Source organism: Sorex fumeus, unplaced genomic scaffold (assembly GCF_029834395.1).
Source record: "Sorex fumeus unplaced genomic scaffold, SorFum_2.1 ptg000018l, whole genome shotgun sequence".
Lineage (NCBI taxonomy): Eukaryota > Metazoa > Chordata > Mammalia > Eulipotyphla > Soricidae > Sorex > Sorex fumeus.
The window spans coordinates 22,749,815-23,326,530 of NW_026606075.1; the positions used below are offsets into that span (position 1 = coordinate 22,749,815).

At 42.8% G+C, this 576,716-nt stretch overlaps 3 protein-coding genes across 3 annotated transcripts; 2 read left to right on the plus strand and 1 right to left on the minus strand.

Annotated features, from left to right (window-relative positions):
• Window positions 1-19,120: 19,120 nt before the first annotated feature.
• LOC130021835 (S-methylmethionine--homocysteine S-methyltransferase BHMT2-like) lies at window positions 19,121-43,272 on the minus strand. The gene is given in 9 exon segments (XM_056112663.1): window positions 19,121-19,467; window positions 27,444-27,693; window positions 27,934-28,101; window positions 28,290-28,319; window positions 28,322-28,436; window positions 31,765-31,956; window positions 34,851-34,944; window positions 36,878-37,008; window positions 43,171-43,272. Coding segments are annotated over 9 exon segments (1,080 nt in total). The 5' UTR covers window positions 43,189-43,272; the 3' UTR covers window positions 19,121-19,385.
• DMGDH (dimethylglycine dehydrogenase) lies at window positions 43,049-116,861 on the plus strand. Its single transcript, XM_056112661.1, has 16 exons — window positions 43,049-43,450; window positions 49,507-49,681; window positions 55,959-56,057; window positions 59,225-59,389; window positions 63,250-63,454; window positions 71,238-71,486; window positions 73,236-73,434; window positions 75,355-75,524; window positions 78,167-78,320; window positions 80,051-80,216; window positions 80,703-80,833; window positions 82,432-82,649; window positions 84,074-84,231; window positions 87,445-87,504; window positions 108,366-108,500; window positions 115,528-116,861. Exons 1-16 carry the CDS (start codon window positions 43,350-43,352, stop codon window positions 115,741-115,743), a joined length of 2,601 nt encoding a protein of 866 aa, XP_055968636.1. The 5' UTR covers window positions 43,049-43,349; the 3' UTR covers window positions 115,744-116,861.
• A 14,288-nt stretch (window positions 116,862-131,149) lies between these two features.
• Window positions 131,150-329,644, plus strand: ARSB (arylsulfatase B). The gene is made up of 8 exons (XM_056112471.1): window positions 131,150-131,445; window positions 144,876-145,062; window positions 151,125-151,315; window positions 162,310-162,517; window positions 229,072-229,315; window positions 246,174-246,244; window positions 328,174-328,293; window positions 328,972-329,644. The coding sequence occupies exons 1-8, from the start codon at window positions 131,164-131,166 to the stop codon at window positions 329,235-329,237; spliced, it is 1,569 nt and encodes a 522-aa protein (XP_055968446.1). The 5' UTR covers window positions 131,150-131,163; the 3' UTR covers window positions 329,238-329,644.
• The last annotated feature ends 247,072 nt before the right edge of the window (window positions 329,645-576,716 follow it).

Sequence of the window (576,716 nt, forward strand, 5' to 3'; positions counted from 1 at the left end):
AACTTTGTCTTTGTGAGATTTAGCGGTAGTCCAACTTTTCCACACTCATGGTCAAAGTCGGCCAGCATTTGTGCTGCTTGGCTAATGTTTGGTGTTATGAGAATGATGTCATCAGGGAAGCGGAGGTGGTGTACTTGCCAAACTTCACTCCCATTCCTTCCCATTCCAGTCATTGCATGACATTCTTGAGGATGGCACTGAAGAGTTTTGGTGAAATGGTATCACCTTGCCGAACCCCTCTCTTGACATGGATGATCACCTCCTTGTAGAATGATGAAATCCTGGTAGTGAATCCATAATACAGCTCACGGAGGATCCTGATGTATTGAGTTTGAACGCCCTGTTTGGCAAGGGCTTTGATAACTGTTTCAGTCTCAACAGAATCAAAGGCCTTCTTTAAATCTATGAGCATTAGACAGAGCGGAATCTTGAACTTCTGAGAAACCTCAATGAGCTTGGATATTGTATGGATATGATCGATTGTGCTGAATCCTTTCCGGAACCCTGCTTGCTCGCATGGTTGTCCTTCATCTAGTGTTCTGCCAATCCTATTAAGGATGACTCGAGTGAACAGCTTGTAGACGACACACCACAGGCAGATCAGGTGATAGTTGCCAATGTCATGGATGTCTCCCTTCTTGTACAGTAGTACAGTCCTGCCGGTTTTCTATTGGGACGGAAATTTGCATTCAGACAGGGAGCATGTGAAGAGCCGAGCCAGTGTATTGATGAGTACTGACGGCAAGGTTCTTCAGGTGTTTGGATCTGACCTTGTCTGGGCTGGGTGTTGTTCACTTCTTTATTGACGAAATGGCGTTTTAGATTTCGAAAGGGAGAACGTTGGGAACGACATATCCATCTTGCAGAATTTGGTATGTACCTCCACTACCCAGTAGCCGAAACGCTCCAGGTTGCTTTCTGGATGCTCAGGCTGAGAGTCACCAGTGGGTAGGGTTGGGGTGAGGATGGGGGGATGGGGGAACATACACGGCAGAGCCTGGCAAACTCCCATGGTGTATTCAATATGCCAAAAACAGTAACAATGATTAGTCTCATTCCCCTCACCCTGAAAGAGCTTCCAGTGTGACATGGTTGGGAAGGATAAGTGAGGAGGGACTGCTAAAATCTCAGGGCTAGGATGAATAAAGACGTTACTGGTTGCCCGCTCATGCAAATTGATGAACAATGGGATGACAGTGATACAGAGATACAGTGAATTTATTTTGAGGCATCATAGTTTATAATACTATTCAAATTGTTGTTTTACATTTGCAGAGATACTGCACCAAATCTTTCCACCAGTGTTTTGAAATATGAAGAGCCTTCTCTTTGATCCCTGGTACCAACTGGTCCCCCAGCACCATCAGGAGCAACCCCTGAGCTTAGAGTCAGGAGTTTCCTTCAAGAACTACTGCATGTGGTCCCAAAACCAAAGGAGGGGGGGCGGAAAGGCAATATCTATTGCCTGAGGCAATAATAATACAGGTAAAATACCACGCAAAGAAACTTTAACTGATTCTGTGCATTATCCAGTTTCCGGCTACTATCCTCACTAAGTTTCCCAGCTATTTTTTGTGTGGTGATGCATCTAGATACTGAGTTTATCTGGATGCCTTTATCAACATCAATTCATTAACAAATTAATCAATTTGTTCTCATATATCCTCCTTAAATTATTTTATTCCAGGACCAGAGAGATAATACAGAGGTTAAGATACTTACTTGCATGTGGTTGACCCTAGTTAGATCACCAGCACTAAATATGGTTCCCTGAACACCATCAGAAATGACAGATCCAGGAGTAATCCCTGAGCACTTTGGGGTATGGCTTTAGCATCCTCCCACCACCCAGGTCCTTTTATTTTCTTTATTTCGGGGTAATGCCCAGTGGTTCTTTGGAGCTTTTTCTGGTTTGATGCTCAAAGATCATTCCTGGTAGGCTCGGGGAACCACAATGCAGTGCCAGGGATGGAACTTGGGTTAGTTGTGTGCAAGAAATTACTCTACCTATTTTATCACTCTGGCCCCCGCCTCCGGAATCATTCCTCTTGGTGTTCAAGGGTCCAAGTGATGGTAGGAATCCAACCCAGACCCCCCACATGCAAGGCAAGTGCTCTACCACTGAGCCACAATGCCCTCAATCCAAAACATTTTATTTTGTTCTTTCGAATGTTTTGAAGAATCAGAGCATATTTCCCAAATGCCATTTATTTATTTTAACAACTGTTCACTGCTTCCTGGCGATGGTGAATGGGTTTTTCTACCACATTTTATTTAAGTTAGATACTTTCATTAGGTGGTACAAGCTTCCATGCTCTACAAATACTCTGAAGGACCGTGCAAATAAATGCAAACTGCGGCTGAGTTGAGTGCCTAACCTAAAACAGGCCTCCAATCAATATTTGTCAAAAGTAAACCGCTATGCCAAATGGAGGGAGAGGATTTGCAGAGAAAATAGTCTCCCTCCGTTCTTTGATCTAGCAGGGAGGATGCAGCAGTATTTTGTTCTTTATGGCCTCTGTGGAAATCAGTTTTATTAGTCTCATTCTTCATGCCTGAAGCTTTGAGAGACTGCATACCCCAGAGGAGGCAGGAATAAGTCTTTCTGGAAGAATACAGCAAAGCAAAGTTGCCTTTCTGCCTGAAAGCTGATAGGAGCCAAGACTTGGGCTCTTGGTTGATGTTGCTGCCAGGGTGCTAGGGGCCACTGGGGGCTGGATGGAGCCCAGGGCCTCCCACATGCAAGGCAAAGATTCAGGCCCTTTTGGCTAAAGCCTCCTGCTTCCCCTGAACGTTGTGGGAGGTTCTCAAAGGATTCCTGAAAACACAATGGAACAATTTGACCTTTCCAAATCTGATTTCGTTCAACACTGACCCCTCTAGTAAATCACTCAACTTTCCTGAGCCTCTCTTTTCTCTCATCACAATAAAAATAACATTTCTTCTGAAGTTCTAAAATTCAATGTTTTTATTTTGCTCTTCATTTTGAAAGAAAGTTTAAAAAAAATAAACGGAACAGGTTGAGAACAAAATGTCAGTATTGGATTTTAAGCCAGATATTTAAGGTCTTTAAAGTTTCTGGAAACTTCCATAACTTTCCCCTTGTTTTTTAGTTTTCATTTCAACAAGAATTTCTAAGTGCAATCTCAGTTTATGATCTCAGCGATGTATTCAATACAGCATATATCATACTGTGATATATGCAGGCAGTGTGGAGGAGTGCCCCTCTACTGGCATAAATTGTGATCCAGGGAGTGGTGAGATGGGGTTCCCTATCTAGAGTTAGCACCAGGTCACCCATGGATTTATGCATATTTTGTTCATTATGCTTAATGTGATTACATTATTGGGGTTTTGCTAATCAAATGAATAATTGATTTTTTAGTTTTTTTAAAAAAATAAATGGTATTATTTTATTTATTTGTTTTTGCTTTTTGGGTCACACCCGGCGATGCACAGGAGTTACTCCTGGTTCATGCACTCAGGAATTACTCCTGGCGGTGCTTGGCGGACCCTATGGGATGCTGGGAATCGAACCTGGGTCGGCTGCAGGCAAGGCAAACGCCCTACCCGCTGTGCTATTGCTCCAGCCCCGAATAGTTGATTTCTATTTGTTAATATGGTCATATTGTTTGACTGCCTACCAACTTTTCAGCATACATTCTTGCTTTGGGAAAATTCTTATTTCAAAGTTTTGCCTTCCCAAGCTAGATGCCTCCAATCTTACCTTTCCAGTTTTCCTGGCAGCTAAGATATAGCAGGCCTGTGACTTATGTCCTAGAGTCATATTCAGAAATCTAAGTGCCTGTGTGACATGCAGGCAGTGTGGAGGAGTGCCCCTCTACTGGCATAAATTGTGGTCCAGGGAGTGGTAAGGTGGGGTTCCCTATCTAGAGTTAGCACCAGGTCACCCATGGATTTATGCATGTTTTGTTCATTATGCTTAACTTGATTCTGGCCCTCCAGGAGATTTGTGTGCACTACTAAAGTGCCTTTTCTATTTGCTTTTCCCTGCTTATATTTGAGAGGTTGGGATTTTCTGCTGGTAGAGTTTATTTCCCAAACAACCTCTAATGTATTTGAGCCCTACGTATTTCTCTAATTTTTGATAATTTTAACTCATTTTGTTATCAATATGAAAATCTAGAAGCATTAAATTTAGAAGTCACAAATAAAATACTAAGAAAGAAAATTGCAACCTCTTGTTTTTGAACTTACATGTCAAACCCATCCTATAAAATCAACACAAAGTGAGTCTTATCATAGCAATGTGAAGTATCTGACCATATAACTCATCACTGATAGAATAGTTTTATATACACCATATTATATATGAAAAAAGTCTTCAATGAAATACAAATGGCCAAAAGACACATAAAAATGCTCCACTTCACTAATCATCAGGGAGATACAAATCAGAGCAACAGTGAGATATCATCTCATGCCATAGAGATTGGCACACATCAAAAAAATCAAGAACAACCAGTGCTGACATGGATGTGGGGAGAAAGGGACTCAGATTAACTTGTTGGTGGGAATGCTGACTGATCCAGCCTTTTTGGAAAACAATATGGGCATTCCTCAATAAACTAGAAATTCAGTTCCATAAGACCCAGGAACACCACTCCTGGGAATATATTCTAGAGGCCCCCAAAACATGATGTGTAAGAATCATCTGCTCTTATATGTTCATTGCAGCACTATCACAATAGCCAAAATCTAGAAACAACCCAAATACCAAGAACAAATGGCTGGATAAAGAAATAAAAGGAAAACGAATCTTCAACAAAGACAGTGTCTACTTAAGATGTGAATTTAGCAATTTAGGAAGAGCTAGTCATTTTTAATCTGATAACACTTACAAAATATCAGCTTGTATCATAAAAATAATATAAAAACAGCAAAAGGAAAAAGGCACCAAGGTATAATTAAAATTGTCACCATCCATAAACAATTCTGTAGTTAAGGACTAACAAATAGACAAAATAATCTAGAATAAATAAGTGACTCAGCAAAGTATGGGACCTAAAGAGCAACATGGCAATTACTTCTTTTTTTATTTATTCTAATAGCATTTCTCTATTTAAAATTTTATGCATAATTTTTACATATATTCTAGGATCACATTTAACAGTGTAATTAGATGAATGTGTACTTGTATCTATCACATTTACACACGCATACGTATTTGTACAGAAAGAAAATATAGAAATAGAAAGTATTTCTTTTAACTTACTTAGAGAGAAATATCACAAATAGTTGATGTCAATTTTTTTTTTTTGGCCTTTTGGGTCACACACAGCGATGGGAAGCCAGGGATCAAACCCGGGTCAGCTGCATGCAAGGCAAGCACCCTCCCCCCCCTGTACTGTTGCTCTGGACCCAGCTTGTATCATTTTGATAGTCGAATATGTTTTGTCCACGTTCAGTCTCCATCATTCTAATTATTTATTTTTTCAAGACAAAAAATAACAACTCTCAGCTACCTATTTTCAAACTCAATTTTTTCTTTAAGATAATTTTAAGATAACTGATGTGCTGATAACAATGATCCAACTGATCTTTTCATTCAACACATCTGCTCACGGCTGAAAAGGTTCTGGGGATTAGTAAGGCACAACCTTGCTTCTAAAGTTTGTGGGTTTTTTCTCTTTTGTTAAAGAGGAACATCTTTATTTCCTCCATTTTTTTATTAGTAGATTATTTAAGGCTTTACAACAACACAAAACATTCACCAGTGCTTACTCTCCCGCACATGCGTTAATTCATGGAATGGACCCAATACGCAAAGACAGAAACGGCTCCTAGTCCTACAGGTAGAGAAAGTAAAGAACTTGGCCAAGTGAAGTTACAGGTGAGGTTCAAGAGAGTCCTCATTCCTTAATCCCTTTTATGGCATCTTGCTCCTCTCATTTGTGAGAATTTCGACTTTTGTGTCACTATTTATATTCTTCATGTTTAAAACGACTTCTCTTTTATGATAAAGTGGAAAGTACTAGTCACGATTGAATGAGAAAAGAGGAAAGACAACCCCCTTATTTTCTTTATAGATAAAAATGAGCCCTAAAATGGATCCCAAAGCAACTCCCTCAGTTGCTTTGGGAGACTGAGACAGGTTAGCACTTTCAAGAAGGCAAATTAAATGCTGTTTACCTGTCCCTGCTCTCAGCATTCTCTGACTTACTTTATTTTTTTTAAGTTTGTTATTGAGGCGACCTGGTTATAATAGTGTTAGTATGAGTACTTTAGTATTAGTGCAAAGTTACTGCACCTCTACTAGCACCCAAGTACCAAAGTCCCTCTAACATTGTCTGAGCTTACCCCTAGCTCTGTGCTCTGGGATTACTTTTGTGCTCAGGGGACCATATTCTATGCCAGTTATTGAACCTGAGGTAGCATCATGCAAGGCAAGTCCTTCTCCCTGTGCACTAGAAGTTTGGCTCTGGTGACTTAGTTTTTTTGATGGTGCTGGAAACGAAATCTAGGATCTCACACATGTAAGTAAGAGTTGTACCTTCTAAGCCACATTCCTGCCCCTCTCCCCCTGTGACTTGTAACACAACAGCCAAAGTGACCAATCCCTTTCCCATTTAAAATCCTCCAGTACCCATTCCTGTCATTCACAGCAAATGCCCAAATCTTTGTAAAGACTTGCAAGTTCTCACATAATTGTACTGATTTCTTGACCCCCTGGCTTCCTTTGCTCTTACCACTCATTGTGTCTTCAATACCTGCAGCTTCTTGACTGTTTCAGAACACAGGGGGCCAGCTATCAGCCTTGGGCTTTGGGCTTTCTCAGCTTCTCTTCCTCTCTCGACCTTATCTAACTACAGGTATTCTCTTAGAAAAGCCCTTTTTAGTGAGAGCTGCTGAGGCCCTCTATCTACTGTGCAAAATGTCCTTTACCCCTTTTTGCTAGAACTTTTGGGGACCAAGTTTGACCCAGGACAGGACTGATTTCCTGGGACATAGAACTTGCACTGGTAAAACTGGGGTTGTCTTGGGCAAGCTAGGATAGTTGGTCTTTTTTTGCACCATCAACATTGTCCAACACATAACAGATTTAATAAATATTAGTTGAATAGAATAATGGGCAAAATAAACAATTAGATAAAAGTAAGAAGTACTCTCAGAGGGAATATAAAAGTCAATTATTACTTCCCACTCCATTACCAGCATGATTGGGTATATTATACATGTTCATTTTAGCAGTTAGGAAATAATTTTCTATATGGTAAAAGAGCTGAATTTTCATGACTGAAGAATCATTATTTCTAGAGCCAGAGCAATAGCACAGCAGGTAGGGGCTTGCCTTACACGCAGTCCACCTGGGTTATATCCACAGCACCCCATGTTGTCCCTCAAGCACCGCCAGGAGTAATTCCTGAGTGCAGAGCCAGGGGAAACCCCTGAGAATCACCGGGTGTGTCCGAAAATAAAAAACAAGCAAACAAAAAAGAATGATAATTTCTTAGTGTACTAATCAGAAATTATAATTTATCAATTTGTTGTTACTGAAAGCGGTTTGGAATAATGTGTCTCATATCTCATCTTTTAAATACGTAGTTAAAATGGACATGTTGCTCTAATTCATATAGTCAGTAACATAGCTTCCATATTTAAATGACAGTGATACTTTTGTGGGGAGTTGGAGACACACTGGGTGTTGATTGGGTCATTCTTATTTCTATGTGTGCTGAGTGGAGGAACTATATGTGGTGCTGGGGATAGAATGGGGTCAGCCACATGCAAGGAAAGTGCCCTGTGCCCTGTACTATCTCTTTGGGCTCAATGACATGAATTTTTATTTACTTCCATTTTTACTGAGTAATACTGAATAATGACAGTACTGAGTAATTTATAATAATGTGATAGAGGTTCATTCATATAATGTTCCAATACCACACCTACCATCAGAGTCATTTCCGCCCCCTTCCAGCCTCCCAATGGCCACCCCATTCCTCCCCGATGGTAAGATCAGACTCAGTAGATCAACCACTCTGTAGGAACAACTTGCAGGTTCTATTGCCTTTGGCAATTTGTTATTCCCTTACTGTGATACACCCTTAAGTGTTTTCTTTCCTCATTGCTAATGACCCCAAGTCTACACTATCTCCTCTATTCCTGATGCTTCTCCATCAACTCCAACCTTGATCTTTCTGGTGTGCACTCCCTGAGCCACTTGGCAACACAGCCTGCCATTCTGCTTTCTATTGGCTCCCACCGATCTCCCCAACTTCAGCTTCTCAGAACCAGCACAGTCCAAACTGTTCTGCCATATGTTATGCACCAATTCCTCAAAATTATTTTTGGTAAAAGAATTCAACAAGGGGCAGCTTAAGATGTTAGTACTCCTTACCTCTAGAGGGGTTTATGCATTCGTATTATACTCTCACTCATTTATTCCACACATTTTTTTTTTTTAGTTCCAAGATGTGCTAGATACTGGGAATATAATAATAAACAGAATCTCTCTTTCTGCCCTCTCAATCAGAGGACAGGGAAATCATTAGGAATGACCAAGGGATTATTACAATTTAAATTATTAAATTTATTCATGGTAAAAATTGGATTCTATGGGAGCACATAGGTGAAGTATGGTAGCAGTGCTTGGTAGTCAATGCTGTTTGAATTACAAGTGGATAAGAAAGTTAAATAAAGGAATGAGTAAGTGCAGCTAATAGGTATGACAGCACAAAACCTTCAAGCTGTCTTCATTGAATAGAAAGGTACTTCTCACTCTCTCTTTAGCAACACCCAACAGTGGTCAGGATTGATCCCTGGCTCTGGGCTCAGGGATAACTCCTGACAAGATTTGGGGGGACCCTATGGGGTGCCAGAGGCAGAACCTGGTGGGCTGTGTGCAAGCAAGCACTCTACCTGTTGCACCGTCGCTTCAGCCCTGAGAGATACTTCTCTAACTTAACTATATTGAGGAGGCTTATATGGGCCTATATCATAAAAAAATACAGCCTTTATTTCCCTCTTCTCACATCCTCTTTCCTTTCTATTCCAGCCGGAGGATGGGATACAGTGAAGCATGACTGCTAGGGTGGCAGAGGTGTCGCCTTCAGCCAAGGGCCAGCTGCTTGGCTCAAAGCTCTGCAATAAAATAACACTAGTGTCAGGCAAAATTGCACTCTCGGAAACATTTCTCAGCACTTTTACTATTGATTAAAGTAAATGTGTGCCTGTCTTCAACGCAGTGTCTGTACAGCCAAAATGAGTTGCTTAACTTTGCTTACGATTTTGCATTAGGGTATCAGATCACAGACTGGGACCATTGCGAAGTGGGAATTGTTTTCTCTAGCTGCCCTTCGCTCCTGAGTTTCAGCACATCTCTTCGATCTCTTAGGGTGGGTTTTCTGCCAGCTATTGGCTCGTCTGAGTTGCTGCTTTACATGCTGCCGGAAGGGCTTATCGTAGGGCCATCTCCTCTGATAACTCCCTAGCACAGTAAACAGCTGCAGAGAGGCTGCCCAGAACTGGTTCTAGCCAGTTTTCCTTCCTTTCACTGCTGTTGCTTAACCTTTTACACATACTATTAACTAACTTTCCCCCCACTAAATCAGAACTTGTAGATTGCTTTTTTAAAAACAGCCCTCATATTTACTGGTTAAAATATTTGAAGTCAATGACACCTGGTGACAACATTTTAGTGTGCATTAAAAAAATTGCATGCTTTTCTAAAAATGAACATTTTTCTATGTAAGCTTGGTTCCGATTCCTTAATTCTCTATTTAGGTCATATTAAAACGTTCCCAGCTTGTTTTCAAAAGATCATTTATAGCTGGTTTGTTTAAACTACAGACCATGTTAGATTGTGAATAGCATCTGTTTGCTGCATGAGATGAACAGTTTCAAGGCTCCATGGAAGTCTGACTCTGCTGCAGAACATTTGATTCACCCTGTTGTTTCCTCACTGGGGTGTTTACTTTGTTTCTCTATCACGTTTCCTTTAAATTGTAAGTCACATAGAAAGGCTTCATTAGACTCTACTTCATTTTGACTAGTATCCGTCATTGGTGATATGGTTTTTCTTATCCTGTTTTTCAACAGAAGACTTAGGATATCTACTCAGAGCAGAAATATTTATGTAGATATTTATATGAATTAGATCACAATCACGATCACGATCATCCTGTTATTCGTTGATTGCCTCGAGCAGGCACCAGTAATGTCTCCTTTGCCCTAGCCCTGAGATTTTAAAAAGTGTCATATTCAAGGCTCTTTCAGAATTAGGAGAATGAGACCCATTATTGTTACTGGTATTTGGCATATTGGGTACACCACGGGAAGTTTGCCAGACTCTGCCGTGTAGGCAGGTTACATTTGATAGCCTGCCAAGTTGTCCAAAGTAAGAATGAGATAATAAGATGCTTCCGGGAGCTGGGTTTTATAGTCTCTGGGTCTTGGTCATTGAGGGATTACAGGGCGCCAGGGGACATTTGGTGGGTGTGACCCCTGCCTACTGGAAGATGGAGGATCTGGGTGGAAGATGCTCAGCCCCGATCCGAGCAGGCTTGGAGATCTCAGCCCTGGGACCCACATGCCTTTGTTCCTCTGCCAGTACCTTCATGCATGTGGAGAGTGGTCTCAGCATAGTTGTGGCTGGTTCTGGAGGTCTTTGGCTGCTGGGGCTCTGCTCGGGGCGGGGAAGGAAACTCAACCCCCCTCCCTCCAAGGGATCCTGGCGAGGACAGTCAGGTGTGTCAGAGATCTAATTAGATCAGAGATATTTATATAAGTTTAAAATAATGTACTTTATTTTAAAAGTAACAACTCCCATACAAAAACTTCGAGGATGTATGGATTCTACATCATTCTACATTTGTCACAGGAAAGGAGGTCTTTCTAGCTCATGCTTCATGTTTCCAATCTCTAGGGATTTTTTTTTTCTTTTTGGGTCACACCCAGCGATGCACAAGACTTAACTCCTGACTCATACACTCAGGAATTACTCCTGTAGGTGCTCAAGGGACCCTATGGGGTGCTGGAAATCGAACCCAGGTTGGATGAGTGCAAGGCAAATGCCCTACCTGCTGTGCTACCGCTCCAGCCCCTCACAATACTCTTTTTCTCTACTTTGGTTAGTTATTTGAGCCCAGTCCCATCACCACTCATACCTGTCAAAAATGCAATGCTAGACAATGTGTTTTGTATTGCTTGTTGCAGATACAATATAATGTTGTGCGGCCATGCCGCATGCTCTAGGAATTCTAAAATTTTAATAATTAGGATCTGGAGAGATCCTTGCAGCAAGTTGCTCGGGTCTGAGATTCGTTTGTGTGTCTCTGTATCATGGCCATGTGGGAGCTTAAGTAGCCGGTGGCCATGTGTGGGTGTCATCTTGGAGTCCCATTGGGGTGGGGGGAAGGAGAAGTACCAACTCCTCCCCTGTCCTGTGAGGCCTGGTGTTTCCCACCACCACTATCTGTACCTGGAGCTTTTTGTTGAGTTCTAGAAGATGGCAGCTGTCAGGATTCCTAGAGAGCATGTGGAGGGATGGCACCTGCCCCCAACTGGAGTGGCCCGGCAAAAATGGCCTATTGCAAAGTCCAGAGCCATCTCTGCAGCAAGTTGCTCGGGTCCAAGATTCGTTTGTCTATAAATACATTTCAAAATCTGCCACCTTACTGAATTCTTCTACTTTCTGCTAAAATTTTTCTAATGATCCTTGGATATTCAGCTGAAAAATGTTTCATCAGCATAAAATAATAATTTTATTATTACTTTCTCAGTATTTGCAGTGATCTAAATATATTGACTAAGACTGCTGGATAAGGATAAATTAGAGTGGTTAAATAAATTTCCTTGATTTTATTTTGGCACAATTATTAAATTGAAGTTGGAGTTGAAATACTTTCCCCCACTATATGTTTAATATTTTAAAAAAATTATCCAACATTGTTTAAATTTTGAAGGCTTTCAATGTATAAAATTGCCTCTTAAAGATTTGATTTATTGGTCACTTTCCTGACATCAACTTCCATTTCATCAACATCTTATTCCAGGTTTTGCATTTACTACTTTCAAAAGAAATAGTATTTGTCTTTTTCATAATGGGCTGGAGCGATATCACAGCGGGTAGGGTGTTTGCCTTCCACATGGCCTGCCTGGCCAACCTGGGTTTGATTCCTCCATCTCTACTGGAGAGCCCGGAAAGCTACCGAGAGTATCTCGCCTGCACCTCTTGGGGTTATTTCTGAGCACAAAGCCAGGAATAACTCTTGAACACTTCCGAGTGTGGCCAAAAGAAAAAAAAGCCTGGTAAGCTACCGGTGACGTATTTGATATGCCAAACACAGTAACAAGTGTCACAATGGAGACATTACTGGGTCCGCTAGAGCAAGTCAACGAATGAAGGGAAGACAGTGACAGTGACTTGTTCATAATGCTCACGGATGCACAAACAATTCAAAGTGATTGAATCTTCTTTTTTAAAAATTTTATTTTGGGGGCTGGAGCAATAGTACAGCGGGTAGGGTGTTTGTCTTGCACATGACCGACCTGGGTTAAATTTCCAGCATCCCATATGGTACGTCGAGCACTTCCAGGATTAATTCCTGAGTGCAAAGCCAGGAGTAACTCCTGTGCATCACCAGGTGTGACCCAAGAATAAAAAATAATATTTTGGAGAATATATTTTAACATTTTGATCTGCTAATCTGAAAAGTGAATGACTTACTTTAATCTTTCAAAGATGAGATACTCAGGATAGAGATACAATACAGGAGGCTCTTTCCTTGCCTGTGACTGTGGCAGCCGTAGCCCTGATTCAAGTTCCCTATACCACCCATGGATCTCAGAGCGCCTCCTGGGGTTACTCCTGAGCCAATACCAGGAATAACTCTTGAACACTTCCGAGTGTGGCCAAAAGAAAAATAAATAAATGATTTCAAGAAAGGGTGAGTTACTGCTGGAAAATTTCAGAGACTGAGTGACCTGGGAAAGGGGTAGGGTCAAAGATATCAGGCATTTAGTGGTTTGGATTAGTCCTTCAAGGTTTTGAGTGGATAGTAAGTGGCCAGCTTAATTGCAGCAGGTTGAGCTTGTGTATTAACAGTTAAGTGGTCCCACTGAATGAATCCCAAGTTGTCTACATTATAGAAACAAGAATATAGGGAGTGAAGGGTAGATTTACATTAAGTAAAGTTGATTTAAAAATTTATGCAACAGAAAAATTGGAATAAATTCATTAAAGCAGCAGTCATGTGTATGAGAAGAAATTGTGCAGTATAGAGACTGTGAACACAAATACCAGAGCCAGGGCATGTGGGTTCAAACCCAGTTCTATTACTCACATTTATGTGCCCTTAGATAAATCACTGAGCCTTGTTTTGCTCATTTCCTTCTTATTTAAATACTGCATTAGAAACACTATCTTTTTTTAGTATTTAAATCAATATAGATAGGTGAGAGGGAGGAAAGCAAGGGTCTGGAATATAAATAATACATGTTTGTTATTATTTTTAAATATCCATAAAGTTTAAAATATTTAAGCACTTAAAACGTAAATTATTCCTTATTATTATAAATTAATATATTGTTTAAAAGGTAAAAGGTAAAGGCCCTCCCGTTGATCGTCGATTTGCTCGAGCGGGCCCAGTAACATGGTGAGAAATAAGTATAGACAAAATATGAGACCAAGATAGATTTGAAGTTTGACACTTTTCACTTTTTATTGATTTACAATATTATGGAATTTTAGGGGTTCAGCTCCCATTGCTACATGTGTATAGTACTCACCATTCCCACCACCGAAGTCCCCGTACTACCCTATCACCATGAATACCCATATGCTCGTGTCTCCCACCCATCTCCACTTTTCTCTGGTAATAGCATCATTACACTGAGTCTGGAAGTCAGGTTTGTTGTGTCATATGCCATTTCATTTTGATTAGGTTGATCATGGTCTACAGAAATATAAAACTGTTCGATAGCTGTCTTCTATTTTCTTAGTCACATCTCTTAACTTTATCACCTCAAGATCCTTTCATTTTCTCCAAGAAGGCATGGCTTCATCTTTTTAATGATGTAGTAGTATTCCAGTGTTTGTAGTGTTTGTGTGTGTGTGTGAATGTGTGTGTGAATTCCAGGGAATATATACCACAGCTTCTTTATCCAGTCATCTGTTTATGGGCACTTAGGATTTAGGTTGACTCTATGTTCCCATTATTGTGGAATGACGCTGCTATGAGCATAGAGATGCAGATGTCCTTTCATTAGTGCTTTCAGATCCTTCTCACATCTTCCTAGGAGAGGTATTGCTAGATCATATAAAATTTCATTTTTATTAAAGTTAAATTTTTTTTGCTTTTTTTTTTGCTATATCCAGTTGTGCTCGTGGCTCTGTGCTCAGAAATCATTCCGGGTGAAGCTTAGGTGACCATATGTGGTGCTGGTGATTGAACCCAAATTAGTCACAAGCAAGACAAACATTCTACTCTCTGTGCTATCTCTCAGGCCCTACATTTTTTTTATTATTAAAAAAATTTTTAATGGTGAGACATCATAAGGTACAGTTGCAGTCTTACACATTTTTGTGCTTGGGTTTCAATTATATAATGATCAAATACCCATCCCTCCACCAGTGCGCATTTCCCACCACCACGGATCCCAGTATCCCTCCCACCCCCCATCCTCCCTGGACCACCCTGCCTCTGTGGCAGGGCATTCCCTTTTGTTCTCTCTCTCTCTTGGGTGTTGTGGTTTGCAAAAGAGGCAATGGGTGATAATCATGTTTAGTCTATAGTCTACTTTCCGCATGCTTCTCCCATCCTGGGAGGATCCTCTCAACACCTTTATTTGGTGTTCCCTTCTTTATCTGAGCTCCCTTTTCCCCTAGTATGTTTGGTTGGCCTCCAAGCCATAGAGTAAAAGGCTCTACATTTTTATTTTTTAAGAATCTCCATATTGGACACAACAAAAGCTGTGTTAAGAGGAACGTTTATAGCTGTACAAGCATTCCTCAGAAAGGAGGAGCGAGCCCACATAAATAACCTAACCTCACAGCTTAAGAGATTGGAGAAGGACCAACAAAAGGAGCACAACCAGAACAGGAGGAAGGAAATAATAAAACTCAGAGCAGAGATTAACAAGATGGGAACCCAAAAAACAATTAGAAAGATCAATGAAACCAAGAGCTGGTTCTTCGAGAAAATTAATAAGATCGATAAGCCTCTAGCAAAACTAACAAAGAAAGGGAGAGAGAAAACCTTAATAAACAGAATCAGAAATGAAAAGGGGGTCATTACAACAGAAATTACAGAAATTCAAAGGATCCTCAGGGAGTACTTTGAGAAGCTTTATGCCACGGAACATCAAAACCTCGAGGAAATGGATAAATTTCTAGACTCCTACAGACTCCCAAGGCTGAACCAAGAAGACCTGGAATACCTGAACAGACCTATCACCATCAAGGAAATTGAAATGATAATAAAAAGTCTCCCCAAGCACAAAAGCCCTGGCCTGGATGGATTCACTAGTGAATTCTTCCAAATCTCTAAAGAGGACTTACTCCCAATCCTCTTTAAGATTTTCCACGTAATTGAAATATCAAAAACACTTCCGAAGAGTTTCTATGAAGCAAATATTACCCTGATACCAAAAGCAGACAGAGATACCACAAAAAAAGAGAATTATAGGCTGATATCCCTGATGAACACAGATGCAAAGATCCTCAACAAACTATTAGCAAATAGAATCCAACTACTCATCAAAAAGATCATACACCATGACCAAGTAGGATTCATCCCAGGGATGCAAGGATGGTTTAACGTTCAGAAATCAATCAACATAATCCATCATATCAACAAAAGAAAAGATAAAAACCATGTGATCATATCAATAAATGCAGAGAAAGCATTTGACAAGATCCAGCACCCCTTTATGATGAAAACCCTAGCCAAAATGGGTATAGAGGGGAATTTCCTCAACATAGTTAAAGCCATCTATCACAAGCCTACAGCAAGCATCATCCTCAATGGGGAAAAACTGAGAGCCTTCCCTCTAAAATCAGGGACTAGACAAGGATGCCCACTCTCTCCACTGCTGTTCGATATAGTACTGGAAATACTTGCAATAGCAATTAGGCAAGAAAAAGATATTAAGGGCATTCAGGTAGGAAAGGAAGAAATCAAGCTCTCACTATTTGCAGATGATATGATACTGTACTTAGAGAACCCTATAACCTCCACCAAGAAACTCCTAGAAACAATAAACTTGTATAGTAAAGTTGCTGGCTATAAAATCAATACCTAAAAGTCCATGGCTTTCCTATTCTCAAACAGTGAGAGAGAAGAAAATGACATGAAAAAAACAATCTTGTTCACAATTGTTCCCCAGAAAATCAAGTACTTAGGAATCAGCTTAACTAAGGAAGTAAAGGACCTGTACAAAGAAAACTACAAAACGCTACTTCAGGAAATAAAAGAGGACATGAGAAAATGGAAAGATATCTCCTGCTCATGGGTCGGGAGAGTTAACATTGTCAAAATGGCAATACTTCCCAAAGCATTGTACAAATTCAATGCAATTCCTATGAGGATACCCATGACATTCTTCAAAGAAATGGAGCAAACACTCCTGAAATTCATATGGAACAATAAGCCCCCACGAATAGCTAAAGCAATTCTTGGGAAAAAGAAAATGGGAGGAATCAACCTCCCTAACTTCAAACTCTACTACAAAGCAGTTATAATTAAAACAACATGGTACTGAAACAAAGGTAGAGTTGCAGACCAATGGAACAGGGTTGAATACACTGACATATCCCCTCAATCATATGATCATCTAATCTTTGTAAGGGTGCAAGAAATGTGAAGTGGAGTAAGGAAAGCCTCTTTAACAAATGGTGCTGGCAAAACTGGATGGATACATGCAAAAAAATGGGCTCATAACTCTGCCTAACACCAGGCACAAAAGTAAGATCAAAATGGATTAAAGACCTCAACATCAGACCGGAAACCATAAGGTGCATTGAAGACAAAGTTGGCAAAACCCTCCATGACGTTGAAGCTAATGGTATCTTCAAAGATGTCACGCCACTGGCCGAGCAAGTGAAAACAGAGATAGATAAATGGGACTATCTTAAACTAAGAAGCTTCTGCACCTCCAAAGAAACAGTGACCAAAATTCAAAGACAGTCTACAGAATGGGAAAGGATATTCGCCGAATACACATCTGACAAGGGGTTGATATCAAGGATATATAAAGTACTGGTTGAACTCCACAAGAAGAAAACATCCAAGCCCATAAAAAATGGGGCAATGAAATGAACAGAAACTTTCTCAAAGAAGAAATCCGAATGGCAAAAAAACACATGAGAAAATGCTCTACATCATTAATCATCAGGGAGATGCAGATCAAAACCACAATGAGATACAATATCACACCTCAGAGACTGGCCCACATCCAAAAGAACAAAAGCAACTAATGCTGGTGCGGATGTGGCAAGAAAGGGACACTCCTTCACTGTTGGTGGGAATGTCGGACGATTCTGAAAAAATTAGAAATTGTGCTCCCATTTGACCCAGCAATACCACTCCTGGGAATATATCCCAGACAGGCAAAAATGTATAGTCGAAGTGACATCTGCACTTGTTCATTGCAGCACTCTTTACAATAGCCAGAATCTGGAAAAAACCTGAGTGCCCAAGAACAGATGACTGGTTAAAGAAACTTTGGTACATCTACACAATGGAGTACTATGTAGCTGTTAGAAAAGATGAAGTCACGAATTTTACATACAAGTGGTACTGCATGGAAAGTATCATGCTAAGCGAAATGAGTCAGAAAGAGAGGGATAGACATAAAAAGATTGCATTCATCTGGGGGACATAAAGTAACAAAATAGGAGATTAATACCCAAGAATAGCCGAGATCAGTACCAGGAGGATTCCTCCATGGCTTAGAGGCCAGCTGGGCACTCTAGGGGAAAGGGCAGTTCAGATAGAGAAGGGAGCACCAAATAAAGGGTGTTTGGAGGGTCCTCCCAGGAGGGGAGATACATGCTGAAAGTAGACTATGGACTGAACATGATTGCCACTCAATGCCTCTTTTGCAGACCACAACACCCAAAAGGAGAGAGAGAACAAAAGGGAATGCCCTGCCACAGAGGCAGGGTGGGATGGGGGATGGGTGTGGGAGGGATACTGGGATCCATGGTGGTGGAAAATGGGCACTGGTGGACGGATGGGTACTTGATCATTGTATAATCGAAACCCGAGCACAAAAATTTGTAAATCTACAACTGTACCTCATGGTGTTTCACTAATAAAAAGTAAAAAAAAAATCTCCATATTATTCCCCACAGAGGCTGTGCTAATTTACATTCCTTCCAAGAGTACCAGAATTATTTTCCCAATGTTCTTGTCAACATTTATTGACATAGGTCATTATCACTTATATGAGGTGGCATTTCATTATGCATTTTCTCAATATTAATTGATATTGAGCATTTTTATGTGTTTGGGAGTCATCTGCATATATTATTGGGGGAAGCATTAATTCAGAAATTTTGTTCATTTAAAAATTGAGTTATTTGCAATTTTCTTTAAATTCTTATTATTAAAAAGGTTGTTTAAACTTTTAGTATTATCCTCAACTAACTTCCTTCCTTCTTCCTTCCTTCCTTCCTTCCTTCCTTCCTTCCTTCCTTCCTTCCTACATTCCTTTCTTCCTTCCTTCCCTCCTTATTTCCTTCTTGGAATTGAACCTAGGACCTCACACAAGCAAGGTAAGCATTCTGTTGCTGTGTCTCAGATTCCTAAATACTTTAAGAAAAGAATAAGGTGCTTACCACAGTCTTTGTCCTTAGATCGTTTGTGATCTAGCTATCTGTAATTATAAAAACATATTAAACCTGTTCTAGGACCTAGGACCTAACACCATTAAGTAAACTCATCTTTGAAAGCAGTCATGTTAGAGAATTGTACAGTGATTTCAATAGTTTTCCCATTGATGAAAACATTACTTCACTTTTTGCTCGTTGATATTGGGATGACTTTGGAGTCATAATACAAGTTATTTAAGCAAAATAGTGCTTTTTTAAATTTATTTTTTATTAGTGAATCACCGTGAAGTACAGTTATAAATTTATGAACTTTCATGTTCGCATTTCAGTGATACAATGATCGTTTACCCATCCAGTATAGAATTAGCTTAACTGTAGCAGAAGTACAAAACTGAGTGTTGAGCATCATGGAGAGCCTGGAGGGCCTGTGGCACCTTAGTTGTTAGTCACCAAGGAAGTAGCAACTGAATGGAAGATCAAGGCAGGGAAGGGCTCTAGGGGGGATGCAGGGGTTTCTTTGTTGTTCCTCCATGACTCTGCTACTACTTCATCACTACTCCTTCATTTTTCCTTCATTACTTCCTTACTCTTAGGCATCAGGATTTGAGAGTGAAGGACAGAAAGGTCTGCCTGTAGCTGGCAGCAGATTTTCCCAGTGTTCACGCCTAGCCCTGCAATTAAAACAATAAATAATGAAAGAGTCATCTCTGGCTGAGAAGTCCAATATACACATACTACATACACATATAAATGTATATATTTGTTTTAAAAATATGTCTAGGTGCTAAATCCATGGAAGTCTGGTGAGTGATCAGGCTGAAGCAGAGATTGTGTTAGCATACAGAAAGGAAACCGTGTCCACACACTTTACTGCCAGAAGCCTCTTTCACATTCCTGTCGTCAATGGCAGGTTTCTTGCCACCTTTCAGAAAAAGAATTGTGTTTGACTTTTATAAGTTCTCATGAATTACATTCATTCTGGAATTTAGCAGTTATTTCATGACTCTAGTCTATATTTTATAGTAGTGACAAGTACATGAAGATACTTTATTGTTAGTTTGGTTCACACCTGGTGGTGCTTGGGGACAACTCCCAGCTCTGCTCAGGGGTCACTCCTGGTAATGTTCAGGGGATCATGCAGTGTGGGGACTCAAACTAGAACTTCCTGCATGCTAAAGGATGTGCTCAGTACATTGAGGAAGATAAGCTGTCCTGAAGAGACTTTTAGAATGTAATGAATTGATCAATTTTGCAGTAGCAGGATCAAACATACAAGACAAATGCCTTGCTACAGAGTCTCAGCCCTGGCCTGGAATGTTTTTTTTTCCTTATGTACGAGTACTGCTATCCATTCAGCCACTGATCAGCTGACTGAATTGGGCATGAACTCCACCTTACTTTCTTTTCTTTTACATTTCTTATAATTTTATTTATTGAATCACAGTGAGAGAAAATCAAAAGCTTTCGGGTCTAAGTCTCGGTCATACAATGAAACACCCGTACCTTCACCAGTACCCACCCTCCACCACCAAAATCCCCAGTATACCCCCACCCCATACCCTCCCCCTACATGTGGGGCAAATGATTTCCACATTACTCTCTCTCTACTTTGATCACATTCAATAATTTGCCACCAAACCCACCATTATTATTTGGGATTTTACCCCAACACTAAGGTTTGCTGAAAAGGCAACAGTAGACAATTTGTTTTCTATTGCTGATTATGAATAACATATGATGTGGTGTGGCTGCAGTAGTAGGCCACGCGATTTTGAAATTCCAAAATTTTAACACTTAAATCTGGAGGGATTTTTGCCAAAACCTGCTGGGTTCCGAGATTTGTTTCTTAGTCTCTAGGATCATGGCCATTAAGCAGCTTGATCAGGAGCCAGAGAGGCCGTTTGTGGGCGGTGACTTGGGATCTCGTTTAGGTGGGGAGAAAAGGCCCATCCCATGAGGCCCCATGTGTCTCGTCACTATGCGCCCAAACATGACTGTCCAATGACCTCTGAAAGATGGAGGCCTCCGAGCTGCCAAGGGGGAGCCGGCGGAGGAATGGCACCCTTTTTTCCCTGGGGTAGCCTGGCGACAGTTAACCTACTGCGGGGTCCAGATGCATTTCTGCCAAAAGCCGCTGGGTTTTGAGATTTGTTTCAGAGTCTCTAGGATCACGGCCATTAAGCAGCTTGATCAGGATCCAGAGAGGTTGTTTGTGGACGGCGACTCCGGGTCTCATTGGGGTGCGGAAGAAATGGCCAGCTCCACTCGAATTCCATGAGGCCCCACGTGTCTCATCACTGCCGGCCCAAACCTGACTGTAGTGACCTCTGAAGGATGACAGCCACTGGGCAGCTGGGGGGAACAGGCCAAGGCATGAAATCTATTCCCACTTGTGGTGGCCCGGCGCTGGTAACCTACTGCAGGGACCAGATGCATTTCTGTCAAAAGCCGTTGGGTTTTGAGATTTGTTTCTGAATCTCTGGGATCATGGCCATTAAGCAGTTTGATCAGGAACCAGAAAGGCCACGCCTCCAATTATATAGCTGAGCCGGAGGTGATTTGTGGGTATTTCTCCCACATACCTAACTTTTGGTGGTTTACTTTCTTGGTAAACTTTGTCCCAAGTTTTTGGGGTCTGGCCAAAGGCACAGCAGCAATTTTGGTGTATCTATAAGTCTGAAGGCACCATCAGGCTGTTGATGCACTCACCTCACAGGTACAGATTGACCTGCTGGCGACACCATACCCCATGGAATATGGTTTTTAATGTAATAGATGAAGGGAACTTTTAAAAGAAATAACTGGAAATATAAACAAAGAAGTCTGCCAGCATTTTTCCTTAAGGATATAAGTATAGTTTTAACAGTTTTTCCCTCTTATAAAACAATGAACATGCCCATAAATTTGAATGATAAAAATGCCAGAAATTCTATATACATGTTCCTGTGTAGTTCGAATTCTGCAAGTTGAAGGTGTAAGAAATATCTTTATTGGCTTTATTCCATAGAATGACTTTTTTGTTTTGTTTTGGGGCCCCCAGAATATTTCCAAAGGCCACAAATAAAATCACCTAAATGAGGCGCCACACTATGAAACTAGGGAGCCAACAGTAGGATGGGAGGGGGATAGTGGGAAGAGTAGAGGGAAGCATGAGTAGGAAACAAGATCAGAAGGATCACAGTCAGGAAAAGGGAAACTGGGCTAGAACCTGTCGGACGCCTAGCCTGACTTTCCACTGAAAACTCTAGCTCAGACACCCTGGAGTCAGCTGCCTGACTAGTAAGCACAGAGGGTGTGGCTGGGTGCCCAGCCTCTCAGAGAGAGTCTGCATTAAGGAAAGGGGAAAGTTTCTCCAGTTAGTTTTGAGTCTAAGAGGAGAGTCATGTTGGAGATATTTAAAATGTGGCCATCAGGAAGCATAATGAAAGCTCCCCCACAGGAAATATCTGGGTGATCTGTTGAAAAAGCCAAGACTTGAGGGCAAAATCACCTTCAGAGAGAAGCAAGGCCTGGGGCAGGAGCAGGGTGGCAGTGAAAGGCTGGTGCAAATGGCCAGACACAGTGCCTACCAGGGTTCCAGTCAAGTGGTGATGAGATCCCACTTTTTATTCCCTTCCTTTGGCTTTGAATGTGAAGAGTACAGAAACCACAGTGAGGGATATGGATGAATGGGAGGGAAGCAGAGGGAGAGAGAAGGATTTAACTGGTCTTACCTGGATTTGTTCCCATGGAAGACCTCTACTGGAAAATGGGCAAGGTTTAGTTTTGAAACATGTTTCATATTCTTTTTTTTTTTTTTTCGGCTTTTCGGTCACACCTGGCAATTTGCAGGGATTACTCCTGGCTCTGCACTCAGGAATTACTCCTGGTGGTGCTCGGGGGATCGTATGGGATAATGGGATCCAACCCAGGTTGGTCATGTGCAAGGGAAATGACCTACCTCCTATACTATCACTCCGGCCCCACGTGTTTTAACTTTTCATTTTACATTTAACTGAATATGTTTTATTGTTGTTGTTGCTGTTCTTGGGTAACACCCGATGGTGCTCAGGGTTTTTTTTTTTTACTTCTGACTCTGCACTCAGGAATCACACTTGGCAGGCTTAGGGACCATGTGGGATGCTGAGGATTGAACCCCGTCAGCCACATGCAAACCCTACCTTCTATAATACCGCTCTGACCCCTTAACTTAATCACTTAATCACTTAACTTCCCGTTAGTCGTCGATTTGCTCGAGCGGGCGCCAGTAACGTCTCCATTTGTCCCTGTCGCGTGCTAGTGTAGCCCAATGGCATCTCTTCGCTCCGGGAACATGGAGGGCCTCAAACCGATCATTCATGATCTTGACAAAGAAGTCTGACCATCTGGTAGGTGGGCGGCCACGCGGTCTCTTGACATCCCGTGGAATCCAATCAGTAACAGCTCTAGTCCAACGGTCGTCTTTAAATCTCATTACGTGACCAGCCCATCTGATTTTCGACACCTTGGCATATGAGACAGCATCCCTGATCCTTGATCGTCGACGGATGTCAGAACTCCGGATTCGTTCTCTCATTTGAGTGAAACGTGATATTCCAAGCATAGCTCTTTCTATTCTTCTTTGGGAGACCTGAATGGCGTTCTCATCTTGTTTGCATAGGGCCCAGGTCTCTGAGGCATATGTTAATGCAGGAAGAACAGTGGAATCAAAGAGATGTGCCCGGAGCCGGAGGTTCTTCGTCCTCTTAGCTATTTCTTCGACGTTCTTGAAGGCGTTCCAAGCCGCTCTCTTCCTCCTGCGCAGCTCGGGTGCCAGGTCATTTGTCATGTTGACCTCTCAACCTAGGTACACATAGCTGTTGCATTCGGAGATGGTCGTTCCATTGAGAGTGAATGGGGCGTCAGGAACAAGGCTGTTTCTCATAAACATTGTCTTCGTAAGATTCAGCTGTAGTCCTACCTTTCCACACTCACAGTCAAAGTCGGCCAGCATTTGTGCCGCTTGGCTGATGTTTGGTGTTATTAAAACAATGTCATCAGCAAAGCGGAGGTGGTGTAGTTGCCGACCATCTATCTTCACTCCCATTCCTTCCCATTCCAGTCGTCGCATGATGTTCTCGAGGGTGGCACTGAAGAGTTTCGGTGAAATGGTATCACCCTGCCGCACCCCTCTCTTGACATTAACGATCACTTCTTTGTAGAATGGTGAGATCCTGGTAGTGAATCCGCAATACAGCTCACGGAGGATCCTGATGTATTGGGCTTGAATGCCCTGATTGGCTAGGGCTTCAATGACCGCTTCCGTCTCAACAGAATCAAAGGCCTTCTTTAAATCAATGAACGTTAAGCAGAGCGGCATCTTGAACTCCCGAGAAACCTCAATGAGCTTGGTTACCGTGTGGATATGGTCGATGGTGCTGAATCCTTTGCGGAACCCTGCTTGCTCGCATGGTTGTCCTTCATCTAGTGTTCTGCCAATCCTATTCAGGATGACTCGAGTGAACAGCTTGTAGATGACAGACAATAGGCAGATCGGGCGATAGTTGCCAATGTCATGGATGTCTCCCTTCTTGAACAGTAGTACGGTCCTGCTGGTTTTCCATTGGGATGGAACCTTGCATTCAGACAGGTAGCGAGTGAAGAGCCGAGTCAGTGTATTGATGAGTACTGACGGCAGGTTCTTCAGGTGTTCAGGTCTGACCTTGTCTGGGCCGGGTGCTGTTTGCTTCTTTACCAACGAAATGGCGTGTCGGATTTCGGAAGGGAGAACGTTAGGAACGACATACCCATCCTGTGGAATTTGGTATGTCGGCAAGTGGACATGGCTATCGAAGAGATTTGAGTAGAAGTCATGGATAATCTTCTCCATTGCCGTTCTGGAGGATGTGATGGATCCATCAGGACGTCGGAGGGCAGTCATCTTGCTCTTATAGTTGGCGAAGGACAGGCGGGCGTTACGAATACTTTTCCCGGCTTCTGCCGCATCTACCAGTACTTCTGCTCTTCTCTCTTTGAGGTCTTCCTTGATCGCATCTCTGCACTGCTTTGCAAGCTCGGACGTTAGTTTGCGGTTGCCTGAGGCATGCGCCAAACCACGCTGGCGAATTAGCTCAAGAGTTTTCGAAGATAGGCGACTTTTTGTGGCTATCTCTCTCTTGGCGTTCCTCGCACATTCATGGAGGTGCTGAACCAGTCGATCGTATTCCTCGTCAATGTTGTCAACAATGGCATCTTCCCATGTTGCCGCAATAGTACCAAAGAGTTCCCAGTTGGTGGTCATTCTGGGAGTTCTCTTTTTGAACTTTGCAGCCCTTTCTCCCCGCTCTGTGAAGTAGAATTTTGCACGAAGGAGACGGTGGTCCGATCCCGTTCGAAATTTTGGGACAACAGCGACATCAGTCAGGCAAAACCGTCGATTGAATATGATGTGGTCTATTTCGTTGTGGAATCGTCCACCGGGAGACTCCCATGTCCATCGTTTAGATTCTGCCTTCTGGAACTGTGAGTTACCATGAATGGTCTTGGTCGACATGATGAACTCAGACAGTCTCTCACCCTGTTCATTCCATTCTAGGCCATGGGTCCCGATGTGAAGTTCTTCAGCTGATCTTCTCGGTCCTATCTTGGCATTAAAATCACCCACAATGATCTTGTAGAAGGTGTGGTCTTCTTTATAGAACTTCTCTAGCTCCATGTAGAACTTCTCGATTTCTCTTTCATCATAATGAGATGTTGGTGCGTAGACAACGAAGATAGAAACTGCAGGCAGTGAGCCACATCTATTCAAATGTAAACGTCCGATTCGGGTTGTTAGGCATTCGAATGAATCAATGCTCTTGGCCAAGTTTGTGTTGACAAGGACACCGACGCCTCCAACACCTCTTTTATCGCATGTTCCGAGGAACAATTCTTCTCCAGTGTCGAAAACGGCATGGTGAGATTCGTGTCTTCTTGTCTCGGTCAGACCAATGATGTCGTACTTGATCATTCGCGCTTGTACCATCAGGTCCTCGATGGATGCATCTGATGCTAGCGTACGTGCATTGAAAGTACAGACGATCATTTTTGTCTTCCTTCGTTGTGGCAGCCTAGGTCGGCCTTGAGATTTTGTCAGCCTCTCCTTTCTCATCCTTCTCAGTGCTGCCATGTCGGTGAAGCCTTCAGGGTCAGGTGAATGAGACCAGTTGTAGTTACTGGTTTTGGACACTACTTCCACTACCCAGCCGTCGCCACACACCAGGACGCTCTCCGGACCCGCGCGGCCGAGACACTAAATACCCATCTTCTGGAATTGTCGTACCATATTTGATAGGGTTCAAATATGGTAACACCTACAAGGGTGATTAGAGGTCACCCCAAAAGCCTCTATCCCTCTCGGAAAGACTGGCAAGCTACCGAGAGTATTCCGCCCGCACGGAAGAGCCTGGCAAGCTATCCGCTGTGTATTCGATATGCCAAAACCAGTAACTACAACTGGTCTCATACCCCTTAACTAAATGTTTTAATTCCTGGACTGTATTAGCTAAGTCAAGTATTCCTCGTGCTATTACCTAAAAGTTCCTAAAGAAGTTCTGGGAAGGACCAGAGAGATAGAACAAGAGATCAGTGTCTTGCCTTGAATGAATCCAACTCTGGTTTGTTCCCTGAAATTACATATAGTTACTTGAGCCCACGTAGAGAATACTCTTGACCACAGAGCCAGAAATAACGCCTGAGCACTACTGGGTGTGGCGCAAAGCCTCACCCCACCACCAGGTAAAAAAGAAGCCTCGTGGCATATTAATAAGTAACCCATTGAGTAGATCTAAGAGGACAGAGGAAGGAAAAAAAAGTAAACTTGCATTCTGCTCATATTTCATGAAATCTGCTTGTTTAATGTGACCATTATAATAGCATCATAAATGTTATTCACTAGCATTGCACTTTGCAGTAAAACTAGAGACAAAGCTTAGGAGTATGGATCATAATCATAGAGCAGAACATCAGAGTAATAAACTATGATAATGCAAAAGCAATAAAGCCAAGAGGTAAATGGGGGTGGGGTATGGGATGGGAAGGATAGAGGTCAAGAAAATTCTTTCACAGAGAGGAGACAGACAAGAGATACGGCCTCTTCTGGATAAATTAAAAAATAGGTGGCTAAGTACTAATTTTAAACTTTGGAAGATAATCAAAAGAAGAAACAAAAATGGAATAAATCAAAACATGTCAGAGAGGGCCAGAGCAATTATATAGCAGGTAGGGTGCTTGCTTTGCACGTGACCAATCCGGATTTGATACCTATGTCCTCACATGATTCCACAAGCCCACCAGAAGTGATTCCTGAATGCAGAACTAAGAATAGCTCTGAACACTGCTGGGTATGGTCCCAAAACAAAAACAAAACCAAAAAATCCTATAGAAAAGCAGAGAGAAAAGATGAAGATTGTGTGATTTAAATTCTTCAGTTTTCATAAAGGATAACTCTTGCTTTTATTTGATTAAAACAAGATCTAGAGGTTGAAGGCTTCCAGATAAGTTCTTACCTCAGAATAGAAGAGCACTGGTGCTAGGAAGGGGGGAGAACTTTTACTTTTATATACCTTTTTGAAGCCTTTCTGTTATGCATCTATGTAGTGTAGCAATAATAAATTAGAGGAAGTTAGAGTAATAATTCAAAAGTTCCTACCTGGCTCTAACCCATGGCTTGGTGTGCATGTTCAAACCACTTCCCCAGCTGCCGTGTTTTTCTGGAGCGGGTGGCAAGAAGCCCCTTTCCGGGGCCAGCTCCTCTGCGATGGCCCTGATGTGGTAGGGCTCAAAGCCACAGCACCCGCCGATGTACCTGACCCCCAGGTTGTAGGCGTCTCTGGCATATTTCTGAATGTCCCACCTGGTGGCAACTCTGGGCTCCAGGCCAGGAACACAATAGTGACAGCCTTTGTAACCATTTTTTACTTCAAATGACAGATGCTCTTATGGGTGCTTTGCTGCCTCCCAACATCCTCCCCTCCCCCACCCATTGAAAAATTATAGACTTTAGATAGTTTTTTTCTTCAAATAATTTATTTTTGGTTAACATTAAGACATCTGGTCTTAAGACACCTTTGTTTTGTAGAGTTGCTTCTGTTTTGTCAGAAAAGAAACCACAAGGTTCTCCAATATGTATCTGAGCTTACCAAAGGGATATTCGGGGAGGTCCACAAACCCTCCCTTGTGGAACCCCAGGGACTGCACCATCAGATGTGCCTTCAACCCTGCATTCTGCAAGCCATCCCTTAAGAGTGCCACTGTCTTCAAGCTGGTCTCCGGTCCAAATCGACAATTCACAGCAACAGTGGAAGCCCCTGGGAAGGAAATACTCTTTTTACTTATTTGCTTCTTTCTATTTGTTAATAATTGAAAGGTACGTTCGAGTGGGCAAACCCTGCTCCACTGCTCAGGAATGGATTCTGGTAAGTCCATTCACCGCTGAACAGCTCTCCCAATATTAAACAATAAAGTAACTTTTTACCATGTCAAGAGTCCAAATTACCTGCCTTCACCAGCTGAACAGCGCAAGCTCTGGGGCTACCCCATGCACATCTCCCTCTGGGCCAATGCACATAGTAGCTGCCACTGGTTTGCCTGATTCCTTTAAGACTTCCACAGCCCACACAGCTTCTTCAGCAGACTCAAAATACTAAGAGAGGGAATGGAGAGAAGCTCTGGGTGTTAAGTCAGCTTGTCTTGCTTGCAGTTGGCAGGAATGGTCCAATCCCTGGCATTGTCTTGTTCCTCAAGCACAAAGTCAGAAGTAGCCCATGGGCACCACTGGTGTGGTTCCTTCACAAAACATATTAGAGAACTTAAATTTTTTTTATTGGTCTAAATCAAAAAGCAGATTTTTGAGTAGCAGCTGCAAATATTGGGAAAACAGTCATTAAAATGATCTAATATATGAGAAAATGTGTTTCAGAATGTGACTAAAGAACAATCTCTCAATTATTTATTTCCTTTAACAATAATATCCATATTTATCTACATTTAAGAACAATATCTAAATTTTCATGCGGAACCATTGCTATCAAGAGATGACAACTATTTCTAAAAAGAATAAGGTAAAACAAACCCACAGATAATTTTTCCTTTTCAGTAATTGAACATTTAAAAATATTTAATTTTGAAGGAACAAATCTTAAATTTTGAGTAACAGCTACTCATATCTCTCTTTCTTCACAAAACAATTTTAACCAATCAATTAATTATTTGGGATCTGAGGACCGTTCTCAGTGTTGCTCAGGAACTACTCCTGGCTCTGTGCTCAGGATTCACTCCTATTAATGCTCAAGTGCCCATATGTGGTCCTGGAGATCAAACTGGAGCCAGTCATGGGCCAAGAAATCATCTATATGCTCTCTCCAGCTGCTATAATTTATCTTTTTTTTAAAATTATCGCGTAGGTGTCATGTTTACAACAGTGTCAATGCCTTTGGTATTGAGGTACAGTTACTTCACCCACCACTGCCACCAAAGTGCTTACAATCCTCCACCAATGTTACTATGTTGTACACATCTTTTATGGAACTAGGCAGTCTCTAAAACATAATGAAGTTTATCACGCTTTATCTTTTTTTTTAAATTTTTATTAGTGAAACACCATGAGCTACAGTTGTAGATTTACAATTTTTTGTGCTTGGGTTTCGAATATACAATGATCAAATACCCGTCCGTCCACCAGTGCCCATTTTCCACCACCATGGATCCCAGTATCCCTCCAACACCCATCCCCCAATCCCATCCTGCCTCTGTGGCAGGGCAATACCTTGTGTTCTCTCTCTCCTTTTGGGTGTTGTGGTCTGCAAAAGAGGCATTGAGTGGCAATCATGTTCAGTCCATAGTCTACTTTCGACATGCATCTCCCCTCCTGGGAGGACCCTCCAAACACCCTTTATTTGGTGCTCCCTTCTCTATCTGAGCTGCCTTTTCCCCTAGAGTGCCCAGCTGGCCTCTAAGCCATGGAGTAATCCTCCTGGTACTGATCTCGGCTATTCTTGGGTATTAATCTCCTATTTTGCTACTTTATGTCCCCCAGATGAATGCAATTTTTCTATGTCTATCCCTCTCTTTCTGACTCATTTCGCTTAGCATGATACTTTCCATGTGGTACCACTTGTATGTAAAGTTCATGACTTCATCTTTTCTAAGAGCTACATAGTACTCCATTGTGTAGATGTACCAAAGTTTCTTTAACCAGTCATCTGTTCTCAGGCACTCAGGTTTTTTCCAGATTCTGGCTATTGTAAAGAGTGCTGCAATGAACAAACAAGTGCAGATGTCACTTCGACTATACATTTTTGTCTCTCTGGGATATATTCCCAGGAGTGGTATTGCTGGGTCAAATGGGAGCTCAATTTCTAATTTTTTTCAGAATCGTCCATACTGTTTTCCAGAAGGGCTGAACCAGTCGGCATTCCCACCAACAGTGAAGGAGTGTCCCTGTCTTGCCACATCCGCGCCAGCATTAGTTGCTTTTGTTCTTTTGGATTATCTTTTAAAACGTGCTGTTTTGTTCTTTTCCTCCTATTGGTCTTGTGGTTTAACACAAGGGACCAAGAATGCGGTGTTGCTTGGGTCCTGCTGAGCTGGAGACCATCAGGGTCACATTTGGCAGTGCTGGGATGGGAGGTGCAGGCTGGAGGGTATGTGGTGCCAGGGAGCAAACTGGGATTGGGGGGCATGTATATTACCTAACTTCTGTGCTATCTTCCTGCACCCACAGAGTGGGCTTCTGTTTATTTCGGATAAGATACACATCAGTGTTTTATAACGTAGGAAGGGAAATAATGATAATTTCTTCCTATGGGACTCGAAGGCAGAGTATTGGAGAGGTTCATTGGTGATAAGGGAGAGATTTGTTTTTGGCTTTGTTTTGCTTTGTGGCAATAATGAGCAGGAGTTCTTCTCTGCTAAACCATGTCATTTCAGAGGCACTTCTTCGGAGCTCTCTTCAGTGCCACCGCTGAAAGTTTTAGTGGAGGAAAGCCCACAGAAATTTCCTTAATGACTTCATTGTTTCCGCCTGGTTTGTAAACAAAGTTTGCAAAAAAACGCTGTGATGGAGGAATGAGAGCCAGAGTCAAAAAGCTAGCGCTATTCTTTGAGAACGAGAGGGCAGGGCTGGTGCTGATTTCTACAGATAATGATTTCTAGGTGGGCAAGCTGGGCATGGGATGGGCCTGAGCTGGTGACACAGCACCTTCAATAGGTTGAAAGAGTGATTGGGAAAATAGCAGTTGCAAAACTATTGCCCTTGTTCAAAGACTTGGCCTGACCCCACTTAGTAACCATCGTGATGGGACATGAGGAGTGAGTACTCTTTAATAGCTGGAGGTGGAAGGAATAGAAGCTTCTAGGCCTTCATGTCCAATCAGTAACCAATTCTTATTGATTTTTTTTCTTCAAAATATCCCTCATAAGTACAAACAAAAGGATGGGAGCGAGCAAGGTTGGCTGGGGCAGAGGAAGAACTGACTCAGCTACTGGATGTCATGTGTAGACCTGGTGGGGGGTAGTCTAGGAGGCCCCTTGATCCAGGGTTTACTGTCTTATGATTTCTAGGGGGTTCCCCCATAGATTATTCCAGCTTGACCTCTCTGGAGAAAATGCCCCCTAACTCACTGCTCCTTTCTTTTCACCCCACGTGGTCAGTCGCCCCCTATCCCCCCAACCCCAGAACCCAACCCCAGAACCCCCAACCCCAGAACCCCACCCCCTTCCCTTCCCCACTTCACTGAGTTAGGTGCTGAAGCCTTAGAAAACCACAGGTCACAGTTATTCATGACTGTCCTTTGGCTTTATGAATAACCTGGCATGCAGGTGAGAGAATACTGGCCTTGACTAGAGTGCATTTAAATAAACCTTTGCCCACCTGCACAGGAGGAAATGAGGCCAGAAGGCAGGCCCACCCCGCAGAAAGTAGAAAACTTGCCCAGATGGGCTTCGACTTTTCCCTCCACCACTGGGCTTACCTCAGCAATCAAGAAGTCTACATTTTTCCTGGTAAACACCTTGAATTGGAGCTGGAAAAGCTTTTTAATTGTGGCCTCATCCTTGTGGTGCTTGTACATGGACGTCTGGCAGATGCTCCCAGCTACCAGAGCATTGACTCCGTCAGCCACTTCTCTCGCGAGATCGCAGGCAGCGGCATTTACAGCTTTCCACTGAGACCAGAGACCAAAAATTCAGAAAGTGAACTTGGCATTGTATAGGTAAACTAGCGTCACAAAACAAAGGAGTTGACAAGCAAGTCAGAGGGGTGCAAGTGACTGATTCACAGCGCAATGAAAAGACCACAAAGTTGGTGTCATTCTCTGGTGTTAGGGAACCTGTACTTCCCCCATTGTGACTCTATATTGCATTGTAATAAACAATTATTGGCCTCCCACACTAGATCCTGAGTCTCTTCAGACTGGAGTTTGAACTTTTGTATCATCTTTCCATTTGGCATAGAGAATGTACCATAATATGTACTCAATAAGTGTTGTTCATTTGTACAAATTAATGGACACTAATGTTTCTGAACACTGCAGTCTCTGCCCCCGCGCTTGGGTGTTCCTTCCCGGAGTCCCTTGGAGGGGAGCGGGTTGAGCTTTCCTCCCCGCCCCGGCCAGGGCTACGGCAGCCGAAGACCTCCAGGACCAGCCACCACCATGCTGAGACCACTCTCCGCACACATGAAGGTACTGGCAGAGGGACAAAGCCACGCGGGTTCCGGGGCCGAGACCTCCAAGCCTACTCGATTTGGAGTCGAGCATCTTCCACCCAGATCCTCCAAATTCCAGTAGGCGGGGGTCACACCCACCACCTGGCCCCCTGGCGCCGTGTAATCCCATCAGCGGCCAAGACTCAGAGACTATACAATCCAGATCCCGGACGAGAAGAGTGCAGTCTCTGCCCCCGCGCTTGGGTGTTCCTTCCCGGAGTCCCTTGGAGGGGAGCGGGTTGAGCTTTCCTCCCCGCCCCGGCCAGGGCTACGGCAGCCGAAGACCTCCAGGACCAGCCACCACCATGCTGAGACCACTCTCCGCACACGTGAAGGTACTGGCAGAGGGACAAAGCCACGCGGGTTCCGGGGCCGAGACCTCCAAGCCTACTCGATTTGGAGTCGAGCATCTTCCACCCAGATCCTCCAAATTCCAGTAGGCGGGGGTCACACCCACCACCTGACCCCCTGGCGCCGTGTAATCCCATCAGCGGCCAAGACTCAGAGACTATAAAATCCAGATCCCGGACGAGAAGAGTGCAGTCTCTGCCCCCGCGCTTGGGTGTTCCTTCCCGGAGTCCCTTGGAGGGGAGCGGGTTGAGCTTTCCTCCCCGCCCCGGCCAGGGCTACGGCAGCCAAAGACCTCCAGGACCAGCCACCACCATGCTGAGACCACTCTCCGCACACGTGAAGGTACTGGCAGAGGGACAAAGCCACGCGGGTTCCGGGGCCGAGACCTCCAAGCCTACTCGATTTGGAGTCGAGCATCTTCCACCCAGATCCTCCAAATTCCAGTAGGCGGGGGTCACACCCACCACCTGGCCCCCTGGCGCCGTGTAATCCCATCAGCGGCCAAGACTCAGAGACTATAAAATCCAGATCCCGGACGAGAAGAGTGCAGTCTCTGCCCCCGCGCTTGGGTGTTCCTTCCCGGAGTCCCTTGGAGGGGAGCGGGTTGAGCTTTCCTCCCCGCCCCGGCCAGGGCTACGGCAGCCGAAGACCTCCAGGACCAGCCACCACCATGCTGAGACCACTCTCCGCACACGTGAAGGTACTGGCAGAGGGACAAAGGCACGCGGGTTCCGGGGCCGAGACCTCCAAGCCTACTCGATTTGGAGTCGAGCATCTTCCACCCAGATCCTCCAAATTCCAGTAGGCGGGGGTCACACCCACCACCTGGCCCCCTGGCGCCGTGTAATCCCATCAGCGGCCAAGACTCAGAGACTATAAAATCCAGATCCCGAAACCGCGCGGCCACATTCGCGGCCGCGGGACATCTTATTATCTCATTCCTACTTTGGACAAACTTGCAGGCTATCGAATGTAGCCTGCCCACAGGGCAGAGTCTGGCAAACTCCCCGTGGCCTACCAAATATGCCAAATACCAGTAACAATGATGGGTCTCATTCTCCTAAAGAGCCATGAATATAATCTCAGGGCTAGGATGAACGAGACGTTACTGGGGCCTGCTCGAGGCAATCGACGATTAACAGGATGATGAAATGAAATGAAATGAAATGTTTCTGAACACTAACACTTCCCATTTTTAGATCTCAGGAAACTTTTACATCCCTCACTTGTCTAACAATCAGATGGGGTTCAGTGTAAGTTACTTCCATTTTGCAGAGAAAGTGGCTCACGAGAAGTCATATGGCCAACCTAGGTGGCCAAGTTGGGTATCAAATCCACTTCATATTGATTGTTCAACTATGTTCTCTCGGACTACCCTCTCTGCAGGTGGATAAGTCAGAATAATAACATGATATGAGAAAATAAAAAGAGCGTATATAAAGTGCTCTTATTCCAATAATAGTAATAATAATAATAATGATAATGATGGGCTGGAGTGATAGCACAGCGGTAGAGCGTCTATCTTGCACGCAGCCAACATGGCCAACCCGAGTTCGATTCCTCTGCCCCTCTCGGAGAGCCCAGCAAGCTACCGAGAGTATCTCGCCCGCACGGCAGAGCCTGGCAAGCTACCCATGATGTATTCGATATGCCAAACACAGTAACAACAAAGTCTCCAATGGAGACGTTACTGGGCCCATTCGAGCAAAACAATGAACAACGGGAGGACAGTGTGATAATGATAATGATAATGATAAGGCACAGAATGGTGGCCCACACAGCCAATAGCCAATCTTGCCCAGTCCTATTTGCCACACTCCTTGTTTATGAGACAGTCTAAGCCCATTATAAATTTATCTGAGATTATTTAATAGATGGTTTAGGTTTGATTGTAAGAAGTACAGTATCGGATCAATTCCATAGTATTCCACCAAGATGTTGTTTCTCTTATAAATAAACCCTGCACACCTTCCTCCTCCTATCAGTGGCATTACAGTTTACCTTGCTCTCCAAATTGTCTTCACTGGCAGAAAAGGTGAATGTCTGCATGACATTTGCTCCTGCTCTCAGGAATTCTGTGTGAAGGTGCCGAACTTTAAAGTGGTGGTTATTTAAAGTAGACATTTAAAAAATCAGAGCGGCTATTATCTTCAGCAGCATCTGCCTAGCCATTCAAGACTCTCTCAGTTACACACAATTCCAAACCCAGTAATTATAGAAACTGCCGATCACGGTTAGTAGAATTCAAGGACAGAAAGTGGCAGACTTTAGCCAGTCAGGGCTGTGTATAGTAGCCCAATACTTTCAGAGTCTGGAGAGGGTATATCCCTTTACCAGTCAAGAATGGAGCTAATCTACTTATAGCTGACACTGGCCATCCCTAACGGTAAATGGGAAAACTCTCCTAGCTGGCAACATGTATGTGGTGGGAAGCCACAGCAAGTTCCCATAGCAGCTGGGAAGACTTCATCGAAGAGGTCTTCATGTCCTGTCACAAAACCCTTCCTTAGTCTTTTTTCACACCCAATCCCCACCCCTACTCCTTGTCTTGTTCTTGCAAAACTTTCTGCTTTGCAAGGAAAGATCTAAAATTAAAGGGGAAATTTCTGCTAGAACCAGATGAGAGCTTTCTGAATCAGAGAGATGATACTTTATCCTCTCTACCACTCTGGTGTCAGATAAATTAATAATACCTAAGAGATGTGAGACATTTCCTAAGTGCTCACTCATGAATCCTCACAGTTAGCCTGTATCAGGCCCCAGTTGAGGTGTTAGGGGGAGGAAGATGTTAGAGATGTCAGCCTTCAGCAAGGAAGAAAGACAGGAACTTGACAAAGCTATGTCAAGATATCCTAAGGTATCTTGACAAGTCTGGAGTGAAAGTTCCGGTTTGTCCTGAGTCAGCCATTTCATCCCCTTAGTTTTTATTTTCCACTTTAAGAGAGTGACATACATATTTAAAAAAAAAAGAGTAAAACTAGAACAGAAGGGCTGGAGCAATAGCACAGCGAGTAGGGCATTTGCCTTGCACGCAGCCAACCTAGGTTCGAATTCCAGCATCCCATATGGTCCCCTGAGCACCGCCAGGAGTAATTCTTGAGTGCATGAACCAGGAGTAACTCCTGTGCATTGCCAGGTGTGGCCCCAAAAGCAAAAACAAACAAACAAACAAACAAACTAGAACAGAAGTTCCAGAAGTTCCAATTTGCTGTCTCAGGCTAATCCTACCAGTTTCTTCCTACAACTTTTCTTTTTTTGGGGGGTAGGGATGAGGGCTCCCAAGTGGTGCTCAGGAGGGGTGGGAGGTGCTGGGACCTTCAAGGCTGCCTTAGACTATCACACTAGCCAGACCCTCATTTTGTTTTTTCTTTTCTCTAAAGCCTGGAGAATGAGCTAGGATTGTTTTTTAATTTCTGGGGGTTAGTGAGATATACAGCATAGCAGGTAGAGCACTTGTTTGCATGCAACCAATAGGGATTCAATCCCCAGCATCCCATAGGTTCTTCAACCATTGCCAGGAGTCATCCCTGAGTGCAGAGGCAGGAGTAAGCCCTGAGTACCATCGAATGTGGCCCAAAAATAAACAACAAAAAAATCAAATTGGCTTTCTTTCTTTACCATTTTCTCTCCTCCCAAAGAGCCAGGCTATCTGTCACCGCCCTGTGCTTTGTGGTCGTTCTCACCCATCTTTACCAACCATACTGATTCAAAGGCATTGGCACACTGTGAAGCAAAGAATGGTATTACTACATCGAGCAAACTCTTGAATATCTACAAGCAATAAATAGTGAAATGTTTCTTTTAAGACTTCCTAGATAGAGAGGGGTGAGCAGGAAACAGAGGGAGGATGGAAGGCACTCTCTTCTATTGGTTTCCATCAATGTCTGTCACTGTCTCCACCCCTGGTCGATTTTGGCAGGTAAAAGAGTCCTGAGGAAACACTAGCTGGTATTTCCTTATCTTGTCTTAGTCAGCATTAAGGACAAGGTCACCCTCAGCAAGGTTTGGGTTGAGAGAGGCACCTCCCGGCTTCTGGATGTTCCACCACTGCCTCTGGAGTCCAGAGCCCTGCCTTTACGTAGCCTCTCTTCTCCAGGCTTAGGAAAAAGCCGCCATCCCCGACCACCACCTCCCCACTGTCTAGGCACTCCAAAATATCCTGAGAAAGAGCGGAGAAACCATTCATGGGCCTCTCCTTCTTCCCCCTAAGTAGTTTCTTATTTTATTATTTTTTAAATTGTCATTAAAAATCATTGTGATTAATTTATTCAGGGTTTTTTTTTTGGTGGGGGGGCTACACTCGGTAGTGTTCAGGGCTTTTCTTACTCCCAGCTCTGCACTCAGGGATCACTACTATGGTCTTGGGGGGGCATATTGAGGTGCTGGGGACCAAAAACAGGTCAGCCCTGTGCAAGGCAAGCACTCTCCCTCTGTACCATCTCTCCATCCAAGTTTAGAAAAGGAGGTACTTACTTAGATAGTACCAGTGTTGATAAAATTATCAATGACTAAGAGTAAAGATTTTCAGAAAGATTGAGTTCACTGTAAAAACTGGACAAATACAGGCAAGTACATGTTATTTTTCTGGGAGTGGCTAAGAGGCCATACCCAACAGTGCTCAAGGTTTGCTCTTGGTTCTGCGCTCAGTGATCACTCCTGGTGGTGCTCAGGGGACCATATGCAATGCTGGGGATGGAACTGTACTGGGGGGGGGGTCCAATGCATGCAAGAAGAGTGCCTTTCTTTCCTGAGATCCCTCTCTGCCCGCATCACCCCACAGGTACTTGTTCCATACAAAGCACTGGGATTATTTTTTCCCCCTCAAATAACATTTAATGAGCCATATTTTTGTGACAGTTCTAATTCCATGTGAGTTATTTTGGTTTTCCATTTCCATTTTCCAAGTGGAAAACCAAAATAACATTTGTGTGTCAGACTCTGCTAGCTGCCTGCCTAATTGGTACACACTCTTTCCATTGCTAATATATTTCTTTTGGAGAGAAAATGTCCCCTTTTGAAAAACAAAACAACTCAGGCTCTTTTACTGCTAGGAGTATCCATGTGACATTGTACTGCCTGATAAGACCCAAATGAAAGTCTGCTGAAATTTCTAGAAAAAGGGTTGTTTTTCTATCAAGGAAGTGCCCGCCCCCCTCCCCCCTTGGTCCTTTTTCTCTTCTGTGGCTGGAATTTCAAGAGGAAACCCTGGAGGTTTAACCAACACCTTGCAGTCACACCATCGGGGCTAGCTGAGGCCACTGGTGTTCATTTAGTGGCTAAGGACTGGTGAGGGAATGAGCTTCTTTGTGAAAACCATGGAACACAGTGGACACAGTGTTTCATAATTATGTGCTACATTTTCCAGCATGTTCCTGGACACAGTGTTATTTAATGCTCCCAACAACTCCGTGTGCAGGGCATGGAAGTTCATTTTCCCATTTCATAAACAAGGAAAGAGGTTCAGTTAAGACACAGAGTTAGCTTTTTAAAAAAGACTTCATATTTTCCAAATCCCTACTGTACAGTCTTTCTGTTTTACTCCCTTTCTATTCATCCTCCTTGTAATTTAAATTAGATGTTGGAGTTGAGCCGCTACTTTGAGCTCATGGGCTTCCACTTACCTTCCTTGTTCAGAAACCTGCCGAGTTCACCCTCTCGCTTCCTCCAGTGTTGGGGGGGGGGGTCTTTTCAATACCTTCCCTAAGCCCTGTACAAAAACTGCAAACTCATCCAAGTGGAGATCCTGGTTCCTCCTATGGTGACTGCAAACAGCCATTTATCAAAGGTGTGATTTAAAGTGGTAGAGCAGTGGAGTATTTACCTCAAGTATGTGAGATTCTGGGTTCAATCCATGACATCATGCCATGCCTCTCTGCCACCCACCTCACACTCTCTCCTCTTCCCCAGCATTTTAGTATGGATGAGGGACAAAAGCCTCAAGTCATTCTTTGAACTTTTTGTCAGGAAGGTATATTGAAGGATACATGGACAGCTAAATTCTCCTAAAGAGCCTTGAATATAATCTCAGGGCTAGGATGAAACAGACGTTACTGGGGCCTGCTCGAGGCAATTGACGAATAACAGGATGATGAAATGAAATGAAAATGAAATGGACAGCTAAGTATCAGACCTTTTATCGTGGAAGAAAGTGGTATGGAACCCAATTGTATGCACTGTATTAGCCATAAACACTGTTTGATAGAGTGAGCTCCTCATCCTGGCCAGTTTATATCTAAAGATGAGGTTTAGTTGAATGTAGAAGAAAGATTAATATTAATATTAATACCATAATGCTCACCTCCTCCTCCCACAATAAAATGCAACCCATTCTTTTTATTTTCATCCTTGGAAACATAAGAAAGGATTTAAGCCTTAGACTTTGGGGTAAGCTCTTCCTGCATGGAAGGTAGAATTCTAGGGAAGGGAATAAACTTTGGAATTTGTTTAAAGACAAGGTCCCTGCCCTCAAAAAGCGCTAACTCTAGATCCTTAGAGAAGGCCAGTGGGTCAACAGATCATCACAGCACCATGGAATAAACATGCTAAGAGGGATCTGGGAGAATCAAGGTAGAGTTGTGTTTATAAAATCTCATCTTAAAAACCAAGCACACTTCATTTCAGTTAACTGCTAAGAATTAAATTCAGTGTTACACATCAAACAGCTCTAGAGGGGAAAAAAGCTTGGATGTACATTTTAGATGATATGGGGTGGTCTCTTTCTCCCACATTCAATATGCTATCAGGTGACAGTCACAGTCCTGTTAATGGTTCTGAACCAAACAAGAACCAAAAAGATCAGAAGAGCTTCTTAATTATCATCAAATGACAGTGGCAGGTTTATTTTGGCATTATTCCCAGCACTTTCCTATATGTCCCGCATTCTCACTGCCCTGGGGTTACTGAAATAGCCAGCTCTGAACCTTCTGCATTGCTGCCAGAGCAAAGCCACGCAGATGTTCTCTTGCGGGGATTCTCTCCTCCTTTGTGTCCTGGTGAAGTGCACAAGCTTCCGTTCCTGTACTCAGTGCCTGCACTGCAGTATCAGGTGACTTCCCTGTCTCCACAGAGATCAAGCCCTTCTATACTACACTGAGTGCTAGCAGAGAGACTAGATTTCTTTGAAATTTGTACCTGTATGTCTCATGTATGCCTTAAAATTATGTCTGAGTTGAAAAAAATAATGCGATTCAATTGTTTGTTGGTTTGTCTAGGGGCCATTCCCTGCAGTTCTCAAAGCTTACTTCTGGCTCTGTGCTCAGGGGTCATTCCCGGTAAGGCTTAGGGAACTATATGTAGGTGGGACTTGAAGCAGGGTCAGTCACATGCAAGGCAAATGTCTTAACCTCTGAACTATCTGGTTCTAATGCTACTCTTTAAAGAAAATCAGAGAGGGGTTTAAAGATAATTGTAAGGTATATATGCACAACTTTCTGAGGTGTTCTGGGCTACACCAAGTAGTAAACGCTTGGTGGGCTCTCAGGACCATGGAATGCCAGGAATCAAATTTGGGCTCATGTATACCCAGCATGTGCTATAGCCCTTTAAGCCATCTCCAAGCCCAAAATATGTATTTTGATTGTGTCTTTATGATACCAAGTAAAGGTAAAACAGTTCAATCTGCTATTTGATTTATTTATTTGTGTTTTTATTCTGGAAATGATTACATTGTTGTGGTTTTTATTTTTTTTTCAGGTAATTTTAACTTTTTCTCTCTTTTCTGACCCTAATGTTTTATTTTCATCATTGTGCACCTGGAGATGCTGCTGGGGTGCTGGTGAAAGGAATTTTAAGGTTCAAACACAGTGTCTCACACATGCAACCCATGAGCTCTACCATTCGATCCACATTCTTAGCCCCGGATTTGTTATTTGAACTTTTGTCCAATATTTTCTATTGTTTGGGGTGCCAGAAATCCAACCTAGGGCCTCCCATATGCAAAGCAAACACTTTACCTTTGAGCTATATCCACAGTCCTGTCCATATTTAAAATTTTGTCAGTTTTCTAAACTGACATTAGGAAAATCATTAACAAGATTTAAACTCAGTGCCCTCCCCCTTTTTTACTGTTAATACTTGCCACTTTCATTAATTATTAGACCAGTATAATCTAAAGATGAGTCTGGAATGAGAGAGGATGGCAAGGACTACTTTCATTTTGCAGCACAATTCTATTCCCATTTTTCTCTCCCTTTCTGGTTGCCAGAGATCTGCCTCAGGTTCGACTGGGAGTTGGGAGGGGCATCAGAGCCTCCGTTCTGCAGCTAGAGTGTGTAAGTTAACACCTGTGCTAGGGCTCAGTCTGGATGCCTGCAGCTCGGGCTTGGACCTGGGGCCAGGAGCAGGCACAGTCTCTCCCTATCTGCCTGGGATTGCCACCACCATAGCTCTTAGGGGTTACAAAGCAGAGGTGGCCCTCTGGCAATTAGATAAATTCTGACACCGTACCTGTGATCTGAATAGTGAGCCAAGGGTGATTCTGTCCCACTAATATGCTGACTTGCAGGAACACATTGACACGGTTATCCTAGGATGATCTTGGTGTTGCAAGAGCAGAAGCTGGAGTGAAGACTCGACAGGAACAGCATGTTTTAGCTGTGCATTTATTTATTTTAAAATTTGGGAGCCGTACCCAGTGATGCTGGGGGGCTTCTCCTGGCTTAGAGCTAGGGGCCACTCCCAGAGGTACTAGAGAGACCAAGTGATGCTGGGAATTGAACCCAGTATGTATACACTTAGCCTGCTGAATTCTCTCCTCAGTTGGGGACAGCATATTAAAAACTTTTGTTCAGTGAGCTGTAATGGTGAACATAGTATCACAGAAAAAAAAATTTAAAATCAGCACAATGTTTTTTTTTCTCATTCTTTATCCATAACCATCCTTCGCTTCAATGACCACAGTTTACTTTTATAATCAGAAAAACATATTGAAAAATATGTTGGGTTTTGCCTCTCCTCACTGCATATTCTATGTGACTATAATCACCACTATCTAGTCCTTCCTATACTCTGGTAGGGTTGGGATCAATCTGTTCTCCATCTCCCTTTTGTAACATTGCCAAAGCACTTGGCTTGTTTCCAAACTTGGTTTTAGGAGGTGGGAGTCCACACAGGGGTGAGGGGAGGGTGTGCTGGAGAATCTAACCAGGGTAACCACATAAGCCCCTTAACCTCTGTACAAACCCTTAATTGACTTTTTATTTGGGCTGGAGCAATAGCACAGTGGGTAGGGCCTTTGCCTTGCAAGTGGCCAACATGGCCGACCGGAGTTTGATTCCTCCGCCCCTCTCAGAGAGCCCAGCAAGCTACTGAGAGTATCTCGTCCACACGGCAAAGCCTGGTGACCTATTCGACATATTGATATGCCAAACACAGTAACAAGTGTCACAATGGAGACGTTACTGGGCCCGCTCGAGCAAATCAATGAACAACGGAGGACAGTGACAGTGACAGCCTAAAAACTTAGTAAGTGGATGAACCTTGGTTTCTTTAGGCAGGGGGTTACTTTAGGGCATCTTGGTTGCTCCTAACATTTTAGCACAAATGCTCTTGCCTCCATCACCTCCGTCATCTTCTATCTGAATTATAGAGCTCTGGTAGGTTGCTTAGAGAAGTACTTGAGCCGTCGCTGGTCCAAGTCTATGCCCTTCCTAATTTTAGGGTCACCCCTCTCTCCACCATGCACATCCAGCATGAAACTTGGAGGACAAAGCTGACAGCTGGAGACTTGGAGACTTGGGACAGGCCTGGAGAAGGAGCAGCGGGGGGAAGGGGTGGGGGCTGGTCCCCTGCATCTCCGGGGGGTGGCTGGGGGGCTGGGGGACTGGGAGCCTGGGTAAAGGGCTGTTTTCAGGCCAACCAGGGGCTCACAAGGTCAGACTCTAGCCCTTCCCCAAAGGTGAACGGAAGGGGCTGGGGGATTTGATGAACTCATCATGAGCTGAGTGGGGGTTCACTGAGGGTAGAAGCCCTGAGCACCCCTTGAAGGTTGGTCTGCAAATTTCTGCTCCAGCCTGGACTAGTTCAAGGACCCTGAACTAGTCTGCTAAATCTCTGAACCCCAGTTTCCTCCCCTGTAAAATGGGGGTGATAGTGCGGTTAAGATCATTTGCATAAAGACTGCTCTTCAGTGTCAGCAAGTGAGTTACCCAAGGTCGTTATCTAATCCTCCCTGAAAGCCACTTCTACGCACCCCTGCAAGTCGCCATCGGGTAAATCGAGGCACCCAAGCTTGGCTTCAGCTGTTGAACTAGAGTAGAGGCTGAGGTGGGACCCGAACACCAGGCGCTGGAAAACCCAAGAGGACTCCTGGACACTTACTTACCTTCTTGGCCGGTGCCATCTCGCCGTGGCTTTGCGGGCTCCGGGGCGCGGGAAGTACGCCGCTCCGGGAGACCGCCCCTCGCCTGGGGGGAGGGTCCCACCGCCGCCCAGGTGCACCCTTAGCACCCGGCTGTCGCCGGGTCACGAGCAGGTGCCAGCGCCCTCGGCCTCAGCCTCACCATGCTCCGCCCGAGCGCACGGTGGCTGCGGGGCCTCGGGCCGCGCAGTTTCCTGCCGCCCGGCCGCTCCGGCCGCCCGCGCTCCTTCTCCGGCCGCAAAGGGTAAGTGGGGGCTGGCAGAGGGGCACTGAGCGACTCGGGACGGCTCCTGACTTGGAGGGTCTTCGCCCCCGAGACCTGCACATTCAGTTTATTTGGAAAGATGTTTCCTTTTTCTGAGCACAGTTGCTCCAAGTGAAACAGTAACGGAGGGTTCTCGGTGCAAAGTCTCCCAATCCTTTTTTTCTCCCAGTCAAGGTTAACTGTCTCTTTCTTAGGCGCCCTCTTCTTTGTCTTGCTTTTTCCTGTCTGGGAGGTTATGCCCATCAGCACATCTTGATTTACCTTGTTCTTAGTAATGGCTGCATAATCTTCCATCTTGTCAGTATTCCCACAACCTCGTCGAGTAGTTAATTTTTGTTCAGATTGTTTTCAGCTGTCCATTAATGTAAAAATAAATGAATGAATGAATAAAATAGCAGCACCTGAAAATTCTTGTGCACATATATTTGGATACATACGGGAGTTTGTAGATTTTTTTTTTTTTTTTTTTGGTTAGAGCACTTTTCCCCCCCTCCCTTAAGTACAATTGTTGGGGGAATGGTATTGTGCTTTTGAAATTTAGCGCCTGATTACTTTCTAGATGGACAGTTTGTGTGTTCCCCTCCAGAGTGTCTGTTTTCCACATCTCCCCTGGTACCTGGTGTAACTAGGTGAAGTGGTATTTCCCCCTGCTTAAGCTTGTTCATTGTCAAATTGGGGCAATGCTGAGCATCTTTCGACTCTTCTGTGTTGATAAATTAGTCACATCTGCAGAGTTGCTAGGACCATGAGTTGATCCAACGTTTGTTTTCTATCCAACAAATAGAAATTCTCTAACCAGAAGCTCTGCTTTGGAGTCCCACTCAGCCATCCCTTTGCTTTTCACATCATTTACTGGGTGTCTGTGACATGCTCAGCTTGTCTCAGAGGCTAAGAATACAACAGCCACCAAGGTTTGGTCCTCACTCTCAGTTACACAGAGTGTGACCTTCCAGTTGTTGATTCTGGTTTACCCCTGTGAAGTGCCTTGTAAACCATAAAACAGCATAAAAATACTTAAAATAATATATAATGGATTGTATATAATAATTATACTGTGATTCAGTGAAAAATAAAATAGAAATTTGCAAGTTAACCTGATTGGACAAATAAAAGGGAAAATTCAGAACTATCAAAAATATTTTGCAGATTTGTTTACCAATGTGTAGTTCTATCTTAGACAAATCAAAATCTTTGCTTCTATTAGATGTTCTTATCTACCCAGATTTTGAACTATCAAATTGTTTTATTTTGGAATATAATAGGGAAAGTATACATTTTTCAATTATCCATTGAAAATCGAATACATTCAATTTCTCATAGAATATATTCAATTTTATATAATAATGTTATATGATATTCAATACATAATTGAATATATTCAATTTTCCATTGAAAATTTTCATAATAGAGATGGTGGGTGATTTGAACTATTTTGGTATGACTCTTGATTCATCTGGTTACATTTACAACCCTACTTAACAAATTCTAGATAGAATTTAGCACAGTTTTTCCATAATTAAAAAAATACAATTTCTTTAGTTTTTTATAACCATGCTGGACAGAAGTCACTGTCACTGTCACTGTCCTCCGGTTGTTCATCGATTTGCTCGAGCGGGCCCTGTAACGTCTCCATTGGAGACTTTGTTGTTACTGTGTTTGGCATATCGAATACATCACGGGTAGCTTGCCAGGCTCTAATATTATAAAATTATAATGCTTTGTCATATATTTCTATTTTTTAAATTGATTTTTAAATTGAGGAATCATAGTTTATAGTACTCTTGAAGTAGTTTTTTAAATAGATACATCCCTGATTAAACTTACACAATCCTATTTTGCAAATGAGGACGTTTTGAGACCCAGAGTTCTCTAAAACAACTGTCCAGTTGAGCTTGGATCTCAAAGCAAGGTTTTCCAATCTTTGCTTTATCCTTTTTGCTTCACTTTTCCATTATAAAAGAAATCCAATTTATTTATTTTGAAAATTATTATTGTCATAATTTATAATTATTGTCATCATTTGTCATTTATAGTAGCACAACAGCTCACCAGCCATTTAAACTTGGATTTAAATGTCAAATAACTGGTCATATGTACAGTGTTTAATGCAGTACATAAGGAGATTATAAAAAGTAATTAAAAATTAGTTAAACAAAAGTATAGGAAAATATTGTTGTGCCAGAAAATAAGGAAATGGGTAAAGAATCTTGCAACCATTTCAAAAGGACACAAATGACAATTTAAAGAATGACTTGCTGGCCAAGTCTGGGGCAATTTTGTATTAAAATAAGTGGTGATTCATAAGAAATATCTAGAAGTTCATATTAATATAATCAACAAACTAACCAATGGAGTAAGGAAGTAAGCAGGAGAAAGGAACAATCTTCCTTAGAGTAGAATCCTGTTTGATAAATGTAAAAGAAATACTAATCAATGGCTGGATGAATAGCAATACTCCTACATATAAAAAATGTAAAAGAAATAAAGGAATTTGGAAATTAAAAATAGATGATAAACCACTCAGTGAAGGTTTGACAAGAAGCAGAATTTTTATATGATCATAGAGCAACTTCCATGCCTCTTTCATTTACAAACAAGAAATTAGTATCTTTATTCATATATATAAAAGGTCCACCTCAATTGAATCATCAGACATAAACACTTCCAAATAAGGGTCAAAGTAATAGTATAGTGGGTAGGGCATGTCCCTTGCATGTGGCCAACCCAGGTTTGAGCCCCTTGTGGTGCCCCGAGCCTGGCCAGGAGTGATTCCTGAATGAAAGGCCAGAAGTAACCCCTGAGTATTGCCAGGTGTGGCCTAAAAACCAAAGACCCCCCAAAAAACAACCCCCCAAACATTTACAAATGATAGTATAGTATGTACTGGGAAGGAGATATTATTATATTAATAGTATTCTTGCCCTTCCCAAACATATAACCAGAACTAATAATCTGTGAGTAAGATGTATTTCATAAATAACCTGGCCAGTACTCTTCAAAATATCAGTTCACAAAAACATAAAAAGTTAGGAAAATTGTTCTAATTAAAGGGAGTAAAAGAGATAAAATTCTGGATTTGATCCCTAGCTTTAAAAAAAAGGCTATAAGGCATATTACTAGGACAATTTATTAAGTTTGTTTATGGATTATAGATTAGGCAATAGTATTTAGGTGATAGTATTTAACCAATGTCAAATCTACCAATTTTGACAGTTATTGTAGCTATGTAATACAATAGTAGTCACAGCCATGCTGAGATTACTCTCCACATGTCCAGACAAGCCTCATGCATGAAGGAATCAGCAGAGGAACCCAGGCATGTGGGTCCCGGGGCTGAGATCTCCAAGCCTGCTTGGATCAGGACTGGGCCTTCTCCGCCCAGATCCCCCATCTTCCAGTAGGTAGGCATTACACCCACCAGCTGCTGCTGGTGTCAGGTGGTTCCATCAACGGCCAAGACCCAGAGACTATAAAACCCAGCTCCTGGAAGCGCGTGGCCGCATTTGTGGCTGCATGACATTTTATTATTTCACTTTTACTTTGGAGAACCTGGCAGGCTACTGAAAGTATCCTGCTCGCACGGCAGAGTCCGGAAAACTTCCCGTGTCATACTCAATATGCCAAATACCAGTAACAATGATGGGTATCATTCTCCTAGCCCTGAAAGAGCATTGAATATGGCTCTTTTAAAATCTCAGAGCTAGGAAGAGGGAGACATTATTGGTGCCTGCTCGAGGCAATTGACAAACAACAGGATGATCGTGATGTAATAAAATATCTTTGGAGGATTTTTGGTTTTATTTTTGGTTATTTTTGGCAATGTTGGAGGTAGGATACTAGGGCTCAAACCCAGAGCCTCACCTATGTGTGGAATGCTCTGTTACTTAAGTCACATGCCTTGCCCTAAGAAAGCCTTTGCACTTAGGAAAATCAGAACAGAAAAAATTAGATACAAATAGACATGATATCTATAATTTACTCTAAAATTATATTCATATAGTATATGGATTAATATAATATATGCTTACTATGCATGTGTGTATATACACATTCTTATGTATATGTGTACATATATGTTATGAAATAACAGTCGTTATTTAAATAAAAGTTGAAATAACTCTGCATTTATATCCCCTGTATACATACATACATACATAAACTATGTATCTGTGTCTCTATATATGCCTGTGTATGTTTTATATAGCACTGTAGCACTGTCTTCCCATTGTTCATCGATTTGCTCGAGCAGGTCTAGTAAAGTCTCCATTGTAAGACTTGTTGTTACTGTGTTTGGCATATTGAATATATTACGGGTAGCTTGCTGGGCTCTCCGAGAGAGGTGGAGGAACCGAACCCAGGTCAGCCAGGTTGGCCACGTGCAAGGTAAACTCCTTACCCGCTGTGCTATTGCTCCAACCCATGTTCTATATACATTCTGCAAAATTTAGAGTAAATAGTAGATATTATTTTCATTTCCTTTTCATTTATTTCAATAGAGAAAGAGAGAGGAGGGGAGGGAAAGGGAAGGAAGGAGAAAATGAGGGGGAAAGAAGAGGGATAAGGGGAGGGAAGGAAGAGAAAGAAGAGGAGGAAGAAAGGGAGGAAGGGGAAAGGATGGGGAAAGGGAAAGGAGGGAGGAAAGAAAGGAGGAAGGAGAGGAAGAAGGGAGGGAGAAAGGAGGGTAGGAAAGAATAAAGGAAGGTAAGATGGAGGGAAGGAGAGAGGAAGAGAGGAGTGATGGGGAAGAGAGGAGGAAGGAGAAAAGGAAAGCGGCAGGGAGGAAAGGCAGGAGGGAAGAAAAGATGAGAGGAGGGAAGGGACGATGGGAGGAAGGAAGGGTTGGAGGAAGAAAAGAAAGGAAGAACTGAAGGAAGGGAAGAATGAAGGAAATAAGGAAGTAAGAATGAAGAAAGAAAGAAGAGAAAAAGGGAGGAAAGAAAGAAAGGGTTGGAGGAAGGAAGAAGGGGGAAGAGGAGAGAGTAAAGAAGAGGAGGAAGAAAGAAGGGATGGAGGAAAGGAAGGAAAGAATGATAGAGGGAGGAGGGTAAGGGAGGGAGAGAAGAAAGAAAAAAGTGTGTACTAAAATTATTACCCATAGTATCAATCACCAATACTTTACTAATCACTGCCTCTATTTGTATTGTATTCTTTTGGCAACTAATCAGAAAGGATAAGTATAATCAAGACAGATAAAGAGGAAATCATAATCATTATCAGATTTATTCATGCAACACATTTGCTAGATATAAGTGCTATGATGGGGCTGAAGATCATTGATAAATAAGAGACTGTCCTTCTCTTCAAAAAGGTCATGATTCGGCTATCAAGATAATTATTTAAATAGAAATACTAACCAACTAGGAATTCTGACAATTCGAGAAGCCTGTACATGGTGAGAGGCAGTTAAATGAGAACCGTTTTTCTTCAGCTGGGGAAATATTGAAGGGAGGAGGTGATCAAAATTTGTAGATGCTAAAAGTCATGATTATTATGATTTTTCATAGAATGATTATATGTGAGTTTTTTAAAGCAGAATGAGAAAAACTGGCTTCTAGATTCTTTGGGGGGTGGGGAGGGGAAGTCACTTGCTCAGTTCTTTAGATCTATCAGTTGGCTACAATGGACCAGGATTACATATGAAATGTGATTCGAATGTATCCTCCCCTTAACCCCACACTAGGTGATTGAAATAAAGTACAAATACTCAAAATGATTGAATCAGCACCATGTGAATCTCACAGGCACTAGTGTTAAGCAGGTGGGGAATTTTTTTTCTGACAGGAGTCATTTGCATAGTTATCACATCACTCATGGGTCATACAATATAGGCAGATGGACTGTGGGCAGTCAATGAAAAGCCAAGTGTCTATTCTGTCCTGTATTACTGCCAGACCACAGATACCCTTGGACTGGATTTCCCTGGCCCTGTTTTAGAGAAACAAATATGGAAGAAAAGCACATTACATTACTTAGGAAAACAAGACAATACTTACCACAGTTCAGTAAGATCTGTCATTTTAAAAATTGTCTTCCAGCGAGGAAAAAGCACCCTTACCCACAGATACCAGATGGAAGGACCAAGCTGAGACCGTGATCATTGGAGGTGGCTGTGTTGGTGTCAGTCTGGCATATCACCTGGCCAAGGCGGGGATGAAAGATGTGGTGCTCCTGGAGAAATCAGAGCTCACTGCAGGCTCTACCTGGCACGCAGTAAGGAAAGCACCTGGCTCTGTCCTCACACTGACTATGCGATGCAGTTTTTTCGCTTCACACTGCCCACTGCAAGCTCTTCGTGCATGTTTACATTTATTTTTCATTTCAATTTTCACCAAAGCATGGTTTATAACATAAACATAACAAACAACATATATACTTAAGGATGCATCATTGAAAGTCAAATTCTGCCACTATGCGATTGAATCCTTGACCGAATTCATCCAACTTCCCCTTATCTCTCCTCCCTTTTTAAACCAGTAATTTGATCATAGAATCTAAAGGTTTATTTTGTTATATTAAATCAATGAGTCAGAGAAAGACAATGGCCATTTCATTTGATTTTACATAAAGAAATGGAACAAGTGAGCTCTTTAGAGTTCCTTCCCAAGAGTTTTGGAATGTGTCATTCTAGGTTGGCTGGTGTTTTCCCAGGAAGCAACATCAGTGATGTTGTTAGCTTGAATATTTGGCTAATGGATTCCCACCCAATCCTGCTGTTATCTACTTATGTGGCTTCTTAAAGTTTCCATTTCTGATGTGAAAAATGGTAATAGAAATATACCTATCTACAGGATTGTAATGAAGATGGACTTAACTTGTGTAAAGTTATTATCACCTCAAAGGTGTTTTAGCAAAAGTTAGGTTTTGCATTGAAGAAGAATGTCTGTTTGATCCTGAATCCAGCCTGAGATCTTTATCTAATTTCCCCCTCATCTAGGTTTAGTGGTTCTTCTTAGGAATTTATTTATGATTTGATTGTGTTGAGACATCAGCCTGGCTTCATGATGGCTGAGCATGTGTGAGACTGCTTTCATGCTGTGTTAAATGAAACAGATTACCAAGTCAATCTCACTCATATTTAACGACACATAATTATTCTGGTGCATTATACATAATTGGCCTTAAATGGAAGCTGCTCAGGTGAATGAGGTGATTGACACTGTTTTCATCCTGCCAAGCCAATTATTTCTGAAGTCATCTAATGCTTGGAGAGGGAGATTTTATGGTTGCTGGTGCACCATTCATTTGGAGTATCACTGACCGCTGCTCATTGTCATTAGCTTTTCTTCTGCTGGACAAGAGGGCACCCTGTTTTAGGGATTTGTCCAGAGAAACCTCTCAAGGTAAGGATGGAGCACTAATGGGGCTGCTTGTCTCAGACCAAGTTTGGAGAAGAATATGGCTAAGATTGAAGTCCAGTGGTTCCCAGAGACCCTTTGGTCTCAGAATCCCATTGGTCACTGGTTGAATAGACTTCTGGGAAAATGGCACCAAATTTCTCCATTTTCTTCTTCTTGCAGTTCCCTCAACTCCCATCTGAAAGCAGCTTCTCTGGCCTGCATATATTTCAGCATCTTTGCAGACTCACACGTGTCTTTTTTGGATAATTCTTTCTAAGCTCACACCCTTTTGCCTGGAGAGGCGTCTCCAAAACGACCAGCACGCCTGATTTACTCTCCTCTCTCCAAACTAGGCTTCCTATGTAAGAGTCTACCTAGCATGTCAAGGAAAGAATTTCTAAAGCGTATCTATAACTACTCCTCCTGGATATTCTCTCCTGGGTTTAGTCAGCACTGTTTGAGCAGGGGAAGATTCACAGTGAAGGATCCACAGTGACCAAGAGTCTAGTGCCCTTACAGAACCATCCTTGGGTAGGCATAAAACAACCTAACATGCTAGGGAGCAACTCATGCCAGGAAGAAAAGTTGGTTAGAGGGATGAAGAATGACAGAACCACTGGGCTTGGGAGGCTTCTTGTGAGGGATGGCTCAGGAGCAGAGCTGGGAGGTCCTGGGAAAAGAGTATGAGAAAAGGGTCAGAGATACAGTATAGGAGGTCAGGTACTTGCCTTCTGTGGCTGACCAAGGTTCAATTCTTGGCTTCCATATGGTCCCTCAAACATTGCCAGGAGTGATCCCTGAATGCAGAGCCAGGAGTAGGCCCCCCAGACATTATTTTCAATATTTAATTGCAATTTTTTTGTTTTTTCTACTAATATTGTAAAGCATACTTATAACTCATGTGTGAATAAAACTACACATATTTTAGTAGTTATAATAAAATTGTTTTATTAGATGTGAGTTTATGGATAAAAGATTTGTATCTATTGTGATACTTGGGTCATGGGGCTTTTGTGAGGTTGGGGGCTCAGGCAAGAAGGAGGAGGTTTATGGAGAGAGCAAGGAGAGTATCACTAGCTTTAGTATTCGCTGATGCTTTTTCTAATCCCACTGTTCCTTTTGTATTTAGTAATTTTAATTTTTCTATTAGGAGAAGCTTTATCCTTTAAATTTTCACATCAAACAAAATCCATACATTTTATATTTATTCAAAATGTTACACTTCTTGGGGCTGGAGAGATAGCACAGCAGGTAGGGCATTTGCCTTGCATGCAGCTGACCCGGGTTCGATTTCCAGCATCCCATATGGTCCCCTGAGCACTGCCAGGAGTAACTCCTGAGTGCAGAGCCAGGAGTAATCCCTGTGCATCACCAGGTGTGACCCAAAAAGCAAAAAAAAAAAGTTACACTTCTTAATGATTATTTATATTCATTTTCTCTTTACTCTTATTTTCTCCACTAATTATCTTCTCTCTTTTAGGAAAAGGTAACCACTTTCTTGTCCTCCTTGAAGACTTTTGTGGTTCTTCTTGCTTCTTCTATTATTTTAGGTCTCTTAGTTCTTGTATCTTTCATCAAGTGATTCGGTACTTAATTATATACTCTTGATTTAGTTGTTTTGTTTTGAGTTTCATGACTTCAGTAAGACTATAAATCTTTAAGGAAAAGTACAGCATTTTCTCCTTCTACAAATTTTCATTTGATATATTCTCTCAGAAGTCAAGAATAGTTTCCCCTGAAATGACCATTGAAACTTCTTATTTCTATGTCACAAGATTGGTGCATAAATTAGTAGTAAATCTCATGCAATATATTCACATAACTTTTTTTCAATCTTTCTTTTTATTTTATTTGTTTATTTTTAATTTTTATTAGTGTCACATAACTTTTAATAAAAGTACATATGTAGTTGATAGTAATTTTTAAAAAGATTAAGAGATAAAATATAATTTATCTTAAAAGAATACAAAATATAAGAATATAAGTAGTATAATTTATACACAGGAAAAAATTTTAGACTAGGCTTATTTCTGACTGTCCTACAGCAAGGAAATGAGAATAGTATAAAATTTTCAATGCAAATCGGTTTACTATTTTCATAAGAAAATTTTTTCTTGACCAAAAATTCTTATAGGAATTTGTTCCTTAAGCCATGTACATTGGTCTGTTTTGAATTCTATAAAACCAAACCCACTTGATACTTTCATATGAAAAACTATTAACTCATAATTCTACAAAAATAACTTTCTATGGTGATAAAAAATAATCTTGATATAATGTAGATGTATAGTATTGCTTTTGGGCCATCCGACTAACCCAGGTTATTAGAACATCTTGAGGAGTGAACAGTGAACAAAAGCCTTCAGCCTGTGCTTTTGAATATCACTCTTAATTTCTGGGCATCCTCCATAAGACAACATTGACGTTCTTAACAAATGCCTGAGACCAGGTATTCTTAATTATTTAATAAGAAGAGATCGATTTGCTCGAGGGCTGGAGTGATAGCACAGTGGTAGGGCGTTTGCCTTGCATGCAGCCAACATGGCCGACCCGAGTTCGATTCCTCCACCCCTCTCGGAGAGCCCGGCAAGCTACCGAGAGTATTCGATATGCCAGACACAGTAACAACAAAGTCTCCAATGGAGACGTTACTGGGCCCGCTCGAACAAATCGACGATCAACGGGAGGGCCTTTACTTACTTTACTTACTTTCCTTTTGGGGCTGGAGCGATAGCACAGCGGGTAGGGCGTTCGCCTTACAAGCGGCCAACATGGCCGACCTGAGTTCGATTCCTCCGCCCCTCTCGGAGAGCCCGGCAAGCTACCGAGAGTATTCAATATGCCAGACACAGTAACAACAAAGTCTCCAATGGAGATGTTACTGGGCCCACTCGAGCAAATCGACGATCAACGGGAGGGCCTTTACCTTTCGGAGAGCCCGGCAAGCTACCGAGAGTATTCGATATGCCAGACACAGTAACAACCAAGTCTCCAATGGAGACGTTACTGGGCCCGCTCGAGCAAATCGACGATCAACGGGAGGGCCTTTACTTTACTTTACTTTTAAGAAGAGATCATGAGTGCACTGGATTCAAGCATGTAAAGGATTATGTTTGAGTGATACATCCACGTGAGCCTGACCCATATTTTTGTTCCATGGGTCTGTACTGTGAGAGTCTTGATAAGTCTGACCAAGATTTTTCTTTATAAAGAAAAGTTGTGCGTGTATACACATGTGTACACACATATATATGTGTACACACGTACATGTATATGTATGTGTATATATAAATATGTATATGTATATGTGTACACACACAAATGCCTGGACTAGTACTCAAGAGAAGTTTGAGGATTCTGGTCCACAAAAGATGGTTGATGAACTTTAATGGGGCTTTTTTTTCAGTTTGGAGAGCCAACTGCCATGACTGCAATAGACGAACCTTTATAAATACTCATAAACAGATTTTATTTTAAACATGTTGTGCTCTGATGAACTTCCCAAGATAAATTAGCAACACTATGAGGTGCCATACACTCACCTAAGAGAGCCCACTTTCAATTACCACTGAAAATTTTTCTGTTACTACACTGCCTTTCTCAGTCTTGAGAAAGGAATTTGGGTACATTAATTTTAATGTGCTTTTTGTCCTGAGAACAAATCATTGTATATTTGACAAATATTTCTAGGGGTACAATATCAGGACAATCTGAAATACTTGTATAAGTTGTTTTGACAATAGTATTTCATACGCTGTTCTTAAATTTTGGAAATCCGAGTAAAGGTGTTAGAGTAAAAGTGAATTTTCCTGAGCTCATGGATTCTTGAGAATTGTATGAAAGATTTGCATACAAAACTCAGAAGGTATGATTTATTGTACAGTTCAAGTAAATGGGTCCAACTTCCTCCCCAATGCCAGGCCTTTCCTTTTACATGTGTACAATATCACTTATTTTGTCCATAGATGCTTGGTTCAGTGTATGACATCCTAAGTCCTGTCCCTTGCTACCTGCTTGCCTCAAGTGTATGATAACCTGGTCTTGTCCCCTCACCATCCAGTGTATGCTTTCATAGTCTGAAATCTGCAGCTGAACCCTGTCTCCTGTGTCTCCTGCTAGGCCTGCTGCTCTGTAACCAGTCACTGGGCCTCTATGGGACTGTACTACAGTGGCTCCGTGGCTCCTTGAATTTCCTTAACCTCTACTGAGGACAAATGCATGTGGCTGTTGTTCTGTCTTCTGTCTGGGCGAAGATGAGGATGCAAAGAGAAAGCATTACCTGGTGTGGGCTTCCCTTTTTCTGCTGCTCTCTCCAGCCCACAGTAATCCCATTACCTATTTTGATTAGATAGCTTTTCAGCGGGCGAGGTTTGAAAGGGCTGGATTGATAGCACAGCGGGTAGGGGGGTAGGGCGTTTATCTTGCATGTGGCCAACCAGAGTTCAATTCCTTCATCCCTCTCGGAGAGCTCAGCAAGCTACTGAGAGTATCCCACCTACACTGCAGAGCCTGGCAAGCTCCCTGTGGTGTATTCGATATGCCAAAAACAGTAACAACAAGTTTCACAATGGAGTCATTTCTGGTGCCCGCTAAAGCAAACCAATGAAAAACGGGAGAACAGTGCTACAGTGCTACAGAGGTTTGAAATGATCAATTAAATGAACTACCTGGCTCTCCGCCCTTCCACTCCACTGTTTCAAAGGGAAGATGAGGTCTGCTTCATTCAGGTGAATGGTTGGAACCAGGTCATGCAAACTATTACATGTACTTTCCCTTTTTTCTATGGTGCATCTCCTTAGCTGGCTGGAGTCTATGTTGTTGTCGTCACATCCCAAGCCCTTCAGTACCATCCTTGCCTTTAATTCCCATCTACCCTATCCCACTGCTGAGTCTACAAACAGTTCTTTGCCTTGTAATGTTTAGGATCTTTGCACATGTGTCCATTGGTTGCATCTCACATTATCGTGGTTCAGGTTGGGACTGAGAGTTCTGTCCTGAGCCTCCTCTTCTGGCTTCTGGTGGCTCAAAATGGTACCTAGGTGTCTCCCATTGAAGGTCTGTCTACAGGATATTAAGGCTTAATGAATCAATTATCAACGTTTTGCTAATATGGGTACCTTTTTTCCTAAATATTTTCTTTCACTTTTAAGGCAGGATTAACAACTTACTTTCATCCTGGAATAAACTTGAAGAAAATTCATTATGATAGTATCAAACTTTATGAGAAACTGGAAGAAGAAACAGGACAGGTAAATGTATTTTACCTTGAATAGTAGATACATGGGACAGGAATATTGCTCCATAGCTGGAAGCCAGCTTCATGAGCAAAGGGGAGAAGGCAGCTGGAATAGAGAAGGGATTACTAAGAAAATGATGGCTGGAGTAACTGGCTGGGATGGGAGATGTTAGCTGAAAGCAGATAATGGACCAAACATGATAACCTCTCAGTATCTGCACTGCAAACCATAATGCCCAAAAGTAGAGAGAGAGTATGGGGAATATTGTCTACTATGGAGGCAGGGGGACAGTGGGTAAGGGAGGGAGGGTATACTGGGGATATTGGTGGTGGGGAATATACACTGGTGGAGGAATGGGTGTTTGATCATTGTGTGATTGTAATCCAAACATCAAAGCTTGTAACTATCTCACGGTGACTCAATAGCACAGCGGGTAGGGCGTTCGCCTTACAAGCGGCCAACATGGCCGACCCGAGTTCAATTCCTCCACCCCTCTTGGAGAGCCCGGCAAGCTACCGAGAGTATTCGATATGCCAGACACAGTAACAACAAAAGTCTCCAATGGAGACGTTACTGGGCCCGCTCGAGCAAATCGACGATCAACGGGAGGGTCTTTACCTTTATATTTTATCTTGAAATTATCTTTTATGTCAGTTCCTCAGAAATATGTCAATTTCTGAAGAAGTTTGAATATCATCATGTATGGCAGTGTGTAGCAACATCATTGGATTGTTCAATGTCTGACAAAAGTTTAAGAGCACTTTATTTTTTAGTAAAGCAAGGTAGTTTTTATTGAACAAAACTTACTTAGAGAGATGTGAGGAGGAGAAAGAAGGAAATAAAAATAAGTGTTCAGGAGAGAACACAGGCCTGAGAAGCAATCAAGGAGATCATTCCTGACTCTGTACTCAGGAATCACTTCTGGTAGGCTTGGAGGACTATATGGGATGCCAGGAATCAAACCTAGGTGGATACATGCAAGGCAAGCACCCTACCTACCGTGCTATTCTCTAACCCCTAACTGCTTCTCTTGATAGTATCTTGTTTTGTTTTATTTTCTTTGGAGGGAGAAGTCACACCTGGAAGTGCTCAGAGGCACTCAGTGTGCTCAGAGTTTCATGCTCAAAAGTTGCTCCCGGGAGGGACTACACAGCGTTGTGAATGGAACCTGGACCTTTATCAATGCAGAGCATGCGTACTAGCTCTTCAAGCTCTTCTTCTGGCCTTGTCTTAATTTTTTAAGCTAAGAAAGAATAATACTTTAAAACATTAATACATCTAGAAACTGGGGAAATAACTTGAATGTCAGGCATGCTCTAGGCCCTGAGTTTGCTCTAGTACCACAGGACTGCCCCACCCCAAGCCCTGGAGATGTAGCCCTGGTGGCCCCAGGACTGCTGGATGTGGGTCTGGTGACTCCACAATACTTGAGCAGCACCGCATCACCGGGTCCAAGTACTGACCTGTCAGGGTGGGAGAGTCAACCTCAGTATTACTGGAAGCAGACTCTGAGGGGACTCTCAAATCAGAGCTGTGGTAGATTGTAGTGGCAACAATTCATATCAGGTTGTCATATGGCTTTAAAAAGGACTTCTCTAAAGTACCTCCACTTTTACTTCTTTTCATATTTTTTAATGTTTTCCAAAATTAAGTAATAGAAAAGGAGTTTTGATCTTTGGGCTAAGACTGCAGTCTTCACAAATGTCATGTTTTATTTCCATTTTCCTTTCCTGAAACCACTCCCTCCACTTCTGTCCCTGTCTACAGGACCTATAGGAATGACAATGGTCTTCAACAACAGAGCCCTGCCTGCCTTTCCAGCATTTTATCTGGCTAGTCTTTGCTCTGCACACATGCTTTAGCTATTCTTACTTACATGTTGGTCTGGAATGTACTGGATTCTCAACCTTAAGAAACATTCCCTAAGTAACAAAATAGGAGACTAACACCCAAGAATAGCCTAGATAAATATCATGAGGTTTACTCCATGGCTTGGAGGCCAGCTGCACATGCTAGGGGTAAAGACAGCTCAGATAGAGAAGGGAGCACCAAATAAAGGGTGTTGGGAGGATCCTCCCAGGATGGGAGAAGCATGCTGAAAGTAGACTATAGACCAAACATGATTGCCACTCAATTCCTCTTTTGCAAACCACAGCACCCAAAAGGAAAGTGAGAACAAAAGGGAGTGCCCTGCTACAGAGGCAGGGTGGGATGGGGGGATGGAGGGAGGGAGGGATACTGGGATTAGTGGTGGTGGAGAATGGGCACTGGTGGAGGGATGGGTACTCGATCATTGTATATTGAAACCCAAGCACAAAAATTTGTAAGTCTACAACTGTACCTCATAGTGTTTCACTAATAAAATTTTTTTTAAAAAGAAATAAACATTCCCTTTTCTTCCCATTTTAGCATTTACCCTCCTGGGGTCAGTCCCTTTGGGAGGCTGACTTGAACTTGCTCCACCCTCCTACCAGTATGGTTTATCCTTCTTAGTTCTAAGAAGATTTATGTGTATTATATAATCAATCTGCTGTGGTTGTTGACTTTACTAACTGGTCTTCCCTTACAGTCAAAACCAAATAAGTGGACATGAATAGCATCTCTTCCCTTTGTAGTTCATGGTGCAACTGGGTGCTTGGCCAGCAGAAGGATGGAGTAGATGTCAAGTAACTGCTGTGTTCACTTAACCCAATCTCAGCACTGAAACATTCTCGTTCTTCTTATCTCCTCCACACAAATATTTTGCCTTTCTTGTTTCCCCACACATTTTCTTTTACCCTGACATGAACTCTATCCTATATTATTATAATTACATTCCCCTATCCACTCTTATTTCATCCACAAAGGTTTTTTGCTTCTCTGATCCACCCAGAATCTTTGGGGTTTATCAGAACACCCCAGAGAAGGCATTTCATAAAGAGTTGCTGAACTGATGTCTTTTTTTAAGATGCAGATGTATTTGTATGACTGAACACCAATCTTGAACAACTTTGTAACTGTGTATCTCATGGTGATTAAATTAAAAAATAACTTTTTAAAAAAGATGGGGATGTGTTGAAATAGTTTTACTCTTGCTGCATGGTAAATATCTTGTACATCTGTAATTTTATTGTGCTGCACAATGTTTGAGTGATAAATAATAATTTGTTTTTGTGCTTCTATTGGAATTATTACCACAGGTGGTGGGATTCCATCAACCAGGTAGTATCAGAATTGCCACCACTCCTGTCAGGGTGGATGAATTTAAGTATCAAATGACTCGAACTAACTGGCATGTAACCGAACAGTACATTATTGAACCTGAAAAAATTCAAGAGATGTTCCCTTTGCTCAACATGAATAAGGTATTTATCTGAAAGATATTTTCACCATTTGTTGACTTGAATCAAGATGAAAGGGATATTTTAAAAAGTTAATTGGAAATTAAACTGCATACATTTAAATGATAAAATTAAATATTAATGCTGGAATTAGGGTAAATTATATACTCGCTATGCTAAATAAAATATTAAAAGGTAATGAAAAATCTTGTTAGTTTTCCAACTATAATAGCTGAGGAAATTTGCTTTCATCTTCCTTCCTTTCAGTCTTTGCTTCTTTCTTTCTTTCCCTGCAAGTGCTCAGGCTTACTCCTGGCTCTGTACTCAAGGAAAGCACCTTAACCACTGTGCTATCTCTATGGCCCTCCGGGAAATATTTTCAATACTTTTATGTTACTGTGTCCTCCGATTTAGGTCTTTCTATCCATGGACCTTTTTATACATGTTTGAGAACTATAGAGGAAAAAAAACCTGATATGATAAATATGTGTAGGACAGTCTTCTATTAATACTTTTATATTAAGTGGAATTCAGAAATGCCATGTTACATTGCTACAGAAATATCACCAGGCTCAAAACTATACTTCTTTTCTAGGATGTATATCAAATATTAATCTAGTTTTACCCAAATATTTCTGAGAGAATCCACTTGGTAATTTAGTCGTGTTTTTTGGGTTTTGCTTTTTTGTTGGGTGATAATCCCATTTGGATAATAGTTACAATGACTAATTTTATATGACCTTAGACTAGAGTTTATATTTAGGTACCAGGTCTTAGGCGGAACCCTTGATGTGCATAATTTTGTTTAAGATTCACAGAAATAAGATCGGGCATATAATCTTATTAAAAGGACAGCAGTTGCTTAGTAGGCACTGACCCCAAGCTCATTCCATTAGGAAGAGCTGGAGCAAAGATTTGATCCCAGTGTCTATGACTCCTTGGCACACTTGATGTAAACATACCAGGTGAGACTCCAGAGGGAAACAGATGTTAGGTTTCTCCCTGGTGACTAATGTAGCACCTCTGTTCCTTGAAGATTTATATAATTAATTTGAGTGCTAAGATTTTTTTTCTGGAGATTGCTAACCTGTTTATTCATGAATAGTTTTCTGTGAGGGGAAATGAGTACTACGTTTCATTGTCTGAGTTGAAGATCTACCCCAGCTACTAGTAAGGATATGCTTGTATGTGTTTACTAATCAAATAATGCTTTTCTGAAAGTTCTCATAATCAATCCAGTTCTCTCAAAGGCACCAAACAATGGAAATACGTGGCAAGAGAATTCCCAGGCTCAGGGGTAAGGTGTGAAATCAAACAGATAAGTGATCATCGCAGCAAGGACAGGCCCAATAAAAAACATGAATGTGTCATTTGGAAATCAATAGTCGTGAAAATGTATTAATATCAAAAGTCTTTTTGCTCTAAGCCTAGTAATCAAAAACAGAGGAAAATTTTGGCCTAGGCGGCATCATGAATTTTCTGGGACTCCAGCTGAGCTTTGATCCAGGAAACAGCAAAAGGAAGCTCAATCTCATACCACGAGGCACTTTTAAAGTCCAGTTAAAAAAATTGCTGGCAGAATAGAGTGATGCTGAGTAATAGCATCACAATAGACTTTTAAAGAATGAATCTGAATCCTTCCACAGTTCAGGATCGATTCTCAAAAGGGCTGTAGCACATAGCTTGCTTTCTCAGGACCCAGAGTTCATCCTCCACACTTCTTTCTTTCTCCCCACCAGTATTGGGCCCAAGTATCACCAGGTGGGCCCAGCACCTTCAGGCCAAGCAATGCTGGGGAAGTGCCCCCAAAATACAACTCCTTCCCAAACAATGCCTAATGTAGAAGTAAACATTCCTCAGTTCATAGGCATCACAACATTATGACTATTGTCCATTTTAAATAGTAAAAAAGTTCTTAACAAAACACTAGCTGTAATTAAAATGGATATTCATATGTAGAATAATTAAATGAAATTTATCCCTAAATTCAGGATTGGTTCAACAAGTAAAAGAGAAAAAAATCACTGTGCTATATAAGATGAAGAGAACTAAAAAAGAAAATACATGACAAAAGCGTCTGCTTGTGCTTAATAGATTTTTTTCAAATGGCTATTAAATAACTATACTATTTCACTGTTCATTCTCCTAAAACTCATTTGGAAGTTATCCAGCTTTAATTTTTATTTCCTCTGATAGAACCTTGCCTTAAACCCTAGCAAGAAGTTTCTGTTAAGGAATTTGTTGTGAATTATTGATTTTTTTTAATTTTGGGGACACACCTGGAAGTGTTCAGGGGTTACTCCTGGCTCTGCACTCCAGAATTACTCCTGATGCTGGGCAATGAACTATATGCTGGCGACATCATGGCTATATGCAAGGCAGGTCCTATCACTGTAAAATCTCTCTGCTCCCTGTTGTGAATGATTGACTCAAGCACTCATTTCAAGCACTAATAGTATAAGTACCTGTAAAATAATTAGTGGTTTTCAACAGTTAATGATGAATGATGTACAGGTTAATATGAAATCTGAGGGACCGGGGTAATAGTTCAAATGGCTAGTGAGCATGCTTAGCATGTAAATGCCCTGGTTTGGTTCCAAACACTTCATGGTTCCTTAGTCACCTCCAGAAGAAAACCCCTTCCATCTGCAGCAAGGATGCCAGAAGTAGTTCCTGGGCACTTCTGGGTGTGGGCCCCAAGGAAGAACAAAACAAATTAGATTTAACTATGAATGTCATGATATCAAAGTGATGCTTACACAAGATAGATTATCTCTCTTTCCTTTAGACAGTCCAGGATTTGAATGATGACTCTTAAATCATGTGTTCCAGAATGGCAGCATAGAATAAATGGTGTATGAAAAGTGCCAAGTGACCATTTTATTTTCTTTTATTGATCTGAACTTAATAAGAGTTCTAGTTCCCAGTTGAAATGAATGTCTGCCCAGCAGATTGGAGAGTCTTTGTTCTTAGTGGCCCTTTAAATAAATATTTGGTTTACACTGCTATGGGGCAAGGGAAAGTAGAAATCGGAGACAACCCCAGGTTCCTATCAAATAGTTTGTCTTATACTTAACTCTCAGGGTGAGTGAGTCCTGTGTCCATCTGCACTTTGATCTAGGAAAAAGCAAAAGAAAGTTCAGTCTGATATAATGAGGCACTTTTAAAGTCTAGTTTTTTAAAAAAAAATGCTGACAGAAAGAGCGGGATAGACACAGAAAGATTGCATTCATCTGGGGAACATAAAGCAACAAAACGGGAGACTAACACCCAGGAAGGGTTCAGATTAGTACCAGGAATTTTGCTCCATGACTTGAAGGCCAGCCACATGTGCTAGGTGAGAAGGAAACTCAGATAGAGAAGAGAGCACCAAATAAAGGGTGTTGTGAAGACCCTCCCAGGGTGGGAGAGACATGCTAAAAGTGGTCTATAGACCAAACATGACTGCCACTCAATGCCTCTCTGGCAAAACACAGTACCCAAAAGAAGAGAGAGAGAACAGGGAGGAATGCCCTGCCACAGCGGCAGGGTGGGACGGGGGGGGGGGGGATGGGGGGTGGGAGGGATGCTAGGACCCGTGGTGGGGGAGGATGGGCACTGGTGGAGGGATGGGTACTTGATCATTGTATAACTGAAACCCAAGCACAAAAATTTATAAGTCTATAAGTGTACTTCATGGTGTTTCACTAATAAAAAAATGATAATAAATAAATAAATAAATAAATAAAATGAATATTTTTGGTATATAAAAAAAATAAAATAAAATAAAATAAAATAAAAGTGCCAATCTGTAAAAAAAATGCTGACAGGACATAGTTATGCTGAGAAATAGTGAGCAATAGTGTATGTTGGTTTGAATACTGACTCTTTACTGATCAATATAGGTTTTAGCTGGACTGTATAATCCTGGAGATGGCCACATTGATCCTTATTCTCTAACCATGGCCCTGGCTGCTGGAGCTAGGAAATATGGTGTCCTATTAAAATATCCAGCACCAGTGACTTCGTTGAAACCTAGGGCAGATGGAACATGGGATGTTGAAACATCGCAGGGATCTGTAAGAGCAAAGAGAGTTGTCAATGCTGCTGGTAAGTATTTTATTCCTATTTGTGATTTCTAAGTGGTAAAAAAAGCTATAAAGTAACATGTTATACTATTATTATTGAGATGAAACACTGTGGTATTAAGTTAAGCATTTTTGTATGTTTTCAGCTACAATCGCCTCCTTCCACCATTTTGCACTGTGTGATACTGCCCTATCCTTTGTTATTTTTACAAAGCTGACATTGGTCTCCATTTTCTATTTTGTTTTGCTAAATATTATTTTTCCTGATTATGTTTCTTGGGAGAGGAGCTCTCAGGTAGTATTCGGGAGGCCTGGGGAATCCCACCAAATATTCTTGGCCAAGTGGTTCAAGGCAGAAGAAGAAGAATAGGGTGTTGCTCAGGTCCTGCAGTGCTGGGGATACCTGGGCCCCCCTGGGACCCTCCAGGGCAGCACTGACGATGCTCAGAGGACCACATGGTGGCAGGAATCAAAACCTGGTTGGAGGAGTACCCAGCATGCCCAGAATGCATCCTCTACCAGCCCCTGAACTATGCTTCTTTTCTTTTCCTATGTTCACTCTTTCACCAAATCCCAATATTCAGACTCAAGAGCATCCTCTTCTTTCTCAGTGTGTTTTTAGGACAGATTGCTCATTTATGTTCTCGCTCACTTATTTCAATTAGCTTTCACTCTTCAAAAAAAACTTTCAACAACAACAACAAAAAAAAACCCTTTTAACACCTTTCTTTTCAAAACTTTGTTAAACGTGTTTCACAACCTCTTCTTTAGCTTGTTCTGTTGCAATTTAGACAGACAGTAGCAAGGTCAAAAGGGATATTTGAGACACTGTTAACAACCCATTCAATTCCTGTTTGTAGAGACCAAGGTCCAGAGGCAGGGCTCTGCTAGTTGGCAAAGTGACACAGTTATGTCAGTCAGAACTGGGAACTGGAGCTTTTGCATTTTGATTTAATACACTTCCCAACAATTCACTTGCATGTAAAATTATTTTCAACTGTCACACGTACAAAAATAAATTTTGTGCAAGTGAAAATGCTTGTGCAGTCTAAACCATGCTAACAATTTATTTTACCTATAATTTATAAAAGATAATTTAAAATCTAAAATAGGCATGAGGCAGTAATTAATGTTCTTGTAATCTACTCTTCAGATCATTGCTTGAATTATAAAAAAAACATTTTTATCAAATCAAATGATATGCCATGAGGACATGCCAGAAACTTCTACCCTTAATATGTCTTTCTTCTGAATGATAATATCTGGTTTTTGTTGTTTTTATTCTTTACTTGTTTTGTTTTGGGGCCACACCCAGCTGTGCTCAGGGTTTACTTCTGGCCCTGGATTCAGGAATCAATCTCAGCTGGGCTTGGGGAACCTTAAGGGATTGCTGGGAATCCAACCTGGTAAGCCAAATGCAAGTCAAGAACCTGCTGTACCGTCACTCTGTCCCCAGATAATTATATTTTTCAAGTAAAACATTTTAGTGGTCCTGGAAAATGTTGTATTTTCAACATTTAAAAATTTGAATTAGTATTTCTGAGTCTCTCTAACCCATCATCACCACTTAAAGAACAAAACACTCTTGTGCTTTCTTTGTTTATTGACCCTACCCAGTAGTGCACAGGGACTAGTTCTGGCTGTGCTCGGGAGTAAATCCTGGTGACTCTCGGGGGACCACACATAGTGCTGGGATAGAACCATGGTTGGCAGCATACAGGACAGTCTTGGTCTCTGTTCCATCTCTCTGGGCTCTCAAGCCTTATTTGAAGTACTTTAAAATACAAAATAGTATTAAATGACTTGCCTAATAATGAAAAGCAGAAGCATATGATAGTATTTTTTGAATTTTATTTAACTGTTTCCTCCCTCTCTTCCCTGATCGCTATTCCCATCTATCCTCCCTAACCCTCACACCCCGCTAGTTGACCTAAGGTAGTGAAATCATTTTCCCTTCTCCCTGCAAGCACTAAGAACTGTTTATTATCTTGTGACTTTGTTTATGATCTAATGATTTAAGTTCCTGAAAATATTTGCTATCACAGTGACCCAAATATTAATCCAATGTATTAACTCCACATCTGTACCTAAAGCAGCACACATGTGTTTGGTTTTTAACATACTTGCTTATTCTCTTATATACATTCTCCATCCCTCTCGGAGAGCCCTGCAAGCTACCAAAAGTATCCCGTCTGCAAGGCAGAGCCTGGCAAGCTTCCCGTGGTGTATTTGATATGCCAAAAATAGCAACAATAACAGTTCTCATTCCCCTGTCCCTAAAAGAGCCTTCAATATGGCACCATTGGGAAGGACAAGTAAGGAGAGGCTGCTAAACTCTCGGGGCTGGGATGAATGGAGACATTACTGTCACCCACTCGAACAAATCAATGAACAACAGGATGACAGTGATACAGTGATTATTCTACATCAACCCATGCAGTCCTTACAATCTACCTGTCACTCATTTCAGAGGGGTTTGGACAAAGTTCCTCCATTTCTCACAGCCCAGTGCTTCTAGAGGCCACATATTTCCAACTGATATTTGTGGTGTGTTATTTTTTTGGTGGGTGTCTACACCTGGTGGATGCTAGAGGCGCCATCTGGTGCAAGGATGGAAACCGGGCCTCCCACATGCAAAAACATGTGCTCCAGTCTGTTAAACTTTTTTTGATCAAATAGATATTTTTTGGTCAGTACTAGGAACCCAATTGAGATTTTTACACATTAAATGCATCTCACCTACTCTTTTTCCAAAATGGATGCACTCTTTTACATGATAAATTGTCATTGTAGCACTTTTTATCCTAAGCCATAAACTGTGAGGAATAAGGAATCGCTGAAGAGAAATAACTATCCAAAAGATTGATTCTAAAGCTAGGATCCTGGTTATGAGTTGAAGTTTTCTCTGCTGTTGTGAAATCTTACACAGTGATCAAGGCATGAAGGAATAATGGCAGACGGTCGTAGAGAATAGATTTTCTGGAGTTTGTCTTGGGGAAGAAAAACATGTGGATTAGTAAGTTTCAAAGTGAATCCAGCATGGAAATACTCATGATAAATACTCAGTGGACTTTACAGCCCACAACTTAGATCTACCCAGTCTTAGATCTTGGTCCCTGTAGGTGGCTGCTTGCTGATAGTCACTTTTAACACTGCACTGCCTTGAACCTTCCTATTCAGATCATGTCTTTCTCACCAGAGTAGGAGAGCTGCTAGGGTTTGTGGTCTATTCCTTACTTCACAAAGGAGAACAAGGTTCAAGACCAAATCAAAATAAAAAATGCTTGTTAAAGAGTAGACAACAAGCAAAACCTCACAAAATGAGCCAATGATTATTTTGTGTGTGTTGAGCCAATTCCTTTCCTGCTCTGCAAAAGCCTACCATTGTCTGTAAGAGCCCTCACTGGGGCTGGAGCAATAGCACAGTGGGTTGCGTGTTTGCCTTGCATGTGGCCGACCGGGGTTTGATTCCCAGCATCCCATAAGGTTCGATTCCCCAAACACCATCAGGAGTAATTCTTGAGTGCATGAGCCAGGAGTAACCTCTGTGCATCGCCAGGTGTGACTCAAAAAGAAAAAAAAAAGAGTCCTCCCCCAGCACCTATGGGATTAGTCTCTTGCTAACTTCTCTTGCTAACTAGCATTTTGTGCTGGCCTGCCCTTGGGTGGGCAGCTATATTGAGGAGACTAGACTGACTTCTAGCACATGAAATCCTGGTGACTTGAAAAGTTCCCTGGGCCTTGTGTCTGCTACTTTAGAGAAACCACTTTCTTTTCTGTCTCTGTCTACCAAGCCAGTACTCCTGCTTTCATCTCTGGACTGTATCTTTCCTCTCTCCCTTCCCCTCTGACTCACATATTCCACTGGACAAAGTTAGTAGAAAAAAATCTAACTGATGTTGTATTTATAGTCCATGGGAGGCATGAAAGTATGTATCTGTGTGCTCAATTATGTATCCCTCTGTCTTCAGAAGGACTTTGGTAAAAGTATAAAAGCCCTCTAGTAAGCCTCAGTAATAGGGGATGAAGTTTTGACTACACCTCGTTCTAGCACTGAAATTAACGAAGATCAAATTTATAAAGAAAAGCATCTGTCTGCAGAAGGCATCATGCTAGCATGATCTGAGACTGTGAGGCTGGTGGACTGTTTCTCTTAGAGTTTTAGAGAAACCAGAATGCCTCACAACTCACCTCTCCCCATCTCTGCAATCTAATTAAAATAACTAATCTAATTAAATAAATTATATATTGGATATATAATAAAAAATTAAATGATGGAATGCCCACTGAGGTGTACTGTTACTTACAAAGTGTTTTTCTATGTGGAGTTAGAATAAAAAGTTACTGAGTCTTCAGGATATACTTGAAAAGGAAACTTTAAAAGGAAAGAAATGTGTCCATTTGCAGAGGTTTCTTGTATTTTCCAAAGCAATGGGTTTTCTGGCCTCTCAAAATGCATGTGTCATCAATGGTGTGGCACAACAAAGTTCTCATTTGTAAAGTGGGGGTGGATCTGTGCTCAGAGATCACTCCTGATGGTGCTTGAAGGTGTGAGGTGTTGGAATTTGAACCTGGGTTGGCAACATGTAAGGCTTTGCTCCTGTACCATCTTTCTGTTCAGCAAAATATCTTTTGAGAAATGCTACTGTCTAGGTATGTCTACTGGATAGTATCATCATCTTATTCTTTACCCTTTTCTCATCATGGGTGAATGTGGGCTGGTTTGGGAAATACTAAGAGGTGCTCAGGGGCTATTCCTGACTCTGCTTGGCAGTGTCCCCTGGCAATGCTCAGGAAAAGTAAGTGGAGTTGGGGGTCCAATAGGCTGTACACAACGCAAGTGCCTTACTTCCTGTATTGTCTGCAGTTTTATTCTTGAGTTAGTCAAATTGAAGAATAGTTTCTGACACTCCGTATCTCTCTATCGCTCTCTTTCCTCCCCAACTCACTCTTTGCTCTCTCCATGTCTCTTGCAGTGCAATAATATAACTTGTCTTTGCCTTTGTTTCTCCACACTTACAAAAACTGCTTTATTCTCCTTTTATTCTACCCCTTCCACTAGGAAGAATTTCAGCGCATGGGCAATTGCTATTTCTTTTCATAAAAGCTTTTTCTTTGCATAATGATACATGTTTCTCTTAAACTCACTTCAGACTAACTCATTAAACCTGGGATAATTTTCTAAGTTTTATCTAAGAATCTACCTAACATGATAAACCAAAAAATGTGATTGACTCATGGCAACATAAAGCCCATCGTCTAGCCCAAAACAATTGCTTTGTTTTGCCTAATGCTCTGTGTCAGAGAATGAAATTATTATAGCCACTATGTAAAGAGAGTACTAGAAAAGTCAATTTGTCTATGAACTTTGACTTTTCATTCTGTCCCCATTCCTATTAATCACTACATTAATTTCACTTCTATGATAATTCTCATCAACTCTTCATTATCAACATTTCAGTTGTTTTTTTCCGGTGAGAATGTCAGATTTTACCTTGGGCAGAATGCTCACCTGTTAGTGCTTGGGGACTTCTCCCAGCAGATCTCGGAAAACAATAAGTAGAAGGGCTGAAACCCAGGGTTCCTTCATGCAAATTATGTGCTCACCCCTTTGAGCCATTCTCCTGGTACAATGTGATTGTAGGTTGTAGAACCACTGATTGCTCCACATTTTTTTTCGTCCTTTTGAACTTGGTGGGTGAGTGATAAAGCAGAGATCAGTGGATGATAACACCAAGTAATCTAGCTAGAGTTAGGTTAACTTGATTGACATATAGAGGAAGAAAATCCCAAGAAGCACCGTCATTTTAGGATGAAGCACTATAGAGCTTGCTACTGGGTTTGAAGCAATACAATTAGTAGAGTTACATGATACTTATGAGTATCTTTCTATTTTGTTTTAATGAAGTGCATTAATAAGCAAGTAATTAGATTCAGGGATTCATAAATATGTTTAAATAGAACAGAATAAATTTTTTCAATTTATGATTTTAATTGAAACAAGTATATTGAGAATATTGCAGTAGTTTGAATTACTAGAAAAAAAGTTTAGCTTATTATATTTTAAGTCTGTTCGTGTGCAACTAGATATATGCCCTTAGTAGATTTTCATTCAATCTTATATTAGTAATCCACTAGCAAGAACAAAATTAATTTCTACATTATGAAAGACCAGCAAGCAGTCCTAATGCTCATAGTTAAAGATTTTGAGTTTGCAAATAGGCACTCACTTCTGGCATTATTATATGAGTGTGAGAATCTAAGACATTAGACCAAAATAATAGGATACAAGGCTGGCATTTAGATGGTCAAATAGAAGTAAACATTCACACATAATTGCATAATCTGGCTTCCCAGACTGATGATTCTGTGGTTAGCTCTGAACTTCATAATGGTAGACTACAGAACTCCTTATTAGGTTCTGAAAAAAAAGCAGAGGGCAGAGAATGTGACTCAGTGGTAGAGTGCCTGCCTGGCACGTGTGAAGCCGGGTTTAATCCCAGCACCCCAAAACAAATAAATACAGAAACAAAAGAAATAAATGGTTAAAAATTTAAAATGACATTTCCTAAAGAAATGACTTAAATCTGAGAAATCATTTGAATAGTCGCTCAAAATTATTATGAAATAAGCAAATAAAACTCCCTCCTTTAGGTCACTAAAATAGTTTAGTATCTATTTTTATTTTATTATTTTTGCATCGGTTTTACACCTTTTTACATTTATGCAAGGGAAAAAGATCATGGGTTTCCACCAGCAAGACATAGTCCACACTCCATGTGAAGCGGTCAGCAGTGGTGTGGGAACACATGCTGTCCATGTCCCCTCCTCGTGCCTCAGCATCTCATCCCTCTGGCTCTGGACTTCTGATAACTTCATGCCCTTTGCAAGAAAGGGTCTTACAAGTGTACTCAAAAGAAAATTTCAAAATAGCATAAGATTTAATATGCTTTTTAATATGCATTTTTTAATGGTAAGGTTTATTGGAAAGTAGAGTAGAAAGGAAAAGAAACCTTAATATAGATCTTAATATAGGACTAAATTCTTAATATGCAATTTTTTTTTTGCTTTTTGGGGTCACACTCAGCAATGCACAGGGGTTACTCCTGGCTCATGCATTCACGAATTACTCCTGGTGATGCTCAGGAGACCATATGGGATGCTGGGAATCGAACCTGGTCAGCCGCGTGCAAGGCAAACGCCCTACCTGCTGTGCTATTGCTCCAGCCCCTTAATATGTAAATTTTAAGCTAAAAGAACTCTCCTATGTTTGTAGAATTTTAGACATCAACAACCTGAGGAGTGAAAGAGACAGAAATAGCAAGGGGACTGCCACATATGTAATTATTATGTATTGGGATAATTTCAAATGGGAGCCTTTTTCTTTGCCTAATGATCCCTGCCTAGAAGATCTATCTACCAGCTCTTCAGTAACATTTGTGTTGTGTTGTTTTGTGGTGCATATGTATTAGTGGTGGTGTTAGGGATCAAACCCAGGACCTGTGGCTGCAAAACTCTGCCACTAGCTCACACCCCTGGCCTGATGTTTGTGGGGTTTGTTTTTGTTTTTTTACTTTTTACTTTTAATTTATTGGGTTGTCTCTTTTTCCTTCAAATAAAATTTTGTCTTCCATCATCATGTTTACTTTCTAACCCATTCAACTTTGCCATGATAAAAATCTTCCACTTTGTTATAACATTCTTTAGACTTTGCTGTGAGCACTGCAGTCTTATAACTTTTCTTTTAATCTTGACTGATGTTCCTATATGGTAACAATGTTTAATGATTTTTTTTTAAATTTGAGGATTTTGGGCTCGTGAGATCGGTAAGATGATTGGACTGGAACATCCTCTTATTCCGGTACAGCATCAGTATGTTGTTACATCAACAATACCTGAAGTGAAAGCTTTGAAGCGAGAACTCCCTGTGCTCCGGGACCTGGAAGGGTCTTACTACCTCCGACAGGAACGGGATGGACTTTTGTTTGGTCCATATGAAAGTCAGGAGAAAATGAAACTCCAGGACTCCTGGGTCACCGAAGGAGTCCCTCCAGGTAAGTTTAGCAAATGGAAGTGAGTGTCATCAGGCAGGCAAATTTTATCCTGTGACTGGGCAGTGCTTAAAAGAAGATCATGCTGTTGTACTATACTCTCAGAAGCCCAGGCTGTTGAAGGTAAGGTGAGTAAAGTCAACTCAGTTCTCATCTCCCTTTGCATTATCAGAGTTAAGAGTAGAATAGAAGAGGCAATTATGTTAGAGAAGCCAAAGAAATGTGTGCCTGTTGTTTTGGAAAGGTTGAGGAACTTTGCCTTGCCCACACCAACTTCCTTCCTTCCTCCTTCCTCTATCTGCTTGGTCTGATTTCCAGGTTTGGATGCAGCTACTGTTGTATTTGGACAGTTGGAAATACAACCTGTATTCCAGATTGGATATACAGTTTCCTAAGGATAATGACCTCAGAGTTGGTAACAACAGGAGAGGTGGGAGCTGCCAATTCAGTACCCCCACTCCTGTGACAAAGCGTGCAAGTGTGAAAACTTGGGTCACTCACTGAGTTAAGTTTGCAGGAAGTACAAGCGTTTTTCTTCACAGTATTTTGTTTAATTTTAAAATTGTTTGTTTTCTATTTCGGGGCCATACCTGGGGGTGATGATATTCAGTGCACCTGGGGTGTTGGAGCTAGAACCCAGGTCGGCTTTGTGCAAGGCAAGCACCTTACTTGCTGTCTTATCTTTCCAATCCCTGTTCCAAGATCTTTAAGGGAGACTAATCTGTTTTTATTTTTCATGAAGCATTTCTATGAAGTCAGACTAAGTACAGAGGTTACCTCAGATATCTACTTTTAATCTCTAAAAGGAACTAAAATACCATATATAGAAGTGGGGGGGGGGAGAAATGGAGGAAATTGTGCATCTAGAATTGATAAGCCACTTGAATTAGGAAGGGATTCCCTCCCTCCCACTCCTCAGAGAACACCTATGTGCCCATTGTCCTTCTCCTCTGTTTTTCCTTCTATGCTGGCCACCTTGACTCCAGATAAAGTTGGAGCAAATATGGACATCATTTCAGTGGGAGAATGAAAGGGTCAGATTTATGGCTGATCCCAGGCACTCTCAAGTGTTGGTTGCTTCCTAGTGGTTTGTGTCTCAAGACACTGACCAGACATAGAGTCTGCAGGAGACACAAAAAACAATTGGCTGGTTGCAGTATGGAAAATCACCAGTAATGGTAGAGAGATTCTTTTAGAGCTTGCCTGCACTTCTGCATTCAATCACAGAAATCACAGAGCTTTTCAGTACCCAATACCTACCCTTTAAGTCTCGAACCTGGATGAAAAATGAGTTCAGACTGCTCTAGAGATGTTTAGATTCTATAGTCGCTTCCATATTTCACCAAAGTCCTGACATGACTTTGTAAGCACCCTCCCCCATTCCTCGTCCTCCCTCGAAATGATGAAATAGGCTTGTATGGTTGGTTAATTGAAGGTGAAAAGGTATCTCTTTACAAGTCAAAAGGTTGTCTGTTTTTTAAATTATGGTTGGATTCCATACTGGTAACTACTATTAGAGTAAACTCTTTTATTTAAAAGGTTGACTCTTATGATTTGATTGTTTCAAGAAAATATTATTGCCCTCAGCAATATAATGGGTGTCTATTACTAGGAAACATCACATCTAGATGTAAAGAAAGTAGGACGTGCCTTCCAAACTGGCCACTTTTCAGTGTGTGAGTCGGATAGGTGAGATAGAGCCCTTGTTGGTACACATGTGGAAGCTGAGCACACACACGCATGTCTCTTCAGGCTTTGGAAAGGAGCTCTTTGAGTCTGACCTGGATCGGATCATGGAACATGTCGAAGCTGCCATGGAAATGGTTCCAGTCTTGAAAAATGCTGACATCATCAATGTTGTCAATGGCCCCATCACCTATTCTCCTGACATCCTGCCCATGGTGGGTCCTCATCAGGGGATCCAGAACTACTGGGTTGCCGTAGGCTTTGGGTAAGTGTGTCTCTCTGTATCACTCATCTTCTGTTGTAGAACCACACACCTTAGAAAAGTCCTGTTCTGTATTCTCAGACTCACCAAGGAAAACTGGGGAGGGAGAGAGGCTTCTCCTTTTCATGATCTTTGAAAGGCAAAGAATGAAAAATTTCAACCATCAAACTCTAACTATTTAAAGGTTTAATCACTGGTATAGGGTTTCAAGATTCATGCAAAAGGGCAATAATTTCCTGTAACCTTCTCTTTGCATATTCCTGCCACTTCTGTTATTCATCTCTTTCCATGCTGTGTATGTTCAGGTAGGTCAATTTGCACCAATTTTACAAGAATGTTTTCATAACATGATGTGACAAAGATAATTCAAAATATCAAATGTATAACTATCTGATGCAGTTTTCACCATAATTCATGTTTGTCCAACATGATTTGTTTCTTGATGATTCTTCAGGCTGGTTACTATTTATGATTCCATTACCCATTTGATATTTCATCTTTGATATTGGTCTCATTAATTGGGTGAATCTGAATGTCAAGCCCACTTTACTATCATATCACAGCTCTAATATTCTATTTTTCTTTCCCAGTTTATTTGCCCATTTATTCAACTGATATTTAATGATTTAATTTTCACTTAATGATTCCAACTCCATGTGAGGCCTTGTCCTGGGCATTGGGCTACAGCTGAGAACAAGACAGTGAGGCCTGACTGAAGTGACAAACTGACTGGGGTCTTGTTTGCCTACAGAGTAGAGAAGCTGGGTGCTAAACTAAGAAAGCAAAAGTGAGGACTGAGAGATAAGAGAAAAATGTTTGGACTTTCGTGACTGATTGTGTTTATAAATTTTACATTAGACCTTAAAGGGAGAAGGAGTAAATGATTACAGTGAAAGGGTGTCAGGGGTCTAACCCAGGACCTCACCTGTGAGTCAATCCCTGACCTCATGGCAAACTTTGAAACATCTCCAGTTAGATGTTGGGCACATGGGGAGAGAGTACAAATAATGAGCTCCTTTTTTTCATATTGATTTGAAGTGTTATGCTTAGCTGTGTAGGACAGCCAGAGGGAGCAAAGCCAGGTGGAGGTTTGGAGCTGAAAGGTAGAATGTGAACTGAGGGCTTAGATAGCCACCTACTGAGTCTGTCACATGCATGTGTCAGTGTTTCTCATCAGCCATGTATGTGTTCTTTGGAGAAATGTGTTTGTTGTCCCCCAAGTTCAAAGAGCCGACTCCAAATTATGTTCTTGCCACCCTGCATCAAAACTCCTTAATTACCACAAGCACCTGGTTAGTTTTAAAGAATGTTTCTATGGGAAATAGAAAAAGACTCTAACTTCCAAAGGATTCATTCATTAGTTATAAAACACAGATACCAATGCTCCTTTCCACTGCTATTCCATAAGTTCCTGGGTGAGTGATCTCTGTTTCAGTGCTTCTAAGTTAACAAATGACCCAAGCTCCTTGCTCAAAAGTCATACCTAAGGAGACCTGAATGAAGTCTGAGAAAAGATGGGCATGAGCTTACAAGTTCAGTGTAAATTTTGTACAAATTTCCTCCTACAGTGATTTCTTTTAGTTGGGATAATCATAGCTTAACAAGGGCTGATGAGGTATCAGTCACATCTTCCTATTTGCTTCTTTTTCTCCTTTTCCCTCAGAAGCAAGGGTGTTTACTAGTAGAAGTAGTGGGTTATTTTGCAGATAGGCATCTTTTGAAACCATGGAAACTAGGTATCCAGCTAGACATCTCTTATTTGAATACCTACACATGTCATTTTGTAGGAAAGATAAACACGATGTTTGTTATATGTTTTAAATAGTGCAAAACACTTGAAACCTTGATGCCCACTAAAATATCTGAGGATTTGTTATTTGGAGACAATATTTTAGTAACAGAATATTTATCTGTCTTTGGAAGCTATGGCATAATCCACGCTGGTGGGGTGGGGAAGTACCTCAGTGACTGGATCCTGCATGGAGAACCTCCTTTTGATCTGATAGAATTGGATCCCAATCGCTATGGAAAATGGACAACACCTGAGTATACTGAAGCTAAAGCAAGAGAATCGTATGGATTCAATAATATTGGTAAAGTTCATATTTACTATTGTCAAAAATTTTTTACTCTTGTCTACAAGTGTGTACACAATTGACACAGTACCTATGAGTTTAGGTTTTTTTTATGTAGAAGTACTGCTATTTATTCAGCCACTGATTAGCTAATTGAATTGAGCATGAACTCCACCTTACTCTTTTTTCATTTTTTTTATCATTTTATGTATTGAATCACCATGAGAGCAGTTACAAAGCTTTCGGGTCTAAGTCTTGGTCATACAATGAAACACCTGTACCTTCACGAGTGCCCATTCTTGACCCCCAACAACCCCAGTTTACCCTCATCCCAAACCCTCCCCCTACCTGTGGGGCAGATGATTTCCACATTACTCTCTCTCTCTACTTTGATCACATTTAATATTTTGACACCAGATCCACCATTATTATTTGATATTTTACTCCAACACTCAGATCTGCTGAAAAGGCAATAGTAGACAATTTGTTTTCTACTGCTGGTTATGAATAACATGATATCGCGTGGCTGCAGTAGTGGCTATGAGATTTTGAAATTCCAAAAATTTAACTTTAAATCTGGAGGGATTTCTGCCAAAACCTGCAGGGTTCCAAGATTTGTTCCTGAGTCTCTGGAATCATGGCCGTTAAGCAGCTTGAACCAGAAAGGCCGTTCATGAGCGGCGACTCGGGGTCTTGTTGGGGTGGGGAAGAAAGGGTCGGCTCCACCCCCATGAAACCTATTCCCATCTGGGTTGGCCCAGCGCTGGTAACCCACTGCAGGGACTGGCTGCATTTCTGCCAAAAGCCGCTGGATTTCAAGATTTGTTCCTGAGTTTCTGGGATCATGACAGCTTGATCAGGAGCCAGAAAGGCCGTTCATGGGAGGTGACTCAGGGTCTCATTGGGATAGGGAGGAAAGGGCGGCTCCACCCCCATCCCATGAGGCCCTGCGTGTCTTGTCACTGCAAGTTCAAACCTGACTGTCCAATGGCCTCTGGTGGATGGTGGCCACCGAGCTTCCAGGGGGAGCAGGTGGAGGGACAGTATCCTTTCCCCACTGGGTGGCCCGGAGACAGTAACCTACTGCATGATCAGGACACATTTCTGCCAAAAGCCACTGGGTTTTAAGATTTGTTTCTGAATATCTGGGATCATGGCCATTAAGCAGCTTGATCAGGAGCCAGAAAGGCCATTCATGGCCAGTAATTCGGGGTCTCGTTGGGGTGGGGAGGAAAGGGCTGGCTTCAACCCATCCCGTGAGACCTTGCATATCTCGTCACTGAGGGCCCAAACCTGACTATCCAGTGGCCTCTGGAGGATGGCGGTCACTGGGACACCAGGGGAAATAGGCCAAGGCACGAAACCTATTCCCACCTGGGGTGGCCCAGCGCCGGTAACCTACTGCAGGGACTGGATGCATTTCTGCCAAAAGCCGCTGGGTTTCGAGATTTGTTTCTGAGTCTCTGGGATCATGGCCATTAAGCAGTTCAGTCAGGAACCAGAGAGGCCATGCCTCCAATTATATAGCTGAGCCAGAGGTGGTTTGCGGGTGTGTCTCCCACATACCTAACTTTTGGCCGTTTACTTTCTTGATAAACTTTGCCCCAAGTTTTTGGGATCTGGCCAAAGGCACAGCAGCAGTTTTGGGGTATCTGGAAGTCTGAAGGCGCCATCAGGCTGCTGATGCACTCACCTCACAGGTACAGATTGACCAGCTGGTGGCATCATACCCCCGAGTTTAGGTATTTTTAAAATCAGCTCATGGTGCCTCTAAGACACAGCAAGGAATACATATATGTATGCATACATCTAATATGTCAGGTCATTAGATTTTTTACTTTATCCTGCACGAACAATATAAATAGCAGCTAAGTTACACACAGACACACAGACACACACACACACACACACACTCCTTTATCCTTTTTTCTATAGATGTTGTTTTGGCAGTGACTGTGTGTTGTATACAATCTTACTTGTGGTATTTGCACATTTAGTTGTGGTGTTAATACATCTTCTGGTTATAATGCTCACCAGGGGCTATACCCTGTTTCAGGTGCCATGTCTCACACACTGCTGGCTGCCAGGCTTCCACTAGCAGAGCTGGGGATCTCAGACCACAGAGAGGCCAGGTACAAGCAGCAGAGTTGCCAGGATTGTGCTTGGTAGTGCAGTTGTACTAGGAATCATACCCTGGTCTCATGCTTAGTAAACAGCAGCCTCAGCTACTATGTCAACTCCTGGCCCCAGTTTCAAGTTAAAAATTTTAAAACAAGTTATTTATATATGCGTGTGTGTATGCTTCTAGATCTTAAGTAATATGTTTCTACTTTTCAGAATCCCTTTAAATTATTATATAGTTGTCACTGTCACTGTCCTCCCGTTGTTCATCAATTTGCTCGAGTGGGCCCAGTAATGTCTCCATTGTGACAGTTGTTACTGTGTTTGGCATATTGAACACGTCATGGGGAGCTTGCCAGGCTTTGCCGTGCGGGTGAGATACTCTCGGTAGCTTGCCAGGCTCTCCGAGAGGGGCGGAGGAATTGAACTCGGGTTGGCCATGTTGGCTGCTTGTAAGGCAAACGCCCTACCCACTGTGCTATCGCTCCAGCCCATATAGTTGTAGTTCTGTGCTATTTACAGTTTTCCTTTGTTTTCAGTTGGTTATCCCAAAGAAGAACGGTTTGCTGGGAGACCAACTCAGCGAGTCAGTGGGCTTTATAAACTGCTGAAGTCAAAGTGTTCTATGGGGTTCCATGCAGGCTGGGAGCAGCCACACTGGTTCTACAAACCAGGCCTGGACAATCAGTACCGGTAAGTGTAAGTGTCAGTAACACTGCCTATGGGGCAAAATGATGAAGGTGGAGTGGAGGAAAGCAGGAAAAGGATTATTTCCACCATTATTTCACTCAAAGAGCACTGGTCCTTTTCTTACCAAAGTTATTTTCTGAGAGTAGAGGAATTCCTCTAATCCATATGAAACTGGCTCACATCTAAGACTCCTGTTAGTCTGGAGAGTGCTATTACTAGCTGGGTGAAGACTCCACTTGTCATCTTCCTCAAACTGAGAGGATCTTTCCCACATCCTCTAAATTCTCAAGTGGTTTCAATTGGTTCCTAAAGATTTGTTGTGGTTTTGGATGATTGATGGAATCACATAGTATTATACCAGAAAATAGATTCACATCATTGGTATAGGAATATTTGGATTTTTCAAGGAATAGCTTAAAGAAATCACTTTTTTATAATTTATCTGAACAGAGTTGTGTAAATTACATGCACTGGTGATAAATTTTGGGGGGGAGGTGTCATTTACTTGGCATTTGGAGTTAAACTAAAATACAAATCATATCACTAAAACAATTATCTGAGTTCTTCTAAAGCACAACATGATATTGTTGTACTTGGGAATAATGGATTTTTTTTCTGCAGAGAATTCATTAATTAAGAGAAAACAAATAGCAAATATTGATATTAAGCTATTTTTTTCCTAAACTGCCATTTGGCTTATTTGAACAGATTTTAATATCTACTTTAAGACTGAATCTAAATGGCACAAAGCACTAGAGAGGGCTTGTTGTTGATGAGTGGAGTTGGGCTTAGTAGGCAGCCGATCTAGATTATCTGGGGACAAAACACTGCTTTGATTTTTCCTAAATGACTCAGATAAATCTCTTCCATGCTTTGTGCTACTTGGACCTGGCGTTTCTTCTACCATTTTAATCATTAAACTACTGAAAACTCATTTCTCAGACTTAACATCCTACTCTGAAGTTAAATGCCACATTAGCAGTCCACTTCATAGTGTGGAAAAGACTTGCATAATGAGTCAGAAGACCTTTGTTCCAGGGACAACTCTGTCATTAACTATTGCAAAGGCCTTAGCTGTCACTGTGCTTTTGCTCTAAATGTTGAAGACATTGGACCTTACTCACTTCAGGTATGGAATGTAAGCTTGAATACCACACAGAGCCTGTTAGAAATGTAAACTCTTGACCCAACTCCAGATGTGCCTCAGAACCTGTCTTTTAATAAATGCAAGTGATTTATATTTCACTGGTATTTGAGAAGCTCTGGGCAAGGGAGCTCCACTGCTATATAATCTGATATAATTAAGTTCTGTAAAATGGTAGCTTCAAAGTGCTCCCTGGATAATTTTAATACACAAGCAAGGTTGAAACTACAAGCATGATTGACTTCTAAGCTCTCTTTGAGATCTAAGAGCCCACATGCTCTATCCATTAATAATTCATTTACTATGAAATAGGGCAAAAGGGTGAATGAGTAACTTAAAAGACTAGATTTCAACAGATATATACAATTTGCAGAGCAGAATGGTAGGTTGCTCTTTAAATATTTTTTCCTCCCATATGAACTTTGCTGAATCAGCAGTTTTCAGCCACCAATTCACGGAGCAGTGCTGGTCTGCAGCTATAGAAAGATTAAAAAACACTCTTCTAGAGGAACAGAGTTTGTTAACTCTCCGTATTCTCTACTTTTCTGAAAACGACAGTATTTTTGTGATACTAAACATTGTGTTTCAGGCCAAGTTTTCGCCGCACAAACTGGTTTGAGCCTGTGGGCTCTGAGTATAAACAGGTTATGCAAAAAGTAGGGGTGATTGACCTGACACCATTTGGCAAGTTTAACATCAAAGGTCAAGACTCCGTTAGATTTTTGGACCATCTCTTTGCAAATGTCATTCCAAAGGTAAATAACCTTACAGGGGTACAAGGTCCAGGATTCTTAACTCTGTTTTCCTCCCCATCCTTGATCCTTAAAAATGGTATTTCAGTCTGCCTAATGGTTTCTGTATGAATATTGGAACTCATTAACTTTTCTATTGGCTTATTGGTTAAGTTTCATATTTAAATTTTTTATTGAATGAAGTTTTTATCAAAGACAGCATGACTTTGTTTAATTAAATAAGAACTGAAAAATCAATGAATGTGCACTTTTATGACAAATCATTACAATCATTTTAATGGAATACTTCAAAGTTAATCTTGGGTTTAGATTTATAATCACACAGTTAATATCAATGATGAGATTCAGATGTTTTTCATTGTTGAAACATACATTTTTATTTGCATGCTGGTATTTAAATCTAATATTTTTATTTCTGGGGTAGTTTAATTTTTTAATTATTTTTATTAACTTAAATAACTTAATTTTTTAATCATTTCTCTTGTGTAGGTGGGTTTCACAAATATAAGTCACATGTTAACACCAAATGGTCGTGTGTATGCTGAGTTGACTGTTTCTCACCAGTCTCCTGGAGAGTTTCTATTAATAACAGGTTCTGGATCAGAACTTCATGATCTCAGGCAAGTACACATCTTCTTGTATCCTCAGTTAAGTCCATCTTGCACTGAGTTTTTCTTTTACCAGTAATAGTTTAAGTGCAACTTTCATTCAATACACTTCATCGTAGCATAGAAAATTTTTTTTTAACATGAAGCAAAATGGTTTATTGAAAGAAATTTAGAGATGTGTGTGTGAGAGAGAGGAAGAGGGAGACAGGGAGGAAGGGAGAGACATGTTTAAGAGAAAAGATGGACTTGAAAAAGCAAGGAAGTTTATAGAAAATTATGTGAAGCTCCCTGTAACCCAAAAAACTCTCAAAAGGTAATCATCTCCCCAAATGGTTTACATGTTAGAGTTTGGATAATAGTAACTCCTAATTATTAAGCAACATCAATGTGCGAGACTCTTATACATTATTTCAATTCTTTATCTGTCTAGCTAGTTTGCTAGATATATAAGCTACATATTATTGCAGTTGAGGAAATTGGAACTTGGGTTATAGTAACTTGTTTGAGCCAATCTTTTCAAATCTGATGCTAACATTTGTTCCACCACTGTAAACTGTTTCCCTGAATTATGTTCACCTTTCCACACTTAGTATTCTCTGGTGCACAGCTGCGTCTCAATTGTTTACCTGCCAAGTTGAATCTTAAGTCTATCTATCTTTAGTCTATTCATCTATTGTGAAGTCTTTAGTCTTCAGTCCAGCATTTCAAAAATTTTGAATATTATTGTTTAATAAATGTTTTATTCTGACTGCTTCTCATTATAGCTATAAAACGATATAAAATTATGCCCTTTAGTCCAATCTATAATGAAACTCTATTAGTGCCTTAGCTTTGTGTATACCCAGATGATTACTTTACGATAGAATTGCATAGCTCCACGATGAAAAAAATACTAGCAATGATCAGGGTCCAGAGATGTAACTCAGCAAAAGAGTGCCTACCTTGTATGCATAAGGCCCTGAGTTTGATCCCCAGTGATGCCACATGTAATCCCCAGCATCAGCCTCTACCAGCATGCAGATTCCTGGATTATCAAAACCAACTATGTGACTTCTGACACTTCAAAAAGTGAAAACCCCCATACCATTACAAAAACAGTGATATATGTAAGCATGTATGTATGTAGATAGATAGATAATCAGTCAGCCCTTCAAGTGGATTTCAATAATTCCTAAGGAATTAGAGTTATTTTTTCCTTGCAATTGTCAAAGCAATTATGTGCCTTGTGGTGAGCATTATTAACCTTTAGCAGCACAATGTGCCTCCTGTGTATTAGTATTAGAGAAAATTGGGGTCTAGATTAATGTTCCAGGATTGACTCATCAGTCTAGATGCAATAGGGCTGTCACTACTAAAAAAATGTGTGGCAGAGTTCATCTGAATTCAAAGATCCTGCATTGTGAAACATAATTCGCCAATTTATAACTAGGTTGATTTAAGGAGAATTTGCACAAATTAACATCCCCGGGACTCAGTTTCCTAGTTAAAGCTAGGTAATTATGTAAATTGATACTCTGGGGACTTCCTGGTGAATGTAGACATAATGTCAGCAGAAATAATATGATCATATTTAGGCAAGACTTCATACAATGTTTGTGACTCAAATACAGATGGATTGAAGAAGAAGCAATCAAAGGCAAATACAATGTTGAAATTAAAAATGTAACAGATGACATCGGTGTCCTTGGAGTTGCAGGGCCATATGCAAGAGAGGTTTTACAGAAACTGACCTCTGAAGATCTAGGTGAAGATGTTTTCAAGTTTCTTCAAGTTAAGTCTTTCAAGGTTTCCAACCTTCCTGTCACTGCTATCAGGATATCTTATACGGGTAAGAACTAGAAAACAACCTAAAATGTGGACCTAAAATTTTAAAAGAAGCGATAAAAAATGTGTGTGTGCATACACATTCTCTGCTGTCAATGTCACTTGGGGGGAAGTTTTGTCCTGCCCTGCTCTTAGATAATTATGTCTGTTCATTCTTCATTTGAAAGTTACTCCAGTGATTTCCAGGTATTGTACCCATCCCATAGTTGTTGGCTATTTGGTACCTGGATTAAAAAAGTTAGAATAGTTGGAAGGGGTAACAGAATATCCAGGCCTGCTGACTCTCCAGGAGCATTCAGGTTGATGTCCCACAGGAAACCTAGTTCCCAGGGACCAACTCAAATGTAATCAGGTACCTCTCTTTGAACATGATCACAATCCACCTTCCATGCCAGACTGTAAGTACAGAAGGGACATCTTCACAGAATTCTTGAGCCTGTGCATTGTCCATATTTAATACAGAGGAATGAATGGAATTCTGTTCTCCTTTGGTGCTCTGAGCCCTAATTTCCTCCAGACATCCTTGTTCCTTCACAGGAGTAGTGTCCAGACATTGGTTTAGTGCATGTTATTCATGTTCGGGCTGAGTCCTGTAAAAAAAACATTGATGGAAAGTTAGGATCACTTTGATTGTGGCAGGGAAATGCAATAGCTTTGTACATAGGTACCATGGACTATAGCACTATTGTAACCATGTTATTTAAAGCATAATGAAAAAAACCACACATTAATATTAGACATCCACATTGGGGAGTAAAAAGAACATACAGAGTTGAAGGCTAACAGCTCTATATTAAGTGTTGGTTTCACCTCTTTCTACCTTGTATCCACTTACCCTTGGCAAAATTTTGGCTAGAATAAAACATAAGCTGAAAGAAAATTCAGTGGACTTTTGGGGGTTGGGTTTCATTCCTTTTAGTTTTATCCATCTATAATTCTGACAATGAATGAAATAGCCACATGGGGAGTGGGGTGTGTGTGTCTGTGTGTGTCTTTAGATACTATGACTATCTTAAAATGAAGAGTAGTTGACTATGTATTTATTAATTGTGTTTTCAAGCCTTTTGATTCTTGAGCAAGGAATTGGGAGGAGGGTAAGTAACCAAATCCTCAATTCTATATTATAGTAAAATATGCCATGTTAATACAACATTATAAGGCTGAGGTCAGGGGTCAAGACAATCTTCTGTATAATAGACTTTTTTGACTTGCAGTGTCCTGAATGTTGTCTTTTGGATGGTAGACCGTATGGGGCACAAATGTTTATGTGAATTGGAGACTTCTTTGTAGTGGGCTTTTGTTACATTTTTTTAAAAAAGTTCAATATCTATAAATAGAATCTCCCCACTCACTTATATTTTGGCTAATGCATGCTAATCCTAGCAATGATTATCTTTATTCTGGTGTGACTTTGTGAATTTATTTCAGGTGAGCTGGGATGGGAACTGTACCACAGACGAGAAGATTCTGCAGCCCTTTATGAGGCAATCATGAATGCAGGCCAAGAGGAGGGAATTGACAATTTTGGAACATATGCCATGAATGCCCTGAGACTGGAGAAGGGGTTCAGAGCCTGGGGTTCAGAGGTTTGAAATGCTGGCACTTTTTTTAAAAACTGATATATAGGGGCTGAAGTGATAGTATAGCAGATAGGGTATTTACCTTGGGCATGGACAACCCAGGTTTAATCTTCAGCACCCTCATATGGTCCCTAAAACCTACCAGGAGTGATCTCTGAGTGTAGGAATAAGCCCTGAGCATTGCTAAATGTAATCCCCCCACTCCCCCCCCACACAAAGACCAAACCAAATTCTCCCCAGCTGATATTTATTGTATCTGGTTCTTTCTTTTTTCCCTGGTTTTAATTGCATTAACATTGACTCTGGAAGATAGAGAACTTCTGTATTATTAAGTAACTTTATTTGATTAGAGGAAGGCATATTGGTTTTCCAGTTGAGTATTTAGTGGAATTTTGACACCATGTTTGTTTTTCCTTATTTGCTTCATATTTGCAGAAAGACTTGGACATTCTCTCCACTTGAGGGAGTTGTGTGTGGGGCCAGACCTGTTTAGTGGGAGGCTGTCCACTCCACAGGATTCAAGAACCACTTTGCACCTACTGTTTTCCATCCTGTCCTCATTTACTTCTTATGGTGCATCTCTCTTTGGGGGAAAATATCAAGTTTTCTGGGATTGACATTCAAGCATGTGTTGGTCTAATCAATTTTTAATGGAGTCTGGATTTTCTACTTATAAATTTTATACCATTTTCATAAACTTGGTTTAACCTACCTTCTCAACTCTCCCAAAGCAGCTATTACTGGTAATTCTTGCAAATCAGTTAGGCGTCCGGTTAGTCCTGTAAATGCTCCCAGTTCTACTACACAGAAGTCACACAATCTGCTTCAAATTCTTTTCTTCCACTTATCTCCAATATCGCAGGCTCTCTTTGGACTCTCAATTTTGTTTTTTTGAGGGCTGCAGGGGTGCACCCAGCAGTGCCCCAGGCTTACTCCTGCCTCTGCTCTCTCTCCTGCCTGATGGGACTCAAGGGACCATATTTGATTCTAGAGATTGAACTGGGGTCTGCCACACGAACCAGCTGTCCTATCTCTCTGAGTTGTCTGGTCTTAATACTCCAGAATGTGTGTGTCTGTCTGTCTGTCTCTCTCTCTATATATATGTATATAATTTATATATGTAATTTATATATATGTATAGCACAGTGGGTAGGGCATTCGCCTTACAAGCGGCCAACATGGCTGACCCGAGTTCGATTCCTCCGCCCCTCTCGGAGAGCCCGGCAAGCTACCGAGAGTATTCGATATGCCAGACACAGTAACAACAAAGTCTCCAATGGAGATGTTACTGGGCCCGCTCGAGCAAATCAACGATCAACGGGAGGGCCTTTACCTTTTTTAAATTACAAAACAGATAATTTTTTATGTAGGAGTACTGCTATTTATTCAGTCACTGATTAGCTGATTGAATTGGGCAAGAATTCCTCCTTACTTTTTTAATTTTTTATAATTTTATTTATTGAATCTCCATGAGAGCAGTTACAAAGCTTTCAGGTTTATGTCTCAGTCATACAATGAAACACCCGTACCTTCACTAGTGCCCATTCTCCACCACCAAAAACCCCATTCTACCCCCATCCCATGCCCTCCCCCTACAAACCAGATAATTTTTATCCCATGGTTATCATAGCCCTTGGAGATAGCAAATAAGGTGCCTTGCATTTGACAGGATGACTGTAAATGGCGAGCAAGTGAGCAGGAGCAGCCTCTGGAGTCACTGAAAGGAACTTCTTTTTATTGCAGGAAACTTGCTCTATTAAGGGATTCTCAGTCTATAAATGGACTTTTAATGAGGCTGCCTCAAGGAGAGAAATAGAGACCAGCTCTTTCCCACTCTCCTCCAGTTGCCAGCTTGGTCTCCCTCCATCCTTGCCTTTCACGTGCGGATCTTCTCTCCTTCCCAGCCCTAGAAAGCGTGGTCTCCACTGAGGACCTCCGATTTCTCAGCAGTGCCAGCGCGCCCTCTAGCGTCAGTTGAGCAATCACACTAGATAGCTTCCTTTTAATTTTTGATTTGGAGTCATTTTCAAATACTGAGCTGATTTTTAAAAAAACTAATTTTAGAATTCAGATCTATTAGCAATTATGAAATAAAATTTAATACAGTATAATATATTTTATATTACTCAACTGGTTTATTTGAATGATTGTCTTCTTGTGTTGTTTAGGGCCTCCATGGGGTGTTGGGAATGAAAACTGGGCCCCCTGCTTGCAAAAATCATGGAACTCTCTCTCTGGCCCAAGTTTGGCTGTGTTTTTATTAGGTTCTCTCAGAGAAAGGAGAAGAACAAAAACAAAATAAACGAACAAACGCTACCAACTTTAGGTCTAATCCTACATAGTAGCTTTCACTCTGACTTGAAGTATATTGTAATTTTTCATCTCTTTAGATTGAAAAGATTTAGATTCAACCTCTGTTTTTGTCCTTTTCTCTTTCCTGAACTCTTGGAAGCCATCTCCTATTATCTGTGTTCTCATCTACGTAATTCTTAGCTAATTATAAGTAATTATAAGTTACATAAAATATGTAATAATTTTCAGGTACAATTATGTCAAAGTATTACGTAAAAACAGATGAAAGTCCTGTTTCTTGAAGGAACATTATGTCATGATCACTGTCAGATATTTATTATACTAACAGAGCCATGGAAACAAACTGGGAATTTTATTTTTTTTTAATTTGCCATTTAGCAAACAGTAATAGTAGAAAGGCTACATTTGAATTTTAGTTTAAAAAAGTGCCTTCTCAATGCCTCTCTTGCAAAATACAGTACCCAAAAGAAAAGAGTGAGAACAAGGGGGAATGCCCTGCCACAGAGGCAGGGTGGGACATGGGGGGGACGGGAAGGTGGGAGGGATGCTGGGACCCATGGTGGTGGAGGATGGGCACTGGTGGAGGGATGGGTACTTGATCATTGTATAACTGAAACCCAAGCACGAAAATTTATAAGTCTATAACTGTACCTCATGGTGTTTCACTAATAAAAAAAATTAAATAATAAAAAAATGAATAAAAATAAAGGCTGGCAAGATAAAAAAAATGCCTTTGGGGCCAGTCTATCATTTTACTTTTCCAGAATATTTTCTTATTCAAAATTAAAATGTTATTTCCTATGAAAATAATAAAAGTAATATGACTAAAAAATAGACTCCTATAAAAGTAATGTGACTAAAAAATTTACACTTGTTGAAGATATAAAATGTGTTCTTGCCTTTTAGATGAACTGTGATACGAACCCCCTGGAAGCTGGGCTAGATTATTTTGTGAAATTAAATAAGGTATGTTGACATTCCTCAAGTGCACTTGAAATACATCTTCAAATGATCGTGCTATTTGGTGAGAATCTTGTTTTCAAAATGTAGCCAAGTGTGATACAGAGTAAAGGAGCTGAGCACAAAGTTGAAGTGTTGCTCAAGTGCGTCATGTAAAGCTTTTGTCAAAATGTGACATCAGTTTAAACTGAGACAGCGTGCTCGTGGGTATCAGAGAGCAGAGTGGAGCAATTTCAAAACCAAATCTACATTTGAACATAACAATGAGTAAAACTAAGGTGCCAGCCAACTTTCTTATACCTCCCAGGGATTTGTGGTCACACATTACCTCATCAGCATCACACCTTCACTGGGTGAATCCTCCCTGACTGCTCACAGCCTGTCTCAGCAGATCTGTTCATCTGCTTCCCAAGCAGTGTTTAGGATACCCGCCTGCGATTCTTGGCCATCCTGTCAGCAGTCCAGTGCAAGGGTACATAGATGTGATGCTGCTCGGGCTCTTGGTACTGGAGACACCTATTCCATCTGGCATTGCTGGGGCCCTCAGGCTGGGCACGGGTAATGCTTGTGGGGAGGGGTGGTGCCAGGAACTGAACCCATCTAGGTTATTTGCTGCAGGTGTCCTAACTCCTGTACTATCTCCAAGCCCTACTTCTTAAGCTTGTATGTGCAGCTCTGTTTATGAGGCAACGTTCTTTTTTCTCCCTACACCTGCAAACTGGTGCTGATCTTTGGACCAGTGGTTGAAGACCACTGGTATAAACAGTGACAACCAAGCTCAGTTTGAATGTTAATAGATAGTGATCTTTATCTTCAGCTTAAAATGGGTCTTAACCTGCAAGCCAATTGATAATAACATTGCGAAGGGAACCCCTACATTAGTGGCTCTCAAAGTAAGATCCTCAGTTCGTAAGTAACATCTGCATCACCCCCAACTGTTAGAAATGAAAAATTCTCCAGTTCCAGTCAGACTTACTAAATCTCTGAGGACCAAACCAAGACATCTGTTTTAATAAGCTGCAGCGAATTGTGATACATTTAAAGTTTGTGAAGGACTTTACCACACCACACCATTGTTAAGGGAAAGTATATTGTGAACCAGTTTTTACAGTCTTTTTTTTTTAATCTGTCCTACTAATATAAATGAGCAGGTCCCGGTGTTATGGAGGAATGTTTGGGTCCCTCCAAAATTTCTGTGTTGAAATCCTAACTCCCATGTGATGGGTTCTGGAGAGTGGCTTTGGAGAGTTAAGGGGAGGTAATTGGATTTGGATGAAGATGGCCCTATGGTATGAATGACGCTATTACGGAAAGAAGTGGTAGTCCCTGTCCATTGTGTCAGGACTTGGGAGAAAGTGGTCATTTGCAAGCCATGGAGAGGGTACCAATAGGGATACAAAGTGGTCACAACTATGATCTTGAACTTTAGAGCCTCCACAACAATGAGAAATAAGTTCTTGTTGCTTTAGCCCTCCTGCCTGTGAGTCTGTGTTGACTCGGGCTCCCTTTGCTCATGGCTCAGTTATTACATTTTGTTGTAATATTGTGGAGTAGCTGCTTGGAGTCCCTTTTATGTTGTTCTACAGCTAAATTATCTTGACATCAGTGATGATAAGCCAAAGCAAAGGGCTGTTTTTCCATGCTAAAGAAATATGTGGACAACATGCATGTGAATCATGCTAAGAAAGCTAATGCCCTGTATCCATTTTAACACTCAAACTAAGATATGAACATAAACATGTATATTTAGCATATTCAAATTTAGGAAAAAGAACCTTCTAGGTGTCTTAAAGGGACTGTCTTGCTGTACATTTTCCCCATGGCTTTTTATTTTTATGATGTGCCATTACGGTGCTGGAGCGATAGTACAGCAGGTAGGGTGTTTGCCTTGCACGCGGCCGACCCGGTTGGCCCAGGTTCGATTCCTCCGCCTCAGAGAGCCCAGAAAGCTACCAAGAGTATCTCACCCGCACGGCAAAGCCTGGCAAGCTACCCGTGATGTATTCTATATGCCAAACACAGTAACAAGTCTCACAATGGAGACTTTACTAGGCCTGCTCGAGCAAATCGATGAACAATGGGAAGACAGTGCTACAGTGCTACAGACCAGAGAAAGCAGGTGCTTGGAACTCGGGCAGTCCCAAGCAGCAGATTGCTCCTTCTGACAGCAGAAGTTTGTTTTGAACTGTTTGAAACAAGGTTGGAATAAATTTCCTGACTCTCGTAAGCAGTAAAGTTCTGTTGTTGGTCACCACTAAAGTAATTCTTTTGACTCGCTGACTGTAGTGTTGGGTATTATTGCTTGGATTCATGACAGAGATAAATGATCTTTTTTATGTTGAAATTGTATTTTTTTAAAACTCCCTTTATGATTAAAAGCAGCTGTGTTTTGTAAGGGTTTTTTTGTAACCAAAGCTTGGTTTAATATCATTGAATAGCTTTTTTTTATTTAGAGTATGTTTTATGATTTCTGAATTGTTGGTTCTCATTCCGAGGCCACAGATTTCATTTCTAATATCTCACCGAGTGAAGGTCTGTGTCACCATCAAGGTTGGAGGCCCAGTGCTAGTTCAACCCAAGTGATGCTGGCTAATCTCTAGGCCAGGTGAGCAGGTGGGATTGACTTTATTAGGTCTAATGGTGCTTTCACAGCTTTATCCTGGCTTTGTCACAGTTTAAAATGTGGACGTGGTTTCAGAAAAAAAGTACAAACATAAACTTGATAATGTAATGAACTATGTCACGAAGTACCACTTTGTAACTAAGTCATTCTCGTCCTGGGCCTAAAACCAAAAATGTTACCCCAGGTGGCTACATACTGGTTTAAAGACTAATGCTGTATCTCACAGTGATTCAATGAAAAAAGAAAAAAAGGAAAACAAAAAACGAATGCCACCCACGTTCATATTTCTTCGGAGTATTGATGCTCCAGGAAAACCAAAGCAGCAGTGAATTTTAAGAGGAATATTTCTATCCGCCTTTACCTTTACCTTTACCAGTAGAAACAACATACCTTGAAAAGTCCTGATCTCTTTCCAATTGTTTTTAATCAATCCTTGCCTTGCCTTCCCGTTGGAACAAATGCATGGCAGTCTCTTCTCTTTGTGGTTATATGCGCCACAAAGAGGCAGTAGACTGTCTGAGCTAGCAGCTCCCTGAACATGCCCTGCACCACCACCTTCACCCTGTTGCAGGTGAGCTGGCTGTGGTACGGTGAAGTGTGACCCCAGTGAAGTCATCCGCGTGAGTTCAGCTTGAACTCTGATCTCCGAGACTTACTGCCCCCTCACCCTTTTTAGAAGGAAGGTGGGGTGAGGAGAGCAGGGGGGGCGGTTACAAACAAAACAACAAAACTTCTGCTTCTGCCTGCGTGCAAGTGAGCGAACAGAAACCTTCCCCCAGGTGCACCAGCTCCCTCCAGAGGGCGGTGTGACCACTTGGAAAGGACTGCGGAAGAGCTTCCTTGCGGGTCTCTCTTCCAAGCAAAGTCCTTTCCCCAGTGGAATTCTCAGCCTTGAGGAAAAACTCTGGTAACTATCACTGAATTTGCTCTACGTATAGCTGACCCCAGTTTGATCCTTCGCACCACATTTTACCACTGCCAGGTGTGATCCCTGGGCGTTCCTGGGTGAATCCACCCTCCCAAAATAATTTGCAAGGACTATATTTGATTAATTGATCCCTCCCAGTCATGCTTTTGTTTTGGCAAGTTTTGTGATTTGGAAGAGTGTCCGATTAGCAGCTTTTCTCATTTTAAGAAAAAAAATGAGTGGGTGGAGAGACAAAAGTCTCATGCGTTCTAGTCAAAATTGGTACAAAAGTAGGGAAACAAAAAATAGTCTTATAATGAGAGGTGGCAGAGAAGGATGAACATTCTCAACATTTTTAATTTGAATTTGAATCGCCGTAAATTTACTTTTTTAATGTTTATTTTTATTGAGTTGTCCACAATAATTTATTATATTTACTATTCCAACACCAATCCTACCATCATTACACCATCCCACCACCATTATTTCAAATTTTACCACCACCACCAAAGCCTGCCCAAAAGGCAGACCTTAAATAATTTATTTTATATTGCTTGTGGGCCTGGAGCGATAGCACAGCGGTAGGGCATTTGCCCAACACGCAGCCAACATGGCCGATCTGAGTTCGATTCCTCCGCCCCTCTTGGAGAGTCTGGCAAGCTACCGAGAGTATCTCGCCCGCACGGCAGTGCCTGGCAAGCTCCCCGTGACGTATTCGATATGCCAAACACAGTAACAACAAAGTCTCCAGTGGAGACGTTACTGGGCCCGCTCGAGCAAATCGATGAACAACAGGAGGACAGTGACAGTGACAGTGATATTGCTTGTTATAAATAATCCTCTAAAAATGATCCCAAAGTTTCCTTAGAGGAAAATGCATGAAGTTTGTTGTATCTCACCCTGGAGACATTAAGCCCTTGTATAAGAGATTACTAACATGTTGTTTACATGTTGAGTCTTCTGTGCTTATATATAATATTAATATCATATTAATATTAATATATATTTTTTGATCAGGATTGCTTGTCTTCTACTTTACACTTCATCAAATGTGGTGTGCTACTCCTGCTACATCTTAGATAATGAGATGTTACTCCAAGAATTCTAAAATTTTAAATAGATTGATAGAGCTGGAGTTAAATTCTTTTTGCTTTTTGGGTCACACCCAGCGATGCACAGGAGTTACTCCTGACTCTGCACTCAGGAATTACCCCTGGTGGTGCACAGGAGACTATATGAGATGCTGGGAATCGAACCCGGGTCGGCCACGTGCAAGGCAAATCCCCCTACCTACTGTGCTATCACTCCAGCCCGAGGAGTTAAATTTTTAACTGGATGGTGACTTTGGGTCTAGAGGCATCTCTGCAGCTTGTTGATCTCTTCCAAGATTTATTTGTGAGTCTCTGAATCATGGCCATTAATGAGCTTATATGGCATGAGAGGTAGTTCGTGGGTGTAACTGCCAAGGTCCTCACAGGGAGATGTGGAGAGGTAACCCATTCCCAACTCCATGAGAGTCTGGAGATTTCTGTCACAAATCAGGAATACCTGAGTTTTTAGCAAATTCATTCTCAGGCGTGAAGCTCATTCTGAGTGGAATCACCATCATTTATAATATAGTTGATGGTAGGGTTTCACGCATACAAGGGTCCAGTTTCGCACCTTGCTGGTGCACTTATCCCCTCCCCCCACTATTGTCTCAGGTCCCACCCCCCAATCCTTGGTGGAGTTCTCAAATTCTGTTTCATGTGATCATTCTTAAGGTCATTTTTTTCCAAAGGAAGTTACTTTTGAGGGAAAAATTAGTGACATTAAAAAAAGTCAAAAATAGGTATATATTCAGAACAAAAGGAAAATCATCTGCCTTAGGATGGAGTCATGCTATTCTTGTGATTTTCCTCTAGGAATGACTGACTCTTTGTCCATTTTTGAAGAACCCCAGCCAAGATCTATGGAGAATAAAGAATTAAGAGTAATGTATTCAAATATACCACAGGAATATTGTTTTGTTTTGCTGTTGTTTCATAAGCTCTCTCCCTCTCTCCCTTTTTATCCTTTCTTGGCTTCTGGTCAGTAGAAGCAAAATAAAATGTGTTATAGATTAACCACAAGTTGGAAGACAATGTTGATTCTAAGAAATACAGGATCTCTCTTTGAGGAAAGACTGTTTAAAGCTAAACAAAGACAATGTTGACTCTAGAAAATACAGGATCTCTCTTAAAGAAAGATTATTTAAAGCAAAACAAACAGTAAGAAGAGCCAGCATTACCACCGAGCCTACTATATCCTAAGCATTCAGTAAATGTTAGCATTATGAAAACATCAAAGTGGAAATAAATCATTGTCAGACAGCACATTAGAAAGGAATGCATGCTGGAGTGCTGCGTTTCCCAAAGTAGAGGATACCATTGCCCCTCCAAGAGGGTACTAGAAGGATCGGGCTGAGGGGGCGGGGGGAGTATTCTCCGGTGTAGGAGATCTAGACGTGCTTTCTGTTTGCTTGTTTGAAGAATTAGACATCTGGGGCAGTGGAGATGAATAACTATTTTTTTTTTCTGAAAAGAGGGTGATAGAGGGTGAGTTTTCCAAAATCAGCCTGGAAAACTCTGTTCTAGTGGTAAGAGTTCTGGATTCTGTTCGGGACATTTTAGGTAAACAGTATTCAGGGTTGTGGGAATTATAGAAGCAGAAAATTTTCAGTGACTCGATCTTGGCTACACATTAGAATCTGGGGTAGAATTCTTTTAAGTGGTAGAAAGTGCTTTTAAAAATTCTTGTGGCTTTGAAAAGTCCCTGATTAAGTTAAAGAAGCTGTGGAGTAAGGACTCAGACATCAGTGTACACACACACACACACACACACACACACTCACACAAGCACATGTGTGTGTATCCAGATGACTCATGAAAGCTCAGAAATGATTGTCTTAAAGCAATGATTTTCAGTAGACTGTACATTACTGTCTTGAACTGATGGCTTACCTGGAGTGTGTGGTATTTCGTTTAATTTAGAAAATCTCAATGTTCTCCATGTTCACTGTCAAGTGAATCAATACACTGAGGAATCTGTTAGAAACACAAGTTATTGGTTACTATCCCAGACTCCCCATACCAGACCTGGGCTGGGGAGTAGAGAAGTTTGTTACCACAAGTTTTCCAGGTGACTCTAATGCTTGTGTGGGTTAGAGCATATGGACCATCTGAGTCAACTCTGGAGTAGGATCTGGAATTAGGAGTCTTATTATTTAGCTGTGATTGAGTATACTGTGAAACAGTATTCCAGATCTTTTAACCTAAGGCCTAATGTGGTATCTGAATAAATGGTGAAGTATAAAATAATGGGTGAAGTAGTCTGAGTAGGATGTTGTGGCATCAGTAGTCGGTTGACAGAGAATAGATGTGTGACCTATTTTGACTCAACTACTGGTTCATATATTCTGTTCCATATCCTTTTTAAAAATTATTCTTTCATATATTTGTTTATAATAATGTTGACACTTGTGGTCTTGGTGTGCTTTTTCTTTTGTAAGGGAATAGTAAATTGATTTTTTTCCTGGTTACCAAATTTGAGCTGTGTGACCTCAGGAAAGCCATTTAACTTCATTTTGCACCTGAGACTGCTAATCTGTAAAATGAAGGCACTTTGGCTTGTATAAATTTGTATGAATTGAAATCCCATTCAACAGTGTGGTTGAAAACATTTGTGCTGTGTTATTCATACGAGCTGTATAATTGTGTCCTTTAAATCAAACCATCTTTATTCCCTCACCTGTTTCTACTGCTGAATGATAAAGAAAGAGAAAGGAAAAGAAAACGGGAAGTAAAATCTAGACTGAACTTTGCTAGATTATTTCTGAAACATGTCAGAGCATATTAAACTGGTAGCTGTGGAAGTATTATTCTCCCATATATCCAATTTCTTTTATGAAATATACTCTGTTTCCACTCTAAAAACTTAAGTGTGCTGTTTAGATCACTGCTTTATAACTTGGAAGTCCAGGAAAGCAAGTGTCTAGGAATAAATTAACATAATTTTTTATTGATTTTGGTTTATTTTAATTTTTTTCCTTTTAGTATTTTTTCAGGTGGGACACTCCTGGTGGTATAAGGGGCTACTTCCATCTCTGTGTTTTTAGGTTCTTAAGACAGTGCTCGGGGGACCATGTGATGCTGGGGATTGAACCTAGGCCTCCTGCATGCAAGGCTTGAATTCAGTCCATTAAGCTAACTTTTATAATTATCTTTGGGGCCACACCTTATGGTGCTCAGAATTCATTCCTAGCTCTACGCTCAGGAACCACTCTTGGTGGGGTTTAAGGACTATGTTGGGTGCTAGAGAGTGAACCTGGGTCAGCTGAGTGCAAGGCAAGCGCCCTACCTGTGTTTCTTTTCAGTCTTCAAATGGTATATTTTAAATGTGCAATTTGGTAGGTTTTAATGCTGGAAACATTGTGGAGTCATAACCGCAATTAAGATGGTGGGAATACAAGTAGACACCGCGGAGGAGGACAGGGTGCTGAAAGAAAATATAAGAGAAAATATAAGGGAAATGTATGATATTCGCTCATAACAGTACCATAAAACAAAGCACCTAACAAAATAAATAAATAAATAAATAATTGTCTCCCTTAGAGGCAGGTGGAGGGAAGTGGGCACTGGTGGAGAAGTTGGTATTGGAACATTGTATGCCTGAATCTCAATTGTGAATTACATTGTAATTCACAGTGACTCAATAAAAAAATTAAAAGAAAAAAAAAGAATGGTGAGCATAAGCCTTATCCCTAGTTGTTCTTGCTCCTCTTGCCTTCCCAACCTCCTTCTTCACTTGCTCTAAGCAATCACTTAACCGCATTCAGTTGACACAGATTGCTTTGCATTTTCCAGAGCTTTGTATAAATGGAATTATATATTTTATACTTTTCTTTTCGAGAGCCTGGATTCTTTCACTCAGCACAATTGGATTGACACTCACACTGGGGTTTTCTGCCACAATCATATAGTCTTATACTAATCACATTATGTATAGATGCTATAGTTTGGATGAACGTACCCTAGTTCATTATTATACAAAACTGTACAGAAACGGGTGTGAATGTCATGTCCAAGTATTTGTATGGGCCTTTGCTTCCTTTTCTCTGGGACAAATACCAAGTTATAGAACGGCCTCCTCATGGCTTAACTTCTCAGAGTCAATCTTTGAAATTTTATTTTAAGAAATGAACAGGACTATATTTTTATTTTTCCAACGACTTGCTGTTGAACATCCTTTTCTTTAATTAAGGTAACATGGTTTCACTACAGCGTTAAAGTTTATGTTTTAGGCATATGCTGTTACTGAAGCACACTGTAGGGCCTGTATCCCCCCAACCCCCGTTGCTGTCCCTGGATTTCTTCTCATCTGCCTCCTTCCTTCCAACCCTCCACCCAACTCCTCTTGGTACACACAGCTCTGTTGGCAGTCTGAGGGTTTTTTCTTTTTTCTTTTTTCTTTTTTTTTTTTTGCTTTTTGGGTCACACCCGGCAATGCACAGGGGTTACTCCTGGCTCTGCACTCAGGAATTGTTCCTGGCGGTGCTGGGGGGACCATATGGGATGCTGGGAATCGAACCTGGGTCGGCCGTGTGCAAGACAAACGCCCAGCCTGCTATCACTCCAGCCCCTGAGGTTTCTTGTAATAGGATATTGTCTCTTCCCTTGCTTTGCTTCTTGATTTCCCACCTGAGTGGAATTATTCATTATTGGTCTTTCTCTTTTTGACTTATTTCACTTAACATGACCCCTTCTAGCTCAATGTCTTTCTATTCACATGTCTACCATTCCTATCTCTTGTGAAGTATCTGGTCAAGTCATTTTATTCATGATTAATTGGGTTGGTATTGTTCTTCTTTAAATTTGGAAGTTATTATGTACTCTAAGTACAAATTTTTATCACATGCATGCTTTACGAGTGTTTCTTCCCCTGTCTGTGTCCTGTCTTTTCATGTGTCTTTTTAAAAATATTTTTAAACAAATTTTTCTGAGTTATATGAATCACAAAGTTATTCATGATTGAATTTCAGGCATGCAATATGTCTAAATAGTAGCTTTCAAAGAACAGAAGTTTAATTTTTGTTTTTGTTTAGTTTAATTTTGGTTTGATTTTTGGGCCACACCCAGGAGTGCTCAGGATTTTCTCATGGCTCTGTTCTCAGGGATCACTCTTGGTATGGCTCGAGGAGCTATATATAGGGTGCCAGAGACTGAACCCTGAACTGTCATGCATAAGGCAAGAGCTTATCCACTGGAGGTTTACCTCTTGGAAGTTTAATTTTTGAATCTTGAAAATCATTATCAATTTTCTTTCCTATGATTTCTGCTTTTGATATTGTATTTGAAATCCATGCCAAATTTCAAATCATAAAATTTCTCCCACATTTTCTTCTATAATTTAAAAAAAATGTTCACAGTTCATTTTGAGTCCATTTTTGCATGTGGTGAGAGATACTCATTAAAGTTAATTGTATTTTTTAGCACATAGATGCTCGATTATTTCTTGCCACATTGTCGAAAGACTATAAACTCTGAACAGCATTCTCATTGTCCTTTGTCAAGAATCAGTTTTGTTTCTGTACTCATTTGAGTTCTATTGATCATTTTTTTGTGATGCTAACACCACATTGTTTTAATTCCTGTAGCTTAAATAAAGTTAAGAATAGACCTGCAACTTTATTCTTTTTAAATGTTACTTTAGCTATTCAAGTCCTTTTGAATTTTCTCAAATTTTATAATCAGCTTGCAATTCATATAAAAAGTCTGCTAGAATTTTGATTGAAATTGCACCCTGTCTATAGGTCAAGTCAGTCTTATGATTCATGAACAAGGAATATTTCTCCATGTAATCTTTAATTACAAAAAGTTTTTGGTAGCTCACAGGTCTATGCTTATCTTTTTGTAAGTTTAGCTTTACGTATTTTACATTTTGATAGTATTGTAAATGATATTTTAAATTTCAGTTTCCCATTGTTTGTTGTTAGTACGTAGAAAACATTCATTTTCCCGTGTTTGGTCCCTAACTCAGCAGTTCTGGTACCTTTTTTTTTATCTTTTTGGGTCATACCCGGCAATGCACAGGGGTTATTCCTGGATCTGCACTCAGGAATTACTCCTGGTGGTGCTCAGGGGACCATATGGGATGCTGGGAATCGAACTCAGGTCAGCTGTGTGCAAGGCAAACGCCCTACCCACTGTGCTATTGCTCCAGTCCCAGTTCTGGTACTTTTATATAGAGATTTCATTCATACTTTCTACATGTTGTGTAGAAGTAAAGATTTTGTTTGTCTTTCCTGTACTAGATGCATCTCCCCCATCAGCACTCCCATGTTTCTTCTTACCTTGTAGTATTTGGAAGACTGCTGACTTAATGGTCAATAAAGTTGATTCAAAATGCCAAGAGCAGATATCTCTTAGGGAGAGGACAATGGGAAGACACCTAGCTATTCTCAGGTCTTATTCTGCCTCTGTTCTCAGGGATTGCTTCTCGTAGTACTCTGGGGATCAAATGAGGTGCTGGGGATTGAATTGGAGTTGGTTATGTGTAAAATAAGCACCTTAACCTTGCATATTTTTCTGGTTCTAGAGAGAGCAGAAATGTTTTGTTGTTGTTTCTCATCTAAAGTAGAAAAAATTCAGTCTTACATTATTAAGAGTAATGCTAGATGTAGGTATTTTTTTTTAAAATAAATGCTCTGTTGAACTATAGGAATAAATAAATTACCCCAACCTAAGAAGGTCGAGTCCAAATACAGAAGCAGGCATGTCCATGGAAATTAATTCTGATGTTTGTTAAGGGAAAGTTATATGCAAGGAGTCTTGACACCAGAGATAATGGACAGCTCTTAGAATCAGAAGATCCAAACCCATCCATTTTGTGGGAGGCCATATTGCCCTCATGGAAAGAATGTCTCATTTTAATATCCAACTAACAAAAGGACTATGTAAACATGCTGATGCAAAGCCTCATAGAGACATCATGGTTTTATTTGTCCTATCCAAAATTAATGACTATGTTTGTATTTTAGGGGTACCTGAGTGTTTCCATTGCAGTTACAAAATATGCTGGCTTCATTCCTGGAATAAAGTTACCATCAGTCTTGGGCTTTTGATGCTTGCAAGGAAGATGAAGTCCCTCTTGTACATGTTTTTTATAGGTGGAGAACATTCTTTCTATAAATAGCATGAGATTTTTAAAATATGATCGGGAATATTGGATTTTGGCAAATGCTTTTTTGTGTGTCTACTGAAATAGACATGATTTTCCTTTTTGCTTTGTTATATGGCAAATTATAATGATTACTCTTCAAATATTAAACCAGTTTTTGTAGGGGTCTCCTAAATAACCCTTGGGGCCCCAAGGCCACTCATGGTGGTACTCAGCCAATTTGATCAGATGGTTCAGTGCTTTGGCTGGGCATTGTGATGTCGCTCAGACCCAGCTAACTTGGTCACACTGAGACACTCAGCAGTGCTTTCCTGGGATTGATTGAACTTAAGCTTTGCATCTGCAAACCTTAGGGTCCAGCCTGTTAGACTGTCTCCCTGGTCCCCCAGTTTTTAATTTGTGGGACAAATCCACTTACTAATTACATGTTATATTTTTGTATAGGGTTTTATTTGACAAAAGTTTTTGGTAGAAACATCCTCTTTAGGGTTAGCAATTATTTTCTTTTTCCTTTTAAATAGAATGTGAGCTTTTAAAGTGCAAGTTCTGGTAATTCAAAATAGTTGTTTTGCTTACCATTATCTCCTTAATGTCAAGCTCAGGCCTGGCACATAACAGACATCTTACAGCTTGTTTTTGAAAGCAGTTTCAGGCACAGATACTGGAGAAATGCTGGTTATGAAAGATTTCATCTGCCAGGCTAAGGGGATATGGAGTGTTTGCTAAAGACTTTTAAGAAGAAACACTTAACTTATTTGTAGTAGTTTTGATTACAAAAATTCTAGATGGATGTTTTCTTTTGAAGAGTTTAAGACTGATCACAAAAACTATGTGGAAATGTTACTGACAAGTCAATAGTAACAGACTTGAAGTTTCTTAGCTAACTAGTAGTATTTGGTAGTAAAGAGATATTGACCTTATGGTTATTCTAAAGTTCTCTAGTTATAAAGTTTTGCCTGGTGAGGAAGGAATGGGAGCATTGAGGAGCCTGGGTTTGTCCTTCAGGCAATACCCCTAACTTCAGGTCTTGATTTTCTTGTTTGAAAAGTGAGGTGGTGCTGTTTCCTGCTTGGTTGAAAACTGTGATTCTGGCTAGCAGTATGGCTGAATAGTAGAGTATTTGCCTTTCATGTGCAAATCTCTTGTTTTGATTCCTGGCACCACCAAATAACAAACAAAGCAGGGACTAAAAAACTTACATTCGCATAGACCATGGGTTAGTAATGGTTACATGGTTTACAAAGAAATATTTTGGGGGATTGTTCTATTTTGTGTTTTTGAGCTAGTATTGTATAAGCTTGAGATATTTGCTATGTTGGCTTGATATATTTACTACAATTTTATTACCACCTTAGCTTTTGCTAACACCATCATAGCACATAATTATCATTTTATTGTGGTGTGACTAATTGAGATCTACTCTTCTTTGCAACTTTGAAGTTTATGGTCTAATATTTTGACTACCTTCACTATGTCGTATATTTGAGATCGAATACATACTGGTTCTGAATTCATAAACTTAACTGACTTCTCCCCAGCTCAAATTCCCTAAATTCCCTAGAACCACCATCTGATTCCACAACGGATGCTGTGCTGATGTCTAAGGTGGTGGGAAAAGGGAGGCCTTCTTTTGTGGGACCCAAAGTGTTTCATTGAGGGTTTTGTTTGTTTGTTTGTTTTTATTTTGTTCTGTTTAAATTTGAAAACTCTTAGGTTTAAGATTGAAACAATTTTGGAAAAATATACAAACAGACAAACACAACCTCCCTACCCCAAACTGGGGACTTCTTAGAATTTCGTGATAGATTTTAATTCCAACTTTATGGAACAAAAAAGCTGAGTAGAATTTCCTCCAGATCTATGAAAGCCACAACTGTGACTCCCTTCAGAATCTCTTAACACTACTACAGTCAAATCCAACCTCAACCATATACTTGAGAACTCTCCAGAAAGTCTCTGAACATCATGACCCCCAAATAGAGTACTTAAATTTATTTCATTTCCATTTGCTCTTAGATGAGGATGAGCTATTAATGGCCTTAATAAGAGATGAATAATTGCATTATATTTAAAAATATTCTTAATGTTTTTATCCCTGTGATGGTTATATTTAGTCTGTATTATAGGTGGCTGTTTTAATGGCTTTTATTTCTTCATAAAATTAATAAATTTTTAAAAGCCAACACTATTTTTAAGCCGTAGTCTCAATGCCCTAGAAATGTATATATTTTTTTAGAGACACAAGTAACTATTTATATAGTTAATTTAGTAGTGACTCATTAAAGAAATGGATTTCTGTTCTCGGGTCATTCTGAAAGCACTAATTTTAATCACAGCATTAACCTTCAGACATTTTCCACTCTTGTTTGTAATTAATGTCTATTTAAGAGGGTGAAGTGTACAATCTTGGGAGGAAAGCCAAGTAAAATGAGAATAAAGTGTCATCACCCCTCTTCCAATATTCCTGATTTGGGCCCAGGGTTAATCTGGGAAGAGAGAATTATCTCCGGGGATAGATGTCATCTCTTATTTGTGTTTTAAGTAGAGGTTCTTCCCTTTTAATTACGTTTGTGTTGTTGTTTGTTAGGATATTATTTGTATTCCTGTCTGGGGATGATATTACCAATAAGATCATTTCCTAATCCAAGGGCATACAGATACAGATGACAAATTTTATTATTTGTAACCTGCAGGATGTTTTCAAATTCCATCATATAGTGCAAAATTATTATTGTACAGTGAATGTCATTCAAAACAGCTTGAGCCTACCTATAAGTAGCTTAAGAAAAACTGTATTAGGAGTACTTCTGACTGCTGTGCCTTCTCTTGGTAAGGCATTAGGAAGATGGGCATGTGGACAGGGCCTAGAACAGCACTAAGGTGCTTGCTCTGTTCACTGTTAATTCTGTTTCAATCCCCAGAACCACATACGATCAGCACAAAGCCAGGAGTGAACAAGAGCTTTTCTGGCTGTAGCCTAAGTGAACAAGAAAAAAATTCTAAGCATAAAAAGATGAGTTAGGGCCTGGGAGTTAGTACAGTGACTCAAGTGCATGTCTAGTATACACCAGGTCTTGGTTTGATCCCTGCTACTACCTGGTCTCCCTGGGCATTGCTGAGACCTGCCCTGGAAGCCCTCATGCACCACCAGGGTGACCTTTAACCCTCAGCACCAAGGCCCTGAGCGATACCAGTGGGGGTTCCCTGGGCCTCCTGAGCACTATTTGGGATCCCCAGTAAAATAAATAAAAGTATGGGTAGAGTCTAAATTTTCTCCTCCATAAAGTGGGCATGAAACCATCTGCCACAGGGTCCTGTACTGAGTAAGTCACGAGTTCATAAAGGTTACAATCTCAGCATAATGGCAGCTATGTGACATTAATACATTTAATACATTTCAAATGTCACTGTCCTCCTGTTGCTCATCGGTTTGTTGGAGCAGGCCCAGTAACGTCTCCATTGTGATACCATTCATATTTTTGACAAACTTCTTAATTTGTAAAAATTCTAAACCAAGTCTTCTGAGTTTCCTTCCTTCTTTCTCATGATTAACTGATTAAAATCTCATGGTTCCAGACTGTCACTGTCCTGTCCTCCCGCTGTTCATCGATTTGCTCGAGCGGGCCCAGTAACATCTCCATTGGAGACTTCGTTGTTACTGTGTTTGGCATATTGAGTACATCACTGGTAGCTTGCCGGACATTCACTTTAATCTTTCGGCTTAGTAGATTATGCTTTTGCTCAGTTGGAGTTAGCACCTCCACAACAGATCTCATTCACTCCACTTCATTCTCTGCCTCCCCCAATAACTCTTGTCCTCCCCCACCACTAGCTTTGTCCAGCACTTTAGAAAGACCTCATTTCTAAGAAGTGTGATTATGGACAGCATTAACCACAGAAAGTGTGGGAGAGACCAACCAAAGTGGCACAGAGATTACTCAGAGGAGACAAAGAAGTCTGAACTCCTGAGTTCCAGATTCTTGTTGATAGCTTTGGGCTTAATTCACTTTTACACCCCAAATTCATGCTCTGTAGATTATCATGAGAATCAACTTATCATGTAAGTGTTTGAATTTTTGGAAAAGGTCAATAGTTACCACAAAAACTGGTCATCTTTCAAAATTCCCTTCAAGCTCTCCTATAAAATTTGCTGATAGAGGCAGTCCAAGCCCCACTCTCCCATCTCACACCAAATTGGCCGAGCTCTTCCTGACCTGCATTGCAAATGTCCCTCTCAGCCAGAGCATCTGTGTTAGAAATGCATCAAACACTTGTGATTTTCAACACTCTCAGAGAAGCAACAGAAGTGACAAGGAGTCATGCTTCAAATTGGAGTAAACGACTCAACATGCTATCAAGTGTCATGCCCTGCCATGGTCTCCAGCTCACATGGGACTTTTCTTCTTTGAGGTGTTCAGACATGGAAGAGACTCAGTAATTTCAGGATGGGCATGTCAGGATAATGGAGGAAAGAACTCACTTTTCCATCATGGCCCCCCAGAAGCCTAAAAGACCAGTTGTCTTTGTCTCTGCTGCTTGTGCTGAGACAGTCTGGGACTTGACCTATTGTAACAATAGTTGAATAAGTCAAAAGAAAATTGCTTGGGGCTAGGGAGATAGTGAAGGGGTCATAGCATGCATTGGGCCTCCCAAAACCAAACTGTCCTCTAGGCACTGCTGGGTGTGGTCCTATTGGTCCCCTGCACCACTGGGCCCAAAAACCACACAAGTCTTTGTGCTCTGGCTTTGATCTATTGAACTCTATTTACCCCATAGAACTAGAAGTAGCTCCTGGGCCTCCTGAGCAGTGCTGGGGAGCATCATCTACCTCACCCTTCCAACCACAAATCATCCCTTGAAAGGGACCTAAAGAGTCCCTTTAGATCTAAGTGATCTAAGTGATCTAAGTGATCTCTAATGGAAAAGATTCCAATTTCATGGCAGAAAAGGAGAATGATTTAGGATCTCCTGGTACTCCACAAATTCGTTGTTAAGCACAAGCCTACTCAGTGCTGTGCTGAGTGCTGTGATTACCACTTAATATTGGAGACTGTTTCATTGTAGTCCTTGACTCCTGTAAAGTCAGACTTCATGTCATCATTCATCCATGATAGCAAGTCTTCTTTTAAAAGATAAGCAAAAAGTATTATAGTTATAGTTGGCTTTATTTATTTATTTATTTATTTATTCTTTTGCTTTTTTGGGTCACACCCAGTGATGCACAGGGGTTACTCCTGGCTCTGCACTCAGGAATTACTCCTGGTGGTGCTCAGGGGACCATATGGGATGCTGGGAATCGAACCCGGGTTGGCCACGTGCAAGACAAACGCTCTACCCGCTGTGCTATCACTCCAGTCTCTATAGTTGTTCTTTTTTTCTTTTTGAGTCACACCCAGCGTTGCACAGGGATTACTCATGGCTCAGGCACTCAGGAATTATTCCTGGGGTGCTCAGGGGACCATATGAGATGCTGGGAATTGAACCAGAGTCAGCTGCGTGCAAGGCAAGCACCCTATCTGCTGTGCTATTGCTCCAGCCCCCTATCATTGTATCACTGTATCACTGTATCACTATCATCCTGTTGGTCATTGAATTACTCGAGCGGGCGCCAGTAATGTCTCTATTCCTCCTAGCCTTAATATTATAGCAGCCTCTTCTTACTTGTCTTTTCCCAGTGATTGGAGGCTCTTTCAGGGTAAGGGGAATGAGATCTATTATTGTTACTATATTTGGCATATTACATATGCCATGGGGAGCTTCCCAGTCTCTGCTAGTGCGGGCGGGATACTCTCGGTAGCTTGCAGGGCTCTCCTAGAGGCATAACTGCCTAGGAAGTGTCTTATAATGTATTGCATGGACAACTAATACATATAAAACCAACTATAAGGGGCTGGCATGCCAAAAATCTATGCCTGGCATGCCAGTCCCCTATAGTTGGTTTAATATGTATTAGTTTAATTCAATTTAATTTGTGGCATCAGGGATCAAACCCAGGATCTTATATATGCGAGACATGTGTTCCACCACTTAGCACATATGTAACCCTTTATTCTATATTTAAGGAATTTTAAAAATCTATGTCTTAACATAGATAATGATATTTGGTTTTTTGTGACTTTTGTTGTCATGAATTCATCCTAGAGTGAATTTGAATGATTAAACTTTTCCTGAAAATTTGTTATTTTGTTTTCCCTCTGGAGTGCTCTCTTAAATAATATGGGTTTCAGCTCTTGAATTTTTATCTGATTGCTGTCTAATTTTTATTATCCTCATAACAAAGATTTACAGTTGGTTTTCATCATCTGGATCAATCTGGCGAAGGGAGAAGGGGAATTTTTATTTTGTACATTGTTTTAAACTCAGTCAGTGGAGATTTTCTTTGGCTTCTCAAGCAACTCGGCAATTTAGAGTTACAGTGACCTCAGAAATCATCCTTCCCTGTCAACGTATCTAGAAAATCTGAATCAATCTAACAGTGAATGAAGTTGGGGTGTCTCAGGCAGAGGGCCTGTGAGGACTCCTCCTACTAATTTACTGAGAGTTTAGTGGAACTTATTGTCCTTAATCCTTAATGTTGTATGTGAAGAAAGAGTCATATAAATGGAAATGCTTGGTGGCTGGCAGAGGAAATCTTTGGCATGAAACGCTGTTTTCTTTCTTTTTAGTGCAGTTGAAAAAAATTAAAATTGTTCCCAGTTATTCCCTCTCTTTGTTGCAGTCCTTCCCTCACATCCCAGAACACTCCAGTGGTGGCAGGAATCAAACCCTGAACCTCGTACATACAAGACAAGCTGTCTACTGCTGAGCTACATCTCTTAACCTCTCCTTATTTTATTTTTAATTTTTCCTTTAAATTAAAAAAATCACTATTATGATTTAGGTCACATGTTTATAATTGTGTTAATATTTATGATTTGGATGTACACCATTACCACAAATCCTCTTTTTTTTTCTTCAGCCAGGACTTGTCTGTATGAGAATTTTGTTTTCCAAGTTGTAATCTGTTTAGGGAGGTGGAGCGATAGTACAGTAAGTAGAGCATTTGCCTTGCACACGGCCAACCAGGTTCAATCTCCAGTGAACCATAACGTCCCCTGAGCCCACCTCAGCTCAAGAGTCATCCCTCAGCTCAGAGTCAGAAATAAGCCCTGAGTACCACCATGTGTGACCCCCCAAACAAACAAAAACCAAATTGTAATCTGATTAAATTTTATTTATCAGACATATGATTTGTTTAAGGCAAAACCCCTCCCCCCCGTTTTTTTTACCTATAAGAGATGCTTCTTTGGGAACATTTATGCAGAACACTATCCAACACCCACCAGTACCAGCCCCCTTCACTGCTCTTAGCACCTGAGGACTCTCTGGCTTGTCCCAGTGTTCCCCAGTGAGAAATACTGTGTTTCCCTTACTCACTGGATATCTCCCCGGGTAGTCTGTTTGGATGGCTGAGGTGTGAGTTGTGAGGTGTCTCACAAGAATGGATGTGCATCCTGAAGTCTAGAGGGTTTTGACATGTCACGATCACAATCACGACCATCCTATTATTCGGCGATTGCCTCGAGCAGGCCCCAGTAATGTCTCCTTCATCCTAGTCCTGAGATTTTTTTTTTTAAGTGCTATATTCTGCTGGAGCGATAGCACAACGGGTAGGGAGTTCGCCTTACAAGTGGCCAACATGGCCGACCCGAGTTCGATTCCTCCGCCCCTCTCGGAGAGCCCGGCAAGCTACCGAGAGTATTCGATATGCCAGACACAGTAACAACAAAGTCTCCAATGGAGACGTTACTGGGCCCGCTCGAGCAAATCGACGATCAACGGGAGGGCCTTTACCTTTACCTTAAAGTGCTATATTCAAGGCTCTTTCAGAGTTAGGAGAATGAGACCCATCATTGTTACTGGTATTTGGCATATTGGGTACGCCACAGGGAGTTTGCCAGACTCTGCCATGTGGGCAGGTTACATTTGGTAGCCTGCCAGTTTGTCCAAAGTAGGAATGAGATAATAAGATGGGATCTGGGTTTTATAGTCTCTGAGTCTTGGCCGTTGATGGGATTACACGGCGCCAGGGGGCCAGTTGGTGGGTGTGACCCCCGCCTACTAGAATTTGGAGGATCTGGGTGAAGGATGCTCGACTCCAATCCGAGTAGGCTTGGAGATCTCAGCCCTGGGACCCGCGTGCCTTTGTTCCTCTGCCAGTACCTTCATGTGTGCGGAGAGTGGTCTCAGCATGGTGGTGGCTGGTTCTGGAGGTCTTCGGCTGCTGGAGCCCTGGTCGGGACGGGGAGGAAAACTCAACCCGCTCCCCTCCAAGGGGCCCTGGTGAGGACAGCCAGGTGCGGGGACAGGAGACTTTGCCATGTGAGGTATACAAAAATGAGTTCCAGATTATTCCTAAAACTCCATCCCTCCTACTCACTGCACCTCACTGGGAATAACCCTGAGTGTGCGAAGGGAAGAGTATTTGGAATAGAACTATCAGTCTCCCGTGTTGCATAAAAGGAGAAAGGAAAATAAAAATTTTGAAAAAAACCAATGTTGGAGAATAAGCTCCTTGATCCTAAAGCATTTGTCAATAATTTTGCAACGCATCCATGTGTGCCATGTCTCACACATCCTAGAGACTCAATAAATGTCCTGAATGAACGAAGGCACTCAACTCAGTAGGTTTATATAGTCTCAGGACTGAGAGGGAAAAAAGGGAAGAAAATGTAGCATTTGATTTGGCTGTTCTATTTCCCTCCAAATTAATTTCCTTCTTGTGAAAGGCTCAGTGTAGGTGAAATTGAGTTGTGTGTTGTTCCCTGCCAACCAGCACCACTGTCAAAAACCCATAGCTGTAGGGTCACTTTCCTAACCCATCCTTGAATACCAGGCCAGATGCCTTTCTGCCTAGGTGGTTCTGGTGAAATTGTTCTGACAGGTTATTCGCCTTAAGACTAACCTATTCTGAAGGAAGAGATGGCTGACACTGTCATCTGTGGACAAAATAATCGTTGTCTGGACGTTTGAGCCAATCTGTATTTTTATTTCATGTGTAATTGGCGAGAAAATAGCAAAGACAAATTTAAATGCTTGCATCTCTAACCTTGTCACCATGTCTGAGCACTCATTCATCATCATTATCTTGCATTCCTGCAGCCCGCAGACTTCATAGGAAAGCAAGCACTGAAACAGATTAAAGCCCAGGGTCTGAAACGAAGGCTGGTTTGCCTCACCTTGGAAACGGACGACGTTGATCCAGAGGGAAATGAGAGTGTCTGGCATAAAGGCAAGGTGAGTGTGAGCCCTGAGCCCAGCCCCCGGCAGCCCCATGCCACAGAAACTCTCCTCATTTCTGGTTCCTTTCAGGTTTTGCCCTTTATTTTGTAATGTTTTGTTTTCTGAGAGAGGAGTTTGTGACCCATACGAATTCAGAGCTGACATCCAGGAAACCAAAATCAATGAACTAAACAGGGAAGATGAAATGCTCATTTATTTAAAAAAGAACTATGTAATTATTTTTGTTATATAATTCTAATTTATTTTGATTTAAGAGAATACACCAAGGCCTAGAAATGCGTGGTTCAATGAGGAGGATGTGATTTGGAGATAAAGTCGACTAGTTGCTTGTCACATCCATTTGTGAATGCAAACAAGGTTTTATAAATCAGTGAATACTATGATTTAACTTCTCAGAGATGTTTCAGAAGGAGGCAATTCTGACCATAATACATTAAATAACAGAAAAATAATTTTCCAAAGAAAAAAATATATGTGACATTAAGGGGTGTAAACCAGAAAGTAAAGTGAAACGTGGAAACCATTTGGTTCTTCGGGAAGAGTAAAATTGACTTCTCACTTTGGAATGTTACAATTCATTCTGTTTATTGGCATTCAAAAACAAAACAAAACAAAACAAAACAAAATAAAAGTCCATAACTTACCAATTGACTTTAGTTTCTTCCACTTTGTTTATTTGGGTCCCTCACGCCCTGTTGTTCCTGGGCTACCAGCTCTGTGCTTGAGGGTTACTCCCAGCAGTGCTCAGAGGACCATATACTACCACGGAGCAAAGTTGGGCCTCAGCCTCAGACCCCTGAACCGTGTCTAGCCTGACCATGTGTAATGCCCAGTTTGGTTCAAGATATTACTTGCCTTGGGCTGGTATTATTAGATAAGTGTGCAACACTCATTTGAATCTTGAGAAAGGGCACAGAATCTTTAAAGTTTATAAAAAAATACCTATTCCATATTGTTATTTTGGTTTGGGGCCACGCCTGGAGATGCTCAGGGCTCACTCCGGGTTCTTCATTCAGGGATAACTGGCAGGGATCAGGGGATCATATATGGTCTGAGAATCGAACTCTTGTCTACTACATGCAAGGCAAGTGCCTTACCTGTTATATATCTCTCTCGTCCTAGATGTTCCTTAGTGAACAGGCTTGGGCAGAACCCAAACACTCAAAGATTACATGCTAGAGATTTTTTATTTTTCCTTACAACTGTAACTGACTTTATGTTTGTTTCCATGTCTCGCATCAATAATAGCAAGAACAACAGAGGTGAGACAAGCCAGTAGCGTAAATTTCTGTCTTTGGATGACTAAAGAAGTGGCCTTTGGGGCCGGAGTGATAGTACAGTGGATAGGACGTTTGCCTTGCATGCAGCCAACCCAGATTTGATCCCCATCATCCCAAATGGTCCCCCAAACACTACCAGGAATAATTTCTGAGTGCAGAACCAGGAGAACCCCTGAGCATTGCTAGGTGTGACCCAAAAGCAAAAAAATAAAAAAAATCCCGGGCATCCCTTATGGTCTCTCCACATCCCTTGCCCCATGCACCAGCAGGAATAAATTCTGAGTGCAGGGCCAGAAGTGACTCCTGAGCATCACCCAGTGTGACCCAAAAACTTGAAAAAAAAGTTAAAATTAAAAAAATGGCTTTTTAAGTTCTGCCCTGGATACATTTGATAGGGAGTGAACATCTATTGAGGTTTTGAGTCTGTGGTGGATAATTTTTTTTGTATTATCTCATCTAATTTTATAATACACTTCCAGTGTAATACCCATTTAAAAATGAGTTTGGGCCTCAGAGAGGTTAAGTGATTTTCTTGAGGTGACACAGTAGTGAATGACAGATCTTCTTTTTGACCCAGGTGGACTTGGGCTCTGTTAGGCTTAGCCTTTCTTTAAGCCATGCCGACCATTTCCCCCATCTCTGTTACTGTCTCATACTGTTCTTTTCAGTACTTATATATACCCACCCATGCCAAGGAGCAGGTGGACCCTATGGACACTTGAAGCCAACAGACTTTGTTTGGCACACAAGCCCTGTCTTAAACATTTCATCTTTGATTGTGCCATTTGCAGTTCCATTTCCTGCACAGTTTCGCCTTCCTCTTCCTGTTCTAAGTTTCTGATTCAGTCCTCTTTTATTTTCTTTGTTCCCGGCTTCCTTCCCCCTTTGTGTCTGTTGTCAGCGCTTTCGGGGTGTGGGGGCGGGGGTTGCAGGTTTGGTTGTGATGCTTGTGCATGATCTGTTTGTAGCACAGTTGTGGGGCTTAGTGTTCACTCCTGGTGCTTTGGTGCCTGCTGAGAACCGCACTCCTGGCTACAGTGCTCGCACAAGTCCACACCCTTAGCTGCAGCAGTGCCAGGGGTTCCAGCGAGCAGAGCTTTTGTGAACATGCTTGCAGCTGTGGTGGCACCTGGGCTAGAACTCACATCTCACATTTGCCACATAGGTGCTTTTAGCTGCACAGCCTACCCCAGGGCCCATTGCTCCTTGTCACTTACTATGCTCTTCCTCCCAATCAGAGTAGCCTGCAGTGTCCTCTGCTAATCACTTCTGCTTTTAACTGCTTGGCCAAATCTCAGCCTCTCGCCTACAAATCAAGCCACTGATGAACTCACCTCTAAACTTTTTTGCACCACCAATTAATTTTTTCTAGTTGTCATAGATCCCTCGCCTCACCTTTGTTTGTTTTGTAATTTTCACTCTATTTTTGTCACCTTTCTTCTTTTACTTTCTTTTCTTTTTCTGTTTCTTGGGGCCGCACCAAGTGGTATGCTCAGGATATACTCTTGTCTCTACGCTCCAGGGACCACACACTGTTTCATAGATGGAACTGGGGTTAGGTATGTGCAAGACCAGTGTGTTAATCTGTACTGTATCCTGCACCTCATACAACTTTTCCAGTCTCCTTACAGACTGACTCTGTCTCATTGGGCCATGGAGGTGACTTGGCGATGGAAGAACCATGCTGTGAGGTTCTGTCTGCAAACCATATCAGCCATGTTGAACTAACCTTCTTCTGTTTTTGCTTGGCTTTTTTGGGCCACTCTTCTAGGGGTTACTCCTAGCTCTGCCCTCAGGAATTACTCCTGAAGGTGCTTGGGGATCCTTTGGGGTGCTGTGGATCAAAATTGGTTGGCTGCATGCAAGACAAGCATTCCACCTGCTGTTTATTACTTTGGTCCAAGACGAACAAGACTTTAGCTATCAAAATGGACTTTATACCAAAAGAAGCCTGGAAACCTAAATATTCAAATTTGAATCACTTTAAAGTGTAGATATGTTAGATATAATCAGTTTCACCTCAATAAATTAAGTAAACAAAAGCTATACACCCCATTTAAAAATTTTATCCTTTGCCATGTCTGTGCACAAAGTTTACAAGTTGTATTCTACAACATGGTAGTAAATTGTTTTCTACATGTTTTCTATCATGTACTGTTTTCTTTGAAAGCTGCAGATCCAATGGTAGTTTCCTTTGTTAGTGCTCTCTCTTCCTCTCGTCCTTCCTGATATCATCTTACGGCTCTTTGGTACTCAGTGGGCTCATTTGATGATTTAAGAGCCCCCTTAGATCTTTTTTGTACTCCAAATTGAATGAAATAATTTTTTTCTTTTTATTTCCTGTCTTTGTCTGGACTTGTGCTGCCTTTGGCATTTGATATTCTACTTTTGAAAATACTTCCAGTTCAAGAAAACACAGGTAGTCATTAATTGGATTTTTTAAAATCAAGCATCTACTTTGTGCAGGCAATAATCTGGGCATTTGGGACATAACAGCCAACAAAATAAACAAGAAGCCCTGCTCCGTGAAATTTATATTTCAGGAAAGGGAGAAATAGACAATGATCAAAGTAAATAAATGGCATGTTAGAGGGTAATTAATGCCCTGGGAACAAGTGCAATTTATTACAAGATGAGCAGAGCTGAAGGGAAGGATTTGGCTTCAAAATTAAATAAAGCTTAAAGCTTAATTTCAAAAAAAATCAATGCATAAAGGACTGAAGACATAGTTCAAAGGGCCGAGCACATGATTTGCATGCAGGAGCCCAGGCTTGGTTTTCTGGCACTGCAGTCTGCCCCAAGCACTGCTAGCATGGTAATAGGTGTAGCCCTTGAGCACTGCAGGGTGTGCCACTGCCCACCCCCAAATCAAAACATAAAAGTAGGTATAAGAAAGACTTAGTTCCATTAATATAAAAACAACTTTACTGGTATATTTTGAAGAAAGGGTTTAGAGAAAGGGCATTTTGAGAGTCTGGAATATTTTCTTTCTCTATAAACAAATATCCAGGAATAGTGGAAGAATCACAATACATCATCCAAGTTAAATTGCTAGCTCCTTCAAAGGCCATTTACCACACTATCTTCTAAAGTCAGTTAGAGGCGTCTGTAAGCCATATAATTAAGAGAGCAATGAGAAAAGACTAAAAATAAATGGGACCAATTTACATTGGTAAAAAGAAAACCAATGTTTGATTTCACAGACAATATGAGAATTGGCTAGGCAGAGTTGTGGGGAAGGTCGTTCTGTGACTCACTGAGGGAATAGAACGTAGCTGGAAGATCGCAAGGTGAAATCTGAGAGGGATGCTAGGGAAAACCTTTCCTTAGAGATTCCGTAATGAAATGAAGGGCGAGATTTCTACCCTTACTCTAGGCCTCTCCTTGCATTAGAGAGAAAGTAAAGGAGAAAGAAGAGTAATCAAGGAGAAACCAAAGCTCTTAATAAGTTTTTTTAAAAATAGCACTTAAAGACCAGAGAGATAGTATAGCAAGTAGGGCACTTGCCTTGCATGTGGCTGACCCAAGTTTGATCCACAGCACCACATATCCTTGAGTACTGCCAATGAATGACCCCTGAGCACAGAGGCAGGAGCGATCCCTGAGCGCTGCAGCAGGGTGTACCCCTCCTCTCCCAAATAACCTTTACAATTAGCATGCTGTTTGTGTAAGATGATGCAGAAATCACTGCAAGAGGAATCTCTGCTGGGCTATTAAAAGAGGAAGAAGGTTGAAGAGACAGCACATGGTCTCTGAAGGGCGGTAACTGTACTGTGCTTTGTCACTCCATATATAGGGATTTGGCTGGGAGACATGCTCAGACAAGTCTGTTTTCTCAAGATGTACATACAAGCAAATGGGCTCCCAGGACTCCAATCATAGACATCTATTTTATAGGCTGGGCAGTGAAACCCATGCTGCCAAGACAGTCTTTCAAGAAGCAATGATGATAGCTTTCCACCCTTGACCCCATCCCTACCTCTGTCACTGAATCAGTCAGCTATATCTTGGTCTGCGGAACCCGTGAGAGAGTCGAGTCACCTTGTGCAATGATGTGCTCACGTTGCTTTGGAAAATAAACAACTAGTTCTCATTCGAGTGTTGTTCAGATGTGATATGCACTGCTTCTGATTGGGATTTCAGGGAGCCCATTCAAAGCTGCAATGGTATCCATCAAAGTCTGCATTTAGTGCCATAAATGTGTGAGTATCCGAAAGACCAGAGATGCTGCGATTCAAGTATAGCTGAGTCATGAGCATGGTGTTTCTTGGGGACAGCTCCCAAGAGCCGATGAGGGGCTGGCATAGATACAAGTCACTTTGAATGGAGTTTTACACCCAGAGTTGCTTTTCTGATCTTCTTTTATTTTTTAAAAAAATATGGTACTCTAACCTCATGTGTATTTTGTATTTTGAGGTTATATTTTTTCATTTTCCATGGATATCTCCTCCCTTTTGTCTCTTTTTGTTTTTAAGTAAAATCTGATTTTAACTACCCCTCCCCTTACTTTAAATTACACTTGTGATAGACTTTTTTTTTTAATCTGAAAGCCTATAGCTTCACTCTGAGTTTCAAGCCCTTGTTCAGAGAACTTTTCTCTGGTTTGACATCACAAGTTTTTCTAAATTAAAAAAAAATTGTTGTTACTGTGTTTGGCATATCGAATACTCTTATTATAAATACTATTTATATCTACCTCCATGGATAGATATAGCTAATCCTGGAAAGTTCTCAGAAAGTTTCATCCATTTCATTTCTACCATTCTAACAACATAATTCCAATAATTCCATTTACCTTCAAAGTGTTGAGCAGTTCTTTATGAATTATGATGGTCACCTCTGCTCACTGGTCATGGTTTCTGGTATCACTATGTGAATCTCTCAGTTAGACTAGAAACTTGGGACTATAGGAAGCGGCTCTGCTGATTCTCTAGAAAGTCCGGTAAAATGTTTTGTATACAGTAGAGATAAAGAAGGTTTAAGTTACATTTTATTTAGGTGCTTAGCAATTGTAGGAAATTGTTAAATACTACATAGATTCAGATAGAATAGTCACATTGACTATGGATATACTAATAGCTAGTTTTACTCCTCACTATTTGGCTAGTTTTAAGCCCCCTCAAGGAAAGGGGGTTAAATTTGAATTTGGGTTCTGAAATTTGTTATACGTTGTCTTTATTATTGCCATGCTAGTTAGAAAGGAGAACTCTTTATGTCTAAAATGAAAATATTCAGTTCTTCCTCCTATCAGATCTCTTTACCTGTAGTGCAAACCATAATGGCCAAAAGAACACGGGTTGGTTGGGGTAGAGTGGGGTGGAAAAGTGCCTGCTGAAAAGCACACTGGGGGTGAGAGGTGGAAGGAGGAAAACTGGAGACATTGGTGGTGGGAAATGTACAGTGCTGGCCGGATCGGTGTTGGGACATTGTATGCTGGAAACCTGGTCATGAACAACTTTGTAACTATGTATCTCATGGGTCTTTAATTAAAAGAAAAAAAAGAGGTGTTGTTATTTTGAAATTAGACATTTCAGAAAATACGAATGGGTACATGGAGTTACTTTTTATAATTTACAAACTTTGATTAATCAAAGAACATGATGTTTTCCTCCTGATGTTTCCCCATAGATAGCCTGTTATCAAATATTCCGATTGTGAGTTGCTTCTGTTCTGTAAGTGTTTTCATCTAGAGGAGCAGAAAGCTGCAGGAGATCTAAGCATGGGCGGGGCTTGTCTTTCAGGTGATTGGCAACACCACGTCGGGATGCTACAGTTACAACATCCAGAAGAGCCTGGCCTTTGCTTATGTCCCTATGGAGTTAAGCAAAGTAGGACAACAAGTGGAAGTCGAACTACTAGGCAAGAATTACCCAGCTGTCATCATTCAAGAACCCTTGGTACTGACAGAACCAACCAGGAACCGGCTTTTGAAGAAAGGTGGAAAGGGACAAATTTGAAGACCTTCAGCAGTTGCTATGTGACAGTAGTCGACATGATCATTGATTTCTGGGGGAATGGGGGAAGTTGAAACCTCATTTCAAAATCATCAAAATCTAGATTTAGAACCCAACCCTTCTGCTAATTACTTTCTAAGCAATAGAGAACAATGGATGGGTGGTTTCCATTGTTCCTTCAAAGAGACTTAAAATGGAATGTTATTATTTCCCTATATTATTGTTTATAAATCAGCAGACCATTTATTTAGGTGGTTGCTAATATGCGATTCTTATAACTGAATGAAAGAACAGTATATAATTTCAAGAATGTTGCATATGTTTCTTGGTAACTCTAAATAATAAATTATGTTTTACATAAAACAAATGCAATGTTATTGATAAGTTTCACTGAGAAATGTTTTCTTATAAGTGACTGTTGAATAAATGATAGTTTTAAATTTTTATAATATAATCCATGATGAAAATAGTAAAATTTCTCATTGATATATTTTATTCAGTGCCCTGTAAATATTTATTTTTTGATGATTTCTCTGGAAATCACCTTTATGCAACATCATTATTCTCTTTCAAAGGTTGCTTTAGAAGAGAAATGGCAAATAAGAACAAAGTCTTCCAAGGGAAGCAGCACTTGTAAGCCTTCTGAAATGAAGCTGAAACATAAGTAGATTGTGCCAGTAACAAACACAGTTTGAATACTGAACACCTCTCCTTGGGAAAAATTAATGCAAGTTGACACCACATTGTGCTGTTCTGAATATCATTTCAGAAAGCATTTGACAAAGCAGGTCAAACAGGTGCTTAAGAGATGTCAGGATTGCCCTTAGCTCAATGTACAGCAGGGAAAAAAATTCATTTAGAAATAATCCCCTGATATACTTTTGGAAATTATTTGAGTAGGGTTAGCTGAATACATTAAAAATTGTAAAAGATAGCTTATTATTTATAATTTGTTATACACATATAATTGTTACATATTTATTGAACTTCCCCTAGGTAATAAAAAAAGATGAATCAGTAATTAGAATAGATATGAAAGTAATTTCTTAACTTGTACATTTTGAAAAGCTGACAAATTTGTATTTTAAAAATTTTGTAAATATAATCATGTATTAGAACTCTTCAACATGCCATTTATTTTTCTTTCATCTTATGTGACAAGGGGGGAAATTCCCTTGGTAACAAACATTCCCTAATCACCAAGACCACCCCCCCACCCCCAAGTTCTGGTATTAGGTGCTGATTCTAGCCTTTGGGAATCAGGAAATCCTGCTTGTCATTCTCCACCTCTCTGTAGTATTATAACCTGAGGCTATTTATTTAGCATTTTTGGATTTCTTCTCTGAATTTACTCACCTAGATTTTTTATGTTATAATCTCAGAAAGAATAATGAAGAAAATATTCATTCCATTTATTTACAATAGATCAATAAGCAGGACAAAATATTTAGATCAATATAAAACATTTTTAAAAAATTTACTCTTAAGGAATTAAGGAAGTTTACTTTCCAGTTTCTTTACTATGTTGCTCTCAATCCTCTTTGTTGTATATCAGCTGCAATTATGTCAGCCCAGGTATCCTACTTCCAGAGGGCCTGGTGGTATTCTACATACCAAATCAGCAAGTCCAGAGAGAGTGACCAGTGGTGTACAACACAACTTAACCATGCAAAGATGAGCCAAGTTACTCAGATTTCCTCCCAGTGGGACTTGAACCATCAGAGAATCAAGGGATTAGTGCTAAAGTCAAACTGAGAAAAATGCAAAGAGCAACTCCCAGGAGCCTTGGGTGATGAGATGTCCCAGTAAAAAATGGGCCCTGTTAGAGACCAGGAGTGCAAGACCGTAATTCACAGGATTCAGGTCTCAGGTGAGAAACTGAACTCAAATGAGCTTGACAGAAACCACAGACTTCCAGACAGTGATCCCAGACAACGGGAGAGGCCTGAGTTGCCAGTGTGTGCGAGAGCAGCAAACAGAACTCCAGCGATGTATGGAAATCTAAGAAGACTGACAGTGAATGATAGGTAACTTCTTCCCTTGAGCCAAGAAGCACTATGCTGTGAACAAGTTATCAAAACGTTTATGCATGCTGTTATGCTGCTAATCTGTGCACCCTGACTAATTTGTGTCTTTTTTCCTTTTCTGATAGGAAAGGTGACTGAACAAAACATTGTTTTTAATTCACTGTGTGAGACATTTAAACAGCAGGCAGTTTAGGTTCTGGAATTTTACTGAGCGGATTTTGTGCACATTTAAGTGGAACCAAAAGAAAGGTTGATATTATTAGGAAACGCAGCAGCTGTGAAAGGAAGAAAATTTCAGCTACACAAATAGCATCTTTCAACTAAATCCTTTAAAAAGCAGAGAAACAAAAATCAGGTAAATTCTACCTTCTTCTGGTGTATCTTCATATAAAAATGACTATCCTGCCTTTGTCTCTCTGCCATTAATGACTCCTTCAATTAGTGTATTTATAGATGTCATGTGTCTGGCATATCAAATACTCTCAGTAACTTGCCGGGCTCTCCGAGAGGGGCGGAGGAATCGAACTCAGGTTGGCCATGTTGGCCGCTTGTAAGGCAAACGCCTACCGCTGTGCTATCACTCCAGACACAGTAACAACAAAGTCTCCGGAGACGTTACTGGGCCCGCTTGAGCAAATCGACGATCAACGGAGGGCCTTTACCTTTACCTTTATAGATGTCATGATGAATTATAACATAACATATTACTTAATTATATTTTCCCCAGATATAACATTTAGATATACAACACACATGAAATAGGAGATGAGGTGGCATAAAGTCTATTAAATGTAGGGGTCAGGAGATAGCAGTCAGTTGTATATCTGGCATGCACCTCATCCAGGGTTAATTCCAGGTATTGCATCATCCCCCAAGCATCACACCTTCAGCCCTGGAGGCCCCAAGCACTGCTAGGGCGTCCCAGGTATCCCTGGCACTGCAGGGTCCAAGTCGTGTCATATCCTTGGACCTTTGCACTGAACCACGATCCAGGTTGGTTAAGACTCTTTCACTGGTACCTCCCATGCCTCCTAAGCACACTTGGGGGCATCCCCCACTTCACCCTCCACCCCACAAAGGTGCAAAGCTGAAAGCCTTGCTTTTCCCATTTCTGTTGCCAGCCAAGTCCAGATTATATAATCATCCATTCAAGCCTTTCCTATATTTATAGTTCTCTAATAATTGCTTTTCTTAGTATTCACTTGTCTGCACATGTTCACTGAACATTTACTGTAGACCAGACATTTGAAAAGCAGGAGAGAGACAAGGGCCCTTCTTTATGGAGTTTAGACTATGGAGGTCAAGCATTTAAGTAAAACAAAACAAACAAAAACCTAATCAATAGCTACCAACTGAGATTCCACAGAAGCTAAGGAAAGAGAAATTTTTGAGTAAGGGGTAGGGAAAATTGTCAGAAGGTCAAGTTAAGATTAAAGGGGGCAAAGAGACCACTGAGGCAAGGCAATAGAGTGTCAGTGTGCCTTTGGTCTGAGCTATTTCAGAAAAGTAATGAGTATAAAGCCTGCTCATCCCGGGACTAGAACAATGCCTAGCTGACTATAATTGAAATAAATCATGTACAAAAAGTCTGAAGGCAAGCTCAATGCCTTTCAGTATCTCAATATTTTCTTTTTTCCACTTCATCAAATCTTCTCCTCTTCCCCAATATTTTTTCTTTCTTTAAGTTTGTTGTCATTGCAAATATTGGTGCTTTGATTATATATGCTTCAAGTTAGCATGTCTTTTTAAATTATTTCTCTTAATAAACAATGTATTCTAATTTGGAGAACTTTATTATATCAGAGACTCATAACAATCAGAGATTCAGCTACCGGCATTTTTTTTAATTAACTTTGGGGCATTTTGGGGGTCACATTCAACCAACAGTACTCAGGAGCTATTCTTGGCATAATGCTTAGAGATCACTCCTGGCAGTGCTCAGGGGACTGTGTGGGTGCTGGGGACCAAACTGTACATATATTTATTTTAAAAGTAAATTATTGGGGCTGAAGTACAGCAGGTAGGATGCTTGCCTTGCACACAGACAACCCAGGTTTGATTCCTGGCACCGGATATGATCCTCCGAGTCTGGCAGGAGTGATCCCTGAGCATGGAGCCCAGAAGTAAGTCCTGAGACCACTGAGTGTGGCCTCCAAACAAACAAACATACACACAAAAAGAATAAATCCATCACTGCTAGAATTAATGAAGTTTATTACATAGTTTGGTTCTTCATAATTAGTAGAATTTAAATAAGAGATTGAAAATAAACAGGAATCACAAGTGACAAGAGACACAAGTGAGTTTAGTTTCTTCAATTCTTTCATCGTATGTGATTGCTTAGAGTTTCTATTTGTGTTTGTATTATAGAACAGGGAAATTTCAAGGTGGAATACCATATTTAGTAAATGCAAATTTTAGGTTATACATAAAATATCTTACTGATTTTGAAGATTATTAAAACTCAAAATTACAGGAGATACCATAGTGGGTATCATCACCAGCATCATACGGTCTCCCAAACATTGCAGGGTGCAGCCCTGGGGGCCCCCCAGCATTGCCAGACCTGGCATTGAACTGCTGCCTGGTTGGTGAGAATTGCTGGTGGGGCCCAGGGCCTCCTAAGCACAGTTTGGGAGAACACATCAAAAATTAAATGTTAAAGTCCAAGTTTCCCTTACATTTCTTAGTTGTATTAAAACTGAAGAACAAATTAAGAAAATACATGCTTAATAATAAAAAAAAAGAAAAAAAAAGAAAATACATGCTATATCAGTTGCACAATTTAATGAGTTACCTAGGTTGTTACTTTTTATTACTTATTAGTTATAAGTGAGACTACTTATGCTGAGACCACTCTCCACATGCATGAAGGTAACTGCAGAAGAACAAAGGCATGCAGGTCCCGGGGCTGAGATGGCCAAGCCTGCTCAGATTGGGGCTTAGTATCCTCCACCCAGATCCTCCATCTTCCAGTAGGTCACACCCACCAACTGACCCCTGGCGCTGTGTAATCCCATCAACGGCCAAGACCCAGAGACTATAAAACCCAGCTCCCGGCAGACATCTTATTATCTCATTCTTACTTTGGACAACCTGGCAGGCTACCAAATGTAACCTCCCCACACGGCAGAGTCTGGCAAACTCCCCGTGGCGTACCCAATATGCCAAATACCAGTAACAATGATGGGTCTCATTCTCCTAACCCTGAAAGAGCCTTGAATGTGGTACTTTTTAGAATCTCAGGGCTAGGACGAAGGAGACGTTATTGGTGCCTGCTCGAGGTAATCGATGAACAACAGGATGATCATGATCGTGATCATGATTAGTTATTAAATACAATTTTTATATAAAATAATATGTCAGACCTTAATCAAAGGAATGGTGCACAGAAATTGTGGAGGTACACAATAACAAAAATCTAAGGAAATGCTCATATATTTGGGGAATGAAATCATGTTTCAAAGAAAGACAAGACAAAGAACTAAAGATGCTGGTCTTCTATTGCTAGAAAAAAAAGCTCCATAGAGCTGCGTTTGATTGCCTTGTACTTTCCCTCCAACAGTTAGTCACTTGTTCTACAGAAAAAGCTCAAGTAATGTCAGTATTTGTTGCTGTACAGACATTTCCTTTGCTTTGGGAAGTGGAAGGGGCACAGCCAGTGGGGCGCGGGGGCTTCCCAGCTGTGGCCTCCCTGATCTCACTCAGGTGCTCCAGCCCTTTGAGCTGGTCCCATTTTCTCTGATTTTACAGAGGAGGAAAAATTTCAGAAGTTTGTTTCTGAAAACCATCTATAAAATAAATGTGTGATTAATTTTCTGATGAAGACATTTTAGTGGAAAATTTTCAACTACAGAGACATTTTAAAGCCACCATAATTGTTCCCAAAGAAACAAAGATGTAAATGGCATTGCAATTTCTGGGGTTTGTTGTGAAAGGAGATGTTTATGAATTGCTGCCAAACTTATCATTATGCTAAAGCCTCTTCCTAATTACTTGTACATCTGTTGCTCATGTGAAAAAACAATTTTGAAATTCAAGGCTTAAATTTTTTTCTTCAACAATGTGAAAAAAAATAACTTGATTGATCTGGCTAGATTGTTGATAGAACGTTAATACATGAAGATAAATTTCAATGAAGTCACAACAAAGATTAAATAACAGTGACTTTATTGTTTACAGACACTTGCACCCATGTATCACAGCAGACCCATGTTTATTTTTCTCTTGAAAACTATATGAATATATAATTTTTAGAATATTAATTCTTCACTTTCTATATTTTGTTTTTGTTTTTTATTGGCATGATTATGTATACGTGAAGTTTAAACAGGAGATCCTTTTCATTTCGCATTCCTTACTTATTTTGTGATTATTACTAAAATCTAATTGTGTTCTTTAAAGTAGGGAGTTTTTGCCTTTTGATTTTTGTTTCTTGCATGCTAGGGATCCAACCCAGGATTTCACATATGCAAGGTAAGTGCTCTGCTGCTGAGCTACAGTCCCAGCCTAATATGTAGAATTTTTTTTTTAATCCCCACGGGTTAGTGTTGTGTAAACACACAAAAAGGGCCAGCTAAGGGGAGGGCAGCCGCCTATCTCTCCCGCTGCCCGCATTCGGTAGTCTCAGGCCGTTTCCTCACTCCACGGAGGTCGATGGCGATGGTCAGGCGAAGGAAGGAAATGAGGGCTAAACTGGTTGGTCTTAGTAGCAGTTTATTACATGCAAGAAATGTATGTCATGGAGGCCTCAGGAGTCCTCAAGCACATGCACCCCGAGAGAGCCCCCCAAAGAGCCCCAAAAATCCCCTTATATACATCATGGTATCTCTAAAGGGCCAATATAGTGATGTCATCAAAAGGAGTTACAGAAAGAACATTGAAGCAGCAAACATACATAGTTTCTTTATATCCACATTGTTTCTTTACATCCACATTGTTTCTTTACATCTGCAGGCCAGTAATCTTGGCCTCACCTTTACAAACTACTTGGATTAACACATCAAAGACAAGTCTGCTAGAGTTTGGAGCCTACATCTCAAATATCAACCTGCCTGGAGCCAGGTATCTACATCCCCAAGATCAGGCCTGGCTTAGCACTTGAGATCTGCTTACCCAAGACCAGCTAGGTTCCTGTGAGATAAGGGAAACTGCCTCAATATACTGAAATCATTTACTGAAGGCAGTTTGGAGGGGAGAGAGGTTCAGTTTCATCCAAGCTAGTCAGGACACATAGGAAAACTGCTTCTAGGATGTGTTTGTCCTCTTCTTGTCCAACCAACATATAAGCATACATAATATTAATCATTTTGTATAGACACGGTAAGAAATACTTTGAGCTTATAGAATTGCTCTCCTAGGGCCATCTCGATCTCACATTGCAATGCTCAGGCCAGATATCTTTCCTTTCCTAGCAGCAGGGTCCTAGTCTCGTCGTTACTTTTGGATCATGACAGCATTTGCCTATGATCAAACTCTTAACCTATAGTTAAGAATCGTGGCACCTTGGCCTGGCCCATCTCGATGCCAGGATAGCCTACAACTTACCGGCTTGCCCTGGTTCCATCCAGTCCCACGTTGGGACCCTGCCTTTGGGGTGCTAGGAAGTGAGGGCAACTGAGGCTTAAGTTGAGAAGGCAGATGCCCAGGAGTGAATAATATTCAAAGCCAATCAATTCCTAAGTTACAAAGCATATTAATTAATTGTCTTCCTGTATCTATACAAAAGGACATTGCGTTAAAGTAAACTGCTCAAAAGACATAAGGAGAGGAGAAAGTCAATATTAACTTAACAGTACAGCTTCAGTGTCTAAGCAGGATGAGACCTTACAAATTGGTTGGGGAAGAGAGCACAAAGAAGTAGTTACTGACAAAGTAATAGAAATGACTCGGGAGCACTGTGATGGGTGCAACCAGATAAACCTAAGCTCCGTGTGCTCCAACAAGCGTGACCCAAGATGACTATTTCTTTCCCCTGCATAGCACCTCATGAAAGGTGATGCTAACTTCTGGAGCTGACAGAGCACCTCTGCCAATGGCATCTCCGTGTGACTCATTTGCCAGGTCTTTCCAGAGAGGGAACTTGACAGGGACAAGCAGGGAAACAGTATCTATACTTCGAGCACATGTAGGGGTCCCCCCAGGGCCATTCCCAGCCATACTTGGTCAACCTGGGCAGGCAGTTCAATGCTCAGGCCCAACTCTGCGGTGCTGCTTGGAACCAAGGGTGTCTGAAGCCATCAGAGCTGTACCCTGATTTGCTAAGGGGATCTTCAGGGCTCCACCTGGTGGTAACCAGGTAGCAGAAATTGAATTCAGAGTTATGCACAGGTAAGGCTTGCATAATTAGTCACTGAGCTAATTCCCAATCCCTAAAGAAATTCTTTCTAAAAATCTCCTTTCCCTAACAATATAAATGCATATACTAACACCTGCAACCTTTATCAACCAAAGTTACATCAACAAAAACTTCTCCAAAGGCAGAACAAATAAAATGAAGATAATTGCAGTGGAGAATTGCCTTCCTATATGACTGGAACTTTGGTGAATTTCTTTTTTCTGGGGTGGGGAGGGGTGGAAGGAGTGGGCCAAACCTGACCTCCTGCTATCAAAGTATGTACTCAGCCCTTTGTGCGATCTCTTGGGCTCACTTTGGTGATTCTTAGTGCACAACTAGTAATTAATACTGGTGGTATTAATTAATAAGCCATAAATTTATTAAGTTATGTATTAATTAGTTAATACATAATAAATATTAATAAAAGTTATAACTCGTGTATATAACTCTAGGCAACTAGAAGAAGTATATAAGAATCTTTAAAACACTCCTCTAAAAGTCTAAAAGTCCAGCAGGCAGTCTTACCAGTCTTTAAGAAGACCTACTGCTCACTAGATGTGGTAGAAACATCCATTCCGGATCTGTTTCCAAAACCAAATTTATCATGACAATAATAAAAGAACAAACGTCTAAAGTGATAAATATTTTTTTCTCTGATATTTGACTCTCTTTGCTTTCCAGATAATTCAGGCCAGTAATGGGGCAATAAGTAACATCAACCACAATGACCACATTAGACAATGACTTTCAACTTTTCCATCTGAAGAAAGACTTCTTACCATTCTTATCTCTACTCTAATGGCCAGTATAATATTGCTTAGTCTTTGTATGCAAAATTTATCATCTTCAAAAACTCTGAAACAAAAACAACTTGAGAGAAGAATGAAAACATATGTGTCCTTACTTCTAAGCATAGCTTACAGCCTGTTAGCACCATGTTAAGAACCCAGAGGCTATGCAAACCACAGAAATCAAGAGCATGGATAGCATTTATATGATATTCTTAGTGTGTGGTCTTTGAGCATTACAAACATTTACACCAGGGGATAATTGTTTTGGGCACTTTCTTCTCATATGCATTTTACTTTTTGTAAAGTGTAAACTGTTCTTACCATATTGCACAATACTATTAGACTCAGATAATATATGCATAAGATTTAAAACCTAGAAGGTACAAAGGATACATGGTGAAAGTGTCTCTTACCCATCTCTAGTGAAGTCAAGCAATTTACCAGACTCAACAAACTTGATCATTTCTTCTTTATCCTTCCTGAGATACTCTACAAGTATTTACTGTCACTGTCCTCCTGTTGTTCATCGATTGGCTCGAGCGGGCCCAGTAACGTCTCCATTGGAGACTTTGTTGTTACTGTGTTTGGCATATCAAGTACGTCACGGGTAGCTTGCCAGACTCTGCCGTGCGGGCGAGATACTCTTGGTAGCTTGCCGGGCTCTCAGAGAGGGGCAGAGGAATCGAACTCGGGTCGGCCATGTTGGCTGTGTGCAAGGCAAACGCCCTACCTCTGTGCTATTGCCCCAGCCCCAGTGTTTCCATTCCATCATTGAATGTAATTAGAGTAAGTGTTGGTTATTCTTTCTTTTTTTCTTTTTTTGTCACATCCAGTGATGCTCAGGGGTTACTCCTGGCTCTGCACTCAGGAATTACTCTTGGTGGTGCGTGGGAAACCATATGGGATGCCAGGGATCGAACCCTAGTCGGCCACTTGCAAGGATTGTACTGTTGCTCCAGCCCCAGTGTTTGTTACTCTTTTGCTCAAATCAATATTAAGTGTAAGTCAGGGAGGTTCTATATTGATTTTAGTTTAGATTTTTAGCATAGATTTTGCTGACCTAATTCTTCTTTGCTGAATAATTTTGTATTACATTTTAGATATTTTATATATTCTGCTCTCAGTCTCTAGATTCTGTTTTATTCCCTTGGGGAACTACGGTGGGGAGGAAGTGGAGGGGGTGATAAAGGGGAATAGAGTATATAATTCAATATCACCTGCTTTCCAATGGTAAACCTTTAGAACATTTTACTAAAGAATCATATTTTTATTATGACGAAAGACTATTTTTTTTTATTTAATATACCACATCTTCTTCATGAAAAAAAAAGTCTCAAAGAATCTCCTTTGCTTAGTGTTTATTGTTTCATGACATGGGGGGGTTTAGTTCACATTCAGTGAAGTGCTATTTCCTACCCATTGGTTTTCAAAGATGAGGAAAATAAGAGGAATATATACATTGTATTCATACTTTAGATGTACAGCCACTGCTTAATAAAATTGTTTATTAGCATACACACAGGTTCAGTGAATTCCAGTGGATTAAGTTGCTTATTTTAATAATTATAGAAGTTATTCTAGACTATAAATTAGATACATTCAGGCAAAAAACACTAGGCAAATAAGATTTAGTTAAAAATTGTAACTTTAGGGGCTGGAGCAATGGCACAGCGGGTAGGGCGTTTGCCTTGCACGCAGCTGACCCGGGTTCAATTCCCAGCATCCCATATGGTCCCCTGAACATGGCTAGGAGTAATTCCTGAATGCAGAGCCAGGAGTAACCCCTGAGCATCGCCGGGTGTGACCCAAAAAAGCAAAAAAAAAAAAATCGTAACTTCAATAAAAGTTATGACTGAAAAAATTAATGGCATATCTTGTGGATTATGCCAATATGTCTTTTTCAGTGATTGCTTTGTATCCTATAACTAATTTGACCAGGCCCAATTATTTGCCTTTTCAATAAAAATAAGGATAAAGTAAATATCATGTTTCATATTATATTTCTCATGTTAATTAAATGTGAGTAAATAAATAAATTCCTATCTTTATAATTTGCTGGCTGAAAGTATATGTGCATTTTGGCAAGTGTGCAAAATTATTTTCCTTAGATCTCAGATTGTTTCAGCGTTAATTTTTGCATCTTCAAACTGATTGAAATGGTTTTTATTTATATAATTATATAACTCAATATTTTAAAATATTTTTTTATTTTTAGTTAGGACACTGTGATTTACAAAATTGATAATATTAGTTTCAGGCATATAATGTTTCAACACTATCAAAATCAATAATTAACCTAATTAAATGAATGAAATAATTTGGTATTTGACAGAATATAAATTACCAAACAGAAGTCAGTAGCCTTCTTATTTTCAGGTAATAACCAGTTAAAAGATATAATGAGTCTGTTGACTGAAATTAAAGATCTCAATGAAAGTTAGCTGAAGAGTTTATGAGATAATTAAAGTGGGGATTCAAACCTGGGAACAGATTTTTCCCTGGAAGCTGCTCCACCACTTACAAGTTGGAGTGAGATGATACTTTAAGAAAAAAGAGAATAATCCATTTTTGACATCAAACTGTATAGAGATCAAAAACAGGAAGTTCTCACAAGGCTTCTAGTTTTTGTTTGTAGGGTTTGAAGTGTTGAACTTTTGCTGATTGTTCTGACTTAAGAATTCTGTTGTTACTATATATATGCATATATATAAATATATATATCACTGTATCACTGTCATCCCCTTGTTTTTCAATTTATTTGAGCTAAGCACCAGTTTGGCAGGGTGATACCATTTCACCAAAACTCTTCAATGCCACCCTCGAGAACATCATGCGACGACTGGAATGGGAAAGCATGGGAGTGAAGATAGATGGTTGGCAACTACACCACCTCTGCTTTGCTGATGACATCGTTCTAATAACAACAAACATCAGCCAAACGGCACAAATGCTGAACAACTTTGACCATGAATGTGGAAAGGTCAGACTAAAGCTGAATCTTACGAAGACAATGTTTATGAGAAACAGCCTTGTTCCTGACGCTCCATTCGCTCTCAACGGAACCACCATCTCCGAATGCAACATTATATATACCTAGGTCGAGAAATCAACATGATGAATGACCTGGCACCTGAGTTGCACAGGAGGAAGAGAGCGGCTTGGAATGTCTTCAAGAGCATTGAAGAAATAACTAAAAGGACAAAGAACCTCCAGCTACGAGCACATCTCTTTGATTCCACTGTTCTTCCTGCATTAACATATGCCTCAGAGACCTGGACCCTACGAAAATAGGATGAGAACTCTATTCGGGTCTCTCAAAGAGGAATCGAAAGAGCTATGCTTGGAATATCACGATTCACTCAAATGAGAGATAGAATCCGGAGTTCTGATCTTCGTCAACGCTCAAGAATCAGGGACGCTGTCTCATTGCCAAGACATCAAAAATCAGATGGGCTGGACACGTAATGAGGTTTACAGACAACCGCAGGACTAGAGCCATTACTGATTGAATTCCACGGGACATCAAAAGATCACGTGGACGCCCACCTACAAGATGGTCAGACTTCTTCGTCAAGACCCTGAATGATCGGTTTGAGGCTCTGCATGTTCCTAAAACAAACAGATACCATTGGGCTACGCTAGCACGCAACCGGGATGAACGGAGACGTTACTGGCACCCGCTCGAGTAAATCGATGAATAACGGGGATTAAGTGTGCTTTCACTTAGGTGATTAAGTGAAAGCACCAGTAATGTGTCTATTTGTCCCAGCCCTGAGATTTTAGCAGCCTCTCCTTACTCATCTTTAACAATGATTGGAGGCTCTCTCAGGGTCAGGAAAATGAGATCTGTTATAGTTTAACTAGTTTTGGCATATTGAATATTTCACAGAAAGTTTGCCAGGCTCTACCCATGCGGGCAGGAAACTCTTGGTAGCTTGCCAGTCTCTCAGAAATATATGTATATATTTTTCTCTAAAATATATATATATACTTCACAAAAAGTATATATATGTATGTCTTTCACATATGAAGAGATGCTTGGCCTTACATATAAAAAGAAAAATGCAAACCCAAAACCAAAATCTTTCCTGAGCTACCTTTCCTCCTACCAGTGGGCAAAAAATTAAAAGGCTTAGTTCCTTTAACTAGCAAGATTGCAATGAAAATGGATGAAATCCACATGCATATGGAAAGGGGAAAATGGCAGTGTTGTCCTATACTCTTTTATCAATACATATATATTGATATAGTCATGTACTAATATGTATTGTATGTATCCACATACTGTACAATACACTATATATTTTGCACATTCTCACGTATACGGGTCTGTGTGTATGAACTTTTAATTTCATCTTCAGTGAGATGCCTTTGGTGTCACTGTTCAAATGCAGTGGCAGCCCTTACAGTGCAGATGGTGGTTTCTAGATTGTCATATTCTACTTTAAGGATCTGGGTTTTGGAGCAAAAACATCTTATTCCAGGGACAGAGAACCCATAACCTGAATCTCATTGTCAGGCAGCATCAAACTTTGAGAGATTCTACAACAGTCTCTCGATACCGGTATGAAAAATATAATCAGCTCTCTCCTTTGCCTGTTTTCAGAGTAGCCTGCGCATAGCCAAAGCTTTCATCTGTAAATGTGCAACCTGACTACTCTGCCCTCTGACTCTTTTAGTAAACCGCCTTGCTTGGAAATAATGTTCCTCCCTTTGGGAGAAGGAGGAGAGGGAGTGGGAGGAGAAGAATGTAGGACACCAAAGACTGGGTGCAAGCTGAGCTAGCTTTGGAAGCAGTTGGTCAAAGGAGAAATTGTTCCTGCAGATAAGCAGCCATTGTTGAGGCAACTTGATTTTCATCACCGAGGCTAGGGAAGTGGAGAAAGATGTGAAAGACCCTCAGTGGGAAAGTTATCAGTTCTTTCTTTTTTTTTCCCTTTCATTCCTTTATACCTTTCTATTTATACCTTTCTATGAGGGGGTCTCATCCACAAGTGCTGGGGAGGGCCACAGTTGCTCCTAGGCGGCACAGAGTCCTCTGATGAACTAGAGTCTGGCCTCTGTACTCACTTTCTTACTTGACCCACATGCCTGCCCCCAAACTCTCAGTTCTTCATGGTCTCTTGTAATAATGATTTCAAGGCTTAAGTTGATAAAAATCAAATTAATTTTCCTTTTTTAATTGAATGTCAATTAAAAACATTTTTTCCTCTGATAAGTTTTGACTCCATTAGAAGTGAAAAGTAAATGTGACCTGTATTAATACACTGACAGGCCAAATAATTCCAAGAGGGAACTAATTTGTGTGTGAAATGATAGTCTGGAAAGTCTAACGGAATTCTGTCATTTGCTCTTCTGTCCTTTCCTTTCAATTTTGACTGCTTGAGGACAAGACCTGAAAGTCTGAGCCCATTACAACACTCCCATCTGCTTTCTTGAACACGAATTGTTTTGCCAGAAATGGGTTCTGAAATAGTTAAGAAAGGCCAGAGCCATAGTATAGGAGGCACTGCATTTGCCTTGGACGCAGTCGGCAAGGGTCCAATCCCCGACATCCCGTCTGGTCTCCAGGACTGAGTCCTGAGTGCAGAGCTACGAGTAAACTCTGAGCACTACAGGGTGTGGCCCCAAAACAAAAAAGTTCTTTAGAGAGGTCTTTAAAACTCGATAGTTTAGTGTTTGGGATGTGGCGTGGCTCAAGGGTAGAACACGCCTTGCACATAGGAGCCCCTGACACTATAGACAAACCAAACAAATCATCATTGTTCAGAATCTCCTGTCAGAACTGGATAACTGGATTCAGATTCCGACCATTTGCCTAAAAAAAAAAAAAATTAGGAGCCTGAAAAAAAAATTTCAGACTGAAAAAAAAAATTAGGGGAAGGGGGAGGCGTCCATCAGTGATACGTCCTAGCTATCAAGATAAAGGGATGTGGAAAAGCTTCAAAATGCTTTGAGAACCCTGCGGAGTGCTTCAACAAATCTGCTGCTAATTTCCGCAGGCCACATGGGCCAGTTCCCCGAGGGAAAGCGAAGCGAAGCTGGGAAGCTTTTGCAGGGCGCTGGGCAGCCGGGGCCCCACGAGCTCGTCTCGGCTGGCTCCTCCCCCGCACCCCGGTCAGCCCGGGAGCTCGGCAGCAACTGAGGCTGCACTGGGCGAAGTTCCGTGCCTGGGCGGGGCAGGCGCGATCGCCCAGTTCCTGCTTCTATAAGGGGCGGCCGGTGGCGCCAGCGGCGCGCGGGGGCAGCGGGCAGCGGGCATCGGAGAATGGCCGGGCGCGGGGGAGCCTCTCGGCCGCTGGGCCTGGTCGTGGGGCTGCAGCTGGGGCTGCTGTGCCTGCTCCCGGGCTCCGGCGCCCGCGCAGCGCCGCCGCACCTCGTCTTCGTGCTGGCCGACGACCTGGGCTGGAACGACGTGGGCTTCCACGGCTCCCACATCCGCACGCCGCAGCTGGACGCGCTGGCGGCCGGCGGGGTGCTGCTGGACAACTACTACACGCAGCCCCTGTGCACGCCATCGCGGAGCCAGCTGCTCACCGGGCGCTACCAGGTACGCAGCGCCCCCCGGCGGCCCGGCTCGGGGTCCCGGGAGCGGCCGGCCCGGCGCGGCCCCGAGCTCCGCGCCCCTCCCCGGCCCGGGCCACCCCGCGCGGCCTCTGCGCATGCCCAGCACCCGGGCGCCCTGCGGGCCCGCTTCTCCCCGCCTCCAGCCGGGGAGCATCTCTCTTTCATTTCCTACCAAGCGGGTTCCGAGGGTGTTAGCGGGCCTGCTCGGGTGCCGGGGTCTGCGGGTCGGGTGGGTGAGAACCGAGGACCGGGAGTGGGAGCCTGGGCCACTCCCGGAGCGGCCGGAGCCGGCCCAGCGGGCTGGAGAGTTAAGGCCAGGGGGACCGCAGTGGCCCCTGAACCCATTGTTTCAGCTAGGGTCGAGCCGGCCCCATTGAACCAAAGATTCATCGGGCCGGCTGGCCTGTGGCTACTACAAAGAACTTTCTTTGAGCCTCTGACATCCCTTGTAGATTTCACCTGACTGCAAAGCCAGGGTACCAGCTCGGAGATCTCCACAAACTTCGCGGTGGTTAACAGAGGACACTTGTAAAGAATGTACATATAGATAAGCCAAGAACATTTGCATTGTGCTATATAGATTTTGAAAGTTAATTTGGGGTGAGTGGTCCTCCTAAGCAGGGGTTTCAGGGACCACTCCCAAAATATTCGGCCAGTAGGGCTGGATGCCAGAGGCCACCCCCCACCCCCCACTGTGCTTAAGGGTGGACTCCAGGGCTATAGCTGGTGATTTCCTGCAATTTTCTAAACATTCCTTTGGGTTGCTGTAATTTTTATTTTATTTTTATATTTATTTTAACTTTAGGGCTACATATGGTGGTGCTCAGGGATCACTCCAAGTGGGGCTTGGGGGCCCGGAATTGAACTCCAAGGCAAGTGTCTTACCCGATGTTCTACATCTTAAGGCCAAGGGTAGCTGTTATTTTTAATCTCTTGAGCAGAGAAGAAAATAAAACTGTCGAGATTCCATTATAGATTAGAACTCTCAGCCCTAGATGAGGTCCCCCAGTCCTCTCAGGCTTCAAAGATCAGTCCCCCCTGCCCCCAACCCCATCTGTCTAAGACTGACACCTTTATAAGATCCTGGTGTGACTAGAACTTTACTAAAAATAAATAAAAGGACTGGAGACTCCTGCATGCCTGCGTGGATATGTTCTGATGCTTAACTAGCACATTTTGAACTCTTGCCCTCTCAAAACTGTGTCCCTGTAGCTTGTCAGAAGCTCCCTAGCCTCCTCTTGTCATGAGCTCAGGAGAAGGGAAGGTTTGCTTGCAATAAAGATTTGTAAAGTGATGAGAATTGGGAAGCTAGACCTGCAGGCCCTGAGAGAGAGAGCTGTGGCCAAGGCTTGCAGGGAAGATAAAGGATGTCTCCCTTTACCATTTGCCCAAAGTAATGGTACATTCACTTTCAGCTCCAGCTATGAAGAGCAGCAGCTCTCCTGCTCAGGGGCAAACCCCACCCTGGGAACCTCATAGTGATAAAGTCCAGGCCTGCCCAGCTGGTTCTGCATTTGCTCTGAGGATAGAGAACTGAACTTAAGTTGCAGAAGAATAGGAGGGCCACTTATTTCTCCAACTTCCTCCCTTCAACAGACTTGTTCAGAGACGCAGAACCCACAATTGAAAAGAGTGGCTCCTACAATAGATTGACTTTGCCCATAACATCTTCCTCCATTAGTCACAACATTCAGTCTTAGAGTGATAATTTGAGGAGTTGGAATCCTCTGTGGTTAAGAAATGAAGAAAGGGTAAAAATTAGGTAATGGATCCAGGCATTATAGCTAACAAGTTTCCCCAAAAGATTTACTTGACTTTTATCTTTTTTATTTAGCCTTTGTTTGAGTCTTTCCAAGTTCAGGAGACACAATTGGAAATTGCCGTGGGCTAGCAAGCATTTTTTTTAAAAAAGGAATCACTCATTCTAATAGAACTAAGGGACTTCATTGCGCCTAGGTACTGCATACTGCTATGATTTAGAACACACTTCATGTGTTGACATGAAACGGTAATCACAAGACGGTGGGAGCTGACACAGTGGTTAGGGCACATGTGTGTACCCAATCCATGTTCAATCTCTGGCACTTGCAAAGCCTACTGAGCATCATCAGGTATAGCCCTGAAGGGTCCCCAAGCAGCACAGGGTTGGCCCTGGGGGTCCCTGGTACTGCTTCCTTGGATCCTAGGGATTAGAACACCTACCAGATTGGCTGAGTGGCTCATAGACCCCTGAACACTGCTTGGAGCTTCTTCCTGCCACACACTCAAATATCTCACAGGAGCTGCTTCAGGTTTACAAAATAACTAATCTTGGACATTAGTTCATTACTCAATCTAAAAAGAGTAATTTGAACCAGGAGATGGGTGCGAGGTGTCTGCCTAACTCATGCATAAGTGAGACCCAAATTCAATCACCAGCAATTCCATGTTCTACTACAAGATGCAGGTCTGGGGGCCCTGGAGCAGAGCAGCATCACATTGCTGGGACCTACTTCCCGGATGACCAAGTGGTCAGGTATTGTTGGGAGTGATCTCTGGGCCCTGAGCCCTGTTTAGGAACAAGTATAGGTAAAGGTAAAAGTATAATGCATCACATTTCAAGTTAGGTATGCTTATATTAAATGTAAACTAGGGAGAGGGTTTATCCCGAGTCAGTTGTTTGTTGTGATGATTTCAGATAACACAATGAAGGACTTTGTGGGTTATTTTCATAATTAGTCATTTCTGTGATTTTAGAAACCATGCTTTTTTAAATTTAGAGACAACCCTAATATCCCTTCCCCCCCATTTAAATAAGATCAGAAAAATACAAAATAGTATATAATCCTAAACTGATTAAACTGATTTCCTAAGAAATTCTGAGTTTTGGTTTTCTGTCTTATGAGAATATTTAGTGAAGTGTACTTATTTGGATTTAGGAGATGTAGGTGTTATTTTTGCTGTGTCCATCTTAGCTCTCAACTCCCTGGAGATCATTTTTCTTATCTGGAAAATATGGAGTTTGTGCTGAATAATAAGACTCTTTGTAGCTCCACATTTCTTTGACTAAGACATTCGTGCTCATTACAATAGCTTTCTAACTTGGCAAATGTGCATTATATGCACTAACCCCATCTGCTGATAGAGAGATTAATCTTGCCAAACACTGTTTTGCAAGCTGCAGGAGCTGTTGTTTAAAAACGCTTTTTAAACCTACAGGCTTTTATGAAAAATGCATGGATTTGAGAAAGGGGGAGAGGGAGACTGATAAGAGGATAAGGTAAATAGTAACAGGGAAAATCAAGAACTAGAATTTAGGTCTCTGTACATGCAGGCTACAGCTGTGCTTCCCATAGCCTTATTTAGTATAGCATAAAAATACCTATATTTTATTAATTTCATTCATAGAAAATACATTATGTGGCTTAAAAACTTACCAAAAGGCTTCCATTGAATATCCCTACACACACACACACACACTCTTTGATTTTGATCCTTGGGCATCCAGTTCTCTATATTTGAAGGCAAACAATATTTTCTGAGTTGTATATATCCTCCTGAAAGGATTTTGTGATTATTTTACATTAAACCATAATGTTTATATTATTTTGCACCTCATATTGTGTTTTTTGTTTTGTTTTTACTTAACACTTGAAAACAATATTTTTTCACCAGTCACCTAACGATAAACAAATAGGTTGTTTCTAGTCTTAATGTAGCAAAGGAAGCTTGTACAATTTTGTACATTCCAATTTTACCCATTTTGAATATTTTTATAGAATAAATTCTTCAAGGGTCTATGAATTTGTAATTTTGATTAATTTTTCAAATTGCACTTCCATAGATTGCCAGTAGGATATATTACTTGTTTCCCTATACTCTATTTTTCAGTTACATTTTGCATATCATATAATTCATTTTAAGTTTACAATTCATTGGTCTTATATCTGCAATGTTGTACAGCCATAATCACTGTTTATGGAAATTTCAGAATATTTTCATCATCCCCACAAAGTAACCCCATAATCATTAGGATTCATTCCTCATTATGTTCTTCTTCCAGTCTCTGGGCATGACTAATTTACTTTCTATCTTTATGAATTTGCTTATTATGGGATATTTCATATAAATGGGATTTTTTTTAATCCATGGTGCAATATGTATCATTCCTTTTAATGGTAGAATACTATTCCATTGTGTGGATATAGCATTATTTTCTTGCACAGTTGTTAGTTGATGGTCAATGAGTTCTACTTTTTGGCTTATCAGTATGCTATTGTAAATATGAATTATCTATCTATCTGTCTTTCTATCTATAGCAACTCTGCTAAACATTTTGATGAGCTATCAAACTATTTCTACCAACAATGTATGCAGGTTTCTATTTCTTCATACCCTATCCAAGCTTGATAGTATCTTTATTTTTTTTTAATATAGTCTTCTAGTCATACTAGGGAGAATTAAATAACATCTTGTTATATTTTTAAGTTTCATTTCATAAGCTCCTACTAATAAAGAACATCTTTCCATGTTTTGTTGCTTTTTTGGTATACATATATTCATGCATGTATATGTTTATATATATTTTTGGAAGTCTTGATTTTCATATTTGAGATAAATTTGTTCATTTTGGCAAAAAAAGACAGTTGAAATTCTGATAGATATTTCATTGATGTAAGGCCATTTGGGAAATATTACCATCATACTAATATTATGTTATTTTTTGGTTTTGAGCTGTACTCAGATCTAACTCCTGGCTCTGCACTAGGGATCACTGTTGGTAGGGTTGGGGGACCATAGTGCTGAGGATTGAATCTTAGTATGCTACATGCAGGACAAACACCCTACTTGCTGTACTATCGCTCAAGCCTCCAATATTACTTTCTTAAACTTATGAATATGATATATTTCTGTTTATCTAAATAAACAGTCTCTTTATTTCTTTCAACAGTGTTCAGTAGTTTTCAGCATATGTCTTGTGCTTTTTGGGTTACATTTGTTTCTGTTTTAACAGTACTCTGATTTTTAATATATGTTATATTTAAATATAAATATAATGGTTTTATTAGGTTTATGTGTGCTTGCTTTGGGTTATATTTGTTTCTGTTTTTACAATACTCTGTTTTATATAAATATAATTGCTTTATTAATTTTATGTGTGCTTGCTCATTGCTAATATATAGTAGTACTTGTGTATTTATTTGTCTTCTGCAGTCTTGGCTCAACTATTCATTCTAATTGTGTGTGTCTCTGTGTATGAGAGTATGTTCCCAAGGGATATTTAGGGTTTTTCATAATACAAGATCCTGTCATCTGAAAATAGAAATAATTTTGTACCTCTCTTGCTTTTCATTTCATTTTCTTACCTCATACCTAATTTCCCTTACTAGAAGCAATGATCCAAGTCTAAAAGAAATAGCAAAGGTTAGTTATTCTTTCCTTATTCATGATCTTAAAGGAAAAGTTTCAGCCTAACACTATTAAGTATTGCTGCTAGCACATGCATTTATTCTTTCATTTGACAAATACTTAATGAGCAACTGTCTATACTAGGCATTGTACCACACACTGATAATCTCCTGATATTTTTCTGCAAGGGTGGAGAGAGGGGATGGAGTGACCATCATCCCAAAGACCCTGGGAAAAGAGAGCTTCCAACAGTGGTAGGGACAACAGAAGTGAAGGCTCTGAGGCAGCAGATGGGTTTGTTCTAGATCTGGGGGATTATTGTGGCTAGCTTGGGGAAAGGAAGGAGGGGATACTCTGTGCTGAGAGCTCAGTGAGGCCTGGTTTCCTCTACAAGATCTTCTGCTCTTGGGAAACAGTAACTTCACCTCAGTTTATTTCAGTTTTCTCCATGATGTTACATTACAGGCTGAAGAATGCTTCTGACTTAACACTATACTTAGAAGAGAATTTTTTTAAAAGCCCACAATAGGATGTCAAATGATATTCTTGATATAAAGATTGTTTCAATTGATCTAAAATTTGTATTTTCTCTCTTCTTAACAAAACTAAACTTTTAAAAAATTGTTCTGGGGGCTGGAGCAATAGTCCAATGGTTAGGGTGTTTGCCTAGCGACCTGGTAACCTGGGTTTGATTCCCAGCATCCAATATGTTCCCCCAAGCACCGCCAGGAGTAATTCTTGAGTGCATGAGCCAGGAGTAACCCCTGTGCATCTCCGGGTGTGACCCCAAAAGCAAAATAATAATAATAATTGTCCTTATGGGGGCTGTGGCTGGAGCAATAGCACAGCGGGTATGGTGTTTGCCTTGCACGCGACCGACCTGGGTTCTATTTCTCGACCCCTCTTGGAGAGCCCGGCAAGCTACTGAGAGTATCTCGTCCGCATGGCAGAGCCTGGCAAGCTCCCCATGGCTTATTCAATATGTCAAAAACAGTAACAAGTCTCACAGTGTCATCTGGTTACTGGTGCCCGCTTGAGCAAATCGATGACCAATGGGAGGACAATGATACAGTGCAGTGCATGGGAGCTATGGTGACTGTATAGGGGATAGGCTTCTTGCCTTGCACACATTTGACCTGGCTTTGATCCCTGGCATCCAAAATGGTCCCCTGAGCACTGCCAGGAGTGATCATGAGTGCAGAGCCAGAAGTAACCCTGTGCATTGCCAGGTGTGGCCCAAGAAAACAAAACAATACAAAATAGTATTAATTTAAGAATCTAAAGGAATCTTTATGTAAAGGATCCTTTACATACATCCTATAGTTCAAACAGAAGGCTTTAAAAGTGTTACTGTAATTCACTTTATTGAAAACAAAATAATTGCTTCCTATCTGCATTTCTACCACACCCTATTTGTTGTCTGCTCTGAGCTCTGCCTGCTCCCTTAGTTTGCACAGCTTGACTTTAACCCAGAAAAACACTAGACATTGAACAACTTTTGGGCTGAGCACTTTACCAGGTAAGTTGGTCCTGAAACGGCTCTCATTCCTGACTGCATAGGGTTGACTCATTCTTCTCAATCCCCCTGTTTCTTTTTCGGAAATTTAGAAGATTGAATGATAACAGATGGTTTTGGGCCTCGTGGAAACACTGGCTTCTGGGAAACCAGGAAAGAAAAGTCAGTTTGGTCCTCAACAGGGACCATTCTTACCTTGGGAACTGAGGGATCACTCCACCAGAACTCTATAAACCTTGGCAGAGGGTAGCAACCATGAAAGATGACTCCAAGGCTCCATTCTTAAGGGACCCAAATAACATTTTTCTTAATCATATTGCTAAGTGGACAAGACACTTTCATGGCTTTTCACTCACCCCTGAAGCAGAACCTTGGACAGGAAATAGAAGAAGAAGATTGTGCCAGAGCATTGTGAATAATTTTGGACATTTGCTCAAGTTTGCTTTGAAAATGTGAGCAGATGAGACCTGTGGCGTCAGGCAGAATAGAATATTGTGCTGTGACAAGGAAGGCAGGTGTTATGTGGGAGGAAGTCCTTTATGCTTTTTCTCACTCTTGCTTCTTTTTTATCATCATCCCTGGACACACACACACACACACACACACACACACACACACACACACACACACACACAGAGGCAAGCATGATTGTCTCAATGCACTGGACATAATCTTTGTTTCTCCCTGATTCATTGAAAGTGAGGCAAAGAGGAGGACAGAGCTGGAAGAAGTGGACAGAGTGCTTTGGGAAGGAGGCATGATGCAAATTTGGAATGTTCCTGGGACCACAAGGGCCTCCCAGGAGTGAGATCACAGAGGCCAAGTACTCCAGAGGCCACTGGTAGCACCAAAGAAGAAACATGGGGTCTTTACTCCTGTGTTTATTGAAAGTTTAGGGGGGTGGACACTGTATGCAGTGGCGCCAGGTGACAACCAAGATTCCTGCCGCCGAAAACACCCTAGGGCCCCCACTTGTTCTGATGAGCTTTTTATTTCCTCTGGATCCAGGTTTCTTTCCTCAGCCTAGCCAGTCTCAGCACTGAAGGGGTGTCTGGAGATGCTATTGGCAAGTATTGAAATTATCTTAAAGAAACAGTTCCATGCTTTGCATCATTCACTTCCCAATAACTGAACATGAGGAAATAAGGACATAAAATTGAGACTAAGTGAAATAACACTCATCAGCTAATGGGATTTTTTAGTTGATTGATTTTTGAGGTTTGTTATTTCAAGAATCACTTGCAGCATAAACTGTGACTGTGTAGTAAGGCTCTTTGTTTCTGTTTTCTTAATCATATCATTTTGTTGAAAAATTCCTTTTACTCTGTATTTTCCTTCCTGTTCATTTTAGGGTTTCGGTTGGTTGTATCATCTGAAGAGCAGGGGACACTGAAACAGTTCTGGCCTTGTTTATGCATTTTACAAACGACGTCCCTTTGTGGCTTTAGTCAGAGATTTACACTCTTCGCTAATCAGCACCAAAATAAATAGAACCTTAAAACTGTCAAGGACACCAGCCAGTTCTGCTGCCTGGGCTCTGAAGGGCCAGGCCAGATGGTAGTGCCAGGCCCCTCGGACACATAATGTGCATTCTGTAGCTCTTGGCTTTGAAAGCCTGGGCAGCTGACTCCCTTTTAGAAGGCTTAAGGGGAGGGCAGAGAGCAGATTATTCACTACCCATTTGTTCTGTGGGCGATCTCTAGGAAGAACGCCTGAAGTTCTGCAAGTGGTACTTGAGCATAGTATATTTTGCCAGGGCATAGGACGAAAATTCCAAAGTTCTGGCTACCTACCATTGGGCCCTGCGGTTGTGTTCTATCATGAAACTTCTTTGAGGCTCTCTGGTAGGTGAGGTAGTTGGGCAAAACTGCCATTTTCCTTGCATTTTCAAATATTGTGACAGAAGGTGTTGCAGAAATGTGTGGGTGCAATGAAAATATCCTCTTGCATAGGACAGACTGAGAGGACATAAGTTTCTGTTCTGGTATTATCTCAGCACTCATGAAGTGAGGGGGAGAAGGAACATCAGTGGCCTGGCACGTGGCCATAGTTCACCTAAGTGTTCACCTAAGAATGATAGTGGGCTGGGCCTCCAAACAGAATCCTTGGAAAGTCTGAACTGGACAAACTTTTCTGTGGGAGCTTCCCTCTTTTACACCCCCCACCAGGAGGTTGGTTTTTGAGCATTAAGATTGTGAGGCCATAGCCTCTCCAGGGGACACAGTAGCTCCTGGGACCAAATGAAACTTTATAAGCCAGGAGACAGGTTAAGGAGTTCTCATCACCTATCTCACGAAAAAGAACTGAGGCAACTTATGAAATTTTCAGACTCTCTGTGCAGTAGGAAATGGAAAAGTACTGATTGCCTCGGGATTCCTGATGGCAAGTGAAGTGGTAAGAGAGAGGCTGGAATGCTAGGGGTGACCCCAAAACAAAACAAAAATTGATAAGAGAAGCTGGTTTTGTTTTTAATTTTATTTTAGTCACCATGATTGACAGGTTTACTAGACTGTCAATGGTTGAGTTTCATGCATACAACACTCTAACACCACTCTGCCCCCCAGAGAGCCTGTTTGCCATCATGGTTGTCTCAGAGTCTCTCCTTCCCTCTTACCTCCGTGCCCCTCAGACCGCTGTCCCCTCATCTCCCTGTCATGGTAAGGTTGATTCTTTAGTCCAGTTCTTAGATTCTGTTGTGTTGGGTCATTTGTCCCACAAATGAGAGGGATCATTGTATTTCTCTCCCTCTGCTTAATTCACTTCACTCAGCAGGATACTTACCGGATCCATCCACCCTGAAGCAAATCACATGATTTCATCTTATTGCCATTATATTTCATTGTGTACCATAGTTTCTTTATCCAGTTCAATCTGGGGTTTTTTGTTTGTTTTTGGTTGATAAAAAGGAACCACCTACACATTGTAGAAAAAAAATCATCTCTTTGGACTTTCCTATTTTATCTAGCATACCTTTTCCATTCACACGTTGGAGATACTTTCCCAAACAGGATCATTGGAATGGGGAGTTGTTTCAGATGCTCTTATTTTATCAGTGGATGCTAACGGTTTCGTTTGATTGCTTTTGGGGCCCTGTTATCATCCTGTCCATGAAGCATGTGGCTATATAATTCTGTGCTAAGCTAAAGTGCTGGATTGGAACCAGCACAGTGTCGGGCTGTTTACTGCTTTTCTACACATTACAGCTTCCTCACTTCAAATAGTGTTTGAACAGACCAACAACGTGTTTTCGACTGCCATCCAGAACTTGGCTTCCGCTTCCCCAGTAACACCATAAAAATGCTTTTGTCAAATAAATTTCAGGAACTGAAAGGAACAAATTCCCTACTCCATATGATTATAGATAATAGAGGCAGACTTCAGCTGACCACCTGGCTGGATGCCCATGGAAGAGCGAATCACACAGCCTCCCTTGGCAGTGCTTTATAGCCATTGGAGTTAATTCTCCACATGTGATGAATGCATTTTCCATTTAAAGAAATTTGCACAGAGCATTTATCTCCACTGGGTCTTTTGTGTTCTATAAAAAATCTCTCTCCTTATCCTGCTCTGTTGCCAATTAGCGTATATTATCACATTTTTGAACCCAGGATCATTTTTTTTTTGATTGAATAAACTTCCAGTGCTAACCAATAGATGAGTGGCCAGGACCCTGTAATTTCTCTGTATGTGTGTGTGTGTGTGTGTGTGTGTCTGTGTCTGTGTCTGTGTCTATGTGTGTGTCTGCCTGTATATGCTGTCTGCTGTCTGCTTTCTTCCCCTTGTCAGCCTTGATATTGTCACGTCTTTATCACTCAGGGTCCCAGCTGGAAAAAGATGGCACACTCCAATTAAGATCAGTTAGGAAGTTTATACATAAAGAGACTAATAAGAAGTTAGTGCATGTGTGACTATAAACGAGGTAGTATGGGGACTCAATAGAATTGCTACTACCCCTAGACTAGAAGGGGGTCGGAAAAGGGTTGTCACCTGAATCCCAAGAGAGTGTTGTGTAGCTAAGACTGCCTTTAGAATACTATGCCGTGAAAGCCTAATGCCGTGGCAGGCAGAGACCACTCATCACTGAGTCCTTAGACCTCCTCAGGGCCCTTTATTGACTGAACCAAATCAGAAGGCAGAAAGCCAGGGTTCTTTTGGTTTTCATTTTGGTATGTGTGTGGATATGGGTCAGAGGAGAATTGACAGGCCATGATACTTGGCCAGCTGAGCTGATGGCTCATTTCTTGGCCTGGTGAGGCAGTGATATTCGGGCCTAGAGGTGCTGGAGGTCACCAGGGTCACCCCTGGTTGTTCTCTAGGGGGCTTCCAAGGCAGTATCCAGCAGTAGGGTAGGCAACTTTATGGTGACAGGGTTAGACCTCAGGACCTTGTGCATACAAACCTGCAACCCTGACTCTGACCCATTTTCCACATCTTGGTATCCTTTTGGGGTAATGCAGATGGAGAGAAAGCCAGAAGGCAGCATAGTTTGGAGGTGAGCAGGGACAGAGCAAAGGAAGCAGGAGGAATCCCAATGTAGGTGTCCAATTGCTTCTAGCAGAGGAATGAAAGTCTCAATGGAAAACATTTGTTTTTCAGCATCTTCATCAATTGACTTATAGAAAAGTATACCTACTTAAAGTATACTGTTTGATGGGTTTTGGTATGTGCATGACCTTGAAACCATTGTTGCTGTCAGCAAACATAACCATATAACCATCATCTTCAAAATATATCCACTTTATTTTTTATGAGAGCCCATTTTTCTTTTCTCCAGAAAGATATCATGAAATCAAGAAGTAGCAACGTTTAAATGTTGGTGTGCAAACAAAGTCCAAGATAGTATGGGAGCTTACTAAAAGGCTATTTACTGTAACTTAGAATAAAACAGGGGAAATTTTGTGAATTTGAAGACTTCCCCCTTCCATGTTATTTTTTGTTACATACTTAAAACAAAAACAGAAGGGTCTGTGAATCCATATGGTCTGAGAGGTCAGCATTCTGAATCAAAGATGATTAGTGATAACTCAGTCTTCCATTAGAACCGATATAAATGTAAACCAGTATTGCTAGCATGCTCTATACATCAGTTTTCTATAAGCTTTGTGCTGTGGACCTGTGGACTGGCTCCTGTTCTGCAAAATAGTCCATGGACTGGCAGTTATAACTCAGGTGACTGACTACAGGTCTGCAGTCTTTCTACACCTGTGAATTGGTACAGGTCTGTGGACCAGTGGGTGAAGACCACTGCTTTATGTTATCTTCACATGCACTTGGAATGCTCTGGGGTAGCCGGGTTCAGACACAAATTGTCTGTAGTTTCCTCTGGTGTCTTTGAGTGATCACATGAAATAAAGGTGGTCACATGAGATATGGTGTTGATAATGGTTCTTAAGGTTATTACTGTGACAGTGGGTGGCTGATCAATATGTGCTTGATGGTACAGTTGGGATGGGATTTAATTCTGAGATTTATGATATAAATAAAAACCAGGAGCCTGGGGGATAGCTCAAAGGACTGAAGCACATGTTTTGCTTGCTGAGCCTTGGGTTTGATCCCTGGTACTGCATGGTCCTTAAGTACCAAGCCAGACATAACCTGTGAAGACTGTTTTGGATGGGCCCAAACTCCCAAAATTAAAAATCAGTGAAGTAAAAAGCAAGTCATTCTTTTGCAAAACCCTTAAAAAAAGACATTAGTCATCGCTTGCTACCTTCCTCAGAACTGATAAGGATGCCAGAGAGCTGTGATCTGGGTTGAGAACTGGTGCTCTGAACCTTTGGTGTCCTAAGATCTCAATGTATTTTAGGGACAAGAAGAATAACCCACTCTAAGAAAAGCTGGTATGTGGTACAGAGTCTGATGTGAGACCAGCCCCACCCCCACCTGCTCCCCAAACCCCTCATCAATCAAAGCAGACCAGCTTCTAGGCCAAGGAGAAAGGGGAATGTGACATTTTGTGAGGGGCAGAGAAGAAAAGGAAGGAAACCTCTGAGGACCCCAGCCTCCAGCAGGGGTTACAGCAGCCTCCAGTAATTTCACACTTGTGACAATAGCCACACTGGTTTCTATGCTGTGATTTACATCCAGTGGAATTAAAAAAGCAATATCCCTTCCATGATACTGCCGAGAAAACCTTCCAAAATTCTTCAGGCTGTGAAGAGTACAGAAGGTCTTTCCCAAAAAATACCAGCCTCTTACATGCACAGAAATGGGAGCATCTTTTTCTTACAGATCCACCACTCAGATTACGGCTACTTTTTTTTAAGGTATAAAGTGAAAACTTAATGGTTTCTGACATAGACCCATAATAACTATTTGTTGAGGCCTGTTTATATCTGTCACTTTATTTAAATCAGTGGATAACAGACAGACATTTCAGGATGAGCCTTATATCAGCAGCTCGAGGATAGAGCTAATGCATTTAAATCTACAGATAAGTCCAATCAATTAGGCAGTCACTTTGGAATTTTTCAGCGTTGTTAATTCTTACTTTTATGTTTATCTTCAAGATTCGCACAGGGTTGCAGCACCAGATAATCTGGCCCTGCCAGCCCAGCTGCGTCCCCCTGGATGAGAAACTCCTGCCCCAGCTGCTGAAAGAAGCAGGCTACGCTACCCACATGGTCGGAAAGTGGCACCTGGGAATGTACCGGAAAGAATGCCTTCCCACCCGCCGAGGATTTGATACCTACTTTGGTAATGGAAATGCATATGTTTCTTTAACAAGCCAACCAACTAACTGACTGCAGCCTTCCCATAAAAACAAACCCAAATACAACCAAATGAAATAACTGCAAACTTGAACCCAGAGCGAGTCCACAGGCCCCATCGTGGGCCTGCTTTTCAATGGCTGTCCAAGGATGGTGAGATAGGATAGGCAGGCTTGCACGTTGCCCACCTGAATTTCATCCTTGGCATCCCATATGGTCTACTGAGCCCTGCCAGGAATGAACCCTGAACACAGAGCCAGGAATAAGTCCTAAGCACCGCTGGATGTGAAAACCCAAACAAACCAATGGTTCCTCCCTTTATAAACATGGTCCTGCACTCCCCAGCCAGCCAGGTGCTGAGTGCTTGCAAAGACTTTGCTGTCTCCAAGACCAGTGGATGGTAGAGACCTTATTACCAAAAGGAAATCCAATGGAGCGATAGCACAGCACGCAGCCAACTGGTCCAATCCAGGTTCGATTACTCTGCCCCTCTCAGAGAGCCCAGCAAGCTACCGAGAGTATCTCGCCCACACGGCAAAACCTGGCATGCTGCCCGTGACGTATTCGATATGCCAAACACAGTAACAACAGGTCTCACAATGGAGACATTACTGGGCCCACTTAAGCAAATCACAAACAACGGGAGGGCAGTGACAGTGACAATTATAAGATAAAACACAATATTTTTCTTTTGCAAAGGTGCCTAACTATTTGTTTCCCTCTGTGGATTGGTTCAAGATGTTGTTGTTGTTGCTGTTTGCTTGATTTTCCTGGGAAAGGGAAAGAAGGCTCTTCTTTTGGCATCCTTACCTCCTTGTGTGAGAAATGATTTTAAAATGATTTCAATGATTTCATCAGTTCCGAAGATAGATTTAAAAAGATAAAACTGGATGGTGAATAGTACATGGCAATAGGGAAGACTATAAGAAATCAGAAGTATTTTATAGGGAAGACTATAAAAAATCAGAAGCATTTTATAGGGAAGACTATAAGAAATCAGAAGTATTTTATGGACTTGGTAGCCCTACAGAAAAAAAAAACTCTATAGTTTTTCTTTAAACGTGCCCATTTTACACCTGTTATGAACTATCTCTTAATTAACAATCCATTTACCTCACCAGTAGTCACATGAAATTTAGTCATTTACGTCCTTCTCTCCCCACCATTTGACTCTTCGTTTATTTTAGAACTTGCTATTGCCACAAAGTCCACGGATTGAAAAAAATGTTAAAAATAAATAGCATGAAAATTCTAGGGTGAACAGAAAAAGATGGAGTAGCTGCATGGCATGGAGGTACAAAACCTGCAGAGCTTGGGTTTGCTTTGCACTGAGCTCCAAGAATCAAGAATTTCTTTGTCTGGTGGGGAGGGGGTGGGATTAAGAAAGAAAAAGGCCTCAAGAGTCACATTATTAAAGAGTTAAATGGAAACCAGATGCTTTGGAAGAGCAAAATACCTTTGTGAAAGGGTAAGAGGGTAACATCCTCAGATGTGTCCTCTTTGTGATGATGGTTTTCCTGCAGGGATTGTTTGAGGCTTCCACCCCGTGTTACTCCAATCATGGTCAGAATGCCCACGTGCACTGCAGTGAAAGTGAGAGGGGATCAAACATGCAGTTTTAGTACACTGTTCTCTTGTGCCTTGTTGGACCCAGGCTTGAGCTGAGAGTAAGAAGACGGGAGATCAAGTGCACCCTTGCCCCATCTGGCTTCTCCAACAGACACGGCCAGACAGTTGTGGCATTTTTTTCTTGGTGAAGCGAGAACTATCCTCAGTGTTCTCAAACCGCTATTAAAAATTGGACTTGGAAGGGTGGTAGAGATAGTACAGTGGTTAAGGCACATTCTTTGCACAATGCTGACCTGGGTTCAATCCCCAGCATTGTGTGTGGTCCCCTGAGCTCTGTCAGGAGAGATCCCTGAGCACCACCCGGTGTGGCCCAAAATTGTCAAAAAAAAAAAAAAAAGAAAGAAAGAAAGAAAGAAAAGAAATAAAAAGGGCCTTTGGGGTTAAATCCTCTTCGGTCATCTTAGAAATTCTAGCAGGAAAAACAGTCTTTCTTCTTTGACAATTTCCAACCAGAACTGAAGGTGGATTGGTATGATGGTAATGAGGGTAACTATAGAGATTTTGACTTTTCTCTTAAGAGTCATGTGTGTTTAAATTTGTTTGAGGGCTGGAAAGATAGCACAGAGGTTAAGGCACTTGCTCTAGATGCAGCTGCAGCTGCTATGGCCCTGGTTTCAATCTCCAGCATTACATATGGTCTCCTGATTACTGCCAGGAGTCACACCTGAGAACCAGGACTAGCCCCTAAGCAAGCCACGTGTGGCCCCAATTCACCCCTCAATAAAATGATATTCATTTGAATAGAAGGTAGAAATGACACACATTTATGAGAACTAAAAAGGTTTACCTGGAATTTAGAGTAAGTCTACTTGTATTCATTTGGAGGGAGGCTTACCTACAAGTCAGGTGTTTGTGTACGACCGTGGCAACTATGTGATTAGATGTTCTGTTACAAAGCATTCAAGGGACCATAGCAATATTTCTGCTGTTAGAGCACTTGCCTTGCACACGGCTGTCCTGGATTTGATCCTGGGCATCCCATATGTTCCCTGAGTACCACTAGAAATGATTCCTGTGTGCAGAGGCTTGAGTAAGCCTTGAGCATCAATAGGTGTGGCCCCAAAACTCAACAGAGTATTCAGATGATTATGAGGATGCTGTACAACTTTATGAACATACCTAAACCACTGAATTATGCACTTTACATAATGACTTAGAAGGTCATTATTACATCTCAATACTTACATCTCACATCTCAATAAAACTGTTAAAGCACAAATTTGGTTGTTTAAAGATTTTCCCCTTTTAATCAAAAACAAAGTACAGACTATAGTTTTTTTTCAGTCTCTGCAGATAAGTTAAAATTTGTAAATTACTATTATGAAGCGATATCCACATAATTGCCATGGTTGTCACATGGTTGCTTAGTTATCAGTTTGGCATGTATTTAAGTAGGTGATTATATTGTTAGAATCATCCTATTTATAATATCTGTTTGATATTCATAGTTTTAGCACCTTTTAATTATGTTTATCTTATTTACCCAAACTATACTTTTTAAAAATTTCTTTAACTGTTTTAATTTTTACAATGTTGTTGGGGCTGGAGCGATAGCACAGGGGGTAGGGTGTTTGACTTGCTCGTAGCCGACTTGGCCGACCCGGCCGACCCGGCCGACCCAGGTTTGATTTCTCCGCCCCTCTTGGAGAGCCCAGCAAGCTACCGAGAGTATCTTGCCCGCATGGCAAAGCCTAGAAAGCTACCCGTGATGTATTTGATATGCCAAACACAGTAACAAGTATCACAATGGAGACATTACTGGGCCTGCTCGAGTAAATTGATGAACAACGGGAGGACAGTGACAGTGACAATGACAATGTTGTTCACAATAATTTATTACATTCAATATTACAACACCAATCCCACCACCCTTACTTCGAATTTTCCCAACCATCACCCAGGCCTGTCTTAATAGCAGGTCCTAAATAATTTATTTTGTATTTCTTGTTATGAATAATCTGCTAAAAATGATCAAAAAGGTTTCATTAGAAGAAAGTTTGTGAAGATTGTTGTATCTCACCCTGGAGCCATTAAGCCCTTGTATGAGAGATTACTAATATGTTGTTATAGGTTGAGCCTTGTGTGTGTGTGTGTGTATATATATATATATATATATATATATATATATATATAATCATCAAGATCAGTTGCTTTTCTCTTTACACCCCATCCAAAGAGGTGTGCTACTCCTGCTTCATCAGTGGCTTAGAGAATGAGATGTCTCTGCAGGAATTCTAAAATTTTAAATGGGGTGATTTTTAACTGGGTGATGATTTTGGGGTCTGAGGCATCTCTGCAGCTTGTTTAACTCTTCTTGGTGAGTCTCTGGATCATGGCCATTAATGAGCTTATATGGCGCCAGAGGCAGTTCAGTTCATGAGTGTTACTGCCAGGCTCCCAGAAGAACAGGGAGGTTGGAGGACGTTGCACATTCCTGACTCCATGAGAGCCTGGAGATTTTGGTCACAAACCCTGCATACCTGAGTATTTCGACTGATTCCCTCATGGATGAGGCTCACACAAACCTGTGGAGATTGACACTAAGCATGGCAATGAGTAGGTTCTGGAGGTTTTCGGCTGCTGAGGCTCTGTTTGGGTTGGTGGTGGGCTCACCCGGCCCCCTCTGGGGTGCCCCTGTAAAAATGTTTATATTTACAGGAACTGTGATTCCTTAAGCTTTAACAGCATGTTGTTAAAAATGCATAGAACTCCCATATAGATACATTTATTCCTTTAACTGGCCAGCACTGGATTTCCTTTCCTATTCTATACATATGAGAGAAAATGTTATGACTTAAAATGTTATCTAACAACAAGATCAAATATTGTATTCAGGACTCTGAATTTGCTCAATAATGGAAAGGGGGAATTAATTTAAAATGAACTTATTATGAAAGCAGTGGAAGACCTTTAATTGTAATTATGGAGAAAGTTCAGGACTAGGGAAAGGACTAGGCCAATTTTGTTATCCTCACTTAAAATATTTTTGGTGGGTTTTAGGCCACATCAGGTAGTACCCAGGGTGTATTCCTGGCTCTGTGCTTTGGGGTCACTCCTGGTGCTTGGGAAATCTCATACAGTGTTGAGGTGGTTAATTGCATACAAGGCAAGCATCTTACCGCTTGTACTATCTCTGTGTTCCCATGTCACCCCCTTTTTGCGGGGGTCACACCCAGTGGTTCTCAGGGCTTCTGACTTTGTGCTCAGGGGTCACTTATTCGGGACTCAGGGGGTACCAGGAACAAAATCCATGTGCTGTGTGCAAGGCAAGTTCCCTACCTACTGTACTCTTTATCTGCCCCATTATCTCCTTCATTTTCAGATTACAATGCAGTATTTATCAAAAGATAGCTGGAGACCAGATCAGCTCTTTCTTTCAACTGCTCTATAGGAGTACAATTCACTTCACATACCATAGAGTTCAGCCAACTAAAGTATATAATTTAATGATTTTTTTTTTTACAGAATTCAGAGGGTTTTGATGCTCTTATCACAATTCAATTTTAGAACATTTTTATAACCCGTAAGAAAAACACAGCTCCATTAGTACCATTTTTGCTATTTCCTCCAGCCCTGTCAGCTCTGGGCAACCACTAAGCTACTTCTTGTCCTTATAGATTTACTTATTTTGAGCCTTTCATCCCATACATAGAATCACACATCGCATACTGCAGCTGATTTTGGAGTTTTAGGAAAATATAGAACAATCACAGAAATGACGATTAGTGAAGAAAAACCCATTTCTTTCATGTTTAAATCTAAATTGGGGAATAAACAGTTGATGTCCTTTAAATCTGGGGCAAAAATGACATCGCTGTAGGCAGAAAAATCTAATTTTCAGTGCTGCATGTTAGTTTGATCTCTGTGGAGTTTTCTGACTAGAGACATCATGGAAAGATTTGTGCCTTTCACCAGTGGGTGTCAGCATCTGACCGAAGATGAATCCTCCTAGAGGCACTTCATAAATAACCTTGAAACCACTCTCCCAATGTCATTGTCAACATTTTTTAGTTCTGTGTTTCTTTCTGATCTCTTTAAAGACTAAACTTGAAACAAATCACAGGAACCCTGTACCATCTCTGCCATAAGATAGATTTTTAAAAGAATAAAGTGTCATCACTTTTATTAAATTTGAATTCTGATTTTTAAAACACTTTTACTTAGAATCTCCTACTTTGAGAGTTACATGGTAGAGCTTTGTGTTCTGAATACCTGATTGAGGCATGAACTCGAATTTTTCTACAATAATATGTCAATGCTGTCAAATATAGAGATGTTAAGAATGGTGTTCTGATTAATCTTGTCATCTTATTAACCTTGTCACGGGTAATCAATTGCATTAGGTAATTAAATGCTGAAACATTTGTTTGTTTAACCATTTTTATGCTATGCTGACTTCTTTCTCTCCCATTCTTGTAGGATACCTCCTAGGTAGTGAAGATTACTACTCCCATGAGCGTTGTTCAGTAATCACTGCTCTCAATATTACACGGTGTGCTCTTGATTTTCGAGATGGTGAAGAAGTTGCAACAGGTTATAAAAATATGTATTCAACAAACATATTTACACAAAGGGCTATAGACCTCATAACTAACCACCCACCAGAGAAGGTAAGCCTGTTATATTGTTATAAAATTGTGTTAACATAGCACTTATTTAGATGAGACTAAGGAATAACCACTGTTATTAGATTTCTAAAAATTTAAAACAATTCCCCTAGAATTTATTAGATTTCTCTTTAGAAAGCTAATAAATTTCTAGGGGAACCGTTTCAAAATTTTTAGAAGATATAAGAATCAGTTTGGGAAGATTTTTAAACAAAAACTCCTAAAGCCCACCTCTAAGTATGATTCAGTAGGCCTGGGGAAAATAGATACATAGGTTTTTCATTCCCTTTCATTTTTGCGGGGACCAAGCCCTGCAGTGTTCAGTGCTCAGGAGACCATGTGGTGCTAAGGATGGAACCTGAGGTTCTCACAAAACATAACTCCATCCCTGGGAGCTATCTCCTTAGCCCCATATGTCAGTATTGTAAAGAAATTCATTAAGAGCGATTCACATGCAAATGCATCCAGATCACACTTTGAAGCATACTGTGTTTAAAATGTTTCCAGAGAAATAGTTTTATCATTTTGTTATACTATATATATGTATATATATGCTGTAAATAGTAAAATGACTTAAAAATCAATTCTTATCTGTATGAGAATTTCAGTTTTGGTAGGAAAAGTGGGGGAGGTACACCTGGCAGTGCTCAGGGTTTACCCCTGGTGCTGTACCCAGGAATCACTCCTGGTGGTGCTTAGGGGGACCATATGGGATGCCAGAATGCCTGGGTCAGCCACATGCAAGGCAAGTGCCCTACCCACTGTACTATGGCTCCAGCCTCATATGAAACTTACTTCTAGCAAACTTTCTGTTACGGGATTGACAACTCTTAAATTCAGGTCTGGTTCTTTAATTTTTCATTTTCTCCCTCAAGATTATCTTGACTGTGAAAGATATTGTGTTTGCTTGTTTCAATTTTAGAATCAGCTCATTTCTGCCATTAAATAAAGTGACTGATTGTATTTGAAGTCACTGGCTCTTTGGGAACTATGAGAGTGAACATCTTACCAGTATCAAGTCTCCTGGTCCATAGACATGTTGTAATGCTGAGCCTTGTTTGGCATAGTCACCATACCGAAGCAGTGGTGTGTGTCATGTGCTGAATCTTTTGGCTTTTCTACAGCTAGGAATTTCTGTAGAAATTTTTTTTCTGCAGGAAAATCTTTCAGGCTTGCTCATCAAGCCCGCGCTTCCCATGCATCTAGCTTACTCATCTTGGATTTCTTTGCTTGCTATTTCCACTCTAAAGAAGCCTGTGCTCTCTCTTGAGCATGTACTTCTTTCTTTCATTCTCTCCTTTCACATCTTTCTAAATAAGTTTCAATAAAATTTTTCTTGCTTCAGGCCGCTCTCCACATGCTTGGGCGGAGCCTCTTTTCTGGACCGTGCGACACTTCATAGGACACACCCTACCCATACTTGAAGAATACCACACCACATTTGATGGGGTTCAAAGTAGTAGGCAACCAAACTTAGAGGGAAATATACATATGTCTATATATGTATACGTATATGAATATTTACATATATATATAAGCACACAAGGATCAACCTTTAACAACATGTTAGTGATCGCTTATAGAAGGTCTTATTGATCCCTGTTGAAATAGAATAATCTTCACACTCTTTCCTCTAAGGATACTTTGTTGTAGCATTTTCAGCGGTTTTTCATAACAAACTATCAGTCACGGTCACGGTCCTCCCGTTGTTCATCTATTTGCTCGAGCGGGCTCAGTAACGTCTCCATCATGAGACTTGTTGTTACTGTGTTTGGCATATCGAATACATCACAGGTAGCTTGCCAGGCTCTGCCGTGTGGGCGAGATACTCTCAGTAGCTTGCCGGGCTCTCCGAACAATACAAAGTTTATTATTTCAGTTCTGCTTTTGGGACCCCTGGATTGGGGTTCAGGATGGATCATCCTAACTATGGTGGTGGGAAGGTGTAATGGTGGTGGGATTGGTGTTTGAATATTAAAGGTAATCAAATATTATGAGTTACCTTGTAAAAAAAAATTTAAAAAACTTTTTTTTTTTTTGTTTCACCAAAAAAAGTGAGCAGGGGGGCTGGAGAAAGTGTAAGTCGTTTTTTGTTAAACTATAGCCAATATTATCAACTAAAGTTTAAGCTTGATCACTTGATCATTTGACTTCCCGTTAATCATTGATTTGCTTGAGCGGGCGCCAGTAACGTCTCCATTTGCCCCTGTTGTGTGCTAGTGTAGCCCAATGGCTTCTGTTCCTTCTAGGAACATGAAGAGCCTCAAACCGATCATTCAGGGTCTTGACAAAGAAGTCTGACCATCTCATAGGTGGGCAGCCATGCGATCTTTTGATGTCCCTTGGAATCCAGCCGGTAATGGCTCTAGTCCAGCGGTTGTCTCCAAATCCCATTAGTGTCCAGCCCATCTAATTTTCGATGCCTTGCCAAAAGAGAAAGCATCCCCGAATCTTGATCGTCAACGAAGGTTGGAACTCTGGATTCTTTCTCTCATTTGAGTGAAGCGTGATACTCCAATCACAGCTCTTTCGATTCCTCTTTGGGAGACCCAAATAGCGTTCTCATCCTGTTTTTGTAGGGCCCAGGTCTCTGAGGCGTATGTTAATGCAGGAAGAACAGTGGAATCAAAGAGATATTCCTGGAGCCGGAGGTTCTTCGTCCTCTTAGCTATTTCTTTGATGCTCTTGAAGGCGTTCCAAGCTGCTCTCTTCCTCATGCGCAACTAAGGTGCCAGGTCATTTGTCATGTTGACTTCTCGACCTAGGTACATGTAACTGTTGCATTTGGAGATGGTCGTTCCGTTGAGAGCAAATGGAGCGTCAGGAACGAGGCTGTTTCTCATAAACATTGTGTTCGTGAGATTCAGCTGTAGTCCGACCTTTCCACACTCATGGTCGAAGTAGGCCAGCATTTGTGCTGCTTGGCTAATGTTTGGTGTTATTAGAACGATGTCAAGTTTAAGCTAAATTCAATTAATTCAGCTTTAAAATACCTTTAAATTGAGTCCATTATTTGTGTTGCTGAACTTTCAACTCAGACCATGGCTTAGACCATGGCTAAGAACTGGGTTAGTACCCCTATGAAATTAGTCCTTCAAGGGAGGTTGCAAATTACAGAATGTACGGTGTGATCTGCTTCTTCCAATTTCCGACCTTCTCTCTCTGACAGTTGTTGAGGGTTGCTAGGGGTGACTGCTGCTTCTCTCAAGTGGTGAACCTACTGTATATACCTCTTTAGACTTGGTACCCAGCTGCTGACTCTCTTTGAGGTAATCTCTCTTTGTCTACTTTCACCTCATGCAGGGGTGTTTCTCTGGTGCTGTCCTCAGCTTTACCCCCTTTTTGGCTTTTCAACACTCTCCCTCTTGCATTGGCTATGCTGGCTGTGGAACATGGAAGAAATTGGAACATTCTCTCAAAAATGAGTACCTTTAAAATCTAGATCTGGAGGCTGGAGCAATAGCACAGCAGGTAGAGCGTTTGCCTTGACGTGGCCAACCCGGGTTCAATTCCCAACATCCTATATGGTCCCCTGGGCACCGCCAGGAGTGATTCCTGAGTGCAGAGCCAGGAGTAACTCCTGTGCATCGTCGGGTGTGACCCAAAAAAGAAAAAATAATAAAAATCTAGATCTGAACTGATGCAATGCTACTTGGAAAGTTAACTGCTAGTTTGTTGATTAAATTTTCAGGTATTTTCCTTTTTCTTTTTTTGTAAACTTGGTGTTTTTTTTATTTTTTTAGCTTTTTGGTCACACCCGGCGATGCACAGGGGTTCCTCCTGGCTCTGCACTCAGGAATTACCCCTGGCGGTGCTCAGGGGACCATATGGCATGCTGGGAATCGAACCCGGGATGGCCGCGTGCAAGGCAAATGCCCTACCCGCTGTGCTCTCTCTCCAGCCCAAACTTGGTGTTTTATATATACAGCCCAAACCCCAAAGAGCAAAGACTTAAGGAAACTGTGATGGTCACCCTGTCCTTTTAGGTAGGCACTATCTACAGATGAGCGAACTAGTGCAGAGAGACTAAGTCATTCATTCACAATCACAGAGCAACTGAATCAGAACTTAAACTGAACTGCTGGATGCCATAGCTCAGAGCACTTAACTAGCCTCACGGGTGTCAGCTAACGTCCTGAGATTACAAGCCGCAGGCTAGAATTTAGCTCACTGGCTTCAGTCCTGTATATTAGGATCATGGGGGACACTTACAAGAAATACGAAGGCCAACAGTGGTGATTTATTAGTCAGAAGTGACTTCCTGCCATAAGCATTTAATTACCCCTTCCCCTCGACCCCCCACCAGTAATTCTGGTGTGTGGCCACTGTTGATTCTCCTCAGATATCGAGGGTCACAGCAAAAAGCCTTTACAAGTGTGGAGTAGAACATGATTTAATCTTCAATAACTACAATATGCCTTCAGTAAAACTTTGTTCCCATTAAAGAACAATGGTGTATTCTCTCAGTGTGCCCGTCACAGCGAGTGGATAAAAGAAAGCAGCTGGGGTGAAGTCGTTGTTGGTGGGTGGGCTGCCGTCGCGGGCATGGTGGGGAAAGCACCAGGATTGAGAAGGAGCCTCAAAGCCCTCACACCACGCCAAGCAAGCAGTTAGCACAGTGCTGCTCGTGGAACACGTGAAGGAAACAGCCAGATGAGAGGGCAGTCATTTCTACAAAGTATTTTATTTATTTAATTTACTAAATCATTTCCTTAAGTGTCTGAAATATCCTCTGTGAAACACCCAGCAGTGCTCAGGGGCTCTTCCTGGCTCTGTGCTCAGGAATGACTCCTGACACGGCTTTGGGGGGACCTTACATAGCACTAGGGATATGGACTGGGGCCAGCTGCATATAAGGCAAGTGCCTCACCCCCACTACTCTCTCCAGTCCTCTGAAAAATAAAAAAACTTTTTTTATTTTTTAGAGCCCCACCTGGTAGTGTTCAGGGCTTACTCCTGATTCTGTGCTTAGGGATTACTCTTGCTGGTACTCAAGGAACTGTATGTGATGCTGGGGAGCAAACTGGAGTTGGCAGGTTACAGATCTTAACCCCTGTACTAGATCTCTGGCACCCTAAATTAGTCTAGAAATAGCATCCAACTAGGATGCTAGGACCAGCATCCTTCAAGTTTCGAGCCTAGGCACAAAGAGATGAAATAATCAGCAGCCAAGAGCTTGCCTTATAAAGTTTAAGGCAGCCAATGCAATGTTCACACTTTTCCTTCTCGGTTTTGTGGTGGACTGTGTTGCAGGAACTGTGCTTTTCATCATTTCGTCCCAGCCCTGAATCTCCTTCTGTGTATGTTTCTCCGGTGCCCCATATAGACTGTAACACAGGCAACTTGTTCTAAGATGGAAACCATTAAAGAAATACACACAAAGTATCCACCGGCTAGCTCAAAACTATGTCTGGTTTAAAGACCACTTGAAGGGGGGAAACATATGGAGCTATTTTGTAACAGAAACCCAGTTGATGCTGGTGTTCCTACTCACTGCTGATGGCAACTGTGCAGTGCTGGGAAAGAAGGTCTTCTCCCTTCAATTCCCATGACACCAGTGCTACAATGTGATGCCAGGTATTCAGTTAGTGTCTTCTAGTTACTATCATCTCTCTTCATCACTTTGCAGAACAAAAACATATATCCTAGTGCCAGAGTGATAGTACAGTGGGCAGGGTTCTTGCCTTGACTGCAGCCAATCTGGGTTTGAATCCTGACACCCCATAAGGTCCACTGAACTCACTACGAGTGATCCCTGAGCCAACAGGAGTAAGCCCTGAGTACCACTGGGTGTGACTCAAAGGGTAAAGCAAAAAAAAAAAAAACCAAACAAACAAACCCCCAAAACAAAAAAACAAAAAACCCCAAAACAACCCCCCCACAAACACACACACATAAAAAAACAACAAAACAACATTTCTTTTCATATACCTACTGTACTGTACCAGGAGTTCAGAAGTTTCTTTGGGGGTGAGGGAAGGGATTGGGGCCACATCCTATAGTGCTCTGTGGCTACTCCTGGTTCTGTGCTCAGGGATCACTCATGCTGGTGCTGGGTGTAAGGGACATATGTGGTGCAGGGGATTGAAGCAGGATCAGCTGCATAAAAAGCAAGACCCTTTAGGCCTGTACTCTCTCTCCAGCCCCTCGTCCTTAAACAGAATGTGAATTTCTAGTGATAGACTCCTTGCTTTCTCTCCAATAACACTTTCAAAAGAAGAGTTGTAATTTGGGAATCAAAGAAGAGAATGGCAGTTTCAAAGCACATCATATGATTTTCAAAACTGTTTACTTTTGATGAAGAAAATACACTAAGAGAATGAAAATAGGCTTTCTTCCATAGATGGAAGCCTGCCTCATGAGCTGGGGGAGAAGGCAGCTGGAATAGAGAAGGGATCACTAAGTCAGTGATAGTTGGAGGAATTGTTCGGGATGGGAGATGTGTGCTGGAAGTAGATATAGGACCAAAATTGATAGCCTCTCGGTATCTATATTGCAAAGCATAATGCCCCAAAGTAGAGAGAGAAATTTCTGCCATAGAGGAAGGAGGAGGGTTGGGAAGGGCAGAGGGGATACTGGGGAAGAGAGGGCTCTTGAGTGCAGTTGGAGAACCTTGTTCATTGTTCTTTTGACAGAACAGCACTCAATTATTTTCCATTTAAAAACAGAACGAAAATGTTTCACACCTGGCTTTAAGGGAAGGTGGCAGGGGCGGATATATTGTTTCATGAGTATATGTCCCCTTATTGTGATGGCACTTCGTTTTTATGAAATCAACAGAAATACTCTCAATATGGTGCACTGGCCTTTAGTCCATTTAAATGAGCTGTTCATCCATCAGTTTCCTGCTGATGGAGAGAGTGATGGGCACAGAACCCTGTTGGTTTTATGCTAAATGACCTGGGATAGCTGGTGAAATGGGGAGATGACCTGTTGTTTCCTAGGAACAATTGTGGAACATTTTTCTACAGGTGAGACCAGAGAGGACGCGCAGTGGCAGCGTGTGTTTCATGGGTGTGAGGTTCTGGGTTTGAGGCTAACAACAGGACAAGAAGGGAGGGGGGATGTTTTGTTAGTGTTTTGCTATATTTTGCAAAAGTAGAATGATGTCCATACTGAGCATATGAAACCCTTTGAGGATGATTTCAGACTCTTATTTCTCTTTCCCTGTAGAGGTTCTGGGAGCTCTTTCCTGCCCTCCCTGGCTCTCAGAATTGGTCACGTACTGTCTTCTCTTTCTGTTCTCACTGTCACCCTTGGGCATCTATGTCGCTGTGACTGGCCAGGTCAGGCACATGGGATAGCTCTTTCATACCCCCATCCCGTTCCTGAGAACCCAGACCAAGAACTTGCAGTTCCCAGACCCACACTGCTTGTAGAAATCAGCCACTTAGTGGCAGTGGGAAGGAATTTTGGGAAGGAAGGTCTTCGTTTCTCACACTCGCCGTTAGGTACCAGATGGAGTATGGGCTTGGCATTAACAGTGGCTTTATATTTTTTTAAAATTTTTTAATATTTTTATTAGTGAAACACCATGAAGTACAGTTGTAGACTTACAAATTTTTGTGCTTGGGTTTCAATTATACAATGATCAAATACCCATCCCTCCACCAGTGCCCATTTTCCACCACCATGGATCCCAGTATCCCTCCCACCCCCATCCTCCCCATCCCACCCTGCCTCTGTGGCAGGGCATTTCCTTTTGTTTTCTCTCTCCTTTTGGGTGTTGTGGTCTGCAAAAGAGGCATTGAGTGGCAATCATGTTCAGTCTATAGTCTACTTTCAACATGCATCTCCCATCCTGGGAGGATCCTCCAAACACCCTTTATTTGGTGCTCCCTTCTCTATCTGAGCTGAGGGGCTTTATATTTTTAAGGCTGGAGCAATAGCACAGTGGTAGGGTGTTTGCCTTGCACACAGCCAGCCCGGCCAAGCCGAGTTCGATTTCTCCGCCCCTCTCGGAGAGCCTGGCAAACTACCAAGAGTATTTCACCCGCATGACAAAGCCTGGCAAACTACCCGTGATGTATTCAATATGCCAAACACAGTAACAAGTCTCAAAAATGGAGATGTTACTGCGCCCGCTCGAGCAAATCGATGAACAACGGGAGGGCAGTGTTTTTTTGTTTTGTTTGTTATATTTTTAAGAAGATTAAAAAATTATTTTTATGTGATTGAGTTTCAGATTTTTAAAATTTATGTGGACAACAAATGGGGTGGCCTTCCATTGGTTGAGCCAGGACCCAGATAGCTGCTCCAACCTCAGACACTCCCCTCCCAACTACGCTGTCGGGTCTCTGATACCCCCGTGCATAGTCCTTCACTGAACATCTCAGTATAGGAGTGCTTCTTATCTCCTTGTCAGGGATTCTTCACATTATATGTGAGCTATCCACATTTCTCTGAAACATGAAGATGCAGTGGGAGGCGCCTGTGTCAAAGTGCATCCCACCCCCATGTCCCCCACCTACCACCACAGCAACGTCAAAGCATCCAGCATAGGCTTCTGAACTGAAATCTGCAGTGTTTTCCCATGGTGGTAGGAACACATGAACATTATCCTGGATGCCCTTCCATCACTTACTCCCTCAGTCAAATAGGTTTTAAGCAATGACTTTGATATTTGACAACCTTTTAAACATTTTGGTTTTAGGGAAAGGTGTTTCTAAATGTCAAAGATCCAAACTCAGACTCAAATCTTTGAGCATCTGTTGGATGTGTGTCTGCTCCTCTCTCAGTTTCTGGGCTGGGTAATGACAGTTTAAAGGAAAGCATCAGTAATGAAGAATGAAGTTGGAGCCCACACCACCTTCATTCTGCTTTCTTACTTTCCTCTATCCATTTGTAAGATTTACCCATCTGACACACTTTTAACAGAATTATGTGCTTATGTTTGGTTGAATGAGTTGTTTTCTTGGGGGTTTCAACTCATTAAAAAATTCTTTGGAAGCATTATAGAGAGGCTTGGAGTACCACAGAGGCAAAATGTGTAAATTGGGGTAAAATATCACACTCTGGAGTTTTCTGGTGTCAAATTGGCCCTATGTTTGGTCCTAGATCAAAGACCCCTTGAGGCACCGTGTTCATGTTCTCCTCATAAAGAATCAACATTGCCTAACCTTCTCTTAAAAGTCAGGAATTTATCTTTTTGCTAAAGTAAAAATCGTCAGTTTCTTTTGGGACATAGCCACATCATATAATGGGGTTTTCAGTAAGAAACTGCTCTGTAATTAATATGGATTTAGGTAAATCACACTTTAGAGTCTCAGTTTATTTTCCTTTAAAAGGGAAGTGACATAGGGTGGGTTTGCGTCCTAAGTGAGAAAATATAACTCACTATTCAGTATCTAATACATGGACAACATTTACTTATGGTGACTATTGTTGACACACTATTATCAAACTAGGGTCAGCCACATGCAAGACAAGTCCTTTGCCCTTGACTATCTCTCCATCCCTATTTTAAAATATTTTTATATGTAATATGCAATGCATAGTCCATAAAATTCACCTATTTAAATATACAATAATTGTTTGCCCTCACTCAGGCCATCCTTTTCTCATCAGTTAAAACATTACAGCCTTAAAATGCCCCAGGCAGCAGCTCATTCACTTTCCATCTCCACAGATTTTCCTATTTGGAATATTTTAAACATAAATGGAGTTGTATAAAATGTGACCTTTTGTGATTGGTTCCTCTTAATCTAATTCAGGTTGTTCTGTATTATGCATATACTGGTACTTCACTGCTGTTTATTCCATGTATTTGCTAAAATAGATCACATATTCTTTGTCCTATCATTTGTTGGTAAACCTCTTGGTTGTTTTCACTTTTTGGCTATAATGAATAATGCCGCATGTGGTATTATTTTTTGGGGGGGGCATCACACCCAGAGATGCTCGGGGGTTTATCCTGGCACTACACTCAGGAATCACTCCTGGTGGTACTTGGGGTATCAGATGGGATGCCAATAATCAAACCTGGGTCAGCTGCATGCAAGGCAAATGCCCTACCTGCTGTACTATCACTCTGCCCCCAAATAATACCCCCTGTGCACATACATGTGAAATTTTTTTTTGCTTTTTGGGTCACACCCGGTGATGCTCAAGGGTTACTCCTGGCTCATGCACTCAGGAATCACTCCTGGCGGTACTCGGGGGACCATATGGGATGCTGGGAATCGAACCTGTATCGGCCATGTTGGCTGCGTGCAAGGCAAACGCCCTACCCGCTATGTTATCGCTCCAGTCCCACTTGTGCAAATTTTGTATGGCTGTATGTTTACATTTCTCTGGGAATGGAAGTTCTGGATCATATGATAACTATATTTTACAGGATAAGGAGCCATCAACATTTTCCCCCAACTCACGGTACCATTTTAAGTTCCCACCAGCAATAAATGAGGGTTCCAGTTTCTCTTCATCCTCACCAAAACTTGTTATTTCTATAAGTTTGTTTGCATTATAACCATCTTAGTATGTGTGAAGAGGGATCTAAGTGTAGTTTTGATTTGCATTTCCCTAATGACTAATGATCATGAACATTTTTCATATACCTATCAACTGTACATGCTTGCAGAAATATTTTCTTCCAGAGAGATGGTATTGAGCACTTGACTGACCTAAAGCATCCCCATATGTCCAGCCCCTTGTATATCCCCTGAGCACTGCAAAAAATAGCTCCTGAGCACTGTAACATACAACTTTTCTAAAAAAATGTCTAATCAATCTTTTGTGTCCACTTTGTAATTGGATTTACTACCTCTTATTATTGAATTCTAAGAGTTTCCTAGATATTCTAGATTCGAGTCCCTTTTTGGATACATGATTTACAGATATCTTCAACCTATTCTGTGGATTGTCTTAATAAAATTTTCATTAATGGTTATCAATTAACAAGAAAGAAGCAAGTCCAATATGTCCACATATTGGACTTGCTTCTTTCTTGTTAGTACTTTTGTGCCCTTTTAACTGATGTGCACAAACTTTCTTTCCAGCCTTTGTTTCTCTACCTGGCTTTGCAGTCCGTCCATGAGCCCCTTCAGGTCCCTGAGGAATACTTAGAACCCTACGACTTTATCCAAGACAAAAACAGGCATCATTATGCAGGAATGGTGTCCCTTATGGATGAAGCCGTGGGAAATGTCACTGCAGCCTTAAAAAGACATGGACTGTGGAACAACACGGTGTTCATCTTCTCCACAGGTATGCCCGTCAATAGAAAAATCATCTCTTGGCAAAGCCTAGGACTTGGAATTCAATAAATGGAATGAAGATAAATTGGAGCACTTAGCAGTTTCTTATTGAAATAAATGCTAACTGCATGAGGGGAGACATGATAATAATGGATAGAAAAATGTATCTAAGGAAAAAGAATGATGGACCCCCCCCACTTCCTCAGATATCAAAGTACTCCAGGAGTTTGCTTGAAAACAGGGCTCTCTGGGTAAAGAGGAGTGGACATCACTCACAGATAGGGCAGCTGGTGGTGAAACTCTGGGTGACGTATTCTCTGCAATCGCTTAAACCCAGGCTTTCTCTTAAGCCGAAATGCTCTGTCTGGGGGCTCTCTGTCAGTGCAGAGACAGATGGTGACTTGAAGAAAACAGATAAGGAGTGGAGTCATTTAAATCTAGATCTTGGCTTGAGTCTCCATGTGTAGTGCTGTGTGTGTGTGTGTGTGTGTGTGTGTGTGTGTGTATGCGCGCGCACTAAAATTGTCTGACAGTAAATGTCTTTATGTGTTGTTGAGAAAACATAAAAGAGGGGAGAAAATTTTGAAGTTTTTTCCGTTGTGGCAAACAAAATCATTCTGATTCTTCCCCTCCTCCCCTCCCCTCCCCTCCCCTTCCCTCTACTCCTTTCCCCACCTTTTCCTCTCCTCCCCTCCCCTCTCCTTTCCTCCCCTTTCTCCTCCCCTCTTTCACCCTCCCCACACCTCCCTTCCTCCCTTTTCCTCTTATCCTTCCCTTTATTTTGGGGTCACACCAAGCAGTGATGTGCAGGGATTACCCTGGTTTGGCACTTAGGATCACTCTTGGCAGGGCCCTGGAGACCATATGCGATGTTGGGAACCCAATCTGGGTCAGCCATGTGCAAGGGAAACATACTACCCAATGTACTATCTGTCTGGCCCAGATCTGATGGTTCTTATTGGACTGACTGATACAGCAGAACTTTCCCGGTAGTCTAGAATGAGCCTGGCCTAGCGTTTCCCTGAGCAGCCTTGACCATTTGCTTTAGTGCTGTGAAAATACTATATTTTAAAAGGATGAACTGTGGTGGAAAAGGTTGAACCAAAGATAACATTGGTTTTCCAGGCAAAACCTTGACTCTTAGAAAAGGGAAACATCTTGGACTTCACTCCTCACAAGAGCTTGTATATTCAGAAGGTCGTTCTTCGTTTACTTTATTTTGAACAGCCTGCTAAAGCACTTTGATGCGTGCTGGGACTAAGTGCTTGAAATATGATGTTGATATTGATGCCAGCATCAGTGGAGTCGAAGATATTTAATACTGATTTAGTGATTGTGCCTGGGAAATTACCTCACAATTTCACAGCTTTGAAGACCTGAAATTGTGTGGTAGAATACACAGTTTAAGGAAAACTGATTTTATGAAAGAAGAGTATGTGAGTTAATGTATCATATAGACTGAGAAGCACTAAGAAAGCAGTGATGGTGGTCGCTGGAAAAAAACTTAAATATCTCAATGGCTCTGTGACAACAAATATTGACGTCAAATATACATGGGAAGAGGTGGAATCGTTTTTTTTTGGCTTTTTGGGTCACATTTGGCAATGCACAGGGGTTACTCCTGGCTTTGCACTCAGGAATTACTCCTGGAGGTACTCGGGGGACCATATAGGATGCTGGGAATTCAACCTGGGTCAGCCATGTGCAAGGCAAATGCCCTACCCACAGTGCTATCACTCCAGCCCCTGGAATAATTTTTTAGCAACATGTATGATGATTGAAATAAAATTGCCAGGAGGGGGTCTGGGCCACATCCAGAGTTATTCAGGACCTACCTGGACAGACTGGTGGGGAGACTATATAGTGCCATGGAGCAGATTCAGGCCTCCTGCATGTAGAGCTGGTGTTCAGGCAGTTTAACTATCTCTGCAGGGCAAGAGGAAATATTTAAAGATCAATATCTCTTTCATGATATGATTTCAAATGTGCATACGCAACTGTATTTTAAAGAGTTGGCTATTTCAGAAATATCCATAATATTTATTCAAGCTGGCAAAAATAACTTTGGAAACTTCTCACATAGATTATTGTGATAATAAAGATAATAAATAATAAAGATTATTTTATAAAGGTATGTTGGGTCAGAGCGATTGTATAGCCGGTAGGGCACTTGCTGACCTGGATTCAGTTCCCAGTACCACATATGGTACCCTGAGCCACTCTAGGAATGATCCCTGAGCACAGAGCCAGAAGTAAGTCCTGAGCACTGCCAGGCGTAGCCCCCCTCAAACAAACAAACAAACAAACAAAAAAGTATTGTCTGGTATTGTCTATAAAGGTATTCTGACACTGTGACATATGGATAGATTTATTAGTCTTGTACTATGACTACATTATTGGAATAAGTTCAACTCTATCTTATATGTATATTTTTTATTATACTGCTGAATTCACTTTGCTAGGGTTTTAATTAGAATTTTTTACATTAGTCCAGAAATGAAAGAAGAGTTAGTGGTTAATTCTTTCTCTATCAGATTTTGTTGCTTGGTTATGCTATTTCATAAAATAGTTTGTATTTTTTTTCATCTTTTTTTCTATGCTCTGCCTACATTGTATACATATTTCTTGTTAAGTTGGTCCTTAGAACATTAGGGAGACTTTAAAAAAGAATCACATCCATAGTTTAAATTTTTTTAATTGAATTATAACTTGGTGTTGGTTTTAAAATATTTCAAAGTTAAATTTGCCTGAATTATAGTGATGTCTTTGATTAAAAGGTGAGATTATTTTTCACTGCGGGAATTTTTCCTTGTTTGTATTTTAAACAAATTATTTTTGTTATTATTTTTGTTCTGCTAGGTTTTTTTAAAAATAAAATATCTTTAATTAGTATGTTGAATCACTGACGCAGCATTCACTTCTTGTTTTTCAGATTTTTTGGGGTCCTTTTACTAAATCTTTGGAAGCACTCTGCAGTACTAATTAGATATTTTTTCAATTTAACTTCTTCTCTTTAATATCACTAGTGCAATCAGTTGTATTATAGTTTCTTTCCAACCCTTTGTTTGCTTCATTCCATTCCCTCTTCTTCTAAACCTTCTAATAAAATTAATGACTACTTTTTATTAACTCTCTGCTGTATACCAGACAATGTTCTAGATGTTCTCATTTTTTGTCATGTCAGCATTTAAACTCAAACTGATCCATGAAATAGGTTTCTTTATTCTCATTTTATAAATGAAGATGCCTAAAACTTAAAGAAGTAAAGTGATGTGGCCAAGACCACAGCTAGAATCTGAATTGAATGTTGGGAGCCCGGCACTGATGTGATGATCTTAGAAGGTGGGAGATGAGGTTATGTTTAGGTTATGAGGATAGGCCACCAGCCCCGATGAATAAGGTGAGTGCTTTACAAAAGACACTCCAGAGAGATCAGTGAGAGGATGCCAAGTGTGAATTAGGAGATGGTCTACACCAAAAGGTGCCAAACCAGTGTCTTGAGTTTGGATTCTTTCATCCTACAGAATAATGAGAAATGTTCCTCTGTTGTTTATGAGCTCTCTGTGGTGTTCTCTTAGAGCAATTCAAAAGGATAAAGCAAGCTGTCCATCCGCTTAAGGTCAATATCAATTAACTCTAATCTCTTGTATGGATATATCTCAGCTTTTTATTTCATCCTATTTAACCTTATATACCCTTTTCAACTCTGTACAATTCTGTTCCGAGAATCCATGCTTTTCCTGAGCTTTTTGGAATAGGCGTTTTCTGTAGTATTCATTCTCAGAGCAAATCATTTTCAGTGATATGCTTTTGGTCTGGGTCAAAGCCATGAAGAATCTTGGTTCCACTGCCATTATTGTAATGCTGTCACTGGATAAATCCCTTTGAAATCTCTGGCTAGGATTGTGCACACAGCTCAGTTCCTAGCGGCTTTTGGCAGTGAAGCTCAACTCAGTTGAAGTTGCCTAGCCTTCTTGAGAACCCTACTGTATTCTTCCCAGATCTGTGACCTGCTAAAAGAACTCCAGACTAGAAGGGTTGTTTTGACTTTTCCTATCTGCATGCTTAAGAGTGTGGCTTGCGTGGGGACATTTTGCAGGGTATAATAGGCCCCACTCTCAGACCCTTTTCTTTTTCTTGGGGCTACATCTGGTGGTGCTCAAGGCTTTAGGCTCTTAGCTCACTCTTGGTGGTATTTGAGAGGACTACTGTGGTGCTGGAGATAGAACTAGAGTCCTCAGTATATAAGGTATGCAAGGTATGTTTTAACTTCTGTGTTATCTCTCTATCCTTCAGACTCTTTTCTTTACCTGCCCATTTTTTAAAATAAAGAACAAGAACCGCATTCTTTTTTTTTAATTAGTGAACCACCATCAGGTACAGTTATAGACTTACAAATTTTTGTGCTTGGGTTTCCGTTATACAATGATCAAGTACCCATCCCTCCACCAGTGCCCATCCTCCACCACCACGGGTCCCAGCATCCCTCCCACCCCCTGTCCCCCCATCCCACCCTGCCTCTGTGGCAGGGCATTCCCTTTTGTTCTCACTCTCTCCTTTTGGGTCCTGTGGTTTGCAAGAGAGGCATTGAGCGGCAATCATGTTTGGTCTATCGTCTACTTTCAGCATGCTTCTCCCATCCTGGGGGGGGATCCTCCCAACACCCTTTATTTGTTGCTTTTTTCTCTATCTGAGCTTCCTTTTCCCCTAGCATATGTGACTGGCCTCCAAGTCATGGAGCAAAATTCCTGGTACTAATCTCAGCCATTCCTGGGTGTTAGTCTCCCATTTTGTTTCTTTATGTTCCCCAGATGAATGCAATCTTTCTGTGTCTATCCCGTTCTTTCTGACTCATTTCGTTTAACATACTTTCCATGTAGTACCACTTGTATGAAAATTTCATGACTTCATCTTTTCTAACAGCTACATAGTACTCCATTGTGTAAATGTACCAAAGTTTCTTTAACCAGTCATCTAAGAACCACATTCTTAAAAAAGATACACAATTATCATTTTTATTCAAGCATACAAAACACAAAGCAGTCTAATTTTTACTGACTGCTAAAATTATATGTCCTATGTTGCGTAGTATAAATTTATATACACATACTTTAAAAATTTTTTAATTGAATATCCATTACAAAGCTGTTCATGATTGGATTTCAGTCATACAATGATTGAACACCCATCCCTCCACCAGTGTCCATTTTTCACCACCATTGTTCCCATTTCCCTCCCAACATGCCTTTCTCACCCCCCAGCCTGTCTCTATGACAGACAATTTTCTTCTCTCTTTATTTCCTTGTTTGTTTAGAATTTTTATCGGGAAGGTAAGGGTCGAGTAGCTTTTTTTAATTGGGTGACAGCTTTGGGGTATGGATATGGCTGCCAAGGTTCCAGAAGTACAAGGAGATGGGGGGAGGTAGCCCATCCTGATCCCAGGAAAGACTGGAAATTTCAGTCACAAAACCCACATATACACATTTTCAGCAAATTATATCTAGGTGAGTTCCATCCCAAGACAGTGGAGTCTGGCTGGGGGCATAGAGGCAATTTTGGCTTATGGGAGCAAGTGGCTGCTGGAGTTCTGCTTGGGAGGCACCAGGCTAACACCCCCGTCCCCTTTCGATTTATCCTGGGCTATTCAGCCTTGCACAGGTTTGAGATTACTGTTGCTTCTTATCTCTTCAAGATTTATTTATGGGTCTCTGAAGCGAGGCTGATAAATGAGCTTGTATAGCTGAGTTGGAGGTGGTTTGTGGGTGTGGCTCCCACTCCCACATACCTAACTTTTGGCCATTTGATTTCTCAGGAAACTTGGTCCAGAGTTTTTGGATCAGGCCAGAGGCACAGCAGCAATTTTGGGGTATCAGGAGTCTGAAGGCACCATCAGGCTGCTGATGCACTCGACCCACAGGTACAGATTGACCTGCGGTCACCACTGCACCCCTCTGTTTTGTTTTGTTTTTATGAGTTGGGACTTACAGGTGCACATAGGAAGTAGAGGAGGTTGTTATTTTCTGATTCTGTCTGAATGATCCCTGTCCCCATGCAGGCAACCTTCCTATCTTGGGGTTCACTCAATGTCACGAGGCAAAGAGGCGAAGTAAAGCCTTGGTTCCTTCAGCCCCCACCTTACAGTTCTTGGAACAATGTTCTCTGACATGATAGCTTGTCTGTTCATCCTGGTTTTGCATACTGTGATAGTTTTGCTCTCATTGTGGCTTTGTTAGCTAAATTAAGCAACCATTTATTTGTTATTTTATTTATTTGTTAAATAAATTCTATTTATTTTTGTTAAATAAAAGAAGCTGCATTTAATTTTATTTATATCTTTATTTTGGTTTAGGGACACACACTGCTGTGCTGAATGACCACCTAGAGGTGCTCAGGGGACAATGTGAAGTGCCAGGGATCAAAATATGGTTAGCCACATGCAAAATAAGCACCTTAACCCATGTACTATCTCTCCAGCCCCAGAAAGATACCGCTTTAAACCTAGATTTCACATGTCTCTATGACTAATCTTTTAGTTGCTAAATGCCAGGCGCCTTCCTAGAGATCTGACTTTGACATAACGAATGAACCTTAAATCCAGCTCTCCAGCCACTGGCTAAGCATTTCTCAACTTGTTTTTGACCATCGCTCTCTTCCCACTTTTTTTTCTTCCTGTGCCCCTATGTCCTACCACTTGGCCCCCTAGGCTAATGCTGTGGTTCCCAATTCACGCAATTTTCACTTGTGATGCCCTTGGAATGTTCCCCACCCTCACCCCCCACCCCCGACAGCTGAAAAATGTTAGTGTAGATCATTCATTAAAACCAGAAAAGCAGATTCTAGCCTTTGAAGAGAAAGCAGCAATGGCTCTCAACATTTTTATGCAACAAGTATATATTTATATTAGCTCTTTTCAGAATAATCAGTTTTAGTTACAATTATCTGAGAGTTTGACTGTAAGGAGAAACCAAATTTGCACTTCTTTCTCTGGAGATTTTTTCTGTGTTTATTGACAATTTCACTGCCTCAAGTAAAATTTAATAATGTGCTATAATAATGTGATTAAAACGGAAAGAAACAGGATCTGAATCTAGCTGACCCTAGGGTAGTGATCCATTTTTTCCCAGTGTTCTCCCTTTATTGACTTAGACTAAATTAGTATAGAAAACTTGGAAATAAACTAGCCCTTAATGTAATCATTATATTTAGTGAAAGGGAAAGGGAAAGACATAGTTTTTGGTTTATTTTAGGTTTAGGGTTTTGGGAAAACTGACTTCAAAGAAAAATCCTTTTATAGGTGGGAGATACATGAGGCCTGTCATTCAGTGGGTTACTTGCTAAAAATGCAGTGGGGCAGTTGCTTCACAGCATTGGGAATGTACTCAATCTTAGACACTTTGCTTCTTTTTTAGGTGCTGGCACACCTGGTGGTGCTCAGGGCTTACTCCTAGCTGTACACACAGGGTTTGCTCCTGGAGGGCTGGGGGATCACATGGGATGTTAGGTATTGGATGTGGGTTGGCTACATGCAAGGCAAGCACTGTACTCTTGCTTCAGCCCACTTAGACACTTTAGAACAGCTACTCTGATGTGAAGGGGGCCTCCCGAAAGGGCTCACAGGTCTCAGGCACCACTCCCAGAAATTATTGGGCAGTTGTGCTGGATGGTTCAATGCTAGTTGCTGTTCTGTGGAGATGCACTATGGAGGTGGAGTCCCCCTGGTCCATACTCCAGGATTTTGGGGACTCTAGCATACAGTCAGTGATCCTGGGGGCGGGGAGGCTATGTGGTGCTCCTTGTTATGTGCATTTCAATTTTAAAGTTTAAATATCAATGGGAAAATGTATAGTTCCTCAGATTATCTTAGATTTACTGAATCAGGACCACTGGGGTAGGATTTTGTATTTTTAACAATGAATCAGGTGATTTTTTATTTTATATAGGAAATTGAGAAATATATATATATATATATATATATATAGATCTATTCTATTCCAATTATTCTTAATTCTGAACTGTTGTTCACACCTGGGAAGTCTATATCTAAAGAGAAATATATATATATTTCTAAATTTATAGCTATATAAACCATTTGTGTGAATATATGTAATATAACTCTGGATATATGTCTGGAAGGGATGAGAAAGAGAGAGAGGGAGAGAGAGAGGGAGAGGGAGAGGGAGAGGCAGACAGACAGACAGAGACAGGGACATTCAAGAAACCAATTAGGGTTGAAGTTCAGCCTTGCCCAGCTAATTTTTAATTCAGGTAAATGCACCTATTTCTAGAAACAGATTCTTTAAAAGAAATCTAATAAGAAACACTTTGAAATTAATTATTCAGCTCCCCATGATCTTAATGCTTCTAAAACACTCTCGGTGGTTGACTGGCACTCTTTGCAGTGTATGAACATTATCACTGTCAGCAGATGCTGCTTGTTTCATTACTAGCTCAACCTTCTGTTCTTCGCCTGCAAAGATAACCCAACTAATCCCCTTCTGCTTGGTTATGATCAGAGTTCCAATCTCAACTAACTGCCAATTATTTGTGTCTTATTTTCACTGTCTCAAACCCACTTTGGCCTGTCATTCATGTATTCACTTGGGGCCTCTTTGCAGAAAGAAGGATAGATAGGACATAATACAGCCCTGGGAACCTTGCAGCCTGTGAGGCCAAACGCAAAGTCATGTCTGAAGGAGAGGTGTGTTCTGATGCAGAATGGGGAGCATCTGGTAGGACCCTCTGGCGTCTTAAGGTCTTTCTGAGATTTCAGTGATGAGAATAAGAGGGCCAGAGTAAACTGGGAAGAGATAGAGCAACATTCTCAGCCAGGGGAGGGAAATCTGAATGAGGGTAGAGAGGGGAGAATAGTTTTGTGAGAGATGGAGGGGTGAAGCTGGAGTCAGGAGTGAGTAGTATGGGCTGGTGGGAGGGGAGGTGTGAGTTGGAGTGCTAACTCAGAAATTGAGGCAGCAGAAGGCATTCTGAACAAGTGGAGGTCAGGCAAAAGTTTCAACAGGATCAGTTTTCATTTGGCTATTGGCACAGAGGATACCCAAAATGGTCCTGGAGCCAGGCTGACCTTCATGAGGGCTGTGCAGTAAAGGAAGGTAGGAAGATGGACTGAATTAAAGGCAGAGGGAAATCGATGGAGATGAGACAGTTTTGAAGAGTTTTTAATCAGCTGAGTTGTAATTTGAGTTAACAGAACAATTGGTTGTTCTATACCTCTCTGTAATCAAAACTCTGGTCAGTGCTGGAAATAGCCTAAGATGGACCTTCCCTTCCAGGATTGTGGAGTGTATTTGCAGAGCTGAGAAGTTTGCAGCCACTGAGGCTTCAGGTGGACCCTTGTGAGACTGGGATGGGGCATCACAGCAGTGTTTAGAATGGACAGAAATGGTTTGGGTGCACACATAATATGTGGGCGAACACATTTGGAAGCCTGATGGCTGCAGTGCTCAGACTGGCCCTGCATGGTGGAAACGGTCCCATGGTCGCTCAACCATCACGGGACACCAGCCAGATTCTGTTGATGGCATGATTCTGTTTAAACAAAGTCATATGCTGCAACGGAGCCTTTGTGCTTCACAGGTATCACTTGAGCTTTCCCAGAGTTAAATGTAACTTACTGTCTCAAACAGAGTTATGAGGAATCTTAACTAATTCCCTTAAAACTTATGTGCTTTTCTTCCTCATATATTGAATTCTACTCAACATTGGAACTGGCAAATGGAGTTCTTCATAGTTTTAAATGTACCCTTGCAATTGGCAGACATATAAATATTATAGCAATTCAGCACCAAGAAAAATATGACTGCTAGCAAACACCCATCTCACTAAGTTTTTTAAACACTCCAGTGAGTTTCTGACAAAGCTAAGAAAACTTATTAGGTGGATAAATCATATAGTCCATCTTTTCCTGCGCTATTTATCCCTTTAACACATCTCCCAGTGTGAGAAATAACCATCCCTGGCTCACTGAGACTCTTTTTTTCCCAGCCATAAATCAATACATTCACCTCTTTTCTTTTGTTTGTTTTTTGGCTACACCTGGTTGTGCTCAGGCTTACTCCTGGCTCTATGCTCAGGAATTGACTACTAATGGGTCTCGTGAACCATATGGGGTACCGGGATCAACCCCTATCTGCTATACTGTCTCTCCAGTTCCCCATTTCACGTCTTTAGACCCTAACTATTAATGTCCATGCTGATAGCATGTAGGGTCATGTTGGAGTACACGGAGCTTAGGTATATCAGATTGTACCCATCACAGTGCTCCCGAGTCACTCCCATTACTTTGTCAGTCTGTAACCACTTCTATGCTCTCTTCCCCAACCAATTTGTAAGGTCTCATCCTTCTTAGACACTGAAGCTGTACTGTAAGTTAATATTGCCTTTCTCCTCTCCTTATGTCTTTTGAGCAGTTTACTTTAATGCAATGTCCTTTTGTATAGATACAGGAAGACAATTAATTAATATTATGCTTTATAACTTAGGAATTGATTGGCTTTGAATATTATTCACTCCTGGGCATCTGCCTTCTCAACTTAAGCCTCAGTTGCCCTCACTTCCTAGCATCCCAAGGGCAGGGTCCCGACGTGGGACTGGATGGAACCAGGGCAAGCTGGTAAATTATGTGCTACCCTGGCATTGCGATGGGCCAGGCCAAGGTGCCATGATTCTTAACTATAAGTTAAGAGTTTGATCATAGGCAAATGATGTCATGATCCAAAAGTAACGACAAGACTAAGGCCCTGCTGCTAGGAATAGGAAAGATATCTGGCCTGAGCACTGCAGTCTGAGATCAAGATGGCCCTAGGAGAGCAATTCTATAAGCTCAAAGTATTTCTTACTGTGTCCATACGAAATGATTAATATTATGTATGCTTATATGTTGGTTGGACAAGAAGAGGAGAAACACGTCCTAGAAGCAGTTTCCTGTGTGTCCTGACTAGCTTGGATGAGACTGCTTTTTTGGAGATGTAGATTCCAAGCTCTAGCAGACTGGTCTTTGTTGTGCTAATCTAAGTGCTTGTAGCTTGTGAAAAGGTGAGGCCAGGATTACTGGTCTGTGGATGTAAGGAAACAATGTATGTTTGCTGCCTCAGTGTTCTTTCTGTAACTCCTTTTGATGACATCACTATATTGCGCCCTTCAGAGGTACTGTGATCTATATAAGGGAGATTTCAGGGCTCTCTGGGGGGACACGTGCATCAGAGAACCTGGGAAGATGGGGCTGAGGACAGAAGCTGAGAGAACAAAGGCGCACGTGCTCGAGGATTCCTGAGGCCTCCATGACATACATCTCTTCCATGTAATAAACGGCTGCTAAGACCAACCAGCTTGGCCTCGTTTCCTTCCTTCGCCTGACCATCGCCATCGACCTCCCTGGAGTGGGGAAACGGCCTGAATGCCGGCCTTTTTATTTTTTGTGTGTTTACACAGGGTCACTTTACAATTTTACCAGTAAAGTTAAACGCATGTAGATTTCTTCATTTTATTGGGAGAAAATCGTAACCATACTCTTCAAAGGTCCCCAGAACAAAGTCTTGCACGTGTGTGTGCTCTCTGCAACAAACCTCTAATCCACAATCCCAAGGTTTGGGTAATGCTGCCCCTCAATCCTGATGTGATCAGATCTTCCGTGTTCTATTATAGCGCCTGTTATTGCTGTACATAACTTTGTATTATGATGCTAGGAATTTTTTTTGACATGGGAAAAACTAATCGTTACCTTTCCACTTCTGTGAGAGAGCAATCTGTGGGCTTTGCCTGAATTGACAATCAATAGCAGATGTATATTGAAGGGAACATATTGATTGACTAGATGGCAAAAAGCTCCCTCCATTTGCTGGCTTAACTTTTTCCTCCTGTCCTGTCGTCCAGGCTGGATTCATATTTATGGTAGGTCCATTTCTTAGGCTCTGCACGTTTTTCAGAACTCACGGATCCCAAGTTCCCTGTGAAGATGGGAGGAGCCACAGGAAGTCAGACTGGAGAATGAACTAGGTGAAGAGTAGCTTCCACGTAGAAATAATCACTATGGAACCGCCATCCTGGCAAAAGGCCCTCCCGTTGATCGTCGATTTGCTCGAGCGGGCCCAGTAACGTCTCCATTGGAGACTTTGTTGTTACTGTGTCTGGCATATCGAATACTCTCGGTAGCTTGCCGGGCTCTCCGAGAGGGGCGGAGGAATCGAACTTGGGTCGGCCATGTTGGCTGCTTGTAAGGCGAACGCCCTACCTGCTGGTAGGGCCTGGCAAAAGGAAGGGGCTGAAATAAACTTGGTCTCGTCAAACTGTTCCTGCTTGTGCGCAGCAGGCATCTAGAAGGCTGAAAGCAGGGCCAGGACTTATTAATGAGTCAGCATAAAAATAAATGGTGTTTGGGGTCTGGAATTGGTAAGATCAACCTCACTAAGAATAGAAGTTAAAGGAGTCATTAGTAGTATCAGCTGAAAAAGCGAAGTTGTGTATTATAGTCCTCTCTTCCTCTCTGCATGTAGAAATGCAAACCTACTTCCAAACCTAAGAAAGAGGAGTGGCTCTACTAAAGTTGAGCTACTAAAGCATCCAAATAGTCTACACCTTCACCATTTCCCTCTTCATGTGTGAGGTTCTCCTTGTGGGGTGGTGAATTGGCCATGGGTGTGAAATATACCTAAAACGAAGCATTGGCCTCAGAAATGAGAAAGCCCCAGAGCTAGCATTTGCCAGCTTTCTGTCCCAGATTCCTCTCCACTCTGAGTTTCTGCGGGAATCACTGTGGTTTCTGAGCCTCGGTTTGAGGTTCCCCTGCATCAGCCCAGGAAAGCTTGGTGTCTCTTTTCTTCCCTAGAGCAGATGGGTCTTGCTCTTCTTCTGAGGGCCTGGGAGAGAGATTCCTGCCAGATCTGGTCGCCAACCAGCTGTTTATCCTGTGTTTTCAGGATTGATAAAAATCAATCCCCCATCAGGCCCACCAACAATAATATAAGTATATTTGAAAAAAAATTCCCCATTGCTTCTCTTGCTGACTTTGGCATTTAGGTATAAAGCATCAGCAAAAGATTGTATACACAATTTCTGCCTTCCAGACTTGTTCTCTTCCTAGAGAATGATCCGTAACCTTGTTGGGTGGGATTCTCTTTCTCATGTTTTCTTAATGAGAAAATATTTCAGATTATTGGCACCACAAGTTTATTCCTTTCTGGTGGTTTCCACTCTTAACCAACTACTATCTCTATGATCTCTTTCCTGTTCTTCCTCAGTGTGAACCACATCTAACCCATCTCCTCTAGGAAAACTGTTACAAGTACTAATATATACATATATGTGTATATATATTTGCATCCATATCTTTTTTATTGTGATAATTTCTTAATTTAGAGAAAGAGCAAAATTATGCAATTTGTTTAACCAGTCATCTGTTCTTAGGCACTCAGGTTGTTTCCAGATTCTGGCTATTGTGAATAGTGCTGCAATGAATATACAAGTGCAGATGTTATTTCTGCTGTATGTTTTTGAACCCTGAAATATATTCCCAGAAGTGGTATTGATGGGTAACATGGAAGCTCAATTTCTAGTTCTATTGAGGAATGCCCATATTGTTTTCCAAAACGGTTGGACTAGTCGGCATTCCCACCAACAATGAATGAGAGTCCCTTTCTCCCCGTATCTGTGCCAGTACTGGTGATTCTTATTTTTTTTTATGTGTACCAGTCTCTGTGGTATAAGGTGATATTTCATTGTTGTTTTTATTTGCACCTCCCTGATGATTAGTGATAGAGAGAATTTTTTTCATGTGCTTTTGGCCATTTGTACTTCTTGGAGAAAATTTCTGTTCATTTTTTCTGTTGTACATCTACACAATGGAAAACTATACAGCTATTAGAAAAAATGAAATCATGAAATTGACTTATAAATGGATGGACATCGAGAGTATCATGCTAAGTGAAATAAGTCAGAAGGAGAAGGACAGACAGAATGACTGTACTCATTTGTGGGATATATATATTAAAAAAACACCTTAGTATGAGATTAACACCCAGGGACAATAGAAACAAGAGTCAGGACAAATGGTCCACAGTTGAAAGCCTGCCTCAAGGGCTGGGCAGAGGGCAATCGGGATAGAGAAAGGACCATTATGACTATGATGGTTGGAAGGGATTGCTCTAGATGGGAGATGTGTGCAAAGTGGGTAAGGACCAAACATGATAACTTCTCAGTATCTGTATTACAAACCATAATGCCCAAAAGGAGAGAGAGAGAGAGAGAGAGAGAGAGAGAGAGAGAGAGAGAGAGAGAGAGGCTGTGGGGAGGGTGGCAGGAGGGATATGATTGGTGATGGGAAATGTACACTGGTGGAGGGATGGGTGTTGGAACATCATAAGACTGAAACTCACTCATGAGAGATTCGTAATTGTATCTCATGGAGAATCAATAAAAATAAATAATAACTTAAAATTATGTAATTTGCTGCAACATATGGAACTAGAGGTTATCATGCTAAGTAAAGTTAGTCAGAAAGAAAGGGGTAGATATGAATGATCTCTCTCATGTGTGGGAATTAAAGATACACAGCAGAGCAGCAACAAAGGTCAAAGGCAACACAAAGGGGGACCTGATCCACATAATTAAGTTGTTGTTGTTAGTGGTGGGTTTTAAAAAGATAGGTTTGAAAGGGAGGGGTGTAGAGATCCTTGAGGGAGGAAGGTTGGTACACTGGTCTGCTTTAGGCCCTTACCATTGTTTTTAATTTCTATGTTTTCTGACTTGAATTTGTCTTCAAGGTGTCATATTGTTATAATTCCACACTGAGCCCAGTGTCATAATTTTCTTGTTACATACTCACAAGTCAAAGGAATTAAGAAAATCTCAAGAACAAATTAATAAAATACTCAATAGGGCCCTGGTCTTTGTTACTGGAGTGTAGAAAAATGCCTTTATTGGGTAAGTAGCCACAAGCTAGATGACTCCTGAGCATTTGAAATGTGGCTAACTTGAATTGAGATGTGCAGCTCTGAATTGGATTTCAGAGATTTGGTATGAAAAAGAGGATGTAAATTAATCTCAATAAATTTTGTGTTGAATTCATACTTAAGAAATTTATTTAAGTAAATAAAATAAATTTAAGAAATTTATTTGAGCAAATAAAATAAATAATGTATGCAAGTTGGAGCCAGAGTGATAGTACAATGGATAGGGTGCATGTGGCTGACCCAGATTCAATCCCTGGCAACACATATGGTCCCTTGAACACACCAGGAGTGATCCCTGAGTGCAGAACCAGGAGAAACACTGAGCATCACTGGTGTGCCCCTCCCCAAGACAAAACAATGTGTTAAAATTGATTGGCATGGTTATTTTTGCCTTGGATAATATGAACTATTAGAAAATCAATTACAAATGACTGATTTCTCTCTCTTTCTATCTCTCTCTCTAATACATATTTTATTTATAGAGGCCATCTTTGGGGATATTAGGGGTGCTGATTCCCGCCAGTGCTTGACCCCACAGGGCAGTGCTTGGCTCATGTTTCCTGAGGCTCTTGGGGGCCACACCATGTCAGGTATAGAATTCAGGGCCTTTGGATATGCCAAGTATTTGGCATTTATATAATTCTATAAACCTTGAATTATCTCCCAGACAACCATGCAGTAGTATTTTTATTATTATATTACATTTTTTAATAGTCTAGATTGTAGCTTGACTATTGCAGTGATGTAGACCTGTTGGAGCTCCCCAGGGATTTACTGAATATTTTCTCTTTGAATGATCAGACTCAGATGGGAATAACACAGAGCCAGCAGTCCCGTTCTGCAAGGGAAGGTTGTGTCTTTCAGTAGGAGGCCTGATTGTGATGGCATCTTGCCTAGGAGGCTCTTATTCTAGCTTTGAAGGAAATTCCAAACACAGTTTTGAGCATTGACAGCACCTTTGAAATGAGCTTGTTCCCTCCTGGCAACTCAGTGGAAAGATGTAATTCATTTGCTTTTGTATGTCAGGGGTCAGAATGTTTTTTGAAGACAAAGGCAGTCGCATTACTTTAGGCTCTTGCCTCCAGTGGGTCTCATACCTCCAGCAGGCTCTGTGAACCCACCGGGAACCCCAATCATACCTATTGTTACTTGAGGAATGCAGAGCATGACAGGATGGAGACATCAGGGGGGAAAGAAAGCCCTTTTCAACTGCTCTAAAGAAAACTCAAAATATTTAACTTCTATGCTATGATGTGGCGGCACTTCCTCCTCAGTGCCAGAAGAAATATTGCTGCAACATATAACAAATAGGATTATGGGATCCTGGCTCAACTTCTCTGGATATGGCCATATTATATAACATTTTCTTGGAAAATTTAATCATTAGTATTTATATTGGGTATAAAGATGCCTTCAAAGCTACTAGATCCAATTTTAACGATCATTTTTTTAAGAATCATGAAATTTTTGAGAGCATGTTTGTTATTAATAAGGTATTTCTCCATAATGTAGATGTAATCTCTTTGAAAGAAGAAAGAAAATTTTAAACATGACTGTTGTGGGCTTGAGGGATAGTTTAGGGGTAAAGGCATTTGCCTTGCACACAGCAACTTCAGTTTGATCCCACATACAACGTATGGTCCCCCTTTCTTCCCAGCTCTGTTAGGAGTGTCCCCAGGCACAAAGGCAGGATTAAGTCTTGAGCACTGTGGGAGTGGCCCCCAAGCCAAACCAAATAAAATAAGGCACTAGCTAAGGGCAGTTTTAGGCTATTGGCAGAATTAAGGGGAAGATTCAGAGATTGATTATCTCTTCTTGCCTCTCACCAAGCAGACCGCCCTCCTGATCTTACCATAGTGAGTATCATAGTGCTGGTGCTTTTAAAGGTCTTTAAAATGCCCTTTATATTTGTTGTGGATCAGGCATTACCCACTAATTCTCTGGGTAATGGACTAGAAATGATAGTTACAAAAGGGGAAAGGATCACATAGAGATTATGTGTTTTAAAGCATTGGTGACCTGTAACAGAATTGGTTTAAAAATTTAGATATTTTGCTTTCCCTTTCAGCACGTTACTATAGTCATAGAATCACAAGGCTATGTGAGCAATCAAATGTCTTTTGTTCATAACAGACCCCATGATTCTGAAAACTGAGGTGAGTCTTAGTTTTAGGTGCACTTTTAATTAAATTTGATATTGTACCTTGTTAAATATTTATAAAACATCCAGAAGATGATTGATGGGTAAAGAAGAATTGAGTTTCTTGATCTTTCTCCCTTTTCTTTCCTTCCTGAAAGTCATTTTTTTAAAAAAAGGAGTTGGGCATCTTTGCAAGCTTCTCTGAGACCTAGTTGCTGGGAAGTTATGAAATCTTCATTGTCACATTCCCACTGCTTTATTTGTCAGCTCATATTCTTGAGGAATTTAATCAATCCCCATGCTCTGTATGACTGAAAACCAAAGGCATTTATTTTCTCTGCAGGGATTTGTTTACTTTGTTTCTTGGCGGACTGTCTTTTTGTTGGTAATATTTTCTCAAGTCTTAGAGCATTAATTGATTTTGGAGCTTCGGCAAGATCACTCGTTGCAGTGGTGCAGACATTGTGTTCCTGTATGTCAGTGGAGGCTGTGTGTAGCCATCAACTGGGAACCTGCTGAGAATTATAAGTAAGAAAGAAACGATGAGTCATGATAATCAGGAGTTCCCAGAGTGAGCATCCAGAAAGGAATAGCCATAAACAGCCTGTCCCTTGGAGGCACCTAGCTAGTTGGTCTTTGTTTGTTTCCATAGGTTTCAGGACTTAGAATATATAGAATATATATATATTAGAATATATATATAACCTTGTGAGGCTGTTGGCAAGTCCACAAATAATGCTTAGTGGATCTTTCTCCCTGTCATGTGTACATACAAAGTGTGAAGAATAAGAACAAAAGCACTCTAATGTTTGTTTTTTGTTTTTATTTTTTGCTTTTTTGGGTTACACCCAGCGATGCACAGGGGTTACTCCTGGCTCTGTACTCAGTAATTACCCTGATGGTGCTCAGGGGACTAATAGAATGCTGGGAATCAAACCCAGGTCGGCTGCATGCAAGGCAAATGCCCTACCCACTGTGCTATTGCTCCAGCCCCAATCACACTAATTTTTGTTTATTTTTTAAATTTTTAAAAAAAATTTTATTAGTGAAACACCATGAGCTACAGTTGTAGACTTACAAATTTTTTTTGCTATGGGTTTCAGTCATACAATGATTGAGTACCCATCCCTCCACCAGTGTCCATTCCCCACCTCCAATGCTCCCAGCATCCCTCCCACCCCCAACACCCCCATCCCACTCCACCCTGCATTCCCTTTTGTTCTCTCTCTCTCCTTTTGGGTGCTGTGGTTTGCAAAAGAGGCATTGAGTGGCCTTCATGTTCAGTCTATAGTCTACTTTCAGCCAGCATCTCTCATCCTGGGAGGATCCTCCCAACACCCTTTACTTGGTGCTCCCCTTTCTATCTGAGCTGCCTTCTCCCCCAGAATGTGCAGCTGGCCTCCAGGCCCCTGAATGAACCTCCTGGTACTTGTCTCTGCTATTCTTGAGTGTTGGTCTCCCATTTTGTTACTATATATTCTCCAGATTAATGCAATCGTTCTATGTCTGTCCTCTCTTTCTGACTCATTTTGCTTAGCATGATACTTTCCATGTAGTACAACTTGTATGTAAATTTCATGACTTCATCTTTTCTAACAGCTGCATAGTACTCCATTTGTAGATGTGCCAAAGTTTCTTTAACCAGTCATATTGTTCTCAGACACTCGGTTTTTTTCCAGTTTTTGGCTATTGTGAATAGTGCAGCAATGAACATAGAAGTGCAGATGTCATTTCGACTGAACTTTTTTGCCTCTCCAGGATATATTTCCAGGAGTGGTATTGCTGGGTCAAATGGGAGCTCAATTTCGAATTTTCTGAGAATCGTCCATACTGTTTTCCAAAAGGGCTGAACCAGTCGGTATTCCCACCAGCAGTGAAGGAGAGTCCCTTTCTTGCCACATCCATGCCAATACCGGCTGCTTTTGTTCTTTTGGAAGTGGGCCAGTCTCTGTGGTGTGAGATGATATCTCATTGTTGTTTTGATCTACATCTCCCTAATGATTAGTGATGTAGAGCATTTTCTCATGTGCCTTTTAACCATTCAGATTTCTTCTTCAGGAAAGTTTCTGTTCATTTCATCACCCCATTTTTTGATGGAGTTAGATGTTTTCTTCTTGTAGAGTTCAACCAGTGCTTTGTATATCCTTGATATCAACCCTTTATCAGATGGGTATTGGGTAAATATCTTTTCCTATTCTGTAGAATGTCTTTGTATTCTGGTTATTGTATCTTTTGAGGTGCAGAAGCTTCTTAATTTAAGATAATCCCATTTGTCTCTGTTTTCACTTGGTTGGTCAGTGGAGTGTTGTCTTTGAAGATACCGTTAGCTTCAATATCGTGGAAGGTTTTGCCGACCTTGTCTTCAATGTACCTTATGGATTCCAGCCTGATGTTGAGATCGACTTTTTTGCATGGTGTTAAGTCGAGGTCTAAGCCCATTTTTTTTGCATGTGGTTGTCCAGTTATGCCAGCACCATTTGTTAAAGAGGCTTTCCTTGCCCCACTTCACATTTCTTGCTCCCTTATCAAAGATTAGATGTTCATATATTTGGGGTTGTGTGTACGGATATTCCACTCTGTTCCATTGGCCTGCGGACTGCCTTTGTTCCAGTACCATGCTGTTTTAATTATTACAGCTTTGTAGTAGAGTTTGAGGTTGGGGAGGGTGATGCCTCCCCACGTCTTTTTCCCAAGAATTGCTTTAGCTATTCGTGGGCATTTGTTGTTCCATATGAATTTCAGGAGCAAGCACACTAATTTTTAAAAGAGAAAAAATGAAGAAAAAATGATTTTAAGAATTGGTATATCAGGATAATATTTTTGTTTCTAAGTTATATGCTATTAATCACAATTGTACTCTATTCTAGTCTCTGAAGCACCTTCTCTTCTTCCCTTCTTCCCCTTGCACTCTTGTACTCTTCATGATATTGGACATACATTGCTCATTGCATTAATGGGTATCAGATGTATATTTTTGTCCTAACTCAAGTGATCCTTGAGAAATTGATATTATACTTTAATTTCAAAAAAGCTGTCCAAATCAAGTGCTTAAGCATGACAAAAAAGAATCCTGCTTCAGTAACTGTAAAATTTCCTGGAACATCTGTACTTTGCATTTGGAAATGGGAGAAAATGAAAATCCAGGCTGGGAAACCTTAGGAATTGGGGAGGTATCAAAGGGAGGGGAGCTGTCTATGGACCTGGCTCCAGAAACTCAAGGAAGAGTCTGCTTTAGAATGAGACTCACCTTGGAAAGACAGTGAAATAGATGGTTAAAACAGAATAGGGTCTATGTCATCAGATAAGTCTGAACAGAGAATCTCATTCATTGGCACAGGGTCATGCTAACTTGCTCTGCTGCCAGTAGGCATTCCCAGGAGAGATAACGGCACTCCCAGCTCCTTACCCCTTCCCTTTCCCAGGCAGAATAGGGTCCTTAATTCCTGTATAGAAATTATGCCCATTTGGGGGAAATCTCACAATTAAAAAATATTGTTTACTGCCATTTCTTTGGTTTTTCTTTCTTCAATCAATATATCTGGAACAACATATTTGTTGGGTTTGTATGGGTGATACCATGTCAAGGATGAAGGGGTCCTTAGGGTAACTTCACCCCCAGAAGAGTAAACCGAGAAAGTGTTCAGGCACTTCACATGTCTGTAAAAACCCCATTCACACTCTCTTATAGTTGCAATTTCTAATTATTTTTGAGCTGAGAAAAAAATGTTTCTGCTAATTAGATCTTATTGGGTAGGGACCTTTTGATAAAAAAAATAATTTTCTCTAAAAAAGGTTTGGAGAAGACTTATGAAACTTAATAAAGCACTATTATTTTAACGGTGTCATTTAAAAACTAAGAGGGAAAGATATTGAAAGACTAGTAATACCAGTTGTTTTTTTCTTTTATTTGCCTTGCTGATTGAGATGAATCACCAAACAACATCACTGAAGTGAAAGCCAATACTACTGAGTGTTTTGATTTCTTTGATATCGTTTATGTTTCAAGTCTGACATCTAAATCTTTAATCCATTTTGAGGTAACTTTTGCATATGGCATGTGATAGTGGTACATTTTTATTCTTTTTCTTGTGTGTGTGGCTGTCATTTTTCTCAGTACTATTTGAAGAGGATTTTCCTTTCCATTTTTTTCTCTTATCCCGAACAATGGGATGACAGTGATAGAGTGATTTTCTTTGCTATAATCTGTCTATACATATCTGAGGGTTCATATATAAGCTCTCAATTACAGTCCATGTGTCTGAGTTTCTAATAACACACTATTTTGATAACTGTAGCTTTATATTACAGTTAAAATTTAGGAAACATGATGCCTCCTATCTTTTGTCTCAGAATTGCTTTGACTATTCAGAAAGTTTCATGGTGACATACAAATTTTAGTAATTTTTCTATTTTTTTAAGAATTCCATTGGAATTTTGATAGGGATGCTTTGAGTTTATATAATGTTTTGTCAGGTGATGATATTAACGATATTTTTTCAAATTCATGAGCATAAAATAGTTTTTCATTTCTTGCATCATCTTTTACTTTTAGCAGTGACTTAATTTCTATAATTTTAAAAAATCTCTTTTCATTGAATCCTGAGTACTTTAATTCTTTTTGATTCAATTGAAAATGGATTTATTTTCCTTTTTTAGCTTGTTCGGATATTTAAATGCAACAATTTGTATACTGATTTTGTAAACTGCCCTTTTATTATGTTGGTTAATAAATAGTTTCTAATTATTTTTAAGTGGCATTGTTATGTTTTCCATATATATTACCACAGCATCTACAAATGTGAAGACTTAGCTGCTTCTTTTCCAAATTGGATGCCCCTCCCTTTTTCCCCAGTGAGGTGACATTTAATTATTGTCTGTCAGTCTCTACACGAAGAGAAGATCTATTTGCTATCCACAGAGAAAATCTTCTGTCATGAACAAAGAGTCTGCAGGGCTCTGTGGGAGTTCCAGCCTCACACTGCTTGTCACTGCTCTCATTGCTTGCCACTGGTTTGAGAATAATTGTAGCTTTGGAAACAGTGAGGTATATGAAAAAGGTTAAACTGCCATAGGATCTCTGTGATATATAGTTAAGGAAGTATAGAATCAAGATCTTCATATTTTAACTCTTCCTTCACAATTAAGCATGTCCTTATCATTTTATTTTTCTTACCTAATTACTGTGTCTAGGACTTCCAAAACTATGTTGAAAGTTTAAAATAGTAATAAAAGTGGACATCGTGGATTCAGAATGGTCGATGGACTGAGCACATGCTTTGTATGTGAGAGGCCAGATTTAATTCCTGACTCCCTATGCTGGAGAACTGCCAGGAGTAGCCCCTGAGCAAACCAGGTGTCGCCCCAAACAATCAGGCAAAAAGAATGAACATTCATTACTTATGCCTTGTAAAAAACTATGCACGCTGAAGGTTGTGTGTTCGCGGGCTCTCTGGACGGCTCTATCTCACCTCCCGCGTTTGGTACCCTAGAGCCGCTCTGTGTGGTCTGGACCGGAACGGCTGTTGGCCAAGGGTAGACGAAGGAAGAGACGAGGGCCAAGCTGGTTGATGTTAGTGGCAGTTTATTACAAGGAAGTTTATCCCATAGAAGAACCTTATGTTATGGAGGGCCTAGGTTCTCTCAAGCACACGTTCCCCTTGCTAGTCTCCCCATGGTCCCTCTTGTAGCCCCCCTCTCTCCTTCTCCAGCTCCCTTCTAGTCTGGGCTGACACTCCACCCAGTCAGGTAGCCAAATCAACATAAGAAAACCCTTCCTGACTGCTTAAGGGCAAGATACCTTTTAAGGTGTTTTTCTCTTTTCCTCAGTCCAATAAACTATCAACTATTCCTGAGGTTATGCAGGAAGGACAGAACAGTGTTATTCTACAATGCCTGACTTTGGAGTAAAAGTTTTCAGCTCTTCATGGCTGGATTGATAGCACAGTGGGTAAGGTGTTTGCCTTGCACACAGCTGACATGGTGGACCCGGGTTCGATTCCTCTGCCCCTCTCGGAGAGCCCGGCAAGCTATCAAGAGTATCTCGCCTGCACGGCAAAGCCTGGCAAGTCCCCTGTGACGCATTCAGTATGCCAAAAACAGTGATAACAAGTCTCACAATTTGTTGTGAGACATTACTGGTGCCCACTCGATCAAATTGATGAACAACAGGAGGACAGTGTTACAGTGTTACATAGTTGAGTAAGATTATTATCTAGGGGTTGTTGTGTATGAATGATGTTTTCTATGTTGGGGTATGTTCCTTATATCCCATTTTATTGATGTTTTATCATAAATATATGTTGAATCTTGCCCAAAACTGTCTTTGTATTAAGTGATATGATCATATAGCTCTTATCTTTTCTGTTGTTGAGGCAGTGCATTATATTAACTTATTTGCATATGTTGAAACTTCCTTGCAATCAAGTGGTATATAAGATCTAACTGATATAAGTCATGATAAAAGGTCCTTTTCACATGTTGTTGAATTTAGTTTGCTAATATATTGTTGAGAACCATTGCATCTGTATTCATCAAGGTTAATGGATCTATAGGGTTTTTTTTGTGAGTCTGATGTTTTGGTATTAAGATAATTTGGACTTCATCAAAAGCGTTTGGAACAAGTCTATTTTCGTCAGTTTCTCAGAAGAACTTGAGAAGAATATGTAACAGGTAATCTTTGGGGTATGTGTGTGTGTGTGTGTGTGTGTGTGTGTGTGTGTGTGTGTGTGTGTATGTTGTACTTGTCCAGCCAGGCTCATGATTCAGTGCTAGTATATGAGGATGCATTTCTGTTCAGGCTTTTCTGTGCCAGAGACCACCAGTGCCACCCCAGAGTTGGTTGCTTGGTTCTTGTGGCCTTCTGGGGTCATACCTGATGATATTCAGGAGGCCACATTTACCAGGGATTAAACCTAGGTTGGGCAAAGGCAATGCATGTGCTCTAACCTTTGTACCATCTCTTTGGCCCAACAGGTCAACTTTGGATGTTGGATAAAACCATTTAGATTAGGCTTTTGTTTTGGAAATTCTTGATATTTGCTTCTGTTTCCTTGTTTGCAATGAGCTTGTTCTGGTTTCTCCTAATTTCACTCTTGGGAGATTGTATCACTCTAATACATTGTCAAATTCTTCTAGATTCTTCAACTTGTGGCACAAAGTTGTTCATAGTAATTACTATGATCCTTTGTAGTTCTGAAGCATTTCTTTTCATTTCTGACCTTAATTATTAATGATTTATCTCTTTTTCAATTTATAAGCCTAGTCAAGGCTTTAACTTTTTTAAGTTTATCCTTTAAAAGAACCAGTTCTTGGTTTTATTGATCTTTTGTGTAGTCTTTTGAATTTGTATTTTATTTACTTTCAGTCCAATTTTTTGTATTTCTTTTCTTCTGCTTCAGATTTCATTTGTTCTTTCTTTTCTAGTTCCTTAAGCCATGTAGTTGGATTATTTGAGTTTTTTTCATATTTACTGATGTAGGTCTTTCTTGCTATGAATTTCTCTTGGTTCTGTGTTTGCTGTGCCCCATATATTATGATGTTTCGAGTCTTCATTTTTGTTTGTTTCAGGAAGTTTTAATTTCCCCAAGGTAAGCACCCTATCTGCTATACCATCTCTCCAGTCCCTGGAGAATTTTTTTTTCAACAGCAGAAAATCATTCTGAATATAGGCCTTAGCATAAAAGAAACTTTGATACAATGTACCTGATTCCCTTAATATTGTATTAGAGAGCACCTTTGAACTTGAATTCTCTTTGTCCAGAACATTCTTTTTTTGACCATCAAGGACTGGCTGGCTGGCCTATTTTTCTCTTGGGAGGGGTCAGGGGGAGAGTTTGATTTATATTCGGGGTTTTTTTTTTTGAGGGGTGAGTAGCCCTGGTGGTGCCCAGAGCTTATTCCTTGCTCTATGCTCAGGGATAATACTTGGCAGTGCTCTGGGGACCATATGTGGTACCAGAGATCAATAAAAACAGGTTTAGCCACATGCCAGGTCAGCACTTTACTCACTGTACTCTCTCTCCAGACCCAGATGAAGCCTTGCTTGTTTCATTTCAGTTCCTAAGTCAGTCCCATGTCTTCTGCTGCTCTTCCCTGCCTTTTCGGTGTCTAATCCATCGCCACGTTTGATTTTCTTCATAGCTCTTTTCATTGTGAGAATGAACTTGTCTGGTTTTTCATTTGTTTGTTTTGTTTTCTGTGGGAACCACCCTCACTGCTGTACCTGGCTATCCTTTGGCCTGAAGGTACAGGCCCAGTGGTTTAGTGCTCAAGTCTGGCTGTGCTGTGCTCAGTGCCTAGCCAGCAGTACTGGGTTTCAGGGTTTAAATGCAGGGCCTCACATGGGAAGCCTGAGCTGTACTGCTTTGAGTCACTTTTCCGGGCCTGTCTACTTAGATTTTGTTTTACTGGTTTGTTGCCTATTCCCTTCATCAGAATGAATTAAGTTCCACAGGATTTAAGACCTTCTCCATCTTGTTCATCCCTTGTGCTTGGACTAATGATGCATAAAAGATCAATACTGTAACATCTAACATTGCAACACATGTGGAGAGGAACATGCATGTTTATAATTCCTAGTAGAAAGCAGGCCAAGACAGCCCTTCAACTAAGAGTAATAAAGTTTAGTTTTACTAAATCCTTTTCGCATTTCTTGCTCTGTTTCTGATTTTCCTTGGAAGTATATATTGCTGTTAGGACATGTGAAGTTATGCCATTCAACAGAAAATGGTGACTCTCTTTTTTTTTAATGTAGGAGTACTGCTATTTATTCAGCCACTGATTAGCTGATTGAATTGGGTATTAACTCCACCTTAATTTTTTTCATAATTTTATTTATTTATTTTTTCTTCTTATATTTATTTATTTATTTTCATAATTTTATTTATTATTTTCTTCTTATATTTATTTATTAATATATTATTTTTCTTCTTATATTTATTTAGTTACTAAGCTTTCAGGTTTAAGTCCCAGTCACACAATGATAAAACACCTCTCCCTTCACCAGTACTCATTTTTCACCACCAAGAATGCCAATATACCCCCCCACCCCTCCCAATGCCTGTGAGGCAGATGATTTCCACTTAACTATTCTCTACATTGATTACATTCATTATTTCGACAAAAGATGCACCATTATTGTTTAGAATTCCCCCCCCCCCCCCGAATAATCAGAATTGCTGAAAAGGCATTGTGAAATACTCTGTTTTCTACAGCTAGTTATGAGAATCATATAATCTCGCATGGCTGCAATAGCGGCCTTGTGATTTTGGATTTCTGCAAAGAGCCAGATAATTATGAGATTGATTTCTGTGCATCTGGTGTTATGGCTCTGCTGGAGAGCCACTTGTGGGGGGTAACACGTGACCTAAGTAGGGTGTGAAATACGAGCTGGTACTGCCCCCCTTCCCATGAGACTGCAGTTGCCCCGTCACTGCCAGCTCATACCTGGCTTTCCAAGAAGCTCTGAGGCAGCAGCCACTTTGTATGCGGTCCAGATGTATTTCTGTCAAAAGCCGCTGGGTTTTGAGATTTGTTTCTGAGTCTCTGGGATCATGGCCATTAAGCAGTTTGATCAGGAGCCAGGAAGGCCATTTGTAGGTGACAACTCGGGGTCTTGCTGGGATGGGAGGAAAGGGCTGGTTCCATCCCCATCTGGTGAGGCCCCACATGTCTCGTCACTGTAGGCCCAAACTTGACTGTCCAGTGACCTCTGGAGGATGGTGGTCACCGGGCCGCCAAGGGGAACAGGCCAAGGCGCTAAACCTATTCCCACCTTTCCCACCTGGAATGGCCCCGGCGCCAGTAACCTACTGCAGGAACAGAACGCATTTGTGCCAAAAGTCTTTGGGTTCCAAGATTTGTTTCTGAGTCTCTGGGATCATGGCCATTAAGCAGTTTGATCAGGAACCAGAGTGACCATGCCTCCAATTATATAGCTGAGCCAGAGGTGGTTTGTTGGTGTGTCTCCCACATACCTAACTTTTGGCTGTTTACTTTCTTGGTAAACTTTGCCCCAAGTTTTTGGGGTCTGGCCAAAGGCACAGCAGCAATTTTGGGGTATCTGAAAGTCTGACAGTGCCATCAGGCTGCTGATGCACTTGCCTCACAGGTACAAATTGACCTGCTGGTGGCACCATACCCCCTAGAAAAATGAAAGATGAAAACTTAACACTAAGATAATATCTACAGGAAAAAAAAGAGTATTGTTTTGTCTTAGTTTTTATTGATAGCTGACTTTGTGGAGAGAAAAGAAACAAATAATCTTGGGACAGGAGAAACGGGTCATTATTTCAGTGGCTGCATATTCTATCTGAATATTTCCAGGAGAGGCCAATATAGTAAAATGTGTTTGACCACTTTTTTTTTTAAACCAGAAAATTGATCATGTCTGTTCTTGGATTTAGACTAAATTAAATTTGTCCATGTGCCCAAGTCTTTGCTCCAGAGTAGAACAGGCCAGGCAGAATCTTTTTCTTCCTCCCAATGTTCAGAGTACCTTCATGCAACAACTCATGTTGGAAACCTTCTGTGGCCAGTGGAAACTTACAAGAAAAGTGGGGTGAGTCCCTGTTCACGTAGGAAGTGTCCACGTGTGTTTGGGATATTTGGATTGCAGCACTGATAACAAACCTAGGGGGAGAGGAGAAGGGAATAATGGTCTGATTAGAGGTGACATGAGGTTGGGCAGGGAGAATACAGTAACTTTGTATAAAAATACCATATACTTTGGCACTAATGTAGTCATCGAACACAAACTATAGTTTTTGTTTTGTTTTTGGGTCACCCCTGGCTGTGCTCAGGGCTTACTCCTGGCTCTGCACTCAGGGATCTCTCCTGGTGATAATCAGGGGACTGTATGGAGTACCAAGGATCAAACATCAGTTAGTCACATGCAAGGCAAACATCATACCCACTGTACTATAATTTTAGTACAGCCCCCCCAAACTATAATTTAAAAAAATCTTCCAAAATATTGAATGATAAAAGTTACTTTGGTCATAAATTTATAAGTCTGCAACTGTACCTCATGATGTCTCACTAATAAAAATTTTTTAAAAAGTTACTTTGGGAAATCATAATTTGGTTGACTAGTACCCAATAAGAGAGTTTTGCTTTTGGGGGGCTAAACTTGGGTACCTCAATTTGACATTTTTCTATACACATACATAGTAGCAGAGAATCATTGTGATGTGTCAAAAAATTGTCTTGTGTAAACTTCCATTCCATACACAAAAATGAAGCCCTGAACCTGTGTTAAAATGTGAATCAAGAGACTCACTTTTATAAAATAAATGTACAGGCACCACTACATTTGTATTTCATCAAGGTAGGAGGAACTTGAGAAGTAAACAGAGTAAATATGTTCTCTTATACAACAGGATAGGGAAAGTTCTGAGGCCATCTGAACAAAATGGGGACACTGCTTTTATTCTAGAGAGTTCTTCTACTTTTGGAGACTCAACATGAAATACGACTACATTTGACAATCCTGCTTCTCGTCATGCTTTTGGCAGGAAAAGAACTGGTGGAAGAAACAGGCATGAGCTGACCAGGAAATGCTCTGGGATGATCCCACTGACCCACCAAATCCTGTCCCTTAGCACTCAGCATGATTTCATGAGGGTGAAAAAAGCTTCCCCATCGTCAAAGTGATCCATGTGTTCTTCTTCCTGATGCCTTAAATTGTCTTTCAGTAGAGCTGAAATTATTTTGGATTTTATGATTTTTTTAATTAAGAAATGGGAATGAATATGAATTGGTTGTGAATTGGTCCCAAGAGGAAAAAAAAATCTCCCTTATAACGTGGGTGCCTTAGTCAGCTGGTTGGCAATGCTCCTGTAAGGCGCATCTGGAAATACACCTTCCTTCCTCTTGGCCACGTGATATCATGCTGTCTGGTTGCATCAAGTGTTGCTGCGACTGGGTTCGGTGCTTCCTGCCTCTCCTGCTGTGGTAGAACTGAAACCACCTCGGCAGATAGGTTTGTTTGCTTTCCCTGAAATGTGCTGTCCATTGTTCGTCTCCTGTAGATAAAAACTGACATGTCCTTTTCCTGCTGGCCAAAAATGGTGATGGGAAGCAGGTGGAAGAGAGTGCTTTGAAAATCAAGTTCTAATTTATTTTGAGTCCCATAAAGGGAGCTGAGTCACAGACAATGGAGGGGCCGCACCAAATCATTCTTTGACCTCAGTGTTCCCTCTGGTGAGCCTCTCCCAGTCCAATATGGCATCATGGCTGGTGGCATGTGAGGAACAGCTTTCTTGAAAGGCATTTGCCTCTGAGCTTGGAGTCTGCCAGAAGGCCTCACTACAGTCTGTTTTTTCCTTTGTTTTTCAAATTCACATGGTCTTTCATTTTGGTAATCACATATTGACAAATGTCACCTCAGCCACGTAGAGGGGCCCTTCATTAGCAGTGCATTTTGGGAATTGATGAATGTTCATAAAGATGCCGTCATATCTTAAAGTGGTTGCTTTTTGTTGTTGTTTTAATTTATTCTACTATTATTGAAGTAACATGGATTATAATATACTTATGCTTTTGGTGTACAAAATTACAGCTTCTACATCACCACCAAGGTGTCCTCCCAAAATTCATCACTCTTCTGATGTCACTTCCAGTTGTGTTATCTGCCTCACCCCACCTCGTTTCATTGATGATATCAGTCTGTTGTCAGAATCTAGTCTTAGTTTTCTTTTGCCATTGGCCATTCCTTTTCTGTTTCTTTATATATTGAAATGGATTCTTAAAACAGAACCACTCAGTCTCCATGATTGTGCTGATCTTATTGTTGTGTACTGTACTATTACTTTTTAAGAATTCCACCAATTATCTTTCTTTCCCATATATGCAAATATACACACATACATATGCACATATCTATATCTATATGTCTCTCTATATATGTTTCTGTTTGGGGGCCCTTTCTGGAGTGCTCATAATCTATTCTTGACTCTTTGCTCAATAGTAACCCATCACGGTACTCAGGGGACCATAGGTGATGCCAGGTATCAACCCAGGTAGATCAAAGTGACTACACGCAAGACAAATGCCTAAGCTCTTATATTATCTATCCATGCCCATATATTTTTAATTACTATTGATGTTGCAGTAAGGTAATATGAAGATGGATTTGTATGGACTTTGGAAAAGAGGTTGAATTGTGACTTTGCATCTAACTTGTATGTAGCTTCTTCCATGCCAGTTCATCTTTCATGACCTTGTAATTGTCATATCAATCTCTGAGATACTGTTTGGAATTCCTGGTTCAGTCATGGAAATTCAGACATTCTTTTCTACGGGGCAGAGCACTTTCAAGACAGGCTCATGTTTCCTTTATATGTACAGATCCCTCAGAAACGCCCTCTGATGATTGGAATTCCTTTAAGATTAGTTGTATAGTCAGAATGAGTGCCACTGGTGCACTACAGACCCAGAATGTGTTATTATAAAACCTCTACTTTGCCTTGTTTTTCTTTCTTTTGGGGTTGGGGGTACTCAGGCCTTAACTTCTGGCTGAAACTCTTAGGGCACCATACACAATGCTGGGAATCACACCAGCGTTGGCCACGTGCAAGTCAAAACCTCCTTAACCCCTATCCTCTCTCTCTCTCCAGGCTATTCCTTGTTGCAATTTTCACCCTTAAGTCAAAGAATTTTTATATTCAGAAAATACTTTTATCATTTAATTCCCAAAGAAGTATGAAATAGCCAGTTTCCCCTTGTGACTTTTGAAAATATTTTACATTGATCTAATATCCAGTACCCCTCCCACCCCCCTCCTGCCCTTTGTATTCATGCTTATTTTTTCCACTGACTTCCATTTTCAATTTTCATTCTCCATTCACTGAGCTTCACCATTGATTAAAAAAAAAACAATAAAGTTACGGAGAAAAAAGTGGTTGACTTTAAAGTATCATCTGTTAAAATTGGAGTGGTGAATCTCAAGTTATAACTACCACCACCTGGGAACCCATCAAAAAGGTAAATCCTCAGGCCCCTTTATAAACCGGAAACTGGAGATGGAACCAGCAGCTTGTCAGTAACAAGCCTTTAGATTATTCTAAAACGTGCTATCGTTTGAGACTTGTTCTGACAGACTTTATGGCTTTAGCTAGTGGGAATTTTAAAAAATGTCCTGAGATGTTAAAAAAAAATTGTCCAGACACTGTGGGAATAAAAGAGACATTTCCTTCCTACCTTCTTGTGATTATTATAGAGTTATAGTGTTATTAATGGTTCAGAAACCATTGAAAGGCATTCGCCTCTGAGTTTGAAAATCAAGTTCTAATTTATTTTGAGTCCCATAAAGGGAGCTGAGTCACAGACAATCTGGGGGCTGTACCAAATCATTCTTTGACCTCATGTTCCCTCTGGCGAGCCTCTCCCAGTCCAATATGGCATCATTAAGTTCCCACCAACAGTGGAGGAGTTCCTTTTCCCCTGCATCATTGTGTTATTAATGGTTCAGAAGTACAATGTTGTGACACCACAGCCACCACAGACTGTAAGCATCCTTCCACAAATGTATCAAAGTTCCTTTTCATCCCCCATTCCCTTCACTTAGTGAACCCAATCCCCTTCATTTAGTGAACCTAACACTTTGTATGGTTCACTGTAGCCAACTCTTTGGGTCTGTTATCAGTGTCTATTATTTATTCCCTATTTTACTATGTTTCTTCATATTCCATGTATGTGAGAGATCGTTTGGTATTTGCCTTCCCTTTGACTCCCTTTGCTCACATGACACCATTCAGCTCCATCCTAGTTGAAACAAACTGCAGATTTTTCTTTTCTCATAGCCAAGTAATATTCCATTGTGTCTGTATATGTACCACAGTTTTCTTTATCCATTCATCTGATCTTGGGCGCTAGGGTTGTTTCCAGATCTTGGCCACTATGAAAAGTCCTGCAATGAACAGAGATATGTAGATACTGTGTCAAGTCAATGTTTGGGTGCTCTTGTGATTATATACAAAGAAGTAAAATTGCTTGCTCGTATAGAAGTTCCATTCTTAAAATTTTATTCAGATGTTCATATTGTTTTCTATAGAGGCTGAACCAGATGAAATTCCCACCAACAGTGGAGGAGTTCCTTTTCCCCTGCATCCCTGCCAGCACTGGTTGTTTCTGGTTTTTCTTTCTTTCTTTCTTTTTTTTTTTTTTTTTGATATGTAGTGCTCTCACTGGTGTGAGATAATATCTCACTGTCATTTTGATTTGCATTTCTCTGATGACAAATGATGAAGAGCATCATTCCATATGCCTGTTGGCTATCTGTAAGTCTTCTTTAAGGAAGTGTCTATCTAGATTCCCCTCCTCATATTTTGATGGGGTTTGGTTTTTGTTCTTGAGGTTTGTCAGCGTTTTAAAAAGTTTGTATATTAGTTCTTAGATGTGCAGTCAACAAGTATTTCCTTCACTTATTAGGGTGTCCATATTCCAGTCACTATTTCTTCCATAATGCAAAAGCTTCTTATTTTATTTATTTATTTTTTTGGTTTGTTTGTTTGGGTTAGCTCCTTTTTTCTTTTTTTTTCTTAATTTTTTAAAGTTTATTGAACACCAGTTTAGCTTCAGGAAACATTTCAAGTACATTGTTAAAGACAAAAACTTTTAGGGCTAGAGAGCTAGTACAGGGGTGAAGGTCCCCTGAATACTACCAGGATTGCCTCCTGATCACAGAGCCAAGAAGAGTCCCTGAGCATCATCTGATGTTTTCCCCACACACAAATAAATAAATAAATAAAAACTTTGGATGTATTGTATTAAGCATCTAGCAGTAGTTTTATACCTTTTCAACTTTTTTTTTAAATTTTATTTATTTATTTATTTTATTTTATTTTTTTTATTTCTTTATTGAATCACCGTGGGAAAGGTTACAAAGCTTTCAGGTTTAGGTCTCAGTCATGCAAATATCAAACACATTTCCCTTTACCAAAACTCATTTTTTACCATGAAGAACCCCAATAAAACCCCACCCCCCCACCCCTCCCAGTCCCTGTGGGGCAGATGAATTCTAGTTAACACTCTATCTGCTTTGATTAGATTCATTGTTTCAATAAAAGATTCACCACTATTATTTAGAGTTTACCCCCCCCCCCAAATCAGACATGCTGAAAAAGCACTGTGAAGTGATTTGCTTTCTACAGCTGGGTTCAAGAATTAAATGTTGGTTTTGGATTTCTGCTATTTTACTTATTGAACCTGGAAGTATTTCTACTGAAAGTCAGATAGTTAAGAAATTGGTTTCTGTGCACTGGAGACGTGGCCGTGCTGGAGAGCCGCTAGTGGGGGGCAACTGGTGGCCTCGGTAGGGCGTGAAGGGCGGACCGAAACGCCCCCCTTCCCATGAGGTTTTAGTCGCCCCCACTACCCCGGCTCATACCTGCTGTCCACAAGGCTCCCATGCGGCCGCCATCTTTCTTTCCAGAGAGGAGAAGGCGACTGGGGCAACACCCTTTCCCCTCTGGACAGACCTGATGGCCTGGATTAACGCATAGTCCATTCACTTTTCTGCTCCAAGCTGCCGGGTTCTGCATTAAGTCCTTGTGCTTCTGGGGCCGTGGCCGTGCTGGAGAGCCGCTAGTGGGGGGCAACTGGTGACCTCGGTAGGGTGTGAAGGACGGACCGGAACACCCCCCTTCCCATGAGGTTTTAGTCGCCCCCACATCCCTGGCTCATACCTGCTGTCCACAAGGCTCCCATGTGGCCGCCATCTTTCTTTCCAGTGGGAGGAGGGCGGAAGGGACCAACACCCTTTCCCCTCTGGGCAGACATGATGGCCTGGATTAACGCATAGTCCTTTCACTTTTCTGCTCCAAGCTGCTGGGTTCTGCATTAAGTCCTTGTGCTTCTGGGGCCGTGGCCGTGCTGGAGAGCCGCTCATAGGGGGGCAACTGGTGACCTCGGTAGGGCGTGAAGGGTGGACCGAAACGCCCCCCTTCCCATGAGGTTTTAGTCGCCCCCACACCCCCGGCTCATACCTGCTGTCCACAAGGCTCCCATGCGGCCGCCATCTTTCTTTCCAGAGAGGAGAAGGCGACTGGGGCAACACCCTTTCCCCTCCGGACAGACCTGATGGCCTGGATCAACGCATAGTCCGTTCACTTTTCTGCTCCAAGCTGCCGGGTTCTGCATTAAGTCCTTGTGCTTATGGGGCTGTGGCCATGCTGGAGAGCTGCTCACGGGGGGCAACTGGTGACCTCAGTAGGACGTGAAGGACGGACCGGAACGTCCCCCTTCCCATGAGGTTTTAGTTGCCCCCACTTCCCCGGCTCATGCCTGCTGTCCACAAGGCTCCCATGTGACCGCCATCTTTCTTTCCAGAGAGGAGAGGGCGAGTGGGGCAACACCCTTTCCCCTCTGGACAGACCTGATGGCCTGGATCAACGCGTAGTCCGTTCACTTTCTGCTCCAAGCTGTCGGGTTCTGCATTAAGTCCTTGTGTTTCTGGGGCCGTGGCCGTGCTGGAGTGCCGCTCGCGGGGGGCAACTGGTGACCTCAGTAGGACGTGAAGGACGGACCGGAACGTCCCCCTTCCCATGAGGTTTTAGTCGCCCCCACTCCCCCGGCTCATACCTGCTGTCCACAAGGCTCCCATGCAGCCGCCATCTTTCTTTCCAGAGAAGAGAGGGCGAATGGGGCAACACCATTTCCCCTCCGACAGACTTGATGGCCTGGATTAACGCATAGTCCGTTCACTTTTCTGCTCCAAGCTGCCGGGTTCTGCATTAAGTCCTTGTGCTTCTGGGGCCGTGGCCGTGCTGGAGAACCGCTCGTGGGGGGCAACTGGTGACCTCGGTAGGGCGTGAAGGACGGACCGGAACGCCCCCCTTCCCATGAGGTTTTAGTTGCCCCCACAGCCCCGGCTCATACCTGCTGTCCACAAAGCTCCCATGTGGCCGCCATCTTTCTTTCCAGAGGGAGGAGGGTGGAAGGGACCAACACCCTTTCCCCTCCGGGCAGCCATGATGGCCTGGATTAACGCACAGTCCATTCACTTTTCTGCTCCAAGCTGCTGGGTTCTGCATTAAGTCCTTGTGCTTCTGGGGCCGTGGCCGTGCTGGAGAGCCGCTCATAGGGGGGCAACTGGTGACCTCGGTAGGGCGTGAAGGACGGACCGGAACGCCCCCCTTCCCATGAGGTTTTAGTCGCCCCCACACCCCCGGTTCATACCTGCTGTCCACAAGGCTCCCATGCGGCTGCCATCCTTCTTTCCAGAGAAGAGAGGGCGAATGGGGCAACCCCCTTTCCCCTCTGGCAGACTTGATGGCCTGGATTAACGCATAGTCCTTTCACTTTTCTGCTCCAAGCTGCTGGGTTCTGCATTAAGTCCTTGTGCTTCTGGGGCTGTGGCCGTGCTGGAGAGCCGCTCGTGGGGGGCAACTGGTGACCTCGGTAGGGTGTGAAGGACGGACCGGAACGCCCCCCTTCCCATGAGGTTTTAGTCGCCCCCACTCCCCCAGCTCATGCCTGCTGTCCACAAGGCTCCCATGTGGCCGCCATCTTTCTTTCCAGAGAGGAGAGGGCGAATGGGGCAACACCCTTTCCCCTCTGGACAGTCATGATGGCCTGGATTAACGCATAGCCCATTCACTTTTCTGCTCCAAGCTGCTGGGTTATGCATTAAGTCCTTGTGTTTCTGGGGCTGTGGCCGTGCTCCAAACTTAACTCTGATTTTCAGAGAGAAACTTTGGGTGGTTTACTTTGTATATATGGATCACTTTGTATGTAAGGAGATGTCCTTACATACAAACCGCTTGCGCGACCGCGCGGTTTTGAGGAAAAGTCCTAGTTCCTGCATACTCGAGCTGTGGTTGTAGAGGCTTCTGGTCACCGGGGTTCCATCTGGGGGAGGCGGGATGCGAAACCTACCCCATCTGGGGCTTCCCGATGATCTCGGCTCTTTTTGGAACCTGTTTTTTTTTTTTTCCTTCGGGATCTGCGGATCCCGCCCTCCATGTTGTCCTTCTCTTTGGCTGAATGCCCCTTTTCAACTTTTATGGTTTCATTCTCAGGAAAACCCTTTAGCTCCTTTTTTCTTCCCCAATGGTGTTGAATCATTGAAGATGCCTCTGAAGCCAGTATCATAAAGAGTTCTGCTGTTGTTTGCCTTGCTGTATTTTACAGATGTGGGTCTAATAGTAAGATCTTTAATACATTTCAAATGAAGTTTTGTGTATGGTGTGAATTAGGGGTATTGGGTCATTTTATTTGCATAATTTTCATGTGTCCCAGCACCATTTGTTGAAGAGGCTTTCGTTTCTCCACATCTTGCACTACTTCTTATATCTGAGGTTTTTGCCTCTGGGTTCTTAATTCATTTCTATTGGCTGAGAGAGAGTCTGCTGCCTTTACTCCACCCAATATCACAGTGTTTATTACTATAGCTTCATAACAGACTTAGAGGCAAGCAAAGAGAAGCCTCTCATGTATTTTATTCTAGGGTTACTTTGACTATTTAAAGGTTTTTATTATTTCATATAAATTTTAGCAATATTTGCTGCATGTCCCTGAAATAATGCCATAGGAATTTTGATGTGGACTGTATTTAATCTGTATATATTTAGGTTGAAAGGTCATTTTAACAGTGTCACTTCTTCCAATCATTGAACAAGGAATATATTTTCACTTCTTTGTCTCATTATTTCCTTTACCAGTTATTTATAGTTTTTACCTCCTTTGTTAAGTTTATTCCCAGGATTTGATTGGCAGGGGAGCACAACTACTAAGAGAATTGTTTTCTGTATTTCTCCTTCCAGCCTACTGTTTGCATCTATAAATGCAAAAGATTTCTGTGCATTGTTTTTGAAAGCTTCCATCTTACTGTATAGGTTTTTCAGGTTTGTGGGGGGAGGTTGTGAAGTCTTTATTTTCCCCTCTAGAGTCTTTTTCCCCTTTTAAAAAAAATTGAATCACCATGAATTACTAAATTACACAGTTATTCCTGAGTTTCAGAGAAATAGTGCTCTGACATCAATCCCTTCACCACTGTCTGCTGCCCTCCCCAATATGCCCAGTTTCTCTTCTGCCTCCAAGACTGCCTCTATGACAGACATTTTATATTTCCTTTCAGCACTCCATTTACCTCAAGAGTGACAACTTTCCTCCACCCATGTCATATTGTACCTTCCCTGACCTATTTCTACCTCAAACGCCCACACTCTACTCTGCCCATTGGCAAGTTTCCTACTGGAAACCAGTCCTCAGGCTCTTGTGTTATTCCTTTACTATGTTTCTTTATATTTGCATATGAGAGAGATTATTCTGTACCTGTCCCTCTTCCTCTGACTAACTTTATTTAGCATGGTACTTTCCAGATCTATCCAGTTAGCAGCAAATTGCATGACTTCATCTTTTAATTTAACTGAGTAGTATTCCACTGTATATATTTACATTGTAGTTTCTTTATCCAATCATCTGTTTGGGGACACCTTTGTGTATGATGTTAGCATACTGAGAAAACGACACGATAATGACACGATACTCCTGTTGTTCATCAATTTGCTCAAGTGGGCCCAGTAACATCTCCATCATGAGACTTGTTGTTACTGTGTTTGGCATATCGAATACGTCATGGGTAGCTTGCCAGGCTCTGCATGCGGGCAAGATACTCTCGGTAGCTTGCTGGGCTCTCCAAGAGGGGCGGAGGAATCGAACTCGGGTCGGCCATGTTGGCCTCTTGTAAGGCAAACGCCCTACCGCTGTGCTATGGAAGGTTCCAGCACTGAGAAAAGTTCTTTTATATCTATTTGGTTGAAAGTGGTTTCTGTTTGTTTTTCTTTTGAGATGAACAAGTTTCTTAGTTTAATGTACTCCCATTTGTTATCTTCTCTTCCACTTGCTTGGCCAATGGTGTTTTATCCTTCAAAATGCCTCTGCTTCATTGTCATGGAGAACTCTTCCTATGTCAGGATATCAGACCTGAATCCTCTGTGTATCTTATGGATTCAGGTCTGATATCTAAATCTTTTTAATCCATCTGGGTTTGACCTTTGTGCATGGTGTAAGAAAAAAGTGCACTTTTTTTTTGCATGTAACTGAACAGTTTTCTCATTACCACTTGTTGATGAAAATTTTTTTGCTTCTTTTTGCTCCTTTATCAAAGATTATCTTTCTATATATCTGAAAATTTGTCTCTGTATTTTGAATTCCATTCCATTTATCTATCTGAGAGTCTGTCCTCATTCTAGTATTTTGGTGATATCTTTAGAATTTTCTATGTATAATACCATGTCATTTAACAATAGTGATAGTTTGACTTCTTTTCCAATTCAAGTATCTGTCTCATATAATTTCTATGGCAAGGACTTCCACTACTATGTTAAATAATAGTGGCAAGAGTAGACATCCTCGTTTTGTGCCTGATCTTAGAAGAAAGGCTTTCAGTTTTCACCATTGAGTATGTTGTTAGCATGCTAAGAAAGGTTCTTTCTGTCCCCATTTGGTTGAAAGGTTTTTTTTCAATCATAAATGAGTCTTGGATCTTGTCATATGCTTTCTCTGCACCTGTTGATATCATATGTTTTTTTCTTTGTATTAATGTGGTATATCACACTAATTGACTTGTGTTATATGAAACCATACTTGCATGTTTGAGATAAGTTCAACTTTATTATGGTGTATGATTCTTTTTATCTGCTATTGAGTTTGATTTGCTAAGATTTTGTTGAAGAGCTTTACATCTAATTTCATGAGGGATATTAATTTGTAATTTTGTTATTTTTGTGATGTCTCATTCTGCTTTTGGTATCAGAGCAATTGACTTCATAGAAAATGGGAACATTCCTGTTTGTTTAACTTTCTGGGAGAGTCAAAGAAGCCTAGGAAGTAGTTACTCATTGAAAAGGTGAAAGAACTCACTAATGACTCCATCTGGGAGAGGGACATCACATTTCCAAAGGGAATACTTCCCTATCTTCCTAACTTTTTATACTTCAGACTTTTTCACATTTATTTCTGCTCTCTGAAAACCTACCCATGTCTCATGAAAATTTGTTCACTAAAATTTCAATCTTACATAAGTTTTATTAACTTAAAAACTTTGATTAACAGTGCTATGTAAGTAATATATTGTAATATAGAGAGACATATATTAAATAGTACAGTATTTAATTTATGCATTGTTCTTTGGTGAACCATCTAGAAGGCATTCTTCCTCTTACTTTAGAACATAGACAGGGATTATTTTTAACAGTTATCCTCAAGCAGATGAAAATTTTTCTGTAATGGAACCAAAGGTTGCTATTGTTGGAAGGAAATTTTTGCTAAGATCTCTGGACAAAGATATGAGCATATGCTGCATGAATTAAATGATGAAAAGGGTAAGGCATCTGATTCTAAGCGAGGAAACTTTGACCCAGAATTCTGTTGTAGAGGCAGAGTAGACTTAGGGTGCAAGTCTTCAAGTCTCCAATTCATATTCCCTACATGAAATTTCATTCCCCTTAGAACTAGAGTTTGCCTAATTATTTGGATTTTTGTCAGGAGCTCAATCTAAGCAGGATTTTCATTTCTATGTTTTAACATAAAAGCATTCTCAAATTCTTTCAAGGGCACCACTAAGCTTTAACACCCTCTAGCCTTCTCATCTCTGTCAAGTTGCTCCAGGAAATGTCAATGACTAGCCAGTCCCGGGGCTGAGATCTCCAAGCCTGCTTGGATCAGGGCTAAGCATCCTCCACCCAGATCCTCCAAATTCCAGTAGGCAGGGGTCACACCCATCAACTGGCCCCCTGGCGCCATGTAATCCCATCAACGGCCAAGACTCAGAGACTATAAAACCCAGCTCCCATCTTATTATCTCATTCCTTCTTTGGACGAGCTAGCAGGCTACCAAATGTAACCTGCCCACACGGCAGAGTCTGGCAAACTCCCCGTGGCTTACCCAATATGCCAAATACCAGTAACAATGATGGGTCTCATTCTCCTAACCCTGAAAGAGCCTTGAATATGGCACTTTTAAAAAAAATCTCAGGGCTAGGATAAAGGAGACGTTACTGGGGCCTGCTTGAGGCAATCGACAAACAACTAGTCAGTCCCTTAAAGAGTTAAAAAAAAAAAAAAGACAACCACCCTGCAGAGTAGAAGAAATTGATGTCAAAAACAGATGTTCCACTATGTTCCTGGCTGGATTCATAAGTCAGGGTAAAGCCAGCATGTATGCATGCATGGAGTGGTGGGGTCAAGGTGGTGGTGGTGGGGGGGGGAGTATTGGCTGGAGTTGCTGAGAAATGAAGCATTGTCCCTCATCTGCAATTCCTCTTCTGTCCTTGCTGTATGAGAACTCTTTGGACGGCCTCCCCAGGAAACTGGTGGCCCTGACATTTGAGCCATCAACTCAGGACGCCCTCTAATCCGTGTTTTCATTGTTGCTGTTCCACCAAGCTGCACGCACGGACTCTGCCGTTTGCATTGGCTGCAGGGATTGTTATTGGAGTGGCTGACAGCTGTCTGCCAGGCTGTCTGAAAAGGCCTTCCTGAGCTCTCTACCGCTGCTCAGCTTCACAGCACCATTGTTCCTGTGGAGCTCTTTTTCTTCAAATCTTTCCCAGCTGTATCCTGATATGGTAAACCACTTAAATTAGCTCCAGATTGTTCTGTTTATTTTGTGTTAGATAAGCGACAAAATAGTCCCAGCAGCCGGCCAGGAGGAGGGTGGTGGAAGTTGGGGTGGGGGTTGCAGATCGGGAAGGACACAGCAAGGTCTTTTACAAAGGAGAGCTCCCAGACAAAACCACAAAAACACATAGGACATGAGGCCATCCCTGGGCCTGCTGTCTGTGTAAGACCCCGACAGGCCCACTGAGCAGCACCCGGCCGTCTGAGCACACCTTATTCCAAAAAGGAAAAGCAGGACCTTTGTCTAAAGTCACCCTGCTCTCTGGTTTCTGGTTTCTGCCAGTGGAAAGAGAAACAACGCCTTTGGCAGGTTGGTTGGTGTGCCAGCCAACCGGGTACTGGGTACATCCGGTATTTTTGTTACCCGGATGGTGACAGAAATCTTTTCTGTTTTAATTGTCCTTTATACTGCAATGTGTAGTAGCTGAAAGGATTCCAACTGGTTGAGGTTCACAGGGCTCGGTATTTGAAAGGATCTCATCCCTGCTGTAATTTAAAGCCAGAAACCCAATGACACTGGGTCATCAAGTGAAGGTGTTTTCCACACAGCTGCAAGTGAGGCTTCACAATGGACTCCTCCAACCCTGATTGTTTCTGCAGACCCCCAGGCTCCTGCTTCTCCCCACCTACCACCTGCTGCCTCTCCTTTGTGGTGGTGTGCTCACCGGGGGTCTCCATGCACACCCTTTCCTGATGCTTCCCGTAAATCCGTCTCAAAGAATCTCAAAGAGAATACATGGTCCAAGGATGAAGACACAGCCTTTGCGATCTTAGGAAGAAGTCCAAATAAAACATAAAAAAATAAACTTCCGACTGCTTTAACTGAGTCGAAGCAGATGAATAATGCCAGCAACCACCGAGTTACAGCAATTATTGGGAACTTTCTCTGTGGTAATTCAAGACCCCCCAGGAAATATCTCATGACTCACTTCAGCATGCAGAGGCCCTCATTCTCATCCTGAACCAAAGCCCTGGGAATTCTTTCTACTGAGTTAAGAGAAGAGCAGGGAAGACCACAGGGATAGGCATAATAAAACGCTCCTAGGATCCATCTCTTAGCTTTTTATGTGGTAAAATAAACTGTACTTATAATAAAAGACACAAAAAAAAACTTTGGGAGAATAATTTCCCACCTCTTGTTCTCAGGTGGAATGTGCCTTTTCTTCTCTATCAATATCTAGTATGCAGTTAAATAGCTTCCTTGTCACCTTCTGTAATGCTCCTGGTCTTCATCTCTCTTCTTTTTTCTGTATCCTCTCGAGTCCTTATTGTGAACAGTCTTGTATTTTTCACAGGGACTCAGCTTTCTTTAAGGGCATGTCCCTTGAGATCAAGCCCATGTATCAAACCTCTGTTATCTTTTCCCACAGTACTGATGACAATGATGGGCAAACAGCAGGTATTTGAGTAAAGCCTTTCAAATAGCTTCTCATTTTATCCTTACTTGTTCTGAGGTGTCATTCACTCAGTTTCTGTATTAATTCAGGCAATGGTGAAAATGATAACCACAAGCACAGACGCAGAGATGACGAGCACGCCTTCTGGTACAGGTTCAGATGGCAATTGCCAACCAAAGTCTGTTGTTCTCAGAGATAACAGAAAACCCCAGACAATACAGAAAGCACCTGCAAAGTAAACGGTAGGGACAATGAACTGGGAATGAAAAGCTGTCCTCATTGAGAAGTATATTGAGAAGTATAAGATGGAATAGAGGATTAACACCTGAGATAAATTGGTATTTTTGAGAAAAGGGACCAGCAGAAGGAATCTTTGAGGGCTGAAAATTGAGTGTGTGGATAGAGAGGGTGGAGAATGGAGGGAATTTCAGTGAAGAGAGATCTGGAAAAAGAAAGTCCTGATTCCATGCATGTACTGACACGATCAGTCTCACTTTCAAACTAAGCATATGCCACATAGACCTAAAGAAGCAAAGCAAAGACTTCAAGAACCCAACTGCAATAGAAGCTACTGCCAGAGTCCTAGACTATCCTGCCAGCTAATTGACAACACACTGGGGAAACCCAAACACCACTACAAATGCTCTTTAGACTACATTTGCCATCTGTGGAAAAAGAGAAAATTCGTAGTCTGAGCCTAACTTGCTTGATAGCTATAACAAATAACAACAGTCTGACGAGACAATATTCAAAAGGTTCAAAATGTATTGATTATACAAGAGCAAAGGGAATATAGCCAGTACTCAAGGAAAATATATATCAAGTGATGCCAACTCTCAGATGACCCAAATATAGGATAACAACTGTAATGCAACCTTACAATGTTAAAAAGAAAATCAACACATATACCCAGCAATCTCATATCAGGATACAAACAATGACGAAAAATTATCAGTATATTACAGAATTATGAGGCATTACAGACTTTTGAGACAACCAAATTATTGACCAATAAAACTCAAGATGTGGTAGTAACTCTCCCCCTCAAAAAATACCTGCAGTGCAGCCACTGTAGTGAATTCCATGAGATTAAGCTGAACACTTAAATTAAGTGGAAGGATAGAGGTTCTCAGCAGAGAAGGAGGTGGGCAGGGAAGTAGCCAAATCAAAAATTTTAGAGCTGAAAAATATAGTAATATGAAATTACAAGTTAACTCCGTGGGTCCAACAGCAGATTAAAATTTATAAAGGAAGAGGTCAGTGGACCCTGAGATAGATCAATCAGCATTATATAATCTGAGGGAGGTAGAATTGAAGTCAGCCTTTGGCGACCTATGGGACAATCTTGAAAGGTCTAATGGTTATGTCAATAGGAGCCTAGAAAGAGTGACGAAATATTGGTACACAGAAAAAGAATGTGTAATGGAAAAATATCTGAGCATTTCACATATTTAGCAGAAGTAAATGTGTCTATTCAAGAGGCTCAGTAAAATGGTCAGGATAAACACAAAGAAAACTACAGCTACATGTAATCAAACTGCTTACTAACAAGGGTGGAGGGATAAAAAAGTTATGAAAGTATCAATCTCAATTGCAGGGATTTACCAAGGAGAAGTGAAAATATGTTCATACAGAAGTTTTTGTGACTCCTGCTTATTGTAGCTTTTTGATACGTGCTAAAAATGGGAGAAAATTCAAGTGTCCTTCAGCTGATCAGTGAAACTAGTTTGTCTGTATAATGAACTACTATTCATGAACATAATGAACCCTTGATAATCTAACATGCATAAATTGCAAACGCATTGTGCTGAGTGAAAGAAGCCAGACTTTAAGGGTGTATAATGTTTAGTTCTTTTTATGTAACATTCTGGAAAACACAAAAGTTAAGGATTAAGAAAACATAAATTCATGTTTGGAATTAATGGGGATAAAGAATTTGACTACAACTGGGCAACATAAGGGAATTATTCCAGGATGATGGCATTTTGTGTCTTGATTGTGACACCAGTTACATGACTACAAGATTCTCATCCCTATACACTAACAAGGGATTTTTTTTTTTAACCACACTCAGTAGTGCTCAGGGGTTACTAATGGCTCTATGCTCAGAGATCACTCCTGGTGGGCTTAGAGGGCTATATGTGGTGTCGGAATTGAACACAGGTTGTCTGCATGCAAAGCAAATGCCGTACCTGCTGTATTTAGCAAGTGAATTTTACTGGATATAAATCAGTAAAAATTAAGATAAATCACACCCACACTAATTTGTCATATAGGGTTAATATAGCTTTGTGACTACGTGAAATATGGGAAAGATTTATGTCTTCTCTTATCTATTTTGAAGTCATTTTCCACTTGATTCCACATTTATACTTGCAGAAAGCCAAAAATATGAAATAAACAATGAAGCAGTCTCTTTGGGAATGTGCAAAAAGCTTTTCAAAAAAGGGTTGTGTGTCTCACATGCCAGGCAGATGTTGGTAGGGCCTACTCACCACAAAATACCCTGTTGAAAATTGCCCTTCTCAATGTAGGGCTCTGTCTACTAAAGAAAGAGAGACACATTGCCTCCAGAAAAGATCTGTTTTTAAAAGAAGCCCCATCAATTTGATGGACTGGTGAAAACAAGAACAAAGACTCTGACTTGTCCTGGAAGCTCAGGGTTTCTATCATTAGGGTGATACTTAGAATGTCCCATCTAGAAGAATCACTTCTGCTGTGTGAAGGTTTATCCTTGTCTGAGTTCTGACATAAACGCAGAGTAGGCAAGATCTGACTGCTACCTTAAAGTAGATTCTAGACATTACTTATGACAGTGGGAAGGTTTTCCTGAAGGTAGGATTTCTTGTTTAATCCATCTCTCATCTGACGGGTAAAAAGTGCATGATGAAGGCTTAATTACAGAGTGAGAGATTCCTTCAGCCCACCCAAAATACAGTCTCAGACTGCTTATTTAGCCTTTGAAATTTTACCAGCGCTGCTCATTCTCACACTTATCAATTTTATACAGTATTTTAAAGTTACTGTATTTAATTTTTTTTGTAATGCATCATGACTTAAAAAGTTGTTCATAATAGAGTTCAGGCTTATACAATGTTCCAACATCAGTCCCACCACCAGTGTTGTTGGATCTGTGTTTTATATACAATCCTTAGTTACTATGATGCTCTCATGTTTTTCTATAAACTTTCAGGATCTTAGCTTTTATGATTGGTTCCTTGAGCTGTCCTTTTTTATATAATTAATTTTGTTAAGATATAACTCACATAAAAATAATTCACATAAACACTTTCTCACTCAAAAATGTACATTTTGCTTTCTTTATGTATAATCGCAACTGTACAGTCATCACTATTACCTAATTTATTATCACTCTTCCCCCTCAAAAATCCTGTATTTTTTAAAAATTCTCAATCCTCCCAACCCCTGGAAACCACTAATCTACATTATTTTTCTATAGCTTCACCCAGTTTTGACATTTCATATAAATGATATAGCATCTTATGTGACCATTTGTGTCAGGTTTCTTTCACTAAGCATTATTATTTCAAGGTTTACCCACATTTGTCTGTGTATGAATACTTTGTTCCTTTATATTCTGAGTAATCATTTTATTGCTGTATATTATTGAAAAGTTATCTAGTTTTCATTAGCCATTTACAAATTAGTGGGCAATTGGGTTTTTATATAAAGTTTTGGGCATTCATATCAAGTTTTTAAGTCAACATGTTTTATTTCTCTTGGGGAAATATATATATATTATATATATACATAATGATGTGCTCATGTTTTTCTATAAACTTTTAGCTTTTACACTTGGGTCTTTGAACCATAATTTTTATATAATTAATTATATAAAATAATTAACATAAAAATAATTAACGAACACTTTCTCATAAATATATGAGAAATAAATATCATAAAAACAAATAAGTAAATATCATAAACATAATTTATGGGCCATATAGTCACTACCTTTATTTTTATTAGTGAAACACCATGAGGTACAGTTATAGACTTAGAAATTTTTGTGCTTGGGTTTCAGTTATACAATGATCAAGTACCCATTCCTCCACCAGTGCCCATCCTCCACCACCACGGGTCCCAGCATCCCTCCCACCCCTCGTCCCCCCATCCCACCCTGCCTCTGTGGCAGGGCATTCCCTTTTGTTCTCTCTCCTTTTGGGTCCTGTGGTTTGCAAGAGAGGCATTGAGTGGCAATCATGTTTGGTCTATAGTCTACTTTCAGCATGCTTCTCCTATCCTGGAAGAATCCTCCCAACACCCTTTATTTGGTGCTCCCTTCTCTATCTGATATAGTCACTAACTTTTGAGGAACTTCCAAACTACCTCCAAAACAACTACACTGGCTACAGTCCCACCAACAGTGGATGAAAATTCTAATTTCTCCATATTTTCTTAAGTGCTTGTCACTGATTGTATTTTTTCAAAAGCCATCCTAGTGAAAGGTAATACATAGTTTTGATTTGCATTTTATGTTGATTACTTACACTGAGCTTTTTTCATGTGTTTATTAGAATCTGTGTTTATTCTTTGAAGGATATCTATTTAATCTTTAACTCATATTTTATATTTTCCCCATTATTGAGCATAATGAGATACTTCCATTTGATAAAAATACATATTTTACAGTGTGTTTTAGAGATTGATGAAGATATCTTTTTTCTCCTTCCTATGCATAACCAGTTATTCTAGAATCATTTACTACAAAGATCTTTTTCTAGTTGGTTTGTGTGGCATATGTGCTTTATACTATTGGCCATTTAAGCATGATTCTTTGCTAGGGACCTTTCTCAACTATATGCTGCCTTAATTCCTGTAGATTTCTAATAGTGTTCAAAGTCAGGTATATAATTCTCCCAGCTCTGTTTGTGTATTTTAAAATTACCTGCAATCCAAGGACAAATCTCATTTGAACAGCATCATTGTAATAGTCCAGAGTAATGCTTCTTCTCCTTTCCTCTCTAAAGATCTTTACATCCTAAAGCCAGAATCCATGAATATATTATATGATAAGGCAGAGTAGAATTAAGGTTAAAGGCTGAAGTAAGGTTGCCAGTCGCTGACCTTAAAAAGGGGATTTTATCTGCTTGGGCTTAATGGAATCTTAGGGTCTTTGAAGAAGGAGTTAGAGTAATAAGAAGGATGTGAGAAAAACTTAGCCTGCCATTATCAGGTTTGAATATTTGTATAAGAGACTGGAGCCAAGGAAAGTGAGAAGCCTTCGGAAGCTAGAAAGGGCAAAGAAACAGATTCTTCACTAGGGCCTCGAGAAGGGAAGGCAGCCCTTACCACACCTTGGTTTCAGTCCAGTGAGATATGTACCAGATGTCTAATCTATAGAACTACAAGATGATAAATTTCTGTTAAGTGGCTGCATTTGTGGTAATTTGTTACAATAACAATAAAAAACTAACAGTGATGTATTACATTTTTATATATAGCAGAATTTGATTTGCTAAAAGTTAATTGAGGATTTTTTTCACCTATGTTTATTGTGTTTTCTTTCTTTTCTTCTTGCCCATTCTTCCTCCCCTTCTCCCCTCCCTCCAATCCTCTCTTCTTCTGTATTTTTCTTTCTCTCCTTCCTTCCTTCCTTCCTTCCTTCCTTCCTTCCTTCCTTCCTTCCTTCCTTCCTTCCTTCCTTCTTTCCCTCCCTCCCACCCTCCTTTCTTTCTTTCCTTTCTTCCTTTTCATTTCTTTGGTGTAATTTATTTTCATTGTGTAATGTCTGGTCTTGGAATCAAGAGTCAAAATGGCCTCATAGAACAGTTTGGGAAATCTAGGCCTCTATTTTCCAGAATAGTTTGTGTGGAACTACTATTTGTATTAGAAATACTATTTGTGTGTAGAACTAGTATCTCTCTTAATGTTTGGTAGAATTTACCAATGAAGCATCTTAAACCAGGAGAGTTCTTTGTGGGAAACTTTTAACTATAAATTTTCATTTTTAAAATTATTAAATCGCTGTTAGATAATATTTTAAAAGTTGTGTATGATTTGTTTCATTTTTTTTATGATTAGGTTTCAGTCCTACAGTGTTCCAACATCCATCCCTCCACCAGTGCACATTTCCCACCACCAGTGTCCCCAGTTTCCCTTCCACCATCTCCACCCCCCACCTGTCTCTATGATGGTAAGCACTTTCCTTCTCTCTCTCTCTCTCTCTCTCTCTCTCTCTCTTTGGTGTTTGAAACACAAATACTGAGAGGTTATCATGTTTGTTCCTTTACCTACTTTCAGCACACAGTTCTTATCCAGAATGACTCTTTACAATTCTCTTTGTCATAGTAGCCCCTTCTCTATCCCAACTGCCTTCTTCTCCAGCACTTGAGGCAGGCTTCCAATCATCGACCAATTCTCCTGGCTTTGTTTCTATTGACTTTGGGTGTAAGTCTCATATTATGTCTTTTTCATATCCCACAAATGAGTGCAATGATTCTATGTCTGTCCCTCTCCTTCTGACCCATATCACTCTGCATGATTCTCTCCATGTCCATCCATTTATAAGCGAATTTCATAACTTAATTTTTTTCTAATAGCTGCATAGTACTCCATTGTGTAGATGTATCATAATTTCTTTATCCAGTTGTCTGTTCTCAGGCAAACAGGTTGTTTCCAGATTCTGGCTGTTGTGAATAGAACTGAGATGAACATAGAAGTGTAGATGGCACTTCATCTGTGTGTTTTGGGGGTGCCAGGTTATATTCCCAGAAGTGGTATTGCTGGATCATATGGATGCTCAGTTTCTAGTTTTTGAGGAATGCCCATATTGTTTTCCAAAAAGGTTGAACCAGTCTGCATTCCCACCAACAATGAAGGAGAGTCCCTTTCTCTCTACATCCAGGCCAGCACTGATTGCTCTTGTTCTTTTTGATGTGTACCAGTCTCCATGGTGTGAGATGATATCTCATTTTTGTTTTGATTTGCATCTCCCTGATGATTAGTGAAATTTTCATTTCTTAACATATATGGACCTACTTAGAGTATACATTTCTTCTTAAGTAAATCTTGTCTATTTTTGAGATCTTAATGAGAAAATTCATTTGGACTACTTAACTTCACTTTTATTTATTTATTTTTAAAAACTTTTCTATTGAATCGATGTGAAATCTACCCTTTCAAAACTGTTGATAATTGCATTTCAGTCATACAGTATTCCAACACCTATCCCTCCACCAATATACATTTCCCAGCACCAGTGTCTCCAAGTTCCCTACCATCATCCCCCACCCCCACGCCCTGTAAATTCCCTTTCACTGCATGATGAATATTTATAGTGTAAATTCATACAAATTAATTTATATTGGAAAAAGTAATTATGAGATTGCATAAACAAAAATAGAGAGATATCAAGCCAGAGAGATGGTACAGAGGTTAAGGCACTTGCTTGCAACTGTGGCAGCAGCAATGGTTCAAAAATTGGTACCACGTATGATCTCTTATGATTTGTTAGTACAGCAAATGGGGCTTTTGTGTTTGGAATTGTTGCTCTTTCTATTTCAAATGTTTGTGTTTTTGTAAACAGAAAAGGGGGAGATGTAGGATGACATTGGTTTGTCCTTTCTCCCTTGCCACAAGGAGCTTTAGGTTTTAGCATCCTACACCCATCACAGTGCTCTTGAGTCACTCCCATTTCTCTGTGCTTATCTGTAACTTCTCTATGCTCTCCTCCCCAACCAGTTAATCAGCTTTTTCTCCTAATCAGACTCTGTTAATTTCTAAGGTCAGGTCCTTCTAGGATACTGAACTTGTATTGTAAGCTAATATTGTCTTTCTCCTCTTCTTATATCTTTTGAATAGTTTACTTCAAGGCAATGTCCTTTTTGTATTGACACAGGAAGATAGTTAATATTATGCTTTTGTAACTTAGGGTTTAATTGGCTTCGAATATTATCCACTCCCAGGTATCTGCTTTGTCAACTTAAGCTTCAGTTGTCCTTAGTTCCTAGCACCCCCAATACAGGGTCCTGATGAGGGACTGAATGGACCCAGGGCAAGCTGTGAGCTACCCTGGTATCAAAATGGGCCAGGCCAAAGCACCTCTATAAGTTAAGAGCTTGATCATGAACAAATACTGTTATGATCCAAAAATAACAAGGCTAGAACCCTCCTAGGGATAGGAAAGACTAATCTGGCCTTAGCACTGTAGTCTGAGATCAAGATGACCCCAGGAGAGTAATTCTATAAGCTCAGTATGTATCTTACTGTGTCCATACAAAATGACTAATAGTATAAATATATGTTGATTGCACTAAGTAAAGGAGAAACCACCCGTAATTGGAATTTCAGTCTTGGGAGAGCCATCTTGCTAGATGAGTATCTGTCCTAGAAGCAGCTTTCCCTGAGGGAAAGAACTTTACCCCTATTGACTGTGATCACACCTATGTGTAAGCCCCAACCCCTCATGCTTGGGGATTTATCTAAGCTGTAAGAGGGGACTGGGAATTCCAGAGCCAGAAGGAGAAGGGAATTGAGAGCCAGAAGGAGAAAGAGATTGAAGTGGGATCGAGAAGGAGGATGAAATAGCATGGGGGAGGAAGAAGCAGGAGGAGAATCAGAGGAGAATGGAGATGAGATTGGAATTAACTGAAACTGATACCAACCAGCCTGGCCCTCATTTCCTTCCCTCGTCTGCCCATTGCCATTGACCTCCCCCAGGGTGGGGAAAGCAGCGTGAGACTACCAAACGCAGGCAGTGAGAGAGATAGAGGGCTACTGCTCCTTTTTGTGTTTACACACTAGATGTGACCCTTGAGTACCACTGTGTGTGCTCCCACCTTCAAAATAGATAAATTAGCAATAAAACATAAAATTTGTCTCTGAGTAATTTTCATCTCTACTCTTTCCTTTTATTCAGTAAAATATTAGAAATTAGCTTTCCATGCACTATTCTCCTCACAGAGGCCCATGTATATGACAGAAACTATTGTAAATTGTGGTACATCAATTAATGAACATGCTAGCAACTATTGTAAATTGTGGTACATCAATTAATTAGCATTCTGATTATATTATTTTAACGATTTGTTCCTGAGAAGAGGAGTTTCTTCTATGTGCTGGTGGAATTTAGGAGCTTGCTAAACATCATATATGACTCCACATGGTGGTAAATTCACTAAGTTGTGAGTACTTATCTGCAAAGTCTTTTGAAAGAGAGGCCTTGCCCTAACCTGGCTGGAGCCCATCTTGTCATAGTGTATGAGAGTTTGTAAAGCTGAAAGTATTTAGTAAATTTGGTTGGTTCTACTAGAACTCTAGTGGGAAGAGCCCCAAATGTAATGCCTCTAATAACCCAATACAGTAGGGAGTTAACCTAGGTCTCTACAACTTACAAATAGACGTGAAGATTAAAGAGTATATTTGGTCTTACCGGTATGGCTCAATGCAGGACACTGGCCCCAAACCAAAAAAATCTAAAGAATGTAGTTTTTATTCTCTGACTCTAGAACCTAACTCATTTTTTATATGAACACAATGCAAATTTTTTTTGCATAACTTTAATGCACACTCTATTCTAATTTGTAATCTAGCATTCATCTCTACTCTTTCCTTTTTCTGTACTTTAGTATAGAAAGGCCTCCTATAAGTCCAAATATATTCACATATAGTCCAATTGTCATTTAATCACTTTGCTGTGTCTTTTAGGTTTGAGTGCACATATATCACATGATAAAATTGCTCTTTATTTTTAATAATCTTTATATTATATTTAGGGGTTTAACAGTTGGGTTCTGATTATAATATTGTGAATGAATTTTATGACAGGGTATTGAAAGGAGAATATATTTGTTATTAAGATGGGTTTTGGGCTGGAGCGATAGCACAGCGGTAGGGCGTTTGCCTTACAAGCGGCCAACATGGCTGACCCGAGTTCGATTCCTCCACCCCTCTCGGAGAGCCTGGCAAGCTACCGAGAGTATCTCACCCACACGGCAGAGCCTGGCAAGCTACCCGTGAAGTATTTAATATGCCAAACACAGTAACAATTGTCACAATGGAGACGTTACTGGGCCCGCTCGAGCAAATCGATGAACAACGGGAAGACAGTGACCGTGATTGTGATATTAAGATGGGTTTTAACAACATGAGAATAGTGATATGGAAAGAAACAAGCTTCTTATTGTATTTTAGAACCTTTCCAATCATTATAGTTGCTATTCTATAAAAAGGTAAAATCTATGAATGAGCCCATAGATGAGTCACACTACATTTCATTTTCAGTAAAATAAAACAGCCTCAGCAATAAAAACACATTCATCTTCCATTTCACCTGCAGAATCAACAAGCCCAACTACTAGGTCCTTTGAACACAGAGAAGCCAGTCACTTGTATGCCTGGTGATGCTTAGACAACACTCCACACACTTAAATGAGTCAGTAGCGGCCTCCCACAGACTTCTCCTACCCACTCTCACACACCATAACCGAACTCCCCAATTCTGGTGGGTGAAGGAAACCTTTAGCCAATTCAGAGGATCTCTTTAGTTCCAGATCTCTGTCTCGAACCTGGCTCCTTCCAGAAAGCCAGAGCTGTAAGCAGAGAGGACAGGAGCCTGTTTCTGTGGCAATCATCCTATCATTCCCTGTAGAGACATTCAGTTCCTGCCCAGTCTTGGTGTCTCATCGGTTTGTAGCATGCCATAGGCTCCCTGCCTGCAGATACCTCAACCACTGTGAGGCAAAAGCTCCGAGCCCATAGCAGTTGCCATCTCCTGCTGCCTCTCCATCCTGGGCAGGGAACTTCAGGGAATTTTGTCTCCAGGCTCTATAGGGAATGAATCACAGAGGCTGTTCCCACTTTTGGATTCCAGAACCTGTTACTCCCTTGCCCTTGGTGCCTACTTATGTTCACAGCCAACAACCCTTGTTCTATCTCCAGTTCTGTCTTTTCCTCTAGTTTGCTTGTGCTAAGGCTATGAACTCACCCACCCACTAGCTCATCCTTCCCAGAGGCAATTATACCTATTTCCAGCAGGGAGAAAAGTCATAAAGGGTGGGAATTACTAGGGCTGAGTAAAGTCCTGAAAGTTTAAAAATGTCATTTTAGTAGAGCAAGAAGGCATGTGAAACAGCCGGTGTGACCTTGCTCAGATTCTCTCTTTTCAGTGGATAGCCCGCACGGCAAAGCCTGGCAAGCTCCCCGTGACATATTCGATATGCCAAACACAGTAAACAACAAGTTTCACAATGAAGACCTTACTGGGCCCGCTAAGCAAATCAATGAACAATGGGAGGACAGTGCTACAGTGCTACAGGCCTAACTCTATTCTATGCCTGGATGGTAAAATCTTTTGAGAACTTGTGTTAGCCTCTGCTATAAGTCGACAGCTGGTGGTGTCCACATGGCATCAGGATCCATGCCATGGGTATGAAATAGAAAGTCTGCTTCTAGGTCAAAGCCACTCTTAGCTCTACTACAAGACTAATCCCATTCTGATGTCAGATCATCACTTGCATTTTTGTAATCATATTCTGCAAGATAGGACCAAGAAGATCAGTCGATGAACTCCACATCGGAACCCATGGCCTGGAATGGAACGAACAAGGTGACAGACTGTCTGAGTTCATCATGTCAACCAAAACCTTCCATGGTAACTCACAATTCCAAAAGGCTGAATCTAAACGTTGGACATGGGAGTCTCCCGATGGACGGTTCCACAATGAAATAGACCACATCATATTCAATCGGCGGTTTTGCCTAACCGATGTTGCTGTTGTCCCAAAATTCCAAACGGGATCAGACCACCGTCTTCTTCGTGCAAAATTCTGCCTCACAGAACGAGGAGAAAAGAATGCAAGGTTTAAGAAGAAGACTCCCAGAACAACCACCAACTGGGAACTCTTTGGCTCTGTTGCAGCAACATGGGAAGATGCCGTCATTGACAACATTGATGAGGAATACGATCGAATGATTCAGCACCTCCATGATTGTGCAAGGAATGCCAAGAGAGAGATGACCACAAAAAACCGTCTTTCTTCGAACACTCTTGAACTTATTCGCCAACGTGGCGTGGCACGTGCCTCAGGCAACCACAAGCAAACGTCCGAACTGGCAAAACAGTGCAGAAAAGCCATCAAGGATGACCTCAAAAACAGGAGAGCAGCAGTACTGGTAGATGCAGCAGAAGCTGGGAAAAACATTCGTAATGCCCGCCTGTCCTTCACCAACTACAAAACCAAGATGACTGCCCTCCGACATCATGATGGATCTATCACATCTTCCAGAAGGGCAATGGAGAAGATTATTCATGACTTCTACTCAGATCTCTTTAATAGCCACATCCACTTGCCCACATACCACATACCACATGATGGATATGTCGTTCCCAATGTTCTCCCTTCCGAAATCCAACATGCCATCTCGTCGGTAAAGAAACAAAAAGCACCTGGCCCAGACAAGATCAGACCTGAACACCTGAAGAACTTACCATCAGTACTCATCAATACATTAGCTCGACTCTTCACACGCTACCTATCTGAATGCAAGGTTCCATCCCAATGGAAAACCAGCAAGACTGTACTACTATACAAGAAAGGAGACATCCACGACATTGGCAACTATCGCCCAATCTGCCTATTGTCTGTCATCTACAAACTATTCACTCGAGTCATCCTGAATAGGATTAGCAGAACACTAGATGAAGGACAACCATGTGAACAAGCTGGATTCCGAAAAGGATTCAGTACCATCGACCATATCCACACAATAACCAAGCTCATTGAGGTATCTCGGGAGTTCAAGATGCCGCTCTGTCTAACGTTCATTGATTTAAAGAAGGCCTTTGATTCTGTTGAGACGGAAGCGGTCATGGAAGCCCTAGCCAATCAGGGCGTACAAACTCAATACATCAGGATCCTTCGTGAGCTCTATTGCGGATTCACTACCAAGATCTCACCATTCTACAAAGAAGTAATCATCCATATCAAGAGAGGGGTTCGGCAGGGTGATACCATTTCACCAAAACTCTTCAGTGCCACCCTCGAGAACATCATGCGACGACTAGAATGGGAAAACATGGGAGTGAAGATAGATGGTCGGCAACTACACCACCTCCGCTTTGCTGATGACATCGTTCTAATAACACCAAACATCAGCCAAGCGGCACAAATGCTTGCAGACTTTGACCGTGAGTGTGGAAAGGTTGGACTACAGCTGAATCTTACGAAGACAATGTTTATGAGAAACAGCCTTGTTCCTGACGCTCCATTCGCTCTCAACGGAACCACCATCTCCGAATGCAACAGTTATATATACTTAGGTCGAGAAATCAACATGATGAATGACCTGGCACCTGAGTTACGCAGGAGGAAGAGAGCGGCTTGGAATGCCTTCAAGAGCATTGAAGAAATAACTAAAAGGACAAAGAACCTCCAACTACGAGCACATCTCTTTGATTCCACTATTCTTCCTGCATTAACATATGCCTCAGAGACCTGGACCCTACGAAAACAGGATGAGAACACTATTCGGGTCTCTCAAAGAGGAATCGAAAGAACTATGCTTGGAATATCACGATTCACTCAAATGAGAGATAGAATCCGGAGTTCTGATCTTCGTCAACGCTCAAGAATCAGAGACGCTGTCTCATTTGCCAAGACATCAAAAATCAGATGGGCTGGACATGTAATGAGGTTTACAGACAACAGCTGGACTAGAGCCGTTACTGATTGGATTCCACGAGACATCAAAAGATCACGTGGACGCCCACCTATAAGATGGTCAGACTTCTTCGTCAAGACCCTAAATGATCGGTTTGAGGCTCTACATGTTCCTAAAATGAACAGATACCATTGGGCTACGCTAGCACGCAACCGGGATGAATGGAGACGTTACTGGCACCCGCTCGAATAAATCGATGAATAACGGGGATTAAGTGATTAAGTGATTAAGTGATTCTGCTTTAGCCAATAGTATCCTTAATAGGCATCAGTATGGATAATTTTATCTTTGAAAACACAAGTAAATACACTTTCAGCCTTTGTTTGTTTGTTTGCTTTTTTGGTCACACCCGGCAATGTACAGGGGATACTCCTGGCTCTGCACTCAGGAATTACTCCTGGCAGTGCTCAGAGGACCTTATGGGGTGCTGAGAATAAAACCCGGGTCAGCCCAGTACTGGCAAGGCAAATGCCCTACCTGTTGTGCTATAGCTCCAGCCCCACACTTTCAGCTTTTGGTTCACTTCAAAACAAATTTTTGTGTTTTTTTTAAATTTTACTCTTCTGTTGTTCTTCAAAGAGGATCATGTCTGTTGATGTTCTTATGACCTTTGTGTGTCCTACCTAAATTAGACCCCCATACCCCAGCATTCAGAGAAGAATGCCAAGAAACAGACCTGCCCATCCATTTGGTTTGGCTTTTTGTTTTTTTTCTGAACACTGAAAGCATATCTCACTGCTTACAAAATAGAGCTGTAACAAAATGTTGCTTCTGCTTCCAACATAAATTCAGAACATCTAACTTGTGTTATATGTTTGTGTAAAATATTTAACGTATGCTATATATTTGGAAACATGAAGACGAATTAAAGTAGTGGAGGTTTGCTTAAACAGAATATGTTAGCTATCTCTGGTTTAATTCTCTGTGAAAAAGCACTCACTTCATTTTCTGTTTTTCTCACCATGCAAGTGATTAGTACACTTATTATTCTGAAACCACAAGTCTGATTTTTGTTCTATCAGCAATTTTCACATCTCTCCCATGGTCCTTGAAGCTGCCCGGTACTAAGTACTTCTGCAGGACGTTGTCTTTTATTTCTTGATTGGCATTATTGATGGCTAAGTGGTGGTCTGGTAAAAAATTTCCCTTGCCACCATAGAGGGGCTTTGGGGTCTGGAAGAAAAGCCAAATAATTTGATGAGTTAAGCTATTTTGCCCTCTCAAAGTACCTTTCAGTTTTAGTTTTCCCTGAAATTCATAACTTCACTAGTAAAAAAATACCAAAGGTTCTTTCAAGATCAAGCTGCAGGAAAAACAATGAAGGTTATAGGTTTTTGTGTTGTTTGTTGTTGCTTTTTTTTTTTAAAGGACAGAATAGGAATAGAGAGATACTACACAAGGTTAAATGCTTGCGTTGTATGCAGTAGGCCCCAATTTGATCCACAGTACCACATATGGTCTCCCGAGCACTCCCAGGAGTGACCCCTGAGCACAGAGCCAAGAATAGCTCTTGGTGTGACCCACCACTGCCTGCACTCTTGCCAAGAAAGTGACAGGATAAACAATGTACTCTTTCTTTCCCTGAATACACCCAACTGGGTGCTTCTGTGCTAGGGATCCAAAATATGGAGAATAAATCTAGCATCACCCAGGTATCCTCAGGAAGACAACATTTTGTACACATCTCACAACTTTCATTTAAGGACATCTAATATCTGTGACTTAATTCAGAGCAAAAGATAATTTAGTTGTATGTCTACCAATAGGTAGGAAGTAGGTAATAATTTAGGTAATAAATAATTTATTGAAATAGGTACATTTAGGAAAATAAATTAGGATACTGATTCCTAGATCTTGTTCCTTTTAGAAACCAAATTTTTCAGTCTTTCAACAGACTTTCCAGTCTTTTCATTCTTTGTAAATTTTAAATGAGGTGAAATCTGTTGTCTCTCATCATTATAGGCCATAATGTTAGCTCCATTCAAATGGAAAAAGAAATGGGACCAGGGAGAAAGCTGAAATGATGGCGCACGTACCTGGCATATACAAGGCCTTGAATTTGATCCTGGATACCGCAAGACTCTGTCCTGATTTTCAACATCAGGGGGCCAAGCAGTACCACATCACTAACTCTAGCACTGAACTGTTAGGCCTGCACTGCTGGACCAAGTGTCACCAGAGTCACCTCTGGTGACCTGAATACAGCTCGGAAGGACTACAAATAAATAAAATGTGAAAAGATCTTTTACTATAGCCCTAGAAGGTCTTTTTCTTTTTATTTCGTTCATTCCTGGATTCTTCTCTTTTCATATATCCATCTTCCTTGATCTTTAGCTCTTTTGGTGGCTACTTTACCTCTCTGGGATCCGCTGGCAATTCCATTTCAGCAGAATTCTCCTACTGCTAGCCAGCACTGCAAGAACACTCCCATTGCTGGTGCTTATAATTAAGATGCGAAGCCTGATTAACCTTTGACTGGGAGTTGGGGCTCAAAACATTTAGCCAGGGGAAATGGTACCAACCAGTTAAAATCCCGACAAATATTCTCATGGCTATTGAACTACTCTGCTTCTGAAATGTAATATGAATCACAGACTCTGTTCCTTGTATTTTTCCTTTGTTAATTGATGTACCTTTAAGTTCCTGCAAGCAAAGACAAAATATTCTGGCACAGCCCTGGACAAACACCACTCTACCTCCTCACAATTCACTGTGTGGCTATGCTTCTCAGAAAATTACTTACAGGGACTGCAACAGGATAGCAGTAGGGAACTTGCCTTGCACAGAGCCAACCTGGGTTCTATCCTCTGATCCCATCCCCCAGCACTGCCAGAAATAATTCTGGTGTATAGAACCAGGAGTAACACTTGAGCATCACTGGGTATGACACAAAACCCAAATTTTTCCCTCTCCCACTTCCATTCCTTCTCCCCCTCCCCGCCCAAAAGAAATTACCTACAGTGAGGGAATTGAAACTTAAGGGAATTCTATAGTTAAGAACATTTAGCTAATCCTGAAACCTAGTACAGCATATATTTAATGAATCCACTGAGAAGGATCTGTTTATCTTCACCTGTTTTAAAGCTGCTGTTAGTGGTGATTATCATCCATAAAAATAACTCCTATTTATTGAATACTGCTTCTGTGCCAGGGACAGGTGGGTTTTGTTTGCATTTTCATTTTTGAAATGAGGAAACTTAGGGCTCACTAGCCCAACCCCAACAGCACTTAGCATCTCTCCTTTGGCTCCATTTCAGTAAAACTAGGCATCTGATGGTAGGGATGATAAAGAAAATTGATGATTCTCATAAACCAGCTAGACCCCTTTTTGTTTTTGTCCATCCATAATTCTGCTCAGCTATTCCTAGGTTCTGGCAACAGAGTGTTCCTAACAGTGTAGTTAATTTAGTCTTTAAGTGAAGCAGAGTTCCCCTCTCTACAATGTACTGTTGAATAAGCCCCCCCCCCCCCCAGCTCCCTGCTGCCCAGATTCAGGCTCTTCTTGCTCCAAATGGTCACATGATCAACTGTGTCATGATCAGGCTTCAGCTTCTGAAGAAACCAGGTCATTGCCAACCATGGATGCAGAGATCATATTTCTTTTTGTGTTCAGTCCTTGACAGAGAGAATCACACCTCTATGTTCACTGCCATTTCCCCTGAAACTAAAGTAGCATGACCCCTGGCACATGGTGGGCACATCAGAAAGATCCAATGAAGGGGTGAGAAAGATCAGGACCTCCCTGTCTTCCAGGCTAATACTGCTGTTTCCTCAAATGCTCTTAAATAACAGCTTCAATTTCAGTGTCACGAAGCAGGTGCCAGATTGGACCAACACTTTCAGTCTTTGTGGGGCTTAATTTGCTTGGGAAATCTCTGTGGCAGTCCTGGAACACCTCCCACTCGACACGCTCTACACACCATGTCCCCCTGCCATCCTACAGTGTCCTAAAAGTCAATTTAGTGGGTGATGGGATGAAAGTTCAAAACAAAGGAACAAACACTGTGCAGTCAGCAAAAATCCTTTTGTTTTGTTTTGTTTTTACTGTGAGGCCACATTCCATAGCGCTCAGGAGCTACTTCTGGCTCAGTGCTCAGGGGTTGCTCCCATCAGGGACCCTGTGGTGCTGGGAACTGAACTTAAGTCTCCCACAAATGCAGGCGTGTGTTCACCAGCTAAGTATTGAGTTCCTTCTCTCTGTCTCTCTCTGTCTCTCTCTCTCTCTCCCATAAAAATACTTTAAAAAATGAATTTCAATTTAAAATACGTTTTGTTTTGCTTTCATTTCAGTGTCTATTTTTGGTGCCTTTCCTCTGTTCACTGATTTGTTGCCTACCAGTGTTTGAGCCCTTCTCTTTGGCAAGTCCTACTCTAGATTCTGAGAAAGCAAAGATGAATGAGTCATTGTTCTAGCTCTAGAGAGGCAGAGTTCACAGGAAAGACAAATCCACTAAAGCTTAAGAATCCACTAAGATAAGTGTTACGGATGTAGAAAGTGCATCTGGAGTACGTTCGTGATAGAAAGATTGTCTGGGAGAGTAAACAAAAGGCTCGTAGAACTTGTGGCATATAACCTGGGACTTAGACATTTTAGTAAGGTAGCAACGAAGAAGTGCATTTTAGGCAAAGGAATCAGCATGTACAAAGTCAAAGTTGTGCAAAAAAGGTAAACTTGTTCTAACAACTGAGAAAAGTTTGAACTTTTTGAGGAATTCTTTGGGCCTTTGGGGGGGGCAGGGCAAAATTGACACCACCAAAGTAGTTTGCGGGCCTCTTATGAGGGCTGAACTATCATGCAGTGAAAATGAGACTTTTTCCCGACTTGAAAGCACTTTTTCCTGATTGGAAAGGTCTTTTAATATTGGACTGACTGGCCTGGGCTTCTTAAAGATGGCAGCATAAAGTGGTCTGTCAAGTTACCTCAGGAGGGGAAGTGACTAAAGTGCCATCCCTAAGGCAGTGGGGTTGAGAAGAGGGGGATGGTTTGACAACCCGCAGGGAAGTGTGCATTCACTTGGCAAAAGTGAATGCACATCTCATGACTCGTGGTCGAAGACTGAGCAAGAGGGAAAGAGAACCTGCGATTGCAAGTGAAGATCATGCATGCCTACTTTGCCTACTTCTACTGCACTTTGCCGATGGTGTGTTTTTCACTGGTGGAAAGACGGTGACAGGCGAGTCTGTCAGCACCGTTTTGCCAGCAGCATGTGCTCACTCCTTGCTCTGTGTCACATTTAATTTAGGAGTGTCCATCTATTTCAGACATCATGCTATTGCACACTTACTAGACTACACAAGATGGCACAAACTTTTATGCACACACTGGAAAGCAAAACTGTGTGATTCATTTGATTGCACTATTTGTTCCATTATGGGGATTCTGGAATCAAACCTGCGATACCTCCAGGGTCCATCTGTATCTCTTCAGATATTTTCTCCAACATCTTTGAGTAGGAAAAGATGGAGTTTATATAATCCTTTAGATCAGTGTTTCTCAACCTTTTTTTTCTACTGGGGCCCCCCTTCTGACCAAGTTTCCTTCCTTTTTGTGGGCTCCCTGTCCTACTAGTTGGCCCCCTCATCTCGGGTGCTCCTAACATTGATGCCATTTTCACCTATGGTCCCCATTGAAATATTCTCGGATTCCACAGAGGACCCATACAGACCTGACTGAGAAACGTCACTTTAGAGGACTATTATATATAACTCTTCCATTTTCATAATTTAAAAAAATGAACCTAAAAGAATCAGACATCAGCAGTCAGGTCCTTACGGGGGGACAAGGAGGCTTCTTGGTATTTGCCATCACGTTGTCTTTCCAGCTGGCACCCACAGTAGCAGCCCTGTCCTCAGAGCAATCCAGAGCCAGCTGCGGGCTGCTGGAGGCCCCCTTGCTTCCTCCATCAAAGGGAGGGAAACGCTAAGGTGAGTGCTGGAGCACCCATGGAACATGAGACAGAAGCCCGGGATACTGCAGCCCATGGTGAAGGGCAGCCTTCCATAGCCCCACCACGACCAGTGTTTGAGGTGACCCTCAGCTCCTCTGTTGTCATGGTTTTATCTTCATTTTATCAGCCGAGACTGATTAGGTTTCATTGTCATTGCTTAATGCTTTGCTCAGCTCTTTGGCTAACCAAGGTTTTTCCATGACTTTTTGACAGTTATTTTTGTTCAGTAATGAATAATAAAGTGAGACTTACCATCTGTATATGACAACACTGGTTTTATTTTGACATGTCTTTTCTAGACAGCACGGGGTTTATAATTAGGTTTTCCCTCTGCCAAAAACATTACTGAAAGATTATTTCCCTGAAAACAAAAACTTTTGTAGCTTCCTCTGCTAGTTGGAGTCATTGCATTTTGATTCTGAAAGCTTTTTTCGTCAGTCAAGGAAATGAAGCAAGAAAAAATTCTTTCAAAAAATTGTTTGCAATAACAAAAATGAACTTTTGACCAAGATAAAATTAGGAGGTAAAACAAAACAATGATGGGTTGAAATTGTGAGGCCATTGTTGCCTTTTAATTTGATGAAAATTAAATCTAAGAGGATATTTAAATGTACATCGGGCATACAAGAAATCTTTACTAAATTGTTCCAAAGGAGGATTTTGTCTCTTACTTTTTGTTTTTGTTAGTTTTTTGTTTGGGGCCTGCACCCAGCAGCATTTAAAAAATATTCCTGAGGAGTTGCTTGGGGGTTGCTCCCAGTAGTGCTCAGGAAACTGCATAGAATGGTGCTGGTGCACCATCTACATGCAAGGCATGTTCTATCTCTCCAAACCCAAATAAGGGATCTCTGTGTGTTTTTAATTCTTGTTGTTACCCAAACCCATTTTATATCAACTCTTTGAAATACTCAGAAGACTGTACTAGAACTCAGGGGTGAGCCTCCCACTTCTCAGAGGTCTGAGAATGGGCTCTGTCCCTTTGCTGCTAAACTTGAGCCATCAACCAGATACTTCTTATGGATGCACAACCTTCTAGCAAGACACTCTGACCCTTTTCGTGTGACCAAGCCTGTAGTTGGCTGTCACAGGGGAGTCCTCGAGAAGCTGCAAGTGTGTCGATCAACAGTGCTTTCCCTTTGGAGCATTCTTGAAATAAATCATGAAGGAAGCCATATTGACAAGTGATAGTGTACCCCTCTCATTGCTGATGGCAAAAACATCACAAAGTGCTAATGGCAAAAACAGTCTCACTCTGCATCTGCTCCCTCCTTTACTATGTGGAAATACCTTCCGGATCTTACAGTGGTGACAGTGGCCAGCTTTTCTTTATAGCCTAGAATATTTTCCTTTTTGACTCATACTGAAAGGGCTGCTTCTTGAATCAGATTCCAGACCCAGCCACCCTTATCCGCATCATCTCTGCTCTTAATTCCCCTCATTATCCATTATTTTCTGTTTGTTTTGGGACCATACCCGACAGCTCTCAGGCTTATTCCTGACTCTGTGCTCACTGATCGCTCCTGATGCAGTCATAGATGGGGGACCAGATACAGGCCTAGGGATCAAAACAGAGTTGACTGTGTGAAACAAAGTGTCTAAACACCAATACTATCTCTCTAGCCCTCATCTATTATTTTTATAATGAGCACTAACAACTATGCAAGACAGGATAAGAATTAGAGAATATCTCAAAGGTGTGTACATAATTGAAATGAAGAAAAAAAGAAACTTTAGAAGACTTAAACGAGTTTCATTAATGACAATCTAGACAGCAGAGCTCAATAGTAGTGCTGTGCACCATTCTTCATCTTGTGGGTACAGAGTTGACATTTCCTCCCAGTGTGCTGCTGTCTCCTAGGGATGGTCTCTCCAAGTTCTGATAGGCTCACTTGTTATGGGTGGCTGTTACTCTGTGGAATGTTGGACACATGGAGGAATTCTCTGTGTCTAAAGATGGTGTCCCTCATTTTGAATATACAGCTCTGCTCATGTGACATAGCATATTCTTGAACAAGCTAACTTGGGTTTCTGGATTTTAAGGTTTATTATTTATTTATTTGTTTGTTTGTTTGTTTGTTTTTTGGGTCACACCCGGCGATGCACAGGGGTTACTCCTGGCTCTGCACTCAGGAGTTACTCCTGGCGGTGCTCAGGAGACCATATGGGTTGCTGAGAATCGAATCTGGGTCGGCCGCGTGCAAGGCAAACACCCTACCCGCTGTGCTATCTCTCCAGCCCCAAGGTTTTTTTTTTTATGTAAGAGCATTGCTATTTATTTAGCCATTGATTATGCTGATTTAATTGGGCATTAACTCCACCTTATTTTTTTTTCCTTTTTTTATAACTTTATTTATTGAATCACTGAGAGAGCAGTTACAAAGCTTTCAGGTTTAAGTCTTGGTCATACAATGAAACACCCATCCCTTCACCAGTGCCCATTTTCCACCACCAAAAACCCCAGTATACCTCCATCCTACACCCTCCCCCTACCTGTGGGGCAGATGATTTCCACATTACTCTATCTCTACTTTGATTACATTTAATATTTCGACACCAGATCCACCATTATTATTTGGGATTTTACATCAACACTCAGACCTGCTGAAAAGGCAACAGTAGGCAATTTTGTTTTCTGTTGCTGATTATGAATAACATATGATGTCCTGTGGCTGCAGTAGTGGGCGCGCGATTTTAGAATTCCAAAATTTTAACAATCTGGAGGGATTTCTGCCAAAACTTGCTGGGTTCCGAGACTTGTTCCTGAGTCTCTTGGATCATGGTTGTTAAGAAGCTTGATAAGGAGCCAGAGAGGCCGTTCATGGGCAGCAACACAGGATCTCGTTGGAGTGAGGAGGAAAGGGCTAGCTCCACCCCCATCCTGTGAGGCCCCACATGTCTCATCACTGCGGGCCCAAACCTGACGGTCCATTGGCCTCTGGAGGATGGCAGCCACAGAGCCGCCAGGGGGAACAGGCCAAGGCATGAAACCTATTCCCACCTGGGGTGGCCCGGCACCAGTAACTTACTGCAGGGATCAGACGCATTTCTACCAAAAGCCACTGGGTTTTGAGATTTGTTTCTGAGTCTCTGGGATCATGGCCATTAAGCAGTTTGATCAGAAACCAGAGAGGCCATGCCTCCAATTCTATAGCTGAGCTGGAGGTGGCTTGTGGGTGTGTCTCCCACATACCTAACTTTTGGCCGTTTACTTTCTTGGTAAACTTACCCCAAGTTTCTGGGGTCTGGCCAAAGTCACAGTGACAGTTTGTGGTATCTGAAGTCTGAAGGCGCCATCAGGCTGCGGATGCACTCTCCTCACAGGTACAGATTGACCTGCTGGCGGCACCATACCCCCTGAATTTGAAGTTTCGTCAGGAAGAGGTGTAAAGATTGAGGAAAGGTCCTTGTAAGTCTCTGATACAGCAGAATGATGAAATTGTTACCTACTTGTGGGTTGAGCAGTTGTTACTCTCACCTAACTTAGCTCAACTCTTCTTCTTTGCCCTTTCTGTGAATGATGTGTTGTGAGAGTGTTTTCTGTGATGATGTGTTACTGAGAGACCTCTTACTTAGCAGTAGATACTAGACTCTCTTATCCATCAGTGACCAAGGTTCATCTAAAGGGATTGATCATCCCTTGAAATAACTACTTCTGTTCTATCATTAGGCTGGAGCAATAGCACAGTGGGTTGGCATTTGCCTTGCACACGGCCAACACGGGTTCGATTCCTCCATCCCTCTCAGAGAGCCTGGCAAGCTACAAGAGTATCCCGCCCACACAGCAGAGCCTGGCAAGCTCCCCGTGGCGTATTTGATATGCCAAAAACAGTAACAAGTCTCACATGGAGACTGGTGTCTGCTCGAGCAAATCGATGAACACGGAAGTGCTACGGTGCTACAGTGCTACAGTGTAGTTCTATCATTGGGAGAATGAATCCTTAAGTTAAGATTAGCCCTTTCTTGTGATTTTCTTAGAAAAGTGTTTGCGGTATAATGATAAAAGGTGTGAAAATAAAATGTGATTAAAAAATCCAGTCAGTGTCAGGGACTCCAAGAACCTAGTATTCAGCATGCAGAAGGAATATTATTTGAAGCCCACTTGTTTAACCTTTTAAACCTAGTTTTTCAAGCCCCAAAACATGGTAATCAAATTTTTAGAAATATTTGGATTTTTATAAATATCAACCCAATAGTTTATGATTGTCACACTTAGATTGTACAGGTAATTGGTTGAGCAGTTATTAATATATGGAGTCATTTGATTTGTCTCATAATACACAAAATAATAACCAAATCTTCAACATTCCTATTTACAAAAGGAGGTCAAATCACCAGGAGATAGAATATTAATCCAGTTTCAGTTAAAATGGTCTTAGAATTTCTGTTGTCTCTGTTGATCAAGAGATTTAGGTCCATAAATGAACTTACTCAGGTTTCTTTTCTAAGAAAGAGAGGGGCTCAGTTACCTGGATTCATTCTCCTTTGTTGCACAAAATTATCCACATGCCTTTGCAGTGTGGGTACTGATTTGATCAGGATTATGTCCCAAGGAGTTACCCTATGGGACTTCCTTACCTTCCAGAAAATCTTGAAGGATTTAAAGACCTCAGTGGGTATGTGCCACACTGCATTCTGGTCATGCCTGTGTGCTGGCGAGTGGTATTGATGAGAGAAGGGCTATTGGGATGGGTGATTCTTAGAAGGAGTTGCATCTTTTTTAGTTGAGCACCATGTCATAACAACTTACAGAGAAGACTTGTTCTTGGTTGCTTTTATGAACTATGTCCTCATGTCCAAACCTGATTGTATTTCAGATAACGGAGGGCAGACTCTGGCAGGAGGAAACAACTGGCCCCTTCGAGGAAGAAAATGGACCCTGTGGGAAGGAGGTGTTCGAGGGGTGGGCTTTGTGTCCAGCCCTTTGCTGAAACAAAAGGGTGTGAAGAACCGGGAGCTCATCCACATTTCTGACTGGCTGCCAACTCTGGTGAAGCTGGCAGGGGGGAGCACCAATGGCACCAAGCCCCTGGATGGCTACGATATGTGGAAGACCATCAGGTAGCTATGCATCCAGTTATTCCTTTCTTTCCCAAAACAGTGAAATGGCGTTGTCAGCATGTTGCACCTCAGTCTTAGAATGCACTGATCCTGTAACTGCAAGTTTCGAAAATTCTGGCCAGTGTTTCCCGTTTCCCGGCCCCAGCTTCAGACCTTAGTAACCATCATTCTACTTTCTCAAAGTGTTTAGGAAATGAAAGTGCTCAAGATTCAGACTGGGGTTGGCCACAAGCAAGATAAATTACCTTACCTCTTGTTCTATCTCTCCAGTCCCAGAAAATGATGATTTTAAAAACATTTGATCCACATTATAAAATTGCTTTCTTAAAATGTTATCAATGTCCTCTCATTCCATTGATGTGACTAGTTGTCACCTTCACAACGTTTCCTTACATGACTCTAGAAAAATCTTCATTTATATTACATGGGAAATGGTCTTATCTTGAATTTTTATCTTAGAACAAATAATCTTTGATTATTAAGGATACTAATTTTTACATTGAAAGGACATACTTCTATCTTAATTTGGTGTTATTGAGGGTTTAATCTTAATTTAAAATATTCCATATACATTATCTTTAGAAAGTGTTCATTTCACTCCTATATTTATTATTGATGTTGGTGTTTTCTTGCTATTTTATTTGCTTTTATGTTAAATCTTTTGACTGTCCTTTTTCTCTTCTTTCCTTTTTTGTGGTGCAAGGGATCGAACAGTTGATTGCTTACTTTATTAAAATTATGCAAATATTTTCCTGTTAAAATTTCTGTTGGGAATGTTTTTAAGATTTGATATTTATCCTATGTCAGTAAAATTGCGGTCTTGTTTTGTTTTCTTTCTTTCATTCAAAAAACTTTCCTCCACACAAAATGCACTAAATATTTATATTTTCTTCTAAGTGTTGTTTGTGATTGGATTTTCTTCCATATCATTCTTGAGTTATTGTGAAATGGTGTGTGTTCTGTGAATTCAGTATCTTAATGTCTGAGTCAAAGGAGTATTATTTTTTCCTAAGTGATTGAATTGTAGGCCTCTTGAGACTCAAGGCTGTGAAGTTACAGGAAAATAGCACCTGAACTTATATACAGAAATTTAGAGAGAATTAATTTCGGTGATATTAGAAATTATTCACTCTTTTCTACATGATTAAATATAGAAAAAGATGATAAATATACTTTTCAAGGATTGTATCTGTCTCATATTTCGTTTGGGTTTTGTTTTGTTTTAGGTCCACATCCTACAGGGCTCAGGGGCAACTCCTAGCTCAGTGTTTGAGGGATGCTCCCAGCAGTGCTTGAGGAACCATGCAGTGCCAAGGATGGAATCCGGGCCTCCTGCATGCAAGCATACACTCTAGCCATTTGAGCTCTCTCTTTCTCTCTCTCTCTCTCTCTCTTTCTCTTTCTCTCTCTCTCTCTGTCACTGGCCCTCTCTCTTATTGTTATGTTTTTTTACATTTAAAATTTTTATTTTTATAAAGTTGTTCACAGTATTTGATTACATTTAATATTTAAACACTACCATCACACCTTCCCACCACCGTATTTTGGATGTTTCCATCCGGAACCCCAAACCCTGCCCCTAAAGCAGAACCGAAATCATTTATTTTGTATTGCTTTTTATGAATATCACTGTATCACTGTCCTCCCATTGTTCATCGATTTGCTCGAGTGAGTCCAGTAATGTCTCCATTGTGAGACTTGTTGTTACTGTGTTTGGCATAATGAATACATCATGGGTAGTTTGCCAGGCTTTGCCGTGCAGGGGAGATACTCTCGGTAGTTTGCCAGGCTCTCCGAGAGGGGTGGAGAAATCGAACTTGGGTCAGCCGGGTCGGCCGCTTACAAGGCAAACGCCCTACCCACTGTGCTATCGCTTTAGCTTTTTATGAATAATCCACTAGAGATGTTCAAAAAAGGGTTTCTTAGAGATAACTGTGTGAAAATTATTGTTTTTCACCCAGGAACCATTAAGCCCTTCTACAAGAGATTAGTAACATGTTGTTCAAGATTGAGCCTTGTGTGCTTATATCTGTATCTGTATAAATATATTTCTCTCTAAGATTGATTGCCTTCTATTTTAAAACCAATCAAATGTGGTGTGCTACTCTTGGTATATTAGTGGGGTAAAGTATGAGATGTCCAGGAATAGATTCACTCATGAGCGAGTCTCGGCCCAAGTGTGTGGAGAGCAGCAGTGAGCGTGGTGGTACTTGAGTGCTGGAGGTTTTCGGCTGCTGGGGCTGGGTTCCTTGGGGCAGGGAGGGGCCTCACCCTCCCTCCTCCGGATTGCCCCAAATTAAACAGCCTGGCAAGAGGTCTGGTGGCATGGCAATGGCGTAATCGTTTTGTACTCTCTTCTGAGAGATTTATATTGAGTCTCTGGATCATGGCCATTGATGAGATTATATTGTGCCAGAGGTGGCTTGTGAGGGTTACTGCCAAGCTGTTGGGGAAAAAGGGAGATTGGGGAGGTCACCCATTCCTGGTTCCATTGAGCTTGGAATTTTCAGTCACAAGTCCCGCATACCTGGGTTTTCTGCAGATTCACTCATTGGTGTGGCTCCTCCGAGCATATGGAGAGTGGCTCTGTCTATTACTTCTAATGCAAAAAAAAAAAAAACCTCTATTTTACTATAAGAGAAAATAAAGCAAAACTTTCAAATCACAGCAAGACTTGAACTTATGCTGCAAATCTCAATGAAATGACTGTTGAGAATGCACTCAGAGAAATAGACGAACATTTTAAGTGATTTTATTAGGACAACCTTTGTGTCATGCTTGACAGTTTTGATTTTTGTTTTGATTTTTGTTTCAGTGGAAAATGTGTTGTTAGAAGCTATCTTGTACAGATAATAAGAAGAGGGAGAAAAGCTCTGCGGCAAAGTGCCAAATGTGAGAGGGCTTCAGCTCAAAAATAGTTGAATTCACTCAAATAATTGTCTTTGTCCTACTTCTCTGAGATTATTGACTGGCAAAGTCCAGAATGCATTGATGTCATCCTTATTATAAAAATTTGGATTAAGTACACATGTCAATCTTAAGACACTCTTGATCATAAGTAACTTTTAAGATATTGGTACATGTTTGCTTCTGCCTGCAGAGAAGTTGGAAAAGTTTGATCACCCTAGTTCCAGTATGCAGAAAATCCCAAATCCCCTCATCCCCTGGTGTTAAAGGGCCCTGATCATTTATTAATTAATATCTTATGAAACAGGAGCTCTTTGTTCTTCAGAAATGATTGCAGAATTTTAACCAAAAGGTAGGACCCAAATCATGCATGTCAAGTATTGAGAAAATAGGCTTATCCTTTTGTGTTGGAAAAAAAGGGGGGTAAAATTTCTACCTAATTTACTACCTTAATCAAGCCTTTTAAGACTTCTGGAAACCCAGAAAATTTCTATTTAGTGAGTGAAAAACTACTTTCTTTCATAATTAGTTCTAAGGAAGAAAGAAAGAAAGAAAGAAAGAAAGAAAGAAAGAAAGAAAGAAAGAAAGAAAGAAAGGAAGGAAGAAAGAGAAAGAGAACAAAAGTAAAGGAGAGAAAATAGTGGTAAAGAAAAACAGAAAGACAAAATAAAAGAGAAAAGATAAGATAGGTTCACACCTCCTCCCCCATCCTCCCACCACCACCACACACACATACCCCACACCGCAGATTATGAAGAAGTTGATGTTTCTCATAGGATTTGGCGAGTCTTTATTCCATATCAGTGCCAGAGCCTTTGGCCCCTGAGCCTGCTGATACAGAAATCCACCAGTCACACTGACGTCTGGAGCTTCTTTTTCCAAAGCAGAAAAAACAAATGGCCAGCCAAAGGTCAGAGACACTCAATCTGTGCCCAGAGTTCTGGAACTTTTTTCCAGTTAGATATTTCTTTGAAAAGAGTTTTTAAGATGATGGTAGTTTTTTTTTTTCTCAAAAGGGTCTCATGAACTAGGAATGTGGGTAATGGATGAGAACCAGAGATGGCTGTGCTGAGAGCAGAGGCCTCACTGTTTGCGTCGTAATCAGTTCTCTTAGACCTGCTTCAAAACAGGAAAATTTTAGGAGAAATTATTATGAACATTTCAGGTTTGGGGAACGTTATTTGCAATGGGAGATCCTTCCACTGCTTCATTTTTTCTTTTTTTTCCACACCACAGATCTGGATTGTCATGTCTATGAGTGTGGCTTCTCCAAACTCTTCTGGATTCCGTATAGGGGGTTTTGTTTGTGTTGGTGCCACACTGGGTGGTACTTGGGGGTCACTCCCAGCAGAGCAAGGACAGAACCATGTGATGCTGGGCTTCAAACCCAGGCTGGCCACATACAAAATACATGAGCTTAAGCCTTTTGATCTATCTCTTTTCTGCCTTAATCAAGCCTTTTACCCTTCCCAATTCTGAATGAACACCTGTTTTTCTCCATACATTTCAAAGGATTCATAATTTGTTTCCTTGTTTAACTTATTTATTTTTAATTGAACTTAATATAAACAAAAGTAGACTCCCCGGCCATCATGATAATGTTTTATCTTTCTCATTAATGGAAAATTCTTCTAGATGCTATAGTGTGATAATGGAAAAACAATGAAATATCTAGCGTATAAAGTACCTTTAAAACTAAATATTGGAGGGATGGGTATTTGATCATTGTATAATTGAAACCCAAGCACAAAAATTTGTAAGTCTCCAACTGTACTTCATGGTGTCTCACTAATAAAAATTAAAAAAAAAAAAGACCAAGCAAGAATATAAAAAAAAAGCAACTAAATATTATTAAAATGTCTTTCTTTTGATTCATTTTCGAGAAGAAAATTGTAGGAAACGTAAATCACTGTCATAGATACCAGGAAACTCAATTAAGTATAATGGTCAATGAGCCAGTGGTTAAGAAACTCTGAACAAAGGGCTGGGAATGTGACTCAGTGGGAAAGTCCACACCTTGCATGCATGAAGCCCTGGGTTTAATCTCCAGTAACAATTTAAAATGAAGAGAAAATAGAAACTCTGAACTAAAATTTTACTTTGTTTCTAGTATTAATAACTTTACCCAGACTAATTGTTAAATATTATAGTAATAGAAAGTTTAATGAAATTGTTATTCAATAATTGAAACAATTACTGAATTATATTTATTAACAATATTATATATACTGTCTTGATATTATTATTGAAAAGTATCTATGAACAAATTATGAGTCCTTTGAAATGTATGGAGAAAAACATTATTGCTCAATAATGAAATAATTATTATTGTTGAACATTTTTCTTTCTACTATTTGATAGAGCCACTTTAATGATGTTTTATGGTTTTTTGCTTTGCTTTTGGGTCCACACTCACCTGTGCTCAGGTGCTACTTCTGGCTCTGTGCTCATGGATATGCCAAGCAATGCTTAGGGGACCATGTGGTACCCCAGATGGAATCAGGGTCTAGTGCATGCAAGCCTTAGCCTGTAATGTCTAAGTTTTTATCAGTATGATGATCTGTCTTGGTACTCTATCTTTTCATAATAAAATATATACTTTTTGTCTTTCAGTTTGGATAATTTCTGTTATAACTTCAAATTCATTGCATTTTCTCAAAATTTAATTTTCCATCAATTTCACCTAGCATACTTTCGTTCTCACACTTTGTAGGTTTAGACATTCAGTGTGGGTCTTTTTATATCCGCCATGTTTCTAATGAATTTTTGAACCTTCTGAATACAAGTGTAATCACTTTCTCTGTCTTCTGCTAATTCCCACCTCTCCCTCAGTAAGCTCTGGGTTGGTGGTGAATGAACAGTTCTCATGGAGGCTGTGTTTCCATGACTCTTCATTTTGACATAATGCCAGACACTGTATTATTTAAAATATTTATATTTTATTCTGGCATTCACTATTATACAAATATTTTTTCCATAATTCTCCTGATTCTCTTTTTTTTGGATGAAGGTTCTACTATTGAGTTTCAGTGCAAAATGCCATCTCCAACTATTCTGACTATTTGCTGGAGGAAATCACCTTACTTTCCCAGTCTCCTCTCTCACAATTATCTTCCAATTTTATTTTTGACTGTATTGTTTCTACTTTGTCAAAACATAAGGTCTATGATATTATCCTTTCCTCACCTACAGTAGTGATTTCATCTTAAATCTACAATAACATATTCTGTGCTAACCACCGTTTCATTAAAGATTTCTCATGCATCAACATTCTTTGAAATCATTTCTACCCCCTTAACAATGGAAACTTTCTTTAACTGATCTAAAATCCCTGTCTTTCCTTTTTTGCATCTTCTCTTTGTTTTGTTTGTCATCCTTATGCTGTTTTGTATGTCTTCCTTATATTGCATGTCATCCTTATGCTGTTTTGTATGTCATCCTTATGCTGTTGTGGGGGTCATACCTAGGGGCACTCAAGGGTCTTGAGGTCCTGGGGATCTAACCCGTGTGCCAGACAAGTGCGCTACTGCTTAAGCCACATCCCTTGCCTGTTAGTTTCTTGCAAATGTTAGCCAACGCTTCATTTGTATATGTTGCTGTTGGCAGTTTTAATGCCCACCTAATTTTATTTAATTTGCAAATGATTGAGTTCTTTTCCCAGGAGGCCCAGGGGATTTTATTTTATAAAAACCACACCCACTGCAGCTTGGGTGTGTGCCTGGGGCCACTCCAAGAAGGAGACCCAGAGATTTTTATCTTCATTATTATTTTGCTAGCTATGTCTCAGAGGTGATCCTGCTAGATCAATTTTTTCCAGATATGCCTGAGGTTCTTTGGATTATGCTTTCAGGTGCTTATTTATTTATTTTATCATTTAAAATATCTTGCTCTACTGTTTTTGTGTTTCTCCTTCGGAGACTCAATTATTGACATTATCTTACTGACATATCTATTTTTATCACTTTCTCTCTAATCCTTTTTACTTTTTTTGTGGTTTGAGTTTTTTTCATTGCTATTCTCCATATGCTGTTATATACTTTCAATTATATATAATGCCATCTTCCTTTCCGAGTTTTAGCTTTTGATGCATAATATTTTATTTTATAATAGCAGTTGCTTATTTAATTATACTTAATCCATATTGAGACGTATTATGTAACTGTTTTCTTCTGCTTTGTGATTTTTTTTTCCATAGTAAGAGAATAGTTTCTTTTGCCAAAAATTTAAAATTCTCATTTTCTGTTTCTTCCCATTTTTGCAGCAATGTTGTTAATTGATGCATTCTCTATGTTGTTATTGATGTTTATGGACATTAACTTTCTTGGACCAATATGAAGTTTTAAAGAATATTTTTTACATGGGGATCTTTGGACAGGGGTGTTTATTTCTTAGTTCAAGAGCACCTCTTCTATTGCTATGTGAAGTGCAATTTTTTACTATATGCTCCCCCTTTCTCTCTGGTGGTCTTAAGACTCTGTGACACTAGGCGGTTGCAGTAGGACTCTGATGTTTGGCCACTTCCTCCTTCCTCTCAGCCACCCACCTTCCAGAAGACCCCTGTTCTCTCCTGCTCCTTTTGGAATAGTTACACTTGCAGGCCTCCACCTTTACACTTCCAAGTAGCTAGTCCTCTGACCCACAGGGTCTCAGAAACTCAAGCTGCATTTTGTCCCTCGGTGGGGCCTTTCTTTCTGGAGTTCAAAAAACATGATCCGAAAGCCTTGTGATTTAATGCCCCTCACCCTCTTTTGTGCAAAAAGTGGCCTTGCTCTACTTGGCAAGGCAAGTGTCTCACCTGCTGTACTCTCCCTGCACTCCCCACCACTCCCCTTCAGTCCAAGTTTAAAACATTCTTCAGTTGTAGGCATGGGTGTTGGGCGATTTTTCCTTTCCTTCCTTTTCTGTGTGTTTTTAAAGAGAAAATGTGGGAAAATTCAAATGTAGTTGGCACCATTATCCATGAAAATCTGGGAACTCACATGTTCTTCAGTGTGTGTTACTGATTAATAAAATACTATGGCTGAGACATTAGACACTGTAACTGAAACACTATAATTATGGTGTATGAAAGAAAGATGATAGGAATTTTCAACCATAGGCCTGCACACAAAGACTTCTGAGCGCCTGAATCTAAAATCTTGGAGAGGGCCAGAGAGATAATACTGGGGTTAAACACCTATCACACAGCTGACTTTTTTGCGTTTGTTTTGAAGCCATACCCAGCCATGCTCAGGACTTACTCCTGGGTCTGCACTCAGGGATTACTCCTAGCCGACTTGGAGCACCATAAGGGATGCTGGAAATGGAACCTCTGTTGGTCCCGAGCAAAGCAAATGCCCTAGCCGCTGTATGATCATTCTGGTCCATTACCAACCTTTTTAACTAAAGTGTCTGTCCCCTTTGTCCACAGCAGGTCATCTTGGGGAAACAGTGCAGGGAGAGGAGAAAGGTTGAATTTCAGATTTCTGTTATTATTGTTAGGTGACTCCACATTCCGGGGTACTATCTGCAATCTGGCTTCCGGGTTTACCTTGTGCAGTCTCCATATTGCCTGGGTGGACAGAGAGAGGAATGAATGATGCTGACAGGGGAGGCAGGAGTGGTGGGCTGCCTCTAAGGGCCAGTGTTATGGTCCAGTCTGTGTCAACTACATTCTCTTCATCCTACGGTCAGAGGTAGACAAAGTGAATTCATCTTGCTCTGTTTTCTTTGAGATACGGTTTTGATCCTTACAGTAGAATCCAAGAATATGTTGTTAATCTCCTCGGCATTGGCATTAGTGAAAATCCCCTCAGGATTTGGCATCTGGTCCTCTCTTCAGTTTCCAACACTGTTGCCAGTTTTCATCTTTTTGTAATTCTTCATGGATATTATAATGGAAATTGGAAGAAAGGAGTATTAGGCCTTGCTCTTCTACTAACCCAGAAGTCTTACCAATTTATTTTTCAGTCCTGAGCTGAAAATATTATGGATCCCATCCAATTATTTTTTAAATAATATTTATTTCTTAAGTGGCTGACTCTAAAAATTAAACAAGATTCTCTTTATATATGTACACAAAAAAATTTCTTCTCACATAAAATGTGTTTGTATTTTCCAATTTATATTTTCCCACCAAACTGTCAAAATTTTATAACATCCATGATTAAGCTCTATTATATAGTAATATTTGCAAGTTAAAATAGCTCTTCAAGAAGCTTAGAATTTACATAAAACCAATATCACCCACACTCACAGACAAGAGAATAAGTCCTGAAAAAAAATTCACTAATTCAATGCCTAAAAAAATCTGAGCTCTACAACAGGGGAGACAGTGCAACAGGCTGGAGCATATCCAGTGCAGGCAGAAATCCCAGGTTTGATCCCTGAACCACATGATTCTCTGAGTACTCTGGGAGTACCCCCCTCTCCTCTCCAGCACCACTGGATGTAGCCCACAAACAGATTATAATAATAAACTCAAGTTAGACCTGTTTCAAATCCTGTGTTCTTCATTAATTATTACTTGTGTCTTTAAGGATCAATGTCCTTGTGTGTAAAATGTAGTATCAGAGGTATCTCCATGATCGGAGCATATTGGTAATTTAGTAAAAGATATTTACACACACACAACACACATATACATATATAACTGGGCTAAAATCTCAGGGCTGGGACGAACGGAGATGTTACTGGCACCCACTCGAGTAAATTGATTAACAGTGGGATGACAGTGACAGTGACAGTGACATTATAACTGGGCATCCTCAACATTACCTGGGAACTCCTCCTCACAACCCCCCACCTCACCAAAGTTAGGTAAAGGTAAAGGTAAAGGCCCTCCCGTTGTTCGTCGATTTGCTCGAGCAGGCCCAGTAACGTCTCCATTGGAGACTTTGTTGTTACTGTGTTTGGCATATCGAATACGTCATGGGGAGCTTGCCAGGCTCTGCCGTGCGGGCGAGATACTCTTGGTAGCTTGCCGGGCTCTCCGAGAGGGGTGGAGGAATCGAACTCGGGTCGGCCATGTTGGCTGCATGCAAGGCAAATGCCCTACCGCTGTGCTATCGCTCCAGCCCACCTCACTAAAGAATATGTATAAACACTAAGTACTATGACCGAACCTAGTGCTGCCTTAGAAGCTCGAGATGGGTCTAACAGGGTGACAGTGATGATGACAGTGCATACAAAGGGTTGATAGGATGGACATTACTCTGTGAGTGTTTATGGAACATTTTTTTAATCAGAAACTTTTTTTCCCCTTCCTCATCCAAATTTCAGCTCAGAAAATATTGCCCTGGCTCTTTCTATTTCAAAAAATTTGATACTGCCTTTAGGGCGTGTATCTTTTCTGACAGATGGTCAGCAGCTAGTAGTAAAAGTGTGGAATGTAATAGGATTTCACTTATTTATGGGAAACGCTTTGCTGCCCCACCCTCTAACTAGTTGGAAAATGAAAGTCAAAAACTGGAAACTCTAGTTATAAATGGACAGTGCTGTGATCTCAGTGTCTGAAACTGTAGACTTCTGGAAAATATTTATAGTGTATTGGAAAATAGTCACTGATCAGTGTCTCATTTGTTCTGTTGTTTTTGCTTAAATAATCCAGAAAATGTGAAACTTGTTGTAAATTAAAATTGAATACTGAAATGTCACCAGAGATAATTAACTATGAACTATTTTCTATGACTTTAATAGAAGAGGGGAGAGAAAAGCAATGAGCCCTTTTGCTGATAGAGACTTTGAAGTGTATAGAGATGCTTGTTAAAATAGACTGAAAAAAATAGACAGGAGGGACCAGATCGAAATCTCAGAGGTCAAGAGCACATGCCTTCCCTCTCCATCCTTGCATGCCTACCTTGAGCACCAGCAGTGTCCCTGATGGCCCCTGCTCCTCTGAGCCTGAGCACTGAAGCATCCAATCCAGAGGCTGGGAGAGGCCCCTGGCCCTCCCTTTGCCAGCGCTGCTTGGAATCCCCATCCCCACCCCAAATATGAGTGAATGGAAACATAGCACACTTAAGGAGATACTGAGGCCTTTCTACATTTTACTAAAGTGCCAACATGATGGTTAGAAGTGGGAGAATTGTGAGTCAATCTGCCTAAATTCCAAACTAAATTCTGCCCTCTGCTCAACTATTTGATCTTGTAAGTCACCTAATTCTTCTGTTTTAAGTTTGTATCTATGTCATGGTGTTGAGTATTAAATGATATAATACATATCAATCATTCAAAGTGTTAGATGGAACATAATAAGTGCTGTATATGTGCTGGTTATCTGCTCCAAATGAATCTGACACCCTAACTAACTCCACATTGGTAGTTGTGGACAGACACAAAACATGAGGTCTCTGTCCTTTAGTGGTCAATGTGAACAAAATGGTTTAGTTCTTTTTCTCATTTTTTTTTGTGAGAACACTATTTTTCTCCATCCCACTTTGATAAACACTCTATTGTTCCAATTTTATTTTAGCAATTTTAATTGTTAAAATAAAAGTAGTTTTCTTTTTGAGGGGAGTAACATCTGCTGATGCTTAGGGCTTATTCCTGGCTCTGCAAAGAATCACTTCCTGGTGGGGCTCAAGGAAATCACATGAGATGCCTTAGAATCAACCTGAGTCTGCCTCATGCAAGGCAAGCACCCTACCCACTGTACTATCTTTCTGGCCCTGAAATGGTATTATATATGCATTGAGTGTTCAGGGTATTCATCGCTATACAAAAGGACATTAAAGGAATTGGTGGTAAGAAGTTATCAATATCAAGAGACATTAACACTCCTTAAAATACTTTCCATGGACCAGAGATTTCCTTCCAAGGAGGGTCCATTGCATTGTAAATGGGTTTATTACATCAAAGCTCTAAAATCTAACTTGTGTGTTAAAGTTAGCTGCATTTTGTAGGTAGGTAGGTGGGGCAGATTGTCAAGGTAGTTCTATCAGGATAAAAAAGTGCTGGATAACCAAGGTAGATCCATTTACAAAGTCGTGAAATTGGATTCCCATCTTATAGCACTTACAAAAAAATAACTTGAAGTGCATCATAGGACTAAATATTAGAGATAAAATTATAACAATTTTAGAAGAAAATTTGGGGGTAAATGCTTGTGACCTGTCCAGGAAAACTTTTTTCTGCCAAGGGCGTTTAGATATTTATAACATCATTCACAGGCCATATAATATAGGCAGATTGGAGTCTACATGGACTACATCCCCTCATGGACCAGGGCCAGACCACATGATTACTCAGGACTTATACAACCCACAGACTGGATTTCCCCCACTTCTGGTTTACACACTAGTTTTTTTAGATAAAATATCAAAAACAACCAAAGAAAAAATAGGTAACTTAAATTACACACAAAAATTAAACTTTTGTTCTATAAGTAATTTAAGAAATCAAAATGACAACCTATAGAACTAGAGGACACATCAACAAAGTATGAATCCTATAAGGGTCTTGTACAAAGCATGAATCCTCTTAGGGTCAGAACATACAAAATAGAATTTCTTCATTAAAAAAAACCAATATAACCATGCCGCCAGACCCTGCTCCAGGCTGTTTGGGCGCCGGAGAGGGAGGCAGGTGAGACACCCCTCCTGCTCAAGGGACCCAGCCCCGGCAGCCGACAACCTCCAGAACCCAGCCGCCGCCATGCTTACGGCTGCTCTCCACACACTCCGGCCAAGCCTCACCCACGAGTGAATGCGGCCACGTGATACTTCAAACCACACACCCTACCCGTACTCCAAGATTACAGCATCACATGTGATAGGGTTTAAAGTAGGAGGCAACAATCTTAGAGGGAAAATATACATTTTTTTTTACAGATACATATACAAAAAGCACACAAGGGTCAACCTTTAACATGTTAGTGATCTCTTATAGAAGGGCTTAATAGTTTCTAGGTGAAATACAAAAATAATCTTCACCCTCTTTCCACTAAGGATACGTTTTTGTAGGATTTTCAGTGTTTTTTCATAACAGACAATACAAAATATATTATTTAGGTTCTGCTTTGGGGCAGGGATCAGGGTTCAGGATGGAAACATCCGAAATATGGTGGTGGGAAGGTGTAATGGTGCTGGGATTGGTGTTTGAATATTAAATGTAATCAAATATTGTGAACTACTTTATAAAAAAAAAGAACAAATAATTTGAGATTGAATGAAGGATTTGATAAGACATTCTTTAAAAAGTAAATAAAAATAAATAAAATACAGATGAAAAATTCTTAACATCAGTTGGTCATTAGGAAAGTAAGATTAAAACCACAATACAATACTTCTTCATACTAACTAGAATGATTATAATAAAAAGGAAAGACAATTATAAGTGTTGATGAAAATGTGGAGAAGTTGAAATATTCATAGATTGCTCATGAGAGTATAAAATGGTAGGGTTGTTTCAAAAATGTTTATTAGGTTCTGAAAAGTTTCAAGATAGAGTTACCACTATGTCCCAGGAATCCTATGTATTTACTCAAAAGAAATTAAAATGCATATCCAAACAGAGCCTATACATGAAGGTTTTAATATTACTTATAGTATCAAAAAATTTAAACAATTTCACTGTCCACCAACGATGAAGTGTATAAAGAAAAAGTATTATATCCCATCAAAGAATACTATTTTTATATATACTGTCACTGTCCTCCCTTTGTTCATCGATTTGCTCAAGCGGCGGGCCCAGTAATGTCTCCATTGTGAGACTTGTTGTTACTGTGTTTGGCATATTGAATATGTCACGGGTAGCTTGCCAGGCTTTGCTGTTTGGGCGAGATTATCTCGGTAGCTTGCCGAGCTCTCTAAGAGGGACGGAGGAATCGAACCCAGCTTGACCGGGCCGGCTGCGCGCAGGGCATATGCCCTACCACTGTGCTATTGCTCCAGCCCTATTTTTTATTCTATTTTATAAAAAAATAAAATATTTTGTACATGCTACAACCTGGATGACTGGGAAATATTGTATGTGGATAAAATAGGTATTAAAAAAACCCACATAGTCCATTATGGAATTTCTCAACTGGGGATCATATGACTCTCTCTGTGGGCCCCCAGGATATTCCAAGAAACTGCAGTGAAAATGTCATAAAAAGGAGTTGCTCTGGCATGAAAGTATGGTAGGATGGGGACCACTAGAAGATACAAGTTTGAAAGTGGTCAGAAAAGAAGTTGAGAAACATTGGTCTGTGATTACAATGATATGAAATTTCCAGAATGGGTAAGTGTATAGGAACAGATTAATGGCTGCCTAGGGCCAGGATCAGGGGAGACAGAATATGGGAACAAAACTACTATAGGAGAGACCACAGTATCCTAAAGTTTAGATATGGTTGGTGTTTGTGAACTCTGAATACACTAAAAATATTTAATTGTTCACCTTATGAGTGAAGGTGTGGTTAATTAGTTATATTTGAATAAAGTTCATTTTCAAAATGCATACATTAGTTACTTAGATACTTTTCTCAATACTTTTTATGAATACTTTTGTGAGTCCTTCTGCTCAGGTTCAACCCCAAATCAAGATTTTCATTCTCTTGCAGTGAACCCAAACATCCCCAGGTCCTAAAATTCCCCAGGTGGTTGTATAGGATAACCAACATCAAGAGTTGGTATCAGATCCAATCTAAATGTTTCTATTTAGGGATGTTCATATCCTCTGTTAGAGGGTTCCAGGAAACTTGAGTCTTGCCAAAATGTGGTTTTGAGGCTGGCATGTGGATCACCTGGGAACCTTCCTTAAGGCAGAATCCTGGGCACCACCAATGTGAATAAATCAGTATCTATTTTAACGAGCTAGTTAATAAGAAAGTTGGGAAAGGGTTGCTCTGGAGTAGTGGCTGGCAATCTTGTCTGTTTCTTGAAATCTCCTGAAAGTTAAAAAAAAATAACAAACCTCTGGCTCCCTGGGTCTACCCCATGATTACAGGAGGCATGAGATGCAGCTGGCTTATGAATGCTGCCAGGTCATTCTAATGCAAGACAACGTGAGAATAACTATTGTCAGCTGCTCAGAGACCCACACTTTGAACAGAGATTGCAAAAGAAATTGAATCTAGCAATTTTCTTTTTAACATAAGCATAGAGGAACATGCATAAGAAAGCAGAGATTATTGATGATGAAAAATTCCAGAGGCATGGGGGAAGTGATGGGAATAACACAATAGTGAGGGGTCGGCCAATATGTCTGGGGAATTTAATAACTTTTTATGTTGTGAGAAACTTAGATTTATAGCTTTATATTCAGTTCCTTTAAATGTACATTTGGTTTTCTTGATTTATTTAACTTGGGGTTCCCAAGGGTGTTTGGTCATTGTATTGATCACTTTCCCATATTATGCTTTTTGCATCCTGTCTTTAACCTCCTGCTGCCCAAAGGTACCACATTCTTAGTACATTTAAAAAAATAGCATTACAACACTAAAGAGAACTAATTGAGTTTTGGATTTTCACTTTTCCTCCACATCATGATGATTCTACCAATAAAGGTTTTTTATACAATAATAGTTCATAAATAGTGAAGTTGCTCACTATTTCTTTATTTTGAAATATCTGACTCATCTAGATTTTGTCAAGGAAAAATGAATGTAAAGGAAACTCTGAAAGTTATTAAAATTATCATTTGTTAATTTGCTGATAATTTTGTGACATTTTGGTAAAATTTGACTTTTAAAGTGAATAGTATGTCCTAATTTTTTCACCCCCAAAATTCTTGGTGCTCCACATTTATTCTTATCTTCTTTTAACTTAAATGTGTTTTTTCCATGTTCCAGAAAAATTTCTTTGTTTTAAGTTACCTTAAATTTTAATGTGCACATTCATATCCTATAGCATTAACAGTAACTTGCAAGCTCATCTTAGATTATTAAGTAGTCCTTAGTATTCTCTCAACAGTCAAAATTATGGCTAACATCTTCTTATGATGTTATGGCTAACATCATAAGACTAGGTAGGTCTGTACTAGCTGAGTGACCTTGTGCTTTGATGCACATCCCACATGCATTTGGTAGTGTTTACGTTCCCAAGGTTTTGAGAATACATTTTTGAGAACCACAGAGCCAATAATTGACCAATAGCACTTACTATACATCTTCTTTATTTATAACATGAGGAGTTTGGATGAAGTGAGCTCCAGATTTCTTTTCAATACTAATGTTGGTTTATTTTCATGTGTACCTTTAGAAAAATCTTAAACTTGTAATTATTTCATTGATATTTATGTTAACATGTTCGGTATTGCAAACATATATAAGAAGACATTAAGTTTTCTGGACTGGAGTGATAGCACAGTGGTAGGGCATTTGCCTTGCACGCAGCCAACATGGCTGACCCGAGTTCGATTCCTCCGTCCCTCTCAGAGAGCCGGGCAAGCTACCGAGAGTATCTCGCCCGCACGGCAGAGCCTGGCAAGCTCCCGGTGACATATTCGATATGCCAAACACAGTAACAACAAAGTCTCCAATGGAGACGTTACTGGGCCCGCTCGAGCAAATCGATGATCAACGGGAGGACAGTGACGGTGACGACGGTGATGTGGGCTAATATTTAAAGGATATGTTGCATCTGTAACATCACAGCTGCCACCTTGATAGATGTTCTTTATTTCTTTGGAAATGTTTTGTAATGAAATCTATATAGAATGACTTCTCAATTTTCTGCTATAAAGAATGGGTTTCTAGAAATCTAGTCCTGTTATTTATTACAAAGAAGCACATAATTTCTTCTTTTGTTTTCAAATGATCACATTCCTGACACTGAAAGTAAATGTTCGTGACTGTTACAATGTAGACAAATAAATGATGATTACTTGAAAGATGACCAGTTACAGATTTTGGAGACTTCTGGTTTTACAACAATGTTATTAGATGACAGGTTTGCTATTTTCTAGAAGTATGAGGAAGGGGACTATTAAAATCACCCATACTTGTTTGGGAGAGAACATTGACATTTTCTAAACAATTCTTTTCTAGTGAAGGAAGCCCATCCCCCAGATTGGAGCTGCTACATAACATTGACCCCGACTTTGTAGACGTTTCACCATGTGAGTACCTCAATCATTGTAACTCAACTTCTAACTCAACTTCAGTTTCACTGCATCACTGTCATCCCTAGCGGGCGCCAGTAACATTTCTATTCCACCCAGCCCTGAGATTTTAGCAGCCTCTTCTTACTTGTTTTTTCCCAATGATTAGAGGCTATTTCAGGGTCAGGAAAATGAGCCCTCCTGTTGTTACTGTATTTGGCATATCTAATATACCACGGGGAGCTTTCCAGGCTCTGCCTGTGTGGGTGGGATACTCTCGACAGCTTGCCGGGCTTTCCAAGAGGCATATATTTATATATTTCTCTATGATTTGTTGCCTACTGTCTGAACCCTATCTGGTATGGTGTAGTAATTGTGGAAAATGGGTAGGAAGTGTCTTATAATCGTGGCTGCGCGGTCCGGAATGCGGCCCAGAGCATGGCAGTGGTTTATGAAAAGAATTTTATTTCCAGTGTGTCTCTTGTCTACCTTCCTCTATGTCTACTTGACTTTGCTGTAAAAGGAAACAGTTCTTCATGGCACCTGTTGCACTCAGATCGCTTGGTTTGGTGCCATGGATTGTACATTCTATTCTTGGCCCTGCCACTTGCCAATGATATGACCTTTAAGGGTGTGCATACTGCATACTCCATAATGTAATATTTCTATCTATAAGAAAAACAACTCATGGTGTCTCAAAAACTCCTCTATCCTATAGATTTGACGTTATTTTTCTGTTCTTAACTGAGAGCTCCAGAGTCACTTTCTAGAAAATTTAAGGTCAAATGAGCCTCCATATGTGCTAGTTTGACAGGCCAGAATGCTGCCAACACCAGCTGGGTCTCAAGGATTTTTCTTATAGATACCTTCATTTCCCACTGTGCTGAAATTGTTCCTGGAAGTTCTGGTTTGTGTCTTATTTATCTCTTTATTCTCTTGGATGGGCACTTACTAAAGATTACCTGATGGTTGCCTGGACAACTGGAAGAGAGTTGGGATGGCATAGAGACCAAAGTGAAAATATTAATTATAGAAGAGAAGGGACCTTATGATTCTCACACTTAGCATGACCTCCAGTTTCATAAATATCACTGAAAAAGGTGAAATTTCTTTTTTTTTTTTCACAACCTCACGGTACACCATCATGCATATACACCGCATTGGATAGTCTCCAGATCTTGGCTGTAGTAAATACTGCTACAGTGAACATAGGTGTGTGTATATCTTTTTGGATTAGTGTTACTGTGTTCTTTGGATAAATGCCTAGGAGTAGAAATGCCTGATTATATGGTAGATCCGCATTTAAATTTTTACAGGAATTCCTATTTTATAGGGATAGGCTTTAGATTTTTCCCAGAGAAGCTAGGCCTTCTAAAGAATAATAGATTACTTCAGAAGTTGCCCTGTTGTGTTTTAGTGACTCAACTGCCTTTCTCTTATTCTAAGAATTTAGGGCACCCCAGTAGTTCTTTCTACTGGTAGGGTTAGGGCTTTATTTCCTTGGCACATACTCTTGGTAGAGTGTGACTTGGATACTAAGACTTTTTCATAACCACACAGACACACATACAAAGACACACATACAAAGACACACACTATGTCATTGGATATCTCTTATAGAGCAGGGTATTTGTAGGAAGGTATAAAGAGATTACAGATCATGGGTCACAGCCATCAGGATGACTGTTTAAAAAGAGAACTATTGATTAGAATGTGGAGAAGTTGGGATCCTTATTGTTATCTGTGGAAATGTAAAAGGATGCAGCCATAGTGGACAATGATTTGTGGTTCCTCTGAGAACTTTTGATTAAAATCATATGATTTTAATCTACTTCTAGCAATTCTACTTCGTATCTCCCCACAATAATGAAAACCAGGGACTCAAATAGAGTCATATTTTGAGCACCTATGTTTCTAGCAGCATGATTCATAATCAAAACGTGTTATAAACACCACAATGTAATGTTATTCAGCCTTGAAAATGAAGAACATTTGCTATAAAGAATGGGTTTCTAGAAATCTAGTCATTTATTTATTTATTTGTACAGAGAAGCACATAATTTCATCTGAAAAATGCAAAAGCTTTAGGGCATATAGAAGTGAAACAGACTATTTGTAAATGATAAATATGCAGTGACTCCCATCATATGAGAGATGTAAGGAAGCATGAAGAATGGTTGTTGTCAAAGATTGAAGGAGGAAGAACTAGAAATTCTTGCTTTTTTTGTTTTGGGTTTTGTTTTTTTGGTTTTGGGAGATACCCAACTGTGCTCAGGGCTTACTCCTGGCTGTACTTAGAGGATGACGTGTGCTGTTAAGGATTGAACTGGAGTTGGCTACATGTAAGACAAGTACCTTAAAGCAATATGGGTTGTAAATGCTTTCCTGCATGCCTGAGGAAATTTATTTGTCTTTGCTGACTTTGTTCTGAAGTAACTTCAGACCTATTTTGGGCTTTATTAAGACAGCACTTTTTAGTTTTACCACCTTGCTTTCTAACAATAGATTCCAAGAAATATTTATGTACCCCTTGGTATTTTACAATACTTTTTTCCAGGAGACTCACCAAGACTTGGTGTCTTTCTCCTGAAGTACACAATAGATCAAGGAAGACATCTGTGAGAAGATCCAGGGGATTGGGAAAATGACCATGAAGCTGATTTACCAAAAGTCTAGAAAGTTCTATTTATGAGAAGCACGTAATCCCACATTAAACCCTGAAATGCTGTGAGTGTAGATTTTTTCCTGTTATCACAAAAAAGATTTTAATGTTTTATTATGACATATTTGCAATTAATTTAAGGAACTGCATTTTATCAGACTAAGGAAGTTCCATTTTCTTTCTTTTTTTATTTTATTAGTGAAACATCATGAGGTACAGTTGTAGACTTACAAATTTTTGTGCTTGGGTTTCAGTTATGCAATGTCAAGTGCCCATTCCTCCACCAGTGCCCATTCTCCACCACCAATGATCCCAGTATCCTCCCACCCACCCACCCACCCCGCCTCTGTGGCAGGGCATTCCCTTTTGTTCTTTCTCTCCTTTTGGGTGCTGTGGTTTGCAGAAGAGGCATTGAGTGGCAGTCATGTTCAGTCTATAGTCTACTTTCCGCATGCATATCCCATCCTGGGAGGATCTTCCCAACACCCTTTATTTGGTGCTCCCTTCTCTATCTGAGCTGCCTTTTCCCCTAACGTGTGCGGCTGTCCTCAAAGCCATGGAGTAATCCTCCTGGTACTTATCTCGGCTATTCTTGGGTGTTAGTCTCCTATTTTGTTACTTTATATTCCCCAGATGAATACAATCTTTATATGTCTGTCCCTCTCTCTTTGACTCATTTCACTTAGCATGATAGTACCATGCAGTACCACTTGCATGTAAATTTTATGACTTCATCTTTTCTAACAGCTACATAGTACTCCATTGAGTAGATGTACCAAAGTTTCTTTAACCAGTCATCTGTTCTTAGGCACTCCATTTTTTCCAGATTTTGGCTATTGTGAACACTACAGCAGTGAACATAGAAGTGCAAATGTCATTTTGGCTGTACTTTTTGCCTCTCCAGGATATATTCCTAGGAGCAGTATTGCTGGGTCAAATGGGAGCTCAATTTCTAATTTTTTGAGAATTGTCCACACTGTTTTCCAAAAGGGCTGAACCAGTTAGCATTCCCACCAGCAGTGAAGGAGGGTCCCTTTCTTGCCACAGATGTGCCAACACCAGTTGGTTTTTTTTTGCATTTTTAAAAAAATTTTTATTAGTGAGACACCATGAGGTACAGTTGTAGACTTACTAATTTTTTGCTTGGGTTTCAATTATACAGTGATCAAATATCGATCCCTCCACCAGTGCCTATTTTCCACCACCACGAATTAAATTTTTGCATTTAAAAAAATTTATTAAACAGTATGGATGATTCTCAAAAAATTAGAAATTGAGCTCCCATTTGACCCAGCAATACCACTCCTGGGAATATATCCCAGAGAGGCAAAAATGTATAGTCGAAGTGACATCTGCACTTGTTTGTTCATTGCAGCACTCTTTACAATAGCCAGAAACTGGAAGAAATCTGAGTGCCCAAGAACAGATGACTGGTTAAAGAAACTTTGGTACATCTACACAATGGAGTACTATGTAGCTGTTAGAAAAGATGAAGTCATGAAATTTACATACAAGTGGTACAACATGGAAAGTATCATGCTAAGCGAAATGAGTCAGAAAGAGAGGGATAGACATAGAAAGATTGCATTCATCTGGGGGATATAAAATAACAAAATAGGAAATTAATGCCCAAGAATAGCTGAGATCAGTACCAGGAGGATTACTCCATAGCTTAGAGGCCAGCCGGGCATTCTAGGGGAAAGGGCAGCTCAGATAGAGAAAGGAGCACCAAATAAAGGGTGTTTGGAGGATCCTCCCAGGAGGGGAGATGCATGTTGAAAGTAGACTATGGACTGAACATGTTTGCCACTCAATGCCTCTTTTGCAGACCACAACACCCAAAAGGAGAGAGAGAACACAAGGGATTGCCCTGCCACAGAGGCAGGGTGGGATGGGGGGGATGGGTGTGGGAGGGATACTGGGATTCATGGTGGTGGAAAATGGGCACTGGTGGAGGGATGTGTATTTGATCATTGTATAATCGAAACCCAAGCACAAAAAATTGTAAACCTACAACTATACCTCATGGTGTTTCACTAATAAAAAAAATTTATTAGGTACACTTGTCGGCTTACAAATTTTTGTGCTTGGGTTTCAACTATACAATGATCAAATACCTATCCCTCCACCAGTGCCCATTCCCCACCTCCATTGCTCCCAGCATTCCTCCCACCCCCCCATCCCACTTCACCCCTGTGGCAGGGCATTCTCTTTTATTCTCTCTCTTCTTTTGGGTACTGTAGTTTGCAAAAGAGGCATTGAGTGGAAATCATGTTCTATAGTCTACTTTCAGCATGCATCTCTCATCCTGGGAGGATCCTCCCAACACCCTTTACTTGGTGCTCCCCTCTCTATCTGAGCTGCCTTCTCCCAGCATGTGCGGCTGGTCTCCAAGCCATGGAGTGAACCTCCTGGTACTTATCTTGGCTATTCTTGGGCAACACCGGTTGCTTTTGTTCTTTGGATGTGGGCCATTCTCTGTGGTGTGAGATGATATCGCATTGTTGTTTTGATCTGCATCTCTCTGATGATTAATGATGTAGAGCATTTTCTCATGTGCCTTTTTGCCATTCCGATTTCTTTGAGAAAGTTTCTGTTCATTTCGTCGTGTGAGTGTAGATTTATCTCAGTGATTCTGAGCAGTGTCAACTCCGAATTCTGCCTCCCCTCAGTTCTCAACAGCGTGCTTCAGACCATGGGAACTCCAGAGGCATCTGTTGCAGTAAAGAAAGAGTCCACTCATCCCACAGGATGGTCCGGACGGGAACTAGACTGTCCTGAGGGAAAGGCTCTCTCTCCCATCTGTAGGTCAGAAGTGAGTTTCTGTGAGTCAACAGGGTGACAAGCAAACTACGTGAGCCCAGATTCTGCTGAGAAGCCTGATTACAGCCAAAGGGTACTGACAGAGGTGAGCGGTTTCCACACCCTTCAGGGCCAAGTCTTCAAAGTGATTGCTCCAGCTTTGATACTGTTTCACTGAAAAGCACCTCTATTCTTTGAAGGCTATCACAGGTCCTCTTTCTGCTTGTGATTCCAGGGTGAAAGAGCCGGCTCCCCTTCCTCTCCTTTCTCACACACACACATTTTCTGTGGTAAAATGACCTGAGCTCCGAGACTCATCCAGGTCAGATGTCTATAGTTGTGGCCACCTGTTGCCTCTTCAGAGCCCTGTTCAAGTCTGTCCCTAACACAGGGTGGCCACTTCCAACACCATTTATTAAGAAGGTGTTGACTACCCACAAGGTGCTGGTTGATATGTGTTTGGGTTTAAGTTTCATTAGAATCTATTCTGGACTAGGACCTGGTCATGGCCTCTTGCTGTCTTGAAGGCGGCCCCCAAATGCCTCTCACCCGCCCAGCTGAAACAACCCCTCAGCATCCCTGCAGTGCCTCCCTTCAGTAACTGCCAACTTCCTTGGCTCTTTGGGGCCTATTTATTTCTCTTGTCCATGAAGGCCTCCCCAGTCCCTCTACACTTGAGTTTTTTAGTTTCTCTGGAGCATCCTGGGACACAGCTCTGGCTCCCTCATGTTGCAATTGTTTATATTCATGGAGAATATTTATATTCTCAGTCCACAGCCACTGACTCCAAGAAAGACATGGAATTCAGATTTTCACAAGGCAAAAGAAAACATGCTAAAAATTTAGCCACTTATATTATCATATACTCATATAGTTAGAATGAATCTAGCAAGTGTAATAATACTTTACATTTTTTCCAGATCACTCTCATCTCTTTCTGTGCATAGTTGACAAGTAATAACACAATGGACATTTTGTATCATTCAGCTCCAAAGGTGGATATTAAGAAGTTAGGGGGAAGGTATGAAGCTGAGAGCCTCCAGTGATGAGATTGTTCGTCTTGTACAAAATGCCAGGGGCTCGAAAGTGCATTGGCAACAAGTTCATCTATCCTCTTCATAGTCCAGATGGAGAAACCAAGGCATGGGTTCACACAAACTAATAACAACTGGCTTTAGGGGGATTTCCAGGTCTAGGCCTCACACAGAATTCATATCCTACTGGTTATAGGGGGGTCTCTGCTTTCTGAGTTACATTTGTTTTATGGAGCAAAAGGCGCCTGGATCTTAGTGACAGTCATCTCACTCAAAATGCCTTGTCATGACATTAACTTTATGATTTCACATGTGACCTGACTATATAACACAGAAAACACAGTTCTTTTTGTAACAGCCAGTTCTGGAAACCCCATCTTTGCCTTGCTATAGTGTAAGGTGGGGAAGGATCAGGATAGAGGGGTGGGGTCAAGAGTGTGATGGAGCAGGCAGTACCGGGCCAGCAGAAAGACCAAGTTGTGCATCCCAGCTTTGAGCTCTGAGAACCTGTGGACCCTTTTCTTCATTTTCATCACTTATAAATTGAGGACAATGTGTCATTTTTGTGAATATGTCCAAATCACATCCTACCACAGTTATTATTCTAGTTGCTGGGATCTGGAGGTCTGTACTAAAATACTTGTGTATTTTTCCAGCTTTAATTTTTAGTAATGAGCACCTATTTTTTACAAAATCGCAATTAAAGTCATAGAGGTTTTCTGGGTTTTATTTTTGTGGGTCACGATTTACTCCTGACTCTGTGCTCGGGATCATGCCCAGTTGTGCTTAGGGACCACATGCAGTGCTGGGGATTGAACTGGGTTGAGTTGCCTTTGCCCGGTGAGTTCTCATTATACTGTGATGGCTGGAGAGTGACTTGGTGGTTCTCGGTGAGCAGGAGCTGGAGCTGAGGGACTGGCCCACTGTGCTACCTCTCTCACATCTGAGGGGCCAGTCTGTGTCAGCCTCTCTCCTCAGCAACCAGTTCCCCATATCCTGATGTCCCCAGCTGTATTTCCTCCCCACCCTCCACCATGAGCTTCTTTTGCAGCTTGTTGTAAACTTAGAAATTTGTGTCTTCTCTGGTTGCCAACATTTGTCTTTTGTGGCTTGTCCAGTTTTCTTTTAGTGTGGCTTGGTGCTCACCATCCCTCACAGAACCGAAACACAGACATCATTTCTCTTTTCCAGTTTCCAGAGCTCCCTGCTCTGCCCTCTTTGCTTGGGGGAGTATGAAGCATGTTTGCAAGTGTGGCCTTATGAATGCCAAAGGTGGTCCCCCAGGCCTCATATCCCTTCTGCCCACTTCACACAGTGCATCTCAAGTAACATACATCAAACCCTTGCTGTTAACACTTGTTGCTGGCGTACTGGCTTTCATCCTGAAAAAATAAACAAACCTAACCCAACCCAGAGCACTTTAAAGGCACTAATTAATCCTCACCACAGGCCTGGGCTACACACAAGGCAAATCCCACTGCCCCCATTTCACATTTGAAGAAATCAGCATAAGCACCTTGTCGAAGGCTTCCCAGGGCCACATAGCAAGCTAACTCGCAGTCCAGGCTTGGTTGTGCCTCTGGGGAAGAGTGTCTGGCTGGGACCTCAATCTCCCAAGCTCCCATCTGCACAACACCGTGTGCTGACTTGCCCAGAACCCCCTTTATGCATCACTATTTTCTCCTCCAGAGATCCAAGGATGCCAAATCCTCTCGTTTCCAACTGACCACTAAATTTATATGCTTACTTTTTTCTTTAATTCTGGTAGATCCTAGAAAATGTTCCCATGACTTCCAAGAGTACTGTGGTAATTCTAGTTGGTGAAAAGGGATAGGCTGATTTAAAAAAAAAAAGTAGCACAAAAATAGACAGTTCTCCAAGTAGCCCCTTTACATCCAGCAGCTTGGCCTTGCCAGCGTTCCCATGTGCAGGGCTGCTCAAGATTTGGGAATGTCTGGACTCCCTCTTTCTGTGTTTCACCCTTTGGGGTTTTGGTTTTAGTTTGTGGTCCACACCCAATGGTGCTCAGGGGTTATTCAGGGCACAGTGCTCATGTGATGCCAGAGACAGGACCCTACCACCTGCATGTCAAGTGTGTGCTCTAACCCATTGAGCCTTGTTCTTTCTCTCTGAATCTAGACCAAGCACCTCTCTGCTTCAGTCCCCCTAGTTTATAAATCCATAAGGATGAATACATGTATATTTCTGGAAATAATCAACTATGAAATACTGGAAGAACGTAATACTCTACTAGATTTTATGAGTAACAGGCAATAGAATTAAAGTGACGTAAATCTAATTACTGATAGCACAGCGGGTAGGGCGTTTGCCTTACAAGCGGCCAACATGGCCGACCCGAGTTCGATTCCTCCGCCCCTCTCGGAGAGCCCGGCAAGCTACCGAGAGTATTCGATATGCCAGACACAGTAACAACAAAGTCTCCAATGGAGACGTTACTTGGCCCGCTCGAGCAAATCGACGATCAACGGGAGGGCAATTACTGATTAGACCACTTTTTAAAAAAATTTTGTTTTTTCTTCTTTTTTGGTGGGGAGGTCACTCCTGGTGATGCTCCAGAGTTTACTTCTGAGTCTGGACTCAGGAATTACCCCTGGCTGTGCTTGAGGGACCACATGGGATGCCAGGGATTAAATCCAGGTCATCCACGTGCAAGGCAAATGCCCTCCCCACTTTACTTTCTCTCCCGTCCTGTGATCGAACCACTTTTAAGGCATAGACACTGTGAAGCATTTTAGAACACTCCTATGACAAAAGCCTTAAAAAGCTGACTGCATGGTCTGCCTTCAGTTACCAGTCATGTAAGATGTTAGTAACCAGGCATTTATAGGCTCAAATTTGTTACTTCAAGTAGCAAAATCCTAGGGAATGAATACCGGCATTTTGATTTAGAGGAAGAATACATATGCTTAGGAAGTGATATTAATAAGTTTTTTGTTTTGCTTTACTTTGTTTTTGTTTGGGGGTCACACCTTACTGGTTCAGGGCTTTCTCCTGGCTCTGCATTCAGGGATAACTCCTTGCATACCCAGGGGACCATATGGGATGTCAGGTATTGAAACTGGGTTGTCCATATGCAAGGTAAATGCCCTACCTGATCTACTGTTGCTCTAGCCACCAAGGCTAATACAGTTATAAAATGATGAGCAATATAAATTTAATACATAGCATTAAGGAGAAATAAATAAACGAGGGACAGTAAGGGACACTTACACTGAAGTAAGATGGACTTCCTCAAGAACTGGAGTTTTAAATTTGTCTATGATTTCAACAGTTTTGGTTTTATCTTCATTTTCATGTGAAGAAGGGAAAGGAATATTTAACACTGAATTCATTTTCTGTCACTCCTGGAACAAATTACCATAAACTTAATGACTAAGCAATTCAGGAGGTTAAAAGTCTGACATGACTCTCACGGGGCAAAAGTCCAAGATGTTGGCATGAGGCTAAAAGGAATCTTGGGAAGAATGAGTTCTTGACTTTTCCAGTTTCATGAGACTGCCTGCACTGCTCCTCCATAGGCAGCAGTGGAGTGAGGGCTGAGTCTTCATGGCACATGGCTGTCTTTTCCATGAAGACTTGTCTTTATGGGAGCCGGAGTGATAGTACAATGGGTAGGGTGTCTGCCTTGCACACGGCTGACCTGGGTTCAATCCCCAGCATCCCATATGGTCCCCCAAGCATTGCCAGGAATAATTCATGACTGCAGAGCCAGGAATAACCCCTGAGCATCACTGGGTCTGACCCAAAAAAGAAAAAAATATAAGACTTATCTTTACAATGGATCTACCTGAAAAATCCAGAATAATTTCCCTCTATTGGTTGTGTGGTGTGTAGGGGCTGGGGATGTAATCTTCCAAATGATATCACGGTAGCTAGGAGGTCAGGGAACCCCATTAAATATTCTTAGCCAGCTAAGGGCTGGTAATGCAAGTACCCAAGGACGTAAGGCTGCTTGATTTTTGTTGTGCCATGATTACATATCCCATTGGTGTTGGGAGCCTCCAGGGATGCATCTGTCGGGGGGGGGGGGCGGGGGGGGCGCGTGGAGGCTGTTGTGCTGAAGATTGAATTCTAGTGGAGCTCCTTGACCCAAAACACTATTCAGATAATCTCCCTCTTCTTTTTGGGGGGAGAGGAAATGGAGAACACTGGGCCACTCCCAGCAGTGCTTAGGGGTTACTCTTGGCTCTGTGTTCAGGGATCACTCCTGGAAGTGCTCAAGATATCATATGTAGTGCCAGGGATTGGACCAGGGTCAGACGAGTGCAAGGCATGCACCTTAACTTTCTCTCTGGCTTCAAATATCCCTGTTTTAGGGCCAGACGATTAGTCTCCATAAATCATCTTGCAACTTTAATTGCGCTTTGCCACATAACCTCACAGATCCAGGGGTTAAGATGTAGACATCCTGGGGGAGCCATGTTCCTGTCTACCACAGACAAGCTCCTCTGGTGTTCCAGAGTTTATGAAAAGTACAAAGAGTCCGTTATAAACTGGTTGGAGAGAAAATCAAAAGCATACCAAAAGTTAAAATAAAGTCAAATAACAGTTCTAGGCAACAATGATAGAGACGTGAAAAATTAATCGATTGCCACATCACTTCCTCCGCGTCTGATAGAGAATGCCTGGCCGAAGAAGGAGGCCAAGTCACATAGACTAGCTCATGAGGGAAGGAGTTACTGAGGTGCAAAAACTGCAACGTAAGATCATGTGAGGAAAAAGTACTGTGAGAGTCTGCTCAGAGGAGAAGGGGCATTCAGGGAAGAGAAATGGGAAAGAAAAACAAAAGTTGACTGTCAGGTTTAGGGGACAGTGTGTGTGTGTGTGTGTGTGTGTGTGTGTGTGTGTGTGTGTGTGTGTGTGTGATGTATATTTCTTTATGCAAGTTATTTATGAAAGAGTTTGAGGGTTTGGTTTGGTTTGCTGAGGGAGCGGAAAATTAGATCTCACCCAATAATGTTCATGGGTTACTCCTGAGTCTGCACTCAAAGATCACTCCTGGAAGAATTGAGGGACCATATGGGATGCCAGGGATCAAACCTGGATCGGCCATGTACAAGGCTGTACCTATTGTCCTATTGTTCTGGCCCAGAGAGAGTTTGTTTAAAAAAAAAAAAGTTTTTTTGAGGAATACAGAAAAGCTCAGAGATACAGTAAAAATCATCCAGATCCCACTCTCCTACACACCAATGTAGCTTTGCTAATTTTTTTTCTTTTTATTGAATCACTGTGAGTTACAAAGTTTTCATGCTTGAGTTTCAATCATACAATGATAGAACACCCATCCCTCCACCAGTGTGCATTCTCCAACACCAAAGTCCCCCAGTATCCCCCCACCCATCCCAACCCCTCCCCCCTGCCTCTATGGCAGACAATTTCCCCCATACTCTCTCTACTTTTGGGCATTATGGTTTGCTAATATGTTGTTGTGCTTTTTCCTACTCTTCCTGTCTTTTCTGCTTCACTCAGAATCATGCATTTTTAGGATATTCAGATCATATACTATTGCCTTATATTTTTAGAATTAAATACAGAAAGTTTTTTGTGGTGTGCCACACCAAGTGGTGGGTGGGGGGCTACTCTCAACTAGGGGCCGGGGGTCACGTGAGCCTCGAAGGTAAAGCATGCTTCCCAACCTTTGAGCCATCTCTTGGATTTCAGTAGAAAAATTTTTTATCTTTCACAGGTGATGATTTTATTCATAACTGCACGACATGGAATTCTGTGATGATTGTTGTCCTTTCTTGCATGTGGAAATACTTGAGCATGTTCCTATTTTTGCACTTGCCCAGGTATTTTCATGGAATAAGTTAAAGCTAAGATCATCCTTTGGGGGGGGGGGGGGGGGCGGAGAATGTACCTTTTAAAAGTGCATTTCTTGTCAAAGGGTATAAACATTTTGAAAATCCTTTGATAAATTTGACAATGGATTTCCTAAAAAATAAATAAATAAAAAAGGATGATTTGATAGTTTTACCATCACTACATGAGAAGGTTATTTCTTGAATCCTGACTATAAAGTATTATGGGATTTTTTTAAAAAAAACATTTTCCAGTTTTGTAGATAAAATAATATAGTTTAGATTTGAATTTCTGCTGAGCCTAGGCATATTTTTCTTTAAAGAAAAGAAATTACATAGATGTCAGAAGTACTTGATTTGTAAAAGCTAATGTTTGTTCATAAAGTAAGATATAGAAAAATTTAGCTTTGGTTTAATTGATGCCAAGTTTAAGAGACATTAAGTTTACTTGAGTCTGACATAAGAATAAATTTAAAGAGACTTAAACAGGAAGTCATGATTATTTTGTCTACTTACAAAACTTCATTTCAGAGACTTTCTTTTATATCATTTTGTAAAAATTTCTTCCAGAAAATAATTCAGTGCTTGTCTGACTTTTAGGTCCTTTTACAAAGAGAGAGAGAAAGAGAGAATAGGAATGAGAGAGGAAATAGAAAAATTCAGCTAAAATACCAGCCCCCTATGATCTTTTACCTGAAATATAAGAATTATTTTTAATGTATATTTGATTTAAAGAAAGCTAAGCGTTGTGTTTGGGTTATTTCTTGGACACGTTAGAATATAGTACTTGATTTATAACTAGCAACAATTTAAAGTAATGCTTGAACTTTTTAATGTTAGAAACAAAAATCCCAAACCTTTCCCTTTCTCTAATTTCAACCATACTTTCAAAATTTATGAGGTTATTTTTCTTAATCTTTCCATGAATTATAAAGAGCAGCATTTATCCTGCCTTGAGCTCCAATGAACATACTTTGTTTCTACAGAAAAATATTGAGTGGAAACCAAATTAGAGAAGAATGGAAAGAGATGTATATAAATCACCAGACACTTAGATGAGCATGTAAGCAGATCTAAGAACTATGTGTTTTCATAATTGTACATTTTCCCTTTATAAAAACCACTCACCAAATGGTTGATGGTTTGGCTGCTCCAAGAATGACATCAGCTCTTCCATTATCTGCTTTCTTTAGATAACATGAGAGAACTTCATCAAGTTTGGGTGATTAAGTCAAATTAAAAACCAACAGAGTCTGAGTTTAAATTCCTCTGATTGCTAAGCCAAACATGGTCCTGCCTTTAGCCCTGCTTGTGAGCACCCCTGGAAACTCCCTTTCCTCTGCCTTGGCCCCTTGCTTTCTTTCTTAGAGAAAAAGGAAACTAGCAGGAGAGAGAAGTGCCTGGCCAGAGCTGCCCAAAGGCCTGATATTATCTGTGTAGCTCTCTAGGCCAGAGGGTTCTTTTCAATCCATCACTTTATTTTCTCTCTCTTACCTTGACCCCACCTCAGAGGAACTCACCTTGGCATCCTTTTCTCACTTCAAAAAAATCAGAGGAAGAATACATAAGCGATTATCCCTCTCCACAGTCAGGGCAGTATCTGACCATCGACACTGTGGTGAGAAAAAGATCATACTAGGAATTCAGGTACATGTTAAAGAATGCTGTGAAGAGTTCGAACATTTCCTGCATCTCCTAGGAACCCATCAGGTGAAATTTCATCCATTCTTTTCCCCCAAAATTTTATTTTATTAAAGTTACTTTATACGAGTTACATGTTATCCATAGTTGGGTTTTTGACATACAATGTTCCATCTCCTATCCCACCACCAGTGTTCCCAGGTTCTCTCTTCTACCCCCACCCCAGCCCCAGTGCCAACCTGCCTTCTTTTTTTTTCTTTTATTTTTTTCTTTTTGGGTCACACCCGGCGATGCACAGGGGTTTATTCCTGACTCATGCACTCAGGAATTACTCCTGGTGGTGCTTGGGGGACCATACGGGATGCTGGGAATCGAACCCGGGTCAGCCATGTACAAGACAAACGCCCTACCCGTTGTGCTATTGCGCCAGTTCCCACAGCCTGCCTTCTTGACAGGCACCTTTTATGTTTGGTTATTAAAATTCGGGTCTTCTGATTTCAGTGTTGTTGACTCTGTGATTTGGATATTTAACTCTATCACTCTTCAACACCACCAGTGAATTCTTTTCACTCCTGCCCCTACTGATTCTCATCTATCTCTTCTCCCCTTTCCCTTCACTCTCTTTCTTTCCAGTACAGCAGGTATGGTGCTTGACTCACACAGTCCTTGGGAGAGACTCTGTGAGTGATGCTTCTAACAAGTTTCCTCATTGCTGAATGTGCTGCTGGGTGTCTGCCCCACTTTCAGTAGCCAGCCTCTGGTTACTCTGTTACCCAGTTTGAAGCTGAAGATTCATAATTTTAAATATTTTTGTTAGTATTTATTAGAGATGGATGAATCTTTCTGTGAGATCTGCTATTGAAAACTGAGTGCAAGACCTCAAATTTTATTTATTTATTTTTCTTTTTGGGTCACACCTGGTGATGTTCAGGGGTTTCTCCTGGCTCTGCACTCAGGAATCACTCCTGGCGGTGCTCAGGGAACCATGTGGGATGCTGGGACGCAAACCTGGGTTGACTACATGCAAGGCAAACGCCCTACCAGCTGTGCTATCGCTCCAACCCCAAGACCTCAGATTTTAGAGCTGGAGCGATAGCACAGCGGGTAGGGCGTTCGCCTTACAAGCGGCCAACATGGCCGACCCAGTTCGATTCCTCCGCCCCTCTCAAAGAGCCTGGCAAGCTACCGAGAGTATTCGATATGCCAGACACAGTAACAACAAAGTCTCCAATGGAGATGTTACTGGGCCCGCTCGAGCAAATCGATGATCAACGGGAGGGCCTTTACCTTACCTTTACCTCTGTTTCTCTAATTTCCTCCCCTGAGCTCCCTTTTATGCTAGTTGGATAGCAGTTTATGTTATCATTCTCATTACCTAAATGCCAAAATATTTTCAGGTTCTAAAGTAATTTGATGTTTGATGGTGGGGGGGGGGGCGAGGGACAACTCACCGTGTATTCAAGCCAGCAAGGCCGAGAGATTTTAGAGCTCATCTCAAAACTTTGATTCCTGTTTTATTATGTGGCTGATAACTTTGTCAGCCTTCAAAAAGAAGCCCAAGCTTTGAACAAATGGCAGAGGACAGAAGAATCTTGCACTCAATAAGTGGTTTCCTGGTCAAAACTGAGATAACTGACCTTGGTTTCTTACCCACATTCTCCAAAACCCTCTTTCGATCTTGCATTGTGGGTTGTTACTCCTTGTAGATGTTTCCTCTACACTTGCAGAATATCAGGGATGGGTTTCAGCAACCCTTTCTGAAAGAATAAATGATTTTAAAAAAAAACAAGGTGATAGGAGTTGGGGAGATAATATAGCAGGTAGGCTGCTTGCCTCACACAATCCCCGGTATCACATATGGTCATCTGAGCAACAATAGGAGTGATCCCTGGCACAGAGCCAGAAGTGCACCCTGAGCATGTCTAGGTGTGTCCCAACACCCACTCTTTTTTTTTTAATGGAATCTTTGTGAGATACACGTTACAAAGCTGTTCATGATCAGGTTTCCGGGTTTCCATCAAACAATGTTCCAACACCCATCCCTCCACCAGTGTATATTTCCTACCACCAGTGTCCCCAGTTTCCCTCCTGCCATCCCCCCCCCACCTCACCCACCTCACCTCACCCAGCCTGTCTCTATGGCAGGCACTTTTCTTCTCTCTCTCTCTCTCTCTCTCTCTCTCTCTCTCTCTCTCTCTCTCTCTCTCTCTCTCTCTCTCTCTCCTTTTGGGCATTATGGTTTGCACTACAGATACTGAGGGGTTATCATCTTTTTTCCTTTTACCTACTTTAAACACAAAGTTCTTAATCAGAGTGATCATTTCCATCTATTTTTGCCATTGTGGTCCCTTCTCTATTTCAACTGACTTCTCCCCCAGCATTTGAGGCAGGCTTCAACTGTGGACCAATCTTCCTGGCCCTTATTTCTATAGTCCTTGGGTATTGGTCTCGTTGTGTTTTTTTTTTAATATCCCAGACATGAGTGCAATCATTCTGTCTCTCTCACTCCTTCTGATTCATTTTACTCAGCATGATTGAAAAAAGGCAAGATGGGCTGAAGAGATAACAAAGCTGGGAGGGTGCTTGTCTTTCATATGGCAGACTACAGTTTCATCCCCAACGTCCCATATGATCCTCTGAGCACCACCAGGAGTAATTCCTGAGTGCAGAGCCAGGAATAAGCACTGAGCATTGTGTGGTGTGGCCCAAACCCCCACCTTCAAAAAAAAAAAAGGGTAAGGTGGTGAGAAATTGGGAAGTTGGTAGTACTTCTGTTGGAAAGAACTTTCCACTTGCTCATGCCTTTATAAATGGTTGCAAGTTTCCTCTGGTGTGGGTTTTGGCATCGGTGCACCCATTTGGCCAGTCCCAGCAGTTGTTGGGACTTCTTTGAGTCAGTAAGAGAGGCCCACGTGTCATAAAGTCAAAGAGTCACAGAGCACCATCCCCCATCTCACCCCGTGAGCCTCTGCTGCCTCCTGTGTGTGCTCAGCAAGCTTACTTCCTCTCCTCACCTCTCAAAAATGAATGCACAGCACTGTCTGCAATTTCAGAGAATCTGAGAAGTTGATCTAATCACATACCATGTTCAGAGGAAAATGATCAAATTTGATGTTCCTACAGCATTTCAAAAAAGAAAGCCGGGGCAGGTTTTTCTCCCTGCCTCTTTCCTCCCCATGAATTAAAGTCATTATCTGGAATAATCTGCTATCTCTCCACAGTACAAATTTCCTTCTAGGTGTTCAAAGATTAGGCATAAATGTTGTAAGCAGTATTGAAGAGAACGCAGTGTAAAATATCATCTATTTAAAGTATTTAGTATTTATCAATGCAAAGTTTTTATTTTATTATATTAAAATGTTATCATTTTATTATATTCATCATCTATTACATTTATTTCTATATAATCTTCATTTCATTTTTTAAAAAATAGACATTTGGCTATCAGGAAGAAGGAGTATACCAAAATCTTACAATGATTTGTTCATTTGGGTGTGTGAGATTATGAATGATTTTTTAATTATCTTCATTCTGTTCAAAATAGACCGGGTTTTCTACTGGCTTATATTACTTTTACAATTGAAAACCAAAGTGAGGATGGAAACCAAACAACTCTGCGATCAGAATGAAGGTCCCTTCCCCATCCTGTGTCTAAGTCTCTGACCAGGGACCTGGGTCTGTAGTTACTTGTTTGATGTTTTTTATACGGTACAGATCTGTGTACTTTCTTGCTGACAAGAATAAATTACAGCGTCTTGGTAAAGACCAAACTCATCCATTTTTCCAGAGTCTATGATTAATCCTACAAAGGTCTCAGTCAAAATTATTCCTCAAGTCTTATTATTTTAATAAAGAAGTCCAGGGTTTCCTGGTCTGTCAGGAAATTCATTATCACTATAAAATAGCAGAAGGTCACAAAATGTCTGCTTGCACAATCAAATAGCGTGTAAGAAAAATTTCTTTTTCTCAACAATTCATTACCCCCTGCAGAACCAAGAGAAACCTCTGACATTTCAGATCCTTATGCTTCAGGGGAAATAAATGTTCCATAGATCATGGAGGAAAAGGACAAACAAATTAATGAGAAACAAATACACTCCTGCAGCACACACAAGCCTGCCAGACAGAGCTGCGGCCGGAGTCGGCTTTCATTCCCAGAGCTTTCCAGCCCGAAGAGTGACAGTTTCCATAATGGCATCAGCACTCTGGTTACAAAAAGCTGTACACACACCAAAGGAACATAAATGAAAGAAACATGTGGTGGAAAAACAGAAAGAGAAATTCTATCATTTCATGCATATTTAGCTGCAGTGGGAAGTCATTGCTGGCAAAGCATTCTTGAAATCTTGACCTAATAAGTGGAAGCATTCTAAAAGGTATTCAGCCCCCTCACTCCGCGGCCCCACCACCACCACTCAGTGATTTACACAAAATCCTAACTTGACTGAGCTGAGCAGTGCGCAGTGTCCACATCCTAAAATCTCTCTCTGTTAATTCTTCTCAGCCTCCTGCCACCTCTTTCACCCCTTCTCACCACTGCCAAGGAGTCATTTGCATATGCTCTCTCCATGTCTTCAGTTTTCATTCACTTACAGTCTGTTCAATTGTAACAGCAAAGAAGACTTTCTCACCTTCTATTTATATCGGGTACTGATTTAAGGCCATGCCTCGATGTTCTCAGGACTTACTTCTCGTTCTGTGCTCAGGAATCACTCCTGGCAGTGTTTAGGGACCATATGTGGTTCCAGGGATCAAACCGGTATCAGCCACATGCAAGGCAAGTGGCTTAACCCTAGTACTGTCTCTACAGCTTCCTTTTTTTCCTATTTTTTTAAAAAAAATTTATTAGTGAAACACCATGAGGTACAGTTGTAGACTTACAAATTTTTGTGCTTGGGTTTTGATTATACAATGATCAAATACCATCCCTCCACCAGTGCCCATTTTCCACCACCATGGATAATATCCCTCCCACCCCCATCCCCCCCCATCCCACCCTGCCTCTGTGGCAGGGCATTCCCTTTTGTTCTCTCTCTCCCTTTGGGTGTTGTTGGTCTCCCTCCTGGGAGGATCCTCCAAACACCCTTTATTTGGTGCTCCCTTCTCTATCTGAGCTGCCCTTTCCCCTAGAATACCCGGCTGGCCTCTAAGCTATGGAGTAATCCTCCTGGTGCTGATCTCAGCTATTCTTGGGTATTAATCTCATACTTTGTTACTTTATATCCCCCAGATGAATGCAATCTTTCTATGTCTATCCCTCTCTTTCTGACTCATTTCGCTTAGCGTGATACTTTCCATGTTGTACCACTTGTATGTAAATTTCATGACTTCATCTTTTCTAACAGCTACATAGTACTCCATTGTGTAGATGTACCAAAGTTTCTTTAACCAGTCATCTGTTCTTGGGCACTCAGATTTCTTCCAGTTTCTGGCTATTGTAAAGAGTGCTGCAATGAACAAATAAGTGCAGATGTCACTTTGACTATACATTTTCTTTATAAGTAAAAGCATTTTTTAAATTTTATTTATCTTTTTAAAATTATTTATTTATTTATTTTGAATACGCATCCCTCCACCAGTGACCATTTCCCACCACCACGGATCCCAGTATCCCTCCCACCCCCCACCCTCCCCAACCCACCCTGTCTCTGTGGCAGGGCATTCCCTTTTGTTCTCTCTCTCCTATTGGGTGTTGTGGTTTGTATAAGAGTTAAGCCTGATTTTCAGGGAGAAACGTTGGATGATTTACTTTCCATTGATCACTTTGTATAAACGGAGATGTCACGCGGCCGGGTAAGGGCCGCGGGGTTTGGAGGAAAAGTCCTAGTTCCTGCATACTTGAGCTATGCTTGTAGAGGCTTCTGGTCACTGGGGTTCCATCTGGAGGAGGCGGGATGCGGCACCTACCCCATCTGGGACTTCCCGGTGAGCTCAGCTCTTTTTGGAACCTGGTGTCTTCTCCGGGAGGTGTGGTTGACTATACATTTTTACAGCTTCCTTTTTTACTTTTGAAAAAGTATATACACAAAATCTCAAAACATCAAAATCATCATGCCTCTCCACCCTCAGGCCTCTGCCCAGAAATACCCACAGCAGGTTGTTTTGTCCTCCTAACGCACCTTAGAAATACTTAGAGAATATGCATTTGGAGATCGGGCACGTTCAGGGTGGTATGGCCGTAGCATTGGCTGGAGTGATAGCACAGTGGCAGGGCGTTTGCCTCACAAGCAGCCAACATGGCCGACCCGAGTTCGATTCCTCCGCCCCTCTTGGAGAGCCCAGCAAGCTACCGAGAGTATCTCGCCCGCACGGCAGAGCCTGGCAAGCTACCCGTGACGTATTTGGTATGCCAAACACAGTGACAACAAGTCTCATGATGGAGACGTTATTGGGCCCGCTCGAACAAGTCGATGAACAACAGGAGGACCGACCGTGATGCATTTGGAGAGGTAGGTATAAGCATATATTTAATTCTCTTTTTGTATAAATGGTTTCATATAAAATTTTTATTTTCTGTCCTCATGCTTTTTTCAATCAATAATCCAAAATGGAGATCTTTGCAAGTCAGTACTTGCAGGATCACTGGTCCTGATCTGAGTTCAGTGTGACCCCTAAAAACCATTTGGTGATTTCTGGAGGTATTTCTGGTGGTCTCATTTGGGTGGGAATGGTCCCAGCTTTTGTTAGAGGTCAGGGATATAGTTAAAAATCTTACTATGCACAAGTCAGTCCCAAGGAGGGGTAGAGGGAGGGAGGAAGGGAGGGAGGAGGGAGGGAGGGAAGAAGGAAGGAAGGAAGGAAGGAAGGAAGGAAGGAAGGAAGGAAGGAAGGAAGGGATTTCCTACCTAAAATATCAAGAATTTTGATAGTTGCATTATACCTATTGAATTTTGATTGTTGCATTATACCTATTCTAAACCCCAATATTGCAATTTAAAAAAACTGATTAACAAAAAGGGGGAAAATAATTCTGAGGTGAAGAACTCCTAATAGGGATCTAATTTGTTCCTCTAACTGCTATGTAGAATTCTCATTTTGTTTTGCCAGCTAGGTAACAATAGAAGAATTTTTAAAAACATGTTTAGTGGTCCTCATTAATAAATATTTCTTCCTTTTCCATTCAGCCCCTTTGTCTTTTTTTTAAAAAACTATGCCCTTATTTACCAATGGTCTCCTCATTTCCAAATCTTGTTTCCCTTTGGGGAGTTGCTGGCGTGACCTCTCCATGATGTTTGTTCATGCTCTTCATCCACTTCTTCCTAAAGTGCTTGAGCCCCTCCCCCTAGTCTCTGTCTACCCGACCCTTGCTGCATCCATGATCCCTTTTCAGTCTCTGGCTGGCCAATCACCTCATCCTGAGCCCCTGATGTCCTCCAGGCACTGTGCTAGGGACCGGACTGGGGACAGATAACAAAGGCAAACCTGGAAAGCTCCCTGCCTCGGAGTCTCTCCAGTCTGGAGCAGGACCTTTTTCACCTGAGACATTTTTATGCACCCCTGGGTATATGAGTATATAAAATCAGTATACAGACCAAAGAGCTACTAATAACAAACCCTAAAGGAATGTATTTTAAAACAATTTTTAAAGAGTGACTCCACCCCACATAGCGTCATCACCCCCAGTTTCAGAGGCTGGGGTCTAGAAGACAAGTTCCCGCACAGACCCCGCAATATGAAGCAGGCCCTGACTAGAACAGATGTGACATTTGCTGAGTGATTAAATAAATAGTGAGATGTAGCATGAAATAGTGGAAAGGGCACTAGAAATTGTATTTCCTTCATGATTCATACTTAGCTGCATATCTTATCTTCGTGAGTACTTCTCCCACAGCATACATTGGAAAAACAAATCAAGAAAAACTCTTCCCTCCCATTTTCCATTCTCTTTTTTTTCTGCTTGGAAACAGCAACCCCATTGTTTCACATGTGCTCTACAGGGAATGCACTTGGCCTGCGCTAAAGCAGAGGGAAGATCAAATTAGAGAAGCAACTGGCTCTTGGCAGAAGCGAGCTTGGCACACCCCCCTTCAAGTGGAGCTTCCTTCTCTCCCCCTTATTTGCAAGCCCCTGGGGCTGTGGGCCCACCCACTTTCCTGGGGGACTCCAGGAGTGGGCTGAGTGTAACCATATGTTGACCCTTGTTTTATTGGGTGTTAGGAACCCCAGCCTCTATCTGAAATCTGACAGAGAAAAAAGAAAGCTCATCTCAAGAGCCAGTTCAAGCCATTCAAGACCCAACTTTGCTCAGGGCTTATTCCGGACTTTGTGCTCAAGCATCATTCCTCACAGGCCTCAGAGCACCATATGTAGTGCCAAGGATGGTACCAGGGTTGGTTGCATGCAAGGCAAGCACCTTAACTCTGGCACCTTAACTGTCCCTCTGGCCCTCAATTAAACCTTAAACTTGTAGTAAGGACTGAGCTCACTGCAGTAGACAAGAGAATAAATGGGATGTGCTCCCTACCCCCACCCCCACCCAAGAAGAAGAACCTAGCTCTGGGGTGGGCTTGAGGGCATATATGAATGGCTATTTACAATGTAAAACAGAAGGAAGTTAGCCTTAAAAAGAGGACTGACCAGTTACTTAAGGAGAAAGGGGGGAGGAGTGATCAGCAAGACTTTTGAAAAGCATTCCCCCACCCCCACCCCCATCCCACTCCATCCCCATCCCACCCCAGCCCCTCACATCTCACCCCCTGTCAGCAGCCAAGGCCTGCAAATGAGAACAGATTTGTTAGATGGATTCTTTTCATTGAAACACACAAAATGTAGGATTTCTGAATAGAGAAAATGCCAAGAGAGCTGAATTCTCGGGTGTCCTCTGAGTAGATTCAGTTAGCCTTAAAGGGAGGATGGACCAATGTTACTTAAATCAGTCACTGTCATTTGAGGTGAGAGGGCCAGCTTATCAAGAAGTGAGGTAGTGGGGAGGCAAAGAGCTTTTTAAGAAGCCAGCCCACAGATTGGAAGATGATGGAGTCACTTTCTGGAGAACCATCTGGCCTGTATGCTTAGAAGAAGTTTCTGTGGAAAGACAGAAGAGGCAGTAGGAAGGATACCTTTGCAGTCTGGTGGATGGTGGAAATTAAGGTGATCAGTGAATTTTGTTAGGAACTGGGCCTTCTTTGGCCTGAAGTCTTCATCCTGTGTGGTATCTTCTTACAGTAGACTTGTCGTCTGGGGGCCGTGCAGGGGGAGGTTGCCTTTATTTCATTCTCAACTACCCCTTCCACAAAACTGTTTGCTCATTTTAGTTTTTGAACCAAACTCAATTTATTTTGAGTAAATTTCAATTCAGCAGAGTGTCACTTGGTTTGGGGTGAGACCCCAAACCTTAGATATAGGAGTTTTCCCTCTCAGAGATAGGCCTAAGGCCTCAATAAGAGTATCCAGGCTGACTCTCAATTTCAGATGCCAAGAATTTTGATCCCTCTTCAAGCTCACTTATCCAAGTCCTATTATCTAACTCTTAAAGGCACAGCCATTGTTTGGCCCAGATATGATTTTAGGTATTCTTCTGGAGAGTCTGTATCACTGTATCACTGTCATCCTGTTGTTCCATCGATTTACTCGAGAGGGCACCAGTAACCTCTCGTCCTAGCCCTGAGATTTTAGCAGCCTCTCCTTACTCATTTTTCCCAACACTGCCATATTGGAGGCTCTTTCAGGGTCAGGGGAATGAGACCCGTTATTGTTACTGTTTTTGGCATATTGAATACGCCACGGGTAGCTTGCCAGGCTCCACTGTGTGGGCGGGATACTCTCGGTAGTTTGCCGGCTCTCCAAAGAGGCACATATATATTTTTCCCTCTATGATTTGTTGTCTACTGTCTGAGCCCCATCAAATATGGTGTAGTAATTATGGAAAATGGGTAGGGAGTGTCTTATGCGTTGCACGTCGCAAAAGCAGCAGTGCGGTTTAGAAATATGTTCACTCATATGTGAGGCTCAGCCTGAGCATGTGGAAAGCGGCCTGGAGTAGTGGAGGTCGGCTGCCAGGGCTGGGTCCCTTGGGGCGGGGAGGGGCTTTCACCACCCCATGGGTGATTGCCCTGAAGAGTCTATGTTAGCAAATCTGACTTCTTATGTTGAAACCAAGTTACTTCAATACAGAGAGGCTTCTGCTATTGAGAACCAGCCCCCCTAAACACAGAGCAGAAAAGGAAAATGATCTGTTGGATCTGGAAGGGGAATAGAAACAGGGAAGAGAATGAAGCAGATAGTTGAATGGGTTAGTGAATGAGAACAACAGTGATTCCCGTAGCTGTTTAGTAGTATTAGTATTCTAATATACATTGGTATTCTGTCCAAGTAGACAAATGATTGAACTAGGGTGTGGAGGCAGGCAGCATACAGAAGTTCCCAGCAGGAGATACCGATTCATTTCCTCTGGCCTGGTAAGAAATCACTGTGCAGTTACAAGTTTCAAATATCACTTATTATCTCACAGGCTGGGGGCAAACATCTGGGCAAGTTCAACTGGCTTCTCTAGATAGGATCTCACAAAACTGAAATCAAGGAGTTGGTCAATCTGGACTGTCACCTGGGAGTTGTTGGAAAGAATCTGGTTGTCACAGAATTCAGTTTCTTGTGGTGGTAGGATTTAGGTTCTGGTTCTCCCGGTTTCACATAGATGCTGGTAACATCTCAAAGCCAGACCTCCCTCTTGGTGATTCCTTCTCATGGTTAGACTCCTACTCTTCTGGTGTGAACCAAAGAAAGTTCTGGGCTTTTCATTTGAGGGTGGGTAAACAAGGGGTTTTGTTGCCATATCTCGAGGTACTCAGAGCTTACTCCTGGCTCTGCACTCATATGGGGTGCCAGGGATTGAACCCACGCTGACCCCGTGCAAGACAAACATCCTGCCCACTGTATTGTTACTCTGGCTTCAAGAAAACTGTTTTTAGTTATTTTATTTGGGGGGTGGGGGATGAGAGGCTTCTCAAACTGTGTTCCAGGGGCCCCACTGCAATTCTCGGCCAACTAAGATGCTGCTTCAGTACAAGAGCTGGAGGTTGTACTGCTGCTCAGGCTCTGCAGGGCTGGGGATACCAGAGCTCCTCTCTCCACGCTGGGATCCTGCAGGGTTGCTTCTGGCAATGCTCAGAGGACCAACTGGTGCCACAAACCAAACCTTTGGGGGCATGTTAAGCCTGTGCTATAATTGCTGCATTATCTCCTCCCCCCTTCTCCCCCAAAACACTTTTTAAAAGGTCACTTGGAGCCTCTTCCTATCTTAAGGTCACTGATGAGTAATCCTCATCACACCTGCCAAGTTCCTTTGCTTTATTAAGTCCGATTAATCCAGGAATAACCCCAAGTAACAAAGATTCCCACCCACCAGGCAGCCCAGGGTGCAATTCCCTTATCTGAAAGGAAAGCTGGAGACAGCTGGGCTCAGGAGCAAAAAAGGGAGGTGGCAGGGAAGAGCCTAACCAGGACAGGGATATTCTCCAAGAATCAAAGCACGGACTTTGGGAGAAGCCAGTGACAGGTGACAGGTGACAGATGATGGGTGGAAGGCGATGTTTCCCATCTCCTCCCAATGGGGGGGAGGGGTGTGGGTTGGGGAGGGGAGAGCTGCAGAACACTCCAGAATCACTGTAGTATCTTCCAGAACAATTGGTGGGTACTTTCTGTTTGTTCACTTCAAGAAGGTTTATTTCCAGGGGATTACTGAGTGATTGTTTTTTCTGAAAAGAGGGTAGTACGCCAGATACATTTGGTTTTAGGTATTAATATTAGTCCCTTTCTTCTAAATTTTTCATTGGAAAGTCTCTTTGCTAGACCCTACCAGTGTTAGAATAATAAACCGCAACATCTGTGCCCTTTGGGAGTTCACAGTCTAAGTGAGAATATTAAAATAGCTCCTAGACTAAAAATGCTGTGCTGATAAAATATGTACCTTGAAAATTCTACTTATACTCAGGAAAATAATTTTATATAATTTATAGATGAGCCTGAGTACGTGTTCTTGCAGTTGCCTCTCACTTTCTACTAAAAAAAAATTCAAAAGGCTTGAGAGATAGTACAGTAGTTAGGGTGTCAGTCTTGCCCATGGCTGACCAGAATTCAGTCCCTGATATCCCATACAGTCCCCCAAATGCCACCAGGAGTAACTCCCGAGTGCTCAGCCAGGAGTAAGCCCTGTGTATCACTGGGTAACCTAAAATCAAAAAGAAAAATAAGAATTAATGAAAAGAAGAGAATAAAAGAAATAATTCAGGCCACACAGAGTAAGGACTTCAGAGCTAAGGTGGTCATTCTGGAACTTCTAGTAGAAATCAGAGCAAATCCAGGCATCCAGAGTTTCACATGATAGGGAAAGTGCTGCCACAGAGGCAAAAGTGGTCCCAGAGAATGCCCTGCCACAGAGGCAGGGTGGGATGGGGGGGATGGGGGTGGGAGGGATATTATCCATGGTGGTGGAAAATGGGCACTGGTGGAGGGATGGGTATCTGATCATTGTATAATTGAAACCCAAGCACAAACAATTGTAAATCTACAACTGTACCTCATGGTGTTTCACTAATAATAATAAAAAAAAAAGTGGTCCCAGAAAGCCTCCTCACTCAGATCAACCAGTGACTACTAAAGATGGATGTTTTCCGGGGCTGGAGCGATAGCACAGCGGGTAGGGCGTTTGCCTTGCACACGGCCGACCCGGGTTTGATCCCCAGCATCCCATATGGTTCTCTGAGCACCGCCAGGAGTAATTCCTGAGTGCAGAGCCAGGAGTAACCCCTGTGCATTGCCAGGTGTGACCCAAAAAGCAAAAAAAAAAGATGGATGTTTTCTCATATTATTTCAAAACATCTCTGAGATGAAAATTGTAGTTTCTCTCAACATTAACATAGATCTTTATTTTTCCTTTTCTCAAAATGTAAGTGGGCTGGAGCGATAGCACAGCTGGTAGGGTGTTTGCCTTGCATGCAGCCTACCAGGCTGACTCGAGTTTGATTCCTCCACCCCTCTCGGAGAGCCCGGCAAGCTACCGAGAGTATCTCACCCCCATGGCAAAGCCTGGCAAGCTCCCCGTGACATATTCGATATGCCAAACGCAGTAACAGCAAGTCTCACAATGGAGACGTTACTGCTACCCACTCGAGCAAATCGATGAACAATGGGGGTATAGTGCTACAGTGCTACAAAATGTAAGTCTTTTTCCTTTGTTCATTTTTTTGTCAAATCTTTTTTGTTTGTGTGTGCAATTTTGCCCCTTCTCTTTTTTACCACCAATTTTTGGCTTGTTTTTGTTTCAGGGCCACACCCAGCAGTGCTCAGGGGTTATCCTTAGCTCTGCATTCAGCGGTCACTCTTATCAGTACTCAGGGTGCCAGGGATTGAACTTGGGTTAGCTGTGTGCAAGACAAATGCCCTATCTCCAGGATTGGCCTGTGGCCTGTAGTTTGCAGGGTCTGACCACCTCTGTCAGGGAGAAGCTGTGCCATTGTGTTCCTTTGTCTCCGATGGGGCCCATGCAAACCTTAACAGCAACACTTTTGCACTGATTAGGACCCCAGGCCTCCAGCTGGACTCTTGTCAGCCGAAGGGGACTATGCAGTCAAGCCCTCTCAATCTCTAGCTTCCTTACGCTTTGTTACCATGCTAAGGTGCACACTTCCAATGATATTTCTCTGCCATTTTCTGTACATGTCATGCATGTTCATTGTATATTTCTCAGTTGTACTTGCTCACCAATTTCCATCCTGAATATGGAAGAAATAAATATGTAGGTCATTTTTACAAAAACTACTAGAATATGTATAAATGGTTACATCATTTTCTCTCTCTCTGCTGGGTATAAAGCCAGACCCTGGTTGCCTCTCTTCATAGCTATCCTCTGCCCGTGCTGGTTTGACATCCTTCCCAACTTAAGTGGTTTCCATTGCCAGTAAACCTCCTTTTTTCTACTCAGTTGTTTTGGTGCCTTCTCAGACAACGTTTTGTATAAATAAGAGTCAAGCCATTCACACACATCTGAAGTGCTTTACGTGCAGCTTTCTAATGAAGACTGTTTGGATCTTTCCTTGTTGTTCAATAGCATATGGAGCAGAGGAAAAGGAGCGAATTCAGGAAAAAGACAGAGATGCGGAAAAGCCATTGTTAGAGAATGATGAGAAAAGAATAGGCTCAGATGTTTCTTCCACCTTTTGACAGGGGTGGGGGTGGAGGGAAGAGTAATCAGTGGAGTCTTGACCGCTCCCAGCAAAACTCAGCCAGCCAGGGTGGGCAGCTCAGTGTAACTCCAAGGATATGGAGCTGTACATGCTCTGCATTGCTCAAAGGCCTCCAGGACTCTACCTAGCAGTGCTCAGAGTGCCTTGTGGTGCTGTGGTTTGAACTTGGGTTCTGGCAAGTACAAGGAATGCAGCCCTGGCCACTTAGCTATGAGCTAGCTCCCTGGCTCCCTCCTCCTTCTTTGACATAGGGGCATATATAGCACCTAGGGCACAAATCGTCCTTCATGTGCCAGGTTATGCTTCCAGGCTCAGAAAAAGGCATCTTATTTTAATTCAAGAAAAAGCTTCTCTGTAAACTTGTGGGGTCTTGCTCACAAAATCCATTCCCTCCTTCCCTTTCACCTTTGAGTCACTGTAACGTAGGTGAAAAGCAATCAAGTGGATAAAAATCAGGGAAGGAAAAATTAGGATGCAATAGAAAGGCATGCAAGGAAAACAAGAGCAGAGACAAGAAAATAGGATTGTGTTCAACTAAAACTGTTCTGCACAGCAAAAGAAACAACCACGAAAAGAAAAAAGACATCTTATTTATTTAGTGGGAGAAAATATTTGCATCTTGTACATCTTACTGAGGCAAATATCCAAGAAATATAATGAACTTAATTAAATAAGAAAAAAATTAAAAAAGGAGAGCTGAATAAACATTTCTCCAAAGAGAGTATATAGGTGATTGATAGGCATGTGGGGAAAAAACCCAAAACTCATTGTCACTGATTTTCAGGAAAAACTCAGTCCAATTGACAATGATGTGTCACACCCCACTGATCAAAATGCCCAGAAACAAAAAGTGCTGGGGCATTATGGAGAAAAAGAAACCACCATTCATTCTTGATGAGATTGTAAATGAGATGGAACTGGAGGAGGCCATGCTATATGAAATCAGATAAATAATTAGTAGATGGTCTCACCCCTAAATGAGACATAAAGAAATAGAGCCAAGGGTTAAAAGGTAAAGGCCCTCCCGTTGATCATCGATTTGCTTGAGCGGGCCCAGTAACATCTCCATTGGAGACTTTGTTGTTACTGTGTCTGGCATATCGAATACTCTCAGTAGCTTGCCAGGCTCTCCGAGAGGGACAGAGGAATTGAACTCGGGTCGGCCATGTTGGCCGCTTGTAAGGCGAATGCCCTACCGCTGTGCTTTCGCTCCAGAGCCAAGGGTTAATCTATACAAACAACTCCTTAGATTCTGACCACAGAATTGAGATTACCAAGATGGAAGGAAGGAGGGATTACAGGGTTCAAAGGACAATGGTGGATGGATATTGGCACTTGGATGATGGATGTGGTACCATGGATGTCTTGTACCCATAAGACAAACATTTGTTCTCTTGTAAATTGATGTTAATTTAATTTGGTGAAGAGGGTATTGAGCCACTCCTGGGGGTTCTCAGGAGTTACTTCTGGTTCTGCACTCAGGATTTACAACAAGCAGTACTCTGAGGATCATATGGGATGCTGGGGATCAAATCTGGGTCAGCCTCATACAAGGCAAGCCCATTACAAGCTGTACTATCTCTCTGGCCCCAAATGTTATTTCAATTTAAAAAAAATTTAAAGAAAGTCATGGAATTTCTTCAACCAGTCATCTGTTCTCGGGCACTCAGGTTTTTTCCAGATTCTGGCTATTGTAAAAAGTGCTGCAATAAACAGACAATTGCAGATGTGGTTGAAGAAACTCTGGCACATTTACACAATGGAGTACTATGTAGCTGTTAGAAAAGATGAAGTCATGAAGTTTACATACAAGTGGTACTACATGGAAAGTATCATGTTAAGCGAAACGACTCAGAAAGAAAGGGATAGACATAGAAAGATTGCATTCATCTGGGGAACATAAAGTAACAAAATAGGAAACTAACACCCAAGTATGGCAGAGATTAGTACCAGGAATTTTACTCAATGACCCGGAGGACAACCACACATGTTAGGGGAATGGGGAGCTCAGAAAGAGAAGGGAATACCAAATAAAGGGTGTTGGGAGGATCCGCCCACGATGGGAGAGCATGCTGAAGGTAGACTGTCAACCAGCATGATTGCCAATCAATGCCTCTTTTGCAGACCATGGCACACAAAAGGAGAGAGAGGGAAATGCCCTGCCACAGAGGCAGGGTGGGATGGGGGCTGGGGGGGGAGGGGATGCTGGGATCCGTGGTGGTGGGAAATGCGCATTGGTGGAGGGATGGGTGTTTGATCATTGTATAATCAAAACCCAAGCACAAAAATGTGTAAGTCTACAACTGTACCTCATGGTGCCTCACTATTAAAAAAAAAATAAATATAATAAAAAAAAAGAAAGTCATGGAAGGGATTCTTGAAAAAAATTCAATAGGAAAGGATGACAGGTCATAGAGAGAAGTCAAGGGAGATAGCTTGCCCTGTCCATCAACTGGGAGACCGAAAAATAAGCATTCCCTTTCAAATAACACCTCAGGAGGTAAGGAGATAGTACGCACCACATATGGTCCTCCAGCCCCTCTCAGTGTCCCTCCTGAGTGCAGAGCAAAAAAAAAAAAAAGAACCACAACCACCAGAGCACCACTAGGTGTGGCTCCAACACTTCCACCGAAGAAAATTAAATCAAATATTATTTCAAGTTCAATCAACCTTTTGAGATCATTGAGTTCTTCTTGTACTGAAAGATATAATATTAAATAAGTATAGCATCTTTAATTTTACACATTGCTATTAATTTGGTTTGCTTTTGATGTTGTCTTGGGTTGTTATTTTTTCATTTATCTGCCTTTAGGTATTCAATAAATTTGTCTCAAATACTTGTGTTCATGGGCTGGAGCGATAGCACAGCAGGTAGGGCGTTTGCCCTGCACGCAGCCAACATGGCTGATCTGAGTTCGATTCCTCCGCCCCTCTCGGAGAGCCCGGCAAGCTACCAAGAGTATCTAGCTTGCCAGGCTTTGCCTGTGACATATTTGATATGCCAAACACAGTGACAATTGTCACAATGGAGACGTTCGTTACTGGGCCCACTCGAGCAAATTGATGAACCAACGGGAGGACAGTGACAGTGACAGTGACTTATGTTCATAGAATTCTAGTAGTACTCATATATAGTCCCTGTATATAGTGGTCCTGAACCTTTAGAATGCATAAATATTACCTGGGCATCATGTTAAAAATTCAACTTCTTGGGCTCCCCCTCCATATTGCTTCAGGATTACATGAACTATGCTTTATTATTTTTTCCCCCACTGAGCTGAGAATGTATTTTAAATAAACACTCTGGTAAGTCTAGTGATGCAAGGACCACATTTTAAGGACAGTTAGTATATGAATGGATACAGTTATACACCTCAGAGTTCCTTGTCCTTAAATTGCATATAAATAAGTTTGGAGAATACAATGTAGACATCTCAAGATTAATAATACATGGCAGTGAATGCTGGATAGCTATATGATTAATTAAAAAATAGAGAAGGATGAAATATGGATACCAGTGAAGCCTATTGTGATAAACATTTCATAATATATGCATATAAAACCATCAAACTGTAGACCTTAAGCTTATGTAGGTATACTTACTAGTTATTTGTAAGTAGTACTATTTGTCAATAGTACTTACTATTGATAGTAAGTGCTGACTTACTGTCAAATGTAAGGCAAATGCCTTATATCCTTTACTGTTTTTCCAACCCTCAAATGTTCTTTGAAGGAAAATGCTTGTTTTTTTTGGTCTCCCAAATGATAGATCGGGCAAGCTATTTTTCTCGATCTCTTCCCCACCACATCCTACTTCAATCCATCCTTATATTACTGGGACTTATTAACCTAATAAGAATATATAAAGTTTTGTGTGAGGAGAGATAGGAAAACTATTTCTAAATAGAATTTCTCAAGAGATTTCAAGGAGGATAATGGATTTTAAATAGGCTGTTAAAAAGGGAGCAAGGTCATTTTGTATCAATGAAGGCGTGGTGATCTTACGAAGTGGCAGACATTTCAGATCAGCTTGGAGAAAGACAGAATTGGTATCTCCTCATTGCTTCATTGACAATCACTCTTGAATCACAACTTCATTCTTCGTCCTTATTAGGTTGCCTTTAAGAATATTTTGTAAGAGAGTGAACGTGTACACATAAGAAGAGATTGATCACAGTTGAAATGGATGCAGCGAGTTATATATTATTTCAGCCTGACTTGTTTAAGTGTCTATCCTCTTGGAAAACTATACAGACTCCAAATTGCATCTGATTATTAAATTCAGATGCTGGTGTCTTTCATTAGCAGTGAAGATTTTCCTTTCAGCCTCTTGCTTTGCACTGTCTATTTTTCTTCTGTGGCGGCAGGCCTACAGACATCTCAGGCAGTCCTGCCAATCAGTGAACTAGAGAAAGTGGCTTTAAAATTAGATGTGAAAATCCTCTATCAACCTTTTGCAGTGTGGGGCTTTGTTTATTCACAGAACCCATAGTTGAAACTCTTTCCTCTTAAATGGACTACTCTCTGGATATTTTTATTGGAGACGATTTGACACTTGCATTTTATCATTCCTTTTCCTCAAGTAATTTCAAATAAAAGAATGCAATTTCAGAAAATATATTTAGTAAAGTCAGGAGAAAATGAAGAGAACTCGGTCTTTTGCTGATACTCGTAATAAAGACAATATGAGAAAAGTAGAGATTGGTATAATACTGCTCGACTCTGTTATTTAGAGTATAAATCACTATTTTTTAAGCGATAAATTCTGTGTGGCTGCAGATAGAGACTGTACATTTCAATTTGTGTAACAGCATGAATAAAAACATTAGTGGAAATATATTATTCCTTCAATGAACATTCATAATTTGTGGCTTTTTATCACCACATTATTCTTATGCTCATGTATGCTTAGGACAATTCTGTGCCCTGTAAACTGCATTGAATGCTCTCTATTGTGTGCATGTGTGTGAGTCATGCAGAATATTTCTGTGATGTGCTTTCTGTTTTATTACCATATCAAATAGTTGAGGTTATTTTAATCACATTAGCATCTATTTCTTTCTAATTGGTCTTAACTATCACCATTCTCAATCCATTGTTTATGTATGTACTACATACATATACATGTTAACTTCATGCACAGGTCAAATCCAAGGCTTCCTTGAATGACTTTCCCAGTTTCGAATGGAATTTCTCTCCTCCTGAATATAAACCTTCTTCTGCCTTGCAGACAGTGAGCACCTGTCTATGTTTCATCATTCCCAGCCTGCACCAGGAAAAAGGCCCACCCTTGAGCCCTTTATTTCTAAATTTATTTGCTTGTGACTCCCAATATCACATGTAAAGGCACATGAGTATATTGCTTCTTTCCTCTTGCAAGGATATGTTCATTAATCACTTCAGTCCAGGGAATCTAAATTCACATCTTCCAGTAACCATTTTGCCAAAAATCCTGAATCTTTTCTCTGGTGCTGCATTAATTCAGTTCTCAGATATCCTTTCTCTAAAAATAAAATGAAATAAATGTAAGTTTACTGGTATGCTTTTCATCAGTATCACTAATTAGTATTTTTCAGATACTTCTGATACTTTTTTATTGAGTTTTTAGGGACATAGCATGGTCAAGGTTCCATATTAATTGTTTCACACTATATATAGTTCCCGAGATAACTATAAAATTCCAAATGTTGATCCACCCATAAGTGAGTTTGCTTTTCCCTTTCACACATCTGTTTTGCTTTATGCAAGAGAAATTTCTCATGTCAGAATAGCTTTCTGTGGATATAGGCAATCTGCTTTATGTTGAACCTCTGCAACTCACAGATGCAAATGTTTAAAAAGCAGTGAGGTTAACATGATTATGTCTTCATATGAAATGTCCCCAGTTACTACTTTCTGTCCTTAAAAAAAAAGCAACCTTATTGTGTTATAGATCCATTGTGTGTGATTCTTAGAGCACTGCCTCTTAATTCTCACATCAGAGCTGAATTAACCCTTTAGTGGTCTCCTAGGAGGAAGTTCTGGGGCTGCTAGTTTATGGTGCTAGTTTATTTGTGTCCTGTTGGAGAATTTTGTGTTGTTTGGGAGGGAATGAGGAAAGTAATTTCACTACTCAGAACAGAATCCCCCCAACTAGCAGAATTACCCCACCCAATTCTACACTCTCCATGTAGACAGACCCTCAATCAACAATGTGTTTTCTCTAATCAACAATTATCTTCGGGCACCCAGAGTTTCACTCTGCTAGGATATGGGAGGGTGACATAGATATGTGGGTGCTAACCTCTGGCCCTTAGGGGCCAGGGAGATAGCATGGCTTTCAGGTGATTCCCTTGCACGTGGCTGGCCCCAGTTGATCCCCAAGACCACATAGTTCCCTGAGCACTTCCAGGTGTGGCCATGGAAGCCCTGGAACATGCTGGAATGGGCCAAGTAGTCCTGGGCACTGAAGTGCTGGAGCAGCACCATATCCATGGACCCCTGCAGTGAACCACCAACCCAGCTGGGGCCTTGCTATGCTGTGTATTGCATAGGAGAATTTCCACCTGCTCAATAAAATGCCCAATCTGTTTGGGCAGATGAAACATAAAATAGTCCATGGATGGCAGTGTGTGACAAGTATGAACATGTTCTTGCTGCCCCCCAAAAGAGCAGTCCCAGTTTATCATCCCCACAGCTCCAGACATGTTAAAAATAGCTTTTCATTCAAGTGTGAACTTGAAGGCCTGAATTGTCCACACTCTTGTCATATTGCTAACAATTGTTAGGGTGTAGACAGCCCTCTCATAGAAAGAAGTTCAACTATATTAACCACTCGAGGTCAGAGATTCAAGGTCTTACAAGAGCTTGGTAAAATCCACCCACAGTCCTTTGCTGAAGTAGCTGATATGAGAGTCATGGCTGAAACTTGCCGGATCTCCCGAGACATAGACAGGCTGAGCACATATACTGCAGACGCCGCCCGACGGGCTCCTAGTAGCATTTGGCACTGTCAGAAGGCGGCCTTGCATGTTCCAAAAAAGCATTCCTACACCAAAGTGTCAAGCCCAAGGCTGGGAGATAGTACAGCAGTTAGAGTGCTAACCCATATTGATATTCATCACTTAATAGGCCCCTGGGGAGCCCAAGCATTGATGGGTGTGGCCCCAGAGGCCCCTCCTGTGCCACCCTGGGTGGCCCAGGTGATTCCTGAAATACAGGGTCTGAGCAGCACTGCATCCTCAAGCCTGCACATCAAACTGAAAGCCCGGCTCAGTAAGAATTGCCAGTGAGACCCCTGGACCTCCTGAACATTGCTTGAGAGCCACCCCACATCCCTAGACGTGCAGAGGCAGGGGGTTGCTGATGGCTTCATGATTGAAGTATAGCTCTGTGGATTTCTAGAATTAGGACCATGTTGTGTATCCCAGAAAATGAACCCATGTGGCAAAAATAGACACAATCTACCACCACTCCCTGCCAAACTGTCAGCAGAAACCTGGCCTGCTTTTTGATGTAGAATATCATCTTTCCAAATTCTCTCGATGACTGTCCCCAAAGAGGGAGGACAGTCCTACCCCTCATCCTCTGTCTCAGGAGGGAGAGCTGGGAATGCAGAGAACAGTTTGCCAAGGATAGCAGAGGTGCGGGCAGGGCAGGTTTTTCTTCTGGAGCAGCATATCAAGGGGCCCAAGGGGGCGCTCCCCTTGATTGCCAGAGTGAGGGCTGACAGGAAGGGCCCAGAAGTGGACCATTTTGTACAGCCCGCGTCATCTTCCCAAATTCAGCTACACCTATTCCTCCTTGAGCCTGGAGTCCAAGACTCAGTCACACAGACTCAGGCCAAGAAGTGTGAGTGTCGCTTCTCCCTGGGATGGGTCTCAGGGCAAGGCCTGCAGGACTGCTGTGAGGAGAGCAAGACAGGCCCCAAGTGTCGCCAGCCAGGTTGTCCCAGAAGCAGAGCGCTGGGGAGGAAGCCAACAGGCAGCTCCTGGGACCGGATGCCCCTGTCCCCAACAGCTGCTGAGTGGCTCCTGCCTGGTAACAGGCCTGGGGCAGGGCCTCTGGCCGCCCTGCCTGCCGGCAGCATGGATCTCCCAGTTCCAGCAGGAAGCGTCGCTGACTCTGGGAGCAGAGCCAGTCCTCACAGCTACGACCTTCCTCCCTTCCTCCCCAGTCGGGCCCCCAAATAGTCTGTTGCCTCTCTCCTCCCTCACTCCTTCCGGGCCCCTTCCCTAATCTGGCACTCTGCGCAGACACAGGAGAGTCCCCCTCCGGGTAGGTGTTGAAAGGTCTGTCACCAGACGCTTCCCCCGCTGGCCATGGGTAAGCCTGGAGTCCTCAGCCTGAGTCTTGCCTGCTCAGCGTCCCCCAGGGGGCCCCCAGTGCCTGCGTTAGGACAGCTGGACTCAAACCACACTTGAAACCCAGGCCAGGTCCAGCACATAGACTCGTACCTGCACGCCCAGGCCTCCCACTGGCACTCGTGTTCCTTCTCTGCTTCAGTCACATGCTTTTCTGCCTCTATACCTTCCCCCTGCAGTTCCTCAACCTCCTTCTCTTCTTGCCTTGCTGGCTGACTGCTACACCAACACCTCCCATGGCAGAATGAAGAGCTCCTTGTGGCTCACTCAGGGCTCACCTAACACTTTTGTGCACCTTGAGCCCATTAGTTAAGCTCTTCCATGTACACCCTTTACTAGATTCCTATGCCTCAGACACTCGCTTGGACCAGTCAACCTGCATCTCTGTAACCTCCCAGCTCAGGACCTGGTTCATCCTATCACTGGCAAATTCATCCTGAAGTCGGAGGTCTATAGAGCGCATTCCGTGTTGAGCTCGCACTGCTGGGGGAAAGACCAAAGGGAAGCAAGCGACACAGCCCACCCTTGTGGGCACCTTTCTGGGTGCTGCCCACCACCCTTCACAGCCTGCCAAAATATTCACCAGGGTATTATTGGACTGGTCTTTGGGGATGGTGTGGGACCTTCCTGGCTGTGCTCTACCTCAGGTCACTGGAAATCAGGCAGAGCCTGAGAACTTTCACAAAGATTTGGTTTTTTGAAGCTGACTGTGGCTCCGGAATTTATGGAAATGCTTGCATGGGAGTGCAGCTCTGGGTCGGGGGTGTAAGTGCAACAAGCACTGGACCTCACTTCACGCACAGGACATGGCCGGCAGGGGAGCTGGGCTGTCTCCGACCAGCTACGTGCCCCTGGGTGGTAATCCTTCTAGACGCCCAGGCCCATCAAGAAAGACCTTCAAGCACAGAGTGAGGCATTTGAACACTCATGGGTCGTCTGTATTCTATTTGAACTACTATAACAACAGAATAGCTTATCAAGAGTAATTTATTTCTTGCAGGTCTGGAAGCCAGAAGTGCAAGATGCAGAGTGGAAGGGGAGTGTGGGGAGGGCACTAATCCCTCTCACAAGGGCTCTGCCCTCATGGATTAGCACTAACCCCATTTCTCACACCACCTACTTTAGGGGTTAGGGTTTCAACCTTGGAAATTGGGTTATATATATTGACATAATAGGAATGATGATGTCAACCTATTAGGGAAATATTACCGCTGACCTAGGAAGTATTCTTCATCTTTGCCCATTAAACCACTATGAATATGTTAATAGGATTAGCACTGTGGTTTTTTTTTTCAAAGAATCTTCAGCTTTTAGGGCTATACACTGAAAGATGTTCAGATGAAATGCTAACAAAGGCATTTCTTTGAAGTGACGTGTGGGAGAGGAAGGCCAGCAGGTCAAGAGATAACAGTACTACAAGCCACAGTGCCTAAGAGATAAAATGGGAAGAAAGAAGGGGAAGGAGAAGGATAAAAAGAAGAAAGAAGAAAGAGGAGGAGTAGGAGGAGAAGGAGGAAGAGGGAAAGTGTCTGTCATAGAGGCAGGCTGGGGACAAGGGAGGGAAACTGGGAACATTGCATTGGGGCAGGAAATATACACTGGTAAAGGGTTGGGTGTTTGGAACATTGTAGGACTGAAACTCAATCAGGAACAACTTTGTAATTATTTATCTCATGGTGGTTCAGGAGAGAGGCAGAGAAAGAGACAGAGGCAGAGACAGAGGCAGAGACAGAGACAGAGAGAGGCCCCAAGTAGGTGATTGCTGGAGCTGGGTATTGGGTGCCATGGTGTGAATGATACAATTCAGTCAGCTTTTGTATATATTTGAAATATATATTTGTGTATATTTTACTGTAATCTGTTCTTCTTTTCGTGCATGCGTGCGCACGCGCGCGTGTGTGTGTGTGTGTGTGTATGTGTGTATGTATGTATGCATTTACTATGTAGAAAAAGAAAGTGGAAACAAGATCATTCCTTTTCATCCCCTCAATTCTTGGATTTATTCCATTGTGTTTCTGTTTCCCTCAAGGTCGCCTCTGAGTGTGTCCTGATAAGGGAGAATGGTCCCAAGTATTGGCATTTTCGTGCCTTCAGCTCTTTCTTAAAAGGTTTTCCTTTCATGGGGCTGGAACCATAGTACAGTGGGTAGGCACTTAACCTGCATGTAGCTGACCTGAGCTCAATCTCTGGCATCCTGTATGGACCCCCAACAGCACAGGAATAATTCCTGAGTGTAGATCCAGGAGTAATTCCTGAGCATGACAGATGTGCCCCCCCCAAAACAAAACAAAACAAAAACAAAAACAAAAACAAAAAAAAAGCTCTTCCCTTCAGTTTCCTGAAATGAGCTTAAAAGACTGTGGAAATAAGTCCCACCTCCTCTCACTGGTGTGGGAGAGAGGGGCAAGAGGCACTGGCAGGCGTAGAGAACAGGTCTACATTCCAAACTGAACTCAGGCCTCAGGCTCCTTTTGGGATGATAAAGCTCTTGCCTCTCCAGTGAAGGGCCACTATGTCCTTGATGACCGGCTCTAGAAGAAGATACACTTTTCCCTGTGCATCCCAAGGGATCTGGCATAGGCACCTTTTGCTTTTTAGGTCACACCTAGCGATGTTCAGGGGTTACTCCTCCTCTGCTTGGGGAACCATATGGGATGCCAGGGATTGAACCCGGATCAGCAGGCCATGTGCAAGGCAAACGACTTACCCACTGTACTACTGCTCCAGCCCCCAGCATAGGCACCTTTTTAAAGAAAGATTCTGTGGAGTTCATGCCCAATTCAGCTAATCTAGTGGCTGAATAAATAGCAGTACTCCTACATGGAAAAAAAAAAAAGAAAGAAAGAAAGATCCTTCCAGTTAAGCTAAGTCCCCGCTGGTGGCCAGGTGGGGGCTCCGTGCTGCAATGGAGCCTGGGAAGCGGCAGCCCCCTGGGACACCCAATGTGGAAGGCAGGCTCAGCACCGAAGCATGAACTCTCTCAAGTGTTTCTGTCGCCTCCCTCCACAGGCTGCATGCACTGAGCCCACTTGCTCCCTGTTTTCCAGAGTAGATTTTCACTGACTTCACTTCTATCATCCTCTGATTTCCCAAGCCCTCACCCTCTGCCCCACCCCACTCCCCCATAGAATGTTCTGTGCCCACTTAATTGTCCTCAAACCTTATCTTGCTTTCATCTTATTCCTCCCACATCACAGACAAGGTTTCAAGAGAGAAGAGAAAAGAATAATTATTTAGAGGTGTCAGGAGTGCTGACAGGAGGTGACAACTGATAAGGTCTTAGATGAGAGTTTATGGGGATGCCTGTCCATTTGAGTTGACCATTCTATTTTTTCTTTGTGTTTGTTTGGGGCAGTGCTCACAGCTTACTCCTGGCTCTGCAATCAGGGATCCCATATGGAGTGCTAGGGATCAAGCCCCGGTCAGCCATGTACACGGCAAATGCCTTACCTGCTGTACTATGCTCCAGCTCTTGAGTTGACCGTCTTGCCTAGCTTTCTATTCATGTTCTATTTTCCAGGAAGCCTCTAAAGCAATATCATTGTCTTACAAATGCCCTAAAAGCTGTGGGTGATAGGGGGCTGGAGTAGGTAGGGCGTTTGCCTAGCACACGGACAACCCAGGTTCGATCCCCAACATCCATGTGGTTGGTCCCCCAAGCACCACCAGGAGTAATTCCTGAGTGTATGAGCCAGGAGTAACCCCTATAACCCCTGTGTATCTTCAAGTGTGACCCAAAAAGAAAAAGAAAAAAAATCCATGGGTGATAGTGAATACAGGTGGCCAACAGAGTTGAGATCCTGGAGAAGTTGCTAGTTGAAAATGGTGGCAGACCTAAAAGACTGGAATGGAAGTGTCAGTGTGAAGTGTGGTGCTTAGAACCATCCAACAAGAACGGGGTCTGGTTCCTTCCACCTTTCGGGGGGGGGGGGGGTGGAGGGGGAAGGGTAGGCCCAGTTTTTCAAATCCAGAGTAAGGATTGATTGGGGCATGCTATCAGACCAACTTTGTAAATCCAGTTTCATGGATCAAAGAAGTCGGAAGCATCCCTAGCAGGGAAGGAATTCAATCCTGAAACCACCTTCTGTGACCTGAAGTTTCTAAAGGGGGCTGTCGCTGTCAATGGTTGTTATCGGTTTGGAAGGTTGTCTGAGTTCTGTGATGGTGCTTGTTGCTGTGTGTTGCATTAGAAGATGATCTAGAAAAAGATCTTGCTTATTAACGTTCTCCCAAATCCAAGGTTATTGTCAGCAGACACTGGCTGTTGCTGTGTTTTATTTTCTTAGACCAGTTAGTTCCATTCTGTCTCTCTCCTTCAGGTTCGTTAGGAACCATAGCATGACCAAGAGCAAGGTGAGACCAGACTTGTAGCTTCTATGAAAATAGTGGCAACAAAAGCCACCCTGTCACCCGTCTTTCCTGTGCTCACTTAACCATAATTGAGAAAACAGAGAAATGTCAGTCTTAGGGGAGCAGAGTCTCTTGGCCCAGGCTGCTTGGCTGGAAAGTGTCAGAACTGGGCTTGCAGGCTCCCTGGTGCTCTTTGTGCCTCTCCTGGGGTGCTGGGCTCTAGGCTGGGGAGCAGCAGAGCCCATATCACTGGCTGGCGTCTGGGATGGACATTCCCCAGAGCCACAGAGTAGGCAGTGCTCAGCCCCTGAGGTCCCAGAATTCAAAACTGGCTCCAAATGAACCTTTGTGCCCAGCCAGCCATTTTCTTGACAAGAAGACTGAGGCAGGTAGCCCGTATGTGATCCTCTCATACTCGCGTTCCATCTCTTGCCTGCTAGTTCTTCTAGTCTAACCCAAGGAGAATCAGAAAATGCTCTGTGCTCAGAAATAAGTTGCCGGGGTCGGAGAAATAGTGTACTGGGTAAGGCATTTGTCTCACGTTCATTCAGATTCAATTCCTGGCATCGCACATGGTCCTCCGAACCCTCTAAGAGTGATCTCTGAGCACAGAGCCAGGAGAAAGCCCTAATCCCTGTCAGGTATGGCCCTAAAACCAAAGAAAAGAGAGAAAGAGAGAAAAAACAGAGAGGGAAGAAAGAAAGAAAGAAAGAAAGAAAGAAAGAAAGAAAGAAAGAAAGAAAGAAAGAGGAAGGAAGGAAGGAAGGAAGGAAGGAAGGAAGGAAGGAAGGAAGGAAGGGAAAGAAAGAGGAGAAAAGAGAAAAAACTAAGTCATAACCACCAGGGAAAGCAGGGGAAAACTTGCCATTTGCTCATCTTTCTGTGGCAGATGATGGAGAAGAGGTGTGGGGAGGGGGTGCGGGGAGAGATTAAACATAAAATGATCAATTGACAACAACAAATGAAATAAAATAAAATTAATGAATAGAAACCCAAAACTCCCCCCCCAACCTCATTTTGTTCTTCTAGTCTTGTCAGTTTTCATCACATACCTGGTATGAAATCACTGATTAAATTGTAGAGTCTAATAATGTAATATTAGCTTCTCGTGGGCTTTGCTGACTGAATTGTGCTCTGACATAGTACTTGTATGTCAGATCCTCACTCCAGATAAGTGGAAAATGCAGCAAGTCACTCAGCGTATGGGTAAGCCTGACATGATTATAGGATTACATCTCATGCTTACTTTTCAGTTCAGTGGACTGTGATAGGTAAAAGTTTTGCTGTTTCACCTGTCCTTTTGTATTTGGTTGTTCTCTCTGTCTCTGTCTCTCTGTTTCTGTCTGTCTGTCTGTCTCTCTCTCTCATACACACACACACACACACACACACACACACACACACACCTGTGAGGAGCTTCCTGTAACCTGTATATCATTCTCGCAAAACCCTTTAGAGAAAGCTGCCAATGCTGAGACCCCACCAGTGGTCTCTGGCTGTGCAGTGGCTGGAGCAATAGTGCAGCCAGTAAGGTGCTTGCTTGCACACAGCCAAACAGGGCTTGATCCCTGACTTTTCATATGCTGCCCAGAGACCCACTGAGAGTGATCCCTGAGCACAGAGCCAGGAGTAAGGTCTGAACACTATCAGGTATAGTCTAAAAACAAAAATAAAAGAATGTGTTGAAGAGAAAAACCAACCACTTCAGGGCTATGTTGTTGACCCCAGTTCAATCCCCAATACCACATATGGTCCCCTGAGTAGTGCCAGGAGCTACACCACCCCTCCCTGGCACAGAGCCAAAAATATCTCCCTAGCACCCTAGGTGTGGTCCAGAAGAACCAAAACCACTATAACCCCTTAAAAAGAAAAAAAATATTTGTTAATCCAGAAATATCTGTGGGACTCTTCAGAGCTGTGTGCTAGTTAATTTCAGATAAACGTGGAATAAGAGTACTCTTCGGTGACCTGGGTTTTTTTGTTTTGTTTTGTTTTGTTTTGTTTTTTTAGTAAAGCACCACGAGATCCAGTTATAGACTAACAAATTTTTGTGCTTGGGTTTCAGTTATACAACGATCAAGTACCCATCCTTCCACCAGCGCCCATCCTCCACCACCACATCCCAGCAATGCTCCCAGCATCCCTCCACCCCCCATCCCCCCAATTCCACCCGCCTCTGTGACAGGTCATTCCATTTTGTTTTCTCTCTCCTTTTGGGTTCTGTGGTTTGCAAGAGAGGCATTGAGTGGCAATCATGTTTGGTCAATAGTCTACTTTCAGCATGCTTCTCCCATCCTGGGAGGATCCTCCCAACACCCTTTATTTGGTGCTCCCTTCTCTATCTGAGCTTCCTTTTACCCTAGCATGTGTGGCTGGCCTCCAAGTCATGGAGCAAAATTCCTGGTGCTAATCTCAGCCACTCTTGGGTGTTAGTCTCCCATTATGTTAATTTATGTTCCCCAGATGAATGCAATCTTTCTGTGTCTAGCCCGCTCTTTCTGATTCATTTTGCTTAGCATGATAGTTTCCATGTAGTACCACTTGTATGTAAATTTCACGACCTCATCTTTTCTAACAGCTATATAGTACTCCATTGTGTAAATGTACCAAAGTTTCTTTAACCAGTCATCTTTTCTCAGGCACTCAGGTTTTTTCCAGATTCTGGCTATTGTAAAGAGAGCTGCAATGAACAAACAGGTGCAGATGTTACTTCGACTATACTTTTTTGCCTCTCTGGGATATATTCCCAGGAGTGGAATTGCTGGGTCAAATGGGAGCTCAAATTCTAATTTTTTGAGAATCGTCCATACTGTTTTCCAAAACAGTTGGACCAGTCGGCATTCCCACCAGCAGTGAAGGAGTGTCCCTTTCTCACCACATCCGTGCCAGCACTGATTGCTTTTGTTCTTTTGGATGTGGGCCAGTCTCAGTGGTGTGAAATGATATCTCATTGTGGTTTTGATCTGCATCTCCCTGATGATTAATGACGTAGAGCATTTTCTCATGTGCCTTTTAGCCATTTGGATTTCTTCTTTGAGAAAGTTTCTGTTCATTCAATTGCCCCATTTTTTGATGGGGTTGGGTGTTTTCTTCTTGTGGAGTTCAACCAGTACCTTGTATATCCTTGATATCAACCACTTGTCGGATGTGTATTCGGCGAATATCCTTTCCCATTCTGTAGACTGTCTTTGTATCTTGGTCACTGTTTCTTTTGAGGTGCAGAAGCTTCTTAGTTTAAGATAGTCCCATTTGTCTAACTCTGTTTTCACTTGCTTGGCCAGTGATGTGACATCTTTGAAGATACCATTAGCTTCACTGTCATGGAGGGTTTTGTCAACTTTTTCTTCAATGTACCTTATGGATTCCAGTCTGATGTTGAGGTCTTTAATCTACTTTGATCTTACTTTTGTACATGGCATTAGGCAGAGATCTGAGCCCACTTTTTAAAAATTTTTTTATAATTTTAAGTATTGGATCACTGTGAGAGCAGTTACAAAGCTTTTGGGTCTAAGTTTCGGTCATGCAATAGAACACTCATACCTTCACCAGTGCCCATTCTCACCCCCAACAACCCCAGTATACCCCCATCCTACACCCTCCCCCTACCTGTGGGGCGGATGATTTCCACATTACTCTCTCTCTACTTTGATCACATTCAATATTTTGACACCAGACCCACCATTATTATTTGAGATTTTACCCTAACACTCAGATCTGCTGAAAAGGCAACAGGAGACAATTTGTGTTCTATTGCTGGTTATGAATAACATATGATGTCACATGGCTGCAGTAGTGGCCATGCAATTTTGAAATTCCAAAATTTTAACACTTAAATCTGGAGGGATTTCTGCCTAAACCTGCTGGGTTCCAAGATTTGCTCCTGAGTCTCTGGGATCGTGACCGTTAAGCAGCTTGATCAGGAGCCAGAGAGGCCGTTCATGGGCGATGACTTAGGGTCTCATTGGGGTGGGGAGGACAGGACCGGTTCCACCCCCATCCTGTGTGGCCCAAAATGTCTTGTCACTGTGGGCCCAAACCTGACTGTCCAATGGACTCTGAAGGATGACAGCCACCGAGCCGCCAGGGGGAATCAGGAGGAGGGACAACACCCTTTCCCCCCTGGGGTGGCCCAGCGACAGTAAACTACTGCATGATCCAGACACATTTCTGCCAAAAGCCGCTGGGTTTCGAGATTTGTTTCTGAGTCTCTGATATCATGGCTGTTAAGCAGCTTGATCAGGAGCCAGAGAGGCCGTTCGTGGATGATGACTTGGGGTCTCGTTGGGACGGGGAGGACAGGACCGGCTCTACACCCATTCCATGAGGCTCAACAAGTTTCGTCACTACGGGCCCAAGCCTGACTGTCCAATGGCCTCTGGAGGATGATGGCCACTGAGCCGCCAAGTGGGAGAAGTGGGAGCAGGCAGAGTGACAACACCCTTTCCCCCCTGGGTTGGTCCGGCAACAGTAACCTACTGTGGGGTTCGACGCATTTCTGCCAAAAGCCACTGGATTTCAAGATTTGTTTCTGAGTCTCTGAGATCATGGCTGTTAAGCAGCTTGATCAGGAGCCAGAGAGGCCGTTCGTGGGCAATGACTTGGGGTCTCGTTGGGATGGGGAGGACAGGACCGGCTTCACCTCCATCTTGTGAGGCCCTGCGTGTCTCGTCACTGAGGGCCCAAACCTGACTGTCCAGTGGCCTCTGGAGGATGACAGCCACCGGGCCGCCAGGAGGAACAGGCCAAGGCACAAAACCTATTCCCACCTGGGTTGGCCCAACACTGGTGACCTACTGCAGGGACCAGACACATTTCTGCCAAAAGCCGCTGGCTTTCGAGATTTGTTTCTGAGTCTTTGGGATCATGGCCATTAAGCAGTTCGATTAGGAACCAGAGAGGCCATGCCTCCAATTATATAGCTGAGCCAGGGGTGGTTTGTGGGTATGTTTCCCACATACTTAACTTTTGGCTGTTTACTTTCTTGGTAAACTTTGCCCCAAGTTTTTTGGGGTCTGGCCAAAGGCACAGCAGCAATTTTGGGGTATCTAGAATTCTGAAGGTGCCATCAGGCTGATGATACACTCACCTCACAGGTACAGATTGACATGCTGGAGGCACCATACCCACTTGAGCCCACTTTTTGCATGTAGCCGAGTGACCTGGGTTTTATAGGACACTTGACACAGAGCTGTTCTCATAGACAAGGAATACCTGGGAGTCTTTTCCTGATTATAAGAGTGCCCCACTGTTTGTTTGCTATGGGTGTGCAGAAAGAATTGGGGGAAGGGGCAAGAGATCAAGGAGGTGTGAGATATGAGGTTCCATGAAAGGAAGCAAGGCCAGTCTAGGGAAGTGGGAACCACCAGTTCTCATCTTCTAAGAACCACTCTTTGAAAGCATTTGAGTAATTCACTGTATCACTGTATCACTGTCATCCCGTTGTTCATCAGTTTCCTCAAGCAGGCACCAGTAACGTCTCCATTCGTCCTAGCCCTGAGATTTTAGCAAGTGCCACATTGGAGGCTCTCTCAGGGTCAGGGGAATGAGCCCCATCATTGTTACTGGGTTTTGGCTTATCGAATATGCCATGGGGAGCTTGCCAGACTCTGCTGTATGGGCAGGATATTCTTGGTAGCCTGCCAGGTTTTCCAAGAGCGAGAACTAGACAATAAGAAGTTGCGAGACCACAAATGCGGCTGCGTTCTTCCAGGAGCTTGGTTTTATAGTCTCTGGGTCTTGGCGGTTTATGGGATTACACGGCACCAGGGGCAGTTGGTGTGTGTAGCGCCTAGCTACTGGAAGATGGGGGATCTGGGTGGAGGAGGCCCAGTCCTGATCCAAGCAGCCTTGGAGATCTCAGTCCTGGGTTCTGCACACCTGGGTTCCTTCATGCATGAGGCTCATTCAAGCATGTGGAGAGTGATCTTAAGCATGGCTGTGGCTGGTTTTGGAGGTCTTCAGCTGCCGGGGCTCTGCTCGGGGCAGGGAGGGAAACTCAACCCACCCCCCTCCAAGGGGCCCTAGTGAGGACAGCCAGGCGCCTTTGGCTGTTAATCTGTCTTGTGGCCCTCTTTCTTCTCAGGGACCATATGAGTCGAATGTTTGCATGTTTCCCTTTCTTCTCTTCTCTAACTTACTATCCACTTTCTACTGTTTCATAAGAAGCTTCTATGATTACACAGACCAAGTCTTACCTTACTGGTCAGTGGGTTGGAGGGGGTTAGACCAAGAAAGATGAATTAACTAGCTTTGATTTAAAATATTTTTTCTCTGATACTGGAGAGATAATGCCGTTGGGTGGGGCCCTTGTCTTGCATGCAGCCAAGCACTGTTCAATCCCTGGTATTGCATAGGGTTCTCTCCGACCCTACTAAGAGTTACGCCAGAGCACAGAGGCAGAAGTAACCCTGAGCACTACCAAGAGTGATCCCTGAGTAGGAGTAAACCCTGAGCACTGGTAATGTGGCACCCCCAAAACAAAATCACAAAAAGCTTTTCTTTTACTCTAGACTAAAAGGTAAAGGTAAAGGCCCTCCCGTTGATCGTCGATTTGCTCGAGCGGGCCCAGTAACGTCTCCATTGGAGACTTTGTTGTTACTGTGTCTGGCATATCGAATACTCTCGGTAGCTTGCCGGGCTCTCCGAGAGGGGCGGAGGAATCGAACTTGGGTCGGCCATGTTGGCCGCTTGTGAGGCAAACGCCCTACCCGCTGTGCTATCGCTCCAGCCCTTACTCTAGACTAGTATTACATATTTTGGTTATATGTGTAATACTTGTCCAGAGTAAACAAAAGAATCTCCAATTACAAAATCTGAGATTATTTCTTCCCCGCCATTTCCATAGTTTTTTTTCCCCACAGAGTCTAACTTCATATGTCTTATGTGGACTCCTTGAAAGTAGTAGGCGTTAGTTTTCATTTCCCAATGCATTAGTGATGCATCTGAGAGTGCATTTTGCTCTCAAAGTCATTTTATTGCTTTGCATTCGGATCAGCAAAAAAACACATATAACATTGATTTCAAAAGACTGGACAGTGACTTTCAACCCTTTCACACTTGTGACCCAGCAGCTGAAAACCCCTGAGCTCATTGTAGAGCCTGGGTGTGTGGTGCGTGAGACCAGTTCAGTCTGTGAAAATACTCTCTAATATCTACACGATAAAAATCTCTTAATGCTCCATTTCTCAGAAAATATCCCCATCACTAAGCAATGCAGGTTTGTGCCCCAAACTTACAGGACTGATTGCCAGGTGCCCTGTTAGTTGACTGGGTGCTCCCAGGTAGGATAGGAGGTAGGATAAGAAAACTGAGATAGTGGGACCCTAAACCGGAGCAGCTGTTCCTGGCCTAGCACTAGGGGGACTAGCACTAGAGTTCGCTGCCCAGTAGTTAGCACACAAAGAAGTTTTGAATGGAACAAGCCTTGCTCCTGCTGTGGCACCCTGTAGAGGGAGGCGCTTAATTAATATGGTCGAAACGACTTATTAATTCTGGATTCCCTGGAGGAAATTCTATCTTCTTGGACCTCGCCTCATTTAACCCTCTGGAAGGGATTGGGACTGTATGGCCAGAAAGTCCCTGTGAGCAGGGAACAGAGGATCAAGCCAACCTGTCCCTCCAGCAGAGAAGACAGTGTTATTGCTCAGGGAATGCGTGAAATCTTGTAGGGGCAGTGTAGGTCAGATGCAGTGCTGGCCCAGGGACTCTCTTGTAGCTTGAACAGTCCCAACCAGCATCATCATTATATCCTGGTCAAGGGAGGTGGAGGGGTGCATGTGGAAATCACTTTTGAATGGCACACGGTCATTTTTTTCCCCACCAAAAGACATCCCAATAAGCCACCAATATTTTTGCAGTATTCAAATTGCTGAAGAACTAACAAGCCTGTGTAACTGCAGTCCAAAAAGGCTGCCATATCCAGAGAGAAAGAGACTCCTAAATTGTCCCTTTTAAAGCTAGAGCTCCTGCCCCCATGTGTGAATTCCAGCCAAAGGTAAATTGCTTCTTTCCTGGCCCCAGGATGCCTGCTCCTAATTTCTCTGAGGGAGACCCATTATCTCATCGAGATAAGTATTTGAGTCTTAGGAGAGTAAACATAACCAAATAAGGATCTAACTGTCTCTTATTTGTGTTTGCCAACAATCTCCCTTCTCTCCAATCACTCCTGAGAAAGGATGCTGAGGTTAAGATCTCAGGAGATAGCAGAGCTTTTGAAATCCATCACAAGAACTTCACGGAACTGCTCTTGAATGTCCAAGTAGGATCACATGCTTATCCCAACCGCAGACTTAAAGTTAGATTCCCTCCAACTGCCAATGCAAACGGAAGACTGTCAGTCAGCCTTGTTTGTATGGCCTGATATAGAGCTGGATATTCTTCTAGCAACTTCTGCCTTGGATACTAACTACCTGGCTGAGAGTATGTCTATTTCCCACTTGATGCAAAAAAGAAAAGGAGCCAGGATTTTGTGATGAGTACAGCCTCTGAAGAGTGCTGGCTTTCTCAACTCTCTAAGAATTATCTCTGTGATGATTCTATGTCTTATCTCTAAAGCCGAGGGTGTGTAAAATTTAAAAAAAAAATAATAAACCGACGTTGAAGCTATCTCCAAGGTATCTTTGTCCTTGCTGCTCGCCCCTGTTAAGCTAGGTCACTGTCACTCCAGATCAGTGGGGTCCAGGTCACTCATTTGGTCAATACTCTTTCCCAACTACCAACACAGCACTTGGTGCCATGTGGTGGGTACACTGATGCCCGCCTCTCTAGGATCTTAGATCCTCCGAGAAATGTGTTAAGTAAGCAGAGAAATGTGTAGATATGAGTCGTAAAATGGGTTACAAAAAAATTAACGGGGGTTACTTCCTTTCATTTAGGAGGTCAGGACGGGCTACCCCAAAGAAGCCTTTGATCTGAGACCTGGAAAAGGTGCCTTTCTACTTCTTTGGTCTGAGTCATAGATCAGTGATTAGGGCAGAGGTCACACCCACTGTGCTCAGGGCTTAATACTGACTCTGTGCTCAGGGGTCAGTCCTGGTAGTGCTTGAGAGATCATATGTTGTGCCAGGGGTCAAACCCGGGTCAGCTGCCTGATAGACAAGTGCCTCTCTCTCTTCCCATTTGATAGTTTTGGGGTTTTTTTTTTTTGACAGTTAACCTCCCAGATCATTCTAAACTTCTTGAAGAGAGCTACTTTCCCCAATATCTGAAACCACACCTGATACAGCCTCAAAAAATAATCAGTCAATGAATGCTTTTCTATAATTGTTATGATCCCTTAAGCATTTTCTTCACCAGAGCAGATGGTTGAAACGTTTTTATCCATTTCTTGTTGTTTTTCTTATCTAATCCCTTCTAAAACAGTCTTAGTTGGTGGAGTTGGAATTCTTGCACTGGGAATGCCAGCCACAAAAAAGGTAACTTCGGAAGGACATCTGGGAGGAGGAGGGATTGCAGTGGTCCTCCAGTTCTCTGCAGGCAGCTTCTGCTTTGATCCCTGGCACCACATGGTCTCCTGAGCGCAACTGAGTACAGCCCTGGAGGCCCTCAGCTCCACCAAGGTGGCCTGAGTAATCCCCAGCAATGTAGGGCCCATGCAACTTGTTATCCTTGTGCTCTTGAATTGAATTAACAGCCTCATGATCACCCAAGAATTATGGGTGGGGTTTCCAGAGCACTGCTTGGGAGCCCCCTTCAAAAGAAATGAATAAGGGGCTGGAGAGATAGCACAGCGGGTAGGGCATTTGCTTTGCACCCGGGCTCGATTCCCAGCATCCCATATGGTCCCCCAAGCACTTCCAGGAGTAATTCCTGAGTGCAAAGCCAGGAGTAATCCCTGTGCATAGCCGGGTGTGACCCAAAAAGCCAATAAATAAATAAATAATAAAAAATAAAAAGCAAAATACGTCTATACAGTTCTCCACATTACCAGGAGTGTTCATGGCTATACTGTTTACGAACCAGAAGAGCACTAAGAGCACATTACCCCCGCTTCACCACTGTACCCTCGTCTGTGGGGTGGTGATTGTCCAACCCTGTATGCTCAGCTCAGCCCCTGACATGTGAAGCTGCTCCAGCCCACCTCCAAATCTGCCTGATTCTAAACTTCCTTATGTGAGTCAGATGTCTTATTCTTTAGTTCCATCTTGTTTTCCTTTCCATCTGAACTTGTTTTCTGGCATGGATCTCTGAAGAGGGGCTTGACTCCACATCAGCCTTTCCTGAAGCAGCTAAGGTCAGTGCCAGGGGAAGAGACATGGGCAGGAATGCTCAGAGGTCAGTCCCTCTCTCCTGCCGTGGGCTTGCCGTGGGCTTCCAAAGGACAGGGTGATGTGACTGTAATCTCCCTCTATATTATTGGTTTCCACTCTAGTTTTTATTTTTCTCCTGCCTTCTGTTTGCTTTGGGATTTATTTGTTGTTCTTTTTCTGGTTTTGGTTTCTCTGGCTGAGGTTAGAGTGTTGATTTGAGCCTTTTCTTTCTTCCTGGTGTGCACTTAAATAGCTATAAACTTGCACTGCTTTTGCTGTGTCCCATGGATTCTAGTAGTTGTGTCTTCATTCTCATGTGTTTCAAGGAACCTTTTGATTTCTTCTTTTGATTTCCTTTTTGATCCAGTTGTCATTTAGCATTATGCTGTTTAGTTTCCAGGTGTTTAACTTTTTGCCACTTTTTTTTTAATAGTTGAGTTCTACTTTTATGGCTTTGTTGTTTGAGAAGATGCTTTGTATGTTTTCTACTTTTGTGATGTTTATGCTGTTCAAATTATGTCCCAGCATGTGATGAGAGTGGAGTGTTGATGTCTCTCACCACTTTTGTGCTGTCTTGGGTATATTTCCTCAGGTCTCTTAACAGTTGCTTTATAAACTTTGCTGCCCCTTCATTTGGTGCATATATGTTGATGAGAGTTAACTTCTCATGATCTATTGATCCCTTAGCCACATGTAATGTCCTCCCCCCAAGCCCCATCTCTTACTATCTTCATTAGATTGAATACTATTTGCCCCTGCTTTTTCCTGTCTGCTGTGAGCTAGAGTCAATCTAGCCCAGGACATGTGAGGGCCCAGCAGGCTGTATTCGCAGAAAGTACTTTGTGGATTGCTGGCATGATAGTTGACATAGTAGTTTTGTAATTGTGTGTTTGACTGTAGTTTAGGTAACATGGTTGCAACAATGTTGATTGTAGGATAACATTCTTTTTTCCTTCCTCAGGTAGCTTAGGTTTGTCAGGTCACGGGTGTCTAAGGACACTGAACTTGTATTGTGAGCAATGTCCTTTCTGTGTGGACACAGGAAGACAGTTAATATTATGCTTTGTAACTTGGGAGTTGATTGACTCCGAATAATATTTACTCCTGGGCATCTGATTTCTTGACTCAGTTGCCCTTAGTTCCTAGCACCCCAAAAGCAGGGTCCCGACGAGGGACTGAATGGACCCAGGGTAAGCAGTGAGCTACCCTGGCATTGAAATGGGCCAGCCAAAGAGCCACGATACTCAACTATAAGTTGAGGGCATGATCATGGACAAATGCTGTCATGATCCAAAAGTAAGTAACGACGAGACTAGGACCCTGCTGGAGCTAGGAAGATTAACCTGGCCTGAGGACTGCGGAATGTATAGTGAGATGTTCTCAGGAAGAACCAAACTAAATTTATATCTCTTACTGTGCTCATACAGAATGACATTGCTAGAAATATTAGAAGTAGATTTATTACAACTATTTAAGTAGATTACTAACTGAGGGAAGAACACACTCTTGTTGGAATCCCACCCTTGAGTGGATCTCCTAGTAATCTGAAGTAATCTCTGTAGATGAGATTTTATCCTTGAGTTAATCTCCTGGAGGAGTGGTCTTACCTCTCTTTGTTGATTCGTCAGTATTCAACCCACCTTTATGTCACCGCCTTATGTGACTGCTATATAAACTAAGACGTAAGCTCGGAGAAGGGAGTCAGAAGCGAGAGAGCTCGGGCTCCAGAGATCCAGAGTCAGAGCCAGAAGGAGAGAGGTTCCAAGATTGGGGCCCAGGAGAGAAGGAGGCAGAGAAAGACAGGAGTGAAGAGGATTGGAATAAACTACTATTGATATAGACCGGCCTGGCCCTCATTTCTTCTTCCGTCTGCCCTTGGCCAACAGCCGTTCCGATCCAGGCCACGCACAGCGGCTCAAGAGCACCGAACTCAGGCGGTGAGACAGTGCCATCCAGTGAGCCCGTGAACACACAACCTTCGGCGTGATAAGATTTTACAGTTGATGTTTATGGTTTTGATGTATAAACTTTTTAAGTTAAAGAACCGTGATTTACAAAGTTATTGAAAATTGAGTTCTAGGGGTATAATATTTCAATACCAATCCCACCACTAGTGTCAACTTCCTTCCACTAGTGTTCACATATTCCATCCCTACCATCAATCTCTACCCATCCCCTACCAATCAATTTTACAGGAACATCACAAAGTTCTAATGGTTGCAGCTCTAATGTTTTCAGTGGTATTGAGTCTGTGTTTTGGATATATGGCTATATCGCTCACCCATATCGCCAGTATAACTGAGACTCTGATGCCTGTTCACCCATTACTTCGCATTCTTTTCTTCCCCCCTTCATTTATTTCCGTCTCTTTTCTTCTCTCCAGACACTGGGCTCAAGGGTGATTTAGGCATCTCCCCCACCCCCGACGCCACCCCTTTACTACAATACATTTCCTCAACCAGTATTCTATATACCACAGATAAGTGAGATCATCCTGTGTTTGTCCTTCTGACTTACTTCCTTATACATGATGTCTTTCAGTTCCATCCAGGTTACAGCAAATTGCACGATTTCATCATTCCTTGCAGCTGTATAGTATTCCACTGTGTATATAGACTACATCTTCATAATCCATTCATCTTTTGTTCAACACCTAGACTGATTCCATATATTAGCTATTTTAGTGAGTACAGTAATGAATAATGGTGTGCATATACCCTTTTCAAAGAATGTTTTTATGTTCTGGTGATAGATGCTTAAAAGTGGAATTGCTGGAAATGGCAGTTCAATTCTAAATTTACTGAAAACTTTCCACACTGTTTTCCACAGGAGTTATACCAGAAAACATTCCTACCAGCAGTGGATGTACACCTTTACCACCACTGCCAAAGTGCCCAGGACCCTCTCCCACTGTCCCTGTGTCACCTCCAGCCAACGTCTTCCTTCCCACTCCCTTCCTTCCAATGCTCAGTAATCACAGTTTTGGAATCCAAAGCTGAGGGTTGGTTTGTTTGAAACGCTCTGTCCCCTTGTTTCTGTTTTCTGTATTCCACAGCTGAGAGAGATTGTCCATTCTTTGTACCTCTCTCTCTGACTAACTTCACCATGATGCCCTCCAGGTCATCCACGTCACAGTGTACAGCAGGATTTCCATCGCAACCCCAGGTTTCCGGTAAGAGGAGGGCAGCTTCAGGCTGTGCGGCCTCAGACTCTGTCATCCCGTCAGACTCCAACCTGCACATGTGAGCCTCACAGGCAGGTGCTCCAGAGGGTGCAGGTAGATCTTCAGAGGGGGTGGCATCTCTGACAGGGCCTCACCTTGAATCACACGCAACACCAAGACACAACCTTGGCTCACTCATCTGAGAAGCAATCTTCCTTTTGCTTGGAAAGAAAGCTGTCTTCCGAATCCAGGTTCCTATGAAACCCCCGATGGCCTCAAAATCTAAAACATCCTTATTTTCAGTTTGGCGACTGCCCAAAATGCGGGCAGGCGGATGAGAGTCATTCTCCAAGGCCTGCTTTTTTTCCCCTTTGGCATGCGGCATGGAGCGGCCGGCATTTCAGTGATTAGAGAGAGTCTGTGTGATGTGCTGGGGTTTGGACCATGAGATCGTGGGGCAGAGAAAGGATGTGTCTGGATCCATGCCTGTGGAGGTTAGTGCTGGGCACTGCCACCGTGGTCAGCTTGCAAGCTCAGGGGAGCTGGCTGGAGAGGAGTGCTTGCCTGACAGCCACGGAGGGCAGATGCCACAGGCAGGGCCTCTTGTCTAAATGGAGTATTAAATTAGCATCATTTCATCCTGCTCAAAAAAAATGTGCCTAGAGCCCAGACACATCTCTCCTGCACCCTTGGAGGGGAAGCAAGCAGGCCTGCGAGAGCTCAGCCAGCAGCAGGCCACTGGGGCCTGTGAAACTCTGTGGTCGGGATGTCACTGAATGCCATGCTGGGGTGGGGGAGGCGGGGGGAGCCTTTCTCCTTTCATCCGAAGCCAGAAAACAGACGACTCTGCCTGGTCCCTGCTCATCATCTTAATCACAGACTGAAGATGAATATGGTTGGTTAGTTTCCCTTTTTTTTTCATATACACACAGGGATATATATAGCTATTTGCTGACGGACTCTACCAATTACTTGAAAAACTTGTATTTAGAGAGAGACACACTAAAAATGTGCATTCAACAGAGAGCCGGGGGCCTGCATTAAATTATCCAGTTGTGGGGAGGACCAGAATGGAGACGGCGGTTGGGACAGGCAGGCTGATGCCAGGCTGGAGGTGGCCATCTGCTGTCACTTGAGTGCAGGGTGATTAGAGGGACCAAAAGTTCTTGTCTTTGCTTTGTGATTACGAGCTCAAAGGGGCCCTATCTTTCCTGGGCACTGTATGTTCATGGCTGATCAGAGCCTCTGCACAGTCATGGACAGACAGATGGCCATGCATTTGCTTTCTTGGTCTGCTTTCCCCTGAGCTTCTTCCCTTTGATGTTAAGCCTTTTCTCCATAGATGTGTCTTCTTTCTCATCTGCTTTGCCTCTCTTCTATCAGTTCAGCCACTACTCCTATCTGTTCGTAGTCCTTGTTTCTGCTACTGTAGCAATATAAGTTGTGGTATATGTACACGGTGGAACATCATTCAGCTCTAAGAAAAAGGGTAACCTCACAGTTTGCTTTAACTGGGATGGAACTGATGCAGAGTGGGGAGGAGGATCATTTAAGTGAAGTAAGTAAGAGGAAGAACAAATAGTGGATGATCTCACTCATCTGTGGTATACAGAGAAACAAAACAGAGGGATAGACATTATCAGATGATGACAAACCCTGGGCCTTGGATTACAAAACTGAGGTTGCAAGCAAAGGGGGTATGGGTGGGAGGAGAAGAACGAAGAGGCAGGCTAGAGGTGACATAGGGACAGTGTGGGAGGGTCTTGGCCCTTCGATGGTGCTGGTGAAGATTCAGTAGCTCTGTATATCAAAACTATAAATGCTGACTCTTTTGTAACCATGTAAGCTAAACCACGGTTACAATTTTATTTAAAAAAAAAAAGAGGAACCATAGAGATAGTAGAGCAGGTGGGGCACTTGCCTTGCACACGCACAATCTGGGTTTGTTTCTCAGCACCCTATATGATCCCTAAGTGCAAAATCGGGAGTAAGCCCTGAGCGCCTATGGGTGTGCCTTTTTTTTTTCTTAAAAGATGACCATTAAACAATAGAAGTGGAGGTGAGACTCTAGCATGGAAACACCTAGTTCTTGGTAGGGAAAAGCCAAGAATCCTGTCTAGAACTGCCCACAGAGCTATTTCTGGGCAGTCAGACCTGCAGGGTGTCCTTTCCTGGGCACCGGGTGACCTATAGGGGCAGCAAAGAGGCAGTGGAATCAGAGAGAGCAGAAGCTCTTGACTGTGAAGGAGAAGAGAGAAGTATTTGAAAGGGCTTTGATGATCAAGGCCACAGGTAGGATACGGATGTCAGATCCTCCTTCCACAGTTGCAGCATCGGAGGCAACTGGAGGGGAAGTGTGTGAGCGCACAGGCCTGACACAGCAGGGAGATGAGAAGAACCTGGGGTTTAGAATACCCAGGGGGATGTTGAGTGTTCGGAAATGATAGTGTTTAAGAGATGAACAGAGAAGGCAGGAAGCACAAGAGGTTGGAACACAATCTCCGGTAATGATGATAACCCTGAGAAGTGTCTGCACCACGCCAGCTTCTGGAGTAAGACTCTGCATGCATTTTTCTTTTTAAACACTGAAGAAATGGAGGAAAATGTCCAGAAGAGCAGCCCTCTGGCTCCCTGGCTCTCCTTTGTCACCCATTCGCTGCCAGTCCTGCTTGCCCTGTCCTTTAAGGTCCAGTTCATCCTCCGGCCCACAGCAGTCTCTTTGGCTGCTGTCCAGTTTTGGTGCATTTCATCTGGTCAACAAATGTCTACTCCATGATCTTAGAATTGCTGGTGCTTTACCATAATATTATTACTGTTTTTATTATAATTATGTTGTTCGTATAACCCACTATATAAACTGGGCTCTAGTTTCTTCATCCTGAGGATTTAGTAGAGAGATCAACAAAATACTTGCTTAATAGGCAAACCAGTGAGTAATATAAAATAAAATACTGAAGTTTCTGTTGGAGTCTAAGTATAAGCCAATGTCTCATCAACCCATTTCATACATAAGTGGCGTAATTACCAGGACAACCAGAAATTGTGGTTCAGTGAGTGCTTATTTCTTGCTTTTCTGTTGACACTGATCAGCAGATGCTCCTGGTGAGCGTCAGACACAAGCCAACTATTGAAGTTCCCAGTGGCACAGACACATTCTCTGGATACTTATTATGTGCAATTCAGTAATGATTAACATTTGAACTCTGTCTAGGCTCAGCAAGCCACATCAAAGCACTTTTTTCACTAGGACTTTAAAAATATCAAATATGGGCTGAATGAGTAGGTGTCAGAGAAACTGACTTTGTAAACTGAAAATCATAAACCTAGATCCATTTGAATCATGTCATGTGGCATGCATCTATAAAAATTATGAGCGTTTTTATTTTTCCCTTGTAGGTAATAAATAACATCTGTAGTATTCCTCCTCACCTTTTTCTGATTAGCTTTATGTCTGGCATATTTTCCCTGTTTCATGTTCTAAGGACTTGGCCACAGAGAGACAGGATTCTAAATAAGTAGTGTGGGTGTAACCTGAAACTTGTGGCAATCAGGTTGAAGTCCAAAAAGAAGGAATATGATGAGTGTGATTGGCGGGGAGGGGGGCAGGGGCCACACCTGGTGTTGCTCAGGACTTATTCTTGACTCTGTACTCAGGGATCATTCCTGGCAACAAACCATATGTGGTGCCAGGGATTGAACTTTAGTTTACTGTGAGCAAGGCAAGCGCCTTACCCACTGTTCTCTCTCTAGCCCCAGTTCAATATTTTTAATAGTGGCCAAATCTCCTTACTTAAAGGGACAGAGGGGCAGAGCCACACCCTGCCAAGTTCAAGGACTAATCCTGACTCAGTTCTCAGAAGGTATTCCCGTTGGTGCTTAGGGAGCCATGCAGTGCCAGAAATGGAACCTGGGATTCCTGCATGCAGAGCATGCCGTGAGCCCATGGGACCATCTCTCCACCCTGAGGCTGTCTGTTTAACCCTTCTCTGCATTACACTTCAGCAGAGCTGCACAGACCCTGAGATGGGGGTGATCTTGAAAGGCAGAGGGAATGTGGCCCCTTTAATCCAGGCCCACAAACCAGCCCTCAGTGCCCAGGGAACTCTCCAGGCCCCTCTTTGCAGCAGTGTCCATATGGGTGCATTCAGCAGAACACTCTGGGCCACCAGCTTGCTCTTTGTGGTTGATGGCACCCAAGGACCTGTCATCAGAGCAGCAGGATAAGGGCTGAACAGCTCTGATTTAGCAGGTCGATATGGTGGGCAGCTACAGTGTTTTTTTGAAAGGAAGGTGAATGTTAGGCCCATTACAAACATAACAGATACTGCTGCCAATGGTGGTGATTTCAAGTCATTGGAAGGAAAGGAAAGGAGCCCCAGGGATAACTTGGTGGTAGAGCACCTACCTGCCTTGCAGATTCGAGGCCAAGAGTCTGATTCTTGGCAATGTCCCTCATGTCCAGTGTGATCTAGCAGCACCGCCATTTGTGATCCCAGGCAAGTACCAAGTGTATGGTAGCTCCAGAACTAAATGTGTGACCCCACCCTACCCCCTCCTCACTATCACTGCAGCAACAAAGTCAATAACAACAGGAAGGGGGGAAAGTAAGTAAAATAAACATATTTAAGCATATCTTAGTAAGTTAGATCATTAGAAAAGACAAGGAGAGGGAGGTAGAGGAAGGGAGAAAGAGAAGGAAAAGGAAAGGGGAAAGAGAGAAGGGAGAGAGACAGGAGGGAGGGAGGAAGGGAAGGAGGAAAGCAAAGGAAAGAGGGGAGGGAGAGGAATGGGATCCAAGCTTGGCCAGGCTGGATCTTATGAAGCAAGTGCTTGTGGAAACAGGTGCCAGTTTAAAGTTATTGAAAGTAAGATGAATAGTTGGGAATCCCTGTTCTATTTTATTCTAATTCACAACTTTGGCTAGGTTTGGGGTTTAACGTAGAGAATTTAAGTGGCCTTGCCATATTTTTTTTCAGGCAGTTTGAATTTCTGGATTTTTTTCATTCGTTCATATTGAGCATCTTTAGTGGATAGACCTTGATGAGTTCTGAGGCAAGTGTATTTTTATGAAACCATGGCCACAGTCCAGCCATAAATATGTCCATCTGAAAATTTCCTCTGAAAACTCTTAAGTTTTCTCTCCCCTCTTCTCTTTGTATGTGTGTGTGTGTGTATGTGTGTGTGTGAGAGAGAGAGAGAGAGAGAGAAATAGAGAGGAGATTTCATATAGATCCTGCCCATCAGCACACTTCCCCCTCTTCCCTTCCCTCTGTTGAGGTCAGAGCAGATGAATGGGGTTGCACACACACTTGACTGTTGACTGCAGCGCTCATACCATGGTTCTTGTACTGGCAAGGCACACACTCCTTTTTCATTGTGCTTGCACAGATCTCACAGGTATTCACATTCCTGGCCATCATGCTTGTATATCTGTGTTTTAATTGCATTGCTCAGTGGAGCTCGTGCCTGGCAGATGGACAGTCAGACCACTTGCAGTGGCAGAGAGCTCAGCCAGCACTAGGGTTGGAATACATGGCCTCACGTGTGCAAGGCAGGCACTGAGTCACTGAGCCCACTCTGCCTCCCTCATAGCAAAATTTTAAGTAAATGGAGCAGCATTGTTAACATGGATGCTGTGTTGCCCAGATCTCAGGGACTTAGTCATCTTGCAAAACTGAAACTCGGCATAACTGAAAGTTGGACTAACTCTGTGACTAACATTTGGGCATTTCCCCCTTTCTACCATCCGTCCCATGATTTTCTAATAACATTGCTCTCCCTTAATAGCTGGTTCAGATCTCATAGTTACAGAGGTGGGCAGTTGCTTGCACCTTGATTTCAGTGGTTATCCACTGAAGGGCCTAGGTTCCCTCTGTATTAAAATGATTTATTGGGGTGTGTCTCTGTGTTCTGGGTGCATTCCTGTGGCAACTGCTCTAGGAATTCAAACTAGAGACCTATTCCCAGGATTCTTACGATTACAGTGCCCAAGGACTCACCACCCTGAGAGTCTTATTTTGTCTTCTCAACTGTGCTGTGAATGAGGCATTATGTTATCCTGCTTTTGTGTATAAGGAACAAGGAATTCAGTGTTTAAATGACAGCACATGATAGAAAAAGAGGATCATGAACACTCTATGATGCATAGTGATTTCTTGGTATTTCTTTCAGAACTAGAGAACAATGGTATAGGGATGTAGCAAAATTCCTAGTAGTTCTGCAAAGTTCTGCTTTTGAACTGGGAGGGCAAGGGAATGTTTTCAGGGCTTTATCATTTTTTTAATCAAAAATTTTCTGCATTTATTTATTTTTAATTGAATCACAGTGATATACACACTTACAAAGTTGTTCATGATTGATTTCAATCATATAAAGTTCAACACCCGCCCCCTCACCAGTGTACTTTTCCCACCACCAATCTCCCTAGTTTCCCCCCCACCCCCATCCCATCCCACTGCCTGTCACTATGGCAGGCACTTTTTATCTCTCTCTCTCTCTCTCTCTCTCTCTCTCTCTCTCTCTCTCTCTCTCTCCTCTTTCTCTTCCTCTCTTTCATTTTGGGCCTTATGGTTTGCAATACAGATAATGAAGATTATCAGGTACATCCCTTTACCTGTGCCCTTCACCCTCCACTCACTTTTGTGGCAAGCTTCCAGTCATTGCCCTGTCATCCTGGCCTCAGGGGCTTTTTAATCTCTGAAAAATTATAATGGGTCAATAACACATCAGCTCAGAGGGTGCAGGTTTCAACCCATGTATTTTTTCCCATGAACTCTTTCTAGAGAAAAGCTGCTTTTTTTTTTTAGTTCCAGGATTGTTTTGTAAAATAAAAATCAGGAAATCAGGACAATCATGAGCCTGTTTGACTGTAGCTGGGTAAGCCCTGACCACACAGCGAGATGAGAGGCTGAGCAGCTCTCAGGACACGTGGAGGCAGGAGGGAGCGATGGGAGATCCCAACCATATGTGCTCCAGGGCGTCAGTGCAGAGGCCAAGAGGAAGGTGCTGTGATGGAGGGCAGTGAGCTGTGAGCAGAGCCACCAAGGGCCAGCTCAAACTCCTTACCGACCTGAGCTTCTCTTTGAATGTGGAATCTTTTGAGTTTTTCTTGGATTGAGCCACGAAGAAGTGGTCAGCCAAGCAAATGTTAAGTGGAAATAAACGTTTCATGTAAATAAATACTGAGAGGCCTATTTGGCTTGAATTATTAACTAATAAAGGAGCTGCTTTCTTTGGGGATGGTGAGGGACACACCTGGTGGTGCTCAAGGGCTATTCCTGGGTCTTTACTTAGGGCAAGAGACCTTATGTAGTCCCAGGGATCAAACTGGGGTTAACTGCATATAAGGCAAGTGCCTTAACTCCTGTAATCACTTTGTAGCCCACTAAACTACTTTAAGTGATTTTAACATAAGCACAAATGTTGGAGGTAGTTGCATTCACTAAACATAAGTTTGATCTGTTAATTAAAAAATCATTTCTGGGATCAAACAGCAGTTAACTGTAATAGCTAGCATTGAGCTAGTACAGCAAGCCTTGCACACACCCAACCTAAGTTTGATTTCTGGAACCATATGGGTGCAAGCCTGGAGGCCATGAAGTATCGAGAGTGGCCCAGATATTCCTGGTACTGCAGGACTGAAATAACTTCTAATCCTCAGGTCCCTATGCTAAACCTATGGCCTGATTGGCCATGCCAGTGGGGCCCTTGGACCTCCTGTTCATCATTTGAGATGAGCCCAGCACCCCCTGCAAAAAAAGAAACAAAACAAGCAAACAAACAAGCAAAAAAAAAAAAAGAAATAAAAAACAATACATCTACCTAGGAGCTGGACAGTTCCTCAAAGAATTGAGCTCATGTTTTATATGTCAGAGACCTGGGCTCTATCCTCAGCAATGCATGGCGGCCCAAGTTCAAAGCCAAAAGCAGTCCTTGATCCCTGGAAAGTGTGGCCAAACACACACACACACACACACACACACACACACACATGAGTTCCTGAAAAGATTTCAGAGTAGGAAATATCTGACCTAATACCTGGAAAAGCTGAGGTTTTTCCCCACCTAAACAACTATATCTTTGGTTTGTTTGTTTTGAGGCCACACCTGGTAGTACTCAGGTCTTACTCTTAGCTCTGCGCTCATTCCTGGCAGTGCTCAGGGACCCTATGCAGTGCTGGGTATTGAATCGAAATGGCTGCATGCAAAGCAAGGTCCTTCCTTCTTGTGTCTTCTCTCAGGCCTTAAACAAGTGCATTTGGCTGTAAGTAATACTTGAAAACAGCAATACACTAGCAGGGAAAGTAAAAAGGGTCATTAGACATAGAAGGAAAATTTAAATTATAAAAATAATGGAAAACAAAAAGAGCACCGTGGCCATGAAGTAACACAGTGCTGCACAATGGTGTGGGAATGGGACTAAACCCTAAATGTGGCAAGTTAAGTCTCCCCGATTAATGCTTCCCCCAACCTTATTCAAACGTGGAACATGAATGGGAGACAAATTTTACAAAATGTATTTTATAAAATATTATTCCAGGAGGTTGGAGGGAAAAAACAGGGATTAAAATACTTGCCTCGCATGTGGCTGACCCTGGTTTGATCCTTGCATCCCGTATGGTCCCCTAAACACTGCCAGGAATGATTCCTTGAAAACAGAGCCAGGAGTAAGTCATGAGCATTGCCAGAATGGGCCCCCAAAAAATAAATCCTGGGCAAATTTCCCTGAGGAGCTGTCCTTGATGCTGCAGTTTACAGTCACTCTGTGAGCAAGGCTGCCTTTCCTGAGTGTCAGAAAACCCGCATGTCCCAGGCAAACCCAGCCCTTCCCATGCAGTGGGTGTATCCCCTATCACAATCAGTGCCTTTCAAATTATATTTTAGCTGTAGGCTTCTTCTGCAAACAAGAATATAGACACGTAGAGTACATTTAACTGATACACAGATTCTTTTCCCCCTGTAGTGTGAAACCACAGTGATTAAATGGGTCATGGGGAATCCAGATTCCTACTAACTCACCACCGCATTCTAAGATGGATGTGAGTTCACAACATAAATGTGTGGGTGCTGCACAACGACATGTGCTGCATTCGGTGGTCCAGAGCTTCTCATCCTCCCCAGGCCTCCCTAGCAGAGAGACAGAGAGACAGAGAGATGGGGGACCACAGCCTGATAGTGAAAATGGCCCATTTAATACAGAGTTGCTAGCATACTTATAGAACATCTCAGGGAGATTGAAGTAAGGACATAGGTGTGATTGATCATTCACATATGTAAGATATATGAAAATTTATATAGATCTTTTACATAGATAAAGCATAAGAAATTCTCTTTTAGGGAAACTAAAGCATGGAAACACTCTGTCTCCCAAGGACATCTACATTGCTTTTATCGTTCCCTCTAGTTGTATAAGTTATCACTACTTGCAGTTGTTTGGATAAACACAGTAAGAGACAAAGATCCCAATACTTAGTTCTCTGGGCTGAGAGCAAGCAAGGCTTTTACCGTAAATCCCAGACTATGTCCTCAGGCTAGTTCAGATTGTCCTTTCCCATGGGGATCCTGTCTCTTAAGTTGTAACAGCTTGCATCAAGACCATGCATTTATGCTTTCTAGACTGTCCCATTTCGATGCCAGGGTAGTTTTGCCACTCGCCCCGGGTCCATTCCAGACTCACAGCAGGATCTCCCTTTCAGGGTGTTAGGAACTACAGCAGCTGAAGCCTGAATCAAGTGATTATGATTAATGCCCAGGAGTAGATATATCTCAGAGTCAATCAACTTCCAAATATTAGGAGCATAGCGTTAATGATCCTTCTGTGTTTAACCAAAGAAATATAAAAGCAGGTACCAATACACAGCACTTCAAACACAAAGCACAGAATTACAAAAAAAAAAATGTTTTGGCTTATAAGTAATCAAGACTGACTTAGGGAACTGTGACAATGAGAGGTAAATTACAAAGGAAAGGTCAAAGATAAGCTTTCACTAAATTAGGGATTCTAGCAAGAGCTTCTCTGAGAGGAGGAAAAGGGACAATTCACTGAAAGACTTAGGGTTAATAACCAACAATGGGGACTTTTGGAACTCCCAAGGCTCTTCTGAAACCCTTATATTTGGAGAACACAGTTCTCTTTCACATGGGTTCACCTCTTTCTGAAGACTTAAACTCCTTAAGTTCTCCACAGGCCACTCAGACAAGGAACTCTAAAAGTTTACTCCATATTATGTAAGATAGTGAATTCCTTTATTTGTTCCAAAGCTTTTTGCTGATCTTCTTTTTTCACATCCAAAATCAATATACATAACTAATCTGTCTCATAACTGTGTATTTCTGTCTGGCCAGAAAACCAGAGGTAACTTTCAGCTCAGAAGGAAAAGAGAAAGAGTAGTTTGTTTATTTTTCTCTGAAGCCCCTAGTTTCTGCCTAGAGATGAACAAATACAGTGCTCTTTTCCTCTCCATTGGGCTGATGGATGGAGTATTTGGCATTTATGGATCAAGCTCCTAATTCTGCTTTTTAAAAAAATGCCTATCATGCCTTCTTTAACAAGTTTTCATCTTCATATCCTTTTCTTCTTCTCTGCCTCATTTGCTAACACCATATGTTGTGTTTGGTCTTTTGCTTTTTCTCTTGCTGTGCTCCCAGACAGCTGCAGGAATCTCTGGTCACAACACTGAGGATGGTGCTGGAAACAGTCTGCGCCTTCACTCTCTTCTGCAGACACTTCTCAGCTCCAGGATGTAATTGCTGTACCTACTGTGAGCTCAGTATAATTCTTCAAAGTCAGTATGCTAGCTTCAGAATCTCACCGTGCTTTTCTGCCCCCAACATCTCTACCAGAAGCAATGTTTTTTCCAAATAACCATACTTAAAACCTTGGCATCTGTCTCTTTTGAGAGGAAGAGGCACACCAACAGTGCCCAGGGTTTACTCTTGGTATGCTCAGAGATCACTCCTGGTGGGCTTGGGGACCCTATGGGGTACCAAGGATTAAACCTGGATCAGTTGCATGCAAGTACTCTACCTCTTATACTATCCCTCAGCCCTGAATCTATTCACCTTTACTCACCAATACCTTATATCTTACAGATTTCCTTTAGAGTATCTCTTTGCTCATTACCACATTTCATAGTTTCAAACACATGCTTTCTTACAACAGAATTGTTAATAAATATATTCTAAATCTGGATCTAGTCCTACTCTGTCAGACAAACTTCAAAAGTTCATTGACACTAATATTCCTCCTATCTGCTGTCTTAAGCATCAATTTAATAATAGAATGCCAATTTAATAATTCAATGTCTCATATATGAGACCCATCATTGTTACTAGTATTTGGCATATTGGGTACATGCCAATAATGGGTCTCATTCTCCTACCCCTGAAAGAGCCTTGAATGTGGCACTTTTTAGAATCTCAGGGCTAGGATGAAGGAGATGTTACTGGTGCCTGCTCGAGGCAATTGGCGAACAACAGGATGATCATGTTCGTGATCGTATCTCATATATATGTATATGTACAAATATGTACATAATGTATGTATGTATATATATATATATGTATATATATACACATACATCCTGGAGCCATAGCACAGCGGGTAGGGCACATGGCTGACTTGACCGACCCAGGTTCGATTCCTCTGCCCCTCTTGGAGAGCCCAGCAAGCTACCAAGAGTGTCTCGCCCACAAAGCAAAGCCTGGCAAGCTATCCGTGATGTATTCGATATGCCAAACACAGTAACAACAAGTCTCACAATGGAGATGTTACTGGGCCCGCTCAAGCAAATCAATGAACAATAGGAGGACAGTGCTACAGTGCTATATACATCCTCAAAAATTCTGGCAAATTGAATTTAGCACCGTATAAATCAGGTCATGACAAAGCAAGATTCATTCTAAGATGTAAGGCTAGGTCAACATCATCTCCAAATCAATTCATGTAATACACTACCATCTCAATAAAATAAATAAAGGACAGAACATCAATAAACACAGAAAAGGCCTTCTGGAGGTACTCAGACAGCTATCCAGCACCAGGCAAAACATGTATTCCGCACTTAGAACCAGCTCCCTGAAAAAGGCATTTGACAGAATTTGGTGTCACTTCATGATTAAAGCAATCTAACTCCACAAACAAAGGAGAACTACTGCAACTTTCTAAAGGGCACCACAGGGTGAAGGGATTATTCAAAGTACTAAAGTGCATGCAGGAGTCCTCAGTTCAATCTCAGGTACCACATGGTCCCAAGCCACCAGGAGTAGCTCCTGAGCACTACTAACTGCAACTCTAATTAATTTGTTTTCATATTTAAAAATGGAGGAATCGAACTCAGGGCTGGAGTGATAGCACAGCGGGTAGGGCGTTCACCTTACAAGCGGCCAACATGGCCAACCCGAGTTCGATTCCTCTGCCCCTCTCAGAGAGCCCGGCAAGCTACCGAGGGTATTCGATATGCCAGACACAGTAACAACAAAGTCTCCAATGGAGACGTTACTGGGCCCGCTCGAGCAAATTGACGATCAACGGGAGGACCTTTACCTTTACCTTTTATTTAAAAATGGGGACGAGAGAGAGAGAGAGAGAGAGAGAGAGAGAGAGAGAGAGAGAGAGAGGACAGTGGTTAAGACATTTGCCTTGCATGCAGCTGACTCCTCTTTAATACCAGGTAACTCATGGTCCTCGAACATCACTGGGTGCAGACCGGGAGGCCCCCTAGGCACCACTGAGGTGACCCTTATAATCCCTGGCACTGCAAGAACCTAGTAATGCCATATCCTCAGGCCCTCAACATTCATTCACAGACTTGGTTGACTAAGAATCACCAGAAGGGACCTTTAGGCCTCCTGAGCACTAAATAAATGGCATTTACCTAAAACCAAGCTGGAATTCTACTTAATGGTGAAAGACTGTGTTTTCTTCCTAAAATTGGGAACAGAACAAGAATATCAGCTCTTACCCTTTGTTTTTAGCATTATTAACCATTTAATAAAAATTATACTTATTGACAAGCAGTAAAATTAGTATCTGCATATGTACACATGTATATGGAAAACTCTGTGAAATTAGTTAAAAAGATCATTTGAACTAAAAAGTAAATTCAACAAAATTATACAAGAACAATATGCAGAAATCAACTGTATTAGGGGCCAGAGAGAAAGTACAGTGGGTAGGGTGTTTGTACTGCACACAGCCAACCTGGGTTCAATCCCCAGTACCCCATATAGTTCCCTGATCCCTTCCAGTAATTATCCCTGAGAATAGTGCCAGGAGTAAATCCTAGTCCAGAAACAAACAAAAAGTCAACTGTATTTCTTGTTTCTTCTCTTTCCTCCCATCATTGTTGTTATTTTAATTGGTCTTCAGGATGCAGATTTGGTTGCAATGCATACCCCTCTCCCACACCACAATCATGTCCTCTTTGTGGCACCAACGTCCCCAATGGCAGAGCTGTGGATGCTCACTTACATGTGCATTGGTGCTGAAATGGAACTTGCAGCCTCATGATTACAAGAATTGAGTCATGTATATGGGCCTTTCTTTGTGTGTGTGTTTGTGTGTCCTTTTCTGTGCAGCAGCAATGCACAAACTAAACAAAATTAAGAAAACAGGGTGGGCTATACCACAGGGCCCAAACCCAGTTCCATCCCAGCACTGCATTGCTTGGAATAATTCCTGAGCACAGAACCAGGGATAAGCCCTGAATATTGCTGCCTGTAGTCTCAACCCTGTAAATAAATAACTAAAATATTCAGGGATAAAATTAAAAAATAAATACAAAAGCTATGTTCTGAAAACTACAAAATATTGTTCACAGAATTTGGGGGCACAGGGACCTCCCCCGGAGTACTCAGGGAAACCGAGGGCTATTCCTGGTGACTCTTGACCAGCAAGACCTATGGTTCAAAATGTGGTGCTGGCCCTAGGAATCCCAGCGGCCACCATCTTCCAGAACTCAATGAAAAGCCCAGATATACCAAAGCAGTAACAGCAAATGCCAGGCGTCACAGGGTGGGGAAGGAGTGGATCTCTCTCCTCTCCCACCCCAATGGGGCCCTGAGATGACTCCCATGAATTGCTACTTAGTAAGCATCTTAACGGCCATGATCCCAAATGAATTTCAGAACAGAGCAGCTCCCTGCAGAGATCTCTCCAGACCCTAATTATTAAAATTTTAGAATTCTCTCGTGGCTGCACATGATATCATATGCTACTCATAACCAGCAATACAAAACAAATTGTCTAGCATTGCCTTTTCAGCAGGATTGAGTGGTGGCAGGAAAATTCCAAATAATAATGGTGGGACTGGTGTCAAAATAGTAAATGTAATCGAAGTCAAGAGAGAGTACTGTGGAGATTGTCTGCCACACAGGCAGGGGAAGGGTTGGGATGGGCGGGATACTGGGGATTTTGGTGGTGGAAAATATGCACTGGTGAAGGGATGAGTGTTTCATCATTGTATGACTGAAACTCAAACATGAAAGCTTTGTCTCACAGTGATTCAATAAAAAAAATAATAATAAAATAAAATGGAAAAAAATGTGGTTCTGTGCAGGTCCTGCCGTACCAAGAATTACATAGGTTACCCCTGGAGTGCTTGGGTTGTTCAGAGAATTTAAAGATTTATGTAAATGAAAAGACATATAATCAAGGAGCATAAGATATAACATTATTAAGACTGCAGTATGCCCCAAATTAATCTACAGATTTAATGAAGTCCAAAAAAACATTCCAGCCGGCTTTCTTGCAGAAATAAATAAGCTGAACTTCAGATCATAATAAAATTCAAGGAGTAAAGTAGTCAAAGGAATTGTGGAGGGGGAAAAACAGTTGAAGGATTTACATTTTCTGACTCTAAATCTTCCTTGAGTTACCCAAGATATTATGCCACTGGCATATAAAAGACATAGAAATCACTGTAATTGAATTGAAAGTACAGAGATAAACCCTCATAGCCTTGCCAACAAATAGTGCTGAGTCATCAGATATCCATATGCAAAAGAATTAAGTTAAATCCCTTCCTCACAGCATATGTAAATAAAATGCAAAGTGTATCAAAGACTTAAGCATAAGAGCTAAAACTATAAATTTTAAAAAGAAAACATATGTTACTCTTAACCTTGTAGTCACCCGTGATTTCTTAGATATAACTCCAAAAGCACAAGAAGTGGAAATATATTAAAAACATAGGAATTCATCAATATTAAACTTTTTATAGTAAATAAGGAATTGTCTGTCTTAATTCATAGATGACATGGTTATCTATGTAAAATCCATGAAAGATTTGACAAAGAAATTTAAAACTCTTATAACTGTGGCAAGGTTACACTATGCCAGGCTAATGTGAGTATTCGGTCACAATCAATCACAAATCATCCTGTTAATCGTTGATTACCTCGAGCAGGCCCCAGTAACGTCTCCTTCATCCTAGCCCTGAGATTATATTCAAGGCTCTTTAGGAGAATGAGACCCATCATTGTTACTGGTATTTGGCATATTGGGTACGCCATGGGGAGTGTACCAGACTCTGCCGTGTGGGCAGGCTACATTTGGTAGCCTGCCAGATTGTCCAAAGTAGGAATGAGATAATAAGATGTCATAATAGGATGTCGCGTGGCCGCAAATGCGGCCTCGCGATTCCGGGAGCTGGTTTTTATAGTCTCTGAGTCTTGGCCGTTGATGGGATTACACAGCGCCAGGGGGCCAGTTGGTGGGTGTGACCCCCACCTACTGGAATTTGGAGGATCTGGGTGGAGGATGCTCGGCCCAAATCCGAGTAGGCTTGGAGAGCTCGGCCCCGGAACCCGCGTGACTTTGTCCCTCTACTAGTACCTTCATGTGTGCGGAGAGTGGTCTCAGCATGGTGGTGGCTGGTCCTGGAGGTCTTTGGCGGCCGGAGCCCTGGTCGGGGCGGGGAGGAAAGCTCAACCCGCTCCCCTCCAAGAGGCCCCGGCAGCGAGGACAGTCTGGCACGGGGGCAGGAGACTGGAGTATTTCGGTAATTTTTGAAAACTTGAAAATGGCAAAAAAAAATTTTTACTGACATTTTAAATTTTTATTTTGAAATTGTTCTTTCAGCTTATTCTCTTGATTATACTTTAAAATTTTGTTGTTGTTTTGTGATTTGCAATATTGTTAGTGATGGGTTTCTCATATATATAATAACTCCTCCATACCCATCATCAGGATTCCCATCTCTCTCCCCTAAAGACCCAAGGCTTCTCCCATTGTGTTGCCTTTGGTCCTTTGTTGCTGGTTTGCTATGTATCTTTAAGTCACACATATAAAGAGATCATTTTGTATCTGTCCCTTTCCTTCTGACTGACTTCACTCAGCATGATATCTTCTAGTTTTATCCATCACTTGATCACTTGACATTGTTACTCATCGATTTGCTCGAGCGGGTACCAGTAACTTCTCCATTCATCCCTGTCATGTGCTAGTGTAGCCCAATGGCATCTGCTCGCTCCAGGAACACGAAAAGCCTCAAACAGATTATTCAGGGTCTTGACAAAAAAATCTGACCATCTCGTAGGAGGGCGGCCACATGATCTTTTGACGTCCGATGGAATCCAGTCGGTAACAGCTCTAGTCTGGTGGTCATCTCCAAATCACATTATGTGTCCAGTGCTTCTGATTTTCAGTGCCTTGGCAAACAAGACAGCATCCCTGATTCTTGATCGTCAATGGAGGCTGGAACTACAGATTCCCTTCTTATACAGTAGAACAGTGCTGCTGATTCTTTCTTTCATTTGAGTGAAGCGTGATACTCCAAGCATAGCTCTTTCAATTCCTCTTTGGGAGACCCAAATAGCGTTCTCATCCTGTTTTCGTAGGGCCCAGGTCTCTGAGGTGTATGTTAATGCAGGAAGAATAGTGGAATTGAAGAGATGTGCCTGGAGCCCGAGGTTCTTCATCCTCTTAGCTATTTCGTTGATGCTCTTGAAGGCGTTCCAAGTCGCTCTCTTCCTCCTGTGCAACTCAGGTGCCAGGTCACTCGTCATGTTGATTTCTCAAGCTAGGTACACATAACTGTTGCATCTGGAGATGTTTGTTCCATTGAGAGCGAATGTCAGGAACGAGTCCTTTTCTCATAAACATTGTCTTCATGAGATTCAGCCGTTGTTCAACCTTTCCACACTCACGGTCGAAATCGGCCAGCATTTGTGCTGCTTGGCTGATGTTTGGTGTTATAAGAATGATGTCATCAGCAAAGCGGAGGTGGTGTAGATGCCAACCGTCTGTCTTCACTCCCATTCCTTCCCATTCCAGTTGTTGCATGACGTTCTCGAGTGTGGCACTGAAGAGTTTTGGTGAAATGGTATCACCCTGCTGAACCCCTCTCTTGACATGGATGATCACTTCCTTGTAGAATGGTGATATCCTGGTAATGAATCCGTAATACAGCTCACAGAGGATCCTGATGTAATAAGTTTGAATGCCCTGTTTGGCTAGGGCTTTGATGACTGCTTCAGTCTCAACAGAATCAAAGGCCTTCTTTAAATCAATGAACGTTAGACAGATCGACATCTTGAACTCCCGAGAAACTTCAATGAGGTTGGTTATTGTGTGGATATCGTCGATCGTGCTGAATTCTTTTCGGAACCCAGCTTGCTCGCATGGATGTCCTTCATCTAGTGTTCTGCCAATCCTAATCAGGATGACTTGAGTGAAAAGCTTGTAGACGACAGACAACAGACAGATCGGGTGATAGTTGCCAATGTTGTGAATGTCTCCCTCCTTGTACAGTAGAACAGTCCTGCTGATTTTCCATTGGAACGGAACTTTGCATTCAGACAGGTAGCATGTGAAGAGCTGAGCCAGTGTATTGATTAGTATTGATTAGTTACATCCGTGTTGCATAAAAAAAATAACACTTTTGTGCTTTAGGGCCAACTACCAAGACACAGAAAAGCCAATCTATAGAATGGAGGGAAATATCTGCATCCAATAAGAGACTTGAATCTAAAATTTATAAAGAACTCATAATTAAATAAGAAAAAGAGGAGAGGGAAACCATCTGTATAGCTATTTCTGCCTGGAAGATAGACAAATGGTCTATAAATGCATAAAAAGATGCTCAACTTCATTAGTCATCAGGAACATGCAATTCCAAACCACAGTGACATACCACTTTACACCACTAGCATGGCTATAATCAAAAGACAGACAATTACAACTGTGGACAAGGCTGTAGACAGATGGGAACCCTCCTCCATCACTGGTAGGAATGTAATGTGAGTCAGACACTTTTCAAGACTTTGTGGTTCCTCAAGAGATTAAACATAGAGTTACAACATTACCAAGAAATTCCTCTCCTTGAATCTTTCCGGAAGAAATGAGCACATTCACCCACAAAAAAAAACTTCTGACTGTTTGTAGAAGCATTATTCTTAATAGCCAACAGGTAAACTCATACCAGATACCTTACTAACTGCTGAATGGTTACGTAGAATGTGGTATATCTACACAAAAGAATGTTATTTGACCTTTAAAAAAAGAAAAAAGTACTGCTTCAAGTTGCACAGATGAAGCTTGGAAACATTCTTGTCAATAAAAGAAGCTATGTGTTGTATTATTCTGTATAGAAGAAATGTTGAAAATAGATTCAGAGAAGCAGAAATTTGATTCAGGTTGGTTAGACCTGGAAAGTGTGGGATGGAATGGGGAATGACTGTTAATGGTAGAAGTAATCAACTCTATAAATGTGCTTAAAAAACAAAACACCTAAGGACCAAACATGATAATCTCTCAGTGTCTCTATTGCAAACCATAATGCCCAAAAGTACAAAGAGAGAGTGTGGGGAGTATTGTCTGCAATAGAGGCAGGGGGAGAATGGGAAAGGGGGGGCATACCGGGGATATTGGTGGTGGGGAATGTGCACTGGTGGAGGGATGGGTGTTTGATCATTGTGTGATTGTAACCCAAACATGAAAGCTTGTAACTATCTCACGGTGATTCAATAAAATTTTAAAAAAAAAGTTCTTATACTTGAAAAAAAATAAAATTTAATTTACACTCTGAAGATGTAAAATTTATCCTGTTCCCTATTAAAGGATAAGTTTTATCCTGACAAGTTTAGAAAAATATCAGGTTTTTTTATTAGAAAATTAAATTCCTGTGTCTCCCTGATCATCAAAAGTAAAAGTGACAAGTCCTATCTAGCATTCAGCTCCCTTGAACATGTTCCATCACATATGTCCAATTTCCCCTCCTACACCACTGACATCACCATCTTCTAATGCACTGAAGTCACTTCTCTCATTCTTAAATACAAAACTTCCTTTCTTCACCTTCTGTTCATACACTGTGTGGTCATTCATTGATTCAGTAAGTCACATCAAGTCATTATTATTGATAGGGAAGCTCTGGGCCTTGGGGCTTGAGGTTACAGGTCATACCATCACGTTTTTAATACTAATAAAGTTGTGGGGTAGGTGGTACATAGACATGAGTCTTTCATGGTTTATCCAAAGGCCTACTTCCTTAATAACTTTCAGAGATTAAGCATATCTTTTAACTTCTCCCTACTGTAACCTTTTACATTTATTGTTTGTTCTTCATTGTATTCTGCCTCCTCTTGTTGCTTACCATTTCACGTGTATTAGCATACTAATTAATATGTAGCATTGTAGCACTGTCCTCCTGTTGTTCATCGATTTTCTCAAGTGGGCACTCGTAACATCTCCATTGTGAGACTTGTTGTTACTGTTTTTGGCATATCGAATACACCACAGGGGAGCTTGCCAGGCTCTGCTGTGCAGGCAGGATACTCTCGGTAGCTTGCCAGACCCTCCAAGAGGGAATCGAACCCAGGTCAGCCACACGCAAGGCAAACGCTTACCCTCTGTGAAAAATATTTTTAAAAGCCTTGCAGCAATTTGGTAAAGCTAAAGGTATAAGTACATAATTTATTAACATCAAAATTCATATATAATATATAAATTTAAGATATTCCTTATGGGTAAAAAAAAATGGGCGTTGATATTGGCAATGTACTGAAAAACGTTGTTCAGAAACTTCTCAACAAATTTTATCCCTGAAATGTTGAAGATTATGTAAGATTACTAATATACAGAGCTTCTGTGTATTCTTTTTCTATTGCTGACATAATAAATTGACAAAAACTCGGTGACCTCAAATGACCCAGATGTTTTGTCTTAGAATTCCTTGGGAAAAATCAGACTCAGGGTTAACACAATGTCTCAGAGAGGCTGTTTCCTTCCTTTTCCTCTTATCTAGTAATTCCCCATACTTCGTAGCTCCTGGTCCCTCTTCCACTTCGATCTTCAAAGCTAGAAATATTGCATCTCTCTGAACCCTCTTGGTGGCCTCATCTCCCTCTGACCATAGAGAGGAAATAGCCCTGACTTCATGGATTCATTATTAGATTGAGAATCTAATCTGAGAATCTAAGCTAAGAAATCTGAGTCTTTTTCCACGTCTCAGGAATCGTATTCTCAGTCATATCTGCAATGTCTTTTTACCACATACAGAAACCTGTGAAGGTTCCAGGGAGATTAAGGTGTGGAGATGCTGGGTACCATTATCCTGCCATTGTACCCCATTTTAGATGTCTTTATATTGCCTACAGCCTCACACCATATTGACGTGTAGATGAAAAAAGAAATGCAGTGAAAATACTAAAGTCAACCATAGCAGTCATAGATGACTAGACCATCTGTGCTTCAAAAAGATTACCTAAAGCAGGGCAACATTTTTAGGGGTAGAGAGTCAAAGAAGGATTCCGGGCTCTGCATTTAGGAATTACTCATGACGGTGCTCAGTGAACTATATGGGATGCCAGGGATCAAATCCCTGGTCAATTGCATGCAAAGCAAGAGCCCTAACCATTGTAATATTTCTCCAGCCCCAGATTTTTTTTAAACTTTAAACACAGTAGTCAACCTCAAAATTATAATGCTTCCAAATATGTGAGCTCTTAATAAAAATCTCAAAATGTGAGAAGCAAAACAAAACAAAACAAAACAAAAACAAAAAAAAAACAAAAGGAAAAATAAATCTTGAATCACAGTAAGAGATTGCTTTGTTTTCTTTTTGTTTGTTTGATTTTAACCACATCTGTGGTGTTTAGAGAATAAGGTTATAGTAATCCTAGGGAAAATGAGAGGATGATGGATCCTGTTAATAGCCCTATATATTTTTTTCTTTTTTTAATTTTTTTGAATCCCTGTGAGATAGTTACAAGCTTTCATGTTTGGGTTTCAATCACACAATGATCAAACACCCATCGCTCCACCAGTGCACATTCCCCATAACCAATATCCCCGGTATACCCCCCCTTTTCCCACCCTCCCCCTGTGTCTATGGCAGACAATATTCCCCATACTCTCTCTCTACTTTTGAGTAGCCTATATCTTTAAAAAAGAAATTAAGTTGATAATTTAGAACCTTCCCATGAATAAAACTCTGGGTCCTGATGGCTTCACAAATGAATCCTTCAAAACACTTAGGAATAAGCACCAGTTTTACATCCATCTTCAGATAATGCTCCAATTCCTTTTATAAGACCAAAAGAAGTTTAATTCAAAAACACATTTGAGGCTTAAGAGATAGTACAGTGGTTCGGGCGTTTGACCTGCACATGGCCATCCCATATTCAGTCCCCAGCACTGTATGTGGTTCCCTGAGCATGGCCAGCAATGCCTGAGCACAGAGCTAGGAGTAAGCCATCAACACTGCTGAGTGTGGCCCCAAAATAAAAGCAATTTAAGAAATAGCTTTTCTGGTAATATAATATCACGATCACGATCACGACCATCCTGTTATTCGTCAATTGCCTTGAGCAGGCCCCAGTAATGTCTCCTTCTTCCTAGACCTGAGATTTTTTAAAAAGTGCCATATTCAAGGCTCTTTCAGAGTTAGGAAAATGAGACCCATCATTGTTACTGCTATTTGGCATATTGGGTACGCCACGGGGAGTTTGCCAGACTCTGCTGTGTGGGCAGGTTACATTCGGTAGCTTGCCAGTTTGTCCAAAGTAGGAATGAGATAATAAGATGTCTGCCGGGAGCTGGGTTTTATAGTCTCTGAGTCTTGGCTGTTGATGGGATTACACTGCGCCAGGGGGGCAGTTGGTGGGTGTGACCCCCGCCTACTGGAATTTGGAGGGTCTGGGTGGAGGATGCTCAGCCCCGATCCGAGTAGGCTTGGAGATCTCGGCCCCGGAACCCACATGCCTTTGTTCCTCTGCCAGTACCTTCATGTGTCCCCCGCGCCTGGCTGTCCTCTCCGGGTCCCCTTGGAGGGGAGCGGGTTGAGTTTCCCTCCCCGCTCTGACCAGGGCTCCGGCTGCCAAAGACCTCCAGAACCAGCCATCACCATGCTGAGACCACTCTCCGCACACATGAAGGTACTGGCAGAGGAACAAAGGCATGCAGGTCCCGGGACTGAGATCTCCAAGCCTACTCGGATCGGGGCTGAGCATCCTCCACCCAGATCCCCCAAATTCCAGTAGGCGGGGGTCACATCCTCCACCCAGATCCCCCAAATTCCAGTAGGCGGGGGTCACGCCCACCAACTGGCCCCCCATCAACAGCCAAGACTCAGAGACTATAAAACCCAGCTCCTGGAACAGAACAGCGCAGTCTCCTGCCCCCACGCCTGGCTGTCCTCGCTGGGGCCCCTTGGAGGGGAGCAGGTTGAGTTTCCCTCCCCGCCCCGACCAGGGCTCTGGCAGCCAAAGACCTCCAGAATATAATATTACTAGAAAAAAACTAAAGAGTTATTCCTGTCTGAGCTCAGGTGCAAAAAGTTGAAACAAAATGTAATTTTTCCTATCCCCTGAAATCAAGAATGAAAAAGAAATTCTCTCGCTGCTTTTATTCAGAAGTATGCTGAATATTTTGTCCAGTGTCATAGATCAAAAACACAAAATTAATGATATAAGAATAATATAAACTAAAGTCACTATTTGTAGATGGTATCTTCAGCATGGAAAATCCAAACAATCTATAGAGGATTAGACTTTGCAAATTAATTTAAGAAAGTTACTGGATGGATATGTGTGAATATGGGGTGTGTGTGTGGAGGAGCGGGATAAGCCTATCATATTTTTATGTGCCAGCAGCAAATATTCAGAATATGAGATATATTTTTAAATTTAGGCCCTCCCGTTGATCGTTGATTTGCTCGAGCGGGCCCAGTAACGTCTCCATTGGAGACTTTGTTGTTACTGTGTCTGGCATATCGAATACTCTCGGTAGCTTGCCGGGCTCTCCGAGAGGGGCGGAGGAATCGAACTCGGGTCGGCCATGTTGGCCGCTTGTAAGGCGAACGCCCTACCCGCTGTGCTATCGCTCCAGCCCAATGGAGACGTTACTGGGCCCGCTCGAGTAAATCGACGATCAACGGGAGGGCCTTTACCTTTACCTTTTAAATTTAATATATGTTATTTTTGTTTTGGCACTATACCTTGCTCAGTTCTCAGTCCTAGCTCTGTGCTCAGGAGTCTCTTCTGGCGGACTCAGGGAAACATATGAGGTGATAGGGATCAAACCCAGATCAGCCATGTACAAGGCAAGTGCCCTACCAGCTATACAATTGCTTTGGCTCTAAGTTTCATATTTCACGTTATAAAATAACAACCATCTAGAAATAAACCTAAGAGAAGATATATAAGACCTCTACAAAGACTCCCATAACATGTAATTTAAGGATTTAAGGTTTTTTAAATCTAAAAAAATTGCTGAAATTAACCATACTTGTGAGTTATAAGTCTCAGTGTTTTCAGATATCAATTAAATACAACCAACTTAATGTCCAAGAGTTAGTACTAATCTAACTAATCAGCATCCCAGCCATTAACTTCTAGAGGAAATTTGATAAGCCATTCCTAAAAAATTATATTAAAAGTCAAAAAGATAAATAATAACTAAGTCCATTTTGGCTAAAAAAAAAAAAACAGTACAGTGGATAAGTTACTTACCTTGCATGTGGTCAACTCTGATTCAATCCCCATCACTGCATATGTGGTCCCCTGAGCATCAGCAAGAGTGATCTCTGAGCAGAGAACCAGGAGTAAGGCTATTCGGTGTGGCCCAACACCCTCCCCCACAAAAATATTAAAAAATGTATAATCAATGGAAAACTATACAGCAATGATAATAAGTGAAATACTGAAGAGTGATATTCACAAACATAATGATGGTCAGAATCAGAAATAAAATATTCTAGGCTATTTGATTTCCACTTATGCAAAGCTCAAAAGCAGGGAGGGAAAATGGTCTCTAACAAGAGGGTTTACTCCTGATTCTGCACTCAGGGATCACTCCTGGCAGGGCTCAGAGGACTATATGTGATTCCAGGACTCAAACCTGGTCTGTGCATGTGCAAGAGAAGCACCTTACCCTCTCTACTATCTCTCTAGCCCAGTAATAGTATATTTTAAGGGCAGTACATTGATGCCGCAATAGCAACAGTGTCTGTAGAGCAGGATGGGGTTGAGGATGAGAAGGAGGAAACTGGCTGCCATTTCATCGTCCTTTTTCTTTTCTTTCTTTTTTTTTAAAGCTCGATGTTAACATCTGTTTATTCTGGGCAATGACTCACATTAATTATATTTTTGTAATTTTCTCCTTGTTTGATTTCTCACAACGAAAAGAAAACAAGTTGAGATAACACAATCTTTCATCAGCCTTAGAGTCATTTCTTGTTGCGATATTTTTTGTTCCTGTTTGTTTTAAGAATAAAAGTACATAAATATTAGTATAGCTGGGATTGCAAAGTTCCCTTTTTGTTTATATTCACAAAGCACACTTGTCTCATATAGCATTCTTTGTTATCAAAACCAGCCTTCTTGGGCCAGAGAGATAGTACAGTAAGTAGGGTGTCTTTCTTGCATGCACCCAATGTGGATTCAATCCTCGGCACCCCATGTGCCCCCTCAAGCACTGCCAGGAGTGATTCCTGAGCACAGAGCCAGGAGTAACCCCTGAGCACTACTGGATATGGCCCACAAACAAAAAACAAAAGCAAAGATACAGCCTTCCTACAAATGTGTGATGTTGGAACTCACAGTCACTGTGTTACTGCCTTCTGGGCACTCACTGCACATGTCCAGGATCAATGTCCTGTATGTTTCATTACTAAAAGCATCCTTTTGTACTTGATCCAAAGTATCCACAAGCAAAAGGAAAACAAGAAGTGAAAAAGATTTCCTCTTGGGTGCTAATGATATGTTGGGACATGATTGTTAAGACTGAAAGTCTGAATACACTGGATGTTTACGGGTCTCGTCTCCAGCCTTTCTTCCCTGTGTCATCTCCATGAGAGGGACCAAAGAGTAGGACAACCAGCCCTGTCCACCAGTGGCCGCCTCCTGCATGAAGAGGCAGGCACAGCCTGGAATCCTGCTCTGTGGGCAGGAGGGTGCTCTCAAAGTCCTTCACAGCAGGTTGGTGGGCAACTAGGGAATGCACTAGCAGATATATCGTATGTTGGGCCCTACTATGGCAGCCTGTTGAAGTTTATATCCTGTGTGATTTCTAAAACTATATTCAAAATGAACAGGTAAATATTGACTGAGATAACTAAACATGGCACAATAAGACTCTCAGCTGAGGATCTTAATGATTTATTGAGGTAATTTAATGGTCGTAATGATTTAATGATCTTAATGATTTAAGAGCAAGGAGTGCTGGTTGGATTGAGTCAGGGGACTGCTCTCCCTTGCCATCACAAACCCACCAGGGTCTCCGGTGGAATTGAAACTCAGTCCTCTCTCACTGTATCTATTGACTACTCTCCAGAGCTGGTGAAGAAGAGAACCTTCCAAGGAAATGAACATATTTAACTCATACCTTTTGTCTGATTTTTGGAGCTAGCCTGTGCCCAGGTTATGTGCAAACACTCCAGTCTGGTCTTAAAAGTCTGCTGGGTGTCCAGCAAATCACTGATGAATAATTATGTCTAAGTTGAGGGTCAATTATTAGCCAGGCTCCATGCCACAGATCTGAAGTTATGTTCTCGCCAACCAACTGTATCAGTCACAGAAGCAATATTTTAATTTTTTTAATTTATTTATTAGTGAAACACCATGAGGTACAGTTATAGACTTACAAATTTTTGTGCTTGGGTTTCAGTTATACAATGATCAAGTACCCATCACTCCACCAGTGCCCATTTTCCACCACCACGGGTCCCAGTATCCCTCCCACCCCCTATCCCCCCATCCCACTCTGCCTCTGTGGCAGGGCATTCCCTTTTGTTCTCTCTCTCTCCTTTTGGGTTCTGTGGTTTGCAAGAGAGGCATTGAGTGGCAATCATGTTTGGTCTATATTCTACTTTCAGCATGCTTCTCCCATCCTGGGAGAGAAGCAATATTTTTAGCCCCATGCATCTACTCTCAATCTTTGTGGTTCCAAACTCAAAAGGGAAAGAAAGGGCAGGTATTATTCATTGTTTCTCTCAAAAACTTCCTGACAAGCCCAAGAATGTCTCAGTGTCTGAACACATGCTTTGCACACACAAGATCTAGTTTATTCCCAACATTGGCACCATATATATCTCCAAACACCGCCAGAGCACAGATCTGCAGAGCTGGGAATAGCCCCTGACCACCTCCAGGTGTGACAGTCGCCCCAAAACCCAAAAGGAATACTTGTGACAATATTTTATGTTTTATTATGCATCTAAAACTTACTTTAAAAGTAGATCCTTAAAGTTCTGTTCACAGGAAAATTACTTTGTAACCATGTGGTGTTGGATGATAACTAGACTTACTATAGTGACCACCTTGCAATATATTCAAATACAGTACCATATTTGTATGCTGAGGAGAATATAATGATATATATCTATTATATCTCAATTTTAAAATATCATCATCAGTTAAGATGCCAAGACATGTAAACTAATGTCACCCATGGCACCAACCAACTTGCTTGCCAGATCTATTCCTGTAACAATACTTATCCTAGGAATTCAGCTATGAACTCTAAACTGAACATTGCTCACTTAAGTAAAGTAAAGTAAAGGCCCTCCCGTTGATCATCGATTTGCTCGAGCAGGCCCAGTAACGTCTCCATTGGAGACTTTGTTGTTACTGTGTCTGGCATATCGAATACTCTCGGTAGCTTGCCGGGCTCTCCGAGAGGGGCGGAGGAATTGAACTGGGTCGGCCATGTTGGCTGCGTGCAAGGCAAACGCCTTACCGCTGTGCTATCGCTTACTTTTAGATTTTACAACTGTGGTTAAAAAATAACATACCAACTATTTATCGTGGCATGCTTAGACTCATAATTTCGGATAGATTCCAATAAGATGCACATTTGATCATTTATTTTATTATCTACATAGGTATCGGTATACACAGCAAGCGTATTTATTTAATCCAATCATTTTACAGCAAAATAAAACAAAAACCTCACACTGCTGTAAGTGAGCCCTACTCTACATATGGCCAGCTGTATGTTGGCAGAACATAGTGATTTTAAGGATGAATTAGTATTCTAATCTCTTTGGGATTTCCTTTATATATCTGGTGGTTTATGACTGACGTTTAATGTAACTATAGCTTTCTGTTTGTATTTAATAGAAGATTCATTTCTATGGCAGGATATGCATTTGTGCACTAGCATTGAATAAAAGCTACTGTTCTGCAAGAAGGATATAAAATGTTGATTTATAACGACACATTCCAGTAATAGTGATCTAATTTTCCCAAACTATTTCTTCCTAGGTCTTGGGCACAGCGTGGAGCCAGGCAGGCATTCTTCTTCTCCAGAATATTCAGCCTTCAACACATCTGTGCATGCTGCAATAAGATACAGAAACTGGAAACTCCTCACAGGCTACCCAGGTAGGAAGCTTAACATTCCCCAAACCCCGGCTCCCCCCCCCCCCAACCCCAGCACCAAATGAAACTCTGCTGAAGAAACAACTGCCTGTTGCAAAAAAAAAAAATCTCTGGGAATGGTGAAAGAGGCAACAAGGGCAACAAGGTGAGGAAGAGTGGGAAGAGTGGAATCTACTAACCTGACAAAAATTTAATGGGGATTGGGAGGGGAAATTCCACTTTAATGTTTCACGGAAAATACAGATTTTAGTCATGTGTGGCAATCTAACTGGCTTAGCCCACATCCCAAAGTGACATCCTCAACCATTAAGTCATGTGCTTGGGGCATAAGGTTGCATCACACCCTCCCCACCCCCCCACCCCCCATGGATTGGAAGACAGTATTTAGTACCCTTGTTTCATGAACCTCCCAAAGCATTGTGCCCTCCCTCCCATCCTCCTCCAACACACACATACACACGCATAAACACAGGCACACCCCTCTTGACACCCCAGGGTGTGCAGCAGTGAGACTTGTCTATCTAAAGCATCAGAAGTGAGAGTCTGAGAGAACCCTACCCCCTCGCAGTGCCAGGCCAGTGCCTATCATGTGCCCACAGTCCTGGCTCCCCCTGTCTTCCAGCCTCCTGCTGCCCCCCAACGAGACTTCATCCCCATCCAGCTCTCCTCTTTCTTTGCCAGGCTGTGGTCACTGGTTCCCTCCGCCATCTCAGTACAACGTTTCTGAGATACCCGCCGCCGACCCACCCACCAAGACCCTCTGGCTCTTCGATATTGACCAGGACCCCGAAGAAAGACATGACCTGTCAGAAGAATATCCCCATATCGTCAAGGGGCTCCTTGCCCGCCTGCAATTCTACCACAAACACTCTGTGCCAGTGCGATTCCCGGAGCAGGACCCCCGCTGTGACCCCAAGGGCAAGGGGGCTTGGGGCCCTTGGCTGTAGCGGGGTGCAGGCGAAAACCTTTCTCCAGCTGGGACTCCCAAACTCTTGTCTCCCCTGTTCTCCCAGCCTGGGTTCGCTTGGCCCTTCTGTTAGTCTCCTTGCAACACGAGGCCCGTTTCAGACGCTTTGGGCGGTGGCGGATGTCTGAAGGCGCGGGTGATGGGCACCTCCCTTGGCTTCTGGGCTGCAGAGCAGCTGGGACCTGGCAGAGGAGGTCCTCGCCAAGTCCTGGGGGCTGGAGCAGCTGCGTCCCGCTGCCTCACGCCGGAGGTTAGGTTCTCTCTGCCAAGAGCTGGGTTTTATTGGAGCGACTCACGTTTCTCGTGAGAGACAGAGAGCAGACAGTTGTGGGCCGTGCTGTTGGGCAGGGTTCTCCTGGGCTGTGGGATTCCTGCCCTCCTCTCCTCTCCGCCCCCAGCTCTCCTCCCCTCCGTCAGAGAGCACATACTTTCCCTTCTTGGGGATTCAGATCAGTGTGGCAGCTCTTTGGACTTGGACTTTCCAATCCTGTTGCTTTTTTTTTTTTTAATTTGCTTTTTAGGCCGTACTTGGTGATGCTCAGGGATTGCTCCTGGCTCTACACTTAGGAATTATTCCTGGCCATGCTCCGGGGCCATATGAGATGCTGGGAATTGAATCAGGGCCCATCACCTGCAAGGCAAGCGCCCAACTGCTGTACTTTCTCTCCGGCCCCCTCCAGATGCATTTTTATCCCAGTTCATGTTGCAGCCCTCACTCATTTCCATCTAGACCTCCTGCTGGCCCAGCTCTCTCGCACTTCTTTCCCTGATCCCCCTCCTTCTCCTCCCCCTCCTCTTCCTTTTTGTCTTCTTCATGCTTAGGGCTTACTCCTGGCTCTGTACTCAGGGATCACTCTTGGTAGTGCTCTAGGGATCATATGTGGTGCTGGGAGTGAACCTGGGGTTGACACACACAAGACAAATTCCTTAATCCCCTCCACTATCTCTCTGACCTTTCCCTGGCCTTTTTTTTTTTTAACTCCAGCTTCCTATACTTGGGAGGGCAGCTCCACCTCACCACTGGTAACACTGCTGATTTGGGGACCTGCTATCCGTTTCCCCCAACATTGAAGCGAGAGGTTCGCTCAAGAGGGCTGGTAAAATCCAGCACTGTACACGTGCTCCTGGCGGACCCCAAGAGGGCCACATGGAAATGCCTGGGCCTATCTGTGGCATGAGTGGTGAGATTGTTTTTTCTCCCACTTCCATGGGGCTTATTCATGTGCTGGTGACATTGTCTTGGGATATGTTACGGGTTGCACTGCAGGGACCTGAGAGATAGGACAGTGAATAACAGTTTGACATGCTACTGACCCAGGTTCGATCCCCAGCACTACATTCAATCCCCCAGGCCCTTCCAGGAGTGATCCCTGAGCACAGCCAGGTGTGACCCCCAAAAAAGGGGGATGGGAAGGAGTTGCACTGCTTGCTCTTCCCCATCAATGAGGAGAAACCTGGAGAAACAAGAATGTGTCCCTAAGACAATGAGAGTAGGCCACTAGCACAGAGGTGACCAGGATCTGGGCTCCTGGACTTTGTCAGAATAAGCAAGTGCTTTTCGCCCATATTCTTCTGACTCTCTCTGCTTTACTGTGGGTGGTGAATTGCAGGATTGGGGAAAGATGAGCACAGTTTCAACTGCCAGCCCCACTAATGTCCTACTAATGTGAAACAGTTCAGATTAGCTTAAAAAATGTCACGCTCAGAGAAATATGTGCAAAAACTAGACTCTGTCTTTTTTCTTTCTTGCATTAGTTATACTGTTTCATTCCCTGCTTATCTCCAGTGCCTGGAACCATGCCTAGCACAAAGAAGGCACTAAATAATTTTTATTGAATTTTAACTTTGTCCCTGGGATCAAGCTCGTATACATATAAGGCATGCACTCTATCACTGAGCCACATCCTGATCCTCAATGATTTTGTGAAGTATGTGAACGGGGGCTGGAGAGACAGTAGAGGGGGTGAGGCACTTGCCTTGCAGCCAACCCCAGTTCCGTCCCCCAGCAACACATATATGGTCCCCTGAGCACCACCAATCATGAGATCAGAGCACAGATCCGAGAGCAAGCAGATCCTTGAGCACTGTGGGTGTATCCTACCCACCCCCAAACAACATTAAATGAATGTGAAAATTAATTAAAGAGAAAATCCCACAGGCTGGAAGATGCCAACCCAATGAGCCAAATAAAGGGCTATTACAGATCTCTTCTTGCCATTGTTCTTCTATTCTGTCCTTGTGAGCAGTGAGGGGCCAGTGAGAGCAAAGCTGTAGTTTCCGGGGGTCCAGCCAAGGAAGGGAAAGACGTAGTTCTATCAAAGGAACTTTCACTACTAACACTACACAGCTTAGTTCTGCAAAAGACACTGGAAACTAAAACCACCACGCCATATGAGAAAACTCCTAACAAAGTCAGCTTTCAATTCAGCAGCAATATTTCCTGCTTACTAGTAACTTGTATTAAAATAAGGTGGTGGGAAGAAAGTGGTGCTAGGAGTAATAACACCTGTGTCCAGTCTTTACCCCATTTTCTGGGTTGGCCAACAGCTGGCCCAAATGCCATCACTTCTCACTCCCAAGTCTGTGGCATAGTACCAGCTGAGTGCAAACAATCCTTCTAATCTCATAGATGTAGGTAGCAATGAGTACTTTAAGCTTGAAGGCCGTCCTGGCATAGCACCTGTTTGCTTCACCTGCTTTACTCCTGACTGCCACCCTCCATTTCTCATTGCTGGCTCTCTGTTTTCAAGGGGAACAGTCTACACTCAGTAGATTTCAAAAGTTTGAAGGCTATTTTTTAAGTAAAACTTTTGAGATTATAATTCATCCGTGATAAACTGTATCTCATTAAATTTTCTTATTCTGTACAAGAATGTGAACAGTCAAATATAGTCGTTAGAAATTGTCATGTTGGGGCTGGAGCGATAGCACAGCAGGTAGAGCATTTGTCTTGCATGCGGCCGACCTGGGTTTGATTCCCAGCATCCCATGTGGTCCCCTGAGCACCACCAAGAGTAATTCCTGAGTGCAGAGCCAGGAGTAACCCCTGTGCATCGCCGGATGTGACCCAAGAAGCAAAAAAAAAAAAAAAATTGTGTTATTTCTACTGAATCCTTTACCTTTCAGGGCTTTATTCATTTAGTTGCAAACTAGCTTTTCTTTGGTATTTATGATAGTTCCAGATTTGGGGACCCCAAAACTAAAATAATCTTTTAAAAATATGCCTGAGGATGGGTTTTCCATCTAAAGGAATAAAACAGTTCTGGAACTATAAGGGAGTCACTGCCCAGCATCAGAAATGCTCTTGATGCCTCTAACACGTATACTTTAAATCCTTAAAATGAAGTTTTTGCGAGGGGGTTTTTACAGTTTTTTTTTTGATGTGTTGGCCAATATTGTGGTACATAAATTATATCTCAATAAATCTCTTAAATACTGCAAAGGTATCAGGGCTAAAAATAAAAAGTCCTTGTACTAGTAATATAAAGTAGGAAGTTTAATTACTAGGAGGGAGTACAAGAGAGGGCAGGAATGATTATAAAGTGATAGTAAGAAAGTATCTAAGTTCCATATTGTTGAATAAAAAAATTAATCCCAAATTAAAGAGTGTAAAACACTTAAGACTATCCTTTCTTACATTATATGAGGGCCAAGACTCTGGAGTGGTTGAACTGGGTGGTTCCGGCCCAGGTTTCTCTGGAAACTATGGTCAAGACAAAGGTCAGCAGCTTTTTTAACTGAAATAAACAGTAGAAATCACTTCCGTACCTGTATGTTCATTGGAGCACAATAGCCAGAATCTGGAAACAACCCAAGTGCCAAGAACAGATAACTGGTTAAAGAAACTATGGTATATCTACACAATGGTATACTATGCAGCTATTAGGAAAGATGAAGTTATGAAATTTGCTTATAAGTGGAATGACATGGAGAGTATCATCTAAGTGAAATGAGTCAGAAAGGGACGGACAGACATAGAATGACTGCATTCATTTGTGGAATACAAAATAACATAATATGTGACTGACACCCAAGGACAGTAGACACAAGAGCCAGGAATATTGCTCCATAGTTGGAAGCCCGTCTCATAAGCTAGGGGAGAAGGCTGCTGGAATAGAGAAGGGATCACTAAGACAATGATGGTTGGAGGGATCATTCAGGATGGGAGATACGTGCTGAAAGTAGATAAAGGACCAAACGTGACAGCCTCTCAGTATCTATATTGCAAACCGTAATGCCCCAAATTAGAGAGAGAGTATGGGGGAAATTGTCTGCCATAGAGGCAGCGGGAGGGGTAGAAAGGGGGGATATACTGGGGACATTGGTGATAGAAAATGTGCACTGGTAGAAGGATGGGTGTTCGATCATTGTATGAGTGAAACTCAAACATGAAAGCTTTGTATCTGTATCTCATGGTGATTCAATAAATAAATAAACAAACAATGTTAAACTGAAAAAAAAGAAATAGAATGGCGGAGTGGGGGTTGGGGGGCAACAGAGAGATGGTTCAGAGGTTAAGGCACTTGCCTTGCACTAGACTGATTCCAGTTCTCTCTTTTCTCATCCTACACCAGTTAAGGTCCACCAAGCACTGCTGGAAGTTATTCCAGAGTAAGCCCCAAACACCCTGCTGGATATGCTCTCCACCCTACCTCTAAAAAATGAAATGAGAGGCTCCTGGTCAGACATTTTAGTGCCATGTACTGAGGACCTCCCTAGGGCTGCCTGAATGCTCCCCAGATAACAAATAATGGAGGATAAGTGGAAGCTAAAGTGCCTTTTATTACTTGGTCTCCAACATCATGCACTGTTACTTCCACCTTTTTCTCCTTAGAGACCAGTTCCTAAGTTGAGCACAAAGGGGAAAATCAGGCACCACCTTTCAAAGAGAGAGAACAAAAGGGAATGCCTTGCCACAAAGGCAGGGTGGGATGGGGGGGATGGGGGATGGGAGGGATACTGGTATCCGTGGTGGTGGGAAATGGGCACTGGTGGAGGGATGGGTATTTGATCATTGTATAATTGAAACCCAAGCACAAAAATTTGTAAGTCTACAACTGTACCTCATGGTGTCTCACTAATAAAAATTTTAAAAATATATATCTATATTTGGTAACAAATTTGCCACACTATATACACACTTATAAATATATGTACATATATATTTAACCCCTTTATTAAAATCACTTTTAGTTTAAAAAAAGATATGTGCATATAACTGACACCCCACTGACAACAGAGAAGAGGAGAATGAACAGGTATACTTCCCATTCAAGATATAAAAGTACATATATTTCTACATATAAAGGCTTATACTTTAGGCAAGCAATTCACAACTGGGAACCATATGTTGAGGATATATCCCAGGTTATTCCAACAGGGCCACATTTGAAAATCACACAAATGGCGGGGGGTCGGGTGAAGTGGGGCGGGGCACGGCATGAGACTAGGGGGGTTAACCACTAGTAGGACATGGTTCCAAAATTAGAAAACAGTTGTAGGGGATAGATTTCCCATTCAATTTCATAAGCGTTTATCAAACACTGCTATTTGAAGAAAGATCTGAAGGGGGAAAAAAGCATCCAACATTTTGCTCTTCCTGGGCATAGAATTACCACAGGCAAATCATTTAACCCTCTATGTGCTATATTTTTTGGTAAAGTGGATGAGATGATTTAGATAATCATGAAGTATTTTTTAATCTTCATCCAGGGCAATGTCTCATCATATATATATATAGTCAGTAAGTGTTGGTTGATTTACTCTTAGCTGACTTATCTACAATGCAATAATGTAAAATGATATTGTATTGAGCAGACTAACATATATCCCAAAAGACTGGAAATAACTAATGTTGGTGGAGAACCCTGTTCACTATGGGAATGTCATCTGTTTCATTATGGAAAACAGTATGGAAATGTCTACAAAAAATTGAGACTAGATATTTGACCTAGAAATTCTATTTCTTGGGAATTTATCTAAGAGCCTCACAACATTAATTCTCAAAGATATGTTTACTTCTCCATTGCAATGCTTAAGTTCAATAGCCAAGATATGGAAGCAATCAAATACACAACCACCGATAAATGGATTAAGAAGTTGCGGAATATCTGCACAATGGAATACCAAGCAACTCTAATAAAAGATGAAATGTTGCAGTGTACTGTAATTTGTATGGAACTGGAGACTATCATGTTAAGTGAAGGGGGAGAAGAACAATGATGATCTCACTTCCTGTGGTGTTACAGGAAAAAAAATGGGAATAGATGGTATTGAATAATGACAAACGCTTGGCCTTGCTCAGGCAGAAAGGAGAGTGAGAAGAGGAAGAAGACAGACTGAAAGTGACTTGAGGACATTAGGGAGGGTCCAGGGCACTTTGATGGTGGTGAGATAAAGCAACGTTGTACGTCAAAACCATAATTATTGGGGCTGGAGCAAGAGTATAGAGGTTAAGGCATTTGCCTTGCACACAGCTGACCCCTGTTCAATTTTAGGCATTGCATATGACCCCATGAGCACAGAGTCAGCAGTAGCACCTGAGCATTGCCAGTGTGTCCCAAATCTTTCCTTCACAAGAAAAAAAACAACCATGAACATTAACACTACGGGTTAAACTAAACGTTAAGCTGAATGTTAAACTAAACTACACTTAATTTTTAAAAAATTTTTATTAGTGAAACACCATGAGGTACAGTTGTAGACTTACAAATTTTTCCTCTTTTTTTTTTTTTGCTTTTTTGGGTCATACCCAGCCATGCACAGGGGTTACTCCTGGCTCTGCACTCAGGAATTGCTCCTGGCAGTGCTCTGGGGACCATATGGAATGCTGGGAATCGAACCTGGGTCGGCTGCGTGCAAGGCAAATGCCCTACCCGCTGTGCTATCGCTCCAGCCCCGACTTACAAATTTTTATGCTTGGATTTCAGTTATACAATGATCGAGTACCCATCCCTCCATACACTTTAAATTTTTAAATACATAAAATAGCTTGATAAAGTGTTTAATATGTGAAAAAAAAACCCTTCTTTTCAAAAACTGTTACAACAAAAACTAATTTTTGAGTGTTTAATAGATGCCAGGTTTTGTACCAGGTACTTAAAAAGCATTACCTTGTTTAATATAATTTTATTTTATTTATTTATTTATTTTTGCTTTTTGGGTGACACCTGGCGATGCACAAGGGTTACTCCTGGTTCTGCACTCAGGAATCACCCCTGATGATGCTCAGGGGACCATGTGGGATGCTGGGAATTGAACCCAGGTTGGCCACATGCAAGGCAAATGGCCTAACTGCTGTGCTATTGCTCCAGCCCCGTTTAATATAATTTTAAATAATCTTAGACATTGTTTATAAAATATGTTCAGTCTAAATTTGAAAAGGCCTTTATGGGGGCAGGGAGGTTATCCCTACTGTTCTTAAATATCCAGGCTCATAGATTCATAAAATCTCGGCCCATTCTCAGAGTTGAGGTGGTTGACCCCACACCCCTACTTCTGGAAGCCCCAGCAGCCACACCCACATTCCACTTCCATGTCATGTAAGCTCATCTACCGGCCCTGCTCCAGAGACTCATGACTAAATGTTGAAAGAGATCAACTAGCCACAACCAATTCTTGGATACACTGGTCCCCAGCTAAGACCTCCGGGGCACTCTTAGGAGGGGGACAGGCCATATCCCCATCCTGCCAAAGCCACACCAAGCCACACTCACACTCCAACAGCTGCCACCATTCTCCACCATTCACAACTAGGCTCCACAGAGATGCTGAACTGCAGAAAATTTCGGGTATACCTGGGTTTTTTAGCAAAAAACTCTAGATCTTTTAGGAGTAAGTGTGGGTGACTTCCCCCCCTCCATACTTCTGGATGCCTCTGAAGCCATTACCCATGTTCCACTGCCATGTAAGCTCACTGCCCAGTTAAGTATTCTGGATTTTCTGGAGTGCACAGATATCTCCAAACTCTCCAATACTAATATACCAGTAGGAGGTGGACACCGGATTGGATCGGAATGTATTGAAGAAGCCAACTTACCTCAATCAGCAAAAACATTAACACAGAAGGCTCAGCTAGCAACACCAGCTTAGTAAACATTCAGACAAGGACTTAATGTTCTCATGGTGAGATATAACAAATTTCACAAATTATCTTTCACCAAAGAATTTTTTGATAATTCCATTAGCCATTAGTGGTAACAAGCAATACAAAATAAATTATTTGGGACCTGCTACAGGGGATGGCTTGAAAAGTAGTTGGGAAAATGGGAACAATGATGGACGGAAGGTCACAGTGGTGGTAGGGCCACCTGTAACAAATGCACATTGAACAACTTTATAAACCAGTGTTTTTAAAAAGTGGGGGGAAGTCTAGGCCTGAAAAAATTATTAAATTATTGAGGGAAAAAGAAAGGAGAAATAACTTAAGAAAGAAGTTGAGGAATATTGTGTCTTTATTACATTTGCATCAGAGATATAATAAAGTGTCCATCAACAAACAAATAGATTTTTAAAATCTGGAATATCCACACAATGGAATATTATTTAGCAATAAAAGGGAAGCACCATGAGGAATAGTTTCCTGAGTGCAGGCCCAGGAGTAACCCCTGAGCACTGCCAGGTGTGGCCCCAAAACAACAACAACAAATTTGTAGAGTTGTATACTTGTTCTGCACAATATTAGGTATATGTTCTATGTCAAGGGCTAGGAAATAGCTCAAGTGACAGAGCACAGGCCGGGCATGTGTGGGACTCTGAATTCCATCCTGCACCACATGGTCCCATTCAGTGGCCCTAAAGTACCCCGCCATGCCATTAGCTCCAGAGCACAGGACTGGGCATTCCCAGAGAGTAGCCCCTTTAAAAAAAAGTTATTTGGTGCTAGGGGACCTCAGAATAATGATGGAGGGTCCAGACACTCTGGTGATGAATGATGTATAATAGCGTCACACATAGAAAACAACAGTATTGAACTATTGTAAAAAAAAAAATTAAAAATTGAATGATTTAATTGAATATATATTAAAATTAAATTTATTACATTTTAATTAAACTGTTAAAATAGTACCTTAAAATGAATGGGATATAGTAGTGTCACACATAGAAAACAACAGTATTGAACCATTGTAAAAAAATAATTAAAAATTGAATTATTTAATTGAAAATATACTAAAATTAAATTTATTACATTTTAATTAAACTGTTAAAATCACAGTCTGGTCACGGTCCTCCCGTTGTTCATCGATTTGCTCGAGCGGGCCCAGTAACGTCTCCTTCGTGAGACTTGTTGTTACTGTGTTTGGCATATCGAAAACATCACGGGGAGCTTGCCAGGCTTTGCCGTGCGGGCGAGATACTCTCGGTAGCTTGTCGGGCTCTCCAAGAGGGATGGAGGAATCGAACTCTGGTCAGCCATGTTGGCTGCGTGCAAGGCAAACACCCTACCCGCTGTGCTATCGCTCCAGCCTTAAAAATAAATAAAAATCATTCTTAGAACAATAGACCACTAAATATTTCCTGCAACCAACACTGTGCTTGTAATGATATAAATATGCAGTCAAGACATTTTAAATACTACAAGAACTTGCACTATTTGATAAAGGCTTTTTGTGATTCCTTTTGTAAGAACAAACTTACAGGTTTTTGCTGCTGCTGCTGCTGCTGCTGCTCCTATTCTGAGTGCCAGGAGCACCCCTGGCGGGGCTCAGGTCTCACACTGGGGTGGGTGTGGACCCCAGGGCCTCACACATGCGTGTGTCCTCCCCATGAGCCATGCCTCTGACCCACAGACTTTATTCTCTCTACTTATAATACCTGAGTCTATCCATTTAGTTTTCCTCAGTTGAAAGTTTGCTACCCAGGACTTTCTGGAAGAATCCACATCCAGGCATCAGCAAGGCCAGTGTGACATGGGGACTTGGGGGCTGAACTGTAGAAAATAGGACAGACAGATATAAAGGAAACCAAAGCCGTGACTCTGCCCCTAAGAAAGGTATAAGCAAATTCTATGGCATCAGAACTAAGATCTAGAGTACTAGTTTTGAAGAACATTCCAGTCAATACTAAATGTATTAAAGGTCTAGGATTCTTCCCATCAATAATAAAATATAAGAAAATAAAATAAAGAACCTCAAAGAATCAGACTGGGGAGCTCTGGAGCATGCTCAGGCTCAGGGTTGGATCCCCAGCACTGCTGGCATAAGCCTAATGGCCCCAGAGTTGCTGCACTGAAGAGCTGAACCCAGACACCAGTCAGGCTGAGTATCCTGGGCTCTCGAGCACTTCCTAGGAGGGGAAAGTTTTAAAAGTTAAAATGCAGCTTCAAAATCTATTGTGTTCAATAGTTTGTATAGATTAGTTTATTTTTAGGCAGTTGACAGACCACTTTGCTCGCCTCGGCTGTCTCCTTCCTGATCATGCGCAGGGATCTTACCTGGGAACCCACCTCAGTTCCTCACCTTTGCCCCCTGGCACAGGAGCGCCCAGCAGAGGGCATAAGGCAGAGGCAGCCCCAACTCACGCTCCCGAGCCTGACTTCACGATGATCCATCCGAAAATTGGAGAAACAGTTTGTCTCTCACACTAATCCACCTAGGTAACCATTCCCTGAACTGAAGCCTTTGCATTTCATGATCTCAGTTATTTTTCTGACAACACCGAAAGTTCAGGTCACCATCCCAATTTCAAAAAATACAGAAACACACACAAGAAAATGAGGTTGTCCATAAGCCAGCAACTCACAGAAACCTGCCATGTTTTTTTTCCATTTCTCCCAGTAATTGACTGTGTTTTATTTTATTTATTTTACTTTATTTTATTTTTTTAATTGGATCACTGTGAGATAGACCCTTACAAAGCTGTTTACGATTAGATTAGATTTCAGTCATACAGTGTTCCAACACCCATCCCTCCACTCGTGTAAATTTGCGATGTACAATATTACGACTCCTATTACCCTCCACTGCTTCCCCCTGCCTGCCTCTAAGGAAGGAGCTTTTCTTCTGTCTCTGTCTCTCTGTCTCTCTGTCTGTGTGTCTCTGTCTCTGTCTCTGTCTCTGTCTCTCCCTTTCTCTTTCTTTCTCTCCACACCCGCCCCCTCTCCTTTTGGGCACTGTGGAGAAACATGCTATTAACCTTTGTTCCTCCCCCTTTAAGAGTGATTATGTGGCCCACTTTCCAGATAGGTTTTCAAATCCCACCAAGCCAGGCTGAAGCCTCCTTGGAGACTCAAATGGTCAATTAGTAAGACTATTACCACTTTGGGAACTCTTCATTTTAAACCTATTAATGAATGTCCCCAGGACTTTTCCCCAAAGTTACAGCGCGTGGTTACAGTGCATGTGTGTGCACACACACACACACACACACACACACACACACACACACACACACCACGCCAGGTGCAATGAAGAAAAGTAGGCACACCCGGTTCCTCTTCTGGTAAGTAGCTAAACAAAATTTACTGTACTTTTATTTACACGAAATAAATCAAAGCTGGGGGTTGCCCTTTGTAGCAGCATTTTTTTGTTGTTTTTTGTTTTTGTTTTTGTTTTTTGGGTCACACCCAGCTATACTCAGGAGTTGCTCCTGGCTCTGCAATCAGGAATTACTCCTGGTGGTGCTTGGGGAACCATATGGAATGCCGGGGATTGAACTGGGGTCGGCCAAGTGCAAGGCAAACGCCCTACCCACTTGTACTATTGCTCTGGTCCCTGTAGCAGCATTTTGTTTTTGGGGGGCCACGCCTGGATTGGTGGTTAAGAGATCATACAGTGCGGGGGAATGGAACCAGGGGTTACTTCAGGCAAAAGGTGTGCCCCAGCCCAGCCCTCTGAGCCAACTCCCTGGCCCTATGCCAACATTTGGTCACTGAGCTGGTTCCAGTGGACAGTGGGACATGCACTGGGGAAAGGACATGGGAGTGGAGGAGCGGAGATTGTATTCCATCTCCGTGTCCTACCAAGAAGCCCTCCAGCCTGGAGCACAGGTCTGAGATGGCACAGGAAGTCCAGGGGCAGGACTGAGCGCAGGGAGATAGGGCTGAGCCTTCGCTGTAGGGACTCACAGCTTAATTCCTGGCAAGGAAATTTGCCTTGCCTTCCTTTTGTTTCTTTATTTTCATACCTATGAAAGCAATGAGTTCTTTCTATAGAAATGGGTTTTCTGTTTGGTTAGAGGGACTTTGTTAGGAAAGCAGGGGGGGCACTTGGTGTGAGACATTTGTGGGTTCTTGGTTCCCGGGCTGGATGCTGGGAGCTTGGGTTTCAGGCACACATGTCAGAAAATGTGTGGTTTCTGGAATGAGGAGAAGGGCCTCCCTCAGTGGAACATATCTGGGTTCTCTCTCCAACATCCACAGAGAGTCCTTTCTCCAAAAAAGCAGCCTTCACTTGCCAGGCAACCAGGGCCAGGACCCCGCAACAATATCCCAGCTTCCCAGGAGGTCCCACGCAGACATCTGTTACTCTCATGGGCCTTTGTGCTACCGGAAGTCTTAATGCTTTAAGTAGTATTTTCCTTGAACCTTCAACCTGCTTTTGGCTTGGGGGCCACTCTCAGAGGTGTCTAGGGGACCACGTGGTGCCAGGAATCAAACCCTAGGTTCCTACATGCAAATCCTTCACTCCAGCCATCTAAGGCATCTTCCTGGCCCCCAATTTTCCATCTATCCTAAAATAAATAGTTTTTAAAAGGTTCTTTTAATCAACATGGTAGAGAAAAAATTAGGGCCACCAGTATTCATTAAAATGGTTCTTCAGGAGCTGGAGCAATTGCTCAAGCTGACCCGGGTTCAATTCCCAGCATCCCATATGGTCCCCAAACACTGCCAGGAGTAATTCCTGAGTGCATGAGCCAAAACCTGTGTATCACCAGGTATGACCCAAAAAGCAAAAAATAAAATAAAAAAAATAAACGGTTCTTCAATTTATTGCTTCTGGCTTTAAAGGAATGAGTGCTATGTCATTAAATCATTCAGTGTAATCAGTGCCAGAGCTGTGACTTGGTAAGTCCAGCCTGGCCCTTGGTGTATGCCTTTCTCTGGTGCCTGAGGAGCCATGGTCCCCTCTGCCTACCCAGGAAAACCACAACATGCTCCACCTATAGTTTGTTTGACTCGTTCCTGAGGGACCGGCAGCAAGACAAGCTTCATACACAAGTCAAACGCATAAACACAAGAAGAAACCGGGACACACATCCTGGGTTGACAACAGAGGCATTGCCAGAGATTCCAGTAGAGGAAGAAGCTGAGAAAGACAATAAACAAGTTGGTGGCTATGCGACCTACAAGAGATGACAGATTGGGGAGTAGGAACTCAAACTCTGAGAAAAAGACATAGTGCGTTGGAGAGATAGCACAGCAGGGAAGGCACTTGCCTTGTACACAACTGACCAGGTTCAATCCCTATTACCACATATGGTTCTCTAAGCTCAGTGCCAGAAGTAAACCCTCTGTGCAGCCAGAAATGCCCCCTTCCCCCTGCCATAAATAAGTGAATGAATGCATAAATAAATAAATAAATAAATAAATAAAGGTTTTAAGTTTGATTCCTGGCACTGCATCATCCCAGCACTGCTAGTATAACCTTAGAAGACAATCATCTGCACCCCTCAAAAAAGAGTTGTCTGAGCCTGAATCTCTGCAGTTATTGTTTATGACCTTTGATGCAAAAGCCACTTTCCAGAACACCCAGCATAAGGAATGCCTAAGAATATATCCCATACTAGTCAGCCCCAATTGCCTGCTGGGTAAAAGAACCCTCTAAGAACCACCATCCTGAAGAAGCTCTTCAACTCTTGGCCTTCATTTTCCAAGATGAATTATCCCAATTGCTTTTTTTCTAACTTCCTCCTCCTCTATCAGATCTTCCTCTCTGCTCCCACTCTCCTAAGTCCTAGTCTGATCACATGCTTGTCCCTTTACATAATTTCTTCCTCTCGTTCTTTTGGCTAAGCTTGTCCTGCAGGTCTAAAAAGGGGAAGGTCCCCTCCTCCAAGAATATTTCTCTCAACTGGGGTCCCTGGCTTGAATGCCTCCTATTGGAGGGGTGTCATGCTATATTGTAATTCACTGGTCAGTGTCTATCTCCTTCGTTGAATAGAGTGTCTGACTCATCAATCAGTGCTTGATGCTTCAGCATAACTTGTTGGGAGGCTGGTGAGAGAGTATAGTGGGTAGGGTGCTTGCCTTGCACACAGCTGACTTGGGTTCAATCCTTGGCACCATATACGGTCCCCTGAATCACAACAGGTGTGATCCCTGAGCGCACACCCAGGATTAAGCCCTGAACACCACCAGGTATGGCCACTCTCCCTCCTCCCACTTCCCCTCCAGAAAAAAAAGCACCCCCAAAAGTACAAAACTCATGGAGTGGATGTTCCGTTTGTTGCAGGATCTAAGCATTCACTCAAGGTGGCATTTGAGTACCTGATTTCAAAACTGGCCCTTGTCCCCCACTTTCCCAAGAGGCCGGCCTGATGGCAGCTGGCCTGTGTGTCTGAGCTGAGGCTAAGGCCTGGTTTTCTCCAGTGGACCTTGTCATTATCAGGGGCCCTGCGGCAGCGCCTTCATCGGGGTGAACGTGATGCTCTCCAGAGCCCTGGGATCTCCTCCAAGAGGCCCACAGATGACTTTAAGCACTGCTTATGGTCTCATAATTGGACAGACTCAGATTTTCCTCCTCCTTCTTCCAACCCTTCTCTAACACTTTATTCCTGCCTCCCCTGGCCCCCTTCATTTGTTCAAGTTTTATTAGCAGTGCTTTTCCATGGGCAACTTTCCCTGCTAAAATCTGGCATTAGAGCTTCCACTGAATGTGGAGATAATCTTACAAATGCCAAGGTCCAGCTGTAAAAGGCAGATGACATATGTCCTAATGCTTTGTGTTGGTCAGTTCACAATTACCAAGACTTCTCTGCTTCAAAGGATGGTGATGGGTAATTCTGGTTATAGGAGAATTCGGGGGACAGGGTATAGATCCATTGGAAATAAAATAATTGTTTCTTCCTTAAAGAAAATGGAGGTGAAAAAAATTTTCAGGCAGGGGCTGGGATTAATAGAGACACAAAATTAATCTAGGATAGTGGGAATCTAAGTGAAAAGTACAAGAAACAGCATGTCTAAGGCCGCACACACTGAGACTTGGTGAGCACCAGTTATGTATCTGCCAGCACGGCAGGGTTTGATAACTCAGAAATGGCCTGTCTGTGCAAGGAGCCCACAGTGGGCTAGAACAATGTTAGTACAGAATGGTGGTTGCCACTGGCAGGACACGAGAAGCCAATTATTGGGAGCATGCATGTGCCCTGGCAATGGGACCTGGAAGTTGTTTTTGTTCTCTTTTTTTCTAATTAAAAAATATTGTTAGTCTTACTTGTTTGGGGACCACACCAGGTGGTACTCAGGGCTTACTCCTGGCTCTTAGCTTAGGAATCACTCCTAAGTGGACTTGAGGAACCACATGGGATGCTAGGTATTGATTGTGGTTTGGCAGTGTGCAAGGCAAAAACCTTACTTGCTGTACTATCTCTCAGGCCCCTGTTTTTGTTTTTAAAATGTCTCAAATGCCTCTGGTCCAAGAGCACAGATATCTCTTGGCATTGTTTGGCAATTCTGATATTTTCCTCTCATCTGTCCTTAGATCACAAGAAATGGACCCCTCCGCATTCAGCTACCCCCTCCCCTGGCCCCATAAATTAATGATGTATTGCTTTATGATAAATTATCACAAAATAATTGGATGTGGGCTGGAGAGATAGGACAGGAGTTAAGGCACTCGCCTTCTATGCAGCCAGCCAGCCCCTGTTCCATCCCCAGTTGCACATAGGGACTCTTAAAACCTCCCTCATCCCACACACTCCTGGGGCTCTGCAGAGGAAAATTCTGGCAGCACCAGAATCTCCTTCTGGGTCCTTTCCTGGTACACGTGGACCATCCAATTTAATATCCTTTTGTGATGGAAGTTCTCCAAGCACTACTAGGAGAGACCCCTGAGCACATAACCAGGAGTAAATTCTGATTACTGCTTGGTGTAGCCCCCATTAATAACTTGAGATAATTTTTTCCAGGGTGGGGCGTTGACAATCAGGAATCTGGGTGACTCTGGACAAGGGTTCTCTAGAGTGCCTTCCCACCTGGAGGCTGGATTCCCGAGCAAGGTTGGGTTCAGAGCATCTGAGCACCGTACTAGAGCTGCAGTCCTCTATCATCAACCCTCTTAGGACACCCACGATTTGTGTCACATGCTATTTTCTCAAAACCTGGCACTCATTCCAGGCCACAGGCAAAAGGGGGGAATCACTCAGGTGTGGCTGTCAGGGAAGGGTGCCGTGGAGCATCTGAGGGCCCGCCCACTGCACACCTCCTCCAGGCTCCACACTCCTACCTCTCATTCCTTCCTGCCCTGGTCAGCCTATGGATGCGAAGGATTGGCAATGGCGTGTCCCCCAGCCCAGCCCACTGAGAGTGGAGAACAGCTTCCATTATAAAAGGATATTAAATTGGATGGTCCACTTGTACCGGGAAAGGACCCAAGAAGGAGATTCTGGTGCTGCCAGAATCTTCCTCTGCAGAGCCCCCAGAGTGTGTGGGATGAGGGAGGTTTTAAGAGTCCCTTCCAGTTGGGACATTGTAAGACTGAAGCCCAATCCTGAACAACTTTGTAACTGTGTATCTCATGAACAAGTTTGTAACTGTGCATCTCACGTTGATTCAACTTAAAAAAAAAAGAAAGAAAAAGAAGAAGAAAAGAAAAAAAAAGTTCCTTCCTGGAGCAAAGCCCTTAGCACTACCAGGTGTGGCTCCAACACCACCAACACCCCACACACAATATTTTATTTTAGATCTTTTAAAGGCCATATTTGCAAGTCTTTGGCATGGGGCGGGAGGAAGGTATTGTTTTGCAAAATGTGAGTTGAAGTCCTGGTCCAGTCTTGGTGATCTTGAACCGTCAGCTGTCATCTCCAATGTGTGCAGTCTCCTTAAAGCTGCAGGGCTGAAGAATGTCTTAAAGAAAAAGGACAGTTTCTAGGCCATCTCAGAACTGAGTTTGTTTACAGGGTCAAACATGTCAAAATGGGCCTGTTAGGGACCTTCCCATCCCCCATTTCAGTCCCTTCACAGTTCCTTCCTCACTCTGACCTACACCTAGTGTGAGTGTGAGTGTGAGAGTCACCATCATCCTTCATCATCCTTGTCCACTGATTCTAGTCAGTTCAGGTCCCCGTGGCAGCTGCAAAGCACTTAAGGTACAACTCCTTTCTGGGGACCAGAAGCCCTGGATTATCCCATCAGGGCTTCAGCATCTAAGTCCCTAATTTATAAGATGGGATGGGGAAGTGAAGGTTGCTGTGACAGTGTTGAATGATAATGAACTTCTCAGGAAAGGCCCTAAGGTAAAGGTAAAGGCCCTCCCGTTGATCGTCGATTTGCTCGAGCGGGCCCAGTAACGTCTCCATTGGAGACTTTGTTGTTACTGTGTCTGGCATATCCAATACTCTCGGTAGCTTGCCGGGCTCTCCGAGAGGGGCGGAGGAATCGAACTCGGGTCGGCCATGTTGGCCGCTTGTAAGGCGAACGCCCTACCCGCTGTGCTATCGCTCAGGAAAGGCATCCTATGCAAATACTGCCTTTCCATTAATCCAGACTCCTGCCTACCAGAACTTCCTCCTTTTTGTCAGCAGTCCTCTAGCTAGTGTTTCAGTGTTGGAAAAATGCAGATAGAAGACACAAATCAAATATACTCTTATGTAGTGGTCAGTGAAAATTGGAGGTGCTCTCTCTGGGCAAGCTCATTTACCAAAAAAGCATCTGGTGAATTAGTACAGACATCAAATGAGAGAGAACGGATGCAACAAGGGCTTCACAAGAAGGTGATCTCAATATCAAAGATGTGTGTCTGGGGGCCACCAGGAAACTTGAATATTTCTCTAAAAATATTTCTCTTTATCTTCCTGTCCTTGAATGTGCAATGAAGGAAGACATGCTGTGCACTACACAACGTTATACACAAACAATGAATGAGGGGTTGGGGGTGGGGGTGAATAACAGACCCATGCTTTTTTTAGTCTTAGGTTTTAGTCTTGGTGCAAGATCACACAATATTCATGTTTTTAATGGTGAAATATATTCTTCTGATTTCTAAGTTTGAAGATAACTTTCCACTCAAGGCCCTCTTCTCTCTCACACTGTACTCTGGTATTTTACGTAAGACTCATGGGGCCAGTGTTGGGAGGCTGAAGGCAGGTCTATGAAAGGATAAGGAATATTTTATGCAGGAGCATCAACTAATAGGATGTGGCATGGGAATTTTCCTGTTGTCTGGGCAGTTGGCTAAAGCTTCAAAGCTGAAGTCAATGAATGGGAGATAAGGGGCCCCACATTCTAAAGAGAGGTGCTAAAGAAATGCCATGGGATTTGCTAACAAAAGGCTTAGAGGTCTCTGGAAAGATTTTCCTTTCAAGGGAATTTGTTAAGGAAGCAAGCACTGCTTCGTCCTTCCCTCCCCATGGAGCAAGAGAGCTCTTTCCACACAGAGCAAGTATAAGGGGGGCCAAGAGAACTTCAAGTTCTCAAGAAGAGGAAAAAACTACCTCTCACTTTATAGACTGAAGTCAGTTAAGTGGCCAAAGCATTTCAGCTTGCACTGCGCTGCTATCACCATGGGAAATGCCAAGAGTCCTTGCACTGGTTCTCCTGGAGTTTGGGGAACGTGGCTCTTGGGGAACTCTGCAAGTAGGAGATTAACTGGAATAAGTTGGCAGGGTATGCAGAGAGAGCCTCAAGATAGTTAAATATTTTTCTGTTATTTATAAAGCTAAGTGAGTGGGTTCCAATTGGCCAAGTGGTAGAGCTATGACTGCTGGGGAGGAGCCTCCGGGAAACAGACCAGAATGAAAGAATAAATCAGGTCTTCTGCCCACAGAAGAGTCTTTATTCCCCCCTTCCTGCCCTTTGTTCATGTTGACGCCATGACTAAGGGTTGCACATGTGCTTGGTAATGTGACTGCAGCTTCGGTTGTGGGGCTCTCCAGAGGTCACATTCCTTTGGTTGAGGGGCTCACACATGCCTGGCTGTAGTGAGACTGGGGATCCCTTGCCAGAGATCCCAGGCAGTTGGGCTCTTGGGTCTCACTCGAATCATATGAATGGCACTGCAGATGAACTCAGAGCTTCATGCTTGCAAAGCAGTCATCTCCCATCTCCCCACGCAAGGTACTCAACCTTCATATCAGACCTGAGCTAAATAGAGTATAAGGCTTTTCATTGGATGTAAGATTTAAGTTTGGGTTTAGATGGTAGCTTACTCCCAAATGGGTCTGAAAATGATCTCAGTACTGGGATCTGCATGAAAAATGCAAAAAGAGTAAAACATAAGAACCAGATAGAGTCTGTCTAAAGACAATGTTGGAAGAAAATAAAAGGCTTAGTACAGCTTCATAAATTGATGACATATATTTGGGAATTAATACTTATTCAGATTTGAAACAGGAGAGTTTTCCCATTTTACAAGCTTTCTTGCTCTTGGACATTCATTCCCATGGCATAGCTTCTTCCCTGGAAAAACTTACTGTTGAACAGGAAAATTGACAAGGAATAAAGTTTTACAACACAGGGCTGTGATGGGAAAAACACAGGCCACTAAACAGAAATAGAGGAGGATGACCCACTCAGGATTAGTAGCCGCTTCCAAGGATGTGAAGAATTGGGAGAATATCGATGGATTGATCTCTTTTTGTTGTTTTGTTTAGGGGACACACCAAGTGCTGCTCCCCAGCTCTTTGAGTTGTCCCCCTGATGTTCATTGGCTTTTATTTTATTATTATTTGGAGGCTTTTATGGGCCACACTTTGCAGTACTTAGGGTTTACTCCTGAGTCTATACTCAGGAGTCATTCCTGGAGGTGCTCAGAGGATTTTATGTGGTACCAGAGAGGGCACCAGGGTCAGCCATATGCAAAGCAAGTGCCTTAACCCCTGTACTATCTCTCCATCCCCACAATAAATTGATTTTTAGATGTGTTGATCATGGAATTAGATGCAGACCTGGAGGCTGGAACCCTGTCTATGTGCCTGGTATGACCATGACTTGGCACCATCACCCACACACAGTATTTGGACTGTAAATGAGGCCTCTCAGATCTGGTACCTCTATAAAAGAAAGGTTTGGAGCCAAATTGGTCAGATAGCAATGCATTGAAGAAAGCCTGAATCTAAGATCTCAACTTCTAAATTCTATTCTAAAATACTGGGGCAGATGAGTCATACCAAAAGCAGTGAGGCAGAAGAAATGCAAAAGAATGTATGTTGGGAGGCTTTAATCCCTGACTTCAGTCAGGAGCCCTGGCATAGGGTGCTGAATTGAACTAGTGGAGTCAAGAGACTCTCTCGTGGAGGGTCAGCAAATTTAAAACCCAGATCCAAGATCCAGATGCAAGGTTCAGCTCAATCTTATTCCTTTTATAGAGAAACAAAGTGAACCCTAGGAAAAGCATGGCCAAAATAGATGAACAACAACGAAGAAATGGAGAGATTTGTTCTGGCGCCTGGAGGATTGCTAGTGGAAACTGTACCTTTGAGGTATATGTTTTTCCAGAAGCAGACAGCCACAGGCTGACTCACTACACCAGACATCTGTGGAGATAAGAACCTCAAAGGACCTCAACGGTCCAATAATAAGAAGAAAGCACCAACTCCAAATCCTTTGGTCCAAGAAAAAACTGTGAACCAACTATGTGCCAACCATTGTTCTCCTTAGAGCTGAAGAACCAACTATCAGTACCTGGAGAAGTCAAGAGTCTTCCCCAGTGTTTGAGGAATGAATTCATTCATTCATTCATCATCCTGTTATTCGTCGATTGCCTCGAGCAGGCCCCAGTAACGTCTCTTTCATCCTAGCCCTGAGATTATATTCAAGACTCTTTAGGAGAATGAGACCCATCATTGTTACTGGTATTTGGCATATTTGGTACGCCACGGGGAGTTTGCCAGACTCTGCCCTGTGGGCAGGCTACATTTGATAGCCTGCAAGTTTGTCCAAAATGACAAACTTGAGGAATGAATGGAGAGGAAAATTCAGACAGAACACTGGATATATGGGAAAAGCTAGAGATTGTTGTTTCCATGGAAACTCACAAAGGTGGGGGACATAGAAAATATATTAATAGAACAAAAAGGTGCCCGTTAATTTTGGTGTGGGAGGTAGTGAGTTAGTTAAATCATTCATTTCAGGAGGTTCACTATGGAGATAGGATAACAGAGAGAGATAGGGAAGAGCATCTACAGAAAACTAATGGCAAAGGGAATACAGAAGAGTTTTCCTCTCGATTAATTTAGGAGACACTGGAGCATATTTGAATGATGGGAGGAATAAGGGAGGAAGTGGTTGAAGAGATGAGCAAATGAGCCATAACTGATAGAATAGGAATTCTAGAAGCTTGGAGAGATGAATCTAGAAGAACACAGGTGTTGCACGGGTGTAGGAAGTTGTTTTAGAGAAAAACAGAAACATCTTTCACTACACTAAGGAAGAGCAAGGAGTAAAGGGAATGAGGTAGCTACATGATAGCAGCAGAGTAGATGCAGAAAGTTGAAGTTTGTTTGCTTTCCTGGCGGGTAATGAAAGTCATGAATAATGCATCAATAAAAGGATTTTGTAGTTTGAGAAATTTGCATAAATATCTAATCCTCACAGCAAGACAAACAGGTTGTCTGGTAGTTTCCAAATCTGGGTTCGTACCCCAGGTTCTTTATTATACTTGGCTACCTGAGATGTTGCTTTCTCTTCCTGTACTACACCACACAAGTATTCCTGCAGACTAATCTTTCCCCATACTTTGGTTCAAACCAAGACTTACCGTCTTTCTTACAGCTGCTGCTATGGAGAGAATTCAAGTAACAGTTGGTTCTTTTATAGCTTATCTCTGAGCTTCAAATGTCCCTGTATCCAGTGACAACCAGTTCCAGCAGGACTGGCCAATGTTCATGTCCGTAAAAGGGCATTGACCAAATCTATCTCTGTATCAGATGGTGCTTGGACAGCCTATCCTGACTATATGATGCTAGAGTATAGTCTTGACCACAGTCAAGAAGATTCCCTGACATAATATGGAGTCAGCTGGAGATGATTTGGGTTGAGGACTCTAGCCACTTATCATCTTATATTTCTTATATTCAGTACCCAGACGAATCAGGCAATGACCTTGCCTCATTATTTCTCTGATTTCTGACTCTTTTTAACAACTTCTCTAAGACAATTCTCCTGGACCAGAGAGATAATGCAGGGGGTAAGGCTCTTGCCTCACATACAGCTAACACCAGTCTGATCCCTGGCACCACGGTCTCCCAAGTAACAGGGGTCACTCCTTAGCACAGAGTCAGGAATAGTTTCTTATCCCCCCACTTGAGCCCCCCTCCAATCCAAATAAAATGATAAAAGAGGATATTGCTCAAAATGTTTTGAGAAATAATGGCATCATTTGAGCAAATAGTTGCTCTCAAGAACAATATTTATTTAGGTTATTCATGCTTGTGGGCTTGTTTAAAATGTTTGTTTTTCTATGGTCATAGTTTATGCACTCATTCAAGCATACCCTGTGTGTTAAAATAAAGCTCTTCTAAGCTAAGATGAAAAGATATATATACACATATATCTTGTTATATATGTATTTATATCTTAATTGATAGATAGACAGACAGACAGATAGATAAGTTTCTAGGATCTAACTTTGCACTAATTATCTCTAAAAATTTCAGACAGAAAAATCTTTAAAAATTTAAGGCTTATTAACACTGTGAATCAACAGTGACTCAAGGCCACAGTTTTTAAAAAAATTCCACCCCAAGGGATGGGTATCTGATCATTGTATAATTGAAACCAAAGCACAAAAAATTGTAAATCTACAACTTTAAAAAAAAATAAAATACAATAAAGGGGAAAAAAAAATTTAAAAAAAAATTCCACCCCATGGAGCTTTCACCTGAACATTCAGATGTGGACCTTCCTGACCATGAGTAAGCACGAAGCTGCTTGTGCTAAGAGGCAGCTTCAAGAAGCAAAATCAGTTGGTTTTAAAGGCAGTGATTTTCTGGGTGCTGTAGCACAGCAGGTAAGGCGTTTGCCTTGCATGCGACCTACCCGGCCAACCTGGGTTCGATTCCTCCGCCCCTCTCGGAGCGCCCGGCAAGCTACCAAGAGTATCTTGCCCTCATGGCAAACCCTGGCAAGCTACCCGTGACGTATTTGATGTGCCAAGCACAGTAACAAGTGTCACAATGGAGATGTTACTGGGCCTGCTCGAGAAAATTGATGAACAACGGGAGGACAGGGACAGTGACAGTGACAGTGCTTTCATTTAAACCCAGACTCTTGCAAACCTGGACACTATTTACGCTCAGAAAAACAGTGCTGATTAGTCAGAACAATTCATTCAGGAGGTTGTCCCGCCCTCATCCCCTACATACAAATACACACACATTCTACCATCACCACCATTATCTCCTCCATTTCTTCCACTTTACACCCATTTCTGTGATCAAGCCAGAGGCTGGTTTGTGCTTGTTCCAGAGTCTATGTGAAATGTCCTGGGTATAGATCTGAGCTCTCAGCTTTGACCCTGGTGCCCCTCAGCATGCTGGACACATATCTTCCTTGCTCTTGGCCGTTTCAGAAACCTCCTACCAGAACCTCTGCTGGATGAGGACAGCAGGCAACTGTAGACATTGTCAGTCCCAATGCCCACTGCAGGCCCACATATACGACGGGTTATGGCAGGCAAAGGACAGGACACAGTGCTCTAATAACTGAGTTGCCCTTTTGTTCAAGAAGGCATCTCCCCCAGAAAATCCTCCAAAGGTGATTCTTTTATTTACTTAGCAGCCAGTGGGCAATCCTCTTGCTGGAGGCCTTCCCATCTCAGGTATGAATGGACCTTAAGCAACCGGAGACTGTGAGTTGAGATCACTCTTTCCAGAAGATTGATTATAGAGAAAGGATAATGGAGAGAGATGGGGAGGTGGAAGAGGTCATCACCTATTCATCCATTCATACCTGTCTCGGTCCCCACCTGCACAGTCAGCAACTCGTCTCTCTCAGGAAAACCAAGAAAACTGCATCACTGTCAGTTTTGGCAGCAAGGCTAGGGGATGAAGTGTGGGTTCTTAATCTTAGAGGAAAGAAAAAAAAACATAGAGGATAAAGACACAGCTATGTTGTCTGAATGATTATTTGGCTTCTGGCTAGCTCTTGGTCTCATGGGAGGCAGGAAGGAGAAGCCTTGGTCAAAATTAGCTCATGTTTTCCTTTCTGTAAGCACAACCTGAAGAAATGTAAACCAGCTGTGTCTTTGTCCGCCTCAGTGGAGGCGTCTGTGGTATCAAAGAAAGTTGCCTTTGTCATGTTTCCATTTGGGTTTCCTGTGAACAGATTAGAAAGAAAATGAATAGGTATATAACTTACATGTATATATATCTTTATGTATATATGAGTTATTTATACACGTATGGACTGTATATATATTTATATACATATGGGTTATATATAAATAGATCTAGACTTTCTTCTTTCCCAAGGTTCATTAGAAACCAGTGTCTCGTATGAAAAATAGGGAGGCTTTGCATAGAAGTTAGGTTTTTGGGGGTGGAGGTGGTAGGAGAAACCTCAGGAATGACAGCCAGTGCAGCCTGGATTGAAATACGGTTTCCGTGTCCCCAGTCCATTATACCTGGGCTGCCATTTTTTGGAAGTTTCTAGGTCAGGAAGGGTTTTTTTCCCCAAAATTATAATACTGAATGATAGCTCTCACTATATAGCTAGAGGTGACCCAAAAAAACAACTAAATAAAATAAAGAGAACAAAATGCTTGACTTGAGGAGAAAACTATCTAGAATTAATTCCCTTTAGAAAATCGTATTCCTCAACACAAGTTGTCCTGTATCTAACAGGTGCACAAGAGTGATCAAATAATTCATAGTTTTACAATGATAAATGGAAAAAACACTACAATTCTACAATTGAGTAAGACATGTGAGAATTTGAGGGGAGGGAGAAAAGAGTTCTGTTTATAGAAAACATTAAAACAAAATACTCAGCAGACTAAATTACTGAACTATAAAGACAAGTGTTAATAATCACACTGGTGAAGAGGAGGGCTTATCACAGACTCAGTAAACTTGCCGGTTCTGTCTCCAGTGATGTCCATGAAGTTTTACCCTGGGTAGCATATTTTTGACCTCCCAAGAGGCACTTAAGGGGGCCTGGGGGACACCCCTATCCCAAACACATCAGCAATTTTCACCCATTCAGCTGTTGACTAAGACAAAGAGCCTGGGGATGCTATGGTGCTTGGATCCTGTGATATTGGGGTACCTGGGTCACCCCGGCAGTGCTGAGGGCTCTAGAGTGGTACCTGATTTTGCTCAGGGCCAGAACAGTGCTGGACATGGGACTGAAATTGGGCATATGTTAGTCTACAACCTCACTGCTGTCCTATCTCCAACCCTGGGCTCCATAGTTAGTGAGTGTTCGTACACAGACACCAGCCACTTAGGTGCAATAAAGGAATGGGGAGGTGCAGAGAGGGGGCAGAGAAAATTGCATAGTAAAATCAGCAGATGTGGGGAACAAGTTGGAGCTTTCTAGAGGACAATATCTTCCTAGAGTGGAGGAATGAGTGTAGAGGAGAAGCACAGGGCCACTTGCTGTGGGCACAGGGGAACATATCCTGGGGACCATCAGCCTCGGGTAGCACCTGACTGTGTGGATTAGTCTCCCTGACTGGCTGCGAGGAACTTGGAGTCTAATTCTCTTCATGGCCAAACCCTTTCTTCCCATTAGTTCCCCAAGTAGCCCGTACATTAAGTCCTCATGCAACATGGTACTTGAAACTTGTTGGCTGAACTATGGCCAAGATGATTTTGAATGCAGCCACATTATTTGCGAAAATGCTGCCTGTAGCTCTCTCTTTCCTATATTGCCATGACCAGGAGTTGGACACATTTGGTTGTGGTGCTTGTTGTTCAGGGGTCACACACTTCAGTTATAGTGCCTGCACATGTCTGGCTGTGCAGTGGTGGTTGTATGCTCTGTCACAGCGCTGGGGATCCCATACAGCAGAGTCACCAGGGCCATGCTCAGTGCATGTGAGTGTCTCCAGGGAGGGTCCACATGGCCTCATGCTCACCACGCAGGTTCTTATAGTCCCTGAGCCCTCCCCTCAATCCAAGATTCACCCGAGTCATAAACCACACCACAGCCCTGCTGACTTCATTTTGTGCCTGCCTGCTTCTTGATCTACCCTCCTTCTTTGGGCATTGTGGATCTTGCCTCCTTTTTTGGGTGTTGTATCAGCCAAACAACAGCATCTCAAGAATTGCTACTTCCCAGAAGTACCAGGTTTGTCCACATGAAGTTGCTCCCCATCATCTGTTGATGGCAGGAACACAGTCTTGTTTCTCCTCCCACTCCCAGACCCCCAAAGTTCTGGAGGGAGTCTTCAACAGCTATGTTTAGTTAGCAAAACAAAGAAGATACTTTCATTGGAAAGTCAAGCACTCTAACCCTTCCTCTTTTATATGAAGACTCTAATGATCAATCAGTGGAGGTGCAGAGCTTTGCAGAGTGGCGCTGGGCCATTTTAGCCAGGGAGTTCTTTATCTTAGGGGGCAGAGAGTCTCAGCACAGACTGGAGATGAATGTTGTGCTAGTCACCAAGGTAAAAACAGAACGTCCAGGCTGCCAGGATGGCACATCACCCAAATGCCCTTTGCAGGCCATAAATGACCATCCCATCAGGTTCAGCTCACTTGGGGTTTCTGTCGTTCTTGTCCCCTTCCCTCCACATGTTAAAGGTGGAGGGAAGGCTGCTTCCTAGCACTGGAGAAGGTGGGATGTACCCCCTAGAACAGACCAGTCTTAGCCTCCAGAGCCCACCACTGCCCTGGAATTGATCAACATGAGGAAAATCATTTTTAAATTTGGGCAGCAGTGGCTGGAGTGCATGCCTTGCAAGCAAAAGTCCCTGATTTGATGACTGGTTAAAGAAACTCTGATACATCTACACAATGGAATACTATGCAGCTGTTAGAAAAGATGAAGTCATGAAATTTGCATATAAGTGGATCAACATGGAAAGTATCATGTTAAGTGAAATGAGTCAGAAAGAGAGGGACAGACATAGAAAGACTGCACTCATCTGTGGAATATAAAGTAATGCAATGGGAGACTAACACCCAAGAATAGTAGAGATAAGGATCAGGAGGTTTACTCCATGGCTTGGAAGCTGGCCTCAAACGCTGGGGGGAAAGGCAGCTCAGACAGAGAAGGGAACACCAAGTAAAGGGTGTTTAGAAGACCTGTATGGGTTGGGAGATGCGTGGGAATGTGGACTATAGATCGAACACAATGGCCACTCAATGCCTCTATTGCAAACTACAACACCCAAAAGGAAAGAGAGAACAAAAGGGAATGCCCTGCCACAGAGGTGGGGTGGGGGGTGGGGGTGGGGGGTGGGAGGGATACTGGGATCATTGGTGGCGGAAAATGGGCACTGGTGGAGGGATTGGTACTCGATCATTGTATGACTGAAATGCAAGCACGAAAGCCTGTAAGTATACAACTGTACCTCACAGTGATTCACTAATGAAAAAAGAAAAAATAAGAAATCCATAGTAATAATAAAAATTTTAAAAAGTCCCTAATTTGAGCCCTGTCAGGGCATTATCTCACATGCACCATCAGAAGCAACCCATGGGTTGCTGGAGTATTAACCCCAAGCACTGCTAGCTGTGGTCCCCAAATCAAATCCACTACCAACAACAACAAAACAAAAGTAGGAGAGGGAAAGAGTTCAGATCACTTGCTGGAGCACTTGCCTTGCGTGTGGGATCAGGAGTCCCATGCCCAGAACCGCATGCCCCTCCAGCATCACTGGGGAGGCCCCCAAACAAAACAAAGCCAAAAAGAAATAAAAACCAGAGCCAGGGAATAGAAAAGGGATTCCTTGTCTTTGAGTTGGCCCAAAGATAACTGGGAGGAAGCATTTGCTTGTTTTAGATGCCCGCAGGAATTCTGAGCCTGGGGGCTCTAACCAAGACCACTGTTCTCATTTTGCCTGGTGTGTTTGCTGTTTAATTTGTGCTAGACCACACAAGTCCAGGACAGGAGGGTGGGGGGTGCTGAGGAATGTGTGCCCCAGAGGCTGAATACCGGCCTGCGCTGGACCCTGAGTCAGCACCTTCCTACCACTTTCCCTGGAGGAGCTCAAAGCCAGCGCCAGGCGGGTGAGAGGGTGAAGGCTTTTGAAACACCGGCAGGAAACATTGGCGGGAACCGGTGAGGGGAGACTTCACCAGTGGGTCTCATCCTCAAAGTCTGGAAATGAGAGTCTGCTCTCCTTCTAAGGACAGGACCGGGCCAGAGAGATGCATGTGACAGGAAAGGCCACTTAACTGGGAACATGGAAAATCTCTCTGCTGCCTCAATGAAAGCAGAAGCTGCTGGAGGCGAGGAGCGAGATCTGGGGAACTCCTGGGCTGACATGAACTGGAAAGAATTTACATTACTGAGAAAATGGCCCTTCCAGCTCTGAGAGGCCTTGGGAAGGCATGGGGTCATGATCTGAGTCAGGGATCACCTACCTACCTACCCAACCTCACACTTCTCCCCTGGTCTGCAGTCCTGAAACAAAAGGGCCTGAAAGCATTTAATGCAGAGGTGCCCACATTTTTTGTTTGTTTTTGCTTTGGGGACGCTGTCTCGTTTGCCAAGGTGTCAAAAATCAGATGGGCTGGTCACGTAATGAGATTTAGAGACGACCGCTGGACTAGAGCTATTACCGACTGGATTCCACAGGATGTCAAAAGACTGCATGGCCGCCCACCTACCAGATGGTCAGTCTTCTTCATCAAGATCATGAACAATCGGGTTTGAGGCTCTTCGTGTTCCTAGAGTGAACAGATGCCATTGGGCTACACTAGCACGTGAGAGGGACAAATGGAGACGTTACTGGTGCCCGCTCGAGCAAATCGATGATTGACGGGAAGTCAAGTGATCAAGAGACTTGCTTTGGGGGGCTTTTCTTGATGGGGGTGAGGTGCGAGGCGGGGAGAGAAGACATACTCAGCAATGCGCAGGGCTTATTCCTGGCTCTACACTTACGGACCACTCGTGGTAGTGTTCAGGGAACCACATGAGATGCCAGGAATTGAACCTAGATCTTCCACGTGCAAGGCAAGGACCCTACCCACTGCACTATCACTCAGGCCCCAGTACCCATTCACTGTTTCAGCTTGCCTAGGTGTCAATAGTGCATGCATAGAATGGGTGGACTTTGCACTCTCCAAAGTATTGCTCATGACCTGTCATGGAATCAGCATAATCATCTATCGATTACTGAGCAACTTTTTCAATTTTTAAATTTTAATTTTTGTTGGAGGGGGAGCACACCCAGTAGTATTCAGTGGCTCTTGTGCTCAGGGATCACTTTTGGCAGTGCTCAAGAAACTATATGTGATGCTGAGGATTAAACCAGGGTCAGCCTTATGCAAGACAAGTGACTTAACCCCTGAACTATTTCTCCAGTCCTCAGAAATATTTTTATTTATTTATTTGGGCTGGAGCAATAGCACAGTGGTAGGGCATTTGCCTTGCACGCAGCCAACATGGCCAACCTGAGTTCAATTCCTCTGCACCTTTCAGAGAGGCTGGCAAGCTACCGAGAGTATCTCGCCCACACAGCAAAGCCTGGCAAGCTCCCTGTGACGTATTTGATATGCCAAACACAGTAACAAGTGTCACAATGGAGATGTTACTGGGCCCACTCGAGAAAATCGATGAATAATGAGAGGACAGTGACAGTGATTTATTTATGTATTTATTTATTATTGAATTACCATGAGATCACTTAATCACTTAATCACTTAACTTCCCGTTAGTCGTTGATTTGCTTGAGCGGGCGCCAGTAACATCTCCATTTGTCCCTGTCGCATGCTAGTGTAGCCCAATGGCATCTGTTCGCTCCGGGAACATGAATAGCCTCAAACCGATCGTTCATGATCTTCACGAAGAAGTCTGACCATCTGGTAGGTGGGCGGCCACGAGGTCTTTTGACATCCCGTGGAATCCAGTCAGTAACAGCTCTAGTCCAGCGGTCGTCTTTAAATCTCATTACGTGACCAGCCCTTCTGATTTTTGACACCTTGGCAAACGAGACAGCATCCCTGATTCTTGATCGTCAATGGATGTCAGAACTCCGGATTTTTTCTCTCATTTGAGTGAAACGTGATATTCCAAGCATAGCTCTTTCTACTCTTCTTTGGGAGACCTGAATAGCATTCTCATCCTGTTTGCGTAGGGCCCAGGTCTCTGAGGCATATGTTAATGCAGGAAGAACAGTGGAATCAAAGAGATGTGCCCGGAGCCGGAGGTTCTTCGTCCTCTTAGCTATTTCTTCGACGTTCTTGAAGGCGTTCCAAGCCGCTCTCTTCCTCCTGCGCAGCTCGGGTGCCAGGTCATTTGTCATGTTGACTTCTCGACCTCGGTACACATAACTGTTGCATTCGGAGATGGTCGTTCCCTTGAGAGCGAATGGGGCATCAGGAACGAGGCTGTTTCTCATAAACATTGTCTTCGTAAGATTCAGCTGTAGTCCTACCTTTCCATGAGATAGTTAAAAGTTTTCATGTTTGAGTTACAATCACACAATGATCAAACACCCATCTTTCCACCAGTGCACGTTCCCCACCACCAATATTCCCGGACAGAAACATTTTTAAATGAGATAAAACAGAATAGAGCGCACTCACATAAGTAAGGGAAGCACTCGTGTTTTCTTTTTGGTGTTTTGTTCTGTTGGTTGCTCCTGGGGGCCACATTCTGTGTCGCTCAGACTTACTCCTGACTCTCCACTCAGAAATCACTCCTGGAGGGGGACCATGTAAGATGCTGGGGAGAAAAACATGGGCTGACCACATGCGAGGACCGTGCCCTCAGGACTATCACTCTGGGTCAACACTAGGTGTTTTTCAAGGACGATTTTTGTCTCTTTGTGGACTTGTGTTGTATGCAAGATCAGTGTCAGTTTGCCTTCCTGTAGTTTTTTCTTCAAGTTAAACATTGACAAGTCACTCTTTAGTGCAAAGCATGAAAAAGAAGTGTCTGGAGTCTTAGAGAAGGCTGCCAAGTTGATAGGAAGGTCACATGGCAGAATGGGGAGGAGACAGTTCAGAGGAGGCTGGGCAGCTCTGGGTCTGTGGCTGGACAATGGGGTCTGGGCAGAGCCAAGTGCTTGGAGTTAGTTGGCTGCAAGCTGGCAAACACTTGCCACAGCTGAGGAGCAAGCAGAAGGGTGCAGCATTTTGTTAGTCTTCCCATCACACTGGGAGGACTGAGGTGAAAATGAATTTTCATCTTCAGAGAGAACCAGACAGACTCCAGAGAGAAACATTGAAGGGTGCAATTAACCCTGCCCTTGCCATTTCCAGCCGGAGCACAAAGAAAGCGCACCTGTGTGCAATTATTTCACTCCTTCACCCCTGAAATCAGGAGCGTTGTTCCCCCCGGGACAGGACTGGGCACAGCCACTGGCCAGAGTCTCTTGGGGGCTGTAATTAAAAGGAAGTTGCTAAGACAGGCTAGAAAGGTTTGGAATACATAGGACAGAGGGGGAGTGCAACTGTCTGGATTCCCTGCAAGAAGATGTCTGGAGTAAGACCAAGAGATAATTGTATAAATATATGCATTAAAAGTGTGTAAATAGTTAAATAATACATTCTGCAAATAATATGATAGTAATATGATATAAATATACATAGACACACAATGTTTTCAAAATGAATAGATGCTGCTGCATTACAATTCTGTGAAGCAGAGTATGTACAGAGGATCTGTTCGTGCCCCAGCTACTCTTCTTGGCTAACATCTGCATTCACCTTCCTCCACTTCCAATGAATAGTACTTCCCAGTCCTGCCAGTCCAAGTAGGACTGTTAGTCACAGTTCCTTATCCTAACCCCTGACATCAGTAATTGGTCCATGGAGAAGGCAACAGACCGGAGCTAGGCCAGTAATGGTTGTTTGTTAAAGCCACAAATTAGTCATTATCTTTAATATTTATTTAGTTTGTTCTTTGCACCACACCTGGCTTTGTGTGGGTATATTAATACACTAGTTTTTATATAGTTATATGGGCTGGAGCGATAGCACAGCAGGTAGGGCCCTTGCCTTGCACGCGGCCAACTGACTGACCTGGATTCTATTCCTCCACCCCTCTTGGAGAGCCTGGCAAGCTACCAAGAGTATCTCGCTAGCATGGCAAAGCATGGCAAACTACCCGTGACGTATTTGATATGCCAAACACAGTAACAAGAAGTCTCACAATGGAGACGTTACTGGGCCCGCTCGAGCAAATCAATGAACAACGGGAGGGCAGTGACCCATATAGTTATATAGAAAAATAGTTTTTCTTGTGGAATTGCTAAATTTGACACCTATAAATTGAAGTTGTCTTTGATCTCATTTTCTTCCGGGCACTTGGAGGAAGGCTACTGGTAGGATAGGAAATTAAGATGTGGAGGTAGTCTGCTATTTTGAACAATTCTACTTTGTCCCACACATCTACCCCATACCTGCCAGGTTATCTAAATGGACATATTGGGGAATGTTTGGATGGTGATAGTGGTGAGGGAAATGCTTAAGCTATATGATTTTTTTTTCTTATTTATACATCAGAGAGTTGCTTCAGCATGTGTATAAAATTTTTTAAAAACTGTGCTCATAACCTAGAGCTGATTCTTATTAACTGTATTCAATTTGTCTAAATTGTCCAAACCTCAGTCTATACTTTTACCAGGTACAGGGTATTTGTGAGGTTTCTGACAGTAAATTGTAGAAAGTGATTTGTATAATAATAGAATGCCTCCTACATGTTCAAGGTGGGTCAGATCAGAGCACCAAGGCTGGAGCACCTGCTTTGCATCCTAGAACCCCATGGTCCACCCAGCACTGCCTGGTCCCCCAACCTCCACCAGGAGCAACCTTCAATGCCATCCTTGAAAGTCCCCAAGCAAAGCCAGCTGTGGCCAAAAGAAAAACAAGCTTAATAGGTATTAAAGATAATTACTAATTAGAGTAACTTTCTCCTCCAAAATAGGGGACTCTCCCTCATACACACTCTCAGTCGATTCTACCAAGGGAACTTCTGTCTGATCTCTGCCATCAGAAGTTGTCAAGAAATCTGGTTTAACCGCGCCAGCATGACTTCCCGGAGGGGAAAGGGTGTTGACCCACTCGCCCGATGGCGGCCGCACCAGAGCCTTGTGGACAGCAGGTTTGAGCCGCGGGGGGAGGGGGGGCGGCAGGGGCCTCATGGGAAGGGGGACGTTCTGGGCCGTCCTTCACGCCCGACCGAGGTCGCCAGCTGCCCCCCACGAGCGGCTCACCGGCACGGCCACGGCCCTGGAGGCACAAGGACTTAGCACAGAGAGCCACCCGCTTGGAGCAGAAAAGCAAATGGACTATGTGTTAAACCGCGTCAGCATGCCTGCCTGGAGGGGAAAGGGTGTTGACCCACCTGCCCGCTCCTCTCTGGAAAGAAAGATGGTGGCCGCACGGGAGCCTGGTGGACAGCAGGTTTGAGCCGCGGGTGGGGGCGGCAGGGACCTCATGGGAAGGGGGGCGTAATGGGCCGTCCTTCACGCCCTACCGAGGTCGCCAGCTGCCCCCCGCGAGCGGCTCTCCGGCACGGCCACGACTCCAGAGCACAGAAACCAATCTCTTAACTATCTAACTTTTAATAGAAATTCTTCCAGGGTTAATAAGTAAAATAGCAGAAATCCAAAACCACACGGCCGCTATTGCGGCCGCGTGACATCATTTTATTCTTAAACCAAGTTGTAGAAAGCAAATCATTTCACAACGCTGTTTCAGCATGTCTGATTGGGGGGGGGGGGGGTCGTAAACTCTAAACAATAATTGTGCATCTTCTATCGAAACAATGTATCTAGTCAAAGTAGATAGAGTATTAACTAGAACTCATATGCCTCACAGGAATTGGGAGGGGTGGGAGGTGGGGTTCTATTGGGGTTCGCAGTTAAAAATAAGTATTGGTAAAGGGAAATGTGTTTGATATTTACATGACTGAGACCTAAACCCGAAAGCTCTGTAACTTTTCCCACAGTGATTCAATAAAGAAATAAATTATAAAAAAAAAAAAAAGAAAGAGATGGAGGGTTGCCCTTTCTGGGAAGTCCTCTCTATTCCTTGAGTCCTGTCTTCTAGGCACCTGCCACAGACCTTCTATCAGCAAACTGTTCCTCACTTGGTCCACCAGATCACACTGTCAAGAAACAAGAACCACCCTGCCTCTGTGGCAGGGCACTCCCTTTTGTTCTCTCTCTCCTTTGGGTGGGAGGGATACTAGGATTAGTGGTGGTGGAGAATGGGCACTGGTGGAGGGATGGGTACTTGATCATTATATAACTGAAACCCAACCACAAAAATTTGTAAGTCTACAACTGTACCTCATGGTGTTTCACTAATAAAAATTAAAAGAAAAAAAATGAAATCTGGTTTAAATCCCAGCACTGCTAATTATTGACTATGACTTTAAACAAATTACCTAGCTTTACTGAGTTGTAGTTTTATCATTAATCAAATGGAGTTATATTTTTAAAAAATCTTGCCTTGGAGGGTTGTTACAAGCATGCTAGCTAAAGTAATATAAGCTTTCTAATCAAGATGCCTAAAATGTGATGAACTAAAGAACAAATGGTTTATTTCTGTCTGACAGATGACTTGATGGATGACTACAGCATCCAGTCTGATAGCGAGCGACTTGTTGATTTTATATTTGCAGCTCTTAGATTTTACATTTCAACAGAAAAAAGGCAAAGAGTATGAAGGAGGCAACGTCCTCCCTAAATGTCCCTGTTTGAGTGGAGACTTTCATTGTGGTTGTAGTTTATGTGACACGGTTATAATAGTGTTAACACTTATGGTTTCGTTGTACTAACTTATTACACCTTCAGCACCACCAAAGTGCCTTAGACCCCTACCACTGTCCTAATGTCACTTCTAGTAATCTCAGTTTTATAATCCAAGTACAAAGTTTTTCATCATTCGGTACTGTCCATTACCTTGGGGTCTGTGTGTGTGTGTGTGTGTGTGTGTGTGTGTGTGTGTGTGTGTGGCCTGTATACTTAGACGAGTGATAAAATCCCACATTTGTCTTCACCTTTTGACTTAATTTGCTTAAGATGATGCCTTACTGTTCCATCCACATTACAGAAAATGCAAGATTTCATTTTTTTGGTTTGTTTTTGCTTTTTGGGTCACACCCAGCGATGCACAGGGGTTACTCCTGGCTCTGCACTCAGGAATTACTCCTGGCAGTGCTCAGGGGACCATATGGGATGCTGGAAATCAAACTAATGTTAGCTGCATGCGAGGCAAATGCCCTACCTGCTGTACTATCACTCCAGCTCCAAGATTTCATCTTTTTTATAGCTGAGTAGTTTTCTGTTGTGCTATCTACCACAGGTGCTTTATTTTTTCATCTATTGTTGGACTTTTATTTTTATTTTTATTTATTTATATATATATATATTTTTGCTTTTTGGGTCATACCCAGAGATACTCAGGGGTTATTCCTGGCTCTGCACTCAAGAATTACTCCTGGCAGTGCTTGGGGGACCATATGGGATGCCGGGGATCGAACCCAGGTCAGCTGCGTGCAAGGCAAATGCCCTACCTGCTATGCTATTGCTCCTGCCCCTATTGTTGGATTAAAAAAAAAGCACAAATAAAATTTTATTGGAACCATTGGAACCAGAACACAATGTTCTAACTATACCATTTAAGGCTTGTTTTTTGAAAATCCACCCTGATCCTATTGATTGAGGTATCCCAATAATATTCAATGATTAAAGTTTGAGAAGTACAACCTACTGGTTATATTATTGGAGAGAGAAAGAGAGGGGGAGAGAGGGAGAGAGAGAGAGAGAGAGAGAGAGAGAGAGAGAGAGAGAGAGATCAGGGGGCCGGAGAGTACAGTGGGTAGAGCATTTGCCTTGAACGAAGCCAACCCAGGTTCAATCCTCATAATAGTCCCCTGAGCACCACGCAGAAATTATTCCTGAATGCTGAGAGCCAGGAGTAATCCCTGAGCACTGCTGGGTATGGCCCCAAAATCAGAGAGAGACAGAGATAGATAGAGAGAATTGACTTCTCCAGATTAAAGAGAGCACAAAGTACCCCAAGAAGTAAAAGAAAAGAATTACACATTCCAATTTTTGAATTTCTGGCAACCCCAGAAAGGGAATGCTCACTTCTTTTTTTTTAATTAAAAAATTTTATTAATGAATCACTATGAGGTATACAGTTACAGACTTACAAACTTTTGTGCTTGTGCTTCGGTCATTCAGTGATCGAGCACCCATCCCTCCACCAGTGCCCATCCATCACCACCAATATTCCCAGTATCCCTCCCCACCCCCATCTGCCCCCCCCCCCGCCCCACCATTGTGGCAGGTGCATTCCCTTTTACTCTCTCTCCTTTTGGGTGTTGTGGTTTGCAATACAGGTATTAAGTGGTCATCATGTTCGGTCTATAGTTTATTTTCAGCACACATCTCCCATCCCGAGCGGGCCCTCCAAGCATCCTTTACTTGGTGGTCCCTTCTCTATCTCAGCTGCCTTTTCCCCCAGCATGTGAGGCTGGCTTCCAAGCCATGGGGAATTGTCATTTCTTGCTTTTGCAAAGTTGATTTTATAAGGTTTTTCCGAGCAGCCCCTCCTTGGGGCTGTTTAAATAGGCAAGTCTGTTGCTCAGGTATTAAGAGGAAGAGCTTTCAACTTCTGTCGTCCATTTTTAGTGATCCATCAGGTCCTGTCATGCAGATCAGGTGGAGCTCAGATGCAGTTTGACAGCTGTTTTGTAGGGCCTTGAAAACTCTAATGTCCACCTGGTACAGGTGTTCATTACAGGTGTCCACCTGTTACAGGTCCTAACAGTCCTCTTCCCAGGAGACTGAAGCAGATCAAGCAGTAGTTCTCTATCAAGGTTCCCTACTTCTTCCACTGACATGAACTCCTTGAAAAAAATATTCATCGTTTATCATTAGGGAAAGAAAAAAAGAAGACAAACAGATTGTAATAGGTACATGAAAGATATTCAATGGGCACATATGTTACCCAAGCTCATGCTTCCCATACCCATGTGCTGTGGCCGAGCGTATGTATGTGGTACCTGAGCACATGTGTTATCCACATCTCCCCTCTTAAGATGTGTACATCCATACATTCATGTCTAATGCTGAGATGTACTTGGGGACTCTCTCTGCCTTTAGAGAAATCTGTGTTCTCTCTATAGAGTACATTATTCTGTCTCTTTCTCTCCCTCCCTCCCCTTTCTCAAAAACCTCTGAATAAAATGTTTTTATTTCAAAAAAATAAAAATTTTAAGAAACTTTTAAGAGGGACCAGAGAGATAGAACAGTGGGTAATGCACTTACCTTGCACATGGCCAACCTGGGTTCAATCTTAGGTATTCCATATGGCTTCTTGGGAACCAATACCAAGAGTGATTTTTGTATGTGGAACCAGGAATAACTTCTGAGCATTGCTGAGTGTGGCTCCAAAACAAAACAAAAAAAATCTAGTGATCTTCATGGACATTAAGTGGTATCTCATTGTACTTTTGATTTACCTGTTGTTGGACTTTAGGTTGCTTCCAAATCCTGACTATTAGAATGAACATAGGTGTGCATATATCATTTGAACTAATATCTTTGTGTTCTGGAGGGGGTTAGATATAAAAATAAATGGAATCACTGGATCACATGGAAGCACAATTTTACTTTTTTGAAAACTCTCCATAATGTTTTTCATAGAGACCAACCAGAGAACATTCCCACCACCAAAAGCAAATGAAGGTTCTTTTTTCACCATGTCCCTACTAACATTGTCTGTTTTCAGTCTTTCAGTTTTATGTTATTTTCACTAATGAGATGTTTTCTCATTATCCTTTAATCTACATTTCCCGAGTAATAAGTTACTATTTGAAAATAATACTTTTCAAACGTGAACTGGTCATCTATGTGTCTTTTTGGGGAAGTGTCTATTCATCTCTTCTCCCCATTTTTTGGTGGGTTATTTGCTGTTGTTCAACTTTGCAGGTGCTTTGTATATTTCGGATATCAGCCCTTTATCTGATACATAGTGTATAAATATTTTCTCCCCTCCAGTTTGCAGTCTTTATTTGAGCCTGAATTTCTTTGGCATGTAAAACCTTTCTAATTTGATGTGGTCCCACTATTTATTTTTGGGTTTTCTTTTATTTTGTAATGGGGCCGAATTAGTGAGGACTCTTTGAGTGTCAGCAAAATTGTTGGATTTTTTTTGTTTTAAGTCTCAAAGTATGTAAAGTACATTGAAAAAATCAGAATTCACCATGGTATGGACACCAGGGTATGGTCAGTGAAGATGTAGACAGGTAGTCTCACCTGTCTTGGGGAGTTTTGGGAAATGTAGTCCTAAACTGAGAAGCCATGTTTCAGCTATAACTAACTGTAGTAGAGGGGAAGGATGGCAGTTGGTGTAGCATTCCTGCTTAATAAGTAAATAAGGTTAATGCATATAAAATGTCTAGAATATTCCTTGACATAAGGTATTACTCAAATATGAATGTATTATGCATTCATTATAATGAATGTATTATAGATTCATTAGATTCATATAGAATGTATTATACATTCTCTCATGCAAGAAGAATTTGGAAAGAAAACTATTCCTCAAACTAACTCACAAGATGACTCTTTCTAGGAAAAATATACTGATCTCATGATCCTATTCTGCCAGCTTCCCTTGGCAGGTCTGAGTACATCTCTCAGTTTCTTTTCTCCAAGGACTTTCATTCCTCTGCCCCCAAAGAATTTCTAAAATACTCCCTAGTGACTATCTGAAATGGTAAGTCATGGAGAATGTTCAGCTCTGTCAGATGGATTGCCTGTCTTGTGGGATGAGCTCAGGACAGAAGATAATTGAAAGATGATAAATTAATATTAGACTTGCTACAGTTCCAGGCCAAGTTTTAGCCGTACTACAAATTCATGCAGACCAGTGTGGAGACCCATGAGTCTTGTTCTTATAAACTCTAGCATTCATTTTTCCTATTTTGCTAACAGACTCCTGGGACATGAAGGAGGGAGTGGGGAAGTAGACACTGTGGTGTAAGAGGATAGCTAAGATTGATGGTAGATATCCAAGGTCATAAATAATTCAGGCCAAAGTCCCATTAGCCATAGAAATTTGCAATCGGAAACTAATGAAATCCTTAATTATAAAATTTAGTGTTACTTTGTCTTGCAAAGAGTCAAGGTTCCTAATAAATACTCTGGAGAAGGTCATAAGAAGGGGGTGGGCAGTGTTTCAGAGTTGGTTGAGAGTAAGTATGGGAGACCACCCACATGGCTGGGATGCTGGGGGTTGGGGATGTGACGGGGGTTGGGGGTAAGGGAGAAGCTGGGGGTGATTTGTTTATGACTTCAGGCTATAGGCTGCCAAGGAAACAATTCCCTCCTGCCTCTTTCTCTTCCCTTTTCCCCACCCTCTGGAGCATCCCAATATGTGGTCAGAATTAGGTCACCGCTTGCACTTGGCTTCCCCCACCCCCATACTGGCTCCTAACAACTGGTTTTGAGCATCTCCAAAAGTAGTAAATGTGCAGGTCCCTGTATTAGCTGTGAATGTGATATTCCTTCCAAAGAATCCTGTTTTTTGCAGTTTCCAACTGTGACCAAGTATAAGCATTCCTTGGAAGCAAGAAGGAAGTAGGATAATTCTGTCCTCTATGTGGGAGAGAAAGAAAAAACAACCCAAAAGTTCCTCTGCAGTTCAGTCACTCTTTGAAAAGCAGAGCAGAGATGTCTGACCAGAGGCAGGAGATGGGGAAGGGGATTGGTTTGCCTTAGGCTGTGTCTACACAAAGTAAAGTAAATGCTTTGATCCTCCTGAATTAGGACCCAGATTCTTCTACTGAAATATCTGGACTGTTAAAATTGAGTTGCTTTACTTGTTTCTAGTCAGACTGTTACATAAAATTACCTGCTACTTTGCTCCTTACTTCACCCAACCCACAGAGACCTCAGTCTATTGCCTTGTTCTTGACAAGGTTCAAAAAACTGCTTCTTCATGCTAAAAGTAGTCTATGGACCAAACACGATTGCCACTCAATGCCTTTCTTGCAAAAGAAGAGAGAGAAAACAAGGGGGAATGCCCTGTCACAGAGGGGTGGGGCGGATGCTGGGACCTGTGGTGGTGGAGAATGGGCACTGGTGGAGGGATGGGTACTTGATCATTGTATAACTGAAACCCAGCACAAAAATTTATAAGTCTATAACTGTACCTCATGGTGTTTCACTAATAAAAAAATTTTTTAAAAAACTGCTTCTAGACACAGCGAGGGTGCTTGGGTCACCGCAGTGTCACCTTCTCAGTGATCGGAGTAGGTGATGAAGAGAATGCCACATCATCTTCAAACTAAGAGCCAGATAAACTCACCATGGATTTCCAAAGTAAGTTCCAAATGCCAGAGGAAGGCTTAGGAGAAACTCTCAAAGCCTCAGCAGGTGGTATCCATGGAAACTGGAGCAAACCAAAGAAACAGGGTTCTGGAAACAGCTTAGGGTGAGTCAGAGCTTACAAAAAGTGTTCTGTACTGTCCCCACACAAACTGTGGGGAGGTTTGCAAGACTTGGAGCATTTTTACTTTGGCCTGGAGCCTCCAAAATCTATTCAGCTGATGATGAATTACAGGAAATATCCTGGGGAAAAGATCAGGAACAGAACGTGGTTTCTATCAGTGGGATCATTAAAATTTGTTCCAAAACTAGATTTGGCTTGATGCCTTTTGATGGCATTTCTGAAGCAAATTCTAAAGGCCCTGCTCCACAAGGAATGCTCCTTGAATTTCCAAGTAAGACCTCAAGATTTCACTGCCTAATGTGTCATATTGAAGCACAGTGCAGGTGATTTTAAGGGAATGTGGAAAGCAAAGTATTTGAAGGGGTTCAGGCTCACCACCACTGGTGAGAAATAGAAGTCTTAGCAGCAATGAATGTGGCTGGATTTTCTCTTTGTCATGGGGAAAAATAGCATATTAGGCAATGCTAAGTTGGCATGCCAGATAGTTTTCCTAGGTCAAAAGTTTAAATTTATAACATTTTCCCAGAGATTCAGTGTCACAATTTCAATTCCTTCAAAAGCCTCATTTCCACCCACCCAGCCTGCACAACCTTTTCTGGGTGCATATAGCACTGAATCCAAGTTCATCTTTAACATCTGTTATCTTGCATTTTTATTGCTGAATTCTTTATTAGACAGACAATTGGTTTGTTTGGACAGAATTCTCCAGCTGTATCTCAGTGTTTCATTACTATCTACTGAATGAATTAAACTTAGAAAAGGTAAATTTCCAAGTTCCATTTACATGGAAATCTATGTATTTCAAAACAAACAAAACAAACACTGCCCTCCCATTGTTCATCAATTTTGCTCAAGCGGGCCCAGTAACGTCTCCATTCTTTTGAGACTTGTTACTGTGTTTGGCATATGGAATACGTCACGGGTAGCTTGCCTGGCTTTGCTGTGCGGGCGAGATACTCTCGGTAGCTTGCCAGGATCTCCGAGAGGGGCGGAGGAATTGAACCCAGGTCAGCCGGGCTGGCTGCGCGCAAGGCAAACCCCTACCCACTGCACTATCGCTCCAGCCCCTATGTATTTCAACAGGATTAATTTTATGTTTTTATAAATGGTATGTGTTGTTCTCTTCTCCATCCCTGACATAGGCATATGACTGTTCCTAGTAGTTCTTTAGAGTCCCTGTGGTTCTATTAGAAAAATGCATTTTGGATTTATTCCAACCAGAAATCAGGGTACCAAACTATGCTCAGTTTAATGTAGTGCCTTTATTTATTTTTACTTGTTTATTATCTCCATCCAGATCCTCCAAATTCCAATAGGTGGGGGTCACACCCACCAACTGGCCCCCTGGCGCCGTGTAATCCCATCAAAGGCCAAGAACTCAGAGACTATAAAACCTAGCTCCCAGAAGCATGCGCGGCCACATTTGCGGCCGCGCGATATTTTATTTTCTCATTCCTACTTTGGACAAACTGGCAGGCTACTGAATGTAACCTGCCCACACGGCAGAGTCTGGCAAACTCCCTGTGGCGTACCCAATGTGCCAAATACCAGTAACAATGATGGGTCTCTTTCTCCTAAAGATCCTTGAATATGGCACTTTCTTAAAAATCTCAGGGCTAGGACGAAGGAGACATTACTGGGGCCTGCTCGAAGCAATCGACGAATAACAGGATGGTCATGATTGTGATCGTGATATATTTATTTGGGGATTTTGAGTCACACGCAGTGTTATTCAGGGTTACTTCTGACTCTGTACTCAGGAATTATTCCCGGTGGTGCTATGGGATGCTAGGGATCAAACCTAAGTCGGTCACATGCAAGGCAAATGGCCTACCCACTGTACTATCACTCTGGCCCCAATGCAATGTCTTTAAAGATGACAGCCATGTTCTGCCTACCTACTGACTGTAAGAGAAGTTCATTTCCCTTCCTTTTGACTCCAGTCCCTATTGTGTGGGGGGATGCCTACAATGAAACCAGTATTACCTAGTCACTCTCATAAGAATATGCTTGTATGCTGAGGAGCATTTCTGAAGCAATAGATTTGTAACCTTGGAGCTGCCTCTTCTCCCTCTCTTCTTTTCTTTCATTTTTTTTTCTTATTGAGGCACTGAAAAGAAAGAAGGTTCAAGATTTTGGAATTTTTAATTTTTCTCCTGTGGCAAAAAAACTCAAGAATGCTCAACTCTCAGTCTAGTCAAGCTCTGCTCTCTTTCCAAAGAGAAAACAGCTATTCCCAGCTGCTTTAAGAGCATCAATTTCTTTTTATTTTTTAAGTTGATTTCCTTTGTGCATTCCTTAGCTTTTCTATTGCCGTCTTGAGTTGCCATCAGCTCAGTGAGTTTTGCCCTTGCAGATGTGAAATTGTTGAGGTGGGAAGGTTTTAAAGAGTTCAATCTGGCTCTTCCAGGGCAGAAAGTCAAAAGCAATGTCCAAAATTAAAATGAAGAAATTTCCCATATTTTAATATAAAACATTTCTATGCATTTCATGCTGCCAAAATATTTTCTAATTTCCTTTGGATATCCTCTTTGACCTGGGGCTTTTTTAGACACATATTTCTTAATTTCCATATATATGGATTTTTCTAATAAATTTTTGTTACTGAGTTTTTTCAATGCAATATGGTCAGAGATCATATGCATATTCAAAGTCCTTAGAAATCTGTTGAGACTTTCTTTAGGACATAGTGTGAGATATATTTTTCTTCATAAATTCTACTTTTTAACTATTTTTCTTGAGGCACTATAATTTACAACGGTGATGATTATACTTTCCATGCATTGTTCATCCACCACAGCCATCACTAAGTGACCTCTTCTTTCTACCAGTGTCCCAAGAGCCCCTCCCCCATGTAAACTCAGTTCTGTAGATAAAAATCTCCAGTTCAGATTTGTTGTTCCGTTACTATGTTTTTTTATATTCAACATATAAGAGAATCTCTTTTTGATTGTGGAGCTAATGACCCCTATACATATACACATGAATAAAGTTAAATGCATGAAGTTCCACAATTTGTAAATCGATGACATATTGTTTTTTTAAAAAATAATTCAACAGTATATCTTTTTTACAGGTATATAAGTTTTAAAAATTAATAGTATTAGTAATTCTATACTAATACATTTTCTTTTGGAGGGCCACACTGGCCATAACCAGAGCATACTCCTGCCTCTGCGCTCAGGAATCACTCCTGGTGGGCTCAGGTGACCATTTGAGGTGCCAAGGATTGAACCCAGGTCAGCCACATACAAGGCAAGCATTGTACTGCTGTACTATCTCTCCAGCCCCAATGTTAAAAAAATGTTGAATTTTAGTGAATAGATAAATCTTATAAATACATAATTTAGTAAGAGTGAGGACTTTAAAATGTTAAGGGATATATGAATATGAATAGTCCTATGAGTATAGAAGTATGTTTTATCTTAAAAGGAAAATATTGGCTTTATATTAGAAAATAGTGTGCTATCGATAATGCTTAAGTGACTACATTAATAAGTAAAAGACCTCTCTAGTTGTAAAGAAATTATCTAAATAGATTTAGAGAGAACATTCAATATAAATGAAACATTGATTTCTTATTGAAAAAGTATGAAATCCTTAGTAAGTAGAAACAAACAGACTTGCTTAATTGAGTAGAGGGCAATCATTAGTGCCATATGTGAATGCCAAATGCCATCAGTTTAACAATAACTCGCGGAGTGATAGCACAGCAGTAGGGTGTTTGCCTTGCACACAGCCGGCCCGGTTTCGATACCTCTGCCCCTCTCGAAGAGCCCAGCAAGCTACTGAGAGTCTCTCGCCTGCAGGGCAAAGCCTGGCAAGCTACCCGTGGCGTATTCGATATGCCAAACACAGTAACAAGAAGTCTCACAATGGAGACGTTACTGGGCCAGCTCGAGCAAATCGATGAACAACGGGAGGAGAATGCTACAGTGAATGCCATAATCAGTGGCAAAATACTGAGAAATTAATATTGTCTTTTAAGAAGCTCTTTTAATGCTTTTTGTAAAACTGGTTTCAACCTATGAATTCTTTAAGCTGTTATCTGTCCATCAAAGCTTTGTATTGTTGCTTCAAATTTGAATGATAATCTAGCTGGATAGAGTGTTCTTGGTAAAGTGTTTATTTCATTGAGTCTTTGTACCATATCCTGCCATTCTCGTCTGGCTCATTTGATAGATCTGCTATGAATCTTATGGTTTTCCTTTGTATAACATTTTTTTAAGTCTCCTTGCTTTCAATATTCTGTATGTCTTTGACTTTTCTTATGTTTTTGTGTACAATGTGTCATGGAGTTTATCTATTTGGGTCTCATTTTTGCTGTGTCCCTTTGGGCCTTTGGATCTCGGTGACTACATTTCTCAACCCTGGGAAATTCTTATCTATGATTTCTTTGACCACTGTTTCTTTTTTTTTTTTTTTTTACCTTTTTGAGTCACACCCAGCAATGTTCAGGGGTTATCCTGGCTCTGCACTCAGGAATTATTCCTGCCAGTGCTTGGGGTACCATATGGGATGCCAAGGATTGAACCTGGGTTGTCCATGTGCAAGGCAAACGACCTACCCACTATATTATCTCTCCAGTCCCTGACCACTGGCTCTTCATCAAATTCACTTTCCTACTCCTCAGAGACTACATTGATTCTTATATTATTCCTCTTGAATTTATCTCATAGTTCTCTGGCTTGTTGTTCACTTTTTTTTCATACTTCTTTTCATCTTCTATTGTTTTCTAGAGGTTTCCTGAATCTCATCTTGGAGTTATAGATATTTTCTTCAGCTGTTATTATTCTGCTGCTTAGATCATTTGTTGAGTTTCTTATATCAATTTGCTCGAGCGGGCCCAGTAACGTCTCCATCATGAGACTTGTTGTTACTGTGTTTGGCATATCGAATATGTCTCAGTAGCTTGCCGGCTCTCCGAGAGGGGCGGAGGGATCGAACTCGGGTCGGCCATGTTGGCTGCTTGTAAGGCAAACACCCTACCGCTGTGCTATCGCTCCAGTTTCTTATATCACCTACCATATTCTTTATTTGTCATTTCTGATTGTAGTTTACTTTACTTCTTTTCTCATACTTTTTTGCATTTTGCTATCTACCTGAACCAGTAAACATTCTCACATGAACTCATTAAACATTCTTACTATGGTGTCACTAAAATCATTGCTTGAGAGTTTAAATAGTTAGTTGGTACTGTGAGTCTTCTGTGCTATCTCCTTCACTTAGCTTGGTGTGATTCTATGCATCTTTTCCTCAAAATTTGTTGTGCTCTGAAGTAATCTTTATTTACTTCAGAGTAAATCTGTAATTAGCACCACTGGGACTCTGAAGGATTAGGCCAGTGTTACTCTTTTCCTCTCCTGCTTGTCTTCACCCCTTCACCCAGTGACAGGAGATATAAGTGTGTTCAGTTGTAGTGCCTGATATTGAGTCCAAGGTCTCCCACATGCAAAGCAAGTTCTATATTGTGGGACCACAGCCCTAGACTTTAGTTACTCTACTGCTGTATTTGAGTATATAATTTATTTGCTACTCTATCTTGTTTTTTGCTACTCACTTATTTTTGACCTTTAAAATTAATATGACCTTATTTTCTCCTCTTCTAGCTTAGAAGTTATATCTTCTTTTGCACATAGATTAAAAATTAATTCTTCAAAAGCCTACTTTTAATGATGTTTTAATTCTCTTTGCGAACTATGTAAAAATTTAAAAGAAATTAGTGTCTTTATTGCTCTCCACACTGTCCTCATGTTGATGTAGCTGGACATTTTAATTCTTAGTATTGTTTAGTAAGTCAATATTATGTTAAAATATCCTCTACATTTTTCCTTGTTTCCTTCTTGTATCTTCAAACTTTCATCTTTATTTTTCTTTTCTTTTCTTTTTGGGTCACACCTGGCGATGCACAGGGGTTACTCCTGGCTCTGCACTCAGGAGTCACTCCTGGCGGTGCTCAGGGGACCATATGGGATGCTGGAAATCGAACCCGAGTTGGCCGCATGTAAGGTAAATGCCTTACCCTCTGTGCTATCTCTCCAGCCCCCAAACTTTCATCTTTAAAGGATTTATTCTCCTTCTGCCTGAATAACATCTATTAGTTTTAGTCTGCTAGTGACAAGTTGTATGTATTTTAGTTTGTCTGAACATATATTTTTCTATTTAACATTAATTCTAATACTTTTGTGGTCATTTCCTACCATAAAGATGATCTTTCTTTTGTCATACTGCTCTGTTAAGCTTGGTTGTCTGTCTCATTGTTTTTCCTTGAATGTTGTCTATATTGTAATCAGGATTTATTTAAGATTTTTCTATCTCTGTGATGAGATGGAGTTTTCTTCCTTAAAGAAAATTTGTTTGGACCAAATATGATGGTCTCTCAGTATCTGTATTGCAAACTATAATGCCCAAAAGTAGGGAGGGATAGGGAGGGGAGAGAGAGAGAAACAGAGAGAGAGAGAGAGAGAGAGAGAGAGAGAGAGAGAGAGAACAAGGCGGGAGGGTAACAAAGAAGAAAAGTGCTTGTCATAGAGCAGGTTGGGTGGGGGGGAGGAGGAGGGATTCAGGGGGGTTGGTGTTGGGAAATGTACACTGGTGGAGGGATGGGTGTGGGAATATTGTATGACTAATACCTGTTAACCAAAGCTTTGTAACTATCTCATGGTGATTCAATTAAAAAGTAATAAATTAATTAAAAATTAATCTGTCGTTTACAATATTTATTGAAAAATGATTTTATAACTGTCATCAGTTTTGGGAAAGTTTCATACTATCCTTTAAATATTATTCTTGCTTTATTATCTCTAGCTCTCAAGTATATATATATCTTTTTTATTGATTCCTCTTTACTTAATCCAAACTTGTATATTGTGCATTAACTTTTTTTTTCATGACTCTATTCTAATTATTTCCTCTGATCTGTTTGCCATTTTCACAATTCTCTCTTCTACTATGTTAGGCTTTGCAGTTACCTTTTTATGATTTCTTTTCTTTCTTTCTTTCTTTCTCTCTCTCTCTCTCTTTCTTTCTTTCTTTCTTTCTTTCGCTTTTGGGTCACACCCAGTGGTACTCAAGGGTTGCTCCTGCTTTGCACTCAGGAATTACTCCTGACAGTGCTCAGAGAACCATATGGGATGCCAGGGATCAAACCCAGGTCAGCCATGAGTAAGGTTGTACTGGGTTATCTGTACTATTTCTCCAGTCCTAAGAATTTGCATTTTTAAAAACTATGGTATAAACACTGGCATAGATATGATATCTATTTTCAGCCTTCAATGATCATTTTTTAACTTTTGGAGGATATATTATCATGTGGTAAAAATATACTAATATTAAATTGCATAAATTGTGAATGGCATTCTAGTGCTACAAAAAAAATAAGCAACCCTTCGGGCTGGAGCAATAGCACAGTGGGTAGGGTGTTTGCCTTGCATGTGGCCGACCTGGGTTCAATTTCCAGCATCCCATATGTTCCCCCGAGCACCGCCAGAAGTAATTCCTGAGGGCAGAGCCAGGAGTAACCCGTGTGCATCGCCAGGTGTGACCCAAAAAGCAACAAGCAACCCTTGAGCAGAGCCAGGAGTAGGGTCTTAAATTGTAGCCCTTCAGTCCTGGGCGCTACACCAATACTTACTTTCATTCTAGGCATGGGGATGAGGTGGGATCCCAAGAGAAGCATATGATGAGCAAACTGAACGTAAAAGATCAGTGCAAATTAATGGTGAAAAATAGGAAAAACAATGGAGGAATAGTATAGTTGTTGAGATGATGCCCTAAACATTGGTGACCCCGTTTCAAGCTCTGATTTCACACGTGGTCCCCCAAGCACTGCCATGGGTTACTCTTGATCACAGAGGCAGAGCTAGCCAGGAGCACTGTTGAGTATAGCACAAACCTTTAGGCTTCAAAAGGCTGGGCATTAAAAAGTTTCATTCCCAGCAGAAGCATGTAGAAAAACAGCATTTGGGTTTTGTGGCTTACCTCCATTGCCAGGGAGGGTGCAGGGCATAGCCTTGTTGTTTGGACTGATCCCCTTTGTTCCTGACCCCCCAGGTGTTCCTGCCAAGGCTCAAAAAGAACTCATTCCTACCAGGCAGGTTGCCAGAATTCAACTGAATTTCTGGACCAAAAGCAGGACCTAAGATTTAGTCCCATTTGTCACTTGGTAAACTAAAGAAATTTCCTTTCACTTCAAAGGACAGCTTTTTCATCTGCCAAGTAAAGTGAATTGAGCCAGATGGTTTTTAGGGCAATAGTTCAAAGTATTTGCTTGTGTATTGCTTTAAGAAACTTGAAGAACTTTCACTTCTGCAATTTTTCATTATTTACAAGCTTCCTCAATGAAAGACTTAATTTTCACATATAATAAGCATGGACATTTAAAAATCTATGTTACATCATTTGTTAAAATAGACTCAAGTATCAAGTCATTTTATATCCATCAATTTAAATACATATGAATACATTCTTTAGGATATGAAAATTTTATTTCTTCCCTCTCGACTCGGAACTCATTTCATTCTATTTCTCCCTCCAAGAACTTACCCCGATATATATGTCTGCTCAAAAGCCCGTTTTTTCCCCCATAAAATCACTGTCATACTTGATGCAATAAAAGTAGTTAGAACTTAAAGCTAAGTGGGTAGAGAAATAGTACAAGGGTTAAGGCACTTGCCCTGCATGGTGGCTGACCCAGAACCATATATGGTCTCCAAGTACTACCAGGAGTGATCCCTGAGCATAGATCCAGGAATAAATCCCGAGCACTTCTGGGGGTGGCCCCCCAATTTTTTAAATAAAAGCAAAGACTTGAAATTTTAAAAATTCCTGTGACTGTAACACTCTAAAGGTGGTTTTATTTTAATGCCTCTAAAGGGATCCGGATAAAATAATAGTTGAAAAGGATCATTTTGGACATGAACTGAGTGTTGAAAGTAGGTAAAGGGTTTTACCTTATAACCTTTCATTATGTGCATTGTAAATCATAATAGTGGGGGAGTGGGGGGGTGGGGGGGAAAAGGGAACCATTGGTGGTGGGAAATGTACACTGGTGAAGGAGCTGGGTATTGAACCTTATATGACTAAAATCCAATCGTGAACAACATTTGTAAATGTGTTTATCACTGTGATTCAATTTAAAAAATGTTTTTAATAATAAAAAATTTAAAAAACCTCTAGATGAAGTTGTGAACTTGTCATTGTGATTGTTTTGACCAACTGTAATCATTAAACATAAAAGTAAAAATGTATTGGAATTGTGTCTCTTATTAAGATGAATTGAACTGCTTTCACTTTAAGCAAGATCCATTATTTGTGGCCGAGTATAATTTATTGCATCAATTTTATTCCTTTTTTGTTTTGAAAAATGTCAGTGCTGAAGAACTTTTTTATATAAATTAGCAGACGGCAGTGGAAAGAGCTTTCGTATAGTAATATTGCTCCTTTCTTTGAAGTCCTGAATTACATGGAAAATATCCCTGTGATCCATTATCAAAAATGTTTTTAATGTTCTATCAGCTGAAGGAGTCCCCTTTCAAGAATTTTGAAACAAAACCCCTGAAACTACCTTTAGTAAAAATTGCACTTGCAAGAGGTTTTATTTCCTAACTTCTACAGTTGCTCCTTTTTTCAATACCAATGCCAATATTTTGAATTGCTGCTTTGTTTGATGTCCCAGGGGTCTTTCAGTTCACAAGCAAGAGAAGTAAATGTGGGACAGGTGAAAGCTGGGTCTGCTTTGTGTCACAGGAGAGAAGGAAAACTGGGAGCAAGAATCAGGAAAAGAGAACCATCATGGCAAGGTGCATTCCCAAACAAAGGAATCATCGGCAAAAGCAAAGCAGTCTATAGAAACTGAGTTCTGGTCTTCCCAGGACTTGAAGACGGATACACTAGAAGAAAATCTTGAGCATCCAGATTATAGCCCCTCTGTTGGAAAATCCAACTCCAATATATGAAAGTTCAGGCAGTGTTAACGTAAAAGCAAACTGATCAGACTGTGCTAAAATTATTTTCACTTCCTTTTTGGTAGGTGGGGGGGACCTCCCAAACAGTGCTCAGGAGGCCCAGAGACCAGCAACATCCCTAAGATTCTTTGCCCACTGGTCCAGCAGTTCAGTGCAAATGCCTGGGTGTTCTCTCAGGCCCTGTGGTCCAACCTGGCAGTACTCAGGAGTCCTCCAGGGTTGTATCCAGCAGAACTTTGGGAACCATATGGTGCCAATAATCAAACTAGAGTTAGCCACATGGAAGGCATACACCTTAATCCTTGTTCTCTCTCTCTCTCTCTCTCTCTCTCTCTCTCTCTCTCTCTCTCTCTCTCTCCCTACTTTGCATTCAAAGTTTTTTTATGGGGCAACATTCATGTATAACATTATGTAGGTTTCAGCTCTGCATCATCATAAATCCACATCTGCATATAGCAAATTGAGTTTACCACTACAATTCGATTTTACATCCCTCTCCATGCAATAGAGTCTTGATCCCCTTTACCCGTTTCTCTTCCCCCTTATATTCTGGTAACCTCTACTTTGGTCTTACCGTCTGAAACTTTGTTTTTATTTTATTTATATCATTTGTTTTGTTCCTTTTTGTGCACCAGACAAGTGAAACCACACTGTCTCTCTCTCTATCTGACTCACTTCACTAAGCATAATTCCCTTTTAGGTCTGTCCATGTTATTGCAAAAGGCAGGGACTCCTCTTCTATTGAGAGTTGGATGGTAGCCCACTGTGTACATCTATCACATCTTCTTTATCCAGCTCTCACTGGTGCTTGCCCAAACCTGGCTTCAGTGAACCCGAGACAATGCTCTGTCGTACTGCTGGAGGCACCAAACAACAACGCTACCTATAATGAGCTCAACACAAGTCAGGTGATGTCAGGTTTCAAGCTCCCACCTCAAGCCTGCGAGGCAGGTGCTCTGCCGCTGACCATGCCTGGGTCCTCTTGTGGGACTGGATGTGCTAACTCCAAGCCAATTGGAGCGGTACAGTGTATTTTAATATCTGGTAGGCTCTTGCTTCACACTTCTCATTTTTATAATTTTCTAGGTAATTGCCTTCTATTTTTTCATGAGAAAACAATTTCTTAACTACATTATGGTATATGAAGTACAGTCAGGATGAATGAGCTCTCCTGGGGACTTAGGCTTGTCTGGGACCTAAAAGAAGGAATAACTTGACGTCTAAGAAGTATAATTAGCACTCAGGAGCAAATTTCACCCTCAGATCATAAAACCATTCATGGTCCTGAGTCATGCCATGATAGTATTTGAACAGAAATTGCCCAAAGTAGTAAAAATTAATCAGGTGGAAGAGGAAAAAAACTTTTAAGTTTGCATGATTATTTTCCTCATTTAATTATTTTGGTATACCTCATCTCTCAGGGTAAATTAACCTTTCTTAATAATTTAAAGGCTGCACAACCTCTTATTGTCTAGTTCTCACTCTCAGAGAACCTGGCAGGCTACTGAGAATATCCTGTCCGCAAGGCAGAGTCTGGCAAGCTCCCTGTGGCGTATCCAATATGCCAACACCCAGTAACAATGATGGTTCCCATTCCCCTGACCCTGAAAGAGCCTCCAATGTGGCACTTGCTAACAGGGCTAAGATGAATGGAGATGTTACTGGTGCCTGCTCAAGGAAATTGATGAACAACAGGATGACAGTGATACAATGATACAGTGAATGATTTAAAAAATATGCAAAAATTCCACTAGCTTATTTGTGGTACTTTCTTGATCTTCTTGGTCATGCTTTAACACCCAAGAGAGGACGAGATTAGTACCAGGAGTTTTGTTCCATGGCTTGGAGGCCAGCCACACACTCTAGGGGAAAAGGGAGCTCAGATAGAGAAGGGAACACCAAATAAAGGGTGTTGGGAGGATCCTCCCAGGATGGGAGAAGCATGCTGAAAGTATACTATAGACCAAACATGATTGCCACTCAATGCCTCTTTTGGAAACCACAGCATCCAAAAGGAGAGAGAGAACAAAAGGGAATACCCTGCCACAGAGGCAGGGTGGGATGGGGGATGGGGGGTGGGAGGGATACTGGGACCCGTGGTGGTGGAAAATGGGCACTGGTGGGGGGATGGGTGTTTGATCATTGTACAATTGAAACCCAAGCACAAAAATATGTAAGTCTACAACTGTACCTCATGGTGTTTCACTAACAAAAATTTTTTTTTAAAAAATGTAAATGATGGAGAATGGGCACTGGTGGAGGGATGGGTACTGGATCATTGTATAACTGAAACCCAAGCACAAAAATCTGTAAGTCTACAACTGTACCTCATGGTGTTTCACTAATAAAAAAAATTTTTTTTAAAGCATGGCAAGGGAGTGAGGGCTGAAATTCAGTTATTCAAAAGTTTTAGTCATAAATATTGTATAGGCTTTTCTGTGCTTTTTCAACAAACAAATCTATAAAAAATATCTTCTAGAGTCATTTGTTGTTGCTGCTGTTGTTATTTTTTCAGTTTTAGAGTTGCAAGCACTCAATTCGTATGTTCTGCCTAATGTTCAAAAATATTTATATTTTTTGTTTTGGAGTCACACCCGGTGGTGCTTAGGGTTTACTCCTGGCTTTGAACTTACGGATCACTCTTGGTGGGTTTGGAGGACCATATGGGATTACAGGAATCAACTCAGTTAGTACATGAAAGGCTAATACCCTATCCAGTCTACTGTCTCTCTAGCCACTGTCCTATCTCTCTAGCCTCGGTATTTAAACCATGAATGTGTCTCAAATACAAACACTCTCACTGCAGGAATCAATGGTATTTTGCTATTGTCCCTACCTTCTCCATCCTGGAATCCTGGGAGGTTCTACAGACTCTCTTGCAGTGCGTGCTTATAAAATGCCTCAAATGTACAAAGGTCTTGCCATTATTATTTAATGATAGGATAGGTCTTAGGACTTCAGAACTTCAGTCAAGGTTAAAGCCACAGTTAAAAGATTTAATAGAGCATGAATACAGAGCAAATAGAAACTGAAAATCTAAAGTTCAAGTACTTAGGCAAATTATGGCTCCAAAAAGATATGCTCAAATCCTAACTCTATACCTGTAAGTGGGGAAGTGGGGACATATTTGGAAATAGAATCCAATTTAATCTTTTGAAAATGCTCTCTCTCTGTCTCTCTCTCTCTCTCTCTGTCTCTCTCTCTCGTGTGCACACGCGCATGTGTGTGTGTGTGTGAGAGAGAGAGAGAGAGAGAGAGAGAGAAAGAAAGAGAGAGAAGAGAGATGCCAAGGATCAAACCCAGGGCCTCACACAATGTGAGACATGTTTTCTATGACTGAGGCCATTTAGCTATCACTGGCCCCAGTTAGCTATTTTTAAAATGAAGATCTCTCTAGGGCCCTTTCCCCTCCTGATTGTCATTGTTGTTGCTTGTGCAGAGGTTAAGCTTGACTGCAGGGCTCTCACATTTGGTGCATGTGTATCCTGGTATTGTACCTTTGGTTGTGGTACTCATACACACTTGGGTGCATTGGGCTCACATTGTGATAGGGGTCTCTCAGGGTTGCTGCACCTGATTAGTGTGGATGAGGCCACATTAATCTACAGGAGATATATTCAGGGATTCCATTGCCTGCCTCCTCCCTACACAGCAGCCTTCTACCCCTAAGCCACTTCCCTGCGTCCCCATCTGTATATAATTTTCCATAAGGTTGAGTGCACAAACAAGGTTGAGTGCACAAACATGTTGATTTGAAACATTTATCTATCACCATGTGATTACCTCCATGGCTTGAGCAAGGCCCTCGATCACATAATTATCATTCCTTTCTTGTGGTGAGAACTTTTAAGCTCTAGACTCTTAGGAGTTTTGAGGTCTATAATTCAGTATTGTTGACTATTAAAATAGGGTCTTTGTAGGTGTAATTAAGGTTCTTGAGATGAGATCAGTCGGCCTGGTCAGTGGGCCCCAGAGCCTTTGACCAGCATCCTGAGCAGAGGGTGGCTTGACAGTGAGAATGTAGCCAAGACTGCAATGGATTTAAAGAGGAACTGCATGGGGTCGAACTGTGACCAAAAGTGAGTGGATTCTCCCTCACAACCTTCAGGGGAACTGACCTGCTGACACCTTTGGTTCGACCTGTAAGCCCAAGAACTGTGAGATTATCAGCTCCTGAGCTTGTAAGCCACCCAGGTTGTGGGAACTGGGTCTTGGCCCACAAGGGGCAGCTGCTGGAAATGAAGACAGACCCCATTACCTGGCAAGTGAGCCGAGCAGAAATGCTGTTGTTCTCAGTGTCCAGCCAAGTGATGAAACAGAACAGACACTCCTTGAGGGCACGGGGGGGGGGGGGGGGGATGGGGGAAGGGGGAAATGACATGGTTCCCTCTTACTGAACTCCCAGACCACCCCCACAGATCATTCTGCTGTACCTCCTCGCCATGTCGCCTCCAGAATCTGCTCTGCTCTGCTCCCAGTTTCCAGTGTGTGTCCTCATCCCTGCCCCATATTCTCTAGGGCCAGGACCCCCACGCAGAACTGGCCTCTGAACTTCTCAGCGTGCCATATCATGTGGGCGTGTGGACCCTCTCAGGAATATTCTTATTTTTAAAACAGTTGCAAAGGCTTTTACCACAAAGGAATTCTCACTGCTGGTGGAATCTCTGGAATTGGCATGTGGGTGGGGTGGATGGTTTTTCAGGGGCTCTTCTCCCACCCTCAGACCTCCCTGCCTTCTCCCTCTCCTCCTCCCCAGGGACCCTGGTTTCTCTCACTCCCTGAGAACAAAGAATGAGTGCCCCCAGTCCATGTCCAGCAGTGGGTGGGAGCCAAGTTGAGCACAGCAGCTTACCCCGTGGAGAACCATCCTCAAAGTTGAAGAGAGTTTGTGGAGGGTCATGTGTGCACAGATCAATTGACATCATTTTCAGGGCCCATTGCAAAATGAAAATGTGAAGCCCGTTGTTCAAACTGGAGATACCCAGGGGTTAGGAAATAGTCCAGAGAGGGTTGATTGTCTGACTGTGGTTCCAGCACCACACAATGCCCTGAACATGACCAGGTGCGGCCCTGGAGGCCTCTGAACACTACCTAGATTCTCTGTCCCTGGCACCATTGGGCCCAGGGGAGCACCACATCCCCAGGTCCTTGCTTTGAACTACCTAAATAGCCATGGATCACTGGGTCTCGGTCTCTGAGACTCCTGGGCACTGCTTGAGAACACCCCACCCCCAAACGTAAAAGAAAAGATGGGAGACTTTCAAAATGATGGCAGCATTAAACCCCCTCAGGGCCCTTCCACTGTAGGGCCTGGGACCACTGGGTAAGCTTCCCCCTCACAAAGACAGTCCTGTGAAGTCTCCAAGGAGAATCTGTGCTAACTGGGTCTGTGAACTTTAGCACATTCCAGAAACTGGCATGGCACAAAAAGATGCCACCATCATCAGTGATGTGGGTTGACAAGGGCTCATGAAGGGCTGATAGAGTGTAGGGTTTCCAAATGAGTTGGTGGGAGTGGTGAGGAAAGAAGGGGAGAGCAGTATACACAGGTATTTTATTCCTCCACTCAGAGGGTTCCCCTGACTGGGAGGTGGAGCGGGGAGTCCACTTGCAGAACCAGGAATTATGTTTCTTTGCCTAAGCAAAGAGGTGAGAAGATGAGGATGGGACATCTAAGGTGAGGAGAGAAGGTAGGATCCTAATGCCAGTTAACTGGGGGAAGGATCCAAGAAGGTAAGTTTGGAGCGAATGAATCACTTCTACAGGACTTTGCTAAGCAAAATTCTGTGTACAGATGATATAAACTCTCCACCCCAAACTCGCTTCCACCCTGAACTCCAACCAATTTTCTTTAAAAGAATGATTTGGGAAGTTCAAGAGTAAGCTTCTTCAATGAGGAAAGTGGATGGTGAGGGACATGTAGGTGGGAATAGAGGTTCAGGGATTCAGGGTGGTGTAGCTTGGCCTTGTTCTTCTGCGAACCTTTGAAATGAAGGGGCTGCTGAGCTCAGCAACCTCAAGGGGGGAAAATCTTTTTTTTAATTAATTTATTTATTTTTAAATTTTTATTAATGAGACATCATGAGGTACAGTTGTAGACTTACAAATTTTTGTGCTTGGGTTTCAATTATACGATGATCAAACATCCATCCCTCCACCAGTGCCCATTTCCCACCACCACGGGTCCCAGTATCCCTCCCACCCCCCATCCCCCATCCCATCCTGCCTCTGTGGCAGGGCGTTCCCTTTTGTTCTCTCTCTCTCCTTTGGGGAGTTGTGGTCTGCAAAAGAGGCATTGAGTGGCAATCATGTTTGGCCTAGAGTCTACTTTCAGCATGCTTCTCCTATCCTGGGAGAATCCTCCCAACACCCTTTATTTGGTGCTCCCTTCTCTATCTGAGCTCCCTTTCCCCCTAGCATGTGTAAGGGGAAAAATCTTGAGGAAAACTTTAACGCATGTTCTTCTAGTAGTTCAGCTTGGAAAAACCATGAGAAAAGAATGAAAATTTGGCCAAAAAGTAGAGCTGGGTGGGTTCAGTTTCTCGGGAGAGTGAAAGGGGTGCAGGAGTGGGGCTGGGTTTGGTTTGAAGGCAAGGGAAGGAATCTGTGAAGAGAACTATGCTCAGTCCCCTTCTAATTACTGACAGATAAGGCCAGCAAGACCCCAAAGCTAAAGTTAGGCATCTTATATCCCTTATATCCCTGTTAGGCTAGCTATGGTTGCTTCGGATTTTCTCCTACCCAGATTTGAAAGTATTGTTTGGTCATATTTCCTCAGCCTCCTAAACATTTTGCTGATGGGAAAAAAACTCTATTTATTTTATATTTGGTTTTGGGGCCACATTCAGAGGTGCTCAGGGCTTACTTCTGTCTCTGAGCTCAGGGATCACTTCTGGAAAGCTCAGGAGACCATGGGGGAGGGGGTGTTGGCTGTGTGCAAGACAAAGGCCCTACCCTTTGTACTATTACTCTAGCCTCCTAATACTTTTTTTAGTCAGTAAATGTAAGTCAGTAATAACTGACATTTTAATTTAGAAAGTATTTTCTGTATATATTTACTTATCTCTAGCTAGATTAGATACTCACACTCACACACCTAGGTCCCTGAAGAACTATAGTTTGCTTTAGCCATACCAAGGAACCTAGTCCCCAAGGAACCTAGTCCCGAACCTACACACCAACATGAATAAACAATGCAAATCCCCACCACATGGGGAGGACAACGAAAAGAATCCAGAAGACTCCTTCGGTACTGCTCACCTAAGGGACCTCTCTGACAAAGAATTCAGATACAAAGTCATGAAAATGTTCAATCAACTCAATGAAACAGTCAGACAGAAAAACAGTCAGACAGTAACTTGACAGAAAAAATCGACAAATTACGCGAAGAAATGAGAGTATAAATGTCACAAATAAAAGATTCTGTAGATGAAATGAAAAATCTAGTCTCTTCCCTCAACAATAGAACGACCGCAGCTGAAGAGAGAATCGGTGAGCTGGAAGATCAGCTGCACCAAGCCAACAGGCAACAACAAATAGTGGCAAGAGACCTCAAAATAGCTCTACAGAGAATCAGAGTCCTAGGAGGTGATTCCAAGAGGAACAACATTAGAATCATTGGACTACCAGAAGCTCAGGGAAACAATCCCAACAATAAAAACATGGCTAAACAAATCATTGCTGAAAAATTCCCAGAGCTCCACAGGTTCAAGGAGCCCGAAGGGTGCCAGCTAAAAGAGACCCTAACCAAAAAACTCCAAGACATATCATAGAATGATTGATGCTGCCGATAGAGATACAATACTGCAAGCAGCGAGGTCAAAGAAGGAAATCACATACAAAGGAGCACCCCTTAGATTCACAGCAGACCTATCAGAGGAAACCCTCCAAGCCCGAAGGTGATGGTGGGATATAGTAAAAAAAACTCACTGAAATGAATGCTTCACCAAGAATACTCTATCCAGCTAAACTCTCACTCAAACTCAATGGAACGGTACACTATTTTCTAGGTAAACAGCAGCTCAGGAACTTCATAGACTCAAACTCAAACCTAAAACAAGGGCTAAAGGGACTACTATAAGACAAGACAAACCTTACAAGCACAACACACCCTTACAGAAAGATGACACAAAACCCCATAACAATAATCTCTTTCAGTGTCAACGGTCTAAATTCATCAATTAAGAGACACAGGGTGGCAAAATGGATTCAGAGACAGAACCCAACATTCTGCTGCCTACAAGAAACTCATCTCAATAGTCAGAGCAAACACAGACTCAAAGTCAAAGGATGGAAAACAAGCCTGCAAGCAAACAGCTCCCTCAAAAAAGCTAGGGTGACCATACTCGTATCCGACAACCTTAATTTCGCATTGAAAAAGATTGGAAGGGATAGCGAAGGCTATTATTTTCTTTTCATCAAGGGATACGTACAACAGGAAGAAATCACACTCTTAAATGTATACGCACCTAATGAGGGAACAGCTAAATATTTAAAACTACTGCTAACAGATTTTAAGGAGGACATCACTACCAACACAATAGTAGCTGGAGATTTCAACATCGCCTTATCACCTCTGGATAGATCAACAAGAACAAAACTCAGCAAGGAAACATTGGCTTTGAAAGAAAAAATAGAAGAGAAAAGGCTTATAGGCCTATACAGGGCTTTACACCCCCAAAAGAAAGAATACACATTTTTCTCCAGTGCGCATGGAACATTTTCCAAAATAGACCGTGTCCTAGGCCACAAAACATACCTCAATAAAATCAGGAAGATAGAAATAGTATCAGCAATCTTTTCAGATCATGATGCACTGAAAATAGAAGTGAATCACACACAGACACGGAGAACCAAATCAAGCACCTGGAAATTAAACAACTCAATGCTGAACAACGAGTGGATCAGGAAGGAAGTCAAGGACGAAATCAAATCAAAAGATACTTGGAAACAAATGAGAATGAAGACACGAGCTACCAGAACTTATGGGATACAGTGAAAGCTATATTAAGGGAAAATTTATAGCTCTGCAAGCATATCTCAGGACAGAAGAAAGGATGCACATAAACAATTTGACTTCACAGCTCAAGATCTTAGAAAAGGATCAACAGAGGAGCCCAAATCAGGCAGAAGGAAAGAGATCATAAAACTTAGAGCAGAGGGGCTGGAGAGATAGCACAGTGCGTAGGGCGTTTGCCTTGCAAGCGGCCAACACAGGTTCAATTCCCAGCAACCCATATGGTCCCCTGAGCACTGCCAGGAGTAGTTCCTGAGTCCAGACGCAGGAGTAACCCCTGTGCATTGCCAGGCTTGACCCAAAAAGAAAAAAGAAAAAACTTATAGCAGAAATCAACGACATGGAAACCAAAGAAACAATCCGAAAAATCAATAAAACCAAGAGCTGGTTCTTCGAGAAAATAAATAAGATAGATAAACCACTAGCAACACTCACAAAGAAACAGAGAGAGAGAGAACCCTAATAAATCAAATCAGAAATAAGAATGGGGATATCACAACAGAAACCAAAGAAATCCAAAAGATCATCAGAGATTACTTTGAAAGTCTGTATGCTACGAAACAAGAGAACCTAGAAGAAATGGATAAATTCTTGGATTCCTATAATCTCCCAAAGCTGAATCAAGAAGATATAGAGTACCTGAATAGACCTACTCACATCAAGGAAATTAAAACTGTAATAAAAAGTCTTTTAAAAAACAAAAGCCCAGGTCTGTAGAATGACGTTGTTTTGTCCTTCCTCCACAAAGAGCTTAGGCTTATCTGGTTATACCCATCACAGTGCTCCTGAGGCACTTCCATTTCATTGTGTTTATCTGTAAACATTCTTCCCTATGCTCTCCTCTCCAACCAGTTAATCAGCTTTCCCCCTAATCCAGACTCTGTTAATTTGTAAAATCAGATTCCTCAGAAATCTATGATTTTATATGTATGAGTGAAATATTGCCTTTCTCCTCTCCTTATGCCTTATGAACAGTTTACTTTAAGGCAATGCCCTTTTTGTATAGATACAGGAATACCGTTGACATTATGCTTTGTAACTTAGGATTTGATTGGCTTTGAATATTATTCACTCCCGGGTATCTGCTTTCTCGACTTAAGCCTCAGTTGCCCTTAGTTCCTAACACCCCAAAAGCAGGGTCCCGACGAGGGACTGAATGGACCCAGGGCAAGCGGTGAGCTACCCTGGCATCGAAATGGGTCTGGTCAAAGTGCCACAACTCTTAACTATAAATTAAGAGTTTGATCATAGACAAATGCTTTCATGATCCAAAGTAATGACGAGACTAGGATCCTGCTAGGGGTGGGAAAGACTATCTGACCTAAGCACTGTAGTCTGAGATCGAGATAGCCCTAGGAGAGCAATTCTATAAGTTTAAGATATTTCTTACTGTATTCATACAAAATGATTTATATTATATAGGCTTATATGCTTGTCAGACAAGGAGAGGAGCGACACACCCATGGGATTTCGCTCTAGGGTGTGTAGTCCTGCTGAGAGAGGATCTGTCCTAGGAGCAGCTTTCCCTGAGGCTAAGAATTCTACCCCTATTGATTGTGACCACACCTATGTGTAATTATTACCCCAACCCCTCTTGCTTTGGGATTTAACCCCTCTTGCTTTGGGGTTTAGCCCACTGTAAGAGTGGGCTGAGGGATTAGAAGGAAAAAGCAGGGGATCAAAAGGAAGAGGAGGAGGATGAAGGGGGATGGAGGAGAATGAAGTAGCATGAGGGAGGAAGAAGCAGAGGCAGAGGCAGAGAAAAGAGACTGATGTGGATGGAGAGAGGATTGGAATAAACTGCGACTAAGACCAACCAGTCTGGCCCTCGTTCCTTCCTTTGCCTGCCCATCGCCATCGACCTCCCCGGGGTGGGGGAAGAAGGGTGAGACTACCGAAAGTGGGCGGCAGGAGAGATAGAGCCACCGCCGCTGTGTGCAGTGCCCCTTCTTAAGTTTACACACAGGTCCAGATGGATTCACTAGAAAATTTTTCCAAATATTTAAAGAGGACCTATTGTTAGATCTTCTCCAGCTTTTCCAAGAAATTGAAAAAACAGAAACTCTCCCAAACAGTTTCTATGAAGCCCATATCTCTCTAATACCAAAAGGAAACAAAGACACCACAAGAAAAGAAAACTACAGGCCGATATCCCTGATGAACACAGATGTGAAGATTCTCAACAAAATACTAGAAAATAGAATTCAACAACTCATCAAAAAGATCATACACTATGACCAGGTGGGATTCATCCTGGGGATGCAAGCATGGTTTAACATTTGGAAATCAATCAACATAATTCATCATATCAACAAAAAAAGATAAAAATCATATGATCATATCAATAGATGCAGAAAAAGCATTTGACAAGATCCAGCACCCCTTTATGATGGAAACCCTTGCCAAAATGGGGATAGTGGGGACTTTCCTCAATATAGTTAAAGCCATCTACCACAAGCCTACAGCAAGCATCATCCTCAATGGGGAAAACTGAGAGCCTTCCCCCTAAAATCAGGGACAAGACAAGGATGCACACTCTCTCCACTATTGTTCAATATAGTACTGGAAGTACTTGCAATAGCGATCAGGTAAGAAAAAGATATTAAGGGCATCCATGTAGGCGAGGAAGAAATCAAGCTCTCACTATTTACAGATGATATGATACTATACTTAGAGAACCCTAAAACCTCTACCAAGAAACTCCTAGAAACAATAGACTTGTATAGTAAAGTTGCAGGCTATAAAATCAATACCCAAAAGTCCATTGCTTTCTTATACGTGAAAGAAAGTGACATGAAGAAAACAATCCCGTTCACAATTGTGCCCCAGAAAATCAAGTACCTAGGAATAAGCTTAACTAAGGAAGTAAAGGACCTTTACAAAGAAAACTACAAAAACCCTACTTCAGGAAATAAAAGAGGACACGAGGAAATGGAAAAATATCTCCTGTTCATGGATCGGGAGAATTAACATTATCAAAATGGCAATACTTCCCAAAGCACTGTACAAATTCAATGCGATCCCTAATTAAGATACCCATGACATTCTTCAAAGAAATGGAGCAAACACTCCTGAAATTCATAGGAACAAAAAGCCCCCACGAAGAGGTAAAGCAATTCTTGGGAAAAAGAAAATGGGAGGAATCAACCTCCCTAACTTCAAGCTCTACTACAAAGCAGTAATAATTAAAACAGCATAGTACTGTAACAAACACAGAGCTGTAGACCAATGGAATAGGATTGAATATACTGACATCTCCCCCCAAGCATATGATCATCTAATCTTCGATAAGGGGGCAAGAAAAGTGAGGTGGAGCAGCGAAATCCTCTTTAACAAATTGTGCTGGCAAAACTAGATGGCTACATGCAAAAAAGTGGGTTCAGATCTTACCATGTACAAGAGTAAGATCAAAATGGACTAAAGACCTCAACATCAGACTGGAATCCATAAAGTTCACTGAAGACAAAGTTGGCAAAACCCTCCAAGATATTGAAGCTAATGATATCTTCAAAGATGTCACTCCACTGGCCAAGCAAGTGAAAACAGAGATAGACAAATGGGACTATCTTAAACTAAGAAGCTTCTGCACCTCAAAAGAAATAGTGACCAAAATACAAAGACAGTCTACAGAATAGGAAAGGATATTTGCCAAATACACATCCGACAAGGGGTTGATATCAAGGATATACAAGGTACTGGTTGAATTCCACAAGAAGAAAACACCCAACCCCATCAAATAATGGGGCAATAAAATGAACAGAAACTTTCGAAAAGAGGAAATCCAAATGGCTAAAAGGCACATGAGAAAATGCTCTACATCACTAATCATCAGGGAGATGCAGATCAAAACAACAATGAGATATCATTTCACACCACAGAGACTGGCCCACATCCAAAAAAACAAAAGCTACCGGTACTGGCTCAGATGTGGTGAGAAAGGGACCCTCCTTCACTGCTGGTGGGAATGCCCACTGGTCCAACCGTTTTGGAAAACAGTATGGATGATTCTCAAAAAATTAGAATTTGAGCTCCCATTTGACCCAGCAATTACACTCCTGAGAATATATCCCAGAGAGGCAAAAAATGTATAGTCGAAGTGACAACTGCACTTGTTTGTTCATTGCAGCTCTCTTTACAATAGCCAGAATCTGGAAAAAAACTGAGTGCCCGAGAACAGATGACTGGTTAAAGAAACTTTGGTACATTTACACAATGGAGTACTATGTAGCTGTTAGAAAAGATGAAGTCATGAAATTTACATACAAGTGGTACTACATGGAAAGTATCATGCTAAGCGAAATGAGTCAGAAAGAGCGGGATAGACACAGAAAGATTGCATTCATCTGGGGAACATAAAGTAATAAAATAGGAGACTAACACGCAAGAGTGGCCGAGATTAGTACCAGGAATTTTACTTCATGACTCGGAGGCCAGCCAAACGTGCCAGGGGAAAAGGGAGCTAAGATAGAGAAGGGAGCACCAAATAAAGGGTGTTGGGAGGATCCTCCCAGGATGGGAGAAGCATGCTGAAAGTAGACTATAGACCAAACATGATTGCCATTCAATGCCTCTTTTTTAAACCACAACACCCAAAAGGAGAGAGAGAACAAAAGGGAATGCCCTGCTACAGAGGCAGGTTGGGATGGGGGGAATGGGGGTGGGAGGGATACTGGGACTCATGGTGGTGGAAAATGGGCACTGGTGGAAGGATGGGTACTTGATCATTGTATAACTGAAACCCAAGCACAAAAATTTGTAAGTCTATAAGTATACCTCATGGTGTTCTCTAATAAAAAAAAAGAACTATAGTTGATGGGCTGTGAGTAGGTTTAACTGGATTCTTTGAAGCCAAAGTCCCTGTTGTCATAACTACCAGTTCCAGATAGGATCAATGCACCTATTTCCTCTTTCAAGTTGCACATCGAAGTTTTAATCCAACAAGTTTTCACCTAATCATTCAGCTTCTACAGATGAAATGTCCCCATATGTAACCTAAGCTTGAGCACCCTAATGTGGGTTAATTTCCATGAGCTCCCAGTGATTGTGGGGGTAAGAATGGGGCTGTGGTTGATGTTTGGCATGCTTAAGTTGGGTGGGGAGACACATTCCATTCACCTGGCTCACCTCTGAAGCAGTTCTCTGAGAAACATCACCATTCCTCACCCCTGTTTCCAACTGGAACCTTGGCTGACCTGCACACAGGGTAAGTCCCCTGGCACAGCCCACTTGCACAGGACAAAACCTGAATCAGACTTTGTCTCCAGCATAGAATAAACTTAGGCATATATCTCTCCAAAAGAGTTCACTTCACTTCCATTGCATTGGTGGCTCTGTGGAATTGTTATCTGTATACATTGCTGTTGGCCAAAAAAATAGCAATATTATAAGACCTTAAGATGTCATTTCTTAAAGCAGGTTTTTGAATGTTTTATTTATTTATTTAAAGTTGTTCATAATGATTGGTTATATTCAACATTCCAACACCAATCCCATCAGCATTGTACCTTCCCACCACCATTATTTCCAATTTTCTCAATCACCCTTCAAGTCTTCCCCAATAGTATGCCCTCAATAATTTATTTTATATTGTTTGTTATAAATAATTTGCTAAAAATGATCTTAAAATGTTCCCTTAAAAGAAAGTTAGTGAAGATTGTTGTATCTCACCATGGAGCCTTTAAGTCCTTGTATAAGAGATTACTAACGTGTTGTTTTTGGGTAAGCCTTATATGTTTATATTTTAATTGCGATCAATTCTACTTTATGTCCCATCCAATGGGTGTGCTACTCCTGGTTTATCATTGATGTAGAGTTTGAGATGCTGCTTGGCCACGAATGTGGCTGCACACTCCAGGAATTCAAAAAATTGAATGGGGCGATACAGCTGGAGTTAAATTTTTAACAGGATGGTGACTTTGGGTTTTTAAGGGTAATTTTTCCTAGTCCAGAGAAATAGTAGAGGGAGTAAGACCATTGCTTTGCATGCAGTTCACCCTGATTCAATCCCCAGAACCACATGGGGATTGAATCCACAAGATTCCAACACAGAATCCACCAAGCACTGCCAGTGTGGCCTGGGATTGTAGCTCAATGATAGAAAATATGCCTTGGATGGACAAGGCTGGGAGCATGACTTTCAGCACACTTTCTCTTTGCTGTGTTTGGTCAGTATAGGTGTGACCCCTGGCACAGCACAGCATCATGTTTGTCTGAGTACCACAACCAAGTGCATGGGGATTGTAACCCAGCAGCATTAAATGAGCAACAACAAAGAGAAGGGGAATGTATTTTTCCTTATGCCACAAAACTGTAGTGATTCTTTTTCTTTCTTTTTGGGTCACATCTGGCGATGCACAGGGGTTACTCCTGGCTCATGCACTAAGGAATTAGTCCTGGAGGTGCTTGGGGGACAATATGGGATGCTGGGAATCGAACCCAGGTCAGCCACATGCAAAGCAAATGCCCTGCCCGCTGTACTATCACTCCAGCCCCAAAACTATAGTGATTCTTGGTTTTTCCAGCGTGAGTTCAAATTGTTTGTGATATTTGGTCCCCCAAAAAGGGTATTTGAAACTTTAAAATAATTCTCTGCATTTTTAATTCATTGTTATTGCCCAGTTTCAGCCCACCACTGTTTTCCCACACCCCCCACCCCCCACCAAGAGAAAGCCTGCGGGAGGTCAGTGGTCTCATTCCATTGTTCGAGGATCTGAGTGAAGTCATCCACTTGGGGATTCCATCCATCAAATCAAATGTTTGGGCTTGTTTTGTTTGGTAGATGAAAAAGCTCAAATTGGCTGTCTCCCAGTCCATTCTACATACCGCTGTGTGAAAGCCAAGACCAAGTGTCCTCCCAAGAAACAGCAGAAAATGGATCATTGTGTGAGCTAGAAAGCCAGCAGTGCTTGGCCCTTCTCACTGAAGACTGTTCAAGTATCCACACATTTGCTTGTCCACGATCTTAGAAAGGGAAGGCCAGAGGAACCATTCCAGCAGCCACATTTAATTAATTCATTCATGTGTTCATCCCAACACACATTAACTGAGTCCCCACTGTGTGGCAGATAATTCTCTGGGTGCTGCATGTGTGGCAGAAAGATCAAAAACAAAACAAAAACAAAAGCACCCATTAATCACACTGTCCAGATGTCAGGTCAACCATGGAGGGAAACTGGGTCTAAGGATCTGTGATCTTTAGGACAACTGATAGCAATGTTCTCTGTCCTGTTGCCTTGCTCTCATGACCACCCTCATGCCAACTTTTGCCCAAGACAGAGAAATCCTTGCTATGGCACAGACTCTTCTACGTCCACTTAGTCCAGAACTGCACACAACCCCTATTCTTCCTTCCCATGATTACCCACTATTATTTGAAGACAGTTTCTGTTAGTTTTTTGTTTTTAAGCTTCTTAGCAGGTAGGAAGCTACCAAGCAGGACTGAGGGTGCCAACAGTCAACCAGCAATACTTGACCAACCAAGATGGACAATTTAAAGTGAGTGCCTGATGATGCAGTACTGCTCTGGTCCAGTACTGGTGGGGCCACCAGGGCCACCCCAGCAGTGTTAGGGATAGTGTTATGGATAGAAATTGGGTTCTGGTGAATGCATCCTGGACCCTTGAGCTATCTCCCTGGATCTATTTCTCCTGTTTTTACATTAACTGTACAAAGAAGTGTACAGAGGGTGCACTATGTCTGAGCTATGTCTGAGCCAAAAGTGTAGAAGTACCTGGGACTTTCTGGAAACTGCAGAAATGTGCCTTCCAGAAGTCTGTGTGAAGGAGGCTGTGACGGCCCTACTAGGAACCAATTCATCCAGGGAGAGGAATGAGATTGGGATAATCCTCTGCAAACAGCCCGAAGCTTTGATCACTAAAAAAGAGGTAAATGGGGGCAGAGGTCTAGGGCAGAAAAACTCAGATCCTCAAAACAATGGAATGAGCCCACTAGCCTTCCATCAGTTTTCTCTTGGTGGGGGGTGAGGGGTGCAGGAACAGTGGTGGGCTGAAACTGGGCAATAACGATTATTAAAAATGTAGAAGCATGTGTATGTGTAGAGATAGGAAATGGGGGAATGAGTGATGTTGGTGTTTTTGTTTAATCCTTTTTGTATTTTGTAATATTTTCTGAGGCATGCGCCAAACCACGCTGGCGAATTAGCTCAAGAGTTTTTGAAGATAGGCGACTTTTTGTGGCTATCTCTCTCTTGGCGTTCCTCGCACATTCATGGAGGTGCTGAACCAGTCGATCGTATTCCTCGTCAATGTTGTCAACAATGGCATCTTCCCATGTTGCCGCAATAGTACCAAAGAGTTCCCAGTTGGTGGTCATTCTGGGAGTTCTCTTTTTGAACTTTGCAGCCCTTTCTCCCCGCTCTGTGAAGTAGAATTTTGCATGAAGGAGACGGTGGTCCGATCCCGTTCGAAATTTTGGGACAACAGCGACATCAGTCAGGCAAAACCGTCGATTGAATATGATGTGGTCTATTTCGTTGTGGAATCGTCCACCAGGAGACTCCCATGTCCATCGTTTAGATTCTGCCTTCTGGAACTGTGAGTTACCATGAATGGTCTTGGTCGACATGATGAACTCAGACAGTCTCTCACCCTGTTCGTTCCATTCTAGGCCATGGGTCCCGATGTGAAGTTCTTCAACTGATCTTCTCGGTCCTATCCTGGCATTAAAATCACCCACAATGACCTTGTAGAAGGTGTGGTCTTCTTTATAGAACTTCTCTAGCTCCATGTAGAACTTCTCGATTTCTCTTTCATCATAATGAGATGTTGGTGCGTAGACAACGAAGATAGAAACTGCAGGCAGTGAGCCACATCTATTCAAATGTAAACGTCCGATTCGGGTTGTTAGGCATTCGAATGAATCAATGCTCTTGGCCAAGTTTGTGTTGACAAGGACACCGACGCCTCCAACACCTCTTTTATCGCATGTTCCGAGGAACAATTCTTCTCCAGTGTCGAAAACAGCATGGTGAGATTCGTGCCTTCTTGTCTCGGTCAGACCAATGATGTCGTACTTGATCATTCGCGCTTGTACCATCAGGTCCTCGATGGATGCATCTGATGCTAGCGTACGTGCATTGAAAGTACAGACGATCATTTTTGTCTTCCTTCGTTGTGGCAGCCTAGGTCGGCCTTGAGATTTTGTCGGCCTCTCTTTTCTCATCCTTCTCAGTGCTGCCATGTCGGTGAAGCCTTCAGGGTCAGGTGAATGAGACCAGTTGTAGTTACTGGTTTTGGCATATCGAATACACAGCGGATAGCTTGCCAGGCTCTTCCGTGCGGGCGGAATACTCTCGGTAGCTTGCCAGTCTTTCCGAGAGGGATAGAGGCTTTTGGGGTGACCTCTAATCACCCTTGTAGGTGTTACCATATTTGGCGCATGCCTCAGGCAACCGCAAGCTAACGTCCGAGCTTGCAAAGCAGTGCAGAGATGTGATCAAGGAAGACCTCAAAGAGAGAAGAGCAGAAGTACTGGTAGATGCGGCAGAAGCCAGGAAAAGTATTCGTAAGGCCCGCCTGTCCTTCGCCAACTACAAGACCAATATGACTGCCCTCCGACGTCCTGATGGATCCATCACATCCTCCAGAACGGCAATGGAGAAGATTATCCATGACTTCTACTCAAATCTCTTCGATAGCCATGTCCACTTGCCGACATACCAAATTCCACAGGATGGGTATGTCGTTCCCAATGTTCTCCCTTCCGAAATCCGACACGCCATTTTGTTGGTAAAGAAACAAACAGCACCCGGCCCAGACAAGGTCAGACCTGAACACCTGAAGAACCTGCCGTCAGTACTCATCAATACACTGGCTCGGCTCTTCACTCGCTACCTGTCTGAATGCAAGGTTCCGTCCCAATGGAAAACCAGCAGGACCGTACTACTGTTCAAGAAGGGAGACATCCATGACATTGGCAACTATCGCCCGATCTGCCTATTGTCTGTCATCTACAAGTTGTTCACTCGAGTCATCCTGAATAGGATTGGCAGAACACTAGATGAAGGACAACCATGCGAGCAAGCAGGGTTCCGCAAAGGATTCAGCACCATTGACCATATCCACACGGTAACCAAGCTCATTGAGGTTTCTCGGGAGTTCAAGATGCCGCTCTGCTTAACATTCATTGATTTAAAGAAGGCCTTTGATTCTGTTGAGACGGAAGCGGTCATTGAAGCCCTAGCCAATCAGGGCATTCAAGCCCAATACATCAGGATCCTCCGTGAGCTGTATTGCGGATTCACTACCAGGATCTCACCATTCTACAAAGAAGTGATCGTTGATGTCAAGAGAGGGGTGCGGCAGGGTGATACCATTTCACCGAAACTCTTCAGTGCCACCCTCGAGAACATCATGCGACGACTGGAATGGGAAGGAATGGGAGTGAAGATAGATGGTCGGCAACTACACCACCTCCGCTTTGCTGATGACATTGTTTTAATAACACCAAACATCAGCCAAGCGGCACAAATGCTGGCCGACTTTGACCGTGAGTGTGGAAAGGTAGGACTACAGCTGAATCTTACGAAGACAATGTTTATGAGAAACAGCCTTGTTCCTGACGCCCCATTCGCTCTCAATGGAACGACCATCTCCGAATGCAACAGCTATGTGTACCTAGGTCGAGAGGTCAACATGACAAATGACCTGGCACCCGAGCTGCGCAGGAGGAAGAGAGCGGCTTGGAACGCCTTCAAGAACGTCGAAGAAATAGCTAAGAGGACGAAGAACCTCCAGCTCCGGGCACATCTCTTTGATTCCACTGTTCTTCCTGCATTAACATATGCCTCAGAGACCTGGGCCCTACGCAAACAAGATGAGAACGCCATTCAGGTCTCCCAAAGAAGAATAGAAAGAGCCATGCTTGGAATATCACGTTTCACTCAAATGAGAGAACAAATCCGGAGTTCTGACATCCATCGACGATCAAGGATCAGGGACGCTGTCTCATTTGCCAAGGTGTCGAAAATCAGATGGGCTGGTCACGTAATGAGATTTAAAGACGACCGTTGGACTAGAGCTGTTACTGATTGGATTCCACGGGATGTCAAGAGACCGCGTGGCCGCCCACCTACCAGATGGTCAGACTTCTTTGTCAAGATCATGAACGATCAGTTTGAGGCCCTCCATGTTCCCGGAGCGAAGAGATGCCATTGGGCTACACTAGCACGTGACAGGGACAAATGGAGACGTTACTGGCGCCCGCTCGAGCAAATTGATGACTAACGGGAAGTTAAGTGATTAAGTGATTAAGTGAATATTTTCTACCGCATGTCAAAACCTGGCAAGCTACCTGTGACATATTCAATATGCCCAAAACAGTAACACCAAGTCTCATAATTTGTTGTGAGACGATACTGGTGCCCACTACAGCAAATCGATGAACAATGGGAGGACAGTGCTACAGTGCAATATTTTCTATAATAAATGCATAAAATATTAATGAACTAGCATTGTTTTTTTAAAATTTTTTTATATCCATGAGATAGACCATTACAAAGCTGTTTATAATTGGGTTTCAGTCGTAAAAAGATCCAAAAACCATTCCTCCACCAGTGTACATTTCCCACCACCAATGTTCCCCAGTTTCCCTCCTACCATCCCCCAACACCCACCTACCCCCAGCCTCACTCCATGGAAGGCACTTTTCTTCTTTCTCTCTCTACTTTTGTGCATTCCAGTTTGCAACACAGATTCTAAGAGGTCATTATGTTTGCTCAGAGCACTCTGTAGTTTTATCAGGAAGGTAAGGCTAGAGTAGATTTTTTTTAACTGGGTGCCAGCTTTGGGGTGTGGAAATGACTGCTCAGGCTTCTGGAGAAAGGGAGATGAGGGGAGATAGCTCTTTCCAACCCCAAGAAAGCCTGGAGATTTCAAAAAACCTGCATACCTAAATTTTCAGCAGATTCTATTCCTTCGCCCTCTCAGAGAGCCCGGAAAGCTACCAAGAGTATTCCTCCCAAAGGGCACAGGTGGCAAGTTCCCCATGGTGTATTTGATATGCCAAAAACAGTAACAACAAGTCTCACAATGGAGACATTACTGGTGACCGCTCAAGCAAGTCAATGAACAAGGGGAGGACACTGCAGTGCTACAGCATATCTCAGTGAGGTCTGTCTCAAGACGGCGAAGCCTGGCTAGGTGCTGGGGGCATGGTGGTGATTTTGGATTGAGGGAGCAAAATGCTGCCAGGGGCTCTGCTTGAGTGAACACCAGGCTGACCCGCTCTCTCCAATATATCCTAGTCTGTTCAGCCTTGCATGGGTTTGAGATTGACTATGGCTTTTGATGTCTTTCAAGATTTATTTAAGGGTCTCTGAAGCAAGGCCGATAAATGAGCTTGTATAGGTGAGCCGTAGGTGGTTTGTGGCCTAACTTTTGGCCATTTAATTTATTGGGAAACTTGGTCCTGAGTTGTTGGGGTCTGACCAGAGGCACAGCGGCAATTTTGGAGTATCAGGAAGCCAGGAAGCCTGAAGTCATCATCAGGCTGTTGATGCATTTGCCCAGCGGGTACAGGTTGACCTGCTGGCTGCATTGTACCCCCAACACATTGTTTGCAAAAACCAACTTTTCTTCCATGATTCTTTTCCTACTCCTTTTTGCTGAAGACTCAAGGCCTTTACATTTGAATGATAAGGTAACATTCAGAAAATGCTGTTGATATTAGTGAATGCATGTTATCAAATCATATTGTTTTTTGGTATTAGTCTCCTCCCTAAGTGCAAGAAAGAAAGTGCCTGGCACAGGACCATAAAGATATTTCAAAGTGACTTAATGATTTTCTTCAAATAAGCAAAGCAGCAGATCTTCATTAGCATTTAGATAGTTTAAAATACAAAAGTAGCCTCTAATGGAAATCTATTTTCTCTGAAGGATTGCGAAGGATCCTAAAGAAATCATAGGACAATAACATCATGGTGAAATTTCTAGAGCAGCTAAGGATTGCTTCTTCGCACAAAATCATATACAACCAAAACTGCTTTTCAATTTTAGAGTTTGAGAGGGTTACAAAATTGATCAACGACATTCACATATGTCAAAATTACCATCCAGAGTAAACTATAACTTGTGTTATAGTTATAGGACTTAGGGAAATAGTAATTCTGAATTATATTATGACCAGTAATTATTGGGATATGATGAGCTATGATTTCTAGTAAGCAACTTAATGATTTCAAAACTATAAATTCTCTTTTCTCTAACTCTTGGCTGGGGGTGGTCATCAGATTTTGCTTCTGACATGAGGAAAAGCATAATATGCTATTTTCAATTTCATCCCTGGGTTTAAGGTTGTTAGGTGAAAGTGTTCATCCTAAACTGTTTTTAAGATGGCACACTTGAGATATTTCAGCATGGAGTCTCCTCAGAGACAGCCAGGTAGCAGTTGAACAAAACAGGATTAAGCATAAACTCGACTTATTGGCAGTTCACTGACTGTCTTTGTTCTGAAAAGTGCTCTTTAATGTAGCACTGTAGCACTGTCCTCTCGTTGTTCATTGATTTGCTCTAGTGGGCCCAGTGACGCCTCCGTTGTGAGACTTGTTACTGTGTTTGTCATATCGAATACGTCAGGGGTAGGTTGCCAGGCTTTGCCGAGCCGGGGAGATACTCTCAGTAGCTTGCTGGGCTCTCTGAGAAGGACGGAGGAATCAACTCGGGTCAGCCAGGTCAGCCGCATGCAAGGCAAACGCCCTACCCGTTGTGCTATCCTCTAGCCCAAGGTTCTTTAATGTAACTGAGATAAATAACTTAAAAGCCAAAGTGAAGAGGATTGAAAGGGTTGGATTTCATGATGTTTCTTTCCCCAAACTTAACTCTTCTAAACTGACTACCCCTTCACAATTGTCATAGAAATAGTTCATCTTAGCACCACACGCAGGTTTGACTTGTTTCTAGCAGGAAATTTAGGCCAGGATCCTTTCTCAGAAGGGAGAAGTTTAGTATCTATGAAAAGCATAATTAGCAATATTACAAATTCCAGTACCTTAATAGGAAATGTTTTTAAAAATCTGTAGTCAAGAGGGAGATAGTATGGATGTTAAACTGTACACAAAACCCCATTGCCCCAGTCAAAAGAAAGAAATTTCCAATAAAGATGTTGCCTCTCTTTTGCCCTGATAAAAACCCCTCTCAATGAAGTATTGTTCTTGCCAAAAAAAAAGAAAAGAAAAGAGAAGTTCAAGTAAAATGCAACTTGGAAAGTTGACTCTGGGATAAAACGATGATGACTATCTGAAATTATTTGAAATGGAACCCAATGCAGCCTCACTTATGATTTATAGCTTACTGAAAAATTTATTTCATTTACTGATTTGGGAACCACACCCAGGGCTTATGTTTTATTCCTGGCTAGGTGCTCAAGAGTGATTCCTGGCAGTACTTGAGAACTATATGTGGTGCTGAAGATTGAACCAGCTACAGGTAATCAAGCAACTTCATATTGGTACTATTTCTCCTGACCTTATCTATTTTAATTTGGGGGGTCACACTCAGAACTCCTGGCTCTGTGCTCAGGTAAGACTACTAGTAGTGGCTGGGAAACTATTTGTGGTGCTGGGGATCAAGTCAGGGTCAGTTACATGCAATGAAAATATCTTAGCTGTTGTAATTATCTTTCCAACTTCCAAGCATTTATTTAATTTTAATTTTGATTCTCTTTATTGGATCCAAGAAAGTTCTTGTGTGTTTGGGAAGTATTCTTGTTAATGGCATTGGCTAATAGTCAAAGGCACAGATTCTGGTACCATAGGCACAGATTCTGGTACTACCTGAGTTCAAAACCCTATTTCACTACTTACTAATTATGTGACCTTGAACAAGTCTCCACATCTCTCTGTGCTTTGATTTCTCACATCTATAAAGAGAAAATAATGTACACTGATGCCAGTCATTAAAGAGTGAAGAGAGGTAAATCATGGAGAATAGTTTTTCACATGCAATAAGTATCATTTAATAGTCCTGTCCATGTTGCTTTTTAAATTAAAATTAACTTCTGTCTCTTCCAAATATGTGTGAAGAAATAAGGATTGCTTCTGCTGTTACTGTGACTGTTATTATTGTGGCATAAAATATAGAGATAGTTCTTTCTGAAGTTTCCCATATAGAAACAGTACAGAAATCTGACTTTGGAGAAAAATGGAACTTCGTCCTCCAAATCATAAAAGTATTTGTTTATAGATAGGTATTCCTATCCCCTTTTTATGGTACATTGTCAAATGTGATCCATGTTCTTTTTTTTAAAGGGTATTTTCACAATGTTCTGCCTCTGAGACATGCTGAAAGGGTGTCTGTTTGTTTCAAGCCAGTAAAGCTTGAAACCTAAAATTCTGAACCTTAACAGAATTTTCATCTGACCCTTATTTAGGAATACCAGCACTTCCTATCATAGTCAATCATCTCCCAGTGCATTCCAACATCCTGTTTACCTTTTCCCTGCAGCTGGTTTTTTTTTGGGGGGGGGGGGGGCGGGGGGAGGTGATACTGGGAAATCACCTACTCACAATATAGTCTGGTCTTCCTGTTTTGCCTGAAAGTCACCTCCCCCCCCCCCCCCCCCACAATAAGAGATCAGCTTATTTTTCCTTCATTTGTTGTGCTTTGCTTTTGTTCCTATCCTTCCGATTTTTCTTTTTCTTCATTTTCTCCTCAAATTTCCAAGAGATATTCTTTTCTCGTTCGTTCCCTTTGAGAATGACTGGGCATTTCCTAGACTTCCTAGATTCATGCTTTAACTCTTCCTGCCCACATTCTCTGCACACGTAATTCAAGTGGGAAATGAGCACTGCTGGCTGGTGGGTCCTAAGAAAGCCCCTGGCCCTGGTTCACATTCACTTTTCTGTTTCTGTGTCCTTTCCTGCAAAACTTGCAAAGGGGTCATTGCTGCATGGAAAAGGTGCCTCCTGGAACCTGAAGATTTCCTACCCTAGCTCAGGACAGAGTCCCACGGAACTCCACCAAAGATCTCAGGGAAATCCCAGAGGAATCAGTCAGAAATTTGTTTTGTTTCTTATTATTGGGCTGTACCCAGAGACATCAGAGTTTACTCCTGGTTCTGTTCTCAGGATCACTTCTAGCAGGCTCAGAGAACCATAGGGGGTACCAAACCCAAGTTGCTAATTATGCTTTTCATAGATACATAAGGCAAGCACCTTATCCACTGTACTACCTCTCCAACAGCGAGGAATTTGGAAGCCAGCTTCTGCTTCACATCCACGTTGCTGTTGGAGACCAGGAGACGACTCCGAGTGAGGGCTCAGGGAAGGTTTGGTGTCCCCATGGAAAGATCTGCCCCAGTGTCAGAGTCCCCACTGGCAGCCATAAACCCCAAGCTGTCTCATTGCTTAGAGAGGAAAGACACCCTTCCCCCACCTATACATCACCAGGCTGAGCAGATAAAAAACAAATAAAGAACTGGGTTTCCAGGCCAGGGAGTGAGCTCAGGAGGAAAGGACACAGATTTTGCTTGCATAAGGCCCCAAGTTCTAACCCTGGTACCATGTGACTCCCTGAGTACCCCTGGGTGTAGCTCTGGAAGCCCCCAGGACTGCTGGGTCCAAGAGCATCACAATGCCAGGTCTAAGCATTGAACTTTCTGGTCTGGTTGAACAAATGTTGCTGGAAGTAGCCCTGGAGCCCTCTGAGCATTGAGACCCCCACCCCAAAGAACTGAACTTCAGAGTCAGATAGCACAGGAGTTAAAGCACTTGCCTTGCACAAAGCCTATCAGTTTCAATCTCCAGCACACCTTCAGCTGGCAGATCCTTCCCTGAGCATCCCCAGAGGTGATCTTTGAACACAGACTTAGGAGCCCCTGAGCACCATTCAGTTCCCACTCCCATCCCTTTGCCCCTGACGATATATTTTTAAATAAATAAGTTAAAATTAGGGGCTGGAGAGATAATAAAGCAGGTAAGATGCTTGCCTTGTATGCGGCTGACCCAGGTTCAATTCTTAGCTTCCTATATGGTTCCCTGAGCTTTGGCAGGTGTGCCCCCCCTCAAAAAAATGAATAAGTTTAAATGAAAAGAGCTAAGTAATTATTATGACTACTAATTATGACTACTAGAGAGCTAACTTTAGCTGCTATCCTTACAAATAGCATTTACAGAAAATACAGCTTTCCCCAGACTCCTGAAGATTTCTAATGAGTTTCCCCAATTATTCAGGGCCTCAGAGTTCACTGCCCAGGTTAAATATTTAAGCCCCAACCCAGATCAAATGCTCCCCTTCTGGAATAAGTGTTACTCAGCATGCTGGAAACTTGTATCTCCAGGCAAAGATTCTCCCTACCTCAGGGTGAGCTGCCTGGGGCTAATGCAGCCTTGTCATTGCTTGAGGATGTGAATCTCAATAGAGTGGAACAGCCCAGCCACCCACCTCTCTCCACACAGGACTTGCCCCAACATGCTGAGTTCTAGGTCAGGAGAAATCAGATGAGAAATTCCATAAACAGCCAGAAACAGGTACTTCAGGAAAGATTAGGTTGTCTTTTTTTTTTTTTTCCCATCAGGAAGACTTGAGAGAATCAATAGCATCAGGAACAGACTCCTGAGGGGTGACATGCGATTTAGGTAAGTTTTTGGCCCAGACTAAAAATGTCCCCCAAATGCCCAGTCTCAGACCATGCTCTTCCCCACTACAGTATCTCTAAGAAAGAGCAAACCTGGTCCAATGTTGTGAAAAGCAATGGGGTGCTTTTGTGCCTACTTTGAAAGATGAAATCATGAAGTTCACAGAAATTGTTTCCTACATTTTCCTGCTCTGTGAACAGGTGTGTTGTACTATAGTATACCCTGAGCATCCTTCACAGTGCTATCAGTGGCAACTCTTGGCTGGCTGAGATGGAAGGCAATAATATCCATCTAATCAGTCCTCTCCTAAGGCCATTTCCTCAATGGCGATGGGACTCAAATATTCCTGACACAATTTGAAGACATTTGAAGAAATAAAAAATACCTGAAATATATATTTAAAAAGAGGAGGTTCATTAAGAGAATCACATCATTACTGTTAAATAAATCCTTTCCATTCTTTGGTGTCTCCCTCAGGACATCAGAATCACTTATCTTTTACCACAATAACCCAACCTGATAAGTAACCACAAAATCTCAGTGACTTGGCACAGTGACTTTATTTTGGCTTGGGTGTCTGGTGTGGTAGCCCAGGCAGCTCTGCTGGTCTGCCTCTCCCAACTAGGAGTGACTGTTGGCTGTGTGTGTGACACAGCTCAGCTCCACAAAACTCTTCTGCAGACTAGCCCAAGCATGTCCTCACGACATGCTATAGGAACACAAGAGAGAATGGGATCATGAAAATGCAACAATCATCAGTTTATAAGATGTTATCAACGTCCTATTATTAGTCAAAGTAAGTCATTGGCCAAGGCCGGATTCAAGGAGTAGCAACAGAGTCTCTTTGGAGAAAGGAACTATAGAGTGAGCTGGAAAGGCTAGGGAATAAAGGGAGCAAGGAATACCACCTCCGTCATGGTCCCAACTGGCGTTAGTCTCCCACTAAAGAGACCATCTCTTAAGACAACACCTCAACATAGTGATGAGTTTCAACCAACAAAATCAAATCTTAGTCCATATGAAAGCATTTCCCAAAGTGGACAACACAGGGGGTCACTGGAACAACTCCTATTCAGGGAGCAGCAGTAATCTACAGTGAAATTAGGAAGGTTATGGGGGATAGTGCTTTCTATTGGTACCCTTAAAGAAGGTTGATTTCCCAAGTGGGAGAGCTGAATAATATTTTTTCTCAAATAGGAATGGTAGGCCAAATAAGTTGGGAAATTGATCAAGATATCTTTGTTGGAGGGCTTCTAACAAAGACTTTACCACAAAATTTGGTGGGGGGCGGGGCGTATTTTTTACCCCTTTTTCTTTTTTTCACCCTTAGACAAGGGCTTTGTCTTCAGGACTTGGGAGCAGAGACACTAAATGCCATTTGTCCCTAATTATACTTTCAAATATAATTGAAAGTTGAGCAACTTGCCTTGGAAGACAGTGATTCCCCATGGAGCAGAGACAGCTGTTTGCCTTCAGAGCAAGACTGCCCATGAGCAATATCCAGGACCCTATGCAAAGGGTTTCTCAATGGTCACTCAGAGACACTATATGTGCCACCTTCCCTTGGATCTCTCAGCAACATCCTTGTGGATCATAAAAGGCAAAAGGCATCAATGCAGATATGAAGTCCACGTGGCTTGCTCTGCCAAATACAGCACTTCAGATATAAGTTAGGAGTCTCAAATATTGCACATGAAACAATGATAGGTTCACTTCTCAGCACATCAAGTAACATCCTAGCATGCTGTCCCTGCACTTGCTCCCAGGAACACCATGTCTCATCTGCCTTCTCTGTAGCACCTTTCTCGCTGGTCAGAGCAGCCTTGCTGCTTGTTGCAGTAATTCTGCCCTCCCTTGCTCCCGTAGTTCATTGCCACTGTCTAATTTCTGTTATTCCCATGGATAAAGGAACTTATTTCCATGACAACATCTCTACTGAACCCAGGTCCCAAGCAAGTGCAACCACCTGCTGTGATATCAGCAACCCCTGCCCTTGTATTGCCCCAGCAAGGACACCATGGCCCCAGTTTTTCTGAGGAAAATGGTACCTTGGTGACTCTTCTTGTCCTGCACAACAATCTATTGAATGTTTCCACCAATCAAAGGTTTTGACCCTTTCTCAACACTACACTAAGGTAATTTCAGCATTCACACCTCATTTTCTACGGCCACTGTCTTTTGTTTTTCATTTGAAACCTGGTGATTTACAATCCTGTTAACAGGGTTTCATACATGCAGTGGTCCAACACCCTCCACCACACCTGAGTGTCTCTTCCCTTTATACTGCAAATCTGCATTCTGAGAGCCTAAGTTTTGTGTTTTCACTTTCTGTTAAAGTGGCATCAGTTTACTGCAATGTAAATCTTCAGGGGATAATGCTTGGAAGGGACAAAGTTGCTCCACCATTCCCAATATCCCTCACAGCAAAATGCCAGGATACCTCTACCACAGTCCTCTGACTACTTTCCTCCTTGTCCCTGACCCTTTGGTGACCTCCTTGCGGTGATCAGAATCTAAGGGTTTATTTTCATTAGACATGGTCTCTTCCTATTCTTTATCTCTTTAGATATATTGAACATGCCCTTTTCCTTAATGACTTATAAGAGCTTTCTACATTAAAATATTTTGCTTTATTACCTATAATTTGATGTATCCTCCCCAATCCCAGCCCCCGTTTGTCTTTTTTCTTTTTTTGTCTGAGCTGAGGAGTGGTCACATAGAATCTTTTCCTTTTCTTGTAGTCAGATTTGTTTATCTTTTATCGTTTAAAATCCCTAGATTACAAAAAAAAAAAAAAGTAAAGCCTCTGTGTGTGTTTATGTGAAATTTTATGGTACTTTTAAATATTTTGATTATCTAAGATTTATTTTCTCTTTGATCTTTGGATGACTACTCAGTTGTCCTAATAGCATTTGTTTTGTTTTGCTGTTTTGTTTTGGAGTCATACCCAACAGTGCTCAGGGTTACTTCTGGCTCTGTGCTCTGAAATCACTCTTTGTGGACTCAGGAAACCATATGGTATACTGGGAATAGAACCCAGGTCAGCCACATGCAAGACAAATACCCTACCTGCTGTACTATCACTCCAGCCCCCAATAGCATTTTTTAAAATGAGCTATTATCTTATTATTTGAAACATGATTCTTGTCAATACCAGATTTGGGAACCAGAAAGATAGTATAGGGAGTAAGGTACTTACCTTGCATGAATCCAACCCCAGTTCAATTTCTGTCACTACGTACGGTCCCCCAAGCACTGCCATGGGTCATTCCTGAGCAGCCCTGAGAACAACTGCATGTGACCCAAAAATAGGAAGAAGGGGAAATAAAATACACTAATTTTTTAAATTTACATCTATTTATGGTCCTCCAGGTCTGCCTTGTTAAAGTTTATGACAATTCAAATACCAGTCTCACATCTTTTTGCTTATTATATGTTGACAACCTATTTTGTCATCAGAAAAGGCTTTCCAAAATTTTCAGCATGTATGTTTTCAGTTTAACTGTGATCTTGGGTCCATTGTTGAGGGTGGCACCCAGCTGTTTTCAGTTTAACTGTGATCTTAGATCCATTGTTGAGGGTGGCACCCAGCTCTCCAACCTTGCTCAGTCTTCCGAGCTGCAGTGCTGGACAGGCTTCTCAGGCCCTTATTGTCTGCATGAATTTGGATGAACAGAGGTGGGAACTTCCTTCCTCCATACCCCTTTGGCAGCAGCTTCCCTAAAGCCCTCCACTACTCCACATCCAAGTCCTAAAGGGATCCACCCTTCCCTGGGCCAGACATTGGCTCCAAGGACTTCTGTTCAAATTCTCAGAATAAATTCTGAGGTTTGACTTTTTTCTCCAACTAATGTCAAATAGCAGGCCTGTAATTTTCCCAAATTTAAGAGTATTTTCCCCCTGGCTTCCTGGCTGGCTCAGACTTGTGAAAATATTCTCAATTTCAACCTCACTTCCCCTAACATTGTGCAAGACAGTATGTGGCTTAGTCTTACAATCTAAAACGTTTCTGACATTTTCACTCTGTGACTTGCCAGGTTTTCATTTGAGTCTTTTTCCTCGTTTTTAAAGACAAATTAGAAAGCAATTACACCATAACCTTTGACTTTGTTATTTCTTTATCCTTTGTGCTACCCAGTCCTATTTCCCTGTCTATCACTCTTCTCTATTGATTTTGGATGGTTTGGTGTTTGCCTATGTTCTTTTCAAAGAGAGTCATTGATTTTGAATACATCTAAAAATGTTGGGTGCTTTTGGTGATATAAAGCATCTCAGTGTTACTGTTAAAGGCCTTCGACATTGCCTCTCAAGTGAGTTTATTGTCTCAGTCTAGGATTATGAAAATAAATACTGCTGACAGCTATTGGAAAAGATCTCTAGAATTATCATCTGCCTATTCATGACAATACAAAGCCAGGAATGACCTGCTGAATGTCCTTCAGAACCACTGACAATAAATGTATCTTCAATTTACCCACACTCACACACACACACACACACACACACACACACACACATACGGGGACTGGGGAGACAGTACAAAGGTTAAGGCACTTGCCTTACATGTAGCTGCTGCTGCAACCCTGGTTCAAATCCCATCACCACTTGTGTTCTTCCAAGTACCACCTGCTGGTTCAAATCCCATCACCACTTGTGTTCTTCCAAGTACCACCTGACAGGACAATTAGCACAGACGTGGGTGTGGCCCTTGAGCACAAACAGGTGTAACAGAAAAGGTAATAAAAATAAATAAATGAAGGGACTGGAGATCTAGTACGGCACTTACGGCACTTTCCTTGCACATGGCCAACCCAAGTTTGATTCCTGGCACTCATACGGTCCCCTAATACCCACCAGGAGTGATCCCTGAGCACAGAGCCAGGAGTAACCACTGAGCACAGTCAGGTATGACCCAAAAGTCGAATAAAAGGTAAAGGTAAAGGCCCTCCCATTGATCGTCAATTTGCTCGAGCGGGCCCAGTAACGTCTCCTTTGGAGACTTTGTTGTTACTGTGTCTGGCATATCGAATACTCTCGGTAGCTTGCCGGGCTCTCCGAGAGGGGCGGAGGAATCGAACTCGGGTTGGCCATGTTGGCTGCGTGCAAGGCAGACGCCCTACCCGCTGTGCTATTGCTCCAGCCCAAAAGTCGAATAGATAAAGAAAATAATGGGGTAGTATGGAAAGAAAAAAATGGAGAAGCAAGAAACTGAATTTTTTGGTTTGTTTTTGTGCCACAACTGGTGGTATTCAAGGTTATCCCTGACTCTGTGCTCAGGAATTACTCCTGATGGTGCTCAAGGGGGTAATATAGTCCTACCCGCTATATTAACTCTCTAATCCTAGGAAACTGAATATTATCTTGATATGCCTTGACTAGGTAGAATTCTTAACCATAGAAAGGATGCTGATGGATTTGTCACTAGGAGTTTGTCCATACAGACACTTCTAGATTGTCCCTAAAGGCCAGTGATACTGTGGGTGGAAAAGGTGAGCTTAGGTTGCTGGCCGAGCCTGTATTCTCTCTTAAACACATATCCTGCTTGTCTCTGTCTCTTTGCTTGCTCTGTCCACTCTGTAGAAACCTGTCTTCTTTCTTGAATGTCTACTTCCTCTTTATCTTCTCTCACATCTTCCTAAGTTCCATTCAATAAAAACTATCTTGCAGAAGAAGGAGAAGGAGAAGGCTTATCTATTTAGCTCTTTTTCTCACACATCATCGCTCAGATTTTTTACCCTGTCTCCAGACTTCAGTGCATCAAAAATTAGCTAATCAAAGAGTGACCAATTAAAGACTGAAGAAAAAAATGTTAAGTTCTTCTTGGGCTGAAAGACTGCATAATAAACAGTTGAATGTTGCCTATAAATACAGAGGTAGGATGATTACGATAGAACCTCGGCCAGTTGCCCCATCACAGAATGGCGTGTGGAGACAACCAGATGGAAGTTTGTTTTCAGAGTTGTCTAAGGTGCCTGCAGCTGGCCACCTCCCAGCCAAGGTTATCCTAGTCTGAGGCTCTGCCTCTGGAGAGGTAAGTTGCTGTGATTTGAATTATGATTCCAGTACCTAGGGAGCCATGGGATAAAGTAGGTGACTCTCGAAGGTCAAGGCAAATAACCAAATAGGAAAAGTACCTGCATCTCTCAGCTATGTGAAACTGCCTGGGGAAATCTGAGGCAGCATTCATTTGGAAAATACATTTTTCAGTTTCCTGGGCCGTGGATCCAAATAGACCTACATTTCAGGTGCCTCAGAAATCATCCAGACCTTCATCAGTGCTCACAAAAAGGATCATTTTGGTGGCAACAGAGGAATGGGTTCCCATATATAGAGGTGAGTGGTAGGTGGTGGTGGTGGTGGTGGTGGTGGTGGTAGTGTGTGTGTGTGTGTGTGTGTGTGTGTGTGTGTGTGCGTGTGTGTAAACTCAAGGCAGACTGTCAAGAACTGGCTGGTGACAGATTTGTGTGCTGATTCACCTACCAGTCATGCAAGATTCTGTTCAGATCTTCAGAGGAGAAGAGGAAAAAACATCTCCTAATCCCCACGTATTTCATCCCAGGTTGAGTCATCCGGGGTTCATTCTGATTCTTCCATGCCTTTCCTCTGACTATTTAGGGGCAGCAAAAGACCTTTGCCCAACTAGAGGTAAGAAATCCTTCCGAGGTCATCTTATTCTCCATTGTCATACAGTGAGCCCTGCTCTCTTTGTTGAGTGACTATTTTGGGGGGGAGCTTTCTGGTACCATTTGTCTTTTCCTCCCCCAGGGCTGCCTCAGTGCTCACTCATAAAGCAGTGATGGGGCATCAGTGGAATTGGGGGGACAGTGAGGGCTGACCGCCCCCCCCCCCCCGGCTCATCACATCTGGATGCAGCTCAGGAGAGACCCTGCCCAGGTCACATAGCAATCTCCATCTCTCAGTCTCCTCTAGTTGACTGAGGTGACTCATGCGCGTTAACTCTTGGTGTAGTCTCAGGGACCTAGAACATTCATTTCGTTTTGCTATCTTCCATCATTTTGACTCACTCAGTATTTGAGGTGAAAGAACATGGTAAATGTGATATCCGGGATAGAAAGTCAGTTCAGGAGGGGGAAAAAAACTGTTCCTTTGTGACCCCAGCATCATATATGGTGATGTTCCCCATTCCTAGCATAGACAGGAGTGACCCCTAAGCACAGAGCCAAGAGTAAGGCCTGAGCAAACCCCCAGATATGGCCTTCAAATCAAAACAAATAAGCAAACAGAAAACAATAGTGTTCTTTAGAATGATAAGGTGTTGGATAACATTGTGCTGTCCTTGCCCCTCCTGCAGAGAGATTAGGTTTGTTGAGTTACTCTCACAACAAGTGCCCCTGACGTTCACCCAATTCCATCAAGCACTAATAATCCTATACTGTTTTTCTCTTTTCTACATTGTTTCACTCTTAGACTCTGGGCTCAACAGGACCCTGGAGCAGAGATCCTCTGCCTGCTTCCCCCAGTGTCCTGCAACCCAGGGGTCACACCCATAAGCCAACCCCTGCCAGCACCAGATAATCTCCTCATCGGCCACCCTCCAGAACTCATGGCTGCTTCTCCTGGAAGGGCGCATCCAATGAGGCCCCCCTAACCATGCCACTGGACTCTGTGCCAGGCTGTTTTCATTTGGGGCACCCCAGAGGGGGAAGGGTGAGAGCCCACTCTGCCCCAAAGGATCCAGCCCTGGCAGCTGACCCCACGCTCAGGCCGAGCCTCACCCATGAGTGAAGATATTCCTGGACCACATGGCCAAGACACATCATAAGTCACTCCCTATTCGTTTTCCATAATCACCACACCATATTTGATGGGGTTCAGACATATATATATATATCAGTCACGGTCACGGTCCTCCCGTTGTTCATCGATTTTCTCAAGCGGGCCCAGTAACGTCTCCATTGAAGACTTTGTTGTTACTGTGTTTGGCATATCGAATACATCACGGGTGGCTTGCCAGGCTCTGCCGTGTGGATATATATATATATATATATATATATATATATATATATATATATATATCAGAAAGCCCAGCAAGCTACCAAGAGTATGGAAATACGAGCTACCTGCATGGAAGAGCCTGGCAAGATAGCTGTGGGTGTACTCGATATGCCAAAAACAGTAACAATAACGAGTCTCATTCCCCTGACCCTGAAAGAGCCTCCAATACGTTGGGAAAGATGAGTAAGGAGAGGCTCCTAAAATCTCAGGGCTGGGACAAATGGAGATGTTACTGGCACCTGCTCGAGTAAATTGATGAGCAACGGGATGACAGTAATACAGTGATAGTGTTTTTCTCTTTCTTTTATGTCATTTGTATGGTTTAGCAATGGCCTTTTTGTATAGACACAGAAAGACAGTTCATGCTATGCTTTGTAACTTGGGAGTTTATTGACTCCAAAATAATATTTACTCTTGGGCATCCATATTTACTTGACTTAAGCCTCAGTTGCCCTTAGTTCCTAGTACTCCAAAAGCCAAGTCCTGACGAAGGGACTGAATGGACCCAGGGCATGCTGTAAGCTACCCTGGCATCAAAAGAGGACAACTTAAGCACCATAAGTATAATAAGTTAAGACCATGGTCATGGGACAAACTCTGTCATAACCCAAAAGAAGTAACTGAATAAGAACCCTGATGGGGTTAGGAAAGACTAACCTGGCCTGCGGACAGTACTCTGGGATACATATCAAGGTGTCCCCAGGAAAAGCCAACCTTTAAGCTTAAGAAATCTCTTATTGTATTCATACAAAATGACTAGAAATATTATAAGAAATAAATTTACTATGATTGTTTAAATGGATTACTCTCTGAGGAAAAGAGAAAGCAATACACCTTAGATGGAATCCCGCCTTTGAAGCAATCTCTTAGTAATCTAGAGTGCTGAACCCTCAGATGAGATCTTGTCCTTGAGTTAATCTTGTAGACCTTCCCCTGAAGGAGTGGCTTTACATCTGTTTGTTGTTATGACAATGTTCAACCCCACCTATGTGTACCTCCACCCTTCATGATTTCTATATAACTATGCTGTAAAGGGAAAGGGGTGACTAGAAGATGAGGACTAGGACTAAGATAAGAGCTATGATGACTACAAAGTAGAGGACTTTGAGGTCTATGTGGAGACGAGGATGATGGAACTATGATGATTGAGACTATGACCAAATCTATGATGACAATTGTTCTTTAAGGGGAGAGATCAGACTCTGCTGGAAGGAGAGAGAAATAAACTGACCACTGACCAGCCCCAGTCCATGTTTCTCCATTTCCCTGGTCCTTTGTCCATCCATTCGTCCGTCCGTCGCTATGAACCTATGAATGGGCCAGGGGAACGGTTCTCGGCCACAAAAGGCTCGATTTCCCATGCATGCCCAGGCCTTTCTTTGAAACTCACAATAACGGATAGCTACCAAAATCTGACTGAGACCATACAGTATATAATGGAATATTACCCTACTATGGAATCAGACAATAAAATGGATGCCTTAAAAAAACAACATTAGCTGAAAAGAGTAATATTCAGAATTACCCTTCCAAATATTATAGCAATTTTATGAAGATAAAATTGAGTTGCCTGAGGTGAATAGAATTTGAGTACTACATGCATATAAAAAAAACTACATGTCTGTATTAGACTCCTCTGGGTGCTATAACAAACTACTGCAAACGTGCTGGCCTAAAATAATACATTATCATTCTCTCATATTTCAGGGGTCAGACGTCTGAAACGAGTTTCACTACACTCAAATGGAGGCGTTGGCAGGACTGTGCTTTCTCTGGAGGCCCCAAAAAAGAATTACTCTCTTGTTGCTTCCAGATTCTGGGTTTGCCAATTTTCCTTGGCCCCCTTTCTCCCCCGACTGCCTCTGTGGTCTCTGCCTTTTCCTCTTCAGCAGTCAGATCTCCCTCCACCTCCGAAAGGACATTTAGGACAATAGAAGGGCCTATCTGGATAACCCAAGATCACACCCTTTTCCCTGACCCCGTCTCGATATCCTTCACCTCTGCAAAATCTTTGCTGTGTAAATCCACACCAGGAACCACACACCAGGGTTCTATTGCTCAGGGCCATTCTACGCATTTTCCTTAGGATGATATATGCTAAGTTCAGCATCAGCATCTTATGATGCTGGAACAAGCTTGTACCATCTTACAAGAGCTGGTTCTGCATGCCTGTCTTGGTCCTCTGCTCAGTTATTTCATACTGATTTCCCCCAGCAGCATTATGTGGAAGGAGCCCAGGGAGAATCCCAGTTGGGCACAGGGTACCGCCCAGCACCCAGAGTTCCCAAATTCAGGAGGGCCATCAGATCCAGGTTCTGACAAGACTAAATATACTTAGTCACTTAGTGTGGGGAGTGGGGCTTGGGGGAGTTTCTGCAGACTTTGTGGATCTGGACCCACTGCTACTCTAAGGCACTAGGGAGAGGACGGTGGGGGGGCTGCACTTACACTGGCCTTCAAGCTCATGCTCAGCCTGGCACTGGAGAGAGGAACCTTCCTTATCAGGACACCATGGGTGACAAGGTAGGGGTTCTATATGGTTATGCAGTTGTATGTATAATCCTCGGGTGACTGGGGAAGATCTCCCTTTTGCCACCCAGGTTCAGTGGTCTCAGGCCACTCTCGCACCCAGGTAGCCCAGGTCATGGGCAGACAGAGGAGGAAACAAGGGCCAAGCCGTTTGATGATCAGTTGCCATTTATTCCATTCTCCCCACATGCCTGTTCCAGTCTCTCTGAGTACCCCCCCCATTCTAATCTCACACTACCCCTCATTCCCATTCATTCCCATCTTCTTCGGTCTCTCCCGCTCGTCTCTCCGTGCTCCATCTCACAGCCTGGGCTCTCTCTCTCCATGTGCCTGCTCCTGTATTCTTCTTCTACATTCTTCTCCCTCTGTCCCCCTTGTTAGTCTCTCTCCATGCTCCGTCTTGCTGCCCTCCTCTCTTATCTCTCTGTCTCTCTCCAACTCCTCAGCACAGGGGTTTGACACTACACCCAGTTCAGTAGCAAATCAACATAAGAAAGCCCTTTCTTTGCTCAAGGGCAAAATACCATTCAAGGTGTTTTTCTTCTTTCTTCAGTCCAATAACTAAATATCTTTAATTTTGTATGGACATAGTTAGAGATCACTGTCACTGTCACTGTCCTCCCATTGTTCACTGATTTGCTCTAGCGGGCCCAGTAACATTGTGAGACTTGTTACTGTGTTTGGCATATCGAATACATCACGGATAGCTTGCCAGGCTTTGCCGTGCGGGCAAGATACTCTCGGTAGCTTGCCGGGCTCTCCAAGAGGGGTGGAGGAATTGAACTCGGGTCGTCCATGTTGGCTGCATGCAAGGCAAACGCCCAACCCACTATGCTATTGCTCCAGTAAGAGATACATTGAGCTTATAGGGTGGCTCTCCTGGGAACATCTTTCCACAGACTCAGACTACAGTGCTCAGGCCAGATTAATCTTTCCTAACCCTAGCAGGGTCCGACTCTAGTTATTGCATTTTGGATCATGATAGCATTTGTCCATGACCATGCTCTTAACTTATAGTTGGCCAGGCCCACTTCGATGCCAGGGTAGCACATAGCTCACAGCTTGCCTTGGGTCCATCCAGTCCCTCATCCGTACCCTGCTTTTGGTGTGCTAGGAAGTAAAGGCAACTGAGGCTTAAGTCAAGAGAACAGATATCCAGGATGTAAATATCATTCAGACTCAATTAACTCTCAAGTCACAAAAACATAACATTAACTATCTTCTTGTGTCCATACAAAAAGGACATTGCTCTGAATTAAACTATGCAAAGGACTTAAGGAGAAGAGAAAAACAATATTTATAAGTCAACAGAGCACAAAGAAAGAGCTGCAAATAAACACAGAAATGGGAGCACTGTGATGGGAGTAACACAATAAACCTAAGCCCCCTATGGCAAGGTGGAAAGGACAAACCAATGTTATCCTACCGTTGTGAAAGGAATATACCTTCTGCAACTGCCTGTTTGCTGTCCCCTCCATCTCCACACCCACCACCAATACCAGAGTCCTTGAAAAGCCAGCATACCAGCTGCTATGAGGCTTCCTGCTGAGATTACAGGGCCAGCCCCTGCCCCCAACGATTGTGGCATCCAGCTGCATCCACCCCACATAAACACCACAGCAGAGCAGCGTTTGAGGTTTTAACCTCACCTTTCTTTTTTTTTTTTTAAGTATCTGAAAAGTTTATTCTTTCTTTTTTGTACAAAATTTTATTTTAAGGGGCTGGAGCAATAGCACAGCGAGAAGGGTGTTTGCCTTGCACGTGGCCGACCCGGGTTCGATTCCCAGCATCCCATATGGTCCCCTGAGCACTGCCAGGAGTAATTCCTGAGCGCAGAGCCAGGAGTAACCCCTGTGCATTGCTGGGTGTGACTCAAAAAGAAAAAAAAATTACTTTTTTAAAAAAAATTTTATTAGTGAAACACCATGAGGTACAGTTGTAGGCTTACAAATTTTTGTGCTTGGGTTTCAGTTATACAATGATCCAGTACCCATCCCTTCACCAGTGCCCGTTCTCCGTCATTTACATTTTTTTTTGTTAATGAAACACCATGAGGTACAGTTGTAGATTTACAGATTTTTGTGCTTGGGATTCAATTGTACAGTGATCAAACACCCATCCCCCTACCAGGGCCCATTTTCCATCATCACGGGTCCCAGTATCCCTCCCACCCCCCAACCCCCATCCCACCCTGCCTCTGTGGCAGGGCATTCCCTTTTGTTCTCTCTCTCCTTTTGGGTGTTGTGGTTTGCAAAAGAAGCATTGAGTGTCAAACATGTTTGGTCTGTAGTCTACTTTCAGCATGCTTCTCCCATCCTGGAAGGATCCTCCCAACATGCTTTATTTGGTGCTCCTTTCTCGATCTGAGAAAGGAGCTTGGGTGCTTTCCCCTAGAGTGTGTGGCTGGCCTCCAAGTCATGGAGCTAAACTCCTGGTACTAATCTCATCCACTCTTGGGTGTTATTCTCCTATTTTGTTACTTTATGTTCCCCAGAAGAATCCAATCTTTCTATGTCTATCCCTCTCTTTCTGACTCATTTCGCTTAACATGATACTTTCCATGTAGTACCACTTGTATGTAAATTTCATGACTTCCTCTTTTCTAACAGCTACATACATTGTGTAGATGTACCAAAGTTTCTTTAACCAGTCATCTGTTCTTGGGTACTCAGGTTTTTTCCAGATTCTGGCTATTGTAAAGAGTGCTGCAATGAACAAAGAAGTGTAGATGTCACCTCGACTATACTTTTTTGCCTCTCTGGGATATATTCCCAGGAGTGATATTGCTGGGTCAAATGGGAGCTCGATTTCTAATTTTTTGAGAATCGTCAATACTGTTTTCCAGAAGGGCTAAACCAGTCGGCATTCCCACCAGCAGTGAAGAACGGTCCCTTTCTTGCCACATCCGCGCCAGCACCGGTTGCTTTTGTTCTTTTGGATGTAACCTCACCTTTCTTGCAGGTACAGAACACCGCACTTCGCCAGCAGATGTCCATTGCACAGCTTTTTGGGAGGAGGAGGGACCCAACCCACCCTAAACCTTCTGCCCAGTGCCAAGTGTAACAGTCTGAGAGTCTGAAATCTGTAGATCCATTAGAGGCATCAGTCTTAAGTGAGTATCATACCCCAGAAATAAAAAACTCATTCAAAGCCTGTACCCCCTAAAATTGGTCTACAATTGTGGGGAGCGTGTAAGGCCATATCTGGTGATGCTCATGCTTATCTGGGCTTTGTGCTGTCTATCCTGTCTCTGCACCACTTTGCTTTTTGTTTTTATAAGAGGAAGCACACTTACCTTCTTGGTGGGGTTTGTGGGGTTGGATTTGGCAATACTTTTGTTTTGAATGATATAGTGTTTTAACAGGTATTTGTCCTATTACCATGCTTTGTACGTTAATAAATGGTGCACCAATATCTTTATAGAATGTTGAATGTGTTTGTTTAATGGAAATTGAGGTGTGTGTGTGTGTGTGTGTGAGAGAGAGAGAGAGAGAGAGAGAGAGAGAGAGAGGGAGGGAGGGAGGGAGGAAGGAAGGAAGGAAGGAAGGAAGGAAGGAAGGAAGGAAGGAAGGAAGGAAGGAAGGGAAAGAAGGAAAGAAAGAAAGAAAGAAAGAAAGAAAGAAAGAAAGAAAGAAAGAAAGAAAGAAAGAAAGAAAGAAAGAAAGAGAGAGAAAGAGTATGTGTGTGTCGGGGGGGGCGAGTGGGGTGTTTGGTGGAAGTTTTGATTCTTTTAAGAACCTGTAGAACAATACCAATGACTGGTGAGACTGTGGAGATGTGGGAGCTTTCATTCCTTGAATTATATAGGGTGCATCCATTCTGAAAAAGAGAATGGTGACTTCAAACAAGTCTAAACATACTACTAATATACAAACCAGCAATTGCACCCCTGGGAATTTATCCCAGAGAAATGAACACATATGTGCAAAATGAAACCCAGGTACAATGTTCTTAACAGATTTACTTGCAATAGCCTAAAACTGGAAATTATCTGAATATTCTTCAAAAGGTGAATGGTTGAACAAAATATGTTGTTTAATTATTGATACAAGCAAAACTTGGATAGAATTCAAGGACATTATGCCAAGGTAAAATTTTTTTTTTAAAAAATGGAAATATTTGGTTCCAGAGGGATAGTACAAGGGTTTAAGCACTTGCTTGTATGTGACCAACCCAAATTTGATCCCACCATCTCCTAAGGTCCTCTGAGTACTGCCAGGAGTGAGCCCTGAATGCAGAGTCAGGAGTAAGCCCTGAGCAATGCCGAGCATGGCCCCACAGTTAAATAAAATGTTAATAATAATGATAAAAAAAATTTTCAATTAGCAATAACAATAACTCCCCACATGGCAGAGCCTGACAAGCTACACCTGGCATACTCAATATGCCAAAAGCAGTAACAATGACGGTCCTCATTCCCCTGACCTGAAAGAGCCCCAATACACCATCGAGCTACACTAGCATGCGACAGGGATGAATGGAAATGTTACTGGTGCCCACTCCAGCAAATCGATGAACAACGGGATGACAGTGATACAGTGAATGATTTTTAAAAAGCCACATATTATATGAATCTGTTTATATTTCATTATCAGAATGGCAAAGTTATAGAGACAGAGAACATGTTAGTGGTTAGAGGGGATGTAGATGAGTGGGAAAAGCATGGTAAGTGTTACTGTAAGTAGGTAAGGCAGCCTGAGGAAGATCTTTGTGGTGATGAAATATCTTGATCTCAGTGGTGGTCTCACAAATGTATGTAATGAAGCGTAATAGAATGAGACACACATGTGTCAGTGTCTTTGTCATGATTCTGTATCAAGGGTACATAGAACTGCTCTATCTTTGTCTCTTCCTTCAAGCCAGTCATCATAACCACAAAAGCAACGAAGGGGGAAAAATTAAAAACTTTCAGAGGGAAAAAGAAATAGTGAAACAGTGAGCTGTAACCCCACAAACTCAGAACACAAACTGTTGTCTCCCTTGGTCTCCCCAAAATCACTGTTCTGAATAGGTTAAGTTCCAAACCCAAGCACCCAAGTTGTTCAGTATTGTCCCCTAGACTCAGTCTCTCTGGGCAATAGTCTGTCTCCTGTGTTTACGTAACACTTATCTGGCTCCCATTGCATGCCTTATCTTAAGCAAGCATCTCCCTAATCTTCTTATGACAATCTGTTCTTCAGCACATGGAACAAACCCAGGGTTTCTTCCTTATCTTGTCATGTGGGAACTTTCCTCTACAACCTGCTTTTGAATCTCTGTCGAAGCTTGCCTTGATGTTCTTTATCAAAGACACTCACCATCAGGCAACAGGTTAAAAATATTTTTCTAACAAAAGCTGCCTATTGAATTTTATCTTTTTTTCCTGTCCTTTTATTATGATTATTTGGATTTTTTTCTAGCCAGCTGATGGCTCATTCTTTGTTCTTCTCTTTTCTTCTATTAAGTAGATTTCCAGCCAGGATCAATAGCACCCCATAAACAGGGCAGAAAATTCCAAATCTGACAAACTGGTGAGTAGAAATAATAGGGGATAGACTTCCTAACCAGTGAGCTTTGGGCTTATAGCTTGGATTCGAGACGCTGAGTAGAGGGAAACGTACCTCACACAGGGAAGGGATCCTAGGAAGGAAGGACATTTCAGTGACACTTCTGCCATTCTTCCCTTGGCATTTCAACAGAACCTCCTGCAGAAATGAATGCTTCCACTTCCTGCTTAAAGTTTCCTTTCTTTTTGTGGATTACTTTTTAAACTACACACACAGAGTTAATGTCAAATTGTATTAACAAAGTTCGTAAAAAAAAAAAAACAGCATTCCTCCACCTTCTACTTCAGTCCCATTTTTCAGAAACAAACTAAGTCTCGCAGCAGTTTATCTTCATATTTGCATTCTTATGCTATTATTACAGACCTACGATTGTAGACATAGCAATATGATCTGTGTACTTAGAGCTATCCTATGAATGGGGGTTTAACTCTCTCACTAATGCACCTCCCTTCTCCAATACAGGCTCACAACTCTCGGGACTATTGAGTTTGCATATTTTTATATTTCAGACAAACCAACTAAGTGTTTAATGTATATGTGTATATATATATATGTATATGTATATATGTATGTATATATATACATATTTTATACTGAAGATATTTTATGTTTTTCAGCAGTTACTTGCCTTCCCTTTTCTTGGGTTCATATGTATCCATCCCCAAATCTTTATAGACTGACCCACAGAAAAACAAACAAAAAAAATTTAACATTTTTTTCCACTGGATAAGTCTGTAAGATTATTTAATCAGTTGTATTTTGTTTGTTTGTTTGTTTGTTTTTCCTGGAGATTGTCTTCCTGGAGTCTATAGCCTGTCTAGCCTAGTCTGGAACTGCTAGTCCTCAGATCTGCTGAAAAAATGACCATTCTAAAGCTCCTCACTTTTCTGCTGCTTAAGGCCCTATATCTACTGGATTCTTTAAGTTTACCTGAAGACAATGGACTAGAGTGATAGCACAGCAGTAGGGCATTTGCCTTGCACGCGGCCGACATGACTGACCTGGGTTCAATTACTCCGCCCCTCTCCGAGAGCCTGGCAAGCCACTGAGAGTATCTCGCCCGCACAGCAAAGCCTGGCAAGCTACTTGTGACATATTTGTTATGCCAAACTCAGTAACAAGTTTCACAATGGAGAGGTTACTGGGCCCGCTTGAGCAAATTCATGAGCAACGGGAAGACAGTGACAGTAACAGTGACCTGAAGACAATGAAAAATACCAAAAGTTTATAAAGGAGTATTGCCTGTAAAAAGTAAACAAGAGCAAGTCTTAATAGGAAAGCTGTCAAAATGAGTTGCAAACCTAATAACTCTACCAGGTCAGGCCAGTGGAGAAGAGAATGCTAGAAGAGACCTTGTGAGACCCCCCCACCCCATTATGGAAAAAAAAAGTGGCAGGTCCTTTGCTCAGTTGTGGAGGTAATTAATTAATCATACACCTTCCACTGGACAAAGTTATTTCATAAAAGAGGAACTGTGCATGCATTTCCAGGTCTAGACAGATGTCATTATCTGAATCCTCTCTGCCTTTTCTACTTTGTTTTAGTGGAACACATTCACAGAAATTCCTAAGAGCCCTTTAAGGGGTCAGTGGGATCGTATAGGGGTTAAGGCATTTCCCTTGCATATGAGAGACCTCAGTTCAATCCCCAGCACCACATAGAGTCCCCTGAGCATCAATAAGAGTGATCCCTGAGCACAGAGGCAGGAGTAAGTCCGGAGCACCATTGGGTATGGACCCCAAGCAAACAAACAAAGAGCACTTAGAATATAAAGCTTTTGATCTAAGATGTCATTTTTCTATCCTCAATCTTTTGGAAGTGGGGGGGCAGGGGGAGCGGGGGGAGTGTCAAGGATCATTCTTGTCAGTACTGGGGGAACCATATGGAGTGCCGAGAATTGAACCCGTCTCAAAATCATGCAAGTTCTTGCCCCCCTGTACAGTCTCTTTGGCCCACTCTATCTTCATTCTTGATCCTTTGTTTTGGTATAGAGTTCCACATCCCCAGCGAGGACCTAGTTACAGGGATTATGGTTTTTGCCTTGTATCTCACCAACCCCTGTTCAAATCCCCAGCACCATATATGATCTCACAGCACCAACCAGGGGCCACTTTTTAAATACAGACAGGAATAGCCCGAAGCACTGCTGGGTGTGGCCCTGGTGTGCTCCAGCTCTGCTCAAGTCTGAGCAGCACTGCTTTGCTGGGCCCTAGCTTTGGACCATCTGGCCCAATTGACTGAGTATCTCTGGAAATGGCCCATGGGACTTCTGAGCATTAGATTATGTAGGAGTCCCCCGGCGCCCCCCCACCTAAAAAGTTATGTAGGCGGGTAAACATTTCTAATTCATTAAGTTGGGCACACAAAAGGCATGTACAATCTGGAAAATAATATAACAATATCAAGAAATTTCTTGTATTTGCTATTTAATAATTTACCTCAATTGTTTTGTAACCTCTTGAAGTTTTATTAGTGAGATAAAGTGCTTTTATGAATTGACAAATTTTAAAAAGCATTTTTTGCCTATCTCCTATCTTTAATTGCCTATCTTCTTCTCTGACTATTTGGATGACATTTTAGCTTCCAATCTTCCTATTAAGTTATTTTTAGAGGGGCTAGCCATAGAAGTTCTCAGGGGCCTAAGTAGCCACTCTTGATAATTCTAGACCAAGTGCTCCTGGCCTGACAGTTTGGTACTGGACCCAGTGGCTGCTTGGGGACCACCAGAACCTCCTAGTGGTGCCAGAGATAACTCATGACCTCACAGGTGCTTATCATATACTGTGCTTCTTTGAGCTATCTCCCTCATTCTCCATTGATTTCTCAGTTTCAACTGCCATGGCTTAAATTTCCAAGAACAGTTTTTAAATTCTCTAATTATTCCTTCATAACATCCTGTTTTTATTTCTTAGATACATTATATTTTTCCCGTGTTTTCAAGGAGATGAGTTTTAGTTTTAGTTGTTTTTTTTTTTTTTTAATATTCCATTTTCTGTAAGATCCTCTGAGTTTTTCTTACAGACTTTGTTCTCCTCTCAGGTTAGAGGTTTTTCTCAGCTGGCTGATGATCCTTAGGTATGTGATCAAATTTGCAGGTGAGATATTACATATTCTAATACATGTGGGATTTGTTAAAGTACAAACTTTAGAGAGATCAAGTAGTAAGTTAGACTTTTAATTATAGAATTTTTCTTCAGAATATTTACATTTCTTTCAAAGTAGCCTCTCATCTTCAGTCCATGAGCTGCAATTCCAAACTCCAGGAGGAAAAGGACTCAGGCTAGTCTCTTTCTCTCTCTCTCTCTCTCTCTCTCTCTCTCTCTCTCTCTCTCTTAGGTATTCTTTATATACCCTAACTATTTACAGGACATTTTCCTTTCCTTTCCCTTTCCTTAAGACCTACAAGGTGCTAATGTCCCAGAGTGTTTGTGTTCAGATTTCCCTGAAAATAAAAGTCTAATTTCTAAACTACTGGGTGGTAGAAAGGAAAAGCCATGAGTTATAAAGTTCCCTTTTTTGAGAAATGCTTTTTTTTTTCCCCCCGAGTTCGATTCCTCCGCCCCTCTCGGAGAACCTGGCAAGCTACCGAGAGTATCTCGCCCGCACGGCAGAGCCTGGCAAGCTACCCGTGACGTATTCAATATGCCAAACACAATAACAACAAGTCTCACGAAGGAGACGTTACTGGGCCCGCTCGAGCAAATCGATGAACAATGGAAGGACCGTGACCGTGATCTCCTTACAGTACTCAGGGCTTACTCCTGGCTCTGTGCTCAGAGATCACTCCTGGCCATGCTCAAGTGACAAGATGTTGTTCCAGGGATCTTGCTGGGAATCGAACCAAGGTCAGCCAAGTGCAAGACTTACCCTCTGTACTATCTCTCTAGCCCTGTAAATTCTTTTTTTTTTAATTCTTTTTATACAACTTTTAACTGACTTCAGTTTTCATTTCCACAATTGACCTGCATCTCCCACACACCTCCGGTTCTGAGATTCTTAAAGGATCGTTAGTGTAATTTTGCTTGTTTCACACTGGTCCTCTGCACCAGTACTTGGATATTCAGATTTCAACTTCTTCAGCTCTGCTTTCTCAATGATTCTCTATAACTTTCACCCCCCTCAGTGATTGCTGTCACTTTTCCTTTAGAATGAGCATCAGTAGACGTATATAAACAAGTAAACAAGTAGACGTATATAAACAAGTAAATAAGTAAGCATCCTCCTAGTGCTCCTTCAGGAGGATGGTATGTCCAGGCATGTGTTTTCTGACACGTTTCATGATTCCTTACAGGAATTTCCAATGGCCTTACAGGTTAGCCATCGTGATTTACCTTTATCCCAGCTCTTATCCCAGAATGTGGGCCTCCTTATGTCACAGTTACAGAAAATGACCATTCCCATAGCCCCTGGCTCTCTAATAATGCTGTTTACTGATCGTGCTAGATATAACACTGTGTTTTTTACGTGTCGCAACATCAGTCAGACTCCTGTCAGCTATTCACCTTGCTATTTTAGAATGTATTCTGCCATCACTTTGTTTTGTGATTCATTTTCCCACCTCTCATATAAAGGGTGAAACAGGAGAGAACATTGTGTAATGTCACAACTTCCTGGTAGATATTCAAATCATAAACTCTGGAATTTTTAAACTCAGCAAAGCATAAGTGTTGGCTGCCTAGAGACAGTAAATGTTTTCACTAAAAGCTAAAGAACAATCTTTTTGCAAACATGAAACTCTAGTCTCTACCTCTTCTAAGAATCATAAAATTGCTCAAGGTGAAAAAAGGGCATTAAAAGTTCTAGTCCAGGGAGAATGGTGCTGCCAGCAGGTCAATCTGTACCTGTGAGGCGAGTGCATCAGCAGCCTGATGGCGCCTTCAGACTTCCAAATACCCCAAAATTGCTACTGTGCCTTTGGCCAGACCCCAAAAACTTGGGGCAAAGTTTACCAAGAAAGTAAAAGTCCAAAAGTTAAGTATGTGGGAGACACACCCACAAACCACCTTCAGCTCAGCTATATAATTGGAGGCATGGCCTCTCTGGCTCCTGATCAGACTGTCTAACAGCCATGATCCCAGAGACTCAGAAGCAAATCTCGAAACCCAGTGGCTTTTGGCAGAAATGCGTCCGGACCCCGTAGTAGGTTACTGTTGCCGGGCCACCCCAGGGGGGAAAGGGTGCTGTCCCTCCAACTGCTCCTCCTTGGCGGCTCAGTGGCTGCCATCCACCAGAGGCCATTGGACAATCAGGTTTGGGCCCACAATGATGAGACACGTGGGGCCTCACAGGATGCGGGTGGAGCCAGCCCTTTCCTCCTTATCCCAAGGAAACATCGAGTCACCACCCACAAACGGCCTTTCTGGCTCCTGATCAAGCTGCTTAACAACCATGATCCAAGAGACTCAGGAACAAATCTCAGAACCCAGCAGGTTTTGGCAGAAATTCCTCCAGATTTCATTGTTAACATTTTGGAATTTCAAAATCGTGCAGCCAGTACTGCAAGCCATACGTTATTCTAACCAGCAATAGAAAACAAATTGTCTACTGCTGCCTTTTCAGCAGATCTGAGTGTTGGGGTAAAATCCCAAATAATAATGGTGGGTCTGGTTTTCAAAATATTGAATGTAATCAAAGTAGAGAGAGTAATGTGGAAATCATCTGCCTCACAGGTAGAGGGAGGGTGTGGGATAGGGGTATACTGGGGATTTTGGTGGTGGAGAATGGGCACTGGTGAAGGTACGGGTGTTTAATTGTATGACCAAGAAAGACTTAAACCCAAAAGCTTTGTAACTGCTCTCACGGTGATTCAATAAATAAAAATTATAAAAAAAATTTAAAAAAAGCCTCTGGAAAGAAAGATGGCGGCCACATGGGAGCCTTGTGGAGAGCAGGTATGAGCCGGGGGTGATGGGGCGACTAAAACCTCATGGGAAGGGGGGCGTTCCGGCCCGTCCTTCACGCCCTACCTAGGTCACCAGTTGCCCCCCACAAGCGGCTCTCTGGCACGGCCACGACTCCAGAGCACAGAAACCAATCTCTTAATTATCTGACTTTCAGTAGAAATACTTCGAGAGTTAATAAGTAAAATAGCAGAAATCCAAAACCACGCGGCAAGCAAATCATTTCACGATGCTTTTTCAGCATGTCTGATGGGTGGGGGGGTAAACTCTAAATAATAATGGTGCATCTTTTATGGAAACAATGAATCTAGTCAAAGTAGATAGAGTGTTAACTAGAATTCATCTGCCTCACAGGCATTGGGGGGTTTGGGGGGGTTTATTGAGGTTCTTCGTGGTGAAAAATACTTATTGGTAAAGGGAAATGTGTTTGATATTTGCATGACAGAGACCTAAACCTGAAAGCTTTATAACTTTTCCCACAGTGATTCAATAAATAAATAAATTATAAAAAAAGAAAAAAGATATAGAAAAATAGATAAATAAATACATAAATTGTCTAGATCTAAAAAAAATTTAAAAAATTTAAAAAATAGTAAGGTGAAGTTCATGCCCACATTACTATTATTTGATCAGCTAATCAGTGGCTGAATAAATAGCAGCACTCCTACATTAAAAAAAAAGTTGTAGTCCACAATTCTTCTCCTCCAGAGAAACCTGTGTTCTCTCTTGAACATGTATTCCTCTTTTTCTTCACTCACCTCTCTCTCTCTTTCTCAGTCTCTCTTTCTCTCAACTTCTTTAAAAAAAAAAAACATTTTGCTTCCCTAAAATATATGTTATCCAGTCCAGTGGCCAGAGAGATAATTCACTGAGCTCGACATATTCTTTGTCCATGTTCAACTACTGGAACACATGGTCCCCTGAGCACCACCAGGAGTGAACCCCTGAGCACAGAATAAGGAATAACTCCCAAATAGGAAACAAAACAAGCTGCCCACCCACACAATGCTCAGAATATCTGAGCATGCCCTGCTCACCCCCCATTAAAGGAAAGTCAAGACTATGTTTGAACTCTTCTGCTGCTAGAAGTGTATGCAGCTTTGCGATCTGCAACTTTAACTATTCTTACGTGGATCATCTATCATTTATTGATGGCAACAATACCCAGCCTGGCTCTCTGCTAGGAACTTTACAAACATCTCACTTAATCCCACCACAGTCCTGGAAGTGTTATTATCTCTACTTTGAAATTCAGAAAGTCCATTGAGATTAACTGCTTGCCCAGGATTTCACAGTGAGTAAGTGGCAGAACCAGCAGTCTGTCATCTAGAACTCCTCATTCTTTCTATTTGTTTTTTTTTTTTTGTCCAGAGTGCCCCTCTTTACATCCCACACGGGCTGCAATTTGTCCCTCAGAAGCATGGAGGGGAAAGACCAAGCCCCTTTTCTACATGAGATCTCTTCAGCAATTTTAAGGTATCTGTCTGATGGCCTTACTGTTCAGGCTAAAGCTTACTTACAACAAAAAAGATAGGGTTGGAGAAACAGAAAAGTGGGTAAAGAGCTTTTCTTGCATGTGGACAACCTGGGTTCAATCCCCAACATTTCATATGGTACTCTGAGCCCTACCAGAAGTGATCCCTGAGCAATGAGCAAGGAGTTAGCCCTGAGCACTGATGGATATGGCCACAAAACAAAAGCAAAACACACAAACACACAATATATGTACCTATATAAGTGAGCCAGAACCTGTGTAAATCTCAATAGAAAGATACTGCTTTAGTTGCAAATACATCCTTTTTTGCTAAACTATTTCTTATATTTGTCTGTTCATATTCCTTTGAGGAGCTAGCTTATTTATAAGTATGTGGTTTTTTCCATTACAAATACATTATGCATTATGAAATTTAACTTTAAAACCAACAGCATAGTAAAAAAAAAATATGTGTGTTATATCTGTTCGTAGCAGAAGAGGTTCCAAAATGTATTTGCTTTTAAATGTATTCTGTCAGCATACAGTCTTTTATAAAAATCACATAACTTTCATCAACCCTTTATTACATTTATAGATACAAGATTTACACATTCTTTATCAAAAATATTTAAGATACTTGCAAATACCCGCACATATTTCATGACCTATAAAGCTTTCAAAGAAGTGTTGGTTAAGATGGATCTGGGGTAGGGTCTCCATAGATTTATTTACTGGTGCAACAAATGACATGCAAATCTGTGAAGTTTTTTTTATGTCCATAAAACATCTCAACAAATTATCAAAACACTTACTGTGAAACTAATGCTAGGCGTCACTTTAGAAAGGAATTTGATGTGCATATTCCCATAAGATGGAACCAATAGATGGAAATACAGACCAAGGGAAAACAAATGTGTGTGACAAAACTGTGAAGGCAGGAGTGTGATAAATGAGAAAAACTGAGATGTCGGACACAGGAGATGTGGAAAGGATGAAGGAGAAATCATGAGTTCTCAGATGCTGAGCTTACACAGAAACCACACTGTAATCCAGTGGCTCACACATTCTCATTTACAAATATTTATGTTGTTAAAGCGCCCAACTATTTCCTTGTTGCCATCAGAGAACTTGACGTGAGTTTTTTTTCTGTAAAATCACCTTGGATCTGACCAAGATAGGAAGTGCAGGAATTTGTTTTCCTAATGCTACATGATTTAGACTTGAAAGAAAATGTCCTTGGCGGGCAAAGGTTTTCATAGCTTATTGTTGTTGATACTCACCACTTACATGCTGAATTTCTAGCCAAGAGGAAGGGGGAAGAAGAAACGGAGAATGAGAGGAGATTTTTGTTCACTGGTACTAGGGCACTCTGGGATCATCTTTAGGAAGCAGGAAAATTGAAAAAGGCAGGAAGGGGACTTGGGAGGGGGGCGGGGAGTGTTGAAAATATGACAGCCCTGCACAGAGAAAGTGTCCCCTCACTGGATGCTAGAGAACTTGCAGAGTTTCAGGTTACTTGCAGGAAAACATTCATGGTAATTGTTTCTCACACAGACAGAAACCAAAAAAAAAAGAATGAAAAAAGCAGGGAGCAAGGGGGACAAAGGGTGAAGAGCAGAGGCCATGGAAGGGTCACACCTCAAACTTTATAGTGAGTATGACAGTACCTACCCCTGACCATGAAGTTCTCTTCATGGCTGGGGGTGGCTTCCCACAAAACTTGGAGTTATCAGCAGAATCCCTCTTGTGGCGCAGTGGACAGAGTCCCAGAGTCCTTGTAGGAAGAGTGCTCCTACATGATGTTATTATTCTGGATGTTTCTGGAAAGATCCTGTTGGGTGATATTGACTTTTATATTGGTAGACTTGGATGAAGTGAGTCAGAAAGCAAAAGATAAAAACCAGATGCTCTCACTCCCATTTGTGTATTATAAATAAATAAATAAATAAATAAATAAGGGGATTAGACAAACCCTGATGCAAGCAAACCCTCGGGCATGATTGATAGAAGCAACTGAGGACATGGGAGAGAAAAGGGATAATGTTGGAAAGATCTTGAAACACTGGTGGAGGGATCATGGTAGTTGTTCCACAACTGTAAGTTAATGACATCAATAGTACTGTAAACTCTAATACCTCAATATAAATAAATTAGTAAAAAGAAAAGAAGCGACCCCAAGATTTGATCATCCCCAATAAAAATAATTCTGAGATTGGTCAATCAAACTGTGATCTGAGTCTGTTAGAGCATGGTTAGGGGAATGGTATGGGCACCGGGGCACTCTGATTGTGGGTAAGGTAGCAGTACTCAACTTTTTTTTTATGTAATTGGACAACCTGGGAGCTGGAAAGATAGTACAGTGGGCAGAACTCCTGCCTTGCATGTAGCCAACGCAGGTTTGATCTCAGCACCTTATATGGTCCCACAGGCACTGTCAGGAAAGACCTCTGAGTGCAGAGCCAAGAATAAAACCCTAAGCACAGCCAGGTACAGCTCCAAAACAAAACAAACAAAACCCGTTGCCTCCCAGAACATGGATGGGCCTCGTCTAGTCAGCTAAGGAGAGCAAAAAAGGTTTAGCTGGGGAAATGATTCAGTGGGCTGAACACACTTCGCATGCAGAAGTCCCAGGTTGTATCCCTGGGACTGAATACCCTGAGTACTGCTTGGGGTGGCACTTATGCTCTGCAGGTTGTCACCCAACATGTTTTTACAAGAAAGAACAAAAAGGTTGACTTCCTTTCAATTTTTTTTTAATTTAAGTAGTATTGCACTAAAGCATTATATAAATTTCAAGGGTACATCACCAAAAGCAAACGTATGTATAGTCAGCCCTAGAAAGCCCAGTTTCTCCTCTGTGCAATTTCTCCCCCTCACATGCAAGAGTAAAGTCTGCAGGGGAGAGTCTTCAGAGATCGATGGCAGCAAAAGACCCTGGTTGGAAGATAGCGGAGCAAATATTAAGAGGAGCACCTGGCATTCTTCCTGGGGAACAAGCAGAATTGAAAGGGAATTGCTGCCTTGTGAATGAAACAGAGCTCTGTGACCTCCTTCCTGTGGCGACAGCTCCCCAGCAAATGCTTGAGGGAAGCAGCAAGAGTCAAAGGCCTGTTTTTTAATACTAGATGTGTTTTTAGGTCGGAGACACTGAGTTATAATTTACACACTGAAACTCACCCTTTTTAAGTAGAGCGTTGGATGAGTTGGAAGGAAAGTATAAGCTCATGGAAACACTATGTAATTAACATGCAGAATATTCCCACATTACCTCAGAGGTTCTTTTGAACCCCTCTTTAAAAAAAAATAATAAAAGTTCCCCTTCCCTCCCTCTGTGGTTGTTGTAAAGATGCGGGTTGTGCAGATGTGATCGTGGTACCCACACACACTTGGTTGTGGTGTAGCACTGAGTCCCACTTTGTTGTGGTGCCAAGGATCACACACACACCACCATTCAGCTAGAATCACACTCGTACGTGTGGTAGTATTGGGGATCAAACTTGTGGGCCCAGGTCTGCAAGGTGAGCATTTTTTGACTGAGGCAGATCCCCAGACGCTTAAACCCATCTTTAGTTTAAACCTTTAAACCCTCGACCATCCTTAGTGCCTGGCAACCACTCATTTGTTTTCCTTCCATATAATTTAAAATTTTCTAGAATTCCATGAAAAAAGCATAACATCCCGCTCTTAGGGGTCTGTTCTCTTTAATTTATAATGATGCTTTGAGTTTCATCTAACACTGTCACATCTGTCAATTGTTTTCTCATTTTGGTGACCGAGTAGTATTCCATTGTATGTTTCACAGTTTATCCACTCACCAGGTACTAGACATTTCACTTACTTCCAGATTGGAGCTATTATGAATGATGGTGTATGGATTTTTTTCATTAAGTCTTAGAGCTGTTATGCATTTTCATTTCTCTTACTTACCCATATGATTGGGCTGGAGCGATAGCACAGCGGTAGGGGGTTTGCCTTGCACGCAGCCAACATGGCTGACCCGAGTTCGATTCCTCCGCCCCTCTGGGAGAGCCCGGCAAGCTACCGAGAGTATCTCGCCTGCACGTCAGAGCCTGGCAGCCCCCCGTGACGTATTCGATATGCCAGACACAGTAACAACGAAGTCTCCAATGGAGACGTTACTGGGCCCGCTCGAGCAAATTGACGAACAACAGGAGGGCCTTTACCTTTTTACCTTTACCCATATGATTGCTCTGTGTGTATTTGCCTTTGTAAAAAAAAAATAATCAAGCAAATGTGTTTTTGTTTACCATTTGTTCTTGCACCAGCCATGTAGTTAATACTGATGGTTTTCTGGGTTTTATTTGTTTGTTTTTGTTTGTTGTTTGTTTTTCCAAAAACAGATCAACAAACAATCAGGAACAGAGACTCTACTTCGTATAAAGCATTGCTTAAGAATTCTAGCCTGGGTGTCAGGTTGATCTGGATCAATTGTTGACTGCAACAGCGCTGTCTCTCTAATTCTGAAAAAGTCATCAGGTCTGTCTAGCTAAATTTATTTCCCTCATTTACAAAATGAAAATAGTACTGATCCTTCGCCTCTTAGGAAGTTGTTAACATTAAATGAGACAGCTCACTTAAAACACTTAAAACAGAACTAATGCATAATAAATGGTTGAGATGAATTACTCTTATTAGTCTAGTATTCTTCTTTGGAATCTCATTTGATATAGTAGGGTTTAATTATGAGACCCTTTCGTACTACAAACTTGATTTTGATTTCTCTTTTGTCATACTCTGAAATTACAGAAAGCCACATGGTGCTGAAGATGGTATTTTGTCATGAAAGAAAATATTTGTAGTTATTTTGGAATAAAGGTCCAGAAATTTATTTTACATCCTTTCTAAACTTTCTGACTTCAATTTTTAAATTTTTTATTTTTTAAAAATTTTTTATTTAATTTAATTTATTTATTTATTTTGCTTTTTGGGTCACACCCGGCGATACTCAGGGCTTATTCCTGGCTTTGCACTCAGGAATCACTCCTGGCTGTGCTGGGGGGACCATATGGGATGCTGGGAATTGAACCTGGGTCGGCCGCGTGCAAGGCAAATGCACTACCCGGTGTGCTATTGCTCCAGCCCCCTTGTTGATTTTTTAAATTAATAATTCTTGCCTGGCCTTTATCACAGGCATGATGTCAATATCAAAGGGGAAAACTGAAGATTATAGGGGCTGGAGATGTGGCCCAGTGGTCGGGCATTTGCCATACATGTATGAGGCCCTAGGTTTGCTTCCTGACACTGCCGAGCACTGCCAAGAGAAACCCCTGCAGACCCAGGTGAACACTGTCCCCAAGTACTCCTGGGTGTGATTCAAAAACCCCCTAAACAGTCTAAATTATAAAGCATTTACAGAAATATTATTTTCTAAAACTTATAAGCAATAATTTTTCTCAGAAATCATTAGAAAATGATGTTCTTCTAAAACTTCCTTTTTCCAGTTACATACAAAACATTAATTACTCATTGGGAGAAGTTACAACAAATTGTATTAAAAGATATAAGAAACTTGTGTCAAGGGACTCGAGTGATAGTACAGCGGGTAGGGCACTTGTCTTGTAAGCAGCTGACTGAGGTTCAGTCCTTGACATCCATCTGGTTCCCTAAGCACTACCAGGAGTAATTCCTGAGTGCAGAACCAGGAGTAAGCCCTAAGCACTGCTGGGTGTGTCAAAAAAGAAAGAAAGAAAGAGAAAGAGAAAGAAAAAGGAAGAAGAAATTTGTAACAAGAAGACTAAGTTTCTTGATAGGTCCCAAGCCAGCTGTATAGATATCAATAGTAACATACACACACACACACACACACACACACACACACACACACACACACACTAGAATTCACCCTCATATGTTAGTGTCTACAGAACTATGATGTGTCTGTCTATGTATGCAAACATCTGCTTTCGGTTCCTCACTTTGATGACACATGAGTTTGAACATGCCACTTGAAACCTTTTTGGAACCCTATTAATTGAAAGAAAAAGGCAGTTTACACAATGGAATTTTTGACAGTACCCGGAAAGTTTTAATAGAAATATAAGGGATTTAACTCCTCATTAAAGCCATGTGGGGGGACAAAGAATAAAATAGAGAATTGCATTTGAGGCCAGAGAATTGATGTATATTCAGAGCGGAAAAGAATTAATTGTGACTTACATAATTTATGAGCACTGCTGGGCAATCAGCCTTAAATACGAAGGCATATTCTTTTCCCTTGGGCCTGAATCTTCAGGGTTTGGTCCAACCTGTCCTGCAGGTCTAGTTCAATGGGCAAAAGAAGAGGAGGGAAGACCATAGTGTCTTTGACTTAGCAACCCCTCACGACTGATTCTTGACACTGAGTCTTGATGTAGGTATTTCTTATGTAAGCCACTTTTCTGCTAACCAGAGCATTTATCGTTGTTTTTTAAGCTTAGAAATAAGGCTGAGGAAATAGTTCAGAGTACATGGTCTGTTTGAGGAAGCCCTGGGTTCAATCCCCACTACTGCATGGTCCTCCAAACACCACTGCAAGTAACTAGAGTATTGAATCAGAAGAAGCCCCAAGGGACCACTGGATATAAAAAGTGAGTTAATTTGTTTTAAATTTGATCATGAACAAATGTATCATTAGCACAGCAGGTAGGGCGTTTGCCTTGCACGCAGCCAACCTGGCCAACCCGGGTTCGATTCTTCCACCCCTCTCAGAGAACCCATACCGAGAGTATCTCTCCTGCATGGCAAATCCTGGCAAGCTCCCCGTGGCGTATTCGATATGCCAAACACAGTAACAAGTCTCATAATGGAAACATTACTGGGCCCACTCAAGCAACTCGATGAACAACGGGAAGGAAGTGCTACTACAGTGCTACAGTGCATTCTTTCTAGATACGGTTTTAGTGTGGACATTCTAACATTTATTGTGTGGTCTAAAATGACATGTGACAAATTATCTAGAACACACGGTTTACTCAGAACTCAATCTGAAATGGCATGATACAAAATTCATTGAAATAGTTTGAATACTTCTCAAAAAATTAAGAATAAAATTTCTACATGACCCTACAATTCTGCTTCTGGGCATCTACCCCCAAAACACAGAACTTTAATCCAAAAATACATCTGCTCCCCTGTGTTCATTACACTATTGTTTGCAGTAGCCAAGATCTGGAAAAATAGAAATAAAATAAGATGATGAAAATAGTTCATTTGAAAAAAGAAAAGAAAGAACCCTTTCTTTGGCAATTGCTGGTCCTGTGGGTCACAATTGTAGTGAGTCTCAAAAATGCCTGTGCATTCCCCAGCTCTGCTCAGATCTAATGAGCAAGACACCTTCAGCACTCAGAAAGTTTGATTTATATGTGTTCCCCAGGGTGCACAATGAGGCAAGCACTCAGAAACTCTCCTACAATCATACGCCTATTCTCTTCTGGAAAGATGGAGCTTGAACCATCCAGGACAAATCAGACTGACCTGAGAGGTCTAGGGGTTGAGGAAAGGATCTGACCTGAGAGGTCTAGGGGTTGAGGAAAGTATCTTAAGATAGAAAATCCTGCTTAAAACCCTGAGTAACCTTGGAGGCTCTGAGTGTTCTGCAGAGCCTCAAAGCAAAAATAAAACAAACATGCACACCCACTTCGTCAAGTAAATGCTGCCTGGAGGAACAGCAGCAAACAGCTGCTCTATCTCACTCAATTAGGAAAAAAGATTCTCCGTAAAGTAGTTGAAAAAGATGATTTGATAAGAGATCCGTGAGCTCCTCAAGAAAACATATCAAGAACATTGGTTTTTGCTCTTCTTGAGAAATATTTAAATGTCCACATGTACAATCAGATAATCCTACAAATGCCTTTCCTCTGGCCTAACTCGATTCAGATAACTGCATTTGTCTGGGAGAAACCCTCAGAGAAAACATTCAGGCCAAATGATCTCATGCACGCTGCAAAACAATATGTACACAAGACCAGAATTTCTATCGTCAGCTCTGCACCATTCCCAAATCCAGCCCCAGAAGACTTGGACAATGTGGCTCCACCGACATTGAGCATCTGAGTCACTTCCTAGGCCTGGGTCCAGGACAGCGTACAGACCCCTGGTCACTACGCAGACCGCATAAATGTATTTCTAGAAATGGCATCTATTAAAATTATTTTACACTTATCTCACCTATTTTCCTATCTCAAATGTTTTTAAAAGGGGTCATTATTTTGACCAAAAGAGATGTTTTCTTGTGTATTTTGAGGGTCTGGTGAGCTGGACCTACCTGTTGGTGCTGAGGACTGCTCTAGGTTCTGAGTTCAGAGCTCACACCTGGCGGCACTCAGCCGACCATATGGTAAGGAGGATGGAACCAAGCTTGATCATGGTTAATATTACCCATTAACACCTTTTGTATCTTTCTGCTCCAAGATATGTTTTCTCATTACCCAAAAATAATTTAAAATTTCTTTCCTATACTACCAAAGACCTGCTGTGGTGAAGTCGTTGTCTCAGCATCTCCTCTTGGATGGAGTTTGTGTATCTCGGAGAACAGAGATATAGGAAGTGTTCTGGATTGAACCTCTGACCACAGACAGCTGATAGGAGCACGTAGGGCCTGTGTTAACTAGATTCTATCTTTATGATTGAAAACTTGGACAAACTGGTTTTCACTTCTATGATCAAGTCATCAAAGTTTTTCACAAATTTTTACCTCCTTTCTCCTTTGCCTCCCAAACTTAAACAGATTCTCTGGGGTTAAGAAACAAAACATACTGGCCTGGATCTATAGTTTGGTTTAGCAGGGGTGGGGGCGGGGATGTGGGCTCACTCCCAACTGTTCATAGGGATTACTTCTGACTCTACACTCAGGGACCACTCCTAGCAGTGCTCAGGAGACCATATGGGGTCCCAGGAATCTCACCAGAGTCAACTGCTTGCTGCGCACAAGATAAGCACCCTATACACTATACTATTGTTTCAACCCCTACAATTTGAAGGATGTGATGACTCCTCTCTGGGAGAAGCCATCATGTTATCATCTTTGGACTTTGTTCAAGCTAAGACTGACCTAGTGTCTTTAGGAAATATCTTTCTGCAACTGAGTACCTCAGACCTCGGCTGGGCAGTGATGGTCAGTGGAGACAGCATACAAAACCCATCCTGCCTTACAATCTTGCCCTTTCTCCTCACAATCACATTAAAAATATGCAAGTTTTCCTCTCTGCCACTTTCTGTACATGCATGTGATGTATGCCCATTATATGTTCCTCAACTTCACACTCCCATTTTGCCTGATGTAAATATGCATGCATTGCCTGAAAAACAAATAAAAACTCTATTAAACATGACAGGCTTACAGCACTTGAACTCTCCCAGACATCTGCTTCTTATCTCTGAAGCTTGCTTTGACATCCTTCCCTCCTACTTTATTTTTCTTGCCATTAAGCCCATCAATTTAGTTGAACCTGTACCTTTTGGACTACTCCAAAAGAAACTACATGGCATCTGTGATTCATAGACATATTTTACTCTTAAGGGGAGGAGTCAGTATTACTCTGTGCTTTGTTTCAGGACAGGGAGTACAGTTTTCATTAAAAGTGTCTTACAGACTGGGCTTGGCTCCCTAAAAAGTATATATCCAATCTTGCGACTTCATAATATTACCTCTGTGCCCAAACTACTCACATGTTTCTTTAGTTGGTTATGGTTTGGTTGATTGGGTTTTGAACCAGACTCAGAGATGCTCAGGGCTTGCTCCTGACTCTGTGCTCAGGGATCACTGTGTGATCACTATGTCTCATGGTACCATATGTGGGGTTAAACCCTGGTCACTTAGGTATAAGGCAAGAACCGTGCCAACTGTACTATCTCTCTGGCCCACCAAACTACCCACATGTTGTCTGCTCCAAATGCCTCTCTTAGTTTTGTTTATAAAGTCTGAAAAACCAATGTTAGAAACTCATCAGAGTTGATATAGTTCCTCTTTAAGAGATCAAGTAGGAATGAGTTACAAATCTATAATGTTCTTCTTATAACTCATTAGTTTACTAAAGAGATCCTGTAAAAATCAGTCTATATTTCTATGCTTCCCTCACTGGCCTCCTACAGGCCCTGGGAACCCTGGGCAATGTTGCCAGTGTGTTGGTGGTTTGCATGTTCTGCTGGCCCGGCTGAAGGCAGGAACCCTCCTACTTTATTTTTCTTGCCATTAAGCCCATCAATTCAGTTGAACCTGTACCTTTTGGACTACTCCAAAAGAAACTACATGGCATCTGTGATTGAGACATATTTTACTCTTAAGGGGAGGAGTCCACCTGTATGGGTGCAATGGAGTGAGGGGTTATAGGAAATTGTAGAAGAGATGCTGAATCTCCTTCCCAGCCATACCACATCCTTAGTCACTGCAAAGACTCTTCCAGGCTGACGTAGAGGGGTTTTTTTCTCTTTTTGTTTTCTTTTAATTTCTTTTCTTTTGAGCCACACCTGGTGATGCTCAGAGCTTACTCCTGATTCTTCGCTTAGGGATCACTAGTGGAGGAGGTCGGGGTACCATATGTGCTGGGGATCAAACACAACTTGGCTACATGCAAGGCAAGTACATTACCTGCCATACTCTTCCTCCAGCTCCAACTGACACATAAATTTAGAATATTCTAATTAATTCTTGTGTCTTCCACAGTAAAATGGGAGTGATGATGGTAAAGATGCCTTTCTCAGGATACCTGTATGAGATCAGCTTGTCTAGGTCACACTTCTGTCAGCTATATCCACTGAGTAAATGGAAATCACTATACTCACTTGGTGAGTGAGAAGTCCCAAAGGAGAATTTTCTAACCTTACCACATTTTTCGGTTATCCCAGGGCCATACCCAGTGGTGTTCAAGGCTTACTCCTTACACCCAGAAATCACCACACAGCAGCGCTCAGGGGACCTATAAGCAGTGCCAGAGGTTGAACCATGGACTGTCACAGGCGAGGCAAATGCTTTAACCCCTGTGCTATCTCTTTGACCCCCAACTGTACCATTTTGAGTAGTTCCTAGGACTATTTCCTAGTGATAACTTGCACTAATTACTGTTAACACAGAATTTTGTTCTGACTTCATACCAAGCCTTTTGGCCCCATGTAAAACTGAAAGGACCTACTCTCCCACTATCTGCAATGGTCCCAGAATTTGACTTTTTACAAAACAAATAATCAGGGGTCAGTAGATCAGACACTAATTTGCACAGAATCTGTTTGATGACTCATTTGGCAAGCAAATGTATTAAGCATTAAGGCCCGAGGTGGACAGAAGAACGAATTTTCTCCCTCTCTGTATGGGTGCAATGGAGGGAGAGGTTACAGGAAATTGTAGAAGAGATGCTGAATCTCCTTCCCAGCCATACCGCATCCTTAGAAAAGGAGCAGTTTCCTCCTGGCCCATCAGGCCATGGATGTTTGAACAGAGTAGGGAGTTACAGTTCCACACTTCTCAGCTGAAAGTAAAGCCACAATTTAACTATGCAATTTGGGAATGCTCAGGGGACCCTAGGACCACCATGGCAATACTCACCAGGTGGACCAGATGGTTCCATGCTCAGGCCCAGTGATATGATGCTGCTCGAGTCCAGTGATACCAGGGACCACCAGCTCTATACCTGGAGGTACTTGAAAGGCCATGCAGTGCCAGGGATAAAACCCAGAGGCCTCACACATAATGGGCACACACACCAGTCCTTTGGGTTCCTGACCCAGAGCTATACAGGAAGTCAAGTGTTTGCATGGTACTTAAAGAGTCCATCTTAGATTCATAATTCCAGGAGTCATGTTGAGCCAAGCTTGAGGCCCTGGTGGGCACTGAAGTGAGGAGAGCTGGAGTAGATGCCAGTTGGGTACCAGCCCACCAGTACCCAACACTCTGTCTCTATGACACAGTCCACGCTCAAAACGGAAATTGCATGGAAAAGATACCTGCAAAGTGATAGGATTGGAAATGATTATTAGAAAATGATAACACCTATATTTAAATTATTACTGTCGCTGTCACTGTACTCCCGTTGTTCATCAATTTGCTCGAGCGGGCCCAGTAATATTGTGAGACTTGTTGTTACTGTGTTTAGCATATCGAATATGTCATGGGGAGCTTGCCAGACTTTGCTGTGGAGGCAAGATACTCTGTAGCTTGCCGGGATCTCCGAGAGGGGAGGAAGAATCCAAGGCGGAGGAATCAAACTCGGGCCAGCAGGGTTGGCTGTGTACAAGGCAAATGCCCTACCCGCTGTGCTATATTTAAACACAATGGAAAATAGTAAACAAGAGAAAGTTATGGTAACTTTATGGCTCAGGCAACATTAGACCAATAGAGGATTTTGTAGGGTATTAGAGGGTGCTCTTAAATACTCTCAGGGTCCTGGGGACTGACGACTCCCAGGGATATTTGGCTGACAGGGCGGAGCAGTCCAATGTAAGGGCCCAAGTATGAGCAGCTGCTGAAATGGCAGTCCCAGGCTTCCTGGGAAGTGCTCCCAGAGCTCCAGGGTAACATCGTGTGCTGTTTTGGGTGGGAGACCTATGGCACTGGGCATGAACCTTGGGTCTCCAGTGCATGCACAGCATGTGCCCCTGACCAGTATGCCAGCTCCCTGGCCCCAACCCATAGAGATTTTTGTTAAATTTCCAGAGGATCTTGACTGGGCTGACTCAAAGTGATTTTGTGCTTTTGCTTTTTTGTTTTTACATTGCTGAGGATTGAACTCAGGGTCTTACAACTTATGAGGTATGTCCTCTGAGTCACAAGCCCACTCCCAGCCCAAAGATTGACTGTACTTGTGAGTTTGTGTGTAAAATAAATTGTTGGAAGTGAAAGTCAATGTGTGTGGGGCCGGGAGGGGGGGGGGGGGCAGGCAGGAAAACAATACAAGTTTTTGTTGTTGTTGTTGTTGTTGTTTTAAAAAAAAGGATTCTCGTGCAAGATTAAATTAAGGAGATAATGTGCTGAGAAAGGAGAAGAGGAAATGTTCTTATCCAAGTTTGTCATTTACATCTCCAGCAGCTGTCAGGAGAGGGTGGGAGGCAGGATTTTGATAGGGTACAGAGCTGAGGGGGGCAAAGTTGGTTCTACAACCTAGAGTTGGTGAGTATATAACCCAGGAAATTCTTTCAAGCCACATTCATAATTGGATTGTGCCTATTTGGGGATGGAATGGAAAACTGGTGCTCTCCTGCAATGCAAATGCGAAATACCATATTGTGCTTTAAGTGATGGATAACTCAATTTCAGATTGCCTATGAGCTCTGCTTTGTGGTTATGTTTTTGCTTTTTTTTTTTTTAAGAGGGTGGGAGTTTGAGCCACACCCAGCTATGCTCAGGGCTTTAGGCTCAGAATCACTCCTGAGATCACTCAGGGATTGCCTCAGAGACTGTGTGGGTCCCAGTAAACCTAACCCAGTAGACCTAACTTAACCCAAATCAGCCACTTGCAAGTCAAGTGCCCTACCCATTGTGCAATTTCTCTGAATCATTCTATTTTGCAGATGTGCTTAAGAGCAAAAGGATTGAAACCCTTTATTTTTTGTTGAAGGATTGGCGGTTGGACCACCTGGCTCTGTACTCAGAGGTCATTCCTGGCAGTGTTTTGTAGTGTCTGGGATCAAGCCAGAGGCAAGCATCTTAAACCCGGTACTATCTCTCCACCCCCAAATCCCTTACCCTTAATTATGCTTTACTTTCCTTTGTTATTAACCTTTCTTCTCTTCTTTTTCCAATAATCATTTAAATTTTTCCTTTGCTTATATACCAGATTCCATTTTGCCTTTCAGAAAAATTTCACTTTGAATATTTCCATTTGAAAAAAGAATCCTGCAACCAGAAACTCATCTTCTCCTTTCTTATGTATCTACCTTGCTTGCTTTTTTAAAAGCACAGTTGTCACATCACTGAGGCATATTTCAGGCTCACCATATCTCAGGGCAATGATGTAAACTTTAAAAGAACTGTAGCCCTAGAGCCATTTGCAAAGTGTTCATCCTGTAAGTACAAAGTTTAAGTGAGTTTGAATGTCAGCTTATCTCAGATTCCCATTTGTAGTTCATTTAAATGATAAATACACTCCATTTATGCAGCTAATCTTGTATGTGCTGAACTCAGGATTTGCCTGAACATTTCTGGTCTGTTTCCAAGCCTGCACAATTTCCAGTGATTGCTTCCTCAAGCTCTTCACTGTGATTCAAGGTTTCTCCTTACTTGCCAAACTATGTATTCTGTGGGGGAGATTGGGTGGTGCTAGTGGTTTTCCTCTTGGCTACTTTCTTGCTTTCATAAATATGTGATACTCTTAGGCAGTTGGTTATCAGATATATCCATCCTTTCTTTATGCAAGCAAAGACTCAGCAAGCACCTACTATGAGCCAGGCACCATGGTTCATTCTGGTATATGGTGATGACAATCAGAAAAACAGGCACAACAAGGTAATCACTCTCTTGTTCACAGTCTTTGTAATTTTGAAAAGGGTAATAAACTAAGTGCAGTCCCTAGCGATCCAGTTTAGTACCAATCTGGAAGAAGAGGATTGTCTCATTACATACAAAGTCTCCACACATCATTTGTGGGAGAGGAGGATGGACTTGGTATTACACCCAGAAATGCTCAGGACTTATCTCTGGCTCAGTATTCAGGAGTCACTCTTGGCTGGCTGTGCTCAGGGACCATATGCAGTGCTTAAGATTCCAACTTGAGTAGGTCACAATCTAGACCTTAACCAAAGGACCGTGCTTAACAACTATACTAATTCTCCAGCCCTGAACATCACTGAGAACTATTTCTTCTTATTCTCCACAAAGATGAACACTTCTTATAATGAGATTCTAAATACATGTTCTTTTACAGCATCTTTCAGTGAGTTCTGGAGCTCACACCTAGAAATACTCATCCAACCTGACTGGCTGGTTCTATCTTAAAGCCTAAGATGCAGTACTTTGGTTAACTGCTCGGCCAGAGATGCTGCACTGTACAGGCCCAGGGTACTGGGCTTTTTGGACCTCACTCTGTGGTGCTGTGTGGAAGCCCAGGAGGCTTTAGGGTTTGAACTCAGGTTCCTGTGCATGCAGGACAAATGTCTCTGACTCCTAAGTCACCCCCCACCCAGCCCTTCTATATATACTTTTATTAAAAATTTATCTAACTGCCTTTAAAAATAATTGTTCTCCCTACAGGATGGAGCTGGTTTAAAAGGGTGAAGTGCATCTTTGAATTCAGGACACCCAGGTTCAAGCACCACCAGGTGTGGTCCAGAAACAAGCAATACTTTTCATATATATATACAATTTATATCTTCCAGATGTTATTGGTAGGGAATTCATGCAGAATTTAGGCATAATCCCAGAATCTTATTGGTCCCTAAGGGCTTCTTTAAGTCTAGAGATAATTAAGGATAGGATATAACCAGAATCATAGTAGAAAGAACTTGAAAATAAAATGTTTTATTATAAGCAGTATTGTTACTAATAGTCATTTTCTGAGGATATTGACTGACTTTATATGTTTAACTACTTGCTAAGGTCTATGATCCTCCAATGATAGATCTTAGCCTCCATGATCTATTTCAATAGTCCTTCTCAGTTCTCCTCCTCCTCCTTCTCCTCCTCCTCCTCCTCCTCCTCCTCCTCGTCTGCTACCTTCTCCTCTTCCTCTTCTCCCTATCTTCCTTTCTTTTTTTTTGCTTGGTGTCAGGAATGAAATCCAGCCTCCATACATGCAAGGGAAGTGTACTATTATTGAGCTACATTCCCAGCCCTTCTTTCAAACAGGGGCCCACACATACGGGTGTTCAGGGTATGGTGCCAAGGATAAGAATCAGAACCTTTCACATACTAAACATGTGCTGTACCCCTTAAAGTCCAGCCCCAGTCCCTGCCACCTTTCTTTTTTTCTTCAAATTATTTATTATTTTATGTATCATTTGTGACATCGGTTTTAATGTTTTAACCTTAAGATAATGATTTTTTTTTTTATGTAGGAGTATTGCTATTTATTCAGCCACTGATTAGGCTGGGGATTGAATTGGGCATGAACTCCACCTTATTATATTTTTTTCATTTTTTATAATTTTATTTATTGAATCACCGTGAGAAAAGTTACAAAGCTTTCGGGTCTAATTCTTGGTCATACAATGAAACACCTGTACCTTCACCAGTGCCCATTCTCCATCACCAAAAACCCCAGTATACCCCCATTTCACACTCTCCCCCTACCTGTGGGGCAGATGACCTCCACATTACTCTCTCTCTACTTTGATCACATTCAATATTTTGATACCAGACCCACCATTATTATTTGGGATTTTACCCTAACACTCAGATCTGCCGAAAAGGCAACAGTAGACAGTTTGTTTTTTATTGCTGGTTAAGAATAACATATGATGTCTATGGCTGCAGTAGTGGCTGTGCAATTTTGAAATTCCGAAATTTTAGCAATTGAATGTGGAGGGATTTCTGCCAAAACCTGCTGGGTTCCGAGATTTGTTCCTGAGTCTCTTGGATCATGGCTGTTAAGCAGCTTGATCAGTAGCCAGAGAGGCCGTTCGTGGGCAGCAACACAGGGTCTTGTTGGGACAGGGAGGAAAGGACTGGCTCCACCCCCATTCCCTGAGGCCCCGCGTGTCTTGTCACTGAGGGCCCAAACCTGACTGTCCAATGGCCTCTGGAGAATGGCAGCCACAGAGCCGCCAAGGGGGAGCAGGTAGAGGGACAGCACCATTTCCTCCACTGGGGTGGCCCGGTGACAGTAACCTACTGCAGGGTCAGGATGCATTTCAGCCAAAAGCCACTGGGTTTCGAAATTTGCTTCTGAGTCTCTGAGATCATGGCCATTAAGCAGCTTGATCAGGAGCCAGAGAGGCCATTTGTGGGCAGCGACTTAGGGTCTCATTGGGATGGGGAGGAAAGGGCTGGCTCCATCCTCATCCCATGAGGCCTCACATGTCTCGTCACTGCGAGCCCAAACCTGACTGTCCAGTGGCCTATGGAGGATGACAGCCACCGGGCCGCCAGAGGGACAGGCCAAGGCACTAAACCTATTCCCACCTGGGGTAGCCCAGCACGGTAACCTACTGCAGGGACCAGACGTATTTCAGCCAAAAGCCACTGGGTTTCGAGGTTTGTTTCTGAGTCTCTGGGATCATGGCTGTTAGGCAATCTGATCAGGAACCAGGGAGGCCATGCCTCCAATTATATAGCTGAGCTGTAGGTGATTTGCGGCTGTGTCTCCCACAAACCTAACTTTTAGCTGTTTACTTTCTTGGTAAACTTTGCCCCAAGTTTTTGGGGTCTGGCCAAAGGCACAGCAGCAATTTTGGGGTATCTGAAAGTCTGAAGGTGCCATCAGGCTGCTGATGCACTCACCTCACAGGTACAAATTGACCTGCTGGCGGCACCATACCCCCCACCCTTGCCACCTTTCTTGAGGAATCTTCTACCTTGTGAAGTCTTTGAATCTTTGAAAACAGTTGTTGTCTGCAAATAAAAATTTCCTGTTTTCCTCATAAGTTCTCTGTATACTATCCTGGCTGTCTGCTTTCCAATCCAATTGGATGAAATCTTCCCCATTTCTTCCTTTGCTGTATCTCTTTTATTGGTCTCTCCTTTCCTTCTCTTTCAACTCCTTTGCAGGAGAATAATCCTACATGAAATAATCTTACATGAAATGAGAATAATATTACATGAAAATAATCACCTCTGCATACACTTAGCAGACAGTTGACATCTTGGGAACTAACACATCAGATTGTTTTCATGATTGTCGTTGGAAGACAGGGAATAAAACAATGAGAATAATCATTGACAGTCATTCTGACAGTGAGTCAACATAACCTTGAGCAGGATTCAACATGACGTTGTTTTTGCTTCATCTGCAATTTGCAAAGAAACTGGGACAAATACTTCTGAACACAGAAAAACAGCTTACCTTCTCCAAGGCTGAGGAGAGAACTAATTCTAGGCAATCAAGCCAGTGTCTATTGTAGAAATGTATTCCTATCTCTTAGAAATTCTCCCCTCCTCAGAAACCACCCTGGTCTTCCCTTTCTGAAGTGTACAGTGTAAATTTTAGAGCTGCCTTTCAGCTACTAATATGTAACAGCTCAGTCTATTTCTTTCCTCTCCTTCTGAGTATCAAAGCTCTGTGTCCTTTCCTCTTCAATTACAGCTCATTCCTTCCTCTGAAATGTCTTCCATCTACTTGTCCAACATCATAATGATCAACTCTTAAGTCACTAAATCAGTTACTCCTGAAGCAACTAGACCCACTCCAGACGTAGATCTCTCCTATTTTAATGGGAAGACTTAACACACACACACACACACACACACACAGACGCAGACACACAGACACAGACACACACAGACACAAACACACACACACACACACACACACACACACACATACCATGGGACTCCCACCAATGTTAAAGGGGAGGAGCACCAGGAATACATATGGAGGTATTTGGAAGGGCCTTACAGTTCCAGGAATTGAACTCAAACCTTTTATGTATGCAAAGCATGCACTCTACCCCTTTGAGCTATCCCTGACCCCATCAACACAAGCAGATTATTTAAATGCATTGAGACCCAGGACCCTGTCTAATCCTTTAGTGCTCAGTTTAAACCCCTCTCTTCAGGAAAGACCCTCTGGCTTTGTGAGGAGAGGAATGCCAGCTCCCACCAAACATGTGCTCTGCTCATCACACATGAACTCGGCCGGCCCAGCCACTCTTTGATGATGAAGCCAAGTCCTCTAATCACAGGCACTGTGCACTGCCCATTGCAATCTCTGTAAATATTACTACAGATAATTGGTATAGCGTGCCCATTTGCTCCAGTCTGCTGGTCCCTCTCCCAGGCCTTGAGTCATTGTGTACATTCATAAATTGTGTGAGTCCCAGAGCTCCATAGTATTTGATCCCCTTTATCCTGTTACCTAATTTAGTCTGACAATTTGAACCACCACACTATCCTGATGTGAAGGGGTGAAGAGCACCCCCCCACCCTCCTTGCAAGCACTGAGGACAGGCCAGCCATGCAGGAGCCTTTGAAAAGTCCCCCAAAAGAACATGTAACAAAGGAGCCTGCTGCTTGGCAACTGCATGGGGGGACCTTTTTCCTGATCTTTCTGATAACAGTTCTCTCAAACATCTCCACCCAGCCCAGCTGGAAAAGTCCTCGGCCACAACATTCCTTGGAAACATTAAGAAAACTGGAGTCATCTGCTGGCCCAGGAGGTCCCTCTCACCTTGATGAGTGGGCTCCAGGGTTGCTGGGAACCTCTGAGGCTTCCTCCCTCTGCCACCACTGGGGCCCAAGCAAGGAGCCGTTCAGAGGCCAGCACCACCCAGAAGTCCTCCATTGCACAACCGCTGCCTTTATTGACCTAGGGACAATTGTGGCTTCTAAACAGCAGGAGAGAAGAAGGGGTGGGAGCTCAGACTTGGCCTTCTGGAACTCTGGATTTGATCACTGACACTGGGTGGACTCCCAAGAACTGAGCCACAAGGAGGCCCCCACCACCCCAAAACAAGAGCATAAAGCAGTCTGAGTCATCGCTACCATTTCCTGTGTGTGCACCATGAGCCCAAACAAGTCTGTACCCTTAAAAATCTCCCTGACACCCCTACTTCCATGCCTTATCAGCCCTGGACCTGCTCACAACCATACTGTAAGGTCAGCACTATGATGCCAGTTTCTCCCTTTTACCTGTAGGAGACTGAAGCAGGAGGAGATGAAATAACCTGCTGGAGTCATACAAGAATGTTCCCTGGCTGGGCCCACACATGGCTGATTGGCCTATGGAGCAGAGGCATGTTTGTTTGGTTTTGGAGGGGCACATCTGAGGGTGCTGGAGGGACCTTGGGATGCCAGAGATTGAACCCAGCGCTCCTTCAAGCAAAGCATCCACTCCTCACCCCTCTAAATTGTGTGAGATAAGTGGAATGATGGAAAATCAAGGGGTCTTTTATTTTTTTAATTATTATTGAAATATTTGGGGTCTTTTAGAGGAATATCAAACCCTAGGTAGGATCCATTGATGGATCAGTGGAACCTGTCCCCTGTGTTTGTCCTTAGTGAGCCCAGAAACAGGCCTTGCTGAGGGCCAGGGGGTTAAAATCCCAGCAGACAGAATTCCCGCTCATATGCAGAGAGGCTGCACTAATGGCAGCAATGTTGGAAAAGAAAATGACAAGGCTATCTGCAGTCTGATCTCAATGGTAGAAAAATACATCAAATCATGAAATAAACTCACTTGTCTCAAAAAAGGGATTTTCCCCAAAATTTTTAAGTCAAGCAGCAATCAAGGAAAAACAAGCATTCCATAGAATATACTTTTCCTAATTGAGCATAGCTCAGTGTCTTGGTGTTTAGTTTTGTTTTGTTTGGGGAAAGATGAGTTGTCCCAAGAAGAGTTTAGGGGTCCCAGGAACCACCCCCACAGAGACTTGTGCTTGAGCCCTACATGCCAGAGAACACCAACCCAGCCGTTCTCACTGCGGGCCCATGACTTGCCAGGTTGGAATTTGGGTCTCCATGCATGCAAAGTGCACTCCCAACTGCTGGGCTCTCTCACTAGCTCCTCAACAAGGATCTTTTAAAATACACCTATTTTCATTATAGTTTAGGTTTATGGTTTTGATGTACATAGTTACTGAATCTTCGCCACCACTGAAGTGCCCAAGACCCTCCACTGGTGCCACTCCTAGTGGACATCGTCCTTCTTTCCCTCTTGCTCCCCAGCCCACTGTCCCCTAAGCTCTCTCCCCACCCCTGCCCACCTCCCCCTCCCCCCGCTACACACACACACACACACACACACACACACACACACACACACACGGCAACCTCAGTTCTGTAATCTAAGGTCAAGACTTGGTCATCGTTGGAAGCTGTCTACTTACTTGTTGTGTGGTTCTATAAGCTACAGCTAAGTGAAATGACCCAGTAATTCTCCTTCTAACTTCTGTCACTTAATATGGTGCCCTCCTGTTCCATCCACATTGCAGCAAACTGCAAGCTCTCATCTTTTTTTTTTTATAGAGTTGTGTAGTATTCCACTGTGTCTATTGAAGATTTCTATGGTGAAGTTTGGAGTCAGCCCCAGCAGGAGCTGCTTGCATCTGAGCAAGCAGTTGGTGGGGAGTCAGGGGGGTCTGTCCCAGAAAGCACCTTCACCAGCCACACAGGGTGAGCTTTGGTTGCTGCCAGATGTTCATGTCCTGTACTTGCTGCCATCTCCTCCACGTACCCTGTTTCTGTCCCCATGAACATTCCTGGCAGAGAAGAGAGCTTACATTTGTAGACCATAAGTGCATCTCATTTCCAATCCTTTAGCAGCAAGCATTTCTTAAAGCTGAACAACTTCATGGCTAATTGTTAACTAATAACCTTGAATATCCTCAACCTTTCCAGTGCCTTCTAGATAGTGAGTATAAATGTTATACATGTGCCAAGGTAAAAGCCTTATCACCTTTCAGTCTCACCCACTTTCTTTTCTTTGCTTTGCTTTTCTTTGCTTTGCTTTGCTTTCTTTCTTTCTTTTTTTCTGTTGTTGTTTTGGAGCTATACCCGGCTGTGTTCAGGGTTTTCTCCTGGTGCTTAAGAATCACTCCTGGGATAAAGGGGGGAGTGGGGTACATGTGATGTGTTGGGGATTGATACACCTACAAGGCAATTGCCATTTACAAGGCAAGTGCCCACCCACTGTACTGTCTCTCCAGTCCAATCACTTCACTTTCCCTTTTTTGTTTTATTTTTTGTTTTTTTTTGGCCACACTTGGTCATGCTCAGGGGTTACTCCTGGCTTTGCACTCAAGAGTTACTCATGGCAGAGTTTGGGGGACCATATGGGATGCCAGGGATCAAACCCAAGTCAGCAAACACCTTACCTGCTGTATTATCACTTGGGCCTCCTTTTCACTTTCTTTTTTTTTTTTCCCCTCAGCCGCTCTTCGCTGTTAGTCTCCTATTTTGTTACTTTATGTTCCCCAGATGAATGCAATCTTTCTTTTTTTTTTAATTTCTTTTTTTTAAATTTTTTTATTAGTGAAACACTATGAGGTACAGTTGTAGATTTACAATTTTTTGTGCTTGGGTTTCGATTATACAATGATTAGATACCCATCCCTCCACCAGTGCCCATTTTCCACCACCATGGATAATATCCCCCCAACCCTCTTTTCACTTTCTTAAGTAAGCAATGAAGGGGGCTGAGAGATAGTACAGAGAAGGTAAGACCTTGCATGTTGCTGATCCCTAGCACCATGTATGATCCCCTAAGCACTGCCAGGTGTAATCCCTGAGCACATTGAGTGTGGCTGACTCCAACTCCACCTCCCAAAGACTCAAGCTGAAGTCAGTCAATAAAACTTGGTCTGCAGTGGAACTTCCTAATCAGCAGATTACTTCACAAGCTTGTCTCAATGGGGATTATATTTTAATATAAGGTTCCTTCAAGATATAAATAAAATGAAACCTAGTGACAAATCTTTTAAAAACTCATTTTCTCACCATTTCACTGCCATAAAGAATGCTTTGTTGAGACCTTTACTAAGAAAATTACTGTTAGGTTCTCTGCCCCTCCAGGCCCACAGAAACCACCACATCCCTGAGACACTGGGGTGAAGAGTGGAATGCGCATTTGGCTGCACTAAGTGCCTGATCCCCAGGGCAGCTTTGGACTCTGGCCAAGTGGAAATGGGGGCCCTCACCAACCCTCACAGACTTCAGCTACACAAACCTCATTTATCAGGTCTGCATGTTTTGGGGTGATTCCTCCTGCAATAAGCCCCACGGCTGAGTCAAGGCTGAAAACACGAAGCTCGTGTCCACTGAGCCCGCATCTCCAGCCTCCAGGAGTGAGATCCTTCCCATATCAAGTGGGGTGCTGCAGGTGTTCACTGGGGTCTTCACTGCCCTAGGGAAGGTTGGGGCTCATCTGCAGGGTGACTCCAAAAGAGTCTTCACCTCCACCCCTTCTGCCAATCTGCCTGTGTGATGGGCAGGAGCCTGAGAAGTCTGACAGTCCCACACACTGTCAGCCAGGCCCCCTGCTTCCTCAAGTTTGTGCCCCCAGGACATGACATTGTGGAGGGTCTTGGGGCCTCAGTGCAAGTGCATCACTGGCCCAGAAGATTGTGGGAAGACGCTCTGGGAGGCTGTGGGAGGATGGCCTAGGGCACCCAGAACATTATTTTGGGGCTGGGCAATTCTACAGAAGATAAGACACTGTGCTTCGCATGTGGCTGATCCTCGTTTGATCCCTTGCACCCTATATGGTCCCCTTAGCATAGCCAGGAGTGATCCCTAAGTGCAAAGCTAAAAATAAGCCTTGAGAATTGCAAAATGTAGCCCTAATATGCTCCTCCCCCATCAAATAATAATAATAATAATAATAATAATAATAAATAATAATAAAAATAATAATCCCTACGGTCACTGGCCCACTAAATCTGCAAACAAGGTCATCCCAGAGTTAAATAGGAAGCTGATTGCCGTGGCCTCTGTGGCTCCACTCCCAAGGTGTGGGTTGTGTATCTGACTGCCACTGGAGAAAGTTGCGAAATAGACAACAACAAGAAGGGGGTGAGGCAGGACTCACAAGGTCCTTCAATGGTCCCCTGGGACACTGATGACACGAATATCTCCCAGAGTGTTCACAGGGGTCTGTTGCTCCTCCACTTTCAAGGCTGGGGCTGCCAGGGCTCTCATTAACCACTTTATCCAGCTTATTCTGATGGGCCACTGGGCGTGGCACAGAAGCAGAGAGATGGTCTACATGAACCTGAGGACACCAGCCACAGCGAGAGCACAAGAGAGAGAAGAAAGCCCTTAGTTGCTGACATGTCCTCCCCATTCCCACAAGCTCCACAGCTTCTACCCCAGGTCCCTGATGAAAGGAGGTTAGGGAGACTGACATCATCACGTTCCATCAATAAAGTCAGTTGTCAGGCCTGAGAGATAGTAAAAGGGTTAAGGCACTGGCCTTGTGCATGCGGACCCTGGTACATCCAGACACTGATTATGGTCCCTGGAGCCCTGCCAAGAAATGATCCCTGAGCACAGAGCCCCAGGAGTAAGCCTTCTGCACAGCTGGGTGTGGTGCATGCCCCTAATAATAAGTACATTGAACCCTGCTGATAAAGAAAAGAGGGGACTTGGGGAATGATGGGGGCTAAGGGGGAACTGTGAACATTGGTGCTGGGTAGTGTACACTGGTGGAGGGATGGGTGTTGGAAAGCTATGTGCCTGAAAACTAATCATGAACAGCTTTGTAAGGGCCTATCTCACAGTGATTCAATAAAAAAAATTTTTAAGGAAAAGAAACATTGCTACAATTAAATCTTGATCCCACCAAGGGCTTGGATAATGATCTGAGACAAGGAACCAACATTGGTTTTCTCATTCCATCCTTATCTGCAAAAGGCCAGAGATATTCATTGGAAAACCATGGACACAGTTTGTTCTTTGCAAACTGCTGTAAAACATTGCTAATAATTTCCATGAAGATTATGTGAGAGTTGGGGGTTAAAAAATATAACTGTGATTTCATTAAGATTCAATTTATGCATATAAACAGGCATCAATAAGTGACTTTATTTTATAACATACCGAGAAATGGGAGAAATAAATGTATTTCCTCAAAGTAAACTCACAAGCTTGCTCCATGAAGAACACAATAATTGCACACATAAGCTCCTTAGATTGAAATGTTAGCAAGTTACTGGCATTGCTACCTTCAGACGTTAGCACATTTTCTTCACTTAGGAAGCCGTGAGCTTCAAAGCTGTGGGAAGTGTTTTGGGCTGAGAGTAGCTAAGTTTCTGGACCACGGCCAGTTTCAGACAAAGACTGAGAGAGATTTCTCAATTTGTTTTCTAAGTTGGAGATGTTTCCCCTGAAATTTTCTTGAGTTTTCAGTAAACATGGTAATTGCTTTTTCTTTTGCAATGTCTGATATCAAAATGTGCTTTAAGTAATTGTTTATTTTTGAATGGGCATATCATATTGTCCTTCATTCTATGCTGAAGTGGCTACTTTCTATCAGGTCAGAGAAAGTTCAGGTTTCTAAGGGAACTTGGCTTTGACAGATAGAATCCGTCATTAACAGCACAGAGATAATTTCTAATGTAACTTTATTTTTAGGATATGCGTTTATTGATTATATCTTCATGTTAATTTTGATCCCATCAGCAATCAATAAATGCATTAAGAGTTGCACTAAAACTTTATTTTGACTCAAAAATCAATAATTCCATTAAAATATGAGGGCATTCCCTAGTTACAAAGTTAGGAAGTTTTCTGAAGTAAAGTTTTGCCTAACTGAAAAAGAACAACTTAAAAAGTTAAAACTGGTTATTTAGCTGTTGAATGAACAAATGAGGATCTGCCCATCAGGAACACTGATTCTCACTTGTAGAGCATTTAAATGATAATATTTTAGTCAGCAAAAAAAAAACAAAACAAAACAACAACAAAAAAAACTGAAATACATTTCTAAAATGGATCTCTCAGATTCCGTCAAAAACTTAGATGCTAAAGAGTTCTGGGAGTATGTTGCCTGAAAGTTGTTCATTGACATTTTTTCATTTGGCTGGGAGGCATTCAGTCAGCCAGAATTTATCAGCACTATCTAAACTGGGATTATTCCAAGAGACTGAAACAGGAGGTCCCTAGTGCCTAAAGAACTGAGCTGGTTCTGCAAGTACCAAGAAGGTAGAGGTGGGCCCTACTTCACAACCTGGTGACAAAGGGAAAGATTTGGTACCAGTCTTTAAAAGGTTCCAAGAGAGAAGATCTCCATCTGCTTAATGTAACTGTGACCTCCACCTCTTCCCTCCCTGAAAAGTTTGTCCCATTCACCATGCCCCCACAGGCATCTGCCTGCTTGTCCCATATTTACTGCCTCTGTGACTAACTTTAGTAAATGAAGGAGGCATAATTTTAATATAATTGTCTACCGGCAAATTTTCAGAGTACGTAAATCACTTCAGTTGTGAAAAATAGTTTTATGGTTCATTTCAATTTCATAGTTTCTGTTATTCTTATTTATATGATCTCAAAGTGGTTGAACATTACTTTGTTAGCATACCACAAAGTCATTTATTAGGAAAAAAAAACAAAACTAATAAGCTTTGTAGCTGTGCAGACTAGTCTGCCTGTAATTCTTAATTTCATAGGAAAACTCCCAATGTTATTCTGAAACACAGGTCTGAGCTGTCACATGAGTTCTATGTAAAATAATAAAAAATTTAATTGAAATATTTATAAAGTCGGGGCTGGAGCTATAGCACAGCGGGTAGGGTGTTTGCCTTGCACGCAGCCAACCCGGGTTCGAATCCCGGCATCCATATAGTCCCCTGAGCACTGCCAGGAGAAATTCCTGAGTGCAGAGCCAGGAGTAATCCCTGAACATCGCCAGGTGTGACCCAGAAAACAAAAAAATAAAAAATAAAAAATAAAAACAAATGAAATATTTATAAAGTCAATAAAGAAATTGTTTTTGTGTGAGTATGCATAATTTACCAGATACAAATCTTCTTTCTTTTTCTTTCTTATTAGTTTTTTTTTTTTTTCAGGGCTATATCTCGCAGTGCTCAGAGGCTACTTCTGGCTTGGTATTGGCAGTTGTTTCCAACGGTGCTCTGGGGATTATGCAGTGCTGAGGATCAAACCCTGGGTTTAAGCATGCAAAGCTGTGCTGTAATCCTTTGAACTCTCTGTCTCTGTCTCTGTCTCTGTCTGTCTCTCTGTCTCTGTCTCTGTCTGTCTCTCTCTCTCTCCCCCCAGTCCTTATTCTCTTTGTCTTAATTGAAGACACAGAGTTTCCTGAGTCCCCAGAGTATCCATTAAATTTAGATCTTTTAAAGCTTTTAAAGCCATGACAGAAACGTAGTCTAGACCATTCTGTCATCTCCTGTTCATTTTCTGTTCTCACTGCTCTGGAGAGAAGAGTCTGCTGCTTTTTCTCAGTGAAGACACTGCACCTCAATGTTTAGATTGTCCAGTGTCTCTTATGTAAGGATTCCCATGAGTCAACTTCTCTTAGAAGTGAGTGCCAGGAAGAAGTTTGCCTAACTTGAAAAACAACTATGATTCTTTTAGCAGACCATGAGAACTATACTGTTCATTGTATGTCATTCTTGCTTTGACTTTGGGAAACCCAGAGCTAAGTTTAATGCTTGACTTGGTGGTAAACCAGCACCCAGGTAAAGGATTTCTTACTTTCTATTATTTTTTTAAACAACAAGCCACTGGTGCTGTTTGAAAATATGCAGACAAATACATATTGTAATCAATAATACTTAATATTTTTATCCAGAGTGAATAATATCTAACTCTAGCACTACATGAAAATAGTTTTCACCAATTACTGGTTTTACACAGGTACCTGCTGGTGTTTTTTTTTATTCTTAGAAGAGGATTGGAAGAGATAGTAAAAGAATATTGCATGCAAGCAAAGTTTTTATGTGGGAAATTAGGCAGTTTCTTTTATTAGTTTATCCTATGACAAGAAACAGTTCCTTACATTTGCAAAGCAAGGCCTCTAACTAACGCCCCAGTCCCTAGGTTGTTCCAGTCTGAGCTAGATAAGAGGACAGATGCCCTCTTAACAAAGGAAATACCAGGGTTTCCTCAATCTTCACATCTGAGCATTGCTATTGAGTCATGCTGAGTACTTTTTTTCCAAATGTCATTAAAGGAATGAGTGAGGGTAAGAGTGAAACTTTACCTCTGAGAGGTTATTGAAAGCAACACAAAATTCTTAATAGAGGAGATATTGCTCCTGAGAGCTCAAGCCGGGGACCAGATACATGGCATCATTATTATAAAGGGCTAAAGCATGCTTTCTAGGACGGGTTATGCCTGTCATGAATACTGTAAAATAACTAATCCTCCAAGCTTTGTATTTTGTTCCACTTCTAAGAGATCTTAGTACAACTGTAATCCAGGAAAAGGTAATTTGGAGTGACTGAAGTTTCAGTGAACTGAAGTTGCCGATTGCATGTTCTTGAGCTCCTAAAAATGTTATGGAATTTTAATGCAATTAATAAGGTAATATTTCAGCAAAAAAAATTTTTTTCATTGTATGGAAATTTCCACCTCGCTTCAAGGGTAAGTTCAACTGGACGCAGGCCAGATGGATTTGTTTGTGGTAGTGGTGATATAATAGGAGGAAATGAACAGAGCACCTTCTAGGGTTGAGTTTAGCCAGAGTCACATAGCGTCTAGTTTTAGAACTGGAGGCAAGAGACTACTATAGGAGTCAATGGCAAAGAAGAGTTAGGGAAGGCTATGAGGTAGAGACTGTCCACAAGACAAAGGTGGCTTAGCAACCTATAACTTTTATCAGAAGAGAGAAGTCCAAAGGACTAGGCACTTCTTTGTGACTTAGTTGTTGTTGTGTTTTGAGGGTCATATTTCTTCTTGTCTCAAGTGTATGCTTACTGAATCAAGAAGACTTTTATACAGATCATTAGATTTTCTTCCACAAGATCCCACAAGTCTCTTTGCACTTGTAATTTTTGCTTTCTATTGGATAAAATTTGCTATCCCTATTCCACACATAGTCTAGCACCTTGGTAATGGATATTTGATGTTAAAAATTTCGTTCATACAGGTCATATCCATGTATGACTTAAAAACTTCCAAGGGGGAAGCAAATTTTGAAATAAGACATTTCTAAGTTCTATGGATGGATATGTTGAAAACTATTATGGCCAAAAGATGGTTTATATCTCATAGTTCAAAGCAATGATTTCAATCAGTAAAGCCATTTTTCTTTTATTTCTTTATTTATTTATTGAATCACTGTGGGAAAAGTTATAAAACTTTCAGGTTTAAGTCTCGGTCATGCAATGATCAAACACATTTTCCTTAACCAGTACTTACTTTTCACCTCCAAGAACCCCAATATACCCCCCTTCCCACCCGTCCCAATGCCTGTGAGGCAGATGAATTCTAATTAACACTCTATCTACTTTGATTAGATTCATTGTTTCGACAAAAGATGCACCATTATTGTTTAGAGTTTACACCCCGAAATCAGACCTGCTGAAAAGCATTGTGAAAGAATTTGTTTTCTACAGGAAACAAATGATGTGATAGTGGCCGCGTGATTTTGGATTTCTGATATTTTACTTATTAAGCCTGGAAGTATTTCTGCTGAGAGCCAGATAATTATGAAATTGGTTTTTGTGGCTCTGGAGCCATGGCTGTGCCAGAGAACCACTCGTGGGAGGCAACTTGTGGCCTCAGTAGGGCGTGAAGGACGAGCCAGGAACACCCACCTTCCCATGAGGTTTCAGTTGCCCCATCACCACGGGCTCATTCCTGGCTTTCCAAAAAGCTCCGAAGCGGCCGCCATCTTGCTGTCCAGGGGGGAAAAGACGGAAGGAAGCAAGACCCTTTCCCTCCTGGGCAGGCATGGTGCTGAGGATTAACGCATAGTCCATTCACTTTTCTGCCGCAAGCTGCCGGGCTCTGCATTAAGTCCTTGTGTAAGGCCATTTTTATTTATTAATTTTAACTTCCACAATTCCTTCAGGCAGAAAAATAAAATAGCAATAAGGAAGATAGAGAGAAATTCTTATTATTGGCAATATTTATCAGCTCTCAATTTGACTCGCCTGTCCAAACTGGCCAAGACGCAGAGACTATAAAACCTAGCTCCCGGAAGAGAACAGTGCAGAGTCTCCTGCCCCCGTGCCTGGCTGTCCTCACCGGGGCCCCTTAGAGGGGGGCGGGTTGAGTTTCCCTCCCCCCGCCCCAGCAGAGCCCCAGTAGCTGAGGACCTCCGGAGCCAGCCACGGCTATGCTGGGACCACTCTCCACCCATCCAGACAAGAATCATGCATGAAAGAACTGGCAGAGGAACCCAGGCATGTGGGTCCCGGGGCTGAGATCTCCAAGCCTGCTTGGATTGGGACTGGGCCTTCTCCACCCAGACCCCCCATCTTTCAGTAGGTAGGTGTCACACCCACCAGCTGCCGCCAGCGCCAGGTTGGTCCCATCAACGGCCAAGATGCAGAGACTATAAAACCAAGCTCCCGGAAGCACGCGACCACATTTGTGGCCGCATGACATCTTATTATCTCTTTTTTCCTTTGGAGAACCTGGCAGGCTACCAAAAGTATCCTGCCCGCATGGCAGAGTCTGGCAAACTTCCTGTGTAGTACTCAATATGCCAAATACCAGTAACAATGATGGGTCCCATTCTCCTAACCCTGAAAGAGCATTGAAATGGCTCTTTTAAAATCTCAGGGCTAGGAAGAAGGAGACATTACTGCTGCCTGCTCAAGGCAATCGATGAACAACAGGATGATTGTGATCGTGATTGTCCAAAACTGGAAAAAAAATCTTTCTGAGCTTTTCAAGAATTGTGCTGTTTTCTTTACTTATTTTAAGTTTGTGGTTTTGGCAGCTTGGGGATTTTTTTACATAATAGACTTCACATTGTTTAACCTTTCTTTTGTCTTCTCCGATCTTTTTTTCTTGATTTTTCTTTTTGAATAAGATCTAATTTTTATCATTTGCTTTCATGTTTATTTGTTTTGGGGCCACATCCAGTGATGATTAGGGGATTACTCCTGGCTCTATACTCAGGGGTCACTCCTGGCACACTCAGGGAACAATATGTGGTACCAGGGATCAAACCTGGGTCAACCATGAGCAAAGCAGGTGCTCTACTCACTGTACTATCACACTGGCTCGCGAATCTTTGTCATTTCTTCTTCTCCTGGTGTTTGACTCATTCGCTTCTGTATCTTCTGCCTCATTGCATCTAATAAAGTGGTTGAAGCCATTAAAGTCATTTTCCTATCTTAGAGGACTGTTCTCAATGCTTTCTTGATCGAATTGCATCTGAGCACCCAATGATAGTATATCTGAATTTGTATCAGGTCTTTCCATAGCTAATTTTAGAGAAATACTGGAATCAGACCACTTGGCAGCTTTAAATTGCTGTGGATGACTTGGGTACCCATCAACTTTGTTGTGTGGAGCTGTCAGTGTAGAAAGATTATCGTCAAGTGCAGTATGTGGCTTTCTTTATCCAGTTCAATTATCATCATTCCTGATATTTCTACTATCCACCAGATTTGAAAAATAACAAGTTGGGTGTTTTCGTCCTCATCTTTTTTCTCTTCTCTCTTTTTTGCTTTTTTTCATCTTACTTTTAGCTTACTGGATGATGCACTACAGTTGTTTGAGCTATCTCCCCCTCCCAAATAATTTAACTTTTTAATATGATCTTCAGAATACATTAGTTTCTACATTTATGTCTGGAGTTGAAATTCTATAATCACATACAATTTTAATACATCTCGGAGCTGGAGAGACAGGGTCAGGGGTAAGGTGCTTGGCTTGCAATGTGGCTGACCCTGTTTTGATTCCTGGTACTGCACATGGTGTCCTGAGCACAGAGCCAGGAATAACCCCTGGGCACCCCTGGGTGTAGACCAGGAAAGAAAGCAGAAAGGAAGGGAAGGGGAGAGAAACAGAGGAGAAGGGAAGAGGAGGGGATGGGGGGAGGGAGGGAAGGGACCATCCAGCCCTGTTGATGAGGTTATGCTAGGTCTGGCGTAATGTTCCGAGAACTGAGATCTGTATGGGCAAGTGACGTCAGAATCACACTTTAGCCAAGTAATTACCAATGTAATTTTATCTCATGACATAAGAGACTCAACTTATATTTTATGAAGAGATATCAAACTATGTAAAAATCCTTTAGTATGATTTTCTCCTCACTTACGCTCCTCAGTGGCTTACTGAAAACTGGGGAGCACGATGGAAGCTACACTCACAGTGTGCCCAGGTTCTGAGGATGAACCGAGAGCCTCACCATGGCAGGCAAGTACTCTTCTGCTAAGTCATGACCCCAGTTCTAATCACTCTTCCTGTCCAGCCCTGTCTTTCTAGAGAACTCAGGCAGAGTTCTCTGGAAAACAGAAGAATTCAGGCAGGGTTCTCTGGAAAGCAGCTACTTTCTTCCTGAAATACACCTTTTAGCCTCTTTCTGATCTATTCTCCCTCCTCTTCTGATTCCTAATTTCTTGCCTCCTATTAACTATGATGGGGGCGGGGTTAGGTCACCACCAGTGGTGCTGGGCACTCCTTGCCTTACTTGGGAAACCAAGTATATGCAGTTCCTGAAATTGAAATAGGCATACAAGGTGACAGCCTTAAACCCCGTCCTATCTCTCTAGTCCCGTAAGTGTGATTTTCTATTCTAAGATAAATAAGATCTAAATAATTCTATTTACAGATACATGTTTTGACTTTAGCTCAAATGACAACAAACTTTAGTTTTAGATTCCCCAGGTGGTTCTGTGAATTCAATAACACCAAATGCATAACATGGGTGTGCACTTTACAATGTCCTATTAGATATTTGCTGTGTCAGACATGGTGAAAAATACAGACATGAGACTCAGCAGTTGCCTTCCAAGAAGGAATTTTGTAATATATAAGGCATCAATCTTGCTACACACATATGAAACATTGAGTATCGCTATCCATGATGCTGTGTTCAAGTGCTCATAGTCCACAAGGGTACACATTTTTCTTTTCACTTGCTGAAGGATCCCGCATCCCTTATCTACAATAATCCTGGCATATAGTAAGTGCTTTAATAGCACTGCATTGTAGCACTGTCCGCCCGTTGTTCATAGATTTGCTCGAGTGGGCATCAGTAACGTCTCCATTGTGAGACTTGTTGTTACTGTTTTTGGCATTTTGAATATGCCATGGGCAGTTTGCCAGGCTCATAGGTGTGTAAAATGAAGCACAGTCATTTTCTAGGCAAAGAAGACTTAAGGATAGGTTTAAATATAGTCTACTCAAGTTGCTAGGACCTTTCTGTAAAGAAAGAAGAAATAACACAATGGACTTATTCGTGATTGACATCTTAGGGAAAATATACTGGTAAAATGGAGTCATTGTGTTGGTTACATGCCCTGGACTATGTTTCACCACCAAGTGACAATTGCTCCAAAATGCAGCAGACTGCCTGTTTTGGAGAATACATAGTACTGTAGCTGCCCTGCTACCCATCCTCATTTTCTCTCTCTTGACTTGGCCATAAAATGTTGTGTATATTGTATGCTGTGTTAAACTCAGAAGCCTCCAACAACCTGATCTATACAATCTCTTCATCAAATGCCTCCACCTCTTTATAAAGGTAAGGTCCTATATTACTATTTACTAGAATATTTATTAGAAATTTAGCATAGCTCATAGTTTTTTTTGGAATGGATATTGTATTTGCTAGTGATCTGGTTGAATTGTACATGGACTTTTATTTGTTCTTTTCTAACCATCTTTCCTTCCAAAGCCTTGTCACCTCTCCTGTGTGAGTTCACAAAATGTGAAGAACACACACACACATCCTTTTATAGAAGATCTGTCTAACAAACTTCATTTTCAATAAAGATAAGTGGGATTTGGCTGTGGGCAAAGATGAAAGCAAGCACTCGGATTCTGGCAAGAGGATCAGGGTCTCTCCGGGGAATACGAAATGGAACATTCTGAAGCGAGCGGAGGCTCTTCCGCCTCGCAGGAGAGGCCAGGCTCCAAGGATGGAGTAGGTGGATAGTTTTGAATGGGAACGTTTTAAAGTGATTCAGAATTTTCTGTGGTCAAGTGCCTCCGGCAACTTGCAGAACAGGAAGCGCCTGTCCGAGTCAGTTCTAGAACCGTTACCCTGTAGGCGTGCGCCCATGGGTCCAGGGCACAGTGCCCCGAGTGGGCACCTGGGAGGAAGCTGCAGAAGCCAAGAGATGCGAGAGCATAAAGGACCAGGAAGGGGTTCGCGCCCAGAGCCTAGAAGGGAGAATCAATGGGAGCGCTTTTAGGCAAGGGAGGCAGGCCGCAAGTGACTGCTAAGGTCTGATTCAGGCTCCTGGTGGATGGAGAATTCAGAGAAGAGGCAGAGAATTTGGAGATAGATACAAGTTTCACAGGTGAAAAAGAAAGAAGGAAGGCTTTCCTTGACCCAGAACTGCTTTCCCACACTGAAACCACAAGGGGTACCGCATTTCCATAGTGCATCATCATTGCAAAAAAAGCTTCACTTTTTTTTTTTAAGTCCCCCCACCCGTTCCCCTCCCGCCCCTAAAAATCAGTTAGCATCTGAATTGTCCGTTGAACTTGACTCCCACTTCGGGGATGTGGGTGCGAGTTAGCGAGTTAGCGAGTCCCTCTCTTTCTACAGGAGGGTTATCTTTTCAGTAAGGTGAACCAAGGCACCTTTGAAATTCATCAGGAGAATGTGTTTTGAAAGCAGGGGCGCAAGTTTACTGAGACCGTGTCTGGGTGGCTGTCGGCACCCAACTTCTCACCTAGAGGCGCACGGGGCAGGGAAACCTTGTCCCTGGAGACAGAGGGGAGGGTGCGGGCACAGCAGGCACCCCCGGCCCACCGTCCCCCGGGGACATTCGCCGAAATATTCCCAGCGCAGTCTGCCCAGCTCCACCGGCCTGGGGAAACCGCTCCCGGCGCGGCGCACCAAGCCGGATCGAGCCTCCGAATTCCCAACTCGGACCTCATGGCACGCGGCCTCGGCGACCCTGGGACCGGTCCCCCTGAGTTTTCCCGGCACTGTCCGGACGGGACCCTCCCGGGGCTCCCGGAGACGCCGCCGCCGCCGCCCAGCGGGCACAGTGACCAGCTCGCAGCCGCCCCCCCAACCCGCATCCCGCGGGCCTCCGCCCCTCCTCCCGGGGATCCCCTTTCGCCCCCACAGTCCCGGGCAGCTCAGGACACTCCCCTCCGGGGGCCGGGCCTGCAGCTCCCGCCCCGCGCGCAGCTCCGGGGAGCCCCGCGCCGCGCCCCCTCCCCCCGACGCGCGGCCGGAGCGGGGGCCGGAGGCGGCGAGGGTGACTGGGCGGCGGCGCTGGGCCGGGCCGGGGCCGGGAGGCTCGGCGGCTCCTTTCTTTCTCCGCCCCCGGCCCGCTGCCTCCGCCCTCCCCGCTAGCCCCGCCGGCGCTCGCGCTCGGGCCTCCTCCTCCTCCTCGTCCTCGTCCTCGCCGACCGGGGCACCCGCGCCCCCTTCTGCCGCCTCTCCTCCTCCCCCTGCTCCCTGCACTGCGCGCGGCGGCTGCGGGGAGGCGTCCCGGGGAGCCCCGGGCTGTGCCGACGCCGCCGAGTCCGAGCCGGGCCGGGTGAGTGCGGGGTCCCGCGGGGAGCCGGCGCCGGGGCACTCGGCCGAGCGCGGCGGCGGGATGCTGGCACAGGGCTGGCAGGCGGCGACCCGGCGGCGCGGGAAGCGCAGGCTGGAGCGAGGGTGTCCGAGCCCCAGGCTCGCCCCCCCACCCCCCCCAGCCACCCCCGACTCCCGCCGGGGTCCCGCCGGCCACAGACAGCAGCTGCCTCTCAGATCTAAGCTGCATTTTTGTGGGCAAAAGCGGTGACTTGGGGTTCGGGCTGGAGGAGGTGGGCGTGGAGGGTGGGGGGAAGACCACATCTGGAAAGGGTGGTTTGAGCCCTTGGGATGGGTGGAAACACACACACACACACACACACACACACACACACACACACACACACACACACACACCCGGGAGACTTGTGTGTGCTGTGCTCTTGGGGATGTTCTTAGGCACGGAGTTGCGGTTTCTCTCTTCCATTTAGTGGTCTGTGTTCTTTTGAACTTCGAAAAAGCAAAAGGGTTTTTTCTGCCCCAGCGTCCGACTTGGCTCTAGTTTCCCAGCTGCGGAGGCTCTAAGGATCCGCGCACTATTGCACTGGGAGTGCATGGGGGAGAAGACCCGGTCCTGTAACGCCCACCGCCCAGTCCTCACTCCCACCCGGGCTGTTTCCTGCGCCCGCCCCCCACCCCCTCCACCCTCCGTGATTGTGTGCGGCAGCGGGGGGTGGAGGTGGGTGGCACCAGTGAGCCGCATGCAAAAGTCGAACTTGTGTCTGAAGTCGCTAAACGGGGACCTGGTAGACCACTGCGTGCTGGGGCCGAGGGGTGGTGTGGCCGGCGGGGGAGGGGCGCTGCCGCCCGGGCACCGACTTTGAAGGGACTTTTATCAACTGCACGTGGCTCGCTCGGCTCCACCCCTGCCGGGGTTAAACCGGGCTTGTTGCTAAGGTCCTTGGGGTTGTCTTTTCCTCACTCTTTCGGACTCTTTCCTACTAACCTAGTTTGGAAAAAATAACTTATTTTACATGCGGATGTGTGTGTGTGGAGGGGGCGGGGGTGGCGGTGAAAGATAGGGAAAAGAAATTCTCTCTCTCTCTCTCTCTCTCTCTCTCTCTCTCTCTCTCTCTCTCTCTCTCTCTCGCTGTCATACCCCGAGAGGCTGGTTAGTCATTTATGCCAGGGATCTGATTCACCAAAGAAATAACGCTTGAGACATCTTTGGTTCTATCAGATAAAGCACTGTTACGATCTTCGTCCCCACCCCAAGTGCCCACACCGAGAGCAGATTGCCATTTGTGGCAGTGTGCAAAGGGTGAAAGGAAAAAGCTATTTTACGCCCTGCCAGAAAGAGGACATTGTGTGTTGCAGGTGAAGATGGGCGAGGAGGAGGAATCATTCTCTACATAGCAGTCCAATTAGGAAAAATAATCATTGCAAATAAACATTTTTCAGTATCAATTGTATAATGATATATGAACTAGTAATTCATCTGTAGGAAGGAAACTGGGCCATGAAACAGGATGGATGTCACCCTGAAACAAGAGTGGACACAGTACACCCCCAGGGAAGGACTCAACTCACTGGGATCCCTCAGATATGATGGACTGATGGATTAATGAGATTCTACTGCTTCTCTGTTTGGGCTTGGCAGGGCTGGAAGGAAGAGATCATAGTAGGAGGGCTAGAAAAGCAAGGCACAGAGAAGCACACATTCCTTTTAATGAATATTCTTGCAAGAACTGACAAAGTAGGAGAACCAAAATAGAAAAGACCCAAATTTGGGATCTCCAATATCACCTACTGCCTGGACCTTGGACACATTCAATTTGTCAGTATCAGTTTCTTATACCTTTCTTAAGTGGAGGGTGGAGCCAGAGAGAGAGAGAGTAGAGAGTAGGTTGGTTAGGGTACATGTCTAGCACATGCGTTGTGTGCACCTGACCAGGATTCGATCCCATGGTCCCCAGAGCACTGCCAGGGTGGCCTGGGTATCTCTTGCACTGCAGAGCCTGAGCAGCACCACATCCTGGAACTTGGTGTTGAACAGTGGTCGAGAGGCATGGGTCTCAATTTTCCTGAGCACTTGGGTCTCCTAAGCACTGCTTAGGAGGCTTCAAAACAAACAAAATAAATGAGTTCAAGTCATGATGTCAGCTGGATGATTAATTGTGACTGTGGGGAGAACTTAGGGTGGGGTGGCAAGCTGAATGCTCAGGCTGTTAATGATGGCTGTCAAGCATTTTTCAAAACCCTGTGAAAGTAGTGCCATTCACAGCCGAATGAGAGGGCTGCACCTGCTTTTCCCGTGCATGACTGCTGTCTGCTGAGGGTGGACTCTGAACTGAAGCTTTACCCATCCCCTGGCAGCCAACACACAGAAATAGGGGATTCTTCTAGAATTTGCAGGTGGCCTCATTTTGCCCTTCTTTTGGCCCATTCTGGTTCATTTTTTCAGGGACACCAGTTCTGGGGAATGTGTGGTCAGAGGCCGGTGTGGAGCTGAGGGCTGGACCCCGGGCGTGGTGTTGAAGTTACGATCTTCCCCTTGCCCATGGAGATGCTCATGGTCCATGTCCCATAAAATTAAATTTTCCAATTTTATTTGAGAAATAAAGAAGACTTTGTGATAAGCATGCAGAGTACCACTCTTGGGACCCACCTCTCCCAAAAGCAGTATTTTTACTCATTGCTTATAGTTTTTAAAAATATGTGAGCAAGTAAAGAACTCATCTCTAGGGGCTGGCACGATAGAACAGCGGGTAGGGCATTTGCCTTGCACGCGACCGACCCGGGTTTGATTCCCAGCATCCTATATGGTCCCCTGAGCACTGCCTGGAGTAATTCCTGAGTGCAAAGCCAGGAGTAACTTCTGAGCATCACCGGCTATGACCCAAAAAGAAAAAAAAACTTCATCTCTAGAATTTATTTCAAGAGGCAACTTTTATTTGAAAAAGCAAATTTGTCTTAGATTCATCATTTCTTGCCCAGTTTTAACTAACCTTATACCACTGTGCAAAGTGGACAAAATGTATTCTTAGCCAAGCAGTATTAAATGTTTATTTAGTTTGCGGGACACATCTGAAAGTGGTCAGGGGAAACTTCAGTGCCAGGGATTGGAGCTAGGGCCTCCTACTTGCAAAACTTGTGCGTTACAGCCCTTTGAACCATGTCCCTGGCTTCAAGCAGTATTTCTTTTTTTTTTGCGGGGGTTGGGGGTAGATGACTCCCAACCGGTGTTTAGGAGGCTCAGGGACCCCCTCCCAGCCATTCTTGGCCAACTGAGCCAGTGATTCAATGTTGGGGCCGACTTGAAGCCCTCTAGTACTGAGGATCAAATTGGGGTCAGGTTCATGCAACTCAATCCCTGTCATAACTCCCTGACCCCAAATAGAATTCTTGAGCTGGAGAACTGTGCTGCTTCCACAGTGCTCCTCTCACTCAGGAGGAGTCTATTTTACATTACTCCCTTCTGTCACTCAGCAGATACCTATAGTGCCTCTCCCAGGGTTCAGAGCAAGAGCCACCAGCAAGCAGGTCTCTCCCTTCACATACAGGGAATACTTGCTGGCTGTATGTGCAGACTCTTCAGACATCATCTTTTGGACCCCGGGAAAACTGCATAGCCAGAGAGTGTTGGTGCTTGTCCCTTCCCAACCTGCTAGGAGGTAGAGGATCAGCCAGGGGTGTGAGGAGAGGAAGGTCCTCTGAGTCCCTGTACGGGTTAGGGACTGGGACTGTGCCTGTTAGAAAAGCAGGATTCATTTGTGGTATATAAATATGTTTATAAGACTAATATCCACAGCCAGGGAAAACAGGGGCTAGGAGGACTGGTCAGTGGTTGGAATCAACCACAAGTGTGTGGGGGACGGAGGTAGGTAAGATAGAGAAGCAACCAGTATGACAATAATAGCTGGAAATGATCACGATGGACAAGAACTCCCTGCTCAAAGTAGATCAAGGCATATTTCCGATAACCTTTCAGTATCTGTATTGCAAACCACATCCTGCAGGATTAGCAATATGCTTGGCCATCTCCAAGATGGCATTTAAGAGCCAGGCTTGTGTCCTGGTCCTGCAAAGCAGCTGCTGGACGCTGCAGTTTGGGGAGACAGAGAAGAGGGAACTCGGAGACTCCAGTACAAGAAGGTCTAGCAGAAGGCTATACTGGTAGGAGGAGAGGAGAGTGGGACACGGCGAAGGAGACGAAAGCCATTACCCCTCCCTCCCCACCCAACACACAGCAAGAAGTTCTGCAAGCCAGGAAGCAGGTTTGCACCCGAAAATGTACTCATGGCATCTTGATTGTGGACCTCATCCTCCACGAGAGTGAGAAATGCACGCCTGAGTCTCCAACCTCTGTTCTTTGTTAGGGCAGCTCCAGCTGGTGTGTATAAATGTTGATCTTGTACCTAAGGAAGCGTAAGGTCACCTTTGCTTGCTGAGCACGTCAGCTAGTTTTGTGTGTCTCTACGAAACACTGGATCTGTTAGGGCCACGTTATCTCTGCTTGTTCTTAGTTTAACCTAATACCACCAGCGCGTGCTGAAGTAACACCTAGCTTTGACTTTGAGCCTTGGTAGGTGAATAAAAGAAGAACCTCAGTATGGCCTGATTTTTCCTCTGTGGGTTTGTTCTACTTTTGGGTTGAATACCCCAATTAGAGATTATTGGGGTTAGTAGTTATTGTATTTGCTGAGTCAGTGGCATGGGGTATGCAGTGCCAGAAATCAAGTCTTGTACTGATAAGGCCTGTGCTCTCTCCTTGAGCCACACCTTGGCTCCTTGATGATTGGTTTTCTGAACATTATTCTTAAAGTGTTTCAGGATGCTGGAGAGATATTGTAGTGAGGAAGATGCTTGGCTTGCACTTGACTGACCTGGGTTCAATTTTTTTTTCACCACTTATGGTCCCTGAGCATTCCCAGGAGTGATCCCTGAGCACTGCCAGGTGTTGCCTCAAAACAAAATAATTTCAGGGGCCAGGAAAATAGTGCTTAGGGCTAGAACACATACCTGCATGCATAGGCCTCCAGTTCAATCCATGCCACCGTGTGGTCCCCGGAGCACTGTCAGATTGACCCTAGTGGTCCTCAGCACTGCTTAGCTTGAATATTGACCCTTCAGGCCCACACAGCCTGGCCAAGGGTCACTTCTTAGGTCTCTTAAGCACTGATTAGGGTCACCTTCCCTCACTTCCCCCCAATTTCAGTCTTAGTAAGACTTTTGAAATATTTATTTGGAGTAAACTTTTGAGGTTCTCAGGATTGTGAAACCAAACTTTCACATCGCTTTACATCATTTCTAAAATAATCGGTACTGAGCACTGTTGGCTGTGGTGTTTACCTGAAGAATAATGAGGACTGGTTTGTGGTATCTGATGCTTAGCGCTTGTTGAGATGACCTAATTAGTAAAAGCAGTCAGTTCTTTCCTTGCGCCTCTTCATGTCCCAAGAATAGTCAAATGAGCTATAACCAGGTTGTCTGGTGGTATTTGTCATAATAGTTGGCTTTTAAAGGACTCCCCTTTTGTGGAGCTAAGGACGTTCATTGTGGACTCAATCTTGCTGACTCTCAAAGTGGTGGACTTCTGGGGACCCCCAGATTGCTAGTGGCCCCTGCACATGTGAGTGCAATTCCCAAATGCCCCACACATCCTTTTTCTGCATGTTACTTTTCTGTTCAGGGAGAAGGTGTTTGGGTGTTTCCTGGTCTGTGTGCAGACAGCCTGAGCTGAGTTCACAGGCTCCCAGAGAACAGGTTTTGGAGGAGCTGCACTTTTTATGTCTGTGACGTGTCCAAGCTGACCCTCCTTCTTTTGTGTGGGTGTGTGTATGGCCTGGGAAGGAGGCGGGGGTGGACATCCGACAGTGCTCAGGGACTCTTCTTGGCTTTGTGCTCATATATGCTGCTGGGGATTCAAACTGGGATCTGCAGGTTATAAGGTGCCTATAAGTGCCTTAACGCTGTACGATTGCTCCAGCCCTGTGCTTTTTTCTTTCTTTTTTTTTTTTTTAAAGTTGTCATGTGGTCGTCACGGGCTCTTGCTGTTCATTTGAATTTCCTCCAGTTGTGGGATCACGTAAAAGTATGTGAAGTAAAGCTTGCTGGGGTTGGATTACAGGCCTGCTTTGGACAGCACCCACACCAACTTTCCTTCTCTTACTGTTGTGGAGTGTGGGTGAGACAGGTGCGGGTGATCCACGGTTACCTGTGGTGGCAGAACTACCTCACCTAGCTCCTGCCTGCTTAGCTTTGATGCCACTGAAAGGGAACGTGGAAGTCTGGAACGACAGAGATGCAAAGTTTAAGTGGTTTTCTTAGACTAGTGGGGTTACAGGTAACTGATCGTTTTCATAACTCTTCTTTCAGATTTGCTGGAAGCTTATTCCTTTCAAAATCAGAACAAAGTGGTTTCTGCTGCTGCCGCCGCTGTGTACGGGAGAGTGTGTGAAACTCCCTCAGCTGTTTTGGCCATAGTACATAGCACATCTTTTTGCATCTGTGCCTTGATGAACCAGTTCTCTGTCTTAAAAAAGAATGGATATAAGGCTGGAGCAATAGCACAGCAGGTGGGGCGTTTGCCTTGCACGTGGCCCGACCCGGGTTCGATTCCCAGCATCCCATATGGTCCCCTGAGCACGGCCAGGAGTAATTCCTGGGTGCATGAACCAGGAGTAACCCCTGTGCATTGCTGGGTGTGATTAAAAAAGGAAAAAAAAAAGAAAGAAAAATAAATTAAAAAAATAAAAAGAATGGATATCCTAATTTGCCACACGTGAAGTTACAGATGCTGGGAAGGTGGGAGAAATGTCACCGGGTTTGGGTGCCGTGCCCAGAGCATGAGGGGTCAGCTTCTTGCACAGAATCTACTGCTTGTCCCAGTCAATTTTGTGTGGTCCTAAACATTGTAAGTGACTTTAGGACATTTTAGTTCTCTGTGACCATGTAGAAATGCCTATCTGATTGGTAGGAAGGATTGAATGAGGTATGTACCAAGTAACCTTTCCGTGTCTTTTAACACCCCCATCCCATCCCACCCCCCACCTCTAGCTTCAGTAGAGTATGAAGCTTAAAACTCCTTTTAGCCTCCTCGCATGCCTGGAAAATTGGAGGGGCTCTTTTTCCTCTACTGATTCTATTGTTCAGCATTTTCTTTCTTTCCACATGGAGCTGTGTTGTCAAGGGCACCTGGAGTTCAAGCTTCCTTTCTCCAGGGGCAGGCTGCAGTTGGGCTGAATTTTACATGTTGTTTTCCAAATCTAAGGCAGTTGGCCAATTGTTGGAGGGCCGCTCTCACTGTTGGAGGGGACAGAAGCCTCATTTCATCTTGCCTAAGTGGCTCTTGGCACATAGGACAAATGGACTTCTTAGAAGCATGTCATGTGTTTTATTGGGTGTTAGATATTGGATGTTAGGACCTCCGGCACAGGAAGTCTGTGCTCTTACCACGGTACTCTATTCCCACCCCCAAATTGATTGTCGCTTCTCTTTCTTTTGCCCGTAAGGATCATATTTTCTGAAATTAAAAACTGAGCAGTGGATAGTCTGGGAATTACAGACTTAGAAGTAAGCAGCCGACTTTGTGTTTCTTTTACCCCTGTCATTTCCCAAAGCATGCAGCAGAGCAGCGTGGTTCACAGGCTGGAAAGCCATCTCAGTCACATTCACTCTGAGTTTTTAGTTTGGGGAAGTTTGGGCTCACATCACTGATGCTCAGGGTTTACTCCTGCATCACTTCAGATAGGGTTTGGGGGACCACGTATGGTGTTGAGAATGGAACCATGGTGAGTTTTGTATGTTCAGCAAGTTCCTAGCTCTGCGTCTCTGGCCCCCACATCTGCTTTTTGTTTTGTTTTGTTTTGTTTGTTTTGGAGCCACACCTGGTGGTGTTTAGGACTTACTCCTGGCTCTGTGCTCAGGGGTCACTCCTAGTGGGACTTGGGGGACAATATGGGATGCTGGGGTTTGAACCTGGGTCAGCTGTGAGCAAGGCAGCTACCTTACCATCTGTATTATCGCACTGGCCCTACTTCATCTCTGTCTTGAAAAATACTTATTATCCATGACGGTACCTATAGAAGTCTGGAGAAGTAGGTCTCACCCGCTGTCTGTGCTCTCATCTGCTTTTTCTTAGGGTTTCCTTGCAGGTCCTTTTGCAGCAGAAGATCTTCCTCTGGGGGCCTGATGGCAGAGTTTGCCTGGATTTCTTTTGTGTCCCCTTGTGCGAGTGGCAGCTGAACAGGTGACTGCCGGTCAATCAGTTTGGATCCAACTTCTTCTGGTGAATGTGTGTGCAGGTGTGATCTTGTCTCTGGTGGGGTTTCTTCTTTCCTGTGTGGGGCTTCAGTGTCTCACTCTTTCTGATTCAGAGAAGACTGCAGCAGAGGGAATGGAGCTGACATGTGCATTGTTCAAATCGAAATGCAAAGTAAAATCCAAAAAAGTACCACAGCTGGGGACAGAGGGCATCCTTAGTAATGAGGGCATTCGAAGCTCAAGGGACTGGTGGCAAAACTGAAGAGGTGCCAGCAGGATGCATGGGATGCTGAGACCCCCTTCATCCTGGGTCCAGAAACGACCCATGGTCCCTAAGAGCTCATAAACTTTCTCAGCAGCTGCATCAGTCAATAAACTTGCAGGTTTAGGGAAAAAAATCCTAAAGACATTTTCATACCAGAAGCCCTCTGTAGTTGATGTGGGCATCTTTGAGTTTTTAAAAAATCTTGACTGTGGAAACTTTCTTTTGTGTGTGAAATTTTAGCTTTCTCCTTCTGGTGTCATGTTTACCCTGTGCAGATAATTTTGCATTCTGACCTGGTTGTTGCTCTTGTAGCTGTGAGATATGCATTGTGTTTCCGTTCATCTGTCCCTCAAGTTGCTTGTCTTTCTCTTCCTCTCTCTCTCTCCTTCTCTCTGTCTCACTCTCTCTCTCCCTCTCTCTACCTCCCCTTCCCCTCTCTCTCTCTGGCTGTGGTTGCTGGTGCAGCTCTGTTTGGCTTTCCCTGTCCTCTTGAATCTTCTTAGTAACCAAGGGTTTGTCAGCCTTTGCAGGCAGCCAGAGGGCAGAGGTCAGAGTCTGTGCCAAGATACAGAGGAAGCTAATCATACCCATGACCTCGACCTCATTAACTTCACGCTGGAACCCGAGCTCTAGCATTCCCTGCCATTGTTTGACTTTGGATTGTCTCCACTGATTTATGGCCAATGGGTCTTATTCCTTCTTTTGGAAGAAGTAGATTAAAATAAAAAAAAGCCAGATGAGCATGCCAGAGGCAACTCATCCTGACAGATTTTTCATCTCCTTTTAGTTCCCTAAATGTTAGGCTTTGTAGTGTCAGCAGGTCCTTGAACCCCCCAGATAAAGTCAGACTGTGAGGAAGAGGCCTCCCTGGTGCTTCGCTGGAATGGTTGGTGATCCTGCTGCTCCACAGGTTGGGGGTCCAAGACTGTCACATTTCTACCCACACCCCCTCAAACAGGCCTCCTCCAACTCGTCTGTGCACCGGCATGAGCCATCTGCTGGTCAGACTCAGATCAGGGTTCAGCAGGCATGGAGGAACCTGGGAGCCTGCATGTCTAACAAACCTCCAGGAATGAAGGAATGAATGCTGCTGCTGCTTGTCCTGAATTCCTTTTCTTTTGTTTTAATTAAAAGCACTGCCCCCTCCCGCCTCCCCCATAACACCCAGCAATGCTCAGGGCTTACCCCTGGCTCTGAATTCAGGAATCACTTCTGGTGGAACTCAGAAGACCGTATGTGATGCCAGGAACCGAACCTACATCTAGGGAAGTGCTCTTCTCTCTTTCAGCCCCTTGTACTGGGTTCTATTCCATGACTAGTTCGATAAGGAAGGCTGACCCTGCTCCAGCTGAAACTACATTTACTCACATGCCTTTTTTAAAGTTATATATTATTTTACTTGACCCTTGTTTCTTTTGATTTTTTTGCTTTGGTGATTGTTTTTGACTTTATCCACACCCAGCGGTGCTCAGGTACCACTCCTGATGGTGCTTGGAGACCACATGTGTGCCAGGCATCCAGTCGGGGCCAGCTGCATGCAAGATATGCCTTACCCACTGTACTCTCTCTCCAGCCTCTCTCTATCATTTTTTCAAACAAACCAAAAATAAGTTGGTTCTTATTTTCAGATAGGTTATAAAAACACTGATGCAGAGAAACAAAAATCTGCAATTCATCTCTCTGTGCCTGGGATCCTGACTGGTGTCAGGGCACATTGTTCTTATGTTTTCTTGGCCTTTGGGTACGGGGTTGCAGAGGGCTGGCTTCTGTTCCATTGGATCTATTTCAGTGCTTATCTCAACACATGCTTTTATCCTTTCTTATCTTGGGAGGGACCAAGTCCTAGCACTCTTTAGAGTCAGGTACTGCAACAGGAAGTGAGGAAGGGGCCATGGGATGGGACTGGGCTGGGCAGGGTTGGGAAAGACTCCCATCCTAAATGGGGAATTCACTTACAGTTGTGTCTAAAATTTTACCAGGGGCTGGAGCAATAGCACAGTGAGTAGGGCGTTTGCCTTGCACCCGGCCAACCAGGGTTCGATTCCCAGCATCCCATATGGTTCCCTGAGCACTGCCAGGGGTAATTCCTGAGTGCAGAGCCAGGAGTAACCCTGTGCATCACTGGGTGTGACCCCAAAAACAAAAAAATAAATAAAATTTTTCCAGCAAGAAAATGTAGGTGGAATGTTTCCTTTTCATTTGTTTTTTGTTTGTTTGGGGGCCACACAGGGTGGTGGGGTGGTGTTCAAGGCTTCCTCCAGCCACCGTGCTCAGGGATCACTCCTGGCAGGGTTCAGGGGACCATATGGGTGCTGGGGATTAAATCCAGATCCACCGCATGCAGAGTGTCCTACTGATGCTATCTCTGGCCCAAATGTTTCCTTTTTAAATCTCAGATAAGCATGTAAGCATCTGTAGACCAGGTACTACCTTAGTTTCTGATACTTTATCAGGAATAGTTTCATGAAATGCTTCTCAAGATGAACTAGCAAAAGGTCAGGGTATGAGGAGAGTGGACTTTGTTGTGGGCTGGGCACAGAGCCCAGAGACAGCCAGAGGCACTGCTGATCAGGGCAGTTCTTCAGGTGCCTGCGAGGGCAACCAGGCAGAAGTGATTCTCCCCCAGTGTGTGTATGTGTGTAAGTGTACATGTGCACATGCAGTGTAGAAACTTGGACATCATGATGATTGTCATATTTATGATTGACATATTTCTAATGTAGCCAATTCCACGTACAGTTTTTTAGTATTTATTTTTATTTTTACCTGCTGTGCTGTCAGGTACACGGGTACATATACATGGAAATGGGGCTGGAGCGATATCACAGCGGGTAGGGCATTTGCCTTGCATGCGGCAGATCTGGGTTTGATTTCTTCGTCCCTCTTGGAGAGCCCAGCAAGCTAACTAGAGTATCCTGCCTGCACGGCAGAGCCTAGCTACGACCTGTGGCGTATTCAATATGCCAAAAACAGTAACAAGAAGTCTCACAATGGAGATGTTACTGGTGCCTGCTCAAGCAAATTGATGAACAATGGGAGGACAGTGCTACAGACAGTGTTATTTTTATTTTAAAAAAATTTTTTTGCTTTTGAATTTACACCCAGTGATGCCCAGAGGTTCCTCCTGTCTCTGCACTCAGGAATTACTCCTGGCAGTGCATGAGGAACCATATGGGATGCTGGGGATTGAACCCAGGTTAACCTCATGCAAGGAAAAAATACCCTACCCGCTGTACTATCACTCCGGCTCCATTTCCATGTACATTTGACCAGTCAGTTGTAATGCAGACTTTATGTCAGCCATACAGTCCCCACCTGATAGGACAAAAGATCCTAACTGCACTTGGGATTTTTTTTTCCTATCTTTAAAGTTTTTTTGTTCCAGTCTTGGGGCCACACCTTGCAGTGCTCAGAGCTTACTCCTGGATCTCTTCTCAGGCATCACTCCTGGTGGTACTTGGGGAACGATTTGGGGTGTTAGGGATTTGACCCCTGAGGCAACTGTGTGTAAAGCCAGCGCCTTCCCTCTACTATGTCTCCTGCCGTCCCCACTTGAAGCTCTTCTCCCTGCGTGCGTGGAGCCTAGTCATCCAGCACAGGATTGTTAAGCCCCCCATTGGGGTGTGGAGAATCCCTACCAGCCAGTCTCTTCAGCATCTTTAGCATTTTGTGTGGTCGTAGGTGCGGATGTGTGAAGGGCCTATAAAGACATGATGCCAGGCCTGCTGGGTGCTGGTGCCGGGAGGGTGGTGTAGAGCTCAGGTCCAGAGGCTCCTTGGCAGGAACAGAGCCCAGCTTAGAGCCAGGGCTGGGGGTGGCTACTGAGTGTGGGTGGGAAGGGGCCCCATGTATCTATCGTCATCATCTGTGTTGATCTGAATCCTCATTTTACCTTTTGGACCCCAGCATAGCTCCATTTGTAAAGAAAAGTGAGAACTCTAGGGCATAAGCTAGATGGGGAAATACGCCTTCTCTGTACAGAAATGGGCATGTCAGGGGAGCTGTTGTTTTCTTTGCTGTCGGGGGAGATGGGTCTTCAGAGAGAGGCAGTTGAGATGAGCGTATCTCCTCCTGCTTTGTGTTCGGGCTCCTGGGCTCCCATCTCTCGGACCCATGGCCTGAGTTGCAGTCTCCAGATGCAGGCTTCCGAGATCCACCCGGGGCTGCTGAGAGCATCTCCCTGGTCCTGGGACAGTCAAGTTCTGGTCTCGGTGAAAGGAGAAACATTGATGGAAAGGAGAAGCGGGCATCTGTTTCCTGAAGTTGGGTTACCCACACCTGTCGCGAAGCATTGTTATTACAGCAGAGAACGAGGCATTTATTTCTTGGGGAAAGGACCTTTTCCCTCAGCCCCACAGCTGCACCCCAAAGAGGCGTCGTGCCCTAGCTCTGGTGTCCACAGGGCTAGGAAAGTTTCTCGCTTCTACACGGCCAGCTTTGTGTCTTTTATGTGGGGGACAAAGGGTGGGCTCTTAAGTAGTGCCCGTACAGTCTGGGGAGTCTGTGGATGCAGTTACTTAGGTCTGTGGTGTGCAGGACACCTTGGTCACAATGCCAGTGCTTGGGGGGACCATCTGGTGGGAAATGGAACTAGGTCTGGCATATGCTAGACCTGTGCCCTAAGCATTCTGCCAGCTCCCAGCCCCCATGCCTTCCTTTTAAAGAGAGGCAGGCGTCACCGATGAGTAGCCTCGGCCCACTCTGTTCTCTGCCCTCTGAGCTGGCCCTGCTCTCTTGCTCACTCCCCTGTCTGGAGCATTTGGGTCACCAGGTGGCTGTCGCTGGACTCTGCCCAGAGACTGTGTCCGTCAGTCTGTGAGAAACCAAGGTCTTGCCTTTCTCGCAAGCTCCCCAGGTGATGGTGGGGCCAGGCTGCTGCTCTGGGGATGCACACTGAGCCTCACAGTGATGCCAGGTGCATGCCAGTCTGCTGACTGGGCGTGGTGCCTGTAGGCCCTGAGGTGGGTGGGCTTCTTGCCTGAGGGGTGGCCTGACACCCAAGGGACATCTGGTTCTGAAGCCTTTTGAGGGAATCTCCCCTCTGTCCCAGGCAGGGTCTTGCTCTGTCTTCTTTCTCACAGTACTGTAGCACTGTCCTCCCACTGTTCATCAATTTACTCAAGAGGATACCAGTAATGTCTCTGTTGTGAGACTTATTGTTACTGTGTTTCATATCAAATATGCAACAGGGAGCTTGCCAGGCTCTGCATGCAGGCAGGATACTCTTAGTAGCTTGCCGGGCTCTCCGAGTGGGACAGAGGAATCGAACTTGGGTTGGTCACCGTGTATAAGGCAAACGCCCTACCTGCTATGCTATCGCTCCAGCCCGGGAGAAAACTTTCTGGTCCGTGCCACTCTGCCACATGAAACTTTGGGGAATCTTACCATTGACCTCACACTTCAAACTCAGTGAAAAAGCTGCTGAGTCTCTTGTGATTGCATGCTTCTGTGGCCTCCTCTCCTGTCAGTCTCCCTCTTGTCCTCTGAAATTCTGCCATCTCACCTACTCGGAGCACTTACTGTATTTTGCTTCCCAGGCATGCTGGTCTCACCTTGGAGCATGCCCGCTGCCGCCCTCCTCACCTCACCTCTCAGACCTCAGCTTCATCATCACCCCTCCTTGGGAGCTTTCTTCCACTCCTTGGGGGTAGCTGGAGTTGCTCTAAAGGCACCACGTTACCTCCATTTTATTCTTAGGTGCTCATCAGAGACATGGAGGCCATTGTTAACTTCCTGTCTGTGGAGTGTGTGCCTCATGAGGTGGGGAATCCCCCCCCTGCTCACTCCTGGACTCCAGGCTGGATCCGGGGCCTGGTGTGAGGAAGGTCGGGGTCAGACTCTGAGGTAAACACTGTAGCTTCCATCCCTGGATTTGTTACCCTGCACCCGAGTTAGAGCACCAGGATTATCCCTCAGGCTCTGATTCAACCCCCTGGTCAAGTGCTACTTGCCAGACATTTTGCTCTGAGACCATAGTCTCATGGCCAAGTGTTGGGCCATAGTCTGTGGGTTGCCATTGGGACCATCAAGAAATTGGATATTATGACTTAACAAAAATGACTCTCTCTCTCTCTCTCTCTCTCTGTCTTTTAGGTAAAGCTGGGAAGCAGACGCGGGTTCACACAGCTGGCCTGTGTTTTGCCTTGCATTACAAAGTGGTTCTTCATACAGGTAAGGGGTCGGGTCCTGGGAGCTGCTTACGCTAGTTGGGTGGGGGCAGATGTAAAGTATGACTACGCTCTCTGAAAACCTTGCATAGTTCTTATTTGTTGAGAGGAAAATCCCTCGAGTTGGGCTGCATCTTTGAGATATAGGATGCCCCTGTTCCAGTGGAGAGTTTACAGGGGGTCATGCTTACCTGGTTGACTTTCTTCCAGTCACGGCTGCCCACTTATTGCTCCACACTTACTCCTTTGTGCTCGGCACCTTTCTCACCGCCATTTGAATCAGTGCTTTAGAATTCCTGTTTCTCACTGAAGACACATCCCAGGTGTCATTTATTCATCAAACTATTTGATGAGAGGCTGTGGGGGAGCAGAATAACTTCTCCCTGCAGGAAACCTTCTGTAAGAGCAGGTGGGCACTTGCTTTGCATGTGGCTGACCTGGTTTCACTCCCTAAAACTCTACATGGTTTCCCCAAGCACTGACAGGAGTGATCCCCGAGCTGAGAGCCAGCAGTTAAGTTCTGACCAGAGCCAGCAGTAAGTTCTGAGCACCGCCAGGTGGAGTCCAGCCCCACACCCCCAATAAATAAAAGCAAACAGTAGACTTTCTAACTTAGAGGAGAGGAGATAAAGATTTGTGTGGTATAAGCATTTGTTTTAAGACACTTTAGGTTGAGATAACTTTAATAAAAAGATTTTAAATCAGTGCATTTTCCTTTTCCTCATAGTTTTTAGTGAGCTGAGTGCTGAGGCATACTCTGATTGGCTCACTGCTATACCGCTTCATCCTTAAGGTCGGGGGTAGAGATCCCCAGAGCGGTGACAGAGCTGAGTGCTGGAGCCGTAATGGGCTGAGTCTTTCAGAACTGGTGCATGGCCAAGTTCAAGGAATCTGGGGTCGGGGAATGTCGCACTTAAATCTAACCCTTTACTTCTTTCACATAGGAGAATGAGTGTTTGCTTCTGCCTTCTTGTCTGGCCTCTGTGTTAACATTGCTCCTTGGTCAGCCTTTGCAGTTGGTTTTGTTCAGGTGGGTGCAGCTTTCAGGCAGAGGAAAACATTGTCTTCTGGTTTCACAGGGTTCCTGCCACCCAGTGAGGGTACCCAGACAGCAGGTTCCATATGCAAGCAGTTGCATATTCAGGATTTCTTAGGACTGAGCCAGTATTACAGCTTGCCGAAAGGGTCTTTGATAAAAGAACAGCAAAAGCAACACCACTCAGGTTACTCTACCCATGTTCTTAAAGTTTTCTTGAGCCAGGGTAGAGGAAGGTGGTCAACTTTGCCTAGAAATCGCCAGTTTCCATGGAATCCAATTTGGCTTTCATGTTAGAGCAATAATCTCAGAAAATAAGTTGCAGTTTATTTTTCTTTTGGGGCCTCCCAAGCAATACCCAGGGGCACCGGGGGCCATACTTGGCCGGCTGGCTTATGGTTCAAGGATCAAGCCTGGCTATGAAGCTTTGCTCAGACTCAGCAGTGCTGGGGAGTCAGGCCCTGAGGGTCCCACTTGTCAGCGCTCAGAGGTCACCACACTTGCCTGAACTGCCTGACCCCTGAGCTTTCTGGTACAAGTCCTAGTTGAAGATTTGGGTAGATTAGATTTTTTCAGTAGGTGTGGGATCTTGGGTTCTTACAAGTCAGTGTCAGATCCTTCACACCGAACCAGAACAGATTCAAGGCAGTGATGGTGTGTTCTTGATGCTGCCAGGTGCAAGGGGGACTTTCCTGTGAATACCAGTTAGCTGCTAATCAGTGCCTGGGACAGCTCATCCGAGTACCTCCTGGTGCTCCATCCAGCCCTATGCAGGGTCGAAAAGAACAAAGTGGCCAAGCCCGCAGATTACTGAGCTGGCCCCCAGCCCCTCAGGAGCAGTCATGTGTATGAGGTTCAGGCTCCTATTACAGAGCCCTCCCAGGGACTGGTGCTGGTCTGCAGATGGACAGTTTTGGTTTTACTTGGAATGATTTGGACCTTTGCTTTATGAAAAGGTTGGAGATGTGGGGTTGTTTTGTTTGTTTTGCTTTTTTTTTCTTTCTTTGTTTTTTGGGCCTCACCCCACTGTGCTCAGTGCTTACTCCTGGCTTTGTACTCAGGAATCAGTTCTGGCTGGGCTGGGGGCAGCCATATGACATGCTGGTGCTGGCCCACAGCGATGCAAAGGTTGAAGAAGGCTCCTCTAACTGAACCTTCACTACCCCACATCGCAGGAATGAGAAAGTCCTCTCAGGGATTCAGGTTCTGAATTTCCTTAGAGTCGCTGACCTTTGGGTTTTGACTTCTGATTTTGTTAATTTTTGATTGGGGTGCACCTTCAGAGGTGCTTTGGGGTTACTCTAGGAAGAGTTTGGAGAACCCTGTGGGTACAGGAGTGCCGGATTGCCGGGACCCAGCCCAGGTCTCCCCCTCGTAGCCCAGCACTTTGAGCTGACTTGCCGCTGCTGGTGCTCTTGAGTTAGTGCAATGCAGACTTTTGATAAAGATGGAGCGTCCGGGAGCCCCCACAGAAGCATCTCTCAGACGTCAGTGTATTCACTTGTGCTGTTTGGGAGCTTTGGCCACCATCCAAGGCCACTGTACAGCATGGGCCCCCTGTGTCCAGGGCGGACATTTGGGAGCAAACAGCAAAGGCAACTAGCGGACACAGCCATCTCTAGCGCCAGTGTCGTTGCTCCGCCGGTCCCTGACCGACACTTCTTACTGCCGAGATGCCTGGGAACGGACACAGTGACAGGAGACAGATACAGGAAACACTCACCCACACCTCCCCTCTTGGGTCCTCGAGAGGCCCAGTTGCAAACCCTTATCTTCAGCATCAGGTGAAATCTGTATCTTTTTCAAGAAGCCTGTTTCTGGAACAGGCTTTCAGGCTTTATTCTACCTTTCCCAGGTCTGGACATTTCTGGGGAGCTTGTTTTCTCTTTCAGCCTTCTGGTTCCCAGAGAGTGATCCATGCATGTATGCGTGTTTAGGGACTTCCTTACTGTTTGATTAGTTCCAGAGTCAGATGGGATGGGTTTGCATTTGTTTCATTCTCTGCAGGCGTTTTGTGGCAAAACTTATTGGGATTTCTTTGCAGAGAAATTGGTTTTGCTCATTCATTTATTTTTAATGTTTTTGGGCCTCACCCAGCGGGGCTGGGGACAACCCTGGGTGGGACCAGTGTCCAAGCTCACATCTGAGGCTTCTGCACACAGCAGGAGCGCAAGTGCCTTCCTGACTTGAGGTGGATAGTTTTGGTTTTACATGGAATGATTTAGACCTTTGCTTTATGAAAAGGTTGGAGATGTGGGTTTGTTTTGTTTTGCTTTTTTTTTCTTTTTTTGTTTTTGGGCCACAACCCACTGTGCTCAGGGCTTACTCCCGGCTTTGTGCTCAGGAATCAGCCCTGGCTGGGCTGGGGGCAGCCATATGGCATGTCTGGGATCGAACCCATGTCTGTCTGGAGCGAGGCAATGCCTCACCTGCTGTGCTGTTGCTCCAGCCCCCTGATTTAATCACTCCAAGTTCCTCCTTTGGTTGGTAGAACACTTGCTTTGCCTTGTGCTGGCTTGGATGCGGCCCCTCCCTCCACTGTCCCTCTGTGAGCAAAAGCCAAAGAGCAGAAATCTCCGTCTTTGTTTCCTTTAGTCTTCTGAACCTGAGTTAGAAAGAGGCTTAGGATAAGTAGTTGATAAAGGTAGCTTTTTGCATCTGGATAACTAGTTAATAAAAGTAACTTTTGGCCTTTCATCTTCCATTTCTTTTACTGAGAGAATAAATGTCCTGCATTCTCGCCTGTTCTTTCTCCCTGAGGAGCAGTTTCTGAGGCTTCTGGAACTGTGCTTTCTGGGAACCTTTAAAGGTGCAGAAAGAAGCGCCTCAGGAGCTCCCTCACCTCCGTTGACACTGCTCTCTCTTCTTTCTGTCCTGGTGGGCAAGCCTGGTGCTCACCTCACCTGCATTGCGTCTGCCTCTCTGGGGTGGCTACACATCGGCTCTTCTGCCCTTCATGGCTCCAGTTGGAAAAAGAAAACAAACTGGGGACTCACCCTCACAGCCCAGCAGGCTGGGGAAATAGTTCTCATTCTCCTTGTTCTTGGGTTCAAAGTGCAGCAGCGTTTTTTATGGGGGCGATCAGCCCTCCCAGGGTGCTGGTTTGAGTAGACCTATATGTTAGCCTGGTGGACAATTAACCAGGCTGACCTCCTCCTTTGGCTCTCGCCTTTCTGGCTGAGTTGACATTAATGCTTGGAGTGAGAAAGCCTCTGCCCCTCTGAGCCAGCGCCAGGCAGGGGTGGGGAAACATTTGAGCTTGTTCAAAGGGGATGTCTCTGAAGCATGAAGATTGAACTGATTGTGACCCTGGTGGGGAAGCAGAAGCGCCCTCTGGAGAGCAGGATGGGAGAAAGACAGTCAGTCCCTAATCCCATTGGCCCGTGGGATTGGGGGTCTCAGACACTTTCCAAAGGAGAGAATTGGATTGGAGGCAATAAAATGGCCTTAAATTAGGAGAGCAGGGGGGTCATTTTACCTAATTTTGTGGTTGTTACTGAGGAATAAAAGGCAGAGGAGATGATTTCATTAGCCCTCCTTCCTCCCCACCCCCCTGCCATCTTTCATCCCTAGTGGTGGCACTTGGGGATTTGGCCAAACCTCAAGGGGAGTGGGGCTGGGGGTGGCGGGACTAGTCATTCCCCTCCCAGACAACACGGAGCCAGGCTTCCACCCTGCAGGGGAGCCCTAGGGGAGACCCAGTAAGCCTCGAGATCATGGGAGTGGACACAATTTTTCCTGCCTTGGTGAGAAATTTTGCGGATTAAAAAAAATTGGTAGCCCTAAGGGCCGGGAGTTTGCTTTCCTGAAGGAGGAATCCCTGGCACTGCATGATCCAGAACTGCTGGGGATAGACTCAAGCCCCACCAGATGAGACCCCCCCAGAACAAAAATAACAATGATAAATAAAATGTGAAAGGTTGATGGGGTTCTAGCAGCGTACTTCCTGTTGCTAAGGAGCACAGCTTTCCTGCAGAACGTGAAGACGTTGAACAGGTAAGATCTGGAGTGCTGCCTTCCTATTCCGGGGAAGCCCGACTGTCCTCCGGAGCTGTTGGAGTTCATCCAGGCATTGACTTGCTTTGCATTGGCAGTTTTTGACTGGTGAAACCAGAGGGACGGGAGTGAGCAGGGAAGCCAGTGCACTGCTGCTGATGTGGTGGGGGCTGTTATTCTCAAGGTGCCCCCGTGGATTTGCTGCTTCCAGCACACTCTGCTGGGTTGTTGGCGGGGGGGGGGGGGGGCGTCCTGGTTTGCCCAGGGGAGTATGGGAGCATGTTTTAGGACTTGCCTAAGCACTCTCTGCCATAGCGGGATGGATTTGCAATTGTTCCTTGGCTCCTCACTGCCACATGAGGCCCCTTGAGGTTATGAGGGTAGGAGGGAGGGAGGGAGGAGGAGGAGGAGGATGTGAATGATAAATTTCCTGCAAGACAATCGGGAGCAAAGTTGAGGTGAATAGAGGGTTCTCGTACCAGCCATCAGCTGGTACCTTTCCCTGACTTTTTGGGGGAACAGAACTGGGGAAAGAGTGCAGGCAGGTTAAGCAGAGTGAGAACAGGGGGAGATCGGAGAGGAAAGAAGGGGAAGGGCTTTGCCTCTCTGGAGAAACTTTGGCTGTATGTGCACTGTGCCTGTGCAGAATGGGAGGCGATGTGCACCCTCCGCCGTCCACCTCCCCACAGCTTACTGGCTTGGCTCTGTGACCCCACCTTCTCCACACTGACTCACACTGTCTTGTTTTGGGGGTGTCGGGGCATGAACCTCGTTGTGGTTCACCCCTGGTAGGGCTCAGGACTCTCTGTGTGGTGCTGGGAATCAAGCCTGCCGTGGCTGCATGCAGAGTGAGTGCCCGAATCTTGTCCTGTCTCTCCAGCCCTCACACGCTTCCTCTTTCAGATCTGACCGCCCTCTGCTTTCCAGCTATGCCCTGGCTCCTGTAAACAATCCTGCTCACCCTCTGCAAACTGCCCCTAAGCAAACAGAAAGAAAACATCTAGGGAGAGAAGCTCCTCTATAAGGAGAGCTAGTATAGCAGGTAAGGTGTTTGCCTTGCATGTGGCCGGCCCAGGTTCAACCCCTTGCACCTTATAAGGTCCTACAAGCACCTCCAGGAGTGAGCCCTGAGCAGCACAGGTGTGACCCCGAAACAAACAAGCAAAAAAAGAAAAAAGATGCTCATAATAGCCCTATCCATGGTGAAATGCATTGAGTCATCACACAGGTGTACATAGCACTCTTGAAAAACTCTCTTGCCCCACTGACCAGGATCTGATATATCTCCCCAGAAAGGGGATAATGCAGAGCCAAGACAACCCCCTCTCTGGAGGAGGTGGAATTTCCATATCCTGGGAACTTCCCAAAGGTAAATCTCCAGTCTAGTGTTTTCCTGAACTGTTATCTGAGGGGAACTTGGGGGCGGGGAGGACTTGCAGCTCATTTTGCTAATGAGGATCCATATCCTGTACAAGGATCTTTTGCCCCTTACTCGACTTGGAGGCCACTGTCCTCTGGCCCTGGCCCTGGGCTGGGCCTTTCCTTCAGGACTGCGGCTGAGCAGAAGTTGGCCGCTCTTCAGGGCCTCTTCAGCCTTTCCTTTGGCTGTGTCCAGGAAGTCGCTGTGCAGTGTCATAAACGATGTGAGTTGCTGAAGAAGAAATAAACAGACACAGGCAGCATGCAAGGAAGCCTTGGCAACGCTGCTCCTATTTTTCTCTCGTTTTGATCTGAAGGAGCCAGATTTCCTCCATGTGGGAGGAATGAGGCCGTGAGGGTCCCTGTGCCAAGGAGTCGGAGAAGTGCCGAGGGTGGTTCTCCCAGAACAGGGCTTGGCCAGTCCATGGAGCTCTGGGGCAAAAATGAGTCGTGGAAGCTTGGCAGAGTGGTGCTAAGTCACACGTCGGCAGCCTGGGCTATACGTTCATGGAGTATAAATAGCTCCTGCACAGGGAAGCAGAACATTCCAGAAAGCTTCGCTCCCTGCTTGGCACTAAAGCAGAAAAATTAGGAGAGCTGAGAGAGACTTTTAACACGCTTCTTGTGCCAGGCCTTTAACTTCAGCTAGAGATACTGAATACTTTGGCTGAAACCCCGTTAGAGTAGGGTTCTGTGACTATTTTGTTTCTTCACCTCATATTTTTGCTCCCTGGTGGTTTTGTTGGTAGAGGGACCACTCCTAAAGATGTACAATCCTGTTCCCATGGTGCCAGCTGCTTGTGGGCTGATTGAGCCATTAGCATTCTTGTTTAGCTCCCAGGTTCCACAAAGGAAGGTTAAAAAAAAGTGAGAATGGTTCTGGGGGGTTAATTCAAGATTGAAAGTTGCTGGTGAGTTGTTGTCTTCAATCCTTGGTCTGTCTCTCTAGCCTCCCTGCCTTGCTGGGGGACTGTGTGCATGTTGAAATAGACTGTCAGCTTTCTCACAAGGCCTCGATGGCCAGTGGCAAGTGTGCTTTCTGTGGGATTCTTGCAGCTGACCACTTTCCTATGGAATATTTGTGCCCCCTCGGGTTGAGTCATGTTCTTCCTTCACTGGTCTAGCTGACTGCTGGTGCTGGCTTTGTATGAACTCTCCTACCTTCGCTCAAGGAAAGTTCTTTCTGTTTTTCTTTCATTTTTGATCAGAAGGACCAGTTTGCCTCCATGTACCAAGGAGCCTAAGATAGGCAGAGTGCTGGGTCTTCCAGATTAAGGTTCAGCTCAAATCTCTCATCTCCTCTTGGACCAGTAGACAAACCCACAACATTGTCCACAAAAAGAAGTGTGTTGGCTCTTGGCCCCATTGTGTGTTGAAGCTCAGAGAGCTAATAGGGCTTCAAGCTGGTGCACATTTGCAGGCCAGAGTGGGTCCCACCAAGTCATTACAGCAGCAGGAAGGATGTTATGGTTGAAATAGTTTTGTACACCAAGATTCATCATAATTTTGTCTTCTGGTAAAAATTGGGTCTCTGTCATTTAGGACTTGGGATTTTGTTCTTAGGCACTGATTTAGTTATTTTTCAGCTTACCCCTTTGTATAGTGCTAGCACAGATCTTTAGAAGTGAATAGCAGTATATTTTACTTGAATTCCAAATATTCTGTGTGCAGAGCCATGCAAATTGGAAACAAATTCCATTTTGAATAATGTATATATGTTGAGAAAAACAGCTAATTTGAAAAAAATCTAATTTCTTAATTTCATTTACAATTGAGGAGAACATGATGATTCTTGAAAGTACACACAAAAGTGAGTTGGGGGTGGGTCTCCAGCCCAGCTCTGAGTCTGGCATTTTTGTGGAGGGTGAATTACAAAGCAAATCTGCTAGTGGGAAAGGCTTGGCATTGCCTACAGATAAAGCTTACCCGTTGCTTATTGATTTATTTATGCATATGGCATTGTTTCAATGCAATAGTTCTTGTCTCTCTCTCTCTCTTTCTCTCTTTCTCTTTAAATGGTTTGTGAATGCCTATAACCACAGTGGCAGAAAAAATTAATGAAGGACTCTATAATAGTGTTCATGTTTACAAAATTAAGTTCTGAGATGTGGTGGAGCCCTATGCAGAGGGTTTCATTATGAAAGTTTAATGTTAATAAGTTAGGGGCTTGGTTCATATTTCACAAAGTGGGCTAGTGTGTTAACATTATTACTGTCACAAAGTATAAATCACCTCAGTGCAGTTTTACAGGGAATAGATGTGGAAGAATCAGAGTTTGTAGGTATTTGTGTGCATCTTACTCTTTCCACCACTAATCAGAGAAGCCTTTGGTACGCCATGTCTTGTCTTCCTTTTATCCATACTGCAATATTTTCCCAGATGATTTGTTTCCTGATGTGCTGTTGCCCCAGAACCTGACATTTTACCCCAGTTTCATTACCCTTTTGTAAGGACTGAACCTTCAGCTCTTCTTAAGAGAGCTAGCCTCTTTGTTCTGTTGGTCCAAGCCCTAAGGATGTCTTCTGGAACCTAGTTGGATTTAAGTATCATTCTTGCTTACTCTGAACCTAAATTCTACTTCTGACATTTTGTATAACCTAAAAATGTGACATTAATTTCACAGAACTATATTTAGTGATTGCATTTTCCAGCTAAAAAACAATTAGGGGACTGGAAAAAGTACAGCGGGAAGGTGTGTGCCTTGCATGCTGCACCCCTGACCCCCATCCTCATCACTGTATAGGTCCTCCCACCCCCACCAGAAATGATTCCTGAGCACAGAGCCTGAAGTAAGCCCTGACTGCTATCAGGTGTGGCCGCCCAAAAGAAAATAAGCAATAATAAGAAACTTGTTGATCATTATTAATAATTATTTATTAATAAATAATAATAATAAGGAAGTGCGGGCCAGAATGGTAGTGCAGCTGGTAGCGCAGGTGCTTGCCTTGAACATGACTGACCTGGATTCAACCCCCAGCATCCCAGATGGTCTCCAAGCCCACCAGGCATGATCCCTGAGCACAGGCAGGTGTGAGCCCAGCTCCACAGAAGAACATTAGGAAGCTTGCTCTCTCTGTAGCAGCTATGTGCAGAAGAGGAAGCATTGGGGACAGCACTTCCCGGGGTCATTTCGTAATAGTCAGCTGGGCTAACTCTGCGCAGGTCCTATGGTGGGGAAGATGTCCAACAGGTCTGACAGTCAGTCCCTGCTCTGCACCCCTGGATTTCCTGACAGGAGGGTAGTGACTGAGTGATCTCTTGATCTTTCTGAGCTTTGCTGCTTCACCTGGAACAACGACGCTTGTCAAATCCACCGTGTGGCGTTGTTAGAATCGTGTGTGACCCCCTGCGCGGGGTCTGCCTCCTCCACCTAGCACACGCGGAGGTAGCTGTAGTCACTGTTTGGATGGCAGGAACAGGATTTGAGTGGATCCAGTAACAGCTGAAAGTTTTCCCTGAGCTGTTGTCCCTCCGCCGAGGTGCTCAAAGCCCTGAAGTCTTTCAGTGATTGCGTTTCCAGGCACAGGCTGCCTGAACTGTTGCCCTTGCCCCTATCAGAGTGCACACAGATGGGTTTCCTGGAGCGCCAGCCTGTGTTTAGCCTTTTCTCCCTAGCAGACAGGTTTTGTAAACTGGCCTTTTCCAGGGCTTCCTCTGCCTTTAGGATCAAAGGCGTTCTAAAGTGTGTCTTTTGACATGAGGTAAAATGAATTGTTATTTAAAAATTCGGTCAGGATGGGAGATGCATGCTGAAAGTAGACTATAGACCAAACATGATGGCCACTCAGTTCCTCTTTTGCAAACCACAGCACCTAAAAGGAGAGAGAGAGGACAAAAGGGAATGCCCTACCACAGAGGCAGGGTGGGATGGGGGGATGGGGGGTGGGTGGGAGGGATACTGGGATCAGTGGTGGTGGAGAATGGGCACTGGTGGAGGGATGGGTACTCGATCATTGTATAACTGGAACCCAAGCACAAAAATTTGTAAGTCTACAACTGTACCTCATGGTGTTTCACTAATAAAAATTAAAAAAAAATTTTTGGTTAGGGGACCCAAGAGAGAGAACAGTGGGTAAGGTGCTTGCTTTGCACATGGCTGACCTGGTTTGATCTGCAGCACCACATATGGCCACCATCTCCACCCAGCCCCACCTGGTTGATCTCGAAACAAGCAAACAATTTGATTAGGGCCAAAAGGGAGAGGTGGTACATGAGGCCGTGATGGTAACAGTGGTTTGAATCCTGGCACTGCTTTAGATTCCCTGAGCACCAGGAGTGGCCCCTATCTCCCTAATGTATTTTTCAATATCCCTGCAGTGAGATTGCTTAAAAGGTTTGTGTTTCTTGGGAGGAGTGGCTCAGATGCTGCTTCCCAGGGTGCAGTCTTGGTTGGTAGGGAGTGAGGGCGAATGATGCCGAGCCCCCAAACTGGTAAAAGTGGTGCTTCTTTTCTGGGAGAAAGCCAACACCCTAGTGACAGACCCAGCCTGCTTGCTGCCAGCAACTCTGCCCGTGCACCAGGCCAGCAGTGCAGTGCCTTTTCCTGAGAGAACTGTGGTTCCTTGGGAGCCACTGAAACCACATTCCTCTTCTAGAGGGAAAGTATCAGTTCGTGTTACAATGGGAAATCACGGTGCTCATTTGTGGTGGAAGAGACACACTGAAAGTGACTGTCAGGCGTTCCCCAAAAGGCGACCAGTCTGGGGAGGTTGACAGCTCTGCCTTGGAGAGAGAAATCCTAGTGTGCTTGCCCTGGCATGCAGGCAGGTCTCTGCGTATTGCAGGGGCACTGTGGCAGAGAGCTTAGTGGGCTTGGTGGGTATTCCTGGTGGTGGCGGCTGTTGTTCCGCTGCCTAGAGCTGACAGATAGGCTTACCAGCCTGGGGCCTGGGCCGTTGCTGTGAGTGAAACTCTCAGCTTGCCTGCAACCTTGTAGGTGCAGTCCACTAAGAAACTCAACTATGAGTTGCGTATGGGTGCAACTGAGTGCTGAGTCTTTTGAAGATGGTTTTGGTTCGTTGCTTTTTTCTCATTATGGATGGGGCAGGGCCTCTGAATTAATTAAAATTAAGATTTTTTTAGCATTAAAAATTATTTAAAGAGCCATGATTTACTAAGTTGAATTTCAGGCATAGAATGTTCTATAGAATGTTCTAGCACTGGTGTCACTACCATGTCAACTTCCCTCTATCAGCGTTTTCATAATCCCTCCTGCTCCCTGCCTCCTCTTCCCCAGCTTGCCACCTTGACAGTCACATGGTAAACGTTGGGGGCTCTAGTTTGGATCTCATGTTTCCAGTGTTGTTGAGCCTGTGGTTTGGATATAAGGCTATACCACTCCTCGTCGTTACCAGTATACCCAAAGCCCCAGACCTTAGTTTTCCTTTCTCAAATTCTTCCTCCCCCCGACCTCAATTTCTTTACTTCTCTATCCTACTCCTCCTTACATTATGGGGTCAGGGGCGGTTTAGGCATCCACCCTTTACTACAATGCATTTCTTCATCCAGTTAGTTTGTATTCCACAGATAAGAGAGATCATCCTATGTTTGTCCTTCTTCTTCTGGCCTACTTAAATCAACATATCTTCCAGTTCTATCCAGGTTGCAGCAAATTGTATGATTTCATCATTCATCATTCATCATACATGTGGTATACATGTGCCACATCTGATTCATACCCAATTTGACTTTGAACAAGGTGTCCAGCATTTTACTTGCAAACTCAGTGCCACAATTTCTTTCTCCAACTAATATTTCTTCCATCCAGGAGCAGCTCCCTTTCCTGCCGTTTCTAAGAAGACATTTGTTTTTCTAGGACAGACCTGTAATACTGAGTCTTACAGAATGAATGTATGATGAGAATTGAGGTGGTTCAACTTTCAGAAGAACTCTTTATTTGAAGTAATTGGGATGCTTGGGGACTGAGGCCACTTCTGCAATACTCCCTGCAGCCGTGGAGGCCTGATAGTTGAGGGCTCTTCCCTGGTCCTGTGCTGCTTTTGCTCAGGCCCAGAATGTTGGGCAGCACCACTCGGGGCAACTGTAGGATGCCAAGGATTGAATGCAGTCCCTGCCTTCAGCCCTTAAAGCTACTTTTTGGCCCCCCAGAAGAACTGTCATTTATAATGAGATATTTCAGTTCCAGGGAGATAGTTCAGTTCCAGGGTGGTAGAGTGCATGCGTGCCTAGCATACGCTGAGCCTGATTCCTGGTGCCACATGCCCCATCTCCCCATCACCTTTGGATGTAGCCTGGGTGGTCCTTGATCCTTGCTATGTGTGGCCCCTTCAAAGAAATACTGATAAAATGAATGAATTTAGTAGCACTCACAGAAGTCCTATTGCCTGGTGCAGAAATCAGGAGAAAAGCACAGTAGAATTGTTGGTGCTGCCTAACTGCCAAGTGAACGTGCCTAAGAGCAGGGGTGACCAGCCTCGGTGCTCACCTGTGAGTAGAAACATGTGGGATCCTCCAAACCAGCCCATCTCCTTCATGGGTTGCCACCTTGTCCCCAGTGCCGGTGCCACAGGAGCTCCCCCACTCTTCTGCTTCCCCCACTCCTTACCTACAAGACACAGACGCTGCAAAAAAAAAAAGAGGGGGGGCGGGAACAACCCTGTGAAAAACTTGAGAACCAACAAACTACCATGTTGTCTGGTGCTTACAAAAAACAAACAAAAAAATCTGCCTCTAGAAGGCTCTAGAGAGAGTGTTCTTGGTCTTTTGAAAGAACTTAAGAGTAGGCATGACTGAGCATATGTTTTGCCTCACCCAATGTCTCTCTGGCAGAGTCTATTAAACTATTCACAAATATTTTAGTAAGTATTGCTTAACAGCACTATTAAACAAATCGAAGTTGGGGGTGGGTACTATTTAATCTGGAGATTAGGGTGGGAGTCTTTGGACTTCATTGGCTACCTCATCTCAGATGATAACTCTTAAATCCTAAGCAGCCCTTTGGATCTTTCCAGAAGGGCAAGGTTTGAAAGAGCTTTTTCCTTAGTTTTCTAAGATTGTGCCAGTGTGTCCTAAATTCTGCCCCGAAGTTGTGGGTTCTCTAAAGATAGTAAAAATAATGCCTCATGTGCAGAAAGAGATGCATGTATCCTTGCCTATTAGTAGACAGAATAAATCGGGGCCTGAGCTGGTTAAGTGTAGGAAAGCGTACAATTATTTGAACTCTTTCCTCCAAGAGAACTAATAGCATCCTTGTAAATGTGTAGTCGCTTGCACTTTTGAGAAAATAATGACCATCATTAGAAGCCATTTGTGCCACCTTGGATTTTGAGGGCCTCAGTAATGAAGTCTCCCCGCTGTCAGGGTTTGCCTCAGGAAAGTCAGAATTAACAACCCGCTTGCAGGAGTGTTTTCTCCTTAATTAGAGCATGTGGGCTGGCTGAGTGCCTCCCTCTGTGGCCGAATGCTAGCAAGTTCTCAATTGTTAAGGGTTTGGACATCCAGGATGTCCCTGTTAATGCTAATGCCAGTGAGAAGTCAGACTCATGTCAGGAACTGTTGGCTGCGGTGTTTCAAGAAAAATGGGCTTCCTAATGACCCCACCCCCACCCCCACATCCTGCCTCCTTTCTGCTTCCTTCCCTTCCCTTTCTTTCTCCTGCATTATGAAAATAGAAAATGCATATCTGGTATGATTTATTTATCTGGGACATATGGAAAGACTCAATTGTGAGGCGGTGACCATACCCGCTGGTGCTCAGGGCTTACTCCTGACTCTGTTCCCAGGAAAGATGAGCTTTTCCAGAGTGGAAAAAGCCGCTTTCTGCTCTTAAGAATATGAGCACCATTTGGCACTTCAGGTCCCATACCATGGCTCCCAGCTTTGCCCAGATGAGCCTCTCAGGGGACCAACGTCATGAGTGACTTCTGGATAATCTTTGCAGAGTGGAACCCAACAGATGGTTGAGAGGAAAGGCCAGTCTGAGGCAGGCATGTGGCCATCCCCATCAGTCCGCAGCTAAGGGCATGGTGCCCTGTGATAGCTACTTATTAGTTGAAAACTTGATTTTGAGTCTAAATTTGAATTTGGACTAAAAATTTTATAAAGTTAAAAATAATTTGTCATTTGGGATAATGTGAGTACTCCTTTTTTCCCCATTGGGCTCTCATTGGCATATTTGTTTCAGGAGAACAGCATCATGATTTTTATATTGTATGTATTGCAAAATGATCTCCATGAGAAGCCCACTTAGTATTTACCACCATGCATAGGTATGACTTTCTCCAGTGATGGTTTTTAAGATCTACCTTTGCCAACTACAAGACCAAAATGACTGCCCTCCGATGTCCTGATGGATCTATCACATCTTCCAGAAGGGCAATGGAGAAGATTATCCATGACTTCTACTCAGATCTCTTCAATAGCCACATCCACCTGCCCACATACCAAATTCTGCAGGATGGATATGTCGTTCCCAGCATTCTCCCTTCCAAAATCCGACATGCCATTTTGTCAGTAAAGAAGCAAACAGAACCCATCCCAGACAAGATCAGACCCGAACACCTGAAGAACCTGCCATCAGTACTCATCAATACATTGGCTTGGCTCTTCACATGCTACCTGTCTGAATGCAAGTTTCTGTCCCAGTGGAAAACCATCAGGATTGTACTACTGTTCAAGAAGGGAGACATCCATGACATTGGCAACTCTCCCCGATCTGCCTATTGTCTGTCATCTACAAGTTGTTTACTCGAGTCATCCTAAATAGGATTGGCAGAACACTAGATGAAGGACAACCACGCGAGCAAGCCGGGTTCTGCAAAGTATTCAGCACAATCGACCACATCCATACGATAACCAAGCTCATTGAGGTTTCTCGGGAGTTCAAGATGCCACTTTGTCTAACGTTCATTGATTTAAAGAAGGCCTTTGATTCTGTTGAGACTGAAGCGGTCATCGAGGCCCTAGCCAAACAGGGCGTTCAAACTCAGTACATCAGGATCCTTTGTGAGCTGTATTGCGGATTCACTACCAGGATCTCACCATTCTACAAAGAAATGATCATCCATGTCAAGAGAGGGGTTCGGCAGGGTGATACCATTTCACCAAAACTCTTCAGTGCCACCCTCGAGAATGTCATGCGATGACTGGAATGGAAAGAAATGGGAGTGAAGATAGACGGTCAGCAGCTACACCAGCTCTTCTTTGCTGATGACATGGTTCTAATAACACCAAACATAGGCCAAGCAGCACAAATGCTGGCTGACTTCGACCGTGAGTGTGGAAAGGTTGGGCTACAGCTGAATCTCATGAAGACAATGTTTATGAGAAACAGTCTCGTTTCTGATGTTCCATTCACTCTCAATGTGACGACCATCTCCGAATGCAACAGTTACGTGTATCTCGGTTAAGAGTCAACATGACAAACAACCTGGCACCTGAGTCGAGCAGGAGAAAGAGAGCAGCTTGGAATGCCTTCAAGAGCATCGAAGAAATAGCTAAGAGGATGAAGAACCTCTGACTCAGGGCACATCTCTTTGATTCCACTGTTCTTCCTGCATTAACATACGCCTCAGAGACCTGGACCCTACAAAATCAGGATGAGAAAACTATTCCAGTCTCCCAAAGAAGAATCGAAAGAGCTATGCTTGGAGTATCACGCTTCACTCAAATGAAAGAAAGAATCCGAAGTTCCGACCTCTGTCGACGGTCAAGAATCAGGGACGCTGTCTCGTTTGCCAAGGCATTGAAAATCAGATGGGCTGGACACGTAATGAGATTTGGAGAAGACCGCTGGACTAGAGCCATTACTGACTGGATTCCATGGGACGTCAGAAGACTGCATGGACTCCCACCTATGAGATGGTCAGACTTCTTCGTCAAGACCCTGAACAATTGGTTTGAGGCTGTTCATGTTCTTAGAACGAACAGATGCCATTGGGCTACACTAGCATGCTACAGGGATGAATGGAGATGTTACTGGCGCCCGCTCGAGCAAATGGATGAGTAATGGGATGTCAAGTGATCAAGTAACTTTCAAATATGTAGTGCAGTGTATTAACTGTAGTTATTAGTATATTACACCCCATGGTTTCTTTTATAACTGGGTGTTTGTGCCTTTCAATTCCCCTCTCCTGTTTCCCCAACTTATCCTGCTTCTGACGACCACCAACCTATCCACTCAGTTGCAACCAAAAGAGAAGATTCCACAAGCAAGTGAGCGCCAAAGATTTTTGGCTGATTGACAATCTTAGTGCTTTTAGATTAGTCAGAACAAAAGGGAAGGGCTTCACCCTGTCTCGAGCACAGATTAGTAGGTTAAGTGTTGTCTGGCAGGTCCAAAGTTAATTTGAAATCACGAGCTTAGAGTTTATCAACGAACAGCTGAAAATGCCCACCATATACAGATTTGTTTTTGGAAAACAATTTTCTATTAGCTGCTGAGTCTTGCCTTTTCAAATATTTGGATTGTTTTTAGTCTAGTTACCAGTTAAACAAAGCAAGGGTTGAGGCAGGAAAAGGGAAGCAGTCCGGCCTGTCTGTGCTTTGTCTTTCCTTTCTTCATCAGCTTTGCTTTGGAATAGGCATTTCTCCTGAGAGTCCCTCAATGCCCTTCTAACTTTCCTCTCTTTCCTCTACTGGGTCTCCACTGCATCTGGAAGAGGGGTTGGTCTGTCCAGGGGCCATAGGGAATAGGAAGAAGGATCCTACATGTCTGCCCCAGAATCGCTTGGTAATATTAATGCACCCCCATTGTAGCAGGAAGGCATGACTCTTCTGCAGTTTATGGTGATGAAAGAGTCTGAATTTTATAAAATGTGATCAGTTGAAGTAAAATAAGTGAACTTAATTGAGGGTTTGAAGGCCCAGTCTGGGGGACTGAGAGAGAGTAATTGAGTGGCTTTGGTGTGTAACCTGGGTTTGTGTCCTGGCACTGAGTATTCCCCTGTGCATTACCGGTTGTGGTCCTGGAGAACTCTGAGCAAGGCAGGTGTCTTGGTATCCCTGACACCAAGGCCCAAGCAGCATCACATCGTTGGTCCTTATATTGAACCAATAGCCTGGTTGACCAGAAATTGCTGGTGGGGCCTCTGGGGCTTCTGAATGCCACTTGAGAGCACCCCAATTTTAAAAAATAAATGAAATAACCCAGGTTCCTGAGCCAGACTGTCATAATTTAAAACTAGCTGTAACCTTGTCCAGCTGGGTGATTATTGTGAATTGACTTTGAATCTCTTTGCTTCAGTGTCCTCATCGTAAATTGGGTTAATGTTGTCTGTCATAGGTTTTAGTAATGATGAAATAGGTTGGAACAATGCTTTTTATATTTGAAGTATTCAGTAGCTCTTTTAGATAACATATCAGTCTAAAGATGCCAAAGTTCTCCATCTAAATCTTTTTGACTATTGATGCTTTAAATATAGTATCCCATATGTTCAAAGGATGCACTCTTAACTGAGTTACATCCCTGACTCTTGGTGTTTCTGTCTTTATATTTGCAGACCCAATATAGATTTTTGTTCAAGTAGTTATAAGAGATGGTCAGTCTGTGTCTTTTTTTGCCTTGTAACAACAGCATAGTGCAATTAACAATCACTAAAAGACTGGGTAAAGAGCTCTTAAAGGGAGTTAACCACAGAGAGAAGGGCCAACAAATGGTTCACAGGGAAAGCAAGATGCGTGCATTGTCCTTTATGTTTTCAATGGTTGCTACCCTGTGCTCTGCAGATCACACCCTTAGTAATACAGGCACAAAACCTCACTCTTTGAAAATAATATTGACTTTTACAGCTTGATCATCTGAATAACTTTACATTCTCTTGTACATGTGACAAAGAGTACTTATTGTTTGCCTGAGTAGCTGTTCTGCTGGGGACAGCCTTACTCAGATCCCCTGAACCCTGGAAGAGACAGAGACAACTGATATTGCTGCAAACAGTGGATGCTCTGTCTCTGTCCCTCAAGATGGGATATGCTACAGAACTGCATTTCATCACAGCTTCTTCAGCCAGTCAGTTCAGGTATAACAAGGTAACTTCAGAATACTTTTATGGGTCACACTTGGCAATGCACAGGGGTTACTCCTGGCTCTTGCACTCAGGAATTACTCCTGGCAGTACTCGGGGGGCCATATGGGAATTGAACCCAGGTTGGCCGCGTGCAAGGCAAATGCCCTACCTGCTGGGCTATTGCTCCAGCCCCCTCATATATGGTCTAAAAGAGATAGTGAAATGGGCTCTTGCAAGAGAAGTAACATGTTTGTGTTCCAGATACTGTGAGAAGAGAAGCACTTGTTATAGTCTGGTTCAGGACTGCTCTTCTCATTTTAAAGTAAAAATAGAAAGTAGGTACTTGCTTCTTAAAATGATTAGGTTTGACCTAGAAGCTCAGATGGTCAGCACTTTCATACCATTTTCGCCATCCCATCCTATCATATTTCTGACACCCAGTGGGAATAAGAGGAAAGATGGGTAGAATTGTTTTTTCAGCATTTGCCCAGTTCCTGGGGGCCAGCTGGAAACATGTTTTGCTTTGTTTTGTTTTGCAAGTAGCCCTTGCTGAGAAGCCCAGTCTTCCCCCCTGGAAACTAAGGGTGACCAGACCAGAGAGTCATGGCCAGACATGTCTTATCCATAGACTTTTGAAACTTAAAACTCAACTGCAGCATCTACTACTGCTTCTACTAAGGTATTGATGTCTAAACCAACACCAGCAAGAGTTGTTTTTGAGATCTTCATCTATCCTAGAGGACTATCTCTGTTGACCAAAGAAAGTGCTGCTACTAATTTTACTAATTTGCACTTATTGAGGGGGTCTTGTGTGTGTGTGTGTGTGTTTGTGTGTGTGTGTGTGTGTGTGTGTGTTGGAGAGTCACACCTGGCAGTACTCATACTCCTGATGATGCTTGGGGCATCATCTGGTGTTGGGGATTGAATCTAGCCTGCTGAGCTGTCTCCAGGAACTCAGTGGTGATTTTACCACCCCTGCTGTGTTGTGAAAAAGTTCCAGATGCCACAGTTTAGCCAAGATTATGCAACCAGTCAGTACATTGTAGAACTGGATCTTGGACCTTAACTTGCTTGTTTCATAGTGTCTGTAAATCAACACCTTGACCTTGAGGGCCAGGAAGATGGTTCAAAGGAGGTAGAGTATCTGCTTTACAAAAGTGAACTCTGGGTTCAACCCCCAATACTTCATGATTCTGAATATTATTCATAATGGCTCCCTGCACAACTGGGTGTGCCCACCCCTAATAACCTACCCTTTTGTTAGTATGAGATAGACATGAATATTTCACTTTGAATAAATTTTAAAAGCTGAGCCTGAGAGTAACAAGCAAACACCAAACCACTGATAATAGGTCAAGGTTGACTTTATGCAAACAGAGAATAGAATAATTAGCATCTGTTTATGGCACTTGCACACATTCATTCGCATTCTAGTCTTCCCAACCTTCCTAGTGGGTACTGGGTATCATATACCAATGAGTAATTAGAGGCTCAGATTGTGAATAACACTGCTAGTAGGTGGCAGAGCATGGCTGTGGATTCTTCTCTCACCATGCTGTGCTGTCAGAAGGCTGGCAAGCTTATGAGGTAGGGGAGAAGGCAGCTGGGATAAAGAAGGAATCACTAAATCAATGACGGTTTGGAGGGATCGCTTGAGATGGGAGATGGGTGCTGAAAGTAGATAAAGGTCCAAACATGATTGCCTCTCATTATCTGCATTGAAGACCATAATACTCATAAGTAGAGAGAGAATAAGAGGGAAATTATCTGCCATAGAGGCAGGGGGAGGGGTGGGATGGGGTGTGGGAGAGGCATACTGGGGACATTGGTGTGGAAAATGTACACTGGTGGATGGGTGTTAGAGCATTGCATGACTGAAGCTCAAACACAAAAGTTTTGTAACTATAGTTCATGGTAATTAAAAAAAAGAAAAAAAAACTGGCAAGGCCTCCTTCCCTCCTCAGTTCCAGTGGCCTGTAGGCCAGAGTGCATGCTTGCTCGCTCACTTGCTCGTTCTATCTCTCTGTCTCTCTCTCCACACACACACACTCTCTCTCTGTGTGCATATGTGTGTGTAGATAGATAGATAGATAGATAGATAGATAGATAGATAGATCATTTACTGGGGGTGGGGGGTGGTGACGCTCAGGGCTGTTCTTGATGTGACCTCTGGCAGTGCTCAAGGGATCATATGTGGTTCTGAGGATCCAAATCAGGGTCATTGGGATGCTAGACAAGAACCATAACCCCTCTACTTGCTTTCCAGCCCCAGGCCTCTCAATATTTTATAAGAACCCTCTGCCTCGATAGCAAATTAATTTCTTACCCAGGAAACTTGCCCATGGCAAAAGACCAATCACCCAGAAGGGAGCTGGAGGGCTGGGCCTCATGCTGCTGGCTCTACTCCTTGGAGCCCAGCCAGGGTTACACCAGCAATTGCCTCAGCCTCTCTGCACACCTACTTGCTCCATGGAGCCCCCCCACCCCCATCCTTTCTGGGCTTTATCTTCTGGGAGGACCTGAGGGTTGGTCAGTGTGCAGGGAAGGAAGTGCACTGGGAACTAGAGGGAAGTAATTAGTGGCCTGTCCCCTGTGCTTTATGAAGGCTGGCTTTTTGCTCAGTCTTGATTCATTAGGAAATCACCATCACCCTAGCACCCTTGGTTCTAGCCTTAAGGGCACTGTGAACAGAGGGCTGAGAGCTCTTGTAAACGGGGAGCCTAGTGCTTTTGAGACAGCCCCTGGCACTTGGCCTCGCTGCCACCGCTGTTTTCAGGAACGGATTTCGTGGAAGTAAGTCTGGGTGTTGGGCAAGGAACGGCAGCCTTTGTGTAGAGGAAATGTGCCCTGGGTAGATAGTTGATGCTTATTAGTTTATTCTTTCAGCCGAATTATTTTTGTTGCTGTTAAAAATTAATTTTAATAATTGCTTTTGGATCAAGCTGTTGAATGACTGAGCCAAGTTTTCACGCCCAATGAACTTTTATGGCAAACTCTTCTCTCTTTATGGGGTTATTATGAGGATGATATTTGTAAAGGACTTTAACTGCTTAATGGAAGACTCTGGATAAATAGTCAGATTTTCAGAGTTTGAGAAAAAATGTTTAAACATGGTATTTCTGTTCTAAAAGATGAGAATACATACTTTACCATTAACCATTTACTTTAGTGACTATTTCCCTGTTTTTATTTTCTGAGGGAAGATCTGTGCAAAAGACTGGGGTAATTTCTGTATTTCCACATCAGTGTACAATTACTTTAACAGTTTTTCTTTAAACTGAAAGGAAATGTTTTTATGGTATCAGAGTTTGAATGTAAGTAGATAGTGGGAAATGTGCCATTGTCCATGAACAACCACCTGACTTCGCATTAATTTGTAAGAAAAAGTCTAGTGGAAGCATAGCCCTTTTTTTTGTAAAAGGATGCATTTTTTTCCCCTTTATTTTATTTTATTTTTTTTAAAGTTGTAGATTTACAATTTTTTGTGCTTTGGTTTCAATCATACAATGATCAGATACCCATCCCTCCACCAGTGCCCATTTTCCACCACCATGGATAATATCCCTCCCACCCCCATCCCCCCATCCCCCCTGTCTCTGTGGCAGGGCAATCCCCTGTGTTCTCTCTCTCCTTTTGGGTGTTGTGGTCTGCAAAAGAGGCATTGAGTGGCAAACATGTTCAGTCCATAGTCTACTTTCGACATGCATCTCCCCTCCTGGGAGGATCCTCCAAACAAGGATGCATTTTTTTTCTCTGACGACTTTTCTCTTGTTTCCTTTTGGAAAAAAAAAAAACCACCAAAAAGTAGAATTGTTTTGCTGTTTCAGAGGAAAATACATTCCAAGAAAGGACAATTTTAATATACATTGTGAAATATGGGTAGACAGGTAGAGAGTGTTTGGGCTCTTCCTATTAATGCTCAAGGCTGGATCATGATAAGGATGGGGACCATTTCTATGCTGGGACCATCCTTGGTGATATTTTGGGATGATGGAGTAAGGGAGTTGAACCAGGGTCATCTGTATTCCAGGCAAGTGCCATAACTTTTTTTTTTGGCTTTTTGGGGTCACACCAGGTGATGCTTAGGGATTATTCCTGGATCTGCAATCATGAATTACTCCTGGCTTTGCTCAGGGGACCACATGGAATGCCAGGGATCGAACCCCAGGTTGACTGTATACAAGGCAAACACCCTATCTGCTATACTGTCACTCCGGCCCATGTGCCATAACTCTATACCATCTCTGACCCTCGACTTCAGATTTTCTAAGCATGAAGCACCTACTGTGTACCTGTGTATGTATTCTAAGAACTTGTCTATACCTTTTTTGGAGCAAATGGAATTAGAAAAAGATTCTGTGAGGCTAAAGTGATAGTAAATACAGCAAGTAGGGCTCTTGCCTTGCATGCAGCCAACCTTGGGTTCAATCTCTGACACCCTCTCTAGAGCCCCCAATCACTGCCAGAAGTAATCCTTGAGAACAGAGCTGGGAGTCAGCCTTAAGCACCACCAGATGTGGGAAAAAAAATTGAGGCTGTCCTCCCCTCAGTGGTATTCTGAATTCTCACAATAGATATTCAGTGCAGCTTTTACAAATCTGTGCTCCCATATGAGCCATTAGACACACAGCAACTGTTGGGATTGTTAAAAATGTAAATTTGCTTGCAAAAGTAATCTATGTTCATTCCCAGCTTCAGACTTCCCAGTTGTGCCAAGGGTGGAATGAAAAGTCCTTATCAAGAGGTGCAGGGCTGGTGGGATGGGGTCCCGCCTGCTCTATCAGCTTCAGCTCACTGCTCCGGCTGTGACCTTCACATGACACTGTGACCCTGCTTGCGGTGCTGCTGTCCCATGACTCTGCCAAGTAGCGTCCTGGGGCTCAGGGCCCAGAGCAGTGCCCCGTTCTCAGGCCCTGCTGTGTCCGTTTTTGAGAAGGGAGCAGGAGTCTTGTGGACTGGCATCAGACGGTGATTCCCCACTCAGGCAGGGTGCAGAGACTGATAGCATCCAGGGATGAGCACTACTTTGAGAGCCAGTCCGCAGGGCCCTGCTCTGGTTTGTGTATTCAGGCTTCCCTGGGCAATCACTGCTTTGCTCTGGCCTTACAGGTTGGGGCTGTATGTGGGTATGCTTGCTATCCCTGGCTGGATGAACACCGGTATTGTGTTTGGTTTGTTTTTAAAACCTAGTGCCTTGGGACCTTGGGATATATCACCTAGTAGGACACATATTTGTGACCTGGATTTGATCCCTGCCACCACACACACATGCACAAACACACACACACACACACTCACTCACATACACATCAAAACTAGGACTCACACCACCCTCTGCTGCGTTCAGACAAATACCTAGTGCCTCAAAAGAATTGATACCTCCCGTTTGTTTGTTCATAGTGATTAATAAATACTTGTGTTTGATTGTTTCTCTTTATTTTTTCTTTTCAGTAACAACTATAAAATCTTAACTGACTCAGCTCTCTACATTAACTCTGCTTCTTGGGTGAGAAATATTCATGCATCTTATTTATGCCCATGTAACTCTCCTTGGTGGGCTGGAGTGATAGCACAGCAGTAGGGCGTTTGCCTTGCACACAGCCAACATGGCCAACCCGAGTTCGATTCCTCCGCCCCTCTCGGAGAGCTGGGCAAGCTACCAAGTGTATCTCGCCCGCACAGCAAAGCCTGGCAAGCTCCCCGTGACGTATTCGATATGCCAAACACAGTAACAACAAAGTCTCCAATGGAGATGTTACTGGGCCCGCTCGAGCAAATCGATGATCAACGGGAGGGCCTTTACCTTTACCTTTTAATTCTCCTTGGTAAGTCCAAGGTTTGGCTAATCTAACTGCATCTTCTACTTGACACATGAAGGTGTCAGAATATCAGGACAATACCTGTATGTGGCTGAACCTACATTTTCCAGGTAGATTAAGAGCCTTGAATTCAGGAATGCATTTGGGTGGATGGCAGGTGAGAGGCGGGGAAAGAGCTGAGCAAGGACTGGAAAAACTCTTTGCTGCTATAAATGTTAGAAAGACTAACCTTAAGGCTGTAGCAATAGTATAGTAGCTAGGGGATTTGCCTTGCATGAAGCAGACTCAGATTCAATCCCCAGCATCTCGTATTATCCCCAGGAGCACAGCCAGGAGTAATTCCTGAGTATAGAGGAATTACTCCTTGGTAGAGTAATTCTACTCTCTGCAGAGCCAGCTTTACCTCTGAGCATCATCAGGTATGGCCCAAACCCCCAAAGCCAAATCAAAACAATGACTGGCCTCTTGGCACAGTCTGCCCCAGAGATCTGCCATTGGTGGTGTATATTTTCACTCATATTGTCTGTGCTGGGCAGGAGCGATAGCACAGCAGGTAGGACGTTTGCCTTGCATGCAGCCAACAAGGCTGACTCGAGTTTGATTCCTCCGCCCCTCTTGGAGAGCCTAGCAAGCTACCAAGAGTATCTTGCTCTCACGGCAAAGCCTGGCAAGCTACCTGTGACATACTCGATATGCCAAACACAGTAACAAGTCTCATAATGTTACTGGGCCTGCTCCAGCAAGTCGATGAACAACAGGAAGGCAGTGACAGTGACTGTCTGTGCTTACTAATGATGTGTTGCTGAATATTTTATCTGCTGGAATATATGTAAGATACTAAGAGGCCCCCTATGGCCATCACCTCTGGTGCACACCACATGGGTCCACAGTGGATCTCTACCAGACTTGAGGCTCTGCCCCTGGAGTGGTAGTGTGCCCACATTTGCTGGGCTTGCTGGCTGATCTGGCCAGGCTCAGCCCTTACAGTAGTCCCCTGCTTTTAGGAGATCCACTTCATTTGAGCATTGTTTCCTGCTCACACAGGGCCACTTGGTGGGTGTCAAAGACCTCGCTGGTCTTTCCAAGCAATGGCCTCCTGGTCCTTCTGGAGTCCCAGAGCAGGAGGATTTGGCATATACTAACGGAGAGGCTGGTGGGCTGGGGAGGGGCTGGAGGTGGCACTACATAGCCCTGTGTGCACAGCTCCAGAGGGGAAACACCCTGTGCCACCCCCCCACCCCCTTCACCTGCTTCTTCTGTGCTGCAGCTACTCTCCAGACGTGTGACCCTTGAGCTATGGCTTCCATGAAGGGACTCCTGGAAGGTAGCAGCTTTCCATCCTCCAAGTAAAGACTGAGTGGCATTCTCTTAGAAAAAGAGACTTAAAGATGTATTAATTATCTGTCACCCCCACTCACAGACCCCCTCCCCTTCCATATGTGTTTTTGGGGATCTTGGGGCCATACCTGGTGGTGCTCAAGGCTTACTCCTGGCTCTGTTCCCAGGAATCACTCTTGGTGGTGCTTGGGGACCCATTGGTGTTGCTGGTGATTGAACCTGGTCAACCACAGGCAAGGCAAGCACGTGCCTTTGCCCTGTACTATCTCTCTGGCCACTGTTGTGTGTAGTTTTGATGATTGTCATATATATGTTCATACCACAACAGTAGATACTGGAGACACACTCTCTAAGGATTGTTTTATTTTTTATTTGCTCAGTAGGATTTTTCTTACTAAGTTTGGACACCATTCTAAAACCAGAAAACTATTCTGTTATCACATCCTGTAGTTTATTTAACCTGTCCCTTATCGATGAAATATTTTCCAAGTATGAATAATGATGCTTTAAACATACTTGTACTACTCTTGTCTAATTATCTCAAATGATAAATAGATTAAGACTGCTGAGCCTTGGGGCTAGAGAGACTCTTCAGTGGAGAGGGCTCTTGCCTTGCAAAAAAATTTGCCTCTAAAAATCAGAGGAAAAATAAAAAACAAAAACAAAAACTCTTGCTGAGTATAATCACTTTAGATTTTTATGCAGATTCCAAACTGCATACAAAATAGCTTTTTAAAAAAGTTATTCAATAACACAGGAAAACGTCCTGCTGACTTTTTAAAATATTGTTGTCTAATTTATTTTAAAACCATGAAATGTCCCAAGTTTCTAACATTTATTATTATTTTTTTGGTAGATAGATTTTGGATAACTAGTTGAAGAGCAATTTAATTTTGTAGCTTTAGTGACTAAAAACCAAAAAGAGTGTTTTTTTTTCCTTTGCCATTTTTAAAAATGTATTCACTCTGATTGTCCCATGGAGGGTGACATGAAATTAATAAAAAAAATTTTTGACAATAAAAGTATCACATACTTTTTTTTCTGGTGACTTGATAGAGATTTTAAAAATGGATCTTGTGTTTTTATTTAGAACTGCAGTTTCCAGATGAGCTTTCTGGCTGTCCCACTATGGAGGCAGTGATCTCAGGGCTAGCTCTGGTTTCGGCTGAAATGTTTTCTCCATTCATTTTAGAATATAAGCATTTTCCTGGATCTTGTGATTAATGACCTGTTGCTCTACCTCTTTGAACTTTATCTCCTTGATCTCATTTGTCCATTCCCTGCTGTCACCTGAAACTTTTGACCAGTTCATTGGTTAATTGCTTATCTTTCTTTTATACTTTTTTGAGTTAATCTAATGATAAGGATATCATGTATCTTCTTAAAAAGCATTCTTAGTGTGTGTTTTACCATGCAGAGAGACTCTTTAACATGCTTTATATTCTCCCTTTGTCTGGGTAGTGCATAGATCTCTGAAAGGTAGACCTTGTTTTATTTTGTTTTTACCAAAGCAAAATTGTCTTTATAGAAAGAAATTTAGAGAGACGTGAGGGGAGAGAAGGACAGAGATGCAGGTTCAAGGAAGAACATGGAAGAGTTTGTTGAGGCTGTCTATAATAATAAAGAGCAAACACCTTTAGTTTAGACAACCACCACCAACTTAGTATTGTTTAAGTGATTAGAAATTTGATGGGATGACTTTTCAGATGGTTGGCAAAGTTATGATTTCTAATGCCTTTTAATTCTCATCAGTTCTAGAGGAAGTAGATTTTTCACATTGCATTCTGATTATAAAGTGAATCAATAACAGGAAAAACTAGTGGAGAGACTTATCTGGAATAAATGAGAAAAGAAAGGTGGGACTCATGAGGCAGGGAATAAGTAGGATGCACATAAAGATATTTTGGAGATGGAGTCAAATGTGGCCAGTTTTGTTTGTAATTAGATTACGATTTTTGGGGAGCCCACACTCAGTGATGCTCAGGTGTGACGCTCAGTAGTTCTGGGGGACCATATGGTACCAGGAATCAAACTTGGGTCTCTTACATTAACAGTCTATGTTAGAGAGATGTGAGGGGTGAGAAGGACAGAGATACAGGTTCAACCTTTTGAACTATCTCCCTACCCAGATCATACTTTACTTTTAAATGTTCTTTGTTCATAAATCTGTGGAGAAGGTACAGCACAACTCTGGTGTGGATTGGTAGAAGAGCTATAAGACTATGTAGATTTGTGGACTGTTGTCTCATTGTCTCTGGTATTTGGGTTGCAGGTGTATGTGAAGGTAAGGGACTTCCAGAAGAACATGGAATAAAGTTTGTTTGGCTGTGTCATCTAGCTAAATGCTAGCGTTACTGAGTAGTGTAGCCACTATGTGGTAATTCACATTGTTCTTAGCAAGTAGTGAATTGTCCCTGGTGTCTGAGCTTGTACATGGCGAAAGTATGGAAATGACTCTTTCAGGACACTAAGGTACCATTTAATGAACTGTTTTTCTCATGCTACTTTATAGTTCATCATCTTAGTGCAGTAAGAGGTACTTAATTACTGGTTTTTTGAGCCACCAGGGAACCATTAATAATTACGACTTCATTGCCATTTAATAATTTTCTGTCCTGTACATTAAATAGCACAGAGCAGTAATTCACAGCACTAAAGACATTAATGCTGCGTCGAGAGATGCTCATCTGAAACCAGACGGGCGCTTAAGCATAAGGGAAGGGAAAGGTGGGGGTCAAACTATTCTAATTGGTGAACCCCAGGCTTGGCATTTCAATGGGCCAGTATATTATTAATGCTTATTATTACACTAAAGAATATTTATTTTAGGACTTAGTCAAGTTTAATCCTTCTCAAGAAGCCTGACTCAAGAACAGGCTATGGCATGGTGGCCTCTTGGTAAACAGTAGTTAAGTCGAATAGAGCTGTGCTTTTTAGGATAGAATGTTTGCTGGTGACCCCTATATTTGACTGTGGTTTCATCAGAACTCCTGATGATGATGTTAGTTTTTGTGAAATGCTTTGTTTAGTGAGTTTGAGTAAAGAAATTTCATTTTATATGAGGATCTTGGAGATTAAAAATGTAAGAGCTTTGGAAGAACTTCAAACCAATTTGTAAGTGTAAGATAATTTATTATTAGACTGTCTGTGACAATGAATAAGTGATTCATCTCTGGATTATATTAGGTTTCTGGGAGGTTCTAAGAAGAAAGAGTTGCTTAATCTAAGTATAGCGAATCTACAGGTTGCGATATGCTGATATCCTGAGTTAGTGGCAGGTGGAAGAATGTTAACAAGTAAGAATGGTTTAGTTCAAATTGATGCTTAGGAGTAGAACCATAAAGGCATTGCTTTTTCTGCAAGCTTGCTATTTCAGAGGCAGAAAAGGTGGCCTGTCAGAACTGTCCAGTTTAGGTGGCAAGTAGTGATGGTGGTGGTAATTATGGCATCAAAGATCCTTAAGATCCAGTTTAAGGCTGGTTCAAGGAATGAATGACAGCCAATAACACAGGGAAGTGGCTCGTGAGAGAGGGTCCTAGAATGGCTGATGTCCCTGCCTGCCACCTCTTTTCCAGAAAGTATCATCGCTTGGCAATTAAGTGATGCTTTAGTGCTTGTCTGATTCCTGTTGACAGGCAACTGTAGAAGTTGCACTGATTGCTTGGGTGGCCTGTAGAATGTCTGATTTTAAAAAATGTTTTTTAAATTTATTTTTAATTTTTTGCTTTTTTTGGCGGGGGGCACACCCGGCAATGTATAGGCAAAGACAAGTATTCCTCCTGGCTCTGGACTCAGGAATTACTCCTGGTGGTGCTCAGGGAACCATATGGGATGCTGGGAATCGAACCCAGATCAGCTGCATGCAAAGCAAACTCCCTACCCACTTTATTATCTCTTCAGCCCCAGAATGTCTGATTTTTGTCAGTTAATCAGTGATTGGTTGTTGAATACTTTTCATCAAGCTCCTCTTCCTAATAATCCTTGAGTCCTAATTGAAGACCTAGTCAAACCATGATTTCTGTCACCTGTCTTCAGAAACCCATTAACACATGCACAGTTGGCAATGGGGAGGGCATCACCTTTGCCTAAGAGGCAATAATGGAAACCTCTTGTCTTATTTTCTGAAGAAAACATTTTGACAGTGAGTTTTGAGACCCATTATTTGGAACCGGTTCATTCAGCAAAACTCAACGGAAGTACAAAACTGTATCAACATTCTGCTCAGACATAAAGTTAAGTACATTCTGGTAGGAATATCACCATGGCTTTAATCCCTGTGGATTAGTGCTGTGGCTTAAGTAGAAGGGATTTAGTGAGATCATAAATTCAGGGAAAAGAGTAAACAAAAAGGATCAAAGGAATGTTTCCTGAGCACCAGCGACTTAGAACCTCCTGCCTCATGACTCTCTCCAGGGATACACTTGACTTTAAAGTCAGCCTTCAGCTCAACTAGCACTGACCAGCACAGGAGATCCTCAGACAAGGATTTTAGTAACATCACTGTGAGGTGAAACAACGATCACACATTGACTCTTATTGGTCTAAGTTTTGATAATTCCCTTTGCGTTGTAATGAACAATAGGAAGTAAATTTGTTTGTGCCTGCAAGGGAGCAGGCTGGGGTGGTGGGTGGGAAACTGGCGACATTTGTGGAGGGAAGGGCACATTGGTAGTGGGATTGGTGTTGGAATGCCTAAAACAATTGTTTGATGAACAACTTGGTAAATCACGGTGTCATAACAAAAACATTTAATAACTAAAAAAAGTAAATAAAGTCAAAATTCATGAAGTACAGTGCAGAGAGGTACGTCATTGACACAAATTAGGAACTAAATTTCAATGACTAGGATTTGCCTGCTATTCTGGCCTGAGTCCAACTGTCTTTGATCATAGCACAGTCTATTATTTGTTTTCATTTTGGTGTTTTTACAGTTTGTTTCTCTGGCACTTTCTAACCACCACCACCACAGACTATATTGCTCGATAAGTTCTCATGTATATCTCTCTGATTTAGGTTCTGAAATAATGTTTGCTGAAGATTGTTTGATGATTTAGAGTGGTGGGCATGTGGCACATACCGTTGCATCCGAAGTAGTTGGCGTTTTGTAATTTCACATTCCGTGTTCTACTCATTATGAGTAGCCCCTGGGGTATTTCATCATTTTCTGTGTCCAAGTGTGCTCAGTCAACCTCTCAGAAGGGCTTCTGAGTGCTTGTTAGTGTGAGGCTGGCAGAAAGCAGGCTACGGCAAGAATCTTGGAGCACATTGCACCCTACCCCACTTTTCTGGATTTCTCCAAAAAGCAAAGCCTGGGGAAGAGTAGGCGGTGGGTGGGGAGGGTGGATTCTTGGTCCATGTGGCTAGTTCCTGTTGGTTTGGGCAGCACTCTTAAGAAATCCACTGGGGAGTTAAGAAAAAAAAAAGATTGGATGGAAAAGAAATGGTCTTTGATGGGACTAGAGGTGACCGAGGGACAGTGGTGGAAGGTCATTGGCACTTTGGTAGGAGTTGGGAGTGGTAACTTTGTAGGTCAACATCATAAATGTCAGTGCTATTGGAGCCATATTACCTAAATTATAAAAAAGTTTTTTAGTAAAAAAAAAGGGTAGATACAAAATGATCTCTTATATATGAAACTTAAAATACACAGCAAGGTAACAACAAATGGCCACAGACAACACGATGGCGGAATAGATCCATATCTGAGTTGGGGTGGGGGCCAGGGGTTGAAAGGGAGGGACAATGGGGTTGTTGGGGGAGGGAGGTGGGTACACTAGTGATGTGGGTTGTGTGCAACTGTGTGATAAGATACCATCATTAACATTATTGTAAATCACTGATCCTCAAATTTTTTTTTTAATAAAGAAAGAATAGGATCTTTAAAAAGTTTGTACTTTTTTTTAATTGGAAAGTTTTATAGGTTTGAGGTGCATGATTGAACTCTTTGGGGTCACAGGAACCCTCTTCTGAATTGTGGTGGTGGTGGTGATCGATCACACGGATGACTCCATTTGTCAGAATAGCCAGGTTTTAAACTGGTGAATTTTATTGTAGATAAATTACATGTCAATAAAACTGGCAGAAAAAGAAGGAAAGAAATGGCCTTTGAGGTTTAACCTCATTTTGCTAGTAAGAGAACAGTCTCTTTCAGATACCTGCATGGAGGCTTGACTTGCCATCAGCAATCACTACAGAAAATGTTGGGTTAAGAGAACGCCCCATACTTTACCCCCTGACCCACACTCATGAGGTGCATGTAAGATGCCTGTCTGGGGGGCAAAAAGGGGTTTCTGGGAGCTGTGTTCTAAAGGGGTAGGTGAACACAGGGCTGGCTCGTAGAGACCTCCTCGCTGGGTTTCATGTGGCGTAGATGGGCTGTTCCTCAGGAGTTCTACTGGATGTGTTTCTTTAACTTGGGTTCTTTTGTTCAGGGAGCCACCTCGGTAGAGCTCTGCCAGGGAATGGCAGAATGGAATGAACATCAGTGGAGAAGTGCCTTGGCATCTCAGCCCCCTCCCCAGGCATCTGCTCGTTCTTCCAGGAAAACAGTTGGGATTAAGTCTTTGAAGAGAATCAACTGTGTTGATGTCATAGATTTTCTTTTCCTCTTTTCTCACTATATAATTTGAGTTCAAAATTTTTTTAAAAACTGTGTGTGTATGTGTGTGTACAAGCTGATAAGGAAATGGATTTCTCTGTGAGGAGACTAGCAAGCTGGGGAGACACACCTTTGCTCACCCCCAATCATGACTGCTGCTTGCTCCAGCAGTTAGCCAGAGGAAGGAAGCAGATCCAGGGAATCTCAGTTCTCCTGAGCCCTCAGAGAAGTGCTGGCCTAGGGTGGAAGGCTCTAGTTTGTGAGGTTGAATGTACTGGTGGTATAAGTGCCCCACAGAGATGCAGTGTTGCTTTCTTGGAACACATCTCCTGGTTGGGTTATCAGCTCACAAGGGCCCTTCCCTGTGAGTGTTCGCTCACTCACTCACCTCAGAGGGCTTGGCATTGAGAATACAGTGAATGGTCCTTTATTGCCTGCTCGGAACTTCCGCCCCTGGGGCCTGCTTTTCAGTTGTGGTCCTGTGAACAGGGAGGAATAGTCTCAAGGTAGTAAATCTCTGGGCAAACCAAATCACCCCTCAAGAAAAGACATTTGTCTTGTTGCCTTACCTACACTGAAGTCAGGGGTGCAAATATTTATCATTCTCTCAGACACTTCATTCCTCCTTTCATCAACAGACCAAATGGTTGGAGTTGTTTTACTTAATTGCATTTTCACAATTTCCCTTGGAGACGTCCCTGCCTGTTGTTACTTGATCTTTCTGACTTGTGTGCCCTCCCGGCCCGGCAGGGTCAGCTGTGTGAGGAGGTCAGGGCAGTGGCAAATGGACTGGCCGAAGGTGCAGATTTTAAATGTGATTTCCTTTTACTTTTCTAATGTTTTTGGAGTGGCGGTTAGCATTTTTTTTTCTTAACACCTCATTTGAGTTCAGACCCTTCTCCTCTGCTGTTTGTGTTCCTCTGTGGAAAGTATTCCTCATCTAGAATGTTCCCTTTAGTTACAACCTCCTTTGTAGGGTTTTGTCAGTGAGGACTCTCTGAGGGGTGAGTGTGTCACCCATCCTGGCCTTTAGTCATTTAAGGCCACTGAAAGTTTTCAGTTGAGTTTTGAAACTCAGAAAGTGGAGATAGTCTTTTTTTGGTCCAGGTTATAATTTGGCTTCTCTTTCATCAGCCCCAGCCTGTAGCAGAAGAGCTCACTAATCAGGTCTTGCTCTGAAACTGTCATTGATCATAGGGAGAGGAGAACATAAACTAGCAGAACTCTTGTTAGCACTGGCATCTGTTTTACTCACTGCATAGGAATATCCTTGTCTGTTGGGCTGAAGAGATAGAACAACAGGTAGAGAGCTCACCTTGCACACGGCCAACCCCAGTTCGATTCCTGGCACCAAATATGGGGTCTATCCCCCAAGCCCTGCAAGGAGTGAGTGCAAAACACAGAGCCAGGAGTAAGCCTTGAGCACAACCAGTTAGAGCCCAAAAGCAAAAATAAAACAAAAATATATATCTGTCATTTTTTAATTCTAACTTTGGAGAAGAAGCCTCTTATAATAGGGACAACTCATTTTGAAATTTCCAAAGCTAGGAATTTAGTGTGTACAAATGTACCAACTTTAGTCCTTAAAAATAATTCACATGAAAAAGAATTGTCTCATATGAAAAAATTCTCATTGTTAATTTAAAAAAGATTTCATTTCAGTCACAAGATTTTCTTGGTAGCTTAAAAAATATATTTTTTAATTCAGAAATTAGACTCTGAAAAGACACAGGACACTTTAAAAATTTTACCTTATTTGCGGGGATCAGGGACTGAATCCAGGGCCTCACATAGGCAAGGCAAGTACTTTCGGAAATCATGGGCTTCTCAAATCAAACCCAGTGCATATTAACTGGAGAGATGCAGTGAGTTCCTGAGTACTGCTGAGCCTGAAGGGCTGGAGAGAGTCCTGAGGGCTTGGGGATACTGGCACTTTGAGGGAGCTTTGCACTGCTTTGCTAGTGGGTAGAAAAGCTAAGAAGAGGATCTGGAGAGATGTATAGCAGGTAGGGTGTTTACCTTGCATATGGCCAATGTGAGTTTAATCCCCAGAATCCCATATTGTCCCCTGAGCACCGCCAGGGAGTTATTCCTGAATGCAGAGCCGGAGTCATTCCGGGTGTGGCCCCATACCCCCCCATCCCCACCCCCCCCAAAAAAAAAGAAAAAGGGAAAAAGAGAAAAAAAGAAAAGAAAAAAAGCAAGGAAGAACTGGATTTGGGTCATCAGCCGGGCTGTGACTGCAATTATTGTGTGCTCCAATTTTGTGAAGCAGAGATTCATATTTGAAAACAACGTAGCTTTGATTTTTTTTTCAAATGTTTGGATATTATTGAAAGAAAATGATTCATTAGCTAATCAGTGCATAGACAGTCATGATTATCCATTGTCCTCATTTGAGAAGTTCTCGACAAACTGTTCTGGACCTCCTTTAGAATGCTTTTTCTACCGGAACACAACATTAGGTGGATTGGTTTTGATTAAGCTAATTCAATTTTCCTATAAGAAGAATTTCATTATAAGATTTTCTCGACCCTAAAATCCCCAGATTGTCTTTGTTCATGTTATTCCAACCATCTTGGTAATTTTTTTCTTTTTTTTAAAAATGAGGCTACCACCAGCAGCATTTCAAGAAAAACGTGAAAGTACAGACATGAATTTTGGGACTAGGGAGATGGCTCAAGGGGCAGGAGTGCATGCTTTGCATGTGGAAGCCCCAAGTCCAATCCCCAGCATACACAGTTCTGTGAGATGCTCTGGACTGGCTGCATCAGGCCCAGACCTAGTGTTCAACCCAGCCTGGCTGTGCTCAGGGCCCACCAAATAGATTGCTATGGGGCTACCGAGCCCATACCCAATAGCATCAGGAATACATTTAGCAGGGCTTGGGCCATTTGGTGCTAGGTATGCAACTCAGGGCCTTGCACATACAAGGCCGTGCTCTACACTTGAGCTATCTGCCTGGCCTGGTCTTCATAATTTTTTCAAAAGAAATAAATAGCAATTGCATTCAGTAGTTACGTACAAACTATTCATTAAGTACTTATGGTCTTAACTTGATTTACATTTGAATATATGTATGTGTTTATGTATGAAAGATTCTTGTTATAAAAGTTTTAAATATATTTCATTCTTGAATAATTGCCATGATTCACCAGTGCAAGGTGTATTTGTTTGTGTGTGTGTGTGTGTCTGGGTCTGTGTGTGTGTATATTGGGGAGGAGGTGGGTGGTGCATGCACTGATTCTCAAGCCTTGGAATTAGGTTGGCCACTCATGTTATCACTGACTCCTCCAATTTGATTTTCCAGTGCTACTTGGATTTTTAAATGGTAATTACAGAAACTTCAATTTCACAAACTTGATTTTGTCCAAAGGAACACAATGCAATTTAACTGTGAACTGACTTGAATTAGAGGTTAATATAGTGGTCAACAGTTCATTCTACTTTTTATATGTGTGGGACCTGGGGGCTAATTCCACTGGTTTGTTACCATCAGTTCAATGCTAGGCCTAAAGGTATGGTACTTCTCAGGTCCCGTGGTACTGGGGATCAAACTGGAATTCTCTGTTTTCTCTTGTGCCTTGAACCTCCTCTTTCTCTTTGGTCACATTACCCCCTCCCCCAGCCCTACCCTCTTTTCTCATCTCTTAAAAATACGGGTGATTCTTTGATACATTTCTAGGCTTTGTATCCTAGAAATTCAAATTCATGGAGCGATAGCACAGTGGTAGGGCGTTCGCCTTACAAGCGGCCAACATGGCCGACCCGAGTTCGATTCCCCCGCCCCTCTCGGAGAGCCCGGCAAGCTACCGAGAGTATTCGATATGCCAAACACAGTAACAACAAAGTCTCCAATGGAGATGTTACTGAGCCCGCTCGAGCAAATCGACGATCAACGGGAGGGCCTTTACCTTTACCTTTTATGTTTGGGATGAAAGGGTGGGACACTGTCATTTATATTCTGAACACTTTGCTTGGCAGTGTTATTGTATCTGTAGTTTGAGAACCTGAAATTCTATTAAAATCCCTGGCATTTAGGAATCATGTTGCTCTCCATTGAAATCCCTTTCTATTTCTAAACGGGGGTCTTTAACGGTCACCCAGAGTGTCGAATTTACTGTCTTTCTTCCTTAAGATAAAAAGGGAAAAAAAGAATTAAGATTTAAGTTTTGTGACTTTCAGAATTGTTTATCTTTAGAAAATTTTCCATATCTGCTCTGCCAGTGTCAGCCTCTCCCAAGAAACCTTTCATCCAGTTGAATGGACCCACTCAGATCTTCTGAGACACATGTGCATTTCTCACATCTTTTCTTCTGCCATGTTCTAAATGGGAAAAACTCTAGAATTGGGGCAAATTTTCAAAAAGTTATATATATTGGACAACAAGAGACTTAAATAACTATTTAACACACTGTTCCCAATTGGTCCAGTACCACCCCTAATCCCCCACTGCTCAGATGACGTGATGGTTTCCAGAACTGGCCCCCAAGATCAGGTGCACCTGGGGCAGAGTGGAACACTCCTGGGCATGCAGCCAGGAGATACATTTTTAAGCTTTACTGTTTACTTGCCATGTGACTACAGTCTGGTACAATGCATCTCTTGCCTGGGTTTTCTTTTTCTTCAATTGGGGGCCAGTTCTGGAAACCATCACCTCATCTGAGCAAAAAAACTGCAAAGTAATCTTTAACACACCAAACATGAGCAAAAGCAAATGATAGTGATATGGAAGGAATGAGAAGCAGACTTCACAATTTGCTTTTGCTCATGTTTGGTGTGTTAAAGATTACTTTGCAGTTTTTTTCAGTCAATATTTACAAATTAAATTTCCCCTGAAATGTTTAAATTTTGCTTTCATATGAATGTACAGACTTGTGGAACGCACACCACTTAAAATCAGTTCACTTCTGTGATTTAATGGGCATTGTAGCACTGTCCTCCCATTGTGTATCGATTTGCTCAAGTGGGCACCAGTAATGTCTCACAACAAACTGGGAGAGCCCAGGAAGCTACCGCATGGCAAAGCCCAGCAAGCTACCCATGACGTATTCAATATGCCAAAAACAGTAACAATGAGGTTTAATGGGAAGAAGACAAAAATCAGAGAAGAGCAAACAGTATCCACATTATTATAAAAGGAAGAATTTACCTTCTCTGAATGTTCATTTATAAATCATATTCTACCAACAGCAGAGTGTGTAGTTTGTTGGGCTTTGGAGAACATATGTGTACACAGGACCCTTTTCTTTTTCCTGAGTTGTGAGCTGGGTTCGAATGGTTGCGAGGGTCAAGAAGATGACTCAAAGGACTGGAGAACATGCCTACCATGCCCAAGATCCTCAGGTCAATCCTAAGCAATGCATGGCCCCCACAAGTACTGCTAAGTGTAGCGCTGATGGACCCCCGCTGTGTTAGGAAGGCCCCACTTCCACATTTGAATAGTTGGGACTTTGGGAAACCTGATTCATGGCTGGGGTATGACTACATAGAACATCTCCACCCCTAAGCAGAATCAGCGTAATTAAAGACGAATTACAAGGATGACTTGCTCAAGGAAGGTTAGTAATTTTTACTGGTTTTTTTTTTTCTTTATCTCATTCTGGGTATAATTTAGATGGGAAGAGGAAAGATGAATGTGTTACGGGAAAGTTGGTCACTGTGAGACTCATCCGAAGTACTTTTGAATCTCCAGGACTACTGCATTTAAGTGTAGTTATTCATTCCTGGCTGTGTGCTTCAATCCTTTGTTCAATTGCTCTGAGAAGTAGACGTTCCTCCTCCTACTTCTTTCTTATCTCCCATCAGCTGATACTGAGCCTGGTTATCTCAGCCCGCTTGTTTTCCTGGAAGTCTAACCTTCTGGAATGAGAACTCTTTTCGTGTTCTGTCTGCCAGCTCTGCATCTTTCAAATTCAATTTCAGATATTTGGCTTCAATTATACACATGATAATGACATTACAAAAGATAAAAAACAAGAGCTTAATTTGGATGTCATATGATGTTCCTATATTTTAACTCTTGTCATCTGTTTCTTGAGTCTGATCCAAAGTAGCTGAAGAACTCTGCGTGCCCATTTTCTTCAACTCAGTTTTCTTCAGACTGATGAAAGAATGTTTCAACTTTCATATCTAGTTTAATCAAGAACAAATTTAGCTGAAATCCACAAATAAGAGTGATGGTACCCAATACTATTCTTGTTACTCAGTTCCCCTCTCAGAGTGCTTATAAGAAAAAAGATGCTGTACATTCAAGTTTCTTTTTCTGTTCTCTACTTGTTTTCCGCCACTCCACCCCCACCTTGCTAGGGTTTGAGCCCTCTGCTGATGATCAGTGCCTGGCTCAGGTTTGAGTTTCTTTTCAGAGAGATTTCTTGCTTTTCTCTGGATTCATCCAGGACAACCAGTATCTTTCTTCTGCTTCTGGTTTCTGAGACCTCGCCCTGTGCGTGAGCCAATGTCTGGTGTTAAGCCTTCGTCCACTCCCTGTGTGAGGGTGGCCTCTCGGCCCTGACGTGGCATAAACTGCATTTGACCTGGCGCTTCGGATTCAAGCCAGTAGGTGACTCATACTTTTCAGATGTTCGGTTTGTGCTGTTATAGTTGAAGCAATCGGAAAGGAAAATAGAAAAGGCCCTTGTAAAAATACAGTCTGTCTCCAGAAAGGCGCATCCCTGTGCCCTGCCTGGAGGTGGTTGCCTGCAGGTGGCTTGTCTGATGTGTGGTTTCACCATCCATCCTGCTGTGTTGCCAGCTTGGAAAACGTCCATCGGTGTGTGTGGAGGCAGCTCAGCTGACTGTGGGCCCATTGCAGAGCGTGGCTTCTGCAGCTGGACTTCCTGTCCCTGAAAGTGGGTCAGCCAGGTGTCAGCCACCAGGCTCCCTGTGGAGGGACAGGTGAGGTCACAGCGTGGAGGCCCACGGTCAGTCTTGTATGGTTTCTCTCTAGATGGAGGCATGGCATATAAACCACGGTCTGTCTGTGGTCCTTAGAGGCTTTCTTTGGGTGGATTCTTCATTACAAAATGTTTGGCATTCTAGAATCATAGACTATGGGAACATGTGATCTTTGTGCTCATCTCTGGTATTTATTTTTCTTACCGGGGGTGAAGCACGGCAGAGCCTGGCAAGCTCCTATGGCATATTCAATATGCCAAAAACAGTGACAATGATGTGTCTCATTCCCTTGACCCTGAAAGAGCCTCCAATGTGGCACCGTTGGGAAGGAGGAGTAAGGAGAGGCTGCTAAAATCTCAGGGCTAGGACGAATGCAGATATTACTGGTGCCTGCTCGAGCAAATCAATGAATAATGGGGTGACAGTGATACAGTGATACGGGGGGCGCGAAGGGGTTTGGTTCACACCTGGCAGTGCTAGGAGACCATATGCAGTGCTAGGGGTGGGACCAGGGCTGGCTGTGTGCAAGGCAAGTGCTTTTGCCCTTGTCCTTTCTCTCCTGCCCACGGACTTTAAAATGTTTAACTAAAACACTTGGTAAGCTTGTAAATTTGTCTCTTTTCTCTTCCCTGAGTCTTAGTTCTGAAATATCCCAGGGGAACACTTGGCAAAAGCGATCGAATTCTGCGGATTTGAGGGGGGTGGTGATGAATGGGCATTTGTGTGCCAGTTAGATTTCCAGCCATTATTGCAGACTATTGATTGATTTGTTAGATGGTGACTGTGTAGCTTGCTTATAAATAACAGCTTCTATCTATTGAGTTGTGCCAGGAGCTTCAGTTAATCCTTCCAGATGCTTTAAACTGCACATGTTACAGATGTAGCGCTTAGGTGCTACTCAGAGAGGTTCATTAACATGGCTGAGGTCATAAGTGAGGAAGGGGAGCTGAGGAAGCTGACATTCCCCTGTCTCCTACCAGATGGGGGATATCTTGACACAAAGTTCTGCTGCTTCTCCCATAAAAAATAAGGGAGGCGGTGTGCAGAGTGGACATGCTAGATGCCTTAGCTTCTCCTGTCTCGGTGGGGTACCTGGTTTGTGGGGCCTCATGGCCAAGAGCATGCCTGGCTTCCTTTAAGTTCAGGACTTCACAGCATAGATTTGCCCCTTGTTTTTACTCCCCTCACTGACCTTACCCAAAACTTGTCTTTGTACCATGCTGGTTATTCCAAAAGTTTGTCTTATTTAATAGTTGTTCTGAAGAAAGAGACTCACAAGGGTAGGAGGAGAATTGTAGTGATGTTAAGGACAAAAAGATTGCAAGCATCATTTCTGGTCTGGGGATTTACTCTGAATTTTGCAATGTCACTCCAGTTCTTCTGCCTTACTTTTCCCAGATGATTTCACTGAAAAGCAATGACAAGTTATGACTTGCCTTTTCTGCTTGAGCCTCAGTAGGGAGTTTATTCCCACGTGTAAACATTTTAGTAAGCCTTCTGTTTAGTGACTCATTAATTTGATGAGGAAGATGTCCTAATAAAGATAAAGAAACTGTAAACTGTTTCAAAAGCTGCAGAGGGAAAAATGTTAGGGCCCCGTAGGTCAACTACTTCCCCTTGTTCTTCGCATTTCATTGGTAGCTTGGTCATGGGAACAGACAGACTGGCCGTTTGGGGGTTATGTCCTTAGCTTAATTCTTTTCTATGAGCCTAGACACACTGGCCACTTCGTAGGTGTGTTACTTCTGTAATGTCTTTCTGTATGGACAGGTGACATTATGAAAAATAGCAAATCTCATTTCCTCTTCCACCTATAAGGTAGCACATTAAGTATGTCACAAGGTTAACTCCAAGAAATATTTGGTTCCTTTTTGTTGTTGTTAGGGCCACACTCAGACTGTGGCCCTAAAAACACCTCAAGGCTTATTCTTAGCTCTGTGCTTACTCCCAGCTCTGTGCTCGAATGAATCATTCCTGGCAGTGCTTGGGGGACTGTACATGGTGTCTGGAATCAAACTCAGGTTGGCTGCGTGCAAGGCTAGTGTCCTGCTCTTGGTATTATCTCTCCAGCCCCTACTTGGTTAATTTTTACCAGCAAACAGAGTAGTCACAAAGCCCCAGGCTTAAAAGTTCAAAGATCCCTAGAGAGAATCAGAGATTTGTGCGATTAGGAAACCTCCTTAGCTGTATGTCTGTGGTTACATAAGGCACACTCTGCATTATCCATTTGTATAAAGTTCTTCAGGAAACAGTATGACCTTACACTATACATGATTTTATTAAGACCAAATGTTCTAGCATAGCTATGACTATTTGTTGGTTTTCTTTGAGTGTTCAATGATCTTATTCCATGTAAAATACCCTTTCTAGAAAGAGTATATTCCTTTTTGTTAAATCTAAAATTAAACATTAGAGATGCTTTTGAAACAATAGCCCATCAATTATGCATTTAAAATTTTAAAAGACCATTGTATCAGTGATTTTCATCTTTTTCAAAAGGAGACTTCAGCTGTAAACTTGGGGAAGGGTCTGGAATGGGGGATTAAATAACATCCCTCCAAACTTTCTTTTACAGAAACTTGTTGGGCTGGAGTGATAGGACAGGGGTAGAGTGTTTTCCTTCAATGCGGCCCACCCAGCTGCAATCCCTGACATCCCATATGGACCCTTGAGCACTGCCAGGAGTAACTCCTGAGCACAGAGCCAGGAGTAACCTCTGAGCATTGCCCAGTGTGGCCCCACATTTTTTTGTTTGTTTTTACTCATTGCAAGAAGGTAAAGGTGAGGAAGGAAAAAAATTATTTTCGTATAGTAAGTCAATGTTGTCACTGAGGCTCTAGGTATAAAATGAATTAGGACTTATTTTGCTTTCATAACTTAATGCCCATCTGAGTTTGTAGCTGCTGTCTTGCCATTAGCTACTCTCTTGTTAAAAGGGAATAGAGTGATCCAAAGGTAACCTTTCATTACACCGGCCTTTAAAACAACTACCTACTTTCCCCTTATTACTAACAGGGTCTCCCTAGGTTGGCCTCCGCCCCTACCTAAGAACAAAAACTAAATTGAGCGCTAATGCAGCATTAGCTCTCATCCAGCCATGCATGCAAAAGGGTGTGCATTCTCTAGCAGTGCTTAGGGAAGGGTATGTGGTGCCTGGATTCAAACATGACATAGCAGTCATGGCCAGCCAAGTTTTATGAAGATATAAATAGATTTTAGTCAGGTGTCTTCCTAATTTCATATGCTTATGAAATGCTGTGCGTTAAGTGTGGTCTGAATGCTACACAGATGACATTCATTGCCCCTTCCTGCCGGGTCCTTTTCCCCCTCTGATTATCATCTAGGAAACTGGACCAGCACTCTGGGCTTCTCAGCAGAGAGGCTTGTGCTCTGGGCCGAGTATTCAGACAGGGCCTGGGCCTGTGAGCCTTAATGCACTTGCCAGCCTCAGGGAGCTCACCTCTGGCCAGTGGAGATGACAGATACCAACCGGCAGGTTATGAGCCAGGTGACAAGTTCTGCCCCAAAGTCCTCACCGGTGGGTGCATGAGGCAGGTGTCCCTGTCATTCACCCTCTCCACTCCCTTCCACTTCATTGACAGCTCAGGGGTGGGGTACATGTTTCAGAGGAAGGGCAGTCAGGAAGAGGTGCCACTGGAGCCTGCCACACTTTGCCACTGTTTCTGCAAGAGATATGGAACCACACACTGCCTGGAGAATTTGGACGAGTGCCTCGTTTCTCCAGGAAAGCTTCTCACTCTCCCTGTTCAGATCTAATTACAAAGAGTGCCTAGAAAGCTTTGTGTAGTTGAGGCCTGACTACAGGACAAAGAAGATGCCAAGGGTGCCACACATGCTGGTTGGCAACTTTCGATGAGGCAGTTTTAGACCAGAGGGTTCAGAGGGCTGAGTCCATGCCCATGTTTGGTCCCTGGCACCAGGTGGTCCCCTGAACACTGCTGCGTGTGAGTCCCCAACCCCCCAGAATAGGGGCATGGTTAATGAATGAGATGGGCCACGTAACACTAATTATGGGCCCTTTCATCATATTTGCTGAAACAGAAAAAGCAAAGCAGGTTGATTCTTGGATAATGAGTGGACTGTTTCAGGGTCTATTTATTTCCCAGGTGCTATTCAAAGTGCTTCCTTTTCGCTGGCTCTTTCTTCTCACAGTAACTCTGAGTTAGATGTTATTACTGCATCCAATTTACAAATGAGGAAAACTGAAGTTAATGCAGTTGAATAATTTGTGTTAAAGCGCAAAGTGGATGGGGCCATAGTGAGAGCACAGAGAGTAAACTGCCTGCCTTGTGCACGTTCGATCCGGTTTGGATCCCCAACACCACATATTGTCCCCTAAGGCCCTCCAGGAGTGATCATGAGCACTGACCAGGAAGCCCTCAGCACTTCCGGGTGTGGAACAACCCACCACTATCACCATGACAAAGTAAGTCTGTAAAATGGAACTTTTAAATAAGCAAGTTGTGCTTGTTTGGTTTGGTTTGGTTTTGCCTTTTTGTAGGGACAGGGTTAGGTCATACTCAGCAGCACTATAGAGCTACTCCCAGCATTGTGCTCAGGGACCATATGCAGTTTTGGGGATCACACTGGAATTAGCCTTATGCAGGACAACCACTGTACTATCTCTCTGGTCCCTCAGAATGTTGTTCTGTGAAGAAGATTCCAGAATGTACTTTTGGAAGGAAATAATAAGTATGGCACCAATAATATTAATACCAACATTTTTATAGTGCTTCATCCTTTAAGAATCACATTTTTTGGTTATCTAATTACATTTGATGCTCATTAAAAAGGGGGGGGGATGTTTATTAGAAACTGGAATTGAAAACAGAGCTTCCCAGTGAGGAGGTGATAGGGCATGGTTACTCAATCAGTTTGTCATCTAATTGCTCTAAGAACATTTTTTCTGCTGAGTTGTGTGTTTCTCGAAAGATCAAGCACTTGAGGAATCCTCTTGAGAAATGGTTGCGATGGGCTGGGATGTGGTTCTCAGTGTTGGAGTGAAGCACTTGCTCTGCATGGAGGAGCGTGGGACTGCCTTCTCAGCACTGAACCAGGGCACTGAGCTGGGAAGAACCCCCCAAGCAAAAAGAGAGAAATGGTTGCTGTTAATTTTTTTTCGGGTTTAAAAATTCTTTTCATATAGGCACCATAGTTTACAAAGCTGTTTCAAGCATTCACTGTTCTCACTCCAAACCCACCTGCATGTCAACAGCTCTCCATAGCGACCCAAGGTTCCTTCCCTCTCCCACCCCATCTCCTTAGCAAACTCATTTTTAAAATTCTTTTTAAAAAAATTTGCATCTTTAGATTAGTGTTGGTTCTGGTTGTGATGCATGCTATTGTGAGTGACCTCACCCCTAAACCTCCGAGAGGTCCCAGATCCTTGATCTCCATTTTGCTCACTCCCACCTCTTTTATCCCCTTGTTTTGTCACTCTATAGATCACAAATAAGTGAGAACATGCAGAATTTTTCCTTCTCCCTCTCATTTCACTTAACATGATAATCATCCAGTTTCTCCATATTACAGTGAATTGCTCAATTTTATTTTTCCCCTAAAGCTGCATGGTATTCCATTGTTATAGATATCACAATTTCTTTATCCATTCATCTGTTGCTGGACATTTGGGTTGTTTACATATCCTGGCTGTTTCACTGTGGTGAACATTTATGTGTTCATGATGCATATATCCTTTTGAACTAATATATGTTGTGTTTTGTGGGTAGATGCTAAAAAGTGATGCTGTTGGTTGCTCTGTTCTTGTTGTTGGAGAAATATCCATACTTGTCTTTGTAGGTCTATTTTCTTAGACCCTACAAAGACTATTAAAATTTTTATTTATTTTTTTTTATTTTATTTTTTTTTAATTTATTTATTTATTTATTGAATCACCATGGGAAAGGTTACAAAGCTTTCAGGTTTAGGTCTCAGTCATGCAAATATCAAGCACATTTCCCTTTACCAAAACTTATTTTTTACCATGAAGAACCCCAATAAAACCCCACCCCCCACCCCTCCCAGTCCCTGTGGGGCAGATGGATTCTAGTTAACACTCTATCTGCTTTGATTAGACTCATTGTTTCAATAAAAGATTCACCACTATTATTTAGAGTTTACCCCCCCACCCCCAAATCAGACATGCTGACAAAGCATTGTGAAGTGATTTGCTTTCTATAGCTGGGTTCAAGAATTATATGTTGGTTTTGGATTTCTGCTATTTTACTTATTGACCCTGGAAGTATTTCTACTGAAAGTCAGATAGTTAAGAAATTGGTTTCTGTGCTCTGGAGTCGTGGCCGTGCTGGAGAGCCACTAGTGGGGGGCAACTGGTGGCCTCGGTAGGGCGTGAAGGGCGGACCGGAACGCCCCCCTTCCCATGAGGTTTTAGACTATTAAAAATTTTAAACCTGAAATAGAGATGAGGAGGTGAATTGTGTGGTCATGCTTCTGACCGTCTCTACTCAGGGTAAAAGCATTCCAAGAGTCACCTGGCCTCACAATGAGCTAGTGAGCAAGTAGAAAGCACCAATGTTTTGTTCTCCTGCCTACCTGGAGCTAGGGTGTGTCCTCATGCTTTCTTTTGGCATTCTGAGTCTGCCGTCTGCCAGAGAACTGAGCTGGGCACCCTCACTTGCCATTTTTTTATCGTCTCTTTTCCATAGCCGCAGGTCCTCTTTCTGTAGGTGCGAGGAGGCCTTGGCCAGAGTGCGGAAGAGAAGGCTTGCTAGGTCTTTGTGCTAGGGATGACACAGGAATCAGGCCTTCTTCCTCCACAGCTAATCAGCTTTCTCTGCAAAAATGAAGGCTCAGCACAATTTTAAAGAAGGCAGGAGAGACACAAAACCAAATATGGTTGGACCCAACATTTCTTGGAATGATGTGGTGTTTTGCCCTGTAGCTGGGAATCCAGTTACAGATGCCTGTGATTATGGCCTTTGCAAACTGTTGTCAGAGAAATTCATACGATTTCCAAAGGCTGCAGAAGAGCAGATGTGGAATTAAATTTCAGGCACAGGACTTCCTAATGGCTTACATGTGCATCTGGAGTATTCAGGATTCAGGCCTGAGTTTCTGTGTCTGAAAGGTGTGAGATGCAGAGACAGAAGCAGAACTGAGAGGTCTTGGCATCTTGGGGTATTATTTTCTCGTTGAGTCATTTATTCTTGACCCATAGACCCGTAAAAGTAGTGAATATCTTTTATAATCATTAGCTCGCGTTGTCTAAGTTTGTCATCATTCGTCTTGTTTTGAAAGAAGGCTCTAATTGATTTCTTTGCCAGCAAGCATCAACCTTGCCAGCAGATGGATTGTGGAAAATGTGAGTCTCTGTGACCAAATTTAATTGGCTGTACAACAGACAACTTAATATTGTTAGCAAAGTTCAAGATATTTGGACTTGCCTTATTTAACATGTTTTACGCTATACATATGACAAGGACTATAATGACTACAGTAAGAAATCTATATTTTGTTGCTAATAATGGAAGTACAAGACTGAGAAATGAAAACAGTTAATAGCTGCCTTATTTTTTTTAAAGCTAGTCACAACAGATCTTCAAATAATGCCATGGTGTGCAACCAGGATTAGTTATAACTGATGAGAAAAAACAATCCTGGCTAATAAGGTAAAGGTAAAGGTAAAAGCCCTCCCGTTGATCGTCGATTTGCTCGAGCGGGCCCAGTAATGTCTCCATTGGAGACTTTGTTGTTACTGTGTCTGGCATATCGAATACTCTCGGTAGCTTGCCGGGCTCTCCGAGAGGGGCGGAGGAATCGAACTCGGGTCGGCCATGTTGGCCGCTTGTAAGGTGAACGCCCTACCCGCTGTGCTATGGTGAACAAAAACCCTTGTTTGAGGTTCTGCTTTTATTTAATATATTGGCAGTTTCTAGAGATTTATTGACAGTATCAAGTGACAACTTACTGTACTTAGGTTGATTTCTCCCCACTTCCAATGGCTTTACTGAGTTTAAACTTTCAATGGGGGATAGAGACACCCATAGTATAGGGGGTAAGGTGTTTAACCTAGTATCACCAGCACCCCAGCCCATATTGTCAACAAAAACACTATCAGGTGACTTCTATGCACAAAACAACACAGAACTAGCCCTTCAGCACCACTCAATCCAGTAAGCATATCGGAAAGCAGTCATATTAATACTCTTTTTAACCATGTTACATCAATAATAATGATGAAAAAAATAACATGGGGCCAGAGAGGTAGTACAGGAGTTAAGGTGCTTGCCTTGCATGTGGCAAACCCAGATTCAATCCTGCGCACCATATATGGTCTCCTGAGACCTGCCAGGGCGAGATCCCTGAACACAGAGCCAGGAGTAAGCCTTGAGCAGGTATGGCCACACTGCTAGGTCTGACCCTCTAAACTAAATAAATAAAAAAATTAAGAGCTATTCAAAAGAATATTCTCAAGTTGGTCAATAATGCACTAACTTTTATATGCTTCTTGTATCATTTTGCATAAAAATATCAAAGTTTTCTATGTTCGCATATTACTTTTAAATATATTGAGTAAATTAATATTTATGAGATATGAACAGTTAATGAAAACAATATTCCAAGTCATGGTATATGTATACTTATACCATGACTGTAAATATATATTAAATAAATATTTAATTTACATATTACTTTAGGACTGTATTAAGGGGACTGGAGAGATAGTACGGAGGGTTTGCCTTGTGTGTGGACAACTCAAGTTTCATCCCTGGCATCTCATATGACTGGACCTCTGAGCACTGCCAGGAGTAATTCCTGAGTGCAGAGCCGGAAGTAACCGCTAAGCATCACCAGGTGTGACCCCTTCAAACTAAAATATATGTTCATATTAAATTAATATGTATGAGATGTAAAAATATTGAAAATAAAATATTACAAGTTATAGTATGTATATTTTTATAAATATACTTTTGTATATAAGTAAATATTTACATATATTTGGGCTGGATCCTCCCCTCTTGGAGAGCCCGGCAAGCTACCAAGAGTATCTCGCCTGTCCCGCAAAGCCTGGCAAATTACCCATGTTGTATTCAATATGCCAAAAACAGTAACAACAAGTCTCACAATGGAGACGTTACTGGGTTCGCTCGAGAAAATCAATGAACAACAGGAGGACAGTGATAGTGACAGTGGGCTGGAGCAATAGCATAGAGGTAGGGCGTTTACCTTGCACGCGGCTGCCTACACGGCCAACCAGTGTTCTATTCCTCCGCCCCTCTCAGAGAGCCCGGCAAGCTACCGAGAGTATCTCACCCACACCGCAAAGCCTGCCAAGCTCCCCGTGACATATTCGATATGCCAAACACAGTAACAACAAGTCTCATAATGGGGATGTTACTGGGCCCGCTCGAGCAAATCGATAAACAACGGGAGGATAGTGCTACAGTGCTACATATAGTTATATGCTTTATAAATATACTTTTGAAAGTATACTTAGCTTGAATTATGTTAAATGTTCCTTCTTAAAGTTTTTCAAATAATAATTGCTAGAAAAAGTCAGATTGTGCTGCATTGATGAGAAAAATGAGAAAAGTGCCCTAAACTGATTAGTGATACAAAATATAGATATAGATACCAAGCCTTTTTTTTTTCCTAAAAAGATGGGAACTCTGGGGCTGGAGAGATAATATAGGGGTAAAGATGCTTGCCTTGTACCTGGTTCACCCTGATTCTATCTTTGGCACTGCATATGGTCCCCTGAGCACTGCCAAGGGTCATTCCTAAGCACCCCCAATTGGCCCTCCCCTAAAAAAGATGGGAGGCCTGTGTTGTGCTGTTCAGGGGATACTCCGTGAGGGTGGAGGAGCAGGAGTGCTGGCAGGCTCACGTGGGTTTGTGTTGGCATGATTATTGTGCTGTGTGAGTGTCCCCTGGGTGGCCTCCATTGTCTGACACTTTGACCTATTTCCGGGGAGTGAGTTGGGACAGATTGAGGAATGGGGACAGGAAGCCAGTAGCACCAAAAGTGTGATGGCCCCATGCTGAACCCCGTCAGGAAATGAGGACACTCTCTGTCTTCCACATAGCTCTTCTGGAAGCCAGAGGGGCTTGTGAGCCAGCGTGGCTAGCATCAGTATCCTTTCCCCCTCACCGTGAAGTCCCCTCACCTTCTCCTTCCGGCTGTCTGGAACATGATAATGGCAACCCTGTCAGAGGTAAAGAAACATCTTAGTGTTTTCTTCTGAGTCAGCTGCCACAGGAAAGGGAGACGAAAACAGTTTCTCAACACTTATGGGTCATCCCAGCCCCTACATGCAAATGACCAAGCAGGGTCTTCTTCCCAAGAATTTGCACTCCAGACTGTTCTCATCCTTGCGTCTTTAGAGAGCTGTGAAATGTATGAATGACCTGGTCGTTCTTCCACATTAAGCTCTGAAGGTCCCTGGCTGTTGAGACCACTCTGAGGTGATAGAAGTGCTCAGTGCTACTTGTCAAACTGACTTGGGTAAGGCAGTTCATCCCTCCCCACCTCCATTCCCTTCCCCGACCCCACACACACCATAACCCACAGTGTCCCCGTTGGTAGAATGAATGACTAGCCTGTAGCCTATATTTGTAGTGAATGCTGCATGGAAATAGAACTATTGCAGGCTAAGCAGAGGGGATAGCACCTAGCAGGGACTCTGACCTTAGGTGATGATAGTGAGATGATGATGGTGATGATGATGATGATTGTTATGACTGAGTTCCCTAGTGCTGTGGAAATTTTACTTGTGGAAAGTTCTATCTCCCTGGACCCACGCATGACTGGTCTGTATTCAGGCTCAACGGCCACTCTTGACCCTTCTCTGCTACACACGCCCACAATAGCTTTCTGGAGGCGGGTTTCCCAGGATACCAGCCTCTGACCATCTGTTTCCTATTCATCCCACATATTCCATTCTAACTTTCAAGATTGTTCTGTCCCATCAAGCAACAGAGACGGCTAGGCCTGTGGCTCTTGCTGACCCTTATGCCTTCCTAGAGGTCAGTGGCACTCATACTTTGTCCAAAGGGAATATTTTCATTCATTCTAAAAAGACTTAAGGGGATTCCAATCCCCGGCAGAACCAAATGCTGCATAACCTTCTGCACTGTTGAACCCAGGAGTTAGCAAGTACTATTTCATCTCATTTCCGAGAGGATCTAAAAGCTGAGGTCATACTGCTTCGTGTGTGTGTGTGTGTGTGTGTGTGTGTGTGTGTGTGTGTGTGTGTGTGTAACCAGGTATCAAACCCAGGGCCTCACACATGGGAGACACATGCTTTACCAGGGAGAAACCTCCCTGGTTCTTTCTCATTTTTGTGACCAGTGATAGGTGGTCACTTTTTGTGACTTGTAATAAATGCTACTGTTTTTCTCCTTGCTTTCTTGGAGATTTTCATTTCAATTTTCTTTTCTTCCTTTTGTACTTAAGGAAACTTGAAAAATGGAGATTAATTTTCTAAAATTTTTAGTTTTCATTTATATTTCATGAAAATCCTGGACTGGTCAATTCCTCCCCTTCCTGACTAAAATTTCCTGAGCTTAGAATGCTATCTCCATTTGCAGTGTTCTTCCAACCAGCTGCTTGCCAAGAGTTCAAAATCATTATTTAGGCCAGATGTTTTCCATGTAAACTAAGACTAAAGATCCTTCATTTAGCATCTAGGAGAAAAGCCATTTAAAAAACCATCACTCCTACAAGAAAAATAAAAACTAAGCCTTTGGTATTAAATCTAGACAATGAAAGTTTGAATGTCATGGGAACAAAATAATTTCTCTTGTTTTTAATTACAGGGCTCCTTTTTATGTAATGTGCCCTATTTACCGGGCTGAGTGATAGCACAGTGGTAGGGCGTTTGCCTTGCACACAGCCGACCCAGTTTCAATTCCTCCGCCCCTCTCGGAAAGCCCGGCAAGGACCGAGAGTATCTTGCCCACACAACAAAGCCTGGCAAGTTCCCCATGACGTATTGGATATGCCAGACACAGTAACAAAAGTGTCTCACAATGGAGACGTTACTAGGCCCACTCAGGCAAAATCGATGAACAAAGGGAGGACAGTGGGACAGTGTTACAGTGCTGAAACCCTATTTATTTAGAAAGGGCAGAAGCAGGGAATATCGTGCAGCAGTTAAGGCTGTTGCCTTGCTTGCAGCGGACCCTAGTTCAGTCCCAGCGTCACATAGGTTCCCTTGAGCACATCTGGGTGTGTTCTTCTCTCCTTATCCCCAACACACACACACATACACACACACACTCACACGCACACGCGCACACACACAACACACAGAGCTATTCTGACTTGTGGTTGAGGAAGGTAAAAAAAAAGAAATTGAAGAATTGAAAACTTTTGTTTATCTTTTAAAGTTGTTTGTTTACTTATTTCCTGTTACTGTTAATTGTATGAATCCCTCTACGATTAGAAATTTATACAGTGAATTATATATGATGGATTAGGCTTCCATCACAATCCTCAAATATTTTGCTTATGACTCCTAGGACTTGTTTGGTCTTTTCCTTTACCTAATGATCCTGTAAGTCCTTAATAAGATAAACTAAGCTAAATAAGTGCTGTCAAGCTTATGGAGAAAAAGGCTCCAGTGCATTGTACTGTTGGTGGGAATGTAAATTGGCACACCATTTTTGGAAAATGCCTTGGTGTTTCTTCAAAAAGCTATTAATGAAGACATTAATACAAAAAGTTATAACTGTTCCTATGTTTATCGCAGCATTATTTATAATAGCAAAAATATGACTGCAGCCAAAGTGGATATTGATAGATGGGTTGGCTAAAGAAGATATATTACATTTTTGCAATGGACTGCCATTCAGCTAAAAAAAGTAAGGGGACATCTTGTTATTCGCAGCAAAATGGAAAGAGGTTGAGGTGTTTATGTAAAGCAAAATAAGTCAGAAGACAGGTATTTTCATCTATATGTTCAATAAAAGGGTATCAAATAGACAAAAAGAAAAAGAGAAATGAGTGGACATTGACAGCAGAACTAAGATTAACTGAGGGAGTTCGGGTGGGAATGGAGAAAATGCAAAAAGTGCTGGGTTTTTTGTGCTTTGCTCTCTGTCTCTGTTTCTCTCTCTCTCTCTCTCTCTCTCTCTCTCTCTCACACACACACACACACACACACACACACACACACACAATTGGTTCTGAAATCTGAGCCGATTCCAGCCTTGGCTCCAAGTAGTTACAGGGGTTAAATCCACTTCAAGAGAAATGGAGCAAATAGCCTAACCACTGACTGGAGCCATGTAAGGACTTTCACTTGAGGGCAGATTACATCTTGTCCCACAAAAGGTAAGAGAAATAAATGTCAGCACCAGGTCTGAGTTAGTCCATGCTATTGTGCTTAGTCAGTAGTCTTTGTCAAAGGCACAGCCTAGTCAATAATCTCACTCTTCATGCTACTGGATTACAAGAATTGGATTAGAGAGCTGGATCAGAGGTCTGGGCCTCCATAGTGCTCACATGAGTGGTTGATGGATCATATGGAAGTTTTAAATACAAAACAGCCAGGACCAAGCTTGTTGTAGGAAACCTCAAGTTAGAGATGGGACTGGACTGGAATGGTGACAAAGCAATTCATGAAGGACATTGCCAGAGAAATGAGTCAGTAAAATCTTACACCCCCCCTCTCTCCCTCTCTCTCTCAGCTCTCCCTCTCCCCCCCTCATCTCTCACCTCTCTTTCTCTCTCTCTCTCTCAGCTCCTCTCTCTCTCTCTCTCTCTCTCTCTCTCTCTCTCTCTCTCTCTCTCTCCCCTCTCTCTCTCGGCTTTTTGGGTCACCCCCAGCAATGCTCAGGGCCTCTGCACTCAGGAATTACTCCTGGCAGTGCTTGGAGAACTCTGTGGGGTGCTCGGAATCAAACCCTGGTAAGCCACATGCAAAGCAAATGCCCTGCCTGCTGTACTGTCGATTTCGCCCCATCCTCCATCTCTTCTTAGGAGGAAAGGTGCCTGCTTACAGGCAGAGAAAGAAGCCCCTGAAATACATATGTGTATGTGTAACAATTCAAACCATTCCCAAACAGTGGCATTATTATAAAAATATCTGGGGAACCAGAGAGATAATACAGTGAGTGGGGCTCTTGCCTTGCACACAGCCAATCTGGGTTCGATCCCTGGCATTCCATTTGGTCTACTGAGCCCACCACCAGGAGTGATTCCCGAGTGCAGAGCCAGGAATAAACCTGAGCCTCACTAGATGTGGTCCACAAACAAACAAAAACCAAACAAACAGAAATGTTTGGCCACTCTCAGTGGTACTCAGGGTAGCCCCTGCTTTGTGCTTGAGGATTCTCCTAGTGGTAGTCCAAGAGAAAACTCAGCCTCTGGCATGGAAGCATATGCTCCAGCTCATTACGCTATCTCTCTGGACCCAGAAACTTTCTTTCTTAACAAGAAAAGGAAATTGTTCACTAAATCCTAATTGTGTTTGACCAATTCCTAAACTCCCCAAATATCCCCCTTTAAGAGATGGGTGGGCTCAGCCGTGGCCTTAGCCCTATTTGGACTATAATTTGAGAAAATGGTTCTCATTCCCTCTTCTTTCTCACCCCTAGGTCAGAGTTTTTCCTGCTCTTTCACTGCTTTCGAAAAACTTATAATACTTCTTTTATTCTTCTCATGATTGACGTGTTGTTTTTGTCACAAGACAATATACTGGCATCTTCTTTCTTTACATTGACCTCCTGAAAAGATGGTGTGAACAGTCCCATCAGAGGTTGGAGAGCCCTTGCGGCGTATAATTAATATCTTTGTGATGCTGTTCAAGTTTTTGAGAGACTGTTAGAAGCCAGTTATTTTGGTGTTTGCCAGTTGAGGTCAAGCCAACATCTGTGCTTGCCCTTATTTTCCCAGAGGGCCTGACAAGAAAAGAGAAAGAGAAGAGTTGAAGGAATTAAAAGCAGAGTTTTCGTTGGGATAACATTGAGGTCAGGTAAACATCTCTTTTGTGTTTCATTGAAAAATTCCAGGAAGCCAAGAGCAGAATCTCTATAAGATTGGTGTCAAGCATTATAGCTCAGTAAAGTTCACTTGAAAAAAAAAAAACAACCCAGGGTATGATATTGCTTAAGGGATTTGAATAAAAACAGAAAAGGCAAAAGAACACCAAAAAGCGAAATTTCTGCTTCTCATTTGGAAAGTATAAAAGTCCTGGGAAAGATTTGCTCAAGTGACTAGAAATACATCTTTGTTGAAAACAGGCACATCCCTTCCAGCTGTAAAATTGTTTCTTAAACTTGTGAACCAGAGTGGGGAGAGTCCCATCAGTGGTACATGCAAGTTTATCTGGGCTCAGGAAAACAAGACGGTGGCCTTGCTGAGCCAGGTACTTCCTGGTACCAACTGCTTAGCCCCTTGCTTACTTCTTGTTCACTTTTGTGGTGTCCCAGTTACCAGTTTCCAGGTTCAAATGACATCTTTCATGTGTGTCAAACTCTTGTTTAGCTTTGAAAAAAAAATGGTGGCGATAAAACTTGATTAAACAAGTCAGGCTACTGGTGGAAGTTGGAATTTCTTTCTTGGAGATCTACAAAGGTGGAACATAAAAACGAGTTCTCTGAATGAAGTTGATTTGGAGGCTAAGATGACTCCTTACAGCATGCCACGTTCATATAGTAACATTGGTGAATCATCATATGGCCTTAGAATTTTTTTTTAAAGATTTTGTTATATTACCTTTTGTCTTCGGAATATGTACCATTCCCCATGACTGCATACTAAGGTTGTTTGGGGAAACAGGAGTGGCCAGGATGGAGGGATGGAGGAGGGGATGGAGGGAGGGATAGAGGGAGGGAGGGAGGGAGGGAGGGAGGGAGGGAGGGAGGGAGGGAGGGAGAAAGGAAGGAAGGAAAGTAGGAAGGAAGGAAAGTAAGAAGGAAGGAAGGAAGGAAGGAAGGAAGGAAGGAAGGAAGGAAGGAAGATGGATTGTCATTTTGGGGAAAAGATGGCATTGAGGCTGTGAAGACACTTGGTTTAGATGGCTGACTGGACCGAGATTATTAACAAACTCCCCAAAGACTTGCTCTTAGCTTGAGGGCACTTCCTGTAAAGAATAATTGCATTTCTAAGTGACCGAGTTTGCTGGCTTTAAATGGTCTCTCTGTAAACTGCAAAGAGGTCATTTGGTTCAACATCCTTGGAAGCTATTTTTCCTTTAAACAGTTAAGACGGAAGCAAGAGTTTGAAGTCATCTGGCTCCAGAAGGAGTCAAGAATGACAAGAATCAAAAAGTCAAAGACAAGGTTCCTTATGGAATGCCAGACTGCAGAGGACCTGGGTCCTGGTGACAGATTGAATTCTCCACACCAAGGTCCTCAGTCAATGCTGGTGGCACTCGACTCTGGCTTTCTGAACAGCGACCAGGTCCGCACCATAGTACCCCCGACACTGTCCCTTCCTTTGCCCTTCAGGAGCCCACAGTTTGGGAGCACCTGGGAGTACTCACTTTTTACTTTAAGTAACGGGTGAAATGGAAAGCCATTCTAGAAAAGCACAAGTCGTGAGCCCGGCTTTATTGCCTCTGCCCTCCCCCCATGCCCTGTAACTTATGAAAACTCATTTGTTTTTAATAAAGGTTTATCAAGGAGTTTAAGTTAGGAGGTTAATGTCTCCCTGACTCTTTCCTTGGGATCATGCAGGCCATGCAGTATGGATTTAAGACTTTCCCAAGGACCTAAAAGCAAAAAGATTTCCTTGTTTCTCTTCTTTGTCTTCCCCCCTTTGCCCCACCATAAAGCACAGATCTCTAAGCTATAACATTTGCTTTTATTGCTGTTTTCTTTACTTGTTCCATTTTAAAATAGAGATATATTCATTAGAATAAGACCCTATGCTTTTAGTTCTTTCATTTTAATTTTCCTTTGATTTGAAGTTGGTTCTGCCATGTGGTAGTTTTCAAGATGTTTGTTTATTTACAGTGAAGCCCTTTCTTTCATATGAAATCTTGTGTTTAACCCTAATATATGAAACAGATAAACTGCAGCTGTGCTGAAGGGTGGAAGGACCCCTCGGCCTCCCCCTGCTTCTGGTTCCTGAGGCAGATCTGAGTTCTGACCCCTTCCCACCCACAAACCCCCCACCCCTCAGGATCTTTATTTAATCCTCTGGCCTAACTGCAGGAGCAGGCGGGAAGGTGAGGTTGGCTGGGCCCAGGCACGGCTGTCACGTCACTGCTCTGGGCACTTTTCCCTCTCTGATGAAGTGAAAGCTTTATATCACATCATCGGAATGCCTCCCTGCCCTCACACTCAGCAGTTCCAAGCGACAGGGCAGGGAGACAGGAAAAGGACTGGGAATGGAAGACGGAACACCTCCAGCGCAGAAACACTGTCATCCTGTTGGCATGTGAACCCACTTCCTTGGGACCATACCCAGTGCATCAGCAACAGGGGCTCCAATGAGTGTGTTCCGGAGGCATCTGTCACCCTCTTCTAGCGACCAAGTTTCTGGAGAAAGACATTTAGTACGTTGACACCAGCTTTACCACCAGTGGCTCACACTTTTGACTATGGCTTAATTAGGCACGTTTTAGTACTGGTGTCCCAGAAGTGAACTGGTGGAGGTGGTGGTTCAGCATTGATTGCTGCCCATCTTTGCCAGTCAGTGGTTAGTTACTAGTGAATAAAGCCATCTCCTCAGTTTCCTCAGGAAGATTCATGTCCTATTGCTTTTTCTGCCTTAGTTAGCTAGCAAATGCAACTCAGGTACAGCTCAAGAATCCACAGCCAGTTTAACACATTTGGTGAGAGACGGGGGAACAGTGGAGCCATGATTAGGGTCCCTTTGTGCCAGTTAGCTGGGCGTGGCTCTGTGGCCTCACCTGTGTGCCATGAGTCAGGGAGGGTTGGAGGCTGCGGTCAGTCATCCAAGCTCAGCCTTTCCTCCTGAGCCCGAGGCCTTTGTCCCGATAAAGAAGGGCTGGGCATCTCATCTTGGGGCCGAAGGGCACCTCATCTATGTCTTCGACAGATGCAGAAAATGTCCATGAGATTCCGTCAACTAGAATCTCAGCCTGTATTTGTAGATGTCTCCAGTCTGCAGACAAAACTTCCTATGTCAAGTCAGAGCATAAATTACTGGCATAGAGGGCTTGTGTCCTGGCCATGAGGGTCCCCTACTCCTTTGGGGCAATTGGGAGAAGGGCTGGCTTTAGAAATATGTTTCTCTTTTAACTCCTTAAAATTCATCATTCTCTAGTTGTTCTCAGTTATTCGTTTAGCTGAACACTACTTTGTAATTTAATTCTGAAGCACTTGATTTTCATCTGTAAAATAATGACTTACAGAAATCTTTTGTGTTGTTTTGAAGAATCTTACTGCAAAATGCTCCAAAAAATTATTGTATATGACTAGATTTTTAGTTTTAAATGAACATGGAATGGTTTCTTTCTTAGCATTTCGAACAGAGTAGTATGTGAAATGTTAGTAGGATTTTATCTTTGTCCAAGTGATTAATTAATGATAATTTGTTTTCTATGAAAAAATAAAAGGAAGACAGTCTGACATCTCAAATGTGTTCTCAGTAAGAATAATTCTCATTTTTAATATGTACAATTAATACTTTAAAAAGTATTTTAAAAAACAAATGCATCTCAAGGCTCAACAGAATCATGCAGGGGCTTGGAGAATCTTCCTTGCAAGCAAATGGTCATGGGTTCAAATCCCTAGTATCTCACATGCATTGAGTGCGACCTGGCATCTGTGCTGTCTGCAATCCCTGCTTCTACCCCTAGTAATTTCCAGCTTCTCCAAAATCACACACCACATAAAGGACTATTACTCCCCAGTGAGTACCATGGTTCACTGATATATTATTGCCACCAGAAGTAATTGTGACTTGCTGTGGGTACATTTGGAGACCCACAGTGACCCCTGGTGAGCACTAAGTCACAAATTGCCTGCCGTAGCTAAAGAGTGTGAGGCCCAGTGAGCACGTGTGCAAGCTTCACAACAAAAGGTGAGCACCAAGCCTGTGTATGTGAGCACAAAATCTTGATATGCATCAGACGAGCAATGCAGTGAAAAAATGTGGGGGCCCCACAGTCAGACATGTGTGTGGCCTCTGTCCTCTGTGTCATCACAACAACAACCACCAACTGCAAGGGGAAGAGGCAGGTGGGAAGGAGTGAAAAGATGCGTCTCTTAATCCTTGCAGCAACCTACCCCATGTAACAAGATATTTTTAAGCTAATTGTAAAAATGGGCAAAAAGATATGAATTGTGGGCTGGAGTGATAGTACAGGAGTTAGGGCACTTGCCTTGCATATCGCCTACTCTGGTTCATTCCCCAACACCATGTATGGTCTCCCAAGCCCCATCAGGAATGATTCCTGAGCACAGCACCAGGAGTAAGCCCTAAGCATTGTTAGGCATGGCCCAACAACCCTCTCCCCCCCCCTCCGACCTCAGATCCCCCAGATTGAATTGTGGAACTGTATGAATTTAGGTACCCGGGTCAGTGGCTTCCAAGTGAACGTTTCTCAATGTTTTATCAATGAATGTTGTATTCAAACAGAATTTTAAGTGCACTCTTCTTTGTTTTGTTTCGGGGCTACGCTCAGTAATGCTTGGGCCTACTCTAGTCTCAGAGCTCAGAGGTTGCTTCTGGAGGTGGTTCACAGACCGTAAGGTGCCACAGATGGAACCCAGAGCTCCTACATGCAAAGCATCCTCTCTAGCCTGCCAGGCCATCTCCCTGGCTCCTGGAATTCTAGTAAAGGGGAAAAGATCAATGCAGGGACATTCTAAATGTAGCTGGAAGAATTCTATGTGCTTCCTCCCTTGCCCTGACCATTAGGCCAGGGTCCTTCTAAAGAAGGCCCTGCAAGCACTTCCAGAGCTGAATGCCTTGGGACCTTCCCCTCTTGACTAAGTTTCATGCAGGGCTCTTGTGGGGACATTTACCTCTCTAATTTTGAGGGGGTGGTTATATTTACTGAGGCCAGAGTTAGTCATAAACTTAAAATCAAGCCACCTCAGCCATCCAGGGTTTTTGTTTGTTTCTTTTCCACCTTGAAATTGGAACTTTATATCTAACTTTTCTTGATTTTAGCTCAGTTGCCTCATTCGTCACAGTGTTTTAATCTCTGCCAGGCTTTTCTTCTCATAAACTTGGGTTTAAATCTGTAGCTGGTCCACAGTAGACATTCATGGTCAGGGACTTTGTCCCCCTGAGATTTTTCTTCTTGTGCTCCATTCTGGGTTATTATGTTCCTGCCTGTTTTTTATTTTTTTAACCCCCGCCAGATAATGAACAGTAAGGTGGTATTATTTCATAATGTAGATATTACTGGAGTACCTCTATGTCCTTGAACAGCCCAGAGAAACTTAGAGCTCTATTAAAAGTACACAGCCTCATGCAAAGAATTCTCAAATCTGCACTGGTGGCACGAAAAAGGAACTTTTTCAATCTTAAACAAAAGGTATATCGACACATTCGATATGCCAGACACAGTAACACCAAAGTCTCCAATGGAGACGTTACTGGGCCCGCTTGAGCAAATCGATGATCAACGGGAGAGCCTTTACTTACTTACTAAACAAAAGGTGTTCAGATATAGAGCCAGCACTTAAACTGTTAGAGTTGTCTGGCTAATAAGCCTTGAAAAGAGAAATCTAATGACTCGCATACCCCAATTTCTTTTGCATGTACATCCTTACCAGTCAGGTGCTATTAATTTTCTGCTACACAACTGTCATCTTTTCCCTTACTCCATTGACATGCTTTTTTTGGGAAATCTCACCCTAGCCACTGACCCATAACTTTAATCTTCTGGATGCAGAAAGTTTCCCAAACATCTTGTGGCCGGCTTTGAACTCCTTTCCCAAGCTCTACACAGTTGCCCACGAGGCTCCTGATGCCTCATTGCCCGGCCAGGCACTTCAATGTGTTGACCTTAGTGCATGACTTCGATGAGTCACACATAGCTGTGGCCTCTGCAGTGCCAGTCCAATAGGTTAAACATGAAAAGCCTCAATAGTCAAGTCAGCGAGATCCCCCCAAAAGCTGGAACAATTTTTTTGTATGCAGGAGCCCCTCATTCTTCAGCACACCACGTGGTCCCCTGAACACTTCCAGGAATGACCCCCAAGCACCACACCAGAAGTAACAGTACAAGTGAACAAAACCCCAAATAAACAAATTTTCCTTTCTCTTCTCAGCTGATCTCCTTTCCCCCTCCCAGGCATCCCATTTTTGCCCAATACTCTTTATCTGCCTGCACCTGTAAATATTAGCTGATACAGCACAGTGGGTAGGGAGTTCACCTTGCACGCAGCCAACCCGGGTTCAATTCCTCCGCCCCTCTTGGAGAGCTTGGCAAGCTACTGAGAGTATCCCTCCCGCACGGCAGAGCCTGGCAGGCTCCCCGTGGCGTATTCAATATACCAAAAACAGTAACAACAAGTCTCAAAATGGAAACGTTACTGGTGCCCGCTCAAGCAAATCGATGAACAATGGGAGAACAGTGCTACAGACAGTGCTACTTATTAAGAGCCTCCAATACGGCAGCGTTGGGAAAGATGAGTAAGGAAAGACTGCTAAAATCTCAGGGCTGGGATGAATGGAGGTGTTACTGGCACCTGCTCAAGTAAATCGATGAACAATGAGATGACAGTGATGACAATGATACTTATTAAGAGCTTTCTTTGTCTCAGGCACTGTCCACATATTAGGGGTCTATGGAATACATACTGAAGCATAATAAAGACCTTGCCTTAGTGGAATGTACATTCTAGTAGGCCATAGCACAGCGGTAGGGCGTTTGCCTTGCACGCAGCCAACATGGCCGACCCGAGTTCGATTCCTCCGCCCCTCTCGGAGAGCTACCGAGAGTATCTCGCCCACACGGCAGGGCCTGGCAAGCTCCCCGTGACGTATTCGATATGCCAAACACAGTAACAACAAAGTCTCCACTGGAGATGTTACTGGGCCCGCTCGAGCAAATCGATGATCAACGGGAGGGCCTTTACCTTTACCTTTACTATAACCGCACATACCTAGATGGGGGGCTGGAGCGATAGCACAGTGGTAGGGCGTTTGCCTTACAAGTGGCCAACATGGCCGACCCGAGTTCGATTCCTCCGCCCCTCTCGGAGAGCCCGGCAAGCTACCGAGAGTATCTCGCCCGCATGGCAGAGCCTGGCAAGCTACCCATGATGTATTCGATATGCCAAACACAGTAACAACAAAGTCTCCAATGGAGACGTTACTGGGCCCGCTCGAGCAAATCGATGAACGACGGGAGGACCGTGACCCGTGATACCTAGATGGGTCTTATATAAGGGCTCCTTACTTTTTTCACTCCTCCTCAGCCTCTTTTCTCCAGAGAAATACAATTTCTAATCATTGAAGATTCAGGAATCTTTTACTGTTGCTAATTATTTTTGCAACTCACATATTCAGTTATGTGACCGTATATTGGGTTCAGGCCCACAGTTTAAGAAAGTCGGATCTCTCTCTGTCGCCATGGTTCCCAGGCAGTGGTGAGAGAAAAATTAGCACTGCTGCACTGTAGCACTGTCCGCATTGTTCATCAATTTACTTGAGTGGGCACCAGTAACATCTCACAACAAATTGTGAGACTTGTTACTGTTTTTGTCATATCAGATATGTCACAGGTAGCTTGCCAGGCTTTGCCATGTGGGCGAGAAAAATTAAGAGAAAAAATCTAATTAAGCAGAGTTAGTATAGCAGGTAATACTGGGAATTAGGAACATTTTACGAGGGGTGTGTGTGTGTGTGTGTGTGTGTGTGTGTGTGTGTGTGTGTCTTTATAGCTAAGATAGGGTAGAAGGTGACCTTTGGACAGATACTTGAATCAGGTGGGAAGCAAGCTATATGAATGTGCGTGGTTTTCTCCAAACACCAATTCTTCCTCCCCCCCCGTGCATGCATCTGTTAGTCCTTCCTAATCAAGGGCTGGGTTGTGGCATGTTGCAAACAGCCACTGGAAGGCCATGCTGTGACTCTTGGTAATAAAAGGGAACTTGCAGGGATCACCCCTGGTGTGGGTGCTCATTAGAAATGGGACTAGGGGCCGGAGCAATGTAGAGCACTTGCTTTGCACATTAGCTGACCTGAGTGCAATCCCCAACATCCCATATGGTCCCCCAAGTACCACAAGAGTGCAGAACCAGGAGTAACACCTGAACATTGCTGGATATGGCTCAAAAACTTTAAGAAAAAGGAAAAGAGAGGGGCTGAAGCAATAGCACGGTGGGTAGGGTATTTGCCTTGCACGTGGCCAACCTGGGTTCGATTCCTAGCATCCCATATGGTCTCCCCGAGCACTGCCAGGAGTAATTCCTGAGTGCATGAGCCAGGAGTAACCCCTGTGCATTGCTGGGTATGACCCAAAAAGCAAAAAAAGAAAAAGAGAGAGAGAGAGAGAGAGAGAGAGAGAAAGAAAAAAAAGGAAGAAAAGAAAGAAAGAAAATAAGAAAGAAAGAAAAAAGAAAAGAAAGTTGGTTATGGCAACTCTTCAGAGAAGCTTCAGCATCTTCTCCAGTGCAGCATTGGTGATATTTTGGTTTAGCATCTTTGCCTTGCCTTCATTTTCTCATGAAAATGGGGTCAGGGCAAGCCCCCCCCACCCCCATTTTTCCCACTTACCCCCTTTAAGCTTTCTTTGGAAAACTTAGAAATACGTTGATTCAGTGACAAGATTTCTGTTGTGGATAGTGATTTTTCTTCTGTAACGCTAAAACAGTCTGTATCCTGTGGTGTGTGCATCCTTTGCCCAAGCTCAGCAGTTCCATCTCCCTGCCTCAGAGCGCTGGGCTTGGCTGTGTGGACGTGCGGTTGCACTGAGTCAGCTCATGATGGGACTCCACTGCCAAGGTGGATTAGGATTAGGATTAGGATTCACTTCTTTAGAATTTATTTTTGTTTGTAAATTGTACTGTGCTAAAATTTCATGCTATCATAGGCCTACAAAAATACATTCAAGATTTATATTTTGTTATGATTTTTATTTTCTTCCTAGTTCATTTCACTGTTTTCTCCTTCAAAGTCAAAAACTTAGTCCTGCTATTCTCCTGCATTTCACACTTGAAGTGATGGATTTCTCTGAAACTCAACCCAACGCTGTCTTCCCTGGGGCTTCGCTGACACAGGCCTCCAAGTACTCTGAGAAGAGCTTTTCTTTGGCTCTGCTACCCACAGATCCTGTGACTTAGACAGGAATAACAACTTTTGGGGGGCTGGGGCACACCCACTGATGCTCAGAGGTTACTCCTGGCTCTGTACTCAGGAATTTCTTCTGAGGGTACTTTTGGGACCAATGGCATGCGGAGGATTGAATGAAGGCAAGATCCCTACCTGCTATACTATCTCTTCAGCTCCCGAATGACGCCCTTTTAGAAATGCTCCAAGCCTTTGGTTATACAGACCAGTGTTTCTCAGCCAGGGGCCCTGGGGCCTCTTTTGAGTCTTTAGGAAATCACAAGGGGGGAAACAGATGAATATCACATCAGTGGGGCCCATGACACAAGACCCGAGGCACAACTGGTAAGGCAGGTCAGGGGGAGGAAGAAAATATGGCCAGACCAACTTTGAAAACAGCTGAGCAGCAGTGATCCACACTGAGAGTTAAGATACAAATGAAAGAGGGAGCAAAACCCACACAAGTGGTGCAATTACTTTTCTTTCTACCCCACATCATGGCACATCACTGCCGACCTGTGGTTACAGACCACTCTGCTCAGCAGGAAGAACCTTTTCATGGTACACAGACACGTGGGTGTAAGCTTTGGGGAGAATGGGCTGACCCTGTCCTTGTCCTGCTGAAAACCTCCCTGAGTTCCTGGGCTGTGCCAGGAAAGAAGACTTTTCTCTGCAACAAGTAAGCCTTTGTTTGCTTTGGTTTCCTGGGGCCCACTGGTTGATTAAGTTGCATTCAGATAATTGCCCACCATGCATATGTAAGATAAGGATAGGGTGAATGTTTTAGATCGGGACACTGGTCTTCCACAGCAAACTTTCTGTTTCTGCACTCCAGGGAGAGAGATCCTTTCCTGCGTCCTGATCACTGGGCCTTTGTGCAATGCTGAGTTGGCCGGTTTTGAAGGTGCAGGTGCTGCCCCTTTGGCTACATGACTGGGTGACTGCACAGGGATCCTGGGGGAAGCACCCCCCAGGCCAAACACGCCTATTTTCAGACTCTCAGCAGTTCCAGCTGCCAGGCAGTGACAGCAGAGCCTCTACTGGCTGGAGTGTAGTGTTGACCAGCCTGCGTCCATGGTACCCAGTCTGGAAATCTTGTCATGGGTGGACTTTTTAATTTCTAGTTTGCTTCTTGTTTGTCCTTGGGTGAGTGGCACATCAGGCTGTTATTAAAGTTTGTGCCCATCTTCAGAGCGCAAGACTGCAAGGGCTTGTGAGGTAGCCCCCAGCCTATGTGCCCATCTGCTCGCCAGAGTTCGCTCGCCAGAGTCGCCAGACACTGTCTGCTCCCCACCTCACCGCCACACCCCAGGCAAGGCTGTGTCTGTCCAGTTTAGTGATGTCTGATCCAACAGCCTGAGGGGGTATTTGAGTAGTTCCTGCAGAGTGATCACATTCCCTGTGACCAGGTTAAAAGCAAAGCAAGACTATGGCAGACTCCTTGTCATTTGGAAGTGGGTTTGTCCAAATTGCTGATCTGTCTGTTTGTCTGTCTTCTGTGTTATACATTGACTGTGACCCCTTGCATTGCTCACCTCTATGGACGTTCCAGGACAGGTGTCCAGGGCCATTTGCAGACACGCCTGCTCCTGCTCTCTGTGGACCATCCGGCTTGGCTCCTTGGTGCCGGCTGCTGTCTGCCCTGCCTGTCATTTCCTTCTTTCTGTGAACCCAGTCTTTTTCCTCTCGACATCCTGCTGTTTGGAGATTAGCCGCAGGAAATTTTCCTAATAGACTCCTCCATCTGTTTACTCAGCAACTGTTTTGGGTTTTGTTGTTGTTGACCTTATTTGTTTTCTGAACTATTTGCTCCTTCAAGAGGTCAAAAGCTTAGTCCTGCTATTCTCCACACCCATTGGGTATCTGGGGGCTCTTCCTGGATCTGGGCTCAGAAGTGACCTCTGGTTGTGCTGGGGGGGAACATAGGTGGTGGCAGGGATTGAACCCAGGTTGACTGGACACTGGATGAACACCTTACTTACTGTACCATTGCCCCGGCCCCTGGTAATCCTGTTTACAGTGGCCTCCCTGTGCCCTGTGCTGTGTTACGTGCAGGAAAGAGCAAGAGGAACCAGAGTGGGTGGTATTTTCAAGGGGCTTCTAATCTGCACACTTGCCTCTGGGTGCTGGGAAAAACTTGTGGCCACAGAGGCAGTTGACACAGGTGGGCGTGGTGCAGAGTACGTGCTCGGCTCCCGCTGAGGCCCTGGGGTCCTTCTCTCACACTGCAGCAGCCGGAGAGGCAGCAGGCTGGACTCTGACTTATTGCCAGCACACGGGCTGGCTATTCTGTTGTACCTCAGAGCGGTCAACACCCCTTTCAACAGCTGTGATTTTCAATGTTGTGATTTTTTTGGATTTGAGTTGGTTCTGTCAAGGTAGAAAAGGCACTTTTTGTGATTAGCAACCTTTGGCATTGAGTCCGTGCGCCCTCGGTAAGCAGAACGTCAGTCACTCCTCGGTGGCTGAGTGGCAGGGCAGACCTGTGAGAGAGTCAGGTTCTCGGCGTTTCCCACGCCCGCACCCAGCGCAGCCCTTGGCAGACTGCCACTCGCCTGCTTGGTCGACAGGTGGGTGAAATCTGATGCTCCAGGCTTTCCTTGGAAATTGAGAGCTGTTCCTCCATCCTTCAGGGGCTGACTCACTTCTGTGAAGCTGCTCTCAGACCTCAGTGCGCTCACTCCGGCCCTGTTGTCAGGACTGAGTCAGGGCACTTCATGAGTTTTTGCCTTTTGGGTGGGCGATGGAGAGGAATTGAACACGGGGGCTTCGGTGTGTAAATTCTGCCCTCTGCTCCCGAGCTGCACCTGACTTAACTGAATTTTTTAAAGCTCTGGTGTAGGCCAGGGGATAATACAGTGGTTTGGGAAAATGCCCAGTGTCCCTTTGACCTGGGTTCAATTCCTGCCACCACACAGTGCCCTGAGCAATGCCAGGTGCAGCCCTGGAGGTCCCCAAGCACCACCAAATGTGGCCCAGGTGTTCCCGGCACTGGCAGCATCACATCCTCAGAATTTAGTGCCAAACAGTGGCCCCTTTGACTGAGAATCACTAGTGGAGGTCTCTAGACCTCCTAAACACCATGTGAGTTGCTTCTTCCCTCTCAGATCATCTACAAGTATTAAACAATTACTGCAGTACTATTATAAAATTCATATACTGCAACTGTACCTCATTGTGATTCACTGTCACTGTCACTGTCCTCCTGTTGTTCATGGATTTGCTCAAGCGGGCCCAGTAACGTCACCATCATGAGACTTTGTTGTTACTGTGTTTGGCATATCAAATACGTCAGGGGCAGCTTGCCAGGCTTTGCCGCGTGGGCGAGATACTCTCAGTAGCTTGCCAGGCTCTCCGAGAGGGGCGGAGGAATCGAACCTGGGTCGGCCATGTTGGCTGTGTGCAAGGCAAACACCCTACCCGTTGTGCTATCGCTCCAGCCCATGATTCATTAATTAAAAAAAAAAATTAAAAAATTTAAAAAAATGAAGTTTACAAATAATTTTTAAAAATTCATATACTGCAGTTTTAAAAATAAGTTTAAAAATAGGGCCAGGAAGATAGCACAGGTCCTAGTCCAAGCTTAGATTCTTGCGTTCACTCATTATGTGGTTGAGATGACAGAGTTCAGATTTCTCTTTTGAAATGGGAAGTGTCAGTGATGACTGGCCCCACTCCCAGTTCTGCTGCCTTCTACTCCTAGTGTGGATGAAATGAGAAAATTAATTGGGAGTTGTCCTATATTGCTGTGCTTGGCCTTCTCACCTGGGGAAGACCAGCAGATAAATCCCTGGAACTCAGTCAACCCTCCATGCAGCACCCAGCCTCTCACTGACAGGTGCTGTGAACCGTTGTCGGGCTCTTAGAAGAATATGGGTGAGAGGACAGTTATCAAGACTGGCCCTTTCTCTGGTTTCTGTGATCATAAGCAATAGCTTCTGAATTCACCCCCCAGACACAGCCAGCCCCTCTATGGACCAGTACTGGCATCCTTTCTTCACTGAGCTAAATGTTCTCCTTAGAGCTTCTGAAATCAAGTTTGCTCTGTGGTTCTAGTTTTAAAGCATACCATGAAACAATTCAAGGTCATGCATGTCAAGAGATGGACAACTGTGGGCCAGAGAAATAGTATAGTGGATAGGGTGCTTACCATGCATGCAGCTGACCCAGGTTTGAGCCCCAACATCCATATGGTCCGCTGAACACTGCCAGGAATGATCCCTGAGTGTCGAGCTAGGAGTAAACGCTGAGCATTGCTGGGTCTGGTCCCCAAACAAAGCCAAACAAAAAGGGAGGAAGGGAGGGAGGAAAGGGGCAATTGAAAAAGAGGGTCTTAGGGCCAACTTCTTGTTCACGAGTGTGCTGAGCTCAGCAGCCACACACAGGCGGCGTTCGCCTTTCCTCCTGCTGGCCGAGTGGGACACAGGGATGTGAAGGGGGAGGAAAGACTTTCTAACTCCTCAGTGTACAAAGAGATTATGGTTTTAATTTCACTTAGAAGAGTTGCTAGAATAAACAATTGAATTAAATAATTGAAATGACCAAGCAAGGGCTGGAACAGTAGTACAGCAGGGAGGGTGTTTGCCTTGCACATGGCTGACCCGGGTTCGATTCCCAGCATCCCATATGGTCTCCCGAGCACCGCCAGGATAATGCCTGAGTGTAGAGCCAGAAATAACCCCTGAGTATCGCCGCGTGTGACCTAAAAAGAGACCAAAAAAAAAATGGCCAAGCAAGGGGATGGGGAGTTCAAGGATTAGGAAACATGAAATCTTCATTACTTACAAGCCATAGAACTGGCAGGAAGTTTTTTTAATTTCTCCCTGCCTGCTTCACCAACTTTAGGATGGGATAAGGAGCAAGTTAGCATCAACTTTTATCTTTTTTTGAAGAGAATTCGCTTTTGGGGGGAGAACTGAGTGAATGAATTTCCATCAGGTACATAGGGGAGGACTAAGTAGTTAATACATAGTATGTTAACTAATTTTATTTTATGAAATTTTGGGGACTCATGTATATTTCAGCCTACTGTGAAATAAAACTTAAAAAGAATTTTAAATCTATTTCCTGGCCAAACCCAGTAATAGAATTGGCACTTTATGTTTTTCTCATCACTTTGTTTCACAAATAACGGCTTACCTGAAAAATTTAGCTAAAAAAAAAAAGTGTTTATCTGGGTAGTTTACTTGTAATAATGAAAATTTTCTCCCAGTTGCTTCTTTTCTTCAGAGCTTAGTCAATCTTATTTTATTCTAGGAAATGATTTTTATTATTACTCTTATTATTATTTTTTTATCATCAGTGTAAGTTTTGGGGAAAGCAGTGAATAGGAATCCTGATATATCTCTCTTCTCAATCACTGCTACCATCTCTAGTTTTGTTTTAACTATTCAGGGCTTTGCTTGAATTCTATGTTTTAAAATAAATTTTTTTTAAACCTTTACCATTGATTTTGAGCTTTGCTAATTCAAGTATTTTTGTGACCCATTTAGCTTTTACAGGTTAAGAAATGTTGATGAGAAACTCTGTTATGAAAGACCCATTCATAATAATCCTAGTGGCTTATTCACAGAAGCCATTTCAAGATAAAAATACTGATCATGACTTCCCATGACTTTCCCTAAAGGGGTAAAATAAAATTGTGGGAAATGCTTGGAATTTAGCTAGTAATTAGCTTTATAAAGAACCATTCAAAGAAGTCCTTACTTCCCTGAGCTAGTATAACAATGGCCCTTATGAGTTCAGGATTCTTTTGTGTATTTATTTTTTTGTAAAGTGAAACCCAATCACTATTGTTTAGTTCCGGCAGTCTGTTACTGAACTGAGATGATTTCTGTTGATAAGAGAGCTTGGAAGCCCTGTGCTGGCATCTTAATATCAGGTGCAGTTCTGATTAGCACCAGTGCTGTTGATGGTAAATTAGTTATCTCGGATGGGAGATAGAATTCATATTTCCTGGGGGGTCAGGGGGAGGGGGAAGCCCTGGGGTCAATCCTCAGCAAAGAAAAAACAATCCCCAGCAAAGAAAAAATGGACTTCTGGACTCTTTCTGTTTCACTGTTTATTAATAGAATTAAGACTGCTTGGTTATTTGATCCTTCTTCTCTGAAATTAAAAATATTTCTTCATTCCTAATTGTATTTTAACTGTTTTAAAGATCTAGTCATTATTTTTCTATTTTTCTAGCCTTTGACATTCTTGTGATATTAACTTTATACCGTTCACAGGGCCACTCATAATAGAAAGTACATACCCTCAAAGCCTGAGGTCCTGGGTTTGATCTCCTCAATCACAAACAGAAATAGGATAACTAAGGATTTATGGTGCCACCAGGATAGTTTCTTCACTCAATTTTATATTTCACCTCTTAATTAGTTTTAGGATTATTTGAGATTTTTTTTATTCTTGTTTGTTTTTGAGCGTTACCTGGAGATACTTAAGGATTAGTGCTAACTCTGCATTCAAGAATCAATCCTGGTGATGCTCAGGGGACAACATGGGATGCCAGAGATCAAACCTAGGTTGGCCACATGCAAGGCAAGCACCTTACACCCTGTACTATCTCCCTGGTCCCCTGTTGGAGCCCTTTATGATTATTTATAGAATGTGTTCAAGGACACAAATTTTATTTTCTAGGTAGTCCTTTTGGGAGGAGAGGAAAGATTTGTCCTTTCCCCATTGCCCTCTTATTGTTTGTTTTGCTTTGCTGGTTTATCAGTGACTTGGACCCTGTAATATCAGTGCACCAGTGTATCAGGAGATGTTCCGTCATAAGAAACATTCTGTGCAACTTGGGGACCAGTATAAGGGGCATCACATATTCAAGACAGAATTGCATGCAACTCTTTTTTTTTTGTTGTTCACTGGAGAAAAATAACCTTTTGTTCCATTTGCTTCATCAGGTAGAAGTTTTCTGAAGGTGTTCATTGAGACTCCCCAGCATTCCTGAAGATAATATAGGTAAGTAACAGAATCTGATACTCTCTTTGTTCTTTGGGAGCACTTTCCAGGTGGGTAACACTTAGTTTCTGAAAGAGGTTCAGGATTTCAGGTCTTTGGATTCTGAATGGTAAACTGCGGGCTAACTTTAATGACACAGCCCACCTGGATGAGCTTATGTAGATAATACTGTGACACTTCATAAGTGGGATGAGATGTAATGCTGTAGTTCCCAGGTGCCAGGGATGTGGTCTCTCTGTCTCTGTTCTCTCTGACAAATCTTGCTGGGTTTACGTTTTCTCCCCCTTGACCCTCTCTGTGAACCCTTTTGGCCATTTGTCATCATTTCTCTGTGAAGCAGAAATAAATAGTGATGGCCTGTTGTTATTACCCAGCCCTATTCCTCAATGACAGGTGAGGAATTGACGAAATAGACACTGAAAATATTTAACTAGTACGTATTTTATGATTCACTCTATAGATTATAATCTCGGGATTCACTATCAGGGGATTACCAGAGTATTAAATACCATCTTATTTGTGGAAAGGTGATCGTTTTTAGCTTACAGATTGTGGGGAAGAAAAATTGCTGCTATATCATCTGTTGGGTGATTTTTAAAATACTATTAACTTGTTCTAACAAATAATTATTGGGCTTGATTGCTTTTGGGGGCTGGAGCAATAGCACAGCCTGTAGGACATTTGCCTTACACACGGCCGACCGGGGTTCGATTCCTTCGCCCCTCTTGGAGAGCCCCGCAAGCTACCAAGAGTATCTCACCTGCATGGCAAAGCCTGGAAAGGTTACCCGTGACGTATTTAATATGCCAAAAACAGTAACAACAAGACTCACAATTTGTTGTGAGATGTTACTGGTGCCCACTCGAGCTAATCAATGAACAAAAGGACAGTGCTACAGTGATTTTTTTTGGGGGGGGTTGATTTTTTTTCTTGTTATTTTTTTGTTTGGGGCCCACACTTGACTGTGCTTAGGGCTTACTCCTAGCTTTGCAATCAGGAATCACTCATGGCCGGGCTTCGGGGACTGTATCTGGTGCCAGGAATTGAACCTGGGTTAGCTGTCTTCAAGATAAGTTCCTTAACACCTGCAGTATCTCTCCAGCCCTTTTGATTTTTTTAAAAATGGGAATTGTAAAGCTGTGTGAGTCATGAAATTATGTGAACAAAGTTCCTTCTGCAAAAGCTGAAGCTGACCTGAGACAGATCACCTTCTTGTCCTGAGAAGGTAAATTGTTGGCACCTGATGAAATGGATTGTTATGAAATAAATATTTCATATCAGTGAGCATGAAACTAATTTTCTACTAATAGTAGTTTTTAAGAAAGTAACGCCTCTTTCCCTATATGTTGAAAATAAGGAGTCTTGCATGCAATTTCTCTGAACCAGATGTCCATTATCCTGTATCCATCTGGTTACTAACTACTCTCTGCCCCATGTTGCCCAGAGCCAGAACCTCCCTTGCCCATGAGTAAGGTGAACTTGGGGTGCACAGTGCGGCCGGTTTTGATTTTCTGAAGGAAGCTTTTCTCGCTGGCAAGGAGGGTGTTTATTCCACTGCGGAGTACTGTCTGTCTGATTGGAACCAGGTCTGAGGGCCATTTTGCCCGTTGTAAAAGGAATTTCATGTGAGCCCATATGCTAAGTGGCTCCATATTTTTGATATATTCCAGCTATGATTTAGTGCCCTGTTGTGCCTGCCCCCTGGATCGCTGCCACCCTCTGACCTCTGCAGTCCTACTCTGGGGAAAGCCAGCATCATCCCGCCCAGCACCTTTAGGAACTACGTTTGTTCATGCTTGGAATTCTCCTCTAAAGAGCTAACCAGATAAATCAGTTTTATAAAAGTTTTCTCACTTTTTGAAAAATTGTGAATTTATCCCATCTACATATAGTGTATGTTAGCCAGTCAGACTGGCACTAGTTCTCAGGATTTTTTTTTTAATTTAAATATTTCTACTATGACACTGTGATTTATAAAATCATTCATAGTTGAGTTTTAAACATACTATGTTCCAGCTCTGATTCCTCCACCAGTGTTAACTTCTCTCCACCAGTGTCCCCAGGTTCCCTTCCTACCGCCTCTCAAAACCTGCCTCTTTGATGTGCACATTTTTAAGTTGGGTTGTTGTGGGTTTGTCTCTCCTGCCTTCATTGTTGCTGACTCTGTGGTTTGGATATGCAGCTAATAGCACTTTTCCGTATGCCTATATACCCAAGACCCTTGAACCATCTTCTTACTCTCCATCTCCCTCTTTGTATTCCCCCCACCCCGCTACAATTTCCCCTTCCTCTATCCTGCATGATCCATTTTTAAAAATTGTTCCTTAGACAGTAGAAACAAGGGCCAGGAGGATTGGTCTACGGTTGGATGCCTGCCTCAGATGATGGGGGAGAAGGCAGTTGGGATAGAGAAGGGACCATTGTGACAAAGATAATTGGAAATGATCACTCTGGATAAGAACTGTGTACTGAAAACTGGTAAAGGAACCAACATGAAAACCTCTCAGTACCCGTATTGAAAACCTTAATGCCCCAAATGGGAGGAGGAGGGAGAAAGAATGGGAGAGGGAGCAGGAGAGGGAGAGGAAGATAGAGACACAGAGAGGAAGGAAGGAGGAAGGGAGAGAGGAAGGAAGGAAGGAAGGAAGGAAGGAAGGAAGGAAGGAAGGAAGGAAGGAAGGAAGGAAAGAAAGAAGGAAGGAAGGAAGGGCCTGCCATAGAGACAGGCTGGGGGGAGGGTAGAAGAAGGGAAACTGGGGACATTGGTTGTGGGAAATGTACACTGGTGGAGGGGTGGGTGTTGAAACACTATATGACTGACACCCGACAAATCAGCTTTATAACTCTATCTCACGGTGACTCAATAGAAAATAATTTAAAAAAAAAGTTCCTTGATACAGAATTGACAATTTCACATTCAGTGCAGAGCAGAGGGTACATTGGGACAGATTGAGCCCCTCTCCTGTGATTTGCAGAGATGGGCCAGATACTCTGGATCTGCTCCCAAGCCCCAGCAGTTCATGGGGATTCTCCACTGAGCATATGACCTCAGACTGCGCTTCTTCAGAAGTGTTTAAGGATTCCTGGATTGGCTTAACCTGTAGCTGTTAGCCCAAAGTGGTGTCTCTCTATACCCCAGCCCTGGCCCGCAGCAGGCTGCTGCCTTACTCTTTCACAGCCTCAAGGATATGCCCTGCACTAGCTAGTTTTCAGAAACCTGTGTTGTCTGTAAGAATGAAAACAGGAATAGCTCCTTGAAAGAACAGAGCTGGAATGGACCCCACCAGAATGCTCATCCAAAGGGATGAGGAAACAAACATGTGTCACTCTCTCTCATTGTCACTGTAAAGTAGATTTCTGCCTTATATGAAACTTCATGGTGCAGGTCCGAAGTAGCTGTACACGTTTTCTTCTGCATTTTCCCCTTACTATTTCCCATAATGGGTCACATCAGTCCCAGCTTCCCACTAGAAGAGACCATGATGTGACTCTGCTGTTCTGAGATGCTGCCCCAGAAATACCCTTTTCACTCTTTGAAAGGTTGCCACACTTTCCTAAAAGAAACACTTTTTTAAAAAATTTTTATTTTATCGAATCACCGTGAGATAGTTAAAAGCTTTCATGTTTGAGTTACAATCACACAATGATCAAACACCCATCCCTCCACTAGTGCACATTCCCCACCACCAATCTCCCCAGGATACCCCCCTCCCCACCTCCCCACTGCCTCCATGGCAGACAATATTCCCCATACTCTCTCTCTACTTTTGGGCATTATGGTTTTCAGTACAGATACTGAGAGGTTATCATGTTTGGTCCTTTATCTACTTTCAGCACACATCTCCCATCCCAAATGATCCCTCCAACCTTCATTTTCTTAGTGATCCTTCTCTATTCCAGCTGCCTTCTCCTCTGCCCGCTCATGAGGCAGGCTTCCAATTATGGAGTAGTATTCCTGGCCCTTGTGTCTACTGTCCTTGGCTGTCAGTCTCATGTTATGAAGAAACACTTTAAAAAAAATTGAAATAAAATAAATTTCATCTACATTCCTTTTGGGATGAGTTCAGTAACCAGAAAAATTTTTGTCATCTTTTCCCACTCAGTTTCCTGCACATTGCAGGGAATTGCAATCATGAAACAATCCTGGCTTCCCCATATCCCTGGTGCCAGCATCCATGGAGACCCAAGACCCAAGCAAGCCCCCTCACCACTCACTATTGATCTAGGGTACCAGGCAGCATGGAAAGATAGGTTCAATCTCTGTCCCATGTGTTACCATCTCAGACCATGGAAAACTCTTGAAGCTAATTGGCAAGTACAGGCAGACTTGGAAATGTACCTGATTTGGGGCCAAATTACTCCGCACATGCAGCCAAGTTGTGTTAGGAAAGAGACACTTCCTGTCATTAACTCACAGCTTAGGTCATCTCCTTCATGTAGTGCAGGCCACTAGGTCCTAAGGAGTCCATGTGAGAGCTGGTGTGACTAATCCGAAAAGGCTGGCCATTCTCTTGCTACCTCTCTAGCACATTTCTCTCCTCTCGCTTCACTCTCGACTGCAACCCCAGTTCAGCTCTGGTCATTTTTCTTAATATCCCTGGGATGGCTGTGGATTGGAATGAGAGAGTCTAGAACAGTGTTCAGCTGAACATATCAGGAGTCAAGACCAAGGGAATCAGCTTCATGGCCGTTTATACCCAATACCAGGTACATTTAAATCTGTCCGTGCATTCTGCAGAGAAAGTGAGTGGGCGAACCTCCAGAGTGATATTTTTCTTTCGTTGCTGTGTTGTTCTTTCTGTGTATTATGCCTGTGTGTCTTTGTCATCTACATCTCAAAGCAGAGATGGTTTTCACCACACAATAGTCACACCTAAGCCTTTCCCAACACCCTCAAACCTGGGATAGTCCTTACATGCTTTCTGCATGGCTAGGTAGCATTACCAGAAAGTACTTCCTGTGACCCCTTCTTCCCAGTCAGCAAGAGTCTGTACAGAAAACTATGAGTTGATGCGGGGGAGGTGGGGAGATTCTGTTAGCAGGGTCACTGGGGCTCATTGAGCAGCTCAGTTCTGAGGTATTTCTCTTTGTATGTTTTGTTCACAGACTGGAGCTCAGTACCACTCTAGGTTCTGTTGGGTTTTGTTGTTGTTAGTGTGTTTAATATTATAGTAGAAGTAACGGACTAAGAAATAACCAAAGGCTACAGAACAAGGGAAGTTCTCTATAGAAGTAAGCTTACTGCTGCGGGAATGAAGTGGGGGAAGTTGACATGGGGGGTGAGGGGGTGGGTTTGGATCTCTGTATGCATGAAACAGTATTGTTAGTAACAATAAATCACGGGGCCTCAAATGCTGTTTAAAAATAAAATGAGATATGGTACTATTTATCTTTGGTAGAAAATGCTTCTGGTTTAAAATCAAAGCATTTCAATGCTTTGATAGTCTTAGTATATATAAACATTATTTTCACCTATTTTTAACTTTTGAGTTTAGAAAAATTCATTGAATATGGACTTCAAATATTGGTTTAAGTTATCCGTTAAATTTGTTAAAATCCATCCAGCAAATTTGGTCTCTCTCTGGCATTATAAATAAGTGCTTAAGTGTTTTCATTTAATTTTCATTCAACCACAAATTATCACGGGATCCTGAAATCTTTGCCAGCAGTTTTCTGTTTATTTCTGCAACTCTGGGGATCAAGTTCAGGACTCGCACCAGACATAAGCTTGACCATTGAGGCATGTCACTGGCCCCTTTTTCAATGTTTTGGGAGGTAAATATAGCATCTCACTTTAATTTTTTTCCTGGCTTTATTGCAGGTAAAATTGAAGTGGGGGGGGGGTCAATGGAATAATCACATGTATTTTTTTTTCCTGTGAACTGTTAAATGTCCTTTCAGCTAAAATTTGTCATTTTGAGAGTTGTGATACTAATGATTGTTCCATTTTCCCTGAAAATGTTTATCGGGAGGTGTGACTTTGCATGTAATTTGCATGTTCTCAGCTACATCCAGTTGCACCCAAAAATCTCTATATTGGGGTGAAATTGGGTGTAGAAATGTCAAAGAGAACACATGGGAAGATCTGATGTGACTTCTTAGTTGTCACCATGAGCACCTTGAAAGGAAGCTTCACTCAGTAAACACCCCCAAACACAGAAAATATGATAAATTGCCTCCCTGTGCATACTGTCCCGGGCCCTGTATTTCTGTATTTCTCTTGTTGATATCATCATCATCATCACAACAACAACAAAGACAGCATGCTGGCTCATACAAACATGGTTGTCGATCTCATGGAATGTTTCTTGTCTGCCTCGTAACTTTTGCTTCAAGGCAGTCCTTCACCCCCCTGTCTCCTTTATCTCCTTGCGTTTTCCAGAGTATCCGCTCACTTATGAGTTTAGCTGCCACCACTCAGGCCAGACTCCTCAGACCTCACCATTCCACCATGCTGCAGACCCAGATGTACCCCTGCCCACTGCCAGGCTTCATCTTGAGATGTCCCAGTGGCTAGCTAGTGCATTATGCCCCCAATGAGCCTGTTCTTTCTCCTCTAACTCTGTGGTTTAAATTCCCTCTGCTAATTAAAGGACTTCTGCTCCGTCCACTAAGTTGGCACATAGGCAGGTCTTGGAACCCTCCTCTTTTATGTGTTATATGAAGTCTCGTCAGAGTCTCTTATCAGATCTGTATTCCTCCTGCCTTAGTCTCAGTTTTCTTCCCTAAAGGAATTAATATGCTTTTTCCACTTATATTGAGAAATACAAATATAAATTCTTTTATATTTAAAAGAAATACACTTGGAGCCAGAGAGATAGTAATGGGTAAGGCTCTTGACTTGCACAGTTCACCTGGGTTCAATCCCAGCACCACATGTGGTCCCCCAAGCTCCTCGAGGAGTGATCCCTGAGTTCAGTGCCAGGAGTAAGCCCTGAGCACCACTTGGCATGGCCCAATCCCCTACCTTCACCCCTGCTGATAAAAACATACAATTTTTTAATTTTATTTTTGTTTTTTGAGTTTGGGGCCACACCCAGCAGCGCTCAGTAATTACTCCTGCCTCTGCACTCTGGAATCAGTGCTGATGGTACTTGGGGAACCATGTGGGATGCTAGGGCTCAGGCCCCTCTAAAATAAGTCAAAACTGATATTTTGCAGGACATGTTGTTTTCATGAAAACTATGACTTTTTTTGGGTATGAAATAACTATTAACTTACCTTTTACAAAAACTTAAATTTCCTACTTGATTAGTTGAAACCAAAGCAGACCTTTGGGCCAGGGAGATGGCGCCGGTGGTAGAGCACAGGCATAACACGCTCAAAGCTTTGAGTTCTGTCTCCGGTAAGTGGCCCCTCAGCATTGCTAGGTGGGCCCCCACAAAAGCACACCTTGAAAATTAGTCACATGCACCCTTCCCACCCCCCGTGACATTGCTTTTTATTTATAGAACTTTGGATCTGTGGACTTGGCCATTTTTCTTTGGTTCTTAATTATTTCCATATTGCAATATGTATTGTTTTTGTAATATTGGAATTATCCTCTATTTGCTGTTTTTTTTTTAAACTTTACCTCCCAGGGAACTCAGGCAAGAAACACAAATATTTTCCTAAGATTCTTTGACTGAGTAAATTTAATATTTTTGAGAATGAAAATATGGTCAATCGTCTCTTAAGGATTGAAAGACTTTATTAAGATAGCAAATTCTCCTTCCCCAAGGGGTCAACTTTTTTGAAGGTCTATTGGAACTGTGATGCTGAGAAGAATTAAAGGAAACTCAGAATCATAGAAGTTGGAAGCAGCCTCTGAAACCTGATCTGATTTTGGAACATGTCTGACAGACCAGTGCCCAGAGATCACTCCTGGCCTGGTTTGCTTCCTGAGACTGCGAGGCTCATTATGACTATGGCACGAAAGGTCCCTCACCCATATACGTAGTCATGACAGTGTTTCACCTACAACACCCTATCAGGGATGTCTGCATGGGTCTGCCTACCTTGTTTTACCTTCTGCGCCTAATCAGGGATGTCGCTATGAGTCTCCCTGCCTTAATCACTCTCAAGTTGCTTATATTGTTTTTGTTTCTTATTTTGGGGCTACACCCAGTGATGCTCAGGAGTCATTCTTAGCTCTGCATGAGGGAATTACTCATGGCAGTGTTTAGGGGAACATATGAGATGCTAGGATTGAACTCAGTGCAGCCATCTGTAAGACAAGTACCTTACCTGCCGTACTGTCTCTCCAGCCCCTCCAGTTGCTTTAATGTTGCAACTTTCCTTAGGGTGTGCTCCCCCCAAACAGGTTTTGTGGCAAGGGTTCAGCACAGGTATATGAATCTGGAGATAAAACTTGAAAGCTTTGTTAGTGGAATTGGGGCTTGGGGGAGGGCCAAGAAAGGTATGTTCGTGAGCGTATTGCTACTGTGGGTGCCTGGAGCTCAGTCGCTGCTAATATTTGGAAGCCTCCTTCCTGATCATCTCGTTTGAGGGCCCAGCAAGCTGGGAATGGATCTTCTCCAACTTGCAAGTGTAGGTGCTTGGGGTCAGCACTTCAGCTCTGCACCTCACTGCAGTCCGAAGACAACCTTCAGGTGAAGTTCCTGGGCTCCTAAGGGCAGTGTGTGTGCAGAAATGGGGAGCTGAGGGAACACAGAGGGACACCCACAGTGCCTGCAGAGCATTTGACATTTGAAACACTGATAGGCAAGTGCACACCAGATGGGAAGAAAAGCACACGCAGAGGTTGATAGCCAAAGGGACTTAAATTTGGCAAGACCCTGATGAATGTCAGAGTGAATGTAAAAGATCCGAGAATTGGATGCGTCTGGTCCTGAACAGACGAAGGAGGGAGGGAGGCTGTGGGGAGGCACCCAGATGCTGTTCCTAACAGGACACATGGAGCCTCAGTAACCAGCACTGCTGCGCCATCAGTCACAGAGGGAGCAGTGGGGTTGGCGTTTCCTCCGTGCGAATCAGCCCTCAGAACTGTCCCTGGGCCCACAAGGAAATTACCTCGTGTTTCCATGTCCTCAGACCTGGAAGCAAACAGAACTCTGACGGAAACCGGTGGCGAGCCAAGTGTGAACAGAGCCCCCTTCATTACTTTGGGAAATTCCTAGGGAAGGAAAGGAGGGGTTCAGGGCTGTGAATGGGACTTCAAAAGAGTCCTTCTCGGCGCTGCATATTTTTCTTTCTTATAGTTGGACTCAGACACAAGTTTCAATGATGAATCTCAGCTAGGAAATAATATCTTTACTCTCCTGTTGTCAGTTTTATTGGTGTCATTTAGGGAGTTAGAGGGGAAGATTTTGAAGTTTGCTGTCTAGTTTCTTGGGCCTATGTGCGATGCTCCAGTATCACCCATAGGTCCAGCAACACATGTAGGTTCAAGGAAAGTAGACGGTGTCCTGGGTCTTCATCCAGGCATGAGAGGGCGCACCGTTCTTAGCTGAACTGATTATAATGGGACTTGAGAAGAGATAGTTCATCCTGCCATTTGGAAAAGGCATCCCAGAGCTGGACGTTGAGAATTAGATTTTAATAAGAGATGATGGAGGAGGATACAGCAGGCAAAGTATTTATCAGCAAAAGCCCTAGGGCCTGGCATACAGAGTGTGGTTGGAAGCAGTGAGTGGTTTGCTGGGGCTGAAATACAAGATGTTCTGAGCATATCAAGGAAGAAGTTCAGTAGGAAAGTTTCAAGGCCCTGACCTGGCCTAATACCATCACTTCCACATTCATGCCAAATGTATGTGCCACTCATGGCCAAACCATTCACATCAGATTTTTTTTTTTTTACGTTACCTGAACACCTACCTACCTTTGTAGAGCAACTTTGTAGAGCAACTCCATGGCAGATGGAGTTTGTGAAACCCACGAGGGGTGCAGTCGCATGGACACTGTTTTTTGGTAATGAAACCGGTGATTTCTGCTGGTCTGATTAGTGATCTTCTCAAGCAGCATTTCTCAGCCTTTTTTTCAACCATGGCCTCCTTCTGGCCTTGTTTTCTTCCTGTGTTCTCCCTGTTCTTCCATTTGGCCCCCACCCTCATGCCTTACCGTCCCCTCGTCCCCCCATTTGCACAATTTTCCCCTGTGACTCCTTTCCTGGGAACCTACAAAGCACCCACATTGTTCCTGTTTTGTTTTTGTTTTGTTTGGGGGGCCACACCCAGTGGTACTCAAAGCTTACTTTTGGCCCTGGGCTTTGGGACCACCCATGGTGAGCTCAGAAGACCATACCAGGTGCTGGGGATCTAACTCCGGTTGGCCATGTGCAAGGCCACTGCCTATCTGCAGTATCTCTCTGGCCTCTTGGCCCCTGTTTGAGAAATGCTATTCTGTAGCATGTAACTTGCTGAAGGACAAAAAATAGTCATGCTTCATGCAAAATGGTCACTATTTTACGTAAGATATTATTTATGCTCCTCCATTTAACAAAATTCATTCTTATATGCCCTCTATTCTAAAATTCATAGAAGTATTATCTATATTTGATAGTATTACTAAACAAGCTGCATTTGAACTCTGCTGGTCTACTGGTACCAGCAATGGAGTTTTAAGCAAATATATTGGAAAATGTTTTGGGAATCTGTGATAATTTGAAAAAACACGTGCACACAAACCATGAAGCCTACAAATATTGGAAAAATTAGAGCTATGTCCTGAGTGGAAAAACACATGTAGATTATAATCTATCACTTACTATCGTTAAACAGGCACAATTCTATTATAAAAAGTTAAAGGGGCTGGAGCCATAGCACAGCGGGTAGGGCATTTGCCTTGCACGCGGCCAACCCAGGTTTGATTCCCAGCATCCTGTATGGTTTCCTGAGCACCGCCAGGAGTAATTCCTGAGTGCAGAGCCAGAAGTAACCCCTGTGCATTGCCGGGTGTGACCCAAAAAGAAAAAAAAAAAAAGAAAAACAAAAAAAGCTTAATGAAATTCTTTTAGTTGTCCTTTGCTTCAGATAGAGAAGGACCTTGCTCTAGGAAAGGGGAACTTAACATGGTGTCCAAGTCTCCTGTAGCTGTTTACGGGGCCAGTTAGGCAGAGAGTAACATCCAAACACAGGCTCAGAACCCGGAGTGAGCTCGTTCAGTTACTCTGTCACCACGTCCTCAGTTGCTTCAGTTCCCACTGGCAAGAGTCTGCTCCCTCTCAACAAAACTCCCCAAATAGCTTTGCTCTCCAACTCCTCTCTTGCCTAGTTTGTGCCTCCAACTGACCACTTGCAATCATGGGTCTTTTTCCCCAAGGAACTTCTGCTTCCTCTTTAATCATTCATAGGGTAGTTTTTTCCCTCCTCCCCCTCCATGGAATTCCCCATTGCTCTGTAGGCTCACTTTTATTTTGTATTTTGAAATTGCCTCTAGGCTTCCAGGAGATGTTTCCCTGATGATCTCATAGCATAAGTTAAAGACTTAAAAGTGCTCAGTGCCAAAGGAAAAAAATACTAGAACATCTTGAGTCTGATTTAGGAAATTGACCCCTGGTGGCTTTGCATTTTTGGGTTAATTATTGTTTTTGAATAAAGGGATATAAGAATAATGCATCTGGGGGTGGAGCAATAACACAGCTGGTAGGGCCTTTGCCTTGCATGTGGCCCACCCAGGTTCGATCCCTGACATCTCATATGGTCCCCTGAGCACCGCCAGGAGTAATTCCTGAGTGCAGAGCCAGGAATAAGCCCTGAGCATCGCTGGGTGTGACCCAAAAAGCAAATAATAATAATAATAATAATAATAATAGTGGGCTGGAGTGATAGCACAGCGGTAGGGCGTTTGCCTTGCACGCAGCCAACATGGCCGACCCGAGTTCGATTTCTCCGCCCCTCTCGGAGAGCCCGGCAAGCTACCGAGAGTATTCGATATGCCAGACACAGTAACAACAAAGTCTCCAACGGAGACGTTCCTGGGCCCGCTCAAGCAAATCGATGATCAACGGGAGGGCCTTTACTTTACTTTTAATAATAATAATATTAATAATGCATCTGAGAAACTGTCCCATCAACTAGACCTATTTAAAGGTCCTTCTTGCTACACCATGTTAGCTGCTCAACCCCTACAAGAGCACATAGAGATGTCAGTGGGGAACATTTTCAGTGTTATATTGAGCCCCCATGAGAGCACAGGGTCTTCACTGTGCTGCAACACTTCCCTCCACATGCAGGGGCAAGGATTGGGGTTGGTCCTTGAGACTGTGCTGTTATCCTGGGCTCTGCCCATGACCACCTGAATGAAGTCTTGCTCTGACCTGGCCCTGCCTGCATGAATCTTCACTCCCTGTCTGGACCATCACAGTCTCATGGCCGGAGTATTAGGTCAGTTTTTCCATATTATGGCTATCAAAAGCTGCCAGTGGTTTGGAGTGGGGGCGGGAACGAATGTTCTTTTTCCTTTCTGATTGAGCAGGGAAAAAATGTGGGAGGATATGGGTTTTTGCATATTAGGCAAGTAAGAAATTGAGAAGTTCTTCCATGGTTTGGCAGCCACTTGGTGAAGACTAGCCTTTGACCTCCTGCTCTTGGCTATGATCTTTTCATGGATTTTAATTTTGTGATATTTAATCAGAATGCATCTTAACTCTTGCTCAGAGTTAGATGCTAGGAAACCAGACTTCAGTCAGTGCTGTAACATTTTAGTAGAATTCTTATGAGAGAAAGAGACCCCAAACTTGTATGCATGACATTTGTAAAATTTCCTAGCAAAATCAAGATCCTCTTAAATGGTGTCTTTCTCATGATCATTATCAGAATGATTACTGCAGTGACCTTTTCTTTTTATAATTCCTACTCCGAACTTGCAGTTGTGCATGCCACATCCATGGAGAAGGTATTTTGGTGTTAGAAAGTATTTTTGAAAAGTGAAAATTCTGGAACATTTCATAACATCAAGACAACGTATATTAATCTAAAACATATGTTAAATTTTCCCAAAGTTTATGGCCACACCTTCCAAAATAGTAATAAAGCGATCATCTGTATATTCAGTGATGAACAGACTTACTTGTTCATCATGAAACCTAGTTAAACTCGACATTTTGTTGCTGTTTTTCTTTCTTTTTTGTCTTTTTGGCCACATCTGGTGGTGCACAGTGGTTTAGGTTGGCTTTCTGCTCAGAAGTCACTCTGGGGGTGCTTGGGGAGAATACAGGTCGGATTTGGGAGTTCAAATCAGGGTCAACTGCTTCAAGGTCAGCTGTAAATCAAGGCCTTACCTCCTGTATATCTATCCAACCCCAAACAAGATTTTTTTCTCATCACCACCATGCTGATTGGTACAGTGACCCTTCCAGAATGTGTTCGGAAAGTACACATTGGACTCATATCCTTTGGTCTGAGATATTATTTCCTAGAAAGCATGCTGCCCTGGCATAGCAGTGGACATGCTGACCTCTGGTTGATTGAAATGGTCAGAGATCCTTTGAGATTTCCCTTCTCTGTCCCCACCGCCAACCCTGCCCCAATGGGGGCTGGCATTCTGACTTCCTTATAGCACGTGAGGCAATGTAAGTCTTGTGTGATTTCCAGAGCCCAGATTTTACAAGGCTGTAGCCTCTGCACTTGCCTTTATATTAGAACCCTCTGCACAAAAAGCCAGTCTAATCGGGACCACAGAGAGAGTGCATGAGGTCAGGCACTTGCTTTGCGTACGGTTAGATCAGCTGTGACCCTGGTCTGAATCCCCTGTACCACATATGGCTTCTTGAGCACAGAACAGGAATAGGCCCTGAATACCACATGGTGTGGCCCAAACTATCTCCCCACCCAACAAATAAAAATAAAAGACAGCCAGTCTAGCCTGCCTCCAAGGAGAAGCCTTCCTAGGAGAGGCCTATGAAGGGGAGTCTTGGGATGCTGTCGTATGAGCATTGCAGGCTGTCGGGAGAGCCCTGTGTGAGGGAGCCTGCAAAGTAGCAGTGACCTACCCAACCTCGACTCAGGAGTGCATAAAGCAGTGTTGTTTTACTAAGCACACACACGCACACACACACACACATGTGCGTGCACATACACACACACACACACACACGCACACATAATTTGAAGAGCTTACTAGAGTCAAATTCTCTTCAAATCATGTGGTGGATAGAAGCAGTCCACTGACAAGACCTGAGGGAGAGAATATGATAGAGAAAAGCTTGAAAATAAAGCAAGGAAACTGTTTTTGCTTTTCTGTCCAGTGGTGGTTTACAGTACTGTGGAATCTTGGGTGCTACATGATCTCTCTTTCTCTCTCTGCCCTGCCTCTGGAGTTTGAGCACCATTCCTCCCCAGAAAGGCACCCTTTTTTTTTCTTTTTGGGTCACACCCAATGATGCTTAGGGGTTACTCCTGACTCTGCACTCAGGCATTACTCCTGGCGATGCTCGAGGGGCCATAGGGGATGTTGAACCCAGGTCGGCCATGTGCAAGGCAAACATCCTACCCACTGTACTATTGCTCTAGCCCCCAGAAAGGTACCTTGACCCATTCCTCCCCCACCCCTTCTCCTCTGTGAGCCCCAGAGGTTTTCACTGAACTTAGGAGTGTTATTGTGTGTCTGCTTGCTTTAGTTACGTATATTCCATGTATGAGTGAAACCATCTAGTCATTGTCTTTCACTTATTTATTGCACTTCATGTAATCACCTATGGAACCATCCAGTTTGACCCAAAGGCACAATTTCATCTTCGTGATAGCAGAGTTCCTGTTCCATCCGTGCATGTGCCACCCTTTTTTGGCCCACTCATCTGTCACCAGATATTTGGGTTGATTTCATGAGTTAAAAGCCACTAAACTCTGAAGGGCTTTGTAACACACCTCTAGTTCCCAGATTTGCAAGCAAAAGCAATAGAACCCAACCAAAACTTTGAAACAAGACCAACCCCCAATAGCGGGTTGTTTATCTAATCAGATACTTCCCATGAGGCTTTTTTTTGGCTTAACACTAAATTTCCTGGCAGGGATTTTCCAGAAACCTGAGTCGAGTGAATAGTTAATAAGAACATCATGTTTGGCACGTGATACACAAACAGTTCCAGAAGTGGCACCTACCACAGAAAGTGGTGTGAGTGCCAGTGTGAGCCGTGCTGCCGCCGCCTGGGAGGAGGGGAAGCTGTGTCTCTTCTGTCTGCTCTCAGCCTTGGCCACTGAGGGCTCCCCCTCAGGCATGGCTGCAGAGGCAGCTTCACACCCCAGTGTGGCAAGAGAGGCCCTCCCAGGGTTCCTGCAATCGGGTTTGAGAGCTGGTTTAATTATTACTCGACCCCCAGCAAATCTGATGAGCAAATATTGAAAGGGGCCAAGGGGTGTTCATGTACAAGGCCACAGGCCGGGCTTCTAGCAGGTCCTTGATATTTGCCTTAATTGTCCATCACTTCTCAGGCCCCAAGGCCAATGGCTATTTGCCTGGATATCAGCATAGTGTGGCTTCTCAGGCCCCAGCCACAGCGGTCAGGCCACATGAACGTGCAGCATTGGGGAAGTCACTGCCTTCAGGACGGTCACGCTTGTCGCTACACCAGCTGCAGCGAGTTGAGAAGAAGCTCCCAGGGGTCAGGGACTTGGAGCTGGGAAGAACCCCCTTGGTCATGAAACCTCTTTGGCAGCCAGGCCAGGTCCTTCCCCCAGAATCTTCTGGAGCACTCGGTGATGAAGTTCATTTCCATGAGTCAGGCTGGGAGTCTTCCAGCCCTTCCCTGGGGACTCCGAGCGGCGCTTTCTGGGGAGGAAGTGCTGTGCTCCTGATTGGTTTGGGTCTTGGTTGTTTGGCGCCAGCCCCAGCCCTCCTGGCTGGTTCCCCTCAGACCACCCTGAGCACGTCCCCTCTACCTCCTGCATTCCCACAGCACAGTCTCTGTTCTGCTTCCAGCGGGGAGCAGCGGGGAGGGGCTGACTTGCTCTAGCTGCTCCTCCTCTTCAGTTCTTGGGTCCTGCTCTGAGTTGCTTTAACCTTTTGTCCCCCTTACCTCCCCTCTGGGTGGAAGCTGAGCGCTGCTTCCCAGACACTGTCGTGAACAATAGTGATGCCAGTAGGGTGCTTGCCTTGCCCACAGCCAACATGGGTTCCATCCCCAGCACTCTATAGGGTCTCCCAAGCCTGCCAGGAGTGATCCCTGAGCACAGAACCAAGAGTAATCCCTGAGCACGATTGGGTGTGCCATAATCCATACCCCCCAAATAATTTCTCTTGTCTTTTTGCTTGATGAATTTGGCATTCCTTGTCCTGGTCTCCTCCAGAGACCCACATTCATGGTATCATTGCCCGTCATCTGTCTGGTGGACACAGCCAGGTCAGCACTGGCATTTCTAGAGGGGAACCAAGTAGCAGAGTGAATCACCAGGGAAACAAAGGAAACGGAGGGTCTGCGTATCTGCAGAGACCACAGCCTCGTGAGGAGCAGTTGGTGATCCAGCGCTTGTGGGTGTCTGTCTGTGTTAGGGCTGAGGCGGGAAGCAGGAGCCCCACCCCAGGCTGCTTCCAGCTCAGACCCTGTGGGATTTATCAGCCCAATTGGAAGAGCAGCTTAGATCAGTGTTTTCCTAGGCATACATTTCATAGTGTTCCCCTTTCGGGGGGGGGGGGGGCTGCATTTTAGGGGCTTCCTGGAGGAAATGGAGATGGGGTGGGGAGCAAGTTGACCAATCTTGTCAACCCCATTTTCACCAGCACTGTGCCACTTTATCTGTCTCATGTTCTCATGTGCAGAAGTGGAGTGGCTCATCAGATTCCGCTTGATAAATAGTGTTTCTTGCTCGGAAAGTAAGTTTGCAAACCGCAGGTTCAGAGGACTGACTTCTAGTAAAAACAAACACAGAAAGAAGCCTCTTTAGCCAAGCAACTAACGATTACATTTCTGGGATGCACATAGATCAATCCAGAGACATTTGGAAGCAGCAAAAAGCAAAGAACTAAACAAATAGATGTTTCTGTGTAACTACTGTGTCATCAGGAATGGCTTGTCAGTATAAACAGAACATCCAGACTGTGACCTCTCAGAGGCACAAGGTGAGGCAGGGTTCATTCTGACCTTGAGTGCATGTGACTCCGGCAGATCCTGGTGTTCCAGATGAGCACCCGCAAGTGTGAGCACTGAGTTCAGTGAGCAATGTGCGTTGTCATCACAGATATAAGCCACCATTCATTAGATCTTTCTGTTTGCATGGTACTGAGTCTTAGATGATTCTGCAGGCCTAACAACTAATTGTCTTTTATTATCTCATATTCCATGTGGGGAAACTGAGACTGAGAGATAGAATCCTTTGCCCATGACCACATAACTGATGTAGTAATGGGGTTGGCGATCAGTCCCTTTGGCTAGAGCCTATGCCTTATGTGCTTCTGTACTGCCTTACTGTTACCCGCTTTTAAATTGTTATCTCTGTGTGTTTATTTTTCCCCTTAATGATTTTGGTCAGTAGACCTCCTAAGGATCTCTAGTCTGAGGAACTCTCTTGCCAGAGCTACAGCTTTTTATGATCAAGCTACTCAAGGATTAAGCTATAGAAAATTAAAATGTAGTGGGGCTGGAGTGACAGTACTGCGGGAAGGGCATTTGTCTTGCACATGGGTGATCTGGGTTCCTTCTTTGGCATCACACATGGTTCCCAGAGCCTGCCAGGAGTGAATGCTGCATGCAGAGAGCCACGAGTAAGCCCTGAGGACTGCCGGGCAAGACCCCTAAACAAAATCAAACAATATATTGAAATGTAGTACTCCATTCAAATGACGCTCGTGGTAGAAAGAATGAGAGAAGGAACCAAGGACGTAGCCTTGCCCACGTACATGAATACAGAGAAGGCACGTGTTGTTCCAGAGGCTGTTTCATGTCTGCATGGAATGAATGGCTCACAGTCATTCCAAAGTTTTATTGGTGTGGTACAAAGTAGAACTCGTGAAGCTATAGCAGCTGGTAACATTGTGAGGGCTGATGGGAATAACATTCTTGCATAGATTTCAAATTTCAAAATATTGTTTGTTTTGTTTTGTTTTGTTTCAGAGCAGACACTCGCTTCCCCTATTCATCCTGTATATTCTGGCGGTAGCAAAGACTGGATAAGGCAGCCGTTGTCTTCGGGGGTCTGCTCTTAGCTTTATGCCCTTCCAAACGTGCACGAGCCTATTTATTTCTGCCAATAAGTAGATTGTTTAAGTGAGTGTTTTAGGTTGTGCTGAAACTTTACTTCGGTCAATCAACTTTGTGGGCACCAGGCAGAGCCCCTAAAAAGTGAGTGTCACAAGCATTTAGTTTTTGTTTTTATAGGTGCATTTGGAAAAGCTGGAACTATTTACAAAAGTATTTCACAGCACATCCAGGTGGCTCAACTGGTTGTTTCCCTGCAACACACCCATTTTAAACAAGATTGGAGTTCGCAGAGAGTGGATCTCTTGAAGCAAGTGAGGCCCCAAGGAGAAACATGAACTGCGTTGGGTGCTTAGAAGGGAAGCATTGAGCAATAACTCTTTCAAGCCCCCAGAGCCCCATTTGCCTAGCAGAAATGTAAAAACAGGGCCCCAGTGACTTACAAAAGCTCGTTTTCTTTCCCAAGTATGAGCTCGCTTCCTGAAATGAATAGAAAGGTCTTGACCACTAGATCTTCATGGAGACGAGTCCGAGAAGTCTCACTCTTAATTCTGCAGTTGTCAAGGAAGAATTTACTGAGATGGGTCTCCTGACAGGGAATGTGTTCGCTAAGGGAGATGGGGATGTAACTAAATAATAAATATCTCTTCGTTCTGAGATACCAGATACGAAAGATCTTACACAGGTTAGAGGCAGAAGAGATGCTTTGCACACTTTGAGCCTGGATGGCAGGATTGGCCTCATGGTGACAGGCAGCTTGTCTGAGGCTTCCAAAACATCTGTCTCCAAGGGGGCGGTGAGAATTCCTACAGGGGAGTCTTTCCATTCATCGTCCTTGAGAAATGAGAATGAGTGGGAGGAAGTGAAACAGATCAAGAGGAAATGACTCCACTCTCCACTTGGGATTATAATACAGATGAATTCCATATTTTGGTGGGGGAATGTTTTCTTTTTGAAAAGACAAGAAAGGAAAGCTGAGATTCCAACCCAGTTACTGAAAAGCAGAGCAAAGTGCAGTTCACTGCCTGCTCAAAGTTGTTGTTTTTCTGTTCTCAGTGGGGGAGGGGCGAATATGTGTTTGTCTTTAGGTATTTGTGTGTGTTTGTGTGGACACAGGTGTGCTCACATGCCATTAGAAAAAGGACCCAAGCCTTTTTGTCGCTGGCCTGACTCCCTTCACAGCCCCGCCTCCCTGGACAGTCAGCTCTCTCTCTTACTGCTCTGGGCAGCGGAGCTGTGCCCCACCCAGGTCAGTGACTTAAGAATTCTTGGCAAATAATTACGTCTGCCACGTATTGACACAAATCACAACCAAGATTCTCCTGGCTTCATTGTCAACTGTATCAGCCAGCTTTGGGTTAGAGCTTTGAAAAGCCCACCCTTCCCCACTACTAAGACAGGAATAGGGATGCTGATTTGTTTTTTGTCTGTGATATTCAGAAACCGACCAGCCTCCAACAATTGACCTCTAACTCAACATCCATGTTCTGGATTCTCCTCTGATTGACAGCAGGCGTGGGACCCCTGCTGTGGGTACCTGCTGTGGGTACCAGCTACAATGGCCAGAAGTGATGTGTACAGCTCTGGCCCTCAGGAAGTTTAGGGTCTGGAGGGCTGAGTTCTTGTAGTAAGGGGATTATGCCATTTTGAGAGATCCGGCAAGGAGATGGTTGGAGCTGAGAACTCTCCAGGAACAAATCACATCTCCTCCTGACTATCCTGATGCTCTCCCCAGTCTAGTCAAGACTCAGTCAACCCTTCCCATGGAAAGGTGGTTCTGCTGCCAGCAAGCTGGCCTTGGAGTGTGAAGGATGGTTCACTGGGGAAGATTCTTGGGGGTGGGGCACTTGCTGAGCAGGTACCCAGCGAGCAGACTGTGGGGGCCGTGATGGTGGGTCCATCTGGTGCGTGTATGCAGTCTAGTACGGCCTCTTAACACATTGAGGTACTGCAACTGTGTTAGTGAAACCACACTCAGGTATGAGCCATTGGTAGTACACACTGGTTCAGTATACTAATTCCACCAAGCTGTGGAAGGTGCTTAGTCATTAAAGGGGCATGAATAAAGACCCCCTGCTTGGTCTTCTCATTGGCACTGGTGCGATTCCTCAACTGCCTCAGAACCCCCCCTTGGTGCAGGAAGCTGCCTAAAGGGAAAGGTTCCCAAGGCACTCAGGGCATCCAACCTGTACTTTGTAAGATGGCAAAGGGTGGGCAGGTGGAGTGAAGAGGAAGGCGCAGAGGCAGCGTGAATAAAATTGCACTTGACTTGAGCTTTGAGTAGACAGGAAAGGTTCCCTGGTCCTGGCTCTTCGCAGTCCAGAATGGCTGTCAGCAGCCCTGTGCAGCTCTATAAAAGTGAGTGTGTTTGATCCAGAGAGATAGTATAAGGCTTAAGGCACTTGCCCGTGGCTAACCCAGTTTAGATCACCAGCACTACATATGGTCCCTAAGCATCACCAGAGGTGAACCCTAAGCACGAAGTCAGAAGTGAGTCCTGAGCATGCGGGGTAGGACCTGAAAACTGATATTATAAAGGAGTGTGTGTGTGTGTGTGTGTGTGTGTGTGTGTGTGTGTGTGTGTGTTTGGAGTCAGATTAGTACAGTATAGGGATTGGGGCTCAGACCTTGCATATACTCCAGCCCCATCCCTGGCAATACATGGTCCCTTGAGCATCACTGGGTGCAACCCTGCAGACTGGACACAGCCTGGGTGGCCAAGTGAGTCCTCCAGCCCTCACACCCAACCAAAGGCCTGGCTGGCAGAGAATCTCAAGGGGTTCCACCTCTGCACTCCCTGAGTGCCACTTGGGAGTTTCCCCCTCCAAATGAAAAAATAAGAGTGGGTATATTTGATTGCCTGCCTGCTGCCACCACAGTTTCCCCCCTGGGGAACCTGTTTCTCTAAGGGACCTCCCAGGAGAACCTGCATAGACAGGGAGGGTTGTTAGCTTGCCCCTTCCCGATGGCCGATCAAGGCCTTCACACAGGTGGGAGTATTTCTGAAGAATGTGAAAGAAGTTGGGTAAAAGCTCCATAGTTATAGATAGTAGTTTCCAGAAAAGTCCACAGGTTCCAGAGCTATGGAATTCCCACAAGGAGAATTCTAGAATTACAAGAGAATTACGGATGTCTTTACTTTCTAAGGGGGCGCTTGTCCTAATGCAAATGCAGACGTTTGTATGTAATTTCTCCTAGGGAAACACATTGGAAAGTAGAGAGGTCTTTTACACATTTTTGCGGGTGCTGGGGTGTCCCCCCACTCATCTGCTGTGGCACTGATGATGCATGGCCCAAGGGCTCAATGTTTGCTTGGGAGATGCTCTACCACCCCCAACCATCCCCCAGCAGTACTTCAAGGAAGAAGAAAACAGAAGAGTTTCCCCTAAATACATTGGTTCTGGTGTCTGCCATCTGCCGGTGAGGTGCGCACATTATGAGCCCACATGTCAGCAGGCACACGCTTTAATCCTTACCCCTTTCCTGCCCTGCAAGTTGGGACTGAAGGTTCCCCATTGTGTAGGTCTGGCGGCACCGCATGATTTTATGGGTTTCCAGTTTACCTTCCCCTTTCTCAGAGTTGACGGATCTCTGGTCACCATCAGCTGAGATCTATTTCAGTCACGGATTTATCAGGAGCCGCACTTCCCTGCATGCATTTATAAGAGGGACCCCCCCAGTTCCATCCCTAGGGACTTTGTGAGGGGTCTCTGTGCCCAGTGGCCTGGGACAGAAGGCTTTGGGGGGTTGCCTTTGTGTTTACCAGCAGCAGTCACATTTGAAACAGGAAATAGGGGCTCGGGAACCCCCTCCCTGCACTAAGGGCTTCCCTAACTCAACTCCTAGCTATGAGGGTGACTCAGGAGGGGCTAGTCCAAGGAAGCCCCACAGGGTATCTGATTCTTGTGTTCCTGCTTGCTTGCTTGCTTGCTTGCTTGCTTGCTTGCTTTCATCAGTAAGGACTTGAGAGGTGCTCCTTTCTTTCACTCCCTCTCTTCTCTCCGAATTATTTTCTCCTCCCCACCTTCGCCACCACCTTGGAGGTCCCATTTGATGATTTCTTTCAAAGTAACTGATGCCAAGGTAGCTCCAGAGAATCAGATCCACGCAGATTTTGGGTAACATGTGGGTAATGGATGATTGGGGAGGAGGCTCAGCAATGCTGTGGAAAATCTGTCACACAACTGATTTGGGATTTGCTTCATCTCCTAGGCTAAGAGATTTTCGGTTTCTTTGTTTTGAGTGCTAATATTCCTGCTGGTTTCCTTCCTGGATGCCTCAGGCTTCTGTGATTCCCTTTGGCAATGCTAGAGGTCAGCATTGGACGCTAAGAAAGTTCCCAGGCTTGCAGCAGCAGGAGTGAGGCGGGGTGTTTCTCCTTGCTTAAGAAGAATGTGAACAATAGCTGCCCAAGTAGGGGCTGCCTTGCAGAATGCCGTGCAGTCTGTTGAGATGCATAAGTCAGTCCCATCCATATCGGATAGCCTGCTTGCCACCAGGGCTGCTACTCAAACGGTGACTTTTGTAGCTGCTTTCATCTGCCGCTTCCGAGTCACTTCTGACTCTGAAGAAGCAGCCCTGAGCTGCTGCCTGAGTCAGTGCAAGGTGATGGTGCCAGACCCCTCGGTTCCCCACCCTGCCCCCACCTCAGTCAGTTCCTCTGCATTCTAAGGCCATCCTGATTCCGGAAAAGGACAGCCCTTGGGAACTGGTGACTGGTATTTCAGAACTGAAAGTAGGAACTCGCCAGGCAGCCATTCATTGTTTGGGCAAGGCCAGATCATGTGCCTTTCATCCGTTCCGCCACGTTGGCAGATAAATGCTACAGCCTGGAGATCAGCCCCTGTCCCTTTTTAAGGAAACAAACAAACAAGATGATGACCCCATTCAGTCCCTTTTCATTTATTTAACAGCGCGTGGTTCAGACATTACCCAAGAAACTGGAAGAGTTCCATGTCATAGTTTAGTTAACATGAAACATGTCTCTCAGCACACAAGAGAATGAATATCGACGGGCATGACGTGCATTGTGCATGTTACATTGCTTAGCACATTGCATGGGGTAAAAGCCAGGGGAAGAAATTGGGCGGGTAAGGGGGGATCTGTTCTGCTTGGAAAAGGAAATTATGTATGCATATATGTGTGTACTCATGTGCACTTTTAAAAACACCTTGTATTAGCCCTCCGCTCTACTGATTGGTTTTAGAGGCCATGCATTTTTTTCTGGAAAGCCCTGGGGCTTCTCTTTATTGTAATCTATAAAACTCTTGAGATTATTAAACTCTTGAATATTAAAGGCTCAACCTTGGGGTCTTCCTCCAGTGCAGATCAGAGAAGGGAAAGATTTGTGAGTGTTGGAATGAAGCTTATAGAGCTCTATCTGACTAACTTCAAAGGGAGGCATATGGAAATGCTAATCACTTTTTTTTTTTAAGTAAAGTTTGGCTTGTGTTAATGCCGAGTGGAAAGGACAAGAAAGGCAAGGGAGGTGGCGTGATTTTAGCTCTCCAGATCCCCACACTGGATGACAGAGGGATGAATGCAAACTCAGTTTCTCTGGGGCTTGCTAGAGTCAAAGGTGAAAAGGAAAGGCAGTCACTGAAAAATAACTTGCTGAGCCCAGGCAGTGAATTATAATAGCAATTACAAGGCCAAGGGTGTGGCTCAAGGGGTGGAATTTATGCCTTGGGCATGTGAGGGCCTGGGTTTGATCCCCAGGACCCCAAGGTCCCAGAGCACTGTCAGGGTTGGCCACCGTACCAGCAGTGGTGACAGCAAATAATAGTCATAATAGCAATATGCTTTCTTGAGTGCATACTTGGGTGAGGCCCTGTTCTGGGCACTGACTACAGAGTTTTTTCCTTGACTTCCCAGAGTGACTCAGTGAAGTGTCAAGTTCAGCACTCCTGATCTCATAGGTGAGGAAGTAGCTCTGGGTGCTAATAGCTTGCCAGGATCATCTCACTGCTCTTGAGTGGCTGCATTTGGAGGAATTTGAAGGTCGTAGGCTTTTGGCTCCTACTCTTTCCAGTGTCTGCTGGGCGGTGGGCGCCCGGCTGGAAGAGTCTGTGGTGTGGGGTCGCAGACCTCAGGTAGTCTGAGGTGCTCAGAAAGTGAAGGGACTAGGTGGAGAGGTCATCCATGTATTAGCCAGTGCCCCACCTCTCCACACAGGCTCCACTAAGGACGGGAAGCCGCAAGGTTCAGTCCCTTTACCTGCTGGGTGACTAAGAGAATGGAATGTGAGGGGCCAGAGAGACAGGAGAGCTGGAAGGCGCTTGCCTCACAGAGAGCTCACCTGGGTTTGAGCCCCAGCACCACATCCCCTAAGCATTGCCCAGGAGTGACCCCTGAGCACAGAGCCAAGAGTAAACCCTGAGCACCAGTGGATCTGGCCCCAAAACAAAAAAAACAAAAAATGTGAGGGCAGTTTCTCTTGCTGAATTTGGAAACAGTTCCAGCCTCTGCATGAGGGGCCAATGGGAATCTATCTCTTTTCCAAGAGATCAGCCTCCAGGCTAGCTTTATCTGTCAATAGATAGTGATGTAGATCCAATACTGCCAGATACACTCCACTCTCACCCAGAAAAGCCAGTTTGGATTATTTTGGAGGGGCTTTTCAGGTGGTACTCAGGGGCCCAGAAACCCCCTACTTACTGATGCCTCTTCTCAGCTGACTAGACCAATGCAGGGTTCTGTGCAAGATCTTGGGAATCCAGTGCAGCTGAGGCCTTGCATACTGGGTGACTGCCTGCATCATCAGAGTCATTCTTAGGGGTCTCTATGGCTACACCAAAGTTATGCTCAGGGGATCATGTGGTGGCAGAAATTAAACCCAAGTCAGGTGTATGCTAGACATATTCCACAACCACTACTCTCTCCTGTCTTGACCATCTGAGGTGTTTTTATTTTGGCGGGGAGGTGATGGTTTAGTTTTGGGATCACACCCAGTGGTGCTCAGGGCATACTCCTAACTCTGCATTCAGGGATCACTCCCAGCAGACTCAGGGAACCATATGGATGCCATGGATTGAACCTGGCTCGGATGTGTGCAAGGCAAAGACCCGACCCGCTGTATTGCCAACTCCCCACCCATCGGAATTTTTACATTGCTTGCAATGCAACATTCAAAAACTGTTTGCTACTCGCTTGATCAAACATGGTGTGGGTTAGCTGTTACGTGTGAGGCTCCAGTGTGAGACCTCTGGCTTAGCTGGATCCAAAACATCCTTGGACTTCCTGGAGAAGCAGCACTCAGATCTCACTCGTACCCAGTGCACCAGCAATTCAAACTCTGTCAGGTCCCCTTCAAAGTGCACCCTGATTTTGGCCTGGGTGAGGGGACAAGAGCTTGGGTTCTGGAAGACAAAAGTCACCTACCAGGATGGCTGGGAAACGACACGTGATGAATTAGTGCCATTTGCTGCTGTGGGTCAAGGAAGGGGGAACAGCCCCACATGTTTGACCGGTTCGCCTTCCCTCTTGGACACCGAATGAGCCAGGAGTGTTTGTTTATCATCGCTTCTGAGGTGCCCTCCCTCCAGAAGTCAGAGTTGGTGACGCAATGGCATTTCACATCCTAGCTGTGCTGCACAGCCATTCGTGCAGAAGCTTGGGGTCATCTTTCAGCTGGGAACTCAGGGTTCTGTCATGCTGCTTTCAACGTGGCAAAGGCTAAGAGAAGGGCTGACTGTACATGCTCCCTTCTTTCCTGAGTGAAAATCAAGAAACCTGCCCGCATCTGTGGGTGTTCTGATGCCCAGCAGGGGCTGAAAGGAAAGGGTGGTGTGGAAGAAATTGCTCTGAGCAGCAATCAGCTTATTCCCATCCACAGAGAGCCCTGCTGGAGACCCAGCCCTCCCCCGTGCTGGGTGCCCTGCAGTTGTGTGCCAGGAAACAATATGGGCTTTCTAATGGGGCCAGAGGGAAAAGAGGGCAGGGAGAGTCAGGGGGCTGGAGGAGGAGACAGCTAAAAATAGATCTTTGTCCTCATAAATAAACGTGTGTGTGGGGGGGGGGGAGTGCAAAACGCATCTCCGGGTTGTGATTTCCCAAACCAGTCCACAGAGGGGCATCTGGACTGTGGAACCAGCTCTGTGGAATGTCAGCCCGAGGGCATTGCCCTAACAGCCTGGCCCTGCCCTGAGGCCTCTCGTTGGGGGCAGGGTAGGAGAGTCCTGTTGGGGCCTGTGGGGTGGGGGTGGAGGTGGGGTAGAAGGAAAAGGTGGTCTTGGGTGGGTTTCTGATGCTGGATTGGCCCTGTGAAGGTAGCCTCAGACTCTGATGAAGGTGCCTGGCCTGAGGGTATGCAGAGCTGGGGGCCAGGGAACACGCTACCTCTGGCAGAGTTTTCACATCCAGGAGAGGGGCTACGGTGGTGGCAAGGGAGTTATCCTATCCATTTGGGTTTTCTTTTAGACCTCCTATGTGCTGTTGTGGTAGGGAGCCCGGGGGCCCCTCTCCAACACCTTTCGGCTGTTGTTCCGAATGGGGGCGTCCCACTGGCACACATTCATTTTGGCTTTTCAGGAAATGTGAAGCAGAAGGATTTCATGAGAACATTTCTCCCTCCCTGAGATTCCCAGCCCACCAGGCCTGTGGTTCACTGTG

Coding starts and splice junctions, on each gene's coding strand:
- DMGDH (XM_056112661.1), top strand. CDS start 43,350: ATGCTCCGCCCGAGCGCACGGTGGCTGCGGGGCCTCGGGCCGCGCAGT. Junction 71,487..73,235: donor CACCGAAGGAGTCCCTCCAG/GTAAGTTTAGCA, acceptor ATGTCTCTTCAG/GCTTTGGAAAGGAGCTCTTT. Junction 80,834..82,431: donor TCAGAACTTCATGATCTCAG/GCAAGTACACAT, acceptor ACTCAAATACAG/ATGGATTGAAGAAGAAGCAA.
- ARSB (XM_056112471.1), top strand. CDS start 131,164: ATGGCCGGGCGCGGGGGAGCCTCTCGGCCGCTGGGCCTGGTCGTGGGG. Junction 229,316..246,173: donor GATATGTGGAAGACCATCAG/GTAGCTATGCAT, acceptor ATTCTTTTCTAG/TGAAGGAAGCCCATCCCCCA. Junction 328,294..328,971: donor ACTCCTCACAGGCTACCCAG/GTAGGAAGCTTA, acceptor TTTCTTTGCCAG/GCTGTGGTCACTGGTTCCCT.